Below are 524,643 nucleotides of genomic sequence, written 5' to 3' on the forward strand. Positions count from 1 at the left end.
TCAGTATGACCTCATTTTAATGTCATAGCATATTTACTATCTGTACACTAGCAGATAAAATATGTTACTACTAAGCACAAAACTACGTGATTTGTTATCATGAAAGCTGTAACAACAACACTAAGGTAACCCAGCCTCAACCTGATCTGCTCCTATCAAGTGTAAAAAAAACACTCTTAATTTTAACATTATAATACAAATGGGACACCCATCTTGATCATAAAACTGAATGAAATTTCCCAGTTACTATCAAGTCTTATTTTAACAATACATATTGCAGACTACATTTAGCACATGAAGAATTTCTTGTCTTACCAATACGACAAAAGTCCCTGGTGGCGGACATACCTCTTATAACTTGTTGTGGGCTCGATGAAATAGTTCGTTATTTTAGTACGTTTATTTCTCATAAAAAGATTGTAATTTCCCTTTAGCTATCTTTTGTCAAACGCATTATTTATAAAACATTGTTGGAAGAACAATATTTTACTTTAACAGAAATAAATATTTTTTTCTTAATTCGCTTTAATGTCACATGTTCTTACTCGTAGACTAGTAAACAGATAGAGGACAATCCATTCATTCAGACGTTTTTTCAGTATTATTTAGCGTTCTGATAAATTTACAGGCTTACAAAATACATAAATCGTCTTATACTTGAGTACAAGACAAACGCAAACAATTCTCCTATTAAATGTTTAGATTTTCAATAGCCAAATCCGAATAATTGTCAGCAGGTAGACATTTTGTACAGTTACTGTGTAAATAAAGTACTTGTACTGTTATATCTTTAAATGTACTTAATTTATGTGGACTTTTACTTGATATATATTGGTATAAATTTAGTCTTTAACTCCTAAAAAATACCAATCGCATCTTTTCTGCTGGGAAACGGAAGCGTTGCATGAAAAACCGGATGGCACTTTTTAAATGTAAAATAAAAAATGAACAATTTCTTTCCATCTGACTTCCCCGATCATAGGCTTTACCATCTTACATATTAGTCTTTGAAAATGTCTGTCAAATTAAAAGTATTTAAGTTATAAATCACAATAAAATATTTACAGGTACTTGCCGAGACACCAGAGAAACCTAATACCGGTTTTCGATTTCCGGCCGGAATGTATCTTGGGTATCCAGAGTCACCGGAAACCGTAAATACTGTCGGCCCCGTATCAGTCGGTGGCCTCTCTTATGCGTATGAATTGAGATACAAATTTAACTTCTGGCAGCCGAAGTTTTCCGAGAATCTTTCTTCAATATTTATAGCAGAATCATTTGGCAACGGAAAGAATACAGAAGTGTCTCATAGTGAATCCGTTTACATATTAAGTTGGATATATGAAGGTAAACTTTTTATAAGAAAATTGTAAGTGAATTGCTCGCCGACTGAATAATGGTAAAGACTAAGTCTTACACAATTCACGGGGTATTTTCAACTTTAACTTGATCTTATGAATATTTGTTTGTCTATATACCGTTGTATATATCTAAATATTTATTTTATTATAAAAACATTTATTAATTAGTATGTCCAATAATATATCGGTAAAATGAAGGCATTTTAAACAAAATTCTTACACATAAAATATCAACAACAAAGTGGAGTTTAGTAGTTCTTAACTCAAGAGCCCTGATTGGGCCACGGCCACGTTTCCTTATATGACGGTTAATCAAGGAAACAGATAAAAACTGGCTAAACCCCTTGAGTCTGTTATAATTATCAAGTCAAAGCTAATATGTTTATATCTAACAGAGAACGCTGGCTGCCCAGAGCCCGTCATTCCGAATGGATTTGCCAATACGTCATATAACGGAACGTCACCGGGATCGCACGCATAGTAACGTGTGGACGAGGGTATGATATAAAAGCCAAAGAGAAGCATACGCTTTATTGATTATGAACGTATAATATTAGTTTTCATAAATTTGATACTGGAGAACATTCCGAGCTGGCATACCAAAAGGATAATGATTAAAAATATGATGATTAACATTCTTCAAAAACGTCTACAAAATTATTATATCCCATGTTTTCTTTTATTCTTTTTAGCGTAGCTATATAAAGGAACTCCACTGAGGTCCGAACGCCTAAATATATAACATTTGAGTTTCATATATAGATAACCTGGGGTAAAAAGATAAGCAAAAGATGTATTACTCAGGAATAATTTTATATCGTACTTTAGGGCTGTTCTTGGTCCAATTTGAGAGCAAAATGTTGCAACGCTTTTCAATTTTAGGTCATTTTTCAAACACAGAACTAATCTGGAAAAGTGAAAAAATGGTCTGGAATATAACACATAAGTTGTTGGTCAAAACCTACATCAGATGAAATGTTTTTTGTCTGTTAAATAAAGACTTTGTAACCTCTGATCCCTCTTCAAAATTCCACTTTTTTAGTTCAGCCCTTTGTTTTCTCGTTAAGGGCACATTTTGAACTTGAGGACCACATGACTCTTTTGATTGAATTGAGGTTCGGTATAAACGCAACTGCAGATTTTTTTCTATCTGTATTCATTTCATTCCGTTGCGTATAAAATGTTGAATTCTGTAGAAATCATTGCACCATTTTTACTGAAATACCTTTAAACAAAATGCTTACAATGTTCTAGACACGGCTGAATATGTTCTTGCTTATGTTTGAGAAATAAAGAGAATAGTTATGATTATATTTAAGAAAAGGCAGTAGACTCAGATTGCAACCCTGCCGTGGATAGATGCCGGGATCAACACGCGACTTGTATTATGACGCCAGATAGACAAAGATATAGATGCACGTGTAACGATGGTTACAAGAATGAAAATGGGAGGTGCAAAGGTAGTTATTTCATTGTTTAATGGTAAACAACATTTGTGAAACTTGCCATACAACGATTAAATCCCGCTAAAGCCGGTACGGGGGCGTGAGAAATGTTCGCGTGATCATGATCTCTCATGGGCAGGTAGAGCCTAAGAATACTATTTAAATGTATTTTTGTTGCTTTGCTTGTGATGCATGATATCCGTATTCCCATTTTGTTATATCCGGTCGTCATGTGTATTTGTATTTTATGATTTTACCATCATTAGCAGTTTTGTGTTGTTTTGCTTTGTATCAGAAAGTATCAAAATTTTCTGAAAATTATCTGTAAAGAGTGCATACTTTAAAACATACAAGGATACCAGATACCAGATTTTACCATTACATGTTAAAATGTTGAATACTGTTTATTAAGCCAATGCTGCGGGCGTGGATGGTAGCTCGAAGTTTCAAGAACTGTCCACGAAACCGGCTCAATCAAACCGAGCCTGCAACAATTTCAATTTTGCCGTTTTGGACTTTCTTTGGGATTAAATTTCTCTCTACTATTTCAATGTAAATTATAAAAGGACATTTTTATTTGATATCCAACAATAGGTCATGCTTTTCAAATAGCTTTAAATATGGCCAGTTTTTTCTCTCGTCAATATTTGAGCCGCGTAACGACAAAACCAACATAATGGGTTTGCGACCAGCATGGGTCCAGACCAGCCTGCGCATAAGCGCAGTCTGATCAGGATCCATGCTGTTCGCTTATAAACCCTATAACAAGTAGAGAAACTGATAGCGAACAGCATGGATCCTGATCAGACTGCGCGGATGCGCAGGCTGGTCTGGATCCATGCTTGTCGCAAACCCATTATGTTGGTTTTGTCGTGACGCGGCTCATTTGTTTGTTTTCTCTGTTTAGCCAAAGGAATATATTTACCCAAAGCCGATTATGACAGTGACTGGACACTTATACGAAAGGGCGGATCTAAATGGTATCTCGAATTCGAACATGGACTGGGGGCAGTACCGGTGATAGTCGATGTCCAAGTTGAAGTAAATAATTACATTTTCCATGCTATAGGTAAGCAACTCGTGTCTGTTAAGTAATGACTTCGTATGTGTTATAATTGAATGTAAAGTAAATGGTAATGTTTGAATTCATAAACAACTGAAAATCATTATTTTGAAAACAAACTCAATTAAATGAAATCTTCCAAGTTAAGGTGTATAAAGCTATACGGAGTAGTTTGCGTGAATATTCGTTTAGCATTGTGTTATTCATGGAGCTTTAGTTACTTACACAAAAGCATATTAACCGTTGGTAACCAAAGCAGTTGTTGAATGCGTTAAATGATCGCTAATACGAGTAAACCTTCTTAAGTACCACACACATATTTCATTAGGGGACATCTTAATATTTGTTTTTATTCATGTTAGTGTGACAAATGACGCACTATGATCACAAGGAAACAAACATTGAGGTTTTCTTACATTAAATCGTATTTTTATATTTATATAATAATGTTATATATGTAAATCAAAACATTTTTTGCGATTTTGTGTGTGTGTGTGTGGGGGGGATACATGGACAAGGTGCTTAATTGTCAATTTCAAATATCTGAGTTTTTTTTCTACTCTTGCTTTGATGAACACATTCTATCGAAGCATAACCTGTCGTTCATTGACACTAAGAAAATACTCTTTCAATGACATGCTTTGAAAATAGAATTGTCGATGCATGCTTTTCATGATCATTGACTTTTGTAATGTCATTTATTTTTTCAAGGGTTTCCTCCCGGAATATCTTCGCAAAATCTCGACCGTGAAAGCACAGTTGTATATATCTATGATGAAAATTTTGTAAATGTTTCGACCCTAAAATCAGGAGGTTGGAGCGATATGGACGGTCTTGTTTCAATAAGTAAGTTTCTTAAAATTGTTTAAAACCGGTTTGTTTAACTACCTTTAGTTAGTTTGCTCCCTCCCTGTTTCGTCCAATCTGGCATTTTCCGCTTATTTCTAATTTCTTTTTTTTGTGGACGTGCCTTTTTAGTATTTATACGGTGATCTACCGGGTTCTTTTCCGGTGATACTTTTTGTGTGCTACGTTTTGGTCTCATTATATTTTTCAATTATAGAATGGTGAGACAAAGAAATTAAAAAGAATAGTAATTAATGCGAAATTGAAATGACATAATCGTTTGCAGATTTAGAGTGTTTAATTTATCATGCTGTTATTTGAAAAGAACAACCATTTAATTGTTTTAATTCACTTTAACGAAGGTAATAACAACTGGTATGGCTATACGACATACTGGAGTAAACACGGATATGTAAGAGTTCAGGCATGGAAATCTGAGTCACTTCCGAATTCAGACGTATCGGACAATACGACAGAACTGAGGGCTAATACTTCTAAAGGTAATTTCCTTAAAATACTAGCTTATTTACTTAAAACATTGTAAAAAAATCTAAAAATTGAGCTTGAATAATAAAGTTCCACTATTATACACATCTGCATATATTTATCAGTTGAACGGCCGAGTTTTAGCATAATTTACATAAAATAACCCGTTACTTAATTCAGTCATATTTCAATATTAGGCTGATATGAATTGATATGGGTTACAATAATCTTCTGTTTATTCCTCAATTATTTTCACTAATATTACTTCCATTAGCAAAATTAATGGTTGTTTATGCATTGGTAAAACAGTGGTGGAATTTCGTCGGATCGATGAATATTAGTTCTTGACGAATAATTATGATTTTGCAGTAATTGAAATTATGTGAAAGCATGCTTATCTCAAAATGGTGGTTCATTCTGTAGATCAATAAATGAGTTTATCTTTTGCACTGTCCCCTAAAGCATAAAATTATATTCAGTCTGTGGAAATAATAATATGTGTTAAGTTTGCGGTTTTTGTTTTTATTTAATATATTGAAAATGTGCATCTCAATTTCAGCGAGCGACTCGTTTTATGAACTAGATCATGGTCTAGGAGAATATCCCGGTATTGTTGTTGTTCGAGCTAAAATGGAGTATAATGGTACAACTTTCTACGCAGATGGAGTAGGTATGTTGTTTTAAATGAAACCTTGCCATTCGTCGGATGAAGACACGATAAATTCATAAAACTGTCTGCAATATTTTGTTATACCCACAATCTTTTACTTAATTTAAAGTGACATTTTGTCCATCCAAGGAAATATAGGGAGTGAACAGGGGAAAGTCAAATTAAGTTTACATTTTGCCATAACTCATTATAATACTATAATTTACTACACAAAGATAAATAACTCACATGGCCCTAGGTTTTTTCTGTAAATATCTATCAGAATTTACATGTAAAATTCAGTTCATAAAAAAAATTGGGTCAGTCTTTTTATATTTTAGGCAGATCAAAACATTTTACAATATTAACTGCTGGTCAATCACAATAATATTAAACAGTCTTTAGAAATATGTAGTATATTCAAATGAGCTCGACAATGAAAAAAAATGAGCATAATATCACTAATGTTTTTACAGTGTATTTTAAGCTCATAAGTAATAAACCTACATAATTTTGTTCCCTTTAAAGGATCAGCACTTAATGTATTCAGAAGCAACGAAAACGAGACAAACTCGTGCCTGGTTTATGGATACAGTGACTCCAAGATCCGGGTATGGGTCGACTCTTCTACAATTGGAGGTAATAAAATATGTTGTGATTTTAATTTTGGTGATCTGCCACTGACGCTTTAATATATGATACGTGCCTTTAGGCGTATCGTTTGCCTTAAGGTACAGCGTTCAGTTTATGTGTTCAAACCGGTTATTACAGCTAAATGCATAAAGAATTACTCAATACGTATACATATGAAACTTTGTTTTTGTTTGGTTTTACGGCGCACCAGCACTGTTTAGGTTTACTTATATGTCGCTAAGACATGAAAAATGATTTTGGCCAACCTCGAGTGTTACAATGTTAAAGCAATATCAGGGTTCAAATCCTGCTTAATTAATAAATTGTTAATATGTTTTTACAGGAGAGAATTTCATATAAGCTTTAAGCTTTCTACTCAATCCTGAATGCAATTTATATATTGTAATATTGTCTATAAATATTGATAAAGAAATAAATATTGTTAAATGCTAACCCTGCTTAAAATCAAGACAAAATTAAGTATTCGCGGGTAAAAAAAGGTGTATAACAATCCAAATAAAGCCTTGATTAATCATTAGACATTTCCTTCAGCAACGATCTTCTCTTAACTGTTCAATCTAATGACTATGATATTTTGATATTTACTTCATATTGAACGATATAACGATAAAGCAGAGAAGAAAAAACGGAGTCCCTAAAGAACAGCACAATTGAAAATGTTACAGACGGTTTAATTGAGCGTGTTCTTACACGGAACAGTGTACTTGTAATTGCAAGTTACTATTAATAAATCACAAAGTTTACATTTAATGTAAATAAATATTCAAAATTTAACTTTGAAAGATAAACAAAAGATACTGGTATTCCGAAACCTACTTTATTGCGAAAACTCGCGAGTTTTTAAATATTTTATTGATTTTTTTGGTATTTTCAGCAATATATGATGGTAGAAAGAACACAAAATTCGACATGATGGTATCGGTGGCTGTACTCGAGATATATGCATGGAGGTTATCTACGATTACGCCTTTCTTCACGTATATGTTCCCGCTAGACGAGGATCGATTTTCGATTGCTACTAAATTTTTAATGAAATATAATCTTGGTGACGGACTTACCTTGACTACGGTAAGAAATATATTTGTCACTTCTTAACTCTTGATAAGTATACACACATGATTACACCTGATTCCAATCAATTTTTCGGCAGTATGATTTCGGGAAACAAAAAATAACTTTTTGTGCATTTTAGATACATGTATATAAGCAATGCTGACCGTCTGTGATTGGTAGGGATTTTGTTTGTTTCTTGACAATAAATTTTATTCATTTATTTATTTATTTTTAAATAGATAAATAAATAAATAAATAGATTATAATGATGATGATAATAATAATAATAATAATAATAATAATAATAATAATAATAATAATAATTATAATAATAATAAATAGCAAAATAAGTTTGTTATTTTTGTATAATGAGTGTACATACATTTTTAATTTTATTTTTTTTATACCAACAGGCACAGATAATCGATGCATCAAGTCAGAACAAAGATTTCCGGTTCCCTTCGTCAGCGTTCCTGGCGGATAAATACGGTGCTACAAAGAACAAAACAAACGCGCCGGAATGCATGTTTGGAGGTTTTACTGCTGCTTATTCAAAAAGAGTTTGGATTTTTAGAAATAACGAAATAACACTCCTCCTGAATAAGCCTGTACAATACAGTAATCCATATGAATATCAAGGTAGATAAACGATGAATTTTATGTAATGAAAATTATTTAAGAAATAATTTATCCCGTACAGTGATTTTATCGCTTATCACTAAATAAAATCACTCCAAACTATTGTGATTTTATGCTAATGAAATCACTGTTTGGAGGTCGGGTGCGAGGAATTATTTATATATTATGAGCCTATTAGAGTTATATAATGAGTCGCATCCGAATGACAAACAGTGATTTTAATAAGCTTTTTGGATATATTATTTCGATTCTAACACGATACTAAAAAATCAATGCTGCATACCTGGTTTCAAGCTAAGTTGCGCTTGATTGCTGCATATTGTGTTACATGTTTGTTACAATGTTTGTTGTAGAATTCTAGAATTCTTCACGTGAAAGTTATTTTTTTATTTGCTATGGTGCTTGTTTAAAATGTCTTAATACAACTAAATACAAAGACAATGTCACTTCTTCATTTCTCTTCGCACAATTTTGGTGAAAAAAATCAATGTTCAGTAGTGTGTTTTTTTTGTTTTTTGTTGTTTTTTTTTGTTTTTTTGTTCTTAAAGTCCTTAACATTTAGCAAGGTCCGGAAAGGATTTTCACGGGTTTTGCTGTAAATATGCAACCCTGCTTTGGCCATTGATTGTAATCGTAGATTCTGTTCCACATGTCCACATCAAGCTATTGGTGATGAATTTCATTACTTATTTGAATGCTCGTACTTTAATGACAACAGACGTAAATCTCTTCTATCCAGTTTCTTATTCATCCAAATATTTCAATACTACTAACTTACTTAAATTATCTCTATTTTGTTAAAAACATTGTACTAAGATTTAGATAATACTTCTTATTATCCGTTTCTTTCCTGTTTGTTCCACTGTTAATGAGAATAAATTGATCTCCTTTTTTGTTTATTTAACCTTGTCTTAATTGTATTAGTTGTTTTTATGACCTTTTTTCTTTTCAATACTTTTTTTGTATAACCAATTGCATACTACATGCCTTGGTTTAATGAAAACTAAAAACTGCTAATTTCCATAATTTCACCGTGCATAATGCTTCGTTATGATCTTATCTAAATTAAAGCAAAAATTCTATGGACTTTATTTGACCAATCTGTTTTAAACAATATGAAGACGGCGACATTTAACAGATCAGAAATTTGAATGAAATTCAAGGCATTACTTTCTGAATTTGATTTATTTTAAGGGGCTTTGTTATGTATACCTGACACATATGGGGGAGGAACTTATACCGATGCAGCCCATAATGGCATTGGAATCCTTCACAGCTGGATAAATGGAGGTTAGTGAAAACAAACCTTTAAAATGATATTTTGAGATAGTATAAGATAGTATTCCGGGAGGTAAGGTATGGTAGGGAAGGTAAAAAAATGAAAATTTCAATAATTTGACCTTAAAAGTCAAGGTCATTTATGAATGAAGGTCAATGTCTGTCTAGTTTATTTAAAAAGATATCCTTGAAAATTATTATGTTCCAGTTTGAAGACAATCCGTTCAAAAATAACAAAGTTATAGCCAATAGTAGCAAGAACAAGCAAAATTGGACAATTGACCTTGAAGTTCAAGGTCATTTTTGGATAAGGTCAAGGTTGGTGTGGTCTATTACTAGTAATAGGTATTGTCCCAAGAGTTGTTGTGGCCAAGTATGAAGACAAGACACCAAGAACTTAAAAAAGTTATGATCCAGGTACAAGTTTGCGGATGGCAACGGTTACGGCAACGGCAACGCCGACAGGGCTATAACAATACCTCTACGTTAAAAAAATCGAGCTAAAACAATCATATGTGTATTACTTGTTATGTACACGAACATTTATATCTCGACTTTTTACATCTAGTCACAAAGACACACCGCTGCTACGGCAACGCGTTTTTGACTGAAGTTGTTTGTACAATATATCCTCTTTGTTTAAGATTGTGGCGAACCACCGGAACAAACGAATGGCTATTTAAATACTACAGTAAATGGAACAGAAATTGGCGCCTTTGCAACATTGGAGTGTTATGACGGGTACAGGGCCTCCTATAGCAGCCAACCAGTCTGTGATAATACTGCGCATTGGGAGGTTTTTGTCTGGTGCAAGCCAGTTGGTGTGTTGTTTGTTTTATCTGCTGTGAAATATGTTTTAAAGACCCTGTAACGCATTTTTTTATGATTTTATATCATAAATCTTATGCTCATATGATGGTTTATCAATATTGTAAGTTTCGAAAAGCATTATTTGTAAAGAATGATTATATACATATATAAAACTTCACTTAACTGTATGTTACGTCCTTAATTAAAACGTACAGGATCTTTAATACATTTTGCCGATTACTTCTCATTTGAAAAAAAAAACAAGATACAGGATCTTTAATACATTTTGCCGATTACTTCTCATTTGAAAAAAAATTACAAGATACAGGATCTTTAATGCATTTTGCCGATTACTTCTCATTTGAAAAAAATATACAACATATCAATCGCAACCAGACGTTAGCTCTAAATTCATTCCATAATATTCAAATTGCAATGGACCACTGTGACACCTTCTTTCTCCTCTCTGTTATTAATATAATTTGTTTTACATAGATATATCGTTAACTGTTGAGAAAGCTTTGAAAATATCTTTGGAAATATATTCGGAAATTTCTTTGTTGGTTTTTAAAGAAAATATTATTTTTCTATTTACGAATATATCGGTTTTCACTTTTAAATACATGTATAGGAACACTTCATAACAAATGAGGTTCACCTGGCAGTATCGAAATATCTGTGTCCAGTCCTGACTTCGAATCGTTATTAAAGGGACTCTACTGAGGATTTTTGACATCATTGGACTGGACATTATTTTATGAGATTAATTCCATTTGATGTAGGTCTTGACCAATAGCTTGTGTGCGAAATTTCAGACCATTGGCTCTCCGATTGTTTTTCAGAATAATTATTTTAATTGTGAAAATGGCCCAAAATTGAAATGCGTTGCAGTTTGTGCTAAGGATAGCAAGAAATACCATTTTCATTTTATTTCTTAGTATTTATTTTGATTATCCTTTGCATACCTTTCTATATTAAATGCCCCCAGCTGATGTAGGTAAGAAATTCGATTGTTTTGTTGTTGAGGTTTTCGATCTCAATGGAGTCCCTTTAATGTTCCCCCAAGACTATTTACATGTACATGTATATATATGAACTTTTATGTACCTTTTTATTATAAATACTTGAATTGCACTTTGGTGTAAATGTCTCATGGCTATAATTACTTGTATGCACTTTGAAAAAATGACCATCAATATTTGGTTATATTTTGGTTTCAATTGGTTTCTATACAGAATGTGGGGAGGTTGAAGCGCCAACAAATGGTACAATGAATGTAAGTGGTCTTACATTTGGAAATAACGTAACATTCCAATGTGAGGAAGGCTTTATGATAAAAGGTACTGATATGATTAAGTGTGTGTCAACCGGAAGTTGGTCTGCCAGCGTTCCAACTTGCATTGAAGGTAGGAAATTATCTTTTAAAATTAAAGGTTATTTCACTTTTGTTTTCACATTTTTTACAGTTCGTTAAAATATACTTAGTGTGCTTTATTTTCTTTATATGGGATATTGAATGAGTGAAGATTCAATACAGAATTTATTGAACGAGTTGAATAAAATTATATTATGCGAGCCTCTGGCGAGCAAGGTATTATTTAAATCAACGAGTTCAATAAATTCAGTAATGAACCTACACAAATATAATATTCTATTTATCACATAACCCCCAAAAAAGCTGTTTAAAGTGCAAAAGAATCAGAATTTTATTGACGCGCCTATAGAGTAACGCTAACATTTAGCTCGTCTGTACACAGTATTTGTATAACGTAAATGACGTCACAACAAATATAATATATGCACGGCCGTGCAATGCCATGTTTACGGAGTCAAAAAATCGGCACGGGTATGTGATAAATAGCCTTATGTGATAATCAGAGGGTAACAATCCATAATGTCCCATGGTACATCACGATCCTGCATACCGGGTACCGGGTGTTATTCATTCTGTTCTGTCGGTTACGTCAATTACACCCCTTTGTCTGATGTGATATTTATATAATTTCAATATGTAGCATTACTTATTTATCCAAGTCTATGTCTAAAATGACTGAAATAACAAAGTAATCATGTCACATATTGAAGACAAAGGACTATGAACTCAAAGGTCTGTGTAAAATGGACGCATATTAGATGTCTGTGCTTTTTAAAGTCCATCTAGATCGTCTTCGATCGGATATACAATAAATATATAAATATCTTTGCAGCATTTACATACTCTTCCTTTGACGTTTGGGAATTTTGTGCTTTAATATGCATATATAGTTGTTTCTAAAAACAAAATGTCATTGTATCAGGACACTTTTATTTCTTAATGTGGTGCTCTCATAACATTGACTTGAAGTTTTTCATACGGGTAAAAAAGATAATGTACACATATTCCTTTTGGACTTTCCACAAGCTTTAGTGAAAATCGGTAAAATATTTACTCTGAAGAAAAATCGTTCATATTGGAACGCTATTTAAAGTACTACAGTATTATTATAAATATTTTAGTGAATAAACTTGATAAAAACGCAATTTAAGTCAAGTCACTGCATTATTTGATCTATACGAAACGTATTAAGTTATAATAAATAAAATTATCTGGACTCGACATTATAAGGTGATGTTATTTAAAAATTCTCTGTAATCATATATCACACCTTTGTTCAAAACGTGTATCTGTTTATTTTCAGATAAATACGACTCTGGTGACAAAGACAAGGTTTCAAACAGTAACAAACCAAGTTGGAGCATAATAGGTCTTTTACTGACGATCAGTTTATCGTATATTACGTCATCGATACGATGTTATTTATGACGTCCTGAAATTACCCTAAAAAATGAAGTGCAATATTCCATAACAAAAAAAAAGTTTTACGAAAAAGAAACATTTGAGACATGGGCTTGAACACTGTATGAGAGGATACGTTTGATATATATGTTGCCGTAGTGATAGATTTTGGATAAAAGTGTGCTTAACAAATGAGGAGTAAACAAGATATCACACTCCTGTTACGTTTTTTCATCGTTCTCTGGGATAATTAATTCATCCGGTGATTAATTCCAATACTATTTAGTGTTGAATCTTGTATGTACGTGAACGTAATCAACAAAACTATATCTACAATATTTATCTTTGTTGTTGTCGTTGATTTTATGCAAATATTCTTTTTATAATAATTATAATGTTTGTAATATCTATTATTTAGCTTTTATCATATATACACATTTATCAGTTTTGTAATGTATAACCGTTTGTAAGAAGCGTAAATGTATATATTTATGATGAATGATTTAGTAATTAAAAACTACATACCGACTGATTGGTTAATTTGTTTCGCATACTACGCCTGCTCGATATAAATATATATTTTTGTCATAAGAAACGGAAAATCAGCGGCGTAATAAAAGAATGAATAAAGGAAAAGTATAAAATATTTTCCAAATTATCGATTATCTTGATTATCTTCTAAACATTACGTCCGCCACAGCAGCACATAATTATTTTTAAGTTGTTTGTGCTTTTTTATGTACAACTGTTCAAAGTTTTTTAATGTTTGTTGATATAATATATATATTATATATTTGGTTCAAAATATTTTATTAAAGCTCAATTTAGCGAAACAAGTTCTTGCAATTTATATTAATCACTTTCGAGTCCGCTTCCTGAAACCAACCAGTACTGGTGTCATATAAAGAAACATGGTATTGACCCGATTACGGCTCGAACCAATGATCCCTTGGTTGAGAGGCAGATACCTTAACAACTAGGCCGCTTCATATATACTTAAGGTATTCTATATGTTTCATAAGGATTGTACCGACTCTCATTCGTGTTAGAGTGCCAATAGCTTTTGTCAATTAATTATATATGTGAATATATGAGAATATGTTTGTAAGAGCATTTATTCCAACACAAAACCAAGTAGACAAAATTAGTTTTCATGGTTTATCAAAGGGTTGGCGAAATTTTGTCAATAGCTGGTGAAAAAGAAATATCGATACGAATTTAAGTATATGTTTCATATATGCTCCCACATCTGACATAATTTTATGAAACTTATAGAATATGCCTTACGCAAGTTAAATAATCTTATGTAAGTGTTAAAGTAAAGAAAACGTAAATCACTATTGCTTCAAAACAGATAAAGTTAAAACTTTATGTTCTAAATCAATGCAGATAAAATCACTATATGTCATTTTAACGTCAGCACCGTTGACGGAATGCTGATAGTCAACAAAGTAATTGTCTTTAGTTTACTTACGAAGCGAATGATAAAGTTTTAACCTTTTTTATTGATTATAACCTACAGTCAAATTTTCTGTTTCCAGCCATGACGAAAAGCTCCTGAAAAGTACGATTAACTTTCAGAAGCAAATGACATCAATATGTATTAGGAGGGAGGGTGTAGGTATTACTGAGTAAAGCTGGATCAGCTTAGAATTAAAAAAAAATTAAAAAAGTCGACGTTTTAATCCGTAAAAGACTAAGACATTACAAGTACGGTAGTTTATGCTCGCCGTCGATAGCTGACGTAGGACACGTGATGATAATTTACCTCCATGCAATTTCCAGGGAATATTAGCCAACGATGAAATAAAATGTCAAGCGAAAAGTAGGTCACTCACTGTACGGTGGTCAATAAGAACCAAAACGTGCTGTAACCTGAGACAATATGAAAAGAATGAGGTATCCAGGAAAAGGGCTCTTATGCCAGGTCACGGGCTGCCTTTCAAGCCGACTTTCCGCGCCGCCCTGCCTACTTTGTCTGGTCACTTCACTTGACTTTAGTCAGGACATCGGCAGCTGAGTCGTTGGTGTCGTTAGAAGCTCCAGCATCGAAGCAGGGTAGATTGCACTCCAGGACCTACCCTATATCTTACAAAAAAGAGCTCCGGATCTTAACCAGGCCACGTGTCCTTGGTGATAAATTAGCCACGCTCCAAATTTTCTGCCGATGCCGTGTGCCTTCCCTACGACGTGCGCGCACCGCTGTGCCTTCCCTACGACGTGCACGCACCGCTGTGCCTTCTCTACGACGTGCACGCACCGCTGTGCCTTCTTTACGACGTGCACGCACCACTGTGCCTTCCCTACGAAGTACACGCACCGCTGTGCCTTCTATACGACGTGCACGCACCGCTCTGCCTTCTCTACGACGTGCACGCACCGCTATGCCTTCACTACGACGTGCACGCACCGCTATACCTTCTGTACGACGTGCATGCACCGCTGTGCCATCTCTACCACGTGCACGCACCTCTGTGCCTTCACTACGACGTACACGCACCGCTGTGCCTTCTCTGCCACGTGCACGCACCTCTGTGCCTTCACTACGACGTACACGCACCGCTGTGCCTTCTCTGCGACGTACATGCACCGCTGTGCCTTCTCTACGACGTGCACGCACCTCTGTGCTTTCTCTACGACGTGCACGCACCGCTGTGCCTTCTCGACGACGTGCACGCACCTCTGTGCCTTCTCGACGACGTGCACGCACCGCTGTGCCTTCTCTACGACGTAAACGCACCGCTGTGCCTTCTCTACGACGAGCACGTACCGCTGTGCCTTCTCTACGACGTGCATGCAACGCTATGCCTTCTCTACGTCGTGCATGCACCGCTATGCCTTCTCTACGACGTACACGCACCGCTGTACCTTCTCTATGCCGTGCACGCCCCGCTATGCCTTCTCTACCACGTGCACGCACCTCTGTGCCTTCTCTACGACGTACACGCACCGCTGTGCCTTCTCCGCGACGTACACGCACGGCTGTGCCTTCTCTACGACGTACACGCACCTCTGTGCCTTCTCTACGACGTGCACGCACCGCTGTGCCTTCTCGACGACGTGCACGCACCGCTGTGCCTTCTCTACGACGTGCACGCACCGCTGTGCCTTCTCTTCGACGAGCACGCACCGCTGTGCCTTCTCTACGACGTGCATGCACCGCTATGCCTTCTCTACGTCGTGCATGCACCGCTATGCCTTCTCTTCGACGTGCACGCACCTCTGTGCCTTCTCTACGACGTGAGCGCACCGCTGTGCCTTCTCTACGACGTGCATGCACCGCTATGTCTTCTATACGACGTGCATACACCGGTATGCCTTCTCTACGAGGGGAAGAGATCAGAAAGACCATACCACGTCGTACAGCTTTTTTTATTGTTACTAAGGTAACTTATGATTTTTGAACCAACCAATTGGCACGTTATAAAAATCCGTCTTTATAGATGAAATAGATATTTGATTGAATGATTAAACTGTATATTGTTGCCATTATGTTTTGATTTTGTACCATAGGCAAAAAGCAACAACATTCCGTTATCTCAGTATATGTATTACGAAAGGTTATACACCTGTATTTGATGGACGATCTACTGATAAAAAAAAGAAACCCAAAAACAATACAAAATACTAGGAATCTTTACAAATGTCAAACAATTGTTTAGTAATATTTTAATAATGGATTTAGAGCATGTTTAATGTAAAACAACTAAGGCTCTAGCTTTAAATGCAGTAAATGTATCATAAAGGTAGGAATTTAAAATATAAACAAAGTATAGTATTTTGACTTTCATACCAAATATTATTTCATTTTGATAATACCAATTGCCAACAGAGCAAAATTAGAAAAGGATGATTCACCTAGGTGGCAAATATGTATTGTTTTGGAAACTGAAACAAGATATGAAAAATAAAACGGTTTTGAGAAATAAAAAATTGGGCCTTTAAACTGCCCTCACACATACCTCGCGACCTTAATGCGTCCTTACTGCACCCTTGCTACGACCCAGGACGCAGCACAGTCGCCATGGACGCAGCAGGGACGCAGCGAGGTCATAGCGAGGAACCCAAGGACGCACAAGGTCGCAGACCGTCGGCGACTATTTTGAACATGCACAAAACAGTCGCAGAAACTCTTCGTTCTTGCTGACTCCTGGTTAGGTCGCCGTGGGATCGCAGTGGAGTCGCCATAGTCGCAGCAGCATCGTAGGTAGGACGCAATAAGAACGCAATAGACGTTGTACACTCGTACTAAGGACGCCGTAAGGTCAGACTCAGAATGAAATTTACTGGTAAAAAGTATTGTTTTTATAGACGCAGCAAGAACGTAGTAGGGTCGTCGTACAGTCGCAGGACAGTCGCCGGACAAACGCAATAGTCGTCGTAGAGTCGCCGTAAGGACGCAGAGAACATAGCACAGTCGCAGCTGGGTCGCCGATGATCGCCGTGGGGTCGCCTTGGGGACGCAATACCGCCATGGACGTAGAAGGGTCGTATTGAGGACATAGAGAAAACGTACTGAACACAAGACTGCAGAGCCCCGGACCGTCTGCGAGAGAAATTTGAAAGAAAACCAACGATCTTCGAAAGAAAAATGCTATTTTACTAGTTTTCAGTTCGCAGTAAGGTCGTGGTTTATGTGTGAGGGCACCTTAATCGAAACAAATACTTTATAACATCCCGCGTCTTTGATTAACACAATTTATTCCGTATAGACTATGAAGGTATAAAATGCATCGGATATCAGTGAATTTACTTGTTATATTTAAATATCCCTTGTAAAATACTTTATAATTATGGTAAAATCAAAAACTAATTCAATAATGTCAGTTATATAACAGTCACGAATCTTTTCCATAAGGGGATGAACATGTTGTAAGAAACCTTCTAGCATTAATCAGTACTTATAATGATCAACTGATCATCTATAAAATAAACTTAATCGTATTTTTGTTCAATAGGATAACAGTTTTTCAAGGTCAGACTACTGTATTAATTTTCCCATAGAATCAAATGATAAGAAATGACCACTAGCTAGAACTACTTTAAAATCGAGTATTCATGCTCAAGATGCGATTTTTCCCTAGAAGAATGGCATGCCGGACACATTAAAATGATCTTATTTTATACGTCGACCGACCAAAGATTCCGCAATATGTCCACAATTAAAGATAATAACCCTCATATTCACTGAAATTTTCTACGCTTATTACAGAACTGACTCACTATGCAAATATTTAAATGAGATAGTATCCAACAGACTTATGAAACAGTCAATTATCTTAAGAAAACAACACAGTGTTATTTCTTAAATAATGTGTATACTTAAACATGACATTTTCATCCGATCACCTGCTGTCCCATTGAATCTTACGGTTTTCCCAAACCGCTGGCTATGTTAAGCCTCGGTCTCACTTACTCCCGGCAGAGCCCAGGACCATCCCGGAAAGTTACCGGGATGAGCCGGCACGATCCGGGATTAAATTATTGTTGCGGTCACACTTACCCCGGCAGCACTACGGTAGTTCCCTACTAACCACCCAGGATGCGCTCCGGATCATCCAGGCAGAGCCCAGGTGAAGCTACGGTTCATGCTGGTGCTTCCCCGGTCGTTCCCGGATGACGCCGGAGGAGCCCCGGTTTACCCAGGTAGAGCCCCGGTCGATCCAGGCAGAGCCCCGGCAGAGCCCAGGACGATCCAGGCAGAGCCCCGGTAAAACCCCGGTGGATTGAAAACGCCCGAAAATGATAACATTGATACATAATTTTTATTTAATATGATATCTATTGTTTCAGAATAGTAATTCATGATGATTTTCTGAAAAATCCTTATGCCATACTGGATAGAAAGGAAATGGGAAGGCTTTTAATACAAACAAGTGCAATCATCGCAAATTGTCGTTATTCTTTTGAAATGCTCCGGGCTTTGCCGAGGCTCTACCGTGATTAACTGTAGCTCTACCTTTATCCTCCGGGGTTCCGCCTGTAGTTACCGGGGCTCTGCCGGCATATACCGGGGCTCTACCGTAGCTCATATCATACCCAGGATCATCCCCGGTTTGTGCCGGCAGAGCTACGGTGCTTTCCCGGTATAACACCGGTCGTTCCCGGCAGAGCTAAGGATGGAGCCGGCAAATTTATACCTTCCCGGATCATCCCGGACCACCCCGGTGATATTAAATATTTTATTCCATCCGGGGTCGAATGCCGGATGTTCCCGGATCATCCCGGATCATCCAGGACGTTGCCAGCAGAGTTACGGATGTATCCCGGTTGTTCCCGGTCGTACCCCGGTCGTTCCTGGATCACCCCGGACGTCTACCGGGGCTCTGCCGGGATGTAAGTGAGACTGTAGCTTTACACCTAAATTCGTAGGCTTACTAGCTCTGTCTTTTAGTAAAACGCGATTGACTGATGTTATAGTTATATAAAAGAGTTTCATTTTTAAGAATTTTATCGAACGAATTGTAAATCATTAACCTGTACAAAATAGATTTTTACCTGTAAAATAAAAACTCAGTTAGCTACGCCCCTGCAAACGTTTTTGATTTTTTCCCAGTGGATAATGATAACTAACAAATTATCAAATTAACTTATATCTTTATCAGGAAAAATCCGAATGTTTACCATGTGCAAAATTATGCTTTTAATGCATGTCATTTTATTGATTCAATGTGTCAAGGTCATTTTCACGCTTGATATACCTGTAGAGTTATAATTTATGCATTTTTGTTGGATGGGCTCGTGAAAACAGTTTTAACGATGGATTTAAACATACATGTTGATGATGAGATTATTCTTTTGTGATACAACCTATCATTAACGGGATAATTACCGTATCAAAGTGTTGACGAAAAACGTTTAAAGGTAGGTTATAATAATAATAACAATAATAATAATACTGTGTGGAATATGCGCTGCGTATATAATTGTACTGTATGGGATATGCGCTGCGTGTTTTGCTTTTTCAACGAAACCTAGAGTACTGTTGTTACATGTATGAGTCAAGTTATTAGTATGAACGTACCTTAATTATTATACATGAAGATACTCTATTGTTTTGTTTTAATTTCAGATGTACATCACAATGGCCTGTTTGTCGTTTATTGCGTTACTGATTCAGTTTTTGATCGTTAAAGGTACGTCCAAAATCTAGTACATTATTTTCAATTTCTCATTGCAAACAAGTTAAGCTACATATTCTTCAGTTTCCAGTCTTAAAACGGTATATTTAATATTGTAAATATACAATAATATAAATAAATGTAAAATGTTAAAATATTATTAAATGGACTTGTGATGACTGACACTTAGTACACACCCAAGAGGTGGAGCTATTTAGGTAGTTGTTTTAGTATGTTATGTATATCATGTATTTTAGAGAGAGTTACAGTGTATGTATGAATGTAAAACAATAAAGCTGTATTATAAGCTAAGGTGTTGATTTTAATAATCCTCAAATAAACAGAATGTTACAGGACTTATTATATCAATGCTAAATGAAATTTATTTTTCACAAAAAGCATCCTTTATTAAAATTTTAAACTGCTAAAGCATGATCGGTTTTATTAACGGTGAAATTTGTTATTTATAAGTGTTTTTTTTTGTTTTGTTTTTTGTGTGCCTTTTTTTTGCCTGTTGATTATTTATCATAGTTAAGCGAGTTCTCTGAAAATTGGAAAACCAAGCTCTGAAAAAAAATGTATAAATTAGATTTTGATAAAAAGAGAAGTTTTTGATTTGTTTATCATTTTCTTAACCATTTATTGCTCACTGGAAATTTATATATTACTTAAAACTGCATGAAGTATTAATACATATTCAATTCTGAATATATTTCTCTAAAAAAATGATGCCTGATTAAAGGCCAATTATGCATCAGAAATGCTATCTTTTTCATTTTCTAATTTTTAAATTGGTTTACTTTTAGTGAATTAATATTTTGTATTGAAGTCAAAGTACTACTTGGGGGCGTCCGTGGCCGAGTGGTTAAGGTCGTTGACTTCAAACCACTTGCCCCTCACCGCTGTTGGTTCGAATCCCAACAGGGACTTTGGATTCTTTCATGTGAGGAAGCTATCCAGCTAGCTTACGGAACGTCGGTGGTTCTACTCAGGTGCCCGTTCGTGCCTGAAATAATGCACGGAAGGGCACCTGAGGTCTTCCTCCACCAGTAAAGCTGGAACGTCGCGATATGACCTATACCGTGTCGATGTGACGTAAAACCCAAAACAAACAAACAAACAAACAAAGTACTACTTTGTTTACATTTTGCTTCCTTTATGACACATTATTGCACGTTCGGCTCTACTTCCTTCATTAATTTTGTTTAACACGTAACAATATACTCTAAATCCATTATTTAAACATTATTTAATACTTGTTTGACATTTCTTAAGATTCAAATATGAGAAAAAATATGAATTTCTCAGGCATAATGCACCTTTGATAAAATTAAAAGAACTGTAGAATAATTATCAGTGTTAGATCTACATTTTATAAAAATGTATCATGTTGTTTACAGAATTTAAGTTTATAAAATCAGGGAATATTTTAGATGCTCTTATTTACTCGGTCACTTTGTAGTTGAACTAATTTGAAAATTTTTTCCATATATTGAATCTCGATATCTGACAAGTATTCGGATTCTTTTACAATCTATAGTTTTTCTATTGGTATAATTAACATGTATGAAAAACAAGATTTAAATAGTATCAAAATATCGTTAAAATACACATAGCCTTTAACCATTTCTAAATTAAGGTGGAAGTTTGCCATGGCCGGATTTCGAGAGCGGATGGTTACCAATTAAAAACGGTCTTGAACATGTTGCCCGGCTCAATATTGACCATGGTCTAGGCGAAATACCAGTTCTTGTAGACGTCTCTGTGAAAATAAAAGAACGTATATTCCCAGCGTCAGGTAAAATATAGTGTTTATTTATCCAGTTTATTTTTTGTTGTTTTTTTAGTTGTCGAAGGTCTGTGAATTTAATAAATGTTTATTTCACACCTGTGTTTTCAGCGTTTATACCAAATGAGTTTCCATTGGATTATTATTAAATCCAATCTTATCAATTTTGCCTCGTGACCAACAAATCCATCTTAAATTCGTATAGTAAACCATAAAGCCTCGTTTTCATTTTGAGAGTCCAAACATTCTGTATCAAATGCATAAAAAATGTCAAAATGTCAAAAAATGGAGGTGTGAAGTAAGAGCCCATTATACGTTGTTGAGAATAAAACTGATTTTATTGGGCTCGTACACAGCGCAAAATCTATATCAGACTCGGCTAGTGCCCCGCCAATGTAGGTTTGACAGCTGTGTACCCGTCCAGTTATTCAATATTGTACTCAACAATGTATTACATATCACAATATTATGTATTATTATACAATGTTCGTTTTTAAAGGTCAGGTCCACGCAGTATCGAATACTTCCGTGGATCATTGATGAGATAAACGTAACAGATAATTATCATTCATGGTCACAAAAAGCATTGGAAAAAATCTCAATTTTGTAACTTTTACTTTTAATATTTCCGCTATTTACACGTGACAGAACTTCTGATAATTATCAAAATTAATTTCAAAACAATTTTATACTTTTCTCATCTAAGGGATTTTTTTGGTTGAGTTTTAGAAGTGTTAGATTGAATCATGGTTGGAATGTACAAAGAATAAAATATGTCAACTTGTTAATAAACTGAACTTTATTGTACTAGAAATAATAGTTTTTCCCTTCTCTATGTGATTAAAAATGTCATGATGAAATTAGTTATTGGAACCTGTATTATATCTTATATATCTAGGTTTCCGACCTGACCACCCAAAGGAGCGTTCAGGACCAGTGGTATATATTTATGATGCCATGTATGTAAATGTGTCGACAACTCCTGTAGAAGATCCACTATATAGACTTATTCCGAAAAGTAAGTGATATATATCATATTCTATCATATACACCGTGTTTCATGATAAAATATGTGCTAAAAATAGATGCATGTGAATAAGTATTAAGTTTGTGAACAAAGGATGGCCATTATGAAAAATAGAGATAATTTAATATTGCCGTCTATTTGGCTTAAATATATTACAATTTGTAGCCAAGCTTGCATCAGTTACAATGAAATTGGCCTTCAATTGATACTGAAATTCTATGCATTCAGTAGGTTTCGAGGGGAACAGCAAATTGTGGTATCCAGTGCCAAAAATCTACTTTTTTACTTGTGATTTCTTTTAATTATTTGTTTTTAAACTGTAAGGAGTTAGATCTACTATTTTATGTATGTGGTAAATAGAATATTATATTGTGTAGCTTCATTGCTAGATTTATCGGATGTAAAAATATCAAACTCGCCATAGACTGGCATAATATGATTGTGTTTATTCAACTCGATCAAAAGATTCAAATTGACTGGTTATTGAACTTACGTTCATTTTTTCCAGTTAACAGACGATATGCGGGTGGTAAGGTTATCATATATGGAGATGCGCAAGTGCGCGTGCGAGCTTGGAAACAGTCGTCACTTCCGGTGGTAAACTTTCACCAATCAGGGATAAAAATGAAAGCGAACACTTCCAAAGGTAAAGCAATAAGTCGCCGATGACACAATAAATAAAACACAAGTCTAACAACTATCTTGGGCGGTTTTGAAGCAACTCCACGATAGTTAAAACTGCGCAATAACGGGAACACTCTGGTTGATCTTAAAGAACCTCCACTTAGGTCAAAATGTCTGAATACATAAAACTTAAAATTTGAAATTCTTGCATAGATCAAGCGGTGCACTTTAAATGGAAAAATCTAAAAATAGAAATAGTAAACAATTATACTTAGAATAATTTGAAAATCAATATTTTGTTTGCACGATTTGAAGCCCGGTTTGAGTAAAAGGATATTCAACGCTCCCTCCACCCCTACCCCCCCCCCCCCAAAAAAAAAAAAATGAAGAAAAAAAAAGGAAAATGGTCATTTGTTGGCTAATGTTTCTAAGAAACGGGGTTAGGAAATGAGTTGGTATTTTGCACAGAAGTTATAAAATAGCACAGAAGTGCCGATATAATATTTCCTGTTCCTTCATGTAAAAAATAACAAACAAACTCTGTGGAGTCCCTTTAAGAGTTTAAGATAATTTGTGAGACTGTAATTGTCCTTTTACTGTCAAGTTTCTCCTGCCCGCGATTAATTCAACCAGCATTTGTATAAAATCCGCATTATCATCTATATTACAAAAACATATTTTATTATTATAACAATCAGGACGTGATCAAAATAAGTTACAGGCATTTTCATCACGATCAAATTTCGATGAATGTTTCTTAAACCAAAGTTAGTGCATATTCTAAGTACAACCTTAAAACATTTTTCGCACCATCTTTTCTATTATAGTTTCAGATTCCTACGCCGAAGTGAGTCATAATCTTGGGGAAATGCCTTGTCTTGTTATAGTTCGTATCAAAATGCATCATGGGAACAACTTGATTATGGCTGACGGCGTTGGTAAGTCACGTATATATTTTTAGTTGTAAAGATGAGTGTATACAAACTCCTCACAGTGATTACCTCCCTTGGCAAAATTGAAATCACTGCTTTCACAGATGTCACATGATGATGGAAGTCACATGACGTAACGTCGAAATTCAAATGTAAATATCCGCCGTTACAAAGAAATTCTAACGTCATTTTTCTCTTTCTGTTTTATTTTTAACTTTTTGTACCTACGTTCGTTATATTTTATCAAAAAAATATCAAAAGTATACAAAATAATGAAAAATAGATTCAAAAGTTAAAAAATATAAAATATCAAAATATTGACAATGGCAGAGGCTTTGTACTGATAAGGGGAGATCACTGCGTAGGAGATTGGAGTGTATATAAAACTTTATAATACTGCACGTTTGTAACGCCACTTTTCATTGGAAAACCATGACGTTTATATAGCCTTTATAATACTGCACGTTTGAAACGTCGCTTTTCACTGGATTATCGTGACTTTAATATAGTTTTTATATACATGGCTGCTGTCGATTTATAAAGAAATCTCGCTGTATTCCTCTAAAAGTGATGCTTGCTGTATTATAAATTTGTTATAAATATTTCTGACAGGTTATATGGCCGCATATGAATGGTTGTTTCGGCTTGGTTTACATTTTATACAGGACCATATAACCTGTCAAAAATCTTTATAACTAATAATATACACGGCTGTTGTCAGTTTATCAAGAATTCACATTTCCCCTAAAAAGGAAGTTTGCTGTATCATAAATAAGCCATAAAGATTTCTGATATGTTATTTGGCTTATATAAACAGTTGTTTGCAATTGACCCTCGCCTAGCGGCTTGGGTTATGTTTGTCTGTTTGGGTTTGTTGACCCTCACCACCCGAAAGAAACCATATCGGCAAGCAATACATTCAAACAAATGTTTATATAGGGCCATATAACTTGTCAAAAATCTTTATAACTAATCTTACAAACGTCACAAATATCAAATGAAAAGCGAAGTTACAAACGTGCAGTATGCTGAATTCCCAGGTGCATATTATTACACAAAAAGGGAAAAAAAGACAAACGGTCCGGACTTATAATGAGATATTTTTTTCTTTGAAGGTGGTATTTACGTGCCCGATAGTACTAAATCGACAATTGATGTACTTGAGATCCATTTAAATAACGCAAATTATAAATAAATGTAAGTGTAATAAGTATCATAAAAGAAATAGGCTCCAATTTTGAAATTTCATATTCAAAAAATTATTTCATTTGCTTTTTTCATTGTTTTGTTTAAGAAAATGTAGCAATTCATCATTTTCAGGATCCAGCATGCAGGTATACGCGGATGTATCTGACAGAACAAACGCCTACCTTGTATATGGTTATAGTAACAACACGGTGAGAATGTGGGTAGACTCGTCAAACCTTGGTGGTATGTTACATTAAAATAAAATAGTCCGACGTGTTGAGATATGTTTCCATTATAAATGCTCAGTTAGTTATTTAGAAAGCGTGTTTGGTAGTTTAAGAACTTTATTAACTTTACAGTAATATATGATGTTCATTTACGAAAAACATCCATAGGAGTGAGTTTCACAAACTGATAAAATCCTTGATAAAATAGTTCAAGCAATAATGCCATTGATCTTGCTTAAGGAGTTGTCTTAATACAATCTTTAAACCAAGATTATTCTATGATTCTTCTTTTATCTTTTTATAAAAAAGTGTGCGGTCACTATATTCTTTGATATTTTTCATGATAAAGGTGTCTTCTTAGTATACACGGTCGCATGATCAATTTTTAAGGCACCAAGTTCTTGAAGTTTTATGTGCCATTTAAAGCTCATAGTAAATCATAAAAGGTTAAGCGTCAATTTCAGTACTCAATTACTTGTGAACTTAGAATGTTGTAATTTGATTTTATCCACTTTTTAAGAGGATTTGGGTGGGGTTCGTTTCAGTTTTAGTACTTAAATTGTTATTTATTGAATATGTTTCGTTATATGTACTGAATTCATTATTCGGATTGAAGGCATAAAAAGAAATATGTTACAAAAATACGTTGTATCAAGATAACATTTCATTTGTGTTGTTTTAGATCCGTAAGCTTTTAGCACGATACTTTGCTATATATATGTGGTTGTTTAAAGATCCTATATGTTCTGTGATTGATATTGTTACTGTGTGTATACCACATGTGCTAAAATTAATGTATGTATATACTTATGCAAATAAAACAATTTTCAAACATCGAAGAATCTGTAAAATGTGTAATGCAAATATTTGTGCACATTATATTTAATCAACAAATTACATGCATTCATTTCTTATTGGAAAATTTGACTAAGAATTTATAGAACGTAAATTTCTAATTACCTCCCTTTATCTACATGAAATGGTATATTCGGTAATATCTTTACAAATAATGCTTATTGGAATTTACAATGTTGACAAATCTTACTTCGAGCATCATACGTATGAAATAAAACCATAAAAATTGTGTAACAGGATCTTTAAAACCAAGACATGATGGTATTTTTAAAAGAATACTTTTTAGTATGGACCATATGTTGAATATATTTTTTCTAATTTTCTAATTCTATATGTATACATTTTATATAAACTGTTTTCTAGCAATATTTGATGGAAGAAAACACACATGGTTTGATATAGTGATGTCTGAAGGTGAGGCGGAGATTTTTGCCTGGAAATGTTCTACCAATACACCGTTTTACAACGCACGCGTGGTTATTAAAAATACTATGGACAAGTTGCCCGAATGGTGGAATTTAGACGTTGACTACGAATTAGAATATTCACTGATTCGTGTTTCTGTAAATATTTTTCTTTTGACTTTGTTAATGTATTTTATTCTTATCTATTTTTTTTATTCTTGGGGGTGATTAGGCGTTTAGCACATCGCATAAAGACCTTCATGCGGTGTTATTGTCACGTCTTTTTGCAATAGTGTCCATCATGCTTAGATGTCGATACACGACAATCAAAGGTGACGTCACGTAAATGTGATTTGACGTTAAGATCATGTGAAACGCCACAATGACAGTAAGGTAAATCGAAAACGTTCTGATAATACGATACAACGTAATCCTCTTATTGTTGTCCGTATAGTTTTGACTTGTCGCGCGTCCTTTCACGTTTTTCGTACGTCACTTCTGATTATCGCATTATCACTCTGCGTTGTCATGCGCCAACATTTTAGCACAACAGAGACAGCGCTGCAGTTGACACGATAAAGACTCCGTACTTTTGATTCATGGCATAAGAATAAATGGGAGATGCAACCATTCTTGTTTTTCTGAGCAATGCTGATCTGAATTCAAAAAATAATTCACGTAAATGGTTAATCTTTGTTTCCTTGTAAATGTAGATATCTTTGTAATGATAGTCTTTAAAACACGTTAAATTAACTTATTAAAATTATGTTTAACAATCAAAAATATTTACAGGTACTTGCCGAGACACCAGAGAAACCTAATTCCGGTTTTCGATTTCCGGCCGGAATGTATCTTGGGTATCCAGAACCACCGGAAACCGGAAATACTGTCGGCCCCGTATCCGTCGGTGGCCTCTCTTATGCGTATGAATTGAGATACAAATTCAATTTCTGGCAGCCGAAGTTTTCCGAGAATCTTTCTTCAATATTTATAGCAGAATCATTTGGCGATGGAAAGAATACAGAAGTATCTCATAGTGAATCGGTTTACATATTAAGTTGGATATATGAAGGTTAGTTTGATGAAGAAAACTATCAAATCACAAAGGCCTCCAATATTTCCATGCATATACTTTAAACTGTAAGGAAGAATAGAATCTTTTGTTCCGTCTGATTGACACGATTGAAAGCTTGGAAAAAATTAGCACAGTAAATGTATTCTAAATGTTTGTACCAGCTGTAAAGCAGTAAAGTTTGCTTGTCAGTAATTTTAAGGAATGAACCGGAATTCTTGAATATTCTTAAAATTGTGTTTATTTATACAGCTTGTATGACACACACACACACACGCACGCACACACGCACACAAACACATCTTTTTAAAGGGTATAAATCTGTATCTTATGAAATATTTTTATAAATTTTTTCAACAATAAAACTATAGGTTCCATTATTATATGGTTGATTCCCCCAAAAAGTTGTAGAATATCTCTGTTATTTAACACACATACTTAATGTATGTAAACAGAATAAAATGTTCGAACTAAAATATTATTTTGCTAAATAAATGTAAGTGGGTTTTGTCCGTTTAGCAATGACTTTGTGCATGTGCCAATCGCTTTCAGGCAATTTATTGCCATTTTCATTTCATACAAGCATTTTGAAGTATTCTCTTTTAAGAATACAAACAATGATATTTGCATCAGATATATAGCTTTACACACTTTAGGAAAGGCACCTTAAGCGAATGTTGCCAACTGTTATTTTGTCTTTATTAATCAGGTAGAAAAAATGATTTAATCTATCAATTATTATTTTTGTTTTGTTATTTGTTTGTCTTTCTTGATACTATTTTATGGGATCGGTAGGGTCATAATTAAAGTCACAGTTTAAGGGATGCCACTGAGGTTTAAAAGCCTTAAAACATAATATTTGAATTTCTAACATAAATGATCTGGGCCACTTTAAACAGAAATATATGCAAAGATAAGTTAAGAAATATACTTTGAGTGAAAAGCGTTTAAACGCTTTTCATTTTTGGTCCTTTTTAAGATTAGTGGTCTAACCCTACATCAAATTGTACATTTACCTGGAAAAAAATATTTGCAGTCCCATTATATCAAAAACCTTCAGTGGAGTCCATTTAAAGTGGTTTAGATTGCATCAATGAACACTGGCTGTATTCCAGCCATGCTGGTAATGAGTGAGTAACAAAAAAGGTTGGAGCACCACACTAAATACCGTATCCCGGTATATACCGGACAACGCGTTCGAATGATTAAATGTCACAATCTTGCCATCTCACTCAACCCTCTTCTTCATCTCTACATAACAATTTATTTACATGTACAATAATGATAGAAAAAAATGTAAGAATGGCCGAAATTGTTCTACTTTGTAATCATGATTTCTGCAAGCGTCTGTAGGTACTGCTCCAACACTGTAGCAAGCTAAAACAAGTCAGCTTGTCTTACGTCTCTGTCACGAATACCCCATACGTGCTTTACTAGTACATGTATCTACTGTTACAGTACAATAGTATTGTATTCAATTATATTGATTATAAAAGAATAATTTCTCAACTTCCTGTAACCAATTTTTATGCTTCCCGAAAAAATTTCGGGGGAGCATATAGTCGCCGCCTTGTCCGTCTGTCCGTTCGTCTGTCTGTCCGTCCGTCCGTCTGTCCGTCCGTCCGTCCCCTTTTCTTGTCCGGGACATAACTTTGAAACAACAAGAGGTATCAACATGAAACTTTGTAGGTAGATAGATCTCATTGAGTAGGTGTGCAGTGCACAAGAACCGTAACTCTGCCTTGCCTAATTTTTGAATTATCCCCCTTTGTTTATTTTACACTTTGAACTTTGTCCGGGACATAACTCTTAAACTATAAGTGGTATCAACATGAAATTTTGTAGGTAGAAAGATCTCATTTAGTATGTGTGCAGTGCACAAGAACCGTAACTCTGCCTTGCCTAATTTTTGAATTATTCCCCTTTGTTTATTTTGACACTTAGAACTTTGTCCAGGACATAACTGTAAAACTATAAGAGGTATCAACATGAAACTTTGTAGGTAGATAGATCTCATTGAGTAGGTGTGCAGTGCACATAAACCATAACTCTGCCTTGCCTTATTTTTTAATTATCCCCCTTTGTTTATTTTCACACTTTGAACTTTGTCCAGGACATAACTCTAAAACTATAAGAGGTATCAACATGAAACTTTGTAGGTAGAAAGATCTCATTAAGTAGGTTTGCAGTGCACAAGAACTGTAACACTGTCTTGCCTACTTTTGGAGCTATTGCCCTTTGTTCATTTTGACACTTTGAACTTTGTCCGGGACATTACTCTAAAATTATAAGATATATCTGAACATGAAACTTTGTAGATAGATAGGTCTCATTGGATGGAAGTGCAGTGCTTAAGAATCATTACTCTGCCTTGCCTTATTTTGAAGTAATTGTCCTTTGTTTATTTTTACTTTTGACTTTTGTCCGAGACATAACTTTAAAACTATTAGAGATATCAACATGAAACTTTGTAGGTAGCTAGATATAATTGGATAGAACTGCAATGCTTAAAGAACCTAAACAAAGCCTTGTCTAATTTTGGAGTAATTGCCCTTTGTTCATTTTTACACTTTGAATTTTACCAGGGACATAACTCTGATATCATTAGGAAACTTTATAGATAGATAGATCTCATTGAATAGAAGTGCAGTGCAAAAATAGCATAACTCTGCCTTGCCTAATTTTGGAGTTTTTGCCCTTTGTTTATTTTTTTTACACTTTCCTGTGTCCAGAACCTTCTCGGGGAGCATCACCCGGTTCAACCGGTTCTTGTATCAAAATGGTTAATTTCTAATTACATGCTCATTGACAGAGAACGCTGGCTGCCCAGAGCCCGTCATTCCGAATGGATTTGCCAACACGTCATTGAACGGAACGTCAACGGGATCGCACGCGATAGTACGTTGTGACGAGGGGTATGATATCAAGCAGAAGAAGAAGTATTACGGTTATGACTATGAACGGTATAATATCACGTGTCATAAGTTTGGATACTGGGAGAATATACCAAGCTGTATACCAAAGGGTACGACTAAATATTCTTTAACATGTAATGAAATCATTTTTTTTTTCGTTGGTTTCGCTTTTTTAAAATTGAAATTACCTTAAAGGCAGCATCAGAGGTATTTGTCGAAAAGGTTATAGACGTACACTAGTTTACATTTCAAATTCATATTACGTTTACACTTAGTACATGAACGAATACTTTGAATCATATACTTTTAATTGTGTGGCGATTGTTTTTATTTTCATACGTTGAACAAAAAAAATGAGTTTTAACCAGATAGGTAAGGGCCTAATGATTAAGGTGTCTGCGTAAGGGAAGCGGTGGCCTACTGGTAAATTGTCTGCCACTCACACCAGAGATCATGGGGTTCAAGCCCAACTCGGGTCACGACCATGTTTCTTCATATGACACCACTACTGGTTGCTTCCAGGAAGCGGACTGGAAGGTGATTAATATAAGTTGTAAGAACTTGCTTCGCAATTGAGCTTGAATAAATATCTTTAAGCCAACCAAAAATATTTTTCAACGTATTCTTGCAAAATACAGCTTAGCGAGTAGACGCTGCAAAAAATATTGTGTTTTTTTTGCTTATGGGAATGATTTATAATTATATTTCAGAAAAGGCAGTGGACTCAGATTGCAATCCTGCCGTGGATAGATGCCGGGATCAACACGCGACCTGTACTTTGACGCCGGATAGACAAAGATATAGGTGCACGTGTAACGATGGTTACAAGAATGAAAATGGGAGGTGCAAAGGTAGTTATTTATTCATTCTTTAAATATAGCTATGAAAATACTTTTTATCGGTTACTGGTTAAAATACCCCCAAAGCAGTAACCGTGATCCCTACTTTTTCTTAGTGTTGTTTCTATAGTGTATCTTTCTGCTTATTTGAGCTCATTAATTCAACTTTTTTAATCCTATGTTTATGAATACCGCGTAAGCCAGTGCTACGGAGGATTGGTTATAAATGCTGTTGTCTATCTAAATGTATAAATTGAATGGATACACATAAATTCTATTTTACATTCAACCTGGTACGAGAAAAATATGCGATTGTTTCCAACGCGGCCCCGAAGGATATTACCTTGAAACATATACCATCAAAACTAACAAGGGGAGGAGTGACCTATTGGTTAAGGGTCTGCCTCTCCATGCTGGGATAATGGGTTCGAGCCCTTTTTGGACCATGCCCTTGTTTTCATATGACATCGGAACTGGTTGGTTCAGGAAACGGATTCGAAATAGATAAATATAATTTGCAAGAACTTGTTTCGCTATCGGGTTTAGATAAGTAAAAGAAAGAGCACCGAAACACGATGCCATCTGATTTGTTCGAGATTGCCGAGTGTTTTGGTGTTCTTTCTCTTTGGTATCATAGTCAAACATGAAAGGACGTTCCCTGTTGTCACAATATGAAACCCCGGCAAAAATGAACGAATGAACGATCATCGGAATATGACATTTCTGTCGCTTTCCCTTTCTCTGCCGTCACAGTATGTAAACCCAAGCAAAAATGAGCCAATCAACAGGCATGCTCTGGAGTGCGGGTAACTAATACCCGCACTCCAGTTAACGCACTGTGCATGTATATGTATACGATTTAACCCTGACACATTTCCAACAGAAAGGTTTCCAAACTATGATACAAATATGTTTAAACAAACAATTAAAAAGGTCACTGAACTAGGAAAGAAAAACTTTCGGCATCATCAGTTTTGAAATATACAATTTGATACACATTTTCAGAGTGTAAATAGTCATTAGGTAAACTTTACATATAGCCGCCTCTTCAATAATTTTATAAGGATTTTTCTTCCTTTTCTTTTCTTTTTCTTCTTCCAAACATCTTCATTGCTCACCAGTCTTTTCTTCTTTCATTACAGCCAAAGGAATCTATTTACCAACAGCTGATTATGATAGTGACTGGACAATACTTCATAGGACTGGACCCAAGTGGCACCTCGAGTTCGAACATGGTCTGGGGACAGTACCAGTGATAGTTGATGTACAGGTTGAAGTTGATAATGTGATATTTCATGCTATTGGTAAGCAACAATATATAGTGGAAATATTTTGTTATAATAAAGTTATACTATAATCAAAACTGAAAATATGAACAAATTTCAACGTCCTGTCTAACGTATACAAAGTACACGTACAATAACATGTGGATTTTCCTAAAGTTTGAAATTATCCGTGTTCATTGTACTATCTAGGCTCAAAAAGCGGAAATTGCTGTCTTCATACACGTGCCAGCCATGCGTTCCCGGTGACGTCAGTTTATCAAAACGTCACTTTGCTTAACATATGACTTTTTAAACAACGTTATTTTTTCAGAACTCGTTTGAATTTTAATAATTTAATTAGAATATACACATTATATCACAAATTTATTCCGTGAACGGGTACACATGCATACATTTTACATTGGCAACTACAGATTCATATTGTAATTGGACTTAAATAGAATATACATTTTCTTAAATTGTTCATCTTATATTTATCATTTATCCCTAAGGTCACAGATTTCTCAGTCGGTGTTAACTACTTAATATAATAAATCGTTTTGCATCACAAAAACAGTTTACATATACTTTAATATTATACCTCATTTGCATACGTCCTTCTATAATTAATAGGACGTCATCAGGTCCATAAACCGCATGCAGACCGGGGGCGGTCCATAATTCTTATATGGACTGGATGACGTCATTCAAAATATTAAAGTTCGTTTTTTTTTTTTTGCCTGTTTTATCTGATTAACAAAAATGAATAACAAAAGAAGAGCATAATTTTTTTGCTGTATCGCTTGAAAATAATAATAATAATAATTTCGACTAGGGTTTGAGATATTTCACAATCTGAACAAATAAATTATTTGCGCTTCGGGCCATATACCTTCCTCAGTCTGACCAATCAGTCCGTAAACTTGCTACCTACCGGCTCCTTTGTTAAAAGCGGTCTAGTAAATCACTTACCGACCGGTTAACAGGTCTGCAAATAGATACCGACCTTTATTGTTTCTATTTTTCCTAAAAATAGAAAATATGTAAAGTCGGAAAAATCGTGATTACAGTCCAAATTTTACCGTAAAAGAACGCTGAATTTGGGGGGGGGAGGGGGGGGGTAAAACCCCTTTGAATAGGAAAAAAGGGGCACTATATTTTAAAGATTAATCGAAAAAAAATTAGCTAAAAAAGCTGTAAGGACCCCATAACTTATTTCGATTTTTTTGAAAAAACAACTGGGGTCTGTTTTGGCGTTAAGTTTTGTGTTTCGCCTATATTTAAAGAGATCAAAAGCACGTTAATCCCTTTTTTTTTCTTTTCTATTTCCTAAACATTTTCCGAACTTATACTTTTAAATACTATTTTGGGATTTTTACAACTTTTTAAGCACAATCCCCGATTATTTTTAAATTTTGTTAAGAAATATAACGATTTTATTTTTGGTGCAATCGAAACAAAGTCAAATTTTCATCTTTTTTTCCTAAAAAAATACTTTCGTAGGGAAAAATTAGTTCATCTTAAGTATAAGACCGTTTTTCTCATTTTTGCGCTTCCATTCTAGACCGCGTGCTTACATGCGGTCTTATAACGGATGATGCTAATTAAGAATACACGGAAAGAAAATTCATCAAAACATGGATGAAATTCTAAGAACATTTAAAATCAGCCATCATAAAAAACAACAACAACAAAACCCAACTTACATGGCGGTGTAACTACATGTATTACTAATATTTATTCATAGAACCCTGTCTTTTACTTTCCTTTGAAAAAATCGTATATTTTAATTATATAAGAAATAGCCTGATCATCTATTTACCATTAAATTTATTATATATAAAGATAAAGTGTTTAGAAAACATTTTTATCTTCCTCAGTGTTTGTTTATATTATTAATATGTTATGTATTCATATATTGACAATATCAAAATAATGATCTTACCATTCCCTACTCGACTCATTTTCTGTAACTCAACTCAACAAGTACATCACCTGACCTTATTACATAATGAAACCCCACGAAAATCACGAGAATATTCAAATAGCACCTGATTTGTGAACGAATGAATTACAAGAGCGTAGCGGATGGTATCTTTGCTTTGCTTTGGAATGCTTTCTTAAACATGATAAAGTACATAAGTAATATGTTTCTTGTGAGTAATATTAATAAATACTGATGTATGGATAGAAAAACAAAAGAGCATGTAGGTAAGATAGTTACCGCACTCGGAATAGGTCTGCATAGTATTTACAGACCCGGTGGCCTTTTAAAAACCTCGATCGCTACGCTCTCTCGGTCTTCAAATCGCCACCCGGGTCTGTAAATACTATGCAGACCTATTCCTCGTACGGTAACTATTACCTATTGCTCTCAAGGCCATATATCATTTGTTAATTGACACATTTTTTTATAAACCAAATTGCAAAGCAATGCCCTTAATATGGTTTTAACAATATGTGCTTTTATTGAAAATTTTAGACTTAATTTTTTTATCAAGGTCAGTCGCCTGCAAGAAATCAACGAGGTTATGACGATGAGAGTACAGTTGTATATATCTATGATGAAAATTTTGTCAATGTATCCGCCTTCAGACCTACTGGAGATTGGAGTGGGGACGGCCTTTTCTCAAGAGGTTAGATTGAAAATACTCTCCTATACTTGGCCTGTTCAATCCAATTTTTAGTCGCTATTGTTCCATCATAACCATTTTGTCCTCTTTCCTTATTTGTGTTTTGTTATTTTTCGACGGAAGTCGTCTTAAAACAGTTTGACTTCCTGTAAAATTAACATAAAAGAATGAATATAAAGGAGCTTTTATTAGTTATTTTCAAATTGCAAACTGCTATCTGGTAATCTCATTGGCTATTCTAAAAAGTTTTAAGGGTAGTTTAATTTAAAAGTAAAATGTAAAGCATAGTTCCCGTCATTATAAAATAGAACGTAAAGGATTGTTCTTATATAAAAAGTACATTTTTATTTCTAAGATTTGTTTTGTCTTCTCCTCTTATACCATTAATGCTGAGTTATGGCCCTTGAATAAAAAGCATTTTGTCCTGTAAATGATGTTAAACAGTAGCTGCAACATGCATTTTGCTATCATCAGGCGACACATGTGATCGCTCTTGTTCAAGATAAGTATTTGTTGTTTGTTTGTTTGATTGATTGGGGTGTAAGTCACAACGACACAGTATAGGTCATTTAGCGGCGTTCCAGCTTTACAGGTGGATGAAAACTTCAGGTGCCCTTCTGTGCATTATTTCATGCACGAACGGGCACCCGAGTAGAACCACCAGCTAGCTGGATAGCTTACTCACATGAAAGAATCCAAAGTACCTGTCGGGATTCGAACCTACAGCAGCGAGGGACAAGTGGTTTGAAGTCAACGACCTTAACCACTTGGCCAAAGACGCCCCCTCAAAATAAGTGAAACCACAAGAAAGTATCATGTCATTGTTACGGAAGCATTTTTAAATACAAATTTCATAGTTTTATTGATCTTTTTTTGTTATGAAGAAAGGCGTAAATATTGAACTAATTCACTTTATTTAACAAGGTAATTACAAGTGGTATGGCTATGCCAATAACTGGGGAAGCTTTGGATATGTCCGAGTTCTGGCATGGAAGGCGGAATCACTTCCGGAACCAGATATATTGGACAACACGAAAACACTAAGGGCTAACACTTCTAAAGGTGATTTCCATTCAGTCATATTTTTATATTACAGTACATGGAGTATGTCGTGTTGGCAAATACGTATCAATGAGTGATATCAAATTTGAGTGCATTTATGTAGAATAAGGGTTCGGGATGATAATCACGAGGGCCAATAGGCCTGATAGAATAGTTACGAATCATCTGAATTACAAACCGTGCATTTTTATACAATAGTGCACGAAACATTATATCTATATTCTTAAATGCTATAAAAAAAGAATTGATGAAATTATGTTGAACTATATATCAAACGTTTAAGTATTTTTATGACATCAATGTGTTTATTGACGACATATTTGACGTCATATTGTCGTTTTATGATGTGCATCTAACAATAACATACTTGATCGTCCTATCTGTTTGATAAGGAAAAGTTTAAAAGCGTGTTAGATTTAATATCATATTTGTAAACGGGTGGAATCTTCTGGCATTGATGAATTAAATTAAACAGTTTGTTTATAAGTATTCATTATACACCTCGTCCAAATTAGAAAAATCTTTATTTTTTAACAAAATATCATGCTTATATCACATCATAACATATCTTTGTGATATACAATATGTTGGTATGTCACGAATTCTGGTTACCTTGCAACTTGAACACGACTTTATAGATCTGGAAGATCTGTATAAAGACTCCTTTTGTTTTATTTCAGCCAGCGACTCATTTTATGAACTAGAGCATGGTCTAGGAGAATATCCCGGTATTGTTGTTGTTCGAGCTAAAATGGAGTATAATGGTACAACTTTCTACGCAGATGGAATAGGTATGTTGTTTTGAATAAAAAATAAAGAGAAAACAACATGTTGTTTTAGATAAAAATAAGAAAGCACAATATGTTGTTTTAAATAAAAAAAACAGAAAAGTATAATATGTTGTTTTAAAATTAAAAAAAAAAATTAAAAAGCACAACATCAAAGTGATTTTATCTAACCAATAGTCTTTATCGCTACAAGTGATTTATAGGTGCATGTAATATTTCAAAACGAATTAATAAAATAGTTCTTCACTTAAAGGTAAATCCAGAAACAGTTCACAAAAGATTGTATTACCCACAGATATTGCTATATATTAAGTGAAATCTTTTTTTTATGATTATAAATGTATTTTGAATTACTTTCTTTTATTAATTTAAAGGATCAGCACTTAATGTATTTTATAAACTGAATGAAAATGAGACAAATACCGGCCTGGTTTACGGTTACAGTGACTCAAAGATTCGCGCATGGGTTGACGCATCGACGAAGGGAGGTAAAAAGATATATTCATGTTTATATTTATATAATGATTATGTTTGTTTTCTTATGATTAAATGTTTTCTAAGCAGTGTGAAATGATTTATGGTATTCTTACTGCAATGCTCAGCCCGCCAAAACAATTCTAACATTGGCTAATATTGTTCCAAATTGTTTTTTTCTCAAAATCTTAGGCATTAGATTATTTACAATCACGCATCCTTTATCGCTATGCACAAAATTTCGGTTTTAAACAATTAAAGATTATTGAATACTTTAAATTGTGAAAAATTACTTTCCGGAAATTCCTTATTTGGAGCAGAATAAGGAATAAAAAACTGGTTCCATATTCCTTATTCGACTTGAATGTTTTTTCAAATAATTATTTTATGCAGATGCGTTATGCAATGGTTTTAATGATTGATCCTTGCAGTGTATATTATGCAAATACGTCAGAAATAATTGCAACTGCTGTCTTTCTTTGCGTATCGTTTTCTGTTCCTTATTCGAAATTGAATAACTAATAAGGAACTGGATCCTTATTCCTTGTTCGACTTGAATATTCTTTTCTTCAAAATTCAATGTATCTAGATACGGGTTCTGTATGCAATGATTTGGATTGAATTTTGCAGTTCTATTATAGATTGATGAAGAAAAAAACAATAGTGCACTTACTGTATCTTCTGTTCCTTTTTCAGTGTTACACTGTGGTTCTAGTTAGCTGATCATCCATAAATATTATTATATAAATGTTCTGCTTTTCTTTATTAAGATTTGAATAAGGAATCAGAAACTAGTTTCCTATTCCTTATTCGAAAAAGGAATAAGGAATAAGGAACTTAATTTATAAACATAATTTCTTGATCGGTTATAGTTAATTCAGCAATATTTGATCTGTTATGGTCATTTCAACGATATTGATCGGCTATGGTCAGCAATAGTTGATTGTTTTTTGCTATTTCAGCATGATAAAATTGTGGTCATTTTAGCAATTATATTTGACCAGTTAAGTTTTTAGCAATATTTTATTGGTTATATTTATTTTAGCAATATTTGAATGGGTATGCTTAGTTTAGCAATATTTGAATGGGTATGTTTATTTTACTGTAGCAATATTTGAATGGTTATGTTTATTTCAGCAACATTTGAATGGTTATGTTTATTTCAGCAACATTTGAATGGTTATATTTATTTTAGCAATATTTTAATGGGTATGCTTAGTTTAGCAATATTTGAATGGTTATGTTTATTTCAGCAACATTTGAATGGTTATGTTTATTTTAGCAATATTTGAATGGTTATGTTTATTTCAGCAATATTTTATTGTTTATGTTTATTTTAGCAATTTTTTTTTGTTTTGTTTATTTCAGCAATATTTGAATGGTTATGTTTATTTCAGCAATATTTAATTGGTTATGTTTATTTTAGTAATATTTTATTGGTTATGTTTATTTTAGCAATAGTTTATTGGTTATGTTTATTTCAGCAATATTTGATTGGTTATGTTTATTTCAGCAATATTTGATTGGTTATGTTTATTTTAGCAATATTTGATTGGTTATCTTTATTTCAGCAATATTTGATTGGTTATGTTTATTTTAGCAATATTTGATTGGTTATGTTTATTTCAGCAATATTTGATTGGTTATGTTTATTTCAGCAATATTTGATTGGTTATGTTTATTTCAGCAATATTTGAATGTTTATGTTTATTTAAGCAACATTTGAATGATTATGGTTATTTCAGCAATATTTGAATGATTATGGTTATTTCAGCAACATTTGAATGGTTATGTTTATTTCAGCAATATTTGATTGGTTATGTTTATTTCAGCAATATTTGAATGTTTATGTTTATTTCAGCAACATTTGAATGATTATGGTTATTTCAGCAATATTTGAATGATTATGGTTATTTCAGCAACATTTGAATGGTTATGTTTATTTCAGCAACATTTGAATGGTTATATTTATTTTAGCAATATTTTAATGGGTATGCTTAGTTTAGTAATATTTGAATGTTTATGTTTATTTCAGCGATATTTGAATGGTTATGTTTATTTCAGCAATATTTGAACGGTTATGTTTATTTTAGCAATATTTGATTGGCTATGTTTATTTTAGCAATATTTGATTGGTTATGTTTATTTTAGCAATATTTGATGGCAGAAAAGACACATATTTCGACATGATCGTGTCAGAAGCTATACTTGAAATTTATGCATGGAAAATATCAACAATCACTCCTTTCTTCACGTTTATGTTTCCACTGGATGAAGACAGAATACCGTATGCTACCGAGTTTTTAATGAACTTTCAACTTGGTGACGGACTTACCTTGGCTACGGTGAGAAAAAATGATTTTTACATAGACAAGTTGGATAAATAATAAGTGCATATTTCTTATTTTATACAAAGGACCACTATTTAGAGTTGAGGAAACAATAACCTACTTATCACTATGAAAGTTATATAAAGGGTTTGAAATTGAAATTTTTTCAAAGATTAAAAAAAGTAAAAAAGTAAAACCCCCTGTGTCTTTAAATTTACCGGGCCGGCTCCATTTTTGAATTAATTTAAGGGAAGGAAACCCCTTTTTTTGATCTAATTTTTTGAAAACAAACTTTTTAGAAGCGCTAGCGCTGCTTCACAAAGAATGATGCACTTTTTTTAGAACCCAAAATTTTTCCGTACTTGTTTTTAAAACAACACAAAATTTTTTGCGTTTTGTTTTTTTTGTTTTGGGGTTTTTTTTTTTTGTTTTTTCTTGAAAGGTTTTTTTTGATTTTAAAAGAAAAAAGAGAGGCTGCTTTTAAAACCCGTTCTAAAGTGATAAAAGCCCTTACCCAATTTCCCTAAAGTTGGGTCGTTTAAACCCAAAATTTTTCAATAATTTATTACTAAAACATTAAAAAGAAAAATTTTAATAAGTTTCCCTTAAAACCAAAACATTTAAAATTTGGGGTCTGTAATCAAAAATCCTTTTATTTTTCAATTATCCAAAAATAATAAATTGCTTTTGTAATCAAAGTCCTTTTAAAAAATTTTATTTTCCCTTTCATAATTTTAAAAAATTTTTAAAATTTTTCCATTACCAATTAAAATAATAGTTTTATCTTTAATTCCCAAAATTCTTAATAAATTCCCTTTCCCAATTTCATAATTACGGGGTTTAAAAGATATCTTTTTCTTTAAAATTTAAAGGCACGATTAGGGGCACATCAAATCCAAAAAAATTAACTTCCCTTTCCCATTTTGTCAGCGTTTCCTTTCGGGGAAAATATGGTTTAAGACCCTTTTCCCAAAAAAACTTGGGGCCCCAAAAGGGGTTTCGGGGGTTTTTTCCCCGGCCCCCTTAGAGAAAGGGGGGTTTTTTGTGATGAGGGATATTAAAACTGTACCTGTATAAACCCATAGACTACAAAATGCCAAATGAAGATTTTGGTAAATTTGCGATTGATTATCGGTGTGAAACAGAGTTGTTAGATTTTCCATATTTTACACATCAGTAATATGTTTCTTGTATATACATTCTTTTGTGCTTCAAATTGATTAAAACCAGCCCTTTAATTGCTAAAATGTACGTGTATGAAAAAAGTATCGATGAACTTAAGTGAGATTGTTATTGCTATTGCTTTAAAAGGAATTAGTCAACAATAAAAAAAATGTAATATCATAAACAATTATGTTGATAGTATTTGGTTTTTTTTTCAAAATTAATTGTTTTATATTTAGGGGCTTTGTTATGTATACCTGACACATATGGGGGAGGAACTTTTACCGATGCAGCCCATAATGGCATTGGAATCCTTCACAGCTGGATAAATGGAGGTCAGTAATCGACTACCCTGAAAATCCCCCCTGCTGGCTGTTGCAATACAAAATGTATCGGATTTTCCCGCTGTTGCAATACATAATGAATAGGATTTTCCCGCTGTTGCATTACAAATGAATTGAATTTTCCCACTGTTTGCAATTACAAAATAAATCGGATTTTCCCGCTTTTGCATTACAAAATGAATCGGATTTTTTCTGCTGTTGCATCACAAAATGAATCGGATTTTTCCGCTGATGCATCACAAAATGAATCGGATTTTACCTCTGTTGCATCACAAAATGAATCGGATTTTACCGCTTTTGCATCACAAAATGAATCAGATTTACCCGCTGTTGCATTACAAAATGAATCTGATTTTACCTCTGTTGCATCACAAAAGAATAGGATTTTACCGCTGTTGCATTACGAAATAAATCGGATTTTCCCGCTGTTGCATTGCAAAATGAATCGGATTTTCCCGCTGTTGCATTACAAAATAAATAGGATTTTACCGCTGTTGGATTACAAAATGAATAGGATTTTCCCGCTGTTGTATTACAAAATGAATCGGATTTCACCGCTTTTGCATTACAAAATGAATTGGATTTTACCTCTGTTGCATCACAAAATGAATCAGATTTTCCCCACAATTTCGCGTATCAATTAATGTTAATTCCCCTTTAAATTGCCAAGCTTAAATGGCTATGCATTTAATATATAGATGTTATTTCAAGCGTTCTTTCTTTGATATTTTTCCTTCTTCTACTATTAATTAATTAATTAATTAATTAATTAATTAATTTATTTATTTGTTTATTTATTTATTTAATTATTTATTTATTTATTTGTTTATTTATTTCAGCCGTAAATTTCGATCTGCTGTACATATAATGGTACTATATGGTATTTAGTGCATAAGCCCTAACAATATCAATTTTCGGCATATTCAAAAGTTAAGTAATTACAGCATGTATTAGCTCTTCTTTGGTAATTAATTTCTTTTTTGTTTCTTTTTAAGACTGTGGTGACCCTCCGGAATATTCAAATGGATATTTGAATACTACAGTAAATGGTACAGAATTTGGCGCCTTTGCCACATTGGAGTGTTATGACGGGTACTGGGCTTCCAATTACAAGTACAGTCAATCATTTTGTAATGAGGATGGGAAATGGCGAGCCTATGGCCAGTGCAAGCCAATTGGTGTGTTAAGTTCTTCTTCACATTTTACATTTCACCGCTTTACTTTGTCTTCATTTAAAATCATTATACGCTTTACTTTGTCTTTGATTTTTTACATTATACCGATTTACTTCCCGTCACTAATACATTACACCGCTTTACTTTGGCGTTAATTAAATACATTTCACCGTTTTACTTAAATACATTACACTGCTTTACTTCGCGTCACTAACAAATTACACCGCTTTATTACATGTTTTGCAGTAGATTACTGAATTATAACAGTTAATTATATTCTGATAATTTCACAGTAATGATTACCAAATATAATTTCACAGTAGCCGAACTATATTTGGCGTAAAAATAAATTATTTATCATTAATGAATGTTTTTTTCAGCGGAAATGTAGTCAATCATAATAAAAAATGTACGTGATAACTGTTGTTCGTAATATTTACGAACGTTGTGCTGAAAAACATCTAAAATCTAAAAATAATCATGGAATTATATTTTACTTCAACATTGTGACGTCATTATTTGATGACGTCATGAAGATAAGAGCATGGCGTTACGCGGCAAAAATCAGTAAATTGGTGTAAAAACCGTTAAAAAATCATGAAATAAACAGAAAATTTGTTTGTTTTACATGTAAGATCAAATAATATTTCACTCGTGAACCCCAGCTATTATATTTTCACTCGTGGCTACGCCACTCGTGGAAAATATTGCATCTGGTGTTCACTCAGTGAAATATTTTTCGATCTTACACTGAAACAAACAAATATCCTCTATTTACTTCGCGTCACTAATACATTGCACCTCTTTACTTTGTCTTTAATTGTATACATAAAACTGTTTTTTTCGCGTCACTTATACATTACACCTCTTTGTCTTTAATTTTATACATTATACCGCTTTCTTTGCGTCACTTATACGTTACATAGCTTAACTTCGTCTTTACTTTATACATAACACCGCTTTACTTCACGTGTAAAAGCAGCTGAGTATTTTCGTAACAATATATGATGTAAAAATAGTTTTGATGTGGTGTATCGACATGAGACTTTTTTTTTTTGAAAACTATTTTCATAGCGTCCGAAGGCTACCATTTTTTTCCAGATTTAAATTACAATTGGCCTACATTAAATACTTTTCTACTTTATGCCACATCTTGTATTATTTTGACACAATTTTGTATTATGTTGTAGTGTTCATTATTGTTTTAAATTAACAGAATGTGGGGAGGTTGAAGCACCAACAAATGGTACAATGAATGTAAGTGGTCTTACATTTGGAAATAACGTAACATTCCAATGTGAGGAAGGCTTTAAAATAAATGGTTCGGATATGATTAAATGTATGTCAACCGGAAATTGGTCCGCAAGCGTACCGACTTGCAGTGAAGGTAGGTAGATTTATTTGTCAGCTTTGCCGTTCTGTATACTATCAAACATAACACGTTACATTTTTTCACATTTAAACTAGGGAGAAGGCCTGAGATGAGATTACGGGCCCAGAAGGACACCTAAGTAGAAAACCAGCCTTCAAATGAAAACAATCTAAAGTCGCTGGTGGAATTCAAACTCACAGCGGTAGAGGCCAAGTAGTTTGAAGTCATTGACGTTTACCATTTGACAATGGGCGCCCAAATTCATTCATATTTGAATAGATAAGAACTAATATAAGCATAAGTGAGTGACGCCACTTTGTTCCAAACAAAGCTCAAAGTAAATAAAATGTATGACATAAATAAATTGTTAACAGTCTTATTGAAGGAAAATAATTGGACAATTTGATATATGACGTCATTTAAGTATACTTTGTTTTAATTTCAGACGACGACGACGATATTGATGATGACAAGGACAAAGTTTCAAGAAGTAACAGAGAAAGTGGGAGTCTCATACGATTATTAATGGCAATCATTATTGCAACCGTGTTGTTGTCGATTGTAACTTCCTGAAACAACACAATAATACGAATAAATGTAGTTAAAAGATTTTACATAATCTAATAATTATTCAGGAATTAATAGGGCAGTGATAAACTAATATTCCAATTATGTTTGATCTTGACAAAACGTTGAGACCATACCGAGCGCGAACGAAAAGTTATCATAGTACCGAGCGCGAACGAAAAGTTATCATAGTTGTATGGAACGCCTTTTCTGCCTTATTATACCTCGTTTTCGTATATTATGCGCATGTATTATGTTATTGTCACCTGTATTATAAATATAATTTGCATGTTTTTATTATATATGGTGCATTCTTTAATGTAGTATGTGCACACATTAGTATACATGCATATTAAATGTCTGTTATGGTGATGTGTGCCTACTTTATAATGTTATGTGCATTTATTATTATGTTATGTATATTCTTTATAATATCATCTTCAGTCTAAATTATACATGCATTATGTTTATTTTCTTTATGTTACGTGCCATCATTATCATATCATATACACTTTTTGATATTATGTACATTCTTGTTTTATATTGTGTAATTATTTTTTATACTTTGACTTGTACTCTAGATCATTTGCAATATCTGTTATATTTTATGCGCACATTCTTATTCTCGTACTATTATTATGAAAGTACTTTATATTTAGAGATTAAAGCTGCATTTTATATCATTCGTAAAAATAGAAATAGCTACATATGGATAATAAAATGGGTTTCATATCAAGTCATGTTTTTACTTTTGTGTCAAGACAACAAAAATGAGATTGATAACCGTAAATGTCTTCTGTTTCATTGCGGCAAAGTCGAATGTACAATGTAAATAATGTATGTTTGCCTGAGAAACTTCGACAAAATCAATAAACATGGCTTTAAGTAGCATTCAGAGTCTAACGGTATATTTCTGCATTATATAACGGATGTTTTCATACAAATTTAGATGATAACTATTTTGTGAACAATATATTGATAACATGCAGCTTTAATACTTGCTAGCCACTATGCGGTCATGGTACGAAGATGACCAAAATTGTCTGACGGTCGTCTAAAGATCATTATAGAGTCCCCCAATCTATCCTACAGCAAATCCATCACATTGAAGGCTTATTTCTATCACAGCATATCCGGTATATGACTGATGGCCATAATTTTAAAACAACAATACATTTAGAACAATATATAATACAATAACCCTGGGATTTTTTCTGCAGCTTTTTATTTGTGTTATCACTATAAAATATTCCAAATAAAATCTGGTTTGTATTTTTGTGCATTGTTTTTTTCTCTAAACTTCTAACAAGAAATTAAATCCTGCAAAGATATACAAAAACAGTTTTTAAAGCACTCAGAAATAACACTTCATGTACAAACTTGCAAAAGATACAGTTAACATATAAACAGTCACAATGGGAATGGCTTGAAATTGGCCACTTCAAAATCGATAAGAATTTTTTTCCAGACCGAGTTGACACCATTATTATGTCACCACAGAATGCCCGATCCATCTGCCGACTCGAGTTTTAGTGGATTGGTTTACAATGGGCACATTTCAAGCATTATTTCAAATATTGCAAAAAATACTACTGTATCATTTGGATATTCTTCCAAAAACATTTTTGAACAAAAAAAATGCTTATCTATATAGTTCTTTATGATTGAATATCGTACTATTACTATTCTTATTTGTTGTTCGCATAAAAATTATATTAGAAGCTAGAAAGTGAAAATTGGGTTTTCATTTTACATTTAGGCTTTCTAAGTACTATTTTTCCTCCTAATTATGCTTTTATAACTCCCTTTTAAGAGTGAGTAAGTTATAGAATGGTTTATTTTCCTAAATATGAGAAACTCAATTTTAGTTTTAACTGGGAGTAAGTAACAGTGAGCTTTTCAACTCCGTACTACAAGTTAATTTTTTTACATGAGCAGTCCCAACCCAAATCTTAATGAAAAAAAGATAACATTTGTTAAGAGAATTTCGACCATGCGACCACATACATGCATCGAGGACATAATGTAAGGAAGTGACCGTACCGTGCGACCACATACACGCATCACAGAATTCCTTTTTTCCCCCTTTCATTCAAGAAAGGGACAAAGAGTTGTCCGCCCTTATATAGGGCAGACTAAAATATGCCATTCCCTTATATTGCTATCGATAAGGCTAATCTTCACAATTATGTTTTCGTTTGATTTATACACAGCACTTTTTATGCAAACCAAGCGGGATATCAATGTTCGACCTTTTAAGTTGGCTATGGAAATTTTTAAAGAGCATACCTAATTTCTTTGAAAATTTTGAGTTTGCAGTTTTAACTTCATTTATTCAATGTATGTAATTGAATTAGTCCATTTTTGTAAAACGCGAACGGTTTCAAAAACGTTTTATATGCATTTAAAATGGGAGATAATTCTGCACCACCTTTTTACAAATATTTACCTGAGGGCATTCAAAGCAAAATACGTATTTAATTTCTATATTCGACCTATCTATCGTACCTGTAATAATAGGAAAGGTAATAAAATGGCCTGCAAGAAAACAAACTAGACTTTTTGCAGCCGACAATTCTAACACTGGAAAGAGTGAATATATGATTATTTGCGAGTCTAATCTGAATCTGCTAAATTCACAAAATGCGCGTTTCAAACTCCCCTTTTATTAGGACTCTATAAATCAAGGAAGATAAAAATTTCTAAAGTTATACAGCAATTGGTACAAAGTCGATTCTGTCTGCAAGGATGCGCAGTCTCGCCTTCGTTTGTCTCCATACGGAAAAATTCATTTCGGTTCCAGCAATATAGAGGTAAAGTGTTGTTAACAGTTGTCATATTTACATTATTGCTTTAGATTAAGGTGATTCAAAGTTTAAACAAATTTTATCTTACAGTTTTTCAATCTGCATTTAAGTTATATTTTCTCGAGATGGAAAAGTTGTCAGTTCGATAGGTGCAACGAAGAAATACTTTAATGACACTCAGTATACGTAATATTAAATAAAAATAAGTCCATCAAATTAATGCCACATTACACTTTTTTCACATTAGATCTACATGGAAATAAAAATAATAACCCTATGTCTATAAACTCAACAGTGAGTGATATAACAATATATAAGAATAGGATTTTTTAGATATTCTCTTTATGTCTCGAAGCGAGATAAATATGCTTTTCGAAGCACCTTTCGCATTAACATCATAAAAGTAATACAAATGAAAGTTGCTTCAAATGTGAATAAAAATACGATACGAATAAATATTAAAAGATAATAAAAGCATGTGAAAAGACTAAACTTGATTTTCTGTCAGAGCATTTTCCGTCAATGTCGACAACCTCGAAAATACAATTCTGCCTACGACAACAACATTTTAACTTCGACCGAGCTAGTTTGAAAGCCTAACATTTTAAAGAAAAGACACACTGAGTTGAAAATTTGCATCTATAGTGATGATTGCAAGAATTAATTTTTTGAAATCTGACTGTGGCAAAATAGTATCTGTGGTTAAATACCTGAACTACCGGTAAAACGCTTGTAGGTGGTAGAACAACTTTCAATCCGTATTATGTTCGGGTTTATTATTGATAAAAGCCGAGATGTTCCGATTGTATATAAATTACTTCTGTACTTCTCTTCACAATACATGTATTTTACTTTAAATATTCATTCAGATAATATAATTAAAGGTCTATTTCATATGACAAATTAAACAAAACCCTTGCGTTTTAAATTTAAATTGAAAAGGGTAATTCTTAATTTGTGACATTTAACGAAATATACGATGTTTCTGTCTCCCCAACCCCCGCCACCCATGTAGTTAGTTATTCCCTGCGGTCTGGAGACCGCAGGGTATTGGTTCGCGTTTAACTTTTGAGGCATGGAGGAGCACGTGACCTGTTTTTGGTACATGGAGGAGCACGTGATCTGTAAACCGTACATGATTGGTTAATTGACCTTTTCGAAAACCTAGCTAAATACCGTTTGCCGGTACGTTACGGATTTTACATCTAGGGAATTAGTCCGAATTACACCTAATTAAGAACAAAAAACTATGATATTTCTAATTTTCTATAATTATTTTACCGTTTAAGGTGGAAAAATTTGAATGATGTGTTTGAAAATGATCAATGTATCTTTAAAATCTATCTCAAAATTTACAAACAATAAATTGTTTATACTGCAAATCTACAAATTAAAATATTCGTAGTGGCATCTGCCATAATAAATAGAGATATTTTCTGCGTAAACTTGTGTGTTTACTTTATTCCTTGTTTGCTCGGAATTATTCATAAAATGGTAGGCCTATTTAATCATTTTCTTAAAAAGAAATAGTTGTTTTATGTTCGACCTTCTCCGGTCTTCAACGGTCACCGGTTTCCAAAGACCTTCTTCTGTATTGATCGATTATTGTCAACTATATTCCTGATACAAACGTTTATTTATCCCCCCCCCCCGAAACAATGTTGAAAATAGTTCAATGAAATATCTTTATATCATTTAAAATTTTCCCCGCAGGAAACCATTTTACTTGTTAACTATTTTGTTTGTTGATAATACTCAGGCGACAGATTCCGGTCCGTTCAGTTAATCATGATGATAAATCAGAACTGTATTTCGGCTTGAGGAAACACCGGGGGAATGTGTTTATTGATAAGATACTATTTCAAAATGATATATTTCAACCAATAGAAATGAAAAATATTTACAGTTTATATCAATGTTTACCACGTACAAGTATGTTGCATACTTCGTTATCAACTAAATTGCACGTTTACATTAAACAAATATAAGACGAATGTCAAGGTTCTTTAAACACTTGACTTATAATAAATGTGTAAAAATATACGAACTACCAAATGGATATACTAATCAAATTTGCAACAATACTCGACAGTGCAACGATTAATTTCATGGATCGTGATTACGGTATGGTAAAGATATTTCCCAGGTGTTAAAAGGTTAGTTGCACTGTATTGAATGTGTGAATCGAAATTTCATTTTACAACGGTCGCTGAAGTGTATTAATCACTGGAATCTATTGAATTTGTGTGATTTCAGATGTGTGACACAAGAGTGAATGTGTCGTTATTTGCGTTATCAATCCAGTTTTTGATTGTGATCGGTAAGTCTGTTATTTGATACATAATCTGTAAATAATCAACAACAAGTTGCGAAATACATAAAACATAAAGATTCTGTAACGCAATTTTTATGGTTATATATCATAAATCTGATCCTCAAAATGAAGAATTATCAATTATTGTAAGTTTAAAACAGCATTATTTGTAAAGATGTTAACGAATTCACATTTTCATGTAAATAAAGGGAGGTAATTAAAAATTTGTTTTCTATAAAAGTTAAATACAAATTTTCAATAAAAAAGAATGCATAATTATATTTTAACGATTACATATAATGTGAATAAATATTTGCAGTATGAATTTTGCACATTCTTCGATGTTTGAAAATTAGTTTAGAAGTATAATTATATACATACAAACTGTATATAAAATTTCACAAGCTTTAATTATATGTACATAAACATTTGCTGTACAGTACAGGATATACATATGAGCCGCGTCACGACAAAACCAACATAATGCGTTTGCGACCAGCATGGATCCAGACCAGCCTGCGCATCCGCGCAGTCCGATCAGGATCCATGCTGTTCGCTTACCAACCCTATTACAAGTAGAGACACTGATAGCGAACAGCATGGATCCTGATCAGACTGCGCGGATGCGCAGGCTGGTCTGGATCCATGCTGGTCGCAAACGCACTATGTTGGTTTTGTCGTGACGCGACTCACATATAATATTTTGTTTGTTACATCCTTAATAAGAACATTCAGGATCTTTAAAAGTGTACTTAACTTGAAAATATGTTTAGACTCGAGTTAGCTACAAGCCTATTGTTTGATGAACATCATATAAACGTGAATATTCTCACATCTTCAAACTGACCCCTGTTGAATGATATTAATTAATCCGAAAAACAATCAATTTAAATACATTTATATCATAATCTGAAAACTGCTATCATAATGTATATACGTTGTACAACTAAATTTTTCAAAGTGAATAAATCGTATTGTTCTCTTGTTTATAGAAACTGGTGTAAATGAAAGTATATGTCTGTCTGTCTGCTTCAAAGTCTTATTTTTAATCTTTAGTTATACAAATGAAGTTAGACAGTTGCATATCAATAACCGGGAATCGTTCATTAATTTTTAGAATAAATTTCTTACAATATACCGAGTAAATAGCAAAATAGAACGGATTCTTTTTTCACAGGTTAGGGAACCCGTGATATCAAACAAATTTCCCTGTTAGTATTATGCTATGTGTTCATGAAAGCAAAACTGTTTCCATATTGATTGATCGTTTTAAATGCATAATAATTTCTTAGTCTTATATAAGGCGGAAAATTACCATGGCCGGACTTCGAGAGCGGATGGTTACCAATTAAAAATGGCCTTGAACATGTTGCCAGGCTCAATATTGACCATGGTCTAGGCGAAATACCAGTTCTTGTAGACGTCTCTGTGAAAATAAAAGAACATATATTCCCGGCGTCAGGTAATATAATTTTATAACTAAATTTGTCGTTAAAAGTAATGTATTCCCCCAGATAATTGCAAAACAAAGTCTTTTTTTAATGTACGTATTTACTACTGGAATGATGGAAGTATTTGCATTTGAATAACCTGTCTCACTTATGACCGATATATTATTTAGTAACTAATTAAGTTCACTTCACAGCATAATACTTATAATACTAATATATTTTAAAATTTGTTTTTAACAGTAGCATGGATCTAGAGTCATGCGGCTTGAAAATAATGAAGATTTTTTGTCACGTATTAAGAATACATTATTTTCATTGCGTCCAATCAGTAAATAAGTTGTTTCTTAAGGCTTTTTGCATGTATTTTGCCCATCAAATATTTCATAAAGCAAGTTTCAAGGTCAAAAATCATATAAATACCTGTAGAATCTTCATTGAACTGTTACCTTTTCTAGGTTTCCGACCTGACCACCCAAAGGAGCGTTCTGGACCAGTGGTATATATTTATGATGCCATGTATGTAAATGTGTCGACAACTCCTGTAGAAGATCCACTATATAGACTTATTCCGAGAAGTAAGTGATATGAGCCGCGTCATGACAAAACCAACATAATGGGTTTTCGACCAGCATGGACCAAGACCAGCCTGCGCATCAGGATCCATGCTGTTCGGTGTCAGTTTCTCTACTTGTTCTAGGGTTTGTAAGCGAACAGCATGGATCCTGATCAGACTGCGCGGTTGCGCAGGCTGGTCTGGATCCATGCTGGTCGCAAACCCATTATGTTGGTTTTGTCGTGACGCGGCTCATATATTATATGCTATCAAGCTATAACAAAAGTTATAAACAGTAAAATCGTGTTATTTTGTAAAAATATTGTTTCATTATCTGCGTCAAAAGGATTGTAATACTGCTTGTCTCTGCTTTTTAACACACATGAAAATTGTATGTACGCAGAATATAATGAACCGAAACAAAATATTACGCGTTCCATAAGTATCGCAGCAATGTACTGTAGCAATAATTCCGTCTATGTGTCATTTGCTCTTAAGGGAATATACAAACATGTATGTTCTTGTTCAGTACTTAAACAATAATTCAATAATTTTCTTAACTACGTGCGGCAAATATATAGCATTATACGCTTACGGAAAGAGAGATTCAAGAATAACAAAAATCAATGACATTCGGTTTAATTTGATTTATTTTCAGTAAACAGGCACTATGAAGGCGACAAATTAATAATGATAATGGGAAATGCGCATGTGCGCGTACGAGCTTGGAAACAATCGTCATTTCCGGTGGTAGACTTCCACCAATCAGGAATACAGATGAAAGCTAATACTTCAAAAGGTTGAAGTTACAATATGGCAAAATACCCTTTTTACAAGACTTCACGAAAAAAGACGATCATTGCTTCACGAAAAAGGACGATCTTTGGCGGAAGCTATCCAGCTCGCTTACGGAACGTCGGCGGTTCTACCATGGTGCCTGAAATAATGTACAGAGGGGCACCAGACTTTAAGCTGGAAAGTCGCCATATGGCCTTTATAATGTTACTGTGGCGAATACCCCCTTTCCCTTCCATCCCACACACTCATGTAAAATAAAAATTAAGCAAAAATCGTGTATGCGTGTACACTTACACAATCGGACTAAAATAAATTTAGCATATTAAACTAAAACTATTTTACAGTTTGGTATCATTGTTTTCATTTGCACGTGAATGAACAATAAATCATGTGACTCAATGGAGTTTTTTTAACAGCCCTCAAAATTTATCGATCAAGAGTGGGGCAGTTTTTAATGCCATTTTATTTTATTTTTTTATGAATTATTTATTTTTTTATTTTATTTTTTACTAAACTTTTGTCACTTTCAATTATTGGAGATTGGCCATTATAAGAGTCATTCATCTGAAATATAGAGCTAATAGCCGTCCGGTTAGCTCAAAAGGTAGAGCGTTGGACTGAATCGGGCGACCCGGGTTCGATTCATCATGAAATCCTTTCTACGGTCATTCGCACTGTACCTCTGCTCTGGCATGTACAGAAGTTTCAGTTCCTTGCGAAAATGAAAGCAACTAGTACTGGTAAATTGCTTGACAGCCTGCCCAGGAACGATGCGGTGGTTGAACTGTACATTGGTGAATTCAATGTGGCTTACTGTCGTGATCCGGAGTGAGAACTACCAACACCATCACCTATTTATAGAGCTAATTCAGCTCATTTTCACATCGAATTCATATATGCATAATAAGTATAATGAGTTTATTATATTATTTTAGTAAGACTGTAATATGAATAGTTTCAGATTCTTACGCTGAAGTGAGTCATAATCTTGGTGAAATGCCATGTCTTGTTATAGTTCGTATCAAAATGCATCATGGGAACAACTTGATAATGGCTGACGGCGTTGGTAAGTCACGTGACTTGTCTATTTATAGTTTTAGATTCCTACGCCGAAGTAAGTCATAATCTTGATGAAATGCCATGTCTTATTATAGTTCGTATCAAAATGCATCATGGGAACAACTTGATTATGGCTGACGGCGTTGTTAACTCACGTGCGCACGAATACATTCTGACCGTACGACAAAAGTGTGATACATAATGAGAGCTATTTTTGCTACAGGGTAGGGGCGACATATAGGAATCACTTCTCCGTCGTTTGTCTGTCTGTCCGTCCATCACAGAATATTGTCGGACTACTGCTCAACAGCTATTTTAGCAATTTCATCTAAACTTTACAGGAATTTTCATTACCAAGTCTAGTTATGAACATATTTGATATTTTCTACTTCAGTGTTTTTTTATCACAGTTTACTTCTTAAGTTTTGCCTGGACTACTTTCATATACTTTTTATACAATGTTAGTCAAAATTTACAGGAATGATCATTACCCGAAGTGCTTTGTGCATGTTTAATGGGTTTAACAGTTGAACTATATTTTTGTCTGAGTTATGGCCCTTGATTTTAAGAAACATATTTGCCTGTTTATGAATTTTGTGTCTGTCTTTTACTATTCTAGTCCTTAACTAGCAACATGCTACAAAGTAACCGCGACATAATAAATTATAGGGAACATTTTTGTCACTAAGTTTGTTAAATGAATGTTATGTTAAATGAAGATTTTATTTGTTAGGATCAAGCATGCAGGTATACGCGGATGTATCTGACAGAACAAACGCCTACCTTGTATATGGTTATAGTAACAACACGGTGAGAATGTGGGTAGACTCGTCAAACCTTGGTGGTATGTTATATTAAAATAGTCCGACGTTTTCAGATATTTTTCACTATAAGCACTTAGTTAAGAATGTATATTGCATGTTCCATATAACAATAGGACGTATTCCGTTAATCTTAAAGACCCATTGTCCCACAGAAATAAATTTATTGCTATTTCTCAAATGCTTCTTATTTTGTTGTACGTTTAAAGATCCTGTGTATGTAACACAGTTTTTTTATGGTTATATATCATAAATATGGTGCTAAAATTAAGATTTATCAATATTCAAAGTTCCAAAAAGCATTTTTTATAAAGATATTACCGAATTCAATATTTCATGTAAATAAAGGGAGGTAATTATAAATATATTTTCTAAAAAGTTTAAGTCAAATTTTTCAATAAGAAATGAATGGATATACTTCAATAATTACATGTAATATGCACAAATATTTGCAGCACATATTTTACATATTCTTGGATGTTTGAAAAATTGTTTTATAAGCTTTATTAAATGCATATATGAAAGTTCATTAAAGTGTGGTATACAACCTCAATTACAACATACAGGATCTTTAAAGTTTCCAAAACGGTACTAAAAAGACAATTCATTTTCTTTTTCCATGTATCTCCTTGAAAATTACATTTTTAAAGCTACTTTGATAAAGATATAATTATAAAGTTTGGATGTTGTTTTTATCAATTTATTTCACATCATTTTTGCCCAGCAATATTCGATGGCCGGAAGCACACTTGGTTTGATATGGTCATATATGTCGGAGAGGCGGAGATTTTTGCCTGGAAATGTTCTACCATTACACCGTTTTACGACGCACGTGTTAGTACAGAAAAAACGAGGGGCGAGCTCCCCTCATGGTGGGACGTAGATGTTGACTATGACTTAGAACCATCACTCATTCGTGTGTCTGTAAATATTTACCATGAATATTTTTAAATGTTACGTTTGATTCAATTCTTTATACGGGGAAGTCCGGCTTGCCCGGCTATAGACTACACGTGTATATTTAAAAGAAAATCAAATAAAAAACAATTAAAACTATATAGAATTCTATACCTATCAATGAAATTTTTAGTGTCAGTTCTAGCTAGGCGCCGCCATTTACAATGTAACTCAATGATAAAAGGCGGTGTATTCCGATAAAGGAACAAATCTCAACTTTTCGTATTAATAATAATAGTCGAGTGTTCCGAGTGAAAACGGAAGCGGGTACATATAATACCGAATGACACCTTTAAAAAGGAAAAATGAAAGGATTTTTTTACCGAATTCCCCGTTTATAGGCTTTGCCTAATTTCATATTATTATCGGGTGATTTCAACTCTTCCGAGAATCGACCGTAAGATTATGGAGGCAATATATTTTTTCTGTTGATACATTTTATAGGGGGAATTCCGAAGTCAAAGGCCGGGACCTCGGGGCCGGGCCGGGCTTTGACTTGCCCTGCCCGGCTATGGACTACACGTGTTTATTTAAAAGGAAATCAAATTAAAAAAAATATAAAGATTATTTTGCCTTTCATGGAAATTTTCAGTGTCATTTCTAGTTGGGTGCCGCCATTTTCAGTGTAACTCAGTAAATAATAGGCGGAGTATTCCGATAACGGAACAATCGCAACATTTCGGTCTACTAATTATCGTCGAAGTGTTCCGAGTAAAAACGGAAGCGGTGTATAAAATACCGAATGACACCTTTACAACGAGGAAAACGAACGATATTTTTTAAGGACTTCCCCGCTCATAGGCTTTACCTATTTCATATATAAAAATATTTCATAAGATATAACTTTGTAACCTTTTAAAAATATTCAAATTATAAAGCAAAAGAAGAGAAAAAGTCCAGTCTATCAAAGTATCTCAAGAAGAAATTATCAACAATGATTTGAATAAACTATTTCAATAAATCAATTTTGCAGGTGCTTGCAGAGAAACCGGAAGGAGCAAATGTAGGTTTTCGATATCCGGCCGGAATGTATCTTGGGTATCCAGAACCAACTGCAACCGGAAATACTGCAAGCCCCATATCCGTCGGAGGCCTGTCTTACATGTTAACCTACGATTATAGATACAAATTGAATTTCTGGCAACCAAAGTTTTCCGAGAATTTTTCTTCGATATTTATCGCAGAATCATTTGGCAATGGAAAGAATACAGAAGTGTCTCATAGTGAATCCGTTTATATATTAGGTTGGGTATTTGAAGGTAGGTTTATTAAGCTTGAATACATAGATACTTTTATTTATTTGTTAACATTAAGTAGCGCCGCTGGCTTTGATGCATTATTTAAAAATAAAACATTATTTTTAACTCAATAAGCCAATCATAAATTTGTCACTGATACCAGGAACGAATCAACTATATTTCGGGAATATTCCTAATATTGTGTATATTTGTATATCATGCAATACATGTACTTGCGTTACTACATAAAAAGCTATTCTTTCTCGATACATTCTTGTAATGATTGCAGAATACAGGCAAGATAAAGTCTCGCTGTTAGATATATAAACTTAAGATTTTTTTTTTATTATTTATATCAAAAGAAAATATTGGTTGTTCAGCGCCTGTCATTCCAAATGGATTTGCCAACACGTCATATAACGGGACATCAACGGGATCGCACGCGATAGTACGATGTAACGAGGGTTACGTTATAAAACAGAAGAAGAAATTTTACAATTATGACTATGAGCGGTATAGTATAACTTGTCATAAGTTTGGATACTGGGAGAATATTCCAAGCTGTTTACCAAAAGGTATTTCTTCAGGCTATTTGAACATAATCAAATGTGTTGTTTTTTCTTTTGGCGTAACTTATTTGAAATCGATGTTGACCTACTTACAGCTTTAGAAATATGAAGAAAAAATGATGGAAGTGAAGATGATATACGAACGATTATTGCGAGATAGTATGTGTATGGTGGATGATTTGTTACACTCTTGCGCGCCGCATTATCGCTGGCGACAACACTGCAAAGTGCCAAACGGAACGTTATCGCTTTGTCATTTTGTCGTCCTGTCGCTAGAGAAACACGCTAAATGGCGCGTTGTCTCGCGGGAAAATGGAAGAACTTACTTAGGGGCGCTTTGATGCTGGCGACAACGTGACATGCGACACAGGATAAGAAGCCAACCCTTCGATAAAAGCCAAGCGGCAGAGCGACATGTCGACAATGCGCCGCAGTTTGGCGCGTGTCGCAGCGACAAGAGGAAAAGGCAATGGTGATATTTGTTGTGTTGTCGCATGCAACAACGCAATGCACAAAAGGGTAACAAATCAACCACAACATAAGAGAGTGCAGAATTAACATTTCTACCCTATAAAATCAAACCTGTGGACAAATTTTACCCATGGACGAGAATAAAAAAATGACCTTTATAGATAAGAGGTCTTAATTTAGAGGTGACTGTATTGCATTCTAACAATGAATGGAAATAAAAAAGTGGCCTTTATTTTCAGTGTTATCTTTATACAGAGGTGGTTTTTGGCACAAAGTTGACTGTATGTTTTTTTCAATTGAGAAACATGCAAAGTACTTTTAAGATATTTCTTCTTGCTTTTGTTTGTCCAGTAAACAAAGAAATAAATATATATTTGTAAACTTATGATTAGTAAGAACAAAGTGCCTATTATACAATTAAGAACTAAATGTCTGTAACGTTGTACAAGTATGCGCTTCAGATTCTACAACAAGATTGCTAATAATGTTAACGTTCTGATCAAGGCGTATTTTCATGACATTCTTCCCGGAAGTAAAAAAACTATACTGCACGCGGCTCATATTAAGAAAGCAAGAACTATGTTTAATTAATTATTATTTCAGAAAGGCATACGTAGAACTCAGACTTGCAACCGGCTGCCGTCGGATAGATTGGCCTGGGGATAACCACACGCGAACCTGTAATTTAGACAGCCGGCATAGACAACAGATATAGGTCACGTGTAACGATGGCTTACAAGAAATGACATGGTTGAAGGTGGCAAAGGTAGTTATGCAATTGTGAAGTGATAATTATCATTATCATTACCAAACAACCCCAACAACAACAATATAAACAGCGTCTTGTTCTTCTTTGTTAAGAGACTCGGGGGAAACAAGTCATCAAACGCGACTTTACAACAGAAATGACACGTTTGAGCCACGTCACGACAAAACCAACATAGTGCGTTTGCGACCAGCATGGATCCAGATCAGCCTGCACATCTGTGCAGTCTGATCAGCCTGCACATCTGTGCAGTCTGATCAGGATCCATGCTGTTCGCTGTCAGTTTCTCCACTTGTAATAGGCTTGGTAAGCAAACAGCATGGATCCTGACCAGACTGCGCGGATGCGCAGGCTGGTCTAGATCCCTGCTGGTCGCAAACGTACTATGTTGGTTTTGTCGTGACGTCGCTCATTTTTGATAAACTAGTAGAATGGCTTATGCACTGCCCATGGAGTACATACAACAAATCTTTAACAATTAGGCTTTCAATAAGACCAAAGTGAAAAAATGATGACCATGAAGGAAATTATAATGTATGTTAACAGTATTTTTGATGTATATGAAACAAATATTAGATAATAGATAAGCGTCAGAAAGAAAGAAAGAAAGAAAGAAAGAAAGAAAGAAAGAAAGAAAGAAAGAAAGAAAGAAAGAAAGAAAAGAAAGAAAGAAAGAAAGAAAGAAAGAAAAAGAAAGAATGAATGATAAGAAAGAAAGAAAGAAAGAATGAAAGAAAGAAAGAAAGAAAGAAAGAAAGAAAGAAAGAAAGAAAAAAAGAAAGAAAGAAAAAAAAGAAAGAAAGAAAGAAAGAAAGAAGAAAGAAAAGAAATAAAGAAAGAATAAAAGACAGAAAGAAAGACAGAAAGAAAGACAGACAGAAAAGAAAGAAAGAAACAAAAAAGAAAGAAACAAAAATAAAGAAAAAAAGAAATTATCCAGGGGTGTTAGCTCTTTCATATATCCAAAAATAGCAAATAGTAAAAACGTACAAATGGATTTAAAATTTCTAAATCTTTTCCTCTTCTTTTTCCTTAATTGTTTGTGTTGTCTTTGCAGCTATAGGAAAGTACTTACCTGCAGCTGACTATGACAGTGACTGGATATTTATGAATATGGGCAGATCCAGATGGCACCTGGAATTTGAACATGGTCTTGGGGCAGTACCGGTGATAGTCGATGTTCAGGTCGCAGTTAATAACTACATATTTCATGCTATAGGTAGAGTCGAAATATGTTTTCAATAGTGATCTTTCAAACTATACTTTAGTCATTTCTGTTACTCAGCTTAAGGTTAGAAACTAATGTGAGCTTCCTGAATCAATTTTTGTTATAATTGTTTAAATATACACACATGAACATAAGCTGTGGATACCTGCAATAAGAAACAAAACAGCTCATCGCAAAAACATCAATATTTGCAACAAATACATGAACATATGTTTAAAACAAAATAACAACAACAACAAAAAATTCCTAGCATAAAAAGCAAACCTGTTTAACAGACCATCCTCTGAATAAAGATCATACCATGATGTACAACCGTTCGTTGATTTAGTTGAACAGAGTAGCCCCAAAATAAAATTCAGGCCAGGTTTGGAATCTCGTTTGGGTGGCCTTTGTTAACAGGTTAGACTGTATATGGAAGAGAAAATACAGAAATCAAAGTATTAATCACATTTTATATTTTGATAAGTGTTTACTTTTTTTAAGAACTGTAGAGGAGCTAAATTCTGTCCTCAACTGTGTTAGGTTTATCATAACGTTATAAATATTTCGATTTTATTTTGTAGGTTTTCCTCCCGGACGGCTTGTACGAACTTTAGACGGGGAAAGTACAGTTGTTTATGTCCTATTGATGAATAGCTTTGTAAACGTACAAAACCTTAAAAAATTCCATGGATGGTTATTAGGCAACCATGACTCGTCTTTTTCCAATAAGTAAGGCTTGCTAAATAAAGTTGTAAATCTCTCTTCCGTTTTCACCCCTTTAGCTCCACTTTTCACAAGAATATGGTGGCATATACCTTTTGTGATGTATGGGAAACATTTATTAGTCGCCCTATCATTCCCTATGAGTTCTGTATTTCTTGTCGGTCCGCGTCCGTATTGGTTACTCATATAAATAACTTTCGTCGATGTTTGAAATCTTTTTTTCACTCCAAATGGTTTATTCTAATTTAGATTTGAACTCATTACATCCTTGAGATAAGAACTATTTCAGCTGGGGGAAGATAGGTTCATTCGTTTAAGCGAATAGAGCGAAGGGAATTTTGTCTTATTGCTTTTAGTGGCCTTAACTTTTCTATTTTATAAATATGTCCTCGGATTTCATGATTTGTAACAGATAATTTGAACAACTTTTCAAAGTCAAAAATAGTCTATTTTGTGGATAAGTTTAAAAACTTGTATCATATCTCCACGTTGGCGTCTATAATCAAGAGTTGGTAATTCAATCTTTGTTCATATGTGAGTCCTCTTAGTTCAGGAATGGTTCTTGTAGCTCTTTTTTGGGTATTTACCACTTATTGTTTTTTTTTGTTACAGAGTAATAAATGATATTTCTATAATAAGTGATTGGTCTAAAAAAAATCCTTTATACAATAACAAAAATTGCTTCTTATCCATGTGGATAGAATTTCTTTTTAGCAAACCTATATGAGAGTTAACTTTATTAAAAGTGAAACCGATGTGCTCATCAAATTTCAAATTAGATGTTACAACCTAGGTTTTTTTCCTTGTCAATGATTTCAATATCAACATCAATACCAGTGTTGTTCTTTCATTTTGATATTTGTATTCAACTAAATTGCTGTTTCTCAATCAGCTTTAAATTCTTACAATGTGTTAGAGTTTGAACTGAGTCATATCCAAGTGCGTCGACTATTCCATTTACATAGTGTAATATAATTCATTTTGAAGGCAGTGTGATCAGATATTTCTCATCAAGTATCGAAATATGGACTTAACAAAAGTGGTTGAAACTATCGATGAAACAACTTTTGAACAATTTTTTGGCTCTTGTAAATTCAAAATTTAGCTATGTATCTTCCTTGTGAATATAAATGATTTTTACTGCTGAAATTTATTGAAAATATTATAAAAATTCTTACTGCAAGTATGTGCTGTATTTAAAATAAAATAGACAGCTTACAAACCTTTGCATGGGAAATCTGCGTTCCTTATTTTGGGTCAAATAAAGCTGGTTTGCGCATAGTATTTCTTTAAACAATTTAATGTCAATATGACAATCTGCAAGGTCATTTCCATAGTTCCAACTAAGAATAAACATTGCCCGTAAATCTGAAAAGGATCAGCACGCATTAGAAATACATTGGCTTACAATAGTCATAAACGCTTTTGAGTGTATTAATCAAAATAAAATCATGAGATTATTTAGTTGTTCAATGATATGTGATGGTCCCCTACATAAGTCACGAGCACTAAACTTCGTTAACGTGCCTGTAAGGATTTCAAGATATAACCGGAATATAGACTTGTACAATGATCAGGTCGAAATCCCGAACAGGAATATCTTTACGAACCAACGTCTGTCAATAAACCCCTGAGAAGTCCCTATTACATTCGATAGAATATATTTGAAGAATAATAGATACTGAATATAAAGTTAAAATTGGTAAATAATGACATAAAAGATGTATTACTCCCTCAAGCATAGAATAATGCATTGTTTTTATAAAACCAATTGTTTTGTTTTTACAAGTAAGAGAATGGTAAATGAGCTGGCCAGCGTAGCAGCTGGGATAAATGTCGGATTATGTTAGAAGTTCGGACCAAGGAAAGCCGAACTTCACTTCCAAAACCAGATATATTACATAATACGACACAACTGAGGGCTAATACTTCTAAAGGTGAGAGCTTATAATATCAGTACTATTATCAAATGTGACTGTTTGATATTATAATTATAATTATTGCTATTATTATTATCATTATTATTATTATTATTAATATTATATTATTAATATTATTATTATTATTATATTATTATTATTATATTATTATTATTTATTATTATTATTATTATATTATAATTGTTATTATTATGCCTTTCTTCGATTCGATTAGTTTAGTCGCACTTTTTTTTATTGTGAGAATTAACGGGTCAATACCAGAGTATATGCACTTCTGTATTTTGTATTTGTTTTCTAAAAATAGGTTTTCAGAGTTTATTCATCATATTTTATTTCCCTTATAATGTATATTTTCTTTATAACCGTCAAAGAAAGCGACGATATGACTTTACATGACGTCTGGTTTGTTGTCTTTATTCTGAAGAAACGTCAATTTAACGCATAAATAAAAGTTAAAATAGTCCATTTTCCCTGGCGTCTTTATGCTTATTTAGGATTATTACGAATATAGCGTGCGTGTGCGTTCTTTTTTTTAAAAAATATAGCCCCCAATTATGCATGGTAATTGAAAAAAAAACAAGACAAAGTCACGGTTATCTTAAACTACACATCTACCCTATTAGACCTAATTGCATACAAAGTGTCCTGTTCATATCATTTATAGTCCCCGAGTTATGTAACGGACAAAGTTCAAAGTGTAAAAATGAACAAAGGGCAATAACTCCGTAATTAGGCAAGACCGAATTATGGTTCTTGTGCGCGGCACATCTATCTAATGAGATCTATCTGCCTACAACGTTTGTTGCTTAAAACTCTTTTAGTTTAAGAGTTATGTCCCGGACAAAGTTCAAAGTGTAAAAAAGAACAAAGGGCGAAAACTTTAAAATCAGGCAAGGCAGAGTTACGGTTCTTTTTGCACTGCACATCTATCTAATGAGATTTATCTATCCCACAAAATATCATGTTGGATACTCTTGTTGTTTCAGAAGTTTATGTCTCGGACAAGAAAAAGCGGACGGATGGACGGACGACACCAGCCGGACATGTTCCAACATTTTTGGCCGTTTAGAAACTTATTTTTGTTATTTTCTTTCAAGTCTGATTTTAAGAGGGCTCTAGCCTATTAACCCTTTGATCAATGTAAGTGAACCTTATTGTTCTCTTTTGTTCTCGTATATATAGCACCCAAAACCCAAAATGTGGAACAGACAGACGGACGGACAAAGCGCGACTTTATGCATCCTTCGGGAGCATAATAAAACCTAAAAAATGTCTGTTAGCGTCTCATTGACCCCTAACGCCACGATAATGCGTCGGTTTAAACTTCTCTCATATACCATTAACGCCACACGATAAACGAGTCGATATCGACTTTACAAACCTGTCCTGCATGCCACATATATGCGGCTAGATAAGACTTGCCTTACTTTCCCGGTCGCCACGTTGTAGCGTCGTAAATCATTGGTTGTTTTCAAGGTATTCCCCAAGAGTATTTAAATATTAGCCAATCAGAAATTGTGTTACATTTTGAATATAGAAAAACTGATGATCACGGAGAGAAGAAAAAAAAAAATTTGTAACTTGAATGGTTATAACATTAATTTGAGTTAAAAAATCATGGAAAACGACGAAAACGGCCGTCAGTATTTGAGCTTATATTTTAGACCGATACGAAGGATAATCCATTGGATTCTGATAATGAAATAAGTTTGAATTTGACATTAGAAAGTAGTTTAGAAAATGAAAGTAGGGATTTTGACTGAAGGGGATTATGTCCGTACACCAACTAAAAATTAAAAAATAATTAAATAGTCCTGTGAACTATTTGCCATGACTGTAATAAAATGGAGTTTATTAGTTTTAACTTGTATATAATTTATTTATTTAAAACAGAGAAAATTTTTAATTTATTATCATTATAAAGAATTAAAAAGATATTTGTTTTGAATTCTACCTAAAATGGAAAGAGCGTAAATTTGGGTGTAGGTGTGAAATATTTTGCAAGGATTACAATGATAATGGATTAAATTATAATTATTATATACCATGAATTAAACACTTTAAGTGGAAAAACATTTTATAAAAAATTCTAAAAAAAGTTTTGTTTATTAAAGGTTTACAATGAATTAAAACTAATTATTGTTGATATTTAATAATAATAAAAAAATAACTGTTAGTTGCTTCTTTCCTCTTTAATTGTGTGGGTTTATCTGACATCTCATACATTTAAAATTATATCATCATGTGGCTAATTCAAATGATCAGCATGTGTGCCAAAATTTATTGTTAATTGGATCATAAAATGTGTCAATCATAGCCATTCAAGTAAAGTACCCCCAATAAACAGTGTACCAATAAAATTAATCTCAGGGAGACAGTGTAGATAAAATCAATAACATACACAGGGGATGGCTTATCAGTTCTTATCAGGGGGCAATTGGATAATTACTATCAGGGGTCAATGAGTTAAAAAGCAGAAGTAATGATCCAAATGAAAGCTAGAGCTATGATGAATGATATAATATAACAGGTAACAGATAATGACGTTTTAAATGAAGCCGGTGTGATATGTACTGCAAAAATCAACAATGAACGAGGCGATTGATATTTCAGTGGTGTATATGATGTGATATGCTATCACCCCGGTCGTTATTGATTGTTTTCAGTACATGTCACATCATATTCACCGCCTAAAAATCCGTATGATTTTTTTTATTTCTATTTCAGCTAGCGACTCGTTTTATGAACTAGAGCATAGTCTAGGAGAATATCCCGGTATTGTTGTTGTTCGAGCTAAAATGGAGTATAGTGGTAAAACTTTCTACGCAGATGGAGTAGGTATGTTATTCTAAATGACAGCTGTCCCCTATCTTAAAACAATCGATCAAATCAATCAATAATATTAATGATAAAATATTAGATAATAATGAAATAATGAAATGATAAATGAATGAATGAATTGATTGATTGATTGATTGATTGATTGATTGATTGATTGATGGATGGATGGATGGACGGACGGACGGACGGACGGACGGATTGATTGATTGCTTGATTGATTGATTGATTGATTAATAAGGGGTTTAATCTTGAGTTTAAAATTTGTTGTGTTTTTTTTTCTATAAAATAAAGGATCAGCACTAAATATATTTAGCGCCAGTGAAAACAGGACGACAGCCTATTTGGTTTATGGATACAGCGACTCTAAGATCCGTGCGTGGGTTGACTCTTCTACGAACGGAGGTAATTAGATTTTAAAATTATCGATTTCTTTTGAATTATTATTTTATGATGTATTTCAACTTTAAATGTAATTAATTAGTTGATTAAATAATCTATAAAGAGGATTTCATTGGAGGACAATGACAAAAAAATCCAAAACCTTTAGAACTCGGAGCCTTTGAGAATATATGATAGGTTATGTTTATTTCAGTAATATTTGATTGGTTATGCTCACTTCAGCAATATTTAATTGGCTATGGTTTTTTTCAGCAATATTTGATTCCAGCAATATTTGATTGGTTCTGTTTATTTCAGTAATATTTTATTGGTTATGCTAAATTTAGCAATAATTGATTGTGTATATTCATTTTAGCAATATTTAAATGGTTATGTTTATTTCAGCAATATTTGATCGGTTATCTTTATTATAGCAATATTTGATTGGTTATCTTTATTTCAGCAATATTTGAATGGTTATGTTTATTCCAGCAATATTTGATTGGTTATGTTTATTTCAGCAATATTTGATTGTTTTTGTTTAATTCAGCAATATTTGAATGGTTTTGCTTATTTCAGTAATATTTGAATGGTTATGTTTATTTCAGCAATATTTGATTGGTTATGTTTATTTCAGCAATATTTGAATGGTTATGTTTATTTCAGCAATATTGGATTGTTTATGTTTATTTCAGCAATATTTGATTGGTTATGTTTATTTCAGCAATATGTTTATTGTTTATGTTTATTTCAGCAATATTTGATTGTTTTTGTTTAATTCAGCAATATTTGATTGTTTATGTTTATTTCAGCAATATTTGATTGGTTATGTTTATTTCAGCAATATTTGATTGTTTTTGTTTAATTCAGCAATATTTGATTGGTTATGCTCACTTCAGCAATATTTAATTGGCTATGGTTTTTTTCAGCAATATTTGATTCCAGCAATATTTGATTGGTTCTGTTTATTTCAGTAATATTTTATTGGTTATGCTAAATTTAGCAATAATTGATTGTGTATATTCATTTTAGCAATATTTAAATGGTTATGTTTATTTCAGCAATATTTGATCGGTTTATCGTTTATTATAGCAATATTTGATTGGTTTATCTTTATTTCAGCAATATTTGAATGGTTATGTTTTATTCCAGCAATATTTGATTGGTTATGTTTATTTCAGCAATATTTGATTGTTTTTGTTTAATTCAGCAATATTTTGAATGGTTTTGCTTATTTCAGTAATATTTGAATGGTTATGTTTATTTCAGCAATATTTGATTGGTTATGTTTATTTCAGCAATATTTGAATGGGTTTATGTTTATTTCGAAGCAATATTAGGATTGTTTATGTTTATTTCAGCAATATTTGATTGGTTATGTTTATTTCAGCAATATTTGAATTGTTTTTGTTTATTCAGCAATATTTGATTGGTTATGTTTATTTCAGCAATATTTGATTGGTTATGTTTATTTCAGCAATATTTGAATGGTTTTGTTTATTTCAGCAATATTTGAATGGTTATGTTTATTTCAGCAACATTTTATTGTTTTTGTTTAATTCAGCAATATTTGATTGGTTATGTTTATTTCAGCAATATTTGATTGGTTATCTTTATTTCAGCAATATTTGAATGGTTTTGTTTAATTCAGCAATATTTGAATGGTTATGTTTATTTCAGCAATATTTGAATGGTTATGTTTATTTCAGCAATATTTGATTGGTTATGTTTATTTCAGCAATATTTTATTGTTTTTGTTTTAATTCAGCAATATTTGATTGGTTATTTTTATTTCAGCAATATTTGATTAGTTATGTTTATTTCAGCAATATTTGAATGGTTTTGTTTATTTCAGCAATATTTGAATGGTTAAGTTTATTTCAGCCATTATTGATTGCTTATGTTTATTTCAGCAATATTTGATTGCTTATGTTTATTTCAGCAATATTTGATTGGTTATCGTTATTTCAGCAATATTTGAATGGTTTTGTTTATTTCAGCAATATTTGAATGGTTGTGTTTATTTCAGCAATATTTGATTGGTTATGTTTATTTCAGCAATATTTGATTGGTTATCTTTATTTCAGAAATATATTTGATTGGTTATGCTAATTCTAGCAATATTTGAATGGTTATGTTTATTTCAGCAATATTTGATGGCAGAAGAGACACATATTTCGACATGATCATCTCAGAGGCTGTACTTGAAATTTATGCATGGAAAATATCAACGATCACTCCTTTTTTTACGTATATGTTTTCGCTGGAGGAGGACCGAATATTGGATTATGTCGACTTTTTCGTAAACTATGATCTTGGAAATGGACTTACTGTGGCTACGGTGAGAAAAAAACAGTCGATTATGGCATATAACATGTACATGTAAATTATTTCTTTAATTGTGAATTTATTTACTTTTCTATGTTATTTTACTTTTCTTAAAATCTTAGTATATATTTCTCAAGTTTAATGTTTTTGAAATATTTTGGCCCACTTGGAGGCATACAGCTTTGAAACCATACTAAATTTTTACCAAAGCAAGATTATTTTTCAAAATTGTAAAAAGAATGTTTTTCTCACTGTTTTGTAAAATAATTGTACAGTATATAGTTTTTACATTTTACAATTCTTTTAAACAACAGGCACAGATTATGGATGTATCAAGTCATAACAAGGACTTCCGGTTTCCATCGACAGCGTTCCTCGCCGACAGATACGGCTACATTGAAAACAAAACAAATGTGCCGAAATGCATATTCGGTGGTTTCACGGTCGCTTATGCGACAAGAAGTTGGAGTTTGAAAACTGAGGAAAGACAATTGCTATTGTATAAACCTATAAACTTCAAACATTCATACGAAGATTTTGGTAACATAACATTTAAATATTTCAAATAAATGTTTTTGAGAATTTATTAATTTCAATGAATTTCTGTGCTTTACCTAAAGATGATATGACCATATTGATTTATATATATTTAGGTTTTTAAGGTTTCAGTAGTTGATACGAATAACAGTTACTTCTATAAATATCACTATAATAATAATTATTATTATAATAGATTAATTGCTTATAATGTTCCATTTATGTTACACACTGTTTCCTAGAAAATACTATGTTTTTTTGAAAGCTGCATTCCCTCTTTCTGATGATTTAAATTTTGCATGTTTTGTTGTTTCTTTTCTCATATATAACACTATGTATTCATACTGTTTTACATTGTAACATATCTTCTCTGTGTGTATTTAAATGTGTTTGTCTTATTTTATATTTAAAAATAGACAATATTGCATTTTAAAGTATCAAATTTGAGCATGGCTTTTCTTTAATTTTGTAGATGTAAACTCTTGTCAGTACATGTATCTGTGAAGGTTGTTTCATATATTTATTGTATTAAAACTTAACCTACGATGCATGGCTGTATAAATTTCTGAAAATAATGAATCATTTTGAATGATCAGTAGTGTCTATCTTAATTTTCGAATAATATATTGAGCAATGTCTGGAAAGTGGCTCTCTTAGGATTACTAAATTTACTTCAATGAATTTAAGCATTAAAGTAGCTAATCCATAAGTCGGATAGCTTTATTCTTTTGTATTGTTATTTTTAACTTTAAGTTTGTTATCTAATATAACTCGCGTGATATTCATAATCTCGGACAAACAGAAATAGTGGCTACCATGCTTTCAGTGAAAATGACATTTGAAACAACGTTAAAACTTTATATATACCATAAACATGAAAGAATCTAATCTGCTAGGGTATGAACATTCGGAAGATATGTTTGTCGTTTGTTTGCGACACAATTTTTAGTAGCGTATGCATGACTCCTACTAATTATCTTTTGTCCAATGCTTCTCCATAACTGACTATTTGATTGACTGGCTATTAAAAGGTATATTGGAAAATCCATATTAGACAAAGGGCGAATCGTAGAGGGTCCATAAAAAATCCATATGTAATACATAGTGAAATCTGATGGTTAGTCGGAATGGCCGATTTATAACCTTTAAAAACATTATGGAACATACTAATTGTAAATGAATATGTTATAATCTTTATTTGTTTTATATTTAGGAGCTTTGTTATGTATACCTGACACATTTGGGGGAGGAACTTATGCCGACGCAGCCCATAATGGCATTGGAATCCTCCATAGCTGGATAAATGGAGGTTAGTTAATACCAACTTTAAAAATGCTTTTTATTGCTAGAATCTGATTTTATATCATTTCATAGTATTATATTTTCTCTAAATTGCACGATTTGTATTGTTGAAATGTAAACATTCTAAAACATGAGCAATGCAAATTTCTTATTACAGTTTTAAGTGGCACGCGAATATGTCATATATGAATTTTATAGGAGCTCCACAATGGTACAAAGGCCTTCAATAGAAAATTTGAAATCCAGAGTTACATCGTTAAAATGGTATTTCTGGCAACAAGAGTTTTAGCAAGTGATTTGATTGTTTTGTTTTTTTTTTGTTGCACACAACGTTAATATTCTTTCTAGACCTTTATCAAGTGGCACCTGTACACATTTTGAACAAATATTTCAAGTTTCGTCATATCAGAAACCATATTAATGGAGTCCCTATAAAATGATAAAAGGCAACGCGTGCTACGCACATGAGTGTTAACCTACACAACTATCTTCGATCCTATTTCGGCCACAGTAATGACAATTTGATTATATATAATAATTATATACATTTGCTTCGGCAATGAATGAAAGGATGTTCCTTATTGCACATCTTCTCATTTCTTTCGATACCATTTAAGACTGCGGCGAACCTCCGGAACAAACGAATGGATATTTAAATACTACAGTAAATGGTACAGAAATTGGCGCCTTTGCAACATTGGAGTGTTATGACGGATACAGCGTCTCTAGCGGTAGTCAACCAGTCTGTATGGAAACAGTAAATTGGAAAGTCGATGTCCGTTGCAAGCTAGTTGGTGTGTTCCCCTGTCTACACTTTTATATGAGCCGCGCCAATAGTGCGTTTGCGACCAGCATGGATCCAGACCAGCCTGCGCACAGTCTTATCAGGATCCATGCTGTTCGCTGTCAGTTTCTCTACTTGTAATAGGATTGATAAGCGAACAGCATGGATCCTGATCAGACCGCGCGGATGCGCAGGCTGGTCTGGATCCATGCTGGTCGCAAACGCACTACCATGCGTATGTTGGTTTTGTCGTGACGCGGCTCATATATATATATTTTTAAACACTTTATTTTACCGTTTAAACTCTGATCTTCATCACACGATAATAATAAGATTGATTTGAAATAATAACAAGACTTAGTAAACCAACAATGTTAATGTCCGTAACATTTTAATGTATTTTATGTTCAAAAAAGTCCGTGAAGTAAAACGTCCTCAACAAATGGAAAAAACAAACACATCTGTCTTTAATCTAACAGATTTTAACGCGACTGTATTTCTGCAGGAAACAAATACAACTTTATGAAGTCGGTAATAGTTTGGTATTTAAATTTTATTCTTTACAGAATGTGGTGAGGTTGAAGCGCCAACAAATGGTACACTGAATGTTAGTGGTCTTACGTTTGGAAATAACGTAACATTCCAATGTGAGGAAGGCTATAAAATAAATGGTACAAATATGATCACGTGTTTGTCAACCGGAAGTTGGTCTGCGAGCGTTCCAACTTGTACTGTGGGTAGGAAAATTTTGATTATCGAATATTTTTAAGTGCAGTTTATATTATTATACACTGCGTAAATTGCTATATTGTTTGTCAACACCAATCCGTAAAATCAACATTTTGCCTTTGTCATGGTCTAGCGCTCACTTACATAACAAAATTACAAAATTGTGACTGATAAAATCTTTTGCAAATTCATAAATATTACAGACAGATAAACAAGAGACACCGTATTCATTGAACGCAGCAAAGTTTGTGTCCAACAGATGCTTAATAGATTTGAATGAATATTCGCTGGCGGTTACCTTTTATGTTATTTAAATCCACATGAGTTCTCTTCTATACGGCTGAACTTAGTTCAGTTATTATCTACTGCTTTGTCACGTATTTATTTTTTCTTTGTGTGTATGTGTGTGTTTGTGCGTGCGTGCGTGTGTCTGAATATATTTAGTATAGGTTTAATAGAAGTATATGTTTTTATATCAGTTTCTTATTAAAAGCTCACATGCACCCTCTAATATATAAATATCGCATGGTTTCAGTTGCCTGCGTACTACTTTTTTTTAAATTGTCAATAAGTTTTTGATTTTCAAACTTTGGGTACAAGATTATCGGTGTATATTCATTTATGTTACTACTCTTTAGGAAGGTGTATCTATATATTTTAAGATGACGACACCGATGGTGACAACGGCAGTGTTTCAAGCAGTAACGACGGAAGAGGATGTCTCATTATGTTATTGCTGGTCACCACTTTAACGTCGATTTTGTGATGACTGTGAAAAAAGAAGAGGAAAAAAGACGTATTAGAATTGATAGTTTAGAATGTGCCAAAGCAAATTATATAAATGAGACATTAGATGGTATGCAAGGAACGGAACTCTCTCTTGCTTTTAGGAACTATATAATATATTTTACTTTTATTTTAGGCGACAATCATTATATGTCTGTTTCAACTGTATTGACAAGCTAGTAGCCAGATCCCGTGACTTTTATTTTTATGACATACATGTGTTATTTGAGCCGCGCCATGACAAAACCAATATAATGCGTGTTCAACCAGCAAGGATCCAGACCAGCCTGTACATCCGCGCAGTGTGATCAAAATCCATGCTGTTCGCTTACAAACCCTATTACAAGTAAAAAACTGGTAACGTACAGCATGAATCCTGATCAGACTGCGCGGATGAACAGGCTGGTCTGGATCCATGCTGGTCGCAAACGCACTATGTTGGTTTTGTCATGGCGCGGCTCATTTAAATTTCAACTGCTTAACGTTTTATTGATAGTGCTTGCACATGAATAAAGTTGTATACAATATTTACTTTTAAAAAAAGCTGGATGTGTTTCAAAGTATTAAAAACGCCATTGCAAAATGTAATCGTACATGTATACAGCTCGTTGAGATCCTCTTTAGTTCATATACAAAATGTATATTTTTTTTCATATCTTTTGTCAATTGATTATGTGAATTAAAAATTAGTTCTCTTTGAATGCATATCCTTTCGCCGAAAAAAATGCATCGTATACATATACATGTATGTTGTGCGTGTGTGTGCGTTGGTGCGTGCGTTGGTGCGTGTGTGCGCGTGTGTGCACAAACAAAAATCTAGTACACTTAACATAAATGTCTCTATAGAGATAATGAGCTATCAAGTATTCCATACATTTGAAAGAGTCATGCATTATATATAGGCTGCTTCCCTATAACAGACAATTAAGCCATTGTGACGAAAACTGTGTTCATATTACACACAGACGAATAGAGATCACAATGTTAATATGGTTTTTATTTGTTTCGTCATTTGCTGCTTTACAGTTGATAATAAATACGCTGTAGAAACGCGCCTAGAGAGTTGCATTCCGGCTTGATTACAAACGCTTTACGTTTAATGTCTTAGCATTTAGTATTTAGCATGTATCATGTAATGGCTATTAGAAAAAATGACTTAATGTAAGTGACTGAAGGCAAAAGCTGTTTAGAGTGCTGAACAAAATGCATGCTTGTAGGATTATATGTTATTATCTGTTTCATTTGTTCACAAATTTGTTGATAGATGCTCAAGATGAAACAATTATCTATAATCATGGACTGGAGACAAAATCGTGCTTAACATCTATATCAGATGTGAGTTATACAGAATGTTTGAATCATTTCCGAAATAACAAAACTCACATAAATGTTATGGTCTATAGAAGACGATTTCGTCTGTGTGATACATATTTTGTTACGGGAACGATATCGTATAAACAGGAGCCTGGGTCAATGCTTGCATACCGTCCTGTTACTGGTATGTTTAGTTTATTATTTCTTTTAATTTCAAAGGGAGGTTGCAAATATATGTTGTTGTTTTTATTATATCACATGTTTAAATTAATTTATGTATACGTTCGGCGTTGTATAATAGTTTATTCGACTCGTGTATAGATTTTTATAAAAATTATATAGGTTTAAAATCGAGATGTGTGAAGTTGGCGGCCCAGCGGCCTGGCGGCGTGAAGCTGGCGGCCAAGCGACCTGGCGGCGTGAAATTCGCGGCCCAGCGGCTTGGCGGCGTGAAGTGGGCGGCCTTGCGGCCAAAAAATTTAACGTTGTAAAAATGTTATTTTAATAATAAAACGGCATTTAATGCAGTTTTAAAGATAATTATTGTTGTTTAAAGGAGATATCAAAACCGCCAACTTCACAAAAATGACAAAATAAAAATAAAATCTGAAAGTGATTTTTTCTTTTTATTTATCCTTTAAATAACAATAATTATCTTTAAAACTTCATTAAATGCCGTTTTATTGTTAAAATAACATTTCTACAATATTAAAATTTTTGCTGCCAGGCCGCTTGGTCGCCATCTTCACATAAATGACAAAATAAAAAAGTTCTCTGAAAATGATGTTTTCTTTTGAGATATCCTTTAAATAACATAATTATCTTTAAAACTTCATTAAATGCCGTTTTATTGTTAAAAAAACATGTCTACAACATTAAAATTTTTGGCCGCTAGGCTGCCAACTTCACGCCGTAAGGCCGCCAGGCCGCTAACTTCACGCCGCCAAGCCGCTGGGCCGCCAACTTCACGCCGCCAGGCCGCTGGGACACCAACTTTACAGGGCCGGCAACTTCACAAAAATGACAAAATAAAAAAGTTCTCTGAAAGTGATTTTTTCTCCTGATATATCCTTTAAATAACAGTAATTTTCTTTAAAACTTCATTTAAATGCCGTTTTATTGTTAAAATTACATTTCTTCAACATTAAAACTTTTGGCCGCCAGGCCGCTGGGCCGCCAACTTCACAAAAATGACAAAATAGGTTCTCTGAAAATGATTTTTTTGCTTGATATATCCTTTAAATAACAATAATTATCATTAAAACTTCATTAAATGCCGTTTTATTATTAAATAACATGTCTACAACATTAAAATTTTTGGCCGCCAGGACGCTTGGCGCCAACTTCACGCCGTCAGGCCGCCAGCCGCTAACTTCACGCCGCCAGACCGCTGGGCCGCCAACTTCACGCCGCCAGGCCGCCAACTTCAAGCCGTCAGGCCGCTGGGCCGCCAAGTTCTTCCGTATATTTATTTATCAATTACGGGAAGGGTAAAAACTTATCAAGAGAGAAAAAGGAAGACAAGAAATGAAACAATTATCAATGTAACAAAATAATATATGTGCCGTTTTTGTTATCCCAAACACAAACATTAATGATAAGAAATTCTAATTGAACTGTTACAGTTACATAGCTGAAATAGCATCAACTCATCCCTTTAATTCAATCTAGCTTTTGATGTTTTTATGTTTTACTTTGAGTACGTTTAGATGTTTACTAGTGACGAAAAAATTGAACAAATGCGTACAGGCAATGATGTTGATTTAATCTGATCCTATCAAATGTTTTCCCCAGTTTGTTCACTACATTAATATGGATGTGTAGCCATCTTACCACTTCTGAAGTGGTTTTTTTGTAGATGTTTGGACAATTGGTGCACCTTTGTTGCATGTCTTAACCGTTTATGTGCCTGTTTTGTTTCTGTAATTGTTATCTTCAGACAATTATTTGCTTATTTTTGCCTTCTATGCTCAACCTTTGAAGATGCAAACAAGGTGTTTACATTTTAACTATTAAACCCGCGGAAGTTTTGAACGCTTAAGGTTGCAAACAGTTGCATAAAAATACAGATGCTTGTAGCCACTTTAGGGATGATCATTCACAATTAGCTATCGAATCGATTAACAATAACAGCATATACAAACAATGAAAATCACATTGTACACTCATATAAACATTACACAGAAGTCCAATTAGAATATGGGAAGTTAAAAAAAGTGTGGGTTGATTATTTCTCTGTTTGCAATCGAAACATCTTGAATTATAGACTGAATTATATTACACTTTAATGCGAAATGTAATATTTATTCTTTACAAGTTGATACTGATATGGGTAAGGTCTTTTGGGCTAGTTATTCATTTTATATTTTCTTAATTCAGTTTGCATGTTTGATTTACAGAACAGAAGGATTGCCTTGCACTTTTTGAAAAAGGATTTAAGGAGGACGGTATATATACAATAAAACCTGTCTGTGGCCTAAGCATAAAGACATGGTGCGATATGAAAAATGGTGGATGGACAGTTATTCAACGCCGACTGGATGGGTCAGAAAATTTCTACAGAACATGGACAGATTATGTTTGTGGATTCGGTGACATATCTGGCGAGTACTGGCTTGGCCTTGAGAATATACATGGGCTAGCTACTGTCGACAGTTCCTTAAGAATTGAAATGGAAGCGTTTGAAGACAGGTCAACTACACTTGCTAATGCGTCACCTACCAATGCTTATGCACAATATAACACGTTCAGAGTCGACGACGAAGATTCAAATTTTAGATTGCATGTAAATGGTTTCTCCGGAAACTGTGGTGATAGTCTCAGTGTACATGATGGAAATATGTTCTCGACTAAAGACAGGGATAACGACTTATGGAATTACAACTGCGCTCAAATATACAGAGGAGCATGGTGGTACAAAGCTTGCCATGAAAGTAATTTGAATGGACTTTACTTACCTGGATATGACAATCAGTATGCTATTGGTATAAACTGGAAAACGTGTTGGGGTCACCATTCTTCTATTCGCAATGTTCATATGAAGGTGAAAAGAAATTAGATCGGTTCTGTGAGAAATAAAATGTAACCTGGAACCGACTACATTATATATGAGTATATTTAAAGCAGCACGCGTCCAGATTAATGTTAATTTTCATGAAAGTTTTTTAAATGTATTCAAAAGTAAAATACTGTGAGATGAACAAAAGAAGCAATTTACATCCTGCAATGCGCACTTACAATCCAAGAAAAATACCAAAATGTGGTCAATATATCTGCTAAAACAGCCCTTACTGCGTTAGTATCGCAAAAGGATTATGGTGATAAGATACTTCATAAGCAGGCTTAAACCGCATATAACATCTAACATATTACTTGGATCTTGAATGCTTTAACCTTTCTGAAAATTTTAGAACATTTTTTTTGCAGCTTTAATACAGTAATACATGTATTATCAAAAATGTGGCTAAATTGTGAACTTTAATTCATTCTCAATTTTTGTGTCGCGTTGAAAAGGCGACATATAGGGGTTACTTTTGTCGGCGGCGGCGGTGTCGTTGTCGGCGTCGTTGTCGGCGTCCTTTAAAGCTTGTCTGGAGCATAACTCAGTCACCATAAGTCGGATTGACTTCAAACTTGGTATTCATGCTTCTTTTCATAACTCAAAGTGCAGTACACAAGGACCGGAACACTGCACTTCTTAATTTTTGAGATATTGCCCTTTGTAAATTTTCATACTTTAATTTTGTCCAGGCCATTTCTCTTCAACTATAAAAAGCTATGGACTTGAAACTTCATAGGATTATAGATCTTATTAAGAAGAAGTGCAGTGCACAAGAACCGATACTCTGCACTTCCTTATTTTTGAGTTATTTCCCTTTGTTAACGTTCATACTTTATTTTTGTCCAAGCCATTTCTCATAAATAATAAAAGCTATAGACTTGAAACTTATCAGAGAATGATTGATCTTATTGATAAGAAGTCCAATGCACAGATACGCTGCTCTGCACCTATTTTTTTTAGTTATTGCCTTTTGTTAGTTTTCATATTTCATTTCTTTTCCTGGCCATTTCTACTAAACTATATTGTATACAAGGCGACACAACCGACTCGCGATGTTTTAGTTTACTTTAAAATTTAATATTTGTTGAAAGAAATTATGTAAGTTCAACCAGGATACGTACGAAAATTCTAAGTAAATTAATGCTTTTTAATGACCAGGGATAATATGTTTATTTTATATTTTGACCCCCTCAAATAAATATTAGCAACTTTGTTTACCCGGGAGTGTTTAATGCTGAAATGATCAATGTATCAATTTGTTGTATTTCTAAATTATTTAAGCGTTTAACGTTTGTAAACCGAGATTAAATTGTGTGAGTAAGATTTGTTTAAGAATAGTTTGTAATAGAATTTCATTAAACCGGTGGAACAATTTTTTGGCCCCCCGGCAATAAGTAAAGATGAAATAGAAACTTTGTTCATTAGGGTATTAAAAAATTAATCTTTTCTGGTTTAACCCTGTAAACAAAGAATAGTGCCCAATTTAAAGGAATTTATGTATATCAAACAATTGACTATAACCTTCATTTCAATAAAGAATCAAAGTAAAACTCAAGTGATTACACAGATTGTTAATCAGTTTTTATTGTTGTTCTCAAAGTGGTCTGATCAAAATAATGTTAATTATGTTGTGTCCTCGTTAGTGGTAAGACGTTGTTTGCTTAAGATATTAATTTTAATTGCGCATATGTCATGTCATCTTGCTAGAAACGATTAAGCAACGTTTTAGTTCAAGACGATGTGTTAACGAAAATCTTCTAGTAATTCATTCATGAGAATGTTTCAATATTACAACATATGTTAAAGTCGATGTTATGTTTTGTTTATACTAATTGTATTTTAGTTTGATTGTGTTGTGTTGAAAGTTCTAAGCTAATTGAAACACTCTCGATTTTTTCTTTGAAGCAACCAGTTCTAATAAGTTTCTTGCTTACCGAAACAACAGTTTGCCCCTAACCAGGTTTGAATCCAGGTGGCCAGCAATTCTCAGATTACTAGTCCGACGCGTTACCACTCGTCCATGCCGCCACTCTAAATATTTTGTTCAAAAAATTAGATGTTTTGTAAATGTGAACACATTTTATTTCATTTCTGTTTTAAAAAGATTCATAATATCACCAGAAGTATTTGCGCAATAATATGTGGTTTAAATGAATTGCACTTAGAGCATAATAAATTGACCAGATTATAAAATATGCTGGATTTTTTTTACTAATATAAATAGTTTTTTTTCGAAAGGCTTAAAAAGCAACATTAAATTATAGTTTGACAAAAGTAAATAAGGTGCATACCAAGGTCTGTGAATGGTCTAAAAAATTGGTCCTTATTTGTTTATATTTGTATCTATTACTTTGCAATATCACCCCCTCTTTCCGCCCTGTGCGCTATTTCCTTTGTTCAATTTCAGTTTGGTGACCGAGTTTGTCTCAACGTTATTTAGGGTTGCGTGCTGCGAAAGGCTCTCTTCCCTTATAAATATATTTCTTGTTCTGATGTCGACGGTAAATATCTCCTTCCTCCTATTGTGCCAAAATTGAACTCCCTCCCTGTACCCGGCATCCAGCCTCTTTCCCCTACACACGAGTCCTAGCGACACTTTTTAATGTATTTTGTATGATTTCAATTTCTGATGTAAAAATAACGCCCGTATTTGCGTCGTGTGGTAGCTCCTGTTAATATTTATCATTTCTTGTGAATATATTTTAATTTGGTAGTTTGTAATTAAGTTTCTTTCCATGAATGTCGACTAGATTGAGTTTAAAGTTAAAATTTTAAATAGATTTTAAAATCAGCTTTTCTAAAAAAAATTTTTGAGTTTTTGATTTTTTTTAAAAGTTTAATACCCTTTGTGATTTTTTTAAAACTCTTTTTTTTCTTTGGAAAATTTTTTGTTTTTCGTTAATTTGTTACTCAGTTTGTTGGGTTTGTGTGCTATCCTTTTCATTTTTCCCCCTCTTTTTTAAGCCCAAGGGGACGTGAAAAAAGGGAATAATTCTAAAAGCTTAGTGATTTTTTCGTTATGTTAAGAATAAAATTTTTTATAAAATTTTTTATTTTTTAAAAACAAAATTTGTTAGAAAATTTTAGAATTTTTTTTGCTATTATTGCCCCAATAAATTTTTTGGGAAATTTATAAATCAATCCCTTTTTATATTTTCTAGCAACCGATTGTTTAAAATTAAAAAATAGATTCAACAAACCATTCAATTGATCAGAATGTCTTAAAAATTTGATAAGTATAGATTTAATGTATGGAGAGGATGATCCTTATTGATTTTATCTGCTAAAATGATTACAATATATTATGAAAGGTCTGTTATTAGATATATATATACTTTTTTTCACAAAACATTTTTGGTAAAGTTAATACTGTATAAATGTCTGATCAAGTACATTGTTCATATAGAATGACAAAATGCACTGAAATCTTCATAAAAATAAAATGCAATCAATATAAAAATTAAAATTGCTCTTTTTAATATAAATGATTCATGATGCAAACGATTTGTTTGATTTAAAAAAGCAACATTTATCAGATATTTTATGAAACTTCTTACTTGTTGACCGTACAAAAACTGGAATCGAATGGCACGGATGAAGTTTCTATTATCACCTTATAAAGCGACACTATTAAACTGTTATGGCAGTCTTAGATCTTTGATAAGGTACTGGAAACCGACTTACTTATAATCAATGTGTTAATATGATTATTTAAAGCAAATGCATTTCACCTACAAGTGTGCAAAAAGAGGTATGCAAAAATGTTCATATCGCATTAAAGGTTTATGATACATTACAAACAGGTTTGCATTCAACGTTACTAAATCGTCGCCATTTTCTATTGTTATTGTTTGCAACTGATTCATGACTTGTAATGAAGAAGTGAATTGTAAAATATTACAATGATAATTCGTAAAAAATCGAGGAAGGGAAACTATAGTAGAATCTTCATGAAATATGTATGCAATTACTATTTAAACGAAATAGCCATTGTTTCAGAAAACAAATTCTTATTTATGCAAACAATTTGCCTTAAAATGATTTTTAATATTGCAGGGCTTTTTTTTCAAATATAAATTCCATTTTATTTACATCTCTGCCTTTTGACTTGTAATTATTCAGATGCAATTTTTTGGTTCAAAACCTGTTTTAAGCGAAATGGATCAAAGCACATTTAAGGATTTTTCTTTATTCATAATACATTTATTAATATATACAATTCTGGCGTCGAAATCGACTTTAAGCATCATTGCTGTGTCGGATAACCTTCGGGAAATTCTTCTTTTTTACACAACTGTAAGTTAATCAAAACGGTTGTAGGTTTTGTTCTGAATCAAATATGTTAGTATATCATTTACTGTAACAGTGAAAGCTTATAGTTACATTTTATTAGGGTCTAAGAATACAATTTATATATCATAGGGGAAACACTGTACAACAACAACAAATACTACATTTTTTAGCACATAAATTCAAAGTAAGACTACTTTTTCCAATTCCTTGAAGCGTGAAATGATTTATCCTTGTTTTTTGGAATAAGATATTAATCTTATAATAAATATTTATAAAGCTACATTGTTATAATAACAGATGTAAATGTTTCATAATCTGACTGATTCAAGTTTCCATCTTTCCCCCCTATTTTAATCTATTTACTTCTTGTTGTTAATTTGAAATGAACTTCGAAAAGCCTTGTGCTGGAAATTTTTGAAAACTTTCGTTTCTCAATGTACAAGCCTAATGACGGGAGTTTATTATTACACTTTCATACTTAACATTATTAAATGATTTGAGAAAACATAACATTGCTAGCTTGTTTCATTGGAGTACAGGTACAGGAATGATTAGAAATGCTATCGAATTGCTTTTGCTTAATATTTTGAAACCCTTGTGTTGTTTGGATTTAAGTCACAGCGATCCTGTTATGATCAGCTGGCCACTATTCTGCTTTACTTATGAAGAAAAAACCCTCAGTTAACACTCCGTGCCAACGTACCAGGTGATTTCCCCTAATCGGTTTAGCAATCTCTGCCACCACACATATTTTTTAACAATATTTTGTCATTTTATGTTTTTTTATTTTTTGAATGTATTTTTTTCATTATTTTGTATACTTTTGATAATCGCTTTAAATCAATACTTTGGTCAATAAAGTATATTGATTATTATTATTAATGTTTTTATACGTGCTCCAATTCAAATATGTGATCAATAAATTCTTTTGTTTTGAATTTGTTGTTGCGTTAATTTGATACTCCACGTGCGATATTCGTTTGTTACTCCTTTTAAAAAATTAATCTCTTCTTAAGTCAGAGACATACTAAATGGCATTATTCCAGAATGCATAGTGATTGTTTGATAGGTTAAGAATAATATATTGATAAAATGATTTATTGTTGAAATGAAAGTGTTAGTTATTTGGAATTCGCCTTTTTTACTATGAATTTTAGCTATATAATTCAATCCCATCATTATTTCATAGCAAACGATTGCGTAAATCAAATGGATACGACGAAACCATTCAATTGATCAGAATGTCCTGAACTTTTGATAAGGAAGGGATTACCAGTCTTATATCAGAGTATCATTTTGTTTGCTAAAATGGTTTGAAGATATTTTCCATCGTATGAAAGGTCTGTTATTTAATATATATATTATTTTCTCAAAACATTTTTTGTAAAGTTAATTCTGTATAAATGTCTGATCAGGTACATTGTTAATGGAGAATCACAAAATGCACTGAAATCTTCATGAAAATAAAATGCAATCAATATAAAAATTTAAATTGTTCTAATATAACATAAATGATTCATGATTCAAACGATTTGTTTGATTTAAAAACACAAAAAAACATGTTTCAGATACTCAATGAAACCTTTTATTTGTTGCCCGAGCAATATTTGAATCGAGTGGCACGGATGAAGTTTCTATTATCCCTTAATAAAGCGGCACAATTGAATTGTTCTACCAGTCTTAACTCTTTGATAAGATACAAGAAACCGACTAATATAAACAATGTGTTAATGTGAGTATTCAAACCAATTTCAATTTAACCCTCAGGTTCCCAAGTGTACAAAAAAGTTATGCAAACAGGTTTGCATTCAATGTTTCTTAATTGTTGCCAATTTCTATTGTTATTGTGTACAATTTATTCATGATTTGTTCTGAACATGCAATTGTTTAATATTACAATGATAGCTGATTAATTTCGAGGAAGGGAAAATACAAAACAACTCTCATGAAATATTTATTCAATCACTATTGAAACGTAATAGCCATTGTTTCAAAAAACAAAATGCTTATTGATGCCAACAATTTGCTTAACATTGATTTTGAAATATAGCAGGGCTTTAGTTCAAATGTATAATCCCATTTTATTTACATCTACCTTTTTCCATGTAATTATTTAGATGAATATTTTAATTCATACCCTGCTTTAAACGGAATGATCAAAACACATTAAAGGATGTTTCTTTATACTAAAAAAGTTCATTTATATATACAGTGATATAGCATTTTGGCTACCAAAACGGTTTTAAGCAGACTCTTTCTACAAACTTTGCCTTATTGGATAACCTTCAGGATTTTTTTCATTGGTAAACGTTACCAAACGAAAGTAGGTTGGTCTGAATCAAGAATGCCAGTTTTAATTGAAAATAATGGAAATATCATTAACAGTGATGGTTATAGTACACTAAATTAAGAATACAATATTATATCCTAGATAACCACTGTACATAAAATAAATGACAGCACACAAACTCAAAATTAGACTACATTTTCTAATTATTTGAAACGTGTATTGATCATTTATTCTGAAAAAGGACATCAATCTTTTTTATAATAAAGTTATAAGCTACACTATAATTATAGATATCAAGGTTTCAGAATTTGACTGATTCAAGTTTCCATCATAATTTTCTATTATAATCTATCACTTCTTGCTGTTAATTGAAATAACGTCTGAGAAGGATTGTGTTGTAAATTTTGAAATTTTTGTTCCTCAATGTACAAGCCGACTGATTGTAGTTTAATATTAAACATTCAAACTTCACATTTTAGAATTTTAATTAGGTTTGAAAATTATTATATTCTAGATTTTGCCATTGCAATACAGGAATAATTTGAAGTGCCATTGAAATGATTTTGCTTGAAGTTTTGAAACCCCTATTTTGTTTCGATTACAGTAACAGCCACCCTGTCATGACCTACGGGCGACTTGTCAACTTTACTTGTCCAGAAAACCCTCAGTTGCCAAACCGTGCCAACGAATGAAGTGACTTCCCCTAATCAGTATAGCTATCTCTGCCACCACACACATTTTTTAATAATATTTTGTTATTTTATATTTTTTAGTTTATGAATTTACTTATCATTGATTGTTTTGTATACTTTTGATAATATTTAGATAAACTATAATGGCAGTAGGTACGAAACGTTAAAAATAAAACAGAAAGAGTAAAATGACATTAGATGTTTTATGTTACGTGATCTGTGTCAGCATCATGTGACAGATTACAATCTGCCAAGGGATCAATGTGAAGAGTTTGAACTCGTGCATTTTCTCAGGAACGAACGGGAATCGGAATAGAAACACCAATCGAGGTTCCGAAAGCTAGCTACAGGAAAATTATTTTCAAGGTGCAAAACTAGTGACTGTGGTATATAAGAATATATCATATTTTACAATAAGTTAATAAAACGTACCCATACATGAGGAACTAATAAACTGTTCAGAAATTATTACCCATATTCACAACAAATTAGCATTTGGACTTTATGTTATACCGCTTTAAGTCAATGCTTTATTGTTGCTTATTCTAATTCGGTTAACGCTATAAAGTAATACAAACATACACAGGATATACTATTGTTTTCTGCTTAACAAAATTTGTGCAACGTCGGCATTCAAATAGTGCTTTGACTACACGTGCATCGTGTACAAGATAAGTATGATACACTTTGATACATTGACATTTATATGGTATCTTTAATACAATACAAGTGACCTCATATCTCAAATGTTCATAAGGGTATAATTAATCAAACACTTGTTCTTGCAGATTCAAAACCTATTGGACTATATCCGTGTGACACATGGTTCTTCTTTGCCCTGAAGACATTATATGCATCAACAATAGCGCTAACAGAGGAAGGTAATGGTAGATAAAATGCTGACCCATATGTCAGACCAGAATCTGTAGTATTGCTTGCAAACACGGTCTTTGCTGCTATAACTAAAAAACTGAAAACAGAGAAAACAAAGAAAAGAAAAACAGAATCCTTAATAAACGCCAAGAACAGCAAAATTGCAGCACCCCTCCCCAACATTAGAACTCAGTCATTTCAAAGTTGTAATTTTAATTCTGAAATATCAGAGGTAAATTAGGAACAGGAACATTTTCCACATACAGACACATCTTGTTCAATTAATACTCGCTACAAAGATAAGAAGAGTAAAGAAGGTAACTATACAATTGCTTAAGACCTTTTCACTCTTACTTCATCTTTGTTAAGGAAACAATAATTATATAAAGACAGAATAAAAGAATCCTTAAATACAAAAAAAAGTTTTAATAGATGAAATAAAGCAAACATATTCAGTAAATCGAAATAATCAAAAGACACTCTTAAGAAGCAAAATTCCTTTCTCTTGAAAATTGATTAATTTAGATTATTTGAATGAGAATGTGTATTTACCTCCTAACGATAAAGTTATTATGCTCATATTTGCAGAAGATTCTGTACTTCGATTTGTTGCGTATTTTACTACAAGCAACAGACTGATTCTAAACATCACAGTTCCACCTATCATAAGACCTCGCGTAGCATTCACAAAGTCTTTAACTGAAGAATAAAACTGAAACAGCTTAAAGAAAGAAAGAACTTTACTTGTCGTTTGCATTTAAGATCAATCTTTACAGCAAAATAATCCAACCATCACAGTTCCAACTATCAAAAGACCTCGCGTAGCATTCACAAAGTCTTTAACTGAAGAAGAAAACTGAAACAGCTTAAAGAAAGAAAATATTTCACTAGATATAGTTTTATTTCCTGTTATTCCATGCTTGTATAACTCATGTGTAAATAATTATATACAAGGCTCGTCTCCAACCATTTTTATTGAATCTTACAAGCCGCACGATTATGTATTGTGGCTGATTCGCGTCATGTCGTGTTCTCGCTTCTTTGCCTCCCTTATGCACAACACAAATGGACGACAAAGTTGACTTCGTCATCTCTCCGTGTTTTTACCTTTTTGGGTTTTCGAGGCGAAAAAACGAAAATACTACAGAAGAATGGCGTCAATACGATACGTAAATTATGTCGTCTCTTTGCATTTAATCTGTCGTATTTACGCTTTTTAGCAATGCTGCATCTTGATTTTTTCGCATTGATGTGTTTTCGCTTTTGCCCATTGTTGTCTATTTTCATTTTTGTATGTACGCCTTTTCGCTTGTTCGTATATTCGCGTTCCGGTGAAGAATGCGCAGATTGATTACACATATGCTAGCGGAAAATGGAGTCGAATTTAAATTCAAGGGGTAATTTTTAAATATCAGCTCTAGCAACCATGCTTCAAATATAATTATCAATATCCTCAAGTACATTCTAGCACATTTTATACTAAGCGGAAATGCAGCAATGCTAAAATGTAACAATTTGAAAGTGTACCAATGCGAAAAATCAAAAATGCGACAATGGACAAATGTAACAATGCGAAAAAGTAACAATTTGAAGGGACGACAAAGTTTTACTTTGTCATCCTTTTGTGTTTTCGCCTTTTTGTACTTTGAGGCGAAGAAGCGAAAGTACAACATGGCGTAAATCTGCCACCATAAATTATTTATTAAAAACAACTAACGTCTCAAATTGTCATTTTTTATTTCAGTGATTCGTATATAATCATACATATCTTGCTATTTTAATGTTGTCGTTATCCGTCTGTAAACAGTATGCACTCTATATCCCAAAGAGCTTGAGCACAGTCCTTCCAAAGGCCGGCATACGAGTATACTGGCACGTTGTCTACCGTGATTTCAGTAGTTAACCAGAAAGGAATTGCGATACGCGTACTGCTCAGTGCAAAGGCGCAAACAATCGCAGTAATACTGAAGATGATCTCTTTGACTGCATGCATTCTTAACGTGAAGAACTCTAAAACAAATAATAGTTTGTTGATAAAATAGTAAAGAACCATTATCTACGTATAAGGTTAAAGTGCCATTATACCAATATAAGTGTAAATGGTCAGTGATCAGGTATATATGACATGTATGAAATAACCTAAAATTTTACCACGGAACTTTCTTAAAATCAATATCGTTCAATTTCGTCCATTTTCGTTTAATCACCATAAAAAATTGCCAATCTTTTTAAATATATTTATTTACTAATCCAACACAACTTTATAGAATAAATTAAAGTAGCATATTGTCAATTAAATGATGAAAATTAACAAAGGCAAAAATGTGTATGAGTGTATTAATATGTGCATGTTTTTTACATCAATACAAGATGTATTTTCATTGAGTGGTATGAAAATAAATATGGCAGTAGCATGAGTGAATATGATAATGTTCATACTACAACCTGAAAATGAATCCTTATTTAAAAAAAATTGAATTTCTTTTTATAATGTACATTTTTCTCTTTTTTTCTGACATAACAATTTGAAACACCTAAAATATGTGTTTTGGCTGAATTTAGAAGGAAGTAAGCCGGCAAGACACCAGTGAAAATACACTGCAGTGAGAAATGAAATTTTACATATACAGACATATGAAAATATGCATTCTATTTCATCAATATTTCTCAATATCTCAGTCATAGTATATAAAAATACACATACATAATACGACAATGCATGTTTATTACCAGTTTTAAACAATGTATTTTTCCTATGTTTGGTATTAAACAATAACACTCATTAAAAAGTGTTTGATTTGATAGTCTAGATTGTTAGTTAAGATATATTCATAGAATCATATGGAAATGATGTTTTTATATCACATAGATTGTTTTCTTATGTTATCATGTAACACATTAATTCTTTTTTATGGTAACACCTGCTCAAAATGTACAATGACATGTATTTATTGCATGTATACGATATATTCACGATCGTATTTATGCGTTTATTAGTTCATTGCGTTTGTTATCATATACATGTGCAATAAACGTGAGATAATATACATGTATACTATATACACAGTGCTTGGTTTTGTGTAAACACTTATATACTAGATATATCCTTACTTATATTTCGTCTTCTTTTATCACGACCTACTTATTTACAATATAAAATGTTATAGATAATTACAGACAATATCGTTATGATGAAGATTATCTTTTTATGGACTCAATGAAAAGTGGTTCAGGTACCTAACATTAAACTGTTAACCAGTGATTATGGAATTTGGCATGTAAAACTATTATCAAGCCTTCAAACGGAAGTTCAGTGTTTTGACTAAGGTGCCTTATACTGTCGGTGTCCCTTTAAAGCAGCATGCCTCTAAGGCCAGGCTAATTTTCATAAACATTTTGAAAAAGAAAAAAAAAACATTTTTTAAAAAGTAAACTATTTTCAAGTGAACAAATACATTTATTAACACATTATAAACGGCACTTTAAATGATATATTGATTGTCAAAGCAAAAATACACAAGAGGAACACAGACGATTTACAATTGTACAAAATACTTTTTAAGAAAATCTACCAGTCCCAGGAAGCACAATGGTTTTGACATTGTCAATGAAATAAAAATATACAGCAAGTGGAGACCCGTAATAGAACGTAAATTAAATATGATGATCTAACACAAAATCTTGTAACATGTGTGTGATTTAACTTCGTATATTTAATTGGGACAGTACACCATCCTTTCAAGAACTTGCTAAATTATTTTGACTGATACTGATATGTTTTTATGAAAGTTAAATAAAGATGCTTATTAATCGCATATAACATATGAACTTTTACTACAATTTCTAATCTTTATACTTCTCCTAAAATCTTTTTCTTAGGTTTGATTTTATCGAAATGTTTTTGCTCATCTGGAGGCGTGCGTCTTTTATTTTTCCTGTTAAACGCATGAAGTACACTTTATTTTGTTTTCCTTTTCTATCTTTTTCGTATCTGCCAGGTTCAATGAGAAGTTTTTGCGCAAAATAAGAAATCAATGTGGTTATGTAACATGTTCAATTTTTTTTATAGTTAATATCAATTATTTACTTTCTTTTACTTTCTTGCAATGGCATTGCTACTTCTTTTTAAAAAAACTATATGCATAAATATATTTTCATATGACTGATTATTCTAAATGAAAAATCCTTAAATGAGTTCGTGCTAAATAAACAAAGAACATGAACTTAAAGTAATTTCTAGTACCGATTACCTCCAATTATTTTTTTTAAAGACAGAATTCATGATACTATTATCGCATTATAAAATAACAACATCTTTGTTGAAAAATCTAGTATGCAAAAATTGTTGATTTTGAGATGTAAACTACAGAAAAAGCTAAACTTGTTAACTACTCTGATTGAATATTAATTGATTCATTTAAACTATATTTCAAAACATTACTTATCTCCAGATACTTCTTATGCAACATTTCAACACTTTGGTTTTTATTAAACAGCCACTGCTGATCGTGGCGATGAGGGGTCGCAGCGACAATAGTTTGTATATGTAGAACATACTTCTACAATCCATGAACCCGACCAATCAAAACGAGCATGCACCATTTTCACTGCTTTTGCTTTTGGCTTCCCATTATATTGTTTCTTGGATTTTTCTAATTTGCTGTTTTCTTTCTTCTTTGTGTTGGAAAGTATGCAAAACTATATGAAATAATTACTTTTAAATAGTAATGTTCATGAATTTGAATATAGTAAAGTGTTTTTCGTATTTGTATCTGTTTGTGCAATTGTTTGAAAATGATTGATAATATGTAAATTTGAAACTCTGTATTCTGTTGATGAGGTCATATAATTTCAATGATTTCAGCTGAAAAATAAGAATTTATGTTCGATTGATTTACAAGACCAGAACCACATGGTGCTAAAACAATAAGTTGTACCCTGAGATGGTTTATATAAAAAATGCAAATATTTTTGTTTTATATTCATAATGGTTCAAACAATGACATGTTTTATTTTAACACAATACCAAACAGACTGACACATCCTCCTATGGGACAACTTCATCAATAATTAAATGGTCCCCGCGAAGCTAATACGCATTGCATAAAACTGTATTACATTACACATTGTTCATCACAATAGATTTTTAGTAACTCTGGAGTAGACAGACAGGAAATTTGCCGCAGCTGCAGTATTTATAACTGTTCTCATGAACAACTTTGATGCCAGCACTATTTAATGTTGAGAATTGAGTACCGCTAAAGCCGGTGCAAGGGGGCGTGAGGGATGTTGCATTTATTCATTATCCCTCATGTACAGACTCAAACAAACCGAGTCTGCAATTCTTATGTAATTTTGTTGTGATTAATGCTTCCGAGGAATCACTTTGTTTCCAGATTTTTATGTAAGAGGAAATCTTTAAAAAGCATCATCATCTGAGGGAGAGAGGATAAAGTGCATGCTGATACTCGAGTGCTTTACATTAATTGTGTACTCTATTCGTTTTAACAGACACATTTCCTAGCTTTGACCCAAGACTAAATCTGAAAAAATAATCTTAAATAATTAAAAGTACAAGCATGAACTTTAAAATATCGAGCGCAAAAACTCTAAATTCAATATTTAACATAACTTTGAGCCCCCTTAAAAAGTATTGTGATAATAGATGTAAATATTTATCAAGCTGTTTTGCCAACATACAAAAAGGTACAAAAGAAATAGTACATTAACATTCGACATAATTAGCAGCGACTTATTCGTACATAACAATAGCATTTCAGTTTGGCGTCTTGCATTTACAGATTTGCTGTTTTATCGTTTGGGTACAAGTTAAATTTCTATTACATAAAATAACACGATTATAAAATAAAACTGCAAACGAGCACTTTTTTAAAAAAAAGGAAGAATGTTTTTAACGCAAACCAGAACTAAAGCTAAATACATATCACATAGAATAATGTGTTATATTAAATATTAATTGTACTGTTTTCCAGTCATTTTTATAATTAAAAAGAAGAAAACAATGTCAAATATGAACACATTTATCAACAGGAGAGAGCAACGTTCGTTCACGAAACGTAGTCCCCATAATATCCGAAAAACTACAAGTAAATAAACAGCAAAAGTGCAGAAACAGACAATCAAGGTTAAGTAGAGACCGATCTAATTCAACATGATACAAAATATTCTAAATGAATGTTGTTGTTTTTTACAACGGATACGTAAGGTTGACACTGCTATGAACTTAATGTCGGCGAAAAAATATAAAAATAAACCAGTGATCAAAGTATCAATGCTACCGAAACATTTTTTCCATGACATTTCATTTTCTCTTAAACTAATTCTTTTTATGTTAAATGGTTAAAATAATCCATCATTTTGAGTTTATTCTAAATTCAATATTAAATGTTCATCAATTCATATTTAATTGTTTAATTAACCGATACAACGGGAAACGGACGGAACTTACAACTTCCGTCCGTTTAGGAACAGGTTCAATCTGCCTTTTGGGTGTTTATTTAATATCGGACTGACTTAGTCATAACCTTCATATTATACATTGGATAGGTAGATGGTGGACTTTATGCGTGGCAGACAGAGCCGTTAATATTATACCCCGGTCACATATTCACGGAATACGCCCACGGAAGAGCCACGGATTAATTCCGGCATCGTCCGTAGCTACCCGTACTGGTCAGTAGCTCTCCGTATTGTAACCGTAATCAATCGTAGTAGTCCTTGTATATCCGTAGCGATCCTTGACAATTTTTGAACATGCACAAAAATTTGCTACGGAAAAATCAACCGTAGCGTATCCCTACTAGTCCGTATTAATCCGCACTGATACGTACTGGTCCGTACGAAAACCGTACTAGTCCGTACTGATTCGTAGTCCACCAACTTGTCAAGGATTTCCACGGTTTAGTACGGAGAACTACGTATTTGTACGGTTACCTTACGTATAAGCTACGGTTTTAATACGGATTAATACGGCATTGTCACGGAAAGCCACGGTCGTAATACGTTGTACTACGGAGAGGCAAGGATTAGCACGGTCTTATACGGTTTATTGCGTTGCAACACGAAACGGTACGGAACGGTACGGTCCACCACTGTTTAGTACGGATGAATTAAGTATCATGTACTTTTTCAAGGGTATAAATACTACCTTCTTGTAAAAACAGACATATTTTCAGAAACATTTAATAAATGATAATTGCAATTTACTGGCTGAAACTTTATATTTAAATGCTCAGAATGCGGAGGCAGTGGGCTTTTACGAAGACCGCTTCATGTTTAGTATGAGGCTCTCATGGCCGAACTTGTTGAGGATCCAGCGTCCTTCAAGAAATTCACTTTAATCGGACCCGGTGTGTCTCGGGGGTCGGACGCGATTAGGCCGAGTCCTCTCCGCCATAATTACTGAACTCTGCAATTCGTTTTCTAGGTGTTCTTTTCTTTTGAGGCATTTTGAAAATTAGCAAGCAAGAGGTTGTGGACGGATGTATTAGGTCCGTATAGATCCGTGGCAATTCGTTCTTCTCCGTATCAATACGTTCTTCTCCGTATCAGACCGTACTTATTCGTACTTACCCGTGCTTATACCGTAGCAGACCGTAGTGTATCCGTAGTGCATCCGTCCTGATTCGTGTCGTTCCGTATCAAACCGTGTCGGTCCGTAACAATCCGTATCTCTCCTGGGGCTTTTGGTGGTAAATCCGTCACACTCCGTACTCATACCGTTGTGTGTCCGTACTGGAACCGTAGCGGACTACGAAATTTCAAATTTCCGTAGTAATCCGTGAACGGTTAGACCGTAGCTCTTCCGTGGCATTATCCGTGAATATGTGACCGGGGCATTACGCACTCAAATGAAAGGCAGTTGATGTAGGAACCCCTAAACAGATTATAATAATAATTATTAATATGAAACAATGGTGTCATGTCTGGAAGACTTATTGCAGTAAAATAATAAAGATATATAAAGAGGGAAGTAGTATAAAACGGCGGGTGGAAACTTCATCTACCAAAGATCTGCCCTTTTAAGTTATGCGCATGCGTGAAAGAGGAGAGAAAGATAACGTGAAAATTTGTTCACTTGATTCCTGAGGGTCACTAGAATTAAAACTCTATTGACTCAAAAATTCCGGAAAGACTTTGAGTGCCCAATAATCAGTCACAGACCAACGAAATGGAGTCTGGAGGTTCTTTAGATGTAAACATATCTTTCCTCATTGGCTAAAAATCTTTTTTAGAGACTGCGAGTGTCCAAAACTTTATTGAAAACCAACACAAATGCACATTGGAGGGTACCTTAATTTAAAAGAAAAAAGACATTTTTTTTCTTTTGGCACCATACTTCTTGAAAACCTGCGAGTGTCCCAAAATCATTCGCTGAACAAAAGATGAACTCTGGGGGTAATAAATGTCAAAACTGTCATTATCTTTTGCACCAAAAATTCTGAAAGTTTGAGAGAGTCCCAGAATCTGGAGCAGAACAACGAAATGAACTTTTGACGGTAAGTAGAACCCTAATTAGATTTTGAATCCATTCCTGGAGGTCTGCGAGGATGTCAAAAACGGCCGCAGACCAGTGCAATAGACCAATGATGGTATCTAGGCAACAAAAACATTTTCAGAGGCATAAGGAGTTACAGAGGATGCATAAAGAGTAAAAAAAGAATGCCTAAGGAGTAAAATAGGAGGCCTGAGGATTAAAAGAGGATGGAAGCATGATAGTTAACATAAAATTGGATAGGGGGATGTATGTACATATGCACAGAGGAAATTGATAAAAAGGGGATACAAACATACGAGGGGTGATCCAAAAATTCGTGGACAATGTAAGTATCTCCATAACGTGACGGCCTACCGAGGTGAACTCTTTGGAAATTATTAATCAATGCTTTTTTAATAAATTGACCAAATTTTAAAACACCAATTGCTTTTTTATCTATATATACAACATAAAAACATTAAGTATCAAAATCGCGGCACAACTTATTTTTCTCTGTGGTGTTAAGGTTTTTGTCTCATTTAAACACATGTAAAACCTGTGCAAACAACGAAAAATACGGGAAACGTTATTATAACGTTGTTTTGATGTGTATGACGTCATTCTGTCAGTATAAGAAGACATTTTGAAGCTGCGGTTATTTTACGCTCGTGCTTTAAAGAACAGGTGCTAAAAACAGCTTTATCAAAAATGGACGTCACGGATCCAGCAAATGTTCGGACAGTTATACAGTTCTGTGTAAATCTTGGAATCTTAAATGAAGACGTGTTAAAAAGTGTTTTTGAGATGCTGGGAAATATGTATGCTGGTAGAGTTATATGTTTTTATCTGTTACATTATGTCAAATATTTAATGATAAATGCCAAAGAAGAAAATTTAATGATTGTTTATAATCATGAACTTGAAACAAGATCGTGCTTTACATCTTTAACCGATGTGAGTTATACACAGTGTTTAGGTTATTTCCCAAATAACAATACTTACATTAATGGTGTAGTTTACGGAAGAATATTTCATCAGTGTGATAAGTATTCTCTGGCTGGAAAGTTTGCTTATAAACAGGAGCCTGGATCAATGCTTTCACATCGCCCTGTAGTTGGTAAGTTGAGCAAAGTGTAAACTGTCAAAATAAGAAAGGGTAACAAACATTTTTATAATCCTACTAAACATGCATGTTTAAATGTTCGCATTTAAATATATTAAAATTAAAAAACATGTCTGGAACAGTGGTGATCCCTCGGACGAAACATAATTAAGTGAAAATTAAATGTGGCTAAGAACAAGTTAAATAATAAAAATAATGATGATGATGATCATCATCATCATCTTTAATTTTAAGTCGACACTTACTAAATTTTCTAAAAGCGCATTGTTAACTGACATGTAAGAAGTTGACCATATTTCATATTAGATTTCATTTATTTTATACTATGAGTTTCTTTGATTTCTTGTACTCGAAACGTCAAAATTGCCCGCTGAATCCCTTTTTCTTAGAAAACGTCGCTGCGTTTCCTTGGGAGCTGTCTTGGGTACATGTGTCCGAAGCATATACAAACAAACGCGACATTATAAATTGAAATGTCTCGTTATCTGTGCAATGTTAAACAACACAACACTCATTTGTGTGGTATCCTAGCTCAATACCACTTGATATGCTATATACGTTCTTCTTGACACCTTGTTGACATCTGCTGGCGTATTACCACCATTTTAGCAAATTACAAGATTAAAATGTATTACCACAATTTTAGCAAATTACAAGATTAGAATACCTTTTATTTCATTTCTCAGCTAAAAATAAATTGTATATAAATTATTTGGCTTTACAACGACTTATTAACAAATGAAATTGAAAATGATTTTTTTGTGTGTATAAGATATTAACCTTAAAGACCTGGCCCCCCGTGTTCACTAAAAGAATATCAGGCTTAGGATCAAATGATTGTGATTTTATTGTTATTCTTTATGTAACTTAAATTAATCGGGTTTTTCTAAAAGGGAGTTTAATTTCTGGGGTATTTTTGTTTAAACATACAAAATGCCTCCCATAAACATTTAAAACAGTCTTTAAATATCTAGTGAACATTTTATTTGACAAAAAACCTTACTCATTTTTATTTTACACAAGTTATAATTTTTGTCAAAAATAACAAATGACCACACTGGTTTTTCTGTCAAATGAATAAATAAGAACCAAAACCTCAGAAACAACATATAAAAGTTAACCAGATTTACGGAAACGTTATTAACTTCAATTTAACATAATTATTTACATCATTACGATATATTAAAATGGAAAGCGAAACAAGAGAAAATGTATAAAAGATGGTTATTAACTTGTAGAATCAAACGTGCTACTTCTTTGATCTAACGCCCAGTAATGAAACGTTTCAAACATTGACTGTTGATCAACGTTAGTATAAATGAAAGGATTTAATCTTTGAAGCGAATTCTTCAATTGTGTCAATTATTCGCGCTGTTGTTTTGCATAAACGTTACCTAAGTGCTGCAGCAATTTATGATAACCATATAAATAATGTGTTATTGGTAAAGTACATTTAATATCACTTACAGTAAATCAGTTCAAAGTGTGGGTTATATAGCTTTGCCGAACTTCTTGTGACCTACTATTAATTTATGGTTCTATAAGTTTGAAAATGTACACAACTATGTACTACTTTTTATGGACCTCGTTCCGTCTTAATTCATTTAATGTACTAAAATATCATAAGGTTGCGTCACAGTCTTGATCTTAGTTGTAATTCTTATTTTTGCGCAGCGCATATTGATCAGTTGAATTGAAGGGGAGATCTAAGATTTAATTCTTGTGTTTGCGCAGCGCATATTGATCAGTTGAATTGAAGGGATGGTCTAAGATTTAATTCTTATTTGCACAGCGCATATTGATCAGTTTACATGAAGGTATGATCTAAGATTTAATTATTGTGTTTGCGCAGCGCATACTTAACTATACAGTTACAATGCAATTATATCTAAGATTTAATTATTTTGTTTGCCTAGCGCATATTATAAGGTTACGCAGCAGTGCTAATCTAAAATTTTAGTCTTTTGTTTGCGCAGCGCATATTAAAAAGTTCACTGCAATGCTGGCCTAAGCTGTAATTCATTTGTTTGTGCAGCGCATATTAAAAGGTTACACGGGGCAGTGTTGATCTAAAATGTATTTCTTTAGTTTGCGCTGCGCATGTAAAAAAGTTATATCGCAGTTCTGATTTAAGCTGTAATTTATTTGTTAGCCAGGGCATATTAAAAAGCTAGACAGCAGTGCCGATCTAAACTGTCATTCTTTTGTTAGCACAGCGTAATTTAAAAATATGCAATGATAAATCTCGTTGCGCAGCGTACGCGTAGTCGTCGAAAGTCTGATGTCATTTTTCTTAATTTACGTCCATTTCCCATGCGCTAATGAAATCATTTTTCATGCTTAAAAAAACAAGTTGCTTTGGGTAAACATGCTTTATATCACACAGTAAGATGATTAAACATCTCTATGTCAAGTGTGCTATGCTCGTGAAAATATTTTATGCCGTGGAACTGAAGTTTTCTTTCTATCTTAAATATATTTTAGGACAATCAATTTTTAAGAATAATGTTCCCGATCAGCATACCTTAATTGACGATGTCTAGAACGCACATGCATAAATTTCATTGAAAATTAATGCAAGGCATTTAGATAAAAGTCAAGTAGTCCGAAACGTTTGAGACGGTGATCCTCGATTTCAGGTTCATTTAGACAGAGTTAACTATTCAGAGGACGTTTAAAGAACAAATAACAAAATTACATTCAGGAATTTAATATGCTTTCCGCTTTAAATCCGAAAAGTGTAGTTAAACAGAACTTGAAATTGTCAATTATTATTATTATTATTATAATTATAACAAACAGTTAATTTCACGAAGGTAGCTCATTCAAATCAATACATCGGAGTATCAATGCTCTTTGAAAAAAAAAAAACACCTGCAAAGACAAATTGATATTTGTTAATGATTGTCACTTTACAATAACACAATTAATATTAAAATTCTAACCATATGCAAAGTTTTAAGAAATTCTATTGATCAGTTTTAATTTTGCCTATATACCTTTATAACAAATCCCGAAAATAATTTAAAATGGCCGCATATAATATGTTAGTCATTTATATAAAGGGATACAACATTTCAACAAAGTGTTTGAAGCAGTGTCTTGTATAAAACAGTTAAAGTTCAACAAATCATTTTTCCATTGCTTTTTTTAAATAGTCAACATTTCACGCAGCATCGTATGTACACATAAAACGTACTTTATGATTTAGTGATTTAAACAATCTTACGGGTATGTTTATTAGTTTAGAGTCTTTATTTTTGAATTTTTAATATCATCTTTAACATTTTTTTCTAGAGGTCTTGATAAAACCATAATATTTTGTTTTGTTGAATCTACAATGTATATATTGTGAGATAAAAGCGCGTAAAATATCTATAAAAAATTTATAAGCTGACAGAATCACCGTGTAGTTTAAGACATGAACATAAAACTTGAAGTTACAATAACATATATTGTGGATATTGTATGATTGAAACCAGTCAAATAATTTATTTGACATGTTCTGTAACGTTAATAAAGATCATTGTGGCCACTATTATGAAATCTGAACGCTCTAACCTGACTTACATGGTTCAGGTTAGAAAACCCTCATAATACTTTATAATGAGAAAAGCTTTGTTCCTGTGACTTCCTAATACATTCATTTTCAAATATATTCAGAACGAAGAAATAAAAAGTTTGCCCCTGTTTCCCTTTAATGCACAACTACTTGTACTCATAGTTGGATATTGCATAAATGTAAATCTTTGTTATACATTAATAAAAACAATATTTTACCATAATGTGTAATCAATAAATAGTTTTGTTTTACATTTGTTGTTTCTCCTATTTGTTATTACTAATGACTGATACAACCAATTGATTTGAATAAACAGTGATAGTTCGTTATACCCGAGACAGTTATAATACTCTGAAATTTACCTTAAATATTAATGCAATCAATATTCAAACGTTAGAGTCATTGTTATATCACATGTTAACAAATGCTTCATGATTCGAACAATTCGTTTTAAATATATTCGCAACAAAAAAAGGCTTAAATATTTATTTAAAACTCCATATGATTAAGCACTGCCATTTCTTTCTTGTTGAGAACACAACAATATTTGATTCAATACTCTGCTTTTCAAGGAAGGGATCGAAAGAGTCATATTGAAGTTTTATTGATAATCAAATTGATTTGAGGATGTTTCTTTATTCACAATATCAGTATTGATATAAAAACATATTGCATTACGAAATGACTGTGGACAGGTTCCCTCAACAAACAAATATTTAAACCCTCAACGTTTTCATTTTTGACTTGTCGGGCAACCTCTAAGAGTTTTTTCTTTACACTATCTTTGAAGACTTTATCACCCAATTGACCAAACTTTAAATGCATTGCTTCCAAATAAATGACTTTATTTTCAGCAGCCAATTCATAACTAGACTTTTATTCAATTTTTCACTTTTAAACCGTCATTTGAATAATTCATAAGTGTTCCCTTTTCAAAGTTCAGTTACATCGATATTACAAATCGTGTAACAAAGTAATGTTATGAGCTAAAGTAACAACGAGTTTAAATGAGATCGAATTTGTTTTAGCTGAATGATCGGAAACCTTCTTCTACATGTAGCAAGGTTGTTTTTGTTGGTGTTTTAAGATCGTAAGTAACACCGACACTGTAATGGTCAAACGGTGAAAAAACAGCATAATCCTGGTGGAGAAAGACGTCAATTACAGCTTTGTGCATTATTTTTCACATGAGCGGGAACATGATTATAACCACTTACGTGACGTTCCATTATTTAGCTGGATTGCTACCTTCATTGAAAACTTTCTTAAAGTACAAAACCAGTGAAAACTTTACACTAAAATAGAAGAAAAAAAAACACTTGAACACTAAATTATTTAAATAGACCAGTGCATGAGCACGGTGGACTATTGAAATAATTTAGGACTCAAAATCAAATGGCACAGTTAATTTACGCAAACATGCAAAGGACTTAAAATATTGATTTGTAGGACAGAAATGTTCTTTGGATATGATGAATAATGGAACAAGTCAATTTTCATACCTCATGGGCGATGCAGGGGTTGTTTTCCTACAGCCAGTTTTAACAATTTGATTGCACGATCAAGAAAACAGCAAAAAATTATGATTGCAGTCATTGAGCTGTGTGGACAAAATGTAAAGTTACTTACATACGATTAGTCTATTGTTTGTTAATAATTTTCTATGTAAATTTACAGAATTGTGTCAATTTAATGCGATTATAACATTTAATTCATATCATGCCTATTTAGTTAAGCATAAAATCAACATTGCAACAGAATATTAAGACAGTCGTCTTATCTTATCTTACGTGCTTTTTAATATGCATCAATGACAGGGATACTAGTATCATTTTATAACACGCTAAAATGCAAATATCAGATATACTAGGTCAAAACAGGGCGAAGGTTTTTGTTGTTGACTGTTAACGAAGGCTCTCAGAAGCTAGTATGTATAGTACATGAACACGACATATAAATATAAGCATTCCTTAAATGGAAGATGAACACTTTTCATAAACTATTATACGCGCATATTTGTTTTCCATGTAAAAGCAACTAGCTAATTCTATTTTGAATCATAACTTTTTCTGCTCTATTGAATTCAGTTTTGTTATAATACTCATGCAATTTTAACAAAGTAATTATATATTCGAATGGAAGGATTGTCAGACAAACACTCCGCTGGAACCATTAGCAATTCATCTATAAATTTTAATAACAAAGTATTCCAAGAAGAAGAAATGAAAGTATGTTGAACTTGATATAGTAGGAATTACTTCATAAACTTAAAATTCCACCCATTAATTGTTTAAGCATATGCATAATTTATTAAAGTACCATGGTGTGATTCTGTTTTGATCGACGAGGTAGGTCTCTCTGGAAAACACTACAATACACCTGTCAAATACAAAATTATGAATTAATTATCACAAGCAAATTTTAGAAAAATGCGCAAATAATAAATTGGCACAGTACAAGGCTGGTTGATAGGTAATCCAATATGGTTAACAAATTTAACAGAACAATTAGGTATATCTTTAAATAACCAAAAAATAGCCGAACTAAGACCATTTTTCAATAAAGATATGACTTGCAAGATGTGTTTTTGTTCGCCCTGCGACCCCACCAAGCGAAAAGTCTAGAATTAACAAGTTAAAATGGCGGAGGCGCGGCGCGAAAACACGCTTATTAGAGAGGAGCGGGGCGAAATTAAAGAAATTACACCTCGGGCCGCGGAGCGAAAACACGATAATTAGGGCCCCCGCTAAATGGCATGTTTTCGCTCCGCGACCCCACAATTTTAACTTGGTAATTATCGACTTTTCGCTTGACTGGGCGCGGGACGAAAACACGCTAATTAGCGAGGGCGCGCGGCGAAGTTATATTTATTTTACTTCGCCCCGCGGCCCCGCTAATTATCATGTTTTTGTCCCGCAGCCCCGCCATTTTATTTCTTAAATCTTGCTTGGGTTGTGTGACCTAGTTTTTAACTCAAGTGGACCCATTTAAAAAGTGACCTAGAAATGATAAAAGCAACCTTTCAGATCAATTTCAAGGATATTTGGATCAAAACAATAGCCTTTAGCGTGTGACCAAGATTTTACCATAATTTAGCTCTGTGACCTAGTCTTTGAGTCCAGGTGAACTATATTCGAAACTGACCTACAAATAATCGAAAAACCTGTCTCACCAATTTTCAGGTTATGTGAATAAAAATAGCAAATAGAGTGTTAATAATATTTGTCCTTATTTGGGTTGTGTGACCAAGTATTTTAATCCAAGTGACCCATATTCTAACCTGACCTAGAAATCATCATAACAACCTTTTTGACCAATATATTTTCGACTGGAACAGTAGATCCAGAGGTGTTAACAAAGTAACCCTTATTGTGTAGACAATGTTTTTTCTAAATTTGGGCAGTGTGACCTAGATATTAATCCAGGCGACTCATATTCAAACTTGACCTAGAAATCATTAAAACAATCTTTCTGACCAATGTCCAGGATATTTGAACCAAAGCATTAGCCTCTAGAGTGTTAACAAGGTTGTTCCATATTTGGGCTGTGTGACCTTGTTTTTCTTCCCAGGTAACCCATATTCGAACAAAACATAAATATTATCAAAATTCCCTTTATGACCACTTTTCAGGATGTTTGAATCAAAACAGTAACATCTAGTGTGTTAACAAGATTCATTTTAAATTTGAGATCCTGTGACCTAGCTTTTCATCCAAGATGACCCATGTTCAAACTCGTCCGAGCAATTACTTAGACAAGCATCCTTACCAAGGTTGATGACAATTGAGTCAAAATGTGACGCAAAAGTTTTAATACGATTTTCCATATTTTGGTTGTGTAACCTTGTTTTTTGACCCCAGGTGACCCAAATTTTTACTTGACATATAAATCATCAAAACAAACTTTCAGACCAATATTTAGCATATTTGGATCAAAACAGAAGTCTCTAGATTGTTAACAAGATTTTTCTATTTTTGGCTCCTTTGACCTAGTTTTTCATACAAAATGACCCATGTTCAAACTTAGCTGAGCAATCACGTAGACAAGCATCCCGACAAAATTTGACGATTTTGAGGCAAACATGTGACAACTTCAGTGTAAACAAACAAATGTATACGGACGACGGACATTCAGCGACCCTAAAGGTTAGTCTATAAAAGAAAACGAATACACTACCCTCAATTTCTTCCATAAGTACCATTTAAGATACTTTTACAATTACCAAAAACAAAAGAATTAATAAAAACACAACAAAAAAACAATAAAGTTTGATTGAATGATTGACTTTTAATCATGATTATAAAAGTAAGAAATGACATATTTATGAAGTCATCCAAATTCATATCGAAGGACACGCATGGTGTTCTCTTTTCTTTCTGAATTCACTTATTTCTTGCAATTATTTTATATCCATACCTTAGGTGGAAAGAATAATGATTTTCAATGCATCATACAATTAATAAACATATTATACACATATATGTTTCATTAAGTATCATCTTTCTGCATTTCAACATATTCTTTTAAGAATTTTAACCTACATAATAATATATGACATAAAGACTATTTGGGTTACTTGTATCGTCATTTTTTCATACACGGATTGGATTGGGTGAAGGTGAAGAATGGACAAATTCAAGTGAAACAGTGATGTTAAAGTTGTTATATATAAATGAGCTACAACAAATGTGTACCCTTGTTAGTATGTCGCAAGGGATATCCTTTCCAGCGTATAAATTCCATTGTATGGAATGGAAAAGCGCTGCAATTATTTGCATCGAGAGCAATAAAAGATGTCTTTGTGGCTCTGAAGAATATACAAATAATGTAGAATATGCAAGTTCTGATGAGAAAACATGTTTACTTTACGGACTGAGAAAAAACTACTGTTTTGACATCAAATGAACACGTACGCATTTTGTAAACTCTTTGTATGGCGTTTTATTGCTTAGGTACTATTCTGTAAATGCATATTAAACATAAACAGCAATGATATTGATTTGTCATGCCATGGAAAATAAGTAAAACATAGATCAATATAATGTTAAAATAAAGCATTTTTAATCCCCATATTCAAGTATTAATTAATAAAATGATTACTTTTAAGTATCAGATCAATTTCTTAGATACCACTTTGAAAACGACCAATAGTAAAAACAAACAACTGTGGTAAATAATCAAATCTATATTGTTTTAAACTTATGTTTCATAAAAGTAAAACCGCTTGATTTTCGAGAGTAAGTAAGTAAGTAAAAGTGGGCACATAGGAACTCTTCTTTTACTACCTGAGCACACAATAAGTAGCATGTGGTCACTCGGGAAACTATTACATGTGCATCTAAAGCCATAACTGTTACACGCGATTTGTTTTAAGAGCACACATTCCTAATATACTTACATATACGCAATATCTATCGCGTACCAACCTAAAAGATTTCACTTTGTCACCTAATGCGATCTCCTGGGCACATATTGATACTCGTACCTAGACCCGGGGCACATTACGCCTGTTACGCCAGTTTCCCAGTGAAACAGTTAGGTTTGGGCCATGAAAAATATTCGATGATCATGCATTGAAAGCGATTGACAAGTATCTTGAAAGTTATGCATGCTAATTTAATCCGTGGAATTTGTTGTTCAAATTCTGTTTTTAGAGGTCGATATGTCAACAGATGTCGTTTAAACAAAAATGCACAAACGCGTCAATAAATTACATACTTTGATTGCTATGAAACGTATATACTTTCTGCAATGAAGACGCTTTTGCATACAAAGTAGTACTTAATTATTTTCCTTTTCCGTAACTGTCCTTCGTATTCTCCAAACCTTGCACTTCGTGATGTTTTCCTCTTTCCTGGACTGAAAAAACATCAAAGTCATCACTTCAAGATTATAAATGGACTTTGGTTGGCTTCTTTTCAATTAATTAAAAGTATAACTAAAGAGGACTTTGTTGACGCATTTAAAATTGGATTAAATGTATGAAACTTTGTATTTCTGGTGGAGAAGATTTTTTGACGTGTTGAAATAGACAATTGTAAAAATATATGCTCGTTTGTTATATTAAGTGACCATATTGTACTAAATATTGACCCATCCTCGTTTATATATTTTCTTAATTAAAAATGTCTGACGATAAATATTTGAACCATAATTTACTTTTACAGACATCCGAAAAGTTATACCAGAAAATACATCGTCTACCAGGCGTATTTGACTGTTTTTCCCTATATGAGCTTGGCTATACTGAAGACGGTGTGTATGTTATTCAACCGAAGGAAGGTGTTGATATTAAGATGTGGTGTGGCATGTTAAATGGTGGATGGACAGTTATTCAACACCGTCAGGATGGATCTGAAACTTTTAAAGAAATTGGAATAAATGGGTTTGGGAACATAACCGGCAAGTACTGGCTTGGTCTTAGATATATTAATATTATTAACAATTGGTAGTGCACTTTATATGGAAATGTTTGATCATGATAATGTTTCACCCGCATCAGCTTTTGCCGAATATACCACATTAAAGGTAAATGACGAAACTGATAAATAGGTTGACAGTTGCAGGATTTAACGGAAACAGTTTCGATTGTTTAAATGCTCATAACGGTATGAGATTCACTACATTCGATTATGATAATGACTTGAGAGGTGGTGATAATTGTGCCGTTATGTTCCGTTATAAGCATAGCAATGCGGAAATAATCATATAATACTGATGTTGTATGTCGTATGGTATTACATCGTAGATCGTAAATCAAAACTTTTGTCCAGTTATGTACTTATCTGTAATAATCTATGCTTATTCGTTGATAACATAATGTAATAAAACGTATTAAATGTGGTAAAAGATGCATTATGAAGCTTTTCTTAATACTGATTAACATGGACAACAAAGCAGGAAGTAAAATTCTGATTCCATCCTGTTTTGTGTACAAAGTTTACATGTCCTATTATTTCTGTGTAAACAGAAGTATCTCCTAGTTTCATTTTTTATAGAATAAGAACCAAGACCGCTTTCTAAACTTGTCATTTAGTATTGAATTTAGATTTTACTTAAAGCAAGAGTTTGATTTGAAATTCCTAAAATAATAGAGTTTTGGTATGCTATCAATTTGCTTATGCCTATTTTGTAAACTCTTATCTCTAAGGCGTTGTTTGAAAATCAATCTAAAATAAGAAATAACGTTATCGTTATCTAACAAATATTAAAACCCTAACTTAATTATGAAAGTATGCGCTTGCTTTGCCAAGCAATTATCTAAATACATACTACATATAGGTGAATGTTGATTGTTAACAATTTTGTTCTAAAATCTTAAAGACCTTTATAAAACTCACAAAAGAGAAATTCACCATGTTCTTCATCGATTGTACAATTAGAAGTTTGTTTGTTTTTTTACACCAAAAACACACAAATTTAATTTGGACTTTATCAATATCTCTAAATTTGTGCATTCCCCATACATCTGGGCCATAAAATAGAATGGAACTATCGGGTTATCAAGAAGGTGCACTTTTGCTTTTGTAAAAAATGCCCGATAAATTATTATATGCTCTAAGACCTCGCTCTACAAGAATCTTGGTTGCTTCAGAAAAACTACGAGTATAAGAAAATTAACACCTAAATACGAAAAGTTTTACAAATTAACCGTCATTGTTTATTCTAAAATAATGTACAAATCTTTTGGTTTCAAAAACTCAAACTTTATTATGACAAATAACAAGTATTCTAATACATAATCAACTTGAGCTTGTAATCTTTCTGGACTTGTTGTGAAAAGCACGATACCGTCTGCAAAAATGTAACAAATATTTAGACAATAGCCAAAAGTCGCTATTTGACATTTTGTTAAGATATATAAATCATTTAATATCATTAAAAAATAAAAAAATAAAGAGGTCTTTTTTGTCCTTTACAACTTAACACCATCTTCTTTTGAAACTTAATTGTATAGCATTCAATGATATGTATAGAACTTCAAAATTCGATGCGTTTCATTTAAACGTGCCACAACTGGGTCTTAAATACAAGTTGACAATTATAAACTTGAAATGATGATTTAAGTCTTACACAACGATTGCCAAGTAACTAACTGTTACATTTCATGTAACCATACAGCTGAAGTGTTATCACAATGACATGACATTCCGGCCAAATAATTGGAAATTATAATGACTTGCAAGTTATCCGGGAAAGCCGGTGAGTTTGACTGAATGCTTATATGTGTTGAAATCGGCGTAAAAACCAGCCAAATCAAACAAACACATTTGATGCGTGCTTACATATTTTTTTATTATTTGTCTTTTACGAAATTAATGCAGTTAAGTCTAACAGACTTAAATGTAATATACATAATGTATCATAAACCCGTGTAACACAATCTGATGCAACGAAATTGATATTAAAGGTTTGCAATGTAAATCAAAATTACTGTTTTGAATTGTTCGTAAAAGATAAGCCAGACATGTTATGAAATTCATAAAGTGCCTTCTAAAAGTGTTACATTTTTAGTAACTTGCTCTCAGTTTTTTAGAACTCGGTTAATAACTGACATATTGTATTGTTTCTATTTTTAATAATGCGAGGAAAAAAAGCCTGATAAATGAGAAACAATCTATCTTATTATGAAAGCAGGTCTACAACGCATTTCTATAAGTATTATAAAACTAGCGTGTTATATTCAGACATGATAGATGACCTGGATTACAAAAATAAGAAGAGAGTGTTATGAAATAGAAACGGATGGATTTGTATGAATCATGAATAAATAAAAAAGGGAGCGAATAAGTTATTTTGACGTTCGTTCCTTAGAATTATTTAGAAGACAATACATTGTAAGGATTTATAATCTTGTTATCTACATGATCTAGGTGTTTCCCAATAGAAATACAAACTGGATTATAAAATGGTTTCTGAAATTCAAAAATGTATCCCATTTAATATATTTTTTAATCATCTTCATCCGATCCATCATTTTTTCCATTAATTTTGAGAATGCTAAGAATTTTCTAAGTAAGATAAAATATATCTTCAATAGCAAACACCTAATTAATGTTTAATTCCATCTCAACTTGGTTTATTTCTTATTTCCGTCTTCTTCTGATAGAAATCTATAAAAATTATATTGGAATATGTATATTTAAAACGTAAGGTTTGTCTCTCTACAGTATAGGCTTGAATATGACACGCAGGTACAAAAGCCTCTTTCTTAATTGCCTTTTTGTCATTCTTTTAATATCATTATCTACTTTGTCGCAAGAGACAGAATTCTTATGATGACAAAATATCATGCTGTTTTCCAATGATCTGGAAAGAAGTCCAATAAAAGCAAACGAAGAACATACTCACTATATAAGTAACGCTTACTATTAAGTGAGAGACCGTCTTCAGCGCTAGTGGATTTCAAGAGGACTTGCAGTTATACAGAAGGTGTATCTTATTAATGAAAAGGAGGATATCATGGAGATAATGAAATTATAGTAATTCTAATTAATAATTATGCGAATTTGGAGGTGATTTGTTCTGTAAATGTAAGTATTCATAAAGTTAAAAAGTAGAATGTAAAATGTGTTAATTATGATACTTTTCCATATTTGTTTTTCTTTAATATTAGTGAGGTATAATATTTTAAATGACATTAAGTTAGAAGTATGACAACATAAATACATTTTGAAAACAAAATTAAGTTAAGAATTTTTATTGTTGAAAAAAGTAAAAAGGAAATATTACAAGAGAACTTTGCTCTTCAGAACATGTATAATTACCAAAGACATCAGCATATTCTTGTAACTTTTCTTTTTAACATTACACTGAGTAATAAAAGTAAAAATGATAATAATAATAATAATAATTCCTTTTTATATACGAACTTAATTGTATTAATGTTTCAACAATAAATTTTGTCAGATTTTATTTTATAATAATCTTCAAGTTTCAAGTTTTATTTTCATGTACTCTGTTTGCATACATACAAATACAAAAGAAAATACATGCCAATTATAATACATGTAATTTTTCATCTTCAATACATTAATATTATAACTTTCTCTGTGTGCTATTGATAATATGAATCTTAAGAAAATCCTACCACCAACATAACGTTGTTTTTTCCTCAATATGAAAAACTCATTATCGATGATTTATATCAAACAGGTACATAACACGATCAGACAAAAAAACATCTCTCAATCTCCAGATTTTTTTTTTCAAATCTGTCTCATTTTACGAAATGGATGATGGATCGGTTTCAGGAATTCAGAAATGATCGCCATCAGATTAAATTTTTCTTTGATTTTAGCCGATATATGCTTTATTCATTCCAGGATAATAATATTTTATACAGTGTGAAAATAAAAATTGGAAACTAAAGTTTAAAGCAAAAAAGATGGACTTTATAACAACAAATGGGACTCTGATTAATGACAGTGATTACTCGGATTATATAACAGGTACTTACCTCTTCCTTTTTATAATAAGATATTTTTTCATAAACATTTACTATTTAAATTTGAAGATAAACGTATGTTGAATAATCAAATCAAAATATCTTGTTAATATATTTCTTGTTCTAATTATTTTTACCTATAATTACATTTATCTTTAATATGCTACTGTTTATATGCATGGTTAAACATGACATTATGCCGACCAAAGGATATATAATGAGTGTACAGGTGAATGTCAAAATAGTTAAAAGTTTGCCATAATTTATGTTTATTCAAACATTACAACTTGGGAATAAAGGAAAAGAGAAATCAGTTTAAAAAACGTAATAGTATTTATTTATAAAAACGTGTTGGCGAGAAAACGGCCATGGCTGGATAAAAGCATTTTAATTATTTAACCTATTGAAATGTCTATGTGTTTCGAGTTAAAACTACTTAATGTCTTTACTATAACTGTTTTTGCCCCGGCAACGGTTGCAAAAACGTGGTAGCACATGCTTCAACTCAAGGTACACAGGTAGATTTTTTAACGATAAACTAGTCTACCTCTTCTATGGTGAGCCACGATTGAAAGACCGTTCCCAGAATTTTTTCTGCCTTATATATGACATAATCCAGTGTAAGTTGTCTCCCCTGACAACTCTTTTTGAGGCCCTACTGGGGTGTTATAATAAAAATGTTAAGTTGTAAGATTTGAATAAAAGATTTAATCCTCTAGCGGATAAATCAAATATTATGTTTTAAAACCTACTTCGCATGAACGATACATAACTCACGTGGCCCAAGAAAATTTCTGTAATTAAATTTAACCATCGGCGTTACTTTTAAAAAAAAAGGTTGGGCAGTCTTTTCATGTGTTAGGCTGATTTATATTAAGTCTGAAACGTTTTTCATCCACTGCTGGTAAATTACCATTAAAACAGTCTATCTTTTTATTAATCACTTCTGCTTATCTTGACAATGAGCAAAATGAGCATAATGCCACTTTAAGACTTATTTTAAACACATGTATATAAGATATAGACAGTAACTTGTTTATTATATAAATATAGTACAGAATATAATTACTGACCTGGCTCGTTTTGAATGATGGTCTGTATTATATTTTATCACATACCAGTGCCGCTTTCGCGACTCCGTAAAAAAGGTATTGCACGGGCGTGACGTCGTTTGCGTTATACAAACATAATGTAAAGATTGGCTAAATGTTAACGTTACACTACGAGCGCGTAAATGAAATATTATTGTGGCGCCGTTATATGTCGTTACGACTCTAAATGTCGCACTTGCCTCTATATGTCGCAACCGCCTCTTAATATCGCAACATATTTTGCCGTTTAATGTCGCAACACTACCGTTAAATGTCGCAATATCTAAATTCATGTAAAACAACTCGTATTATGACAATATTAATGTAATGTAGGTGATCTAGGAACTAGCTATCTACCAGATATATGATGTACAAAGTAATTGGTTGAAATTGAAGTCACCTTAGTCGATATTATAAATTGACAACCACAATCTATGCCAAAGGGCCCCTTGGTGATAAAACACATTTATATACGTTTTTCATTTAGCAACCCAGATTTCGTGAATTCGAGCTACGGCATCAGATTGAGATGAATCTAACACACAAAAGTTTCTTATAGAAAGATTCAATTAAAGTTCAATCTTAGATCAGATTGTTTTTATCAATTTCTGCCCGCCTTTCACCTTCAAGCATATTGTCTGCGGTTCCATTGGTATTGCAGGGATTAAACTATATGTGTTATTATTATACCACTATCAGATTACCCATTTTTACAATTTGATTGAGGCACTCATCATAGGAAAATGTTATGTACCAAGTATTTTCTTTTAAGTCCTTTATGTTATAAATGCTGCCGTTGTTGCTACACGAAAAACATAATTATATATATGTGTTTTATCACCAAGGGCTCTTTGGCTTGAATTGTGGTCATCAGTTTATAATACTGACTAAGATGACTTCAATTTCAACCAATTACTTTGTACATCACATTTTATAGATTGCTAACTCCAAGATTTTATGTTCAACTTGACATAATTCGAGTTGTTTAACATGAATCAGATATTGCGACATTTTACGGTAAGGGATTATGGTACGACATTTAACGGCATCATCACGACATGTAACGGCAAAATATGTTGACACATTAAGCGCCGGTTGCAACATTAAGCGGTAATAGTGCGACACTTAGAGACAAGTGTGACATTCAGCGTCGTTGCGACATATAACACCGCGTCAATTATTCTTTTTTACATTAAACAGTCTACATTTTATAAATAGAATATTATATTCGTGCAGGTCCATTACTGAATGTTTTGATCTCATTAAATTATGAGATTCGCATTAATATTATTCAGTTTGCTCAATAAATTCAGTATTGAACTTACACTCGTTCAATATCCTCTATATGCTAAATAGTGTAACTAATTTTGCATAAATCTTCATTTTCAGATTATCCTATACCTGTGATTCCAAAATGGGGATTCTGGGCCAAGTTTCTCTCCACACCTGTCATTGTTCTTGTAGGGATAATTGGAAACGTGCTATCATTCCTTGTAATGAAAACTAAAACATTACGTCGTAAAACTTATTCGCATTACCTTTGTGCTCTTGCAGTGCTCGATACTTTCACTTTGATATTTCGACAAGTGGAAAGTGTGGATGAATATTTTGTATCCTATAGAAAGACAAAAGGAATATTTCAAAACTTTGATGATGGCAGCTGCAAATTGTACAACTTTCTAGCACATGTAATAACTTTAATGTGTTCTTGGTTAGTCGTGTTTATGGCTGTTGAACGTGTCGTCGCAGTGCGTTACCCATTTAAAAGGGTCTACTTCCGGAGGGAAACCGGTGCAGGAGTAGCGATATGCATTCTCTTTGTTGTTGTCTGTTTGACACAATCCTTTAGGCTTTTTATGATAGAGCATATAGTGTACGACGAGCAAAACAACATTCATGATTGTCTTGCATCTGATATGTACATAGAAATTTATACAAGTTTGGACGTATACTTTTTTCTATGGGCACTTGTATTTGTTTTACCTGTAGTTTTAATAACCGTGTGTAACATTACTGTTATATGTCATATTATTCGTGTTAGGAAAGACCTACGGATGAAGGATGACTATTTGACGTATAAAGTCGATAGAGCACGATGGCGAAGAAACAGGAGCACTGTAATGCTATTAATTGTTACATTTTTATACATTATAACATTATTACCATTGTTTACATTAAGTTTAATTGTTGACGTTACAATTAAAGTTGGGTCAATAGAAACCGCTAGGAACACATATGTTGCTCTTAGACCTTTTATTGATTTATCAGTGTCTATCTCTTTACTGAACTATGCTGTAAACTTTTTTGTTTATATTTTGTCTGGAAAACGGTTTCGTTACGAATTGCGGAAATTATTTATAAAGAAAAGATTTATCAAAAGACGTTTCACAGTAAAAAGTACAAGAGAGGAGATTTTAAAGTGACATTATGCCTATCCATTATAATGGTCATTGAAGAAGTAAATCATAATAACTTGTCATTGTGTCATAATTGTGGCCATATTTGCATTTTAATAAAATAATCAATAATCCACATGAAAACATCCAAACGAAAATGTCTATACAATTTTAAAAATTTTTAGAATGTATAGGAAATGTACAATTCTTATAAAGCTTTCGGCAGACATTTTAAAATTAAGATTATAATTAATTTACATATTTAGTAAAAAACACTTTTCTTTACCAATTGTTGGTCAAATATATTACTAATTTAATGAGCATATCTTCCAAAAGTATTTCAAATATTTGAGCCGCGTTTCGACAAAACCAACATAGTGGGTTTGCGACCAGCATGAATCCAGACCAGCCTGCGCATCCGCGCAGTCTGATCAGGATCCATGCTGTTCGCTATAAGTTTCTCTACTTGTTATAGGGTTTGTAAGCGACCAGCATGGATCCTGATGCGCAGGCTGGTCTGGATCCATGCTGGTCGCAAACGCACTATGTTGGTTTTGTCGTGACGCGGCTCATTTCTAGAAACAATGGAAATGTACCATTTAGATATTGTTATAATTTTTTGTATTGGGAAAACAATGTTGATACAGTACGAAGTGATTTATTATGAACATTCATATGTCGTGTAATTAAACTATTTTGTTCTGTAACATTTTATTATCTTCTATATAAATGTATGTAATTTCGGGTCAGGTATCTCTCACAACAAACATATAATTATAATTGTTTCTTGGTTTGTTGTTGCCTCTTATACTGAATACTATGATCAACGTATTTATTGTTTATTGTATTCAATGACGTAACTACTTTTTAAGATTTTCCCCATGTGGTACCTCAATTTTATTTTTGACAATATCAGGCTGTTTAGAGAAAAGCAAAGCTGATATTGATAAATAACTTAAATGTCAATAGTTATAAAAAGAAGAAAACTTACTTCTATTAATTCAAATAACCAATCACCAAATATCGTCTCTTATGTTTTGTTTGTTTCATTTTTACAGTCTGAAAAATACATTCCTTCATCATGCAATACTGCGTTTGATGACATTTGGACATATTTAAGTATCCTACGAGCAATAACTTCCGTATGCTTTATGAAAACATAAAAAGCAATAACAGCCATCAGCCCGAATAATAAGTAAACAACCCAGCGTTCGTAAGGCAGCCTTTCAAATTGCAACAATTCCAAGTTTTCCAATTTCCTAGCTGCTTTTTGAATGTTTGCACTGCTGTCAACACTTATTTGTCTGTTACAATCCTCAAACAAATCTTCTTTCTTTTAAAAAGGTGTATGACTAACAAATTCAAATGACACCCCTATGAATAACAAATCCAAATGACACCCCTATGAATCAAACACAATTATTTTCCTCCCGTGAAATACACAAACTTTAAAAATGGCGGTTGCTTACATTTCACAAAGCCAGATCTAATATAAATTCGCAGTAAGTAACAGAAATATGGATGGATGGTTGGGATTTTCTCCTACAAGAATTATTAAAACAAGCGATAATTTATATTTTTTTAATAAAATGAATAATATCACCGCCATTTAACGTTTATTGTCGAACTTATTCCTCAGCCCGAGACGTTTTGTATTGGATAAGAAATTCGACTAAATGAGGCTGTCAATGGGGAAAACAGATTTGAATATTAACATTAATATTTCAAGTTTATTGGCAAATCGACAATGAACATTGTCTTCGGCCATTTACTCACATACATTATATGGCAAAGACATTTAACAGCAATATAACTATAAACATGTTTACATTTTACACTGATATAATCAAACAAATGTACAGAAAAAATACAAGTTAATAATCAATCAATTTTATATTTAAGAGACAATGATTTAAGAATTCGTTAAGAAGCCGTGAGAAATTCTAAATAATTGTTTCGGCATTTCATTGACTCATCTATAAATTTTGCTATTTCAAAAAGTTTAAATTTATTTTTTGTTAACGTAAGCTGTTTGAATTTATGAACATTTGGCCATGGGATATTTCCCAAGTACATGTACTGTCTTCTTAAATCATCATATTTATTACAACATAGCAAAAAAATGATACTCAGATTCAATAAAATTTTGATTACATAATTTACATAATCTATTCTGTCTATCAATCCCATTAAATCTCCCTTGTTCAATTTCCAAATTATGTGAACTAAGTCTAAAGCGAGTAAGAGATTTTCTTGTAGTCTCATTGCTAATTGAAATTACGAATATTAAGGAAATTTAATTTTAACCAAAAAATAAAAAGAAAATGTGTTTGTTTGTTGTGTAAGATGTAATTTTATTTCATCGAGTGGGCTTTATAAACAGTATTCTCACGAGTTACTGCCGTAAACAGGTTAACCTTGAGCTAGATATTCCGGTCTGTACCGGCAACCAGTGTAAGATTCTTATATAGCATAATGTAATAATTTGTCTTAATTTGCATTTTCAAGAAAGCTAACACTATATCATTTATCAATTTTAATCAGCACGTTCGTGCAACGTTAAGTCTAAGTGTCTGGCTCACAGTAAACAGTATGTCACGTTTCGTACACGAAAAGTGTCTTAAATTGTAAGCTTGCGTGTCAATAATTATCAATGAGAGAAGTGTATGTTCTAATAAAATGACAACAATATTTAAAGGCACATTATGACCCGGACATGAGTTTTGTAATGTTTGAATGATGGGTTTATAGCATGTTATATACAGTTTTTTTCACTGGAAGTAAGAAGTGCTAAATATAAAACGTTTTGCCATAAAAGTAACAAAAATGTCAACAAATTTGTATTATTGACTTCCATACAAAGTACTAAATCAATATAACTTTACTAATTGCTAAAAATCAACAGAAGCAAAATATTTGTCAGGTAATTTGCCAATTTGTAACTGGGATATAATTTGACATGCCACCCAAAATGAAAAGATTTTGAGAAATAGATATTAAAGCACGTTTGAAGCATAATGGGCCTTTCGGTGAAAACCTTTCAGACACGTTAAGATCATTTTTTCTGACTTGGAATCATTTATAACTTTTACAAATACATGTATCTTAAAAGTGATCGAAAAATGTGTGTCAACTGACCCATTTCACTCTTAATCTATGGAGGTATCGGGCGTTGATGTTTAATCACGTGACAAAAACGAAGTATGATGTGGTAACGTAAAAAGGTGAAATAATTGAATATAAAGCAACCTTTTTTCAATGGTTTTGAAAAGGTGGCATTTTATTGCAATCGTGTTTGCCCTTTTATTTTCTATAAGGTTGGGACAAAAAATGAAATTAGGTTCATGGTTACAATTCTGTCGTACTTACTACAAGAACATCGGGTCAAAATCATTTGTTTGGATACAAAGAACTTTGATATCATTAAAACCCTATGTCAAACAAATTACGATAACTGACGAAACACTTGCATCATCCTGAACAACAATTTTAAATGACGCTAATGTAATAGACATTACACACGATTATTTGTGTTGTTACACGACTATTACTGTATTTTGTTTTAACAAATTATTGTGACAATCCTATCATTTTTATTTCTCAAAAAACTGTTAATATTTTATTACTGTTTATTGAGAATCCCTTATATCGTTTTGATCTTGTTCTGGAAAGTGATTGGATTATAAAAGTCTGTTTCATAAGAAACCTTTTTATGTAGATTATAATATTTTATGATTTGCATGAAGATGTGATAGTTAAAAGAGTTAAAATCAAAATTTGAATTCTGTTTAGTATGCGATAGAAAATACTCTTTAATTCATTTTTATATATAAAAACGATATAAGAAAAAAAAACTGAATTACTTACATGTATATAAACAGTTCTTTTGTAATGTTCAAGAATAATGGTCACTTCAAAACAACTATGTACGTTTGATTCAATTGGCCGTTAAAGAAGTCGAACGCGGTCCCGATAAACTTGAAAAACCGGAACATGTTTTAAAACAAGTATTAGTACATTACCGGCCATAGAGGTCATTATTTATTCTGACTAGTTGTTTTAATGGAACTGCTTTTTTTGGTGATTACAGAAAAGGTCATTATGAATAGGAGTGTTGTTCTGCTTACCATTTGGTGTATAAAAGTCTTATTACTTAATAACAATTATAAGAAGAGAAGAAAACGGTATAAGAAGGACGATCTTAGTAATTAAGAAGAAATCCATTAAAAGGCTACATCTTACTTAAGCTTTAGAGAAAAACATACAATAGATACGTTATCTGAAAATATAACAATCAGATGGTTAAATATACTAAGATTAATAACCTCTAAAGATGTATCTTAAAATAGTAATGCCTGCGGGATTTTCATGACTGAAAGTCGGATTTCTCTGTATATATACACAATATTTAATATAATGTCATCTACATCATTCAGGTTTATTTTGTTAAAGGCCCATTATGCCCCATAAACCCCTATTATTTTTGTTTGTTTCATAAACAGTGTTTATTTTTTTTTTGGTCGTATGTTACAGTTTCCAAAAAGTCAAATTTGCCTATTATCTTACCCCCCCCCCTTGTCTTCTTTGTCTTTTGGCAAATAATACAGTTATAGTGATTTTGTATGGAAGTTAAAATACTGCTTTGTTTACATGTTGTTACTTATATGACTAAGTGCTCAGGTCAAAAAGCATCTAACATGCTCTGAAACGATTATTTAATCGTTATAAATTTCACATTTTCCCTTTCTAAAGAATGAAGTATTTGTTCGTTTCATAAGCATAGCGTGCTTTTAAGAGAATTGCATAAAAATCTTATTGAACTTGTTTTAAAAATATCTGTTACAGTTTCAATGGTAAATTAAAAGTCTGTGTTTTTCATTATACGTGTATGGAGTTGTCGAACAAACACTCACCATTGATATGGCAGCGAAATATTATGTACAAAGGCCCTTTATTGCTGAACGATTGGCCTCCATGGTTGAGGCATCATAATTGCAGCCACCGTTTATCCCTTCGTAATTGTAAAATATGACTTAATGGGTTTGAATTACTAGGGTCTATGTATCTCTATTTCACATACTTTTAGGTGAGTTGGTTTTGACCCCTGATGTTGCTTTAAGTTTGTAACAACAAAGGTTAGCCAAAATCATCTTTCCTATTTCGGTGCCATTGACCTAAATTGAGTTGACACGCCTTAAAATTTAAAAGAAATTCTGGCATAAACACTGAAAACAAATCATTTATCTTTTATTTCACTATGCTATTGATAAGTTTTAAGCATTCGATTGATAATGATCGATCTAAAAAGATCACTAAATTGAATGATTATTCAAAGTATTTATTTACTAAATATTATTAGTTTCTGGTAAATTTGTTCCGCACATGGCAAATGTAACAGTCGACAATTTGCGTTTTTTATATGAAAACTCACGGATTTGCTCAAGTAAGACGACAAATACACATAAAAACCTACATGCAGATATTTATTATCATAACTACTAGTCTACTACTACTACTACTACTACTACTACTACTACTACTATCATTATTATGCCTGGGGATGATTGAGGGTAAATTCGGTCATTCCTTCTATAACACTATCAAACGCGGCCGTAAGTCATTTCTTATCATGATGCCAGTATTTCCCGCAACCCAAGGCAGGTCGCCGGCCTGCTGTCTTTATTTTTTCACCGAGATCCGAAGTGCTGTTCCACCTAGCTATATCATGTATATTGATTGTGTATGAGATATCGCCAAAGCAGACAATTTCCTGTATTACGTATATACGTTTTACTACATTATCAAAAATCGTGAAAAATGTCTCTCGTAATAGAAAATGACATTAAAAATTATTTCATATAGAATTATACTTTCGCTTTACCTTGAAAAGAATGTATCAGTTAGGTAAGTTCATGTCATATCAAACCTTCCCTCGTCTGTTATTAGTGAAATGTTTTATTTTCAATTTAAGAAAAACAAAACAAAAGCATATACAGTTTGTACTTCCAAACAAATGAGAATAATCAAAAATATTTCAAATTCATTACATTTTCATATCAAATAAGAGGCAAATCGTGATTAACAGGGGGCTTATTGAAATTACAACAGAAGCGAAACATAAAACAGGACCGAGTCGAGAAGAGGCGTATCGAAAAAGGGACGAATCCTTATTTTAAGTTGAAGAAATAATTTCGCACTGATAACAGATGAGGTAATGTTTGATATGATATGAAACTTACCTAACTGACACATTCCATTCAAGATAAAACAAAATTTTCAATTGAGTTTTATCTCCATTTAGGTATAATTTTGCATGAATTAATTTCTAATGTCCTTTTCTATTTCGGGAGACATTGTTCGATCGCGATTCGGAACGAACTTTTTCACCGTCTATCGGTGTCATGACATACATGCATCAGTAAAAACCTGAAGTTAACAGTCACTAATTTCGCCTGTTCTTGCCAAGGAAAACGTTTAACTCGACAACGTGAAACTGAGCCTGTAGGTTAACAATTCCAAGTCCTCATTTTAAAAGTTAAAATTAGCTCTTTGATTTCTACTTTTGGGTAGACAACGCGAAACTAGCTTGACAATTGTGGAATCAAGAACTTCTTGTTTAAGACTTTTCGTGTTAGATTTACAGTTAGAAAAATGGAAACTTACATCCTTGATCGAAAAGTCAATGGCGGAAGTAAGATTCCGTATCGTACTAATTGCCTATTTAATCTTTGAGTATAAATCACTGTTTATTGTATCTGTTTCAATCAACTGAAGATGTTAACATAACTAAGCTAAAAAAACCCCTAACCAATACTGGGCAAAACTGTTGAAAAGGGTAATCTGAATTTAGAACATTTTGATTATTAAGTCTTAGTCTGGTGGCAATAGTTTCTGTCTAGTGCCGTTTGATTGTAATCAGCCTTTTAGATATTAATTCATATAATTATGAACATGAAACTTGTCGAAGATAAATTACATAGATAATAAGCCATCCCCTCGATAGCTCGAATCTACCGGTCCTCTCTTTATGTTTTAGTGTAATATTCATTTCGCGATCTCCTATTTTTAGAAACGAACGTCATTGGCGCGTTATAGATAGCTCTCGGGGAAGGCTTAATAATTCTTAATATGATGCATTTTTCCAAGATAAAATCACTGAAACAACACAGAATTGTTTTATTTTCCCAACATAAAATAAATGCCGAAGGCCGCTTTAACCCTGAAAATGATAATTGATACTCTTCAGAACGGATTATTGACAAGTCCATTTAGCGTGGAAAGGGTTATATTTTAATTAATGAAAGCTGCATCGCCTTGCGAACATTCATCATCATTCATATCAAAATGAGATCAAATAACATTTTTATGTATCATGTTGTGGATTAAAAAGCGTATGAATGTTTTGTTATTCTTTTTGTACGTTTTACTCGTAATCGAAACTGTATATTAATCATAAGAATATGAAGATATTTCTCCTTAATTATCTTCATTGAACATATTGTTGATACTCGTATCATTTTTTCACAATATGTTGAACACCTAATTCGTTTGTCAATGAGATTAACCTTAAATAAATCCTCGCGAAACACCTTGGATATAAAAACATAAACGTTCATATATAGTTTTCTCTTTTGTTAGAAACGGTGATATATCAATGACAATGATTTATTGTTGCCGTGTAACTATTGGGTCTAAGTTTATTTGAAACCGTGTTTTAATGAATGATAAATTATGAAATGGATACATCGGAACATCTTTGCTACTTGTATCGTTTGTTACGGAGTGACTTTGGTATATTTAGTCTCTAGGATACAACATAACGTGGAATTACCCGTTCAGTTTTTCTTGATGCAAGATTGTATTGAAGCAGTTACTGAACATTCAAACTCTGAACATCTAAGACAAATCAAAGAAGAGGAAGCAGATACCAGCATTTTCGAATCCTACGAGGGGAAGCAGTTTGGTCCAGGTAAAATTTAAGACAAACTTCAGTATTCCGCATTAAAGAGCAATATCTTTGACATAACGGCGACGAAATAATGACGAATGTACCACAAGCTATCAGCCTCCTTGGCCGAGTGGTTAAAGTCTTTGACTTCAAACTACTTACCCCCACCGCTGTGGGTACGAATACCGACAGGGACTTTGGATTGTTCATGGCAGGAAGCTATCCAGCTAACTACGGAACTTCGGTGGTCCTACCCAGGTGCCTGCTCGTGCCTGAAATAATGCACGGAAGAGCACCTGAAGTCTTGTTCACCAAGTAGACCTGGAAAGTCGCTGTGCGACCTATATACTGCGACGAAAACCCTAACAAAAAAGCTATTGGCGTACATAATTTAATTCATAATTACCTTTAATTCAAAATCTTGCGAACTTAAAAGGAGATTATGCATGATAGGTCAATTTAAAGAGTTATTTTTGTGGAATTTGTTGTCATCATGCTGCTCTTATGGAAATTCTTGCACAGTTTTTAATTTGATTAAAACAACGAAAGTTGTTACATAGTTCTGCTATTTTTGCATAAACTTGTTTATATTTAAGACAGCAGTTAAAATGCTGTGGTATATACACAAACGATACACTGGCACTGCTTTTCTGCGAAAGTATTTATTATATACTCGTAAACTTATTTTTACTTGGTTTCAGGCGTATATTAATGGAAAGTGGCTCTAGAAAAAGCTTTATTTTATTTTGATCACATTACTAATTTCAAGATGCGGTAAAATATGTTTCAGGGATAAACGGATCAGCGGTTGTCATTAATGAAAATGATATTTCCTCGGAAGACATGTCGCAGTACCTGAACGACTTTCTTCACGACGATTTTAATGGATACCTGAGTGACATCATTTCTATACATAGAAAAGTGGAGGATTATAGACCAAAAATGTAATAATTGTTTTTAATATTTTATCGTTACATGTATTTATTTTGGTTAAATGATGTTATGTGACGTTTCGAATAAAACATTTCCGTGTGATTTTCAAAACATTATAATGATACAGTTACGCTTCTTTATTATTACTGTACAGATCTAATATCGCAAATATCTCGCTTTTTGAAACTGTGTGAGATACTATTTCTATTTCAGTTAAATAAATGCATAGGTATGGCGAAGAAGTACCATACAATGATAAGAAAAAGATCTCATGACATTGTTGATAAAGATGATATTATTTTAAACAACTTTTATTTAACGTCTGACTAATGTAATGGAAAAAAGTGTAGAAAGGTTCATTAGATAAAAACAAAATATGTTTCTTATCCTAAATAGGAGCTTACGTTAATCTTATTTTGAAGTTATTTTATTATATATTTTGACTCGCACTTTTGCACCTTAAATTTTATCACATTTGGTGATAAAAAATAATAATAAACAATAAATGCCCTCAATTTATCATTATAGTCCTTTTATCATTTAGGAAAATTAGACAGTAACCTTCTAATCTATGAACACCAATAATAAGTAAATCATAACGCCCTCCACCCTTAAATCATTAATAAATCGTTTGTTCTTTATTTGTTCAATCAAATTTTCTGTTATGAAGATGCAAGGACTTGATATATCCGGATGATTTACCGAAGATAGGCGTGGTGATACCATTCAAGGACGAACATTTGAGCGTTTTGTTACGCACGGTTTACAGCATTTTATACAACACACCAGATCATCTTGTCAACGAGATTGTCCTGGTGGACGATGGCTCTGAAAACAGTATGATTGAGTTTATAGTTCAAAAACTTTACATTTTGTCCTTACAAAAATAAATGTTTGTTGCTCGTATGATTACGTAAGATAAGGTGGTCTTAAGTAGGGCTTCGACTGTTATTAAATAATTATTGTTTACGTTAAGTGTATCTTCTTTTTTTGGTGCAGAATATCGCGGGTCCACCAATCACACTTTAAGTACTATGAAATTAGACATTCGCATTTTTGGCAGTCAGCAGGGAGAATGTGATTCTTTGACCATTTACCATCTTGTTGAATGACTATAGCTGTATTCATTCTTTACTTGAAATTATTCAAATGTGAGCAGCCAGTTTATTGTGTAAATCATTTGTAAAGTATTATATGTAACCCGAATTGGTTTATTTTTAGGTAAACAAGTTTTGTTCTTTCAGATGAACTTAAGAGCGTATTAGATATATATCTAGAAAATCTCTCTAAAGTAAGAGTGATAAGACTGAAGGAATCCATTGGCCTAATGATGGCTCGACAGGCGGGAATTGACAGCGTGGACGCCGAGTACTTTGTGTGCATGGACTGTCATATGGAAGTACTACCAGGTACAATATTTTTGATTGGTAAAATATCATCTCACAGTGGTTGAGCGATTTCGAAAAGTAACACATTTGTTTTTCTTGATACATAGATTCATAGCTTTTGTCTGTATTTAGTTTAGAAACCACACTAAAACAATAAACAGATTTACTCTCTTGCACCTAGTTACAATAATGTAAAAACAAGAGCACCGCTAGGCGGAGCATTATATGCCCGAAAGTTTTTTTTTTTTAGTAAGGATGAAGCATTTGTAAGACATGGGAATTCGCTGTTCATCCTATACAATTTTACAGCTGTAGGTTGATTAATAATTAAGTTATTAATAATGACCTTAACCTTTGACTTTGTGACCCCAAAATCTATAGGGGTCTCCTACCTTATATTGAAATCATCCTAAGAAGTTTGAATATTGTGGTCCAATTGGAACTTTAATTATGCTCTAGAAACTGTTTTCAGTATTAAGGTAAAAGTGACTTTGACCTTTGACCTTGTGACCCCAAAATCAATAGGGGTCTTCTACCCAATATGGACAATAATCCTATGAAGTTTGAATATTGTGGGCCAAATGGAACTTACGTTATGCTCCGGAATCTGTTTTCAGTTTTAAGGTCATAATGACCTTGACCTTTGACCTTTTGACCTCAAAATCAATAGGGGTCTTCTACCCACTATGGACAATCATCCTATGAAGTTTGAACATTGTGGGTCAATTGGAACTTAAGTTATGCTCCGGAAACTGTTTTCAGTATCAAGGTAATAGTGACCTTGACCTTTGACCTTTTGACCCCAAAATCAATAGAGGTCTTCTACCCAATATGGACAATCATCCTATGAAGTTTCAACATTGTGGGTCGAATAAAACTTTAGTTATGCTCCTGAAACTGTCATCAGTTTTAAGGTCATAGTGACCTTGACCTTTGACCTTTTGACCCCAAAATCAATAGGGGTCTTCTACCCAATATGGACAATCATCCTATAAGGTTTTAACATTGTGGGTCAAATGGAACTTAAGTTATGCTCCGGAAACCAAATTGCTAACGGACGGACGGACGTACGGACGGACAGACAGACGGACGCCAGGGGGTATGACATAATATTCCCTTTCTGATATAAGTATCAATCAATCAATCAATCAATAAAATCAATCAATCAATAATAATAATAATGATGATATTTATTTGATAATAATAATAATTATGATAATAAAATAATAATAATAATAACAATAATAATAATGGTGTCGATGATAATGATATGGCCGAAAACGACGATGATGATTATGACGACGACGACGAAACATTAAATTAATCTGAAATACAATATCAATCATGAATAGAAAATATGTAAGATTTCACTACCCCCATCATTACACGATTATCACCATCATCCAGTATTATAATAATGATGAACAGTAAACAATTGTAAAACAATCATGATGGTAATACAACAATAAAACAACGCTCTTTTCTTTTGTTGTTATTTTTTATGAATTTATCGATTTATCTATACCACACATATCATAATGATTTTATCATGTCTCCCAGGTGTATGTTCCAAAGTGTTAATTATTTACAGAACTAATGGATAATAAATCTTGTATCATAGTTTGGAGACCTTTCTGTTGAAAATGTGTCCGGGTTAAATCGTATTATTCTATACATATACATGCACAGTGCGTTAACTGGAGGCGCGGGTATTAGTTACCCGCACTCCAGAGCATGCCCATTGATTGGCTCATTTTTGCTGGGGTTTACATATTGTGACGACAGAGAAAGAGAAAGCGACAGAAATGTCATAATCAGATGTTCGTTCATTGGTTCATTTTTGCCGGGGTTTCATATTGTGACAACAGGGAACGTGCTTTTATGTTTGACTATGATACAAAAGAGAAAGAACACCAAAACACTCGGCAATCTGATTAATACTTGGGGGCTACGCCCCCTCGTACAAATCAGATAGCCTCGTGTTTCGGTGCTCTTTCTATTACTTATTATGATTATTCTAACGGAAGAATTTACATGTGATATTTTTTCATATCCGAATTTTATAATTGAGATGAAACAATAGAAAAAAAATATCATTCATTTTAGTCAATATTATTGTTATTATTATAATTGAATATTTCAATTTTGCTAATTGGATCTCATTTTGATTTAGACATGGAGATTTTACAACTATTTTCTGAGATCAGTATATAATCTCAGGGTATCTATTTGTCATTCAAAAGTTTGGATTGTTTTTGACCAAACAAATGCCTCAGATCTGAGTATGAGCATAGGAAAATTCTTATTAACCTTGTCCCTCCTCAAGACACTCGGCATGCATCTGTTTTATAAGAATTGTAATATAACTAGTTAAAACATATAGTAAACAAATGAGAAATGTTTTTTTTAATTATTATTTTATCAGGTTGGATAGAACCCCTATTGAGTCGACTTCTTGAAGAGCCGAAAGCTCTTTTATGTTCCAATGTTGGATCGATTGACCGTCGTACGTTCAAACTGCATCATCCTGAACTCTGGCAGATACGATACTTTTTTCCGTTTCTTCTTTTTAATTTGGATACTACCTCAGCGAAATATAAAACGTCGTTCATGGAATCTAGACTCAATGACACTGAACCTCTTCCGTGAGTCATTTATATTAATAGAATAAGATTATAAGGGCGCTTTTCTGTTGTTATTGTTGTTGTTGTTGTTGTTATTTTGTTGTTGTTAAACATGTAAAATTCCCTAATTCTATTATTAATACATTATTAAACACATGTTTGATATTTCTAAATAATTATAAATTATGTATTTCTTAAGTACAATGTACGTGTCTTTAAAGGTAAAGACCGCTGACATTCACAACACCTAGATGGTAAAATATTTGTTGTTAAATGGGCAAATAATAATTATGAAATACAGGGGAGTATAAAAGATTTTAGTATGAGTAATGTTTAATTTAAGCAGGTCTAGATAGTGAAGTCTTAAATTTGTAGATTTGGGATCATTCAAGGTATGATGATTGGGATGAGGAAGTCTTGGTTCATGCAGCTGGGCGGGTTCGATCCTGGGATGAAGGTCTGGGGCAGTGAGCAGATGGAACTCTCTATCAAGGTGATGTTATGTTGGCTTTATTGACTGTTCCGAAATAAAAGTGATTTCTTAAAGTTCAAGCTTTTACAGCCATAATATTCAAAGAGTGGTAAAAAAATGTTGTTGAGAAGTTAAGTTTACAAAACATGAGCCTAAACGTGAAGACATTTTGACAATTTTACCAGTCTTACTCTCCACATTTAGTTTGTAAAACATACTGCATAACAGAACGGACAAAAAGTCGACCTCTGACTCAAAATCAATTAAACATATATCATAGCTCACTGAATGGCCCGTTTGCGACTTAAGGCGTCTTTGTTGATAAAATGACGTCACAAAAGCACCGACCGTCATCCTGATCTAAGAACATATCGTTATAGGTTTGGACTTGTGGTGGGCGTGTCGAAATGATTCCCTGCTCGTATGTTGCTCACATGTTCCGGCGCAACATGTGGAGAATGAGAAATGAAGGCGTGGCTAATATTCTTCGTGTAGCAGAGGCGTGGCTTGATGATCATAAATACAAGATATATCAATTTTATCACACCAAAAGAAAACAGGTATATTAATTATGTGTGTTTTAAGAACAATTTACAATATGTAGACCATACATGAACATAAAACAAATATTGACTTCATATATGAAAAATATCCGAATAAGGGTGAATATGAAAACATCTCAAAATTTAATCAAATGAATGGGTTAAAATAGAGTTAATATCTATATTAGGATCAGATATGATTTCAGTTTAAAAAAAGAGTAAAGATATGATCAAAGTTAGGATCTGGATCAAATATGACAATCTCATGAATATAAATTAAAAGATTATGTTATGATGAAATTGGAGCTTAGCGGTAATGAAGGGCTGTTTTTTTGTCGTTTTTATTTTAATTTTCTTTAAAGTAGAATGAGTTAGTATCGAAAATCAGAAACAAGTATATGTAATATCATGTATCATAAAACATGCTTGAAATAATGTAAAGTTCTGGTCAAATTTTAAACAGATACATGGAAAAATGTGTCCATAACATCTGTACAAAAATATACTGTTAAACGTATAAAGTTTGGAATTTATTTTTGTAAATGATAACTTTACTTATTTCAAATAATAGTTGTGATAAAAGATTTGAACTTATTTAAACCATTGCCGAATTCGCTTCCTGTAAGTAACTAAAGATTGCGTTATGTATGAAACATGATGAAACAGTCAGTACCACAAGAGGGCTCGAACTCAAAACCTCAAGGTTGAACTGCTGACATCTTAACCACAAGGCCCGCAGCACTTAATAACTTTATGTGCCACAGTTCAATTTCTTAATTTATTCTGGGCAATTGAAAGACATGAACACTTTTTATTTTCTCAGTTATTTAAAGAAAATGTCAAACATTTTACAGAATGTGTTTTAATATTCTTTTACAGATAGATTTTGGTGACGTATCAAATAGAATTAGAATCAGAAAAGAAAACAAATGCAAACCGTTTGATTTCTATCTAGACAAGGTTCGAGAATTTGCGATGTTTGAATTTACCGAAATTCGTAATCAGGGAGCAGTAAGTCGTACAATATTTTCGTATCGCATCTTAACCTTGTTGATAGTAATTGTGATATATTGTTTGTATTTAGAAAAAGAAGCGAAAGAAGGAAAACACACCCTTTTTATTATTGTGTTAGGTGGATAAGGTTTGTTTGGTTTTACGGCGCACCAAAGTATATGCCATGCATATGGCGTCAAAACAGGAAAAAAAGACTTTGGCTAGCCTCGAGTGTAACAAATTTTAAAGCAACGCCAGAGGTCAAAATCACCTTACCTGCTGGAGCTAAGAAATGCATAGACTCTAGTTATTCGAACACATTTAGTCGCTTTAAACGACCACACATGGATAAACGATGGCATCAAGTCTTGTGTCTCAGTCATTTAAGGCATATCCTCAGCCATAAGGGGCCTGTGTAAGCCAAATGACTGAAAGCTTATGTAACATAGTTGATTTGCTCACACGCAGTAGGGTGTAATGACCACGTGATAAAGTGACTATACTTTTATATCTTTTCAGATTAAAAACGAGCAATCACAATTGTGTTTAAATCCTACAGCTAACAAAATCAGCCTGGAACAAAGCTGGTGCCATGGAGATGAGGTTCAGGTTGGATTTCTGTTTTTTTCTTTTCTTTTTGTTGTAAAGTGATATATACTATGAACGTGACGTCTTTTTAATTCCATCTTTCATATGTACTACTTTTTGTGACGCAAAGTCGCTTTCCTCTATCAGCCTTTGTGACTAGATATTCTTACTCACCATGCTAAAATATCTTATTAATAAATGAACTTGTTATTCTTTTAATGTGGACAAAAACTTTTATTAAATGACCCACAGCTCTTAGGCTAAAACCATTAATATTTCAAAATAAGTACTGACTGAAAAGCGAACAGTGCAGGCCATGATAATTATGCCGGCTGATCTTGGACAGAGTAGAATTTGTTCTCGATAGTGGTCTAGGGTTTAAACCAGGGTCATGTGTATTGGAGGTTTGTATCTGTGCACGTTGAAAGAAACTGCTGGTTTATTTAAGAAAGTAGAATAATAATGTGTGTTTTGCACACTTCTTTAATACTTTTATTGCGTTTAAATATCTAAAAGCCAGCAGTATATAGATTCGGTCGGGTCTATAGAAAGATTGTCTGCTAGTAAGTGTCCACTATTATATAAATTTAAGCAATCCGTGTAAAACTTCTATTGAAAACTACTCCAGAAAGAAAAATAAAAACGTTTTACAAAAGAATTGAATATGCATTATTTTCAACGCTCATTGATTAATTTGAAACAATTCAGTTTGAAATTATTTCTGAAACAAATAGCATTACACAACTAAAGTACTAGATGCATTTCAGTTTGCTGAGTTGACCGAATCAGGAAAACTACGGTTCCTGGAACGTTGCTTAATTCCACAGGAAGGTCAATCCATACAACTTAAATTCTGCACATCTGAGATACATAATCACACTGCGGCTAAATGGGAGTACACAGAGGTAGCTTATGATAGACATATAAGCCACGTCACGACAAAACTAACACAGTGGGTTTGCGACCAGCATGGATCCAGACCAGCGTGCACATCCGCCCAGTCTTGCACATCCACGCAGTCTGATCAGAATCCATGCCGTTCGCTATCAGTTTCCTTTCTTGTAATAGGGCTTGTAAGCGAACAGCATGGATCCTTATCAGACTGCCCGGATGCGCAGGCTGGTCTGGATCCATGCTGGTCGCAAACGCATTATGTGGTTTTGTCGTGACGCGGCTCATTTATAAATTGTACATGCATTTATAAATGATATAAAAATGTTAATTTCTTTGTTTTGTCAATTTGAAGTAAAAACGTCATGGTGGGTCGTTAATGGCTTACCACCTTGCTACATAAACCAGAAAAACAATCAGGAAAAATGATATTGAATGCGAATAGTGTTCTTCTGAGAGGGGTTTTCATCCGTAGGCATTCGGTACATTCGTCTTGCCAATAATGGTCAAATCATCATAAAATAATCTCCCAGGCCCTTGATCATGAAGAACAAAATAACTAACCAGCTCCCGTTTACACATATAGTAATTTTATCCATGATGATCAAGGGGAGACAAAAATGCCGAACGCCTTTGAAAGTGAAAATAACTTCTATGCTACGTAGCTTACACGTACGTATGATATTGTTTCAGACAATGCAGTTACGGCACGTGGTTAGTGGACTCTGTCTTACGGCAGCGGACGACAACAAATCTATTAATCTTATTACATGTTCACCAGGCGATCCAAAACAAGAGTGGATATGGTTTGTGCAGCAATAACAAAGTTCTAAGAAAGAAAAATCGGCAATTATTTAATGTCAACATTGCTCAAGCATTTATATCATAGGTCATAATGCGGTCCCTTTCGAGAGACATGTGTGTATTTCGTGTGACATGATAAATCCGGAAACGGGTAAAATAAAACCACTTTTACACTTTACTTGATATTTCAAGAGTTAAAATAACTATATCAGCATTCTTATTAATCGGAACATAATCGGCTATTATTGTCCTTATCCGACGACTGATGGAAAGGGCCGAAAAGTTGCGATTGCATTCTCACAATCATTATGATGAAATGTAAAAAATGTGGGGAAAAAAGGAAACCTATTTTCAGGCAATGTATTATATAGTCATGGTCACAAATTCAAACATAATTTCTTGTAGTTAGCCTCTTCGATTAGAAGCGTCATTTTGCCACGGCGTTTTATGCATGGTTATGTGTCACTTCCTTGTATTTCATTGATTCGATAGGAAGAAAAAGGCATACTATTACGACATGGTTAAGTAATTTATATAAAGGGCGACAGCTTGAATACAATGTACAGTACGTATTCATTTGAAGTGAGTCACATACAATAGTATAATAGTAACGTTCTTATAGCAAGCATGGTCTTTCAAATAGAATTTTGTTAAAAAGATCCCGAAGCGAGTAACTTATTCGTGAGACAAAATACTTTCATTGATTATTATTCATCAGTATTCCGGAATGTTTTATGCTGATTAATGGAAAAGTCAGGCAGACTGCATCGATAACCCTTTCACAATTAATATACATGTATCCTATCACCCCATAGCTCGTTTAAATTATGCCAATGTTAATATTTATTTTTGAAAACAGTTTAATAAATCAGATTTTGTTTTTTAAAAAAAAAATACTTTTAAGACGGTTTTAGCATTTTTGGAAGAAACAAACCAATTATTTTTTTGGAAGGAGGTTTACTTATTGTACATAAATAGCACATATAATAAAAGTCACAATTGAAAAATAAACACAGTATATATGTCTGTTTTGTGTTGTTCCTATTATATTATGCAAATTAATGTACACATTTTTATTATTTTATATGTACATAAATAGTACATATGATAAGAATCACAATGGAAAAATAAACACATTATGTTCGTTCTGTTCTGTTCCTATATTCTGCAATGTATTTAATTGGCTATCGAAATCTATCGTTGTAACATTATTCCCTACAACAATTCGCATGCAAAGTGTTCACAGGTCTAAATTTAAAATTTATGGTGGTACGCATAAATTTGACTTTGTTTATTGAGACAATACATAAGTGGGGATATGTACCCTCCTCTTAAAGATCCTGTATGTTGTAATTAAGGATATCATAACACTTAAGTGTAATTAATTTTTATATTTGTATGTAATTATCTTTCTAAAACAATTTCAAAACATCCAAAATATGTTAAAAATGTACTGCAAATGTTTGTTTGCATTATAAGTAATCATTAAAATGTATAGAAAAAAAAATGGTTTAGACTTTATCGAAAATAAATTTCTAATTACCTCCCTTTATTTACATGAAATGTAAATTCGGTAATATCTTTGCAAATTATGCTTTTTGGAACTTACAAATATTTGAATATTGATAAATCTTCATTTGAGCATCATATTTATGATATAAAACCATAAACAATGAGTTACAGGAAATTTAATAAACATGCTTCTTCAGTATTTTGAAAATTACGATTTCCATTTTGATGACTTATTAATATATTGCAATTAAATTTTGCAATCGATCTTGTCGCTGTTAACGAAAGTGATATTGAGGTGGTAAACTAGATTACATGTTATGTTTATATGTTACATGTTGATCAACCGCGGGTATCCGATGATGCAACAATTTGAAAGTAAACAATGTGGTATTTTGACTTCCATACAAAATACTTAATAATGTCTTACTACAATGAAAAAGAAGCACGTACCATTTCGATAATTCACGCAGCTATTTTCAGTGCCAACAGCTAGACTACTCAGAAATAATACATTTTGAGAAGTACAAATGATATAATTTATAGGGTTTTTGGGCTTTTAACTTTAATAACCCTTTTCTTTCTTCTGTTATAAACCACGTTGTATAGTCTGATTTTATTGACCTGTCAATTATGAATACATTATAGCACTCATTTAAATATTCGATCCCACTTCGGTTGTTTCCGTTTATTTTACGAGAATTAATATGGAGTAAATAAATAACGTTTGGAAAACTCCCACCAGCTTAATGAATGTTCTCGTAACATCCGCAATAGCGCAGTCGGTTAAGTGATTACCTAATGCATGAGAGGTCGAAGGTTCGATCCCTTCTTTCGACATTCTTTTTAGACTTATTTTTTCTTTATTTTTAAGAAATGTTTAATAAAATGGTCAAGCGCCTGCAAAATTGTCTACACGGATATGAAACACCTTAGAAACACTGAATTGTCACATTTTGTATTGTATTTTTTCGGTACTGAAATTACATTTATTGATTTTAATCCGAATAAATTTTCAGAATTAATTCTGTTATAACAAACAATTATAATATAACAATGTTATATACAAAAGTATAATATTTACAAAAAAGTGCAAAACATATTAAAAACGGAACAACCATAACTTCAAAAATGTTGAAAATAGTTATGAATAAGAAAAAAACCTGCACATACTCTGTCTCGATCTTACAAGATGTTGGACATTCAGATAAAATTTACCCGTAGTTCACCCTTTTGCGCTATAACGGTCAGTGTAACTTATTCATCGAAACTAGATAAGTTTAATCACATCTTACTGCGTACCTCTCGCGGAATTTACCGAATATTAATATATTCTGTGCATTGACCGTATAATCAGTATGGAATTGACAGGTTAATAAAATCAAACAATAAACACGCTAAATTTCAGTCGCGTGTTTGTAAATATATAAGATCAACAAACTTCTTAAATTATTGAACCGAAAAAAGTATTAATGTTTAAAATTATTTTTTGTCCAATAGGATTACAGTTACTGTTAATCAGTCTAGTAAATAGACTGTTTATAAAAAAATATAAAACACTAAGCTGGTTAAAATTTATTAGTACGATTTTACAAAATTAAACAAACCAATTTGATTTTGTAAATAATTATGTACTTATAAACTCTAACCTATAGTTAAATTTTCTACGAATACAGTCTCATTTGAGGCTTGCTTAAGTTCTCGTATTTTTTTTTCAGCTGAATAACTTAATTATTCATTTTACCTTGTTTATATACGCGTGCGCTGAAGGTCATTGCCGATAGGTTTTGTTCGATAGGTTTTGTTTACATCATCAAAGTTCAAGGTCAATAAACAGAAGGTGTGTATATTATTAGCCAATGAAAAGAAAGAATACTGACACACCTCCAGTTTACACGTCACGAGATCAGTTTTACACAGCGTCGGTTCGTGTTGAGTTAATTTGTGCATTTTTTCGCAATTTAAACCCGGATTTATTTACAGTTTGCAAGTAAACTTACACAGGACCAAGGTAAGTTATCTTAACTTTTTATTCTGTTTATTTTATATCTTAGTATGTCGCGGAAAGTCATTTAACAGCCGTTTAACTTTAATAAACAGCTAACAGTTTATCAAAAGGTTCAAAATGTGTAACGTGTCTATACAAAGTCGAATAAGTAAACTAGAATTGACTTTATATGTAATCTTGTATACTTTGATAACACAATTGAAGTAGATAAAATCTGTGTTTATTTATATAACGCTTATCGCAACAATCAGCAGATATTACATCATCTGGTATAAAATATAATTGCTATATATATACTTAAGGGATTTACAACATTGATTATGCATAATTAACATGAAGTTTAAATTAGATCTTAGCCCGGGATTCATGCGTTGATAATTTGTTTGCCTATTCATAACATACGCCGTTCGTGTTTTCATAATATGTCGATTTGCCGATCAGAAGCACATAAAAAAATCGACGGCCTGGAACCCAGGCTAATTAGATCTATATACTATTTTATTCACGTCAGGAACTTGAAATTTAATCAATGATTACAAAGCAGTCCAACTTTCTGTTAATGCGCTAATACATAATACCTATTAAATGAGACAAATCTGGCAAATCATAAAATTACATGATCAGTGCAATTGCCTTTGTTGTATATAACTATTATACTGTAGTATAACTTTATATATTTTATAATTTAACTTTACGTACATAATGCATGATAGACAGTTGCAACATTCTTATTAATCATAATTACTGTATGTTTAAGTATGAACATAATCCACATATTTATACGACTTTATGTCGAGGCAAAATATAAAAAATAATTAGTTATTTTAGTTGAAATTAACAGCGTGCAGTACATGTATACATGTGTATATATACTCTGTATGTTTAAGTGATAATGCGAGTTACACACAAAATTAATCTAGACTACTGTAGTGATAAAAATGACACAGATGTTTCGAAATATTTTTCCTTAAAAATGTGTTTTCAGATTTATTTAAAGTGGATTGATCTACCACGGGCAAATTTTCACAGTATTTTAAATGTTGATAGAAACGAAAGCAATGTAGATCTACCATAAGGGAATTCTTACAGAAAAAAAAAACGTTGATACAGTTCTTAGTGATTTAGTATGAACAAATGGAAATTTAAAAACATTAATAAAGTAATGACTGATTGAGTACGAACATTTATAAGATGAACACATTTATAATCTGCTGTATGATTTTATGCAAAATTGCATTATGTATCTCACACTAATCATCCATATTATACCATTTGAGCCACGTCACGACAAAACCAACATAATGGGTTTGCGACCAGCATGGATCCAGACCAGCCTGCGCATCCGTGCAGTCTGATCAGGATCCATGCTGTTCGCTTACAAACTCTATTACAGGTAGAGAAAGTTATAGCGAACAGCATGGATCCTGATCAGACTGCGCGGATACGCATTTTTTTGTCTTGATCCATGCTGGTCGCAAACCCATTATGTTGGTTTTGTCGTGACGCGGCTCATTTATATATTGTCGTTATGTCTGTTACTTAAAACTATAAACGTATTTTATTTTCTGTATTATAGACCTTCCATTATAGACCGACCGATTCACTTTAAAACCATGTTAAGATATTTAAATGCATATGGGGTGACCTTGAATGAACCTTTGCGTGTTATTTACAACCGTTTATCTGGTATCATTTTGTCCCAGTTTTCACATATTTCTGACCTCAATAACTGACTCCTTAAACTTTTTGGATAGCAAATAAGTAAAACAAAGGTTTGTGGAATCATATTTGAACAGTTTATTTGTGTTTTTTGTCACACTTGCATAACGACTTTACTTAACACGTTGTTATTTTATTTTATCAAGGTTCTAGAATGACATGATCTTAAATCATAGATGTTTATTTAGTCTTAAGTTTATTTGTGTAAAACAAGAACGTCAAACACGTACGCGCTTGTCTGAAAATTATTACAAATAAACACGAAAAAATAGGCAGACTATTTACAACGTATACATCCATCGGTTTAAACAGTGTCGAAATAGTTAGTATAAAGTAAAGGTATATAATAAATGTTTGAGTACATTTTGATGCATTAATTGTTAACTTTGTACAAATCTGAGTAAATTATCTGTTCTGTTCTATAAAGTTAGTTTGTAAGTATTCATGCACAAGTAAGTGTATCGGACCTAGTTTCGATCGTGTCCGGGATATATGTACGATTATATGGGTATTGGATTTTTTAAACCCGGATATCGTTCCTGATTTTATTATGAAAAATTGACTTTTGTGTATAATATGTATAGTACGATTAAGAAGTGTATTCAGTGTGGTTTACAAACTTAGTCCTTTTAACGTTAATTTAATAGGTCTATGTTATAAAACGTGTAGACCGTATAGTTGTTATTTTGTATCATATCGTATAATATTACAGAAAGATGTCTAGATTTCCAACCTATCTGACCGCTGACCAAGAGGATGAATTGAAGAATATTGCTAATGCCATCGTGGCTCCAGGGAAAGGTATCCTAGCAGCTGACGAGTCCACAGGTATGTTCATTCATGTAATTTTCTGTAAGAATTTCGCCAATTTGACAATGCGTCAAAGTGTATAGATCTGCAGAAATTAATTAAACCAGTGTATGTCGATTTAATATGCCAGTTATACGTTACTTAAGCCTTGACCTGTGTTTTTACCTACCAACTATTCTGGATCTAACTCAGACTGGATAAGGTCAGTCGGAACAAAGGTGGTGGTATTGGTAGTTTTCACCCCAGATCACGGCAGTAAGCCACATTGAATTTACCAGAGCACAGTTCAGCCATCGTATCGTTCCTGGGCATGTTGTCAAGCAGTTTACCTGTACTAGTTGCCTTCACTTTCGCTAGGAACTGATTACTTGCGAATGACTGTAGAAAAGGATTTCATGATCAATCACAGCGAAAGTGACCTGTGCCGTCCCTGGTTCGTACCCGGGTCGCCCGATTCACAGTCAAACGCTCTACCTGACGGCTCATAGTCGGAACAACGCGGCTCTTATTCGTTATAATCTTATCCGAAGTTTGACGGAAAGGAACGATAAGTTGCGATTGTGGATAAGGCTACAAATTATCGACTGTCCCATTAGTCATTTGACAGGTAAACCCACAGTTCAATGAACTTTATTTTTTATTCAATTGTAGGCACCATTGGTAAGAGGTTTGCCAGTATTAATTTAGAGAACACCGAGGAGAACCGACGCCGGTACCGTGAACTGCTGTTTACCTCGGACTCTGTGGTGGCCGAAAACATCAGCGGTGTCATTCTTTTCCACGAGACTCTTTACCAGAAAACAAAAGACGGTGTACCTTTTGTCAAAGTAAGTTCTTACTAAACAAACTATGTGATAAATCAAGCATAGAGACTAGAATCGTCACTTGTAAATATATTTGCAAAGATTGTCTGTGAAAGTATTTGAAGCTCTCGACTTTACATAAACCACTAGTCATTTAAAATCTCGCATTATAAAACGGGTCATAAATCAAAATATTTGAACTCCACAGCAAAAACCGCTTCATTTAAATACATTGAATAAGGAGTGTTAGATCTAATTTATTTTCTAAATTTAAGGATGTCTTTTATATTATGTTTGTAGGTCCTCCAAGATAAAAACATCATTCCGGGAATAAAAGTAGACAAAGGAGTTGTAATATTGGCAGGAACTGACGCAGAATCTACAACGCAAGGTACACTTTTAGTAGTCTATCATCTGGTGTTATATTTCGTCAAGGGAGGTAACTGAAGTCAAATTTGGAAAACAACGTTTCTCTTGCTGGAGTTCTTTTCCCTTGCACTGCTTAACGTCGTACATTGCACATGTATGTTAGCCAGTACACATGTATGAACGTATTGTAAATGTGCTCCCTAAGAAATAGTTTTCCAAACATGAATGTTAGTAAGCCGATCATTGAGGTTTGAAAATCGTCGTATGATGTCTTATGTATCACAAATCGGCATTAAAGGCGTCCTGGCGTGCTGCAAATGACGTCACAGGCTTCTTTAAATTTCACGGAAAAAGACATCAAAGTCTGCAGAAGACATCACGGACATAAATTGTCACCTACTATAGAAGGCTTCAGGGACTGAAGGTGTCATGGCGATTTTGTGACGTTAATATATATTATCATTACATTCTTCTTCCCGTTTGTTCTTTAGGTCTAGATGGTTTGGCGGAAAGATGCGCTCAGTACAAGAAAGATGGAGCGCAGTTTGCTAAATGGAGATGTGTTCTTAAAATAGGCGAACACACGCCGTCCTATCAAGCTATGATGGAAAATGCCAATGTTTTGGCAAGATATGCCAGCATCTGTCAAATGGTATAAAATGCTCTTAATCTTTAAATAACTTCAGATGATATTAATATTGATATATTTCACATGTATTTCACCATAACAGTAATGCACAGAGGGGCAAGTGATATATCATGTAATAGGGAAAGTTTCCATTGCAACTTATTTGAGTTTGTTTAGGTTTAAACTGAACGATGGATAGGCCTACATTTCTCCAATTTGTGATATTTCAGCTTAATTTTCCATATTTTATGTGATAATTTCCTTTAATTTGATACATTATTGTAACTTTAATTACACATTAACTTTGTTCATGGAAAAACATGATTTAAGAAACGTTTTGTTGATATCCATAGAAGTTGATAATGGACCGTTCTAAAAATGGAATCTGGACAAGTCAATTTAAGAAATTCAATAGGTTAAGACTTCAAATTATCCCCTAATATAAAATTGCTTTCTTTTGATAGAATGGACTCGTTCCCATTGTTGAACCGGAAGTTCTTTGTGACGGGGAACACGATTTATACACGGCACAGAAAGTTACAGAACAGGTGACGTAATAGTTATTAATAACTCTTATTTTTGTTCGGCAGAGTTGCTTCCCTATTCTGTAAATAGTTACGAGTTTTGTCTTACTAATTGTTTTTTCACATTCCAATATGATCTTTTTCTATCTAAAACTTTGGAATGTTCAAAAGTTACACAGAAACATACATAGGGAATGATTTTTGTGATTTCCGGTATGAAGATGCACCAGTTACTACATGCGTTTCAGTCTGATCAGCTTTTCATACCGAATCTACGTTATACTCTTTAAATGGCAGCATGGCCCATATGTTCAACACGTCTAGTAATGATTACTGACCGCGTGGGTTCGTATCCCGTCCAAGGCAATCTGTTGATTTCTTGAGCTACAAAACTTTACACTTATTGCTAAATTCTGATTGGTTTCAGGAACAGATGCAAAAATGTGTCTTGAAACTAATAGCTTCCTACGCAATCGTACTTAAATTAACCTTCTAATCTTAACACACAATTAATAAATCTTTTTTCTCTCAATCATTATAAACAGTACGTTACGACTCAAACTACCGTTTAAGTCAATTCGTGGCTCAGTGAGATACAGTTTATGAATTTGTTTTCTTTTTTTTTAGGTACTTGCATTCCAATACAAAGCTTTGAGTGACCATCACGTTTTCTTGGAAGGTACTTTACTTAAACCTAACATGGTGACAGCGGGTCAGAGTTGTAGCAAAAAATTTACTGCAGAGCAAAATGCGAAGGCTACCGTAGAAGCGTTGAGTAGAGCTGTTCCTCCAGCCATGCCAGGTAGTGTATCTGTTCTTTTATTTCAATTGCCTGATTTTTAATGGATATTTGAAATGTTCACTCTCTGTGATTCAACTATTCTTCTCTGAACATACTGATATTATTGAAAGGAAATTGAAGGTTATTTACCTAAAGGTGCCTGCCACTCAAACCTTGGATTGTGTTTTCAAGCTCTAATTGGAGTCTCATATGACACCTTGCCTCAAGGTTATAAACTTTTTTCCTATGCTCTAGATTTTTATTGGCTAGTGTTTATGCTGTGTCTGTTTCTGACCAATCAAATACCTGAGAACTGAGTTTGAGCTTGGTGAACTTTTTTATAAACTTTGGGCCGCCATGACTGATTAACTCCAGAAATCGGACTTGATAGTTAATTCAAAGGAACTACAAGCTTACTTCACAATCGGGCTTAGAATATGTTTTAACCCACAAACTGCTGTATTTATGTAATTAATTTGCACAGCAAAATCATTGGACTGTTCTTTTTCAAAATTAGGGATTCAATATATATATAACAAAACTAAGCTGCAAACGGGATAGATAAAACATACAGGCGAGTCACTTTCTGTTATTTTAGCGGGTTTATATTCTCTGAAATTGTTACATGATATTTCCTGAATAGTAAAATCAAAAATAGAGATTACAGATCTTAATAAGCATGCTAACCAGGTACCATATCGATTTTTTACATAAAGTAGTGGAATACCCGTTTTAGTGACAATAGTGTTTTTTCGAGAAAAACTGTCGTCAAAGCGAGGGTTATATTTCAAATAACCGTTTATATTCGGCCATATAACGTGTCAACACTCTTTATAACGAATTTATTATACTGCGAACTTTCAGTGTTTGAGGGAATATGAAATTACTTCATTATTCGACTGCATCCATGTATATAGACTATATAAAGGTCATGATTTATCTAATTAAAAACGACGTTATAAACTTTCAGTGTAATAAAACACATTTTGACTGGTCGGATCAGTTCAGTAAAAAAGAACGACAGGTTTATCATTTACTTGTCATGAGGTAACCTAGATTATCAAAATACTCTCACCCATGATTAAGATTACATTATGAACTAGAACAAATAAAAAAATATTCCATCTTATTTTATACAGGTGTTGTCTTCCTATCCGGTGGTCAGTCAGAAGAAGATGCCACGTTAAATCTGAATGCCATTAATGCCTGCCCTGGACCTAAACCATGGGCTCTTACCTTCTCATTTGGTAGAGCCTTACAGGCCAGTGTTCTTAAGGCTTGGAAAGGAGACGATGCTAATCGTGCGGATGCCCAGAAAATGCTTATTACAAGAGCAAAGGTCAGTATATTTGTATATTTGACTGTTAGTATAACAACATTTAAACTTTGCCATCTTCAAACTTTTTATTTAAGCTGATTGTATCACAGCGTAAGGAATATATGCGCAGCCTGACAGGGACTCAAACCCGGAACCCTCGGGATACTATCTCCCCTTAATAGTGAATAGATAATTAGTTTTTTAGGTTGTGGATTGTGTGTGGATTTCCTCACGATTTTATTCTAAAATTTCAAAACATTTTATTACTTCAATAGAAAAATAACATTAATGTGTAGGTAATTTAAAAAATATGAAACAATTCAGTTTTTGATTGTAATGGAGGATAACATTTATTTATAGGTAATTTATAAATATAAAACAATTCAGCTTTTTGTTGGTAATGGAGGATAACATTACGTTCTTAAAATTTTGCATTTCAGGCAAACGGTCTCGCAGCCTTGGGACAATACAAGGGCGGTATGACCACGGCAGCCGGCGGGGAATCACTTTTTGTTGCCAAGCATCAATATTAGAATATAGAAATTTTACATATATCTGGGATATATTCATGAATATAATATATGGGACCAAATGAAATCTACGCAGTAACTATACGTTACAGCGGATGACTTTTGCACATCGTAGTCAATGCTTTGTTCATCTTTGGTTTTAATCACATGTGCATGCAATCAGTTTTATGATGCATTTATGTTCAAAACGTTATTAATTTGATAGCAAAATATGTAACCAAACAACCTTAACCAGATCCTGGAGAGGTGTTTTAACAATTCTTATAAGTACTGGTATATATTGCACTCTTTTTTCATTTTTTTAATGATTCCTTATTAGTTTGTTACCATTTATTGTTAAGATTACTTGTATGCGATCCAATTCTTCAATGTTTTTTTAGCCAGTCACTTTAAAATGTCAGTGCCTTTTTAAGGTAGAGAAACGAAAAACGTGCCATGTAAGTAAATTGCACACAACTGCACTAAAGGCATAGCTGATAACTGCAGAAATATATTGTATGAATATATCTGTGACGGAAAACAAGAAATTTATCAACATTTCTTTCACTTTCAAAACAATAATAAAATTCATTAAATGACCAGTCCTCATTTAAACTTTGAATATTTTTACACTTTCTTTAGACGTTTGATATAAATAATTATTAATCGAACACGTAGCGTAAGAATGGGACGCCTAGTGTAACAGTGGAACGCCTAGTAAGTGGAACACCTAGTGTAACGCTTGAGAATGTAATGTAACAATTGAGCACCAAGTGTAATAGTTGAATACCTAATATGACATTTAAACGCAAAGTGTAACATTTGATCACTTAGTATAACAATAGAACAAAAAGTGTTAAACGGAAAACATAGTGTAACAACGGAACACATAGCCTAACAATGGAACACGTAGCGTAAAAACGGAAAATATAGCCATAGCGTAACAATGAAACTCATAGCGTGACAATGGAACATAGAGTAACAATGAACTTGTAAGTGTAACAATGGATAAATTGGCGACACAGTTTACAGCATAATTTTAATTTAGATGATCATCTTTAATTCCTGCATCATTCATCATCAAGATTATTATACTTTATTCTGTTATGGTCAAAGTGATCAGAAACATTTTTGTTATGTAATCTTTTTAAGGCGGAAAATACATATTTTTGCATTGAATACTATAATATGACAATGTCTTTCTTTGATACATAATAGATTATTTTATCATTGTCCATGCTTGTTGTGCTTTAGGTTATATTTAATCATGGTTACTACGTTTTTATTTGTCGTTTGGTTAAAACAATAAAATTAGATATAGCAATTTATGATAATTATACGGAATGCTTCTTATCATGTCATTTTAAAAATGCGAATAAAGAGATTCCTCTGATACACGAATTTGTTTTAAATGTCGCCTGCACCCTTACTAAGCTATAAATAACCTTGTGTTAAAAAGTCCCCACACCCTGATCCGCCTAAACCTTGAGCAGAAAACTCATTGCATCTTGGTTTAAAGTAGTTATAAGCAAGCGTCAGTTAAAAACTCCCCGCATCCTGATCATGATTTGCATGGGTATGATATTAAAATTAATCATCGGGCGTAATATTGCACACCTTCCAATCCCGTGTGCTCTCATATGTCATTTTGTTTATGTTATAATACGGCGTTTGTCCGTCCGCCTATCAACATCCAATGGTAAATGAGCTTCAGTTCGTTCATAACTGTAGTAGCCGCTTAATCAATGATAAACCAATAGACCCCATAGGTTTGTTCGTCCGGCTAAGGGGACATTATTCGTTAGGTACGGGAAACGGAAGACAACTGTAAATAATATAAATTCATGAAGTATTGTTGAGTAATTCTATGGCCTTATTGGGTACAGAAGAAGTAACAAATATCCTAAACCAAATTTCTGCCGATAGCCAACAATAAATACATCTGAACTTAATATAATAAATTCTAAATAAAAAAAGCCTCTTTCCCAACTTGCAAAATTTCTTTGCAAATAAAATCCACTTTTCGTAATATTTTGCAGAAAAAATAACTGACTCAAAATTGTTTTTGTTAAAAGACTTTGTATGCTTCTTTCTCCTTTCGAATATGTTTTCATTTGCCAATGCATATACATATTTGTATGTGTTGTAAGAACTGTAAAATGTTTTATGCAATAAAGTTATTGAATTGAATCGAAAGACCATTGCCCTGTATTAATTAAGTTTTTATTTGTTTTGGTCGTCAGACCAAACAAATAATGGTAGCGAAATTTCAGACCCTGATGTGCTTCTTTGCAAAAACCGAAAGTAGTCCAAACTCCTCGAAGAGGTTATTTACCTTTATATGTACACTATCGCCGACAAATTTAAAGGGAGATCACTGTGTAAAGATTGTCAAATGGCAGGCACATTTATTATTAAGCTTTCTCGGGGAAGAAAAAATAGTTCCCGATTGGTCGAAAATTTCTAATATTGTGTTATTCTTTATAGATATACGTGTACATGCTTATATTAAGCTCCATGATATTATACACATCAGTGTTAAACAACAGGTTTATCGTGAACATAATATATCGAAATAAACAAGGGTTACAAACCCTAATTTAGAATAAGGTGGTTTTCTTCAAACTGTTATTTAATAACTTCCCCGTGGTCCAGTGGTTTACACGCTTGCACTGGAAGCGATGGGTCTGGAGATCAAATCCCAGATATGGCATTTTTTTTAAATTGTTTAAGCCAAATAAATCAATTAGTCTTATAGCCAATTTACTTCAGTTATTACACTGGAAACAACATTGGTGGCACTATGCAAAAACAAATTGGTTCATAATCTAACAATCTTCACCTTTTTGTCATTCTGAGACCCAAACAAATTCAGCGCCTTCTGTACTTTGATTCTATTAGCTTTTGTATATAACAAGCTTCCAACTCATGCATTATCATTTATCACACGCTCATGTTCATATATAACAGCCACCGGAAAATCAGATATGTCATAGATTCATTTTGCATTCCAATCAATTTATTAGCCGAATTTTATTGGTAATTGAAAATAAGTACTGCATAAGCCAAACCCCGCTCAATTTTTTTGCTTAATGATTATGTTACGGTCAAAGAAATTTTAGCTAATCATCCAATCAAAACCATAATTTTTCATATGTTTATTCATTAAAGTTATTCTTTGCTAATTCTATTTGTAAAATATCTTTCTTGCAGAAAATTATTACATTCTTACTGAATCTGCACATCGCGTTAAATATTATTTTCCTACAACATTTTCAAAAGGTTATTCATGTGCACATTTTAAAACTAAAATGAAACAGATTGAAAATGTTTTGACAAATTTAACAGCAATCATTCGACATGACGAAAACATAAAATATACTTACCAATTACAGGTAAGGTGATACACACACTTTTGATATTTTTCAACATATTAAAAAAAATTATTTGTTCATAATGCCGAAAATATAATTTTTTATTTTACTAAATTCAATAATCGACATGACTAAATACAATATATTTACTTTGCAGACAGTATAAAATAAATAACAATTTCATGGCAAAATATCACTTTTCTCTATATATCTACCTAATCAGCATTATCACTATATATTTAAGTGGTCAGTATTTGCTCGCCTGAATGAAGGTTAGATTTGCTGACCATTTAGAAAAAGAAGAGTTTTACGGCTTTCATCAATTTGAATTAATAATAAATTGATCAGCATTTTATTTTTGTACTAAATTTAATCGTTGACATGACTAAATACAATATATTATTTTTGCAGACAACATAAAATGAGTAATCATTTCACGGCAAAATATGATTTTCATCTATATATCTTAATAGTCAGAATTTTCTCGTCTGCATGTAAAGAGCGTTTAATTTACCGAACATATAGAAAAAGAAGTTTTACGGCCTTAAATAAATTTGAATTAATATCTAGCTGATCAGCAGTTTTTCACAAATCTAAATGGTCGGCATGATTTTATACAATATATTTTCCTGAATGTAAAGAGCTTTAAATTAATTATTTAATTAATGAACTAAACAAAGAAACACTCTTTTTACAGTTACTTTTCTTCATAAATTGTATGTAAAATTTACAGCTAAATGATCCACATTTTATTTATTTTGTGTTTTTCACACCATGCTATGGAATCTCAATCTGATTTAAGGGTAATAAAACTTAATTGCTCGATCTGAACTTCTGTTAGGCAACATTTGTTAAGTAATTTATGACCAGTGATCATTATGTTTTCACAAGTTTTTGGGGTGTGAACATACATTTGGGGCCACTCAGATATATGTCATTGACTCATTTTGCATTCCAATCAATTTATCAGCCGAATGAGAATTCCTCTATTCATTGGCAATTGAAAATAAGAACTGCATAGCCAAACCCCGCCCAATTTTACAGCTAAATGATTATGGTACGGTCAAAGAAATTTAAAGTAATCATCCAATGAATGAATGAGTGAGTGAGTGAGTGAGTGAGTGAATGAATGAATGAATGAATGATTGATTGATTGATTGATTGATTGATTGATTGATTGATTGATTGATTGATTGAACGAACGAACGAACGAACGAACGAACGAACGAACGAACGAATGAATGAAGTCAACAATCTTTAAAGAGCTTATTTCCTTCATAAACTGTTTGTAAGATTTACGGCTAAATGACCCATGTTTTTTTTTTGTGTGTGATATATCCAAGGAGGGTCATTTATGATTTTTCACACCATGCAATTGAATCTCACTCTGATTAAAATGTAATAAAACCTTATTATGTTTTCACAAATTTTTAGGGGGCCAATCATATATGTCATTGATTCATTTTGCAATCCAATCAATTTATTAGCCGAATGATGATTCCTTTATTCATTGGTAATTGAAAATAAGTACTGCATAAGCCAAACTCCGCCCAATTTTATTGCTTAATGATTATGTTACGGTCAAAGAAATTTTAGGTAATCATCCAATGAAAACCATATGTTTTCATATGTTTATTCATTAAAGTTATTCTTTGCTAATTCTATTCGTAAAATATTTTTGTTGCAGAAAATTATTAAATTTCTTACTGAATCTGCACATCGAGTTAAATATTATTTTCCTACAATATTCTCAAAAAGGTAATTCATGTGCACATTTTAAAACTAAAATGAAATAGATTGAAATGTTTTGACAAATTTAAAAGCTAAAATTCGAAATGAAAAGAGTAAAATATACTTACCAATTACAGGTAAGGTGATACAAACAATAATTAAAAAAATATATTATTATTTGTTCATAATGCCGAAAAATCGTTGACATGACTTAATACAATATATTAACTTTGCAGACAACATAAAATGAATAATAATTTCACGGCAAAATATCATGTTTCTCTATATATTTAAATGGTCAGCATTTTCTCGCCTGCATGTAAAGAGCGTTAAATTTGCCGAACATATAGAATAAGAAGTTTTACGGCCTTATATAAATTTGAATTAATATCTAGCTGATCAGCAGGTTTTTACAAATTCAAATGGTCGGCATGATTTTATACAATATATTTTCCGGAATATCAAGAACATTAAATTTGCTTCCCATATTGAATAAGAAGAGTTTTATGGCTTAAATCAATTCGAATTTATCTTTACTATAATTGGTCAGCAGGTTTTACTAAATTCAATTGTCGGCAATATTTATACAATGTATTAATTTTGCAGACATTCAAAAATGAATAACAATTTCATGCCAAAATATCATTTTTCTCTATATATAACTGGTCAGCATTTTCACTTCATTATTTAATTATAATATATTTTGGACTGTTCTGTTTATTGTATTTTGTCCGCTGCCAAATGAATGCATCTGCGTTTATAATAGACAAATTAAGAATGACACGTGTGAAAATGGTTTAAATTGTTAAGACCTTGGGGCAAGTCAATCTCGATATTGTGTATTTTATAGGTGCGAACAGACAACAAGGAAGTTTTACGCGCAATTTTCATTTATTTTCCAGTCAGAGTTCCTTAAGGATAGTGAACACACACAAACAAAATAGTTTAAAAGAATTTGCAATTATTCCATTAAATAATTAATTTTCCGGCTCACCACAATTGATGAAAAAGATAAAATCCTCTTATTGTTTATTCTATTTTATTTCAGATTTGCACTAAATACGAAAAAAATCATTATAAATTGTTATACTATACATTACCATATATGTATACATTTCAACTATGATGCATAGTATTATATATATATATAAATATATTTGAAACAAATTATGACATTCTTTTTATGTAAGATCACCATATTATGACTACATTTTCTAAATTTTATCCAATATATTTCACATAGAAGACATTTCATTAACATACTGAAATAAAATATTTCATCAATAGAAATTGAGAAATATATCAATTAATATTTATAATATCAATATTTATTATTTGTAATAGTGTCATCTTGAAAATACGTCTTATCAAGCATCTCTCGACCTAGCCTAGAATAGCACTAACAGCTAGTTGACACCTAATTGACATCTTCAATGTTTTTCCTTCTTTATCTAACTGGTCATTAGTTATTCTTTATTTAAACTGGTTAGCAGTTTCTTATATAAATTATTATATATACCATCATCTAATTCGTCAGCAATTAGTATAACATCAAATCGGCCCCTGTGCAAAAATCGTTTCGGCCCATATTTTGTCTTTATTTAGTCCGGAAAGTACATAAAACTACCTTCAATATTAATATATATATATTAACTTCCAATTGGATTAATTTCCATTCCTTTTAAATTGGAATTAATTCCAATAGGATTTATTTCCAATAAAAAATATTGGAAAAAAATTCCAATTGGAATAATGTCCAGTTGGGGTTTATTCCAATCGGATTTTTTTCCAGTTAAATTTAATGGAAAAAAATCCGATCGGATTTTCCGAAAAATGCTTAAATAGACGTTATTTCATCAAGAAAATGCATACAAATACATATTAAGCATGTGTTTATGTATTTCGACAATTTCATAAAAATTAAAATCCTGTTGGAATAAATAAAAATGTTGGATAAAATTCCAATCGGAATTTAAATAATTCCGCCCGGACAGCATAATTACAAATTTTTTAAAATACACTTTTTGATAAGAAAAAAATTTAAAATAGCTTAAAATGAAGTCAATTATTAATAATTAACATTATATCTATTGGATGAAATGATTTTTTAGTGTTTAGGGCAAGTATAAATGGTAGTGAAGTTTGCCACTATCCCGGTGGTGCAAAGATTTTCCGGTGGCTGTTATATATATACAAGTATATTTGCTTTAATTACAGAAGAATTGTTTCATGCATCAATAAATGTTCTTACTCGTCTAAAAGCAAAACAGATCATAAAGAATTCAGTTCATAACACAGGTCGATATTTTTTCCAGTGCTATAGTTCTAGTGTCTGCAACCACGTGATATCAGGCGTTTGAAATTGGTCTGGGCCGTGTAAAGTGTATTTTTCTTTATAGAATCCCTAGACTGCCGAGGGCTTATGTACTCCATTAATAATGTCGTTCCCATTAATGGATACCGGAACCTGAAAATAAAAAAAAATAATTTCTGGAAACAAGGTAATCCCTCGGAAGCATAAATAACAATAAAATTACATGAAAATTGCATACTCGGTTTGATTCAGTTTGTACATGAGGCACAATGAATAAGTGCAACATCCCATTCCGCCTCCTAGCACCGGTACTCAATTCTCAGCACTTAATAATGCTGGTTTCAATGATTCGAAAGGACCAGGCCAAGAAAATTATAAGAATGCCGTTTACAACTTGAATGTAACAACTGCTAATAAATCCCATGCATGTTCGAATTGTTTTGAAGTTTTGTGCTGTAATTTTGTATGTTTCTGCAGATATCTGTTTCATTTTATGTTAATAACTGAAGTCTGTCTCAGACGGTGCAAGGCGGTGAACACGGAGCTTGCTACACTCTGTTGTCCTTGAACAAGCTCATTCAGACAAAGTCTTCAATTTTGCCGGGTTTAAATTTTGATCACTGTAAGCATGATAATTGATAGTAATCACTGGCGGATTTACAAAGCCACTTCTGAGTAAAACACCATTTAAAATATCTGTACATGTACATGTTTAATAATAATTTATAAAACATCCGTCTTACCAATTAAATGGCGGTTTAAAGCTGCACGCCTTAAAATATGAATAATATCTTTTTGCAAAAGTTGTGAACTAAATGTACAGGATCTATATATACATCTTTACGTAAAAATATCACTTTGAAATATGACTGAATTTTTCATTTTAGTCATATTTCTTTTCAATTACTTGATTTAATTATAAATACCCCAGTAATTAACTCAATATAATACGTGCATCTTTTTTATATTGTGAAATATAAATCTGCTGCTTACTTAAAGATCCTGTTCCAAGAAGCATTATTTATAAAGATAATACCAAAGTTAATATTTCATTTTAATAAAGGGAGGTAATAAGCAAATTATTTTCTATATAAATCTAACAGTGAATGCTTTTGGTGTTACAGAAAAATCACTTTTTTAATTGTTCATAAAATAGCTCAGATCTTGGTTCAATGTTTAATAGATTAAAAAGGGATTTTTGGTTTTAGTTTGTTTCTTTAGAGTTACCAAACGTGACCAAAAATCAAGTACATGAGTCTAGATACCACTAAATTAGCTACTTAATATATTTAATATGTAAGATTGTGTATTTAATATAAATCAAATCAGTATTTTATTTGACATTAAACTACATATATCAATAATTGTATAATATAGTTAAAGTGGAAGCCGTTTTTACAATAAATTATTCATAATACAATGCAAAATGTTTTCAGAGAGGTTATGAACAATTATAGAACCTGATGCAGATTTAGCAATCAACAAATTTTATAAGATTTTCTTTTTACAAATACAATCATTCAATATGTTTTCAGATTTAATGTTTTGGGTATGTCTTTAAACAGATCTAACAATATACCAGTTTTCCAGAGATCTTACTTTTAGTGAAAAATATAAGTATCTTGACAAATTCCTAAATTATTTTTCATTTTTAATGATATCAAAGTTTCAATGTTCAGAAGTGAACAAAAATTTAGTTGTATTTAACTAGCCTCGGATTTTCGTAACATAATAAAAATATGTACATGATTTTGCCATTGATTTATTATTATTCATTTTTCATACTACATCCTTTTGAAATTATGATTTCTATAATCTAACTTGAAAATTTTCCATTTCAAAACATTGTATGTATTTCAGGCTATGAAATGTAAAGTAAAAAAAAAACGTTCATGTCTTGAACTATTTTTGAAAAACGTAACACTTTTTACACAGCTTTTTATATATTTATATAGGATAATTAAATTGAAAAAAAAAATTTGCTTACCTTTCATTTTCACCATCATAGAATTTGTGACCATCTTTTCCAATAATCATGTAAGCTTTTCCTTCCTCTAAATCTGGGAAATGACAATATGATTTCCAGAAGAATGTCAAAGTGTCTCCTTTTTGTAGATCCTCTATTCCTGTAAGATAACGTAACAACACCTGACAAGACCCTGTGCCAAATTTTATGTAAAATTCTGCATAATATTGGAAAATTAAACGAGACTTACATGTACATGTAAGTTGAAGTTCGATTTAAATTCTCCAAGGCACAAGGTCACTTAGACGCCTCATCTGAGAGATGCTTGTAGTATCCAGTAGGTCAAACTTTTACTTGTTCAGTGAACATTCAAAATATTATCACCCCTTACATTAGTATATATACCAGGGTTGGTAAAACTAAGTTATCTCGGTTGGGCACATGAGCCCATTACAGTGACCTTGTGCCTAGGAGAATTTAAATCCAACTTCAACTTTCAGGTAAGTCTCGTTTAATTTCCCAATTCTTCTATCAGCACAAGGTCACGTGATGTAGCACCTGTGAGAGATTTAAAAGTGTTCAAATGCAAACGAGTAACGATTGTTTATCTTTTACTAAACTACATATACATTTATATATCTATCAATGAATAGTATTTAAATCTAAATCAACGCACTTTGCAAATGCTTTTGGCAAATTCATTACCTGTCTGAACAGATTTTTTAACAAATTTTGCAAAAGTGTTATTTGAAGACCAGCCAGCAGCTGACATAAAGTCTTTTATAGGCCCTCCAGCCCTATCAGATGCACTTACGTCAGCTGCACTAGTGCTATGTCCTTTAAATTTGCTAATATCTATTCCAGATGTTGCCAAAATAATTTTAATCTATTTAGATTATAGTGGTGACTGACGCTTGTTTGTGCGGATTTTGTATTCTAATGAATAATGCAGTACAGTTTCCTCTCAGTCCTACTGTACTGATACAATACAGAAATTATACACAAATCGGGATCATGAATAAAATTATCACATATCAATGGTTGGACATGAAAACCAGGTCTGCTCGGCTTTACACACTATTGTATGTAAAATGTCACTTTATCAAGTAACAATGTCATATGATTTATATCTAAGAAATGTAAAGATTGTTCCCGTTGGCCAGACAATAGTGCCATGAGCATAACATTTGTATGTTAACCATTTTAATCCCATCTCTTCACACACTTGTATTGATTTTATATATTTAAGAACTACTGAAACATCCCATACTTGAGTGTATCTTGGAAGAGCTGGTCTGTAATTGAAAGCACCTTTCATTAATCTCTTAACAACAGGGTGCTCGCCTACAGAAAATCGTTTGTCTTCAACGAATGATATCAAAAAAGAGGACAAGGCACTTCTGGCAGTGTTTAACGTACTATAACTTGAACCTTCATGAAAATGTTTATCACGAATTCTACTACATGATTGACACTTAGTTTACAGCTTCACAGCTAAGTGTACATTTAATCCATGACGTTCAAAACACGCCATATTTTAGCTCGACTTTTCTATGAAAAGGGGAGCTATCCTACTCGCCCCGGCGTCGGCGTCGGCGTTGGCGTCACACCTTGGTTAAGTTTTTCGTACCACCCCACTTTATTTCAGAAGTATTACAAGTATGGCTTTGAAACTTACCATACTTGTTCACCATCATAACCTCCATCTACAGACAAGAGTACATAACTCTGTCAAGTTTTTTGACAGAATTATGGCCCTTTTTTGACTTAGAAAGTGTATTGAGCTTGGTTAAGTTTTTTGTACCACCTCACTTTATTTCAAAACCATTGGAGGTATTGCTTTGAAACTGACCATACTTGTTTACCATCACGACCTTCATCAACAGACAAGAGGACATAACTCTGTCAAGGTTTTTGACAGAATTATGCCCCTTTTTGACTTAGAAAATACATTGAATATGGGTAAAATCCACTTATTGCCTTAACCCTTTGAGATATTGCTTTGAAACTTTTAATGCTATTTCACATCATTACCCCCATCTGTACGCAAGAGAAGGTAACTCTGTCAAGGATTTGTTTTAAAAATTAAGGCCTTTTATCGACTTAGAATCTTGGTTAAGTTTTTTAGTACCAGTCCACTTTTTGACTGAACTGTTTGAGATATTAATTTGAAAGTTGGAATACTTGTTTACAATCATGATTCCCAAACATGTCCAGGAGAAGGTAATTCTGTCAAAGATTTTATTTGAATTATGGCCCTTAACTGTCAATGTTTTGTATTATAGGCAAGCACTAAAAAACTTAAAAAATCTAAAAAAATTCATTCCTATCCACTTGTTCACTTTACCATAAATTATGTCATATAAACATTGCTGTAATATTCAATTCAGTAAAATAATTCTTCACTAAATATCTTAATGCTCATGGCCATTGTTCACTTTAAAAATACAGAGATTCTTGTATTGCCTTTTACTGCAAAAACTTTTTTTATTGGCAAGCAATAAAAAAGTCGAGCGCGCTGTCTTACGGACAGCTCTTGTTTTAAAATACACATAGCTTGCCCCGAATTCATATTATGGAAATTGCTGATTTTGAAAATCTTAATTGCTGATACATGTCCCTGACAGTTGACAAAACAATCAATTGCAGTTTAGGATAAAGAGGGTAAATTTGATCTGGGGCATATGGTAATGTCAACAGATCTTTCCTCCGTGGAAGGCATATCCGATATTGGCGTGACACACACATTTTCAGTACATTGGGGTACCAGGGTTGATTCGTCCAATATGACAGGATAAAAATCCCCTGAGCTTTGTCTATCAGAAGTTTTTGTAAACGTGTCGATGATACTGAAAGGCGGAAAAGCATAACACCTTAAATCTGACCAAAAGCTTAAATGCAGCAACAAATAAAGTCCTCTGATCAGGCTTCCACGAAATATATTATGGTAGTTTTGCATTTAATCTCGAAGCAAACAAATCAATTTCTGCTTGTTAAAAACATCTTACATTTTTTTTCCTGAAAATAGTGTCATGTAACATCCATTCAGTATTATCATGAAACACGCGACTCTTTATCCGCTAATGTGTTTTCTTTACCAGTGAGTTCCACATATTACATATCTGAGCAAATTGCCAAATTTCCCTAGCTATTAAATTACACTGATCTCAGCGCGTGCCCCAATATGATTTATCTAGGCTACCGTAGGACCTCTGTCTGACCGAATTAGAACACAGTTCACGAAAGGTCATCATTCCCAGACAGACAGCCTTTAGTTCAAGATAATTTATGTTACCAGATAATTCTGATGCACTCCACTGACCCTCATGTGCTAACATTATTACAAACAGCTCCCCAGCCAATAATGAAGAGTCTGTTGTCAGAGTTATTTAAGGGGGAGGCCTTTAAATAGGTGACCCGTTATTATTTCAGCACAGTTTAACCACCAATGTGAATCTTCAGCCACTGTAGGTGTTAAGCACATTTTCTGATGCCCTTCTAATAATTTCGTATAAACAAATCAAAACGGAATAGCGACACAGCAAAAGACAAGAGTTCCTATAAGTCCTGCGATTTTGCGTATAGTTATACCCCTTTGTTGCATAACAAGTGCTTCCTGTATTTTCGACTTTGTTTGTTTCAATTCAGTCAAATATATACGCATACTGATAGAGTTAAGTATAAACCCTAGAAATGTTAACATTTGCTTTGGTTCGAACACTGATTTTTTTTCATTGATACTAAAGCCTAACTGTGAAATAAGATCCCTTGTACACTGAACATTGTGTAAACAATCTCGATAACTGTTACCTTGCATATAGGAGTCATCAATGTTAATAATTGACAGTAAACCTTCTGCACGTAGCTGACCAAATATGGGTTTCATTAATTTAGTAAACAGTATTGGAGCACATGCTAACCCATTATTTGGTTGGCATGTATATTCAAATAATTGGCCTTCCCACATGAATCGTAAATAGTTTCGAAAATGTTTGTCAACGTTAGCAGTATAATAAGTGTCTTTTAAGTTAATAAAACCATGTAGCAACCGGGTGTCATCATTCTGGTGGCTGATTGCAAACATTCCATTTTAAAATGTACATATTCAACAGACTGATTTAATTGCTTTAAGTTTAAAATCATTCTATAAGAATCATCTTTTTTTGGGCGCAGAAATACAGGAGAAATATATTCCCCTTGTTTATGCATGGCTTTCAAAATCACAAAAATAAAGAGAAACTTTTGGATTTCAATGAATGTTGGCTTCTGATTCATTTAAAACTGTAGGCCGATAAGAGCTTTGAAAAGGTCTCTCGAGAAATTGAATGTTGCAACCTTGTACTTTTTCTAAAATTTGTCAATCTGATGAAACAGTTTTCCACTTTTCTAATGATGGCGCTTTTTGATGAATGGACGGTTCGGCCCATTGTTGTATGCTTGAGTTGCTGACTTGACTGCCCTTCCCTTGCTTTGAACGTTCGGAACTCAAGGGGACGGCCTGTTGCGTAAAAAAGGCCAACGTCGATGCACATTAAGTGGTTGATATATATGACTCGTACTGTGCCTGTTTTGCTTCATTTTCTGCCAAACTTTATTTGATTCTGAAATAGTTTTCAGTTGGTCTTCGATGTTGTGCCAAACAAATATTCAGTGACAGGATTATGCTGAGAACAAAGGGATACACAATTCTGATTCAATTTTTTCGCATTTAATCTCTTCTTCTGCAGTTCATGTCATAACTGGCTGAAGAGGTAAATGCCAGATTGTCCACAAATAGAGTTACAACTTCCTCTATATTCACCTGCTCTGCATTTTGTTGGTATTTTTTAAGAGATCAATAGCCCTTGACACGGGAACAGATTCTCTAAAAAAAATTGATTGTATTTTTCGGAGTTTTATGTCTTTTGATCTTGTTTATGTATTTTTTTTAGTTTTGTGTTTTTTGATCTTGTTTCTGCTGATTACACCCTCCATGTTTCAGGATTGACTTTTGGGGTGTTAAGAGATGTTGTATTCTCCGGTATCTGGTGTTTCTCAACTAACCCGGCTTGTTTGCTCTCGTCTAGGCTTGTTGCCCTTAGTGTTTGGTCAAAAGTCGACATTTCACCAGACACAGATAACCATTTCACATCTGATAGTGAAAGCGAGGCTGCACACTGTCCCAAAATGACTCGTTGTTTGCATCAGTCTTTTGACCTTGACTCGGGTCACTTTCTGACCGGTCACCAGAGTAACTTTCTGGGGAAATTCCACCATGCTCTTTATTTTCCGTCACATTCCCAGAAATCTGGCAGATTGTTTCATTGATGCAAATTCAGAAACCAAGTTTTTCAGCATTTCAGCCTATTGCCTTTGAAAAGTCATGATTGTTGACAATTCTATGTTTGTAGTGTCAAAATTATTCACTGTACATGCAGGGCTTAATGGCCTACCAGACTCTCTGGTATCATCGCCACTAGCTTTGGTAGTGGACTTGAAATATAAGACTTATCGCTTCCAGTCATAGTTGGGGAGGACTTACTGCGCCCCTCCTTTTTTTCCAAACAGAGTTTCAATCCCTTCCTGCGCCATACTGTCACTATCTCAGTCTTCAAATTTTAAAATTTTCCTTTCACAATTCCATCTTAATATCCCTTTTTTATAATTTGCAAAATTTTCACCACATTTTTGTAGTCTTAAATGTTTTAAAAACACAACGTCTTAAATCCAAGTAACAAATTCCATAAAATCACTTTTTCATATGTCACGTCTGTACTCTACTTGAACTAACTTGCAGTTGACCTACGGGATATCACACAGGGGCAACATCACGTGACCTGGTGCTGATACGAGAATTAGAATTGCAGCTCTACGGCCTTGAGTGTACGCAACGTTTGCGGATAGAAAATACACCGTTTTTCGTAATGACATGCACATGTTAATTCTTAAGTTGAACAAACTATTGTTATGTCCTTGCGTAACAGATAGAAGGATATATGGACTACTCATTGGGTGGTGAGGTCGTGTTACCTTGAGTAAAATGGATTATGAAACACCATATAGTCTCGCACGACAGCAAAGGGAAGAGCTCAAACTGAACGGGTTTATGTACTTTATATGATGAAAAAATCAGAATTAAAAAAAGAAACGTCTAACATTATAAACTTATATTTAACAGTGTTCATAGTTTGCCATCATGTACAAGGTATTGTATCTATTTCGTGTGGCAAGGTACATAATGTCCATTGAAGCAGCTTAATGTTTTATTAGTTTGCATGTCTTTTAATCAAATCGTAAAAATATAGCCTGCTGTGACAACATTTTAATGTGACAATTTTTCTCTTTTGTGTAAATGAGAAAAAGTTAAATCTTAAGGCTTGATCATTTCTCATCTTTAACCAACCTTATACATGTATTTATAATATAAATAATTTGTTTTCATGTTTTTGTCAAGACCAAAAAAACTTTATATGCAAAATGCATTTATCTTTGGGTTTCCTAGTTTCAGGAGAGAAAAGAGAAAAAAAATACGAGAGAAAAATTTTAACGTCAGTTAAAACGTACTGGAATATTTTAACTTCTGGCAAGATGTAACAAAATCACGTTAAGACCGATGGTCAATTTTCGCGCGAAAAAGTGTATAAGTAAAAGTTAAAACTAATGTTTATTTACAAACCCTGGTAAGCGTTATGTCTGTTGAAAATATTTTACGTACAAAGCTTTTGATTGTGTTTAAAATGAACATACGGTGAACTGCTTATAATCATGAGTAAAGCGGCCTCTTATAATATAAACCAGTTTTTTAACAACGATGTATGCTTTGTCCGTCGCAGACTGTTATGGTTACTAATGTTTAGATTTCGAAAGCATACATACATAGTATGTTACCCATGTTAACATTTGCCTTTACGTTTACGACATTTTCAAGTGAACTTTATGTGTTCAAGTAATTGTTAGCGGTCAGTAGAATACATGTACTTCAAGCGTAGCGAAACCTTTTCAACCGTATGCTGACCATAATTCAAGAAACAAATTGATTTGAGCATGTGCATGGTTCTGCTTTGTTTGTTTTGGGTTTTACGTCACATCGACAAAGTATAGGTCATATCGCAACGTTTCAGCTTTACTGGTGGAGGAAGACCTCAGATGCCCTTCCGTGCATTACCGTATTTCAGGCACGAACGGGCACCTGAGTAGAACCACCGACGTTCCGTAAGCTAGCTGGATTGCTTCCTCACATGAAAGAATCCAAAGTCCCTGTCGGGATTCGAACCCACAGCGGTGAGGGGCAAGTGGTTTGAAGTCAACGACCTTAACCACTCGGCCACGGACGCCCCGCATGTTTCTGCATGAAGAAACTTGATAAATGCTTTTGAATTTTGATATATTATAAGTCTTAGACACAATTGGTAAAACTTACATATATATTAAAACAAATATCTAAATGTGTTTCATTAAACAAAGAACAAACAAAAAACACAGTTCATTCACTTTTTGAAATAACTATTGATAACTTTTTTAAAATTCAAGTAGAAATTTATGAAATTCTTGATGGGAATATTTTGTTTAACTTCATAAGACGGGAATAAATAATTTATATAAATTCAGAAATATGTCTTATAGACGCATTTGAAAACAGTTTTTCAGTATATGTTCAAAAAAAAAATTGTTTAAAAATAGAAGATCAATGAACAGTCTTTACAAAATGATATGGGACATAATACATAATGGAGTTATGGCACATACAAAGAATAACACCAATTATTCCGTTTAAATTGCCAATATACAGTGACAGGTTTTAAAACAATTCAATGAATTTCACGTAGAATTTAGTTTTTTTTTTATATAATGAACGAATATTTGTGTGAAATCAAAGATAAGACTCCTTGGCCATGATACATTTACAAGTTTCATGCTTATGTACGAGTACATAGGATTTCAAAATGATAACATCATTTTTCAACATTTCTCAACGTAAGAACAAACAATGTACATACTTTCCTTATAGATATTTATCCGTTATTCAAGTTTCAAGCACTTACAAATATTTGCATGATCCAGTATTTTCGGATAGATAGCCAGACGTTCTCACCAATGAGGGTTCTTTTGAGATCTTTAAACCCACACAAGTGTAATAAACAATTTTTCACCACATATGTATATTTTATACAGAATGAACCTTTTAACATAATAATTAAACATACACTCGCTCATCGATGTTAAAGTAGGGAACTCAGACTGACCGTCAGTAAGACGGACGATGAGCAATCTTATTGTAAGAACCGAAAGAAAAAGAAACATGAAAATTAAGTATAAATACCTTGGTTCAAACTGGTCATCACTGTGCCTCTTGCAATTTTGTCTTGTGTTGCAACATCAAAGTCTACTTCGTTTATCCTTACAACTACAGCTGATAAAATTAATGAAAATACATGTATCTCAAGTTATTTGTTACAAACATGTAAATAAATGAATATTTATGCCGTCGGGTGATCATAAAAATATTGCTAGAGTCTAACTATTCTAAAAAATTATATGAGATTAAACATGACTGTATGAAATTAGATTATACTTTTGGGGAGTTTGGGCGTTCTTTAGGGATTCCGTTTCTCAATACCTTATCCTTTACAACTAGATGTGATGATTAACAGTGGTGAGTAAAATATAAATAGTAAAGTGTAGGTAAAATCTATCTGTACCAGGTTTGACCTTCCGAAATAAACCTGAAGACAACCATCGCCTGGCATGCTTATAATATTCCCACTTAACGTCAGTTTGGTGAGCAATTTTTATTTCTAATTATTATTCATTGTATTCTTTGAACAACTTCCTCCTTGATATGCTTGTTTGGGTGGACTCATGGTTTAGCATTAACATCACACATTTTCGAAATTTGGCCAATAGAAATGGTCATTCAATGTGCTAGTTTGACAATAGAACCATTAAAGTTAATTGACAGTGGTAAATTTCACTTAACTGGCGATAGTTAGCTCTTACATTTAGTGTTAACCCTTTCACTGCCATAGGGACGGCTTATGCCGTCCCTGTTATTTTCGGCGTATTTGCCATATGGACGGCTTTTGCCGTTTCTATAATAATCATAATAATAATAAATTAATAATAATAATAATAAAAATAATAATAAATATAAAGACAGTTATACCATTAACAATAATTATTATTATACTTGCATATTTGGAAACATATAATTATTATAATACTAATAACAAATAATAATAATAATTATATTAATTAATAATATAGTAATTTCTTAGAAAAACCTCTGGCAAATAGGTGATCAATAAAACACTAACCCTCTGGCAGCGAAAGGGCTAATTGATCCTTTACATACCATAGTTTGCCTTATCCGTATTACATGCGTATTTGTACAACTTTAGAGCAGGTTTCCGCCGTCTCTTGTCTAACAGTTCAATTTCTTTTTCCACTGGTTGAGCACATATATCTAAATAAAAACAATAAGCCTTATCTTATGTTCCTAATATTTCTACAAAAGTGGTGATTATTCCAGGTTTTTATTTTAAATTTATAAGTGTCAGTGCGTCTTTTAATCATGAGATATTCACGTTGACGTAAGAAGTCAAACGAAATGTATAGTGACCGCTTGAGCGGGCCCTTGAATGATAAAATTTAGTGGTGTATTAAAGCGAGGAAGATGTAACAAAACGCGCATTCTTAAAGTTTAAGTTTATTTTACTACTAAGGTGTTGTTGGGTTTTTTAACTTAAAAAAAACAGTATGAGTTTTTTATGTTCTAGTTAATTTGTGATATAATACATAGCACGCAGTACTTTTGACTCGGATTTGATAACAATAAAGTGACCCTCTACAAAGCCCAAAATAATGAAAACGTTCAATATGTGTGTGGTGACTGATCAGTCACTTCTAAACATTGAGGTTCTCAATGCTGTTGTTTTTGTTCTCTTTATTGGTGTAATTGACAATAAATTCAAACAGAGTTATGCAAAGTGAAAAGATGAGGAAAATGATATAATTAACGTGTACATTGTATAACGCTGATCGTAAGTAACGCATTTTCGTGTTACCGCGCTCTAATGTTTTGGAAATAGATAATAAAACAAACGAATTATAAACAAGAAATGTTAATCTACAAAACTTACTCTGTACGCATGCACATTCCTTCTTGTTTCTGTCACATTGATATGAGAAACTATTGCCTCTATCTGGACCTGTACCATAAAGCTTAGTACAATGCTTTTCTGAAGGGAAAACACTTTTGAATTTTACATGTTGAACTTTTGAATTTATATGGTAACCGATATAAGATATAATCACATAATAGCAAGGGGAAATAAAATTAAATGAGGTAAATGTCCAAGCCTATATATAAGATATTTCAATAAATATAATACTGAAATCTACAATATTTGTTTAGATAGATTGTGATGGAATATACCGAATTTCAACTTCCTTAGTCTAGTCAATCAATACTAAAATGCTTGAAAATAAAATCATTATGAAGAATTATCAGCCTGCTTCGATTTAGAAAAGCCAATATTCTTATGCACTTTATGCTCATTGCAGGGCATGTATCTGGAAATGATGCCTAACGACAGTATTTCCTTTCTTTTTACTCACGTCTATTTTCACATTTGAGTTTTGTTTCATACTAATGAATACCTGGATTATAGTAGTCGTATACATAAACTGAAGATGGCTGTCTGGAACTAATTTCTACATCAAAGTTATCCTTCAATCGGAATATGAATCTTGTCTCGCTAGAAGAAATCTGGTAAAAAAATTAAATAAGGAATATGAAGATGAATGACATTATTTTAACACACACAGGAAAATAATAGTTTAGCATGAATAGGAAAAAGAGAAAAAAGATTTTTTATACAAGTTGATATATAAATAAAACATTTTATACAAATGAAATAACAAAATATTCAAATATTTTGGAACTTAAGAAAAGGATTCTGTATTTCTTAAGTTTTGGTAAAGACAGTATTTAAAAGCTAAATTAATATTTTTAGTCAAACAAAAAGGCTTTTTAATAAGATGACTTTAGAACCTTTCTCCAAATTATACTAGAAATATAGGCTTGCACATTATAGATGGCTCAAAATTATTGTATCGCATAGTTTCAGTAAAGTGTCTGTAGATCCAGTTCTATGTAACCATATAGAACATTTTATATCATAAAGATTTTCTTTGAAATCAAACCTAGGTAATGTATATTTATGTAAGGTAATTAAGATAATAACTTTAGCAGGGTACAATCCAAAGTATATTTTTTAAGTTTGCTTGGAGATATGTAGAGAAATATCAAATAACAGATGAGGTAACGACAGAATATGCGAGAAAGCTCTGGTGAGCAAAACCAACAAAACAAATTCGCACAAACCTCGTGTAAGTAGAACAGAATAAAACCCTTGCCATCTGATGGCATTTCGTAATATGCTATGTTTGCTTTATCAGCAACGAGCTGCAATTAGAAAGGAGATATTAAACAAAAAAATCATTCCGTTCAAGAAAATGCCACAAGGATCACGTTCACATTGTAAATGTTCACATTGTAAATGACATTGAAAAGAAATTCAATCTGAACATAATAAATTTCAAAGTTGCATTTTTATGACCTTTATAACATGCTCTCGGAGATCCAAAACATCATCCACATTCTACATATGTACATGTATATGAATACATGTATTATCAATTCCAAAAAAATCATTACCGTTATAAATTTTAATTTACAAGCCATTCATTTAATTTTAAAGTTGAACATATCTGGCTTGATCTACAAAGACAATTGAAAATGCAACCCCAGTCATGACCGCTGGCATTAAGCATGTGCAGTACTTTATGTTCAATAAGTGTAAAATATTTACCTTATCTAAATCAGACTTGACCACTTCAACACCAGTCTCTAGTCCAAACTTCACAATAGACATGCCATATGTTTTATCACTCTTAGCACTTCAAAATATAATTAATATGACATCAATTCAATACACAAGTATAAAACGTATGCTACAAATGGCGCTTCGGAAAACCATACTAGGAACATAACTCAAATATAACAGTTAATTAAACTTTAATTAAAGTTATATTATTTACTTTGGTAAAACTTGTTTGAGGAGAAATAAATAAACTTTCAACAACCTTATGATTATTTGCCTGTGAAATGTTCATGATTTCCGCTGGAGCATTCGGCGTGCTCAAAAATTAGTAAATGTAACAAATCATAAATTGTTATTTAAATCGTTATTATTAATCATAATTGTTTATAACATGTGTAGTTGTCTGCTAGGTAATACTGCTTGCCAAATACATAAAGTTAATGTTCCAAAAAACTAGAACTCCGCGAGTCGGATGTGTCGCCTTGTGAACAATTTAATTTAGGAAAAATGGCCAGGACAAAAATGAAATATGGAAATTATCACAGGGCAATAACTCAAAAAATATGAAGTGTAGAGCTGCAGCTTCTGTGCACTGCACTTCTAATCAATAAGATGTATCATCCTATGAAGTTTCAAGTCTATAGCTTTTATAATTTATGAGAAATAACCCGGACAAAAATAAAGTATGAAACTTAATAAAGGGTAATAAGTCAAAAACAAGAAGTGACAATTCTTGTACACTGCACTTTTTCTCAACGAGATCTATCATCCTATGCAGTTTAAAGACCATAGCTTCAATACATAAGGAAAAAGGGCCCGGACAAAAATAAAGTATGAAAATTAACAAAGACCAATAACTCAAACAATAAGAAATGCAGAGTACCGGTTTTTGTGCACTGCACTTCTTTTTAATGTGATCTATCATCCTATGAAGTTTCATGTCCATCTCTTTTATACTTTAGGAGAAATGGCCTGGACAAAAATAAAGTATGAAAATTAACAAAAGGCAATAAATAAAAAGAAATAAGAAATGCAGAGTACCGGTTCTTGTGCACTGTACTTCTTCTAAATGAGCTCTATCGTCCTCTGAAGTTTCAAGTCCATAGCTTTTATACTTTAGGAGAAATGGCCCCGACAAAAATTGAGTATAAAATTAACAAAGGACAATAACTAAAAAAATAAGAAATGCAGGGTACCGGTTCTTGTGCACTGCACTTCTTCTTAATGAGATCTATCATCCTATGAAGTTTCAAGTCCATAGCTTTTATACATCAGGAAAAGTGGCCCGAACAAAAATATATGTAAATTAACAAAGGGCAATAACTAACAAATTAAGAAGTGCAGAGTACTGGTTCTTGTGCAGTGTACTTCGGGTCATTATAAGAAGCATGCATACCCAGTTTGAAGTCAATCTGACTGATAATGACTGCCTTATGCTCCGGGCAAGCTTAAGAGGACGCCGACACCGATGCCGACAACAACGCCGACACCGCCGACAAAAGTAACCCCTATATGTCGCCCTTTTCAAGGCGACACAAAAATAACAGTGTATGTATTAAAACACAGAAGGACACCGGTTTGCTTTTCAGCTTAGAAGAGTTGTCACTTGGCTTTAACATTGTCTGTCTTAAAACTTACATAGCATAACATTAATACCGTCATTTTGTAATAAATAATGTTCAGTCAAATTAAATTCCCGATAACTTAACATTTCATTACCTCATACTGGAAATGATCTTTATTTGTATATATGGACAAAATGTGATGCTTATTTTACCTCCAGCTTATTATCTGTTTTATGTACAGAAACAATTACCTCACACTGAAACGAATGCACTGTAGTTTAACAGTTGCTCGGAAGCGACGGTAAACATATCTTTTCTTCCTTCCAAAAGTACTTTTCTCCCTGGGATCTATATCTGGCTGGTCTCCAAAATAATCGCTATTAACGTCATCATAATAGGCGTAATCACCCGAATCACAATTGCCACATACGTCACAGTTTCTGAAAGCCAGTAATAAAAAATATTTTTTTTTATAAACTGGACATGTATATCGGGGTATTTTTTATATGTATTCAAAACTTAAAGATCTATTTGATTTTCTTACAGAAATTGAATCTGTGCAATAAAGAGATATTGAATTTTCTCAGATTGGAGTTATATTCATTACAGTTTCGGAAAATGATCTAGGTTGGTATACGAATTAAAAAGTTTTCGTAAACAGTGGGATATGGAACTTATTATTAACATTTGAATAGTAAATCACTTTGTGTTGCAATTTTTATCAATAATGATGATCAGTATTGAAAAAGATCTTGAAGGAAATTTATTTATACTCAATTGTAGTAAATGTGACAAAAAATATCTCTTGTTAATATTTATAATCCAAATCCAAATAATGATTCTTGTAGGTATTTGCAAGTGAATAACCTAAGTGCACGTAACAAAGTTTTTTCATTGATATCAAAGTATAATTTAAAATGATTTGAAAAAGACAAAAAACTTATTATAATAAATTGCTAAATTCCAAAAATCAAAGTTTTTCTAAATTCGAGAAAGAAAGAAATGGAAGGTCATTTCATAAGATCAAAAGTCAAAATGGATACTTGAAGAAAAGAAACCCACAATATATGAGTGCATCCTTGAAAACAGAAACTTCATGTACGAGGATTGGTCAAAAACATTTCTTGGCCCGATGTACTTACGGTAGTCAGAGAACCAAATTATTGCTCTTACTTTTCAATATAATCGCCCTCTACATCAATGCACTTTGCCCACCTGTGCTCCAACTTGTGTAACCCTTTAAAATAGAACTCTCTATTTTTGTTCTCAAGAAACTCATTGACCACCTCCATGATACCTTAATTCCTCCAAAATGTCTACCACGAAGCTTGGTTTTTAGTTTCTGAAACAGGTAGAGAAGTCAGAAGGGACCAAGTCTGAAGAATATGGGGGATGGGGAAGAATTTCGAAGCAGCAGTCAGTTGCAGCAGCCTTCGCAACTTGTTATGTGTGAGCTGGCACATTGTCGTGTAGGAGCATAACGCCTTGAGTCAGTTTGCCCCTTCTTTTATGCACGATTTATTGACATAGACGTCCCAAATCGTCTGCATAGTACGTATCGTTTATGATATCGTTAATGATACAACCTCGCCAATCATGATTATCCCCTGACTATTGAAAGAAAATTGAAGCCATCATCTTCCTTGCTGATGTAATCCTCTTGAATTTCTTCGGAGGGGATGAGTTAGGGTGCTTCCACTGCATGCCCTATTTTTTGGATTATGGATCGAAGTGATGGACCCATGTTTCATCCTGAGTTCCGATCCGGTAGATAAAATCAGGTTCATTCTTGTATTGAGAAAAGATATATCTGGAATTGTCAGGCCTGGTCCGTTTCTGGTCGTCAGTCAACTGTCTTGGGACCCATCAAGCTGCAAATTTTGACATGCCATAGAAATCAGTCAGAATTGCTCGAACTGAATCAAAGCTTATACCCACTTCCCTTGTAATGCTTCGCAGGTCTCGTCTTCTGTTGCACATAACCAGATCGTGCACAGCTGCGGCAACTTCATCGTTTGTGGCCTCTTTTAGACGCCAAGGCCGCCCATCATCTTTTTGCACAAAGCTATAGGGAGGGGACTCCTTCCCAAGTGTATCCATGAAGTCTTCATGGACTTCCTTGGGGACATCCTTTCTCACAGAGGTACGTAATGACGGTTCAATTTCAACTTTCTCCATTTGGTTTAAATGACACACCCTTCTACTGATCAAAGTGTTTTATGTTACTTAATGTGTGTAAAACCACGTGTAACTCGGTCAGTAATATTTAATCAGATATCGGTTTCGTATCGCGTGTAAATGTCAGTGTTGTGGCTAGAGGTATATTGGATCGAGAACTTTTTGATCATACCTCGTATGTCTCAAAATTTATGAATTCACATATATCAAAATATGGATTCAAGAAGAAATTTTGGTTGAAGTATAAAAAATATTAAAGATTTATGCAAAGCAATTGAAGTAGAAAACATATCCAAAGAAGATCTTATTGGGAGGGGGGAGGGTCTTACATACGAGGTATGATCAAAAAGTTCTCGATGTCAAGAAATCTGCTCCTGCACAACAATACGCCAGCTCACACATCCCAAGTTGCGATGGCTTCTACTACGGACTGCGGTTTTAAGATTCTTCCCCATCTCCCATATTCTTCTATTTGGAGGCAGTCAATGAGTTCTTTGAGGACCAAAATAGAGAGTTCTATTTTAAAGGGTTAAACAAGTTGAAGCACATGAGGGCGATTATATTGAAATATAAGACCATTTTTTGGGTTCTCTGACTACCGGAAGTACATCTGGCCAAGAACTTTGTGATCAATCCTCGTACCTAAAATGTCTGAAAATTATTAGCTATCAATTGGGGGTGAATTAACATATAATGAAATGTTAAATTCTTTGAAACGAATGTCAAAAAAGCCCCGGAAATGATGGTTTAACTGTTGAATTTTTTTTTTGGAAAGATATCGGGCTTTAACTTGTTACATTAGTTAATTATGCAGACTATATAGGAAAAATTTCTGATACTAAAAGACAAGGAGTTTAAACTTGTATTCCTAACGGAAACAGTGATAAATTGTGTTTGATAAATTTGAAAAAAGATTGAGACCTATCTCTTCTCTAAAAGTGTCATACAAACTTGCATTATCCTCGATAAACTGGGTGTTTTTCAGGCATGCTAATGACATTTAGAATACTTTATGATTTATTATTAAACTCTGAGAAGAATAACATTCCAGGGTTATTACTTTTGATTCATTTTGCAGCTGCATTTGATACTATTTCAAGGAATTTTAAGCACTAGGTCATCGAGTTAAATTTTGTCCATAAAAAGGTCTTAAATTACATTATTTTACACAAATACAGATTCCTGTGTTATCGTTAATGGACATATATCATGTCGGTTCTCACTTCAGAAGGGTTGTCATTAAGGTGATTCCGTACTTGTACATTATATGTGCTGAAATACTTTTAACACTTGTAGGACAAATCAAGTTATATCAAAAGAATCAAGATGAATGGAATTAAGTATAAAATTCCTCAAAATGCAGATAGCGTTAGTTTATTTTATTCTTAGATGGCACAGAAATTTCTCTTATACAACATTGCTGAGTTTCAGGACTTAATTTAAACATGGCAAAAACAAATGTGGTTTGGTTTGGCACAAATAAAAACAGAAGCAACATTTATGTCTTGAATATAACCTTCACTGGATTAATAATGTTTTGCATGCTGTAAAACTTTCTTCTGATGTAAAGAAAACAGTAGAATTTGACAGTGACTTTAAAATAAAAGAAAAAAAACACTATTTGCAAACTGGTCAAAACGATTATTTCTTAAATTGGTAAACTAGTCGTAAAAAATCATTGCGCCTAGCAAAACTGAACCCCCTCATATTAAGTATACCGAATACACCTTTGATCAAAATCAATCAAATACATAACACATTCTTTAATTTTCTATGGAATGATGGTAGAGATTAAGTCGAAAGACGTATGATAACTCAAGAATATAAATTTGGAGGATTAAATATGATAGACCATGCTTTAAATGCTTTAAATGCTACATGACCCAGAAGCCGTTTGAACTCAAATAACAAATACTGTCAATTGGTTGAAGGAACTTACCCTTTCATACAACAAACGTATAAATTTGGAACAGAAAATATTAGGACCAAAATAATTTACATTAAGACATTAATCATTTTTGGAAAAATGTAATTTATAGTTATAAAACGTTTTCCATGAATTCAAAGCTAAGTTCTACTAATCAGTACTATTTTGTGAACTTACGGTATAATTTAAATTGAAAACTCTAGTATTTGATTACATAGATGGATAAAATGTGGTATTCTTTATATAAGAGATCCTATTAACTATGGGGGTGGGGAGTTTTATACCCATGATGAATTTTCCTCAACATTTAATATAAGAACTAACTTTTTTAGAATATAGAGGTAAAGTAGCTTCAGCATAAGAATTTTAATAAAAGAAAATGTTATAGATTTACCAAAACAACATAAATATAATGTAGCTATTTCGAATCCTATAAGTATAATTAATATTGATTAAACAGGATGCAGTCCTATTTATATAGCAATGCAGGTTGAAAAGCAGTATCCGAAATGGCAAAATGACTTCAGGAATGTAAATTAAAAAGAACTCTTTATATAATATTGTTTACAAATATACAAATGACCCAAAATTAACACGATTTTAGATTAGACCAAACCATATAATTCTTGCATCAAAATATTTGCTTAAGAAAATCAATAATTATAATAAATGACAATAATTGTTCACTTGCCATAATGAAAAAAACAAGGATTCATTTTTAATGACTGTGATGTAACACGTCATATTTGGAAAACTACATGTTATATAATAACAGATGCAGCTATAAAATTAAAACTTTGAGTCAGTTGGATATATATTGTGGTAATACACATCTTAATAAAGTTATAAATAAAATAATAGTACATGCTAAATATTACATTAATAACTGTAGATTAAAACAATTAAGTCCTAAAAGAACCTTTAAACAATAAGTTTATGCTAGTAATAAAATGATAAAGACATGTCCAAAAAGTTATTCAATCATAATGAACTTGAACAATCATGTGAAAATTCATAAATTTAGTTACCCCTTGTAACTATAACGTCCTTAAGAAATTCATTCTCCATCTAAAATTTAATCATTTCATTTTAAATATCTGGAAAAAAGTGATAAGTGTGTAGGGTTGTTACCACATGTATACAACTTAATCAAAATCATTACTTTTAAATGGGAAAAAAAGAAATGGGTAACTTATGGTAACAAAAACATAAAAAATATATTAATCGGAGTTGGATAAATATATCGGAGTTGGATTGGAGAAACAAAAAATGTTAACTTTGTGTTCTGATTAAGTTCCTTTCCAGAGCAAGATAAATTGTACTTTATACAAATATATTACGAAACAGGTTCAACTAATTAAACAAAAAAAGAGAACAAAAAAAAACAACAACAACAAAAACAACAAAAAACAACGTACAGGTTTATGTTATTTAATACCTTTCTTTTGCCAAATTGATATCAATCGGTATATCTTCGACGTCTTGAACATCAATATCAGTGATGGTAAAGGGACACAATTCTTCTTCAGTGGCTGGCCTGTTATAACGGAGATCAATTGACATTACTGCACTTCCGCTACCCTTGACTACAACCGAAAGAGTGTTGTTTCCAGTTTCAACAGGTATCTGTATATGAAACATAAGATTCTAATAAACCTTTTATGCAACTATTAAATATGTTTAATTAACTTTATTTGTCTTATATTTAGTAAATATATACATTAATTTATTTAATTTTTATATTCAAAGTAAAAAAAAGGAACTTTAAACTATAGAATACGTTTTAGGACACTCGGGTCCCATTTTTGTTTCTTATCTCAAGGATATGTACACACATACTCCTTTTATGTAAAATCAAGTTTTATATTTAAAAAGTTACATAAAATAATCATAGGTTTCATGATAACTTTGAATTAATTCCTTGTCAAAAAGTGTCCGATCATGCATTTAGTCAAGACGCACAAGTTTTTCAGGGTAAGACTTCAACTTGTTCATAAAAATGTTACGTCTGTATACATACTGTCAAAGATAAGATATGGCTTTGACCTCCAGCAGATTTTATTTATCTTCCAAAAGTTATTAACATAATGTTAATATTCCAAGCTACAAATAAAAGGGATGCTGCATTCCTGCCAAAATAATTATTTATTTATCTATTTCGTACAACTGATCCCCAAATCAATAGGAGTCACCAGCTGAACTCTGGTAATGTTTTTCCTATATTCAATAAATTTATACTTATTTCTTCTCTAGAGATTGTTTGGACAATGGTTTTACAAAGAAAACGTCACTGTGATCATGGTATTTGACCAAAAATATGTGTTGAAGGGTCACATATTGGCGACGGCAATGTCCATTGCCAATTACACAAACCGTGCTCCGCGTTATTCTGTCGGAACATATTTTCAGTAAGTAAGTTAAGACGTAAGTATGGACGGACCAACCAACCAATCAATCAATCAATCAATCAGATTATTCACCCATTCTTTTAAATAGAAGCGGCATAATGTAACATACAATTTATAACTATCTTTTTTATTTATGAGGTCCTTTTAAATGAATTCAATAAATCTTCTTTTAACAACTGGTACAACGATATCTTTTGCATTTTCATTCCTTACCGGTTTTAGGTACATTGTACAGTCAATGGTGATATAAATAACATTGAATTACTATTGGTTTTGAATACAAAACAAAAGTATTCAGCTTATCTGAAAGGAATGCAGCTAATTGCTTGTCTGAAAGAAATACCCGTTTTGCAATAACTACCGTAACTTTATCAAAATTCAATGTACTGGTAACTGTTAATGCCATATTTTCTTTGACAGAAATAGACAGAGTGTCATTATCATGATTTACAATTTTTACATCTAAAAGTGTTATTGTTTCTTCAGAATAATAATATTTTAATTATTTTTAAGTACCATTAAAATTATTGAGTCTATCGATGAAATGTAACAAATCCTCGTCAGAATGATTCCAGATAAAACAAATTTCGCCTTAAAAGTGCAATCAGTAACATGTTGTTGCTTTTTCTTTGTTTTTGTCGGACTTATATTTCTTTAAGAAACAATTAACATCAAATATGTTAAAGTCATTTTAAAGTTTTCAAATATTGTATGTGGTAATTGAGATTATAACATTGATTATTATTTCAGGCTCAATAAGGCATTTGGGAAGGACCACCGACCTTCCTTAGTTCGACTAACACTTAATTCTCGACGAAATTGGAACTTATGGTGAAAAAGGGCAAGTGTTTTGAAATAAGTGACATAAAACACTCGGCCATGTACTATGACAATTATAAGTATATAACTTACATTTGGGACAATGAATTGAACAACGCCTTGTTTTTTGTCTATGTATACCTCTCTTCCAACCCAATTGTCTGCTAATAAGGTTATTCTGAGGTCAATTACAGGCGAAAAGGTAGCTATTTTGTATTTAGACAAGGCTTGCAAGCCTACCACTGTATCCTAGACAGTCGACAAAAACGTTCAATAATGTATGTGCAAATAATTTGTAAAAAAATGATTTAAAGTGAATTGGTCTATATTGGATGGTATGTAATGCAATAAGTAATTATATTGTGTAATTATGTATTTAGTTTTAAATAATTTCAATATAGCAACAAACACCGACAAAATTGTAAAGTGATGTTGGCAAGAGTAAGGTACATGATCCAATATCACATATAATAATAAAGCAGTTAATAAAATGGTCTATAATATTAATATTCCTAATATTAATGCTCATACTAACTCACTTAGAATTATTATTGTTAGAATATACAAATGATACATTTATCTTGTTTTGTATCAAATTATAACACACTTATTATAAATAAAATATGTCCATTGTAGACCTATCCACTTTAACTATATTAAAAGAATTGTACTCTAATAATAGTAATACTTATAAAATAACCATTTTTTCTTTGTCTTTTTCTTTTTTAATAATCATAATTGTAATCATTATCATGCCGACAATTATTATAATCATGATATTGGTATTAATAATATAATTTATGATAATGATCTAGGTAAAAACAATTATAATTATATTCTATTGACTGGTGCAAAATAGTCGTATCCTTTTCTAAAGAGCCTAATAGACCTTCAGTTTTTAACATTTTCTATGATTATGATAACTGAGTGATAATGATAAGTATCAGTTTACTTATTATTCAGTATGCTGGCTTAAGAAAATGTCAGCATCAAAGTTACCTGTGTTGCTCTGAATGAACCTGTGCCATCTCTTTGAGAGGTCAGCCAACTTACAACCGACGAACTTGTTTCCATATCCCCGGAATGCAACATTGCAAGAAGGGCGTATGAAGTTGTTTCTACAGAATGGGCGTTTGCCGGTTTACCTCCCGAGTTTCCCCAGAATGTACCTTCTACAAATACCATATTTGACATGGTCATTAAACGATAATTTATCAATGTTCCATGTATCATTATTAAGAGCTCAGATGTATTATGGGGACGACGGGTGCGATAAGATAATCTCAATTTTAAATTAAATGAATTATGCAACAAAAATGTTTTATTGGGTTTTACGTCACACCTACAGTACACAAGTAAATATGCACCACATGTTTGCTGTATGTTTGGTACCCCATATGTTTTTCAAATGTAAAACATATGTGTTTCATGTGTTTTGAAAAACATGTGTTTAAGAACATGTGTTTTTCATATGTAAGATTAACATATGTAAACAGGACCATATGAAAAACATGTGTCAACAAACATATGTTAAACTCATGATTATCATATTTTTTTTTCATATGAATAAGTTTTCATATGTTAAATATATGTGAACGTTCATGTGTTTTTCATATGATAAATCTATGTATAATATATTCTGCAAGCTTTACACTTTTTACAGTCTCTATAAGATTCTAAATGATTGTACATAAATTCTTAAAAGATTCTTGGTTCATGCATTTAAAGGAACTTATGGTAAGGGGGGAGAATAGTCTGCCATTCATTTTTATTCATGATTTTTTCCTTTTGTAAATGTTATTTTTTATTTAGTGAAATTTGAAGTGAAGTGAAGTGACCCGTACGGAGTGACCATCATATCATAATTATATGCTGAAATTAAGATTTATCAATTTTGTAAGTTCCAAAAACACATTATTTATAAAAAATAATATTACATTTTAAAAATAATAATACTGTATTTTACATTTCATGTTAATAAAGGGAGGTAATAAAAAGTTTATTTTCTATAAAGTCCTAGTCAAATTTGTCAATAAGAAATGAGTGCATATATTTTAATAATTACATATTATATGTACAAATATTTGCAGTACATATTTTACATTTTCTTCAATGTTTGAAAATTGCTATACAAGCATAACTATATACATATATATAGTTTCACTTACGCGTGCAGTTGAACACAATTATATGCGTCGTGGTGAAAATTAATAATGAGCTTGACTGATTGATAAGATTATGCACCTCGGACTGGTACCTGACACATACTTTCTGTATGCATGACCGACATGTATGAACTTTATTTCCGGTTTTAACAAGCGAATTGGTATCCATATGAAAAACATATGAAAAACATGGGTGTGCACCATATGTAAAACATATTGGGTATTTTTCTTTGAGAAACCATATGTTTCTACCATATGTAAAACATGTGCGTCACATACGTTTAACATGTGGTGCATATTTACCTGTGTACACAGTATAGGTCATATGGCGACGTTCGAGGAAGACCTCAGGTGCCCTTCTGCGCAGTATGTGTGGCACAAACGGACACCTCAGTAGAACTAACCATGGTCCGTAAGCTAGCTGGATAGCTTCATCAAATAACAAAATGCAAAGTCTATGTCGGAATTCGAGCCCTAGGCTGTGAGTAACAAGTGGTTTGAGGAAAACGACATTAACCTTTGCGGTTAGTAAGTATATTCTTGCACAACTAAAAATTGATTGGAAAAATACGAAACTCATTTTGTATGGCTTTACTTTAAAATTTCTGTGGATTTTCTGTATTATAGTGGTCGTGGTATTCACATCTTTAAAGAGATATAACTTTCAATTTCATTAATGTATACAAAAACATTAACTGTCCTAGAACACTGTCCTGTTGAACTCCACAAGTTACACAACAACATGTATTTACTAATATAGTCAACAACACATTGAGTTCTATCAGTGAGAAATGTTTTAATAAAAAAAGAAGAGTACTTCTGATGCAATATGATTGTAGCATACTAATAAATCTTTAATGTGTTACCAAATCTTACGCATTTCAAAAATCATATTACAAAAAAATCTAATTCTCCCCTCCATCCAACCACTACAGTTTTTGGGCTCTTGATTCAAAAATTTAAATCTATATTAAACAGATGACAATAAGTTATTCATATCATGTAATTAATAATGCTGCTCCTTACTTATATCATGTGATTTACAAGTTATTTGAAGTGAACGAAATGATTTAAATCTAAATCAAGCAGCTGTCAACGAGTAATTCATAAGATGTAAATTAGTAATTCTGCTCGTTACTTTTTTCATGCGGTTTACAATTGGTTTAAAGTAAACGACCAAAAGAATAATTGATTTTTTTACGAGTTAAGATTATCGAATTTTCTTATTTACCTCTACCAGCTTTTTGTATAAGGCTTAAACTTGGCTACATTATAATTCAATTTTCACAGATTCAGTTAACAAAAGTTTTAGTGGAGTGACAACAGATGCTCTCAGCTTTTTTAAAGCTCGTGTTTGAAGTTTTTCTGAACCACAGGCTTTGTTAACACTTTAATTCTCAAGTAGCTTAATTATGTATAAATAAATATGAATTGTAATATTCTGACTAAAGAAAGAAAAAAAGAAAATATAACGTACCACTATTAATTTTCTTTATGTCTTTTAAGTATTTCACAAATGTATTTGTCTTTGTACTGTCAGACAATAATAAAGCATAAGTGGTTATGGCCAAAAGAAAAGGATTGTTCTTTAATTTGCGTTCCGATAGACCCTCAAGGTATTGTACTGACCTGTCGACGATTGTACTTATAATCTAGAAAAAAGAAAACGTCATTTAAATGTCATTTCGATTACTCTATTTACTATTATATTTCATATCTTTTCCTTTTTTTAAATTGTATTCTAGGAGACAAATCAACGACATTTAGAAAAAACGCTCAATAAGACAAATTTAGAGCAAGTCGTAAAAGATGTTGCTTGAAATCCTAAAAGACAAAATATAAAATGTAGCAGGGTCGGTTTGAATAAGATTTGCATGGACGGAAATGGTATTTGTATGATACAGGTCAAGTCCCTAGGACCGCTGTAATCTGAAATCAACATTTCAACATGGAAATGTTGTAATGTTGAATTAAGAATCATGTGTTCATACGGCATTTTTTTATAAGCGAAGTATCGTCTCTAAGCAAAAGAAAGCGTGCGCCCTAAATGCACAAATACTGGCGGAATTGAATAAAACATAATTCTGAAAGGGCATCAAAGATTTTGAAGCCTGCATATAACAGATAAATTGTCTAAAAATAAATCGAAAAACAGGCAAAATATTATAGGGATTATTCATATAGGAAAATTCGAAACACCTTTCCAGAGAAAGAAGAGAGTAGGAAAAAATCACTTCATCATGGTTATGTCGTGCAGAACGATCTTCAAGGATCAAAAATGTATTTTGTTAATGTATCGGGTGCCTATTGCGGCCCCTATATGGCGCAATAACACTGATGTGAAAAAAGAATTCCTCAGCTAAATAAAGCCCAAAGGGGCATTATTGAAAATGTTGGATGCTCCGTTGAGTCTGGTCATATATATATACATGATCTTAGGGTAAATGAATCGATAATCGAACGCATGAACGTTACGCGCAGGGTTAGTCACGTGCCAGGTAAGCCAGGTTTACCTAGCTGAATTTTTTCATTGACCTAGTTTTTAAAGGAACTGAAAGATAGACCACTGGAAACAAAACTCTCAATAGTTAAGATTAGAAATAGAAACGGAATCCCTAAAAACGCAATAAAAAAAACAACAGACATGAAAATGTTGCATGCTCAGTTTGAATTTGCCTATTCATAAAAGGTAATTGAAAGTGCAAGTAACTGTGCACGCCCCCTAGCACCGGGTTAAGGAGAATTTAACATTTTATAAAGGAAATCGTGAAATATTGAATCATCCGCATATGTCTTAAAACGGCTGGTATCACGGAAACCTTAATGTGACAAAATTTGTGCAATTCCATGAAAAGCGGCGTACGGTCCCCAATTTCTAACAATATATATGTCTCAAATGAGAGAGCAATTAAATAAAATTGAATTTTGAAAGGCGAGTTGCAGTTTAAATAGGTAGTAAAGGCTGAAACGAATACAAGTATGTGGATTCTTTAATGTAATATATTATTTCCTATTGATGCTTTATGAAAAGAATGATAATTTATTACAAAAATATAACTTACACCAGAAGCAGTGTCACATTCATGCAACGTGATCAGTACAAAGGCTGTTAAGGACGATTCTCCATCGCCTATTTGTCCCTGTTTGAAAGAAATATCTATTTCATGTTAATGTAAAAGAAACTTTAATGGACGATGAAAGTCGAAATTTGACACATGAGTCCAGTTATAAATCGATATAATGTTCTTATATATTATAAAATATGCAAAGTTAAAGGTTTTAGGCAATTGTTTTTTATATTTGTGAGAATAAATAAAATAATATCGAGCAATTGATAAATACACCTTTAATATTTATATTGAGTTTGAAATAAGTTGTGATAAGTCTTATTACTTCGCTATAATTATAGACTAGGTAAAGAAAAATGTGAACGTTCGATCTTACCATCATTTCTCTTGGTTTTTCAGGCATATTATCAGTCACTGATCCATCAGCATTCACATGTTTATTCAGCCAATCAATACTAGGCTTTAAATCTTTCTCTATATCCACAGCATCATCTACAACCTTGTCAGCTTGACAAAACACTTTCGCAACAAATGCCGTGAGCCTTTGAAATAATTGAAGATCCTATCATTCTTTATTTAGGACTAGACACACGCTTGAAATCGGATTAGATGGCCACTTGAGATATTCTTCATAACGACATAACACATATGACATGTGTGATGACATAAGGGATTATTTAAGAAAAAGGGAGCAACGTATATCGCAAGAAGCCCCATACAGTATTTCGGCACTATGATGTACAAACATATATTAATATTGATATGAATACCCCAAATACCCCTTACTAAGCGCGCCTTAAAACAGTTCTAAACGATTGCATTCATTAATATTAATTTACAGCAGGAATAGCAAAAGAGATTTTATAATGCCAATAGTTGACTTATTGCACAAATACATGGGCATATAATTAAAGAAATATCGCCCATTCTTCGATAATAAAGACATTTTTCATTTTTAAGAATTTAGTTAAATAAGTATAATTCATATATAACAAAGAATACTGTTACCAAGTGCTAGGTTGTCTGATTCCTTTAAACACATATGACCCGTCAGCACGTCTGTATTGCGAAACCTGTCTTTTTACACCTATTAAAAATGTCCATCATAAATTCATATGTGAAATGACAAACTATTTAAGAAGTATGAATAAATGCTATTTACTTTGAGAAACTAACAATCCCATAATAATTGTTACCTTCTTTCTAGAAACCAATAACACTAATAATTTTTTTGTTAACTATAAAACTTATTAACGTTAAGGACATTCTTTTGCTGTGTTTACAGTCTGTTTAAAATTTAATCCCAATTTTATACAAATCAACAGAAAATGAAAACCATCTCTTATCCGTTGATATCCAATTCTTTCTATATCAGCTGTCATTTGTTTTGTTTCCTTCAAATATGTCAGGGCGTAAACATTTGTAGCTAGCCGTATAATTGTCTGTTCTCCGAAACCAATATGGTGTTGAAACAAAGAATCGACGCCTTTAATTATCGTATCGACAACATTTGACATCACACTGCCTGTAATTATTTATACAGATATCATATTACAAACACGTTTTCATCAATATTGGTATTTGTACAGTTATAATCGCGTGTTTAAAATATAAGTGTTGATGAATTTCGTTTGAGAACGTAAAGACTTGCTCCTTTATTCTGAAGTCCTAAATATTAAAGCAGGACAAAAACAAACGTATTTAGCGGAATCAACGTAAACATTAAAACAATAAATTTCGGTCTATATATTAAGTTTTCATGGTTTTATCCAAATCTTTACAAACATTTATTTAATCTGTATATAATGTTGCGTTCATAACGCTTTTATCAATAATCATAAATAAGTCAACTACAGCATATGACGTCAATTGACAAAAATGTTGCCGATCGTTTTCCTTCGTTGTTTTTATATATCAATTCGATATATAAATCGGTTATAGTTATAAAAGACAATCGCTGGCCATTACAAACTAGTAGACAGCTTTGTTTTCATTTTATTTTAAAGATAACTTCGGATTATGCTGTTATAGAAGTAAGAAATCTACAGATGAAATTTTATGCGTATTAAGACGAACATTTCTCGTCAACCTTTTAGTGCTTACTTTGGATATATGCCGTAGCCGCTCCTGTTTGTGAAATACTATTACTCGGAAGCGTTAGATCTATTTCATACAGTCGTAAGTCCTTACTTGCTTGATCTGAAATTATAAGACAAAATGACGATTTTTGCAGCTCTACACACAGATTCTACATAACCCCCTATACTGCATTTTTACTTACTATCAACATGAAAATCACTCGGTCATGGATGCATATTGTACTTAAAGGAGGTGTTAGTAGATAAATAATTATGTAACAAAACGTTTCTTATTTATTTTATTGTTTTTTTTTAATGAGATACCATTTAATCGATTGCTATAGGGCGTAGGAGATGATCTATTATAATCAACCATTAGCCATAATTAATCATGATTAATTGCCTAACTTTTATGAAACTATTGTTATTATCTTACTACTTCTACTAAAGGGTTTCAGAGTAAAATATTTTACGGTTTACTTGACCTACCAATGAGACATTTGTTATAAACCTGTATTGAAACCTATTTCTTTTCATTTTTCCATTCTGCATTGTTTTCCGCTTTAAGTAACCTACAGTCACTATGATTGACGTTGCCAATAAACAGGTCCTATTAAATTTGGTTTCTCCCAATGCTTTATTGTACAAATATACTATATTTACTTATTATCATAATCAAAGTTAAAATAGGAATACCGAAGATTCTTTTATTGAAGTTGTTTATAAGAGGCAATGAAATTTGCACAGAATCTCTGATGACAACCCCTGACGATACATTAGAAGTACCGCTGTACATACTTACAGTCATAAAGTACACGCCTATCGTTCTTACAATCGTCTTTCTGTCTCATTGGATTCAAACACACAACAATTGTCACTTTTTCTTCTATGCCCTCATTCTGGTGATACATAACAGAACAAACTTTATCAGATTTAACCCTTTAAATCCGACTATAAAGAAATGAATTTAAGTTATGTTTCTTAAGTTTAATTATTAAACACCACTTTATAATATCATTGTAAACATTGTGAAATGTTCATAACACTATAAACGATCAAATTAAATACAATGTGATGCCTTTTTGCCCTTTTATTAGATTCTTGATAATTAGAGCATGTCGATTACGTAGGCATTATTTTTAGCAATAATCACATCCATTAAAACAAGATCGTGATACTAGAAGAACACTTTAGATTGACCTTGTTAAAAAAGGCGCAGCTTTAAAATTATCATATTTCAAATTCATCTGAATTGCATAATTTGTACGTATTTATCCTATGTTTTGAACAGTACTCGCGATAAACCTAGTTCTAAAAATATCGATCATGACAATAAAAGTCATCAGATGTCGCGTTTTCTGTATGTACATGACCTATAGTGTTTCATTATTAATACAGATAGACCACTTACTACAACATAAAGTTTCTTTTCAACAACATCCACAGAGGGAATTCCTATATCCGTAGTAATGGCGGAAATTTTCACCGGATACAAGCCGTTCCTTAGAGGTATGATTGGAAAAGTTACTGTTTTTGCGCTATTTGGTTTAAGCTCAATTTTGATTGGAGTTGATGGTTTCCCTGGGTCGCCGTTAGAACACAAATGTGGAACTCCGTGCAGGTAAACATTTGCCTAAAGTAAGACAAAACTTTTATTAAAAAGTTGCTGGCTATTTTTAAAAAAAGATGTTAATGATATTTACCATAATATCGAAGGTTCCAAGGTAAAAGGTTATAACTGCCATTTTTGTCGAAAATTACTTTTCATGTGTTTTTTCTACAATGTACTTATTGCCCTTTATGTCTGACGAAAAAATTATGGAAATATTCAATCCTTATAAGGACAAAACATTAAAAAGTATTTTGAAATAACTTATTTTCTACACATTATGTAGGGGTAAAAGGTACTAAGTGTATCTATGACCTGTTGTTCCACATGCTGTTGAAGAATCTGTATTGGAAAAGAGTTTTAACTGATTTTATCACCTTTTTCCTTTGACAGAATACTGCATTCATACATTTCACGGGCACTATCTGACAGGGAAGAGATTGCTGATCAAGCTTGTGCAACAGTTTGCAACAGTAACAATTACTGCAACATCAAAAATCTTTTTAGAGGAACAAGGCTATTACTGCACTTATAACCTTTTACCACAATTTATTTTGAACTGTTATTGCTAAAAAGGCCGTAAGTGCAGTTTATACCTTTTAACCTCCCAACCTTGTTGTTTTGACAGGATCTAAGTACATTTTGTACCTTTTACTTCTGTAAAATGATATTATTTTGATCTTAAAACTTAAAAACAAACTATAATTACAATGCTTTATCAGCATCAAGCAAGGTAAATTTGACGATTGCAATTGCAACTATAAACAAGATTTTTGTATTTTATACCTTTAATATGTATTTACAACTTGAATGATTCCAGTGAAGTGGCTTTGTTCAACAAAAGAACTATATGATTGATTTAGAGTTGCAGTGAACTTCAGGTCTACAATCAGCCCGTTGCCTTGCTTTCTTTTAATATAAACCAATCCGGTGCCCTTAAATATTACACGGTTGTCATAAAATAAGGGCACTATCTGACAGGGAAGAGATTGCTGATCAAGCTTGTGAAACACAGAAAACTTCAGAACCCTCAGATAATAAAACAGAAACGAAATGGGTCTCCACTGAAGGTAACGCCTCACAAATTATGATAAGCAAGATCAACAAGGAAAGGCGGCGTTTAATGAACGCAAGCCCCCACACGACCCAGCAACAAGAACCAACGGCAAGGAGACCAGGCGGACCCCAAACAAAAACAGGACAGGGCAAAGACAGAGCATGGACAGGTTAAGCATTAAATGATAAATAATTTGTAACTGATTAGGAATTCAAAGAAAAATAATAATATGCCCACAAAGGGGAAGGGGACAGGAGACCGGGGGAAGGGTGGTGGGTAATCAAAGAAATAAAAATAGAGGCAATGGGGAAGATACTTACCGTAGAGGAGAAAACAACAAGGGACAAAAGCAAAAGTGTCACCAAAACAGTATGAAACAACATAGACATACATCTGAGGAACACAGTGGGGCGCCGCCTTGGAACGGTCATCAGCATAATAATGACTGCTGGGGAGTTTAAACCGGTTAATGGTGCACCAAACCTCGCTCTTAGCCCCACCATGTTCCTATAAACGAGACAGTGTAAATAAAATGAATCCCCGCCAAGTGAAATTCTAACAGTTGTCAGGGTTACAAAAGGTTAAATAAGTAAAACACTAAATTTATCATGTAGACATATATAAAAGTAAACCCAATGACCATAAGAAAAGTACTCAATGTCCTAAAGGAATACAGAGCAACAAGAAAATCACCTACAAGGGCCTGACGAAGCAAGGCAGAAGACGAACATTAAGACAATTCAGTCCCAAAGGGCTTTACGAACTATCCATCATAGTCTCCCACTTGGTCCGTCAGATGCAATCAAAAGAGGAAAGCGTAGTGTCCAACTGTAAAAGGGTTGAACACTAAACATGCAGTATGTCTTAAAATGGAAGGGTCATAACCTCTTTTAATAAAACGTTTAATGATTTTAGTAAAAATAGCAGAAAAATTACCATGACCCAAAATCTTACGAAGTTTGTAAATCACATCGCCATAAAAACCAGGCTGGCTAATCCCTTGCCGCAGAAGAGTTTTTAAATCACTATTGAATTTAGAAATTAAATCAAAGTTACGATTGTAAAATTTAGTAAAATATTTCCGTAATTTATGATAGCGGTAGCCATGTTTTAGAAGCTTGCTGGTAATAAAAATATTCCGCTCGTTGAAATCCTTAACGTTGCTACAAGCTCTAGCGAATCTAATTAACTGAGAAACATAAACCCCGTAAGATGTTGCATGGGGTACGTCTCCATCTAAATGTGGATAATTAACTATACAAAAGTCAAAGTCATCTCTTTTATCATAGATTTTCGTGTGAATAGAATTGTTGTTGATAGTAATATGAAGATCCAAAAATGATGTAATAAAATTTCAAGAGTTCGTTTTATTAAGTTGTAGTTCATAACGTTCGTTTTATTAAGTTGTAGTTTTACTAAGTTGTAGTTGACATAGCGTAAGGTTCTTCAAAGTAAGGACATGATTAATAAATTTGCAACAGTAACAATAACTTCAACATCAAAATTCTTTTTAGAGGAACAAGGCTATTACTGCACTTATAACCTTATACCACAATTTATTTGGAACTTTAATTGCTAAAAAGGCCGTATGTGCAGTTTATACCTTTTACCTCCCAACCTTGTTGTTTTGACAGGATCTAAGTACATTTTGTACCTTTTACTTCTGTAAAATGATATTATTTTGATCTTAAAACTTTAAAACAAACTATAATTACAATGCTTTATCAGCATCAAGAAAGGTAAATTTGACGATTGCAATTGCAATTTTAAACAAGATTTTTGAATTTTATACCTTTAATATCAACAAAAAAACTATATGATTGATTTAGAGTTGCAGTGAACTTCAGGCCTACAATCAGCCCGTTGCCTTGCTTTCTTTTAATATAAACCAATCCGGTGCCCTTTAATATTACACGGTTGTCATAAAATACGTCCTACAAATTCATTTCTGCACAAAAGTTTTTACTAAAACCACTTTATCAATACGGATATTGTTATACAATGATCATGAAATACCTGAAAATCAAAGATAATAATGACGTTTTGGCAATTTTATGCTAACGTTTACTACTACTTCATTGACATGTGAATTTTGTTTTCGATTCCAACTGATAAAAGACCATTATCAAACCGTATAAAGTTGTGTATGAATTCCTTACATTTTGCAATGTTCCGTGCAAGTAGAATATGCAAACACTTACAGATGTAAATAAGTTTATTTTATATATTTTCTTACTTATAAATATCCATTTTATATCTTAGTCAATCCGGTACCATAAATCCAAATCAGTTTAGGACCTAGGAAATATTTTAAATCAGCCCGAAACGATTTCACACCGTGTATAGGGTGACAAGGACAATGACCCTCGAATGCAAAGAAAAGATGGTTTTAAGTTATTATTATAGATAATTGACTTGACTGATTTTTTAGAGGCGCTAAAATGTGCATCGAATCTCTTTCAAGTATCCCTTACAACCGCACATGAACTACACGCATATCATTCTAACAATCTTCCATCTGATTTATTGGACCTAAACACACAACAATTGTCACATTTTCTTCTTCTTTAGCCACATTCAGTTAATAGAAATGAATGGTTGATATATAATGTTCTAATCTGTTTTTTTATTATTATCTATATATAGATCTGCCTGTAGAATTATGAGATGTTAATCATGGCTCGTGGAATCGAAAGAAAATGTAGAATCATATGTTCGGCATATGAAAATACTGTCTAATATCGTTGTAATATTTACATAATGTACTTTATATCAACAAGAAAATGAAAACAATTTGAGGATGTTTGTTACCAACACACATTATTCCAACAAAGTTATAATTATACGAACTTAAACAGTAAACAGTCAATATTTATCCACTAAAACCAAGCTGAAATATCTCATGAAAGCCATTATGATAGTAAATATTAATTATGAAGCCTAATTGTAAAATTATTAATTTCATTTGGCATATTCTATACGGATTTACCGTAATATATCATGTTCATAATTGTCATTAAAAACTCGTTTTAGTAAAATTCACATTTGTCATTGAATTCATCAAACATCGCAATATCATTTAAATGTTATTGAAAGTTTTCTTTTAAATATTTTTTTAAACCACTTACTTCAACGTAAAGTTTCTTTTCAATGACATCCCCTTCCGGGATACCGTCGAACACAATGGCGGACACTTTCACCGGATATAGACCGCTTTTCAAAGGTATCAACGGAAAAAATTACAATTTTCTCGCTTTTTTGCGGGAGCTCAATTTTGACTCTAGGTGGTGGATTCCCTGAGTCGCTGTTTGAACATAGATTGTACCCTCTTTGCAAATAAATACTGACCTAAATGGAGACACGACTTACAGGAAACATTTTCTTACTCATGACATTAATGAAAGGGATCTAAACGTGACATAAATGACCCTTACTTCGCGCTTTAAAAAATAAATTGAGATGTATTTAATCAATCATTTTTTATAGACATTGCACTTTAATGATAATGTTCAGTCAATACTCCTATTAGTATCGAAATGTAAAAGCAACAACAAAACACAAGTGACATCATAAATGATGCTTTGCTAAAACATGGGACAATGCAAAAAAGTAATTAAGGCAAGTGAGACAATGCTTTTAGAATACATTTTTTTTTGAACGATTTCTACAATCTCTGATTTTACTTTTGTATGTGTATACACTTTAATGTTACTTTACAAATCAAATACATGAGTTCTGAGCTTTTTATATTTATAACCTGGGATATTGAACACAAGTAGAAATATGAATCATCTCAATACTCCACGTGAAACGCTCCCTCTCCTTCTTTGTTCCGGATAAGACATCATTATTCGGATAAAAAAAAATATTGCCAAATGATAACCTGCTAAATTTTGGTTGAACGATATTAATCAGATACTCAGACAGCTAATTGTAACATGTCTTCAAAACAATTTACAATAAACTCCAACTCGTACACATTTTAAACTGCTGATTGCTGCATTGTTGTTAAATATAATGTCATACTAACCACTTTATTATCACCAACCGGCACGTCGTAATTAAATATCGTTGCTTTTACATTGAATTGTTCAAAACGAGTCGCTTTGAACGGAAGATCCAGTTGAACGAAAAAATCTCTGAAAGACTTTAATTCGACTTCGTCAGCAATACACATACCGTCGTTTTCCGTAATACCTGTAATATTATACAATGTCGACAGTTATGACATATACTAGTAAAGCAAATGGTTGACAAAAACAGAATTTTTTCATGAGAGATAATGAAAAAGTGGACATCTCTCACGCCTTAGCATCGGCTTAATAGTTACAAACAAAATTGCAAACTCATACAATAACAAACATTCTATTTTCGGGGAGCGGTGGCTTAGTGTTAAGTGTTTCTCAGCCTAAAAGATCATTGGTTCGAGCCCTACTCCGGTTACGACCATGTCTTTCCATATGACACCAGTACTTGTTGCTTCAAGGAAACGGATTCGAGAGTGATTAATATATGTTGCAAGAACTTGTGTCCAATCGAGCTTAAATAAACACATGTATGTTTAAATCAAACAATTTATTACCAGACAATAACGACTATATGATGATTGTCATTAAGTTAGTGAACAATATGTTTACATGTAACACAATTCTTATGACACAATATTTGACAATACCCTGGCATAAAAAACAGATTTTCATGAAATATTATGTAACTTATACCATAATTTGATTTGGCACATAGTAGGCATTTAAGATGATATTTAACAGTTACTCCTTTGGCCAGATAATTGATTACATAACATATTGGCTATTATAGCAATGATTCTTCTGGCAGGGCATCATGCGGCTATATGTTGACATACCATCAATATTGTGACTTTATATCGGTATCTTAACCAGAATTCCATAGTTTTGATGTTTGGTACGATCGAATTACTTTACATTTCGTTAAAATGTACAATCCTATACATTATTTAGTTTCATACGAACATGAAATATGCAAAACCGTTATTTAATTGGGCTTTATAATGTCCTTGTGGTGCAAGTCTTTACAATTTACCAAGCCTATAATTTTTAAAAGTCATACGTACCAATAGCCTGTATTCTCCATTCTGTAATAGAGTCGGGGACAATGAGCTCGATTCGCATCCGACCATATCTTAAAACACACACATTAAAATTGATAACTAAAACACTTAACGTAAACTGTAAATGCGATTAAACTAGTTTGAAATAACAAAACAAAAAACAACAACACAGCTTTAAACTTAATGGTCTTAACAATACCGATAAGCGAAGTACTGAAGTGAGAGACATTAACGATGTCAAGTGGACCATGACGGCCATAATCGCTAATTTCGATCCATTGTTAGAAGAGTTCTTAATTCTTTACTGCAGAAGTAGGTTATTGGGCTATTTTTTGGGACGGCCATAACTTGACAAAAGGGCCATAGTGTGTATAACTATCGTAGAGTACACAAAAAAGAAAGAACATGAATGCCTTAGGAAAGCCCAGCACGACAAAATAGAAAATGATGCAGGGTCGGTTTAATCGAGCCTGTTCAAGTGACCGTCCACTCCCAGCACCATTAAGCAGAATTCAACATTTAATCATGGTTGTTGTGAAATCATTAGATGTGTTCTTGCGGCGGTCGTCATAAAATAAGACAACAAAACAACGCTTGTAATAGTTAAGCTGTATGACATGTAGAAATAACACATCTGGAGACATAGATCTAGTAAATATAGCTTCTTTAGAGGACCGGTAACATGCCAACTGTATAAACACTAGGCAGAAGAGTTTTTGTAAAGCATATATATTTTCCTCATTTTCCAATTGATCATTCAGTTAGGAAGCGGACTTGACATGATACCGTCAGTTACATGCTTTCTTTACAACGGAGCGTTAAATAAGTAATAGGATAGATAGATAATTTCATTGACGTAAACAGTTTTGTCAGTCATTTGCATATACATGTATATCACTATTGCATTATGTGATTTAACAATGACCACAATTTACATTGTCAACATATTGTTTGTGGAGGATGAATAAGATGTTGACATATAAATCAATTTCATACACATAATAAAAGTAAATGCCTTCCATAGAATTGGCATAGTTAACAAAGCTAAGACTTCCTCAGTACAAAAGCATTGTAAATAAATTTGGAAATATTTTTTATTGTAGCTTGATTTTCATTCTTACAGAGCTCTGTAAATTTTATAATAGTTGGTCTTCTATAAAATAGGCTTTAATATAGGAAAGTAAATTTTTTGCAGCAAATTCGGGTTATTGTACTTTATTGATTAAATTTAAGCGGTAAGTGACTCACTTATCTAGACTGAAGACATCAAACATCCAGGATTCTCGGTAATATGATCTAGTGTAAATGTGCATACGATGATTATCTAATCTTGCAATATCCTCCCGGTATTCATTTTTCTCATCTAATTGTCCTGTAAAGAGAACCATTATTCTATTAACATTTCATTTGCACATATCACAATTTTATCATGTGTAACGAATTTTACACATTTTATGCACCCGTGTACTTTAAACGTTTATAATGGGCCAAATAATTTTTGAAAATATTTTGTAACGAATACAATCCTGCACAGTTGATTTTAATTCATTACAGTATTATAGATGTATTGGAGGACAACCTTTCTCTCGTTGAGGAAACACAATTTACATTTACAAAGAAGATGAAGCGATATATTTTCTATAGATAACAAAATATTGCGGGTTTAATTTTTCATTCTTCTGTTGAATGTGCATTCAACCTTTAAACATAATTATAGTAATCGTCATATTCACAAACATTCCATTCTAATCAACGTGTACCATTAATAGAATTTGTTCCTGTTGTTGTGACTTATTTCGACAGCATTTGAAGTCATTCAGACAGTTTTAGAACAAGCATCTTTAATGATTCTGAAATAACACTGTATTATTTCTTCAATTATGTGTCAATTCACAGCACTGTACGCATAATAGAATTGAACGATTTGCCACCAAGACAATCCTTACGGGAGATCATTTGTTTCATAAATTACACAGACGTACGACACTAGCACCTTTAGACTTTATGTATTTATTTGCACTAACGCAATGCTTGGAAAGTTATATGAAACATATTGTGTATAATGTTATAAATTCTTAATAAGTTAAGCAAGCTAGTTTATCAAGCAAACACTTACCGTAGGCATCACGACGTTTCCTTGTACTTCTTTCGCAGCCGGCTGTGGTCCGTACTATATCATTTTCATCCAATAAAGAGTTAGTTACCACTGTAAGTCCGGTTTTCTGATATGAAATTTCATTTGATTGCAATTGTTCATCATATAGTACATAGAGATAAAGCAAGCACATGCTAAAATTTTCATGACATCAAGGTAATTACATGATTTGGCGTCAAGATAATGACATAAATAAGCTCATTTAAGAATATGACTAGTTTTAAGTTTTGTAAAAAAAACCTATATAATTACACTTTAAATGTAAATGACGAGAAAATAACGAACATGTCCTATTAGTATGAAAGTGATTTGTTTAATATTTTCATTCACGCTATTCGCTCTTGCTAATATGTTTTAGAAAATTCACTTCTAACTGAGAATGTGTTCACCACAAACATAAATCATCATATTAGCTATTTCACATGCTCTTCGTTGTCGATAATTGCCATTGAAGATAGTACATATTAGATTATCATTTCAGTATGGTGTACACTAGGATGTATAGAGGAAAACATATATTCTGACCTTGAACACATCAGCTCCTGATCTCCCTCCACCTTCTCCGCAGCCAAGGTCATGTGACTGGAGAATCTCAAACATCTGACAATATATCAATATCATAAGTTATCTTATATATTTCATTACATGAAATAAAAAACGTAAAGATTTGATTATAGGCACTTACAAAACAAGCATGCAAAATAAAACTAAGATATCCATGTATATTTCTTCTAGTTGCATTATTGCACCATAATTCGATTGGCAAAAACGTTCAAAACACAAATGAAACTGACTGATAAGTTGATTCATATAATCTCATTTTAAAATTGAGTGCATAGAGGTTTGCTTTAAAATTATCTTACATGAACTGAGATATCTGACAGAATATAGTTTCTTTTGGACAGGTAATGTTATTGTTAACAGCTCAGGCTAATGGCGTCTCATGAAAATGTATACATATAAGCAGAAGTAGGCACTTCACTTCTTTAAATTTTTAACCGATTAGTTTACGAACGTAAGATGGTGCTTCTCAGGTGCCCGCTCGTGTCTCAAATAACGAAGGGCAATTAAAGTCCCCTACACCAGATAATCTTGACTTTTGCATTAACAGTGTTGATTTAATTTGATACCTAAGAACATCCACCGTCTGAAATTTTGAAAATGCAGAATATTTAATTTTCATTTCATTTAACATTTTTATCACTTGCCTTGTTTTTCCTTAAAACATTCTTATCGTTCTGTAATAGGAGTGCCTTATCTATTATATTTAGACCCACGTGCATAAAAGGGGTTCCGGTAACAGTCAACATATCTTTGGTTGCCGGCCTTACCTCCCTCTTCATCGTCTGTAACCTCAGCTAAAATGTTGAAATTTAAGTTAATGTTCAAAAATCTCATTGCACAAGATTAACTGTATATAATTTGTTTGGTATCACCAGAGATGGAATGAAAAGTTACTGGTGATGTAAGAATCAACCTAACAGTAACATTTAAAAAGAAACTTGAAACTGACTTGATAAAGATAACAGCGATCAATTCCTGCATGTATCTACTTACCTTAGTATTATCTGTTACATAATTAGTTATAAACAATACTTGTCAGCATATATAATCACACACCTGTCTGCATAATTAGATAGTCACACATGAGAGTATATTTATATGACCGCACATGTCAGCATAATGACATAAGAAGATACCTGTCAGCAAAATTAGAAAATCTTACACATATCAGCATAAATAATCATACAGATGTCAGCATAATTAAAAAGATAATCATACAAATGTCACGGTTCAGAACTGTTCACTTAATAGGGGAGAAGATGTGTAAGCGGCCGGATAGCTCAGTCGGTAGAGCCGTGGAATGGTATTCCGAAAGTCCATGGTTCGAGGCCCGGTCAGGCTACACATTTTTTCTCACCTTGTGGCACACACATATGTCAGCATCATTAGATAGATAATCATATATACACATGCAAGCATAATCACATAATCAGATACATGTCAGCATAATTAGATGATTATACACCTGTCAACATATTTAGATAATCGTACAAATGTCAGCATAGTTAGATAGTCATACACCTGTCTGAATAATTAGATAATCATACACCTGATGCCATACTTAGATATAATCATACACATGTTAGCATTATTAGATAATCATACACATGTCAGCATAATTAGATAATCAAACACCTCTCAATATAATTAGATAATCATACACTGTCAACATTATTAGATAATCATATACCTGTCAGCATAATTAGCATTGTTATAATAATCATACACATGTAAGTATAATCAAATAAGCATGCAACATAAGAATGATTAAATAATCAAACACGTAACAAGATAAATTTACATCTCTTGAGCGTAATCATTTCAGTATACACATGTTTATATAATTATTATTTAAAGTAATTGATATTTTCGGTTCATTACTTTTTTCATTATTTTATTCACTTTTCCATTAATTCTATATTTAATATACCGTGTCTTGATTTCAATTTACTTACACCTTTACCGCGGCATCTCTTTTCAACCTCAAACTTAAAAGAATCAGCCACAATCTTGTTTGTAGTTTTATCAACATAGAAGACAAGAAGTCTGGCATCAGGTGAGACTAATTCTTGTAGATCCTTCGTTATCTCTACACTAGCTTGTTTTCCTGCATCTTTATATTTTGTATAAACTATTTTACCACGTAGAATAACCTGTAAAAGCAACGTCAATTCAATTTATACACATCATCATCATCATCATCATCATCATTTAAAAATCTACAACCATCATCATCATCATCATCATCAAAAACATCAACACCATCATCACCATAAAAATGATCATACATGTGCAACTATTATTTTACACATCACCAACATCACTTCAAACTCCAACATTGCCACCAACATCTTTATTGAACAAATCATCATCATCATCATCAATTATATAAGTACAATCAGCATCTACATAACTACAACCACACCACCACCATCATCATCATCAACATAACCTGCACCAACACCACCATCATCATCATCATCAAAACAATCATCATTACCACTATCATTTATCATCATTATCGTAGTTATTAAAATAACTAGACTAAGTTAGACTTTCAGAAAATAATTAAGTGATCAAGTCCTGATTTTTCATGATTTGTAGACTACGGTGGAATTTTACATACCATAAAAAGCATTCCTGTGGAAGAATATCCGTAATAATTCCATTGTATGTTTGTAAAAGCCCGCATCAACATAATGTTCCTCTCCTGGGTAAATAAAATAGTATTTGTAAAGTCATTCAAAATCTATAATGAAATGTGTTTTACATATGGACCCACTTATATAGCTGGTGAGTATCAATAACGTATTTTTACAATTTTTAAATTAGCGATTTAGGCAGTAAGCGTCCCATGTACAAGAAACGTAAGCAGATTTATAGGAAATACATACAACTTATGGACTGTAAATTTAACACATTTTACGGCGCATCAACAGAATTCAGGTCATATAACGCCAAAACAGGAAAGATGATTTTTGGCTAACCTTGGTTTTTACGATCAAAACCAGCTCACCTGCTTGAGCTGAGAGATGCAAACACACAAGTAATTCGAACCCATTTAGTCGCCTTTTACGATCACGCGTCTGAAATTCATATGCCTCAACCCTTAAAAGGCAACGCCTAGCTACAAGGGGAATAAATATGGGAAGAAGTATACTACCCATAAATTTACAAAAACAGAAGCATAATTGTCTAGTTAACGCAGAAAAAACGTCGCTGTCTTTAGTCATTGTAAATAACAAAATTAGTAACTTCAGGTCAAAACTTGTCGGTGGAGGAAGACCCTAAATTGCCGATCCATTTTTTTTTTAAAAAGCGGACACCTGATTTTTAGAACCACCAATTGTCTGTAGGCTAGCAGGATAACTTCCCCATGTGAAAGAGAATTTAAAGTATCTGCGGAAATTCACAGCGGTGAGAGGTTATTGGTTTAAAGTCAACGACTTAAAGCTCTTCGACACGGACGCCCTTAGTTGTAATCTAATATTTTAGAATACTCACTGTCTTCACAGGCTCAACTTGGATTAGATTTTTTCCAGCGTATGCAGCCACCTCAAATACGTCGCTTTCATATTGATTGTCAGATGTGGCTACCTATTTTAATTACGAAATATACTTTTAAGATAATGGCACATCAATGTCCCTGGATAAATATACAAAATGCGTGTCCTTCAATTTTGTCTGTTGGGAGAGGCTGTTTTAAATAACAAGAAACAGAGGTTCTGTATAGTGCTGATTATTTTACGTTTTGGAAATAAAACAAAAATAGTAGGTAGCGAAATTATGTGAAAGTTTGCTGCTTTCAGTCAGCACTTGTTAAACGAAACTGCAAACGTATGGAGGCTATTCGTTGACAAAAATCCAACATTTAAAACTTGACAATGCATACTTCGGTTCTTTTAAACATATTTAGTAAAAATCTAATTGTCGATCCTTGAGTAACATTTGTTACTGCATCAGTTTACACTCTCAGGTTGACAACACTACACTTTCCTTTTACATTCTAACGCAATTAACATTTTTAAATGATTTTGCAACTACCATATATGGCATTATCACGGAAATAGACGAACATTAATAGGCGGAGCAAATATGCACGCAAGCACAATATAAAGAGAGGTAACTCTTGCTGGTACAAAATATTTCAATAATAAATGCCACATACATCAACTGCATTACAGTTGACTTTGAATATCCTCTGATTTTGTTAAAACGTATTCTAGCATGGAATATTCAAGTAATGCAAAGTTGCTTAAGATATAATATTTCAATGTTTATACTAATAAAGAGCATGATAATATGCAAAAACTAAAGTTTGTAATTAACATAAGGAAATGTTTCCCCATATATAAGGACACAAACAACAATTGGCGTTGAGTTAGCTTTTCATCGACAGCGCCAGTGTTCGTGTGCCATCATACGTTATAACGGATTAAATTGTTTAAGTATTCGCAAACATGTTTTTTACATTCAGCAAACATTACTAGAATGCAATACATGGAAGTCACTTTTGACAACACGAATGAAGAGAACTGAACAGTAAGACTGTGTCATGGACTATATTGGGTTGTAGAAAAGAATAAATGTTTGATCAAGTGTATAACCACGGAACTATTCAAAGTTTACTATCGATAATTCCGTTGAAAAACCAAAAACTTGAATTTGTCCCATTTTAATGTTGAAATAAATATTCAGTGTACTCAAGCATCTCTGTTCAACTCAATTTGGAGGTATTTTGAGTCATAGGATGTGATTTAACCTTTAATTATTAAATATATGTAAGCTGACGTAGGTTACGGTCTTCTTTTATTCATTGTACTTCTAAAATCTGTGTATACATGCTGTCAATAGCTGTTACCTAGACTTGCTCTCTATCTGATCAAAAGCAGATAACTATATTTATTCACATGAAATACTACACAGAATATTTATTTGGGGTTGTAAGTGATGGCTTTCTTAGAGATAAAATAAGCAAGGTATACATAAACTGATAATTAAGATGCATACCTTTAGACACATTTAAATATTATTATCAAAAACAGGTAAAAATTGGAAAATATATCTATGCAAAATGGTAAAAATAAAAAGTTATGCACGAAAGGGTACATACAACTTTTGTTTTAATTTTTCTATTGTTAAAAGTTTTTTCTTGTCAAGTCAAACTCTAGAATTCATGTTAATAATGTAATGTAAATGCTACTATTAGGAAAGACAACAGCCTGAATTTGGTCAATATTAGACTTATTAGTATTTAGTCGTATCAAAATCTCTATCAGGTGTTGACTTGAAAAGTTGAAAGTGGTTAAGTAAGAGCTTAACTTTCAATGTTACTCATTCCTATGCAAATTGGAACCCCCCAGTAAAAATTATTTGTCGTTGAAAATAATCAATAATATTTACTACCTTGAAAAATGTTTAACCTCAGACTATGGTGGCTGATTAACGCTATGTCGTATTTTCGCTACTTTGCCTCAGGTTGCGAAAATGCGAAAACACGAAGGGACGCCAAAGTTGAACTTTGTCGTCTCTTCCTGTTTTCGCATTTTCGAGGCAACATGTCGAAAATACGACAGGAGGGCAAAAATACGACAAATACAATCTGTCGTATATTCGCATTCCATCTGTCGTATTTTCGCATTTTGCGTTCAAAATACAAAAAAGCGAAAACACGAAACGACACCAAAATGTCAATTTGTCGTCTCTATGCATTTTCGCCTTTTCGCATAGTTACATTTTCGCATTGTCACATTTTCTAAACGCATGGAAACAATAATTGAATAGTATAAAAAATGGCATTAGCTGTAACGTTTAGATATTTTCAGTTTTATGTCTCCATGCGCATGTGCAACCGGAACGTGAGAATGCGACAATGTAACAATGTGAAATAGCGAAAATGCAGCAATGCGAAAATGTATCAATACAAAAAAGCGAAAATGTAACCATGCGAAAAAGAAAAAAAAAACGACAGATGGAATGCGTATATTCGACATATTTTATTCGACGTATTTTCGCACTTATTCCGTCGTATTTTCGCTTTGTTGCCTCGAAAATGCGGAAAAGCAAAATCACGAAGGGACGACAGTGTTTTACTTTGTTGTCTCTTCGCGTTTTTACTTTTTTCCCATGTTCGAGGCAACAAAGCGAAAATACGACATGACGTAAATCAGTCACAATAGACAGTAAGTAACCTGGTGAGTTCTTAAATGTGGTATCTACAACGTTTCAAAACTTAAACTTATAGGCTTCTAATTATTTTAAGTCCGATGATGTTGATTGAATAAAGGCATAGAATAGCAATCATGCAAGTGAATTATGTTTGGCGAACAATTCTAACACTACCGGAATTTTTTTCTATATAAACAAAGAAGGCCCGAAGCGTGCATTATTCTACAACAATGCACTCGCCGTTCTTTTTATCTTCCTGTATATTTTCACATTCAAGGCGCCATTTTGTTTGAAGATTCTGATAAATAAAAACAATTTTTTGTCTAATTTTGTTGTGAAAATTATCTAGAATGAAAGAAAATGGTCTAAGAAAATGAATCCGAACACCAATATCGTTAATTCAGTCGTTAACGCTGTACAAACGTTTAAAGTGTTGTTTACGTGACGTCACAATGTAGCGCCAAACATCACGTGAAAAACAATGAAATCACGTACGCAATTTTAATGTCGCAAACGAGTTGAGTTTTATATTTATTTCACTTTTAACGATTTGTATTTCGCTTGAAAAGTTATAGAGTGAAATAAAATAAAGAAACAAAGTTTTATCAACGTTTTCAAAATTCGTTATTCTGAAAATGTTTCTACACACGGTAGATTTAACGACAGTTTTGTTTCAACACACTGGAACAGCCTTTATTTAATCACCAAAAATAAAATCTAACTTGATAATAATAACTTTATTTTTTCTTGACGTGTTAGAATGGTAATAAATATTAATTTTTCGTTCAATATTGTATAATAATGCACGTTTTTCGATCAAATGCTTTGTAATTAATCACTCAGGCCTATCAGCCTTCGTGATTATATTACTACGCATTTGAACTCAAACCGTGCATTATTCTACAACAATGTACCCAGAATTGATATCTATTTTCTAAGTAAACACCTCAAAGTTGTGGTAAACGGAAACTACGCCTGTGCGTGTTCTTGTTTCCTTTTTGTCGTTGACGGTAAATACCGAAAATGAGCAGATAAATACGTTTATTCACGATGGTGTAGTCGGCGGAAAATGCGGAGCGTATTTTATCTCCTATTGAAAAACGTGTACAGCTGGATTATGCTGTTTCGAACCATGATGGTTTGACAATGTAAAGCTAAGAAAGTAACTTCTGTTTTGTCGGCGTATCCTCGAACAATGAGTATTCCGCATGTTATGGGGGATACTTGGTATTGCTACTCATAGAAATCCAGTTAATGTTCTGTCGTTTAACAAAATGTATTGTTTGAAGTGCATGTTTACAATGTTAAATCTGCAAACTGAATTCAACATTGGAGTTTACATACAAAGAAATGCAATTGTAGTTTGTCTGTAAACAAACTGTTCAACTCAAATCAACAAGGCTGGATTTTTTGCCAACGAATAGCCTCCATACAAACGTGACCTTAAAATAGCGGGTAAAATCTCCCAAAGCCTTGAGTGTACTTCTCCGATCTAAAACATTACTCGCTTGATTACCCGTGACACCTTGAATAAATGAGGAGAACATGCATTTTTATAACTCTCTCGAAACTTACAGTGAATGAAATTTTATTTATGCCCTGAGATGTCTGAAAGATACTCGTTGCCAGGCCGTCGTCGTTTGTTGTCACTTTTTGCTCTTTTTCAAATTGTCCATTTTCGCTCATTCTAACTATAAGGTCTTTGCCAGAAGTAGGTTTTCCGTTCACATATTGCACTTCAACCTTAAACAAACAAAAGTCAACTACCATATGAATAAAGCATTGCATTAACAGATAATGGAGTACAGCCACAGAACAGCCACATAAAGATATTTTATCCTAATTGACTGAATATCGTTCATGCTGTGCATTTAGAACAGTTCATTTCAAGTTTAAAGGAATTCAATATAAAATAAAAAAAACTATCAACAATTATAAAGAACCCTGTCAGATTGGATAGGGTCTAAACTAGTGGCACATATTTATATTTCTCGATTCCATCAGGTTAAAATTAAGGTTTTCAAGTTTTCCAAGTAATAGAAATAAAATCGAAACAGAAGGCAATCTGATTTGTACGATGGGGCGTAGCCCTTGAGTATTAATCAGATTGCCGAGTGTTTTGATGTTTTTTTTCTCTCTTTTGTATCATAGACAAACATAAAAACACGTTCCCTGTTGTCACAATATGAAACCCCAGAAAACACGAAACCTTTCAACGAGCACTTGAATATGAAATTTATTGTGTTGTCCCTTTCTCTACCGTCACAATAAGTAAACCCTAGCAGAACTGAGCCATTCAATGGACATGCTTATGAGTTCGGGTATCTTATACCTACACTTTAGTTAACGCACTGTGCATGTATATATATACGATTTTAATTTGACGCATTTTCAACAAAAAGGTTCCCAAACTATGATACAATAGAAAATGTACCAATGTAACGAACACGCTTTTCGTTATGATTGACTGGTAAGCTCTGCCGCCGTTGTCTCCCTTTCCGCCGCTGCTATTACAAGGACGGTCGGCGTTTCAATCATTTAGATATGTTATGAAAACCCCAAGTTAAAAACTCATTTACTCGTACAATATGTATAACTTGTAACATAAATCAGTACATGTACCTTCAAATAATATTCGTAATATGGCCAGAAGTTCAGTTTTGATTTGGTAAACTTGAACACGTATGGATTCCTTGTGAAGATGGTTCCGTCGTGACTTCGCGCCTCCTCCTTTCCCGTAGCACTTTCATAAACCATTGCAATCACTTCTAGGCGTTTGTTGAAGGGAAAAGGTTTGCCTCGTAGCAACGGGGAGTTCAGTATGTTATCAACTTTAATATTGAACTCTGTCACACTTCCTTCAAACTGGTAGTTGTTTTCAAGCTATTAAGGAAAGTACAAAGATAATTATTTCAATGCTCAACACGAGAAGCCATGTTTTCCGTCGATTGGAAAACTTATGATTTTTTTGAACGACAAGACAAGACTGAAAATAAACTTCTTTCAGTCATACAAAACTTTTTTGTGTTAAATGAGGACAAGATAACACTTAAATTTACATTTAATTTTCTACCAAAAAAAACGGAGAACCATGTCCTACAGGACAATTTATGGTAATTGATCGTTTTGTCATAAACTGATAGTTTTATCACGGAATGTTTTAAACTGCTAAGTTAAAGGTCTACATGCCTATGAAATGCTATTTCATTTTTATTTCTCAAACACTTTCTTTCTTTTTATATCTTGTTACAGTCTCCAAAAATAATACTCAATTTGCCACATCTTTTACTTTTTTCCTCAGTTAGCAATTAATATAAACATAGTTAATGAGTATTTTGTATGGAAGTCAAAGTACCACTTTGATTATACTTTGCTACCTTTACGACATATTACTGCACATTCAGGGCAACTTTCTTCAGTTGTTTAACATCTAACTTGCTCTAATCTATTATAAAAAGAACATTATTAAACACATGTTTGACATTTCTAAAGAATTAAACAAATATGGATTTGTGAGGCATAATGTGCCATTAAACATATTTTCAGCATTCATACGGTGATGGGTTTAGACGACTTCCTTTAAGTGGGTCTTATTAGTGGATCGGTATGATGTGCCTGTGTAATGAAATGTATAAAATGAGTACCGAGAACGGATCAACATACCGTTATTCTGTCGACATTTAGGATAAAGTCACTTTCTTTATTCTCCCCTTTCAATTTCAACGTAAGTCTTGCATTTCCGTGGACAGGTTTGCCGTAAACATATCTTAAAAGAAAAATGTTTACTTTTCTTAATTGCATGTCGTTCTGCGGTAGTTGATACTAATAACGAAACCAGCGAGTTTCGCGCATTTCTGAGGGAAGAAACATCGGCCTGTAAGCATGCTGGGTACTTTTATCATATAATATACAGCTCAATGTGATGATGATGATGATGTAAATAATCTTATATAGTATATATGTAATGGTGTGGTACTATTGTCTGCCAATGAATTTTTGCCTGGTATGAATTAACAAAACGAGGTTGAATAATAAATTTACCATTTGTGCAGACTAAAAACGTCATACTCATAATCGAGCTTTATCAGGAGTTTTCACTTTTCTTGCAAAAGCAAAGTTTGATATCTCTATGGCAAGTATATGTTCTTTGGTACAAATATATTATATCTATAACCTTCGATCATCGTTCTTATTTCGAAAAAAAAAACATATTTAAGTTAAACAATTTAACAATCTCAAAGAACAAACAAATGTCAAACTTTTATTTTTACAAACATGAAATAGAATATCGAATTCTTACTTGGCTTTAACAGTGACGGTTATCGACTTCGTTGTTGGTAGGAGGAGCTCAACGTCAACGTCAACAGTCACTCCAAACGTCGGAAGAACTGAAATCAATAAAAATCAGTATGAAAGACATAGCTATTATAGATCTTTTAGCCAATGAAAACGGAATGATTTAAGTACGTTACAACTGAAAAGAAAGACATCTCGTGATACCTTAGTGCAACAGTGGTGGTAACCGATCAAACCAAACTAGAATAGAAATATTGAAATTGGTTAAAATGTCAAATAAGTGAATGTATTGTTAGCTTCCGTTCAGCACAAAAAATAACTTTCTGAAAAAAAATTAACAAATGTTACATGATTTTATTTCCAAAAATATAAAATATAAAAACCGACTTAACGGCTGAATGTTAAGAGTGCATGTAACTTTCTACTTTGTTACAATAATCAAATTTTGTTATGAATTCAAGACGACAGTCATATTTCTACGTGTTCTTGTTTTGATTAATATTATAGTTACTCCTCTTCTAACATAACGCGCAATGTGGAACATAATTTAGCCTGGGATGCTTGTGATTTGACAACGGGACATAGAAATTCTGTCAATAATAGCAGTAAAGTCCGATTAATAAATGCATACCTTTATGAAATTGTGCCAATAATAGTTATAAAGTCCGATTAAAAATCCATATTTATATATAATACAAGTATGATTTTTTTAAAATAGGACTTTACTGCTATTATTGGCAGTATTTCAAGGTCCTGTGATTTAATAGAACGTCAGACAGATCTAATGGTTAATATATCATGTTATATTATCAAGGAGTTTATTGTTATTTGAATTGTCGCAATGCTAGCGATAGTAATCCTTTTTCTATATATTCATAAAACATATGATGTAGTAAAAGAAAATTAAGTGATTAAAATAACAGATAATTTACCATTTTCCCGAACTTCAAAGTGGGTGTGTGACTCGGTCTCGAACTGAAAAAAATAATACAACAAAAAACAAGATGTCTGTATCGAGCACATATGGTATGTACTGATACATTAGCCAAATAACAACCACTCTACCGAAATGACATGCACCGCTCCAAAATTATATCATATAGCATACCAACTTTTGGGACGAAATGTCAAACATAAGAACCAAATAAGAATTGCAATGCCTAAAATGACGATCACCAGGCCATAAAGACAATCAATATGCCAGAATGACAACTGATATGTCAAAATGAAAATCACCAGGCCAAAATGATAATCGCGGGGCAAAGATGGCGATCACTACATCAAAACGAAACTCACAAGGTCAACATGACAAATACTGGGACGAAATGAGTATCACAAGGCTTAAATGACAATCATTGAACCCAAATGACAATCACTTGCACGTGTACAAAGCAGGTCCTGATAATATAAAGTGTCAACGTAAACGTTGAAGTATTTGCCCAGTAGATCAAACAAGTATATAGAATTATATGTTTGATAATGATGTATCATGGCATTAAGTATACATTATATTTATCATCATTACCATTCATATTAGTTTTATACGTGTATATACTTTAATTGAAGAATTTGACTAACTTGTACGAATACTGAATATTTTCATTAGTAAGATATTATTCATATTAAACTTGGCCATACAAATTTCCTTAACAACTATACAATTTGGCGTGTAACTCTATTCCTACACGATCTAATTTTTGGGAAGCAATAAATATGAAAGTTTACCTGTCCATCATAAAATGCTCTTGCTGTCCAAATTCCCATCTCAGGGTAAGGCGGAAGGGTGAATTCATTTTGAAAGAATCCGGTAACACTATTATTTATCAACCTTCTTCCCATGGTTAAGATTGAAGGACTCTGAAACGGTTGTGGTTTATTTTCAGTAAGATAGAGTGTGATAATTGAATGATGCAATGTACCGAACTGTATTACTACTAAGAAAGTAAAAGGCTTAAAATTGATATGGATTTTAACAAAAAAATTTCAGAAATTCCGTCAAAAGATGCACGAAATATATATCTAACTTCAAATAACACATTATTTATCGCGTGACCCTCATGCCCAGAGTATTTGCCTTTCTTGGTTAAAACACGGTGGTGAAATTTTGATTTCTCTGTAGGATATTCTGGGACAACAATCGACAGCAATAAGAAAAGAAAAAGGGTGAAAAATGCAGACGGTCAACTTCTCTTAAATTTATCAGGGCAAGATAAGTGCATTACTCAGAATACCTTAAATGCACTGTTTCCCGTTATATGACGTAATGGCGGTCCATCCGCCCTTTCTGGCACTGAGAGTACGAACCCATAGCAACTGATTGAATATACTACAGTTACTTTATGAGAAAGTGAATAGTAACGGAACCTTAGGCCGATGTGCAGAAGAGTAAGTTGTAGAATATCCTCATTTGCATCAGGGTCTTTCAAATAGAATGGTCTGGAGTTGGACCAATTTTACGAAAAAAAGATGTCTCGGTTGGGTCTGTGATTAGGTAGTACATCACCATTCAAAAATCAAATTAAAAGATAATGTTTTGTTAAATCAATCAAAAACTTTCTTAATACTAACCCTGGCTACATTATATTACCAGTTTTTTTTTCAATAAAAAGTAACATTTTATAAAATTGCAATGAAATTAGGAATTTTTATTCCTGGTGTCAAGGTAAATATTTACTGCTCATATTTGAAAATAGGTCCGAGCTTCATGAGTTTTTTTTTTATTCAAGCATTGTTCAATGATAAAATACGGAGAAAAATGTTATTAAATCGTACCATGTAAAATATATAATATTTCATGATGTTATTTACAAAAATTCGATGTTTAATTTGGTGCATTTTCAAAATGACGCCGTTTATCGGCAAATATTCTGAAGATGCAATCTATATTTGCTTTGAAAACAGGATTTGAAATATTTATCCTTTTTTACAAGTTAAATTTTTTTTAAATTACATCATGTTGTTAAAATTTTCATTTTTGCTCTTGTATTTATTTGTCCCCCATTTCTTGAACACTTATATAATTTGCGTATAGCATGCTATACCGAGTTATACCGAGACATGTAGTGAAATGGGTTTACATAGCGCGTTTTCAGACCATTCTATTTGAAACACCCTGTTTGCATGCATAAAATATCAATCTAACGTATGCTCGACGGAAAGCAAGTTATGTCGTCACTTCCAGTTTCCTTAAACTCATATTAACACGGATAACCTTACTTTGCCATGTACAAAATAGAAGAAACGCGGTTTTCAAAATAATCATAAATTAGTCAATTGCACGTTTAGATGCGCTACCTAATACAGGAGAAATACTGAAATGAATTTCCCCCTTTTTCACAATCATTTCTACATGTAAATAAAGTCAAGTGTCATCACATGTTTATACTTACAATAATATCCATGCCTACTTGCCAACCATCATTAGCTTTCAATGACTCGTCAAGTGCTAGAGCTCTTATTTTAACTGAAAAAAGCAACATTGTCTTAAAGAAATTGTTTTTTTAAGATGTCCTTTTATGAACAACGTGAGTAAGAGAGTCTTTTTAGTGTAACGTGATGGGTAATTTCCGCCATAAATATTACTGAATACGTAGGAATACCCCTACCTACTTTGTTAACATACATTGTATATGTCACTTATACTCATGTGTTAATATTTCCCTCTAATTTGCGCATAAATAAAATGGTCACTTTTGATTGCTTAAATTTCATTGAGAAAATGCTTACAGATTTTAAATAAAGACTTTTTGGGTTAATCACAAAAAGAATAAAGTGATAACATGTTTTTTTTTTAAATGGCCGAATATTTCATATCTAGCATTACAATGTTGTTGTTGTTATCATTATAAAGTTGTAATTATTGATAACTAATAGTCATAAGCAAAACACATCTTAAAAAATATTAACTATATCTTTAAGGTAATCAAGGAAAAATATGTATACCATTTTGCTTGGGTGTATAGATAGGTTTGTCCGTCTGTACGATCAGGTAACCTGAATGATAGCTCAGAATTATTTCCCTTGATCGCTTCGTTCCTTTCCATTCCGAACACAATTTGACTACGCGTGGCTTTTTGTCAACCACACTGTCAAATATATCCGCTTCTTGGACTTTTATGGTCGTATAAATTGGAGTTTCTATAAAACGAAGATAAGGAAATGACAACAAATGTCTCAATTTTCAAAGTCGTGTTTAATCTCTTGAGTAACTTAGCCAAAAATGTGAATTAGCAATGACATAATTAAGGTATTGCTGGCTAGGTAAATATTAACATAGAGAATGACCCATAATAACACACTTGACAAAACTGTCTGGCACAATAGAAAACAAAATGGAACAATTAATCTCCATTCAAGAATTTTGAAAACTTCACAGCTTACATGAACAATTATTTACGAACACGGTAGTATTTTAAATCAGGAAAGCGTTTGTACTTTCAGAAGTAGCTAATACAGGTCTCAAATTAAAGTAAGGAAGACTGTTTATCGTATCAACTCATTAGAAAGGAAAATATAGTTAAAATCAAGGAAAATAAAAAAGAAAAGAAAAGCAAGATGAAGTAAAAGAAGAAAGATAGAAGGAAATTGAAGAGAGAAAAAAAAAGAATTTTAAGTATGTTTGTTTACAAAATTTATAATAAGTAACGTGTTCATTTAGATTTATAAAATGATTTTAACATTTATTAACGATTAATTATTACTCGCCTTGGTCTTTAACTACGACATTTTTCATGGAAAATTGTTTGCCCTCGTGCTCTATCCAAAGCTGCAATGTTTGTAAAGATAAGAGAATTTAACCGACATTAATCAAATTATAACCATGTATGTATGGAAACTCTAAACATAGAACGCTATTTATTACATGCTTTTCGGTGGTTTATACAAATATATCAGTGGAGTAAAAACTGATAATTTCACTGTTTTAAAAAGTGAAATTATAAATTTGATAATTTCACAATTTTGAATACTTGAGCCCGGTACGTTGTTTCAGTGAAATAAAAGCGTTTACAGTTAAACCAACTTAATGACGTGACGTCGTAAATGACGTCACGTTGTATCATTATTATTATTTGGCACCCCCTTCATTTAGTTCTAGTTTAAAATGTCTTTTTAAACGTTTCTTTGCATATAATAAAAAGCAAATTTATTTAGTTTAATGTAAGATCGAAATATATTTAATCTCGTGAACACCAAAAGTTCATATTTCACTCGTGGCAGCGCCAATCGTGAAATATACCTTTTGGTGCTCACTCGGTGAAATATATTCCGATCTGACACTGAACTAAACAAATATCCTCTATTTAGTATGAAAAGTTCACATCTCCATGCTGTTGAACATTGTAAATATATATAACTGTTATGTAAACTGTATCACTTAGCTGTTGATTATTTTAGAACATTTAATAATTATCTCAATTTTCTTTAATAGTTCACTAGTTGCTGATGAGTATTAGAACATTTAACTTTATCCCATTTCTATTTGTCTGATGTATATTTCAAATTATATTCCACTAATTAATATAATATTTCTCTGCTAAATATCTTGAATAATGTCATTACTATCGGGATATACCTCATTACAAAATATGAAAATTTAATACAATTATCTTCTTTCATTTGAAACATGTGATACTTCATATATATCGAATATAAAAACAAAGGATCAAGTAAGAGAGGCAAGAAAAAATAACTATAGACATTACCTTGACATATGCATATGTTTCTCCAAACACACTGACAACAACTGTCTCATCTTGTTCAAATCTTATCACGTTTGGAGCTATGACGAAGTAGTAACCTCTGAAAATATACAAAGAAAAGGGTTTGAGATGTGATCTTTGGATGCAAATTACTAACCACAACTTTGAACAAAACAACGCCATTAGAAACAACCACACTAACTAACTAACAAACAACGACTTGTCCGTTTAGATCATAAATTGCAAAGAATTTGCGCTTGGTTATAAATGATTAAGAAATGCACATAATTTAACATTGGTTTTTGTAACAAGTAGTTCTCCCCGTATAATCAGAAATATGTGACTAAAATATGAGAATGACTATGAATACAGTTGATGTTTAATTATTTTGTGTCACATATGATATCTAAAATTTATTCGTTATGCATTTTTCTATGTAAAGTAAATATGTTGACTTAAAACTATATTTGTCCAATGGAAAAAATGTATGTTCTAAAACATATAATAATGTAAAATATATTTTAAAAGGACAAAAATATATTTATCCACTAAAAATGTATTTAAAGAGTACTTGTGTTCTAAAACTACTTATGAGGTAGAAATTATTTAAATAGACAAAAATATATGCAATAAAATGAATATATATTTAAATGAAAATTATTGAGTTAAGTAATAGGTCTGGTTTAAAAAAAAAAATTCATAACTGGCAAAATTTGATATTGTGAGACTTGTAACAACAGTATTGATCTGTTGAATAACACCCAATATGACAGCTGCTGGGCTTTCGCGTTATTTCTTAAAAATGTGTTTCAATGCAGTGTTTGTTCTTTGAAATGTATTGCAACAGTATGTAGCTGTATAAGAGTTTCTTTTTCAATGTCGGCAATTCGCCACGCAAGTCCTGTGTAATTCTTACGTGATGGTAACAGGTGGGGACGATAATGACAGCATTAAGGAATATTTCTTTGACAGACAATAAAAAAATTAGGTGATGAAATACAATGCTGACACTCAATCTCTGGCACAGAATTTCACGACAGACCTACAAAAAGTAGTTCTCAAAACAGTTTAAAACTAGCGATGTAAAAGAAAGAAATATTGTTATTTTATTACAAGTATCCAACAAATTACAACGCATTCAAAGTTAAAAAGTAGCGTTGGCTTATAGAATTGACAATAAATGCTCAATCTTATATTACCAGGATGAATATCATTTTAATCAAAGAAAATGCTATTTTTAGCGATGTCGATTACCAAATACTTCATAGCGTAGTACACAAATAAATCTGACTGTCAAGTAGTGAAATATATACATGTCGGAAGATTTTCGCTAAATTATTTACATCAGTGTTAAACAACAGGTTTATTGTGAACAAAATACATCAAAACTAATAATTTTAAAGATTACAAACCCGAAATGGAAATACTAAATTCAGAATTGTTTGATTTTATTCAGGCTTCTTCGTGTAACTTCCCCGTGGTAAAGGGGTAACGCGCTCGTTTAGAGTGTGAGAGGTCAGGGGTACAAATCCCTGTCGACTATTGTTTTTAAGTGTCTTTTTTTAAGAAAATAGACACGATATGCAATGATAATGTGTGGCTTTAATAAAAAAAATTAACATAAGTTATTTTTTTAAGCAACTCTAGTCATGCAAAATTCCGTATGTATCAAACTCAAACTGTTATATTTAAAACTCTAAACGCAGTCGCTGCCCTGTAAAATGAATTGATTTATAGTATATAAAAATAAACCTATACAGGAAAATTCATACAGATGTACTGTACAGTACGATTTAGATTGCAAAGATCAGAGAATTCCACAGAGCGTTCAGTCCTTTGATTATATTTTCTCTCAGTACACAATTATTGAGCCGTACCATGACAAAACAAACATAATGGGTCCGCGCAGTCTGATCAGGATCCATACTGCTTCTCTACTTGTTATAGGGGTTGTAAGCAAACAGCATGGATCCTGATCAGACTGCGCGTATACGCAGGCGGGTCTGGATCCATGCAGGTCGCAGACCAATTATGTTGGTTTTGTCATGGAGCGGCTCAAATTTATTAATTTAAGTACATCTTTATTGAACAAATATATATGTACATTTATTTCAACAATGTTATTTGACATAGAATAATCTGTAACGCATTAGTTTGTGTAGCATTTCTTAATGATGATAACCTAAATGTTTTTATAGCAGTTTATTTCTATTATGATTATACCGTGTGGAGGTTTTACGTTTCCTTTTCAAACATTTTCTGAAGAATAATGTTTAATGACCTATATTTCGGTACAAACCACAATAACTGTCTTATATCAGTGAATTTGATAACCTCGTCGTTAACTACGAATAAAAGTTAATGATTTTAGTGCGATAAATTTGACACATTTGATTTATGATACACTCTGCTCATTATAAAATTTTTATTTTGCGTGTTTCTCATTCTGTGTTCCAAATATCCGTTTTGCATATCTTTTTAAAAAGTATTGTTTCATTTTTTTCAAACGAGCGGACAATATTTCATCTTACATTCAAAATAAGCGGCTATCCGATTTCTCAAAAGTCCCGACCCTACAGTAGCACACACACGCTATTAGACTGAATACATAGATAAATAAATAAACTTTTCCTGTTTGACGTTTAAATTCAACTTCATAAGTTACTTTGATATCTAACGTAAAATAGTGACATTGTTTATTGAATTATCCTACATTTACTTCTGTAATTATATATATAAATCATTGGGGTCTGTAAATGTTCATGTGTAAAACATAAATAGTAATTTATTAAATATTTAATAGATGTTTAATCATACATGCATACTTGTTTGAGACTACTCGAACGCGTGTTTCTATTTTTGATAGTTTAATTTTTGCTTTTAACTTTTTTTTTATTTTTGTTAATATCATGAGTAAAACAAATGACGTTTTAGAAGGTCATTAAGTGTTGACATTACCTTAGATTTCTTACCAGCCCATATTAAACAAATTGACAAACAAACGATTTGAAATCACAATATAATTAGACTTTCTTTAAATGCAATAGACAACTTTCAAATTAAAATGTTTGATAACTTCAATAAGTGTTAGTCAAATCGACCTATTTAAAAAAAAATCAGCTCAAATAATAAAAAAATGCAAATTGTACCCTTGCACTTCCGGAACAAATATCCAAAACAAAATAATTAAAATAAACATCCTTCCGTCTCAACAGCTTGGCTTCATATTACCATATTTCACATGTGTTTGTTACATACAGTGTAATAAGAGCATTTCTGTGAAAATTACTGTAATTTCTTCGAGGCAATTCATAACAAGTACTGCTTTCATGATGATCTCTCATATCTAAATTTGCATTGATGCTTATAATCTAAATCAACGTATTAACTTGTTTCAAAGAAAATGCAAAATGTAACAATGACCTTACACAATATTAAATTCGATAACACAAAAACAAGCAGTTTCCCCCCTTTTCAAAAAATAATGTAAAGAAACAACAACACAAGATATGCACAAAATTGATACAAAAATGCGTTTTATTTAAAAGCGAAAACATGTCAGCCTAGACGAAAAGTTTGTTTCTTAAGTCTGGATTACAATCGAATACAATGAATGGGCAACTTGAGATTATACATAGTTCTCGCACACCTAAATTATCAAAATAACAAATCGCAAACCACCAAAACGATAAAAAAAATCAATGACAGCAAAAACAATTTAAAGCAAAAAATGTCAATTGATTAGCGATAATATGCTATAATTATTTCTCTTTCCTTGCCTACACCTTTATCTTGACATTTTACTGATTTTTTTCCTTCGCAAGAAACAATTATATTTTTCCTGTGACCCTAGAACTATCAAAGTTCGGTTTCCCAAAATAAAAGATAAATGTAAGATAACGAACGCATGACTTTCAAAGCAACACTTATTCTCTTATCAGCCTCTTCTAAGAACACTAAATTTCTTTTCTTAGAACACTAAGTTTCTTATTAGCGTATTCCAAGAAATGCTCAAGCTATTATCAATGCTTGATGTCTGTTTCAGGTTAGCGTCCTATTTACTGTTTCTACTGTGAGTGATTTGATTGGTAGTCTTTAGCTGAAAAAACAAGTTTAAAATTCTGAGAAAAGAATCTGAGTCAGCAGCATATGATGTAAACTTGATTTTCACAAGAATATAAAAAGTGAGCAATTTTAAAAAATCGGTTGTATATCGGCTAATAGTTTTAGGTTAATGACATGTAGATTATGTTTAACGAATCACGTGATGCAACACGTGTGTTTAAAAAGATACACAGCCGTGGTAAACCTGGTTAAACTGCAGCTAGGTAGTATCTGCGTTATCTATCTACACAGAAATAGTATCAATTCTTTACTATTTATATATAGGTTAAAGAAAAACGGTATGCATTTTATGTTTTAGCCTCTTATATGTCTTAAATTTTGGTTTTTATATTAATTATTTAAAATTTTACAAAAAATATTTCAGTTTTAAAACAGCGGGAAGTAGATTGAAGCTCAGGAAAAAATCTCAATTCTGTTCCAGCATAACTATTACGCGGGAAATAATCTCGCTTGAATCAAGGGTGTATGTCATGCTAATTATATTTATAATGTATTATTTACCAGGGGTTATTAAAGAAAATCGTGGACATTCTTTGAAGCGTAAAACATGTAAAATATATTTAAGTTTTGATTTGAAATTCTTTGCAGAACGAATAACAAATAAACACAGAGCAATTTATGTTAGTATCTCCTTATATTACGACAATATTTGATAATAATTATATGAAGTATCTTTAAAAAGAATCTCGGCCGAAGTAATACTGGTAAATATGCATATGTTATTGCGAGATTTTCGATGCATATAGACATGTTAGCAATTTAATTGCATAACAATAAAATAATAATTTCTTGAAGGTGATTAAAAATATGGTAAGCATGAACATTAAAGCTACATGCCTCCAGATGAGTCAAAATATTTAAATAACATTAAACTTGAGAAAATGTACTAAAATGTAAGGAAAAGTAAAAACGTTTCAAGATTCAAGTAATATTTTACATATTATGTGCGATAAATGACTGATTTTTCAATATTTACAACTCTTTTTCTACTGCGTTACTAACGCAGTAAAGGTTATTCATGCATATTTTGACCACATTTTATAATTTACGTGGTTTGTAAGTGTCATTGTTAATGCGTAAATTGCTTCCTTTTAATTACTTCACAATATTATACATTCAAATACATTTTCAAAATTTTCATGAAAATTATCATGAATCTGGAAGCGTGCAGCTTTAAATGAAATAAAAGGATAATGAATAGTATAAAATAAACATTTTTTTAGTAACATTTTCTCTCTAATCTAAGGCAAACACCAATGATCAGATAGTATATGGGACGGTTATTGAACAAATTAAAATGAGGGTACAGTACCTGTTTAGTAATACTAGTCTATGGACGTTATTCGTGGTCTCGTTATTTTTGGCAAACTTATAACCCTGTAAGTTCATGTATAAATAAAGTTTAACTTTAGTTAGTAAGTTCGTGTGTAATATAAACTTAGTAAGGTCTCATGTAAAATAAACTTAGTAAGTTTATGTGTAAAATAAACTTAATAAGTCCAATGCGATGTTAAAGCTGTGTTAAATGTTTTGTGCGAGGAAAAAATGTTTATACATATTTAAAGATCTATCCTTTCTTTTTTTTTAGAAATACCCTTAACTTTAAGTTTATAATGGCAAGGATTTTCCTTTAAATTTTATTTTAGAATTGACAAAGAGATAACCATATTTCAATATTTTATAATTTTATATTGACCAATGAAAGTTTTCTTATATTCAGTTCTTACCTGTAAACATTAGATATAAGATGGCATTTTGCCAAAAAAAAGCGTCGTAAAAACATACCTATAGACCAACTCTCTTTTTCACTAATTATGTTAATCGGAAGGGCTCATGGACAGAACTTTTTACCAGTGTTGAAAGTTAAATTCTTGCATAAATGTACGCACGCAAGAAAGAAAAACATGAGTAAACATATATGCGCCGTTATCATTCGTGACTAAAACAAGTGACTGCAATGATAGTCTCGGTCATATAAGTCAAACACGATACATTTTACATTAATTGGTCGTACCATTATGATATAATAGATTGTGCAAGTTATTCAGATATTACATTTTGCATTTTTATTGCAATATAGAAGAATAACAGTGGGTATGAACACGTAAATCCTAGTAGCGTAGTGGTTACTGAGTTCAAATAGGAAAGAAAATGTGGTTGTTGTTTTTTGTTGTTGTTTTTTTTTTCTCTCGAGTTCAAATGTGCAATTTTTGCAATATTATGTTTGTGTGTTTGTGAATCTGTATGGTTTTTACTTTCTAAAAATGTTTTATATTCTTTTTTATAAACCTTATTTTATAATTGTGTACAATTTAAAGTTAAACTTATAACAGTTTTAACAAAATTGAATGAATTTGATATTAACAGTCATTGAATAGATTGAATAGTATTGTCAATCAAATTCTATTTAAAACCCTGAATTGAATTACTTACATTTTTTTAACAATTTCGACTCATTTGTATATTAATATATATTTACATTTCCTTATTTCCTCATTTATCACTCTAATCATGACTGTGTTGCCTCTTGCGTAACCTGTTAAAAGTAAATGTGCGCAAAACTAAATGTTCACAAATAGTATTGTGAGAAATAAATTCACGAGGAACTTAAAGCCAGTTCCTTGAAATATATTTACATAACTTTAAAAAAAAATGCCCTTTTCCAGGAATCGAACCAGGGTCTCTACCCTGACGAAACCAACACTCAACTACTACGCTTTTACGCTGAGATGATAAAAATGAGTTATTGTTTAGGTGGTTAAAAATTTAGGCCATAGATAATATGTTTTTTATAAGAATTAATATTGATGTAAATAGAAATGAAAGGAAAAGTGACTTCGAGCTGCAGACAGTGGAACGCGAAATAACATATAATTATGTTTTATACGAGCCTTTTCTACTGCATCATTTTAAAACGAAATTAATTAGCAAATATTATGCGTACAATATATCTAATGTTGTTTACATTCTTATCTTTTCAAAACACCGTAATCTTTAACTTGAAGTCAAGGCTGCCAGTCAAAATACCGTGCAAGACAAAAAAACGATTTTATCTTACATGAATTCTTTAAACAGTTTGTTTACTGAAATTTGATAGTGTTAGGATCACGGGAAAAAAGAATTGGTCAGCATATCTGTATAATGTCAAGAAAAAAATAAAATAAAAGTTAATAGAAATTTAAAGTACACATACTGACATGTTTTTGCTTGCTTCAGTGGACAAATTTTGAGGTGTAGGGTCACTTTTTTCTTACTTTCTTTTTCATTTTTCTTGTTTGCCTTTGTTGCAGTTGTTTGATTATTTTCATTGTTTGTAAAGAATTTTTCAGTCGCAGCCAAAAGTGTGCTGGTATTGTTGTTTTGTTTTAGATTTTTGTTTCGAATTAATTGCAGGCCATGACTTGTTTATTCCATGTGAAAATAAATACATCTACATGTAATATTTTGTGCTGAATCTAATATAAATTTTTGTGTGAGATGATTAATTCAACGATGTCTGTTTTCCGTAAACACATAGCTTGTTAAAGGTTTTATGCAGTAACTGCTTGGATAATAAACAATGAAAGCAAATTGATAGTTAAAGGGACTCCACTGAGGATCTGTTTTTTTTTTTTGTTGTTGTTTTTTTTTTTTTTTTTTTTGTTGTTGTTGTTGTCGTTGTTGTTGTATAAAAGGACTGGAAATATTTTTTTCGATATTTGTGTATAATTTAATATCGGTTGGAATTAATAACATTTGTGCAAAATTTCTTATCATTTAGAGCAGTGACACAACGCTTTCCAAGAACGACTATCTTTATTGTGCAAAATGATCAGATACTGATGTAAGCGGTGCAAAACATTTCACTTAGAGCGGGATGAAAATCGTACAGAAATCGTTCTTTTCGAAAATATTTCTTTATCATTTTTGTTGATTTTCATACTTTTAAGAGGATCTCTTGACCCATGCAAGGAATTCAAGTTTTCAAGTGTTTTTTTTTAAGGAGTTTGACCTCATGAAGGTCCTTTTGATCCTTGATGGTCAGATCTAAACTGATTCTCTCAAAGCCAGGCTTTGGTATACATAGGCTGTTTGATGTTTGACTGACATAAATTGAAATTTCCTCCTCTAAGTTAGGAAACATTTGATTCTCTGTAAAGACGATTATTAATCATGTTCATATATTTTTTTATTTCTTAAAATATACACATATTTTGAGATCCTGTATCACAAATTTTATAAAGTATATCATTAATATGATGCTCAAATGAAGATTTATCAATATTGTAGTTCCGAAAAGCATTTTCTGTTAAGATTTTACCTAATTTACATTTCATGTAAATAAAGGGAGGTAATAAGAAATTTATTTCCAATATTTTCAAGAAATTAATGCCTATATTTTAATGATTACTTTGGATGCGTACTAACATTTGTATTTAATTTACATTATTTAAATTATTAAACATATTCTGGGATGTTTAGAGAAATTGTTTTAGAAGAATAATTATATGCATAAAAATTTCACTTAAGTGTTGTTTCATCCTTCATTGAAACATACAGAATCTTTAAGACATTGTTTATCATAAATTTTTCATTTCACCTTTTCTTCAAAATAAATTACACACATTTTTAATAGTTTTTGAACAGGGTCAATCTATCCGAATTTCCGTTTTAGACATTCTTTAGGAATTGTATATTTCTCTGTTCTTTTCGCGTAATGCGTTGTGAAGCTAACTGTTTTCAATTGCGATCTTCAAAAATTTAATATTTGTATAAGGTCATTGTTACATTTGCATTTTCTTTGAAAAAGTGAAAATATAGATTTAAATTATAAGCATCAATACAGATTTAGATGTGTGAGAGATCATGATCATGAAAGCAGGAATTATTATGAGTTGCCTCGAAGAAATTACAGTGAAGGATTTTCTCAGAATGCTCCTATTACACTACATGTAGCTAACACTCTATTTGAGAAATATGATTATTTGAAGCCCAGCTGTTGAGACGAAAGGATGTTAATTTTAATTATTTTGTTTTGGATATTTGTTCCGGAAGTGCAAGGGTACAAATTTGATTTTTTTTTCTTAGATTTGAGCTGATTGTTTTAAATAGGTCGATTTGATCGTACACTTATTGAAGTTATCAAACCTTTTTTTATTTGAAGTTTGTTGCATTTCGAGAAAGTAAAATTATATTGTGATTTCGAATCATTTGTTTGTCAGTTGGTTTAATTGATGGATGCTAGAAAATTAAGATAATGTCAAACTTTTAATTGCCTTCTTAGTCGTCACGTCATTTATTTTACTAATGATAATAACAAAAATAACAACAAGATAAAAACAAAAACTAAATAATCAAAAAAAAAGAAGCAAGAGCTCGAGTAGTCATGAACACGTATGCATGTATAGTTAAACACCTATTCACCAATTACACATACTTTGTATTTAATGCTTTTTTAAAGCAGTTACATACACTTATGATTTATGTATTACATCTTAGTAAATAAAGAGTAATGCAATAAACAAAGTGAGTTTTGCTACGTTAGTTATCCAAGTAACATATGAAGTAAAATTCAAACATCAAACAGTAAATATTTATTTATTTATTTATTTATTTATTTAATCTAATAGCGTTTGTGTGTTGGTGTAGGGTCGGGACTGTTTCATTTAGAATGTAATATGAAATATTTGCCGCTGGATTAAAAAAATAAAACAATATTTTAATGAAAAAAAAAACAAACAAACGCAAAACGGGTTTTTTGAACAAAGAATAAGAATCACTCAAAATAAAAACTTTATAATGCGGAGAGTGAATCATAAATGTGTCAAATTTATCGCACTAAAATCATCAACTTTTATTCAAAGTTAACGACGAGGTTATCAAATTCACTGATTTAAGACATTTATTGTGGTTGGAACCGAAATATAGGTAATGGGCCATTTTTCCTTAGAAACATTTTTAAAAAGGAAACTCAAAACTTCAGCACGATTGAATCATAATAGAAATAAACTGATATAAAGATATTTAGGTTTTGAAAGGATAGAGATAAACTTGCTGAGGCATCATTAGAGGTATCAATTACTGCTTTGTGTATGTTACATTATGATTAAGCAATGCTACAAAATCTATGCCGTTACAGATTATTCTATGTCAGATAACTCTGTTGAAATAAATGTACATATAAATTTGTTAAATAAAGATGTACTTAAAAATAATAAATTTGAGACGAGCCATGAAAACAACAACATAATGGGTTTGCGACCTGCATGGATCCAGACTAGCCTGCGCCTAGTCTGATCAGGATCCATGCTATTTGCTTACAAACCTTATAATAAGCAGAAAAACTGATAGCAAACAGCATGGATCCTGATCAAACTGTGCGGACTCATTATGTTTTTGTCATGGTACGGCTCAATTATTGTATACTGAGAGAAAATATAAAAACGAAACATGATTAATATGGACAAGAAGTATTTAGCCATTAACAATTGATATGTTCTAAAATCATTGAGGAGGTACATATCAAAACGATAATTGTCCTCTGAAGAATTATTAATAATTTGTGATTCAAACATAAGTGTGTTCTAAACATATACATATCAGGTCTAATAAGCATGACGGAAAATCAAGTTTGTTGTAACAAATAGTTCTGATTGGCTCTCTTGGAAGGGATTCGTAATTAGGATAATTCAACTCCCTAATCGTTTTCTCTCAAATGTAAGCAATAACCACTATACTTTCTTCTCAACATACCTCTCGTGGCGTGCAGGTCGCAGAGGAGACACACAGCAGGTCAAGGTCAAGTCACCAGGTCAAGAGAAAGATCACTGGTTGAACTTTAGTGACTTTAGTAAATAGTGTTATTGTCTGTCAAAGAAATATTCCTTAATGCTGTCATTGTCTTCCCCACCGTTTACCACCACGTAAGAATAACACAGGACTTGCGTGGCAAATTGCCGACATTGAAAAAGAAACTCTAATACAGGTTCACACTGATGAAATACATTTCAAAGAACAAACACTGTATTGAAACACATTTTTAAGAAATAACGCGAAAACGTTTCTGTGCCGAAAGCAGCACTTTATTCAATAGAACAAAACTGTTGTGACAAGTCTCGCAATATCCCATTATGCAAGTTATAAAATATTTTTTAGACAAGATCTATTTTTTTTACTCAACAATTTCTATTTAAATATATAATATTTTTTATTGGATATATTTTTGTCCATTTAAATAATTTCTCTCTTATAAAATGTTTTAGAACACAATTATTCTTTAGGTAGATAGTTCATATATTTTGTTAGTGGATAAATATATATTTGGACATTTAAATATATTTTATTTTATTATATGTTTAATAAAATTATGATTTCTTACATTTTTTCATTGGACAAATATAGTTTTAAGTCAACATATTTATTTTACATAGAAAAGAAAAAAAGCATAAAAAATAAATTTTATTAATCGTATGTGCCACTAAATAATTAATTATCAACTGTATTCCTAGTTATTCCTATATTTTAGAGTCACATATTTCTGACAATACGGGGAGAACTACTTGTTAAACAAACCAATGTTAAATAATGTGCACTACCCGTCCGTACATTTTCCATGATTTTCCATGAAAACTTCCGGAATTTTCATGGAAATTGCCAACTCTGGGTAATTCGGACTAGTTTTCCGGAGTTGTTCAAAGAAATCTGAAAAAAGTCGCGAATTTTCATGTATTTTCTCCATGAATTTCCAGAGCTATTTTCATGAAACTTTTCCATAGTTTTCCATGAAAATGTTCCAGAGTTTTCAAAGCAATTCTGGAAATTGTTCTGCTAAAATGACATACTACTCCGGAAAAAATGTTCCAGAGTTACTCTGGAAAATGTTCCGGAGTTACTCTGGAAAATGTTCCGGAGTTACTCTGGAAAATGTTCCAGAGCCGCTCTGGAAAACATTCGCAGTTAAAAATAGGATCTGGAGTAAGATGCCAAATTTAGCCTTGAAATAATTCTGGAATTACTATGGAATTCACTCTGGAACATTTTGGGATTACTGAAATGATGGTTGCATACTAAAATCAAATGACCTTTTAATTTGCATTTGTGTTTTTATTAGCAAGTCCAAAAAGGCACTCTAGTTGTCAAGAATTCAAACACTTATAGTAATTTGCACATTTCACAATTATTTCTAAGTCAGAGTGTTTTATTCAAACAAATGTAATTTTACATCCATCTAGTACACATGTATATATCCTTCACTTCACGTGATGCAACATCTTCTTGACATGTGGTGTGACCTCTCCTATGGATACTGAAAATATAAATCAATTGTATATAAATACATGTACTTGTGTTATATGCACAGTGTCAATATAATTAGTAATGTTTAAACAAGATTGATACGAAACATGAAAGGATGAAAAAAATTTAGATGGAAAACATTCAAGTAAATGATTTTTGCAGAATATCAGCTCAGAGTTATTAAGTAAACACCATGCTTTGATGAAAATAATTTATTTTTGGACAAAATTAACATTATGATAAACTTGTGTTAATTATTTCCCTTCTTTTCCTATATCTATGTAATGATAACTTTATGTAATGGCAGTTTAAATTACTCAATGATCTTCACAAGTTCTTAATTACCACTGAAAGTTTAAGATGTGTTCATTTGAGTCAGTATAGAGATGTGTTCAGTGGAGTCAGTATAGCATTAACAATAATACAGGCATAAAACATGAAGAACAACATTTTGTTCAGTGTTTGGAAAATAGCATATGAAAACATGTTACTTCGACTTTTTTCAACAAAACAAACTAAATTATTACCAGGATAGTTCTGTAAACATTCTGTATTCAACAGTACATGTATTCATTTTCCCTCATCTGATATCCTTTCAGTTGAAACATCTCATGTGACTCCAAGACTTGAAAGTTTGCAACCTTATATGTTGAAAAAATAAACATATGTACATGAGTAACAAGAAATTACAATTAAGGCATATTATGAATTTTATTAAATGTGAATTTGGAAATTCATTGCTTGATATGGAATCTGTTTCAATCACCAATATTTTGAATGGAAAATTATAATCTCTGATTTAAAATTTCCCGCCATTATTTAAAAATGAAAAAGATTTTCTTAACTATTAATATTGAAAAGTTACATGTATGTAGAAATACAATCACTGAAACAGTGTATACTTGCAAAGAAAGTTTGAAAAAACTAAAATAATAAGTGTTAAAAAATAAAAATACATTTGTACTTACTGTTAGAAATGGTTATATACATGTAGTTCCCTCCATTTTAACTGAATCATGAAATTCACATGTTTAAAAGTAGAAAACTTTTGTAAATTTGTCCAGTTTAAACATATTTGATCTAATTTCCAATGCTCAAACATAATATTTCAAGTTATATCTTTTAAGCAGTTAGGCACTAATAAACATTATCTTTCAATGCTTCTGTTCAAATTACCCGCCTGTAAGGAGTGTTCTGACCTGTGATTTGTTCTGCAAGGGTATTAAGTTACTTAGGAGCTACAGTGTAATATAGTATGTTGTAAACCTGTTTTACCTCTTTCTATTCTCTTATATCAGATAGGTGAGTTTAACTTTGGTAGTTATGAAACCAGTGGGTTCCACTTGAGGGGTCATAAATATTTACATTGTGGCTGATGCTGATTTGAATGTTCCAGAAATTATTCACTATACATAAGTTACCTCTACACAGGATGAATTTATAAATTATATATACTTCAATAGGGATACATAATGAATTTATCATCAATAAATAAAGAAACATAAGTGCTTAACAATTACATTTGCTCTTAAATTTAACTTGTTTCTCTTTAATTGTGTATTTATTTCTTCTAACTTAGGGTAATATATAATAATGAACCACTCAGATCAGGCTTGATATGAGATACCTTGAAAATAATGAGAGTTAAATGAAAAAATACCTTAATGCATTTTCAATGCCAAAGTGTGGCAATGGGGTTGCATGTGTTTTTTGTGTTTTTATATCTTTGTGTTTTTTTTTTTGTTTTTTTTTTTTTGTTTTTTTTTTTTTTTTTTTTTGCACAAAAAAAAGAAACAGTTAAGCTCTTGAGGGGCTTATTACGGTTTCATTTTGTTTAAATATAAGTGTTTATTTTGCTAACTGCTACTTTTAATTACATTGGGTACACATGTAATAATAATGGCCAATCTCAATGCTAAGTAATTAGATTCATTTGTTCTTGCTGTTTTTATATATCTGGTCAACAATTTATAATTGTGTCAATGTCATATTTTAAATTGTTTTTATTTTTATTATGTCTTAAAACCAGAAAACTTATATTAAAAAGATTATTTATGCCTTCTTAGGGAAAAATATTAAAGTTTAATGTCTTAAGTGAAGTATACGTAAATGCAGAAATCAAATTAAAATTTCCTAAGCCCAAAACTTTCTAAAAAATGACTGTTTTCCAGAGTAAAACTCCTTGAAAATTGTGTAAGTGTTAACTTTCCAGAGTTTCCAGAAGTGTTTCATGGTTATTTCTTTGATGAAAAAGTCAAGTTCCAGAGTTCTCCATGAAATTTGTTCCAGAGTACTCTGTAAATACTGTGGAAAAAACCTTGTTTCCATGAAAATTCATGGAAATTCATGGAAAATCGGTTATTTTCCAGAGTTTTTCCAGCAAGACTGTAGAAAATCTACAGACGGGCTCTTTATCATTCCTTACCATGCGCAAATTATTTGCGATTTATGATCTAGACGGACAAGTCGTTAATAGTGTGGTTGTTTCTAATTACGTTGATTTGTTCAGAGTTGTGGTGATTATAATCACAGAATCATCTACATACTGAAATAACTTCTTGAAAGTTTTTTCTTTGTACATTTTCAGCGGTTACTACTTCGTCATAGCTCCAAACGTGATAAGATTTGAACAAGATGAGACAGTTGTTGTCAGTGTATTTGGAGAAACAGATGCATCTGTCAAGGTAACGTCTTATGATTTCTTTTTTGTCTCTCTTACTTGATCCTTTTTTTTTATGTTCGATAAATATTCAGTATCATACACATCAAAGGAAAAGAAATTAATTGTCTTTATTTTGATATTTTACACAATGGTTATGATATTCTTTAAGATATTAAACATAGAAACATAGAAATGTTATCTAAATCTTATTATGTTATCTTTAAATATTATTTGAAATATTCATAAGCAGTGTAATTTAAAATGATAACATGTTCTAAAATAAACAACAGCTAAGTTATACAGTTTACTTAACAGTAGTATATAGTGTAGGGTGCTCTACAGCTTTTAGATATGAGCTGCAAATACTAAACAGCGTTCGCTGTTAAGAGTTTACACACATATCCAGTTGATAATGTTGGTAAAATGTTCTTATCTTTATTAACATACAGCTTTGGATGGAGCACGAGGGCAAACAATTTTCAATAAGAAATGTCGTAGTTAAGGACCAAGGCAAGTTATGATTAATCTTTTATTAATGTATGTTCTTAAGATTTTTACGAATGTTGTGTGAACCTAAATGTTTGTAGCCGGTACTTTTAATCAATTTTGTAAATTAACATACTAGATAATCTATCTTTCTCTCATTGTGTTTCGTCTGTCTTTTTATCTTTTTTTCTAATGAGATGGTAGGATAAGCTGTGTTCATTGTATATAATTTAAGACCTGTATTGGCTACGTATTGATGTACGGTAAAGTTAATTGCCTTTCTCTGTTTTCTTTTCTTTCTAATCACTACTGGGTTCGTATCAAATTATACCTGTGAACTGTCAAGGTTTCAAGATTCCGAAATGAGGATAAATTGTTCCTTTCGGGTACTCTATTGTACCAGCTTGTGTTGTATGGTATCTGATTATGGGCACACAGGAGGGGTCATTTTCTATGTGACATTTATTGTTTCTGCGAGACTTGATCATACCATAGTTGTTTATTCGAATTCGAATGTTTGGCTAAGTAACTGACAAGAGTAAGCATGAATTTGAGAATCGAAATAATTGTTGTCATTTTCTCATCAAATTATAGAAACTCCAACTTACTTGACTGTGAAAGTCCAAGAAACTGATATATTTGACAGTGTGGTTGACAAAAAGCCGAGGAAAGTCAAATTATGTTCGGAATGGAAAGGAACGAAACAATCAAGGGAAATAATCCTCAGCTATCATTCAGGTTACCTGATCGTACAGACGGACAAACCGATATATACACCTCGACAAAGAGGTATATCTATTTTATCTTTATTATTCTAATAGAGGTGTTCAATTTGTTTTCTTATTACTATGGTTATCATTCATCTTTACAATGTTTACATCGATAGTGTTTTTGACATATCTAATGCTAGATATAAAATTTATTTAAATGTTCAACGCATTCTTTAAACTTGCCAAAACAAAAACAAAACACTTTATAATGAAAATCTATCAAAATTCAGAATGCTGATCATTTAAAAGTTAATAGCTAATATAACGAAAATTAAAAAGACTATATAGCCGTAAATTTTGCATACAGTTTGAAAAGGAAATTAAATTTAATGGTATTGGATGGATTTTTTTATTCATTTTCTTTATTTATTTCTTTTAATTAAAAAGAAAAGATGAAAGATATTAACGTTCGTATTTACTCGAATAACGAAATTTGTGTTATAGAAATCGGTTGCATTATTGGAAAATAATGTTCAGTTACACTATTTAAATATCAAAGACATTGTTAAATTTCTGTAAAAAATCGGTAACGGCAAACACTTTTGAAACACAACAAATCACACAACACGATATATATTTAAATGTATAAACAAAAATATTTACACATAATTTTAGGTGACATATAGGTCAACAAAGTAAGGTAGGGATATCCTACGTCGTCAGTGAAAAGTGTGGCAATCGCGTAATAGGAAAAAGATTTTTTAACACACTTTTCTTCTCATAAAAGAACATCTTAAAACCCCTTTTTACCGTGATTGTAATATTCAAATCAAATTCTATTGAAAAAACAAACAGCCTTATTAGAAAATGAAGTTTTTTCTTGCTTTTTTTCAGTTAAAATAAGAACTTTAGCACTTGATGAATCATTTAAAGCTGTCGATGGTTGGGAAGTAGGCATGGATATTATCGTAAGTAAACTTTTCTGTTTTTAATAATAAAATCTAAAACATACACTCAGCAAATATTTGTAAAGAACAGGGCATCGATAAATTAATGTTTTTTGAAAACGGTTTTCTATATGTAAATACAACGGTTGTCCAAGTTAAAGGAGTTTTAATTCATAGTTTCCATTTTTCAATTATCGTCACACCTACGATGTATATAAATTATATATAAACATGCACTTCTCTTCTGTTATTGAGAGGCTTAGTTTAAAGGCGAATAGTTTGCAGACAACAATGCAACGTTTTACGCGACATGCGCTATATCCCAGCAGGTTTGGTTCGTGAAGTATACCTTTCTTGCATTATTATACTTGAAGTACTTGATTGACCTCAATAAGTGTTGCAGTTGTAGCACCATGCTTTTGTTTAAGCTTTTAGTTATTATGCTTTTGTTTAAGCTTTTAGTTATTAACTGATTTTATGTGAGAATTTAAATCTCATTTGTTGTTTTTTATGTTATTATTTATATGGCAGGCTTTGGTTGTAGAATAAGATGTGCGACTTTAGTATGATAACCCTATGATAGCTTTCACACTGACAGGACTCTATTGGTAGCTCAGTTTTTACATTTGATAGTAATATTCCTAAAATTGGAATTTAACTGTTCAAAATTCAAAGGAGGGCAAGCATATTACACCAGTTTGAGCGAAACATGGACAAATGTTAATAAACAATGGATATAAACATTTTTTTTAAGTTTACAGTAGTATTCAATTGGTTGTTATCATACTTTTTCATTCGTGAAGATAACACACCGGAACTGGTATTTCATCCATTGCATTAAATAAATGATAATGAGATTTCCAACACTTAACTTTTCACCTATTTTGAAATCACTATCGAGAATTAGAATAATTTTGTCACTATAGCGCTATTAGGTTTATCTCTTCTCATCTTCGGTCCAATGAAAGAAAATTTATGTTTCCTTTCCTTTTAATTATTAATCGTTTAATGATACTATTTGTAACGAAAGCCATTTTTTATCATAACAATTGATAATGATAATGATGATGATGTATTGACGTATTCAGTATATCTAAGGATGAGATGGATTATTGTTTGTACCTCGACATGATTTGTTGATTTGTATATTTCTTGGTCAGTTTAAACTTTACTTGTAAAGAAATGTTATAAGTTTTAAAGAAAATGTAATACAATTAGGAACTCCTGTATATGCGTTGATTATAACCATGAAAAGTGTTGAAAATTGAAGATCATCTGCTAAAACTTGCTAACAATTTATAACTTATGTATATGTGTTTTAAGGAGAGTATGTGAACAATATGTAAGGGACATGTTTGTGTGTATGCTAGTATTTTATTGTAAAAATGGATCTTGATGCGAAAACGTGGTTAAAAGAACGCTAAGGAGAAATTGCAATATCAAAAATACATCTTAAACTATGAATTTCGGAAAATTCAAAGATTTTTTATCTTCTTTAATATCATGAATGGTGGTCACTGGGATAAGTAAAGGCACTGACATTGCCACCGCATGCTGGTGTTAACCCTTCCTAGTTTATGGTTCGAGATCTTAGCCCATTCCTCTATAAGAGCCTCCTGAAATAAGGCTGGTTTGTCACTGTTTCCTGTAGAATATCAAAAGCATATTTAATGGGATTTCGGTCAGATAATCTTGCTGTACAATCCATTTAGACAATTGTAGACTGTTCAATATGCGGTCCATGTGTGCACGGGCATAATCATAATACCAAGAGTACCTGAATATAGTCGTACATAGACATCCAACATGTTATTGACTAATCTATGTCTTAGACGTCAGTTTATGACCTTTTTAAATTGTGTGTAGATCCGTTTTCCAATGAGCGCTTATTCCCACCCATATCTTGACTGAACCATCGCCAACACGATCATTCTCTGCAACACAAAATAGTGTAAAGCGTTCATTATGCTAGTAAAATGGTGCATGCCGTCCACCACATAACGTTGTTGCGTTATAGAATCGGTGGTCCCATGCGATGGACATGGCTTCAGTGGGTAGAGTTCTTGCCCTCCGGTATGCAAATCCTATACATTCCAGTTGTAAGTTGTCGATTCGACATTTTTGAGACACGCTAATGATATTCGCAACCATCCTCCTTTTCATCTCATCCTAACTTCGATATCTTCAAGCTTGACTTTATTGCTTAGTAGATATAAGGTCGAACACTTAAATAAACAGCGCATGTTACTTGTGTTACCATTTCAGAGTCCTTCAAACTTAACGATGGGAAGAAAGTTGATGAAGCATAGTACTACAGGATTCTTTCAAAATGACTTCATCTTACCGCCTTACCCTGAGATAGGAGTTTGGACTGCAAGATCTTTTTATAATGGACGGGTAAAAAGTTCAATTTTAAATAGACAATGGTTTTATCTTTCCTGCATAATGAACGTTTTATCATAAATGTATGCATATATTCAATAACTTGTCAATAGGAAAGCTAGTTTGTAAACGTATAAAAGTAAAGTCTATACTAGTTAATATAAGCTTTATAAACTTCAATAACTTTTTATTTATTACAGTAACCTTTTTAAACGACAATCACAATTATCTGTGACTGTTATTCGGCCAAGTGAGTATGGTTTAATCTTTTGGGCCCGTTGAATGCCATACGTAACTCTGATAAAGATATTGTCCTATGTGTTTGTTTGTGTCATTTGAAGTCTAGTGATGCAAACATTTTACGATGGTTGTTAATCCTCTTTAAGGTATTATTCCATACCACGATTAACAGAGATCAATGTCATTTGTGTCTCACTATCAATTAGCATTTTCTAACACAATATACCATAAACTTTAATATATACTGTATTTGCCAGATATATACATCCTTTTTCAGTTTGAAACTGAGTCGCGTGCCCTCTTTGAAGTTCGCGAATATGGTAAATAGATGTTTTTTGTTATTGTTTATCTTTTTTTCACTACATGTAAAACAATTATATTTTTAAAACACGTACATGTATTTGATGCCAAAAATATGTAATACTTGAGGGATTGTAGCAATAAAACTATGTTTATGCAATAACGTATCTTCTTCTCCGTTTTTCTCCCTTTTATTGATTTTTTGAGGCGTCCGAGTCCAAGCGGTTAAATGACGTTGGCTTCAAATCGCATGCACTTCAACGCTTGTTCGATCAATAAATGATCAAAGCAGGTATTTGATATGGTATTGTATTTTACAATTATTGACCTGATTGCAGTTCGTAACAGTTGACGTTGATGTTGACACAAGACATATTACTGTCACTGTAAAAGTGAAGTAAGAAAACAAAATTGATTTTAATCTATTTTCTCCTTTTCGTGTTAATCTTTAATAATAACCTTTTTCATTATTTCTTTGACCTTATTGCAGATCCTCTAACGTTCGAAGTGACAGTTGACATTGACGTTGATTTTCTTCTTCCAGACACAAGATATATTACTGTCATTGTAAAAGCGAAGTAAGAAAACAAAATTAATTTTAAATCTTTATTCTCCTTTTCGTGTTAATCTTTAATAACAAGCTTTTTCATAATTTCTTTGAGACATGTTCGACTCAAACGCATGCTTGAGTCTGAGATAATTCATATATTATTGACACCTTATATCTTACTCCGGCAGAAAAAGTTGAAAGTGACACTGCATCTTGAAACCCAACCTAAATTAGATATTTGAAACATGCATTCATTTTTTAAAGATATGTATACGGCAAGCCGGTTGAAGGAAATGCAAGACTTATGTTGAAATTGAAAGACGATGATAAAGATAGTGACTACATCTTAGAAACTGCGAGAAAACAGGTAAGCTGATTTGCGTTCTATAGAGTCGATTTTTCAACATTTCATTTCATATACATAAAATTCTCATATAGTTAATAAATGACCATCGTTGAACTCGATCGCCATCATTATATTGCTCTTTGTGTGCGTAAATGAAAATACGGTCTTCTTTTAGCCTTAAGAAAGGCTAGGCATCTTAATTGGAACACGGATCCACAAGCCGATTAAACAATACATAAAAAATATTTCTTTCATTTACAAGAAATAGAATTAAGACGAAAGTATCCTATTTTTCGAAGCACAGATTAGATAATGAGATATAAAAGCTATTTAATGAATAATTCTTTATCATTTTTTAAACGCAAAAATGTGAAATTTTGTCTACATATTAGAGGTCCATTGGCAGGTGTGTTTTTCTTGTTCAAGAACCACTGACTGTCATTTTTTCCAAATTAAATAAAAATATTCACCTTAAGTTATCTCGAAAGATTAAACCCTGGTGCATCTGTTTTGTATTACCAGGAAACCCATGTATGTGTATTGAATTGTTATATGACAAAAGTTTAGTTGGTGTTCAACATAAAAAAGAAATATTACAAGTGTACGTTAATTCATTTTTCTTTTGAATTATTTCTGTGGTGCATTAAACGGTACTAAACTGCATTAGATATGTCAATTCTATTGTCGCTCGATTAAACCTATTGTCTGAGGATCGTCTTTTTAATTTTCCTCTCAAGGTTTCAAAGGGAGTTTGTTGTTTAAGATTTTTACGTACGAGGAAATATCCCATTTTTTTAAAGAAAATACTTAAACATACACAATACGTTTCATGAATAGTAACTTTCACGCGATCTTTCTTACCAATTATATTAGCTAGTCTAGAAACACAAGTTAGCTTTTGAGAGTCCATAGCGAATTTGACAAAACTTAAACCCTTTTGGAAACAATATGCACCTTTGCTAACCCACTCCTGATTTAGTCTTTTTTATTATTTCCGTGTTTCGAAGCTTTGCAAGTTTTACCGTTACCCTTAATATGTGCTCAGATTTTCATAGCTTAAAATAATCGCGTATCTCTGTAACAGTAAATTGTTATGAATTCCTAAAGTCATTCTCCTTTTTTATTTACAGTTTGAAAACAACAGGCACAAAGAAAGTGTGACAGAATTCAATATCAATGTTGATCAAATACTGAACTCTTCGTTACTAAGCAATAAATCTTTCCCCACCGGAAAACGCCTAGAAGTGATTGCAATGGTTTATGAAAGTGCAACAGGGAACGAGGAGACTCGAAGTAACGAAGAAACAATCTTCAGAATGAATCCATATATTTTCGAGTTCACTAAATCAAAACAGTTCTTCCGGCCAGAGTTGGAATATAACTTAAAGGTTTTTTTTAAATTAAAGCTACAAAGATATACTAAAAGGTTTAAATTGTGTTTGTACTTTTGCTGCATTTATAAAGTTCTGACTTTATGGTTCTGTTAAACAATTTGACATATTCAGACGCCATTCACCGATTATTAAACAATTTAGAAATTAAATCAGAAACGAAAAAAAATTTTTTTTATATACTTCGCTAATGTACAATGCCTACCATTTCATCTAATTATTTACGTTCTTCTTCACTGTCGTTTTAAACTTGTGCTATTCAAAATTCTCTATATGACTGTTATATAAGAAGTCAATATGATTTACCAACAATATAGATTGATCTTTAAAAAAAACGACTTTAAAATGAGTGTTTTTAAGTGATATTTACTTTATTAACATCAGTGTTTTTTTACTAAAGGTTCAAGCTCTATATGTAAATGGGAAACCTGCTTCTAACCAAGATTTTGTGTTAAGAATGAACGAAGATGGGACTTTTAAAGAAGAACGAAATGTTACAACAAACGACGAAGGGCTAGCAATATGTATATTTCAGACGTCTAGCGGAAAACAGACAATTTCATTCACGGTTAGTTTCAGTAGAGGTATTGATAGTCAATCAATCAAACTTTATTGAGTTATTAGGCCACCGGCCCATACACATATAAAGATTTATAATACAAAATATACATTTGTGGATGCTACAAATCAGACATGGTTAAGACATAATAGAAATATATAAAACAAAATGTCAACAATTATCATAGAAATAGAATTGGTACTAATTATCTAATCATAGACAAAAATAATCGTGTTCTTTAAGCGCTACATTTATCAAAGAAAAGTATAAATTACTAATTATCTAAACATAGACAAAAATTGATCAAGTTCTCTAAACGCTAGATATAGAAAATTTGCTAATTTCTTAATTGTATCAATATCTTGAGTTGACATCAGATTATAATATTTTATGTATGAAGGATATTCCAGAAATAATCACTGATGTAAGTATGTCTTATATTAGAGTAAAGTGGACAAATAAGTACAAAATGGTACTCATTTTCTTGTACACATTCACAAAATGGGCAATATCTATAATCACGTTCAATACAACTATATCTCCCAGTTTCTATCGATAAACAATGAGATGAAGATCGAAAATTTGCTAAAACACTTCTAAATTTTTTAATATCCAGACAATAAACATATTTTGCAGGTAAATAATCTTTTTTAAAATGAATATAATCCATCAATTTCACATTTAATGAACATTTTGACATCCAATTTTGAACAAATTGGTCTTTTAATCTATTGACATATATTGATAAAAATAAAATTGGCTGATCCACACATTGCATTTCCCAAATATATCCAAAACTGTTTTGATACAAGTTAGTTCTAAGTACAGTTACCCAATTTTTATGTCCAATATTATCAAAATATCTTAACATATTATAACACATTTTAACATATCTAGAAGGATGCATATTAATAATACGTATCCAATATTTCACAATGCGTTTATAAACCAGTATATACATAGGGTAACGACCCAAATCCCCTAAAACTGAATCATTGCAAGCTGTTCTCTTTACATAAAGAAAACGTTTACATGCATATTTATGAATATCTTCAGTGCATGATATGTTACCTGTTCCCCATATTTCGCAGCCATACAATAATACTGGACTAACTTTAACATCAAATATTTTGAAAAATGTTTGATAGGGTATACATCCTAAATTATTTAACGAGCTAACAATATGATTAAATACTTTCTTAGCTTTAATCGCCTTGTCCTCTGCCATTTTGTATAAACATAGGCGATTAGTAAAATACAAACCAACATATGAAAACCCATTAACTATATCAACATTTATGTTATCATAAACCCAAGATTCTCTAGCAGCTATTCTACCGCCTCGTTTGAAAATAATTATTTTCGTTTTTTTCAATATTTACATATATCTTAATTTCATTACAAAATTCATAAAGTTAATTCAATTGTTTTTGCAGACCAACTACTGTGTCTGATATCAAAGCTACATCGTCTGCAAAAAGAAGCATAAATATTTCAGTTATATCAGGGAATAATTGTATCCCTCTAACATTATTACGACTAAAAAATGTGTGAAGCTCATCTATAAATAGACAGAACAAAACAGGGCTTAAGGCACATCCTTGTCTTAGGCCTAGAGGGCATCTAAAAATATCAGTGAGACCATCTTGTGTTTTAACACAAGCCTTTACAGAACGATACACTGAAATAATTGATCGATAAAGATTACCCTAAATATTATTTTGACGAAGAATAGAAAACAAAATATCATGGTTAACAGAATCAAAAGCTTTCTGAAAGTCAATAAAAGCAACATATATAGGTTTCCTTTTCTGATTCAAGTACTTATTTATAATTGAGGATAAAATGAAAGCATTGTCAATTGTTGAGTATCCAGACCTAAATCCTGCCTGTTATTCTGTTAAAAGTTCAAATGCTTCAACATAAAATGTAACACGTTTAGTAATAATGAATAAATAAATTTTACTTATAATATCTATCAAGGCAATACCTCTGTAGTTGCTGGGACAGTGTATTGATCCCTTTTTGTATACAGGAATAATAATAGACCTAGACCATTTTTCTGGAAATTCTCCTGTTTTAAATAACCTATTAAAAGTTTCAACAAAAAAGGAAGCAATGCGTTTATTCCATATCTAAAATGTTCAGGAATTAATATTCCACCTGTTGCCTTATTAACATTTAAGTTTTGAACAGCATATAATATTTCATCAGTAGTTATTTCAGAATTAAATAAAGAATACTCAACATCACTGATATTATTTACAGACTGGTCATTTGAGTCATGAACCTGTGAACTTGCACTTGAAGCTGCAAACAAAGTACTAAAATGATCATACCACTCAATTAAAGAAATGTTTGGTACTGTTTTACTTTGGCCACTACAACGGCTGAGATTTCTCCAGAACATTTTAGCATCATTAACTGAGTGATCAAGTTGTTTTAAACATTTTGTATTATACAGAAAACGTTTTGTTTTACACATATTTTTATAAATAGATTTTAAGTCTAAATAGTTATTTAAATTACTATTTGTACGATTATTCTGAAAACTTCTAAGGGCTTTACGTGAATTTAATTTCGCCTTTAAACAGTCTCTATCAAACCATATTTTATTAGAAATATTTTTACGGAAGGTTAAGACGTTTTTAAAAGGTATGTTACTTTCTAGTACAGCATTCTCAAAAGTTTCAAGTATAATGTTGATATCCTGTGTATAATCAGCAATACTGTTCTCAAATTCTTCAAAAGTACCGTTTATAATATCTTTAGATAACATATCAAGAAATTTGGTATGATTATTTGAATTTATATAGGTCTTATCTTTAATCACTGAAGAGTTATTGCCCTTTTTTATATTGCACAATCTTTATTAATATTTGGACAAGAAAATGGGAACTTTCAGAAGTTTCAACCACTTGTGTGTTTATAATGCTATCAAAAAGAGTTCTTGAGAATATAAAATAATCGATAACACTATTTCCATTTCTATTAGCAAAAGTACATTTAGAAGACAATGAGGTATAAAAAAGTATTTTCTGTTCAATCAGTCAAACAATGTAAAAAGGGAGATTTTCTGCATTTTCGATAATTTCCATTTAGGAGTTATCAAAGGAATTAGGTTTTTATCTAATTTTGTCATTAAGGCCTAATTATATTGCATTAGTTCTTCCTAGATTCTTTGAAGAGAAAAAAGAGAAAAACAGAATCACTCAAGTCTTTAAAAAATCTTGTATTAATATTCAGTTGTGACTTTAATTGAATGCATTTTGTAAAAGCAATTTCGGAATACATTATCGTGTATCATACTAACAGGGTAAAATATTATAAACTAAACGGGGTAAAACGATTTGTCAGTTTACAGTTTTGCAGTTATAAATATGAAATAATTTATTTTAAACAGGTGTCATCTCTCGACATGATGTATGAAAGTGATATATTTGAGGTGACTGCATACTCTGGAAAGAATCAAATCCAAATTGAGCGGTTGGACACGGTAATATTTTCTTTAACATAAAACATAACTGTGTCAGAAGCATCAGAACATGTGTCTGAAACTGTAATACTTGTGCCTGATACATTAATACTTGTGATTCATTTCAGCAAAAATGTGTTACCTTACAACTTGTGTCTGTTCCATTACAACGTGTGTATGAATCATAACAGCGTGTGTGTGTGTCATAATACATCTTTCGTTTGTTACAATACAGCAGTACAACTTGTGTTTGATTTATAGCTTGTGTGTGCTATAATTAGCTTTTGTCTATTACAATACATATTGCGTCTGTAACAAGCAACTTTACAGATCAACTTGTGGATGCTTCTTTCAAGAACGATTGAGGCAAACATATTAACATAGTAGTATGATGGGGTAATAAGGATGTTGAAAAACTCTTGGAGGCCCCCAAATTGTAGCATGTTCGAATCCCAAATTACTCAGAAAATGATTATAGGCTAAACCTTTTTTTATGGAAGTGTTTTCATCATTACTCATAAAGAGAAAAAACTATTCTTCGCCGTATGATAAGAAATACAGAACAGGCTTTAGAGTTCTCAATTATTCTATTCATGCCATGACAAGGGAATTTTTTAAATGCTCCCTCCATGCTTTCCACGACCGAATCTATTGGTCTACCTCTTTATCTTCTTAATTGGTCAATACCAACAATTAAAACATTTACACATATTCGAGAAATATTGTGTAAATTCTGCCAGGGATCCATTTGGAGGCAACTGTTTTTTTTTTAGGAAACCTGACGATTCATACCATTTAGGGTAACAGACTGAACGCAAGTGTTGCATTGCTCTGAAAATAACGTGGTAACTTACGCCACTTTTCATAGAATTGCACGTAAGTGTCGCATAGAAGGTTTGTGACAATATAACTACCGTATGAACACATGTGCGTATGTATTTAAACATTTTTAAGCTTAGGGGTGTTTCCCCTTGACAGTACCGTATATGAACAGGCTCAATCAAACCGAGCCTGCAATTTTTTTTTTATTTTGTTGTTTTGGAATTTCTAAAAGGATTCATTTATTCTCTACTTTACATAATTATATTCTAAGTAACTTATTCCGCTACATTGTTTAACTGCTAGTTACCAACGACTATAAAGGAAAGTTGTGTTAACAATACTGCCTGTAAAATTGAGCAAGCTTTGTGGAGAAATAACTGCCGCGTAAACTCTAAGTATAAATACAAGTTTTGACGAATGTACAAGTATCACTTTGCTTTTTTCTACCCAGGAGAAGAACATGATACGAGCCTTTACAAACACTAAAAGGCATTCTTCAACTGGAATGCTTATTGTGGTATGTTGAATTTTACAAAACTTCTTTTAAGTACACATATTGTATAAGAATGTACGTCGTTTTGATGTAACAGGTTACTTAATTTCATTTGAAATTTACGATATTTTTATTGCGAGGTAAACGTCGCACCAACACTTTATAGGCCATATTGCGACATGTGCCTTTTTGTGAATTATTTCAAGCACAAACGGACAGGTGCCTGAGAAGAGCTACCGAAAGCAGGCTTGTTAAGTTGATATATATCAATGGTTATTCTGATAACGCTGATTTTACAATAATAATAAATGAGTATAATTCTGCTGTTGTTCGTGCCTTAATTAATGATTCAGGTATTGTTAATGGCGAACTTCATGATGTGCCTTGACAACTACGCAGATGCAGATGCTGCTGCTGCTGCTGCAGCTGCTGCTGATGATGATGATATTTTAAATGATGAAAAATGATAAAAATTATATGTCTTGATGTTGTTGTTTTTGATAATGATGTTGTTGTTGTTGATGATGATGATGATGACGATTGTGGTAATGACGACCACGACGATAATGATGATGATGGTGAATATTACGGATGTAATTGTTATTATCATCCTCCTCATCATCATTATTATTTTCTTTTAATTTTTTATCATTTTTATTATTGTTTTTAATAATAACTTTTTGATGATTATTTAGATGTTGGTTGATATTGATGTTGTTGATGATAGTGATGATGATGATGGTGATAATGTTTATTAACTGATGTTGATATTACAGGGTGTTTCACGTGGTAAAGTAGTTTATACAAAATATAAAGAAGAATCAAATGTGGCTAATCAAGAGATTAAGGAGGATCTACCAGAACTTGTCTCACCTGATGCAAGACTTCTTGTCTTCTATGTTGATCATACTACACATGAGCTTGTCGCTGACTCTATTAAGTTTGAGGTTGAAAAGAAATGCCGCGGTAAAGGTGTAAGTAAATTGAAATCAAGGCACAATATATAAAATTTTCAAACGAATTGGAAGTTCAAAAATGAATTAAAGACATTAGATATGAAAAGGAATAGCAAATCTGTCAACATATTAGATTAATTTATAATAATGTTAGTATATAATAATGTAAAACATGTGTTACAACTAAAAATGATTGAATTTCGGATTTGTTTTCATTCTTGATATGATGACAATTATTAGAATGTGTTTATCGGTTTATAATCACGGTTTATTCTAATATTTGAATAATTGTATTACTTTGCAGTTGTGTAACTCAAATTATTAAGTTTTTCTTTGTGAAAACTTTTAGCTAAAGTAATGACACTTTTGAAACTATAATGTTAAAATACATGCACCTTATTATAAGAATATGCTGCTATATACATGTTTATATTGCAAAAAATATGTAAGGTTATTATTGTCAATAATATGCAAAAGAAGAGATAATTAACAAAAATCTGACATGTTTCCATTCAGTCCTCGACATGCTGACATGTATATAATTATGCATGCTGACAAATGTATTACTTATTTTGTTCTCAGGTACGTATTGCAAAATGTATAGCTTGCTTTATTTTCTTTTAAAATATGTATGGCAAATGCATAGTTTGTTTTATTTTGATCCTTGCTATGTATGGCCAAAAACCTATCTTCTGTGTAATATCTATAATCTGATGTGTCTGTACAGTGCAAGATCATTAACTTAAATCTTAACTTTTGTAGCTAAATTTAGAAACGGACAGGAAGGTAGTTAAACCGGGAGCCAGATTCACGTTAATTGTTACCGGAACCCCTTTCATGCACATCGGTCTAAACATAATAGACAAGGCACTCCTTTTACAGAACGATAAGAATATTTTACAGAAGAGCAAGGTAGGTGATAAAAAATGTAACACGAATTTTTAGAGTGAATCGCAGTTTTCTAAATTTCGGACTGTGAATGTTCTTAGATTTCAATTGAATCAAAACTGTGAAGGCGACGATCCCGATTTTCGGGTTTAAGAAGACATGAGAAGCACCATATTCCTTATAGCTAATCGAATACCATAATAACGTGAAAAGTCTAAAAAGTATTGAAGTACCTTCTTTTGGTTCTGGTTACATGTGTACATTTTAATGAGACACCATTTATCTGAGTAGTTAACAATAACATTATCTGTCAAAAAAATGATACTGACAGAAATTTCACAGTTTATTAAAGAAGAGTTAAAAGCAACCATATGCATTCCATTTTCGAGTAAAATATATAAATCAACTGGTCAGTCAGTTTTAATTGTGTTTTGAACGTTCTTATCAATCAAATTATCGCGCTTAAGTTTACTTTGCAGGTTTGCTTTGTAATTGCCTATAATTAAAGGATTTTATTGCATGAAATGAAAAATCACTTTTTAAAAAAATCGGATAACTTATGATATTGGTATATTGTCAGATGTTTGAGACTCTCCAGTCACATGACCTTGGTTGTGGAGAAGGTGGAGGGAGATCAGGAGCTGATGTGTTCAAGGTCAGAACATATGTTTCCCTCGAAAATTATACTATGAATACAAATCTTATATGTACTATCTCCAGTCAACGAGGTAGAGCATTTGATATAGATAATATATGTTTGGAGTGAACACATTGAAAATCTATCTCTACGAGGTTCATTTTTTAAAAGTATATTTTTTATAGAGCGACGAGCACGAATAAGATACAAATATCAATACAATTACTTTTCAGGCTATTAGGGCATGCTCGTTTTTTCTCGTCTTATGAGCTTGGACATTTTAAACAGAAATATTTATTCAATTAAAAGATAGTTAAGAAATATACTTTGAAATAAATTGAAAATCGTGTTTTTATGCTTTTCTTAGCCCGATTTGAATGAGAGGCGTTTAAACACCTTTCATTTTGGGTATTTTATTTACAATTTAAATAATTATTCTGGAAAAACGAATGATCTGAAATCTGGAAAAATATTTTCAGTCCCATCATGTCTAAAAACCTCAGTGGAGTCCCTTTTACTAAAAGTAGTCATATTGCCAAATGAATTTTAACATGGTCTAAGAGGGACAATACCTGTTCAGGTTGAAGTTGATAACTACGTACTTCATGCTATAGGTAGAATCGAAATATGTTTTCAATATTGATCTTTCAAATCCTTCTGTAGATATTTATTTCTATTTACTCAGCTTAAGGTAAGAAACAATTGTGAGTTTACTGAATCGATTTTTGTTCTAATTATTTATAAAACATAGCTACAGAACATATATTTGACTAGACCAGCGCCTTGACAATTTTATCTATGTTATAACCTGGACGCCATAAAAATGTTAACCTGTGCTTGCTTTATATTTCAATATATTATGGACAAATCAATTGAAATTAATTTTCATGTCAGAAAACCGGACTGACAGTGTTAACTAACTCTTTATTGGATGAAAAGGATATAGTACGGACCACAGCCGGATGTAAGGGAAAAACAAGAAAACGTCGGGATGCCTACGGTAAGTGTTTGCTTGATTAAATAGTAACAAGTTTTGCTTAACTTACTTAGGAAATATTACTTAATAAACAATATGTTTCACATAACTCTTCAAGCATGTGTAAAAGTGCAAACAAATACATAAAGTCTAAGGATGCTAGTATCTTAAGTCTGTATCCTTGGCAATCAAATGATCTCCCGTTAAGATTGTCTTGGCGGAAAATTGTTTAAATCCATTTTGCATTCAGTTCTGTTTCAGATTTTGTATTGGCAGACGTTTACAATTAACTATAAAGTGCCATATCAAAATCACTTGATATAATACTTTTTTAAAGCTGTTTTATTTCTTTGGGGGGATTGTTTTTTGTTTGTTGCTTTTTTCGTTGTTGTGTTGTTGTTGTTGTTGTTTGTTTTGTTTTTTTCTTTGGGGGTATAGAAAAATGACCTTAAGTCACACCAACAACAGCAAAACTATGAAAGGTACACGTAGATTTGAATGAAATGATTGTGAATATATATAATACTAGTATGACGATTGCTATTATGTTAAAGGTGGAATAGACATTCAATTTAAGAATGAAAAATTAAACCCGCATAATTTTTGTTATCTATTGAATGTGCATCGCTATATCTTCTTTGTAAATGTAAATTTTGTTTCCTAAACAAAAATAATTCTTGTCAGATATGGGATTCTCCAAAAACAAATCAACAGGACAGGATTGTTTTCAATTCGTAACAAAAAAAACTATTCAAAAAAAACTTTGCCCATCATAAACTTATAAAGCAAACGGGATGCATAATATGTGTGAAATTAATTTGTTATGATGAAATTGTGATTATTTGCAAATGAAATGTGAAGGGAATAATGTTTTCGGTTATAGGACAATTAGACGAACACAGTGACTATTTGGAGGATATTGCAAAGTTGACTAATGCTGGTATCCAAAGTAGAATTAGATCAGCTTCCCGAGAATCCTGGATGTTTGATGTCTTAAGTTTAGATAAGTGAGTTACTTACCTCTTAAATTTAATCAATGAAATACAATAACCCGAATTTGCGGCATAATATTTACTTGCCTATTGTTTAGTTAATGATACTTTCTAAAGAAAGTATGTAACGTAACTGATGGTATCATTATCTATCGAGTCCACTTTCCGGATCTGTTCCTAACTGAATGATCAATAGAAAAATGAGCTAAAAATATGTTTTAAAAATCTTCTTTCCAGAGTTTAGATATTTGCAATATAACATCACCTACTGGTCCGCTATACGAGCTATATTTACTATGCCTCTAGGGGCGTTATTTACTTAATGAATAAGTTAATTGTGAATTTAAGAAATGGTCTGATGAAAAAAAAGGTCATTCTTCCCGACTCCGTGACAGAATGGCGGATACAAGCTATTGGTAAGTTTGTTTTTAAAATTTCAAAATGATACGGTACGTATATTTGAAAGACATTCACTAAAATATTAAGTAATAACATTGATGTTAACATATTGTTTGCTCCCTCTTTAGAAGAACCATTGCCATAACTATTAATTATCTTTCTAAAGAAATCAATAGTATGTCAATATAAATGGCCGATAAATTCGCGTTTATGGTAAATATTTTATATCCTACCGTGACCCGAATTCGGCGTTCTCCTAAATTCGGCGATGTTTTGTTTTTGGTCATCCACGCGAGATTTCAGAGGTGAAGGTCAATCATGTTTATGTCCCACGGTCTATTTTTACAACTCGAGTGATTTTCTGTTCTAAAGATGGAGATATGGATACGGCTGGCAAACATTAAAATTGTGTATGACATGGAGATAATTGTGTGTTTTACCTGATGCAATTTCAAGTCCATCTATACTTTCCTCTATTTGATTGATATTGTTGCCAAAAATATTTTGACAATCGCCGTCAGTTATCTTACTACTTTAACTACCGATCTAGGTCAACAACATACTTCGTCACAATCCCGCCAAAATTAAAAAATTACTGCAACCAATCAGAATCGGCGAATTTAGGTGACGTTTTCAGATCGTAGTAAGATTTTACATCAAACATATTTGTTTATATTTATTTGGCAACCACTGAACGATTACATTGTTAGAAATCAACTTAAAGTAATTTTTGAATAGTTGTAGTAAAATTATATCAAGTATAATTATAGATTACTGTAGTTTATTGAAAATGCCATTGACATTGTTCTTATATCGCCGAATTTAGGTTACACTGGGATACATTATATTGCATCAGCATGTATCAAGGTTATGTCAATAATCGTGTCATTAGAATTATGTTATATTTAAACGCGTTGTTCATAATGTTGAAGTATAGTCTATTTAAATTTATGTGTCTCGTTATTCATTGTTTAGTCTCGAATGATGTAGTTATTTAGTTTCTATGACATCTCGACCCCTTGACACCTTGACCTTTAGACACCTCGATCCTAAGACTATCATAAACCTTTAAATGATTGAACATTTCGATCCATAATCCAATAATGTACATTAAGACATTCAGATTTTATTGATGTACAGTATATAATCTAAAAGACATTGAGTTATAAGTGAAATCATATTAAAGCCGTCATTTATTGTTCATTATCATTCTTCAAGTCAAGTTTTTATATAAGAAACAGAAACACACGCATTAAATTTAAACAATTACAATATCATGTATTATATATGTTTACATGGTATCATAAATTACAATAACTACGATATATATTGTAAACGTATCTTTTTCTTTTAATTTAATTAATACATATACATGTATATCATGTGTATAATTCACAACATTCTAAACAGATATTGTCAATTTCTTCACGGAAATTTGTTATAGTTTCCTTTTCGAACATCTAACATCGGGACATCTGAGGCTTATTGGTTCTTATTTCAATGAAAATACATGTACGTGTGTTATTATATTTAAAATAAAAAAAAAAAATAAAGGATTATCAAAAACTGGATTTCTTTCATTATATTTTGTAAATACAATACACTATTATTAGTTGGTTTAAGGTAGCACATAAAGCAATATTTACAGCAATACGAGTATTTTGTGATGACGAAGGCATTCACCTTTCAAATACGGATTTTAAATTACTTTTAGCAATAACTGAGTTATGATAAAAATCAACTGTCTCAATAATGTAGTTATAATGAATAAAAACATGTTTTCAATGAGTCGGACATATATGTATTATTTATGTGAACTTTAGCATAACATAAATATTTTGGAAAAAGAAAAGTTACTGTAATAGAATGGTCCAAACGAAATGCATTTTAAGTAAAAATTCCTTTCCCAATCACACATCCCGTTGATATGAAATGGAGATACTGTTTATTTAGCACAACAACACCAAATAAGTTATTGGGCAGGATACTTTACACCGGTTTTTAATACCGACATTTTGCGCGTCATTGATGATTAAATCATAAATAATGTTAACTTATTAAATACTTTAATCATCAACGATGCGTGACTGATGTGTATTCGGCTTATGTATTCAAAAGATTTAGACAAAGAGATTAAGAGGGACAAATATTCACTTCGCATTGATATTATGTATGTGACATGATCTAGTGGTCCTCTACAAAGACTGTTTAAATTATGACCATAGGGTCACAAGGGGCCCTGCCAGGAGGCTCATCAGTTTATATAAAGTTATGTAGGAAAATATTTAAAAGTCTTCTTGCTGAAATCCACAAGGCCAAGATTCTTGGTATTTGATGTAACATTATCTTATGGTTCGCTACAAAGATTGTTTAAATTATGCCTCTAAGGTCAAAAGGGGGTCCCACATGGGCGTTACCCGATTTCTTTTTTAAAAGTCTTTGAAAATCTTCTTGTCGAAAACCACAAGGCCTACAACTTTGATATTTGTTATTTACTGGTTCTTCGCGTTACATCGTTTAAAGGAGAACCATTGGCTAACTGTAACTGATTACATAAACCATTTCTGAAGGCATGAATGTACTCACGTATACATGTTTATTTCTTACACGGGTATATATACCCGCAACAGAGTATAGAAATCAGTTCTTTTTCATCTGTTAATTCATTTTATATGCCACGATCCATAAACTCTAATATTTTCAATAATTCTATACGCATTAGGCTTTCCCCTATAAACGTACCATTCTAAAGAAATATTATATCGCTCATACAAATCACCCTCATAGATCTAGAGTGTATCTTTCTATAAATAAGTGTAATTCTAAGAGGTGCGGATGTTGTAACTTTTTATCGCACAGGCATACAATAGCCTCTATTGTCGATGGGAGAACATTTAACATTTTTTTTAATACAGTATGTTGGTCAGACAGGACTTTCTCTTAAAATTCGATTCCGTGAACATTTTTTTATGAAATTAGAAATGGCACAAAATTTACAACTTTTCTTTATCAACATTTTCGTAAAAATGGTGATTCTTTTAAAAATGTTTCAAATCAATCAGTGGAACAAATAATTTATGATTCTGATGCTTCTGCTAGTTTCTGCTAGTTTCAAAGTTAAAGTTAGACACTTAGCAGAATTAAAATGGATCAAGAACTTACAAACGCCTTTCCCACTTGGCCTAAATGACAATATTTTTCAAAAAGGTAACATCTCTAAAGATCCTAACATTGATATATTTTCTATTATCAATATTCGTAAACGTAAATCCCGATCTCACGAAGTACGTAGAAAAGGCAACATCAAACGTAAATCTAAAATTACCCTGTCTGTCACCGACTAAAATATTATCTACAAAATTTCTTGTAAACATGCGATGTTAACACGTCTTATTTCCCTTCCATTATCATCTTTGAAAATCATAGACGCGGAGACAGATAATATAGATATTCAAACAGATCCGTTATACTCAGCACGTCTTAATACCTCATATCGACAACACTTTTGACTGAGATATTCAGTCTTATACTCCAAAAACTTGAGGCTGCAATACTTCTAAATTATGTTATTCAGATTTTGGCCATATAATATAATCACTGGTAATTTTGATATAATCACAGACAAAAGAATTCGTAACTTTTTCTTGAAAGGACCTAAATGCAGAATTGATTGAGATTGATTTTGATGCTTGTCGTGGGCAGATTGCTGAATCTATAAAGGAGTATTTCTGTCAAATGTTGTCGCCGTGAAAATGCGGTTAGTATTGCTCTAGTTATATGGAAACGTAACATCTTTAAAATTATTGATTCACGTATTAATTTTTTATCGTGGAAATGGAGATCCTCTGCCACCTAAACCAATACTTACTTTATGATATCTGAAAAAGGTTATTCCAGCTTTTCATTCAAAATTTGTTTTGGTGCTTGCGGACAAGGCGGCTTATAATATTATAATTGTATGACGAATCCATTACATTAACGTTTTGCATAAGAAACTAAATAGTACTAATGCGTATTCTAAAACATCTGCCTCCGAGAAAAAACATTGTAAACAATCATATCACTAATATTTCCAATCTTCAAGTTCAAATAATGAAAAATAACTCAAACTTCCTATTATGTTTTGGATTGCTAAATTACATAAAAAACATTGCTCATTCTACATCTTGCACTACAAGTAAACTTTCTATTTTATTGACGTCTTGTTTGACTGCCATTAAAACACATGTAATTAGAAATTGTGATAAAGTCTATGAAAATACGGGCAAACATTTCTGTTGGTTTATTAAAAATTCTGGTGAAATCTTGGGTAAATTCAAAATAAACATCTATCAAGCTTCAACTGTCAGTATATACGAATTTTCTACACTTTATACAACTTTGCCACATAAATTAACAATGTTATAGTCGCATCTAATAATACTTCCAGATACCATGATGATATTTTTAATTTACTAGATAATTCTTATTTTGATCAAATGGTGTCTGACATTTATCCTCCTGAACAACAACTTAATAAAACGAACTCTTGAAATTTTAGTACATCTTTTTTTGCATCTTCATGTTACTATTAACAACAAATCTTTTCACACGAAAATCTATGATAAAAGAGTTGACTTTTACTTTCGTATTGTTAATTATCCACATTTAGATGGAGACGTACCGCCTCCGTGGTCGTGGGGTTAGAGTCGATGACTTCTAATCCAGTTACCTCTCTGGCATGGGTTCAATCCCCGGGATATGCTTTGGTAGTAAAGCACGATTGAAGGTAGTCTAGTATAGATGTAACTCTCCAGGAACGATGGTTAGGGAACTACCCACCTATATGACAGAAATACTGTTGGGGGAAAGGCATAAAATGAAACAAACAAACAAACAACAGATGGGGACGTACCCCATGCAATATCTTACGGGGTCTATGTTTCTCAGTTAATTAGATTCGCTAGAGCTTGTAGCAACGTAAAGGATTTCAAGGAGCGGAATATTTATTATACCAGCAAGTTTCTAAAACAGGGCTACCGCTATCATAAATTACAGAAATATTTTACAAAAGTTTACAATCGTAATTTTGATTTAATTTCAAAATTCAATAGTGATTTAAAAACTGCGACAAGGGATTTACCAGCTTGGTTTTCATGGCGATGTGATTAACAAACTTCGTAAGATTTTGGGTCATAGTAATTTTCTGCTGTTTTTACTAAAATCATTATACGTTTTATAAAAAGAGGTTATGACCCTACTTTTTTTTCAGAACATTACTGCATGATAAGTGTTTCAACCCCTTTTACAGCTATCCTCTGTTTGGATTTACATCTGACGGACCAAGTGGGACACTCTATGACGGACAGTTATTATTAAAGCCGTTTGGGACTGAATTGTCGTAATGTTCGTCTTCTGCATTGCTTCCCTTCAGGTCCATTTGTTGGTTGATTTTTTGTTGCTCTTTTTTTCCTTTAGGATATCGAGTACTTTTGGTTATGGTCATTTGGTTTACTTTTATATGTTTCTACATGATCATTTTGGTGTTTTTATTTACTTAACCTTTTGTAACCATAACAACTGTTAGAATTTCACTTGTCGGGATTCATTTTCTATTTATTACTTGCCTCGTTTCAAAATTATTTCCTATAATTCCAATCATTTATTTCTATTTCATTTTCTTAAAATTCTTATCAAGTAATCAAATTATTATACATTTTAAGTGATTAGCCCTACCCCTGTCTCTGTTTGTGCCCATGAACCCCTTGCCGTTTGTTTGGGGTCCCGCCTTGGATCTTTGCTGCTGGTTCTTGTTTGGCTTCGTAGTGGGGTTGCTTTCATTTTAATCGCTGCCTTTTCCTTGTGTTGATTCTTGTTCATCATTATTTTAACGGCAGGGCAGGTCAGTATTTCCTGAGACGGAAAATTATATGATCGAACTTGCTTTAGTTTTGTTTATTTAAAGGATTTTATTTTATCAAATAATTTGGACACAGTATTGGCAGTTTTTTTAAACGTTATATTGCTTTATACATTTGTATTTTCTCATTGTGTTTTTATCCTCCTGGTATTAAACTATCTCCGTTATTAAATAACGCTCGCTTAAAATGCAACAACATAATTGATTTTAGGGCTTCAAACCAGAGCCGAAGGGCTCATGGTGATGCTATTAGTATCAAAGGGGGGATACTCCCAGCGTCCGGTCGTCCAAATGCGTCAACAATCGTCTTCTTCCTCTGTAAACTGCCTGGCAGAAATTTTTACCTTAATAATTTGGTCTGTAGCATCCTTGCGACAGTCACACTTAAAATTTGCTTCAATGTCATTTCAATTTTGGCCCCCCTTTTAGGGGGTCAACAGAGGCTAATAAATAGAAAAATCTTTAAAAAACATTTCTACTACCCAGGAACCGAAAAGAAGGATGATCACCAAAACTTTATCTTTAGCATTCTGGATAGTTTCCTTTATCAAGTGTGCTCGTAGATTAATTTGAATTGGCCCCTTTTAGGGGTCTCTAGGCAAAAATAGAAAATCCCTTTAGGACCGTCTTTCTCTACAAACTAAATTGGGATTGGATGATCACCAAAACTTTGGTCGTAGCATTCTTAGGTAGTCCCTTTTATCAATTTACTCATATTTATTTGATTTGGGTCCCTTTTGGGGGGGGGCTTAAAAGCTAAAAATAGAAATTAAACCTTAACAGAACTAACGATTTGTTTGGTGGTTAGAAAATTATTAAAGCCTTTATGTTTTTCATGTTAATTAAATTTAGTTACCTTATAAACTAAATATTTTACTTTTTCAAAATGTTCTTCTTATTTGCCCAGGAAAACCCTTTCATAGGGAAAAAATCTAATCGTCATGATGACACCAACTCCTTTGAAAGCAAAGGGAAATAAAACAACAAAAATTGAATAAATTTAAATCAACCAAAATTTTTTAAATTGAACTAATTTTTATTTGACACTTAAACTTAAAGTTACTTTAAAAACCTAAAACAAAGGGTTGAACAAAATGTACTTTAAATATAAACGTTTGTAATTAAAACCAAAAATTGGGAAAATCCAAAAAAATAGTAATAAACGATTTTAAACCAGTTGAAAGTTGTTTAAACTCTTATAAATGAAAATATGAAAAATAACCTTATCTCTCATGTACAGACTCAATCAAACCGAGTATGCAATTCTTATGTAATTTTGTTGTGATTAATGCTTCCGAGGGATCACTTTGTTTCCAGAATTTTGGAGAAAGTCTTAATGTGTAAATATCTTTCAGCTCTAGAGATTGTATGCTCATTTTTTTATTGAATTTTGTTATAAATTGTATTTTTTTTTTAATTTTTGTTGAATTGGATTTTAAACTGGAGTAAGCACATTGCAATATATTTTGGGACAAACTGTTGAACCTGAGTTTCATGTGCATCATTGAATTTTGGCATTAGTTGAGCTGATTTTTATTATTTTGAAACCATTGCACATGCTTTTCTGTTTTTTGATGTACAGAGGACTTGAAATTTGGAATGATGTACAGAGACTTGAAATTTGGACCAGGAATGTAATTTCTGATGCAAATTGAATTAAGGTATCAACGGACTATTTGATTATATTATTTAAAATTGTTTGACATAGTTTGTCGTTTTTGATGTACCTGCTGGAAAATTTGGACAAGGGGTTTTAATTTCTGATCCTGAATTGAATTTTGATATGAACTGGCCTACTTTTGGTATATTGATATCGCTTTACCTATTTTTTTTGTCTTTTTATGTACAGACTTGAAATTTTGGACCAGGGTTAATTTTTGTGTAATTTTTGAATGTTGAATTCAACTTTGATACCAGCTGACATATTTTAGGTATTATTAACACCATTTGACCTACTTTTTTGTATTTTGTCATTCAGATTTTAAATTTGGACCAGGTTTTTAAATTCTGATGCCGAAATGAATTTTGATATCAACTGACCTACTTTTGATATGATTTGAGCTTCATTCGTGTGGGTTTTTTTACATACAGACTTGAAATTTGGACTAGGGGTGTAATTTCTGATGCTGAATTGAATTTTGATATCAACTGGCCTACTTTTCATATCTTTTACAATGTTTGACCTATTGTCTTTTTTTGAGATACAGTTATGTTACCATACAGAATGTATAAAAAAATGTGCCGTCCCTAACTGTAAACTTCAAACATCTACACCTTACATGTTTTGCATGTGACATTTTGTGTTTTCATTCAAAAGTTATAAAAAAATTGTCCGGTTAAAATTAATCATGCTCCAGTGGTCATTTATTCTGCATTCATTCTACAAAGTCTCAAAGGAACACACTTGCAACATACATTTTTTTAACAAAGCCTTTCCTTAATATTAAGGCAAAATATGAATAATGAAATGATGGGTTAGATGAGTGATCTAGGGCCATCTTAGTGGCCTTATTGTTTATTATGAAGAATAAAAGCTAAAACAATCAGTGTTGTAAAAGTATATTACTATAGGGGCAAGTTAAAATTGAGCTGGACTTTCCGAAAGATCTGGACTTGCCTTTTAGCAAGTTCTTTTGAAAAATAATTTTCAATACTGAAAAGCAGTTGTTTCTGCTGAGCGACTCAGGGCCATCATGGCCCTCTTGTTTATTGAAAGTAAGAGTAAGACATAACGTTATCTATTGGTGCACTATAATTATCGGTTTTAGGTAAAGTTACATAGGCAACATCTTGTCAAAATTCACAAGCGGTAGAACCTTGATATTTTGTATGTAACATGATCTAGTGGTCCTCTATAAAGATTGGGTTTTATAGAAATAAAAAAAAAGATTATTAAAAATTATTTCTCTTGACAAAACCCACAAGGCCTTGAGCTTTGATATTTGGTATGCAACATCATCTAGTGGTCCTCTACAAAGACTGTTCAGATTATGATCTTATTTTTGAAAGGGGCCCTGCCAAGGCTCCTTAGTGTCATATAAAGTTATACAGAAAAACCTTAAAATTCTTTTTGTCAAAATCTACAAGACGTGGAGCCTGGAAATTTAGTATGTAATACAAAGTATTGTTAAATTTATGCTCCTAGGATCAAAAGGGGCCCTGCCACGAGGCTCATCAGTTTTATAAAAATTATTTGTATACAGTTACATACTTTTCTCATATACTATTTGTAACCGTCATTCTGTTTATGGCGACGGACATTGTAAAATGTTTATGCCTTTTGAAATAAAATCTTGAAATCTTGAATCTTGAATCTTATAAAAAGTTATACATGTATAGGGGACATTTTCTGTCAAAAACCTACAAGGCCTACAGCTTTGATATTTGGTATGTAACATCATCTAGTGGACATCTACAAAGATTGTTTAAATAATGACCCTAGGGTCAAAAGATGCCCTGCAAGGGGACTCTTTCGTTTAATTTAAAGTTGTATAGGGAAATTTTGAAAAATCTTCTTGTCATAATTCACAGGCGGTAAAGCCGTGATATTTGGTATGTAACATTTACAAAGATTGATCAAATAATGCCCTAGGATGAAAAAGGGCCCGCACAGAGTGACAAGGTGAGCTTTTGTGACACCCATTTGCCTGTCGTCCGTTGCTTGTATGTAGTTTGCAATGACAAACAATGATGATAATTGAAAACCTTGTTTTGTGGCCATGTTTTTGTTAATCTTTAGGGTTCCATGTTCTTTTCCTTTTAACAGATTTATCTTTTAGATATCTTTGTCACTGTTTTCAACTAACAGTGTAATCTCAAGTCGTCGTATAAATTTTAAAAAAAATGTTCATTTACATATTACCGTTATTTTTCGCTTACAGTTTTACACATTGGCCACAAAATAGTGTGACATTCATTTTTTCGACCTTTTTGACGCTTCAAACCAGATATTTTTAAAAGAAATTTCTCGAAATATATATCCTTATATATATATATATATATATATATATATATATATAATATATTATATATATAAACATATAAATTATATACATTTATACTATATATCCGATTTATCCAACAAAACCTAGTGCCGAATTGAAACCCGATAAGATCTTGGGGAAACATTTGTAAAACTGAGATCACCATTTAGCCACTTCAATTGAAACTAAAATGTTTGTCTTTACAAACTCTAAAAACAGGCATACGCTTGTGCCTAAGTGACCAAGCAAGGGCCCTGGGACCCTTATGTTATACAAAATAAACACAAGTATATTTTAACTGCTACACTAAACATTAAATGAAATAATGTTTTATCTTGTTTTACATTTTGAATATTTTGTCAGATATTGTAATGAAAATAATGTGAAACATTGTTATTCGCTGTAAATTATTTCGCCTTCTAACGTACTGAAATTGATATAGCGGTCGAAGCGTCTTACCCACTAGGGGTTGAAAAGTTTAAGAGTCAATGGGTCTAGATGTCGAGAATTCAAGGGGACTTAGTGTCTTTTTTTCATTTTGTTTAAATTTACAATTTATAACCCGTCTAAGACTTTGCTCACAGGGATATCCCATTTCCAGAATTTACAACTCAAAACTGCAAATATAGAGTGTTTTGTCAGCCGTTGAGTGAGATAAATTGCTCCTTTCTACATCTCATTGATTTATATTTGTCTAAATTCGGGATCGGTTATTCAAATACTTTCGATTAGTCGATCAGTGCTGCTTACGCAAGAGATGTACATCACACTATCTCTAAGTCTACAATTGTCAACTTTTTTCTTTGTTTTCGTTGAATTTGAAAAAATCACCCCTTTTAAAATCTTTTTGCAGGTATTACGAAAGATGAAGGTATGTGTATTGCTGACCCACTCGATGTAAAGGCTTTCAGAGATTTTTTCATCCAGCTTGATCTTCCGTACAAAGCATCTCGTTTGGAACATTTTAATGTGAAAGCAACAATATTTAATTACGGTATGCCAGGTGATGACAATAAAGTGGTTAGTATGATTTTGTATTTAATGACGATGCAGCATGCAATAGCTACTTTAAAGTAGAATTTAATGTTACATCATGCAATTTATAGTTTGCTTCTTTGACACTAAAATCGTTAAGATAGGAAGACAATATATCCGCTGAGCAATTACAGCGTTAGCTCTACTAGCTTTTTGTTACAATATGATTGATATAAATATGCAATAGCGCAATTATACGTCATGAGTATTGTATGCTTTAACAGAAAATTATTTATTTCTAAACTAATGTAAATAGAGATCATACTTTTATAAAGTTTTTAATGTAAAATAAAGTTAGAAAAGTGCATTGAAAGAAATCTTTTACAGTTGTTTGACACTCCATGGAAGTTAATTTTATATATGTATTGGTATTAATTGTAAAAAGGTATTTTAAAAACTAGCCTTCTTATTTTTATTTAAAACCAAATGCAATTATTTTGTTTGTTTGTTTGTTTGATTTTCAAGCCTATTTCTATACGGTTTTTTTTCAAATAATGGCGGTCATTTTACCTCATCTTACCTCAAGACAGATTTTTTAGAGTTTCCCCATTTCTGAAAAAAGCCCTTGTAATGACAAAGTCTTGGTTCAGAAATATATCATAACTCATAAACCACACGGTAAATTTTATTTAAATTGTGACAGGTGACCTTGAAGACATATTACTGTCCTTTGTTGTCATTATAGTGCCCATTGCCAATGGTCTACCTTAACAATTAATGAAGTATACGATTTTTCAAAAATACATAACAAAAATTTTTAAAATTGTCAAACATTCTGCTGTAACACCTGATTAAAGCCAAATTATGGAATTCCCATTATTCTCTAAGACAGTCAGTAGTATCCGAATGAATAAACGAAATGATCACGTTTTGATAACATGGAATTACTTCATTACGTTTTCGTCACTTGCATTAAGTAGTTGAAACTGAATACTTAAAATGTTGTTTTTTTATATCTATCCAATTGTTTATATCACCAATGAAGTGATTTACAAAGGATGTTTATATAGCACATTTTTAAGCATATGTATTCATTCAAATAAACGGAATAGGTACGGATGTTTTGGTGGCTTATATTAAAATGTATCCTTTAAATAGGTATAGCTTGAAAGGCTTTCTGTTGCCATCAACCGTTAAAACAGAGCAAATTTCAATGTTTATTACGTAAAAGTTAGCTCAGCTAGAAGACCTTTCACTCATTACAGCCTGACGAGACCGAGAATATGTTGTGATACACTCATTGTGTTATATTGAATTCAATATATTTCTCACAGATAATTGGAAGTTGTTTTGTAAACAGAATTATTTTCCTCGGCATCTTCATCATTATTAGTTTGTTCATCTCTATTCTTTCAATATGTGTTAGAATCATTTAATTGCATGAACACTTTGCATAACATTAAACTGCTGCAATAAATTGACGATTTTAAATTTCTTTATAAAATTATGTTGTTCCAATGTTTCAAAGGTAAAATGATTTTGGCAATGACCGCTTGAAATAAATGCAAGTTAAACCAATTGAATTACATTGTCATTTAAATTAAAATGAAATTGATTTTATGGCAATAATTTCTCTAAATTTGAACTTATTTTCGCGCCAAGCTGTCTTTCGTATGCGTGAATAAGGCAGAGTGCCAGTCATTATTATTTGCAACGGATACGAAGAGTTGCAACTAGAACGTTACATTCCCGTTTATATTATAATCCGGCATTAGCTGTGTTTATATCCACTTTACATTTCACTTGTATACCGTTAAATTGGTGGTACAAAAACAGAGTGTGCCTTTGAAATACTAGGAAACTATTGCCTTCTTGGCATAAGGTGTAAAGCCATTTTGGAAGAAATATGTTCTGCATGATAAAATTCTTTTTGTTTCATCAATTATCTGTTATCTAAATAAATTTAAATGTCTGAAGATGCAGCCCATGCTCGCCTGTGTAAAACAGTAACATATGTCAGTATAGTTGCTTAAATGAAATGTTAGTTGATATCGATGCAAGATACCCAAAATGCCATGCATTGCAAAAAGGACCATCCATTTAACAAAGGTAATGAATGCCATTTCTATACAACGCAGGGTCTCGCAATTTAGGCTGTTGTTCCTTAATGCAAATTTGTTGTTAATGCGAAAGTTTACAAAATAAACGTTCTTCGACTATTAAACAAAATGTTTTCAATAATTTTGGAAATTTGTCATCACACAAGACGTACATGTACATAGTACATAGTGCAAGAATTTCGGAAGCAGAAAAAGTCATTGTGATCCCCATTTTCAATATTCACTTGACATTTCCCCTTGTGACTTTTTCCAGTGCTAAACAAATACCTTTCTGATCGACATACTGTTAAGTGCAAACATCTCTGTTCCACAATTTCCCAGTATCTTCATAAGAAACCTTAAACGGCTATAAATGAGATTTGGAGACTGGAACTTTGTAACCATGTCTAGGGCGAAAACTTTGAGGGAATAAAATAAAAGGAAATTAGTGAAACCTAGAAAAAATCAAAGTTTAAGTGCTTAGACACCAACACATTTGAACACGCAATTTTAGCCGGTTATATGTGTCCAATGTATCGCTCTTTTTATGTTATGATGTCAACATCAATATACAAACATTCATATCACATTTGTATGTATTTACTTTGGGAAACATGTAGGCATTTGCCATAGTTAAATATAGATGACTCATTGCTGATTGTTTCAATTCTTTATTTCTCAAATACACAAATACAATTGTCCACAATTGTGAAAACAAAATTATATTCCAAGACGAATATTATATGAAATATAATTAAGAAAAATATAAATATCATAGATCCATACGTAAAATGTAAACTACTTTGGATCGAAATGTGCACAAATGACTTTTGAAACGGAGTCGCTGATATTTTTAATTGTGTACCCCCTGGTTGGCGGACGCGAGGGCGGCTGGGCGGGCAAGCAGACGTGCGGCTGGGAGGGCGGCGTCCAATTTTTGTCCGGAGCATATCTGCTACACGCATTCGGGAATTTAAATGAAACTTAAACATAGAAATGTTTACCACAGGTTTTACGTCAAAGGTCAAAGACATAAAGGTCATTGAAAAACGCTTGTCAGGAGCCAAACTTCTACATACATAGAGGTATTTCAATATACTTTAGCACATATATCCACCATTGTGAGGGGGAGTGTTGTGTGTAAAATTAAGGTCCCTCTGCTGAAGATCAGGTCAAGTTCAGATAAAAATATTAAAATTTGTATTCGGACCATTTAGTCATTATTTATTAAGGGATGGAAACATAAATTTTCATTATCATGACTACGGGTGTGAAACATGACATTTAGATTAATATATGCAAGATCAAGGTCACTAAAGATGATAAAATATAGATACATTGTCCAGAGCATATTTCCTACACATATGGAGAAATTCTTTTTAAACTTCAGAGAAATGTTAACACTATAATATGATGTGTCACGCACATAAACCAAGAATCTACGTCAAAGGTCAAGTTCACACGGAGAGGTCATTAAAAAACGCTTGTCCGGAGCAAAACGTCTACATGCTTAGATGGATTTCAATATTACTTGGCACAAATGTTCAAAATTGTTTGATGGAGTTTTGCGTATAAAATGTTTATCACTGCAGTCAAGGTCAGATTTACAAATTGGGGTCATATTGCAGATAAAATATGAAGATATGTATTTGAACCATTTAGTAATCATTTATTGAGGTATTGAAACACTAATGGTTATAATCATGACTTCGGTTGTGAAACATATAATTGAGGTTAATATATACAAGGTTAAAGTCACAAAATGTGATAAAATACAGCGACTTTGTCCAGGGCATATTTTCTTCACATATATGGAGGGATTCTAATTGAACTTCAGGGAAATGTTTACCATTTTAACAAGCTGTGTCGCGCACACGAAATAAGTCTCTAGGTCAAGTGTCACACGTAGAGGTCATTGAAAAACATTTGTATGGAGCAAAACTACTACATGCTTATATGGATTTCAATATCACTTGGCACAAATGTTCAAAATTGTGTGGTGGAGTAGCGTACAAAATGAAGATCACTACGGTCAAGGTCGGTTTCACATATAGGGGTCAAATTCAGATAAAAATATTTAAATATGTATTTGAACCGTTAAGTCATCATTTATTGAGCGATTGAACCACTGATGCTTATAATCATGACTACGTGTGTGAAACGTTTAATTAAGATAAATATATGCAAGGTCAAGATCACTAAATGTGATAAAATATAGAAACATTGTCCAGAGCATATATCCTACACATATGGAGGGATTCTATTGAAATTTCATAGAAATGTTCACCATTATCAGTTTCATGTGCATGAACCATGTCTCTTAGTTTAAGGTCAATGTCACACATAGAGGTCATTGGAAAACGCTTGTCCTGATCAAACCCTAAAAGGACGGACTTCAATATAACTTGTCACAAATGTTCACCATTGCGAGGCGGAGTGTCGCGTGCAAAATTAGGTCCCTGCGGGCGTATTTTTCGAAAATGCTGCCCTTATTTTTATTGAATTTCAAAGTAAAATTGCTTGTTTTAAATCATTATTAAGAAAACTGACTTTTTCTAAGGACCATTATTTTTGGGTGAATTTTTAAAACGTTCCTGTGATTTATTTATTTAATTATTTATTTATTTATTTATTTATTTATTTATTTATGTATTTATTGATTTATTTATTTATTCATTTATTTATTAATTATACTTTGGTTATTTCTAGATATACATAAAGTCATTATATGGTAATTGCAAAGAGCATCATTTTAGAAATAGCAAATATTTAACAAAGCAAGTGTCTCAATTTAAGCAAATATTTACCTGCAAGGAGTTCCGAATTTGTGCTATATCAGCTACCAAGGGAATCTATCAGCTCCAGTCGAAAATGAGCTCCCACAAAATAACTTTTCCTTTTGTTCCTCTTAGGAACGGCCAGTTTCCGGTGACAATGTCTGTTTTTGGTTATTACGGAATTTGGAGAACATGAGGTGGATACAATTCAAAAGAGATGCTAATAATAATATGTGGTTTGAAAAATAAAACGTAAACACAATCGGAAATTTACGTAATACTATAGAAAATGCGATATTTGATGACTTCAACGATATTAAACGATATTTATCTAATATAAAGTGACATTACAGCATGGTTTCAAGGGATATGATATTTATTTCTAAGCTGTTTTAATGTTTTACTTGAACCGATGGGAGTAATCTTAACCTGTTAAGTCTGCCAATTATGCTTACAGGCCATGCTAAAAGCTGTTTGAAGTTCTTTTGTTTTTTAATTTTGCTTTTGAAATCTAATTAACATTGAATGATCCAAAATTCGAAGCTGCGAGATCAATTACACACTTCCACGGGTAAAGGTAAAAATATATCTGGTCTATTACTTGTATTAAACTGAGATAATTTAGATTCCGGTTTAAATCACGAGTTTCACATACTAATATGTGCATTAAAGAATAGAAAATTTGCGTTTAATTTATAAAAGTAGTGTATCATTTCAGGTCAATGTTTACCTGCAAGGAGTTCCATATTTGTGTTATAACAGCGATCCAGGAGAACCATCACCTCGAGTCAAAGTTGAACTTCCGCCGAATAGCGCAGAAACAGTAACCTTTCCCATGATACCTTTAAAGAACGGTCTGTTTCCGGTAAAAGTGGTCGCCGCTATTACGGAAGTAGGAATACCTGATGTTGACATCATTGAAAAGAAACTATTCGTTGTAGTAAGTGTTGTTGACAAACATTTAATAGAGTTAAAGAGATTATGCAATTTTAGAAAATTTAATGCGGGTAAGTCAAAGGCTTTGGCTTGTCCGTCTTTAGAATACACGTGTATATTTAAAGAATTTAAAATGAAAATACATTAAACTACTCATAGATACCCAGCGGTTAAGTTTGTCAGTGACATTTGTTGTTTATGATCGCTGCTATTTAAGTAAACTCAATGATAATCTGCGAGGTATTCCGGCAACGGAATAATAACAACTCTTCTGAAGCAATCGCTGGTGTGTTCCGATTGAGAATGGAAAGGTGCATTTACATACTAACTGACACAAATAACATAAAAATATTATACAAGAGCGATCAGTAATCACATGTGTCGCCTCATGATGGCCAATTTCATGTTGGGACAAAGTTTGTGACAGACGGACAGACAGACGGACAGTGCACAACTAGACTTGGTACTGATCATTCCTGTAAAGATTGGATAAAATTGCACCAGTAGTTTATGAGGAGTAGTCTGGACAAGCTTTAACGTATCTGGCAACACACAGAAAAAACACCTTTTTATCAAAGGGCCATAACTCGGCCAAAAATCATTTAACTGGAAAACCCGTGCAATATGCGCAAGGACTTGAGCTAAAGATCAATCCTATAAAGTTTCATTGAAATTGTTTAAGTGGTATAAGAGAAGTAGTCGGGACAAACTTTGAAAATAAAAATTAATTAAGGGCCATAACTCTGACAAAAATCATTGAACCAGAAAATGCTGATAATATGCACAACTAGACTTGGTACTGATCATTCCTGTAAAGTTTAGATGAAATTGCATCAGTAGTTTATGAGGAGTAGTCCGGGCAAGCTTTTGTGTATCTGGCAACACACAGAAAAAATCACCTTTTTATGAAAGGGCCATAACTCGGCCAAAAATCATTCAACTGGAAAACCCTTGCAATATGCGCAAGGACTTGAGCTACAGATCAATCCTGTAAAGTTTCATTGAAATTGCATTAGTGGTATAAGAGAAGTAGTCCGGACAAACTTTAAAATAAAAAATTATAAAAGGGCCATAACTCTGCCAAAAATCATTGAACCGGAAAATGCTGACAATATGCACAACTAGACTTGGTACTGATCATTCCTGTAAAGTTTGGATGAAATTGCACCAGTAGTTTATGGGGGGTAGTCCGGAGAAGTTTTGTGACGGACAGACGGACAGACAGACAGACAGACAGACGGACAGACGACGGAGAAGTGATCCCTATATGTCGCCACTACTCCGTAGAGGCGACACAAAAATGAATGTACATTTTTTTTGCTGACGTCCTTTTTATTGACTTTACCTAATTGCATATCAAATCATTATGTATTTGTTAATAATAAAGGTAAAAACAGGAACCAGTCATGCGATTTAAAATGGACTTTAAAAAAACAAGAAATATTTTTCAAAACTATGATTTCCATTAAAGTTTAACTGTCGCATTCGTTTATCATCCAAGTATGATAAGAATAATACGTCATAATTCTCCCAATTGAACTGTATTTTGTGGGCTTTCTTGTAAACAACTAGTCGACTTGAAGGTAAAAATATGTTTCTATTCTGAGAAATAAGTATAAGAAGTCCTCACAGAAATTTAAAAAAAAATCTTTACACCCCTTTTTTGTTTTGTATTTCAGAATGAGGGTATAGAAGATAAAATAACAATTGTTGTGTGTTTAGATCCGATGAAACAGAAAGAAGATTGTAGAAATGATGTTCGTGTAGTTGAAGACAGTAAGTTAATGGTAACTGTACTAATAAAATGTCAACAAATTTATCTTTCCTTTAACCCTCTCATTTCATGAATTAAGTCATTTTGTCAAACTCAGCGCACCGCTAATCCTGTAAGGGGAAATCACTGCGTGAGAGATTGTCATTTTGTTCTAAGCTTAATTCCCCTTTTTAGAAATTGGTAGCGTGGCGTCTTAACATATAATTTTACAATTTGATCACCGTAGGGAAGGTGTTACAGTATCGCGTTTTTCGGTTACAGTATAGAATTTTCAAGATGGAGGATTATTTATGGGAAGAGAGGTAGGTGATTTTTATTCAGGTCCATACTACTAGTAGTAGCGTAGTTTCTAAAAGATACTTTTGTGCCTTGCTTGTAAGGAACAGAATCCGGTATCTAGTCATATATTTCTTCAGACCCTGCACCGCAGATTTATCTCTATATTGTCTCATAAATGTGCAGATTTGACGGTTTAATAATTTGAATCGAGAAACCACCTCATTTTTCTCCCATTCCGACATTATTTAAGCATGCCTAGATAAAGTATATCTACAAAACGTTAGTCCTTTATGTTTAGAGACGTTTATAAAAGTAAATGACCAGTTGAACCTAATTTCCTGTTGGTAAAATGCATTTTAAAAAATAAACAATGTTACAGTATAGAGCGAGGTTAATTTTGAAGGGTTACAGCATAGACCTAGCGACTTTGATCCAATTTTGTTACAGTTTATACCCGATTTCTGTTACAGTTTAGATACTTGCCAAATTTCAAACAAAGTTCGTGTATCCATTATTTTATGAAATAACTCATACCTTTCTATCTAATGCATTCTTGAAAGGTTGTATTACTTTTTTTCTTCAGCAGAAAAGTAATAGTTTGCTATTTTTCTTACTTACAGTTTCAGACTGAGACTTTTTGCAGAATAAGTAATGTCCTAAGTAAGGACTGTTTTCACGACAACAACAGTAATTTTTATCGAATTGTAATGAGAGAAGAAAGATTATTGCTTGATTTCATTACACATTATAATAATGCCTATTAGTAATAAAATATAGAGAAAAAAGTAATCCTTAACAGAAGTCCAACACGGAAAACATGAAAATGTTGCAGGCTCAGTTTGACTAAACCTGTTCATGGACGGTAGTGGTAACTGCGAGCTACCGTTCACGCCTCCTAGCACCGGCTTCAGCAGAATTCACATTAAACATGAACTGGTACACTTCAGACTTTTTAACACCTGTGGATGTGTTCATATGGCGGTTATCATGGAACCTTCAATGTGACACGTTATTGTCATTCTATGAAAAGCGGCATATCCCCCTCAGGTTTAAACTCGTGTGTGCCCCAAACAAGAATACAATGAGTGAAAGTAAACAAAATGAAATTTTGAGAGGGGATCGGGGATTATGAAGCCTGCATACAATAGATAGGCTGTCAAAAGACACAATAAACAAGCAGGCAAGTGAGCAATACTGCAACCTGAAGTTTTATTTTAAGTTGGAATTTCCATCTACCATTATGTATTTTGTAAGTATTTAAAAGGGTTTATGAACATTTTCAATTTTGTTGTGTTGGAATTTCTTTAGCGATTCTGTTTAACTCTATTTTGTTACGTTTGGCTTTCTTGTATTTTAAGTTTCAACGACACCGAGGTCATGTGAAAACATTCCTGCTTTAGTGTAAAGAAATACCCCAGATACCCTATGTGAAACATTTTAGACACGAGCGCCTGACTAGAACCACCGACCTTCCGTAAATTAGCTTGATAGATTCCTCACAAAGTCATGATTGGATTTCAACTACAGCAGTAAATGGGGGATGATTTGAAGTCGACGGCCTTATGCCGACTCTGCCACTATTATGTACCTCCATCAGGCTCACTAGAGAAGATATTGTAATTGTCTGACCTTAATTTATACTCTATAATTATATTATTTTCTTTTTCAGAAACATGAAAACTGTTATACAGGATGTCTGAAATATAGAAAAACGACTTTTTATTTAACAATGACAAAATAATCGTAACTTCAACAAAGAAGCATTCGAAATGACGCCATGATCATGATTTGATTTGAATGCTTTTGGTTCGAGATGAGAAGGGTCTTTTAACATTGCCTTTTTTGAAAATATATGTTTTAGTTTTTCATATCCCCGATTGCAACCGAAACCATTTGAACAACTTAATTGGTAGAAAGTCATGTAAATTTCATCACATTTAGTCAAGTAGTTTACTAAGCGGATGAGATTGCACAAGCATGTGTTCGACAGACGGACGAATAGCCATAGGGCCAATAAGCTCCCAGAGATTTAAAAGTCTATGTAACATTCATACATTTTACCTAGTATAATTATATAGAAAATATCGAAGTCTAAACTGTAACCGAAATCTGGGTATAAACTGTAACAAAATCGGATACAAATCCCTAGGTCTATGCTGTAACCCTGCAAAATTACCTCGCTCTATACTGTAACATTGTTTATTTTTTCAAACGCATTTTACCAACAGGAAAATAGGTTCAACTGGTCATTTACTTTTATAAACGTTTCCTAACATAAAGGGCTAACGTTTTGCAGATTTGCTTTTTCTAGGCATGCATAAATAATGACAAAATTGGAGACAAATGCGTTGGTCTCTCGATTCAAATTTTAAAACTGTCAAATCTGCATATTTATGAGACAATATAGCGGTAAACCTGCGGTGCAGGGTCTGGAGAAATATATGACTAGATACCGGATTCTGTTCCTTACAAGCAAAGCACAAAAAACATCTTTTAGAAACTTAACTACTTGTAGTATGGACCGGAATTAAAATCACCTACCTCTCTTCCCAACAAATAATTCTCCATCTTGAAAATTCTATACTGTAGCCGAAAAACGCGATACTGTAACACGTTCCCTACGGTGTTGATGCCAGTGCATTTATTTTATTTTCAAACCTAGTGTCTAAGACAGATATTCACTTACAACATTAATTTGTTTTGTTTGCTTCCGGGAAATCTGTCAGAATCACCTCTATCTATTGTGTGACACATCTGAACGATTTTTCTTTCATAATAATTAGGAAACATATCATCAACTTATCTATAAGAATTACTCTTTTATAACGACCAGGAAACATACAAATTTAGTAAAGTGATATCAAACTGTTTTCCACTTAAACTGGGATTAATTAGTTGTATATTTCAAAAACTTGAATTATTTAATGGTGATTGAACAATTATTGATAATAACAAAATGCTTAGAATGAAACATAAAAAAAATACATAAACCATAATAAATTGCCCTCACTCTTTTTATTTATTGAATATTATCGATAAATTCCGATAGATATTTATAATTTATGTTTTTGATTACTCAGCTGACGTTTATTATAAATTAAAACTGATAAACAAATATGACAAAATGTTAAGTTATTTTAATATCATCTAAAATTTACTCAAGATCTTGGGAGGGCATAATGTTATATTAAGTAAATTAATAATACGTTTGTCTTTCATTATATTTATTTTCCGCTAAATTTTACGAATTTCTCTCTATGTATGCAAAACTATATCATCAAGCCACTTGTCTTTTTGATTACTTCAGTTCAAACAAGCAAGGACGTAAGACAGTACGAAGTAGATCTAACGCTTCCAAAATCTAGTATTTCACAGACAGGGGCAGCAACTGCTTATATCCAAAGTACGCACTTAACGTTAATTCATTTTATCATAAGTTAAGGTTCTGTAATGTAATGTGATGTCAGGTGAGGTGCGGTAAGGTAAGGGTAAGGTAAGATAAAGTCTTAGAAAGTAAAAAGAGAAGTCGAAAAATATTCAAATCTGCGGTAGAACTGAAAACCTCTAAGATTTGACTGCCTTGCAAATCAAGGCGATTGAAATGAAATAAGTATTTAATGAAAAACGTCTTCTTGAGTGGTGCATTTTCTACAAAGTCAGAGAAGGAAATTTTTAATTTTAACAAAATAAAATACACGAAATAATGGCGTTAAATAAACAATTGTTTGTGTCAATCAATGATTATAGTTCTCATTTCCTATTCCCATTTCGGTGTCGGCAATACACTAGTTTGATGACGTAGTTTTTAAAAAATATTTCGTCATGATATTTTTGCCAAATTATTAATTTGTAGATATAAGTGTTGAATTATAGACCTGTATTTAATGTAAGAAAGGTTAGTCCACTTATAGTAAATAATAGAATTTTTTTAACATTGTAGTGACTACTGTTTTGATCCAAATATCCTGGATATTAGTCTGAGAGTTTGTTTTGATGATTTCTTGGTCAAGTTCGAATATGGGTTACCTTGGGTCATTTTCACACTGCCCAAATATAGAAAATCCTTGTTAACACTTTAATGGTCACATTTTTTATTCAATTATTATCAAGCTTGGTCAGGATGCTTATCTAGTTAATTGCTTGTAGAAGTTCGAACATGGTTATCTCTGATGAAAAACTTGGTCACAAGATGTAAAAATAGAAAATCTTGTTCACACTCTAGTGGCTATTGTTGTTATCCAATTACCCTGGAAATTGGTCTGAAAGTGTGTTTTGATGATTTCTAGGTTAAGTTCGAATATTGGTTACCTGGGATCGAAATTTAGGTCACACTGCTCAAATATAGAAAAACCTTGTTAACACTCTAGAGGTCACATTTTTTACTCAATTGTCACCAAATTTGTTCAGGATGCTTTTCTAAGAAATTGCTCGGATGAGTTCTATTTGTCAGGTGAGTTATTTAGGGTCATCTTGGCCGCCTTATTTAATATCATAACACTTTGAGCGTACATGAATGTTATGTTAATTCCTCCGCGTGTGTGTTCATACCGGCCTGACTTAATACCGGATGTAAGGAAAGGCATAATCGTCACTACAGATGATGTTGACCAAAGAACTGGCAACACAAATGTTATACTTATTGTATCCGGTAGGATTTAAACGTTGATGTCTATTTTTTAATCAACAGGTAGTGTGATGACTAATATTGTCAATACGATCATAGAGGGCGTGGATTCTTTGTTTTCACAACCTGCCGGATGCGGTGAGCAGACGATGATAAGGCTGGCACCAACTGTATACGCCATGACCTACTTAAAACAAACAAAACAACTGACCGCTGACATAGAAACAAAGGGAAGTCAATGGATTAGAGATGGTATCTATTTACAGTATTAAGTGTGTACGATTGATGTTTTGATAAACATGATTTCAAATATGGTCTTATAATTTCAAGTATGGTCATATGAGAGCATAACATGTCATTTAAAATCTGATAGGTTTTCCGGAAGAAGCTTTTACTTCATCATTTCTTCCAAGTTCATGTTTTATTTTCTCATTATGTTTTTCCTTGATTTTGCAAGAAAAGCACACTATTGTAATGGTGAAATTGTTTTTACAGGTGTAAAACAGAGAGGTTTCCCAATTCAAGCAAGCCGACGGATCATATGCTACCTGGCGATACCGAACCCCTAGCACTTGGTGAGACTGTTGATTATAAAATATTGTAATTACTATAATTACTCACTTTCCTGAACTTCTGAATACCGATCCGAGTCCACATTTTTAAAGACAAAAAATTTATGTGTAAATTTAAAAAAATTTAAAACTCACATCATAACGTAAACAAAAAAAATGGCGGAATCATGTTACTAAGTAGTACGAATATGTCGCCTTACTATGTCAGAGGTTTATATTGCGAAGCATAATAGCCGAGTAGATCAGATTGTGAAAATTTCTTGTGACAGTTACTACATAGACAGTATTTATATATTTATTCATATACCCGTGTTTTATTTTTTCAACTCCGTAAAAATGGTATTGCATGGCGATGGCATATTTTGACATGACGTCATTTGTGTTATGCAAACCCAGTGTTAAGACGCGCTATATATAAGCGTTATGATTTTTAAAATAATTTTTCCACTTCAAACCGTCTTGTTTTGAGTTTGTCATAAAAATGATATTATATTTAAGTAAGTTCATTAATAGATTTATTGAACTCGTTGAATAAAGAATTATTCAACTCGTTCAATTAATTCAGTATTGAACTAACACTCATGCAACATCCTCTTTATACTATGTAATAGGCTCACAGCATTTGTTGCCAAGGTGTTCTGTCAAGCTAAGAAGGTTGTAAATGATGCTGTTGATCAAGAGGATGATATAAAACTTACAATTGATTGGCTGAATAATCATGCTGAAGCTGATGGTTCATTTGTTGATAAAATGCCAGTTATACACCGGGAAATGATAGTAAGATCAAACATTTACATTCTATAGATATTAGCTCAGGATAAAATTCTGTCCAGTTTGAAGACACTAAATTATTTTATTTTCAATCTGATAACGAGGCTATCTGATCAAGATTTGATTATTTATTTTAATAAAGTTTCATACTTTAATACAAACTGTACATAAATTAGAATAAATAACAACAGCAATGTGCACACAATTGGCGTGTTTATTATTCAACAGATTGTATATAAAGTTCTATATCAGAATATTGATATATTCTAAATATTGAAGCATGACCAAAAAAGGTAGTTGACTTTCTGACATGTATTACTTCTAATAAGAATAAGATGAAAATGAAAGCTATGTTAATTGTTTATTTAATGACAAGAAAGCATTTTTAATGAATTTGAGATGAAAACTAAATCTATGTTTTCACATGTAGTCCATAATTATTGAAATGAAAGCTATGTCTATTGTTTGTCAAATGGAAATGATAGCTATGTTTATATTTGCTGTGTCGAAAATGAAAGCTATATTAATTTTATAGTTTATAAAATAAAATGAAAGCAATGTTTATTGCTTATGAAATGAAAGCTCTGTTGATCGCTTCTGGGATTAAACTGAAAGCTATGTTTATAGTTCTTAAAATTGAAATGAAAGCTTTGTTCATTGTTTATTGAATTAAAATGAAAGCTTTGTTGAATGTATCTGAGATTAAAAACAAAACTATGTTTATAGTTCATAAAATGAAAATGCAAGCTATGTGTATTGTTATTGCGATGGTAATGAAAGCTTTGTTTATAGTTTATAAATGAAAATAAAAGCTATATTTATAGTTTATAAAATGAACATGAAAAAATATGTTTACAGTAACTGTTGATAAGATGAAAATGAAAGCTATATAATTATGTTTATTGTTTATGAGAAGGAAATAATAGCTAGTTCATAGTTATTTATCCTAAACAGGGACAAGTCGAGATCAAACAAAGAGATCCTACCTTAACAGCCTTTGTACTGATTACGTTACAAGAATGTGGTAATATATCTGCTGTAAGTGTTAAGTTTGTTTCTATAATTTTTATAGATGCTATTCATGTAGACTTGTTTTATTTAATTATTTAAAAGTAGTTTTCAATTAAATTACTCTAAGAAATAAACAAATAGATTAAAGAATGATTTATAAAGATATATTATGCTAAACTTTTATATTAAAATATTGATACAGTGTGGGACTAGCCAAAAAGTTCGGAATTTGAAAGTTTCCGGAATTCAGAAGTTCGGAATTATCTGAATAAGTAAAATTATGATACATCAACGGTTTTATAGTAAAACATGATGAAAATTATATGAAGCTGATTAAATAAATAAAATAGCAAAATTGTAGGACTTTTACTATTTTAAATTTCGTTATCACCTATAACTGAATTTGCTGATACAATAGCAAAATGTTAATTATCACAATTTATCCTTTAGTGTATTTCATATAAATGAAATACCTGCTATTTACCTGTATTTTTTTCATTTCATCACATTATTTTTCTTATTTGACAAACTTTAAACAAGTGTTTGATATGCTTGACAGGTTGTAATTCTAATAGGTGTCCAGATAAATTGGTACTGTTAATTGGAAGATACTGACAATTTGAAGGTTTTTCAATTACAAGTATAAAATTCCTTCACACCCTTTTTTAATTTCCGGATTTTTGAAGTAAATTTTAATTAATTTAACGCAAATTTCACGAGAAAATCGTTCGGAATTCAGAATTTAGAAGTTCCGTTATTCAGAGGTTTTGATTACATAGAAAACAAAAGGAGAAATTTTGGAACCCTTAAAAATGTTCGGATTTCAGAAGCTTCTGGATTTTCTTATACATGTAGTTACACTGTAATTGATACACAGTGTCTTTGCAAAAATTAAGTTAACATTGTTATGTAACTGTGTGGTTAGAATTCGAGAATAAATCAACTGTACGGAAACATAAAAGGGTTTCCAAAAAGTGAGATCATGATGTGTAAGTCGACCGATAATTAGACATTTTAACGCAAATCAATTTATTGTATTCACAAAGATTAAAAAAAAGGTTTATTTTTCCAAACCTTTTTTCTATATGCTTCAAGTTGTGTCTAGGCTATATCCTTTATAAATATCAAACCACTCAGTCGTATGGCGAAACTTCGCCTATCCAAAAACTTAAAGCATTTTGAGAAAAGTGATTAAGAATGACAAAAAAATGAACTTATTTGTGTTAAAACGTCTGATCAAATCGAACAATACTCAGTCGTCTTACACACCATGATCGCACTAAATGGAAGCCCTTTAGCGTTCCCGTACAACTGAAAACCAACCAAGAAGAAAAAAAATTTGGATGTTGTTTTCTTTTTTTAAAGCTTGTAAGTGCAACCGTCAACAGGGCAATTAAGATCCTTGAAGACCTCCCAGAAGACAAGTTAAAGAACAATACTTACCTTTTGGCAATAAGTACATATGCTTTAACCTTGTCCGACAGCAAAAAGACAGATACGTTTTTGAAGTACTTACATGACATTAAGAGAAATGATAGGGGTAGGTTATTCCAATCATCTTTTCTTATTTCTGTTGTGTGTTTTTATTTTATTGTGGCAATGAGCTAATTAATACTCGTTAATTTATTTCACTTTTTGTGGGTTAGTTTTCTTTTAATTTGGATTTCAGAGTTTGTCTTTCCTGTTTTAGGAATAAGCCTTTATCTTCATTATATCATTACTTGTAATTTGTATAGTAATTGGACTCGATGGTGTTATAGCTGTGTAAAAAAATGTTATTTTGTAGAGGGTACATTCTGGGGAAACTCGGGAGGTAAACCAGCAAACGCCCAATCTGTAGAAACAACAGCATACGCACTTCTTGCAATGTTGCAATCCCGGGACATAAAAACAAGCTCATCAATTGTTAGTTGGCTTACCTCTCAAAGAGAAAGCAAAGGATCATTCAGATCAACACAGGTAAAAGAAAAAAGAAGTTGCCCCTTCTGGGGTTTGAGTCCACGCCCATCAGTTTCAAAGCAGTTAACAGTAATTTTAGCCTATTTGAATACTCTTAAAAGCGGAGGTAATGCATTTGGAGTATACTAACTTAATTTCATCATTTTAATCTTATTATCATTATAATTATTAATTTTAATATCAGCCTTACTATTATCATTTTATTATCTAAATATTCAAATGCATATTAATGTCTTATCTTGAAAAAAACTTTTATTATTATTAGTAGTAGTCGTAGTAGAAGTGATATTATTATTATTATTATTTTTATTATTATTAACGGGAGCAAAATTTACCGAATTTATTTGAAAAATAGACAAGAAGGGAACAACAGGTGTGTAAAAACTTTCGACAAAAGTTATTTTAATCGACGCTCTATAAAATGTGGATAGAAAGGTGTAAATTGAAGTAACAAGTTGAGTGTTGGCAAACCAGGAAGTGTTGAGGAAAAAACTTTTACATAAGCCCATTTTCATTAGAAAGATATATGAAACATTGCATTGCATTGAGAAACTGTATGTAGTGTAAGTATATAACTTCTACAAGAATAAAGAAACATGTACTTACTTTAAAATTATGTAGACAGTAAACACTTGTAAAGAGATCATAAAGGGCGTTACCATTTTTATATATTATCTGTGAATACACAAACTTCATAAAAAATCAAGGTGAAAAACTGTTTCTAATATGAACCACTAGATACACTTGACCACAGGCACGATTTAAATGATGATCGCACATAAAGATATAGCAGAAATGGACCAAACGTTCAAAATTAAGCTCATCAAAAAGCGAGGAATTAAGGAGGTCAGTAGAACAAATGAACTAGACACTAGTATTAATACTCCACCTAACAAAAAGAAAAAGAAGAAAATATCTAAAAGAAATTGAAGAGGAAAATATAGATATATCTGGTTTACAAAAAGAGCTATTTACATCAATCAAAAATTATCAAATGTTATAACAAAGGATGATGATTCTGTAAGAGTTATGATTAGAGATATTGTACAGGAAATGAAAAATGAACTGTTGAAATATATTGGGAAAAAAATGGAAATATTAGAAGGCAAAATATTTGACAAAGAACAAAAAAATGACAAATTCAAATAAAATATAGTACAGCTGAACGAAACGATTAAAAACCAGAAAGAAGAAAATCAAAACCTTCGAAACTCAATCGAAATAAATGAAAGAAAAACAATTGAACTCGTCAACAATTAAGAACAATATAGCAGGTCTAACAAGATCATAATAAATGGCTTGAAAGAGAATGATAAAGAAAATGCCAATTAAACAAATGAGATAGTGTTAAATAAATTAAATGAAGTGATCCCAAAAATAAAATTGAACTAAAATCCAGTGATATCGACATTGCGTATAGGCTGTGACCAAAGAAAACAAATAAAATAGGCAAGTCATTGTAAAATTTACATCAAGGTTCACAAAAAACATAGTAATGAATAGCCTGAAAAGTTACAAAGGCTTCAGGTTGTTTATATTAGAGGACTTGACAAGTCTTAACCAAAATGCCTTCCTTTGTGTTAAAAAAATGACGGGTGACATCAAACCTGTATGGACCAGAAATGGTAAGATATTTTATGAAAATAAAACTGAGAGTATACATCATAGAAGTACAGTTAATACCAAGACTGGTTTGACATTCCTTGGTCGAAATAACAAGATAATATCGGAAAAATGAAAACATCTATACAAACCAGAGCAACAAATTTACAAATAATTAAAATTGTATTTAAGCGTTATATCTTATAAGGAAGTAAATTCATATTCAATTGTTCACAAATATATATCATGTGAAGTTCAGTGAATACCAGGATTGGCTTGACATTCCTTGGCCGAAATAAGAAGATAATATCGGAAAAATGAAAAACATCTATACAAATCAAGACGACAAATTTACAAATAATTAAAATTGTGTTTAAGCGTTTATAACTTATATGTGAACAGAAAGTAAATTCATTTTCAATTGTTCACATCATACATCATGTGAATATGTTCATGTACAGAGTTCAGTGAATACCAAGATTGGCTAGACATTCCTTGGCCGAAATAAGAAGATAATATCGGTGAAAATGAAAAACATCAAAATAAACTAAGACAGCACATTTACAAGTAATTAAAATTGTGTTTAAGTTTTAAAACTTATATGTGGACATAAAGTAAATTCATCTTCAATTGTTTACAAGTATACACCGTGCTAAAATGTGTGTAAGCCAGATGTTTAAAGGCAGAGTCTTAAACTTTTTTTCAGTAAAAATATAAAAACTTTCATAATCACAGATCTATGTTTACATTAAACATAAACAGTATTTGTGTAAAATCAATAAATTACACTCTTTTGTTTTGTTATTTAGAAAAATACTATAACATTTTGTTTTGGCATTGAATATAAACGCCTGTATACAATGTTTCAGCATGTTAATTTTGCAAGTTTTCTCACTTTTATTCTATTTATGAAATCTATGTATATTATGATAAGGGTAGCCAATTCTACCTTTGTCTTTTCTGCTGAAGAAATGAGGACAGACAGTGAATTTATTTTTAGATATTCAATAGTAAACAAAGGTTCTTGTTCATAAAAAAATAAGTAACTATAATAATTGTAATTTTTATTGGTATATTCTTAAACAGAGGACATAAAAATACCGGAAATTATTATGAAACAGGAACTTTTGTTTTCCTGTATTTTTTTTTCACAAAAATGTTTTTGCATATTAAACTTCTAGTTATTTTTATGCAGCCTGGAAAATGACGACATACATTGTACAGGGTTTACTTTTGTTGGTGTGTGTCGACATCGTTTGTCGATGACGACGGTTACTTAAGCTTGTCCTTTGTAAATTGTGGTATTATATTTTTTTTCTAGGCCAAACTAAAAAGCTATAAGTAAACTATAAAAACTATAGACTTTAAGCTTCAAAGGATGATAATTTTTTTGAGAGAAGAAGTGCTTTCTTTTTTTCTTTTCTTTTTAAAAAAAAATGCGCTATTGCTCTTTGTTAATTTATTGCCCTTTGTAAATCTTCATATTCTATTTTTATGCCACCGCAGCATCTGCGATGCGGTGGCAAAAAGCGATTCACCTGTGTGTGTTGTTTGTGTGTGCGTGTGTGCGTGCGTGCGTGCGTGCGTTGGTGCGTTGGTGCGTGCGTGCGTGTGTGTTGGTGTGTGTGTGTGTGTGTGTGTGTTCTATAGATTATATAGTGAACTTAAAAGATCTTCTTGTGAAAAACCACTTGTCCAATTTCAACCGAACTTGGTAGGATTGATCCTTGAGTGAAGAGCTTCCAAAGTTGTTCAAAGAATTTCATTGCCATGGCAACCAAAAGGAATTATAGGAATAAATTTTAAAAATCTTCTTGACTGTAAAGACACAAAAGGCCTAGAGCTTAGATATTTTGCATAAAGCATTGTCTTTCAGACCTCTACCAAGATTGTTCAAATTATAGCCATGGGGTCAAAATCGGCCCCGCCCCGGGGGCTATTGATTTTCACTATATGTACATATAGTAAAAACTTAAAATACCCTCTTGTAAAGACCCAAAAGGCCTAGAACTTAGATATTTTTATGCCCCCACAGAGTGGGAGCATATAGCGTTGCACTTGTCCGTCCGTCTGTCCGTCCGTACGTCTGTACGTCCGTCCGTCCGTCCGTCTGTCCGTACGTCCCGAAATCTTGTGAACGCAACTCCTCTTAAACCGGATGGCAGATTTTGCTTAAACTTCCAGGGATGAACAACCTTAATGTGTAGATGGTAGTAAAGGAAGGAATTTTTGCTGCGACCAAATTTAACAGAATTATGGCCCTTTGTTGATTTTTTCACTATATACCATGTAAAAATTTTGTGAACGCAACTCCTCTTAAACCGGATGGCAGATTTTGCTTAAACTTCCAGGGATGAACAACCCTAATGTGTAGATGGTAGTAAAGGAAGGAATTTTTGCTGTGACCAAATTTAACAGAATTATGGCCCTTTGTTGATTTTTTCACTATATACCATATAGAAATTTTTGTTAACGCAACTCCTCTTAAACCGGATGGCAGATTTTGCTTAAACTTCCAGGGATGAAACAACCCTAATGTGTAGATGATAGTAAAGGAAGGAATTTTTGCTGTGACTAAATTTAACAGAATTATGGCCCTTTGTTGATTTTTTCACTGTATACCATATAGAAATTTTGTGAACGCAACTCCTCTTAAACCGGATGGCAGATTTTGCTTAAACTTCCAGGGATGAACAACCTTAATGTGTAGATGGTTACAAGTAAAGGAAGGAATTTTTGCTGCGACCAAATTTAAGAGAATTATGGCCCTTTGTTGATTTTTTCACTATATACCATATATATGTTGTCAGTGGGGGCATCCGTGTCCTTTGGACACAGTTCTAGTTCATAAGGCATTGACTGATAGACCCTTACCAAGATTGTTCAAATTATAGCCCTGGGGTCAAAATCGGCCCTGCCCCGGGGTTCATTGATTTTCACTTTATGTACATATAGTTAAAACTTAAAATACCTTTTAAGGTAGCTCGCTACTATCCGACCGAAATATGATAACATCTCAGATCTTGATGATTTTTGGTATACAGACATGTAGATATGTAAGCTTTACTTCTGCAGCATTATTTTATATAAAAAAACAGCGTTACTATGACGTCAAAGCGCCCTCTATCGGTGGCGGCGAAATTGCGTCTTTTTTATCAATAAACCGGTCTGTTCTTCTCAATTTTCATCCGATTTCATTCATTTTAATTTTATAATGTTCAGTAAATGTATGTCTTTGTAATGATGTCTTTCTTCAACATTTACTGAATAGTCTGCGACTTAACGTCATTTTTCTCTACGTTCTGGCGTCTATATTTGATGCAAATATCGCGCGATTTCGCAATAAAGATTGTGTTATAAAAACAATTCAACATGGTGAATTTTTCTATAATTTTCCGAGCGTGTAGTGAGATATTGAAGAAAAATATTTATGCAATAAAAATATAGGGTCAACGCGTAAGATATTTTGCTGTTACTGTTTTAAAATATAATAAAGGGTGAGTGAAACGTAATGATTTTGGTGACGTTAATAGATGTTGGAGTTCAAAGAATAATACCAAATAACAATTTTCTTACGTCAAACATTACGATAGTAAGTATAAACAACACAGGGACATGATGAAATGTATATTTTTTAAATTGTTGATTATTTTCTCATTGAAAGCATGCGCTAGATGAGCACATTTACAATGTTTAATCCGACAATTCCTTGTTAAATACTTTCCTAATTTGCAGGACACAGTCTCACACATCTTTTAACTCTAATTTTATAATGTGATATTGTTAAAGTGTTATATTATTATATGAATTAACTAGTTTCAGCGCAAAAAATAAGATTCACATATTGCTGTATGAATGAAGTAAGAATATTAGTTTGCTTAGCTTATACCCGTAGAATATTTATTTTACGTTACATTCAGCTTTTAAACACTTTCATAAAATCACATAAAGGCAGACGAGCCTTAGTGTCAAAACACATCGTAAAAATACAATTAAAATAGATATGCATACAAATGTGCCGAAATAAGTGATAAATACAATTCAGAAAATTAATAATATTCAAATATGTTAAAGGGACTCCACTGAGGTTTTTTGACATGATGGAACTAAAAATATTTTTTTCCAGATAGGTGTACCATTTGATGTAGGTTAAGACCATTAATCTTTGTGCAAAATTTCAGAGCATTCGCGCACTTCGTTTTTCCAGAATAATTATTCAAAATGAAAAGCGTTTAAACGCTTTTCACCCAAATCGGGCTAACAAAAGCATAAAAATACGATTTTCAATTTATTTCAAAGTTCATTTCGTAACTATCTTCGCATATATTTCTGTTTAAAGTGCCCCAGGTCATTTATGTAAGAAATTCAAATGTTATGTGTTTGACTTTTCAACCTCAGTGAAGTCCCTTTAAGAATATTTAAAAACAAACTGTACAAGAAACAAAAACCTTTATTTTATTTTTATTTTTGCCTACCATTTTTAAGTCTGTGCAATACATAGATTATATAATTATAATCTAATTAAAATGTCATGATAATTAGAAAATGAGCACTTATGTGACAAACTATAAATTATTTTGGAAGAATAAAAAAATATATAAGCATATTCGCAACTGCAGACTCGAATGTGAAACACCCAATATAACCATTACTCAACTCAGATTCATTACCGCTTTTTCATTACAGTATAACATAGCGGACTCAAAGTATTATTGATTTCTAAAGAGTTCCACTACATTTTACCTCTGTAGAGCAACCACTCTAGGCAACAAAGGGCATTTCTGTGTAAAGGTTATACTGTATTTTTTAATAAAAATACAAAATATAATTATTAAATAACTTGTTCAACTTTTGTTACCACTGAATACGAATAATGTATTATGTTGACGTTATCTTGTTCATTTTTTAATACAATACAGTTTGATTTAAAAAAAAATTAAAAAAAACAAGAAAAAAATAAACAACCTCAAAACACACACCAAAAACACGTGTTTATGATGTTAGCAATAAAATGGACTTCTCCCTTATTAAGGGAGGTCATAATCAGGTTTTAAACTTTGAATATTCTTCTGTTGTCACGTTGTAATCTTACGTGGTCTTACGCTGAATTCGGAAGGCATGGATTCGAGACACGATTGCGTATTGTGCTAATAGATTATCCTTTAGAATTATTTACTGTGTATGAAATGTTTCAAGGTCCACCTCGGACTGTTGTCATTCATTTCCAAAGAGAAGTTGATACTGTGAGAAACACTAGTTTCGTTAAATTCCCTCTGCTATAATTGAAATACTGTTGAAAGCGGCGTTAAACCCAATATTAAAAAATAAGAAGATATAAAACATAAAATGCATAGTTCATTATTTTGATAGGCTCTACATAGCACTGCATTATGTGCAGACAAAAACACGAACTTCTCCCACAACCATAATCACACAAATTGAGAATCCTACGTAATCGCCTTCAGTACAAGTAATCTGTATTTAATATGCAACATTCTCCGCTTCTGAACATACAAAATAAATCAACGGATCTTTCGCCTGTAATCGAGAAATGATCGCGGCTTCAGGTCGCCTCAAAGACGCGCTAGTTAACGCATACCGCGAGTCAGCTAGTTTAAAATAAATAAGAATATCTGTAATTATGTGAAATACGTGAGAAATTAAAGCCATAGCACGAAAGCGTGATTCCTACTTTAAATCTGAGTCTCACGCTTAGCGCAGGGTATTTGGCTGCGATAGAAAATAGAATATCTGATGGCTGTTAATAAATAATTTTTTATACGTGTAGAAATTGTTGAATTAAATGTCTGCTAGATTTTATAATATAATTAAGACTACCAGTGAATCATGACTTACGTACAAATCGTTGCTACTTCCAGTTGATCATATATTTTTGAAACGTAAATTTGATTCGTGTCCTACCAGAGAAATAGATGTTATCTATGTCTCTGTTCCTACTAACTGATATAAAAATTATGCAATTCAAAATTGTTACATATTATAACATGGAAGTTTGTACCGGGATACACATAACATGATGACATTGCGACTGCACCAGCCTTTTCATTCTTTTTTTCTGACATTCTTTGCAAAATTTATGTTTTAATAATTTCCACTTAGGTGGCCTTTTAATTATATTTTTCAATATTCTGAATTGTGTTTCAGTCCTCGAGGTATTTATATCTATTCGTTGCAGTTTTTCAGAGATTGATACCAACTTTTGCAGACAGTTTTACCCTGATTTGTTATACATGTATATAATTGAAGATATTCATCGAAATGCAGGCATCTAAAAGGACTTTTAAAAAAACATTTTTACGGAACATGTCTAAATACTATTGTTGTTGATGGTTTTCACACATTTTTTATTCCTGTCAGTATGATATTTATCGAAAAAGTCGTGAAAATTTCCTTGAGAAGAATATTTGACGTCACCAAAATCATTACGTTTTACTCACCCTTTATTTTATATTCAAATATAATAGCAAAATATCTTACGCGTTGACCCTATAAAGATGCATAAAGATTTTCTTTTATGACTTCACTACATGTTAGAAAAATTATAGCAAAAGTCACCGTGTTGATTTTTTATTATTTCACAATCTTTATTGCGATATCGCGCGATATTTGCATCAAATATGGACGTCAGAACGTGAGGGAAAATAACGTAGAATCGCAGAGTATTAAGCAAATGTTCAAGAAAGACATCGTTACAAAGACATACATTTACTGAACATTATAAAATTAAAATGAATGAAATCGGATGAAAATTGAGAAGAACAGACCGGTTTATTGATAAAAAAAGACGCAATTTCGCCGCCACCGATAGAGGGCGCTTTGACGTCATAGTAACGCTGTTTTTTTATATAAAATAATGCTGCAGAAGTAAAGCTTACATATCTACATGTCTGTATACCAAAAATCATCAAGATCTGAGATATTGTCAAATTTCGGTCGGAAAGTAGCGAGTTACCTTAAAGACCCAAAAGGCCTAGAGCTTAGATATTTTGCATAAGGCATTGTCTGGTAGACCTCTACCCAGATTGTTCAAATTATAGCCCTGGGGTCAAAATCGGCCCGCCCCTGGGTCATTGGTTTTCCTTATATGTATATAGTAAAAACTTATAGTAAAAACTTTAAAACAATTTCTTCTAGCAATTGTCAAATGCTTGAGGTTAGATATTTTGCATGAAACATTGTGTAGTAAACCTCTAGCACTGATTGTTCAAATTATAGCCCTGCGGTCAAAATTGCCCCCGCCCCGGGGGTCATTGATTTTTGATATATATATATAGTACAAAAATAAAAATATTCGTATGGTACAAGGCTTAGAGCTTTAATATTTGTTAAATTATATCATCTATAGGTACCAAAGTTGTTCAAATTTTGCCTCTGGTGTCAAAATTAGCCCCACCACGGGGGCCATAGGTTTTCCTTAAATGTATATAGTAAAAACTTAAAAAATCATCTTCTCTATATTTACAAAGGCTAGTGTTAAGATATTTTGCATGAAACATTTTTAGTGAACCTCTAGCAAGATTGTACAAATTTTAGCCCTGGGGTCAAAATTGGCCCCACCCCAGGTGTTATTGATTTTCACTAAATACATGTAGTAAAAAATTAAAAAACCTTCTTGTCTGAAGGTTAAAGGCTTAGAGCTTTGATATTTGGTATATAATATCATCTATGGATCCTCTACTAAAGTTGTTTTAATTATGCCCCTAGTGTTAAAATTGCCCTGCCCCAGTCGCGATAGTTTTCCTAATATGTATAAAGTAAAAACTTGAAAAATCTTTTTTTCTGAATTGACAAAGGCTAGAGGTTAAATATATGGCATGCGACTTTGCGAAGTGAACCTCTACCAAGATTGTTCAAATTATAGCCCTGGGGTCAAAATTGGTTCCGCCCCAGGGGTCATTGATTTTCATTATGTACTTATAGTAAAAAAAAAAAAATATTTTTGTCTGAAGGTACAAGGCATAGAGCTTTGATGGTTGCTATATAATATCATCTATAGGTCCTCTACCAAAGTTGTTCAAAGTTTTCTCCTGGTGTAAAAATTGGCCCTGCCCGGGGGCAGTGATTATCATTATGTACACATAGTAAAAACAGAAAATAAAACAAATGTTTTCTGAATGGGAGAAAGCTACATCTTAGATATTTGTCTTGAAATGTTGTTTTGGGGACCTGTATCAAGATTGTTTTGAATTAAACCCTTGGGTCAAAATTTTGCCATGCCCAAGGGGACAGTGACCTTCTTTCTTTTCCTTTGATGTACAGTAATGAAATTTTGACCATGTGCACAATTTTAGTTGTTAAATTGAACTTTGATATCAGGTGATCTAGATTATGATGATGTGACCTACTTTCTTGTCCTTTAATGTACAACTATGAAATTTGAACAATGTACACATATTAAGATGTAAAGTGAACTTTGATATCAGCTGACCTAGATTTGGACAAAGTGTCTTACTGTGTTGTCCTTTGATGTAGTCATGAAATTTAGGCTGTGTGAAATATGACCTTCACCACCAAATTCGCTAGACAAGTGCATTAATATATTCCTACTCTGATCTTTTATTGGATTAACAATAGATTTAACCACTAATCTGATAATAAGAATTAGTCAGGTATCTTCAATTGTATAGAAACAAAAAAATCTGTTCCTACACGTCTACTATTTAGTGTTGTATTAATGCGGTGGCATAGCACTTTTCTCAATTGCAATCTTGTTTGTACAGGCAATTTCTCCTTAACTATAAAAGCAAATTGGTATTTTATGTTATGGAAAGGGTATTCAGTAAGAGCGGTGTTTATAAATAACCTATGTTTTAGAAGAAAATACCTAAGTAACAGATACACTATTCACAAGGCGACATATTTTCTAGTGTAATTAAAATATTAAAAAAGAATTTCAAGTGCAGATGTTATTAAACTTAAACATACTTTGAGTCCTTAGTGTAACCAAATCTGCTCTTTTCCTTCAAATTATTCTCAAGCCTTGTTCACCACTAGATATTGATACACATGTCTTTTTGTTGTTGTTGTTGGCTTGTTTGTGCTTTTATTAGCTCACCAGAGTCGAAGGCTCAGGGTGAGCAATTAGTATCAAAGCGGGATGCTCCGGCGTCCGTCGTCATGCATCAACAATCGTCTTCTTCTCTGAAACTACTAAGCCGATTTACTTCAAATTTGGTCTGTAGCATCCTTGTGACAGTCACACTTGAATTTTCTCATATCATTCCAATTGGCCTCTTTTCAGGGGTCAGCAGATCTAAGAATAGAAAAACCTTTAAACATCTACTTCTACAGAACTAATGGATGGATGATCACCAAACTTTGTCTGTAGCATTCCTTGGTAGTCTTTTATCAAGTTTGCTCATATTAATTTGATTGGCCCCTTTCAGGGGTCTCTAGGGCTAAAAATAGAAAAACATTTAAACATCTACTTCTACAGAACAAATGGAGGGATGATCACCAAACTTTGTCTGAAGCATTCTTAGGTAGTCTTTATCAAGTTTGCTCATATGAATTTGATTGGCCCCTTTTAGGGGCAGCTTAAGCTTAAAATGGAAAAACCTTTAAACGTCTGTTTCTCGAAACTAATTAATGGATGATCACCAAACATTGTCTGTAGCATTCTTAGGTAGTCATTTATCAAGTTTGCTAATATTATTTTGATTGGCTCCTTTTAGGGGTCTCTAGGGCTAAAAATAGAAAAACTTTTAAACATCTTCTCCTACAGAACTTATTAATGGATGATCACCAAACTTTGTCTGTAGCATTCTTGGGTAGTGTTTAATCAAGTTTGCTCGTATTAATTTGATTGGCCCCTTTAAGGGGCCGCTAAAGCTAAAAATAGAAATACCTTTAAATGTCTATTTCTAGAGAACTTATTAATGGATGATCACCAAACTTTGTCTGTAGCATTCTTAGGTAGCCTTGTATCAAGTTTGCTAATATCATTTTGATTAGCCCCTTTTAGGGGTCTCTAGGGCTAAAAATAGAAAAACCTTTAAACATCTTCTCCTACAGAACTAATTGATGGATGATCACCAAACTTTGTCAGTATCATTTTCGGGAAGTGTTTTATCAAGTTTGCTCATATTAATTTGTTACGTTTAAATACGTTTAAACATCTCCTACAGAACTAGTTAATGGATGATCACCAAACTTTGTCTGTAGCATTCTTGGGTACTCTTTTGTCAAGTTTGCATATATTAATTTGATTGGCCACTTTTAGGGGCCACTAAAGCTAAAAATAAAAAAAGCCTTCGGACATCATTTCCTACTGAAATAATTGATAGATGATCACCAAACTTAGTAGCATTCTTAGGTAAAACTTAGTAGCATTCTTATGTATTCTTTTATCAAGTTTGCTCATATAAATTTGATAAGCACCGTTTAAGGTAAAGCTTAAATGCCTCCTGTCATGGCATTTCTTCAAATTATTGTTTAAACATATTCAAATTTAATAGAATATATTGACATTCCAACACTGATAACCAGTTGTTTCTGGTGACCGACTCAGGGCCATCATGGCCCTCTTGTTTTAGTAATTTTTGTCTCTATCTTTTCTCTATCCATAAAACATAGCACTTGAAAACTACAGTATTAACGAAAATTTTTAATTTTTTTTCCAGTTCCAATTAGCATACTCAAACAAAAAAATATATAAACATGTTTAGTAAAAAATACTAATTGGAAAATTATTCAAGCAAAAATGTGTGCAACAGTAACAAAAAGGTTATTTTAATAACTAAAAATAAAATTACGTTTTTTTTTGTTTAATTGTAGAGACTCATTTATATTGAAATTTTCTTCTATTACCTCTCATGTCGTGTGTTTTATTATTAGATAATTGTTGTTTGTTTGATGTTTTTGTGTACCGTTTTATACTGAAAAAACGTTATAAGTTTGATAAATATATATTCATATGTGTGTATATGTGTATATGTTTAATATGACAATGCATGAACTGGGTTTCTAAAAATAGATAGATTGGAGAAAATATCAGATTGTTATTTGAAACAATCGAATACTTACAAATTTAAAATGAGCCAGGTTTACTAATTTTTAGCTGACTTCGAAAAAAGCTTATGAAAGCATTGCTCATGATTTAATGTTTCAATGTTTAGAGAATTTTAATGTTGGTGAATCTTTTATCAAAATTATTTTGCAATGAAATAAGTACTGTTTTGATTAATAATGGAAACTTCTCTTCAGATACGAAGGGGTGTAAGATAAGGATGCCCGCAATCATCTCTGCTCTTCATAAGATGTATTGCATTTCAAGCAAATTACATAAAAAGATATTGATATAGAAGGAATTATTGTTAAGAAAAAGAAATAAAACAGACTCTTTTTGCAGACGATGCAACATTTTTTTTAAATAATGGTATACTAAACGAATTTCGTTTGAAAAACTCGATGTCATTAAAAATTTTGGACACATATCAGGTTTAAAACTTAATATGAATAAATCTACTCTTTTAAGAGTGGGGTCTCTTAGAGACACTTATTTAATATTTTGCAAAGATAAACACTTTAAATTGACATCTGAATCTGCAAAAACTTAGGCATGACCATTTCAAACGACATTAAAAAAACATAGATCTTTATTTACAACCAAAATTAAAAGTTTCAAAATTGTCTAAAACAATGGGAACACAGAAAACTGACTTTATTAGGAAAAATGACAGTAAAAAAAGCTGGAAAGCAAGTTATATGGAATAATTCTAGATAAGAAATGGTAGTAACCTTTTTTAAAATGAAAGATTGGTATGACACAGGTATAAAATATATAGAACATCTTTTTGACTACAGAAAAAAACGACTTCTACGCTTTTGAGCGTTTTAAAGAATTATATAATTCTACCAAGTTCTACCAAATCATCACAAGCATAGATCCTAATATAAAACAAAATCTTAAAGATGAAAATGTATTGTTTACTCCCTTAAAGACCTTAGTTAATGAGATCAGAGATAGTAAAGCACCAATTAATTACTATATACTAAGCAAATGAGGGTTAAACCAAAAGCAAAAGTCAGATCAGAAAGTAAATGGGATTTTTTTTAGAAAATAATAAAATAAAATGGAAATCAGTATATAGCCAAATTTTTACAGTTACTATTGATACCCAGATAAGAACTTTTCAGTATCAATATTTAATGCGAATAATTCCAACAAATAAATAACTATTTGTGTGATTTTTGTAATATGCTGCCTTAAATTATTGAACATCTATTCTGGGAATGACACCATTTTCAAGTTATGTGGAATGGACTAGGAATGTTTTAGATATAAAGTTTTGGTATTTTGCAAAACATTTGGAAAAGTGATGTAATAAATTTGATTATTTTTCTAATGAAATTTTATATTTTTCAACAGAAATGTAGACCAAAGTCACCTTCTTTCAAACATGTCCTGTCATATCTAAAACTAAGAATTACTATTGAAAAAGAAATTGCAATTATTCCAAATAAGGTAGAATACCATCTTATGAAATGTTCCTTGATTTAATGACAAACTTTAAACATGCGTTTTACAATACATGGGTATGATATCTCTTTCTTACACCTTCCCTCATTTTTTTAACTTCAAATTTTCTACACTGTTTTCATTTAGGAAATACCATAAAAAACTAATACTTTTGTCCTCTTTTTATAACTTGGACTTTTTTCCTCTTTTCCTTTTATAAAAAAAATAAAAAAAGCTATGACATAAGTAAAAATTAAGCTAGAGATAACATTCACTTAAACAAATTATGATATGATTTGATATTATTATGTAACTTTGTCAAATGAATGTATATGACATTTATATACATGTATGTCATAAAGGTAAAATGAATAAAAAATCACAATAAAAGGAAGTGCAATGCACAAGAACCATAACTCTATCTAAAGTAATTATAGAATTATTGTCCTTTGTTATTGTTCCATTGCTTTTTTTTTGTCCGGAGCATAACATGAAAACCACTAGTTGGAATTCAATACAACTTCATACAATGGTCAAGCATATTGAGAGAAAGAAGTGCAGTGCACAAGAACCATAACTCCATTTGGACGAATCACAGAGTTATTGCCCAATGTTACTTTTCCTTTTCCGGAGCATGAAAACTTTTCGAATTCAAAACAACTTCATACAATGGTCAAGTACAATAAGAGGAAATGCAGTGCACAAGAACCATAACTATATCAAAGTAATTACAGAGTCATTGCCCTTTGTTTTTTCCCATTTTTTTTCTTGTCCGGAGCATAACTTGAAAACCACTAGTTGGACTTAATACAATTTCATACAATGGTCAAGCACATTGAGAGAAAAAAGTGCAGTGTACAAGAACCATAATTCCATTTCATTTTAACTAATTACAATGTTATTGGCCTTTGTTACTCTTTCCTTGTCCGAAGTTGAAAACTACTGGTTGGGATTCAAAACAAGTTCATACAATGGTCAAGCCCAATAAGAGGAAAGGCAGTAAATAAGAACCATAACTCCGTGTGAAGTAATTATAGAGTTATTACCCTTTGCTAGTTTTCCGTTGCATTTTCCTTGTCCGGAGCATAACTTGAAAACCACTAGTTGGAAATCAAAAAAAAACTTCATACAATGGCCAAGCATTTTGAGAGGAAGTGCAGTGTACAAGAACTATAATTCCATTTCATTTTAACTAATTACAGAGTAATTGCCCTTTGTTACTCTTTCCTTGTCCGAAGTTGAAATCTACTGGTTGGGATTCAAAACAAGTTCATACAATGGTCAAGCACAATAAGAGGAAGGGTAGTAAATAAGAACCATAACTCCGTGTGAAATAATTATAGAGTTATTACCCTTTGCTAGTTTTCCGTTGCATTTTCCTTGTCCGGAGCATAACTTGAAAACCACTAGTTGGAAATCAAAAAAAAAACTTCATACAATGACCAATCACTTTGAGAGAAAGAACGGTGCATAAAAACAACCACTCAATCTTAGCTAATCGCAGAGTTATTGCCGATAATTACGTTTTCTTGTCCAGTGCATTACTTGAAAATTAATGGTTGGAATTCAATGAAACTTCATACAATGGTCAAGCGTAGTTTAAAATCCTGTAAAACATTTTTTGTTATGGTTTTAAATCATGAATATGATGCTCAAATTAAGATTTATCAATGTTGTAGGTTCAAAAAAGTATTTTTATAAAGATATTACCGAATTTAACATTTCATGTAAATAAAGGCAGGCAATAAACATTTTATTTTCTATAAAGTTTAAGTTAAATTTTACAATAAGAAATGAATGCATATATTTTAATGATTACATATAATATGCACAAATATTTGCAGTACATATTTTACATATTCTTCGATGTTTGAAAATTGTTTTATTTGCATAATCATGTACATATAGATAATTTCACTTAGTGTGGTTTACCACTTTGATCACAACATACAGGACATTTAAATGAAGTGAAGTGCTCAAGAACCATACTACTTGGACTAATTACATAGTTATTTCCCTTTGTTAATTTTTCTTGTGCAGTGCATAACTTGGAAAACTAGTAGTTGGAATTCAATTCAACTTAATACAGTGGTCAAGCACAATGAGTTGACGCGCAGTGTATAATAATCATAACTCTATCCTCAGTATTTGCAAAGTTATGGCCCTTTTTCATTATGTTCCCCCGAAAAAATCGGGGAAGCATATAGTCGCCATCTTGTCCGTCCGTCCATCCATCTGTCCGTCCGTCCGACCAAACCAGTGCTACATTACAGGGTTTGGTCTATTGTTCTCATTACAATAGATGTCGTTCATGTCAAGCATTTCGTTTCTCTTGTGGGGTTATTTTTCTGCATTGTGGGGTTAAAAAGAACAAAAGAAATAACAAAAGAAAACTCAATAATGTAGCTCTGGTAAGAATGTCCGTCTGTCCGTCTGTCTGCTTTTCTTGTCCGGGACATAACTTTGTAACAACAAGAGGTATCAACATGAAACTTTGTAGGTAGATCGATCGTATTGAGTATGTGTGCACAAGAACTGTAACTCTGCCTTGCCTATTTTTTAATAATTCCCCTTTGTTTATTTTTACACTTTGAACTTTGTCCGGGACATAAATCTAAAACGCATAACTCTAATATTATAAGAGATATCAGCATGCAACTTTGTAGATAGATAGGTCTAATTTGATGGAAGTGCAGTGCTAAAGTCTCATAACTCTGTCTTGCGTTATTTTGAAGTTATTGCCCTTTGTTTATTTTTACTTTTTGACTTTTGTTCAGGACATAACTCCAAAACTATTAATGAGATATGAACATGAAACTGTGTAGGTAGATAGATATCATTGGATAGAACTGCAATGCTTAAAGAACCTAAACAAAGCCTTGTCTAATTTTTGAGTTATTGTCCTTTGTTCTTGTTTACACTTTGAATTTAACCCGAGACATAACTCTGAAACTATAAAAGATATCATCAGGAAACTTTATAGATAGATAGATTGCATTGAAAAGAAGTGCAGTGCAAAATAAAAACATAACTCCCCCTTGCCAAATTTTGTATTGTTTGCCTTTTGTTCATTTTTTTATACTGTCCTGTGTCCAAAACCTTCTCGGGGAGCATTATCCGGTTCAACCGGTTCTTGTTTACCTTGTCTGATGCATAACTCAAAAACTAATGTTTGGAATTCAACACAACTTCATATAATGGTCAAGCGCAATGAGAGGACATGCAGTGCTCAAGAACCGTAACTCTATCTGGACTTTTTACAGGGTACTTCAAACAAACTTCATCAATTGTCAACAACAGTGAAAGGAAATGCAATGTACAAGAACCACAACTATCTTCAATTGCCGATAACCATAATTCTATTAAAATTCTTTTACGAAGTATTCTGTACCTATTAACTTCCTCATTTCCGAAGCAGTCATATGTGGGTATTAATCACATTTGGTGATAGTTCTAGTTATTATTATTATTATTATTATTTAATTATTCAAATGAATATTAAAGTCTTATCTGGTAACACCTTTTTTCCGTAACAATATATTTACGTAGCAAAAAAATGCATATTTCCATATGTTTTGTCAATTGTCTAGGATACAGTGGTCGGCCTGCAAGCTTTGTCTCAGTACAGCATCGTTACCTATTCTCCAGAAATTGATCTAGAGGTTACCTTTTTCGCAGACCAAATGGTTTGGAGAAGAGAAGTAACTAAAGAAAATGCTATTGTTCAACAAATTATATCAAGGGTAAGACATATTTTGAAAATAGAAAGTGGCCTACTTGTTTATTGCATTAAATCCAATTCACTTGCCTCTAGTCGTTCAACAAATTATACAAACGGTAAGGCATAGTGAAATAAACACCAAAGGACTCCATTTATTTGTGGTTAATGGCTGATAGTTATTATCTCTTGTTGCTGTGGATAGAAATCGTGTCAATGTGTTTTGATTATTTTAGCACACTTGTTCCCTATATCTGAATAACGAGGATCTAGAGAAAATGCTTTAATGCAACAAATAAATAAAAAGGTAAGACATACTTGAAAAAGTATCATTTGAATCCATGTCTGTGTATGTCATTGGCACATTAAATTGCGTTTGTGGTCGAGAGGTTAAGGTAATTAACTTCAACCACTTGTCCCTCATCGCTGTTGGTTCGAATCCCGACAGGGACCTTGGATTCTGGTGTCGATGGTTCTTCTAAGGTAACAGTTTGTGTCTATGATAATACACGGAAAGTGACCTGAGGTTTCCCTTAACCAGTAATGCTGGAATATCGCAATATGACCTATACTGTGTCGTGTGATGTAAAATACAATCAAACAAACAAAACTTGGGTCTTGTTACTGTTAATAGAAATCTTGTAAATGTGTTTTGATTAATTAGGATAGGTAACTAGCTCCCGGAAAGCGCAAAGGAGGGGACGAATGTTACCGTGTTATGTGTATCTAAGCTAAAAATACAAATGATTGGACAAAAATAATAGATTGAAAACTTCTTAAATATATACTTATTTTACTTTTTCCTGATAAATCAACTTTCAATATAAATTTATAAATTAAGTGAAACAAGAGAAATGATGCTAACATTTCTTATGCTTAAATCTTACGGCAATGTAGATAAAAGAATTCCTTGCCTTCTTCTATAGTTACCTGTGGAAACCATGGACAATAAACTTACATTGATTGTTAGGGGAAGTGGAAGTGCAGTTATGTCAATAGATCTTCGTTATAACAGACCAGTCACTGCGGAAGAATCTTGTCCCTTTACCATCACTGATATTGATGTTCAAGACGTCGAAGATCTACCGATTGATACAAATTTGGCAATGGAAAGGTAAGTAATACAAACTTCCTTTTATTTCTAGTTGAACCGAATCCGAAATAAAAATGTGTATAAATGTATTTAAAGTGCATAAAGAACGTAATCTGTTTCAGTTTTCAAATGTGTCACATGCACAGTTTAGATTCGTTTTGCCTTAAATTAGTAGCATGCACTTATCATGGAGATATTATAAATTAGATAATTGAATAAACAGATTCTTTCTTATTTGCCGAAAAGAATCGTCTCTAAAAGTCCAATATATCACAATAAATGTAAAGTGTAAAAGATGTTTTGAGTATAAAAGTTCGAAACAATTGTATTTACAAAATATTTGTGGTTATTATTTCACATAATTTTATACTAATGAAAGAATAGCATACTATTTGTGAATAAGTCTGTATTCTATATTGCCTCAAGTACAACTTAAGAATATAATAACTCAATTGAAAGATGTCGATGTCGCTATATTGCTCAGCTTTAATTTCTGAAAATAAGTAAGAAATTATTATTTGACTATAAGACCGATAATCTAAGATAATTAAAAATACGGGCCAGTGGGAGGAGATACCTAAGTCCACTCGTTTGCGTTTTTGATTTTCATCTATATCTTATAACATATTCATCAAAGCAAAACATTTCAATGTTGAACATCTCGCATCGACTCCTTTAGATATAAAATATTTGTCGCTGGTTTACAGAAACTGTGATGTGTGTGGCCGCTGTGATGAGGGTAATAGCGACTATGACAACGATTATTTTAGAGATGCACCAATAAAGGCTCCTAAGATACAAAGTACATTTGGAAGAAAGAAAAGAGATACAGATAGTCGTCGTATTCGTAAGACAACTCAGGAAAAATGCATTCGTTTCAGCGTAAGGTAAGCCTTTTCTGTGTAACCTATTGCAAAGTAAGCATCACAAAACATATGTTAGTTTTTAAGAAATCAGTACATTAACTATGAAGCATGACGGGATTAAAAAGCGGTTATATTGCCTTGAACAATAGGGACATCACCAGATACCCAGTTTACAGAGGTCGCTGGTCAGATCATGGGCGAAACAAAAAACCTTTTTGTGTCTAAAAGTCATATGTCTCTCGCCGATGATTTTTCAGTTATTCTTAAAAAAACTAAGAGCTAATCAAAGCGCAATGAAAGAATCAAGTGTAAAGTACTTTTATTATTTGTATTTTTGTAGCTCTAAGAATGATCAAATATATGGTATGTCTATTGTGAAGTTTGGGCTAGAGACAGGTGTCGAAGTGATCAAGTCTGATATAGAAAAGGTATTAAATACTTTAACATTCAAAATATTTGTCGAAGACTAAATAATACGCTGGTTTATGGTGTCATTAGCTATAGTAAAATTCTATTATAATTCATGATCAACGTCAGTCAAACTGACTCAACGATTTTATAGTAACGATATAGTGAAACAGAATCTTAGTTTGGTTCGACAAAACATGTTATACTTGTTTTTTTCTGTTTAATTTATTCATTTATTTATTTATTCTTTTTGTGATCAATGTTGAACCTGATGTTTTTCAATGAGATTTATAAATCTTCACAACTACAGGTGTGAAGTGCTGTGTGGCAGCTGTAAAAATTTGCCCCGTATTTCACTTTAGGATTGTTATATTTGTCTGGTCCTTTGGGATCATTGATGCCGACACTATTAGATGTTGAGAATTGAGTACCGCTTACGGCGTCGCAAGGGGCGTGAGGGATGCTGCACTTATTGAATTATCCCTCATGTACAGATTCAATCAAACCGAGTCTGTAATTTCATATAATTTTGTTGTGATTAATGCTTCCGAGTAATCACTTTGTTTCCAGATTTTTCTGCTTTTTGTCACGTTTTCTTGTCGATTTTAGAATCTATTATAGGACAACTGTTAAAAGGTCCGTTATGCTTCATTATCATATTTTCCTTAACAAGATTTGTAAACTTTAAAATAATGAGTTGTTGTACAGTTTTGGAAGAATAGTACGGTAAAGGTATATTAGAAATAAATTGTTTTTATAATGTGTTTGATAATAAAAAGAAATAAAATCAATCCTCATTTCTTTCTTGCAGCTCGTTAAGGAGAACAAAATAAACATTGCACATTACGAAATGCCGTCTGACGGTATTGTGTTTTACTTACACGAGGTTTGTTCTAATTTCTCTAGCTTTTAGTGTTCAAAAAATGACAAAATGCTCACGTTGGGCTAGTTTGATCACTCACAATCCGTTTATCCATACAAGTTTACGAATTATACTAATTTTGTTACACTTTTAAAATCATATGTACATATTTCCATGTGCATTTCGTTATCAATCACATTTAACTTACAACGGAGTGTATTTCTGATAATATTACAACTTGTTTAAGAATTAATATTTTCATTCGTATTCAGAAAGTGTCGGCTACAGTGAAAATCATGTTTTGATAATATCACTTTGAAATTATTTAAATTGAATTTCTCTGTTGACTAAAAAGCCTGTAATTAATATATTATTAGGATTCATGCTATTTAAAATTAAATATTTATTATGCCCCTTAATTTGCAAAATCAGGTGACATGCAAATTCCACAATTAAGGCCAGACCGGTATCAGGACCTCAGCGAGATTCATTGTATTATTAAACGTGTTTATATTTATAAATTTGAATGAACTAATATTTTGTGTTAAAACATAAGACAACTTACTGTAGAATTTAAATGACGTATCGCTCGTTTGGGTGGAAAGGTTACCTTGACATTTAGCGTACATAAATAAAGGGAGATAATAAATTTCTTTTAAAAATATAAAGACTTAACGCAATATAATTTTTGTACTCACATTCATGTAATTATTAACAAGTTGAAATAAGTATTGTGAAAAATGAAGAAATAGTTCAACAATTTAACTTTATAATACAGCTTAATGTGCTTTAATACCAATTCTATTAGTCAAGGCTGATTTTTGGCCGGAAATGGCGATACTGGCCGAGTTATTTCTTCCAATTTCAGTCTCGTCTGATAAAATCGTTATCAAAAGATAGTCGAATTTTTTCAATTTATCATGCAACATATAAAAAAAACATTAAAAATTACAAAACATCGACTTTTTTAAATGGTGAATTTTGTAAAAAGGGACATTTTTCTTCAAACAACAAATTGCTCCGACCCTGAAATAAAAACAACTTGTAAATTGCGGCCGTTTTTTTATAACAAATGAATTAATAGAATAAGATTTGACCATAAAAGTTCGATCCAAAAATATACATCCCTACGCATCACATTTAAACGCTTCTTAGTTATTTAATAATAAGCTGGCGAAAAATAGTAAACTTTAACAAATTCTCCAAGAAAATAATTTAATCTTTTTGTACGGAAGCGTCCTGGTGCCAATTTAACACGTTCTATAAAAAGATAACTCATGCGAAGGAGATAGAAAAAAGCCTAATTATGAGTTTATAACTCCTACGTAGGACTTTATATGTCCTACGTAGGACTTTGTTACTCCTTCGTGGGACTTTACAAGTCCTACGTAGGAGATACAAAGCCTAATTAGGAGTTTAAAACTTCCTACGTCAACTTCTTCTACGTCTTTATAAGTCATACTTTGTAACTCCTATGTAGGACTTTATAAGTCCTATAAAGGAAATATAAAGCCTAATTAGGTGTTTATTACTCCTACGTAGGACTTTCAAACTTCTACATAGGACTTTTTTTCTTTATAAGTCCTACGTAGGACTTTGTTACTCCTACGTTAGCCTAATTAGGAGTTAATAACCCTACGTAGGACTTTTAAACGCCTTAGTATGACTTTATAATTTCTGGTTTCATCATAAGGGTATTTATTAAAGCGGCTTACAATTTGACACATGTAACTTATTTTCCTACATATAATGCTATCCTAGGTTATACACTAGCATACATTTATTACAACTTAGTGGCACTTTGTGCTTTCAGAACTTTGATTAAATCCTACGTAGGAGATATAAAGTCCTACGTAGGACTTATAAAGTCCAACGTAGGACTAAGAACGTCCTACGAAGGACTTATTAAGTTCTACGTAGAAGTTATGAACTCCTAATAAGGCTTTTTTATCTCCTACGTAGGAGTTATCATTCTTTTACAGAACATGTTAAATTGGCACCAGGACGCTTCCGTATGTTTGTAATGTTTTTTGATATCAATAGACAAATGAGGACGTTACTTCATTTAATTTGTACTTTGCTATTCGCTATCTAATTTGTTCGTTATTAAAACGAAATAAGAATTTATATTACGTTTGATCGAGACATGCAATGATATGAATATCGAAAAGTTAGCACTGACATCGAGGATCGAGGATCAAAATTCAGTTTAAAGTGAATATCGAGCTATCTTTGAACTTCGAGCTGGACCAAAGTTCGAAAATCTAAATAAACCAAAGCTGAATTTTGAGTAAGCTCGAAGATCGAAATTCAAAATTTTCAAAAGCCGAGTTTCGAGCTGCAGTTGAATTTCGAGCCAGCACGGCGATCGAAATTCACAATTTTCAAAACCCGAATTTCGAGGTGCAGTTGAATTTCGTGCCAGCTTGAAGATCGAAATTCAAATTTTCAAAACCGGAATTTCGTGCTGCAGTTGAATTTCGAGCCAGCTCGAAGATCGAAATTCAAAATTTTAATACACCAGAGTTTCGATCTGGAGTTGAATTTCGAGCCAGCTAGAAGATCGAAATTCAAAATTTCCAAAACCCGAATTTCGAGCTGGAGTTGAATTTCAAGCCAGCTCGAAGATTGAGATTCAAAATTTTCAAAACCCAAATTTCGAGCTGTAGTTGAATTAAGAGACAGCTTGAAGATCGAAATTCAAAATTTTAATAAACCCGAATTTCGAGCAGTAATTGAATTTCGAGACAGCTCGAGATCGAAATTCAAAATTTTCAAAACCCGAATATCGAGTTGGAGTTGAATTTCGAGCCAAGCCAGCTTTAATCTGGCAGTTCGTGTCTTTTGAGCCAGTCTTGACCCGTAAATTATCTTTTATTTTGTGTTCCATATCTGAGGTGAAGCGAGTTTTGACGGTAAATATGGTTCTATAACAGATACTTGCATACATTATCCGCTTGGCTTGAATAACTTATAATCAAACGTTTATTTCCTGTAATATAACATGACAACAATCTTTTTTTACCAAAAAAAAATTATAGTAAATATATAATGGACTTCTTTTTTCCCTGTGAACTAATAATCCACCCTCAGCTCGATAGGTAGAACTTTGGATTTCAAAATTTGGCGACCCTGGCTCCATTCCCGTTAGGAGCACTCTCGTTTTGATTCATATCGATATTTTCTTTCAAATTTCATTTCGCTTGTAAAGCAGTATTTTGTTGTTGTTTTTTATTTAAAAACGAACTACATGCACTGAGTAGTTTAATTTTGAACTAGAAGCTCATGTTAAGGGAAATCTGATATCCAAAGACAGTTTCAAAATAATACAGTGAACAGGGAATTAGAATTCTATACAACTAACAAACATATTTGCACCTGTAAATGAATAAAGTCTTGAACGATACGATAAGATATGGTACCCATGTGACACTTATTACGAGAGTTATACCGTTCCGATATTAACTTTGGTGCAAATTTCGTATAGCGCAACACCATTCTGCAACAAGCAGGAAGGGAAAAGCTTGATCTTTTGTTGTTAAAATTTGTCTCCAACTCACTTGCAATTTGATATATACTCATTATTTGTATAATATGTTGTAAACATGTATTTTATGCAATAAAACTTGTTTAAACTTAAGCACGAAATTGAAAAGTTCAACTGCCAATGACACGCGATATACGACCGCTTCCATCATTGTTGTACACGGTTAATCTTCCCTTTTTTCATAAATTATACATTTTTGTGATATTTTCACTCATCAACAAAATATGTGTGTTTCAAAAAGAAAAGAAAATACTAAAAAAAACTGGAAAAACTACAATGCACATTCCTATCGACATAGAAAAGTGAGATTATGATAAAATAATCTTTACGTTTTTTCTATACATTTGTAGATAAAATTATATTCATGAAATATTAAGAATGGAAACGATTTTGATGTCCCGTGCCGGTAAAGTCAAGTACGTGTAACCAGATCGGATGCAAATTATATATTCAGAAAATATCTTTAAAAACTTTTTTACAAGATCCCAAAACATAAGCTGATTAATGATAATAAAAATATATTTCTCGGGCTTTGCGCCGTATATACAGTGGAGAACGGAAACGTGCACAAATAATATGGCTTCCTACATTAAATATGATAAACAAGATCAACAAGGAAAGGCATCGTTCAATGAACGCAACCGTTAACAACGACTGTTAACAAAACTAGATTATTACGTTTTGTTACTTTATGTCAAAATTATCAACTTCACTGATATAGTATAAGTTTCATCACAATGATAACTATATATTCTTGGTCTATTTTTCTTCGGAAGCATTCGCAAGGAGTGGAACTATTTACAGTGTTGGAGCACCGCACTAAATATTATTTTCCGGTATATTCCGAGCTTCCAGCGGGTTTATACATGACTCGTTGGTTATTTCTATGTCCGAAATTATATATGAACACTTCCTTCTTGTTTGAATGCCTTTGCAAAATAGCTCGATGAAAACCAACTAATTTTGTCAACACTATTAATACCAGCATGGACAGACTGAAATTTAGCGCACTTACTATGAAGTCGCTTTAATTTGCTATTTGGGGGAAACCGAAAAAAATAGTATCTAAATAAATTCTACGTGGTCTTAGATTACATGTATGACTTGTATAAGTTAAATTGAATCACATTTAAATTAAGTTAAAGATATGATGAATAATTCTAACATGTAAGAGAAAAAGCCTTAGTAAGCTGGATGCCGCCAATTTGAAACTCTTAGACTGGTACTATGTTTGAGCTAAATTTAGATTTCAAGACTCTTCTAAAACCATTAAAAAACATGTCGTAAAGCGCAAACAAAATCCAGGCTGTTGCGCTTGTGGCAGTCTTCTGTCCTGAAGAAGAATTCCGGTAGAAATATGATGTAGAAAATCAGTAAATTGATATTATAATCATTTAGAAGAAATGAAGTAACGATGATGAACATAAGAAATTACATTTTAATATTTATTTTGATAAATCATCACGTTTTAATAAATAAAAAACTACTTTGATTAGAGATTTACAAAAAATAGCGAATGAGATATTCGGAAATACTCGGAATGCTTCCATGATAGACTGACGATCACTTATTCATTGGTACATTAAAATTTACTCATTATTTGACAGATCTTGTGTATATATTGAACATTTATGCTTGTTATTAAATCATTAAGGGCTTTCTGCGTCAAAGGTAGCTCACAATTGTACGAGTACTTATTTTCAAATATAGGAGAGTAATTAAAATAATTTGAAACATACAAGATTAACGTATAAGAAAAGATCTATTTCAGATACTTCAGGTAGAGATTTATGGAATATATGATTAGTGTCGAGCTTTATCGAGTCAAGATTCACTTTCGTAACGACCAGGACAAACCTCTGATCCCCAACAGCAACCATATATTCGAATAATCCGTTTTAGCCTAGTTTTATCATGTTAATATTATTTTAATATTACAATTTTTATTCTTTCCCGACAAAACAGTTTCAACGTGTAATTTAGGTTTGTCGCATCACCGCCTGTATTTAAAGTAGATATTACTAAACGTAAGAAAAGTGTTCAAGTAATTTCCTTAAATAGATTTTTTGTTCACAAAGACTCAAATTAATTTCCACCAAACAATCTTTTCACATTATAATATATACTTCAGCCAACAATTTACATAAAATACAATTAGGGTAGAACGCGACACTTTGCGAACTTTCGAGTAGCGTCATGTAAAATGTTGACATATTTCAGATTAGATCATGTTGATTTATTTAATATTTTCGTTTCAGCCAGTTTTGTACACGACTTCAAAGTTGACCGACAAAGACCGTTCGCCGCGTATCCTTGACAACTGTTACGGATACTACCACTTTATCTAAAATGATTCTGTATTCGACGGATTTTTTTTTTTAAAAATTATGCTTAAATTGTGTGTTACAATTCCGCTATAAATGACATTATGATCACTGCAGATATACCGAAGTGTACGGAATTCTACATAAATTATTATAAATAGGTACGTAATTTAAAATACGGAGGTGTGCAGAGCCGTATATCATGCAATACATACATGACTAATATACCGTTATTCGTACATTCGAAATATGGGGCAACTTTGTTGTACGAAGTCCTTACTTTACTTAAAAACGGATCTTTTTATTAAAAGACTGTAAATTGCTAAAACACGAAATTTCGTATTCTTGCAAATACTGATTTTGTATACAAAAAATAAAGAACCAAGATGTAATCCTGAATTACCATTTTCTTTAAAAGGAAAGAAATAGTCTGATCTGACATTTGTCAGAAACCATAAAAAAGTAAGGCTTTAAATAATAAAATAGTCTCCGGTTTTATTAACATATCAATTGCATACTGATTATAATTATGGTCAGTGAACAGAACATATAAACATCAAAAGATTCTAAAAAGTGTCCGTAGCATGTGCAGACAAAAAAAAACTACTCAAATTTCCCAAATTTTCCCCGGATGGAACTGCTTTGCAGTGAAAGATACCAACTAAACTTGATGTAAAAGACAATATTTAAAGAATATATGTCAAATGTTTACATGTATTTTTTAAGATTTTTGTTTATTCATTATCTACGATTTCAGAATGTTTTCTTTTTAAGGCAACAATGAGGCAAATAAATGTTAAAACAGAACGATATTTAAAAAGATGAACACTTCGGAAATTCATTTGCAGTGTAATATAACGTAACGTAAGGTAAACGTACTCGTCAGTGTCAATTGTTCAACAAAAATTGAAAGTTGAAAAACATGACCGTTTTGAAAAAAATTGCTGGCAATAAGTTGATTCTTAAAAAAAAGTTCAATCAAACTTAAATTCTTGTTTTTAAATTCTGAACTTCGATCTTTGAGCTGGCTCGAAATTTAACTCAAGCTCGAAATTTGTGTTTGGAAAACTTTAATTTCGATCTTCGAGCTGGTTCGAAATTCAACTCCAGCTCGAATTCGGGTCTTGAAAATTTTGAATTTCGATCTTCGAGCTATCTCGAAATTCAACTCCAGCTCGAAATTCGGGTTTTGAAAATTTTGAATTTCGATCTTCGAGCTGGCTCGCAATACAACTCCAGTTCAAAATTCGTGTTTTTGAAAAATCTGATTTCGATCTTCGAGGTGGCTCGAAATTCAACTCCGGTTCGACATTCGAGTTTAAAAAAAATGGATTTCGATCTTCGAGCTGGCTTGAAATTCAACTATAGCTCGAAATTCTGGTTTTGAAAATTTTGAATTTCGATCTTTCAGCTGGCTCCAAATTCCACTCCAGTTCGAAATTAGGGTTTTGAAAATTTTGATCAAGATCTTTGAGCTGGCTCGAAATTCAACTTTAGGTCGAAATTCTGGATTTTAATTTTTTTAATTTCGATCTTCGAGCTGGCTCGAAATTCAACTCCACCTCGAAATTCGAGTTTTGAAAATTTTGAATTTCGATCCTCGAGCTGCCTTGAAATTCAACTCCAGGTCGAAAATAAGGTTTTGAAAATTTTGAATTTCGATCTTCAAGCTGGCTCGAAATTCAAGTACAGCTCGGAATTTGGGTTTTTGAAAATTCTTTTTTCGATCGTCGAAGTGGCTCGAAATTCAACTCCTGTTCGACATTCGGCTTTTAAAAAATTGGATTTCGATCTTCGAGCTGGCTCAAAATTCAACTATAGCTCGAAATTTGGGTTTTGAAAATTTTGAATTTCGACCTTCGACCTGACTCAAAATTCAACTCCAGTTCGAAATTTGGGTTTTGTAATTTTAATAATGATCTTTAAGCTGGCTCGAAATTCAACTTCAGGTCGAAATTTCGGGTTTAATAAATTTTTAATTTCGATCTTCGAGCTGGCTCGAAATTCAACTCGACCTCGAAATTCGGGTTTTATGAATTTTAAATTTCGATCATCGAGCTGGCTCAAAATTCAACTCCATCTCGAATTCGGGTTTTGAAAAAATTTGAATTTCGATCTTCATGCTGGCTCGAAATTCAACTCCAGATCAAAACTCGGGTTATTGAAAATTTTGATTTTCGATCTTCGAGCTGGCTCGAATTTCAACTCCAAATCGAAATTCGGGTTTTTGAAAATTATGAATTTCGATCTTCGAGCTGGCTCAAATTCAACCCCAGTTCGAAATGCGGCTTTTTGAAAATTTTGATTTCGGTCTTCGAGCTGGCCCGAAATTCAATTCCAGCACGAAATTCGGGTTTTGAAAATTTTGAATTTCGATGTTCGAGCTGGCACGAAATACAACTCCAGTTCGAATTTCGGGTTTTTAAGAAATATAATTTTGATCTTCGAGCTTGCTCGAAATTCAAATCCAGCTCGAAATTCAGGTTTTCGAAAATTTTGATTTCGATCTTCGAGCTGGCTCGAAATTAAAATCCAGCTCGAAATTCAGGTTTTTTGAAAATTTTGAATTTATATTTAAATATAAATTGTAACGGCACTGCAATAGAAGCGTCCACATCTATCAAGTACCTCAGGGTAAATATTAATCACTACCTGTCCTTTGGTTTCATGGCAGTTCAGTTATTCAGAAAGCTAACTCCTGGTTAAAGTTCCTTTACCGTAAGAAATATTTCCAAAAAAACTGCTAGTCAATTCCTTAATTCAGTGTCACTTTGACAATACCTGCTGTGTCTGGAATAATGGTTTAACTCAGGTCTTGAAAAATAAATTACAGACATCACACAATAAAATGATGAGATTTGTTCTTAACCTTGAGTTCATATTGGACCATCCCATTTTAAAATCCCTTAATTGGTTACCAGTTTGTTAGAGAGTTGAACAAATTATGACATGTCATGTTTTAAGGTAAAAAACCAAATGTCCCCAGAGTACTTAAGTGATTGTTTTGTGTCTCAGGAATATATGCATTCTTATTGCATCAGACTGAGTAAAAAAAGAGGGTATTGTCTTCCTAAGGTTAAAGGTTCTGGATCAGACTCTTTTAGTTTTATTGGTGCTAAACTCTGGAACAGTCTTCCAACTTGTATGACTGAAATTAATAAATTTCATCGTTTTAAGGTAGCCATCAAACGACACTTTTTAAGTAGTATGTTAGTGTTTTCTTGAAATTTCTAGTAAGAAAATGTTTTGAAAATTATTTCATTTTATTAATCAGATTTTAAAAACTGTCTCTTTTTAATAGTGTAATCCATGGCATGTTGTTTCCTTACATATTCATAACTGTATGTTCATATTTAAGTTACTCTTAATTCACCATGGTCCCTGTTATAAACGCAATAATCGTTTAAACTGTGATAATTTTTAATGTAATCTTTTCTTTATTTATTTCTTAATGTGATACTGACCTTTTAATGAATTATGTTACTTTACATTTTAAATTGTGATAGTTTAAAATGATATCCTTTATAAATATGATTTTTCTTAAGTGATATTTTTTCTTTTATAAAATACCTCTGTTTGTCATGCCACCAAATGCTAAGGACAACAATGGAAATAAGAGCTTGCTCTTTTTTGTGTTATCTTTGGTTTTGGGCACATGTCATGGATTACAAAATATAGCAATTATTCATTTATTTATTTATTAATTTATTTATTTATTTATTTATTTATTTATTTATTTATTTATTTATTTGTAATTGTTGTAACCCAAAATTGTGCTTTTTTAAATCTTTAAAACATAAATAATTTTCCCAAAATCTTCAAATTGTCTGCCCGCCCGTCGTCCTTTCCCTCCGGGCCCGTGCCCATCCATCCACCCTCCACCCATCCTTTCCTCGATTTATCTATTTTTATTTTATCCACCCATCCCCCATCCATCCACCCACCATCATCTATTATTATTAGTTGCCCCCAGTCTTTGGGGTTTTTAAAAATTTTAAATTTCGATTTTCCCAGGCTGGCTGGAAATTCAACCCCAGCTCAAAATTTCCCGGTTTTAAAAATGTTAAATTTTCCCGTTTGAGCTGGCTCAAAAATTAAATAAGAAATAAATTCAGCTTTGGTTTAATTTAAATTTTGATTTCGAGATAGTTAAAGGTTAAAAAGTTTACCCAATTTTTTCCCAAAAACTGAATTTTTAAATCTTCGATGTAGCGCTTACTTCTTGATACAAATGATATGACCTAAAAGCGTAGAATTCGAAGGCTGGTATAAACCATTGAAAAAAAGTCCTTTGAAATTTGGCGGGATTTTTTGTATCAGTCTACTTATCTAATATAAAATTTACCCTGAAGGAGCCTGCACACTAGTATAGAGTTTTCGCATCAATAAAATATATCAGTTTTTAAAAAACATGGTTAATAGCGTGTCCCGTAGGCGCCCCTTTATAAGGCATCTTTTTTTTCCAATTTGTTATCTTGTGATTTTTAATACTCCGTTCTTGATTGGCTTATGACAGATGATGTAGTTGTAGAAGTGGTAAAATCTTTCTAATTCTATATGTTGCCGATTTGGAATCATTATTCTATATGGATTTTTGTATTCAACTGGTCAAGAAATACAAAAAACTCATCTAATCAACATTTCCTTTTATTATGTCAAAACATGAAATACGAGGGATGGTGCGGAATGTTCCGTTATTTGTTTTTATTTCTGACAAGTTTCATGTTTTCTTCATAAAAATTTATATATGCACAAAACCTCAATTTATGCAGCTCAAAGAAGGTGACGTTCTTTGACATTTATTTTACACGAAAGTGTTTGATACAGAAATTGATATTGACCAAAATTTGCCCACGCTTGGTGTTAAACCCGAAAAATGTCAAGCCAATATTTCATGTCATCTGAACATTGGAATATTTTGCAATCAAGTTTGCAGGTCTCTAGTTTCGACGTTTATTTATTTAAAAAAAAACGCAATCAATTAAAGCGTCAGGAAAGCGCCGCTTTCATAGACAGTCAAAATTATAGTATTCTTCAGAAAATTCAAAAATGGCAAAAAGAAAACGAGAAAAGTATATTTTAGTCAAACAATATGTCTTTAGAAGTATAGAAGTATGAACTCTTTTTAGATTGTTGGACTTTCTGTGCAGCGCATTAAATAAATTGTTAAAAGCTAATATGTTGAATCTTTTAAAAAATTTTTGGGGTTTTCTTGCCCAAGGGGTTTAAATTTTACATAAAAAGTGTTATTTTTATGAAAAAAAATATAATTTTAAAATTTATGGTTTAAATTCCGGATATTTCTAGATCACCCCGAAAATTTAAAACTTTTTTTTTTTGTTTTACATTGTACTAGATTTCAAAAAGGCAAGAAAAATTTGAAATTCCGATTAAAGGTTTAATTTTGAGGGAAAATAATTTTAAGAAACCCATCTTCAGTTTAATGTTACGCCCTACTAAACCCCGGGTTTTTGTTTTTTTGGGCCTTTTTGGATAGGGGGAATTTGAAACCCCTTTTAGTCCATTAATATGCTTGTTGCTCCAATACCCGGCTTCCCTGGAAATAAAGCTAACCAGTAATAACTAGTTTCTCCGCATAATCCAACTTGATGTCTGAATCAGTGTTAAGAGACTTCTAACTATAACCATTGTTTAATTAAGAATAATAAACATTAACATGATGACATATGTAAAATATATTGAATAAGCATCATTAATTTTCCAGAGTTAAGAGATAAAGGTATGACTGAAATGGGCGTGTCTCACTTTATCTCAATGTGTGCTTTAGAAGTTTTTGATAAATCTGAGGAGTTCAAACGACCTGCAAACCGAACATCGGTCAACCTTACCTGTTTTGGATATTTCCATAAAACAAATTTTTTGGCGTAGCTTTATCCTGAAGTCTGTCCCAAATTTTTATGGTTTATGATATTTTATGAAAGAGTTCCCATTTTGAGAGCTACTCTGTCAATCAAATCACTGTAAAGAGTTAATGATTTCCTATTTTTAAATAATTGTAATACTACCCGTTTGTGCTTTGCTGTTATGCGTGGTGTAGCTTTATCTTCTTCTTTAATTGTTTGTCTTAATTATTCAAACAAGCCATAAATCATATTATGGATAAGATAAATAGTATCAGCACCATTTTTTAACTTATTTTTTAGCTCAAGACTTCATGTACATATGAGAATGAGAATTTCGTCTAAAATTTTAGGGCTACAATTATATACAGTTGAGAAACAGATTTTGATATTCTAGTAAATATTAAGAAAATTTCATTTAAACATGTATTCAGCAATAAAATAAAAAGAAAAATTGTTTGTTTGTTGTGTAAGATATCATGCACATCTAAGGAACTTCAAAAACAGTGTTCTTACGAGTTGCTTCTAATATGCATCTGAACATGAAACTTACACAATTTGCATGAATCTTTTATACAGATAAGCATTGTACTCAGGTTTATGGTACTGGGCCAAATAAGGGCAAGAATGTCTCGTACCAATGCGGGCAAAACTCCAAGGAGTGCACATGCTCTCTAAGTAAGTCTTGTTGATATTTCAGGTTATTTTAGAAGAAATGGCCTAACGGGTAATTTATTTCAAGATGTCAAATCAAGGAAAATAAAAACAAGAAAATGTCAAAGAATGAGCCAGTATTTCAACAATTATAGTTTGTTTTTTAAATATGATATTTTATTTTTTTACCATTGAACAAGTTAATAACAAAGATTTGTCAGAGTCTAACATAGTTAAATAGTTATGTCTTTTGTAAGGTAAATAATGTAATATTTTTTCCTTCCATGGTTTATCTTTTAGAAATACTACGAGTGTAACATAAGATTATATTAAACAGATGGTCTTTGTAGGTATATGCATGCAACCGGTGGAAAAAGAACTTGAAAGGTTAGCCAGGAATCGAAAAAGACCTGTTACAAAATTGTATCAATACGCATGTAACACGAACAAAGCAGACTATGGTAGGTTATTTATCCATACGATTCTTACTGACGCGTATTAAATTGAAATTTGTGTGGGGGTGCGAGATTTAGATTAGCCCTTTGTCCGTCCGTCCATGCGTTATGCATGTGTTCTCTTGTTGTGACACAAATTGCTCTAACAGTGCTTGAGCTAAGGTCATCAAGCATAACAGGAATGTTGATCAGCATGAGTTGTGCGTCTGAGGTTTTATTCAGTTTCTTAAAGTAACTGCCATTGACTTACATACAATTTGCTATTTAAACTTGTGTTGAGCAAAGCCCAAAAATAATTTGACCTGGAGTAATGAAACACTACAGAATTGTTAGTCAATATGTTTAGTTATGCATTTGTGGTTTGTGTGTGGATTAATTCAGTTTCTTCAGAGCCATTTCCATTGACTTAGTAAAAATTCGCAATTTTAAACTTCGGTTGCCCGTAGCCAGAGTTTATTTGACTAAAAGCCATAAAACATTACAGAAATGTTGGTCAGTCTGCTAAGTTGATCATCTGGGTTTTGCTTGTGGATATATTCATATTTTCCAGAGTTAATGCCTTTGATTTGGTTAAGATTTTGCAATTGCGCCATGCAGCTTGTTTAGTTGTGCATCTAGAGTTTTGCTTGGTTTTATTTTTTATCAGCATAATTATGATATCCTAAAAATAAGATTGAAATTTGAAATTCATAATATTGGGGAAGTCAAGATGTCAACATTCGAAACATTGGATGTCATTTTTATGTCCCAACCACTTATGGTAAGGGGGAGTCCTGTAGAATATCAATTGTCTGTCATACTGTCCTGCTTTACGTCAGTAAACTTACAGTGGAGTAGGGGGCATCCATTCTACCCTAAATGAGTATTTCAATTTGATGTTTGTTAAAAATATTAATTAAACAGAAGTATTGCTTATCGGAGGGTCGACAATGTCGTTTACAACTCCTGCAACATTGTTATTCATCACGTTGTCCCTAAAACGATAACAAGGTACAAAGTCAACTTAATAGTTTTGATTTCAGCTGTACGCGTAAGAATAGAAGAGGTTACATTTGATGTTGTCAGTCAAGAGAAAATTGCAAGAGGCACTGTGATACATAGTTTTAGTCAAGGTAAGAATTATAGCCAAAATCATCATCATTATAATCACCACAAGAACAGTTATCATGCGACGCCACCATGATCATCATCTTTGTCAACATCATCTTTGTCAACATAATCATATTTTTAAACTATTAATGGCCATAATAGTTTTACGATTTTTTCCATTGTTGTTCTTAAAGGCTTATTATGAGACAGATATGTTATCATCTTATTGATATGCTCTCATTTTTTATCATTTTTGTTTATCAGGGATTTTTGACCTTTCTTTTTCCTCTTTTTTATTTCGATTTCTTTGATCTGTTAGCAATTGGTATAGATAAAATACTGATTAAGTATATTAATGAAAGTCATAGATACGAATTTCTTTACATTTTGCTACCTTTATGAAATCACGTTCAGCGCCACATCGGTTGTAAAACATCTTGTCTCGTACATGTTCTAAATCTATTATTAAAACAGTGTTAAACACATGTTTACTATTTCTATACAATAAAAATTATTGATTTCTGAGACATATTGTGCCTTTAACAAAATGTAAAAGGTTATACTTTTATATCAAAAAGTATGAAAGTGGAATAAACGTATTATATACATAGATTTTTCTCATAACTGTGCTGTTACTCCGTAAAAGTGAAAGTGCACGGCCTTGCATATATTGACGTGACGTCACTCAATTTTGACAAACATAGCGTTAATTTAATTTTATGCATGTTTTGTCAATGAAATATTGTTTACCAGAAAAATGGTTCTTTTGGTATATTATTAATATAATATTATGTTCGTATAGCTTCATTTCTAAATTATTTGATCTCGTTGAATACATTATACTATGCTTGTATATCTTAATTTTATTCAACTGTTCAATAATTTCAGTGTTGAACCAACACTCATTCAATATCCCCTGATCTGAAGTGCCTCTATACAGTAACACTCATTTGATTAGATACGTAATGTTTTGACCTGTGTCTTCCGATGTTTTTTTAAACATTGAAATTTCATTTACTTTTGTTGAATAAGAATCTAAAGATCACAAATCTGTATTGCTTCACTTGTTCCCTTCCAACACATAAGAAAAGTTGTTATTTAAACATCCATGAACTTAGAACTTAACACAAGAGAGAATATGTAGCTGATGTATTTATTTATGTGCAAATATCAAATCAATCGCAAAAATCTAAATGTCTGTATCAGAATGTCTTTAAACTTAATAAAATCCTCTTCATTTCATAGGAGTTGTTGTTCAACGGGCATTTATATTTACTTCATGACTTAGCCATGGTATTGCCTGTACTGATACACTCAAGCGCCTACCTTTCTTGTTTAGATGATGGCATGGATAGCGTTTTGATATCACCCGACTCGCATCATATTTACAAATGTTTCCAAGATTGCCTGTGACATTTTCATTTTTCTCTTGCCATTGCAAATATTGTGTATGTATAGCTGATGTGAAATAAGTGCAAATGAGACCCACGATTTATCTACCCATGTAGAACGATAGGCAAATGTCGACGATTTTTAATGTCAGTCTGCATTAAAAAAAGAAAAAGAAAACCAACATATTTACGGCATATTGACAAGCTTTTTATTTTGTTACGTCATTTTACAGGGATACAGAATCTTGAGCCAGGCGACGACATGCACTTTTTCTGGAAGTTCTGGTGTCAATTCCCAGCATTGCAAGAAGAAAAAACCTACATTATAATAGGCAAAGATGGCTATAAAGTTATAAATGATGAGGGACAAATGTAAGCAAAGAAATGTTTTTAAATACTTTATTTTAAATGATTATGGATAGTACCATACGGAAAAATGACACATTTAAGATATGGTTCAAAATGTAAGGTTAATCAAGTAAATGTTTCAATTTCTTTTGAATTAAACTGTATGTTCATTGTATGGCAAAAATTAATCCTCTTTCGATTGCTTTATTAACATTGTACATGCTGTAATAATCTTTTTAAAACACTTTGTAATTGGTTTAAGATTTTTCACAAGTTCAAACTTGATTTATTTTTCTGGTCCTTCGGGATCATTTATTCTACCACTATAAAGTGTTGAAAATTGAGTACCGCTCAAGCCGGTGCTAGGGGGCGTGAGGGATGTTGCACTAATTCATTAAACCGCCAAAGTGATACTAATCAAACTGAGGGTTGCCAATTTTTATTTTAATTTTGGGTTTTGGTTTTTTTCCCCTTTCCCAGGGGAAAACTTTTTTTCCCGATTTTTATCCCTTTTACAGGGAGCAGGTACCAAGTGGGTGTGTGGCAGCCCTAAAAAAATTTGCCCCGGGACTTTTACTTCAAATGTTTTTATTTTTTTTGTTTCCCTCGGTTTTTATTGATGGGCCCCCCTAAATTTAAATGTTGAAATTGAGTAACCCCTTAAAACCGGTGCTAGGGGGCGTGAGGGGGTGCTGCAAATTTTTTCATTTATCCTCATGACCGACTCATCAAACCGAGTCCGCAATTTTTATGTAACTTTGTTTTTGAAAAAAAAACCCGATTTTGTAAATTTACCCTTTAAATGATATTTACCGTGTTTCTAGAAAAAAATATCATGTTTTTCAGAAAAGTTCCCCCATGGTTTTATATCTTTAAAGAACAAAACTAGATAATAAATGGGTCCCAAAAGATGCAGTTATGCTTCCCAAATGATTCCCCGTTTTTCAAAACTGTTAAAAACAGACATCAGGATATTGGGTTTAAACCGGTAACTTTGAGGCGTTGGGAGACTTTTTTAATGTACGGTTTTTTTTCAAATAAAACTGAAAAAACCAAATTCCCCCAATTTTCTACTTTTTATACTCATTACAGCGGGTGTCAAGGATTGGTTATTGGTGTTTGGGGGGCTTGAAAATTGCATTACGTTATCTCTCTTTAAAACCAAGTTTAAATTTTTGTTTTTTAAAAGCTACGGGGAAATTTTTTTGAATTTTTTTTTTTGTAAAAAAGCATTAAATGATATAGAATTATAAAACTTCAGACTTAAAAAGTTATAATCACGGAATAAAATGATTTGCTGCAGACATGTTTTGAATTAGTCTGTTTATGGATGATACTGATACATTTAAAATGATCTTAATCCTTAGAAAGTAAAAGCATTTTAAAACATGTTAGGTGTACATACGGTTACAAAATCAAGTTAACAATATTCTTTATTTACAGTTTCCGGTATCCATTAATGGGAACAACATTAGTCATGGAGTATATGAGCCCACAGCAGGCCAGGAAATTGGGAAGGAAATATAGAATGCTCCAAAAGGTCCAGACCGATTTCGAACGCATAATGACATTTGGTTGTCAATACTAGAAAGAATTTGTTGATTTTTTTTCAAAATCAAGTGTTTAAATGTAGCAGTGTTTCGAGTAATGAGATAAAACAAGACATAAGTGGTTTTTAGGATGTTTGTTTTATTTTCCTACTGTGTAAATTGTAAAATTGCGCAATGTATTAGCGCATTTGAATAAGAAGACATTCTTTGCTTTGTTGTAGAAATAAAAGAGCTTGCCATTGTTTGCATAATAATAATTAACTATTAAATTTGAATTGTATTGGCTTAAAAATATGTTTGGTTAACAGCATTATGAAAATGACTGTACGTGATTCATTCTATATTTTTGCAGCATATCGAAGACATAATACAATTCAAGAGTAGTCATATTGAAAAAATGAGTGAAAAAACATTTAAAGTAGCAGAAGTGTTCAGTCCTGTATCACTTGTTTGGGTTCTTAAAACAGTACCTCAAAACATCTAAGATTATCGCTGTGTAAAAGTTGACAATATCCCTAAAGCAAAAGTTAAAAAGCAGAAATATTTCTCAGATGCACCATTTAGCGTTGAATACAAGGCGCCATTTGCACAACATAATACAGAATAAACAGAATGCCACCCTGTTCACTCCCTCAGCTAATTTGCATAAATCAAAAGGGTGTCAGACTATACCTTTTTGTCAACGTAATCAGATTGTAAAATCATTTCCAGTCATATGCTAAAATTTATTATGTAATCGGAGCATGCAAAGCAAAATTCAAGTTTCTAAGTTAAACAAATAATTAAAGTACCCATAAGGTAATATTTCCTGTAATTACCAAGTGATTTGAACATTTTTTACTGAAAATTATGAAATACCAAAAAATATTTTTTTAAAGAAAATATTATACTTAGTTAAAATATTTCATAAATGATAAAATGTAATTTATTGTGTCTGTTGTTTATTGAAAATTTACATGAATTTACACTAAAGTAAAATGAGTATCTATGGAATTGTGATAAGTGAAGTTGAAATGAATATCTATTGAGATCTATTTTTGTTCTTTAATATAACTAAATTCTGTTACTGGACTATATCATTCAATGGAAACATAGAAACATGATTTTGTGAAGAAATGTTACAAAGTTTGAAGACTATATAAAATATTGAGGAGTTTTTAAATTGTTATATCAAACGTATGTTGAAGTACAATATAAGTAATATTTGACTGAAAATCATAGGTATTGAGCATTGCTTTCATACCTTAATTACAGTTAGGTTAAAAATCATTAAGCAAACGATATTGTATGTTTAAAAAACTTTTTGAAAACAAGTTGTATGTCGCTATATATATTAATAATGTTTGTAATTGAGGTACAGAAGTAGTTCATTGAAACACCATAACCAGATCTGTAGTATCTTTAACAAGAAATGTGTCCATAGGACACGGGTCCCCCCCCCCCCACCGCGGCACTGTGCTGTCAATCTTATGACTCTAGGTCAAATATTTAAAAAAAAAACATACTAAAACTCTTTTACTAAGTAAAGGGCAAGAACCTTTACAAATACTGAATAAATCGACAAGCAACCCCAAGGTGCATAAGTAGACATGCTGACCAACATTCTTGTAAATTTTCAGGCCTATAAGTGGAATACTTTTTGAGTTAAGCATGAACAAGTTTAAAACTGCAAATTTATAGTACTGCAAGTCAAGAGCAATACCTCTAACAAAACTGAAAAATCCACATGTAAAGTCCCAGGTTCATAGCTTCACAGTGATGTGAATCATTTTTCCTGTAATTTAATGATGTTGATCATTATTCCTGTATAGTTTGTTGACTCTACCTCAAGCATTCAAGGAACAAATAACATAATGAAACGGCTTCTATTTAGTCAAGGGAAATAACTCTACAAATACTGGATAAATCCACGAGCGAAACCCCAGGTGCAAAACTAAATATCCTGAGAAACCTTCCCGTAAGGGTTAATGATTCTATGTCAAATCCTTTTGAGTTACATGCGACACAAGTTGAAAATTGCAAAAAAAAAATCTAAATCAAGGGCTATAACTCAAAAATACTAAAAATATCCAGATGAAAATACCCAGGTACACAACTACACATGCTGATCAACATTCCAGTAAAGTTTCATGACTCTATGTCAAATCCTTTTTGAGTTACATGCGACACAAGTTGAAAATTGCAAAATTTTACTTAGTCAAGGGCAATAACTCTAAAAATACTAAATTAATCCAGACAAAAATACCCAGGTGCACAACTACACATGCTGATCAACATTCCTGTAAAGTTTCATGACTCTATATCAAATCCTTTTTGAGTTACATGCGACACAAGTTGAAAATTGCAAAATTTTACAAAGTCAAGGGCAATAACTCTAAAAACACTAAAAATATCCAGACGAAAATACCCAGGTGCACAACTACACATGCTGATCAACATTCCTGTAAAGTTTAATGACTCTCGGTTAAATACTTTTTGAGTTACGTGCGACACGATAGAGAACGGACGGAAGGACAAACGGACAAGGGTAAATCTAAATGCCCGCCACTAAAGTGGGGGGAAAAAATTGTGTGAGCTTTGAGTGACGTTTCATATTTTTCTTCTTTTTTTTAAATAAAGCATTCGGTAATGCTGTCCTTATAATATTAAAATTCAAATGTTTATTCTTTTTTATATTACAGAAAGGAACTCATTATTGTGTTGTTTTTTCAAAGTTATAGGAGTTATATTTTCGCACATTTCTGTGTGTCTTGTTAAAGTTAAATTTTGTACAACATGCAGTTTGTCTGCAAGCTACAGGTATTCAAAATTGAATTTGGAATGAATAAATGTTATAATAAACGAAACCGAAACTAAATTTGAATTCCAAATATCTTATAGTGTACAATTTTAATGTGAAAATAGCGTAGCATGTGATGAAAGTTTTGCTTTTAAGTGCTGTTAATACCAATACAATTACGATGTTTCTGAAGTAATTTTGTTTCTTTTTATCTAATTGTGTTACATTTACAATATCAGTAGTATTTTTGTTCATTTGCAAGACTCAGTATTTCAAGGAAAAGGTCATTATAGACAATGAAGCCCGAGTTCAAATGACAGTCATTCTTATTCACACTTCACTGTGCTGTCTTGATTTCTAATATTGGCTTTTCAGACTTATAAACTGTTTTGATCCTTATCTGATTCCATGCTCTGTTGTGCCTAAATTAATGTGGATCCAGACTATTTGTTAAAGCACTCAATATTTTGTTACGTCTTAATAAAAATAAGTTCAGTATAAAACAGTAAAATAGTCATTATTTTACACTGCTGTAACTCCTTAATGTTCTTATATTTTAGGGTCAAATTGCTGTAACTTAAATACAGCATTCTGGTTCTTGTATTTTCTTCGATGAAATGTATGTTTTGGTGATTTTTCAATTTTTCGTTTTTGATTGAAAAAATAGCCTATCTACAGTAACTTCTTTGTAATTCACAGTGTAAAAGTTAAAAACATTCTGCACACGAAGATATATTTTATATTAAAATTAAGTGAGTAAGAGTGAAGTTATAGTCTGTCAAAACTTTAAAGTCGATTTTCTTACACCAATATGGCATTAAGGCAACGATTTGTGAAAATTTTATAAAACTATTGACCATTCTACTGTCACAACACACCTTTTTGATTTATTGCATGTATAGGTCAGTAAACTTTGATGTAAAAAAAACACACTTTCTAAACAGTTTTCGTATTATTTTTGTGAATTTGAAATCTGTCCTAAACGTTTATGTCACTCATGTAACATAATCATAATCAGTAAAAGTAATAATTGATCCCTATCTATAATTATGAAAAAAGAGCTCTAATATTAGAAGCAGTCTCAAAGAAGTAGACATGACGTGCCACATGGGATTGTCTTGTTAGCATAATTTGGAAAACGAATTTTACTGTTGGCAATTACTTGCATTAATTTTATTCCCGTCACTCCTGCAACGGGAAGAATGTTTAAATTGTCTGTAATATGCATTTAACACATGGTAGTTTTCAGATTACATTTAATCGTAGGATAAAATAAAATAGAATTCAATAAAAGTTCTGACAAATAAGGAAGTACCATGCATACTCATTTTTTGTCACTGTTGTAAGAGAAGTGTCTTTTATGTTACATTACTGTCACCCTTGTAACAGCACACAAAAACGTAGTTCTATGTATTCTTTTACCAAGGAATTAATAGACGCTAATGAAGTAAGAGTTATTAACTTTCAGAAAATATTTACATCTTAAGAAAAAAATAAAATGACCTTAAATGCACTAATTTGTAATAATAGAAACTATAATATTTTAAATATTTACGTTTTAGAAATTCAGATATATTATTCATCTAAAATTTATATATGGAACCATTGTAATATGAGTTAATTATTCTACAAAACCTGTTGAATTATTATAATGAGCAGACACGGTATACCCTCTTTCTAGCTGTGTTACAGGTGTGACATGAGAGAAGTAGTCAGGTCATATTCAATGCTCTTCTGACAATATAATGACAAATAAAGCTTGCAAAAATAATTGTCAATCATTGGGAAATATCCCTTATCACACCATAAGAATAATCCATCATAGAATATCTAAAAATTGTAAATATTCAAACGAAAATATAGATTGATTCATATACCTATTTATTCCCCATGTTGCCTCATTAGAATTGCAGCCACCTTTTAACCATGCGTTATCGTAAGAGGCGATTAAATGGGTTCGAATAACGCTGGAGTCTATGCATCTCTAAGTTCCAGCAAGCCAGGTGGTTTGGACTCCTTGTTTTTGCTTAAAGTTTGTAACACTCGAGGTTAGCCAAAATTATTTTTCCTGTTTCGGCGCTTTATGTCGTAAACTGTGTTAGAGCGCCGTAAAACCTAACAAAACAAACGAACAAACTTGGGTGTTAAATAATTTATTAAAAGTATATAATTTTAATGTGGTATCTTATCTCCAATGAAATGTTTTCAATCACTGTAAGACGATTATTAGTTTAGCTCACATTTATGTGTGCAGTTTTGTAAACTGTATATACAACGGGACACAAAGGTATAAAACGTTATACATATAGAAAATGAAAGCATTCTTTATAATAAGGGCGTGGATGCTTTTTAAACCGTCTTACAATAAAATTACAACTCAAATACATCAAATGCATGATCATGTGTTGTATGAAAATGTGTTTTAAAAAATAGTTTGCATATCTTTTCATGGCAGAGGTGTGTGTATTAGTGTGGCAGGCTGTCCAGCGTCCCTACAATTTCAAAAAAAAAACATTGTTTTCAGTTTGGCTAAAATTCCTAAAAAATTGAAAAATTCAAAATGTTTAATCCAACATCCTTTCAATAGTATTTACTCGGTTTTATAGTGACTGGAAATTTAAAAATACAGTGTTTCTTCACTCTGCACTAATATAACTAGTTTTATACAAATAAATGTGCATCACATAAAGTTGAATGCCAAATATAATAAATTTTCTATTTAAAGACTCCCTCAATGTCAAACCTCTACACTACATTCACTTACTTACTTATCAAATTAAAACAAGGCAGACAATGCGATCTTCTTGTTAATTCATTGTAGGTTTTTCAAGTTTTCTTCCACTTATATGAAAGACTAAATAACAAGAATAACCATATCATGCGTACAGCTTTATGCAGACTCGAGCTGCAAATGCTTTGTCAAGCTCCTTTGAATGTAAGTGCATAAAGACATGTGCAGAAACGGTCAATGATATATGGTAAAGGCATTACATTCATACATTTCACCTATGATATACCAGGGAACTATTTATAAATGAAGAGGAAGCTATGACGGTATACAGTTAAAATCTTTATAAGGGGTGTATTACCCTGCAGGTTTATACTTTTTTTCGAGTTTTAAAGACCATGACACGAGAAAAATATGTTATATCAATTTGTTATGGTAATCAAAAGACGTACCAAAGGGGAAAAACATACAAAAATGTAAAAAGGCAATAAATATTAAAAATTATATCACAGTAATATGTTCAGTTTCTGTGAAAGGAAATTATTTTTATTCAACAGATGATAAAAAGATCCCATTATCTCAGGATGAATATGTATAAATAACGTTTCAAATAATCTCTACTATTATTAAATTAAAGTGTGACCGAGTGTTTAACGCGTCGGGCTAGTAATCTAAGGATAGCTGACAGCGTGGGTTCGAACCTTATCAGGGGCAAGCCGTAGTTTGCTTGAGCAAGAAACTTTACATTAATTGCTTAGTACTGGTTGGTTCCAGGAACGGATTCGAGAGTGTGTTAATAAACTTATTGCTTCCAACACAATCACACTAAAATAAATTTGTATAATCTATGTAAGTTTGTTGAAAAAGTTCCATGTTCTCAGGATACAGTCATTGGTGAGGGACGGACATACTTGGTGATATACATGTCGCAGATCTTTAAACATCAATGGTTGTAACCAAAATATTTACATTTTTTCCCTGAAAAATTCTTGAACTTCGAGGAAATAACTTTTTAAAAAAAGATGCTAGACTTATGAAAAATGTCATAAATTATGTTAGTGATGACAAGGGACAATCTTTTTAAGTCTTAAGTAGATACCATTTATAGAAACAAGGAAAACAGTGAAATAGCATTTTTTAAATATAAACCATTACAGTAACCAAGAAGTTTTTTCCTAGTCATATCAGCCCAAGCGGTAGACTTTTAAATCTTATCACATACACATATGATGAAAGTGTTCATAATTAACATATATTTGGAATTTGAAGGATATCCATGAAGAAATAAGAAAAGTTTAGAATAAATATTGAAAATTTAAGGGGTATCATTCTGCAAATTTGGCTCTTGATTATAAACCTTGTCCTATTTTAATGATTTGGGTGTTTGAAGTTTGAAGTAAATCCTTTAGAAATGAAGAAATTTGAGTAAAACATAATCATTTTTAGAAAGGTAAGTTCAAGTGGACATAATTCTGGAAATAGTCAAGCTAGAGTGATAAGAGTAATCTTAAGTAACATATACCTTAAAGCGACATTATGCCCATCCAAGGGTATATAGTGAGTGAACAGGTGAAGATCAAAATAAGTTTTCATTTTGCCATAATTCCTTTTAATTTAATAATTAAGTTCGCATAAACAATAAATAACGCACAGATCCAAACGAAATGTCTGTAAATATCCATTAGAATTTACCAATAACGCTTAGTTTATAAAAGGAGTGGGCGGTCTTTTTTAAATAATAGGCAGAGTTATATTTTTATCCTAAACATTTTCCAATATCAACTGTTGGTCAAACACCATTTTGACAGTCAATCTTTTGAAATATAAAATCAATTCAGCTCAACTTGACTATAAAAATATGAGCATAATGTCACTTTAAGGAACACAGAAGAACATGAGAGTTCAAGGAATATATTATTGATAATATAGGCTAATGAACCTTGTCGCATATAATGTGGGTGATGGTAAGACACAAATATTTGAAGTTTGAAGAAGATACATTAAGAATAAAGAAGTTATAAAAAACAACAACATAGTTTCGTTCATATGCATAATTCTGATAATTTTGTTGCTTGAGTTGTGACATTGTCAAATATGGTGTAGTTGATAATCAGAAACATATATTTTAAAATTTGAACTAAATATCTTAAGAAATTAAACAGTTATAGTTAAGAAGATTTTACGGTATAAAACCTTTAATCAAAAGTATTGATTGGTCACATACAGCTCTCAATATACTCCCTATAGTCGAACTAAAATAATGTGCATAATCTCCATACTGACGTCTATCTATTTTACTGTCAGTAATTTTGAGTTATCACAAACGTTGTCACAAATCTACTGTAATTGCCATACTTTAAGTCTTTTTATTTCCATAACAATCTTTTTGAAAATAGGACGAACTGACGGACGGACTAATGGACGTCCGGAAAAACACTTGGTGGAGCCCTAAAGTGTCCCTCGGTTACACCGGTAGGGACAAATAAAACAAGCGTCAAAAGAAATGTAATAATCATCCAATTAAATGTTTCATATGAACCTTTTTTCTATAATTGCATAAAGTTCAAATTTTAATGCAATGTGTTTGCAAATAACGTCGTAAATACAGTTCGACAGTAAATAATTAGCAATTGGCTTAAAATATATTTGATTTTTAGATCCAAACAGGGGCATGCCTCCAGATGAATGAATTATTTCAAGAAAACTAAGCTTGAGAAAATTGTACCAAGATTTTAAGAAAAGTAAAAAGATGCAAGATTCAAGTAATGATTTAAATGTGATGTGCGAATGATAACTGAGTCTGATATATGTTTCATCATAATTTCGGTGTGTGACTAACGCAGAAATTGCTTTTTTGTATATATCGACATCTGCTTGGTAATTTACGTGGGTTGTATGTGCCTTTTGCAATGTTTTTATTATGTTCTTTAACTTCCCACTTCCCAACTATTTACTTTTTTTATACATTTTTTAAACTTTCATCTGAATCTTGAGGCAAACTACTTTAAATGAAATAAAATCAAGCTATTTTTTACACTATGTTGCACTCGTTCTAAGTAAAAATAACAACAAACCAGAAACTAAAAGAAAATATTCATTTGATATAGATTAAAATGCTGATATAAATATTTTGCAGTTTTACATAGTCACTATATAAATCAATTGTACATCTAATGCTGCTATTAAATCTTCTTTTTAACAACATAACTTCAATTTCAAATTAATTGAAAGCCAAGGTCACCATTAAAACTTTATCGCGAGAAAGAAATGCGGTTGTAATCTTGAATTGTATAAACAATTTAGAAAACTTTTGAAATTTGATAGAGTTAGGAACACAGAAAATATGGAATTGGTTCTCGTGAGCAAATCAAAAATGGCAAGAGAAAATAAAAAGGCATGGAAATAAAAGTCAATGCTTATACATATTATTTCTACATATATGTTTTACCTACTTTCGTTGTTATTTTTTTATTTTTTTTATTTATTTTTATTTTTGTTAATTATTTTTGTTTGATATAATTCTTTTTTTTAATCAAATTTTCCGTGTCAGCTGTAAGCATTTTGCTGTTGTTGTTATTTTGTTGTTATTGTTTTTATTTGAAGTTTTTTCAGAACAAAACTTAATGTTAATGACGAGTAGTTAATTCTTTATGAAAGAAGATATTGTTTGTTTAAGATTTAATAATAATTTACTTTTATCATAGAATAAAGATTATGAAATAAATATGTTTAAAGTACAAAGGTCAATTGCATTTTACTATATGAATTGATTTTTAGAAACAAACTGAGTCTTCAAGTAGCATCAATATTTTGGGGAACAAAATGCGAATGAAAGTCAAATCAAGATCCAAGATCTGATTCAAACGTATTGTGATGCCGGTTGGTTTTGTTTTACACCGGTTGCATTCGTATATATACATTTCACTGAAGTTTCCTTCTTTCAATTGTAATCAATTTTATTTTCAGAAAACTTGAACATTTATCATATTTATACATGTATTATTTCTAAATATGCTAACAATTTAACGAATTGAATTTAATATGTTTTTATTTCCCTGTGTCTTGGTAGTTGTTTTTCAAAAGCTGCGAATTGTGCGTAATAAAACAAAATGTCCGCTATCATTTCGATCTATATTTTTTAAAAATTTTAAAAATATAATACACCTCAAAAGGTCATTGTTACTTGTACACCTTCTTTGTTGGAACCAGTCAAAACGTAGTGTATGTATAGTTATATCTGAAAACTTATCATAAAAGCAGTATTTTTATGAATGGCCTTAAATAAATTGCGGTGAAGGCATTCCCAGAGATGCACCTGTTTGGCTGCATTTAACAAATTTGCAGAAATAGATTATTTGCAACCAGGCTCCCGAGCCGAAACAATGTTTATTCTGTTTATTTCTTTTTGGATTTTTGTTTCGGAGGTGCAAGGGTACACATTTTCATTTTTTGTTATATATACAGCTTAATTTTTTAAATAGGTCAATTAAATCTAAATACTAATTGAAGGTATTTAAACATATTTATTTGAATGTTGTCGATTGCATTTGAAAACAAGTAATATAATATAATGTTCTTAAATTGTGTGGTGTTTTTGTTTTGTTTGTTTGTTTGTTCAATAATTGAAAGAGAAATTAAAAAAAAACTCAGATGATGTCACTTTTAAATAGCTTGTTTACAAAGTAATTTTATTTTATCATAATAATAACAAAATAATAAAAGAGAATTATGTAATCATCAATAAAACCAACAGTTTGCGTAGTCACAGACTATTATGCATGTAAAGTATTAGTTATAAATATTTTTGACAGGTAATATGACCCTATTTAAACAGTTGTTTGTATATATAACCCGAGATATTATCCCGAGGGTTATATTGCAAACGACCGTTAATATATGGCCATACTTTGTTTATTACGACGATAGTGAACTATTTGTAGATGACTTAGTCTTTGACCGGTTTATTTTGATGTGGGCAAAACAGTTCTGACACTGTAAGGCAAAACAGTTCTGACACTGTAAGGCAAAACAGTTCTGACACTGTAAGGCAAAACAGTTCTGACACTGTAAGGCAAAACAGTTCTGACACTGTAACAAATGTAGCAATTTTGTCATCAGTTCGGTTAGGCCACAGACACTTTGGACATCGAGCTCAAAATGCCTTAAAATCCAAATAAATGTTATATCATATATCAATAAATCATATCATTCTGTATACATTATTAACGTTCGATTATTGTTTTCAGATTTAACAAATCATTCTCATATTGAACGCTAAAATTGAGCCTGGCAATGACCTTAAACTATCGCCACTCCTTCTAGCACCGTCTTAAACAAAATGCTATATTCTAACAAGAAATGGTGAATATCAAAATACAGGTAATCATGATGCACGTTAGTGCAACTCCATTCAAATGATCGTATTGTATTCTTTTGCACTTTACTGTTAAGCAATAGGTGTAATTAAGTAAAATGGAATGTTGAAAGAGGAACAGAGTTCATGAAGACTATATATTATAGGCGAGCTCTCAAAGAACAAATTTAAAAAGCAGACAACATATCATATGTGTGATCATACATTATTCAAGTAGGAATACTGTAAACACTTACTAGAAAAAGGGAAAAACGATAGAAAAAATATCGCAAAGTAAACAACGGTGTCATGCTAAACGATCTTGAGGATTAAAAAAAACACACAACACAATGATCTCTAATTAACACGCAAAACGGCACAATGGAAAATGTTGCAGGCTCGGTTTGTAGTTCCATTTTGTTTAATTTCGTCAATTATTATTTTGTTTAGGGCACATGCTTTATATTTCCTGAAAACCATACGCCGCTTGTCAAAGTGTCAGATTGAAAACTCTAAAAACTTATCTGCAGATGTTTTTCTTATTCACAATTTCACCATTTTCATGTTTTAAGTGGGTTTTTTTTGACGTCAGACATTCCAGTTTTCAGATTCAAACATCATACATTATTGATTGATTCATTAATTGACTGACTGACTGACTGATTGATGGTTTTTTTTTTTTTTTTTTTTTTTTTTTTGTTTGTTTTTTGTTTTTTTTTTTTTTTTTTTTTTTTTTTTTGTTGTTTTTTTTTTTTCAAAAAAAAGCAAAACAGATCTTTGTAAACAAAGAAACAGAAACAAGCAAAATTAAAACTGTTTTTATAGGGAGAATGTATCATGGCATATATTGATTACATGTTTTGCAATAGATACATCTAATGTCTCGCGCTTAAAAAAGCAATTTTTCCTCGACGCTAGCGATGAAATTATCAAATAAATAATATAAGACAGTTGTTTTGGTTTGTTAGGTAATAAATATCATGAGAAAATTTTCAATAAAACGTCTTGTAAAGGAAAACGCAGAACTCTATGATTTTGCACCATTAAGTAGACTCATAATAGATATAAAATGATGAAAGGAAATTTGATTTGTCACCGTCATTGTTTTGATGGATATATATATAAGACTCACTGAGGCATCATTATTAGTGAAATCAAATTTTGCATTGTGTATGTTGAAATGTGATTAAAAATGCTTCAACAATTATGGCGTGACAAATGTTACACTATTCTATGTCAAGTTTTTGTTTAAATAAATAAATATTTAAAATTATGATAAAAAATGTGCTAAAACTAATTGACTGTGTACTAGGAAAAAATATTAAAATAAGATATATTTAGCCATTAAAAATTAATATGTACTTTAAAACGTGTTCTATTAAATATTCATGTAATATAAATTATTCATACTGGCAAAAAATGTTTGTCTACTAAAGATTTTAATGTGTCTTAAAAATAACTGTGTTCTAAAACTATATATACAGTAGAATCCCTACTAAAGACCGCCTCGGATTTAAGACCACCCCGCTTTTAAGACCAGTTTCTAAAAAAACGGAATTTTCTGTTCTTTATGTCAATGGTTACATGATCCAGAATTAAGACCAACTCACTTATCTACATTTAAGACCACCAAATTCAGTCCCAATTCCTTATTTTGTTCTTTATTTGACCTCACTATTGAGACCACTGATATTAAAATCAACACCTTCCTAGATCTTAAATGTGTTGTTATGTTGTTATTATCTGCTTGGTTGTTCTTAGGCATGACACTTGATTACACAAGGTTTCAAAAGCTGTTATTTATGGGATATTTAATGAAAAAAGGTGAGAATGTTAATTTCATAGTGGTTTAATGTTGCTTTGTGCACATTTGTTTTGTGAAGAAATAAAGTCTGATATATGTGAATTATGTACCTCATACAATAATTATTATTGAAATCAGAACAAAGAAAATTTGATATTAAATTTCTTCAGAAATATGTTTTCTTCCCATCAGATGTAACATTATAAAATATATACTTTTATATTGTATTTGCAGGTTAAGACACATATATTTTGTTCATACAAAATGACTAAAATAGGCCCTGGTCATATCGTGTGCAAGCAATGATAAGAATATCCACAATTAAGACCACTCCGCAATTAAGACCACTTTGGTCCAGTCCCGATGGTGGTCTTAATTGAGGGTTTTCACTTTATTAGGGAAAATTAGTATACAGGAAATCGAGTTTGTTGTAGCAAAGGTTCTGATTGGCTCTATTGAGAAAGATTTGTAAGCTGGTTCCGAGGTTATAAAGACGTCTTCTGAGCTCAGAACTCAGTTCTCAAGTATCTGATTGGTCACAAAACAGTCACAGAATGTTTACTGACCAGTGAAATTTCTGAGATTGGAAAAACAAAATATTACCTCGAAGCCAGGATAATTCCACTCTCAAATATTTTTCTCTTATGTGTAGATAATTACTACTTTAACTATAAGTTTTTCAAAAAATTCCTCATGGGTCGTGCATGTCACAGAAAAGTAACACAATCATCACGTTACGGTCAAGTCAATCTAATTGCCGACATTGACATATAGCGTCACAATGTTGAAATACGATTCAAGTAACCAAAAACTCGGTTGGAACACATACATTTAAAAATGTAGGCAATCGGCAACTGAAATATATGGTATGTAAAAAACCAATCAAAACTGTTGTTACATGTCTGACAATATCCCAGTCTGCAAGTTGTACTAAAACAGATATAAGTATAATTACCCAACAATTATTGATTCAAGTATATATTTTTTGTTTATTGGTGAGTATATTTTTGTCCATTTGGATAACTTTTCATCATAAAATGTTAAAAAACACAATAAATTATTTAGGTATATAATTTGTTTTTTATTGGACCAACATATTTTAAGTAAACACATTTATTTGACATAGGATGATGCAACGAGTACCACGCCATTAAAATGAAACTTTATTTATCGTTATTCACACCAAATTATTTAACCTCAATTGTAGTCCTAGTCTTTCTCCTATTTTTAGAGCAACTTAAAGAGTCACATATTTCTGAAAAGACGGGAAAAATTATTGTTAAACACCAATGGTAAATTTTGGGATCTTCTCAGTCATTCCGAACTAAGCGCAGCATCTTTTTGTTTCATGATTAAGATAACTGAACCAAACCAGGCAAGTCGTTTTTTGTGTGATTGACTCTCAATGCATTACTTTGTTCGGAGTTGTGGTTCTTTAAATCACATAATCATCTGCATACGAATATCACTTCTCAAAACGTTTTCTTTGTATATTTTTCAGCCGTTACTACTTCGTAATAGCCCCAAACGTGATAAGATTTGAACATGATGAAACAGTTGTTGTCAGTGTATTTGGAGAAACAGATGCAGCTGTCAAAGTAATGTCATATTTTTTCTTTCTTGATATTCAGATATTTAGCAAAGAAATATTATTACAATTAGTGGAATATTATTTGAAATAGTGAATTATTATACATAAGTGATAAAAAGAAAAAATGCTCTAAAATAATCAACAGGTAAGTGATACAGTTAACCTGACAATGCTATATAGTGTAGGATGCTCGGCAGCTTTGAGATATGAACTGCAGGTACTAAACAGCGTTTCCTATTAAGCGTTTACACACATATCGAGTTGCCGTTTGATAATTATTGTTGGTTAAATATTCTTATCTTTATAAACATTACAGCTTTGGATGGAGCATGAGGGCAAACAATTTTCCATGAAAAATGTCGTAGTTAAAGACCAAGGCGAGTAATAATTTATCCTTAATACATTTTTTCATAAAGATGTTTAAGGGGAATTAAAATCATTTTATGAAATTAAATGTACTCCTTTTATTATCTTTGTAAGTAAACATACTTGAAGTTCTTTCTTTCTCTCGTATTCTTTTTCTAGCTTCTTCCATTCCTTTGTTTTGTTTCTCTTTTACTTTTAGATTTTTTAAATATTTCCTCCTTTTCTAATGAGTTGGTATGGTACACTGTCTTCTTCACTTTAATTTGATACTTGTCTTGGCTACGTCAAGAATGTTGATGTTAAACACATTTTCCTAATATCTTTTCTTTCGGAATACTACCAGGTTCGTATGAAATATTTCCTTTGAGGTGTGGTGTGAAGTTTTCAAGTTTCTTAAATAGAGGTTAATTATTCCGTTCTTGTTCTCTATTGTGCAAGATTGTGCTTTTGGGTAAAATGTGTAATTTTGGCCACTTTCTACGTTAAAATCGACATTAACCGAGTTGGCGAGATTTAATCGTATCACTGGCTTAATAACTATGTGGGTTAAACCTTAATTAGAGAAATGAAACAATTAATGTCATTTTCTTAAAATGAAGAAACTCCAACGTATACGACTGTAAAGGTCCGGCAAGCGGATATATTTGACGAGGTATTTAACACTGATGGTTACAAAAAGCCACGCAAAGTCAAATTATGTTCGGAATGGAAAGGAACGCAGCGGTCAAGGGAAATTATTCTGAGCTACCATTCAGGTTACCTGATCGTACAAACGGACAAACCGATCTATACACCTTTACAAAAAGGTAAACATATTTCACCTTGATTACTCTAAAAGATATAGTCAATATATTGTAAGATATGTTTTCCTTATGACTATTACTTATCATTGTTTGCAATTATTACAACATAATAATGTTTACAACAACATTGTAATGCTAGATACGAAATATTTGGCCATTTTTAAATACAAATTTGCGCATTATTTCTTTTTGTGATAAACCCAAAATGTCTTTAATTAAAATTTGTAAGCATTTTCTCAGTAACAATTTAGCAATAGAAAGTGACCTTCTTATTTATGCGCAAATTAGAGGGAAATATTTACACATGAGTATAAGGTCAAGAACGTAGTTAAGGGTATTCCTACGTATCCATTTACATTTATGGCGGAAATTACCAATCTTGTTACAAAGAAGACTGTCTTACACACGTTGTTCATAAAAATCATCTTCAAACACTTTTTCTATTGTGATAATTTCCATATGCGTATCAAAATGTATTTTAAAATGCAAAAACGTACCAGATACTTTCAAGAAAATGCATTTTTGTTTTCAGTTAAAGTAAGAACTTTAGCACTTGACGAGTCATTGAAAGCTAATGATGTTTGGCAAGTAGGCATGGATGTTATTGTAAGTATAAACATGTGGGACACTTAAATTTATTTCTATGTAGAAGTGATTGTGAACAGGATGGGATTCGTTTACGTCTTTTTTCTGTATAAGGTAGTACATCTTAACATGCAAATAGCCAAAGCATGATTAATTTAAACATTTTGTACATGGCAAAGTATGGTTATCTGTGTTTATGTGAGTTTGATAAGAAACCGGAAGTGACGACATAATTTCATTTCCGTCGAGCTTGCGTAAGATAAATATTTTATGCTTGCAAATGAGAATATACGACAATGTACCCTTCTGCGCATCGGTCGAATGCTCCGCTTCTGTTTTCTTTCTTACGGAAGCTGCTAAGGGTTGTATTCTCAATACCAGAAAGGGCGGATAGATCACAGTTACGTAATATTACGAGACACATTGCATTAATGGTTTATCTTGCCATGATTTATTTAAAGTAGTTGACCGTTAGATAAATATACAAGTGTGCACAAAATGATGGTCTCAGAACAGCTTTATATACAGTCCCAAACTGCACTACACTTAACATTCGCACGAATAGAGATTTTCTCGATTATCATGTCTCACAAATCAACGATGATATTTTTATTGTCTTCTTCACTGTTTGGGACCAGAGAACTATATATCTATTTCCAAAAGTCAAATGGATCTGCAAGCCAATGTAGATCAGTAAGATTCAATGCATTTAGACAGATAATGTTTGTATAAAAGGAGATCATTCAATTCAATATAATTGTACTTTTCCCTTGGTGGGAACAGATAAAGGTACAAGTGCGCATGTTAATTATTATAGAAATGAATGAATACATACACACATATCACTTAATCAAAATGCCAGTCCAATTCAGGCGCAGCGCCTAGCAGAACAGTAATGGAAGATAATTATTACAGAAATGAGAGAATAAATACACACTTACCACAAATTTGGCTCAGCGCCGAGATGAACAGTCTTGATAGCATAGTCATTGCTAATCAAACATTACAAAAATGATGGTTTCAGAACAGCTTTAAATACAGTCACAAACTGTAATACACATTGAAACTGGCTTAAAATTCACATGTATAGATATTTTTCTCTGTTATCATGTCTCTCAAATCTTCTTTTCTGTTTGGGACCAGAGAACTATATAGTTTGATTATCCCCTTCGTTGGATAAGATTTAAATACAAGTGCATTTTCAATTATTATAGCAATGAGAGAATAATACACACATACCATCAAATGCCAGTACAATTTTCAGATTGATAGATTGAACTAATACCATTTTAAGCCACGGTAGGGTATAAAAAAAGTTTATGTGAGGTTTAACATTAACACCAGCAACGATGATAATTGATATCATATGTAAAATTTCATTTTTGTGTATCAACTTTTTAACTTATTTTCATTTGCTTCACTATTCATTATCCTTCATGGACAAATTCATTTTAACCTAGACTGCATTTTCACACTTTTTCTATGGTTATTGGTTTCTATTGTTGTCCCAGAATATTTTACAGAGATACCAAAATGTCACTACCGTGTTTTAACCACGAGAGCCTTGCATGTTTTGTTGTTGTTGTTGTTCTTTTTTTTGTTTTTTTTTTTTTTTGTTTTTTTTTTGGGGGGGGGGGGGGTTGCACGAGGGTCATGCGCTAAAAATATATGTCTCAGCGTATTTGAAGTTAGATATATATTGTGTCTCAGCGTATTTGAAGTTAGATATATATTTCATGCATCGTTTGACAGAATTTCTTATTACAAATTAGTGTTTAAATGCAATATTAAATTTGATATTGTATAGTACGTTTTTGTTAAAATCCATTTAAATTTTAAACTTTTCACTTTTCTAGTAGTAACTAAGTTCGGTAATTGGAGTGAGAGTATTCTCCAATTATCGTAATTTACTTTACTGAACATAAGCCACAACCGTTTTAGAGTCCTTCAAACTTAACCATGGGAAGAAAGTTGATAAAGAATAGCGGTACGGGATTCTTTCAAAATGACTTCACCCTTCCGCCTTACCCTGAGATGGGAATTTGGACTGCAAGAGCATTTTATGATGGACAGGTAAACATTCTTTAGGTACATTCATTACTTCGCAAAAATTAGATCGTGTCGAAAAGGATTTACTCGCAAAATTGTATAAATGTTAAGACAATTTGTATGACATAGTTTAATATGAATTATATCTTACAAGTGAAAATATCGGGTATTCGTACAGGTAAGTCAAATTCTTCACTTTAAATAAATATACGTATAAAAGGTAAATAATATTAATGGTAATGATAATAAATATAATGTATACTTAATGCCATGATACATCATTATCAATTTAACATACGTATACATGTTTAATTTATTGGGCACATAATTCAACGTTGACACTTCATATTGCATAGACCTACTTTCACCACGTGCAAGTGATTGTCTTTCAATCATTGGGCACATAATTCAACGTTGACACTTCATTTTGCATAAACATACTTTCATCACGTGCAAATGATTGTCATTCAAGCCCAGTGATACTCATTTCGGAACAGTCTTTGTCAGGGTGACCTTGTGATTGACGTAATAATTGCCATATTTGCCTTGTGATTGTCATTTTGGCCGGGTGATTTTCATTTCGACATAGCAGTTATCATTCCGGCTTATTGATTGTCATTATGGCTTCATGATTGTCATTATGGCCTAGTGATCGTCATTTAGGCATTGCAATTCTTATTTGGTTCTCATGTTTGACATTTCGGCCAAAAATTTGGTAGGCTATATTGTGTAATTTTGTAGCGGTGCATGTCATTTCGGTAGAGGTGGTTGTTATTTTGCGATTGTATTAATGCATATCATATTTGCTCGTTCGATAAAGACATATTGGGTTTTTGTTGTTGTATTTGTTTCAGTTTGAGACCGAGTCACACGTCCTTTTTGAAGTTCGCGAATATGGTAAATTATCTGTTACTTAATGATTTAAATTTTACATTACTCCCTTTTTTTACATCATATGTATTATGAATATATGGAAAAAGAATTTACTACCGCTAGCATTGTGCCAATTCTGATTATGAAAAAGCCTTTGATAATATTACACGACATATAAACCGTAAGATGTGACGTTCTATAAAAATCACATGATCTTGAAATTCTGTCAATAATAGCAGTCCGATTTAAAAGAAAATAAATATTTTCATTTTATATATAGGTATGGATTTTTTTCAATCGGACTTTACTAGTATTATGAATAGAATTTCATAAAGGTATGGATTTTTTAATCAGACTTTACTGCTATGATTGACAGAATTTCAGGGTCCCGTGAATAACCACGGGCGAAATCCCAGGCTGATTTTTTTTCCATATTGTGAATTATATTAGAAGAGGTTAATTACAAGAACAAGTAGAAATGTAACTGACGTCTTGAATATATATAAAAAAAATAGAAAGACTATTTTGATTATTGTGAGTGACTGAAAAGTTGCATGCACTCTGAACTACAATCGTTAAGTCGGGTTTTAATGAGAATATTTTGGGGGAAAAACACGTTTGTTAAATATTTTCAGAAAAAAACAATTGTGCGGAACGGCATCTTACAAAACATTCACTTTTTGACATTTTCAACTGATTTCAATATTTCTTTTATAGATTTGTTTGATCAGTTACCGCCACTGTGTTAAAAATTGGGCTCCATTTATTTGGTTGCGTAAACAGTTTCTGTATAATAATTTTCATGATTGCATTTTCATTAACTGTACTAAGGTATTAAGAGTTGTTTTTCTTTTCATTGGTTACGTACTTATATCATTGCGTTTTCATTGGCTAAAATATCGATAGCTATATCTTGCAAATTTGTATTGATATCAGCTCTTCCGACGTTCGGAGTGACCGTTGATGTTGACGTTGAGTTCCTCCTACCAACAACGAGGTCGATAACCGTCACTGTTAAAGCCAAGTATGAATACCATATACTATTTCATTTTTGTAAAACAATAAGAGTTTGACTTTGGTTGTTTTTTTTTAGTTTGTTATTATATATATATTATATATTAGTACCAAACAACAGAGAATTGTCATAGAGACATCGAACTTTGCTTTTACAAGAAAAATTAAAACTCCTGAAAAATATCTCGAGGATGACTTTTTTAGTCTGCACAAATTGTTTATTTATTATTCAACCTCGTTTTGTTAATTCATTCTAGGCAAAAGTTCATGGACCGACAATATTACCAAACCATTACATATATATTATTTAAGAATGTTAACATCATCATCACGTGTGAACTGTAGATTATCTGAGCACATATTTTTCTTTTAAGATATGTTTACGGCAAGCCTGTCCAGGGAAATGCAAGACTTATATTGAAATTGAAAGGGGAGAATAAAGATAGTGACTTTATCCTAAATGTCGACAAAAAAACGGTATGTTGATTCGTTCTCGGTATTCATTTTATACATTTCATTACACAGGCATATCATACCGATCCATTTATAAGACACACTTAAAGAAGATCATCTGAACCTATCACCGTATAAATGCTGAAAATGTGTTAATGGCACAATATGCCTCACGAATCCATATTTGTTTAATTCTTTAGAAATGTTAAACATGCGTTTATTAATGTTATTTTAAATAGATAAGAGCAAGTTAGATATTTAACAACTAAAGGAAGTTTCCTGAATGTGCAATAATATGTCGTAAAGGTAGCAAAATATAAAGAAAGTAGTATTTTTACCTCCATACAAACTACTCATTTACTATGTTTATATCAATTGCTAACAGAGCAAAACAAGTGAAAGATTGATCATCTATACTAAAGAGTATACTTCTGGAGACTATAACAAGATCTAAAAAAAATGTTTGAGAAATAAAAATGACAGCATTTCTGAGGCATGTATGTCTTTTACGTAGGAGTTTTAAACATCTCATGTTAATAATATAAGTTTATAACTACACAATCAATTACCATAATTTGTCCTGTAGGACGTGGTTCTCCGAATTTCTTCGGCAGAAAATAAAATGTTAATTCAAGTGTGATACTGTACGTTGGCACAAAGATGACATGTGTGTGGTTTTATTTATCTCGTGCACACGAGATACTATGTCGTGGGAACGAGTTACTTAGTTGTGGCCAAGAGTAACTAAATCGTGACCACGTGGCTATAATATAAGAATGGCAGTACTTCACCTGCCTGTGAAATAGCCATTTGTACAAGACATTGATTGCTCAATGATTTTACATTTAACGTCATCGTGACCCTGATTCCCAATGACCTAAAATTATTAGGTGTCATCTACTGATCAGATATAATGATCTTTCTAGGTTATATAAACCATGGCTTGTTCCTTCTAAATTATTCATCAGACACGGAATTTACATGACGTGTCATGATTACCTTGACCCTTGATCTCAAACATCCTTAAAGGCTACCTTCTTGACCTCAAACATCCTTATAGGCTACCTACTGTCCATGGACATTGTCCTTACCAAATCAAATAAACCAGGACTTATTCCCTTCTCAAGTTATTGTATAAACAAGGTTAACAGGCCAGTTTACCAACAAACGAACCAATTATATTACAGATTTGAATGGTTCGCACAAATGACTTAAACGTATTCAAAATTAATGTCTAATTTATGAGCCTTTTACGGTGTCCTTCTAATGTAATCTTTAAGACATGTATCAAGTTAAAAATGAATATCTTCAGTTTTTTTCAGAGATAAATGTTGCATGTTAAACTTTCAACAGACATTTTTTTTTAAGTTTAAACAATTCACATAGTATCTCGTGCGCACGAGATAAATAGAAACACACACATGTCACCTTTGTGCCACCGTTAATTGTCCTCATTTAAAAAAAGTTTTGTATGATAGAATGAAGTTTATTTTTAGTCTTATCTTGCCGTTCATAAAAATTTCAAGTTTTCCAATCGATGGGAAAAATGGCTTCTCGAGTTAAGTATTGAATTAATTTTCTGTCTATTTTCCTTTATAGCTTGAAATCGACTGGTTTGGAAGTGTGACAGAGTTTAATATTAAAGTTGATGACATACTGAACTCCCCGTTGCTTGGAGGCAACCCTTTTCCCTCCAACAAACGCCTAAAAGTGATTGCAATGGTTTATGAAAGTTCTTCGGGAAAGGAGGAAGCGCGAAGTCACGCAGGAACCATCTTCACAATGAATCCATACGTGTTCAAGTTTACCAAATCAAAACTGAATTTCGGGCCAGGTTACGAATATCATTTGCAGGTGCCTGTACTGATTTATGTTACAAATTATTTATATTGTGAATGAGTTTTTAATTTGGGCTATTCATCACATATCTAAATGATGGACACGCCGACCGTCCTTGTTAAAGTAGCGGCGAAAATGGAGACAACGGCGGGGGAGCGAATCAGTCAATCATAACCAAAAGCGTGTTCGCTACATTATTGGTACATATTCAATTGTTACGCCCCCTCGTACAAATCAGATAGCCTCGTGTTTCGATGCTCTTTCTATTACTTGGAAAACTAAAAATATCTTAAAGTATGATAAGCAAGATCAACAAGGAAAGGCGGTGTTCAATGAACTACACGACTCAGCAACAAGAGCCAGTGGCAAGGAGCCCAGGACGATCCCAAACACTTTATCCTGATTGTATTGGGAAATAGAAATCTGTGCCACCAAATAAGACTCAAACCACATCCGTGTAGTCTTAGCAGGTTTTTAATTGTTGAAAGCTAAAATCCTGTTAACTTCAAATGAACTGTTCCAAATACTCAACATTAACGATATTCAGTCAATTTAGGATAAATATCATTATGTGGCTTTTATGTGGCTGTCCTCAATTTTCTTTTAATGCAATAGATAATGTTTTAATTCATATGGTAGTTGATTTTTGTTTTTTTTTTAAGGTTGAAGTACAATATGTGAACGGAAAACCTGCTACTAACAAAGAACTTATAGTCAGAATGAGCGAAAATGGACAATTGAAAAAAGAGCAAAACGTGATAACAAACGACGACGGCCGGGCAACGAGTCTCTTTCAGACGGCTCAGGGCAGAAATAAAATTTCATTCACTGTAAGAGAGAATTATAAAAATGCATGTTCTCCTCATTAAGTCAAACCAAATAAAAAAGATATCACGGTTAATCAAGTCAACAATGTTTTAGATCGGAGAAGTACGCTCAAGGCTTCTGGAGATTTTTACCGCTAGTTGAAGTACACGACAAATTGTTATAATACTGTGCGTTTGCAGTTTCAATTTTAATTTTTAGTTTAACAAGAGCTGACTGAAAGAGGCAACATTTCACATAATTTCGCTCCTTAATACTTTTCTTTTATTTCCAAAATGATCAACACAATACAGAACCTCTGTTTCTTTTTATTTAAAACAGCCTCTCCCCACAAGAATGAAGAAGGACATGCATTTTGTAAGAAAACTTTATTTTTATATTTATCCAGCAGAAATTGCTTTGCAGTGTTTCCTAAAAAGTAAATTTTGTAATTAAAACAGGTATCAACATCTGACAATCAATACGAAAGTGACGTATTTGAGGTGGCTGCATACCCTGGAAAAAATCAAATCAAAGTTGAACCTGTGAAGACAGTGAGTACTATTAAATGTTAAATTACAACCTAGGGCGTCCTGTCCAAGGTGTTAAAGTTGTTGACTTTAAACCGATTATCTCTGACAGCTCCAGCGCTGACCACTGTGAATTTTCGCTAGAGATTTTGAATCCTCTTTCAAATGGGGAAGCTATCCAGCTAGTTTAGATAACATTGGTTTTTCTAATTAGGTGCCCGCATTTCCCTGATAAAATGTACAGACTGGCACCGCTGGGTCTTCCTCCACCAGCAAAACTAAAATGTCAGCATGAGACTAAATCCGACTAACTTTGACCTGAAGTTACTTATCGTGTTGTTTACAATATCTAAAGACATCAGCGACGTTTACTTTGCTTTGACTAGATAATCATGTTTCTGTAATTGTAAAAATAATGATACTGAAAATGATAACCATTTCTTTCACAATAATTTGTTATTCGATGTTTAAATGTAAGTTACTTTTTCCCGATCAAATAATAGATAAATGGGAAGTATACTTCAGATACTTGTGCTGTGACTTCGTGCGTGTGGTCAAATAGTTTTTCCCCTTGTGACTAGGGGGTTACCTTTAATAGGTGAAGGCATCAGAATTGCAGCCGCATGATCGTAAGTTGCGACTCAAAGGGTTCGAATTACTTGTGTGTTTGCATCTCTTAGCTCAAGCAGGTTATGACCCCTGGTGTTGCTTGTAACAACCGAGGTTAGCCAAAATCATCTTTCCTGTTTTGACCTGAATTCTGATAATGCGCCGTAAAATGTGTTAAATTTACAATGCATGCGTTGTATGTATTTCCTATAACATTTCTTGGACATGGAACGCCAACTATGCCTAAATCGCTATTAAAATTCAATTGAAAAATACCTACTCACCAGCTATATAAGTGGGTGCATCAGTAAAACACCTTTTTGTTAAGATTTTGAAAATACGATTTTATTTGCCCAGGAGAGGAACGTGGTGTTGTTGCGGGCTTTTACAAACATACATGGGAATTCTTTCACAGGAATGCTTTTTATGGTATGTAAAATTCCACTGTAATCTACATATCATGAAAAATAATGACGCAGATTTTGATACCTAGATCGAAACATTATTTTCTGAAAGTCCAATATTGTCTAGCTACTAAAATAATTACGATAATGATGATAAATTATAGTGGTAATGATGATTTTTTTTTATGATGATGGTGAGAATGATGGTGCAGTTTGTGGTTATGATTTTGATATTGATGGTGGTGGGATAATGCTTTAGGTTTTGATGATTATGATAATGATGATTGTATTTAAATAAAAGATGAAGATGATGATTATGATGATGATGATGATTATTTGTTCAATAATGATGATGGTGGTAGTGGTGGATTTAGAAGTGGTGTTTGTAGTGTGTAACATGATAGTTACACATGCAGTGATAGTGATGTGTAAAATGATAGTTCCAAATGTATGATCATGATGTTTTTATGATGGTGATGATGATGATGATGATGCTTATGAACTGATGTTGCTTTTACAGATTATTTCACGTGGTAAAGTAGTGCATACAAAATATAAAGAAGCAGGAAAACAAGCTAGTGTAGAAATAACGAGGGATCTACAAGAACTAGTTTCACCAGATGCCAGACTACTTGTCTTCTATGTTGATAAATCTACAAACGAGCTTGTGGCTGATTCTATTAAGTTTGAGGTTGAAATGAAATGCCGCGGTAAAGGTGTAAGTAAATTGAAATCAAGGTGCAGTATATAAAGTATAGAATTAATGAAAAGTATATAAAATAGTGAAAAGGTAATGTATCGAAAATATCAATAATGATCATAATAATTATAACATGTGTATAATAAAAAAAATATGCTCTCAGATGTAAATTTATATTATTATGTGTATGATCATTTAATTATTCTTATGTTGCATTTTTTATACTCACATGCGTATGATTATTTTAACAACGCTGACAGGTGTATTATTATGTGATTATGCTGACAGGTGAATGATTACTTAATAATGTTGATGTGTATGATTATCTAATCATGCTGCGTGTGTATGATTATCTGATTATGATGAAAAGTGTATGAATATCTTATTATGCCTAACGGTGTATGATGTTCTAATTATGCTGACATGTGTTTGATTATCTTATTATGCTGACATGTGTATGACTATAAATTATGCTGACAAGTGTATGGTTATCGAAATATGTCGACAGGTGTATGATTAGCTAATTATGCTGAGAGGTGTATGATTATCTAGTCATGCTGGTATGTTTTCGATTATCTAATAATGCTGACAGACGTATGATTATCAAATTATGCTGACAGATATATGAGTATCTGTCTAATTATTCGGACATGTGTATGATCATCTAATTATGCTGACAGGTTTATGATTATCTAAATATGCTGACATGTGTATGATTATGTGATTATGCTGGCATGTGTATATATAATTATCTATCTAATTATGCTGACATGTGTATGATTATTAATGCTGACATGTAAATGATTATCTAATAACGCTGACATGTGTATGATTATCTAATTATACTAACATATGTATGATTGCTAATGTTGGCGTGTGTATAATAATCTAATAACGATGATATGTGTATGATTATCTAATTATGCTGACAGTTGTCTGCTTATGTTATTATGCTGAAATGTGCGATCATAAAAATATACTGACGTGTGCAATTATGTAATTACGAGTATGAAAACAGTTTTGTGATTATAAATGCTGACAAGTACTGTTAATAATTAATTATGTGACAGATGATAAAAAGGTAAATATAAACATGCAGGAATTGCTCGCTTTTATCTTTATCAAGACAATTTCAAGCTTCTTTTAAAATGTTACTGTTATGTTAATTCTAACACCAGTAACGTTTCATTCCACTTCTGATGATAGTCCGAGAAATCCGTGCATAAAATAGGATGAATTGTGCACCTCCTGTGATAAACATGAAACTTGGCACAGTTGTTGGTTGATACAATCCTTATAATTTAATCCTGGGATCCGGGTTGTGCGAATCCAATATGGCCGCCAAAATCCAAGATGGCCGCCATATATTAACATTTTCAGATTAACCTTCTGTCGTCATTACAGAGCAGTTTGAAATAGCATCGATTTATAATTATTGAATTAAATTTTTATTTATATTCAAGCCTCAGATTAAGGTTTTGCAAATCCAACATTGCCTTCGAAATCCAAGATGGCTAACATACTAAACTTTTAAGACCATTTAGTTTTTCAGCTGTAATCATTTTTCAGATTAGTATGAAATAGCACAAATACATATTATTACATGCCTTTAAACATATCAGCATAATGATAATTTATTTAAAATATCAACACGGCTGCCAAAGTTTAATATGGCCACAAAACCTTATATAAATATATAACTATTTAAAAACATCCGTTTCATTTTTTCATTTTTGAACATGCTTATAGCCAAACTGTCTTAAATTGATTAGGAAAAAGCAAACAAAAAACCACCACATTTTTGCTTGGTTTAAAAAAAACAATAACAGAAACAAAAGAACTCTTTTAACAAAAAGTTGGGGTTAAACATATCATAAATGTATAACCTGCACTTGAATAAGAATATATTTGCTAGTTTACTATGTAATTTCAAGGGCAAATAACTTGCAATCAAACTAAAGAGTACCTTTTAACAATGGTATAAATATGTAGCTATTTCATCGATTAGGTATGTAGCTGACCCCCTAATGGGTCATTGTTCAGAACTTAGAGGAATGGTTGAGAACCTTTTGCATATTCATACCAACGACATTCCAATTTTTCCTAAAAAGAAAACACTCATTAATAATTCCAGAAAATTCAAGGCTATGAAATTTGAATTTTTTATAAGAATAACAAAAAAAACTAGATTATGTTCTGAATAAAAAGAGACCATTTCTTAGAAAATTGTTTTTGATACTAGGCGAGTAAATTGCAGAAACTGTTAGAAATATTGATACAGGTAGATATCAATATCTCAACATTTACATTAGGTCGTTTTCATACTAAATTAAGTAAGGTACTGTTTTTAAGTGTTATAAACTGATAATTAAAAATGTAAAATTAAGTCATTATCCATACTTAACACCCATTGATCTAGTACAGAATGATTGTCCAGCTAAGGTCAATTAAGTTTTATTATTATTGTGATTCTTAAAGGTGTTTACAGAAACTATCAAAATGAAAATCAAGAGAAAGATGAACAAAAAAACTCATTTATAAAGCTAATTAATGTAGCATGATTCACAAGTTCTTTTGTACTGTACGTTTATGACAGTTGTGGAAATGAGTAAACAACAACAGTATTTAGATTTATAATTTGAAAAAGTTTTTTTTTATGTCTTTAAAAATCAAAAATAATTTAGCCAGCTTCTCTACAGCAATAGAATATCAAAGTAAGAAATTAACAAGAATGTTGAGATGATTGCACCTAGAACATGGTCCCGAAATTCGCAGTAGTCAGAAAATTATTATTTCAATCTTACAGATGGAATCTCATATCAAACATATACTATCCAATATAAAGAGCTGTATAGTCTAAATTTAATCTCGTAATCAGCCAAGACTTACTAATGTTAATATAACAAAAACGTTTGATTACAAAAGCAGTCCATGATATTCTTTTTGTTCAATATTTTTCTGTTCTTTTGTTCTAATTTATTTACAATACCTTGCCAAAATGATGACATAATTAGAGCCTGATTCCGTTATCTATGACACAAAATATGCTGCTTAAATTACTGATGAAAAAGAACTTGCAGCTGCAGTAAGACGATCAAAAAAATTTAAAATTTATTTTAAAAAATATTGAGAGACATGATTTTGAAGAACCCCTTACCTCCTCTATAGTTCATCCTGAACATTTGGTTCGGATAAGCTAAGGAATTATGTGCACCTAAATATGCAATACAATGGACGATTATTACACACCTTTTGTGCTTTAACAGCCCTTATCCTACGGGCTCAGGATCTTAATTCTGCTGATGTTGATGCACAAAAACGTGTAATAGAGTCACTCTTGTATAAAAGTTATAATACGATCGATATCTACGATATGTTGCTTTCCATTTAAAGAACCCGGTTTCATATTGATTTTAACGCGCATATGTGTTATGTTTTGATAATATGGTAACTGTATGACCGTCATTTCAATCAACGGTTATGCATGGTGTCAGACTCACGCACATAAACAAGACCTTTCGGTAGGACATCATAGAGTGCTTGACTATTTTCAGTGCTTAATAGCATAACAAGAACCTAGATAATGAAAAATTCTCTATATCTAAAAGGGCAATAATTCTGTAAAAGTCCGTGATAGAGTTATTGGCCTTTACTCGTTGACTTTCAATAATGCTCACAAAAAAGTGTTTGAGGTCTTAATCTATTCCATTATGTATTATTTACCCAACCAACTGCATGTAAAACCTTAGCCAAAGCTGGTGCCTTTTGTGTACAATATCACTCCCTATTCTTCAAAATTTCGAGCTAAATAACGTGCTCCCATGGTTTTATCCATAAATGCAAGTCTTTCTCCTGTGTGTGTATTTTTAATGCAGGAATGCCAGCTTTCAGTGTGTAATATGTATGAAAAGTTTTGATCATATGAATTATATTTATCATAAAAATGTGTCCAAAAATCATCATTTCATGGCGGCCATCTTTGATTGTGAAGCCATATTGAATTTTCTTCCGAAGCTACTGAAGCATTTTTCCAAGAAAGTACTATTATTGACGTACAATGTCAATAAAATCATTTCATGCCATTAAGAACTCCATTTTGTCATGTCCCATGTACATTGTACGTTCTGGTAGCTGTCTTGGATTTTTTATTTTTTTACAAATTATCGACTGTTAATCTTGTGAATGTTATTTTTAAACATAAGCGTAAATTTCTTTTTTTTAGCTGAAGTTAGAGACAGTGAAGAGGGAGGAACAGCCGGGAACCAAAGACATGTTGACTGTTACTGGAACCCCTTTTATGCACGTTGGTCTAAATATAATAGATAAGGCACTCCTATTACAGAACGATAAGAATTTTTTAAGGAAGAACAAGGCAAGTGATTAAAAATGTATTTTAAATGAAAATTAAATGTCTGCAGTTTCAAATTTTCGACGATGAATGTTCTTGGGTATCACATTTAATCAACACTGTCAATGCAACGGTCAAGATTACTATAGTTTCTAGTGTAAGGGGACTTTAATTGCCCTTCGTTATTTGAGACATGAGCTGGGACCTGAGAAGAACCATCTTAAACTAATCATGTAAAGTAATTGGTCAAAAAATTAAGGAAGTGAAGTGCCTTCTTCTGCTAATATGTATACATTTTCATGAGACGCCATTAGCCTGAGCTGTTAACAATAACAATACCTGTCAAAAAGAAACTATTTTCTGTCAGATATTTCAGTTAATTTGAGATCATTTTAACGCAACTCTCTATGCACTCAATTTTCGAATCAGATTAAGTTAATTAAGTGATCAGTCAGTTTTAATTGTGTTTGAACCTTCTTGCCAATCGAATTATGGCGCAATAATGCAACAAGAAGAAATATACATAGATATCTTAGTTTTATTTTGCATGTTTGTTTTGAAAGTGCCTATAATCAAACAATTACGTTTTTTCTTCCATGTAATGAAATATATTTATTCTTGAAAATGTTCGATAACTTATGATATCTTATATTGTTAGATGTTTGAGACACTCCAGTCACATGATCTGGGTTGCGGAGAAGGTGGAGGGAGATCAGGAGCTGATGTGTTCAAGGTCAGAATTTATGTTTTCCTCTATACATTCTAGTGTAAACCATCTTATATGTACTATCTCCAATGGTAATTATAGAAAACGTAGAGCATGTGATACAGCTAATGTAATGATAAAAGTTTGTGATGAACACACATTCTCACTTAGAAGTGAATTTTCTATAAATTATTATCAACAGCAAATAGAGTGAATGAAAATATTAAACAAATCACTTTCATACTATAAGAACAAGTTTGTTATTTTCTCGTCTTTTACATTTTAAAGTGAAATTATATAGTTTTTGTACAAAACTAGTCAATTTACCAAATGTGCCTATTCATGTCAATATCTTGACGCCAATTTATGCAATTACCTTGATGTCATAAAAATGTTACCATGTGCTTTCTTTATCTTTATGTACTATATGATGGACAATTTCAATCAAATCAAATTTTATGTCAGAAAACTGGACTGACCGTGTTGACTAATTCTTATTTGGATGAAAATCATATAATACGGACCACAGCCGGATGTAAGGGAAATACAAGGAAACGTCGTGATGCCTACGGTAAGTCTTTGCTTGATAAAATACTGACAAGTTGCTTAACTTACAAAGCAATTTAACATTATGTACAATATGTTTCACATAACTTTCCAAGCATTGTAGTAGTGCAAACAAATAAATAAAGTGTAAGGATGCTAGTGTCTGTGTTACTGATGATCCAAATGATATCCCGTTAGGATTGTGTTGGTGGCAAATCGTTCAATACCATATTGCGTACAGTTCTGTTTCAGATTTTGAATTGGCACATAATTACAGAAACAATACAATGTTATTTCAGAATAATAAATAATGCTTGTTTTAAAACTGTCTTACGATAAATGAATGACATCAAATGCTGTTACAATAAGTCACAACAACAGGAATAAATTCTTTGAATGAAACACGTTAATTTGAAGGGAATGTTTTTAATATATATAACACATGTATGACGATTACTTTAATTATGTAAAAAGGTGGAATGCACACTCAACAGAAGAATAAAAAATTAAAACCGCAAAATTTTGTTACCTATGGAAAGTGCATTGCTTAATCTTCTTTGTAAATGTAAATTTTGTAAATGTAAATTTTATTTCCTCAACGAAAATGAAATCTTGTCAGAAAGGTTTTCCTCCAATAGATCTATAATACTCTAATGAATTAAACTCAGCTGTGCAGGATTGTACTTTTTTAAAAATATCTTTGGTCCTTTATAAACGTTTAAAGTAAACATGTGCATAAAATGTATGGAATTCGTTACACATAATAAGATTGTGATTATTTGCAAATGAAATGTTAATAGAATAAAGTTCTTCGTTACAGGGCAATTAGATGAAAAAAGTGAGTATTGGGAGGATATTGCAAGTTTGAATGATGCTGGTATCCGAAGTTACACACAACCAGATTACCGAGAATTTTGGATGTTTGATGTCCTCAGTCTAGATAAGTGAGTCACTTACCACTTAAATTTAATCAATGAAACCAATAACCTGAATTTGCAGCATAATATTTACTTGCCTATATCAAAGCCTATTTTTAAAGAAGACCAGATATTATAAAGTTTATAGAGCTCTTTAACAGTGAAAATCAAGCTACAATAAGAAACATTCCAAATTCATTTAAAATGCTTTTATTAGCTCATCACAACCGAATGTTCAGGTTGAGCTATTAGTATCAAAGAGGGATGGTCCCTCATGCGTCAACAATTGTCTTATTCTCTGAAACTGCTGGGCAGATTTACTTTAATTTCCAAGATATGGAGGGTGGGTAACATCGCCGGACTTAAGATTGAAATATTCTCTGTTGGAAAAACTAGCATGTAATTGTTAAGTTAACACTATTTATAGGTGTTTATTTATATATTTTTCTATCCCAAATCCATATATATTTAAACAACAAATTTTGATTATTATTTACACCTTAAAACAAAGAACTTATACGAAATATCTTTTTGCGTAAACGTCTTTTATACGAAACAATACTAGGCACCTGGCGAACCCAAGCTCTAAACAACTTATGATCAAAAAAGACAATAACACCACAAAATGAAGAAAACAAAACAAGAATACTTTTTTTACAACCAGAAAACAACTAAGATACTGTATTAACCACAAACATTTAACCAACAATATTAAAATATGATAAACAAGATCAACAAGGAAAGGCGGCGTTCAATGAACGCAACCCTCATATGACCCAGCAACAAGAACCAATGGCAAGGAGCCCAGGCGGACCCCAAACATAAAAAGGACAGGGCAAAGACAGGTTAATCATTAAATGATAAATAATTTGTAACTGATTAGGAATTCAAAGAAAATAATAATAGACCCACAAAGGGGAAGGGACAGGAGACCGGGGGAAGGGGTGGGGGGTTTATCTAAGAAATAAAAACTAGAGGCAATGGGGAAGATACTTACCGTAGACGAGAAAACAACAAGGGACACAAGCAAAAGTGTCACAAAAACAGTATGAAACAACATAGACATACATCTGAGGAACACAGTGGGGCGCCGCCTTGGAACGGTCAGCAGCATAATAATGACTGCTGGGGAGTTTAAACCGGTTAATGGTGCACCAAACCTCGCTCCTAGCCCCACCATGTTCCTATAAACGAGACAGTGTAAATAAAATGAATCCCCGCCAAGTGATATTGTAACAGTTGTCATGGTTACAAAAGGTAAAATAAGTAAAACACATAAATGATCATGTAGAAACATATGAAAGTAAACCCAATGACCATAACAAAAGTACTCAATGTCCTAAAGGAAGACAGAGCAACAAGAAAATCACCTACAAGGGCCCGACGAAGCAAGGCAGAAGACGAACATTAAGACAATTCAGTCCCAAAGGGCTTTACGAACTATCCATCATAGAGTCTCCCACTTGGTCCGTCAGATGCAATCAAAAGAGGAAAGCGTAGTGTCCAACTGTAAAAGGGTTGAACACTAAACATGCAGTATGTCTTAAAATAGTAGGGTCATAACCTCTTTTAATAAAACGTTTAATGATTTTAGTAAAAACAGCAGAACAATTACCATGACCCAAAATCTTACGAAGTTTGTAAATCACATCGCCATGAAAACCAGGCTGGCTAATCCCTTGTCGCAGAAGAGTTTTTAAATCACTATTGAATTTAGAAATTAAATCAAAGTTACGATTGTAAAATTTAGTAAAATATTTCCGTAATTTATGATAGCGGTAGCCCTGTTTTAGAAGCTTGCTGGTAATAAAACTATTCCGCTCGTTGAAATCCTTTACGTTGCTACAAGCTCTAGCGAATCTAATTAACTGAGAAACATAAATCCCGTAAGATGTTGCATGGGGTACGTCTCCATCTAAATGTGGATAATTAACTATACAAAAGTCAAAGTCATCTCTTTTATCATAGATTTTTGTGTGAATAGAATTGTTGTTGATAGTAATATGAAGATCCAAAAATGATGTACTAAAATTTCAAGAGTTCGTTTTATTAAGTTGTAGTTCATGCGGATAAATGTCAGACACCATTTGATCAAAATAAGGATTATCTAAAAATTAAAAATATCATCAAGGTATCTGGAAGTATTATTAAATGCGACTATAACATCTTGTTATTTCTCTTCAGAGAGACTCAACATAAAGTCTATTTCATAGCAGTACAAAAACAAATCGCCGACCAGGGGTGCACAATAATACCCATAGGAATTCCTCTGATCTGTTTAAATAGGGTATTACCAAACCTGACATAAATGTTGTCTAAAAGAAAAGAGAGTGCTCTACAAACTTCGTCACAGGTCCACATAGTATAATGTTTAACAATACCGTTAGTAAAAAATGCTTTGTTAGAATTACATGCTAGAAAGGTAACTCTTTCCCGTGCAAAAGTTTTCTGAATTAGGGAAATTAGTTTATCATTGATTAATTTATGTGGCAAAGTTGTATAAAGTGTAGAAAAATCGTATGTAATAACAGTTGAAGCTTGAAAATTATTAATTTTGAATTTATCCAAGATTTCACCAGAATTTTTAATTGACCGAAAGAGATGTTTGCCTGTGTTTTCATAGACTTCATCACAATATCTAATTACATGTGTTTTAATGGCAGTCAAACAAGACGTCAATAAAAAAGAAAGTTTACTTGTAGTGCAAGATGTAGAATTAGCAATAAATCTGGCTTTGTAAGGTATTTTTATGTAATTAAGGAATCCAATACATAATAAGAAGTTTGAGTTCTTTTTCATTAATTTGGACTTTAAGATTGGAAATATTAGTAATATGATTGTTTACAATGTCTTTTTCGGAGGCAGAGGTTTTAGAATACGCATTAGTGCTATTTAGTTCCTTATGCAAAACGTTAATGTAATGGATTCGTCAAACAATTATAATATTATTAGCCGCCTTGTCCGCTGGCACCAAAACAAATTTGAATGAAAAGCTAAAATATCTTTTTTCAGATGTTTTAAAGTAAGTCTTGGTTTAGGTGGCAAAAGATATTCACTTCCACGATAAAAATTAATACGTGAATCAATAATTTTAAAGATGTTACGTTCCATGTAACTAGAGCATTACTATCCGCATTTTCACGGCGACACCATTAGACCGAAAAATCCTCTATAGATTCAGCAATCTGACCACGACAAGCATTAAAATCAGTCTCAGAAGAAATTCTGTATACTTGACAAAATTTAATCAGCACCAGAAACAGCTTAAACTAAAACCCCCAATATTTACAAATATCTTCAAAAACAAAGTAACAACTAAATATAATCTTGACAAGACAAAATCACTCCAAATATTCAACAAATATCAACCAAGTAAATCTTACCAAACAGATATAACTCAACAACCAAATAAAATGCAACAACCAAAACAACTTATTTCAACCAATGAACCCTGATCAATTCAGATCACCACAATTTTATTCAACTAACTTCAAGAAATCAGTTAAACTCCCTTTAAAACAACTAGTTCTCTTCTCAACAAAAAATAAACGCTGCACTCTATAAGTGTGTCTTTTTCCTAACTGATCTAAAATCTCTCCGAAATCTCGCAAAAATTGCTAGCCTAACGAGATTTCCATATGATTTTATTTGGCTGTCGTTTTTTTCGTTAGATCTGTCAATGGTGCAGTAATTGAAGCAATGAATTTTCTGTAGCATCCAGCTTAACCAAGAAACCAAGAAATGATCCCAGTTGCTAAGAGCTAAGTTCTTTGACTCAGAACACATACCGTCTCTATTTTTACTCAACCTGTCATCTTCCATTTGTATTTGACCTTTGCCAACAATATGACCATTTAATGGTATACTTTCAAATCCAATCAAATTTTAAGAAGGTTTTATTATGATCTTCGCTTCTCGAATTGTTTCGTACAACTGTCTCAACATCTTCATATGTCTCTCCCATGTAACGTATGTCCAAGAACATCGTCTACATAGTTATCGGTATCATTTATCCCGGAAAAGTACATTCTATTAAGTGTTGCACCAGAATAAACTATTCCTAATGGCATTTTGCTGAATTGGTAACTACCTTCTGTTGTAGAAAATGACGTAAGATGTCTTGATTTTGCTTCAATTGGTATTTACCAAAACTATTTGAAAAAATCAATTTTTGTGAAGAACTTATCTTCTTTGAGACAATTTGTCAATTTTAATGTGTGTATTTCAAGAAATGGTCAGATGCAAATCGAGCTCACTGTCCCCTCTATGACAGAATGGAGTATACAGTCTATTGGTAAGTTTGTATTGACTTTTTAAAATTATTGGTTTGGCATATTGTAAAGACTTGCACCACAAGGGCATTAGAAAGCCGAATAAAATTACGGTTTTGCATGTATCATGTTGATATAAAATTAAATAATGTATAGGATTCTACAATTTAAAGAAAAGCGAGCGCGAAACAAAGTAAAGTAATTCGATTGTCCCAAATATCAAAAATATGGTTCTGGTTAAGATACTGGTATAAAGTCAAAATATTGATGGTATGTCAACATGTAGCCACATGATGCCCGGCCAGAATCATAGCAATGCCAGATATGTTATGTTATCTATTATCTGGCCTAAGGAATAACTGTTAAATATCATCTTTAATGCCTACTGTGTGCCAGACCAATTTACGTTATAAATTGCATTATATTTCATGAAAATCAGTTTTCAAGGTATTGTCAAATATTTTGTCGTAAGCATTTTTTTTTTTTGTAAACATTTTGTTCACTAATTTAATGACAAATCAAACATATAATCGTTCTTGCCCGATAATAAATTGTTTGATTTAAACATATTAATTTAAGCTCGATTGCGAATCAAGTTCTTGCAACTTATATTAATTACTTTCGAGTCCGTTTCCTGGAAGCAACCAGTACTGGTGTCATATGAAGAAACATGGTCGTAACCGGAGTTGGGCTCGAACTCATGATCTCTGGATTGAGAGACAGATACCTTAACCACTAGGCCACCGCTCCCCTGAAATAGATTGTTTATTACTGTATGAGTTGGTAATTTTGTAAGTAACTAGTTTCAGTTTCGCAGGGCTAGGAATTGTCCACTTTTTATAATGTACTTTTATTCATTATTCTCAATGAATCTCCTCTTTTTCCTCCCTTTATACTCTGCAGCCGTACGAAATTTATCCCAGTGTTGGTATATTTTTCTAGTTCCGCCAAGATCATGAATTCCAATGCATTTAGTGTTGAGAATTGAATGCCTATTTGGCCGGTGTTAAGGCGAGATGTCGCCAATTTAAATATTTCTCTCGAAAAAAGTCTGTATTTGTCAACTATTTTCTTTATTGTCATAACTGTCGATGGATCATCCCTTTCAAGACAATGTATAATATTACAGGTATTACTGAAAACGATGGTATATGTATTGCTGACGAAGTCGATTTAAAGGCTTTCAGAGATTTTTTCGTTAAACTTGATCTTCCGCTCAAAGCGACTCGTTTTGAACAATTCAATGTAAAAGCAACGATATTTAATTACGGTATGCCAGGTGATGATAATAAAATGGTAAGTATGACATTATATTTAACACAATGCAGCAATTAGCAGTTTAAAATGTGTACGAGTTTGAGTTTATTGTAAATCGTTTTGAGAATATGTCACAGTGAGCTGTCTGATTAACTGATTTAAATCGTTCAACCGAAATTTAGCAGGTTATCATTTGGCAACGTTTATTTGTTATGGAATAATGAAATCTTATCAGGATCAAAGAAGGAGAGGAGGCATTTCACGTGGATATTAGTGATGTTTCATATTTCTACTTATGTTCAATGTCTAAGGTTATAAATATATTATACTTAGAACTCATTATTTGATTGGTAAAGTAACAATAAAGTGTATACACAGACCAACGAAAAGTCAGAGATTGTTGAAATAGTTTAGAAATAATGTAACCTCCAATCATTGTCTCATCTGCTTATAATATTTTAGTGAATTGTTCCACGTTTTAGCAAAGCATCATTAATGATGCAACATACGTTTTCTTCATTTAGATATACTGAACATTATCATTAAGAGTAATGTTGATATTGAAGCAAACAAAATGTTTGATTAAATACATCTCATTCTATTTCTAAGCGCGGGTGAGGGTCACATTGGTCACATTAAGATCACTTTGATGTCAGGAGTGTTTAATGTAAATCGAGTCTCCATTTAGGTCAGTATTTACTTGCAAGAAGTGGACAATCTATGTTCAAACAGCGACCTAGAGAAAGTCAAAATTGAGCTCCCGCCAAATAGCGAGAAAATTGTAACCTTTCCAGTGATACCTTTGAAAAGCGAATTTCATCAGGTGAAGGTGTCCGCCATTGTTTTGAACGGTACCCCAGAAGTGGATGTCATTGAAAAGAAACTATACGTTGTAGTACGTGGTTTAAAATATTATTTTGAATACATATTTTACTAACATTTTACTGATATTGCGATGTTTGATGAATTTGATTACCAATGTGAATACTACTGAAACGATTTTTTAATGACAATTGTGAACATGAAAATAAAGTTAAATTCATATGGAATATGCCAAATGAAATTAATATTTTTACAACAAGTCTTCATCATTAATATTTATTATGGCTTTCATGAGATATTTTAGCTTGGTTTTAGTGGATAAATATTTACTTTTTAACTGTTTATTTTATTTAGTTCTATACATCATGGCTTTGTTGGACTTTGGTGTGTTGGTAACAAACATCATCTAATTGCTTTCAGTTTATTGTTGATATAATATATATTATATAAGATTAACATGATATATGACAGACTTTTCATTTGCCGAACAAATGATTCTACATTTTCTTTCGATTCCATGAGCCATGATTTACTTGACATATCATAACTCTTGAGGCAGATCTATATATAGATAATAAAAAATAAGATTGGAACATTATATAACCATACATTTCTATTGAAAAGGTACAAATAGAAAGCACATGTAAGCTGACTTGAGGTCTGAGTGCTAACAGCGTAACTGATCTGATAAAGTCTGTTATCTATTAACAGAATGTGGGTATAGAAGAAGAAAATGTGACAATTGTTGTGTGTTTAGTTCCAATCAATCAGACAGAAGATTGTAAGAATGATGTGCGTGTAATTCATGTGTGTGAGTATATAGAGCAGTATTACTTAAGCGGTTGTAATGGATAAACAAAAGAGATTATATGCACATTTTAGCGCATCTTAAAAATTCCATCAAGTAAATAATTATTGATAATTACTTAAAACTATCTTTTCTTTGCATTCGAGGGTCATTGCCTTTGTTAGAATCTCATGCGAGCCTAGCCTATTCACGGTTTGATTTCGTTTCGGGCTGATTTAGAATATATCCTAGTTCCTGAACTGATTGACTTAGATAAAATGGATTTTTCAAGGTAAGAAATTATATAAAATAAACTTATTTACATCTGTTAGACTTTGCATATTCTACTTGCACGGAACATTGCAATATCTAAGGATTTCAAACTTTATAAGGTTTGTTAAAAGTCTTTTATCAGTTGGAATCGAAAAATAAATTTCACAAGTCATTTAAGTATTAGTAAGGGTGAGCATAAAATTGCTAAAAAGTCTTTTTTTCAGGTATTTCATGATAATTTTATAGCAAAAATCACTCCGTGATAATAAAGTGGTTTTAGTAAAACGTTTTGTCCAAAAATGCATTTGTATGACGTATTTTATGACAACCGTGAAATATTTAAGGGCACCGGATTGGTTCATATAAAGAGAAAACAAGTCAACGGGATATTTGTAGGTTTAAAGCTCACTGCAACTCTAAATCAATCACATATAGTTCTTATGTTGACAAAGACACTTCACTAGAATCTTTAAGGTTGTATAAACATATTAAAGGTATTAAATTCAAAAATCTAGTTTATGGTTGCAATGCAATCGTCAAATGCAAGGCTACATACATAATTTTATGCAACTATATTATAGTATAAGATTTATACTCTTTTCAAAGTGTTGTTTTATACAGAGGAATTAAGCTACATCTATATAGTACATGACGGTACATAAGTAACGACCGTTTAAGGGTGGCAGTAATGTGCTTCTTTATAAAGTATTAAGGCTTCCTTTAATATATCACAATTTACTATCAATGTATGAAGCATTGTCGAGAAAATGAACAATAAAGTTTTCAACTTTGAGTTATGTTGACCTTTAAACGAATTTGAAAAAAGAAAAAAAAATATTCGGCTCTTCTATATGTCATTAATAGTTGCCATTAATGTCGTGACATTTAATTATCTGATTATGACACTTGCCAATATTTGTTTAAATGGGTTAAGGGTGTGCCGAATACATGCTCAAAACACACAACATTCTAGAATCGTTATTGTGTTGACATGTATACTGTATACATACGTTTTGGTTGATTATTTCTGAAAGGGATTGCAGTATAAATATTGGAAATATGTTCCATATCTAACATTTCAATCTAATAACGGATTAATGGAAGATTCTATGTATTATAAACAGGGAAATCCTTTTACCTGGATATATGAATATTATAAGATGACGACGTCATCAGCCTCTCTTGCCCTTAAATTTTACAAGGTTGTCATAAAATAATGTACTACAAATTCATTACTGGACAAAATATCCGTGCAAGAAGAATATTCAAAGACAAATAAATGTAAATTGAGTTTATATTTTATATTTTCTTACCTCATCAAGCTGAAAATCCGTTTTATTTTAATCAATCTGGTGCCATAAATTCAAATCAGTTCAGGAACGTGGAAATGTTCCATATCAGCTCGACACGATTATTCACCGTGCTTTTTCAATTATTTCACATTATTTTTTTATAAATGTATACTACTCTTTTGCTATGCACCATATGTTTGTTTGGAACATTTTGGGGGGATAATTTTATTATTACCGTGGGAAAGGTTTAAAATGTTGATTTATTGAGTGTTGTTTTCAATTTAGATGAAAGACGAATTTAATTCTATAAATGAGTTTTACACTTATTTTCTGCTAGAAAAGAGGATGACCCAATCTTTCAAGATTTCAGAACATGCAACGTGTTTTCCAAATCTGTTTAATTCGTTTTTTCGTGTACAATTTAAAACTTAATACCGTGATTGCGACCCGTGACTGTAAATGACAGCTTGTCGGCGCCTTCTCATTAAAGTGTTCTGCTTACCTTTAAACACTTTCCCTGTACGGATGACGATTTATATCTGTCAGATTCTTCGGATTTATCTTGCCGTTCTAAATTACCTTCTTACAAGATGGCGGCTAGAAATCATCCTCGTCCTGCCCGGACTAAATCTCATACTATCCGGAAACAGTCCTTTCCAGATTACGGTAACACTACCATATCTCACTACCCTCCCTACGACTTTAAAGATGAAGCCCTCTCACTGAGAGTGCGGAACCCAAGATAACAAGTCTACTCCTGGGTTTCAAACTCAAAGTGTTATATTCTCTCCGCTATTACGGACTGTAATAATAGAGTCAGCTGTCCTAGAACTTTTGCCAGGCATTCTTAGGGGTTTCTCTTTCGAAACAAAATCTATACAAATTTTCTTGCTGCAACCTGCCATTTTTTCCCCTGGGTTGATCTCTTTAGCCCAAAGATAAAACGACGACCCCTATTAGGATTCTCCAGTGTTGCTTGATCCACCGTTTACGTCAATCATCAGGTTGAACTTTGAATCCCAAAGATAAAACGACTACTCCCTGTTAAGTTTCTGATCTTTCTAATGGGTATTGCTGCCCATTCTTAGACCGACATTGCTTCAAGCATATGGATGGTTATGAGATGCAACTGACGTGCTGAAATTCTAACCTGAAGCTCATTCCACGTGTGTTCTATTGGATTGAAGTCAGGTGAGCGAGCTGGCCAGGCCATGCGCTCAATAGACTCCCTATCTTGGTAGTCCTGGACCACACTAGCCCTATTAGAGCAAGTATTATCATCCATTAGAATTAACTGACCGCCGAATTCTCCAGCATACAACATAACCTGGTTGTCTTTGATGTCGTCTATGCATCACTGACCTGTCAATGTGCCTCTCTTTAAAACACCCAGGTCATTCGTCCATCCCAGTTGATGCCTCCCCATACCATAACTGACACACCTCCGTAACGGCCATGCTCAGCAATATTTTCAGCCATAAACAGTTAACCTCGTCTTCTCTATACTCTAGCATGCCTATATATGAAGTCTAGGCAGAACCTGGACTTATCAAGGAACAGAAAGTATCTCAAGTGTTGCTTGGTCCACCGTTTACGTTCATTGTCCATTCCAAACGGGCCCAGCGATGTCGTCGCGTCAAAGGAATACTCATGCAAGGTTTTCTCGACCACAAATTACCTTCATTCAGCCTTCTACATACCGTCTGCTTGGAAACACGAAACCCGGCAGCATTAGCAATGTCATTTTGATGAGAAATTGCTGTCGAAAACCTTGCACGGTGTACCTGAACTACGAAAAACGATCATGAGCTGGTGTTGTGACTATCTGGTGATCTCCAGCATGCCTCCTGGCAGGTGAACCATGTAGCCGCTATCACTCACAGCCTCTGGTGATGACGACGTGGTGTACAACAAGGGCCGCATCAATCTGCGGAAGTAGGCCCTCTGCTGCACCATCTTAACAGCCCTATGTAACTCTTCCTCTCTCAAATGCCGCCTAATGTAAGCATTCGCCATATCAAAGAGACCGATGTAAGAAATGTAAGCCACTGAATGTCAATAAGACGATGTGAGCGTACATCCCATCAAAACATTTAACTATATTTGGGTGCGTGCTGTCCATGCTATCTAGACGAGTTGTAACGATTTAGTCAACACAGATTCATGTTAGGGGACTATCACAAATCATTGCTAAATCGGAATTATCAAAAATTGGAAATAAATCTGTTTTATACTTGTGCTATTATGAAAAATAACTTATGGTGCTTAGCAAGAGTTGTGTAGTGTAATGCAAGAAGTCATCCGCACCAAAGAAGAACCGAGCTTAATAGGACATGCTAAATGGCAACACAATTGTTGTCTTTGAAAAAAAAAAACATCGAAAAGAATCAAGAAAGAGTATCACTTTTGTTTCATTGAAATTATATCACAATCGTCTGGTTGATATGTAAAATAGAAAATAGATAAATACAGAATCCCTAAAGAAAGCCCAACACGGCAAAATTGAAAATGTTGCAGGCTCGGTTTGATTGAGCCTGTTCATGGACGGTACTGGAAAGTGCAAGTTACCGTCCACGCCTCGAAGCCTCGAAACCGTCTGTGGATATTTACCAAGAGTATATGATAACAATAGTTAAAAGATTTGATTTCAGTGAAGCTGTGTGATGATTAGAAATTGTCACATAATTCCTTCGCACCATAAGAGTGGCTTAAATAGTTTCTTATCACCAACAGAAATGAAATTAAACAAAGAATTAGGAAACGCCTTGCTTTTGAAGTGGCGTATTTTGCTTTGCATTTGTCAGGCGACCGGCCCGTTGGTCCGTAGACCAAATGGTTTCTATTCTAAACTGAAGAATGATTAGGCTAGGTTCTTCAAATTTGGTATGATGATTGAACATGATCAGTAGATGACCCCTGTTGATTTGGGGTGAAGGGGCAAAGGTCTATGCCACATTGACCTTGAAGGTAAAACCTGTCTCCGATCAATAACTAAAGAACGCTTATGCCCTTGTACCTTCAAATTTGGTATGGTGATTGAACTTGACAAGTAGATGAACATATTGATTTTGGGGTCAATGGATCAAAGGTCACACTGACCTTGTATGTAGAAACGGTTTCCGATCAAAACTTAAAGACAGCTTAGGCCTAGGAACTTCAAACTTTGTATGATGATTTTTCATGACCAGTAGATGACATCTTATGATTATGGGGTCGCGGGGTCAAAGGTCAATGTCATATTGATCTTTAAGGTACAAACGGTACAAACGGTTTCTGATTAAAAACTAAAGAACGAACAGGCCTAGGAACTTCAAGCTTGGTATGATATTTGTTCATAAACCAGAGATGCCAACCTCTTAAGTCACATTGACCTTTTAGGTAAAAACAGTTTCCGATCAATAAATTGACAAGCCAAGGGATGTTGTCCTTCAATCTTTGAAGGTCCTTTGATCTTTGCAAGAAATAACCTATATTGATTTTAGGGTCAATGGGTCTAAGGTCAAGTCATATTGACTTTGTTGGTTTCCAATCAATAACTTGACAAGCCATGGACCTTAAGCCCTAATTTTTTTCAGATTCGTTGGCCATGGTTACTAGATGACCTATTTTTGTTATGGGTAAAGGGTCAATGACACATTGACCTTGGATGTCAAAATGGTTTCTTATCAATAACTAGACATCACATTGATCCTTGACCTTCAAACTTCACAGATGCATTGCTTTTGGTCAAAAGATAATATCAATAAATTTTAAGGGTCAAGGGGTTATAGGTAAAACGCTTTGTGGTCAATATCTCAACAACTCATGGGCCCTTAACCTTTAAACTTCACAGGTGTATTGGTCTTGATAGTAGATAACTAACCCCTATTGATTTAAGGGTCAAATGTCAAAGTCCCATTGACCATGTATGTCAAGATGGTTCTCGACCAATAACTAAACAACTCAAGTTGCCTTGGTTGATACTTTTTATGAACTAAAAATGCTTTTGGTTTACAAATTTCAAGGTCTTATGAAATATATCAAATAAGCTGTCGTTACATGATTCATAAACTTTATGCATATTTTATTTGGTAAGATTTGTAATAACATTTTTATGAAATTGCTGCATACAACCTTTACGGTCACAAAAATCTAGTGACTAGTCATGACCAGTAGATACCCCTTATGGTTTTTTGGTCACTGAGTCAAAAGTCTGTAAGAATGACCTGAACACATGACAAATTACCTGCCGGTAGGGAGCATAAATGTTTTACAAGCATATTTTGTTATATTTTATCTTTATGCATCTAGACAACAAACATAAAAGTTTTAAAAGTGCAATGTTTTTATTTGTAAAATTTAACACTGTAATGCCTTGATGAATAAATAATAACACTTAAAAGTGCATGGATAAACATTACTCAAATGCAATTACTTGCTATATGATGAAAACTTGCCATTTCACTTTGGATGAAATCGAAATATTGAAGGAAATTCTAACGATCGTATATGAAACGATTTATACGGGGATATAAAATGTACATACGAGTATATCTACACTATTCCTTTCATTTTATTTGTAATACCTTCAGCCCAGGTAAGCAGCTACAAACGACAATACGTAATAGATTTGACGCTTCCTAGAAATACAATTTCACAAACAGGGGCAGCTACTGCGTATATCCAAGGTAAGCACGTATAGGTTAATTCGTTTTTCCATAGTAAAGGTATGTCATAATGTCAAATAAAGAATAAGTACAGAATCTTATTAAGGTTGAAATATTGTAGATGTGTTATTATAACATATTCCTTAGCAATCAGTCATGCTTATAATTGAAAGACATTCAGACGCGCACCAGACGATTACTTCGATGTTTTCTTCTGATCAGTAATTGAACTTGATGAGCCTAAAAAGAGATATATGGTAACGACTTTGGTTAGAATCAAAACCATAAATTACCAGTTTGTTTTGTGTACTCTTGAAATGGTAGCTTCAAATCAAAACTATGAAAATGAAATTGTGTTTGATATACTTGAAAGGATAATAAGGTTAATTGTTTGTTCAAAACTAATTTAAGATCAAATTTTCATCACCTTAGAAAGTTCCTCAAAGAGAAAGCCGCCAAAAGTGCGGAATATCAACAACGACCGTTTGAAGAAGACACTGCCGAACCTGGTTAATACTGCGACTTATTAGAAAATTCCAAATCGGTGGAGGATAAGGACGTAAACCGTTCCCTCCTTTTAGACCGCATGTTCGAAGTCCAAATAAAATTCCAAAGTAACAAAAACGAATTAAAATGTCACACAGAAGTTATGATATTATTCAAATCATAATGATTACCTTCTTTATCAGAGTATGTATAGAATTTTAAGAGACTAGGCTGTTTCCTTATTTCATTTAACACTGAATTAATATATTCTTTTTATTTATATATGTATAAGTGACTGAAAAAACATCCGGCATTTCTTCAACTGCAGCTGCAAACTGCCTTCCTCAACAAAGATTATTAGATACAGCATTACAAGCCATAGATGTTAAGCTTTTTTATTACAAATTGCTATTATCTTCCTCTAAAATTAACCGTAACTTTTATAACGTCTTGAACATATTGTTAAACAATTTCCTTCATCTTTCATTCTTAGTGGCTGATGGGTGACCTTTAAGGTTAAAGTGGTTAGAATTACTAGGTCATGATGATGATGCTCCATTTTGTATAGCTTGCAATAAATATGTTACATATTCCCTTTTTGAATGCCATGATAGGTCCCATCATAAACATTTGTCGATTACTTCAAAGAAATAAACTTGTACTCTAGCTATCTCATTACCTTGTACTATTTTAAGGCTTAATAATGATATTTTATTAATAACGGTTTTAACGCGGTATGACAAGGTTTGTTTTAATGCGTCGTTATACCCATCAAACAAACAAAGAAACAAAGCTTTGTTTCCTTTTTCTTTTACCAATTTATTTTGCCAATGTGATGTAAAAATACAACAACAACAAACATTTTTTCTTTTGAAATAGAATTGTGTTGTAACAGTTTCTTTCTATGTCTGTTTATTTGATGTCAGGAATAAAAGCGTGTTTGTAACGTTACAGCATATTAAGATGCTAAAATGATACATCCATGAACATGTTACCTACATACCAGTATTAAATATAATGATCTCGCTAAATATGCATGTTTCGGACCTATATTAAGAAGCGTATAGCAGGTCATGCCCTATACGGGAAGAAGGAAAGTCATTGCCACTCGAGATAAAAAAAAACACGTGATTCACGTAATTATGATCATAAGCAAGTGTTACCTTTCTTTAATAGTAGAACTAATATTTGTAAACTTTTAAGGTTAATAATGTGCTGTCTGCTTAAAACAATTTTCAGGTATCGGGAAGCCCAAAACGACTATCAAAGGCGTTGATTCTTTGTTTCGAGAGTCTATCGGATTCGGTGAGCAGACAATGAAACGGCTTGCTACAAATGTATACGCCCTAACTTATTTGAAGAAAACACAACAAGAGACAGATGAAATAGAAGCAAAGGGATTTCAATGGATTAGAGAAGGTCTATATTTTCTGTTTATGTTTAGAAAAAAAACTATTTTAGATAGAACTTGATGACAGCAAAACATGCCCTAAACGTTCTTAGCCTCATGTTTTAAAAGAATAATGTCATATATTTTTTTTGATTGTATTATTATTTATCGTTTCTTCACAGCCGTGATATATTTTATAATTTACTTATTTGAATTGGATAAAAACAAGGCACACATCTGTAATATCGCATGTGTTTTACAGGTGTAAGGAAACAGATTTCCGAATTCAGACAAATCGACGGATCATACGCAATCATGCGTAGCCGACCGCCTAGCACTTGGTAAGTGTGTCGACTGTTAAATCTCCTCAGAAACTAATCATTTGGTACTGTTTGTGGAAAGAGAGGCGATATTTCTTTTATGCCATGCTCATGTCTTTGTACAATGAATCAATACTATCCCTGTTATTAATTTTTGTAATTGTGTGTCACTGTTTATGTGTAAGAACGAAAGATGGATAAAATTGCGCTTAGTTATAGTGGGTGTATTAGAGATTTTCACGTTTGCTTCCATTATTGCGCCCAACTGTCAGATTTTGAATGGTTATACTTATCCTATGATTAGTTTGGTGCATTTTTATTATTGTATTTATGTTTTGCTCAGTGTATGTGTAATTAATAATGTGTACATTAATTACATTGTGCCTTAGTACTGTCCAAGGCATCAGACGTTATGTGTTGTTCCATATTCTTAAATAACCTCTACTGTTATCATATACGTCAACTGTGCTATGACTTAAGAGCTAAACATACACATTGTTATGTTACAGACGATCGTTTAAGAAAACAAATGTTAAGGAAAATGTATCAAAATGAAAATGATTCAATATCATTTGTACTTAATTTGATCCATAACGTTTCAAACGTTTGTCAGGTCTTACTTAGGGCAATAACTAACTTTTTTATAGGCTCACGACATTTGTTGCAAAGGTATTTTGTCAAGCTAACAAGGCTATAGATGATGCTGTTGTCAAAGAGAAATATATCAAACGTACCTTTAATTGGCTTAAATATAACATGAATGCTGATGGATTGTTTACTGACAATATGCCAGTATTAGACCGAGAAATGATGGTAAGATCGAATTTGAAGATGTTACCTTTTGTGTTAATGATCATAAAAGAAATGTTTAGAAATCTCAAAGAGTGTACATCGTCTCATATTCAATATGAATAAAAGAGAACACATTTAATTGTCATTGTTATTTAACTGAAATCCGAAAAATAAACAACTGATAATCAAAGACCTTTGATTTAATTTAAGAGCATTGATGAATTGATTTAAAACCAGATTCATTTGTCAGATTTCTAAATTTGTAAAGCCATTTCGTTAATGTTTTATGTAAAGATGAAAGAAATGTTTCTTTAAAATAGGGACAAATCAACGTAAGAGATCTATCCTTAACAGCCTACGTACTGATTGCTTTACGGGAATGTGGCAGTAAATATGATGTAAGTCTTGGTTTAATCATTTTTACACTTTGAGTATTTTAATAATGGTAAATAAATTTTGATGACAAATAAAGCACATGTTTTTGTCAGCCTTTAGTGCCTATTTAAAGTAAGACTCATCATAATAACTATCAAAGAAGTATTTTAGTTGTCTTACTATACCTTGCAACACTACCGTAACATCAATTAAACATTCAACCACATCAACCGTGAATGCCCACACGTGACTTACCCTACGCTCAACGTACCTAAAAAGACGTTTTACATTATGACATTACTTACTTGCGGTTCCCATATTTGCTTCCAATTACTAGAGGCTATTTTCGTTCTGCGTTTGATAAACGAAGCACTCACTTGCTTATCCTTAGATCATTTTACTCTGTATATTGCTAATTGGCATGTGTGTTTTTATGCATGTAACTTATTTTCTATTTATAAACTTACTGAAAACTTACAGTTTACGTCACTTAACTATACAACTTACTTACCTTCAAATTTAACTTACGAATGAATAGTATACGCAGTTGTTATTACTATCTCAATACTGAACTTTGTTAAAGCATTATACCTCAATGTTTTATCTCTTAGAATACAAATTGATCAATGGAAAAAACAGTCAAGATTGGAAATGATATTTTATGCCTTTTTGTGTGTCCGTTTTCTAGACAGTTAGCGCAAGCTTTGACAGGTCAGTGCATTACATTGAGAGTTTACCGGAAAGCAATTTGAAGAACAACCCATATCTTTTGGCAATAACTACATATGCTTTAGCATTGTCCGGCAGCACAAAAACATACACGTTTGTGAAATACTTAAAAGAAATAAAGAGAATTGATAGGGGTATGTTACTCTTTCTTTTATTACAATTTATGATCATCAGTTACAACTCAGACCATGTGACAAATAAATATTACTTATACTCTATTATTCATTTAAATTTCTGTTGCCAAATTTCCATGTTAGACAATTGAGTGCTGACTGATGCATGGATCACTGATAAAATAAAGTTTCATGACTGTGTAAAACATGGTATCTTGCAGAGGGTACATTCTGGGGAAACTCGGGAGGTAAAACAGCAAACGCCAATTCTGTAGAAACAACTGCATACGCTCTACTTGCTTTGTTACAATACGGGGACATTAAAACAAGTTCATCAATTGTAAGTTGGCTTACCTCTCAACGAAATGCTACAGGATCATTCAGAACAACACAGGTAACCTTGAAACTGATATTTAATAAAGATTGGTCATAAGTCAAAAAGCAATTACTATTTATCGTGAGTTATCAATATCCGAGTACGGTTGTAACTTGAAGCTCATTTGAGTCAGGTATATGTACTTATAGCACTTATCCATCGATAATCGTTATTGCTTTTCTTTTATCCATTTTCATCATATTCATTATCATAATCGTTAAAGTTGTTATTACATCATTGGCATGATGAGACCGATCATCATCATGATCATCATCATCATTATCATCATTATTATAATTGTTATTATTACTATTATTATTATTATTATTATTATTATTAATTATTTTCATTATTAGTATTATTATCAAACGATTGTAAGCATTGTACATACGGAATCATCTGGTCAAATCAGTATTTCTTTTACAAAAAGCTTAGAGTACAAAACAAATAAATTATTGACTGTTTTTTCACTTGTCTAGGATACAGTGGTTGGCTTGCAAGCATTGTCTCAGTATGAAATCGATACCAAATCTCATGATTTTAGCCTCAATGTTACATTGGTAGCAGACAACTGGGTTGGTAAAGAAAGACAAATTATTACAGAAAATGGTACTGTTCAGCACATTGTAGAAAATGTAAGATATATTCTGATAATTTTTATCAGGGCTTTCTGACTGCGTGGTTAAGGTCAATAAATTAAACAACTCTCCTCTTAGTGTTTTCAAATTATGTTATTTTAATAAGCATTAAGCTAGCTTAGAAAAGGTTGGTGGTCCTATCCAGATGCCTGCTTGAGCCTGAAAAATTGCACGATGTGTCATTATCCACAGGAACAATCTTAATATAACCTTAATAAACGTACGCCCTTAAATCATATTCCATAAACCACTGAAAAAGGAATAAGCCGTGGTTTGTTGCACTATCAAAGGGCAATAGGTAACACCTATATACAAGTATGATGTGGTCACTAAGTCAAATGTCATAGCCACTGTGACAGTAAAAAAACATGTGATGAGTATAAATTTGTGAAACTTGAGAGGAACATTTCCCATGGCAAGTAGGTGCCTTCTTATTATGTTTAAATAAGTTTCATTCAGAGTTATAAGAGAGGAGAAAAGGTCATGTATTATGAAAGCATTTCTTGCGTGATAAAAGCTTAAGTGATAACATGTGATTGAACTCCAGTAGACATGCATTTGATCCTATGCGTCTCTGAGAACCTCTGACCGACAAGATAGTTTCCGTTTTGCCAAAATTTGCTTAATGTTTAGCATACCTTTCTTTGACCGATGTCCAATAAATACAATACAGCGTTTGTAATTGTGTGGAGGCCATAAAAAGTCGCCCCGTACAAGCAATCAGAGATGTTATGTTTCCGATATTAAGATAAAGTTAAACATGATATGGTTTTTGTTGTGTGTGTGGTACTTTTTTTTCTTACTGGTTTATTTCCACTTTGGTGGCTTCTAAATTTCTTTCTCGAATACTGTATAATCACCATTAAGATATGTGGTATGCTTTTCAAATTGTTTTTTTTTTATTGTGTGTCATTTTGAAATAGTCTACATGTAGGGGTTACCTTTGTCGGCGGCGTCGGTGTCGGCATCGTTATTGGTGTCGGCATTGACAGCGGCGTCCTCTAAAGCTTGTTTTGGGCATAACTCAGTCCCTATAAGTCGGATTGGCTCAAAACTTGTTGTGCACGCTTCTGCGCCTCTTGTTTTTTTGAGTTTGCCTATTATTTTCATATTTTATTTTTGTCGAGCGATTTCTCCTTAACTATTAAAGCTATGGATTTGAATCTTCATAGGATGATAGATCACATTAGGAAAGAGTGCAGTGCTTAAAAACCGTTACTTTTTACTTCATGGTTTTAGAGATTTTGTCCTTTGTTACTTATATCACTTTATTTTGTCGGGGCCAATTCTCTTACATTTTTAAAGCTATTGACTTGAATTTTTATCGGATGATCGTAAAGAAAAATTGCAGTGTACACTTTTTTACACTTCATGGTTTTTTAGTTATTATCCTTTGTTAATGATCCTACTTAATAGGTTTGTCCAGCGCATAACTTGGTCACTATAAGTTTGATTGACTCCATATTTGGAATGTTAGCTTTTTCATTGACATTAAGTGCAGAGTTTAAGATTCCATCACAGAGTCCTCCATTTGATCTGTCAGTCTTAAACGTTTCCATAGTACTTGTATTTTTATTAATTTTATTTTGATATTACAGTTTTATAAATCCTTATGTTACATTATTACAGTTAGATCAAATGCAACAAATTTTTAACGAACATGTATATTTTAGAGCAATCATCTATATTTAAGAAGAAAATGTTTAAGTGACAGCTATTCTGTTAACAAGGCATTCGACTCGCGGAGTTCTACTTACAGATTGTGAAATACAACTTTCATAACCTCTGATCCCCTTTCAAAATTCATTTTATTTAGTTTTGCCCATTGTTCTCTCGTGACGGACACATATATGCTTTTACTTTGGATCATACCCCGCTTTTCAAGGAACGTTAGTAAGTGTCTCATTTAGGTTACCATGATAACCGCCGTATGAACACATCTGTGGATGTTTCTGAATTTAAAAATCACCATTATCCTGTTTAAATGTTGAATCCGGTGCTAGGAAGGGTTGACAATAGCTTTCACTTTACAATACTGTCCATGAACAGACTCAATCAAACCGAGCCTTCAACATTTTATATTTTGCCGTTTTAAACTTTATTAAGATATTCTTTTTCTCCCTATTTCTATTGCCACATAAGCGTTGTTTGTGTCGTGTGCAGGCCGTAAAGTCACCCTATAATCAAAGAATATATATCTATCTTGCCCATTAAGATCGTTCAACACAACATTATTGTGATACTTTTAGTTTTGGGAGGTTCAAACATTACTTACCTGAATATTTTTTATTACCCTTAGGAGACGTGTTTTGCTTTTTAAATTGATCTTTTGCAGGCTCCAACACTTCTTATCTCCTTTCAAGACTTCTCTTATTACCAAAATGTCCTCTTTTCCTTTTCTGACTTGCAGATACACATCTAAGCCTCTTTCTTTAAGTTTTTCTCTGAGTCTTACGGAATAAGCAATTTTGGCAAGTCTTCCCCTTTCTCTCTTCTTTACAACAGGTAAGTATGTAATGATGCTTTTCCTTTCCTGCCTCAGCACTGAAAGTAAATATATGAGAGGACCAGGTCCCTATCACCTAAGGACAAAAATCTCAAAATGATTGGGTTTGGGCCGTTTCCTTCATTTCGGACATAGTGAAGGTATGTTTCTTTCATATCTTCATTTTGGTTATCAGGGTTATATTTTCTATCTTGATTTTCTAACATAAGCACATTTTTTGTCCATTTCACTAATTTTTTATTAGACATGCTTTTCATCTTTGACACTTTTCATTTTTTTCTAGTACTTGTTTTGATATTTTAGGCATGTTTCCAAATACAATTACTTTTCTTTTCATTTCTTTTCTTTTCAAATTTTTCATCTAGAGTATTCATTTTATCACAAATCTTTTTGTCTAACTCATTAAATATTTCTTTTATTTCATAAAGATCTGATAATTGTGCTTATTTGTGCTTTTTGTTGTGGCTTTATTTTGTTTGGCTTATTTCATGATCAAATGTTGCTGTGGTAGATTCTCCCATTGTTGCCATTTTGTTCAAAGACATTTTTAATGATTCAATTTCGTTTTCAATACGATATGTATATATGTTTTTTGAGAACAGCACCTAGTGGGTGGTGTGCGTTTGTGTTGTGGCTTTGTGCACTATTGTGGCTTGTACAAAGGAACACATATTTTCACATAAAGCAACTTACTTAATTCATTTCTAATTATATATGCATTGTTTTAAAACACATTTTCGCTGCACAAAACTGTCCTCTTGTTGACATGGGTGTACTTGAGTTTTTCTTTGCTCTTTTTCTTTCAATCTCGTAATATATCTAAAAACATTTAAGCGGGATTCAAATTTGCCCGGCTTTGACAGTTATGCCTGGGACAACAGATGCCTTTAAGGGATTATAATCCTGAGGAGACCCATTTGTAAAAAGGTTTAACTCACTCTGCGTAGCTAACCCTATTGCCATAATTGTATTAGTCCAAAAAGTTCTAATCACAAAGAAATAATAATTCACTACTGCATGTTTTTAATGAGGTGACACGATAGATAAAGTCTATTTTGGTACGAAAAGGTAATAAAACTTTCAACAGATAACAATCCTTAACTATATAAACTATTTTTATTATATTTCACGTAAGATCCACAAGTGGTCAGTTCTAAAATAGCGTTGTTCTGCCAGTGATTGGTCACGTGACTACTTCCGTTCGCTTATGAGATTCTAAATGGTAGACAGGGGTGGCAGAATATAAAAAAGGGAGCGAGCCAATCTGACTATAGTCCAGATCTACTTTTTATGTATTGTGAAGCGTTATATTGGAGCTGATTTAATCAGACTGGGTAGCTATGTCTTTGAAGATCGGTGGTCTTATTCTTGCTTATGGCTTGCATGTGCAATGTAAAGTCAATGAAGGGTTACTTAAAATCTTGAAAGTCATTATATGCCCTAAGCAGTGTTTGTGTGTGTTTTAATAACACAAAGTTTGAAATTCATAACAATATGAGAAAGCATATGAAAATAAAATTCAAATGTTTGGCGTTTGTGTTAAATAATTCTTTTTATTTCAAAGACTTTTAATTTAGATGCATTCATTAAGAAAACAATATGAAAAAAATGTTGTCGTTTAGTTTGATTAAACCTAAATGGCAATGTCAATAAAAACATTATTTCTTTTCATCCATAGTTCCTTGTCGAGACCAAAGTTAATAAACTTTCAGTAATAGTTGAGGGTAGCGGACGTGCGATTATTTCAATTGATCTTCGTTATAACAGGCCAGCCACCACTGAAGAAGACACGTGTCCATTTAACATAACTGATATTGATATTCAAGACGTCGAAGATGTACCAATTGATGCAAATTGGACACAGGAAAGGTATATAAAACAAACTTCCTTTTATTTGTATATGAACCGATTCCGAAAAATAAATGTATATATTTAAAATATATTTAAAGTACACAGAGAACTTATCAAGGCTATCAATTAACAATAATATATTTTAATGAAAAGGTGTGACACATTAACTTTAATCGTAGAAAGTTATTTTCGGCATACTCAGATAAGATTATTTTTTCTTAAATTTAGTACTATGCACATATCATGAAGATATTTCAAATTAAATATTAATATTAAAAATAAATAGATTTAATCTAATTTGCCGAAAAGAGTCGTCTTTGATGAAATTCCAAAAGAAGTTTAAATAAATATATAGTTTTAAAGGTGTTTTAGTATAAACCTTTAAAACAGATTTTTGAATATAAGAATTATAGCATACTGCTTGTGAATAAGTCTGTATTCCATTTCCCTCTAGTACAAACGTAAGAATATAATGAATCAATCCGAACGTTTTCGATATCGCTCTCATTTCTGAAAAAAGGAGTAAGATATATCATTATTTGACTCTTCCGATATTCAAAGATAGATCAATGAAAAGGCCACCTTTACTCCTTTTTACCAGTGAAATTGAGCATGGGTCTTTGTGATTTACATGAATACCATCGGGACATATCCAACAAAACAAAAGCATATCAATATTGCACAATCTAGCATTGACCCGGTCAGATATTAATTATTTATCGCTGGTCTACAGAAACTGTGATGTGTGTGGCCGTTGTGATCAGGGTGATAGCAACAATACAGATATCTACGACAGCGATTATTTTGGAGATGCACCAGTAAGGGATCCTAAGACAGGAAGTATTTTTGGAAAAAAGAAAAGAGCCGCAGGTAGTCGTCGTATCCGTGAGACAACTCAGGAAAGATGCATTCGTTTCAGTATAAGGTAAGCATTTTTCTGTATTACTTGATTCCAAAGTAAGCATCACAAAACATATGTTAGTTTTTAAGAAATCAACACGCTAACTTTAAAGTATGACGGGATTTAACAGGTGTATTTTCTTGCACAGATTCCCAGTTTACAGATGTCGCTGGTTAGATCACGGACGAGACGAAATAAATGTGCGTGTTTAATAGTCATTTGTCTGTCGCAGCTGATTCGGAAATCTTGAGACATAAGTAATTGGCCACTTGCTAGTAATGATTACTTGTTAGTTATTCAGAAAAGGCGATTCGTCTGTGCTCAAAAGACGATAAGTAGACACAAGGTTAATGTCCAGCAGTTGGCATTTAAATTCGCAATTAAAAAGGATGAATACTTTTATTTGTAAAATGGCAGTTTTCATTTTATAGTATTTAATTTTATTTTCAGTTAAAAGTCACTACATAGTTTTTAAGTTATACAGAAAAGCGCAATTTGTGAAGAAAACTGTCCGGTGCCAATCCTTACATAATGGATTCGCACATATTTGAAAAGAAAGTCTTTTAAGTTATATTTAAGAGTGTGAAAATAATTTTATTCTTGCAGTTGTCCGTATATTTTACTAACTACGCAAAGTTCGATTCCATTTATACATCAGCTGACAGAAATGACATTTTATTTTGATACCAGTACCACTGTGAAATCATAAGAATAAAACGTACTCATAGACCGGTATTTGAGTAATAAACTTGAAAGTGTGTTGAAATTTTTCAGTTATTCTTTCAAACACTAAGAGCTAAATGTACAATGAATGGAACAAGTGTAAAGTATGTTTTATCATTTGTTTTAATGTAGCTCTAAGAATAATAAAAAATATGGTATGTCTATTGTGAAGTTTGGGCTAGAGACAGGTGTCGAAGTGATAAAGTCTGATATAGAAAAGGTATTAAAAACTTTATCATTCCAAATATTTGTCGAAGACTAAATAATACGCTGGTTCATGGTGTCATTAGTTAAAGTAAAATTCTATTATAATTCATGATCAAAGTCAGTCAAACTGAGTCAAAGATTTCTAAAGTACTTATATAGTGCAACAGTATCTTAGTTTGGTTCGACAAAACATGCTATTTTTGTTTTTGTTTGTTTTGTTATTTATTTATATTTATTTATTTATTTATTTATTTATTTCATTCTGTTTGTGATAAATGAGGAACCTGATGTTTATCAATGACATTTATATAAACAAACACTGCCTTTTGTCACGTTTTCATGTCGATGTTAGAATCTATTGTACGTTTATAGGACAACATTTTACTGTTTAAAGGTCCGTTTCTTCCCAAATAAGATTTGTAAAATGAGTTGTTTTGCTGTTCTGAAAGAATACCTCGTAAAACATATATAAGAAAGGTATGACTTTCATATGTTTAAAATAAAAAAAAATCATCATTTCTTTCTTGCAGCTCGTTAAAGAGAACAACATAATCATTGCAAATTACGAAATGCTGTCTGATGGTAAAGGTTTTATTGTGTTTTACTTACACGAGGTTTGTTTTCATTTCTCTAGCTTTTATTGTTCAAAAAAGCACACAATGCTCACCTTGGGCTAGTTTGATCATTCACAATCCGCTTATCCATTTAAAAGTTTACGAATTATACTTATTTTGTTACCCTTTTAAAATCATATGTACAGATATCCATGTGCATCTCGTTATCAAGCACATTTAACTTACAACGAAATGTATTTCTAACGATATAACAACTTGTTTAATAATTACTATTTGTATTCGTATTCAGAAAGTGTCCGGCTACATAAAAAATTATCTTTTGATAATATCACATTGAAATTATCAAAACTGAATTTTACTGTTGACTAAAAAGCCTGTAATTAATTAATTAAGATTCATCCTATTTTACAAAATATACATTTATTATTTCCTAAATTGCAAAATTGGTAACATTCAAGTTCAACAATTAAGTTCAGCCCGGAATCAGGACCTCAGCGAGATTCATACAAATGTGTTTATATTTTATGATTTGATTGTACTAATATTTAGTTTTAAAAACGTATAAAATCAAGACAACTTGTTCTACTAATTTTGAATTTAAGCGACGTATCTCTCGTTCAGGTTGAAACATCAACTTGACATTAAGCGTGCATAAATATAAATATTAATGAAAATGATACTAATTAGTTTCAAATAAGAACTGTATTCAACGTAGCAAAGTTGTAATATAACCCAATATATTTACATGTACTTTAAAAAGGATGAAGGTTGATAATAAATTTCTTTTAAAAATATTACGCCTTGATGCAAAATTATTTTATGTACTCACGTCCGTGTAATTATAAACTAGTTTAAATGGGTATTGTGAAAAGACAATTAACTGAATATTGACAAAAAAGAAAGAAAGTTAAACAATTAAACTTTATAATACAGCTTTTTGTGTTTTATAAGGCAATGCTGATTTTGGCCGGCATGGGCGATACTTGTCGAGCCATTTCTTCCCATATCAGTCTCGCCTGATATAATCGATATCAAAATATAGTCGCATTTTTTTCCAATTTATTGTGAAACATATAAAAACATTGAAAATAACAAAACATCGACTTTTGAATGGCGTTTTTTGTAAAAAGGGACATTTTTGTTCAAATTCTTCCCACCCTAAAACAGAAACAACTTGTAAATGGGGACCGATTTTTATAGCAAATGAACTAATAGAATAAGATTTTGACTATTAAACGACGATCCAAAAATACACCTACGCGTCACATATAAACTATTTTCTGGCGAAACAGATTTAGCTTTAACAAATTCTCCAATAACAAAATCTAACCTGTTAATAATGTTTGTAATATGAAGTAGACCATTATACCGTTACTTCATTAAATTGGTACTTTACTATTCGCTGTCTAATTTGTTTGTTATTTAAACAAAATAAGAGCTAATTTCGTCTTGATCGAGACATGCAATCACATGAGCTTAAAGCGTAAAATTCGAAGGCTGGACTATAATCTATTGAAAAATAGTCCTTTGAAATTTGGTGGGACTATTTTTTTATATCATACTACTAACCCCGCAGGGGCATGCATACTATTGTCAAGTTTTTACATGAAGATATTATATCAGTTGATTGGCTTATGACAGGTGGTGTAGTGGTAGAAAAGGTAAAATCTTGCTATTTTTTTATGTTGCTGCTCAGGAATCATTATTCCATATGGATTTAAGTATTCAACCGGTAGTAATACTCACTTCAACGAATGAATTTTTCCTTTTATCATGACAAAACATTTAAGGGATTATCCAGAATGATCCGTTAATTGTTTATATATCTGACAAACTTCATGTTTTCTTCATTAAATTTATAAATGCACAAAATTGATGTTTCATCTATTTAATTGCAAAATGTAATTTGATGGCACCCGGTACCGTCTAAGGTCGCCTTAAAATACATCGGAAACGCTTTAGCGGCGCAGCTAAAAAAAAGGCGACGTTCTTTGACATTTCTTTTACACAAAGGTGCTTGATATTGACCAAAATTTATCCACGCTTGGTGCTTTAAACCCGATAATGTCATGCCAAAATTTCACGTCATTTGAACATTGGAATTTTTTATTGTGCAATCAAGTTTGCAGGTCTCTAATTGCGACGCTTATTTGTTTAAAAAAACATCGCCATTAATTAAAGTGTCAGGAAAGCGGCACTTTCATAAAACATTAGTCGACAGTCAAAGTAGTATTCTTCAAATCTTCAAAAATGGCAAAAAGAAATCCAAGACAAGTATCTTTTAGTCAAACAATGGGTCTTTTATAAGTAAAGATGTTTTCAGATTGTTGGACTTATCTGTGCATGCGCATTACTATGATTGCTTAGAGCATAATATGTTGAATCATTATAATTCTTGTTTCCTTGTCAAGAGGTTATATTTCACAATAATATAGTGTTACTTGTATGAACATAAAATATATATCATTAAATTTATGGATTAATTCCGGATATTTCTAGAACACCCCCGTACATCTTAAACTTTCCTTTTCTATTTTCATTGTACTAGATTTCTTCAAGCAAGACATATTTTGTATTCCGATTAAAGGATAACTTTGATGGAGAAATAAGTTCAAGACAATCATCTTCAGTTTATGTTTACGACTACTACAACCCAGGTTTGTTTGTTTGGTTGTTTGATATAGGGCAGTTTTAACACATTTTAATCATATAATAGCTGATGCTCCAATTACCCGATTTTCTTGGATAAAACTAACCAGTAATAACTAGTTTCTCCGCAATATCCAACTTGATGTCTGAGTCAGTGGTAAGAGACTTTTAACTATAACCATTGTTTAAATAAGAATAATAAACATGAACATTAACATGATGACATATGTAAAATAAATTGAATAAGCATCATTTCCAGAATAAACTGATAAAGCCATGCCTGAAATGGGCGTGTCTCACTAAATCTCAATGTGTGCTTAAGAAGTTTTGATAAATGCGCAGGGGATACAAACATACTGAACAACCGAACCATTGCCTCCATTGTGGAGTCCTGTCCCATTTTCTATGGTCTCATGATATTTATGAAAGCAGTCACTTGAGGGCGTAGCTCTGTAGAGTTTATTATGATTTCCTATTTTAAATAAATTGTAATACTAACTGTCCGTGCTTTGCCCTTATGCGCATTCTTGTTTTTGTCCTGATGAGCAATTTTCCGGTAACATTGTGTTGTTTTGTTGTGTTTTGATATACATTCATTAGATGCCATCCCTGTTGATATTTGATTATCCCTGTGAAACAATGAGTAGTCAATAAATATCGTCTCTTATTTTAAATTAATTTTAAGACAAAAACATACACTTCCTTCTACATGCAAACTGCTCTTGATAACATTTAAGCATATTTATTATGAAAGTCATAAGCCCGAAGGAAAAGTAAACAACCCAGCAATCGAACTACAGCCTTTCAGTTTCAAAAAAGTTTATGTTTTTTAAATCCCTAGTCGCTCCTTGAATGTTTAAATATCTGTCAACAGTGATGTATTGACTAAATCAATCCTCAAATATTTTTTCTTTCTAATAAACAGATGTAAGAAAAACAAATCCAAATGAAATCCCTATGAATCAAGCACATTTTATTTCTTCCTCCCGTGAAATACACAACTTTTAAAAATTGCGGCCGCTTACATTTCAAAGGATAGACTAATATAACCTTCCGCGAGAAATAACGGAAATAAGCTTGGCGTGGTTTAACTGTTTTTGTTCTAGAATTGCTTGTCCTCATTATTAAAAGCAGCGATTATCCATAATAAGATAAATACATGTAGTATCATCACCATTCAACGTTGATTTCTGAACTTTTTTAGCTAAAGACTTTTCGTATTTAGGAGAGATTCGTCTGAAATTGAGGACTACCAGTTGAATATTCAAGTTAATATTGGGGAAATTTCAATTATAAAGAATAACTGATGGTTTGTTGTGTAAGATATTATTTTATTTCAACTCGTTAAGTTAAAAATAGAATTCTCACGAGTGATTTTATTAAAGCTCACACGATGAAATAAAATTTCATCTTGCACAAAAACAAACAAATATCCTCTATTTATTAACATTCGAGTTCAATTTGGGAAATGACTGTCATTTCATTAAACATTTTTATCTACAAATTGAAGAGCTGGCAAACTGTTTTACATTACTCTCTTCACTAGTAATATATTTCCAACAAAATTGTTCAAAAAATCATAATGATATTTTGAAGTTACTCGCTTACAGGCCGAAACGATCACGTTTTGAGCAGGCTCTTTACTGTCTTCTATTTGCTTATGTTTCTTTACATGGAATTTATACAATGGCAATAATATTTTCTACAGATAAGCATTGTACTCAGTTTTATGGCACTGGCCCAAATAAAGATAGGAGTGTCTCGTACCAATGCGGGAAAGATATGAAGGAGTGTACATGCTTAAACAGTGAGTTTTGTTAATATTTTATGTTATTTTACCTTTTCTTTTTTTAGAAGATATGGCATAATGGGTATTTTTTCAAATTATAAAACCAAATAGAAATATAAAAAAAGAAATGTCACAATATTATCCAGCTTTTTAACTATTGTATTTTACAAATTCATGTTGGTTACACGTTACCTTATGATCGACCTGAGGTCATTTTAGCCTCTCACAAGTCCTCATTTTTTTTGCGATTAAGAAGGCAGTACCACCCCACCCCTTCAAACTCCTAAGAAGATGGGGACACCCCCTCTGGCAGCCCCCTGATGTTTCCTTTTGATACGGGCGGCGCCGAAAAAGTGATCACATCTTTAACAATTTTTCACAAACAACAAGAATTTTGGGGCCTAAATAAGGCTTTTTCACCTTTTGAGGCTTTAAAAACGGGGTGACAAGGCGTTAAAAGGTGTGTATACGTGGTAATGGATTAAATTTTGTTTTTGTAGGTATGTGTCTTCAACCGATGGAAACTCAAATTGAAATGGTAATCAAGAGAGAGAAAGACCTTTTATGAAATTGTACCAACACGCATGTAACGAGGATAAAGCAAACTATGGTAAGTTATAGAGTTATAGGATTCGATTTAACGCTAAATTAAAAATGCTGTGCCCCTCCTTCACTATAGGGAGTGAGGGGCGTTAATATTTGCCCTTGTCCGTCCTAGCGCGTGTGTGTGCTTGCGTTCCCTCTTGTCACGTGTACCTCTTAAAGTTCTTGAGCTAGGTTATATTTTCGATCCTTGAAGATCGTTCAGCACGACATTATTGTTGTGCTTGTGGTATTTTTAGTTTCAACTTTTTGGCACTTTCTAGTTGGGTGGTTCCAATATTCCTACTTGAATAATGTTGAATCACCCGTAGGATATGTTGCCTGCTTTTTAAATTTGTCTTTTGACGTCCTATCTGTGATACGCAGGCTTCATAACCTCAGATCCCCTTTCAAAATTCCATTTTATTTAGTTCCGCCCATTGTTTTCACGTTTAGGGCACACGCATTTTTTTACTTGTGGACCATATGCTGCTTTTCATGGAATGGCACTACCGTGTCACATTGAAGGTTCCATGATAACCGCCATATGAACACATCTGCGGATGTTTCAAAATTCTAAATTTTACCAGTTCATGTTAGATGTTGAATTCTGCTTAAGCAGGTGCTAGGGGGCGTGGACGGTAACTTGCACTTTCCAGTACCGTCCATGAACAGGCTCAATCAAACCGAGCCTGCAACATTTTCAATTTTGCCGTGTTGGGCTTTCTTTAAGGATTCTGTATTTATCTATTTTATCAAAATTTACAGGAATGTTGAGTAGCATTAGAAGTTGTTCAACGGGGATTTGCTTGTGGATAAATCTGGCAGTGTAGTGTTGGGGCATCCGTGTCCTAGGGACACATTCCTAGCTTTTATAAAATGACATCTGAACATAGAATGCTTCTTTAATGTCATGCTTGTAAAGGAAAATGCGTATTATACAAAGTAGTTTACCTTAAATGAGTTGTTTGTTTAAAATTTCAATTAAACGGAAGTATTGCTTATCGGATAGACATGAATGCCGTAAACATTTCCTGCAAAATTGTATTCATCTTTGCTTCCTTAAAACAGATAACAACTTACATAGTCAACTTTAATAAATAAATTTCATTTCAGCTGTACGCGTAAGAGTAGACGAGGTTACATATGATGTCGACAGCCAAGATAAAATTGCAAGAGGCACTGTGATAAAGGTAATCAATCAAGGTAAGAATAGCCAAAATAATCATCAATATCATCACTACAAAAAACAGTTATCATGCGACGCCACCATGATCATCATCTTTGTCGACCTCATCATTGTTAGTTCATATTTTTAAACTGTTAATGACCATAATAGTTTTACGAATGTTTCCATTGTTGTTCTTAAAGGCTTATTATGACTCAGATATGTTATCACATTATTGATATGCTGACATTTTTTATCATTTTTATTTCTATTTTTTTTTTGTTTTGGCCCTTTAATTTTATTATTTTTTTACTTTGCTGTCTTTGATTTGTTAGCAATCGGTATAATTATAATAGTGATTTAGTATTTTAATAGAAGTCTACTAATTCGTTTAGATTTTGCTACTTTTATGACACATTAAATCACGTTCAGCGCCACTTCGGTTGTTAAACATCTTGTCTCGTACATGTTCTTAATCTATTTTTAAAACTGTTAAACACGTGTTTACTATTTCTATACAATAAAACATTATCGATTTCTGAGGCATAATGTGCCTAAAAGGTTCTACTTTTATATTAAAAATTATGAAAGTGAAATCAGCGTATTATGTACATAGTTTTTTTCTCAGAACTGTGCTGATTTTGCGACTCCGTAAAAATGAAAGTGCACGGCCTTGCATATATTGACGTGACGTCACTTAAGTTTAACAGGCATAGCGTTAATTTAATTAAATGCACGTTTTATCAATGAAATATATTTTTACCAGAAAAATGGTTCTTTTTGTTACATTATAAATATAATATTATGTTCGTTTAGTTTCATTTCTAAATTATTTGATCTCGTTGAATAAATTAATATTATGCTCGCTTTTTTTAATTTTTGTTCAACTCGTTCAATAAATTCAGTGTTGAACCCACACACTCGTGAGTGCCTCTATACAGTTACACTCATTTGATTAGATACATAATGTTTTGACTTGTGTCCTTCGATGTTTATTAAAAGATTGAAATTTCATTACAAATCATCTGTATTGCTTCCCTTCTTCCTTTCTAACATATATCAGACAAGTTTTTTTTAGATATTCCATGAACTTCGCACTGGACACACGAGAGACTATATGCAACTTTTCTATTTATTTATGTGCAAATATAAAGTGAAACTTAAAAATCTAAATGTCTGTATCAGATTTTCTTAAACTTATAAAATCTTCTTCATTCCATTTGTGTATTTTTTCAACAGGCATTTCTATTTACTTCATTGCGACTGTTTTAATCATGGTATTGCCAGTTTCACTTAACCTTAAATGTTAAACTCCAGCGCTTACCTTTCTCGCTTAGATGTTGGTATGGAATTGCACGACTCGCATCATATTTACGAATGTTTCCAAAAGCTTGGTTTGCCTGTGACGTATTTACTGATCCCTTGCCATTGCAAATATTGCGTATGTATAGCTGATGTGAAATAATTGCAAATGAGACATACAATTTATCTGCACATTTAGAACGTAAGGATAATGTCGACGATTTTGAATGTTCCGTCTGCATTAATAAAAAATAATATATACACGGCATATTAACAACCTTTTTATTTTGTAACGTCATTTTATAGGGATAGAGGATCTTGTACCAGGCGACAACATGCAATTTTTCTGGAAGTACTCATGTCAATTCCCAGCATTGGAAGAAGAAAAAACTTACATAATAATAGGCAAAGAAGGCAATGAAGTTATCGATGATGGAGGACAAATGTGAGCAAATGAAGTGTTTTAAAGTACTTTATTTTAAATGATAATGGATAGTACCATACGCAAAAAATGGCACATTAAAGATATGGTTAAAATGTAAGGTGAATAAAATAAATGTTCCAATTTTTTTAATTAAACTGTATGTTCATTGAATGCAAAAATAAAACGTTTACTTTATTTACATTGTACCTGTTGAAATAATCTTTTTTAAACACTATGTTACTGTTTAAATATTTTTCACAAGTTAAAACTTGAAAAACTTAAGTTTTAAATGGTATTTTACATTGTTCTATAACAAAAGAAAATCATCAAACTTCGTTGTGAAAATTGCTGCAAATGGTGTCATATCTCAACGAACAGACTAAATATAAACCGAGCTTTTCGCTATGTTACCATTTATTCCGAGTGATCTCCCGTTTTTACACTGTTTTAATCACGACATCAAGGATATCGGTTAATCCGGTGCTAGGGGGCGTGGTAAAATTTCTACTTTACGTTATCTCGCATAAACAGACTGAATAATACAAAATTTGCCCCATTTCCATACTTTTTATACTCATGGCAGTAGGTATCAAGGATATTGGTCAATCCAGTGCTAGAGGGCGTTGGAAACTTTGTGCATTACGTATTGTCTCTTAAATGATTAAAGATAAGTTTGAAATGTTCAACTATTTGCTTTGTTAACATTGCATCGAGGGAATATCCCGTTTTCTGTATTGAACGACTTTCCTGTATCACCAGCATGAAATGATGTAACATTATCAAACTTGAGACTTTAAAAAATTATAAATCACGGTATAAAATCTTTTGTTGCAGGCATGATTTTAATAAGTCTGTTAATGGAAATTTAAAGTTATCTTAATAAAATAAAAGCTTTTAAAACATGCGATATGTTAGGTGTACATGCCGTTAAACAGTCAAAGTTGTTAACAATATTCTTTATTTTCAGTTTCCGGTATCCATTAATGGGAACAGCATTAGTGATGGAGTATATAAGCCCACAGCAGTTTGGGAAATTTAGTAGGATATATAAAACACTTTACACGGTCCTGTCCGATTTCGAAATCCTGATGTCAGCCAGAGGTGGTTGTTAATACTACAAAGAATTTGTCGACTTTTTATTAAAGATTAAGTGTTAAAATGTATCAGTGTTTCGAGTATTGAGATAAAACAAGACAATTAAGTGTTTTTCGTGGGTGATTGTTTTTGTTTGTTTTTTGTCACTGACTTCGCAATGTTTTATTGCATTTTAACAAGAAGACATTCTTTGCTTTGTTGTAGAAATACACGGTCTAGGTAAAAGAGCTTGCCAATTTTAATTATTAATAATTAACATTTTGATTCGAGTTGCATTGGCTTAAAAATATGTTTGGTTAACAGCATAAATAAAATGATCGTATATAGGTCATTCTATATTTTCAATTTCTGCAAACTGATAATAAATTAATGGCCACATTTTCCTTGACACTTAGTGACATTTAGTGGCTTAGTCTTGTCCACATTATCCTAAACCTCTGAATTCCGGAAAACTCTGAAATCTGAACTTTTTGACAAGACCCATGGGTGTTCGGTTTTCAGAAGTTACACTGTATAAAGAAAATTCTTAAAATAGTAAAACATGAGGGTCAATAGAGGATTGTCTTGTTAGCATAATTTGGAAAACGCATTCTGCTGTTGGCAAGTACTTGCATAATTTTTATTCCCGTCACTCCTGTAACGGGTATTGTATGAATAGCACATGGATTTTAATAGTAAAAATATCCTCAAGACTAAAATACTATTACCGAGAGTAACAGAATTTTACGAGGGATGATTGTTTTACTGGTACTCACAAACCCATGTGTTATTCATTGTATTACCCCTAAAAAAATACTGTGATGATCTGAAATTGTCAACTAAATCCAACTGTAACGAAATTAAACCAAGAGTAACAATAACTAAACTGTCATGACCTTGCAAGTTTTAAGTGTTCTGTACTGTAGGCATACTTGAGAACATTTTCCCTTTATATTTCAGCAAGTGATGATATCTACTAGTCATAAACATACTATAAGCTGTGTTTTATTTGGAAAAAAAACCACTAACCCATGTATACGCGGACAGTCCGGGCGGGACAGGTCTGTAGCGCTCTTAAGGTCCTGTCACACTAGACTGCGCTTTCACTGCGTTTGCACGGCGTTGTTAAATTTGTCATCGCAAGAACAGTTTGATAATTTTGATGACATGGAGACTTCATGGCGTCCTCACGGCAATCATGGCGTTGCTTCGGAGCTTCCACGGCGTTGTAATGCGTTCTTACGGCGTTTTCATTGGCGATTGTCTGTGTTTGAATTGCGCTCCTACTGGATTCTTTGCGCTTCCTCTGCGCTCTCACAGCGCTCACACGGCGCTATTGTGACGCTCATACTGCGCTGAAATCGTGCTTTACATACAAGCGATTACTCATTCTGAAAAGTTGTGTACCTGTTGCATCTGCATGAAATCAGGCAATATTCCAGCTTTCTTCCGTTCATCATCAAGGGTTAAAATGATATTCACGTTCTATAAATACAGTGACAACCCTCAATGAAGACCACAATAGGGACTGTTGTAAAGTGGTCTTGATTGTGCCTGGTCTTAATTGAGGATATAATTAATTATCAAGGCATATCTATTTCATCACCACTCTATTTGAATTAACCTAATATATTCATATATTACTATAAACCGATGTTATAATATTTATTAATCCCGATTAAAACTTTAATCTGACAATATTCAATGTATAAATAATATTTTTTAATATGTCTTATTTCATGTACATAATTTACCTATTAATTAAGAAAATAATTCGTCACACAAAATGTGCAGAAAGTAACATTTAACCAATCTGACGTTTATTGTCTTACCTTTATACAATATTCTAATCATAAGAGTTTTAACACATTCTTTCAAATGCCATGCATTAAAAAGCTTGTTATCTGAATAGGTATTTACTAGAATATCAGTTGTCCCAACAGTGGGGTTGGATAAATAAAACAATGAATTGGGACTAAAGCTGGTGGTCTTAAATGATGACAAGTGGGGATGTCTTAATTGCGGATGATGTAACCATTGACATTTAAACAGAAAATTCCGTTCTTTTAAAACGTGTCTACATAGAGGGCTTGTCTTAATTCTGAGTTGGTCTTAAGTAGTGATTCTACTGTACCGTATTCTGCTATTTCAGATGAACGCATTAGAATCGTTTTGAGTTCGCAATGGTCGCCGTGACAGTGCCGTAGAGCGTTTTAGAAAAAGAAGCTCCGTAAAAGCGCCGAACACACGCAGTATAAACGCGATAGAGACGCCGCACAATCTCCATACAAACGGCGTGGCTAAGTACGGCGTTTATTCGTCGTTCCTTCTGCGCTTTCACGGCGCTCCTTTTGCGTTGTACGAGATGTTACTTGATTGCTACGGCGTCCTAACTGCGATCCCACAGCGCTCTTTTCAGAACGCCGAGTGACGGCGTTTGTTTTGAGCATGTTCAAAATGCGCGCCGTTGGCCGGCGTTCTATGCGATGCCACTGCGATGCTATGGCGATAGTGCAGCGATGTTTGCGATCATACTGCGCTCACCTCGTCGTTCTGAATGTTCTTTGGAGAACGTGAGAACGCCGCCCTAGTGTGACAGGGGTTTAGATAAGATGTACGACGCGTATCAATTCAAATGAAAACAAATTAAAAGTAAATGAAAATAAAAAAAATAAAAAAAAAAAAAAAATATATATATATATATATATATATATATATATATATATATATATATATATATATATATTCTATACCTAATGAGCTGTGAACAAATCCTTAGTCAACTTGGCGCCGCCATTTTGAATTCCTTTTGATCGAAATATAGATATCAGAACGCTTTTAATGAGCGTCTACATAATTCAGACTATTGCTAGCAGAAGCATGCTAAATAACACTTCCGGTGAAAAAATGATGTACAAAATCAGACATTTAACATGTATTTCTTTGATAAGAACTTTAGTAACGATTATAATATATAAAAGTTACTTTGACATATCATTTTTGATAAATAAGCGCATTAAAAATCACGTTAAAACAAGAATAGTGAAAAGAGATTAACAAATATTGCGGACGGGATTTTCCAAGCGCCGACGCATGCGCAGTGGTCCCCCTTAACGTTCGCAGATTTTCGGAATATTCCGATCGCTTCGATGATAGGTTGAACACAACCAATTTATTTGTTTTGTTAACGGTACAAAATACCGGTTTATATGTACACTAAACAAAATCATAATTCATAAGAGCTTTCCGCGCCATAGGTAGCACCTTATTTCATATTACGATTTAATCTGTGAAATCTGATCCTTCTGTATCCAGAATATTCTTCACATGGTTTTCCACAAAGTGCATTTACAAAATAACGATGACATCATATGTCTGTCCATGAAATCCATAATATTCAACTGATTAAAAGTGTTAAATGTTTTTTGAATGTTAAAATCATCTGCATGCTCCAGTTTGACACATTATTATTCACATTGCATTTACTTCCGTTGAAAACGGATGTTTACTTTGTAATATTCAACAAAAAGATATTTTATACGCGAAAAGCACTCAAACAACTAAATTGTATGAGTGTCATAGTTACTCTGATGGTGCACTATCGAGGTGAACTTCGAAAATAAAAATGAATCGAGAAAAAAATGGCAGCCATTTTAATTTATTTTCATTTAGAAAATAGACCACGTGACCAGATTTTATACTGTTAAAAAGTACTGTTACCTATGTAACAGTATAATTTTCTTAGTCACGTGGTACACTGGCATTAACAGTAAGAATAACAGAGGCCTTTATTTTGTGCATTTAACACTTGATAGCTTTCAGATGACATTTAATCTAATATGATAAAATTAAATAGAATTCAATAAAAGTACGGAAAAAAGGAAGCACCATGCATGCATTTTTTTTGTCACTGTTGTAACAGAAGTTTATATAATGTTTATTATTTCACTCATGTAACAGCACATATAAACGTACATGTATTATTTTACCAAGGAGTTATCAGACGGTGATGAGGTAACACTTTTTAACTTTTAGAAGATATTTACATCTGAAGAAAAAAATGAAATGACCTTAAATGCACTATTTTTGTAATTATAAAAGCTATGATATTCAAAATATTTACGTTTTAGAAATTCAGATATAATCTAAAATTTGTATATGGTACCATTGTAATATGAGTTAATTATTCTACCAAACCTGTTGCATGATAAATGATGATAATGAGCAGACATAGTATCCTCTTTCTTAGTTTCTTAGCTGTTAAATATAAAAGTGTTACAGAAGTGACATGAGAGAAGTAGCAAGGTCATAGTCAATGCTCTTTTGACAAAATAAAGGCATATTAAGCTTGTAAAAAATCAACATTTGGAAATACCCCTAATCACACCCCAAAAAAAATCATCCCTCAGTAAAAGATATTTAAACTGAAAATGTTGCGAAAATATAGAATGACTCATATACCTGTTTATTCCTCGCGTTATCGTTGAAGGCGACTTAATGATTATAATGAGAATAATTGAAGTCTATGCATTTCTTACTTCCAGCAGACGAGCTGGTTTTGGCCCCTAGTATAGTATTGCTTAAAGTTTGTAACACTTGAGGTTAGCCAATTTTTTTGTCCTGTTTGGGCGCTACATTACCTTAACAGTGATGATGCATCGTAAAGCAAAATAATACAAACAAACAACTACTTGAATATTAAATAGTTTGTTATGAATGTAACTAAACGCAAATAAATTTATTATGGTATCTTACCTTCGAAGGAATTTTCTCAATTACTGTAAGTTGATTATTGATTAAGCTCACATTTCAAACAATGAGCACAGATTTTTAAACTGAAATTATAACTGGACACTGAAGATAAAAAGCGTCATAAAAATTAAAAGCATTTGAAATAAGGGTGTGGGTGCTTTTAAACTGTCTGACAACAAAATTACAACTCGAAATACATAAATTGCATGATCATGTGCTAAAGAAAATTATTATATTTGTATTAAACTGTGTAACTTTTAGTTGTACGCATTCTATTTTCACCGAAGATTTGAAAATAGTTTGAATACCATGGCAGAAGTGGGTTTTTTCTCTCATGTATTCCAGTAGTTATTGTGAATGTTGTTCGAAGATGACATTTTCGAGTTTAGGATATATATATATATATATATATATATATATATATATATATATATATATATATATATATATATATATATATATCAAGCAAAACAGGAAATCGTATCGAAAGTGCCTATACTTTAAACACTTTTTATTCTATTATGTCTTGTATACAAAAGCAAAAAGTATATTTAAAAATTCTAGGACTTTTTTAAAGTCACGCTTGTACAATCTACATATTTTATATGGGATAAATAACATTCTTTATAAGTTCTATAGAAACTGATGAATGCCCTCTGTAGAACAGTTATGTGCGAATGTCTGACTGTAGCATAAAATCCAATTGTTGCAATTGTTACAAGTATTTTGTTTTTTAAAGAAATTCCTTTAGCCTAAACTGTGAAATTTGAATTTCTGTCATAAATAAACTGGGAAAATTTAAACAAACAATAAATGGCAAATGATAATTAAGAAATATACTTGTAAATAAATCCATACTCGAATTATTGTGCTTTTCCTAGCCCGATTTGAGTGAAAAGCGTTGTAACGCTTTTCAATTTTGGGGGTTTTTTTATTTAGAAGTTTAATAATTTTGAGAAACGGCTAAATTTTGTAAACAAATTATTGGTTTAGACTAGACCTACATCAAATTGAACAGAACTCTAAAAAATAAGTCCAGTCCTGTCATGTCAAAACACCTCAGTGGATGCTTTTAAACGTAACAAACTAAGTACATATTTCATAGAAAAATGTATGCCTGTCTTTGACTATGATAACATGGAATAAAGATCAATAAAGAAAGGTGTACTTCGACATGTATATAGTTGTAAGATTTGTTTATACCCTTCTATAGTTATTCTAACCTGTGTAATCGTTGATATTCTTTTTTCACATGTATTTTCAGGCACTTGGATGATTTAATTGTTACTTTCATTTATGTTATGACTGTTTGTCTTATAGATATCATACTGTTTGGTTTAAAGTGACAGTATGTTATTTTTTTCGTTGTCAGGTTGAGCTGAAATTGGATATATTTTTAAAATGATTGGCTGTTATCATGGTCATAGATCATTTTTTATAACGAAAAATGGTAATGTTAAAAGGGGCGTCCGTGGCCGAGTGGTTAAGGTCGTTGACTTCAAACCACTTGTCCCTCACCGATGTGGGTTCGAATCCCGACATGTGACGAAGCTATTCAGCTTGCTTACTAAACGTCGGTGGTTCTTCTCAGGTGCCCGTTCGTGTCTGAAATAATGCACAGAAGGACACCTGAGGTCTTCCTCCACCAGTAAAGCTTGAGCGTCGCCAAATGACCTATACTGTGTCAGTGTGACGTAAAACCAAATCAAACAAATAAACAAATAAATTTAGGTTAAGATATAGCATCTGCCTATAATATGAAAAAAAAACTGCCCAACTCTTTCTATAAACAGAACGTTTAAGAAACATTTGAATGATATTTATAGCGTTTTATGTGAGTCACGTGGGTCATGGATAATACACATGGCCTGATACAATAAGGTATTTGCCTGAACCTAAAGTTGTTTGATTTTGACAAATACACCCACTATTTACTCTTGGATGGGCATTATGCATTATTTTCTCCACACTAATCTTTATATGAAAATTGCCAATATTGCATTTTTTTATTTTGAATTTTATTCTTTTTCGGACTAGGTCCGTCTGAAATCAATATGACTTCCTTTAAAATTAACAAGGAAGAACTGAATATATGAAGAATTTTCATTGGTCTTTATAAATTACAAACTGAAATTGGTGACCCTCGTTGTAAATAATTCCCTGCGGTCTGGAGACCGCAGGGTATTGGTACGCTTTTAACTTTCGAGGCATGGAGGAGCACGTGACCTGTTTTCGGTACATGGAGGAGCATGTGATCTGTAAACCGTATATGATTGGTTAATTGACCTTTTCGAAAACCCAGCTAAATACCGTTTGCCGGTACGTTACGGATTTACCTGTGGGGAATTAGCCCGAATTACACCTAATTGAGAACAAAATCTATTACGTGATATTTCTAATTTTTCATAATTACGTATGTTACCGTTTAAAGTGGATAAACTTGAATGATGTCTTTGAAAATTATCAATGCTTCGTCAATATCTATCTCAAATTTTACAAACAATAAATTGTTTATACTGAAAATCTACAAAACTAAATTATTTGTAGTGGCATAAGTCATAAAAAATAGAGATCTTTTATGCGTAAACTTGTGTGTTTACTTTATTTATTTTTTGCTCGGAATTATTCATAAAATGGCAGGCCTATTTAATCATTTTCTTAAAAAGAAATAATTGTTTTATGTTCGACCATCTCCGGTCTTCAACGGTCACATACAGTTTCCAAAGACCTTCTTCTATATTGTTCGATTATTGTCAACTATGTTCCTGTTACAAACCTTTATTTATTCCCCCCACCCCCAAATAATGTTGAAAATAGTTAAATGAAATATCTTTATATCATTAAAATGTTCACCGCAGGAAACCATTTTACTTGTTACAGAATTTAAAATGCCAATCAAAAAAGTAAAAGGGTCACCTTAATCAATACTGTAGTATAGAATTGTCCTACTTTGAAACCAGTTTTACTTCGACCGAGCATCTTTTTTAAGATACTTTTTGCTCAATATTATTATTACTATCATGCCTATCTGCCATTTTTTCTCCTTATTCTTATATTCTATGATCATAAAAAGCAAAAAAGCTTCGTTTAATGAAGACTATTCCTATACGACACCGGTAATGCTCCCTAGCAGTAAAGAGCAGCTGATATGTGAAATCGTAACAATTTCTTTTACGAAACGTCGATGGTTCTACTCAGGCGCCCGTTCGTGCCTGAAATAATGCACGAAGATGCATCTAAGGTATTCTTCTACCAGTAAAAGTAGAAAAGCACCATATAACCTACAACTCTGTCCGTCAAATAAAAACCCGACCATAAAAGGGTATTGATATCTGTTCGGCATAGGACGCAAATATTTATTTTTTTAAATCATCATTTAAAGCGATGTTATTTACATTGAAATCATATATATCCATATAGCTCTTTGCTTTGAAATTTTAAAACGTCAAGTGTAAAGTGTTAAGAGTAAAGTCAATCTGTAGCTATTTAAACACCACTACCCAAACAAAAAATTATTGTAAAATTTAAAATCATATATACTTGTTATGCAATGGGCAATATTACATTTAGGACACAATTTAGAAGTGTAACTATGGATATAAAAGCATCATGCCTCCTGGTTTATGCCAATTTTCGTTATTTTTGAAAATGTTTTAAAAAATGAAATTTGTCTAATGAACAAACAAAAAGTAATTTACACATTGCAAAACGGCAGTTGTTCAAAATCTAGTACGTAAAAAAACGAAAATATTTTAGAATAATTATGAAAACAAAAAAACTGCGTAAGTAATGTCGTAGAAATACGGTGATGAATACTGCAATTTCCATCATTTATTACATATAAGATGTAAATTACTTCTTGCATTTTGAATATTTTGAATTTTCTAAAAATGTTGGTACATTATTCTTATGGTTGATTTTCTTGAAATATTTGGCTTATATAAAGGCCTGCAGCTTTAATATCTTAATATAAATATTTAATAAACTATACAGAAAAAACTAATTTGGATGTTACAGCACAAGCAAGACAATTTCAAATATATTGAGATCAAACTAACATTATGTTATATAAATTAGAGGAATGATGTGCTCTCAGAGATAAATAATCAGTTGCCACAAATAAAGAGTTAGGCTTTTGTTTATATAACATTTATTAATAATCTGTACATTACACAAATATTTGCATAAAATAAAATTTTCAGATTGATATGGAAGCTTGAAAGGCTTTTTTTTTAACTCTAACCGTTAAAAGAGTTAGGCTTTAATCAATTAAAGGACAATAAATCAATGAACCCACGACAACGATCATTTTGCATAAAAGAAAAGATTATTTTGGAGAAAATTATTTTTTGTGATAACAAGAGCCACCGCCGGGCGGGGGCAACGCTCGACTTTTTACTTTTTCTAAATGCAAACATAGAAAGGTTTGAACATATATTGATGTTTCCTTTTTATAAATTTAGTTGGTCTGTCTTGTCACATTAGTTTTGTTTATATATTTTGTATATATATGAATAGAAACATTAAGCATATTTCTAAAAATAGCAACAGTACGCAATTTCTAAAAATAGCAACAATGACGCAATTTCTAAAAATAGCAACAATGACGCAATTTCTAAAAATAGAAAAAATGACGCAATTTCTAAAAATAGAAACAATGACGCAATTTCTAAAAATATAAAAAAATGACGCAATTTCTAAAAATACAAAAAAATGACGCAATTTCTAAAATTATTAAAAAATGACACAATTTCTGAAAATAGCAACAATGACACAATTTCTAAAAATAGAAAAAATGACGCAATTTCTAAAAATAGAAAAACATGACGCAATTTCTAAAAATAGAACAAAAATGACGCAATTTCTAAAAATAGAAAAAAATGACGCAATTTCTAAAAATAGAAAAAAATGACGCAATTTCTAAAAATAGCAACAATGACGCATTTTCTAAAAATAGAAAAAATGACGCAAATTCTAAAAATAGCAACAATGACGCAATTTCTAAAAATATAAAACATGACGCAATTTCTAAAAATTGAAAAAAAATGAAGCAATTTCTAAAAATAGAAAAAATGACGCAATTTCTAAAAAAAAAGCAACAATGACACAATTTCTAAAAATTGAAAAAATGACGCAATTTCTAAAAATAGAAAAACATGACGCAATTTCTAAAAATAGAAAAAATGACGCAATTTCTAAAAATAGAAACAATGACGCAATTTCTAAAAATAGAAAAAATGACGCAATTTCTAAAAATAGAAAAACATGACGCGATTTCTAAAAATAGAAAAAATGACGCAATTTCTAAAAATAGAAAAACATGACGCAATTTCTAAAAAATAGAAAAAATGACGCAATTTCTAAAAATAGAAAAACATGACGCAATTTCTAAAAATAGAAAAAAAAAAATGAAGCAATTTCTAAAAATAGAAAAACATGACGCAATTTCTAAAAATAGAAAAAATGACGCAATTTCTAAAAAATAGAAAAAATGACGCAATTTCTAAAAATAGAACAAAAATGACGCAATTTCTAAAAATAGAACAAAAATGACGCAATTTCTAAAAATAGCAACAATGACGTAATTTCTAAAAATAGAAAAAAATGACGCAAATTCTAAAAATAGCAACAATGACGCAAATTCTAAAAATAGAAAAAATGACGCAATTATATACATGTATATATATGTATATATATACATGCATATATATATATATATTTATATATATATATACCTGCATATATGTATAAATATACACACACACATTTATATATATATATATATATATATATATATATATATATATATATATATATATATATATATATATATAATACATATACTATACATACACACACACCAATAAATGCACAATCTGAGAGAAATTCAGTAATATAACCTTCAAGTCAAGGTCATTAAAGAGCCCAAGCAAATTTGGGTTTGATAAACAACAAGGTCTGGTCCTTAAGAATGTTCTGTTATAATATGAAGTTTATCCCTTTCAAAAAATAGCAAAGTTACAGTCAGTTACTGCCAAAACAATGAAAATTTCAATAATTTGACCTTCAAAGGCAATGTCATTAATGAGTGAAGGTCAAGGTCTTTCGGTATATTTTTAACAGTTATCTTTGAAGATTATTATGTTCAAGTTTGAAGACAATCCATTCAAAAATAACAAAGTTACAGTCAATAATAGCCAAAAAAATGAAATTTCAATAATTTGACCTTCAAAGTCAAGGTCATTGATGAGTGAATGTCAAGGTCTGACTGGTTATTTTTAAGGGATATCCTTGAAGATTATTATGTTCAAGTTTGAAGACAATCCATTTAAAAATAACAAAGTAACAGCCAATAACAGCATGAACAAGCAAAAATTGGACTTTTAACCTTGAAGGTCAAGGTCATTTATGGATGAAGGTCAAGGTTAGTGTGGTCTACTGAAAGGTCTTGTCCCAAGGGTTGTTGTGGCCAAGTATGAAGACAATACACCAAGAAATAAAAAAGTTATGATCCAGGTACAAGTTTTCGGACGGCAACGGCAACGGCAACGGCAACGGAGACGGCAACGGCAACGGCAACGGCAACGCCGACCTGACTATAACAATACCTCTACTTTTTTTTTCAAAAAAAAAAAAGTCGAGCTAAAAACAAACGTTATTTCGGTTGTAAAGGAAAGAAAGCGGATGATACCTCTAATTTCTTTTATTAATAATTAATCAACATTTTTATAGGAGGATTATTCAATTGCAACAAATCAACCTCATTTTTGCAGAACAAGATGCAAATATAGAAAAACCACTGCCATCTGATCAATGATAGAACAATAATTACATTCTTAAATAACGTTACGAGCTGGATTGAAATTAGATTAATTATGAATTAACAGTAGCGACTCCTACAGTATCAATACTATCTTTTGATTATATTATGACACACTGCCAAACTTAGAATGAAAAAAAAACGTCTTTCGCTTAGTTTTGTGTTACAGGAAAAAAAACATATGGCAAGCTACAAACACCGTAGCCATTAGAACAAGAATTTTTTCAATTGTTGTGGGATTCCGAATAAGTAGAATGAAAAGAAGAAATGATATGTAATGTGTATAACTTATTGAAAGACTGATATGTTTTCAAATACTTATGTCAATTTATTGGCAGTATTTTTCTCGTTTAGGTCAATGTAATCAATGCCTTATCAAACATTGACATGCTCTATAAAATATCATTTGAATTTGATTTTCAAAAAGAAACAACAGTAAAACTAAATGCTAATTTTTAGATAAAATATTTCCCAGTGATTGGTGTAAGGCATAATATGCAAATTATACAGCTGATTGTTTGATAAGAAGCCAAACCTGCAGCTACATGATTGTGAAGAAGTTACCTAAAATATACAGCTGAATGATTTTAAAACGAATAACATAAAGTTTACAAATTAATGATTTTTTAAAGGAATACTATGCAAAATATACAGATGTTTGATTGATAAAAATAAGGCACATATAATTTAGAAAAAAAGTCGTTGCTGGCATTGATTGCCAACTACAAGGGGCAGGACGTGAAGTGGTTGCACACTTGGTTCAAGCGAGCGAATTGGTTGCAAACTTGACAAAATGGCGAAAACGGCGTGATTTTTTGAAACGGGTGAACGAATTTTTGCCAGGCAAGTGGGTTTCTTTGTTATTTTGAAGTTCATTAGTATGTCTATTCCATAATGCAATATATATGCCACACTCGGTTAAAGGTTTCAGCATCCTAGATTCTGTTTTGACGAAGTTATTGAAGATATAAACTGATCATGTAGATATTTTGAAATTTGACATGTGACTGTTCTGGCCGGTTTTTTTTCTAATTTATTCGAATTTGAGTTTTGAACTGCATTTAACAATAACAAAATATGTTTCTGTCAATGCTGTACAAACGGTTTAGTTCGCCAGTCCGAAGATAACGTTAAATACACAAAAATATCTTGTTCAAGCACATTTTGGTTGCAGACTTATACTTATACCCATATTTATAGACGTAGAATTTGCATTTAGATGGGCTAGTTGTGTAGATTAAGGATGATCGCCTTATGTGTATCGGTAACTTAGATGAAGTTAAATTTCTTGTTGTTATGTTTATTTCTTTTTTTAAATTTGACACAAAATACAAAATATCTTACAAAACTGATGTTTAAGCTTCTTGTATGTCTTAGTTCGTTGCTTTTTACAGTTTTTCAATAGAATTTCGGTTTGTACCAGTGTCTCTTTATTCTGTGTATATAAATATCTGGTGAATTAAATGTCTTTAAAATCATTATCGATAAAGAAAAACACAATAAAGACGAAACGATCATGTGCGTACAACAACAAAGTCCTCTACCAGTAAGAACCCAATCAACATTATGAAGGGCAGTGATTTTTCAATTATGTCCTATTGGAAGACAAACATGATCGAACTTAAATCTTTTGAGTTCTTAGTTTGTCTGTATCATACCAATTATTTACGTTTCACTGTCTAATAAGGTAATTATGTTAATAAATACAACATATTATCAAAAACTCCATTTTTTCAGGATGAGTATGCATAACTAATGTTTCAACTTTCTCTATTTCAAATAAATTTGTTGGAAAAGTTTCAATATTTTTAAAAGGGTAGGACAGACAGACGGAATGACAGAGAGCGAGCAGATCTTAAACAACCCTGGATGTAACCAAAATATAACATTTTTTAAGCAAATTCTAAAGCTAAAGTGGGGATAACTCTTGAAATAAATGGAATAAAGATGCTTGACTTAAGAACATTGTCATGCATGATATAAGTGATGACAATGATCCATTCAAGTATACCATTTAAAGTAAAAAAAATGAAAAAGGTGAAAAAAAATTCAAATCTTTTACAGTAACATGGACGATAATTTGAAAAAAATATAACAATTTTCTCATAAATTCCAAGTTTAAAATAAAAATATTCATCGAAACTTATAAATCTAATCACATATGATGAAGGTGTTAATAATAAATATATATCTTAAATTTGAATTAAATCAATAAAGTAATAGAAAAATCATAGAATAAATACGGAACATTTAAGGCGGAGAATTCTGGAAATATGGATGCTAGATTTATCAACTTTGTCATAATCTTATGTGAGAGTTTAAAGTTAATATTTTAAGAAATAAAGAAGTCTAAGTAAAAAATAATGGTTTCTCTTAGAAAAAACAACAACAATAAGTTCAATGTGTAATTTTGATGCAAGAGTTGTGACCTTGTCAAATTTATTGTGGTTGATGATAAGATACATTTATTTGTAGTTTGAATTAAATACCTTAATAAATAAAGAAGTTATAGTGAATTTGATTTTATTGCCCAAAACCTTTAATCAGAAATCTTGGCTGATCGCCACCTCTGAGTGAGTAGGGCAGCTCTAAATATACTTCCTATAGTCAAGCTTTAAATGAACTGCATGATCTTTATTACTGCCATCTATCTATATTTCAAGATTCATACAAATACTTTGAGTACTTTTTCAGTTATCACATCAGTTATCACAAACATTGTGATACTGTATTCGCCTTATTTTAAGTCTTTTGTTGCCATATTAAGTAAATATTTCAACAAAACAAACAAAACAAAACAAATGAATGTGCATAATCTCCAGACTGTCATCTACCGATATTTCAAGTTTCATTAAATATTTTTAGTACTCCCTGCGTTATCAAGGGCACAGTTTTTTTTTCGTCATATCTTTAGTCTATTTCGCGCCAAAGCCACATAGGAAGAAAGAAGAAAAAGACATAAAGAAAAATGTGCATAATCTCAAAACTGCAGTCTACCCACATTTTATATTTTATAAAAGTATTTTAGTACGTTTTGCGTTATAACGGGATCCAGTTTTTGTGGACGGACGGACTGACAGACGGACGGAGGGAAATCCTAACGTCCCCCTCCGATAAAACAATTAGTACAGTAACGTACCTTCTGAGAAATAAATAAAACACGTTATCGTTTTTGTTCATCAAAATGTATATTTCATATGATTTTTTCCAGGATCATACCTCAAGAAGAGTAAAATATTTCAAGAAAATCAAGCCTGTAAAAATTGTACCAAGATCTTAAGAAATCTTAAACTATTCAAGATTCAATTAATGATTTAAATGTGATGCGCGATTGATGACTGAGTCTGAAATATGTTTCATCATAATTTCATTGCATGACTAACGCAGTAATTGCCTTTTTATTTATGTTGACCTCTGTTTGGTAATTGACGTGTGTTGTTTGTGCCGTTTGCAATTTGTTTATTACGTTCTTCCTTCACTTTTCAATATGCTACTTTTTTATACATTTTCAAAATTTTCATCTGAATCTTGAGGCATACTGATTAAACTGAAATGAAAAAAGCTGACTTCTTACACTATGTTGCACACGTACTAATGCAAAAATAATAACAAAACAGAAGCTTAAGAAAAACTAACCCAAATTATTCAGTTGATATACATATAAAAGGTGTTATAAATGTTTTGCAGTTTAAATCTACACTGTATAAATCAATTTTACATCTAATGCTGCTTTTATAAAAACTTAACAACATATCTTCAATTTCAAATTAGATTTAAGGCCAAGTTCACCATGAAAACTATATTGCGAGAAAAAAATGCAATTCTTATCTTGAGTTGTATAAACAATTTCAGAAAACTTTTGAAATTTGATAGCGTTAGGAACACAAGAAATTGGTAATTGGTTCTCATGAGCAAAACAAAATGTTAAGAAAAATGAAAAGGCGTGGAAATAAAAATCACTGCTTATACATATTATTTCTACAGATATGTTTTTACTTACTTTAGTTTCTTTTCTTTTTTTTTCTTTCTTTTTTGTGTTTATTATAGTTGTTTGTGTTGTTGATATATTTATATTTTTGTAAAGTATTTTGTCGCACATGCGCATACTTGGTAAGGAAAATTGCATCTCACTAAAAAGAAATGTCGATGGAATTCATAAACAATTCCGAGTTAGTTTAAGGTAAAAGTAGAATATTATATGACAATAGCTGAAAAAAAAACAACATAAAACATTTCTTTATAGCTTTGTTGCCTAGATTGCCATAAGAAGGCACGAAAAGATGATTTTAAGATTCCCCCCTTACTATTAGGACCCTGGCTTTAAGATTATTACTGTAAAAAGGAAGAAATATATCTATAAGCAAATAAAGAGTTAAACTAAATTTTTAATAGTTCACATAAAAACTAAATAATTTTATAGTATATGAAATCGAGGTTATTTATCATTCTGAAAAAGTCAGTCAGAACACGTGAATATGCTTTTTAGTTTCCAGTTACCTGATTTTATCCTTTATCCGATTTGACGGTGATACCAATAATTCATATAAATATAAATATATTCTTTTTTTGTTCTTTTTTTCTTTAATCTTCAGAAGTAAAGTTGGGTAGTGAAATAACACATATTTTATCCGGTTCCTCGTAACACGTGCAAATGAACGTCACACTATTTGTCCCGTCACACAATTAGTAAACATTGATGAGACTGGTATACATTAAAGTTACTTAAATTACGAGTTCCATAATTTTACGGGATTTACTAGGTCATGGTACTGATAGGTCCCGATTGAATGATATTGTAAGCGAACTAAAAATCAAGCCGTTGCCGCCTTGCCAAAGGAAGTGTACTAATTGTGTAAGATTATGTAATATAGAGGAAATAAAATTTTACCTTTAACACTCTGCTGTCTCAATTTAAATATTGGTGCAAAAATCGTCTAATGATACCTTAAACAGACGACTTTTACATGCACTTTTGATAAATGAATTATTACCCCCGCCTATTTTGTATACCTTTTATAAATATCAACTCACTTTTAAGTACTTACCGCTTTAATTCATCCCAAAATAACCGGGTGACATTAATTGAAAGCACGACTATTAAAGCCTTTAACTATGATAAAATGTAGTCGTCCGTTATTGCACGATTGTCCTACGCAGAATACGCATGTGCGAAATGCAACACCCTTTTCTATGGAAAATTTATATTGTAAAAAGGTTATACCGATGTTTCCTTCATTCTATTTATATCAATTTTTATTTTCAGTAAAAGTGAACATTTATCATGTTTATATAAATATACACACGTTTAAAGCATTGTTTTTTATATGTTTTTCAAATGTTTCTCAGTAGTTGATTTTCAAAAGTTTCGAATTGTGTGTTGTTAAACAAAATGTCTATATTTTTAGAATTTAATAATATAAAATTTCTCTAAAGGTCATTGTTACTTGTACACTTTCTGAACGTAGTACATGTATAAATATGTCTGAGATATTATCAAATAAGCAGTAATTGTTATGAATGGCCTTAAAGAAATAACGGTGAAGGTCTTCCCAGACATACACTTGTTTCACTGCATGTAATGAATTTGAAAAAAGAAGATTATTTACATCCAGACTCTCGATGGGAAACGATGTTTATTTTATTCATTTCATTTTGGATTTTTGTTTCGGAGGTGCAAGGGTACACATTTTCATTTTTCTTATATTTGAGCTTAATTTCTTAAATAGGTCGATTGAATCTAAATACTTTTTGAAGTTATTCTTAAAGTTGTATATTGCATTTAAAAACAAGCAAATATAATATTCTGTTCTCGAATTGTTTGGTTTTCTTGTATATTTAATTGATGCGTGTAAGAAAAGTAACTTTTGAAATGTCATTTTTAAATGGCCTGTCTAAAAGTTCATTTATTTTTATCATAATAATAACAAAAATTAAAAGACAGAATTAAATTTAAAAAATACAATAGTTCGAGTAGTCACAAACCAATATACATGTAAAGTATAACATCTGTTCATAAATCACTTGATTTATGAGCCTTTATAGCTAAAAACATTTTCAGACACTTATGACTTACCTAAATGATACAATTACAGCATAGCAAATAAAGAGCAATGCAATGAACGCAGTGGCCTATATCACGTTACACATTTCAATTAACTTATGAAATTGTATTGAAACGTCAAAACAATAAATATTTATTTATTTATTTACTGATTTATTTATTTATTTATGTAACTCGCAAAATTTAAACTTTGATAATAAGGAGAGTGTATCATGGTATATATTGATTTAACGTTTTGCAATAAATATAACAAGAAAAGCATTGATGCAAAGCATCAAAGGGCGTCCAAGCAAGAAATGCAGAAAGTGAAGATGAACTAGTAGACATATGATGACAAGAAATTCTTATAAACTTTTCAATGGTTAATTGTTTTTTACCAGAATGAACAGACGATAGACATTGTTCATTATGAACTTTGATTGGCATGCTAGAGATTAGAATATTACTTGTTATTTCTTTATGATCGTGATTATTAATAACAACGGATATACATGTATACAATCATTTATAATCCATATGTGTAACTCATGATCAACATGACACTTGTGGAATTGTCCCTTATTATGTTATCGCTATTAGCGAAGACCCCCTCTTAAGGTATCTGTTCACACTTAGTAAAAGTATGATACTGGTTATATTACCATGTTGATCATGTTGAGCATAATTGTTTATTATACAATAATTGTAATATCTATTTTAATATAAAAATACAGATTTTATGAATATTGTTTCCCTCTCTTTTTGTGTTTTATGTGTAATTTTAATACTGAGTTTTTTATGTTTACTACTCTTTTTTATTAAAATTGTTAAATAAATTTTAAGAATTCAATTGTCATATTGACCGACAATTATTTATAAGTCAAAACTTAACTTGAAAAAGTCAGTAAATTATGGTTAATGTTTCAAGATATAATATTGTTTATTCTTAAACCATGTACAGGCACATTGGTATTTTTCTTTATCGTTTTTTAAATTATCAATCGATTGAATAATTCATAAAATCTAATTTGTAACTTTGAATAATTCCTCGGCATCTTTACTAAACACGAGTAACAAATTAAAGAAAATGTTTCAAAGTTGATAGTGTCATATTAATACCATAAAAATGTACCTTTTTCTCAATTATTGTACATTATTTATTGTTTTTATTACATATAGATAAAATAAACATGCTATTATTGTTGTTGTTGGTTTTTTTTTTCGAATTGTATGTTTATGTATAATCAATATATTTTTAGATCATCAACTCATTATTGTATTTTACCATACCATAATAACCCACTGTGTAAATAAAAAAAAACCGAAGAGACGGAAAAGGTTATTTCATTTGAAAATGTTTGCATTGCGAAATTCTCCAGTTCGCTATTCATTGTACATATCGCAACTTTATAATAATCAAGCACCCTCATACCGATCGGAATGATCGGCTTTTATTATGACCGAATAAAAGGCTCGAGAAGTTGCTGTCGCCCTTTCACAAAATCTCAATTATCAATGTTTCTTCCAGGTTAGTGACAAAATTATAAAATCAATTCATATAAGATAGTAGTTGGTACCGAGATGAAGATCATGATCCGTTTTTCTTTAAAACGTTTTGAAAAGGAAAACGCAAACCACATATTTTTGCACGATTAAAATCATAACAAAATAAATTGATGGAGCAAAATTAGGGTGTGACCAACCATGTTTTGAAGGATATATATAAGACTCACTGTGGTTGGCATTAGTAGTTGTAACAATCACTGCAATGTTTTTATATTGAATAATGATTTAAACATTCTACTAAAACTATGGCATTACCAATTTCGGGACAAATTTTTGATTTCTTGCTTTGTGTTGCATAACATTTTTATTTACATTTTCTTCAAATGGAAGGACAATGTTTTCTTATTTCCGTTTACAAATAATGGACTGTACCACTGTCTGATTTCATGATAGTTTACCGAGACTTAATATCGTGATCGTGATCGTGGAACCAAGCTAAAGTCAAATCATGCATAAACACGTTTTCTTCATCTAAAGGGGAACTGTAGTGTATCGGACAAGATGCATCAGTATAAGAGCTGTTGCATTACATATGAATTTTTCAAACTATCTATTTGTTTATCTTTAGAAACAAGAAAACAAGTTCATTTTGAAGAAATTTAACCATAATTACCTTTTAAACTTTTGTTTTTATTTTCTTTTGATATGATTTGGGACATAGTTCTGGCTTCCAAAACTTTAATAGCCGCAATTTATGTAGTAAGCGTGGTCACATGTGCATTTTGGTTGGATTTGGTTATTAATGTGTATGATGCCTTATCAACTATGTTTTTGAGTTAGATTTTAAGGCTTTACTTGACCCTTAAGTTTGCTTATTTAAAGTTTATATATCATTTAATCTTGATATAATTAATCTATGTCCAATGCATTGTGATAAAACATTACGAGCGTGTCAGCACTGCTTATATGTAAATAAGACACGTAGTGTCAGACTCTTTGTAAATTATTAGTATGCACTCCCTTTAAGGCATTGACTTAAGAGAAGCGTACCCGTCGAGTCACAGTTTAAAACGATAACTACTGTGGATTTAATGACATTATTGTGTCGTAACGCTTACGCTTAAATTTTAATTTTCACAACTGCGCAGATCTAAATAGACATTCGTTAAGGTAGTATTTTATTCGGCTCTTCGCAAGATATGCATTGCCCAGCTTTCCATTTTTTCGCAGCCATTTCACGTGTGCGTAAAACCTCGCTTCTATCTTAAACTAGATGATAGAGTGCAATATTCTTACTGAAATAAGTTTTGCAAACGTTCCACCAGACTAGAGCATGTGAATCATGTCATGTGTGGGCCGTCTGTGTAGAGAACGACTCGTGTTAATGGCGAACTGTCAAAAATTGAAATGATAGCTCTAGTACAGCGATATACTGTTGGAAGACAATTTTTTTAAAATGTATTGGAACGCACACATTCAAAAATGAAGAACGCAATAACATTTTGTGTCGGGAGCAGCAACTGTCATATAGGGTTTGTTTAAATCTATCAAAACTGTAAATACAAGTATGGCAATATCCCATTATGCAAGTTATAGTCCATATGAAATATTGCTATTAGACCAGAGCTATTTCTTTTACTCAACCATTTTTTAAGTGCATATTCTTTTTTTATTGGATAAGTTTAAATTAGCTTTAACTCATAAATATCTTGTTAAAGTACATTATTAAAGGACATATTCTTTCACTGGATTCCTATATTTTTTTTAAACCTCATTATTTTTTCTAAGTTCACAATTATCTTTTATGAACATATTTTTCTTTTATTTTATCGGACAAAAATACATGTAGTTTTAGGCCAACAAATTTATTTGACATAAAATAATGCAACGTTTGTTACGCCATAAAAAGATCAACTGTATTCTTCGAATGTGAAAATAATTAAATATCAATTGTAGTCCTTCTTTTATTCTAAGAACAAATAGCAGCCATATATTTCTGACAAGACGGGAACATATAATTGTTAAACACCAATTTAGGGGTCCTCTCAGCCGAACAATGCGCAACTTCTTTGCGATGCATGATCTAGATGATCGAAACAAACAAGACAAGTTGTTAAAAGTGTGGTTGTCTCTAGCTCGAAGTTTTGGTTCTTAAAATCACATAATCATGTGCATACTAATATCACTTCTCGAAACCTTTTTTTTTTCTTTGTACTTTTTCAGCGGTTATTACTTCGTAATAGCTCCAAACGTGATTAGATTTGAACAAGATGAGACAGTTGTTGTCAGTGTGTTTGGAGAAACAGATGCAGCTGTCAAAGTAATGTCATATTTTTCTTTCTTGATTTTCAGATATTCAGCAGAGAAATATTTTTACAATAAGTGGAGTATTATTTGAAATAGTGAACTATTAAACAAAAGTAATATAAACATAAAATGCTCTAAAATAATCAACAGGTAAGTGATACTGTTAACCTTACAGTGCTATGCTATATAGTGTAGGATGCTCAGCAGCTTTGAGATATGAACTGCAGATACTAAACAGCGTTCTATGTTTAGCATTGCCATACAAACCGAGTTATAGTTTGATCTATGTCGGTTAAATTTTGTTATCTTTATTTACATTACAGCTTTGGATAGAGCACGAGGGGAAACAATTTTCTATGAAAAAAGTCGTAGTTAAAGACCAAGGCGAGTTATTTCTTATCGTTTATTAATTTAATTCTGAAGATTTAAACGAGCTTGAATCATCATTGTATTAATTTAGATGATTGCACCCGGTACTTTGTATTAATTTTGTCAGTAATAGATACTGGGAAATCTTCTCTTTTTTTGCTTTCTTCTAATGAGATGTTAGGATAAACTGCGTTGATAACGTTAATTTGAAACCTGTATTGCTACGTCTGGAAGTACAGTGAAGTTGTATGTCTTTAAATTTTCCTTTTTTTTTCTAATCACTACTGGGTTCGTATAAAATTGAGCTGTCACGGTTTCAAGATTCCGAAATAAAGGTTTATTGTTCCTTTCGAGTTCTCTTTTGTACCAGATTGTGTTGTATGGTATCTGATTATGGGTTCAAAGGAGGGATCATTTTCTATGTGACATTTACTGTTTCTGCGAGACTTGATCATACCATAGTTGTTTATACGAATTCGAATGTTTGGCTAAGTAACTGAAAAGAGTAAGCATGAATTTGAGAATCGAAATAATTGTTGTCATTTTCTCATCCAAATTATAGAAACTCCAACTTACTCGACTGTGAAAGTCCAAGAAGCCGATATCTTTGACAGTATGTTTGACAAAAAGCCGAGAAAAGTCAAATTATGTTCGGAATGGAAAGGAACGAAACAATCAAGGGAAATAATTCTCAGCTATCATTTAGGTTACCTGATCGTACAGACGGACAAACCGATATATACACCTCGACAAAAAGGTATACATATTTTACCTTTATTATTCTAAAAGAGATGTTCAATTTGTATTCCTTATGACTATTGGTTATCATTGTTCATAATCATTACATCTTTACAATGTTAAGTGTTTTTGTAGCATTTACGAATGTAAATCTAATGCCAGATATTTATTTAAATGTTCAAAGCATTCTTTAAACTTATTTTCATCTTGTTTCTATTTTGCAATATGCCATGAAAAAAAAACTTTATTAAAAAATCTATCAAAATACAGAGGGCCGATCATTTGAAAGTTAATAGCTGATATAATGAAAATTAAAAAAATAATTAGCCATAAATTGTGCATACACTTTGAAAAGAAAATTAGATTTAATGGGATGAGATGTTTTTTTTTCTTTATTTATTTCTTTTAATAAAAAGAAAAGATGAACGATATTAACGTCCGTTTTTATTCGAATAACAAAATTTGTGTTATAAAAAAAAGGTTGTATTATTTGAAAATTATTTTCAGTTACAGATTTTAAATATCAAAGACATTGTTGAATTTCTGTAATAAAAAATCATCGGTTACGACAAACAATTTGAAAGCACAGCAAATTAAAAAACACGATATACATTTAAATGTATAAGCAAAATATATTTACAGATGACTTTAGGTGACATATAGGTCAACAAAGTTAGGTAGGGAAATTCCTACGTCGTCAGTGAAACGTGCGGCGATTGCGTAATGGGAAATATATTTTTTAAAGCACGTTTCTTTTCATAAAGGACATCTCAAATCTCCTTTTTTATCGTGATTATTGTAACATTCATATCAAAATCTTTTGACATAAGAAAAACATGCATATTCTTGGCCTGATTCATTTTTAATTGCTTTTTACAGTTAGAATAAGAACTTTAGCCCTTGACGAGTCATTGAAAGCTGTCGATGGTTGGTTAGTGGGCATGGATATCATCGTAAGTATATCCATGCGATTGAATTTTACTTTATTTAAAAATGATAATGTGTAAAACATACACTCATTGTATTAAACAATGCATTGATAAATGCGTGCTTGTTTTGAGAACGGTTGTTTTTATGAAAACGCTGAGGTTGTCCAAGTCATAAAGGAGCTTTAATTAATAGTATACATATTTTTCAATTATCGCCACACATACGATATATATAGATATATATATACATGATTTTATCTTTTCTTGCTTCATAGTAAGACTTAATCTAAAGGGCGATTTGTATCAGACAATAATGCAATGCTATACCGCCTATATGCAGGTTTGGTTCATGAAGTACACTTGTTGTGCCTTCTTATACTAGTAAGTACTGGACTGACCACCATAGGTGATCCAGTTGTAGCGCCATGTACATTTTTAAGCTTAGAGTTATTGACTAATCTTGTGTGGGAATTCAGACCTCATCTGTTGTTATTCAGTACTAATAAGAACACGAAGCCTGCAATTGTTGAACTAAATTGAATACTATCATAGATATTAAAGGAATCAGTCTATATGATTAAGGTATGATTACTTAATCAACAAATGTCGTCATAAATGTAAAAGGCTTTTCTTCGTCAATTAGCACTAGGATGACCTGAAAATATGGAAAGATAAAGTATTTGCTATATGTGGTAAAAACTGTTCTAGGAGTTTGACTTTCAGCTTGAAGTTCGAACCATTTTAGGCTATAACGGGAATGTTTATTTTATTGAAATTCAATGATTTCAAAACCAATGGAGGGAAACAAAAACACAGTTAATTTTAGGGTTTTTTTATAAATTAGAAACTAAGATGTATATCAATAATGATGACACAACATTTGAAACTCTTGCGTCCTCATAATTATGCGGGATTTTAATTGTATATATGAGAGCTTATCTTAGCTTTAGTAACAGTTATAGCGTTGTAATTATTGTGACATACCGTAATACCAAAACATCGCAATTTACTGACACAAACATTTATTGATTACAAGGGTCAAGTTTTAGGGATTTAGCTCAGGTAATCTTACTGTCCATTCCATTCGGACAATTGAAGATTGTTTAATATATTTGTTGGTGATGCGGTCCCTGTCTGTACGGGCATTATAATCCATTAGTAAGAATGAAATTATCGCCTACAGCACCTGCATTTGCTCGTACATAGACATCCAATATGTTATTGATGTAACTGTAAGTCGTCGGTGTACCTACTTTTCAATGACTTTAGATCCGTATTTCTCTTAGCTCTAAGTCCGCCCATATCTTGACTGAACCTTCGCCAAGACGATCAGCAAACTGGTGTTAAGCGCTCGTTATGCTAGTAGAATGGTGCAATTCACCATATAACGTTGATGCGTTATAAAATCGGTGGCCCCGAGCGATTGACATGGCTTCAGTGGGTAGAGTTCTTGACCTCCGGCATACAAATCACATACATTCCAGCTGTAAGGAGTCGATTGGACATTCTTTAGACAACGCTCTGAGGCACGCTAAGGATATTCTCAACTAGCAGCTGTAAATACCCAGCTTCAAGCTTTTCATTTCAGCCTCATTTAGATAACTTTGTATCCGTCAGTTTGACTGTATTTCTTACTAGATATAAGGTTTTTAATAGATATCAGGTTTTACACTAAAATAAACAGCGCATGTAACTTTTGTTACCGTTTCAGAGTCCTTCAAACATAACAATGGGAAGAAAGTTGATAAAGCATAGTCCTACGGGATTCTTTCAAAATGACTTCATCTTACCGCCTTACCCTGAGATGGGAGTTTGGACTGCAAGATCCTTTTATAATGGACGGGTAAAAGTTCAATTTTAAATAGGCAATGATTTTATCTTTCCTGCATGATGATCGTATTATCTAAAATGTATGCATATATTCAATAACTTGTCAGTAGGAAAGCTAGTTTATAAACGTTTAAAGTTAAAAGTCTATACTAGTTGATGTAAGCTTTATATACTTTAATAACTTTTTATTTATTATAGTAACCTTTTTAAACGACAATCAAAATTATCTGTGAGTGTTATTCGGCCGAGTGAGTATGGTTTAATGATTTGGGCGCAGTGGCTATCTTTTAGGCCCGTTGAATACCATACGTAACTCTGATAAAGATATTGCCCTACGGGTGTGTTTGTGTCATTTAAACTCGAAGGGTGCCGTTTTTGGTGCGCTGGGTGTCATATTTGCCATGTTGATGTCATTACATTACATTTGTAAGAACTGTACAAAAATGGTATTAAGATGATTAGATTTAGAATGAGCATCCCCGGACCCTCCCCTAATTTGTTTCGGTCCAAGAACAGATCTACGCCACTGATACAACACAATACCACGATTGATAGAGATCAATATCATTTATGTCTCACTTTCAAACAGCATTTTCTACGTTATACTACAATGTATATAGCATACAAATTATTATACACAATATTTGCTAGATATATACATCTTTTTCAGTTTGAAACCGAGTCGCGTGCCCTCTTTGAAGTTCGTGAATATGGTAAACAGATGTTTTTTATTATTGTTTATCAATTACTTTCCATTGCATGTTATAGACATTTTTATTGTTAAAACACGTACTTTATGTCGGAATTGTGATACTTGAGGGTTTATAGCAATGCCTGCTGTTTAATGTTTTTGGCTTCAAATCGCATGCACCTCTCCGCCGTTTTTCAATCAAAGCATGATCAACGCAGATATTTGATATAATAACGTATTTTACACTCGCTTGACCTGATTGCAGTTCCCATAACGTTCGAAGTGACAGTTGGCGTAGACGTTGATTTCCTTCTTCCAGACACAAGAGATATTACTGTCACTGTGGAAGCGAAGTAAGGAAACGAAATAATTTTAATCTATATTCTCTTCTTCTTGTTAATCTTTAATAATAAGCTTTTTCATACTTTGTGATATGTTATATATATAATTTCACCTGTGCAAATAAGCACAAATATTAAAATTATAAGGACATAATGAATACATAAAAATGTAATTTACGCATCTCCCTATGGCTGTTTTGGAGTCCGAATGCCGCCACCTGGCTAACAAAAGAACTCAATTGTTCAACTAAAAACCCCTGCTGGAGTCTGAGATAATTCTTACATCATTGGAACCTTATATCTGACTCCAGCAGAAAAGGTTGTAAGTAACACTACAACTTGAATCCCAACCTAAATGATATATTCGAAACATTCATTTACTTTTTAAAGATATGTATACGGCAAGCCTGTTGAAGGAAATGCAAGACTTATGTTGACATTGAAAGGCGATGATAAAATATGTGACTACATCTTAGATACTGCGAGAAAACAGGTAAGCTGATGTGTGTTCTATTGAGTCGTTTTTTCAACATTTCATTACATATAGATAAAATTTTCAAATAGTTAAGAAATGAACATCGTTGAACTCGATCGCCATCATTAAGTTGCTCTTTGTATGCGTAAAAAACAATATGGTCTTCTTTTAGCCTTAAGAAAGGCTAGGCATTTGAACACGGATCCAAGACCCAAAATTAAACAATACATAAAAATATTTCTTTTATTTACAAGAAATAGAATAAAACCAAAAACATCCTATTGCATTTTTTATTTTAATTTCATGTCGCTTAATTTATTCTAATGTCTGAGGTTCATCTTTTCATTTTTCTTTTCAAGGTTCCAAATGAATTTAATTGTTTTAGATTTTTATACACAAGGAATCATTTCACACTCTTTATATAAAAGTACTTTCACATATAAAATACGTATCCTGAAAAGTAATTTGATCTTTAGTGTTTTGAAAACAATATCAACTATTGCTAACACACTGTTGATTTAGTACTTTTTATTAATTCGTGTTTCGAAGCTTTACGAGTTTTTCCGTTACCCTAAATGTGTGCCTATGTTTTTACACCAGTTGTAAGCTCATCCAGTATCTTTGTTACAGTTATGAATTCCTAGTTATTCTCTTTTTAATTTACAGCTTGAAAACAACGGGCACAAAGGAAGTGTGACAGAATTCAATATCAATGTTGCTCAAATACTGAACTCTTCGTTACTAAGCAATAAATCTTTCCCCAGCGGAAAACGCTTAGAAGTGATTACAATTGTTTATGAAAGTGCAACAGGGAACGAGGAGGCACGAAGTCACGAAGACACCATCTTCACAATGAATCCGTATATTTACGAGTTTACTAAATCAAAACAGTTCTTCCGACCAGAGTTGGAATATTACTTAAAGGTTTTCCTTAATTAAAGCTTCAAAGATACACTTATATGTTAAAGTTGTACTTTTTTCTGCAATTATGAAGTTCTGATTTTAAGGAACTGTCAAACTATTTTACATATTTAGACGCCATTCACTTATTAATAAACGATTTAAGAAAAATTAAATCAGAAACAAAAAATATTTATAGCTTTATACTTGTACTAGTACAATGCCTACCATTTCATCTAATAATTTACAGTCTGATACAAAGTCGTTTTAAATTTGTGCTATTTAAAGTTTTCTATATAGTGTTAATATCTAAGACGGCAGGGCTTATCAGTCAACATAACAAAACTTATCGACACAATAGATTGATAACTTTTTTACAACTCTTATATGTGGTGTTTTCTTATGTTACATATACTGTATTAACATCTGTTTTGTTGCTATAGGTTCAAGTTCTATATGTAAATGGAAAAGCTGCTTCTAACAAAGACTTTTTGATAAGAATGAACGAAGATGGGACTTTTAAAGAAGAACGAAATGTTACAACAAACGACAAAGGGCTAGCAATAGGTATCTTTCAGACGTCTAGCGAAATACAGAAAATTTCATTCACGGTAAGTTTCAGTTGAGGTATAAAATGTATTTTCTTTCCATTCAAACAGTGTAAAGAAAATGAGATTATCTGCATTTTCGATAATTTTTATAAAGCATTATCAAAGGAGTAGGTTTTTGTCCAATTTTGTCGTTCCCGCCGTATAATATTGCACTAGTTCTTCTTAGATTCTTTGAAGAGAAAAAAAAAGAGGAAAACGTAATCACTTAAGTCTTTAAAAGAGCTAGTATTAATATTCAATGGTGACTTTAAATAAATGCATATTGTTAAAACAATTTCGGAATACATTATCGTATATCATACTAACGGGATAAAATGATGTTTCAGTTTACAGTTTTGCAGTTATACATATTAAATTATTTTAAACAGGTGTCATCTCTGGACATGCTGTATGAAAGTGATATATATGAGGTAACTGCATACTCTGGAAAGAATCAAATACAAATTGAGCGTGTGGACACGGTAATATTTTTTTAACATTAAAACTTAAGTGTGTCTGAAGCATCAAAACTTGTGTCTGAAACAGTGATACTTGTGCCTGATACATCAATACTTGTTATTGATACATCAATACTTGTGTCTGATACATGTACATTAATACTTGTGCCTGATACATTTCAGCTTAAATTGGTCAATACCAACAATAATAACATTTACACTTATTCCTGAAATATTTTGTAAATTCTTACCAACGACTATAAAGGAAAATTGTGTTTACAATACTGCCTGTAAAAGTAAAGCTTTGCCGCAAAAGCTTTAAATCTAAATACAGGTTTTGAAGAGTTCTGAATGTACAAATTACACTTTACTTTTATTACCAAGGAGAAGAATATGATACGAGCCTTTACAAACACACAAGGGAATACTTCAACTGGAATGCTTATTGTGGTATGTTGAATTTTAAAAAACTTCTTTGAAGTACATATATTGTATTAGAATGTACGTCGTTTTGGTGTAACAGGTTACTTAATTTCATATGAAATTTGCTATACTTTTAATGCGAGATAAACGTCGCACCAACACTTTATAGGTCATATGATGACTTCCTTTTTTTACTGGTGGAGGCCCCATGTGCTTTTTTTGTTAATTATTTCAAGCACAAACGGACAGGTGCCTGGGAAGAACTACCGAAAGCAAGATTGTTAAGTTGTTACATATCACTGGTTATTCTGATAACGCTTAATTTACAATGATAATAAATGAATATAATGCTGCTTCTGTTAGTGCAATGAGCAATGATAAAGGTATTGTTCATTTGAAAATGACGAACTTTATGATGTGCCTTGATAACTACGCAGATGCTGCTGCTGATGGTGATACAATTAAATGATAAAAACTATATGTCTTGATGATGTTGTTGTTTATGCTGATGATGATGACGATGGTGGTAATGACGACGACGATAATGATCATTTTGGTGTTGTTGTTGATGATGATTAATATTACGGATATCATTGTTTTTATCATCCTCCTCATCATCATCATTATAACTATTTATGAATATTTCTATTTAATTTTTATTATTTGTATTATTGTTATCAGTTATTACTTTTTTGATGATTGTTTTAATGTTTGTTGATATTGTTGTTGATAATGATGATGATGATTATGAGGATGATAACGATGATGATGATAATGATGAAGATGATGATGTTTATTAACTGATGTTGATATTACAGGGTGTTGCACGTGGTAAAGTAGTTTATACAAAATATAAAGAAGAATCAAATGTGGCTAATGAAGAGATTACGGAGGATCTACAAGAACTAGTTTCACCTGATACAAGACTTCTTGTCTTCTTTGTTGATTATACTACACACGAACTTGCGGCTGACTCTACTAAGTTTGAGGTTGAAAAGACATGCCGCGGTAAACGTGTAAGTAAATTGAAATCAAGGCACAATACATAGAATTTTCAAATATATTGGACATTCAAAAATGAATTTAAGTTATTAGTTATGAAAAGGAATAACAAATTTGTAAATATATTAGGTAAATTTATAAAAATATTGGTATATAATAATGTAATACATGTGTTACAACTTTGAAAACATGATTTTGGATAAGTTTTCATTCTTGTATGCTGACAATTATTAGAATTTGTTTATCGGTTTATAAAAATGGTATATTCTGATATTTGTATAATTGTATTACTTTGCAGTTATGAAGTTTTCCTTTGGGAAAACTATTAGCTAAAATAGTGACACTTTTGCAACTACACAAAATGTATCATGTTTAAATGCATTATCTTATTATGAGAATATGCTGCTATATATATTCTGCTAAAATATATGAAAGGTTATTATTGTCAATAAAATGCAAAATAGGAGATAATTGACAAAAATCTGACATTTTTTCATTCAGTCCCCGACATGCTGACATATAATTTTATATGCTGACAAATGTATTGTTTATTTTGTACGTAGGTACGTATTGCAAAATGTGTAATTTGTTTTATTTTCTTTCAAAATAAGTATGGCAAAATGCATAGTTTGTTTTAGTTTCATCCTTGATATTTATTGCAAAAAATCTACCTTCTGTGTAATATTGATAATCTGATTTGTCTGTATGATGTAAGATCATTTACACATATATTCACTTTTGTAGCTTAATTTAGTGACGGACAGGAAGGTAGTCAAGCCGGGAACTAGAGTCACGTTAATTGTTACCGGAACCCCTTTCATGCACATCGGTCTAAATATAATAGACAGGGCACTCCTTTTACAGGACGATAAGAATGTTTTACGGAAGAACAAGGTTAGTAATAAAACATGTGATATGAAGTTAAAGTGTACCGCAGTTTTCTAATTTTCGGACGATGAATGTTCTTAAGTTTCAAAGCTAACTGAATCAACACTATCAAGGCGACGATCACGATTTTCGGGTTTAAGAAGACCTGAGAAGCACCATAATCATTTCATTAGCTAATTGAATACCATAATAACGTGAAAGTCTAAAAAAGTATTTAAGTACCTACTTTTGGTTCTGGTTACATATGTACATTTTAATGAGACGCCATTAATCTGAGTTATTAACAATAACATTATTTGTCCAAAAGAAACGATACTGTCAGATATTAAACAATTCATTTAAAAAGACTTAAAAGCAACCATATGCATTCCATTTTCGAATAAGATAAATAAAATTATGAAGTTTTACTTTCCTTTGCAGGTTTGCTTTGTAAGTGCCTATAATCAAAAGATTTTTATTGCATGAAATGAAAAATCGCTTTTTGAAAATGTCGGATAACTTATGATATTGATATATTTTGTCAGATGTTTGAGACTCTCCAGTCACATGACCTTGGTTGTGGAGAAGGTGGAGGGAGATCAGGAGCTGATGTGTTCAAGGTCAGAACATATGTTTCCCTCGTAAATCATACTATAAATGCAAATCTGATATGTACCATCCCCAATCAAAGTGGTAGAGCATGTGATATAGATATTATATGTTTGAAGTGAACACATTGAAAATCTTTCTACGAGGTTCATTTTAAGTATTTTTTCAAGAGCGAAGAGCACAAATAAAATATCAATTAAATTACTTTTCAGACTATCAGGACATGCTCGTTGTTTTCTCGTCTTTTTCATTTTAGAAGTCAAATTTAATAGTATTTTTACATTACCTAAAACTAGTCATATTGCCAAATGAATTTTAACATGGTCTAGGAGGGACAGTACCTTTGATAGTCGATGTTCCGGTTGAAGTTGATAGCTACGTATTTTATGCTGTAGGTAAAATCGATATATGTTTTCAATATTGATCTTTCAAATCAGTCTGTAGATATTTATTTATATTTACTCAGCTTAAGGTAGGAAACAATTGTGAGCTTTCTGAATCGATTTTTGTTCTAATTATTTATAAAATTCAGCTGCAGAACATATATTTGACTACACCAGCGCCTTGTCCACTTTATCTATGTTATAACCTGGACGCCATAAAAAATTTTAACCTGTGCTTGCTTTTTCTTTCAATATATATTGGAGAATTTAATTGAAATGAAATTTCATGTCAGAAAACCGGACTGACAGTGTTAACTAACTCTTTATTGGATGAAAATGATATAATACGGACCACAGCCGGATGTAAGGGAAATACAAGAAAACGTCGTGATGCCTACGGTAAGTGTTTGCTTGATGAAATACTAACAAGTTGCTTAACCTACGAAGCAAATATTACATAATAAACAATATGTTTCACATATTTCTCCAAGCATGTTTAACAGTGCAAATATAAGCGTAATGTCTAAGGATGCTAGTATCGTAAGTCTGTATCCTTGGCGAATTAAATGATCTTCTGTTAAGATTGTCTTGGCGGAAAACCAATTTACATACAGTTCTGTTTCAGATTTTGTATTGGCAGACGTTTACAATTTACACTAAAGTGCCATATCAGAATCACTAATAATAATACTTGTTTGAGAGCTGTTTATTTTTTTTTTTTTTTTTTTTTGGGGGGGGGGTTCTTTTTTTATTGTTGTTGTTGTTTGTTTAGTTTTGTTTTCTTTGAGGGTATAGAAAAATGACCTTAAGTCACACCAACAACAACAAAATTATGAAAGGTACACGTAGATTTGATTTGTAAATGTTGTGTAAACATTCAATATAGGAACGAAAAATTAATCCCGCAGAATTTTGTTATCCATGGAAAATGCATCGCTATATCTTCTTTGTAAATGTAAATTTTGTTTTCTCAACGAAAATAATTCTTGTCAGATAGGGGATCCTCAAAAAAAAATTCAACAGGACAGGATTGTTTTCAATTAGTTACAAAAGAACTCCTCAAACAATTACTTGACCCCTTATAAACGTTAAAAGTAAATGGGGCATAATATGTGTAAAATTTGTTATGATAAAATTGTGATTATTTACTCATGAAATGTCAAGGGAATAATGTTTCTGGTTACAGGACAATTAGACGAAAACAGTGACTATTGGGAGGATATGGCAAAGTTGGCTAATGCTGGTATCCAAAGTTACACAAGATCAGATTACCGAGAATCCTGGATGTTTGATGTCTTCAGTCTAGATAAGTGAGTTACTTGCCCCTTATATTTAATCAATAAGGTACAATAACCCGAATTTGCGACATAACATTTACTTGCCTATTATTTATTTAACGTTACGTAGTAATGAATGCACGTAACTGATGATATCATTATCTATAAAGTCCGCTTACCGGATTTATTCCTTTATTGCTAACTGAATGATCAATAGGAAAATGAGCTAAAATATGCTTTACAAAAATCTTCTGCCCAGACTTTAGATAGTTTCCATGTAACATCACCTACTGGTCCTCTTTACAAGATATATTTACTATGTCTCTAGGGACGTTATTTACTTTTATAAGAACTATATCTAAAATAACATGACATACAGCTTCAATATTTGGAATGTTATATTCCATAGAAGACATCTACTACAAAAGTTGCCACATTTCCACTAAGGAAGCATCAGTTGATCATCAAAATTGCCAAATCCACTTCCCGGGTAGATTGGTCATTTCATTTGTACATGCTTATATCGGACCTTGTTTAAATCATCAGATCTGCTCTGATAGGCTATAGAATATGCTTGACATGAAGCATCGCTTTGTAGACTTCTACTGCTTAATTTCAGTTAAACATAAAGTTATACTACTCATGTGTAGTCAAACACAACTTCGTCTCGAGCACACTTTTGTTACATATACTTCTGATTGACACATTTCTAAACATTCTTAATCTTGTCTCTAAAGTCACGATACCCAAAGTTTACAGACTGGACCACAAACCAATGTATAGTCCTTTGTAACAGTTTTATAAATCATGCCCAGACTTAATGCCGCTCTGTGAGTCACTAAATTTACAGCGACTTAATTATTTCTTGTTGCCTCGAACTTTGATATTCACATGTAGACTTGTTATCTTATTCAAATTACGATAAAATACGTTCTTGGGACAGTCTTTTTGTACAGATAGTTATAACTGAAAAAAAAAACATTTAAATATTCTTGTTTGAAATTACATGTCTTAGAACTTATATGTGCGTACAAGCTCTTCTAAAGTTTTATGCATGTTGGCTCTTTGTTAAGAAATGGCCGCCACAAAATCACCTAATAACATTTGATCGAGGTGAGTTATTTAAGGCTGTCATGTCCCTCTTGTCATTGTTAATTTCTCTCACTACAGTATTTCATTTATCGGTATTGTTAGGTATTGTTAAGACCTTTAAGTTTAAACTTTTTTTAAACTACTTTAATCTTACATTAATTGTTAAGTTGCCAATTTTTTATGTGTGTGTTTTAAGAAATGGTCAGATGCAAATCGAGCTCAATGTCCCCGACACTATGACGGAATGGAGTATACAGGCAATTGGTAAGTTTGTATCGATATTTAAAAGTGATAGGCTTGATATATTGTAATGACTTGCTCCAAACGGACATTATATAGTCTAATTTAATCACGGTTTTGAAGTTTTAAATCATGGTTCTGTACGTTTCGTGTTCGTGTAAAATTAAATAATGTATAGGAGTATGTACAGTTTAACGAAAAGCGACCGCCACACATCAAAAATATGGAATTCTGGTTCAGTTACCTGTATAAAACAGAGAAAATAAAAATCCCTAAAGAAAGCCCAACACGGCAAAATTAAAAATGTTGCAGGCTCGGTTTGATTGAGCCTGTTCATGGACGGTACTGTCAAGTGCAAACTACCGAATTTTGAATTTTGAAACATCCGAATATGTGTTCAAAATGGCGGTTATCATGGAACCTTCAATGTGACACGCAAGTGCCATTCCATGAAAAGCGGCATATGGTCCCCAAGTAAAAAAATGCGTGTGCCCTAAACGAGAAAACAATGGGCGGAACTAAATAAAATGAAATTTTGAAAAGGGGGTCAGATCCTGCGTATCACAAATAAGACATCAAAAGACAAATTTAAAAAGCAGGCCACATATCCTAAGGGTGATTAAACAGTATTCAATTGAGGAATACTGGAACCACCCAATAAGAAAATAGCCAAATATAAAAAACTAAATTACCACAAGCACAACAATAATGTCGTGCTGAACGACCTTTGAGGACCGGAAATATAACATCTCTGATTGAATGTGCTATACATCATCTTAATTGCCTACTGTGTGCCAGATCAATTTACGTTATAAGTTACATAATATTTCATGGAAATCAGTTCAGTTCTATATGTCAATTTTCTGTCAAATATTGTGTTATAAGAATTATGATATACGTAAACATACTATCTTAATGACCAGTCAGTATTTAGTCGTTATTCTCTAGTAATTCATTGTTTATTATCGTAGGAGTTGATAATTTTATTTGTAACAAGTCTCAGTTTAGCAAAGCAAGCAATTGTCAACTTTTTACATTTCCCATCACTCTCAAGGGACCTCTCCTTTCTTCTCCATTATATTCACAAATGCAGGTGTCAAATGTTTTGTACAGCTGTAAAAAAATTAAGAAAAAAATGATCCCTCGGAAGTATTAATCATAACAACAAAACATATGAAAATTGCAGTTTCGGTTCGATTGAGCCTGTACATTGGGGATAATTAAATAGGTGAAACACCCCGCACGCTCATAGCAACGGTTTGAGTGGTACTCAATTCTGTTTAACACGTTAAGTGCTGGAATCAGTGATTCCGAAAGAACAAAAATATATAACAACAATGAAGTAAAGTACAAGACAACTTTTTACATCTGTCACACGGCACTTGTTGTTGAGAAGTAAAACAAATATGCACGCACGCCCCAAGCACCGACATTTTACTTCATCCCAGTGTTGTTATATTCGTCTGGTCCTTCGAGGTCATTGATTCTAATATATTTAGTGTTTATGATTGAATACCTATTAAGGCGGTGAGAGGGTCTTGAGAGATGTTACCCATTTCATTACCTCTCACGAAACAAAGTGTATAATTGTCAACTATATGCTTTGTTGTCATAACTGTCGATGAATCATCTCTTTCCAGACTTTGCATAATATTGCAGGTATTACGGAAAACGACGGAATGTGTATTGCTGACGAAATCGATTTAATGGCTTTCAGAGATTTTTTCATTCAACTTGATCTTCCGTTTAAAGCGACTCGTTTTGAACATTTCAATGTAAAAGCAACGATATTTAATTACGGTGTGCCAAATGATGACAATAAAACGGTTAGTATGACATTGTAACGACATTTAAGCAATTTACAGTTGCCTTCATATTAAAATGTGTACGAGTTTTAGTTAATTGTGAATTGTTTTGAGATCATGGTACAGTGAGCTGTCTGAGTAACCGAAATTTAGAAAGTTATCATTCGTCAATGTTTATGTTTTGTTAAAACAATGATATCTTATCTGAATCTAAAAGAGAGTAGAGGCCTTTCACATGCAAAATAGGGATGGTTCATATTTCTACTTGTGTTCGTCAAGATAACACTTCAGAACTCAAGAATTTGATTAGTAAAGAAAAAGGTTAAGTATGTACACCGACCAACGAAAAGTCAGTGATTGTAGAAACTGGAAATATTTTAGAAAAGAAATTGAAACCTCAAAATATTGTCTCCCTTGCCTATAATATTTTAGTGAATTATTCCACGTTTTGGCAAAGCATCATTTGTGATGCAACTTGTGTTTTCTTTTGTTTTATTTCGATATAATACTTACAGGAGTATTGACTGAACATTATCATTTAAGTGTAATGTTAATACCGATCAACAAAATGATTGATTGAATACATCTCATTTTATTTTTAAGCTTGTGGTGGGGTAAAAGTCACATTACGATCACAGTAATAAATGTCATGAGTAAACAAATGTTTCATGTAAGCAATGTTTCTATTTAGGTCAGTATTTACTTGCAAGGAGTGGACAATCTATGTTCTAACAGCGACCCAGGGAAACCATCACCTAGAGTTAAAATTGAGCTCCCTCCAAATAGCGAGAAAATAGTAACTTTTCCAGTGATACCTCTTAAAAGCGGTCTTTATCCTGTGAAAATGACCGCCATTGTTTCGAACGGTGATATCCCGGAAGTGGATGTCGTTGAAAAGAAACTATACGTAGTAGTAAGTGGCTTAAAAGAAATCTAAAACATAAATTGTTTAATGACATTCAACTGATATTGGAATATTTGATTTAATTTAATAAGCAATATGAATATTGCTAAAATGAGGCTTTTCGTGATAATAATTTTAAAAATGAAAAATTAAGGTTAATCTGGTTATAGGTAAATATTTTTACACCTAGGCTTAAACATCAATATTAACTATGTTTTTTTTTAAATATTTCAGCTCGGTTTAAGTTTTAAACGTTTTAACTTACATAGTTCTTCTGATTATGACTTAATGTTGAAATATTGTTAGTTGGTAACAAACATCATCAAAATGCTTTCATTTAATTGTTGATACAATGTTCATTATACAACGATTACAATGATATTAGACCGCATTTTTATATGCCAATCATATATTTTTCTTTCCGATTCCACGAGCGATGGTTTCCTTGACATATCGTTATTTTAGAGGTAGATGCAAGAAAAGCAACTGATTTGAACATTATATAATTTGAGTTTTCAAGTGTTAATTGATAAATTAAGGTACAAAAAGAAAGCAAATGTAAGCTGAAATGAGATCTAAGTGCTTTACTACGTAATTTGTCTGATAAAGTATGTTATCTATTAAACAGAATGAGGGTATAGAAGAACAAATAACAATTGTTGTGTGTTTAGACCCAATTAATCAGACAGACGATTGTAAGAATGGTAAACGTGTAGTTCGTGAATGTAAGTATGTACAGTGTTACAAAGTCCATAAAATAAAAACGATTGTTTTAAGAATGTGCAATGTTTTTATAAGTAAACTTAAACAATGTGATGTCTTTATATTAACTAGTTACTAAATACAATATAAAGTGCCTGTTTTAACTTAATTTACATACAACAACGTGCTACATGATTAGAGCTGATCATTTCATTTTGAAGAAATCGAAATATTGAAGGAAATTCGTACCGTCTGGTGTTGATAGTATATGAAAAGATTACGGCATAGGGGGTTATGAAACAAATGCATGTAGTGCTAAGACATTCAGTCCTTTGTTTTTTCTAATAATTTCAGTTCAGGTAAGCAGCTACGAACGACAGTACGTAATAGATTTGACGCTTCCCAGAAATACAATTTCACAAACAGGGGCAGCTACTGCGTATATCCAAGGTAATAACTTAATGGCCAATTATTTTCTGTAGCCATGGTCTATATAACGAATAAGTTCAGAATCTAAATTGTAGATGTATTATCATAACAAATATCTGAGCAATCACTTATGAATATAATCGGGAGGCGTTTTGAGCCGCAATAAACGATTTCTTTCATATTGAGTTAGAAAGTTTCCGCCACAAGTGTGGATTATCAACACCGGCCGTTTGAAGAAGGCACTGCCGAACCCGGTTAACACTGTGTATTGGAAAATTCCGACTCGATGGAAGATGAGGGCGTGATCCGTTCACACAGCATTGTAGACGTCCAATTAAAACCAATTATAGATGAATATAAACATGTCACACAGAAATCGTGATATCATTCAAATAATAATGATTACTTTCTCTTTTATCAGAGTATCTGTAGTGTTTTAAGACACTAAATTGTCACCTAATGTTCATTTAACACTAAAGGATTTTATTCTTTATATTTTATATGTATAAGTAACTGAAAAGAACATCAGGTATTTCTTTAACTGCAGCTAAAACCTGCCTTTCACAACAAGGATATTAGATACAGCATAACAAGCCGAAGCTGTTAAGGTTATTTTAAACCTTACTATTACAATTAATAATAATCTTCCTTTAAAGTTAGCAGTAACAGTCTACAACTACCAGTGCATCCATCAAAATACTACCTACCTGCCAGTTTTGAGTTGATCTTGCTAGATATGTATGTTTCGTGTCTGCTTTGTAATCAAAGACGTTCGAATTAAGGAGCGTTTAGTTGGTCTAGAAGGAAACTCACGTCCACTCGAGATAAAAAGGCCACGTGATTCACGTGATTATGATCATAAACAAGTGTTTACTTTCTTTCATTATAGAACCAATATTTCTAAAGCTTAATAATGTGTTGTCTGCTTTATACAATCTTCAGGTATCGTTATGACCAATGTTGTCAATACGACTATCAGAGGCGTTGATTCTTTGTTTCGAAAGCCTATCGGCTTCGGTGAGCAGACAATGATACGGCTTGCTACAAATGTATACGCCCTAGCTTATTTGAAGGAAACGGAACAAGAGACGGTTGAAATAGAAGCAAAAGGATATCAATGGATTAGAGAAGGTTTCTATTTTCTGTTGATGTTTAGAAAATGATATTTAAGATAGAGCTTAATGACAGCAAACATGCCTTGAACTTTCTTGTAAATTTCTTTATATAATGTAGATAATAATGGCAATCAGATTGTTATATTCTCGAACAAATATCATTTCCACACACTCGTTTCATTGTTGGTCAGTTACATTTTTGAATTTAACAAAAACAAGGCACACAGTTGTAATATTGCATGTGTTTTACAGGTATAAGAAAACAGATTTCAAAATTTAGACAACACGACGGATCATACGCAATCATGCGTAGCCGACCGCCCAGCACTTGGTAAGTGTGTGGTCTGTAAAGACACTAATCATTTGGTACTGTGTAAAGATAGACTTATTCATGGAAGAAGGGGCAATATTTCTTTTATGCTATGTCCATGTCTTTGACCAATGAATCAATTATTGATTATAAATTCTATGCTAGTCCTGCTATTAATTGTTATTATTAAGTGTCAGTGTTTACGTGTTAAGAACTATGGTTTAATGGGCGCTTAGTTTGGGTGAATGAAATTGGGAAATTCATTGTGACCCCTGACTATCTGATTTTGAATTGTTGTGCTTATAAAGTGGTAAGGTTGATGCCATTTTTCTTTGCTTGCTAAGTCGTGTGTTTTATTTATGTATTAATGATTTTCTCAGTGTATGTGCGATTATTCATCTGATTGTGCTTTAATACTGTCCAAGGCTCCAAACGTTATATGTTGCTCCCTATTCTTAAATTATCTCTACTGTTCTCATACATATGTGATATGGCGTCAGAACTTAACATTCCTTGAAAGGGTAGTAAAAAATATTTCAAATGGTTATGTTACAAGCGAAATTATTTACAGAAAAGTGTTAAAGAATACAGATTAAAATAAAAATGAGTCAGTATCAGTTGTACTTTATTTTATCCATTGAGTTTCAAACGTTTGTCAAGTCTAAAGACAAGAACAATATGATTACTAACTTTTTTACAGGCTCACGGCATTTGTTGCAAAGGTGTTTTGTCAAGCTAACACGGTTGTAGATTATGCTGTTGTCAAAGAGAAATATATTAAACACATCATTAACTGGCTTAATTACAATATGCATGCTGATGGATCGTTTACTGATAATATGCCAGTATTACACCGAGAAATGATGGTAAGATCGAGCGTTAAGATGTTACATTTTTGTGTCTAAGATAATCAAAGAAGTGTTTTGAACTCTCAAATTTCGTGCATCGTTGCAATACAATATAACTTTAACAGAAAGCATTTAATGTACAATACTTTTAAACTGATATCCAAAAAATAAACAAAACAATAAACCAAAACCTTTGTTTTTAGTTGAGTGCATTGACAAATTGATTCAAAACCAAATGCATTTCTTAGATTTCTAAATTTGAAAAACTCTTTCGTTCATCTACTAGATAAAAAAAAAGAAACATTTCTTTTTTATCAGGGACAAATCAACGAAAGAGATCCTTCCTTTACAGCCTACATTCTGATTGCTTTACAGGAATGTGGTGGTAAATATGGTGTAAGTCTTCGTTTAGTTTTTTTTTACCCTTTGAGTATTTTAATTATGGCATTTAAATAAAACACATATTCATGTCAGCCTTTAGTGCCTATTTAAAGTGCGAGTCATCTTTACAACTATCAAAGAAGTATTTTTATTTGTCTATCTTACTATACCTTGCAACATTTTATCAATTAAAACTTCCAGCATGTAAAAACGCACTTGCCCACACGTGACTATCTCTCCGTGCAACTTACTTTAAAAGGACGTTCTTACATCATGGCATCACTAAGTTGCCCATATTTGCTTGCTTGCTTTAACTAGAGGTTATTATATGACTGTGTTCGATAAACGATGCACTCACTTGCTGATCCTTAGATCGTTTTACTCTATATATTGCTTATCAGCATGCGATTCCATCTGCATGTGACTTACTGTATATTTATTATTATAGAGTTATATAACTTAAAACAGTTTATGTAACTTAACTATACATGCGACTTACCTTCCAATTTGACTCACGAATGTGTGGTATACACATTCAAGCAACATAGTTTTTATGACTCATTCTACACTTAACTTTGTTTAAGTATTTTACATGAATATTACTGATTTATCTCTTAGAATACAAATTGATCAATGAACAAACAGTAAAGATTGGAAATGACATTTTATACCTTTTTGTCCTTTTTCTAGATAGTTAGCGCAAGCTTTGACAGATCAGTACATTACATAGAGCGTTTACCGGAAAGGAAATTGAAGAACAACCCATATCTTTTGGCAATAACCACATATGCTTTAGCATTGTCTGACAGCACAAAAACATACACGTTTGTGAAATACTTAAAAGACATAAAGAAAATTGATAGGGGTACGTTACTCTTTTTTTCTTACAATTCATGACCAACAGTGACAGTTCAGTTCATGTAATAAATGAATATAACTTACCAATTTATTTCACTTTTTGTTACTTAAATTTCTTTGTTATAGACATTGGAGTGCTGACTGATGCATAAATTATAATTGCTTAAATAAAGTTTCAAGATTATCTTAATCATTGTATTTTGTAGAGGGTACATTCTGGGGAAACCCGGGAGGGAAACCGGCAAACGCTAATTCTGTAGAAACAACTGCATACGCTCTTCTTGCTTTGTTGCAATACGGGGACATTAAAACAAGTTCGTCTATTGTAAGTTGGCTGACCTCCCAAAGAGATGCCACAGGATCATTTAAAACAACACAGGTAACATTGAGACTGATTGAAAGTGACAATTGAAGATTGATTCAATGAAGATTTATGTATCACGAGTTATCAATATCCGAGTGCACGATGTACATTTTAGCACTTATCCATCGGTAATTATTACTGAGATTTTTTTTTATCTATATTCATTATAATTATTATAATTATTATTATTATTATTATTATTATTATTATTATTGTCATTAAATTATTATTATAATCATCATTCATTTTATTAAATTGCATGTGTTTTCAATTGTCTAGGATACAGTGGTTGGCTTGCAAGCATTGTCTCAGTACAAAATCGCTACCAAATCTCGAGAGATTAACCTCAATGTTACAATAGTAGCAGACAACTTGGTTGGTAAACAAAGACAAATAACTACAGAAAATGGTATTGTTCAACACATTATAGAAGATGTAAGATGTATTCTGATAATTTTGATAAGGTATTCCTCGACTGTGTGGTTAAGGTCACTGACTTACATAACTTGCTTCTAATGGCTGTGATTTCGAATTATGTTAACCATTAAGTGTAAGCTATCTAGCTAGCTAAGTGAAGGCCAGTTGACCTACCAAGATACTTGCACGAGCCTGAAAATAAATGCACGATGTAATGACGTCATTATCCACATGACAAGGTTGACAATCTTCATATGACCTTAACATACGTAATTGGTGTTTATTGATCTTAAAAGAAAACAAATATATGTTTGAGAAATGTGTATAGGCATGAATAAGTGGTAGAAAGTAGTTTGAGAAATTGCGTATTACTGTAAAAGGGGGGTCAGTTGGTCCGTTCATACTTACAACTTACGCATGCGTTTCTGTGCGTGCACTCTAAAATCAGTTTCGAATAACGACTGAAGAAGAAATTAGCCGTGATTTGTATAACTTTCTAAGGGCATAATCTATGTGAAGTAGGTAACCCCTATATAGATGTATGTTGAGGTAATTAGGTCAAATTTCATGGTCACTGTGACATTTTATGTAAAATCCTTGTCCGAACAGTTTCTAAAGAAGTGATTAATTTGTGAAACTTGGGAGGACATTTTCCATGGCAAGTAGGTGACTCCGGATGATTTTCAGTTAAGTTTTATTGAGGGTCATGTATTATGACAGGAATGCAGCATTTCTTGTGTGATAATTAAAAGTCAAAACGTTATGATGGGAGATTCCTTATGATCATGCGAGCTTCATGGATTTCTTGTCCCGTAAAATGTCCAAAGGTGGGTTTCAGGGTATGCTGGTATGATGAGCCTAATTGGAATGAAAAACAAACACCCCAGCCACAGACACATTACTAACATTTTTATGAACCAGTTTTATTCATTCCTTAAAAACGTCATAGTGATTTCCTATAAAACATATGTATGATTGGACGCCTTCTTAAGCCAAGTCATATAGTGATTAAGTCAAAGTCGCGCTTACACTTTACATTTATGTCATATCAATAAAATTTTTCTCAAGGCTATTTTTTGTAAATATTTATTTATATTACCATTATTATTTATATTACTTTTAAAGTAAGACTTGATTTTATGTGTGTACATATGCCAATGTGTAAAGGTAGCAGAAGTATATTAAAAAACATGTTGTACTTGAATATTTTTACATTCAAGATAAATGAATGTACATGTATGTATGACAAAAAGATAGAAAAAAATATTAAGTATTGTTAACATTATATCTAATGATTGCTTACCTTCAACTGAGTATGTTTTGTTTTGTCTGTAGTTACCCGTTAAGACTGGAAACAACACAATCTCGGTTATAGTTGAAGGTAGAGAAAGTGCGGTTATGTCAATTGATCTCCGTTATAACAGGCCCGCCTCAACAGAAGAACATTACTGCCCCTTTACGATCACTGATATTGATGTTCAAGATGCCAAAGATGCACCAATTAATAACACTTTGGCCAGATCAAGGTATTTTATTACTCCACAAGCTGTGTCTTTTTTCAATGTAACTCACAAATATAATTACTCAATCCTATAGATTTTAATATGCTTTTATTTTACAGTGTTGATTTATGCAAGATTATCGAATAGTTCTTTTTTGCTTTGAATACATTTTAATTTTTTTCACCGCCTCCGTGGTCGAGGAGTTAGAGTCGATGACTTCTAATCCAGTTACCTCTCTGGCGTTGGTTCGATCCACGGGAGATGCTTTGGTAGTTTAGCGCGGAGGAAGGTTGTCTAATACTGGTGTAACTCTCCAGGAACTATGGTTAGGAAACTACCCGCCTATATGATTGAAATACTGTTAGGAAAAAGGCGTAAAATTAAACAAACAAACATTTTTTTTATTTCTTATAGATTGTTAAGATATGAATTATTTAATTACCGGTTAACAGAAATTGTGACGTATGTGGTCAGTGTGAAGAGGATGATAAAGGCAATAATACCTACGCCGACAGCGATTATTTTGGAGATCCGCAAGAAATAGAACCCAGGGAGAAAAGTTACATTGGGAGAAAGAAAGGAGATTCAAGCCATCGCACCAACCTTACTGTTAAAATAAAGTGCATTCGTTTCAGTATTAGGTAAGCACCTTCTGTATGTAAAACGAAAAGTAAGCTGGCGCCAGGGTATCACAAAACTGTGTCTGTATATAAAAATTGAGTGCTTTACAAGCACTCCGCAGTAGTCGGGAGTTATTTCTCTACCTCTTGTTTCAAGAATAATTTTACTTTTAAAATGAAGATATGAATTTTTTTATGAGTGTGTTCTATAACACAAACAATGTTAATATTTCTGTTTCTAGGGGAGAAATCTATGTAAGAAATTTAATTGTTTTTAAGCTTTCGTACCTCAGTGGCTTCCCTAAAGTTTTCTATCTGAAATAACAATGCCCACAGCTTTTATATTGGCAGATGGTATTTCTGTGCAGACATGGAAATGATTTCAAAACATATAGAGCTAGGGTGAAAACTTAATGTGATCTAATATTAAATATTTCGGCGAATGAAACAAATAATGACATTTTATCAATGCCATGTTTAATTGAAGACTGCTCATAACCATTTTTGCAGTAATCATGTACATTTATAAATCATGTTTCTGTTGAAATTCTGTTAATCATTCTTCTAATACAGTTATGCTTAGATGATTGATGTCTCAGTGAAAATGACAAAATATTTTACATTTGAGTTTTTTTACTTATTCAAAGAAATGATATTTATTAGATTAGTTTTTAAAATTGTATTTTTGTTTACCTTACATGCGTTTCTGTATTATAAATTGTATTTTTAAAGTTCTAAAAATAATGACACATATGGCATGTCCATTGTGAAGTTTGGGCTAGAGACAGGTGTTGGAGTGATCAAGTCTGATTTAGATAAGGTAAATATTTTATCTTTTTACGTAAAACATGCTAAACATAAAATACTTTCCATTCTTGTACCAGTGATTATGTCTAAATGTGCATTTTTCATTGTCTTTCGAATTGAAAGTGAATCATTTTTTCGTGACTGAATTGCATATTTTTAATTGTCTCGTAATAAATGGTAATGTGATGTCGTTTTATTGGTTGCAAACGGTATCCTGATACAAACCTTTACAATCACTTCACAAAATGTGAATCTCAAGTCAAATATTATTATGACCACAATTATGAATTGCTAGGAAAGTGGCATTATTCTTTATGAGCCAGGGATGATAAATATATTCATAGTAAAGGAGAATGATGTTTTGGGTCTCCTTATTTCTTTTGCAGCTTGTTGCTGATAAAGCAAACATCAAATATTACGAAATGCCATCTGATGGCAGGGGTTTTATCATGTTTTACTTAAACGAGGTTTGTGATAATTTGTCTTGTTTTAGCTCACCATACCGTTCATGCATAGCTTATCTCCGTCTGTCGTTGAACAGTTGCTTCATCTTTAAGCAAACTTCGAAAAATTACTTTTGGATGCTACCGGCCAAAGTCATTAAACGAAATATTTATCATATTAATAACATTGGTTGAAAAGAAAAACATAATTTTATATCTGTTTTATAGTGTTACCTAGAACTCTATGAGCAGAAACTTTGCCCAAAATAACAATTATATTGAGCTGTCAATGAGCATGGTCCCTAATATAGGTTATATCTGTATGTAGAGAATTAAACCAATTTGAAAGTCATCAAATTAAATAGCCTTTTAGTTGACTTAAATATTTTAGCTGATTTCTCAAACCCTTTTAGATGAGGAGAATCTTTAACTTTTCAAAGCACATGATATTTGTTATATCATTTGTATAAAATGTTTTATTTAGACATTTATTTTAAAAAAAAAACATGTTCTCCTCTTTTTCAAATTCATTTCAATTTATGTTTTCTTCTTTGTGTAATAATAATGAAATTTATGATTTTTTCTTTGTTTACCAGATTTCTTCAAGCAAGACAAGCTTCATATTCAGATTGAAGGATAGCTTTGATGGAGAAATAAATTCAAGACAACCATCTTCAATTTATGTTTACGACTACTACAACCCAGGTATTTATTAGATTGTTAAATAGATAATAAATATTTGAAATGAGTCATTAAATGGACAAGCCCTGCAATGAGGATAAGTGAAATAAAAAGGAATTGTAAACTTAAACAGCCAAAAATACTTAAAGTTGGTTCCTTAAGATTTTAATATAAAACCACCCACTATTTATAGTTGTTATTTTTTCTAAATTTGAAGCGGGGCTGATTCATTCTTTATATATGATATTAAAACAGTTAAATGTTGATACCTTAGTTACGACCAATATATGATTGGAGTAAGTTAATTGATATTCTTCAATTTCTTTACCATTAACTAGACATATGTTTAAGATTTCCAGATTATACTTTATTATGCCCTCATTTCGAAGAAAAGGGGGTATATTGCTTTGCACTTGTCGGTCCGTCGGTCCGTTGGTCCGTCGGTCCGTCGGTCCGTAGACCAAATGGTTTCCGAGTGATAACTAAAGAACCCTTAGGCCTAAGAACTTCAAACTTGGTATGGTGATTGGTCATGACCAGTAGATGACCCCTATTGATTTTGGGGTCAAGGGGTCAAAGGTCAAGGTCACATTGACCTTGTAAGCAAAAACGGTTTCCGATCAATAACTAAAGAACCCTTAGGCCTAGGAACTTCAAACTTGGTATGGTGATTGGTCATGACCAGTAGATGACCCCTATTGATTTTTGGGTCAAGGGGTCAAAGGTCAAGGTCACATTGACCTTGTAAGCAAAAACGGTTTCCGATCAATAACTAAAGAACCTTAAGGCCTAGGAACTTCAAACTTGGTATGGTGATTGGTCATGACCAGTAGATGACCCCTATTGATTTTGAAGTCAAGGGGTCAAAGGTCAAGGTCACATTGACCTTGTAAGCAAAAATGGTTTCCGATCAATAACTAAAGAACCTTAAGGCCTAGGAACTTCAAACTTGGTATGGTGATTGGTCGTGATCAGAAGATGATCCCTATTGATTTTGGGGTCAAGGGGTCAAAGGTCAAGGTCACATTGACCTTGTAAGCAAAAACGGTTTCCGATCAATAACTAAATAACTTTAAGGCCTAGGACTTTCAAACTTGGTATGGTGATTGGTCATGATCAGTAGATGACCCCTATTGATTTTGGGGTCAAGGGGTCAAAGGTCAAGGTCACATTGACCTTGTAAGCAATAACGGTTTCCGATCAATAATTAAAGAACTTTAAGGCCTAGGAACTTCAAACTTGGTATGGTGATTGGTCATGATCAGTAGATGACCCCTATTGATTTTGGGGTCAAGGGGTCAAAGGTCAAGGTCACATTGACCTCTTGGGTAAAAATGGTTTCTGATCAATAACAAAAGAACCCTTAGGCCTAGGAACTTCAAACTTGGTATGGTGATTAGTCATGACCAGCAGATGACCCCTGTTGATTTTGGGGTTAAGGGGTCAAAGATCAAGGTCACATTGACCTTGTAGGTAAAAACCATTTCCGATCAATAACGAAAGAACCCTTAGGCCTAGGAACTTCAAACTTGGTATGGTGATTGGTCATGACCAGCAGATGACCCCTATTGATTTTGGGGTTAAGGGGTCAAAGGTCAAGGTCACATTGACCTTGTAGGTAAAAACGGTTTCCGATCAATAATGAAAGAACCCTTAGGCCTAGGGACTTCAAACTTGATATGGTGATTGGTTATGATCAGTAGATGACCCCTATTGATTTTGGGGTCAAGGGGTCAAAGGTCAAGGTCACATTGACCTCTTAGGTAAAAACGGTTTCCGATCAATAACTAAAGAACCCTTAGGCCTAGGAACTTCAAACTTGGTATGGTGATTGGTCATGACCAGCAGATGACCCCTATTGATATTGGGGTTAAGGGGTCAAAGGGCAAGGTCACACTTTTTGACCTTGTAGGTAAAAATGCTTTCAAATCAATAACTTAAGAACGCTTCGGTCTAGGAACTTCAAACTTTGTATGATGATTGGTCGTGACCAGCAGATGACCCCTATTGAGTTTTGGGTCAAGGGGTCAAAGGTTAAGGTCATGACCAGTAGATACTTGATAACCCTTATTAATTGTTTGATCACTGGGTCAGAAGTCATGCATAATAACCTTATCACATGACTAATTGGCTGCTGATAGGGGGCATACATGTTTTACAAACATATCTTGTTTTAGGTAGTCTTACTGTAATGCTTTCCCGTCAAAAAATGTAACATCAGCCAATATCGTAGCAAATCGGTTATTTCCGGAACGTTATTTTTTCAAAATCTTGGACATTGAATTATTTACAATCACTCGCCCTTTATCTCATTGTACTAAATTCCGGCTATAGCTGGTAAAAAATTATTGAATACCGAAGATTGTGAAATAAAAACGTTCCAGAAATGACTGATATATTACAATTTTAGCAGATGTTAGAAATGTTTTGGCGTGAAAGCATTACAGTTAAACTTCCTTAAAATTTATTAAGATTTTCATGTATAGGTTTGAGTTTTTACGTAATGGCATGTTGTGGCCCCTTTCTGTTCTGTGATAATATCAGTTATCGGTCGACTTTTAGGTAATGGTAAAACGAAAGTTATTCATAACCTTCAAATTTCTATTTACAGAAAGACATTGTACTCAGTTTTATGGTACTGGTCCAAATGGAGCCAAAAGCGTCTCTTATAAATGCGAGAGTAACAAGAAGGAATGTGTGTGCGCCCGAAGTAAGTTATGTTGATAAACATTTTCCTGTTGATATTTGATTAATTTCTTTCTTATTTTTAGGATGTCACAAAGATATTTTAAATATAAAAAAGCAAAAATCTTGCGTTGAAATTCATTCAATTGTTTTAAAATATGTTTCTGTATTTCATTTAGAATGTCAAGTATAAAATTGTCGAAATTAAACTTATACAATTAAATTGTCAATAATAAAAGCAATCAGTATTGCAAAAATGTAAGACAGGTTACAGTAATACGAACATATAAGTTTTGGTCCACAACCCCGTCGTAATGTACTTTACATAAATAACAAAATAGTATAGAGCACTGTGGACCTCATGGCATTAAACGTGGCAGATCAGCCAGCCCGCAAACATTTTAAAGACTTTAGCAAAAGGATGAGGTCCGTCCAATGTTTTAGACTGACTGGAATAGTTTGTTAAATATAAAATCAAAAGTATTGAAATCTTTTAGTTGTCAGCTAGTACACTGCGCGTTTGGTAAAATCTTATTCGGAGTAATATTCTAAAAATCTTTAGTGGGCCGGTAAAAAATATAATGCCCACCCAGACGGTCACTGACATAGGAATAAACAAAGAAAACATTTCTGCAAAGGATAATATTGAAAAATTATTTCTTATAGAAAAGAAATGTCGAAAAGCATATCAGCTGGATAATGTTACAATAATTAATGATAATTATTATCAAGTTTAAAGTAATGTTATAAACATAAAGTTAGCGTTGATGTTTTTTCTTAGGTATGTGTGTTCAACCAGTGGAAAACGAAATTCAACAGTTAATCAGAATGAAGAAGAAACCTGTTCCAAAACTGTTCAATAGCGCCTGTAATACGGATAAGGCAAAATATGGTATGTAATTGATCAATTAGCACTAAATGTGGGAAGCAAGTTAAGTTGCAAAATTGTTAAAATTTACCAAGGAAGGGGAAATCTCGGCGTCCTTTGTAAAAACTTGTACATCAAATTAGTATTATATGGCCAATTTGCCACCACCTGTATGATAATGCTAAAGGGTGAACGGGTAATTTATAAAGGATTTTGTTCAAATGACACACTAATAATAATAATTTTGCTCACGAACTGGTGTTAAGTGGGAATATGGTTATCAACTCTGATAAGTTTTCTTACCGTTTATGTCGACAATTCGTATGTTCGATTTTATTTATTAATAATCTTTATCTTAAATATTTTATCCACCACTGCTAATTATCACATGTTGTTAAAAAGAATATAAATAATACAGTAGTCAGAAACAGAGTTTCTAAAGATCAACAAAAACGCCCAAAAGTCTTGTCGAATATCACAAATACGTATACAAATGTTTTCAGAGTACTCAGGGGATAGCCATGATTTTATGATTATTCAACGGCGTAAGTTCTAATTCATAGAGCCTGTTTGAAATTTAAATTTTGTTACAATAAACTGAACAAATTTCATTTTGAATTCTAATCAGCTGTACGCGTGAGAATAGACGAGGTTATGTATGATGAGACAGCACTCGAGAAAATTGCAAGAGGCACGGTGATGACTACACTCAGGCAAGGTATTCTAATTTGATTATCATTCTCGTTTGCATTTAAGCCCTGCTAACGGCCTAACAGATGGTGATTGATTGCTGTTCGTCCGCCTGTCCGTCTTTACATCTTAGCACCCTCAGTTGACATTGATGAGAGAATGTATTAATATAGCAGAGGGAAGTTTCCTTAATCTACTACTTTATGAAAACCCCAACATTTTTGTTTTAAAATGTATAAGAATTTGAAGTGTGGTATAACTTGTGTACAGTTTTAATGTAGCAATATTCCAAAAGTATTCAACCATGAACATGCTTAAAACATTTTATTTTTCTTGAAATATATTCAGGATACGGTGGAAAATGTTAAGCGCGCTTTTCTTGTGTTACACCATAAGTGCGTCAATGAAAACAAGAGACAATGCTGAGCGGGGGCCACGCTCGGCTTTTCTTTTTCTTAAATTAAGCACATAGAGGAAACATGTAATTGTAGTAGAGAATTGTTGTTCTAAAAGCATCATTTTTTTGGATAAAATAAAATTTAAATATTTGATCTTAACGGTCAATGTCATTTACAGATCAAGGTCATACTTAAATAAGTCAATATAGCTAGTGTTATCATATGCGCTGTTTTGTTTCAGTATTAATCTATTAATCAAATCGGATCATTATAATCAATAATTTTAATTAGTTACCAAATTTATGACAATTTAAGCTAAATTGAATGTTATGACCTTGACGGTCAAGGATTTCTTTAAAATATCTCATGTCAGTTTGTCATAAGTATTATATTGTCAACGAATGAATCATATCCTTAGATAGATACCAAAGTTATGACAATTTAAGCAAAATACAATAATTTAACTTTGACTGCCAGTCATTTATTTTCAAGGCGAGTTTCTTTCTTTACAGATTTGCAATTATGTCAAAAAATCATTTTGACAATTTAAGTTAAAGTTATTATTTTAACTATGAAGGTCGATGCAATTTAAAGCTCAATGTCATAACCAAAATGTGGGTTTTGTCATGTGTGTTGTTTCGCATGAGTATAAATCAAATCTGTAAATAAAAAACAAAGTTATGACAATTTAAGAAAATTTCAATAATTTGATATTAAAGGTTAAGGTCAATTTAAGGCCTAAGTCATAAAAGAGTGATTTAATATGTCTGCTTTGTCATATGTTTTTTTTTGTCCAAGAATAAATCAGTTGTGACTTCGCAGATCTATAGAAAAATAGTTTGTTTATGGAACGTATGTGTAAATTTTAGCCATTTTCTGTTGATTTTGTAAGAATCGACCTGAAATCTTGTTTGTATACATGAATAGAATGGACGTCGAAAATGTCATGGGTTGAAAATATATGTATTGGCATTTTGTGAAAAGTTTAATCATTTATTTGGGGGATTTTAATGAAACAAAATGCGTGATCTGGCCATTTCTTGCAGCAGTGTTCATGTTTGTTCCGCGTAATGTTTTTGTTCTGTTGGAGGCCTTATATCTTAGTATAGTATATAGCCCATATAGAACACAAGTAGAGGTTTTGATGCTAAAGCATCAAGTCGCCGGATAGAAAAATGATTGTATTATCATAAATATAATGAAATATCAGTTTAATTAATGGTTTAAGTAAAACTATAAAGAAAAAAGGAACAATATGTTGAGTACCTGTCTATTCACAATAAACATCACATTTGAAGCAATCTTGCTTAGCAATACTGTCAAGGAACTGTTATAATTATTAAATAAGCAAGTATTGTTTGGAAATATTGACCTGAGAGTCATTAATTTTCGGGAGGTGTTTCGTTAGTTTACGTAACTTATGATTAATGCTAAAAATGTTATTGATAGTATAGATCTCGATATTAAATCAATAAATATTGCTCGATTGCCTAGAGGTAAGTATGACGAAGTTGTGACCTAGTAGGCCAAGTTCGAATCTTTGAAAATCATTTTTGTAGTTTTCATAAAAATAATTTTTATTATTTCCTTTTATATGAAACATAAGTTGATAAATCGAGATGACTCTGAAAATATATATGTTTTAATTATTGCATAAAACAATGCAATTCTGCCGTAAAAGTTGTATCTGCATGAAAGAAATTATTCTTATGCGCTATCGAAAAAATATATAATTTAGTTGAAATCAATATTCCTGTCGTTACATACGATATAGTTAACGTTTTATTGCCTTTGATACAATATCAACAAAAAGATAGTTTATTAGTTTTTTTCTATATATCTAATACTATTCCGGACCCCTACCGTCATACCGTTTTGGTAACCTGCGCGACGGAAATCGACGGAATATAACGAAGACGCAGATTACCACTATTTATTTCAATAATTGTACCTCGTTAGCATAAATCTATTTTGTGATGTTCAACCTAAACTAAACTATTGAACGTTGACAGAAAGTTCATAAAGGTTTTAAAAATATATTCTTTATGAGTATACAGACCTTTCTAATGATACAAAATATGAAACTGATCAATGAAAAATAACTTTGTAATTATTTATACAAAATTACTATGATTTGCATCATCAGCCGCCATACCTACAAGCTACCTGTATGTTACTATTAATAGATTTTATAACAATAACATACAACGTGTAGTCACGTGATTTTTACAGAACAGGGAGAATCTGTTTATAATTAGATAAAATAATGAAATATAAATGGTCTCATAAGATATAAACAACCAAATGAATTAAAAGTGTCATTTCAAATATCACTCATGATTTATTTATCATAAAATAGAAACGCTTGACACTTAAAAAAAGTAAAAGTATCTCTAAATTCAATGACTGGTCCATAGGGATACATTATTAATTCATTTTATGAAAATTGTAATGTTGCTTTTAAAGATGTCAATATTTGTATATTTCATTTCATTGAGCAACGTTATTTTATGTTTGAATTTTTAGGATTATGAAAATAAATTGTGGTCCTTAATTGTTCAATAATTGTTTTGTTTTTATATTAAAAATTTTTAAGGCCTTCACCTACCATAGATATTATATTAAACTGTTACAAATAAAGTCGCCGGTTTCTACCGGCGACTAATAAAAAGGTTTGTTTCAAGCATCTGTGTTTAAAGTCAATAAAGATCAAGATCATATCTGTAACCTATAAAGTAAAAAAGACCCATTTGTTATATGTTCCGTTATCTTTCTTCATTTTGCCTATAAGTAACAAGACTTCGCCACTCATCAAGTAATCCTAGAACTACTGTTTGACAGATGGTAGTCACGAAGTACTAAAACTACTTTAAAAACTATATTTGCATGTAATTACAAAACATCAATTTCGTGACCATCCGAAAACGTTGAGCACGCTTTTGACCATAAAAGTTTAGTTCTAATCATATTAGACGCGTGACGACAAAACCAACATTGTGCGTTTGCGACCAGCATGGATCCAGACCAGCCTGCGCATCCGCGCTTTCTGATCAGGATCCGTGCTGTTCGCTATCAGTTTTGCTACTTGTAAAAGCGTTGGTAAGCGAATAGCATGGATCCTGACATGCTGTGCGGATGCGCAGGCTGGTCTAGATTCATGCTGGTCGCAAACGCATTATGCTGGTTTTGTCGTGAAGCGGCTCATATGTAGAAGTACACATGAAATGTGTCACATGATTAGCTAGGTTTTTAATTTGTTACGCCATCTTCCAGGGATTGAGAGTCTTCACGATGGAGACGTTATGTCATTTTTCTGGAATTCCACTTGCCAATTCCCAGAATTGGAACAAGGCAAAACTTACATCATTATTGGAAAAGACGGCTTCAAAATCAGAGATGGTGAAAATGAAGTGTAAGCAAACTCTTATTCTTGTTGTTCGATATTAAAGTTATGTTACGTAGTTCAACAACAGGACACAGAAAAAATGAAAGCAGAATAAATGATAATAAATCATTAGCAGAATGATGCAGAAATTATTACTATGTTGTAAACATCTGAATATCTAAAATTTCTATCCGACATAAATAAATGAAGCAGTTGAGTGACTGATTTGTTTTAGAGCGGAAACAGCTTTAAAGGTTAACGCATTGGACAATATATTAGCTGAATTTATCTTATGGAATTTTAAGACTTCCGGACTCATCTACAGAACGAACTAAATGCCTTAAATGAATTGACAATCATTAAATAGCTGAAGCTTAAAGATAAATTTAGTCCATCTGAGGGTATATAGTAATGGGCGGGTAAAAAGTCAAAATATTCTTTTTGCCATGATTCTTGTCAAATTATTAGCTTACTTTGCATAAATAAATAAATAAATAAAGTGACCAAATACAATTCCTGTTAATATCCACTTGAACAAATCATTAACGTTCAAGTTATAAAAAGAGTGAAATAGTCTTTTAATATTTTAGACAGATTAATCATAAACATTTTCCAATAGCAACTGTTGGTCAATCAGCATTTAAACAGTCAATCTTTTTATAAATATCTGGTAAATTCAGATCAACTTGACAATGAGAAACTAGCATAATATCACTTAAAACACACTTTTGTGCATGATATGTTAGCAGTGATAAAATAATTGGAAAAAGTAACCAACATTCTTTATTTTCAGATATCGGTCTCCATTACTGGGAACAACATTAGTCATAGAGTATATCAGACCACAGTATAGGAAATACAGAATGAAATATAGAATACTATATGCGGGCCAAAAACAATTCGGAGGCGTGATGTCGGGCAGCGGTGGATGTAAAAACTAGAATTATCACATTAGAAAGAATCCACCGAGAATTGATCTAGGGCAGATAAAGAACATTCATTGATACATGAAACATTTCTGATATTATTATAGTAGTACCATTGTATAAAAACTTGACAGGACAAGACAAATTTCATCAATTTTACGTTAAATATTTTAAATGTGTTGTCCCCATTGGTAGCCTCAATTTCAAACGACTGTCTTATCATAACATGAAATCAATAATGAACATTATAGATGGCAATGATAATATTTACTTAAAGATTTACTTTAATGACTAAAACAAACATGCTAGAGTGTGTAACTTAAAGATAGCGAGACGATATTTGAAGTTACTGTTATCTATTTGTTTACGACTGTATTTTTAATAATTAATTACTTTTAGATTTTTTTTTCAAACGGGCCTAAAATGTCTGCAATTATAGATTATTTGTTAGCGAAAAAAAAATGTTTTTATTATCACATGAGTAAATGTAGTCTACATGGGGTCTACCTCTATAACTATGCTACTATCTAGATTACTTCCTTCCAATTACCATTTGTAATTTCGAAATAAAACATCAATTAGTAAAAGATATTTGTGTGAATTTAAAACCGCACATCCAAGTATTTTCTTCCGTGTCACAATAGGGACTACGATGAGATACCAGGCCGACCACAATTGCTATCTAAAACAACCAACAACTCGGAACAGAAAAATATATACAAATTTATTTACAATAAATGAATATTTATAAATGAAATTGATTATATATGAAAAGTCACTACGCAAACAAACACTATCAACGCATCTCAGTCTATTTCTCCCGTAAAGTCTCTGTCATTATGTATCAATAAAGTGGTGGCGTTGTTGAACAAAATTCGTCACAATGGCGGGCGTCTTGTATAAAATCTTATCAAGCGTAACTGTACTTCCTACAGTGTTGGCACAGTTGATAGGATCCTGAACAAGGGCATGCGTCACCTTTTAGCCATGGACATACGTGTGGAGGGCCCGTGTCATCTTCGGGTCAACCATAAAAATACTCTAAATAATAATTTCACCCGAAAACTCTAAATTAAACAAAAGATGATGCAATCTCACATCAATGAATATAGAGTAAAAATGAGGTTCGGCGTGAAAATATAATGCAAGATTTTACAAACGTACTTTCACTTTGTGACATTCCGTACTTACTCCAACTTATAAATAACAATTCAATATGATTGTGCATCAGTTGTTACACTCACTTTATTGTTCGTTTGTTGTACTACTATTACTCATTTCACTTTTTTTATAAGTGCAATCATGTTATGTTAGTAACTAGTATTCTGAACGTGTTGTTACTGTACATTATACTATATTTTTACTTTTAACAGGAAAGAAATTTAAGTCGTTGACTTCCTTTTCAATCTTGTATTTTGTCATGATGTTGTACATAATTGTATATATTTGAACTATAAAATAAATAATGTTTAAACCAAAGACATTATTTATGAATGTCTCCTTATAATATTGTCTTCCTTTGCGTTAAATATCTGCAACTTTAGAAATTGTCAGTCACGATTTAAAATTTCTCATATCGGCAAATCGCTCGACCATGGTGATATTAACGGGCCATATCTATAATCACCAAAACGAAACAGTGTAGCCGTCTTAAATACCCGTAATGTGTGAAATAACATGAACTAACAAGTCGTTTTTTATATAATCTGATTTATGCAATTTTTATTACGGTATGGTTCCAAGAGCGCGCTTGCCGTATGATGACATTGTATACAGGAACATTTGTGTGTGTACACGGGCCAGGCGTAATACAGTGTCACTGTTTTAGATAAGGTGCTATAATTCATAAGGATCTTTCCGGTAAAGACAGAAATATCTAGCTCAAGGGTAATTGTTTACGGTGGTCACGAGGCTCTACCGAATTTCCGCTAAACAGTTACCAGAGAGCTAGATATTCCTGTCTGTGATGACAATCGGTGTTTTAAATTTATAGTCTTACATATTAAAAATAGATGATATCTCGGAAAGAAAATACAATAACATATATTTTTATATAACACTTTTTATAGTAGCGTATGAAATTACAACTTAATTCATAACGGCAAAATGACTTTATCATAAGAACGCAATTAATTTATAAAAGGAGCGTGGAAATGATATGCGACTTGTTTTTCTTGAGGGGTGAAAGACAGGTTTTTCTAGCACAAGTGTAACAGTAGGAAGTTCTGTCTAATATGTAAGAATATTTCTTTTCTCATTAGCGACTGAAACTATTATATTTGCAAGTAATTTGCTGACACTAACATTACCATTACAACTACATTACCATTACTTGCCATTTTAACATTTTTTAAATCTTATCTTGAAGAACGTTGTAAACACAAACTGTTCAAAATTTACTCCTAGACTTATCTAATGTTTCTTCTTATATGTAATAATTTATTGGGAAAAATATAAGCTTATCACATTTAACCAAAAAAAAAGAAAATAAGTGCAATGGCAACCGGCAAGACAAAATAACACATTCTATCTACATTTCGATTATATTTTTTCCAGAAAGAAGTTCAAGGCCTTATCTAATATATATCTTTTGCCAAATGATATAACAGTTAAAATTTGAAGAGGTACTATCTTAGCAGAAATTTATAAGAAAAAATTCGTTACGGTTAAGAAATCAATAAAATACTGAAACAATAACTTTATAAACGAACACGCATTCCATAAAAGTTCTTGAAAACAAACAAAAAGGAACAGAATACCATTAACTATCTTTTGTAGACACTACTTATATTATGGGCCTAATCAGTACTATAGCTTACTAATTATTTATTATCACACGTATAAAAAACATGCATACGAGTAATTTGTTGCTAATATTTATTTATAGCATGATATAGCAGAATATATACAATTTATTATCGATACAGATTTATGGTTTGCGAAAAAACAACAGTTGAGGCATTAAAGGGATCCACTTTGATTTATTGAAATGACTGGGCTGGAAATATGTTTTCGAGATTAATGTTTCATTTTATGAAGATCCAGACCAGTAATTTGTGTGCAAAATTTCAGATCATTCACTCTCTCCAATTTGCCAGAATAATTATTTCAATTGTGAAAAATGACCAACAAATCAAATAGCGTTGCAACGCTTTTCACCAAAATCGAATAAATAGCACACAAATAAGATTTTACGATTTTCAATTTGTTTCTGAGTAAATTTATAAATATCTGTTTCATGTTTTATGGTTTTAAGTGCCTTAGTTGATCTGTGTAAGAAATTACAATGTTCAGATTTTAGGTTCTGCAACGTCAGAGGAGTACCTTTAATGTATTAAAGCATAATATGCAAAATAAACATTTGGTACATAAATAAAAATGTACAATTTACAAAACAAATTTTGTAAATGATTGAACAAAAGAAATATCACTTGCAAAATAAATAACAAATTGTGCAATACAAAACATTAAAGCTCATTCATTTATGATTAAATGGTTTAAAATCGTTGTATGATTTATCACGGTATTTCCTGTTTAATTGATTTACATTATTTTGTTTAAATCACTCACATCGTCAGTGTAAAAACAATATCAATAAGTATGACTATTAAAATCAAATAAAAGTGAACGATCGATACAAAAAAAAATGATTTTAAACAGAAAATAGTAGGCTTTACAAGAACATTATGCCAAGTAAATCATGATGAAAGAAACAAGAAACGTCCACAGAATATTGAAAATATCAAGGCCTAGAATACTATACATGATGAATTATGAATTATATAACACATATCTACGACTTGTAATAATAATTGTTACTTCCTTTTCATCATCGGAATTCGTTATTACAATACAACATTCATAAATTTATAAGTTTACAATGACTTATAAACTGTATCAATATTTACACAATGATAAATACCTAAGTTCATATTTGCTTCATTTTAATAGGAAGCTTTAAATCTTTAAGTTATATCTGTTCCCTTTATCGAAAAATATGTACATCATCAATAGCTGTATATTGTATATTACATACCATTTTTTAAATACACAGAAGACCAGAACATCGTGGAACAATATTTGCAGTCAGTGAACTCAATGATAACAATCATTTTTGATTTCCGTGACGTATATTGTTACAGCTGTTGTTGTTTTCCACTTATATTTTTCTTCTTGGAGGGTCATTAGATGAAAATATAGCCAGTCCCTTTTAATCATTATTATTCGGCATAGTGATTCCTGAATACACTAAGATATTTCAGATTCGTTAAAAGGTTTATTTTCTGAGCATATACGTTGTAAACTCTGAAAACCGGAATCGTCTAAAATCGGACCAGTTTAAATGTCGCGCAAGAGTCCACTTATACTAAATTTTCATTGTAATACTATGTATATTGTTAGTTATTTCTCACTGTATGTAAGAAGTAAATAGATTAACGATATTTTGTAATTCTCAAACTTCAACTCTTCGATGTATGGATATAACAATAGTATCATTACAATACTTCATTGTCATTGCAAACGAGCCTTTAACTCTGAAATACAAAAATATATTTGAGCAATAAATTAATAGACATAAAAATTATGTACAGATGCATTATATCAAATGATGGTGGTCGGAGATTCGGAATACCCAGAGCAGCCGGAATCCGGACAAATAAAGATGTTTAAATCAGAGACTTATATTAAAGAATATAACTCCATGATAAAATGCAATGGAATATTGTTATATTTTTGTATTGGTTTTACCTTATATCTTTGCCTAAATGGTCTGTTGTCAGAAATATGGCAACATCAATTCTTTGAAAGGTTAATGACACATTCATTATATGCTAGTTATAATTGCCATATACACGGCATAAGATATTATGTCGTGCCATCTTACAGTGTTTTTATCATTGTTTCCTATTATGCGGAAGATATTAATTTCAACTCAATAGTTAAACACTCACATAAATAGCATTCGCTTCTTAATGTAAATAAATACTGACTGCATGTAACCATTCGATATTGTGATCCTAGGTTTGCGATGAAAACATTCCAACTACTTATATATATCCCTTTCTTTAAAGAAATTAAATAATGGAAACTAATGGGAAGTGATATTTATGGGTTTCTTAACACTTACCGTCAGAACCGCTACAAACAACTAACGTTATTTCCTCACTTTTCTTGATCAATTCCACTGCCTTTTCGTGAGATGCTTTAGTTACATCTACGTTGTTGATCTGAAATAATTACCAAATAATTTTGAATAAACAATTGTTTTTATTTAAAAAGTCAATTTTGTTTGAATAATATTTCGTTTGTTATTTGAATATCCAGCAAGTTTGATGCTTTGTGGATGTAAGCAAATCATTTGTTAAAGCGTATATTTAAATGTTGAAAGTTATTCATTTATAAAGTAACGCTCGCTGAAATTAATCTTTCTATCTATTATTCTTTAATTCTGAATTGTTCTTACTTCTCATGAGAAAGAAAACGATTATATTGGTTGAAACTCACTAAGATTCTAACAAAGATGTCCAAAGCATTCAGAATGTATGAGATAAAACAAAATAACTAGTAGCAGACGACATCATATTTGTGATTACTGAACAAACGAACCTAAATTTACTTTAAAACATGTAAAAAAAACAAGAGCAACGCTAGGCGGATCATTATATGCCCGAAAGTGTTTGAAGCATTTGTAAGACATGGGAATTAGCTGTTAATCCTATAAAATTTAACAGCTGTAGGATGATTAATACATAAGTTATTGAGCGGAAACTGTTTTCAGTTTTAAGGTAATAGTGACCTTGACCTTTGACGTTATGACCCTAAAAAAATACGGGTCTCCTACCCAATATGGGCAATCATTCTGAAAAGTTTGAATATTGTGGGCAAAATGGAACTTAAGTAATGCTCCAGAAACTGTTTTCAGTTTTAAGGTAACAATGACCTGGACCTTTGACCTTGTAACTCCAAAATCAATAGCAGTCTTCAACCCAATCAGCAAACTCATCCTATGAAGTTTGAATATTGTGGGTCAAATTGAACTTAAGTTATGCTCCAGAAACTGTTTTCAGTTTTTAGGTAATAGTGACCTCGACCTTATACCTTGTGCCGCAAAAATCAATAGGGGTCTTCTACCCAATATGGACAATCATCCTATGAAGTTTGAATATTGTGGGCCAAATGGAACTTTATTTATGCTCCGGAAACTGTTTTCAGTATAAAGGTAATAGTGACCTTGACCTTTGACCTTGTGACCCTAAAATCTATAGCAGTTTTCTACCCAATATGGACAATCATCCTATGCAGTTTGAATGTTGTGGGTCAAATGGAACTTAAGTTATGCTCCGGAAACTGTTTTCAGTTTTAAGGTAATAGTGACCTTGACCTTTGACCTTTTGACCCCAAAATCAATAGGAGTCTTTTACCCAATTTGGACAATCATCCTATGAAGTTTGAATATTGTGGGCCACATGAAACTTAAGTTATGCTCTGGAAACCAAATTGCTAACGGTCGGGCGGACAGACAGACAGACGCCAGGGTGTATATTAACATAATATGCCCTTTCGGGCATATAAAAAGAAGGAAAAAAGAAAAAGGTCAAATGTTTCTCATCATACATTGTATCTGAACAATTAACTATTGTTGCTGCTGTTTTTTTTTTTTTTTTTTTTTTTTTTTTTTTTTTTTTTTTTGTTGCTGTTATTCTATTATAGACCATTTCACTTTAATACTTTTCTGTTTACTTACCAAAATTATCTCGTCTGCTACTTTTAAGTCAGATTTCGCCGCGTGTGAACCTGGGAGAATTCTGGATACGAATATCGGAAAACCATCATGCCCCCCAGCTAAATTGAAACCAAGTAACCCTGCTTCTTTTTGTAAGGTTACCGTTCTGAAACTTAACAATGTACGAATATATCATACAAAACAATGTTTGCTTATATGTAGAATAAAACTAAAGACGTTTCGTGTGTTTATTGAGAATACAGTGTCGTATATAAGAGTTTCACCAATATTCAAAATTATTTATTCAAAACATTTTATCGTTAGATATAAAATGATGCATGGTAATATACACAATGGTCGTTTCTAAACAAATTTATTGAAAATTATGTTATTTTAATATATGGCGAAAACTGTACCATTACATTCAATTGACACACTCTTAATAAAATCCATGTCTCGTTATGTGTGTTAAATATATTTTTCCTGATGATGAAAAAAAATGAATACTTAATTAGGTACATACCTTGGATTTATAACAATCTGTGGAAGCAGATAAAATTAAAGTTTTAATTTAAGTGCTAGCATGAATAAAACAGTTTCTGGTAGTGTTTTTGAATTACCTCTACAAAATCAAATTAAGTCTATGGTCATGATAGTTTAACCACTTGTTTTATCAGTCAGGTCGCCAACCTAGCTATAGCCAACCAAGCTAATCTCTCGGTATATTATTAAAAAAGAAGTTAAGTAAGTAGACGCACTAATTACAATTGAATACAATATTGTAACACTTACATTTTGCTTGCCTTGTTTCACATCTGAAATTTTTTAAGAAATCTTTAGGTTATAAACTTCCAATAAATATTTGTAAAAATCAATCGATATACGAAGTAAATTTTATTTTAGCTTTGTCAATTTTGACAAATTTACCACTGCTTTAAAAGCTTTGTTTGTATGCTCTTTTATATGTCAAGGAAAACAGAATTAAATAGAAAACCTAATACATGTAGATAATTTTTTAATCTTGTCTTACCTTTCTCGCAATTTTGAATAAAATCGATTCCCTTGCAAGTTTCAATGGCATTTTCAATATTCTCCATATTTCTGTTTTTCAAGAACGTATATTCCCTTGCAACATTCTTTGTGCCAATATCTGTAAGCTTCTTTTTTATCTCATCTAATCGTTTTCCTAAACGTTTTGCCGTGATAAAGTACTTAATTGGTTCATTTTTCTCTGTTTCAGTTGTCATTTGCATAGAAGACAGTTCTTCCATGATATTAGACGCCTCAATTTCGAGATTTCCTAATAGACTTAAAGTCTCTGTTTTAAAACCAGTGGCTTGTTCACAAGCATCAACAGTTAGTTTGTCCATCTTCTCTAATATCCTTTCCTTAAATTGGTGTACATCACAAGTGAATTTTTTGTGAACCGTGTGTGTACTATTTATGTTTGTTTGTATTTTACTTTGTAGTTCTTTAACTTTCTCAGTAGAAGTGTCAATTTCTTTAACCACTTTTCCTATATATTCAGTTTCATCTAAGCCTATTGATATATCCGTTATGTATGTTATATCACATGGTTTATGCTCAAAAATTATACAGTCCCGACATCCAGTGACTTCGTGGGTTGGACAATAAAATTTTACTATCTCTTGCACATGCTTATGACATTTGTCTAGCAAACCATCAGACTGTTTCGTCGTTGTTGTCTGGACATCACTGCATCCGACTGGAAGAAATACGTGATTTCTACAAAGTTTTCCCTTTCGATGGTGTTTAAAACATGTACTGCACATATTTTCCTCGCATTCTTTACAATAACCGTCAGAACTTATTTCACTCCCATACAAAGAACACGGCTCACACACAATTTTCAACAGTAATTCAGACTGTTCGCCTGCATATTTTTTTCGTCCAGGTACAGCCATTTTAATATGTAAACACGTCTCTCGCTATGACTACAAAATGTAAACCGCTTTGTAATCCAACATATTTAAAGTTTATCTAGACTAAATAGAGCGTTACAGTTTGACTACTTAAAAGCGTATAAACTACATTACGGAATCTTAACTTAGCAAAATCGTTTTAATTCAACATAGTAGGTTAAATGATCAAGGAGATGTCACTCTTAGTTTAAAATTAAGTAATACAAACGAATTTTAAGAATGTAATTGTTTTGAACAAATTTGTTAAATTTTATATAAATCTAAAATTTCATATAAATCTAGATTAAACCTACATGTGACAGTTCAATGGTAGATATGCCAAGTATTATTGGAAATGATTAGAGCGATTTTTCACTCGAAAAAATATAAGTATACTTTCTTTTTGCCATGTGAGGATAACATTACTGGTGCAAGTAATGTCCCATTAATGATGGACTTCTACTAATCTAACATGCGAGGAGTAGATCACCATTTCCGGCTTTAATATTAGACCGTAGCCGCGGGACAACAAATTCGCCTAGTGAGGCAGTGTTAAACAACCGCACTGATTGATTTACTGTTTGAATTGTATAAACCTTTGTATACTTATACGGCTGGACAACATCAAATTTGGAAACAATATAATACTGCCAAAGTATAAAATCCTTCTTCCTTTCATAGTAGGATAACTTTTTCATGTTCACAAAGACATATTATAGAGTTTCTTGTACACGGTAATATCAGAGTATATTAGACAGTTTTTCAAAATTTATGTAAAAAAGCATACATTTACCTCAAAAAGAGATAATTGTATTTTTTATAGACGAATAAAATAAAATTATAAAATTATTGAAGATTTAATTAACCAAATCAAAATTAAAATACATAGAATGAGTACTATCTAACGCACTAATGAAAGACAGTTAAAAATGTATAAGGACGACATTTTACTGTATAAGGTTACTTTTTATTCATTGTCTGCTATTTACATTCGGTTTTTTCCATTGATACATTTAGACCATCTTTCCAAGTATTTTTATATTTTATAAAAAAAGCAATCTTATTGGCTCAAATTGATTGTAATAAAAGAATACTTTTCTGGGTTATTTTCACTATAGTTATCCGATCATTGTCTGTAGATGATTAAATAGCTGAAGATTATCATTTTAAGACTGCTTCTCATTTCCCCTCGGAGGGTGCTCGTCGTTGAGAAAGCACACGGCAGGTCAAGCTCAAGTCGTCTTAATTACCAGAGACGATTGATTGACCTGTCGTGACTAACTCGGGAGGGTGGCATTAACGAGAGCCATTTTATGTACCGCTTGTTTGCTGTCGTCACGGAACATGATGTTTTCTAAGTATATATTCTCTTTTCCTCCAACGAACGAAGAACAGCTAGGTTAATGGAGATCGTAAGAAAAAGACGTCCACAGTGAGACTTCTAGTGTGGACGGGCATGGACGCTGAGATCTCGGACATATAGAATTTCCGGCGCCGAGCTAAAATAAAACTAAACACACACAATTATGTTGTTCGGTGTTTCGTCGTCTACGTCAGTACAACGAGGCTCCAAGCCTTGACTACTAAATCAAGAACAAACACATCAAGTGTTAATTCAACTCCACTGCTTATTGGCAACTTTTAATTAATATTATAGCAGTGCATATTTGAAAAAAAAAAATTTCCTTTAAATTATTTAATAAACGTTTCTCGAAGGAACTTACTATTGACTGACACATTTTAGAATTGATAAAAAAGATTATAGTAAATTTAAACTATATTGACTTATCATTATTACTTAATCGTGACAAAAATCAACAGAACAGAGTCACGAATACGGTCATGTTGATCATCTTGTGTCCGAGGAATCCATAAAACTATTCGTTAAAATTACTATTTAATTGGTTATGTAATGTCTCGAGGAAGAATTGTTTTTTTTTTAAAATTGAAATGCTAAGAGGATTTAAAACATTTTAATAAGTGAACACGTATCGTGTATATATGTGACTTGCCTCATTATGTTATCTGATACAGTGTACATTACATTACAGTGTACATGTTCTCAAGATAAACTTATCAGATATCAAGTGTACAATTTAAGAAGTTTGACTATCAGATAAATATTATAGATACTCTAATGAATCATAAAGTGGACACCGCGAATTAATACTTAGGTAAGATTTTTTTTTGTGTATTCTTAACCTTATTTTTACTTACGTATGTATCTTTCTTGCATTATTTTTCTTTAAAAAGTGACCAAAAAATAACGATTTTTTTTAATCCGTAGCCTTTATTTACTTAAATTAATGGTACATTGAGTCTTCGAAGGGTTAAGAGGATAAATCTTAATGATTTAGCGGCAGAATACTATATATATATGCTGTAGAATATGTTGTACACTCTTTCCTGCCGAAACCCAATAAGTGTTTACTAGTAGTATTCAAAAAGTATATGAGACTATAGATCATTTGTCAGTTGCTATAGTAACATTTTCGACAATAACAAAAATACTTTATTTCTGCAGCAAAATGTCGAGATATCCGATCTATCTAACATCTGAACAAGAGGAGGAGTTGAGAAAGGTTGCCAATGCCATCGTGGCTCCTGGCAAAGGAATTTTAGCTGCCGATGAACCGCCTGGTATGTTACTAAATATGAGCCATGTCACGACAAAACCAACATAATGGTTATGCGGCCAGCATAGATCCAGACCAGCCTGCGCATCCGCGCAGTCTGATCAGGATCCATGCTGTTCGCTATCAGTTTCTTTACTTGTTATAGGGTCTCTAAGCGAACAGCATGGATCCATGCTGGTCGCAAACCCATTATGTTGGTTTTGTCGTGACGCGGCTCATATATTATATGCAATGCTTAAGCACCTTTATTTGAAGTATGCAGATAGATAATGTGTCATTTGCCCATAATGCGTCACTTAATCATGATGCTTCTTCATTGTAAAAAAAATACTATGGAAAACGAAATAATTTCAATTCCTTTGGAATGTTAGCAGTCTGTGAATAAGGTAATGTAAATACATCTGCATTGCATTTTAAGTGACTTATTCAAGAGGTAAATAGCAATTATTGCCATCAATGATGTAAAACACAAACAACTTAAATCTTTAAAAGGAACAATGGCGCAGCGGTTTGCCTGTATCGGTGTTGAAAGTACAGAAGAGAACCGACGACGTTACAGAGAGATGTTGTTTACGACGGACGCCGCAATCTCTGAAAACATCAGCGGCGTCATATTTCACCATGAAACATTGTATCAGAAAACTAAGGACGGGGTACCTTTTGTAAAGGTATTGTATCGTCAATGTTACTAGTATCTTTAGTGTAAGGCACTTAACGACATGATCTCTGATTCGCGCTGTTATTGAAACAATGGGAAAAGCTTCTGTTTAAAGATAGGGAATCAAATGAAATATCCGTCACTGCAGGTGATGCCAAAGTGGGTGATGATCTAATTAATGTGATACGCATCTGACTACCGCCCACGTTAAAGAAGGAATTAAGATTATCTTTAATTGTTACTTTCCCGCCAATTCAGTGTCAAGAACACTTGTAAATTGCAATAAAACTTCTTGTAAATTTACTATTTCGTGATATACTCATTACATACTCCTTGAGACTATCTATACTCATATAATCATTGTGACATTCCATGTTTACAAAATTCTACGACAACTGGCAAAGAGCATATGAGCCGCGTCACGACAAAACCAACATAGTGGGTTTGCGACCAGCATGGATCCAGACCAGCCTGCGCATCCGCGCAGTCTGATCAGGATCCATGCTGTTCGCTATCAGTTTCTTTACTTGTAATAGGGTCTGTAAGCGAACAGCATGGATCCTGATCAGACTGCGCGGATGCGCAGGCTGGTCTGGATCCATGCTGGTCGCAAGCGCATTACTTTGGTTTTGTCATGACGTGGCTCATATTTAGTCATGTTTAGTTAGATTAAGTATGCACATGTAAAAGATTTAGCCATTTAAAAAGTATGTTACGTCTCTTTAAAACTATAAAATGATTTGTTTGTTTTCTTAAGTTATTGGCAGACAAAAACATCATCCCAGGTATAAAAGTGGACAAGGGTTTTGCAGATCTAGCTGGTACTGATGGTGAAACTACGACTCAAGGTACTGTAACATTAAGTTTAATCATTTTCTCAAACAGATCACAAAGAAACCTAATATTGGTTTTATAAGCGCATAAGATGATCCTTTGGTTATTATAATTATCATCCGATGTATAATAGATAGTATATAGTAATACCATTTCCCATTTTCTACCGAAGCTTATCAGAAGGACAAAACCCAGTATGTTGTATATTAACATTTTAAAGAGGTTAATTTTTCATTCAAAGTAAAATAACTTTTTTAGTTTTATTCCATATATGGAAATAACCCTTTTTTAAGTATTGGAAGATTATATATCGCAATTTTACTAATTTCTACTTAAGAAGCAGTTGAAAACTGGAAGTGATGTGATTTAAAAAGATTTAAAATCAATCGGAATATCTCGGAACTTATCCGAAATTTGACGGAAAGGGCCGAGAAGATCCGATTGATTTGAAATAACACCAGGCAAAATACAAATATTGGCTAATTAATACAAAGGAGAAAAAAACATGATCTTTAAATAATCTTATTTTAAATAATCAAAAGTTTACTGAATATCTCCTTTTCAATTCATCACTATGTCCATGTAATCAAGTAGGTAAAATAAATCTATTACATGTAGGTCTGGATGGTCTAGCTGAAAGATGTGCTCAGTATAAGAAGGACGGAGCACAATTTGCCAAATGGAGATGTGCTCTAAAAATAGGTCCTCACACGCCATCACACCTGGCCATGATGGAAAATGCCAACGTTCTTGCAAGATATGCGAGTATCTGCCAACAGGTATGCTAGCCTGTTTTGCCGAAATTTCTGTATGCGGTTTTAACTCCTACAGTCTTTACTTGCAAAGGGAGACAACCGATGTTAGTCTGTGCGTAGACGCGTTACTCGATAGAACCACGACTGCATTAACCTTAAGCTAGAAAACAGGCCCGTAGTATACGAGTTTACTTACAAAAAAAGTAACAAGAAAGGATTAAACAGATTTTTAATAGAGGCAGACATTTGTTTTTAATTAGTTTTATTTAAATGTCAAAGCTAAACATCCATATATTGTATTTCTGGTACATGATAGTCTATTCAAAATTTATGACATGTGGCATACTGTATAAGGCAAGATATAGTACTTAGTGGGCTTAAGGTCGCCCAACTCGGCAATAATGAAAATGTCCAGCAGACGAAGATTGATCACGTGTCCTTTCAGAAGGCTCACGATTGGCTAGAAATGTTCTGTTCTGTGTAAATTATTAAGATGATTATAAAGTAGCATTTTCAGTGATCACATAAAGAAGAGTTAACAAATAAGATAAAAATAAACATTTTGGAGTAACTATTATTAATTCATTCTTTCATTCATTCATTTATTTATTTATTTATTTATTTATTTATTTTACAATACTAACTAAATACTGCAAGTCAATCAATTGTCACAGGTTTTAATTGCGAATATCTGAAATTATTTATAGAATGGTTTGGTACCCATTGTTGAGCCGGAAGTATTATATAATGGGGACCATGATCTTCAAACTGCGCAGAAAGTAACGGAACAGGTAACAAGGATGCAAGTCATTTATTAAATAGTTTTGCATACCCCCTACCCCCTACCAAAATGCATGGTTTTATATATTTTATTGCCTGTTTGTACCTCTAGCTTATATTTTGTTGTTTTATGGTCCAATTCTTCTTGTGTTCATGTTATACATGGCATATAAGGATGATACCACAATAACACGTTGCTTAACATTAATTCGAGATATTTGTACCGACCTGTGTATCATTAAAATTTTCTTTTTTCATTGATGATTTCTAAAACTATGATGTTTCTGCATTTATCAAGTTTGTAAATTCAATTCAATTCCCATGCAAAAAAAGAGATAACTTAATATGGTGTCTTCTTCAGTTATCAGGTTTATAAATTTAATATGGTGTCTTCTTCAGTTATCAGGTTTATAAATCTAATTCCATTTCCAATCAAAAAGTGATAACCTTATGGTGTCTTTTGCAGTTATCAGGTTTATAAATTCAATTCAATTTTCATTCAAAAATAGATAACCTAATGGTGTCTTTTGCAGTTATCAGGTTTATAAATTCATTTCAATTTCCATTCAAAAATAGATAACCTAATGGTGTCTTTTGCAGTTATCATGTGTATTATTTCAATTAAATTTCCAATCAAAAAGAGATAACCTAATGGTGTCTTTTGAAGTTATCAGGTTTATAAATTCAATTCCATTTCCATTCAAAAAGAGATAACAAAACGAACGCTATTATAAATCATGCTTCTGTTAATAATTAGAAGCGGTTTGTCTATCATTAGCTAGTGTCAATCATCCAGTAAGGTTTGTCATTGTGTGAAAACGTCTATAATTTGTATACTGTATATAATTAAAGAAAACACACACACCTGTATTGACAACATAAAATACATGTAGAAGCAAGTATCGGGATTGAAAAATATGAAAGAGAAACTTATAGTAATGAAAAATTAATTAGGAGGTAACTATTGTATGAGTTACCACTTACAATTTGTAGTGTGACGTTTATACATTATAGCAATGACCGACACATAGTGTCATATTTTTTAGGTTTTGGCATACCAGTATAAAGCGTTGAGTGACCATCATGTTTTCTTGGAAGGAACCTTACTTAAACCGAACATGGTCACCTCTGGACAGAGCTGTTCTGACAAATCAACACCAGAACAAAACGCAAGGGCAACTGTCCAAGCATTTAGCAGAACTATACCGGCCGCAATGCCAGGTAAATCCAAGATTTATTTAATTGTAGTCATGCCAATCGGATCTCCTCGGCTATTAGCAATAGACCTTTGACATAATAAGGCGACATATTGGAACAAATTTCAGTAACATGGTAAAACGGCAACCTTCACGTGCCATCTTTGATCCAAACCTGATAGAAATATATATCTTCTATAAAGTGGAAGAAAGAATAACAGTGATATTTTAACCTACTTTGAACTTTCACCAGGGCGAATTGAGTTGGTGTATTGTGTTATCTTATTCGGGATACTCTCGTATATGTAGAGCCGATATTTTACGATTGGTATATCATATGTGTGACGAAACATTGTCAGATCATTTGTTGCAACTTTTATCTCAATGTACGCATATATGCATTAATTCAAGTAAACAGACAAGCCACACAAACACGAACATTCTGTAATTATTTATTGCATATGCTTTCATCGTCTTGTTGTTGTTGTTTTTGTTTTTTTGGTCCCCAAAACATGAGGCTCGGGGTTACGACCCTCTCCTACAAATCAGATAGCCTCGTGTTTCGATGCTCTTTCTATTGTATCTAAGTTATAGTGCAAGAGTGTTATATTATATATATATATATATATATATATATATATATATATATATATATATATATATATATATATATATATATATATATATATATATATATATATATATATATATATAAATATTTATAAACACAATACGATTTCATAATTTCAGGTGTTGTTTTCCTCTCTGGTGGACAGTCCGAAGAAGAATCGACATTGAACCTCAATGCAATTAACCAATGTCCTGGCAAGAAATCGTGGGCGTTATCGTTCTCCTTTGGACGAGCTCTACAGGCTACCGTTATCAGGGCATGGAAAGGGGACGATGCCAATATTGAGCAAGCACAAAAAATGTTTCTTGCGAGGGCAAAGGTATGGCTGACAATGATGTTTGTACTTATTTACTTTAGTTCAGCTCAAAGCACTCGAGTTGTAGGATTATTTTATATCACTTCCTGTTCCCTGTTGGGTTGTTGCCAGATCAATTGGGCATATGGTCCCATTATCCTATTAATAAACACTGGGTTGAACAACAAACCTCAACAGGAGCTTTCAGCAACACAGCCGAGTTTGCTCAACTATTCTCAGTATTTGGCAGTAAGAAAAGGGCTATTACTTTGTAAGAAGAAATACACTCGAGTTGTGCATTTTGTCCGAATAGTTAAGCTTTTTAAGTTAAAGTCAGGGTTTGATGTGTGTAAATGTGCACCAGGGTATTTGTCAAAAACTTTATATTTGAATGACAGTCTAAATATATGCAATATTATATACATGCTTTATATATAAATATGCTTTGGATTCTAAATGCAGTCATTCAATGCTTAAGAAAATCTCATTTTACAAAATTCATTCGGAGGCTGGTAAATATAAGCAGCACACAGTATAACATTTGATTAGTCTTCAACTTGTGGTCTTCTTGACAGTTACATTCACATTTTTTTTTCTTCAGGCAAATGGTTTGGCATCTTTAGGAAAGTACAAACCTGTGACCTTGTCGAGTACCGAGAAAGAATCGCTCTTTGTAGCCAAAAACGAGTACTGAACAATAAGAATAGATGAAGAGGTGCTTTCTAACTTAAATTGGAACCAACATAACAACCAAAGAATCTTCTCATGCCTGGCTTTTTCAGCAGAAGCAAATTTGGCCTTTTTAACAGAAACAAATTTGGAAGAAGTAACATCTATCAATGTGTTTTAGGACATTTTAATAAGACATTTTGTTCTTACATCTATAATCAATATGAAATTGTTTACAAATATAAAGCAATGAGAAGAATTTCAGAGTTTTTCTCTCATTTAATCCCTGTCAATATATACATAATTAATGCACAGTTTATTATATTATGTCTAATACAACATCTAATATTCCACTTACACACAGATCTCAGATTAATAATTTTAAAATAAATAAAACATATTAGTTTCTAACATTCTCTACTGTATAAAAATGTGGCGTGAATTTTTTATTCTTCACAAACAAAAATGATAATTTACAATGGCTTATTTACAATGACATGTGGGTTTTCTATTCTCATCTCTAGTGAGAAATATTTATCAAAAGCTTAAAGCTTTAAAATGGCAGTACGAGTCCCCATAGACCCAGTTTTTTGTATGTTGCCCTTAACATGGAACTTGATGCCAATAACAAATATTGCAACAGATATAACAAGAGCCCGGTTTGAGCCGGGTGATGCTCCCCGAATAGGTTTTGGACACAGGAAAGTACACCTCTTGTAGTTTCAGAGTTATGTCCGTGGAAAAAGTTCAAAGTGCAATAATTCTAAAATTAGGCAAGGCAGAGTTACAGTTCTTTGCACTGCACTTCTAATCAATGTGATCTATCAACCTACAAAGTTTCTTGATGATATCTCTTATGATTTCCGAGTTATGTCCTGGACAATTCAAAAAGTAAAAATAAACAAAGGGCAATAACTCCAGAATTAGGCAAGGTAGAGTTATGATTCTTGTGCACTGCACATCTACCCATTGAGATTTATCTACCTACAAAGTTTCATGTTGATATCTCTTATAGTTTTACAGCTATGTCCTGGATAAGATTTTTCTAAAAGGGGAGATTATTCAAAAAATAAGGCTTAACAGAGTTATGGTTCTTTTGCACTGCACCTCTACTCAATGAGATCTATCTACCTACAATGTTTAATGTTGATATCTCTTATAGTTTTAGAGTTATGCCCCGGACAAGATTTTTCTATAAGGGGAGATAATTCAAAAACCAGGCAAAATAGAGTTATGGTTCTTTGACACTGCACTCCCCCTTGATGCCCTCTACCACTGTATGAAGTTTCAACAAATTATCTCCAAGGGTTTTTCAAGTTATGTTCCGGACAAAGTTCAAGTTCAAAGTATTAAAATAAACAAAGGGCAATAACTCCAAAATTAGGACAAAAAGAGTTATTGTTCTTATGCACTGCACATCTACGCATTGAGATCTATTCACCTACAAAGTTTCATGTTGATATCTCTTATAGTTTTAGAGTTATGCCCCGGACAAGATTTTCTATAAGGGGAGATAATTCAAAAACCAGGCAAAATAGAGTTATGGTTCTTTGACACTGCACCCCCCCCCCCTCAATGCCCTCTACCACTGTATGAAGTTTCAAACAAATTATCTCCAAGGGTTTTCAAGTTATGTTCCGGACAAAGTTCAAAGTATTAAAATTAACAAAGGGCAATAACTCCAAAATTAGGATGAAAAGAGTTATTGTTCTTATGCACTGCACATCTACCCATTGAGATCTATTCACCTACAAAGTTTCATGTTGATATCTCTTATAGTTTTAGAGTTATGCCCCGGACAAGATTTTTCTATAAGGGGAGATAATTCAAAAACCGGGCAAAATAGAGTTATGGTTCTTTGACACTGCACTCCCCCTCGATGCCCTCTACCATTGTATGAAGTTTCAACAAATTATCTCCAAGGGTTTTCAAGTTATGCTCCGGACAAGACAACGGACGGACAGACGGACAGACGGACAAGGCGCCGACTATATGCTCCCCCGAAATTTTTCGGGGAGCATAAAAACAATTTAAAAATATATGTCTGGAGTCTCATACGATATCCCCTGTTTATCACACATATTCAACTTTATTCAACATATGAATCTTGCCTTCTTTCTTACTGATATATTCATCTTGTTCCAGTAAAACAGTAAGTCTCTGGGCATTAAAAAAATCACAAAATTGTCACCAATTAACTTTGATCTTCTGCTGTCTTTCAATTTTGTCTCAAATGCAATCAATTAAAATCGTAATAACTAATGTGATATTGTAAACGATGTTCACTGATCTGCCTCTGCCATATAGGCATCAAGTTCAGAATCTAAATGGGACTTTGTTTTCGACATGTATTCTTCTAATTGGTTGTCTAATTGTTCTTTTGAGAAGCCTTGCTTATTTGCTCCTCCCCTCATTCCACCTCGGCCACGACCCCGCATTCCACCCCGACCACGTCCTCCTCTCTGGCCACGCCCAAATCCTCGGTCACCACCTCCACCTCCTCTGTTACCACGTCCTCCTCTGCCTCCTCGACTGAAAAATAAACAAGATCAACAATTGTAAATAACAAAGGAAGAATGTATATGCATTTGTAAACCATTTCTATTGCAACATTCTAATAAGTAAATAAATTCTAAATGTTGATCAAATGTTACATATCTAATGGCATTCAAAATGCCTTTGACAGCAAATCAGTAGGTTTTAATATCCTTTGATTAATTACTAGTATCTCTTTCTGAGCATCCAGTTTTTTTTACTACAATTAAACATGTATTATAATAATCATTACATCAATAAGATGATGACTCACTTAAAGGATAATCAACCAAACTCAAGGAAAATCACTTACAAAAGATGAAGTTAAAAGCAAATCCTTTAAACAGTTATACTATATAAGTGTCTAAAAACTTTAATGCTAGTTGTCTAATGAAATATAAAATAACTGATTATGTTATAAGCTAATGCTGCCTAGCATAAAATGTGAAAGATAACTAAAGAAATTTTAACTTCTTTCTTCTTATAACGTTGAAAAAATCTGTAATCCTTATGAATAAACATGCTGTTTTACATTTTATAAGTTTTATATTGCACCAACGCAAAAGATGTCCGGTTTTACTGGTGGAGGAAGAACCTCCAAGCATTATTTCATTATAACCCTAGTAGAACTACTGACATTCAGTTAGCTAACTGGATAGCATCCTAACATGAGAATCCAAAATCTTTGGCAGGATTCGAATCTACAGCAGTTAAGGATAAGTGATTCAAAGTCAACGACCTTTCCCATTCAGCCATGGACGCCCACATTATGTGACATAGCATCCTTAAAGACAGTAAATCAAACAGGAATAATATTTCTTCAATATATCACCTTTCTCATGTAGTGCTTTAGTATTTTCAATGAAATGAAACTATGACATAAACTATATTATGATGTTGGCTAAAGTCTTTAAAATGACAGAATATCAAGTTTACTTCTTACAATGTATAGCTAACACACATTATAATGTCCTCCTGACTTCCCACAGCACCAGGACAATTTTACAACTCTTTGCCCTCTGAATGTAAGCAGGGATATCAGTAACTTGTCTTTGCCATTTTGTGCAGTCAGACAATACTCTGAACTGATTGTTACTCAATTTTAACACTACGACAAATCATGATTCAAAACTCTTCTTCCTTCTCACTGGAACTCCCAATTTTATTCAAACTCTTCCTTTTTACCACATCTCCCAATTTTATCAGAACTCTCCCCTTTTTCCCCTACTCCCCATTTTATCTTAACTATTCTTCCTTTTTACCCCAACTCCCAATTTTGTCCAAACTTTACCTTTCCCCAGCTCCTCATTTTATTCAATTTTACCCTTCCCTTTTACCCAAAATTCCCATTTTATCTAAACTCTTCCTTAACTTTTACCCCAATTCCACAAATTCTAGACTTTCCTTTCCCTTTTACCCCAATTTCCATTTTATCTAAACTCTCCCTTCCCTTCTAACCCAACTCCCCATATTATCTAAACTCTCCTTTCCCTTTTACCCCAAATTTCCATTTTATCTAAACTCTCCTTTCCCTTTTACCCCAACTCCACATATTATCTAAACTCAATTTTCCCTTTTACCCCAATTTCCCATTTTATCTAAACAGGCCCTCCCCACAACTCCCCATAGAATTTTAACTCTCCCTTCCCTTTTACCCTTACTCACTATTTTATCTTAATTCTCCCTTCCCTTCATCCAAAATCCCCCTTCCCTTTAACCTCAACTTCCCATTTTACCCAAACTCTCAATTTACCAAGTCTTCCTTTATTTTTATACAATCTCTGCAGTCTAACACTCAAGTAACTTGTTGTTAATCAAAACTCTTCCACCCTGTTATTCAAACTCCTCATTTTATCCCCTTTGACTGTGTACATTGCACTGACAACATTATGGTTATCAATATGGATAGTAATTTACTGGCAACAGCGAAAACACAGGTTTAATGCTTGACATATAGAATTACTTCTAAAATTATACAACTTTTATCCTATAAAGATAGTACAATAAAGCTTTTATTTTGAGAGGACATAAATCAAAAATTTTAATAAAGCAAATAAGAAGCTTAACATTCTCAATATTGCAAGTGAAATTTTGCAAAACACACACTCAGACACTCAAGAAATTTGTTAAAACTATTGACTGTATCAAAATCTGAAGATGCTATAGAAGCAAAGCTTGCAGTGACAAAATTATTTTTTCCATTTTGAACTAGAGTGAACTCTTTGTGAACTAGAGACTCTGATGTTAACCTATTACCACCGAACAGGGGCCAGACCTTACCAGTGTAGTCTGATCCTGCTCTCCTTATAGTTTTTTTTGTTTTTTTTTCATATTCTGTTATTGAAATTCATTAAAAATAAATTATTAAAAATTAAAAAAAAATTTCAAATTCAAAGCAGTAAATACTACAAATGAAGCATGGATTTTGGGTAAATAAGACTTTATTTTTCCTGGATATAAATCATTTCTTACATCTGTTTTTTTTTGTCTTTATTTTGGTTTTACGTCCCACCGACACAGTATAGGTCATTTGGCGATGTTCCAGCTTTACTGGTGGAGGAAGACCTCGGGTGCCCCTCCGTGCATTATTTCAGGCACGAACGGGCACTCGAGTAGAACCACCGACGTTCCGTAGGCTAGCTGGATAGCTTCCTCACATGAAAACATCCAGGCCCTGTCGGGATTCGAACCTACAGCAGTGAGGGGATGCCCCTGTTTGGTTTTGATTCATATCAACACTGTATAGGTCACATAGCGACCTTTCAATTTAATGGAAGAATAATACCTAAAGTTCACAACTCTGAAACGCTCTTGAATAAGGAGCTACCCAAGTACAGTCACCGGCCTCTAAGCCAGTCAGATGGCTTCCAAACACTCAGAAATTTTAGCTATCAGTCAGACGGTAGTGAAAAGCAAGTGAAGTGATTTGAAGTATGGTACTTTATCAAAAGGAGGACCCATTCCTATATGGCAAAGCAGGATATTACCAAAAGATATTTTATTTTAAGTGAGACACCAGTATGTGCACTACTATACATGTATATAGCTTGTGAATATGTTGATATGATAGGTCAAACAAAGGTCAAATATTGAAATTTGTATAGATATCAGTGAATAAAAACAGGAGGTGAATATTGGATGTAGCTGGCAAAATACACAAAACTAAAGCTACACAAGAAAACTTACAAAAATGTAGCTCCCCTTGATCTGTATCAAATATAAAGTAAAAATTCTATCTAATCCTAATTTATAATGTCAACACATAATGATAAATTTAAACAGGAGCTGTCTGAAGACACGGCATGCTCAACTTATTGAATATTTGATGCCGTAAATAAAAGCCAGGACTAAAATTTAAATTATGATGCAATTTTTTTCTGTATTTTAAGAAAGCACTCCACAATGTTCATCATTTCTGTAGCAATGAGCAAGCATGTGACCATGTCAATGACAGTAAAAACAGAAATTTGTATGCTCTACTGGAAAAGACAACACTTTGAAGTCTGAGGTCAATCCCTCCAGTAACAAAGATGAAGAGGGAAAAGTATGTATATAACATTTCTTAAGCAAAATTCTAAGTTAAAATATCATACTGCACAAAAACTTCAATCAAAATCTGTACAATCATATCATCACCTTAGTGCAGTGACAGATTAAGTCCTTCTAAATTTAATAAGAGTTAACCAGTTATTGAACTAAGGTGATGATATGGCAACTTTTCAGCTTTATATAGAGAAGAACATCTTGTATGTCCCACATGAATTTTTTCAGGCACAAGCAGATACCAAAGAAGAAATACAGAGCGTCTACACTACACATGAAAGAATTTTAACTCTCGTGGAATTCAAACCTATAGCTGAAAGATACTATCTAGTGTAACTTTGACATGGCAAAATGGTTTAACTTTTATTAAGAAACACAAATTTTAATCACAAATGATAGCTGACCCAATCTGCAAGACCCCTCCCCCTACCCCAAAAACGGGAAGAAATCAATATACAGTATCAACACATCAAGCATATAAGATATTGGTCAATAAATGTAGGTGGTAGGAAAGTGTGAAAGAGGGCATGATAAATGGTCAGTAGGGGCAAATTAGTACAATAATGAGCAAATGAGAAAAAGGCTACTGTTAATGACTGCTGTCAACATATAGTTGACAAGAGAGTTTCATATAAGCTTTAAGCTTTCTACTCAATCCTGGAATAGGATGCAATTTATGTATTAATATTTTGTTTGAAAATATGGAAGGAATGAAAATATGGAAGACTATATAAGTATTGTTTAAACCAACAGACAACTGCTGTTAGAGTATCAATCCTCCCATAACTTTTGCTTGTTTGTTTGATTGGGTTTTACGCCACACCAACACAGTATAGATCATATGGCGAAGTTCCAGCTTTAATGTTGGAGGAAGACCTCAGGTGCCCTTCCGTGCATTATTTCAGGCACCAGAGTAGAACTATCGACGTTTCGTAAGCTAGCTTGATAGCTTCCTCACATGAAAGAATCCAAAGTCCCTGTTGGGATTTGAACCCACAGCAGTTAGGGGCAAGTGGTTTGAAGTCAGTATCTTTAGCTTAACTGAAGCTCTGAACTTTGTAAGCAAAAAACAACATATGCAGAAAAAGGAAATTATATTCAACTGGACAGATTCTATCATAAATGAACAGCAAATCCTTTATACAATTTTAGCAGTGTAGGACTTATTCTTAATTCTGAAAAAAAAATGAGTAATAGTGTCCCGAAAGTGTACTTCATGAAAATAAAAAGGTATATCATGCAGGAAAAACTCAAAAAAAAGAAGCAAGCTTTAAACAAGCACACAACTACATGCCCTTACAATTGTCCGTCTCCAGGACGACCAAAACCCCCACGACCTCGTGGACGACGATCGTCATCTTGCCATCTTTAAACAAATTAAAATACAGAAATTACTCACAGATTTTTTACGTTCTTAAGTAAAATAGTTTCAAACGTTGCTTTTTTTTTAAAATGCTGCCAATGACAGCTTTACGTCAAAATCTGAATATTTAAAATGCAAATAGAGCTACACCAGGAATGAAGACCTAGGAGCTTTCAGAGTTCATAGTAAGGGCAATGTTTCATGAAATGACTTATATATAGAATAATTTCACATCAACACTTACTGAGATACCTTATTGCCCACTCAAAAAATATGCTTACTCAATTTCAAAATGATAAGATAATATTCTGTATCACAATAAATATGCAAATTCAAAAATATAATGCTAAACAAGTTATTAGTTAACATTGCTCAGAGGGTCACATTGTTACAAGCCAAGGTGACAACAACATTTTACTGAAATGTTTTGAAATCTCACCTGGGTGAAAATCCCCCTCTGCCTCTGTTATTGAAACCACCACGCCCCCTCATGCCTCCACGCATTTCACCTGTAGAAACAGATAACAAGTACATTTAGCACCATAAACACTATTTAACATTTCCCATTTGAAGATGAAATTTTCGTAATTTTTTGTTTTGTTTTTTTTTGTTTGATTTTTTGGTTGGGTTTTACATTGCATCAAGACAGTATAGGTCATATTGCGACCGGAGTATAACCGCTGACTTTAAGTAAGCTAGCTGGATAACATCGTCGGATACCCATGGTTGATTAACATGTAACATAACAAGTAATCAACTGTGGGTAAAATGAATCAAATTGCGTCGATATACAGCAACAGGTGCGCAAAAATCGACCAATGAGACCGTGTCAAGCAAAATTGATATTCTTTGACAGCAAAGGTAAACAACTATCAGAAACAAAATATATATAATATATATTTTTTCTAGAATTTGCATTTCACCAAACGTCGTATAGAACAAGCTTTTTTGATTGGTTTTAATCGCCTCATGACATGCTGAGGAAACCAATGAAAAAGCTGTCTTTGACACACCTCTTATCGACTGAATATCTGCAAAAAGTCACATGGCTGATAAATGTTAACGGTTCGGCTGTGGGTATCCGACAATGGCTGGATAGCTTCCTCACATGAAAGAAGTCAAAGACCTTAACCCCGTAGTCATAATTGGTGAATATTTTTATTATTATTTAAAAGCTTGATCGAGGTGAAAGCTGTAAGCTAATTCAAAATATTCTCAAATTTCTTCAATGAAATAAGGGAGTTCACCCTTGTGTGGCTAAAATCTGTCTGTTGATTTTCTAACTTGTAAACTAGAGGGCTGTTCACAGTTCACTCTTTCTGCTGCTCAGATGAGTGAGCGACTTTTTAAATTGAATTCAGTAGCTATCTTGTGATGACAGAAGCAGCCCAAACAGTAACAATGTTTAAAAGCTATTGGTCTAATTATACACAAATACCGAAAGAAAACATTTACCTCTACCTGAACCATTCATTTGTTGGCCACGCCCACCTCTAAAACCACCACGCCTCCCACCTCTTGATCTACCTCTCATAGAATTGTTACCAAGAGACAGCCGTGCTTTAACATTGGTTGGACCTAGTCTTTGTTTTAGGGACTTCTGTTGTTGAAAGACCTGTCACAATTCAAGTGAAAATATTAGAAAACAATAGCAATATGTATTGTTTTTGAAAATTCAAACTATAATTTTTGCACCAGATATATAGCTTTATGCACTTTCAATATTGAGAAAAAAATGTACTAACAATTTCAAGAAAGTTAAAGTTAATCCCTTCATAGGTTAAAAAGATGAAATATCACGAAACAAACATAATTGTTATGCCAGGGCAACATAAACATGGGAGTAGAATATTGAATAACCCCACCATAAATTGAACAGTGAGAAGAAGAAAAAAAACAATCAGGACATGTATAATTAACTTTTAAAAGCAGTTCAAAATACTTCACATGTTGTGTGAAGTATTCTTAACTGCTTTTAAAAGTTAATACTGTTGACAAAATTAAAATTCTATACTTTTACATTACTGTTAGTATTACAACTTTTTTTTTCCATATTTACTTTTTCAGTCATACCTGTTGTGAAATTTAAAAAGATTTTGATTTGATCAGCAGAGGTAAGATGGCAAGGTACATTTTTTTACTCAAATTCTCACTGCAACCTGTGAAGCTTTCCTTCTTCTTCAGATATAAATACAATTGTTATATTGAAACTGTTATAAAGGAAGTCTATACCTGTTGTTTCTTCTGACGTTGAGGCATGCCTAGAGCAGCCTGTACAGCCGGTCTGTTTGCCATTTGTTGTGCAAGTCTTCGGTTCTGCTGCGTGCTCTGCTGGTTTGCTTGCATAGTTGCTCGAACCTCCTGTGCCGTAGGTGGTGGTGGTCTCATCTTCTGTATCTGTGTGAATCTTTGACGGAAATGGAGGTAGATTATCTCAAATTTTATCTCATAATTATCAAGCTTATATCAATTAAGCAAATACTTACTGAATATTGCATGTTCAAACTTTCCCACTCTTTTTTTCTTTTCTTAAGTTCATGCAATTTTTAAATCATGCCATATATTTTTCTCATGACTTTTCGAGCATATTGCCAATGTCAGAGAATACTGGAGCAATGTTTTTAAAAGCAATATATATGCTTATATTTATATTAACTTTTCATGCTAATATTTATCATACTTATCTTAGAAAGTAGCATAACATACAAGTAAAGAAATCTGATTATTTAATACCAAAATTGCCCATGTTCACCTATTAATTATATCCAATATAACTTATAAATAACAGGTGGGCCATATCTGTTTAACACTAATTGACCACTACTTTTTGACTAGCCTCTTCTGCATACTGCCTCCGGCAATAACCACATACTGCATTCTGTAAAATCAGCTAATCTTGTAGGTTGTTTTGGGCAAAAATTTTCATTAAATTACGATCACGAAGTTTTTTTATATCTTTTCGGTATGGCATTAAGATTAGAATAGAGATTTTGATAGAGAATCATGCCTGTGACTCTTACCACCTCCCTCCACCTATAATAGGTCAAAGGTCAGCTGGTCACAAGAGGTCATGATTACTGGCAGTTGTCATAGAGACAGGAAGAAAGAAAATGATAACCCATGACTCTTACCACCAGCCTTTCACTTCTGGATGAAGTCGAAAGGTTGGCTGGTCACAAATTACCACCAGAGAAATAAATTAGTGAGAAATAGGATTCTAAGTGCAGAGCTTTAGTAACAAGTAAACATAAATTATTAAATAATCTGCTTTCAGTTGCTTGGCAGTGTAAACCCTTGTGACTGGTATATTTCCTTTCAGCTCTCCCAGCACAAACATCTCCATGTAGTTTATGAATTTGAATTTCAAAAATCCCAATTTTTTCTTAAAAAGTTAAATACTTATAAAATTTGCTTCATGCTGAAAAAGATGGCTCTTGGGAAATCTTAAATTTATGAATATATAAATCTTGTAAACTTTCATCCATTCATGTAGAAGTAATTAAATATTAAGTATCAAGCATATTAACAGATAAAAGGAAAGAAGAAAGTTAAAAAGAAAGACAAAGGTTCATAAGTCTTCAAACCACAAGTTTTCAGAAACTTTTGCTCCAGTAAAATGGATGTTATTATTTACATTCTCAAGACTGCAATATAGCAATCTATAACTGGCATGAAATAAAGTAAGACTTAATCAAGTCTTGATGATTTTGAACAAAACAATGCACAACAGAAGCATTCATTTGCTTTTCCCTTCACATCTTTCTCAAAACTTCAAAAAGAAGCTTCTCTCTCAGGGAGGCTCTGGTTTAGCCATGGGACCAGTGGCTCCATATAACACATTCATCAATCTAATCTTCCAAGATCTACTCTCGGCAAAGCATATCCCTTCTCCTTTTGCATGATGTGCCTCAGCAAGGCTTGAACTTCCATCCAAAACTTCCGTTTTCGACCCCATTTTCACAAAATTCTGTTCTTATTTCTGATATTTTTAACTTTTTACATGCTTAAATACTATATAAAAGATTTTAGATATTTTTTCTATGGATCTGTCCAGTCTTAAAATAGAAACTACTTTATACTTCTCATAAAACACTTTCCATTTCTTAAAAGCTTTTTGAATGTTTATGCAACACTATTTTCACATATTCTGTAAATACACTCAAGTCCGGACTGACAAAAACATGAAAGCAGGAACAAATTCATTACTGCTGCAGGTCCTCACCTATCACTCAGGGTCACCTTTGTTGTGCTTTTTAGCACTATCTTTGCTGGAACAGCCGTCATCTACAATGAAAAATAAAAGAATCATTATAATACAGTATACACATGCAATTTCTAAACTTAATACTCAGATAAAAGATTTTAAGAACTAGACAAATTTACCCTTTCTCTCAGTAATTTAGGGCATTTTACCTGGGGGCAATATAATGCCCTATTCCCAAGTAAAAAATAGCCTATTTTATATCCCAGTTTCAAAATGAGTCACGAGTTTCAACACTATTGTGAAAGTTCTCTTTCAGCTTCCCTGATTAACGTTGGTGTGTTTGCGTGTTAACTTTGTACTATATAGTGCACTGTTTACTTTCTTTTGGTCAGATGACATTAAATTTGGTCTAGTTTCAGTTCACCAGACCTACAGGTCTTTGAAACAGGCTGTGAACAATTCCTCACCTATCTTCTATTAATTAATGCCAAACCCCTCACAGGGACGTAGACGAGATCGACTTTCAATTTAGTCACTTCAGAGAAAGCAAGAGATACAAGAGAATCCGGGAACCAGTCCCTAGTTCTTATTGAATAGACCCCTTGGTTCTTTTACATGCCCAGTGAATAGCACTGATACATGCAAGGATTACCTGGATTTCTTACCAGTATGCCGTTGACCCGTATTTTCGGGGGTTTAATGTTTTAAATTAAAGCCACCGTTTTTAAATTAATAGTAAATGGAAGACAAAAAACATCAACAGTGAGTAAAAACTATGACAAACAAAAAAGGAACCGTTTAAAATACGAAAATTTAACTATTTCAGTAAGAAATACTAATCTTTCTACTTTCACTATCGGTAGTCTGTGTCGCTCGGAAGCTGTCTCATATTTTCGGGGATTTTGATTGGATGGCCTCGTTTCGGTAATTACCTTGCGCGCGCACAAATTCTATACTGCACTCAATATATTTCGGGACATTGGTTTAAGTTAGGTATAAGTTCCGGTGATGAATTTTAAGGCGAAGATACGTTTTTTGTTCTTTTTTGTTGCTATGTAGTTGAAAATAACGTAAAGAAATAAGAAAAGAAAAAATTATAACTGTAATGACATTGACAGATTTATATTTATGTGTTTAATATGTTTAGTACAAATTCTTATGGTAGTAATTTATAGAAATAAGTGTCGGCGAAAACTTGATGCTTTTTTGGAGAGTCCAATCAATCGCACGAGCTGTCATCCACAACTGGACATGACGCCACGAAAATATGAGAACCCCCGAAAATATGAGAACAAGGCATACACCTCTAGTTAGGTGGGAAACACAGCCAGTGGTCTAATCAACTGAGCTATCGCGCTACTCTTCATAACTATATCTGTATAGATATCAACAGCTTTAAGAACAGATCTACAAATACTGTTGGTTCTAGCATATTACAATCTCAACCGGGAAAAAACTAAACAGATGCATTTATAATGAATTTATTATAAAAAAGGTAAATTCGGAAAGCTGTCAATTAAAAATCATTTTTTGAACATAACACAAAAATAAAGTTGTATTAACCAAAACAGTTAAATACATCAACATTGAATGAACAAATTACAAAAATATAGGGCGTGCATTTACTTTTATATAAACGATGATTACGGATAATTATTGTATATTCTTTGTTTTCTTGTCTGATCAAGTTTGTTGTCACCGGAAATGCCAATCTTGCCTATAGTAAATTCCAAAGTACGTACCATTTCCAGAGTATGGTGAAAACTGCCAAAAATCACTCTTTCGTTAGAATATAGCTCAATCTGACTAAACTATATCTTCCATGTAGATCTGATGACGACCGTATATTTTTCGCCTCCTTTATAATTCGGATTTACCGAGTAAGATTTTTTAGCCATGCAATCAAACCGGTTATTACTGATAGGCATTAGAAGAAGTATTAAAATACCGTTATCCGTGGAAGTTAAACAAATTGTTGAATTTTGTTAGAAAAGAATGTTTGAAGTTTTTTAAAAAAAAATAAACTTGAAATAATAGTCATTTTTAATGGGCAAGACTGTTTTGCAAGTTAACCTGCCGACTATATGGACAGCATCATGTTTGTTCTCGAAATCGTGAAAATTATCTACTCAGTATTGGTTTCCGAAAGGTTAAAATAAGAAACTGCATCGCTTTCAAAATAATGAAAGCGAACTAATGACTGGTTGTTTGAAAGAGCATGAGAAATTGACTGCCTATGGATAAATGTTAGATCCTAATGTGTAGCCTAATTCAGGAGCTGATTTTAATTAGGTTGGAATATACCTTAGATATTTCGCATCCAAATTAAATTAAAAGTTTAGTTTACCAAAATTCCTTCTAGGGCAACATTAAATTTATAAATATGGTACAAGATGTACATGTAGCGAAGTCGGAAGCAGATTTTTCTTTCAAGATATTTATTGATTGTTCTCAGAAACAAAATCGTAGGAATAAAAGTTCTGAATGTCAATTCACCATTCATTCATAACATGACTCAGGGCTTATAATTGAAAGGACATTAACATACATGTTGCCGGCTTGCGAGAGATTGATTGTGGACTTTCTTTGGGGATTCTATTTCTCTCTATTGTAACAGATAAAATTATTGTGAATTGTGTGAAATGTGCACTAAAATCTCTTTAACAATGTCTAATCCTAGTAAGCTAGTTCAGTAGTCAACGCTCTATTAGTTTCAAAACACGTTATTTGCTTTGACTTTGAAATGGACTGCATAAAAATGTTAATGTAATTTTAAACTTTTTAACCTGACAGCACCTTCAGTCAAAGCTCGGAAGTATCAAGAAAAATAGAAGTAATTAAATGGATATAAAAAACTGATGAAAGAGAATTGACCCTACCTGACGAGATACCCCTTTTAACATAGAGGATATTTTTTTTTTTTGAATATGTAATATCGAAATATATTTCACAAAGTGAACAATAGATTAAACATTTTTATTAGTAGCACAGCTGGTGTTCTTGCATGCAAAACAACAAATTTTCTATTTAGTTCATGCCTGTTAGTAGTTTAAGTTGTTTCTACAATTTTAGCAGTGTAACGAATGTGCCCTCGTTCAAGACGTCATCAAATTATGACGTCACATTGTTCTTCTTGAAAATTAAATATGTAAGATGTTACGAATTTTTTAAACATAAAAGTGCAAGTTTTTGTGCTTCTTGTAATCCACCATTTTACTTATGTCACTGTCTATTTCTGACATTATTTTCATTTACTTAAAATGCATTCTTTTCATCTGCATTCAAATACGGTCCGGCTACTGCAAAAATTATGTTCACCGTGGAATAATCAAAATATGATTTCACTTATATATATATTATGTGTTAATATATGCACAAGTCTGAAGAAAGGTTTATCACATTTTGATTTTATTGTGTTGGATGCTGATAAACATAACGATCATGCACTTTCAAAGAGTAAGATTGGCTTTTATATTTTTTTTATTTAATTACTTCAAAAGATAAACTTTAACTTTTACCAACCATAATCAATTTCTAAGTCCGACGTTTGGAATTTTGTTGATTTATATTATGTTATTGGCTATGCCAATAATAATCATTATATTGTATTTGAGTATTGTGTCCCTTAAAAAGATACTTAAATATTAAATTTGATATCAACCAAATACATTTCCAAGTATCTTGTTCTGAGTTCTTCTAGATAGATGACCTACACAGTGGACTAATTTATTTTTTACGGAAAATTATTAAACTTTTAAAAGCTGTAAGCCTACAGATGAGCCAAAATATTTCAAGAAATGCAATCTTTAGAAAAATGTATTAAGATCGTAAGAGAAGTAAAAAGATTCAAGACTTGATTAATTTCTTACATGTTATGTTCACAAATTTGTGTATATTTTGACCTCTTTTTTGTTCATTGGACGTGGATTGTAAATGCCGTTTGCATTACTTTCTATGTTTACTTCACAATATTTTATTTTTAAATACATTTTCAAAATTTTCCTGAAAATTAACATGAATCTGGAAGAAATCATGCTGTTTTAAGTGTATTTTGGTAGTTAATGGTGTATTTGAACATACCGTGCTTTTCTAACGGCATATAACATAAACACGGTGCTTTTTATATTTTTTACCCATTTAATTAGTCCCATCGATTTCAACAAAACATGAAACTGAAACTAGATTGAAAATGGCCGAAGGCGGAAGATGTGTCCCAAAACTCAAGGTAAACTTCTTATAAAAACTTCTTGTATAATTTTCTGTTATCACGATATTAAGTTCTCTCTTTCGGTATGTCAGATTATAAGATAAAATATCACATTAACCACTGTTGCCGGTTCTTATTGAAACTTTTTTTTCTCAACATTTTGTCATCATTGACATTTTCTATTAGATCTATACAGTACAGATGTGAATTTGTTCTTTCATATTTTATGTATTTTGTTTTATAAATCAAATTTTCATATAATTTAAGTACTATAAAATTTCATAATCTTGAACAGTAGATTGCATTTTTATTTCATCATAATTGTGGAATGTATTTTTTCAGACTCATTCAATCCTCCATGATTACACGGTTGAATGGAGCCAGAAACTTGGTACAGGCATAAGTGGACCAGTCCGGTTTGTGTCTTGTTATATAAACTTTCCTTTCTAAATTTGTTTAATTCTAATATGAAAAAGGCAAACCTCAATGCGAGCTCAATTTTCTTTTACCGTAAGATAGTTTAAAATAATCGTTCATTTTTATTTTACATTTTCTGTTTTAAAATTGTCATACTGTATTTTATACACTGCTTCTGTTTATTCTGGTTCCCCCTTTCTATTATGCTTCCTATATACCGTAATAATTCTATTTAGCGCCCATCCTCTAATAGACGCCCACCCCCCATAATTTAGACAAAAAATGGCCATTTTTCAGTCCAAAGTTGAAAAATTAACTGCCCCTCAGGGCTGCAGATAACATGCGTATTTACGTTATTACCCAATTAAAATGTCTTAAAACCCAATAGAAATAATAACTAAGGGTAAGAAAAAGTAAATGAATTCTTATTTATACAAACTACATTTGAACTGGTGCGTAATGACGAAAAGTATTACTTTACGCGTACATCAGGCAGATCATACTGTTTCAGACTGTTTTAACCTTTAAATTATATAAGGCAACTTGGAAATCTCCTAGGCCAATAAACCATAAAGCAAAGTAGTAAGTAGCTTTTTTATTACCGTACAAAACCTACAAATGTCTACAATGAAGGTCAAAAATTTTGGGTAAAATGCATGAACTTGTACTTTATAACCCAGATTGGTTAGAGGGGGTAGGGTAAAAAATACAGAAATAACTCAAAGAAAATAGAAAAAACCCAATACATCACAAAATAAGGGGTAATTACCCAATATACACAAAATGTTATCTGTAGCCCTGGCCCCTTTTAAACGCCCATCCCTCGATTTGAGTACAATTGAGCTTACCTTTACAATTCAAGTTTCCTTATTTCCGTTTTCACGTAGGAACGAACTTTCCTTTTTTGTCTTTTTTTCCGTAAAGTTTATATGTACACGGTATTTAAATGCCACCACCTTTTACAAAAGTTCCTTTTTATGATGAATGCGGTTCTCCAAGTATTTCGGCACTGATTTCTACAATAAGTCCATCTTTGAATAATTTTGTAAGAGGCTGACATAATCCTCCGGTATACATGGTATATGTCCAACAAGAGATCCATTATTTTTTACGATAATTGCGCTATCACTATGTTCATTTTCTGGTTCCAAATTACACTGAAGTATAGTTCCGACTGGGCATGTATATTTGTAAACGTGATATCCCTTAATAACAGATTTTATAGACACAAGCATAGGTGTTGCCATAATTCAATGTGTTTTGTGTATAAGATATATATACATGTATAAAAAATAACCATTCCGAGATGCCAAAACTCACGCGCCTATTTCATTACGTCAGCAAGGTCAACGTGCGTGGTTCAATGTATTGGGGCCCAACATGGGAGATTAGTTCTGATTAAAATTATTTTGAACAATAGACGATTGTCTTTTTATATCAAAATCCCGCATCAATCCCTTTAAGAACATATATGCTTGTGTCAGTAAAATCGGCCAGAACTATTCTTACTTTTTTTTAACAATTATATTGGCGGGTAAAAAATGCATAATGATCGGACTCGAAATATTCCATTGACTTTTTGAATTGTATAGAACATCCCAGATTACAGAGTTAATTGGTAACCTTACATAAATATTTCGTTGGGAAAAATCATAATATTTTTGCAGTAAAAATGCGTGAGGCTCATTTTTTATTCCCGTGCTCGGATACCGGACTCTACATGCACGGTATTAAAGTGCGGAAAAGAACAGACTTTAGCCGGTACGTTACGATACCAATCTCCACACAGTGATCTCCCCTTAATTCTTCTGCCAAGGGAGGTAATCACTGTGAGGAGTTTGTTACGATACCGAAATCGACTTTAGCGTTGTCTGCAATTATAAATCAACATCCGCTCTATCTTCGGATTCGATTTCTTCTTATAGTTATGAGGGGCGAGTGGATTTATAAAGCCTTGCTTAGAAAATTAGTTTGTCTTATGAAGATGCGTCTCCAATTAACGCCCATCCCCAACTTTCGAAACGTCTATGATTCTAATAAAAGCCCGGGCGCTAAATAGAATTATTACGGTAAGTGAGCAGGACACCAGTCTATGCTTCTGTTTTCAATCAGAGTACATCAGCTTTTATCGTTATTTTGTAATTAGAAAAGTTGCGATGTGTCCAATTCGGTTCTTGGGACGAAAGTTTTCAAAACCATCACTTAGCAGGTACTCGCGTAACCATAAAGCTCGCTTTGCGAGCAGGCCCTTCGGGCCAGCTCGTCAAGCTCGCTAATAATTGACTATAAGTTCTGCTATGAACAAGTATATTTTGAACTGTCTATGGTACAGTAAACAATTTTAATATCAAAGTCCTTAAGTAATAAGTTATGCGCAGATATACCACAGGAACTTGAAATTCTATAAAATAACTAATATTGAGTCAATTGTTAATATTGGCTATTTGGTAGAATTTTAAGTTCCTTTGGATATACATAGTAAAATAATTTAGCAATCTATGAGTTATGCAACAAAACTGACGGTTGCCTCTGTGCATCTGACAGTAACCTATCATTCAAAGTATAAAGTTAATAAAAACTTATTTTCAGTAGGGTTGGTAATGTGTGATTTTTGCTTATATGGTAATTATGCAGTACATTCCTCAGAATTTCCAATTGTTGGTACAGGCTGGGGAACAACCTTACAGACAACTGATTTTAAAACACCTGTTTTCAGTATAGTTAACATTTACAATGCATTTAATTGTTGGCCCTCCTCTAGATGCCTAAGTTAACATTAACAATGCATTTAATTGTTAGCCCTCCTCTAGATGCCTACATGCTGATAATAAATATTATTTAAAATGATGTTATGTACTCATTTTACAGTACACTGACACTATTAACTAAATGACCAAAAAAAATTGTTAAAATCAGTATAAAACCCAGAAAAAACAAATGAACAAGGTAATCTTGTTTTCATGGTTGCAAAACAAGTTCTTGCAACTTATTATTAAACATTTTCGAGTCTGCATTACTGTAGTCAGATGAAGAAACATGGTCATGACCCAATAAGGGCTCAAACCTATGATCCCTGGGTTGAGAGGCAGCACCTTAACCACTAGACAATCGCTCCCCTACAAGACTTGAGAAGTTTAAGTATACTAGTTGCCTAAACCATGGGGTAAAGCAGTGAAATCAGTAATCATGAATGTGGCATGAAATTGAGACTCTAAACTTAATATAAAAATGACATGTCACTATGGTAGAGACTCTTAGATTTGTTGGAATTTTGCCAGTCTTTGTACAGTGAGAAAAAAAGTTTTAATTTCATTTCAGACCATGTAAGAAGTTGAAGACTGGCAAAAGTTTTGCTCTGAAATGTTTACCAGATAATCCCAAGTCCCAGACGGAAGTGAATATACACTTCATGTGTAGTGGACATCCTAACGTTGTCAAAGTTCATGATGTTTATGCCAACGATCTACAGTTTCCAGGGGATAAACAAGCAAAGTATGTAATCAAATAGCCTTAGTTGGTTCTTTTTTCCCCTCAGCCTGCTTCAGCTGCATGATCATAAAAGGCGACTAGATGGGTTCAAATAACTGGAGTCTATGCATTTCTTACCTCAAGCAGGTGATGTGGTCTTGACCCCTTGTGTTGCTTTAAGTTTGTAACAGCCGAGGTTAGCTAAATTCATCTTTCCTGTTTGCGGCCCCATATGACTTAAATTGTGTTGGTTTGCCATAAAAATTAACAAACAATAGATAGTAGAATCAAAACTGTATTTTAACTGTATTATATCTCAACTTTGTAGACCTTTCTTGTTGATGGTGTTAGAAATGATGGAAGGAGGTGAATTATTTGACAGAATTAGTAAACAGAGACGTTTTACAGAGAGAAAAGCTGCACGGTATTTTAAGAAAGTAAGTTGACATATTGAAAATATAGATTTTTTAGCTCGACTTTTCTATGAAAAGGGGAGCTATCCTACTCGCCCCGGCGTCGGCGTCGGCGTTGGCGTCACACCTTGGTTAAGTTTTTCGTACCACCCCACTTTATTTCAGAAGTATTACAAGTATGGCTTTGAAACTTACCATACTTGTTCACCATCATAACCTCCATCTACAGACAAGAGTACATAACTCTGTCAAGGTTTTGACAGAATTATGGCCCTTTTTTTGACTTAGAAAAGTGTATTGAGCTTGGTTAAGTTTTTTTGTACCACCTCACTTTATTTCAAAACCATTGGAGGTATTGCTTTGAAACTGACCATACTTGTTTACCATTCACGACCTTCATCAACAGACAAGAGGACATAACTCTGTCAAGGTTTTTGACAGAATTATGCCCCTTTTTGACTTAGAAAATACATTGAATATGGGTAAAATCCACTTATTGCCTTAACCCTTTGAGATATTGCTTTGAAACTTTTAATGCTATTTCACATCATTACCCCCATCTGTACGCAAGAGAAGGTAACTCTGTCAAGGATTTGTTTTTAAAAATTAAGGCCTTTTATCGACTTAGAATCTTGGTTAAGTTTTTAGTACCAGTCCACTTTTTTGACTGAACTGTTTGAGATATTAATTTGAAAGTTGGAATACTTGTTTACAATCATGATTCCCAAACATGTCCAGGAGAAGGTATTCTGTCAAAGATTTTATTTGAATTATGGCCCTTAACTGTCAATGTTTTGTATTATAGGCAAGCACTAAAAAACTTAAAAAATCTAAAAAAAATTCATTCCTATCCACTTGTTCACTTTACCATAAATTATGTCATATAAACATTGCTGTAATATTCAAGGGTATCAAACAACTAGTTTTTTTTTTTTTCTTACCAGCCCTCTTTTGACTTAAACATTTCAAACTTTGCTGCAGTGTTCAAGGGTATCACACAATTCAGTAAAATAATTCTTCACTAAATATCTTAATGCTCATGGCCATTGTTCACTTTAAAAATACAGAGATTCTTGTATTGCCTTTTACTGCAAAAACTTTTTTTATTGGCAAGCAATAAAAAAGTCGAGCGCGCTGTCTTACGGACAGCTCTTGTTTATGTTTCCATGCAAATTCTGCTAGTAGCCAATGAAAAAATTTATTTTATATACAAATAAACATTTTAAAAAAAGCAATATATGATAAACATGTTAAAATATAAAAATGCTGTACTATAAAAATGATGATTGTTTGTCCTGAATCATCAAGACTGTAATAATTTGTACTTGAATATCCGCTAAACTAGATTCTATCCAATCATTTATTCTATTTAGATTGCTGAAGCAGTGAGGCATTGCCATAGTCTAAATATAGCACACAGGACTTTGAAGCCTGAAAATATATTACTGGCAGATAACACAGAGGTAATACTGAATCTGTTAAAAAAAATTGACTTAACAGCTCTACATGAAGCATAATAAACTCTTCACATGTTTTATATATATGATAACCTTTGTCCTAATTGAGTAAACTTCATTTGGTTTTTACTTTTGTGGGTTCAAAATCCTTCAGGGTCATTAGGAGTTTTTCATGTGAGGAATCTACCCAGCTAGCTTAAAAGAAGATTGATGCTTCTACTCCATGTACTCAGGTGCTTGCTAAGCTGCCTTGAATTATGCACAAAGGGGCACCTAATGTCCTCCTTCTCCCAGTGAAGCCAGTTTGACCTTTTAAATTTGTTTGTGTTTACTTAAAACCAAACAAACACCTGAAAAAAGTTTAAAAATTGGGTTCAGTCGGCATTGTTATTTGGATTTGAATATCAAAATTGTAGAATAGAGTAGCCATTAGTGTAGGGTCTGGTCAACAAGACTGCAATGTTGGTGAGACTGACCTTGCTCTGTGGTGTTGGCTTAGGTCTGGTATTTTCATCTCAGAACTTGAACCGCTAATATAACATCTTTCAGTTCTGATAGATTTAACACTTAGGCCATCCTTAAAAAAATGTTTGTTTGCAGTAACGCGACTGACTCACAAAATTTGCCCCTACTCAAATTTTTTTTTCATGGTCTGGATAAAAAAAAAATTTTTTTGAATCAAAAAATTATGTCTTGTGCTTTGTTTTCGTTCTTTAAAAGGTTAATAGAAGAAATAAAATGTAGGTCTTATTAAATTAGAATTCAGTTATCAATTTATCAATTGTTACCAGATTATCAAAGCATATATTGTCCAGCATTTTGAAATTCCATGTTTATTTGGGAGTACAGTTCAATAAATAAAAAAAAAAATCGACCTACCTACCCACCTTGAAAATTCTGGGTCGGGTTACTGCAAACAGGCATTTTTTTAAGGATGGCCTTACTGTACAAACTTTTTTTTTTTAAACCAGAGATTATCATAGATAAAGATATAATCGACCTAAGACCTGAAAGCTAGGCTTATTTACATTTTACAGGAAGCTGAATTAAAACTGTCAGATTTTGGGTTTGCAAAAGTAGATGATGGCAGTCTACAGACACCATACTTTACTCCATATTATGTGGCACCTCAGGTAAGTTATGTGTAATGTTTAAACATACAGTGTATATTTACGAAATATTTTTATGCATCTTAATTCATTGTACACTAGGCTCCTGTTGGATCAATATATAATTACAAGCTTGTAGGCCTTTAGTTATTTTTTTATCATAATGGAAAGTTGAATATATTTTTATTTTGTCTTACTTTTGGTTTTAGTCAAACTAGACTTAAGTAAGGGATCAAAGCTTAGACAATATGATCTGAGACATAAGTTATTGATTTATCATAATGAAAGGTTGAATATATTTATATTTTTGACAAGGTTTTAAAAGCACACCAGCATCAGTCTAGACTTAAACAAGGGATATAAGTTTAGACAAGTTTATCTAAACTTTAAGTTATTTATTTATCATAAAAGACAAGTTGAATTTTTTTGTCTAGGTTTTAGAAGCACATCGGCATCAATCTAGACTTTAGTAAGGGATCAAAGTTTAGACAAGTTTATCTGAGATTTAAGTAATATATTTATCATAAAAAAAGTTGAATATATTTATATTTTTGTCTAGGTTTTAAAAGCACACCAGCATCAATCTAGACTTAAATGAGTGATAAAAGTTTAGACAAGTTTATCTTAACTTTAAGTTATTTGTTTATCATAAATGACAAGTTGAATTTTTTTTGTCTAGGTTTTAGAAGCACATCGGCATCAATCTAGACTTAAGTAAGGGATAAAAGTTCAGACATGTTTATCTAAAATATAAGTCATTTATTTATCATGAAGAAAAGTTGAATAAATTTATATTTTTGTCAAGGTTTTAGAAGCCCACTGACATTAATCTAGACTTTAACAACGAATAAAAGTTCAGACAAGTTTATCTAAGCTTTAAGTTATTTATTTATCATAATGGCAAGCTGAATTTTGTTTCGTTTAGGTTTTAGAAGCACACAGGCATCAATCTCGACTTAAACGAGGAATCATACCTACCTCCAAACCATATACCTATGACAAGGTAACCTAACAACCTCCATATTATGATTAATGTTTGTTGAAAACTTCAGTGTTTTTCCCCTTTATAGCATAGGCTATTTATTGGCCTCTTCCCTGCTGGTAAAGTCTTTAACATCATGCAGTTTTTCCCTTAAAGTTAAGTCTTATTATAAATTTTTTTTCTTCCCCATTTACAAAAAAACAGTGTTATTTTCAAAAAAAAATCATGGGAAGGGTTCTTACTCTGTTAAAAAGTCCTGAGTGTTTTTTATTTACTTGATCACGTTTTACTTAAACAAAACAAATTCTACATGATTTATGTGAAAGTGTCAAAACGTTTAATTTAGAACATAATATATTGGGACAAACAAGTGGAGATTAGCCCAGCAGTGTCATTTTGTTAAGTCAGCAGCATAATTATGCTGCCACTTTGTATTTTGGATCGTTGTAAATGGGTATTTTGTTAGTCAGGTGTAATTAATAGAGATATAAACCAACTAGTGCAAGATTTTTAACAGACAAACCTTTGGTATAATTGGTCTTATTTTGGAAATTCATCAATGTGATTTCTATAATAGCAACATTAATATAATTATGATCTACACACCAGATGTATTGATCGATTGTCTATCTTGTCCTTTATTCCTTGTCCCATAATATTACATCTTACATTTAACAGTGTTTATATTAATTTACAGTTCTATATGAAAGTTTGTCAAAAGAACATATTTTTTAAGTACTTTATATTATTTATATAGAAAAAAGACACCAATAAAAAAAAAACATGCACATAATTTTTTTAACATCAAGTTTTAAAATCATATACTAATAATAAATATTTATTCCCTCTAGTCATGTGATATGTGGAGTTTAGGAGTTATATTATACATTATGCTTTGTGGATACCCTCCATTCTACTCGGAGACCCCCAGCAGACAGATCACCATGGAGATGAGACGGAAGATTCTGTCCGGAGAATTTGATTTTCCTGAAGATGAATGGTGTCATGTTTCAGATAACGCAAAACAACTTGTCAAAAGGTGAGCACATATCTTCTTGAAGTTAATTTATATCTTAAAAATTTAATTTATTTTATAAGTAATTTATTTCTTAAAATTTTGTTCATTTGATTTATTTAATTGATGATTCCTGTAAATCGGATTTAAAATTAGCATGGTGTGATTTTAGTGCAGATATTGGTAAATGTACATGTACATATTTTTAAAATTTCTAAAATTTTGCGATTGAGCATATAGATCTAGCCATTTTTAGTTTGTCAGTTTCAGAGAAATAGAAAAATTCCAGCTGTTATAAATGTTGCTTCGTCATTGTTGACATCGGTGTAGTGATGCAAAAACTTTAATGTAGCCTATTTTTCAAAGATTTCAAAAGTTATCATTATGAAATTAGAAATACTTGCTTGTCATGTCAGGTGCAGTTGTTAGACAAGAGGCATAATTCTGAAAGCAATTTTTTTAGTTATGTCCCTTTTTGACCTAGAATTTTTAACAGATGAATGTTTACACCCCATGCAGGGCTCTTTTCATACCATGTTACTTTTTTGCTGCTCCAAATAGTACATTCATTTATTTAACTAATGTCATAAATATTTGGCATATAAGCACTTTCTACGGAACTCAGTTTCGTAGGATTTTATGACGATTGTGTAAATGCTAGTGAGGCTAAAAATAGATGTTCCCACTTTGCTCAGTTGGATTTCATGATGATTGTGTAAATGCCATTAAGGCTAAAAATAGAATTTCACACTTCACTTCCTCTTGATATGTTATTACTTTACAAATTAACATACATGTATGTTACTAAATAACTGTTATTTGATTTATTCTCATATAATAGTTGTTTTGCATTATATTTATATTTCTTATAAAATATTTTAAGGTGAACACACAATCTTAAAAATCCTTTAAAAATGATGTCTATACTATAACATTATTAAAAAGCAAAATTCTAAAACAGACCTTGCAACTTTAGTTTCATTTCTGACACATAACTTGATAACCTTCGACATATGTATATTTCAGTTTACTACATGTAGATCCGACCCACCGACTGAATATAGATGATGTAATGATGTTGACCTGGCTTGAAGATGCTCCAGATAACGAACTTCATTCCCCAGCTATAATAGCAGATAAAGTATGATGTTTAACTGCTAAAGTAATAGCTTTTTTTTTCAAGTCAAAAGGTCAAATGTCAAGGTTTACACAGCGCTGTAATAACAAAATATAAATCTGGCTATTAAAATAAAATGCATTAATTTAGTATGCTTATAAAGTATAATTTAACTGTTTAAGTAATAGCTACTTTTTAGGTCAAAAGGTCAAATGTCAAGGTTACATAGCGCTGTAATAACAAAACATAAATCTGGCTATTAAATTAAAATGCATTAACTTGGTAAGTAGATGCACCTGGATGATTTCTACCTGTGATGCTAATTTATTAGTTAAAAAGGTCAAGGGTCAAGGTCACTTTGACCTGTAATAGGTTAAAAGTTAAATTTAATCTTCTCAGACACTATCAAATCTTTTCACACTTGTTCATTATCAAAATGTGAAGTGTGGTAATTCTGAATTATAGCCAGCAAAGTTATGTCCCTTTTTTACTTAGATTTCCATATTCACATTTTCTTGTTGTTGTTTTTTTTCCAGCAAAGTCTCGAGGATATTAACCTTGCTCATTCACAGCAATTGACAATATTACGCACAGAACAATGTCAACTTACACTTAAACCTCTTGATGAATCACATAATCCTATACTCAGGAAAAGGAAATACAGGTCAGTATTCTATTGATTTGAATTGCAAAAATTTCCTCAATCATAATGACTTTACTTGTTCTTTGCTTTACAAATTGTGATACATGTTATTATTATTTAAGAACAAATAACACAATTATTGAGCATTATTAATATATAAATAATTTGACAATTGATCAAACATCTACTAAATACTTGACATTTATCAATAATGCACAAACTGACTTGACTTGTAATCAAAATGACATAAAATGAGTTGGTACTCAAAAAAGTGACTTTACTGTTACTCATTGATACACATATTGTCATGAATGTTGATTGCTCAGTAAAAGTTAATTGAGCCGTGTCACGACAAATCCACCATAGTGCGTTTGCGACCAGCATGGAACCAGACCAGCCTGCGCATCCGCACAATCTGATCAGGATCCATGATGTTCGCTATCAGTTTCTCTACTTGTAATAGGGTTGGTAAGCAAACATCATGGATCCTGATCAGACTTCGCAGATGCGCAGGCTTTTCTGGATCCATGCTGGTCGCAAACGCACTATGTTGGTTTTGTCATGATGCAGCTCAATATATTATTATGTTTAAGGGAATGCAGCAATGATGAAAGTGAGAGCATAGTTAGAAAGGTAACGACATGTGAGATGACTATACAGTCTTTACGAAATATAATAGCATATTGTATACTACCTCCAAAAGGTACAGTACAAATATTTACAAAGCTTATTTAGGGTTCGTGGCCAAGTGGTGGAGGTTGTTGAGTTCAAACAACTTGCTCCTCACACCTGTGGGTTTTTTTTTATGTGAGGAAGCTATCCAGCTAGCTAACGGTATATCGGTGGTTCTACTCAGGTTCATGCCTCAAATAATGCATGGGAGGTTTTCCTACACCAATAAAGCTTGAAAGTTGCCTTATAACCTATACTGTGTTGGTGTGATGTAGAACCATATGATATAACAAAACAAAACAAAACATAAACTATTTGATATATGTGTATACAAAAATAAATATTAGCAACATTTTAGTATAGAAAATACACATACGGTAGTACAGGAAAAGCATGGTATTTTGAAATCTCAAAAAAGTAGATTCTTATTTAAATGTTTATTCCTAACCCTGCTTGATTTGTTATTTTGTATCCTGGGTTTGATCCCTGTATTCTTTGATATCAAAATTTTAAAGCTACATGACTCCTGATTAGCCAAAAAAATTATATAAATAATAAAAAAATAAAACCAGGATTTTGAAAAATGTACTAAAACTTCAGCAAAAGTAAAATGATTCTAATTTTCATATTGTGTGTGATTAATGACTAGTTTTTCAGTAGCTATAACAATATTTCTACTGCATTACTAACACAGTAGGGGCTATATTTGCATATTTTTACATCTTTTTGGTAATTTATGTGGGTTGCAAGTGCCATTGATAATGTGTAAATTGCTTCCTTTTTGGTTACTTCACAATATTATACCTTCAAATACATTTTGAAAAATTGTCATGAAAATTAGCATGAATCTTGAGGCGTGCTGCTTTAAGTTAAGTTTTGGTGCAAATGTAGACTGAAAGGTCCACACACTGACCTTTTACGCGCATATCATTAGCAAATGATTTAACAGCAAAGCAGTGTTCTTTTGTTAACAAACACCTTGTCGTAATCTGATAATTGAAATTGGGCAGGTTAGGGTCATGTAGGCATATATATTCATTTGACCTGGCTTTTTACTGATTGAATATGGTTTAATGTTGGATTTAAATCACTACAGTGTTGGAGCAGTACCTCTAGACGCATGCAGAAATCATGGTCACAAAGTAGAAAAATATTGTTTTTTCTGTAGATTCTTTTTTTATTCATAATCGTACATTCATGAATATGAAGAGTTGAATTAGACATCTTAAAGTGCATTTCAGTGACTGAAAATACAAGATATCAGCATTAAACCTCTCGAGCACCTTGGCCGGTATATACCTAAATACAGTATTTAGTATGGTGTGCCAACACTTTTTTTATTCTCGCTTTAATGTTTATATTAAGGTCAAAATACGCTGATAACATACTTTATATTAAATGTACTTTATAATTGCAATAATGTTTTATGTTTTTACAGTTGACGACGATGAGAGTGTTTTAAATGATCTAGTCACAAAAGCGGAAACATTTCAACATAATACTCACAACAGATTGGATACAATACTTCAGCAATGGGAATGGGATGGTAAGACTAGTCTAATGGCATAGTTACAATAATTTTGTTCTATAGTTTTACCAATGGGTACAGCGTCTCTGTCGGTTTCACAATTGGCAAAACATACACAAATTTAGAGTTGAGGTGTCAGAATTGCAGCAACCATTTGTCCCTGCTTGATTGTAAGAGGCAAATTATGGGTTCAACATTCTGGAGTCATTGCATCTCTTAGCTCCAGCAGGTGGTGTGGTTTACTTGTATTTGTCAATATTTCATTTTTTTCATTTTCCTTTGCTAAGTGGAAAATAGGTGTCAAAATGCCTAAACATAAAATAAATAAATTCTTTCCGGTACATCATATTGTTAGGTAAACGCATGTCAGGGACTCCCCCACATATTTAACAAATCCCCCACATTTTTCAGTTGAGTGGGGGACAATCCCCCATAATTTTGAAATTCTAGATGCAACACTATAAAATAACCTGGTCAAGATTGAGATTTTTTTATTTTTCTTTTACAGATATCATTCTAGCATGCTAATGTTATACTTATCTATTATAGGTGCAAAATTTGTGAAGAAGATTGACAAAGCTAAATTAGCACAGTTGTTAAGTGAACTTGTTCAAGACTTAAACCGAGGACCGCTAGTTAAGCAGACCAGTATAGAAGTACAAAATGGTGCTACTGAACTCTGTAAAACATAGCAAGCATACTAATGTTATGTGTTTATGTATTTTTGATTGAATTTAACTGCTTATTCTATGTTCTATATTAATTAAGTTTTGGGGCATCCGAGTTATGTTCTCCTCTCCGCTGTGACTTTGAACACATCAGTGACTTAAAATTGTTTCATGTGAGGTAGCTATCAAGCTAGCTTACTGAATGTGGGGGGTTCTAATGAGGTGGCCTGTTCATGCCTGAAATAATTCAGGGAAGGGCACCTGAGGTCTTCCTCCACAAATAAAGCTGGAAATTCTTAAGATGACCTCTACTGCGTTGGTGCAACAGTAAACCCAGCAAAAAGAATAATTGAATTGGCAAGGTTGTTACAATTTTTGTTATGATACAGCGAATTTGTAATGTTAATTTTCATTTGACAGTTTTGACAAAGTCAGGCATGTTATTATTATTATTGTTTATAGAAAAAAAATCAGCTGACTTTTCTGGAAAATATATTCGCTTTTTTTGGATAACAAATGAAATTACAAACACTTTTTAGCTAATGGTTTACTAGTGCTGACTATATAAACAAAACTTTGTAAATAAACATACACAAGTACATGAATAATGGAAACTCAGTGGTGGTACTTTTAGCTTATCTGTTTCAAAGATAAGGTTGACCTATTAATATCGCTGCATCATTTATGTTGTCATCATGGTTGCCTCCATTCAAAAACAATAACGTACATGTAGACCATTTTTCAAAAAATTTAAAGTTCATTATGAAACTTGGAATACGTGCTTTCTTGTCATGGTGCAGTTGTTAGACAAGGGGTTTAATTCTGAATACTATTTTTGTGCCCCCACGTTAGTGGCGGGCATTTAGATTTACCCTTGTCCGTCTGTCCGTCCTTCCGTCCGTCCGTCCGTCTGTTCACTTTTGTGTCGCACGTAACTCAAAAAGTATTTGACCTACAGTCATGAAACTTTACAGGAATGTTGATCAGCATGTGTAGTTGTGCACCTGGGTATTTTCGTCTGGATATTTTTAGTATTTTCAGAGTTATTGCCCTTGACTTAGTAAAATTTTGCAATTTTCAACTTGTGTCGCACGTAACTCAAAAAGTATTTGACCTACAGTCATGAAACTTTACAGGAATGTTGATCAGCATGTGTAGTTGTGCACCTGGGTATTTTCGTCTGGATATTTTTAGTATTTTCAGAGTTATTGCCCTTGACTTAGTAAAATTTTGCAATTTTCAACTTGTGTCGCACATAACTCAAAAAGTATTTGACCTAGAGTCATGAAACTTTACAGGAATGTTGATCAGCATTGTAGTTGTGCACCTGGGTATTTTCGTCTGGATATTTTTAGTATTTTCAGAGTTATTGCCCTTGACTTAGTAAAATTTGTAATTTTCAACTTGTGTCGCACATAACTCAAAAAGTATTTGACCTAGAGTCATGAAACTTTACAGGAATGTTGATCAGCATGTGTAGTTGTGCACCTGGGTATTTTCGTCTGGATATTTTTAGTATTTTCAGAGTTATTGCCCTTGACTGAGTAAAATTTGGCAATTTTCAACATGTGTCGCACGTAACTCAAAAAGTATTTGACCTAGAGTCATGTTACTTTACAGGAATATTGATCAGCATGTGCAGTTGTGCACCAGGTATTTTCGTCTGGATTTATTTAGTATTTTTAGAGTTATTGCCCTTCACTTAGAAAATTTTTGCAATTTTCAACTTGTGTTGCAAGTTTCTCAAAAAGGATTTGACATAGTCATTAAACCTTATGGGCAGGTTGCTCAGCATATTTTAGATTTGCACCTGGGGTTTCGCTTGTGGATTTATCCAGTATTTGTAGAGTTATTTCCCTTGACTTAGTAAAAAGATTGACAGAACAGTGGCGCGGTGGGGGCACCCGTGTCCTATGGACACATTTCTAGTTTTGGAGTAATTCCCCTATTTATCTTAAAAAATGTATCAAAAAGCATTGACACCGCATGCAGTGCTTCTTTTTTCATTCCATGTTACAGTTTTGCTTAGAATTTTTGTCAAATTTGCTTATTGCTTATTGGTAGTTGTTGCTTTTAACAAACATGTGGTTTTCGTTTTTACACTTTTACAGGCTATTTGATAGACCTGGTACATGTACATATACAATATGATTCTGTGATATATTCTAATCAGTATGAGTGTAGAATGTAAAAATGAGATGAATATTTAGTCAGCTAATAGTTTGTCAGATGTGCAGGCCTGGCCGCTGGCATGGCTCTATACTGGTGGCAAAGGTGATCACTTTCAAATCCAACAGGATGAGAGTGAATATTGGTCAGCAAACAATGTTTTTTGTATTGCTTTACAATTTATCTGTCCCTTTATATGTGATTTATCTATGTAAGTTTAATATTTATTTCAACATTGAGTCAATGTTAATACTAAAGTTGTATATTGTTCAATTAGATATAACTAGTGAGCCTTCTACACCAATATTCATTATATGAGCCGCGCCATGACAAAACCAACATAATGCGTTTGCGACCAGCATGGATCCAGTTGTTAGACAAGGGGTTTACTTCTGAAAACTATTTTTTTTTAAATTATCAAAAAGCGCAGTCTGACCAGGATCCATGCTGTTCGCTTACAAACTCTATTACAAATAGAGAAACTGATAGCGAACAGCATAGATCCTGATCAGACTGTGCGGATGCGCAAGCTGGTCTGGATCCATTCTGGTCGCAAACCCATTATGTTGGTTTTGTCATGATGCGGCTCATTTGTCTTGTATGGATGCTCAACCCAAACATTTTTTTATGATAATCAAGACAATGTATGGAAGCTATCTATTTTTATACGTGAATAAACGATAAAGGAGTCAACATTTTATGTTTTTATTGCCCTACTGGACAGTTTCATGTTTTCAACAATCATCAGGTACAAATGATGTTGGTTAAGTTAGGAAGAATGCAGTCCAGTAATGCAATACACACATAAATTGTTGATGTTTTTATTGATTTTTATACTGGCACTGGTCTGCCATAGAGCACTCTATGGTTCTTGCTTCCACTTGTTTTTGTTACTATTTTTATACATTATATAAATACTTTGTATATTAGTTTGGGGCATAAATCTATTTTTAATAGGTTGATATTTATTTCATAATGGAATGATTATGTATTTTCCTATTCATCCATGTAATGTGTTCTATTGAACAAATATAACCATTAAACTCAATATTGTAGGACATAATTAATGGCAGTTTAAATAAGCTGAAAGAGAAAAAAATAATATGTTTTTTTTTAAAGTAATGCATTTTGTATAAATTATTGAAATACTGTCTAGACTTAACTAGATTTGAATTATGGTTGAAAAAATAACAACAACAAAAGCTTAAAGCAATTAAAGAAATATAATAATGAGTTTAAATCAATAAAAAATAATCACATTTAAACATAAGTTTATCAGCTGGCAAACTTCTATTACCAATCACATTTCTTCATTTCATAGTTGTTAGTTACCATATCCAGAAAAACACAAGGGTACACAATGCATACTTCTGAACTGACCTTGTATGAATGTAAAGTTTGACAAGTTAAAAAAAAGTGGAGCTAACCAACTAAGATGTTTGTCAGTTTAAAGCTGCACGCCTCCAGAAGAGCCAAAATATTTCAAGAAATTCAATCTTTAGAAAAATGTATTAAGATCTTAAGAAAAGTAAAAAGATTCAATATTTAACTATTATCACATAAACCGCGACGCAGGAGTGTAATAAAGCCATTTAATAAAAACGATATTACACTAGACAATATTACACTAGAGTAATAACACTTTGACGTAACGTCATTTGCGCTATAAACATAGCGTTAAAGCGCGCTAATGTTAGCGTTACACTATAGGCGCGTCAAATAGAAATGACTCTTGTTAACAGTTTACCGTTCTTATTTTATATATGTGATAAATAGAATATTATATTCGTGTAGATTCAATACTAAATTTATTGAACTCGTTGAATAAAACAATATTATGCTCGCCAGAGGCTCGCATAATATGATTTTATTCAACTCGTTCAATAAATTTAGTATTAAACCTACACTCATTCAATATCCTCTACATTAATTACATGTTATGTACGATTAATGACTGATTTTGCAGTATCAATCACTATAATTCTACTGTGTTACTAATGCAGTAAGAGGTATTTATGTATATTTTGACCTCTTTTTGGTAATTTACGCGGATCGTATGTGTAAATTACTTTATTTGTTTACTTCGCAACATTTTACTTTTAAATTTTACTTAAATACACTTTCATGAAAGTTAGCATGCTGCTTTAACACGTTGGTTAAAAAAATTTTTTATATTAATTTCATGTTCAACTTCATTAATAAAAAATCACAGAAGATTTGACACTTCCCTCATAACTTCTGTTCACTGTCCAAGGCACATAACTCATGGACTGAATTATTGCTCTTTGATCACTAAGAAATTTCCCTTGGGAAATTGCATGCAAGATCAATGTTCAACTTTTGAAGATATTTGCTTGAAAGATCACACATGACTTTTGGATTATTTCATAAAATATATTTTCAAGAACTGCAACTCTGGCATTGATTTAACTGAAATACACCAGCTTCAGAAAATGCCATATTTAAATTTTGGCATGCAAGATTAATATCTGTAAACATTTAAGATATTTACGATATTTTCTTCACATAAATAATGATAATTTATTATGTTTTTGTGATCATGATTGAAGAGAGACATGTAAGGCCCGTAACTCTTGCATGGTTTCTGACTAAATAAAAGTCCTTTGTGATTTTGTAAAATTGTGTTGTGGATTTTTGAATGAAGTTTTCCCCTATGTGAACTTAATTCATTACCCAGGCTTTTTGGGGTTTTTTTTATAGTCCACTTAGTATACTAGAATGCATTGTCTCACTGAAAGCTTTTGTTTCTTAAATGGTATAAAGCTCTATCTTCATCAATAGAAAAATTTTACAGGTACAATAATGTTATGGTCAGTTCACAAAAGAATTGTAACTTAGAAATTCTCTGTTTTTAATACCCTTGAATATTGTACGTAAACAGAATATATTATTACGGAACAAAATATTATTCAGCTATTTTGAGAAATGAGTTTGTGGATGAGGTATTTGATTTGAAGGCATTTTTTTCATGCCAGTATTTTGGAATTATGCTTTTTAAAATTCAAACAATAATTTTTTTCGGCAGGTGTATAGCTTTATAAATATAAACTTTAAAGTTTGAACAAGTTTTTGAGATATTCTTATCTTTCTCATAAAGGGGAATAAAATTCATTGATTTGAACAAACAGATTGTGGAATGAATTATGAACGTTTGTATGTTATGTTGAAATTGAGATGGTACACCATACTTAAGTGAAATTATATATATGTATATAATTATGCTTATAAAACAATTTTCAACATAGAAGAATTTGTAAAATATGTACTGCAAATATGTGTACATATTACATGTATATGTAATTATTAAAATATATGCATTCATGTCTTATTGAAAAAAATGACTTAGACTTTATAGAAAATAAAATTTTAATTACCTCCCTTTATTAACATGAAATGTTAAATTCGGTAATATCTTTATAAATAATGCTTTTTGGAACTTACAAAATTAATAAATCTTAATTTGAGCATCATATTTATGATATAAAACCATAAAACAAATTGTGTCACAGGATCTTTTAGAATGTTAGAATGTTCGTAATTATGTTTACAAGTACATGTGTACATGTTGTAGTTCATTTTCATGAGTCTATTGTGTAACAGATAGAATCAATTTTATTTCTACATGTTTACTTATTACTTTTATACATTTAGATATGAAATAAAGATATCTTGTGATAAAACACTGTGTTTGTGTTGTTGATTTATTTTTGTCGCTAATTTTTCTAGTCTGGAAATCTTCTTTAAACATAATTACCGATATTTAAGCTTGCCAGGGGACAGCGTGCTGAAATTGAGCTATTGTGATCACCCTGCTGGTAAAACGTTTTACTTAAACACCTAATCTTAAATAAATAGTCATGAAACTATACAGGAATTCAATTGGATGGTCCTCTATAAAAAATACTCAAATGCCTCCAGTCTGCTGAACATGATGGGGCAACCAAGCCTAAAAATAGAAAAAATCTTAACATCTGAAGCCGTGTTAAACCACATGGCAGTTTTTGATGAAACTTGAATGTGTGTATTCTGTGTTTAATGAGCGTCCATCCGCACATTAAATAAAAAAGCAGCGTTCGCCCGGACATGTCACCAGTCATGCCCTTAATGGGTTGATGTTGAAGCACAAAGTGGTGATAATTAAACGGTGTACGATAATGGCCAGCGCGTTTGCTGTGAGAACGAAAAGCGCAAAGCATGACAGTTCGAAGAAAGTGTGACAGTACGTACTGTCAGCATCATACTGTCGCGCATCAACATCGTACTGTCCTGCCACAATCGCACTGTCATATTGTCGCCATCGTAGTTGTAACTGCGGACCAGCGGTCGATGTCCTGTCTAAATAGTGAAAAATAGAATCCCCAAAGAAAGCCCAACACCGCAAAATTGTAAAATGTTACAGGCTCGGTTTGATTGAGCCTGTTCATGGACGGCACTGGAAAGTGCAAGTTACCGTCCACGCCCCCTAACACCGGCTTAAGCAGAATTCAACATTTTAACACAAAAATCGTGAAATTTTGAATTAAGAAACATCCGCAGATGTGATTATACGGCGGTTATCATGGAACCTTCAATGTGACACAGAATTGTCATTCCATGAAAAGGGAGTGGCCCAACAATGTAAACAGGGACGACGAGGAAAGTGTGCTAGAGTGCTTGAGCCCCTAACACAGATACATGTAGACGGCATGAAAGGCAGGCCTTTCGCTTGGCACCAACGACCCATTTTTGGGCTTCCTCCTCCTACATACACACATGCATAGTATGAACCCTCAGATGTCACACTATAGTTAAAGTAGACTGTTCTACTGTAATGTTTTATTGATACATGTAATGTTTGCAGGCTAAAAGCTTGTTAGCTTTTTCAGCGAATCTGAAAAATACATTATTTCTTTTAAACAAAAGGCCCCAATCTTCTGTAATTAGCTCTTTGTACATTTTTTGAAGCTAGGAATAAGTTTTCGCTGGTCAATAACATATATATAGTACACGTTTATTTCATCTGCCGCTTAGCATACTAATGGTTAAACTGAAAATTGTAGTTGCTATCTTTTTGTATATTGCTACATAATAGCCCATTCATTTATATTGATGTATGGCTATTTTTTGTATTTTGCTATATTGCTTATTTTATAAATTGCTATATCTATATTTCTGTTTATCACATACCGCTTTGCTGACTCCGGTACGACTGTGCAAATGTTTTGATGTGAAATCAAATAAGTTGTACTAATAAAACTAAATGTTTCTATTTTGGCATAAGAGTTTAGGACACCATATTAACATATTTGGTTGTTTGTTGACTGTGTATTTGTCAATGTTATTTTCACAGTATTATTATTATTAAAGGGACTTCATTGACTTTTTTTGACAAGACGAGACTAAAAATAAATTTACGAGATTATTGTTTATTTTTGTGTTGGTCTAAACTGGTACCCTGTATGTAAAATTTTAGATCATTCGCTCACTCCTTTTTTCCAAAAATAATTATTTTTATTGTGAAAAAATATCCAAAATAATGCCCAAAATTCGAAAAGGTTTGCAACACTCCACTTAATCTTGCTAAGAAATGCACACGTAAAAAAAACCCGATTTTCAAAGTTCATTTGTATTTCTAACTGTATATTGCTTAATTGTTTGTTGTTGTTTTTATTGTTGTTACTGTTTTCCTTTTGTATTTTTGTTGTTTTGTTTTCTTTATATATTATATATACCCTATATTTCCGTTTTTAAGTGCAATTGCTCAACGTTCTGCTACTAATTCAGATAATCAGACGCTTCGAAATTTACGGAATAGATTTATCTAAGTAGTAACTGTTGTTAAAGATATAGTATGCTCATCCTTGAGTCACAGAAATTCAATTTATTTTGAAATGTACAAAATTCTTACGGAATATGTCTGGCATTCTTATTTTCTCTATTGTTAATAAAGGGACGAATAAACTATGTATGGGAGGCTGCGTTTCCTGTTACAGGTCAAATAAAGTTGGTCTTTTCGTAAAAAAACTACCCTAAAAAAACTACCCGTTTTTATAATGACGCTATTTATTTATACTGTGTCTGTTGCGCCGTTATATGGCCCAACGACGATTAATGTCGCACGATTTTCGCTGAGCGTTAAATTCACAAGAAGTATATTTATGAAAAAATTAAATTAGCTAGTGGTATTGAATTATAATTCACAATGAGAAAATAGTAACTTTGGGATATAATGGAATGTCGCGTCCCCTCTGCTTTTTTAAGGTAGGCACATTTTTAGTTGTAATTTGGTTAATTTCTCCTAATTATGAGTAAAAATTCTTACTAAGTTGTAACGGGCAGTATCACAGTTGTATCTAACTAGAAGTGGAAACGTCCTAATAAGGCTTTTTAAACTCCCAAACAGAATTAACAAAGTACTTTTTTAACCCATTATTACGAATTTAACCGTTTTTGAACACAGACTGTTCCGTACCAAAACACTTTAAATTTTGAAAATTTTGCCATTTAATTAAAGATTTTCGACCATGCGACCACATACATGCATCGACGACATGTTGCAAGGAAAGTGACCGTGCGACCATATACACGCATCACAGAATTTCTCTTCTCATACGAAAAAGGGACAAACAGAGATGTCCGCCCTTTGATTAAAGGGCAGACTTTGAAAATATTCCTTCTCCTTATTGCTATTGAAAAGGAGGCCAATTTTCACAGACATTTCTTGAACTGGTTTATCTACAACAAAAGTAATGCAAAACAAGCAGGTGATCAGTTTTCTTCCTTTAAGTTTGCTATGAAATTTTTAAAAAGAACGTATGTAATTTCTTAGAAAATTTTGAGTTTGCAGGATTTTCTAATTTTCATTCTTTGTATATAATATTTTTTTAAATATTTTTGCAGGACACGAATGTTTCAAAAACGTTTTATATGCATTGAATATGGGAGACATAGTTCACACTTTGTTTGCAAATAAAACCTGAGGGCATTTTTCTCAACATACTATTCAATTTGATACTTGTACTAGAAAAGGTTAATGTGATGGGCTGCAAGAAAAAATTAGATAAAACTTGAGCAGCCGATAATTCTGACACTGATAAGACTTAACCGGCTGAATTTGTAAATGGCCTTTTTCAAGCTTCCATTTTTAAGAACTGTCTATTAAACTGGGAATATCAAGACAGTAATTTTATAAAGTCAGTAAGCCATAAAAAGTCAGTCCGCCATAAGTACGACAACAACAACAACAACAACAAATACTTTTATTTTTGAGTCACGTTACATAGAACAGTATGACTAAATACAATGGTATAAATGTGGGTTCTTATTTTTTTAATTGAAAGTATCAAAATCAAGCGTTTAATTGTTAAACAACATGGGGACAGCTATTCTCTCACCACTAGAATACATAACTTATTGTTGCATATATCAACACAGGTCATTATATAATACTTTTTCCTTAATCATATGTAAATAAGGTACATGATATAACCTATTCTTTTAAATAAGTAGAAAATTCTTTGTAAAAAAACACACGAAAAAACAGACAAAAAACACACACAAAAAACAAAAAAAACAAAAACAATGGTGACCGGTATTTAGTATAACAGTCAGAAAGAGAAAAACAAAAATAAACAAGAGCTGTCCGTAAGACAGCGCGCTCGACTTTTTTATTGCTTGCCAATAAAAAAAGTTTTTGCAGTAAAAGGCAATACAAGAATCTCTGTATTTTTAAAGTGAACAATGGCCATGAGCATTAAGATATTTAGTGAAGAATTATTTTACTGAATTGTGTGATACCCTTGAACACTGCAGCAAAGTTTGATAAAAGGCCTTAATTTTTAAAACAAATCCTTGACAGAGTTACCTTCTCTTGCGTACAGATGGGGGTAATGATGTGAAATAGCATTAAAAGTTTCAAAGCAATATCTCAAAGGGTTAAGGCAATAAGTGGATTTTACCCATATTCAATGTATTTTCTAAGTCAAAAAGGGGCATAATTCTGTCAAAAACCTTGACAGAGTTATGTCCTCTTGTCTGTTGATGAAGGTCGTGATGGTAAACAAGTATGGTCAGTTTCAAAGCAATACCTCCAATGGTTTTGAAATAAAGTGAGGTGGTACAAAAAAACTTAACCAAGCTCAATACACTTTCTAAGTCAAAAAAAGGGCCATAATTCTGTCAAAAACCTTGACAGAGTTATGTACTCTTGTCTGTAGATGGAGGTTATGATGGTGAACAAGTATGGTAAGTTTCAAAGCCATACTTGTAATACTTCTGAAATAAAGTGGGGTGGTACGAAAAACTTAACCAAGGTGTGACGCCAACGCCGACGCCGACGCCGACGCCGACGCCGGGGCGAGTAGGATAGCTCCCCTTTTCATAGAAAAGTCGAGCTAAAAAAAAGCGTTAAAATAAACATAGATAGCGCTCGAACAATTACTGTCTGCCTACGGCCGTCTGCACGAGTTTCCCGTGTCATAGTAAAATATTATGAATGAGTATTGAAATCTCGCGAGATCTGGAAAACTACAAATGTAGTATATTGCACGATTTCAATTGTTTGAAATGTGGGACAAGGTCATTAGAAATTCGCTAAATATGTATCGGTCAGTACAGGCAGTGGAATGTGTGTTATTAATGGTTAATGTTAAAAATACGATGCAATTCTAGAGGATAACAATACTGTGGTAAGTAAAATGTTCCTAACATGTTTATACTTTAAAGTGCCTTATAATATCACGAACAAATAACGATAATTTTTTAAGGGTTTGCAAGCGACCACTTGTGAATAATTCCCTAAATTTTAATATATTTGGTTGTCTGTAGAAGTAACTTGATAAATAACGTTTTCTATTCAAAATAAAAAATGGACATGTAAATAAATAGTGAAACTCGTCGCCTATTTCATTCAAACTGCATAAATTACACTTCCTATCTTCATAAGGGAGAAATGAGTTACGCCACCTTCCCGTTTCAACGGGAAGCCTGTGATTACCAGTTCTAAAATGGAAAAGTGAACAACGCAAATTGTCAGGCAGTATGTTAAAATATGGTTCAAATATTATATCATTTTTAAATATTCTATAGTTTGTACCCTTAGATGAATTAGCTAGTTGTCCATTTCATTTTTGAATGAATTGGTCGATTAATACGGTGCCGGTTCATTTCTTCGCCCATAGTATGTCAAGTTCAAGCTTGTCTTCATATGAATACAATGAATAAATGTAGAATTTTCAGAGCTCAATCTAAATCAGGTTATCTCGTTGTCCATTATAAAATAAGTAAAAATAATCAAGATCTAGAAAAGTGATTATTTTATAATCAACAGATATACACTTACACTTGTGTACAAACAAGAATGCGTAGAGAAAGGTACTCTCAGCTTTAAATAAGTATTTACGACATATAAATGAATGAGAAATTGCAAACCCAAGTTTGACAAACGCAAACACAGACAATCCGTTTTCTACATATATATTCTCTAGAAGTTAAAGATTATCGTTCTCAGTTACCTCACATAAATCATACACGAACACATAGAAATTTTTATTACCCTTCCAGATTTTTTCCGCCTTTTTGATTGGTTATTGATCACCCGAAAGAATTGATATAACCGAGCCAGACGGGTAATATACACACTAAATTTCCCCGTTGGGTACCCCACGTTGTAAACAACATGCGATGAGGTGATGCGCGTACGGTTTGATTTTACGCGGTGTAAATTCCGATTTACAAGCACTTTTAAACTGTCAAATGATAAATGTTTACCAAAGTAAAGTAATGATACATATCCTCATCAGTATTGAAAACAAATATGACCTTGTGAAAGCTTGATATTAATTACAAACAAGAGCCCGGTTTGAGCCGGGTGATGCTCCCCGAATAGGTTTTGGACACAGGAAAGTACACCTCTTGTAGTTTCAGAGTTATGTCCCTGGAAAAAGTTCAAAGTGCAATAATTCCAAAATTCGGCAAGGCAGAGTTACTGTTCTTTGCACTGCACTTCTAATCAATTTGATCTATCAACCTACAAAGTTTCTTGATGATATCTCTTATGATTTCCCAGTTATTACCCGGACAACTTCAAAAAGTAAAAATAAACAAAGGGCAATAACTCCAGAATTAGGCTAGGCAGAGTTATGATTCTTGTGCACTGCACATCTACCCATTGAGATATATCTACCTACAAAGTTTCACGTTGATATCTCTTATAGTTTTACAGCTATGTCCTGGACAAGATTTTTCTAAAAGGGGAGACAATTCAAAAATGAGGCTTAACAGAGTTATGGTTCTTTTGCACTGCACTTCTACTCAATGAGATCTATCTACCTACAATGTTTCATCTTGATATCTCTTATAGTTTTAGAGATATGTTCCGGACAAAGTTCAAAGTGTTAAAATTAACAAAGAGCAATAACTCCAAAATTAGGACAAAAGAGATATTGTTCTTATGCACTGCACATCTACCCATTGAGATCTATTCACCTACAATGTTTCATCTTGATATCTCTTATAGTTTTAGAGTTATGTTCCAGACAAAGTTCAAAGTGTTAAAATTAACAAAGGGCAATAACTCCAAAATTAGGACAAAAAGAGTTATTGTTCTTATGCACTGCACATCTACCCATTGAGATCTATTCACCTACAAAGGTTCATGTTGATATCTCTTATAGTTTCAGAGTCCCGGACAAGATTTTTTGATAAGGGGAGATAATTCAAAAACTGGGAAAAATAGAGTTATGGTTCTTTAACACTGCACTCCCCCTCAATGCCCTCTACCACTGTATGAAGTTCCAACAAATTATTTCCAAGGGTTTTCAGGTTATGCTCCGGACAAGACAACGGACGGACAGACGGACGGACGGACAGACGGACAACGCGCCGACTATATGCTCCCCCGAAATTTTTCGGGGAACATAAAAAGTGCGTTCATTAGACTACTCCTTTTCTCTTGTTTACATTCGCAAGGTACGGGAAAAATACGTCATGAATTTATGTGACGTCGGGTACCCTAAAGGGAATCTTATTTCGACGTTTCATTTGAAACAACAATGATTTTTTTAAAAATCGTCTTAACTTGGCAGGGGAAGGGTAATAAAATTATTATTTTGGTTTATGAGTGATATATGTGGATATATTACCTGCCAAGATAAAATATCACCCTCGCCTAACGGCTCGGGTGATATAAAACCTTAGCAGGTAATATATCCACATATATCACTCCAAAACCAAAATAACATATAATATTTGTCTTTAACGAGAAAGCATACAGTATACACTTGTTTCACAGTTTTCACACTGCGTTTATTCACGGTGAAAATATACATTTGTGTAGAACTATAAAATATACAATTGCTTTACAATTTTCAAAAACAATCATTCACCATGAAAGAGTGCGTTTAATGTAGAACCATACAATATACTTTTCACACAACAATAATTAACTATGAACATATATATTTGTCTATGCGTTTAATTACTGTATAACCATAAATATATAATTGCTTTACCGTTTTCACACAACAATCATTAACTATGAACTTATATATTTGTCTATGCGTTTACTGTATAACCATAAATATATAATTGCTTTACGATTTTCACACAACAATCATTAACTATAAAAGTATGTATTTGTCTATGCGTTTATTGTATAACCATAAATATATAATTGCTTTACGATTTTCACACAACAATAATTAACTATGAAAGTATATATTTGTCCATGCGTTTATTGTATAACCATAAATATACATGTATAATTGTTTTACGATTTTCACACAACAATCATTAACTATACAAGAATGTATTTGTCGATGCGTTTATTGTATATGGATCGTGGTATAGAACACAAATTAGAATATCAAAACATTCATCATTTGCGCTCCATAACCTATTTATAGTTTTTAATCAAATTGAATTACCTTTGAAAGAAAAATTTCGTCTGTTCGACAGTTTAGTAGGTTCTATATTAAATTATAATGCATCAGTCTGGGGGTATCATGATGGCAACCACATTGAACAAATACATTGTAAATTCCCTCGAAAATTGTTATGTGTAAAACGATCGACAAATCTATACGGCTTGTATGATGAACTTGGGCGATATCCCATGAAAACAGCACGGCAATTGATAATTATCAAATATTGGATACAAGTTTTAAAATCAAACAACCCATTAATTATAAATATATATGAAATGCTGAAAAACGACGCAAACAATGCTAACCCATACAACGGTCTAAATTGGGCACATCATATTAAAGTTTTGCTTGAAAAAATAGGATTAGGAAATTTGTGGCTTTCTCAGAATCCCAATGATATCAGTTATGTAATTATTAAGCAGCGAATATTAGATATCTTTAAGCAATCGTGGTATACTACAATTAACAATTCTAATAGGTTATCGCACTATTGTTTATTCAAACACGAATTTGAAACAGAGAAGTACCTGCAGTTAAACATGGACACTAAATATAAAACTACAATTACAAAGTTTAGATTATACAAATAATTTAGCCATTGAAACGAGACGATATAACAATACTGACCGACAACAAAGATACTGTACTCAATGTAATATGAATATGATTGAAGATCCTTATCATTTTTTACTTCTTTGACCTAAATACAGACAGTTACGAATCAAAACTTTCACCCCGTATTTTTGCAGATGGCCATCTATTCAAAAGTTCACTACTTTAATGTCAACAGATTCTACAAGATGAATTTACAAATTAGGTCGATTTTTATATTTGGCTTTCAGAGAAAGACAATGATACCATTAAGAAACTAGACTATCTATAAATAACTAAAAAATGTTTGTTAAATCTAAATTGTTAAACTTTTGTTCTTCTTGTAAAGTTTGTATGCACCACTATACATGTTTATATTTGTATGGCTATAAATATTGTTTGTATTTAATGCCAATAAAATATTCTGTTCTGTTCTATAACCATAAATATATATTTGTTTAACAGGCAAATCTTCAAAATATTTAATTTGCATTTACTCTTTAAATTGCTACGTTGCATTGAAAACAAATGTCACACTGATTTGATGAAATACCATAGATGCAAACACAAACAGCTGAAAAGAATTAAAAATAAATAAAACGTTATTTTGTCATTTTCGTGTTGATTATCTGCTGACAAAGGGTTAAATAGTGTCACTTTATAATAATATTTATATATTTAATTTCAAGTTGTCACATATATCTTTTATTCATCCATTGAATGAAGAGCAGAACAAGCATACATATAAATAGCACACATAATTATATACAAAATTACGACAATTCAACAAACTAGTCAAATATTAATAATATTGTACTAATTTTTAAGACTACACAAATGTATTTTGATAACACGTAAACATATTTAACAAATACAAATATTTAGTGTCAGTAAAGAGGTCAACGACTACGGACTGAAGTAAGATTTCATTAAGTAGTAGAATATTTATTTACTTACATTTGTGCTAGCTATACCAAGATAACATTTTATATACTCTTCAATAATACACATGTAATAATAGTCAAAATATTGAAGATAAGTGAGAACATAAGAGACACTACTTTTTTATGGTTAATGCAAAGTTTTATTTGATATAACAGTCTATATCGAAATTATTTACATTTAAGTTTATATTAACATACATCGTTAATTTTAAGGCATGATAATACAGACGCAAAAATAAATCAGACTACATGTGTGCACTCATAGCACATTGTTAACTCTAACATTATAAGAACAAAAATTGCATAACTACAAACTAAGTTTGAGACTTAAGGCAAACAGAGGACAAAGCTAAAAGTACAATTTGCAATTATAAAATACCTAAAATATAATATATCATGGGCTGTCACAATCATAATTTCACTATAGAACCTAAGTTAATGTTTGGGGTACCATGGCATAGACGTAGCCCAAACACTGTGTTGAAACGATTTAACATGGCACTCCGTAAATTTTCATTTGCATTACAGAAGATAATAAAATGTACAATAATATCATCTGACACACATGAACATTTTGAACACGTCTGTAAAAAAATTCGGGGGAAATTTAAAATTTTTCCGTGATAGCAAATCTTTTTTTTACAGAGCTTTTTCATTTTTTAAATTTCCTCTAGAAATTTTTGAAAATACTAACGTGATTTTGGTTTTTAAAAAATTTTGGGCACAATAACGCAAATTAATCCTTTTTCTAAAAGGGTCGTAGAAAATTTTGTTTTAAACATCGGGGTTTTAATTACTTTGTTGTAAAATGTTCGTTTTTAAAACACATATTTGGGAAGGGAAAAATGCCCCTTTCATTTAGACGGATTGGAGAAACATGAGACGGGTTTTTCCCTTTTTTGAAAGATTTCTGAATTTTAATCGGGAAATAAATTTTCCAAAGAAAAACAACATAAAAATTTCAAAAATCTAATGTCTGTTGTTAAACACTTCTTTGTTTAATTTTGGGTTAGAAAGCATCAAAAACCTGAAAAAAAAATAAAACTTCCAAATATTCAATTATTTTTTTTTAAAGCAGTTACTTTTAAAGTATTAAAAGGGAAAGTCTGTATGGGAAACGGGCATTTTAATTTTATACAAAAAAATTTTGTGATCTTCCTAATTTTTATCAGGGTAAATGTCTAAAAATCCCTCCCGGCCAAAGCTAAACCCCGTACAAACTCTTGGGAATGATATTGAATTAAAAATTTTTTGGGAAAAAAACCGGATTTAATAAATCGGAAATAAACCCCATATTAGCAAAATATTCAAAAAAGTCATTTTGTTTTTTTAAATTTGCATTTTGAAAACCAAAGGTTTTTCGTAGATTGACAATACCGTATCACTGTCTTACAAACTAGAATCATTAATCAGACTTCTAAACTCACACCATCAAGATGCAAAAATAGAATAGACAATTATAAAAATGTTCTTTTGTGTATGGTCATGTTTTTTTTTCTTCTGAATTTATGAGCTCTTCTTTTGATTACTTCTCTTATTTTCTTCTTATCATCATTGATGACGTTCTCAATGCATGTAAATCAAATCCATAATGTTCGTGTTCACAAATACCTTTTACAGCACCAGGAAATTCACATACCGTGCCTGGCGTCGCATAGTATCCATTTAGATTGACATTAGAACAGTGGCCATACCACCAGGCTCCATGTTTCTTCACAGCGCAGTTATCTGTATCCGAGTCGAGATCACGGTCGTAAGTGGTGAATGGCTGTTGTCTCTCTAAGATAAAACTGGATGTACCTTAATGAAAAGACATTATGTATTAGTTCTGACATTGTCGTGGTCATATTGAGTCAATGCTGACGGACCCATTCAAACAATAAGTTAATATCCCCACAATCACACGCCATTCATCACAGAAGGTACACACTCATAATACAAGTAAAACGAATATATAACTATCATGGCAAAGTAGACAAGTACAATATACTGTAACTGCAGTCAACTAGCCTTCTTTTTATTGGCTTTTGAGCTGTTGTGATTTCATTTAGCTAAGTAGATAAAAAGTAAATGAACAAAATATAATATTTAAAAAAACATTTTATATCAAAATAAAAATCAAAATATCTAACTTCTCACTCCACTTCTTGTGCATGACTCAATGTTTAGTGTATAACGTGTTCCTTCTGTTAACTTAAAGCCTGAACATGTTTCATGTCCTGTTGTTCTATCGCTTCTTGACATGTCAAGACGAATCTCTGTAGAACCTTGTTCAGCTATTTCTTGTATAAACTTTAAACCTGCAAATAATATATCAAATGTTAATATAAATAATCAGAAATTTCACAAGATCTTTTGTAGAATCCTTCAACACTTCATACTACAAAATTACAAACTGTTGCAATCACAATAACTTTGCGTTCTATTTATAGACATTTAAACCTGCTCGGTCGGTTGTCTTATGCATTAAACTTCCACAATATATGTTTATGTATTAATATACTTCAACAACTCAAGTTTATCAGCACACTTCAAGAACTTAATATGTTTATCAACAACATATTTTTATCAATAAACTTTAACAACTTTTGTTTTTCAACTTTTTTTCATGCCCCTTCACGGGTAACCCCATTTATACGCTTCGTCACATAACCATTTGTAGATCGAAGCCCATTCCACAGTGGTTTTACATATAATTTTTATCATGCATATGAACGGGGTATACCAGATGTGAAAATGATATAGTGAGAAGAAAAGAAAACAATAATTACAAAAAAAGACAAACGAAAAGGAAATAAAAACAAAAAAAAACAACAAAAGACAAAAAAGAAAGAGACACATACGTTCAAACTCGCACTGTATTAAAAAAATAGTTTTAAAAGCATCAACATTATATAAATCTTATGCATGCTGTTTTTGTTTGAATTATTTCTTAAACACATAAACTCAAAATAATACTTTTTCAGTTTAGAAATAGGATTTTCTCAGGTAAAATGTTCCTTTTTAAAACAAAGACATAAATTTTCTAAAAATACACCAAACTTTATCAAACTTTGGTAACCTATTATTTATGATTGCTGCATCTTTATCAGTCCTGAGCTTTTGTGTTATATAGTTTTTGGCTCCAATCAATGATAAAGAAAGGTCAAGCATTTTACACTGATGAAATTATTGTTTAAAGTATACTAAAGATAAGATTTTTTTCGTATCATCTTTTGCATTATAGCCAAACATCATCTCTTTTATACCTAAAGATATAAAGGTCCGTCATTTATCATAAGAAATTCATACATATATTTTTGACAATAGGACACAGCCAAAATAGGTGCTCAATGCTTACAATATCAACACTACAAAAAGAACAGAAAGGACTTTCTTTGTATAAAAGATGATTGGTTCCAATAATTCTGTGTAAAATTCTTCTTTGGAACCATTGCAACTTTTTTCACATTTTGTAATTCTAAAGGCATTTCAAATATAATTTTCCTTTGAGTTTCACATAAAGTTAAGTTAGGTTTTTTTTCCATTTTTCGATGTTTGTGGGTTTTGATTTGATTTTATTGAATCTTATTTATTTATTTACAGAAAGGTTTTGCGCCATTTATGTCAGATATAATATATCTTTTAGCGATATGTCTGGGCCAATGCTGTTCTGTGGGATGTTAGAGATTATATTATAATTACTTAAAAATTGCTTTACTGATAGAATCATATCGTTGAAAATTACAATATTAGATTGAACATTGTATCTATTAATAAATTCATTATAGGTTAAGAATCTTCTATCAGATGCTATTAGGTGTTCCATATCATAACCATCAGCATCGAACCACGATTTTAAATATGTATACGTTTTTTGAATTAATTAATATGTTATTATTATAAAATAAAAAATGTTTCCGAAAGAATTGATTTTCTATTGGAATCACTCCTATATATTACACTGTAAAGACGTCCTTCCAAAAAAGAATGATAGTTTCTTTTGTAAGTTTATCAAAGAAAAAGTTGCCACAGTGACATCTTTTTGCATATCTATTTTGTCGTAAACAATACCTTTCGAGCTCCTTTCGAGCTAGCATTTGAGATTCTTTTAAACCATATTATTTTAATGCGATAATAAAGGCAGAAATATTTATCATCCAGCATAGTTTTTTTACCATAACGGAAGATTTAAACTATGTAATCATAAAATATTTTATTTAATACATTGATTACATCTTCAGAAGTGTTTGATAGTGAAATAAATTAATGATTTAAAGATGAGATCAAAAGAGCTTATATAACAGCAATTTTACCTATTGGTGTGAGAATTCTTCTTTTCCAATTTTGAATTACCTTTCGATATTTTCTAATTTTTCGCTACTGTTAAATTTATGACTTTATTTAAGTCAACATGAACATTTATGCCTAACATTCATTTCAAATTGATGTTGATTCCATCTTGTTATCTATACTTTTTTTATGAGAATATTTCATTTTCCCTATCCACACAACCTTAGTTTTATCAAATTAAACATTAAGTCCCGATAATTGTCCAAACTCTTACAAGATTTTCGAAGATTTATTTTTAAAGACGCACTTGATCCATCTAAAATCATTGTAATGTCATCTGCAAATTGTGATAATTTATGTTCTACATTGTCAATTTTTATTCCTTTTAATCTTGTCATATCTTATCTTTAAAGCTAGAACTTCAGCACATAATATAAAGAAATAACATGAAAGAGGATCTCCTTGTCGGCAGCCTTTACCTATTTTAGGCTATTTTTAAAATTTGATTAACAGCAGAGGTTGCATCTTTATATCAGATATCAAACCAGTTTTATAGATGGACCAAAGTTAAAAAAAAAGACAGAGTATTCTGTACTAAAGAGCAAAAGAGTGAATCAAAAGCTTTTTCAAAATCTATTGAAAGGAAAAGTCAAGGGATGTCATTTTCTTTAGTGTACTGCATAATATCATAAATAAAGAGATATTTTCTCCAATGTATCTTAAAAACATGTTTGATCTTTATTTATTAGTTTACTAGAGTAGGTTTTAACCGATTTGCTATGCAACCTGCAGCAATTTTGTATACCGTATTTAGAAGTGTTATACGTCTCCATTTTTTACGAATTGTTAAGGTTTTTTTTTTCTTTTGGAATACATGCTATTACATCTTGTGTTTGGGTTACTGACAATTTATTTGAAGTATAAGCATTATTGATAGCTCTTACAACAAAAGGACCTAAATCATTTTTAAATATCTTATAAAAATCTGCACCCCAGGCTTTTTGTTATTTGCCATATTTTGTACTTTATTAGCTTCTTCTAAACTTATATAGCCTTCTTATATATTGGATTCCAATATTCACTTAAAACCGGTCCACTAATTGTAAAAATTAATTATTTGCATCATATGACATTTTGCTGAAAAGATTTCTATAAAAAAATTACTTTCTTTTAAAATTAACTTTTGATCATTTAGAATATTACCGTCTTCTTTTTTAATCTTATATATAGTCTTAGTTATGTGACTATGTTTTACTTAACCGTAAAAAACAAAATGTTGGAGGTTTTCCTCATTCTAACGTCCATTTTGCTCTTGACCTTATAAGATAACCTTGAAGCTGAATATTAAGATCCTTTTATTTTGCAATTTTTTTAAAATCGGTTACGTTTATCGTCTTACAAGTTTGATTCAATAGCATGTGTTTCATTTATTATACTTTTTTCATCATTTGTTTCTTTAGATAACTGTTGTAAGATATAGCTGTCCCTCTCGGTACCATTAAAAGTGATTCTAAAAACAACTTGTCATTTATCATAAGCTGAAGTTCATCATTTGGTATTTCCGATATATTAAGGTTACATATGGACCAAAAAGATTTCTCTGATCAATATTTTGTAATCAGATTTCTAGCTCTATTATTAAGTACAAATTTATAGTTGTATTTTTTCAGAATCAGAAACTAAGTTAAAATTGCCAGACAAGATATAAGAATCGTTTCATATTCTGTCAATGATAACCAAACAGTTCGCTGATCTGTATTTGGACCGTAAAGATTTATGAGGATAAATCTTTTCCCTCAATAGTTATGTCTAAAACAATAAATTTTCCTTTATTATCAATGTGTTTGCTGTGATTTTTATATTCAATAGTTTTTTTTTTTAAATTGCAACTGGAACTGGATGTCCCTTGACTAAGGAAACATTTACTATTCAGTTCACAGTATATATTTTATACATATTTAACGTTAAGTGAGTATTTTTGTAAATACTGCATTTTTTCTGCTTCAAACATTTAAAACCGTCAAGACCTCTACAATTCAAATATAGGATATTTGGGCTACTTGCATTCACCTAAATGTATTTTTGCAAACGAAAATACATGTTTCAAGAAGGGTTATGTGAACACACCACACAACAAATCAATAAATCATTTCTACATACATAAAAAAATACAGGCAAACACACACATATAAACAAAATCAAATATAGATAGGACAATTTTTACACTCTAAAAACAATAAATAAATCACTGATACATTGGGTATATTTTTTCGTTTTGTTTAAAAAGCAAAAAAATGCTACAGTAAAAACAACAGATAGCTCGACTATTATTCTTGTTATTTTTGTGTATAAATAAGCCCTTGAAATATTCAGTCTTTTAAAACAAGAATAATTAAGTTGAAATAAATATAACATATATTTAAAAATGATTTGAAAAATCGAGCTTAACTTAAGCATAGAAGCGTCTTTTTCGACTACAGTTCAATGTATATATTCTTCAGCAACTATTATAAGCAATGGCATTGCGGTCAACAAGAAAATATTCCTAAGTGTATTCGAGTTATTAAACTATTAGTTAACTGTAAGCAAAATATTTTGTTCCATGGTAAAGAAACCTATCTTCATGTTACGCTTGCAACAAATGTCATGTGTGTTATTAATTGCGACGGTTTTGTACCTTAGGTGACTACGCAATATCTGTACTATATTTGTTCTAAAATGCCAATGCTACGAAGGAATGAAATATTTTTACATACCTAGCCACAACTCTCCATCAACATTCCCAAAGCCATTCTCATATTCTGTAAAATTGCGATAAAAAGTCCACTGGATCCGTCCATTCCGCCCTATGAAAAATTCTAGAAGAAATAGCAAACATGTTGAGCGCTTACACATTATGTATATGATTATTACTCAAAAAATATACTAAAGTGTGTGCCTGTTAAACGTCAGTTTTATAATGCTAAGGGTAAATGATCACTTCAAAGGGAAAGATGGACTAAAGTCCTTAATCTTTAATTTGCTGTTTGGAATAGACCTTTTGTACTTCTTAACATGATCTTATCTGACCTATTACAATTGTCTCATTGACTTAAACGTTAAATACGTGGTTGTGCTTTTCTGTAGACAGCGAAATAATTTCAGAGTGAAATTATAAAATATAATTTACCAAGCAGCCAGACTATATTTGAGTACGGATGCAAAGAATGCATTATATATTAGTGTGGAAATATCGGAACAGATACACTCTGTGATAATTGTTGTTATACGAGAATTTAAACAAACAAATATACTCTGTTAAATTTTACAGCGAAAGTATGTCTGGAAATTAGAATAAAATAAAATTTGATATTGACGTCTATTTGGCACCATTTAACTGGTTATTCGTACTTAACAAAAGCGCATCATGAAATTAAATAAATGTTAAAAAAAGGAAATGTTTTTCCAAATATTTTCAACAATTTATATCATGTGAGAATGTAAACCAGGAAAGAACAATTTAATTTTCTAATAAAGAATCTACAAACCGTCCAACTTCCGCCATCTGTATCCATGTCACAATTCACAGTCAGAATCTTACCAGATATCCATAGTTCTATCTCATATTGTCCACTTTTTTCGCCTCAGGAAATTATTCTAGGACTTCTTTACAATCACTTGGTACTGCGCAAAGAACAGAAACTGTAATAAAGTTTAAAGCAATTATAGTGCCAATGTACCTACCAGTATCAACTACCAAAAAAAATAGTAACAATAGATTCATCAATATACAAACATGTACGGGACATCAATCCAATATATCCCTGATCTGTCTGTTTATATTTGGATAAAAATGCCATCGATGTGCATTAGCATATATGTAGATGTTTTTAAAGAGACCATCTCGCCCTTTAAGGGCAACTTAATTTTTTACCATCATTGCTAATTTTAATGAAATATTAAAGTAAGAAAAGAACAATCGTTATTTAGAAATACGTTACATTTACACGTTGCAAGCTGCCATTTTCCTGAAGCCTCACATTTCACCTCTTGTTGACTGGGAACATAATATCCTTTGTCACATTTCACTAGAGCTACGTCGAGGAACTTGTTTTCGCCAGGCGCACTTATTTGTACTTTACCATTTTCAATTTTCTGATCCGAAGCACAAGCTGAAAATAAAATAATAATAATAATAATAATAATAATAATGATTATGATGATGATGATGATGAGGTGTAATGTAATTAAAAGTTAATACTTCACAAAGGTCCATCTCTGAATGATAATTTTCGCAAATAAAGCGATTCACGTTTTTTTTTTTTTTCAAATCAAGTGTCAAGTGTGAATTGTGTTTTATTTTTTCTATTATTTTGTTTTTGCTTCTTTTGTTTATCTTATTGTTTTATATTTAAAACCGTTTTAGTAGGCAGTTTTAAACAAAAACCCGCTTTTTAATATAAAAATATTTTTAATAATGATAAGGGAAATATTTTTAAAAGGAAAATGAATTTTATAAAAAATTTTTTGGCGAAAATTTTTTTTAAAAATTTTTCAAAAACTTTTTTTATAAAAATAAAAAATAAAAATGAAAAAAAAACGTTTCTAAAAAATTTGTTTTTTTAAGTGAAGCACCATTTTGGTAACATTTTGGTTTCCCTTTTTCCCAGGGCCCTTAGCCACAATTAAAAATTTTTTAAAAATAAAAAAAAATAAAAGAATTCCCTGAAAAATAAAAGGAAAAATTAATAATAATTGTTTGGTGAATTTATTTAAAAGAAAAAAAATCCATATTTTCAAAAGGGCACTTTTTGAAGGCTTGATTTTTATTTTTTTGGGCAATGAAAATTCCCTTTTAAATTGTTTAAAATAATTTTAAATTGCCAAAAAATTGAAAGACATGAAAACAGTATTCACGTTACAAACAAAAATAAAAAATTCTATGTTACGATAAACTTCTCAAATAGAATTCAAATGTAAGACTTACTATTTCCCTCTAGGTATATTTTTTAATCATTTCCGTTTCCAAAAGTTGTACATATAACTACGATGAAGAAATTGAGATACTTACGCTAGGCCATTCGCTGATATCAGAGAAAATAGAGCCTCTTTTTTGTTTCAAACTCCGATGGATCAACGGACGACTGGTCAACATCGTTTAATTTACACACGTGCTCGTTTCTGTCAAAGTCGAACGATTTACAGACGGACATTGACATACAGGTTCGCGCACAATCGTGATGGTTTTTATCATTAACTTCTAACACGGAATGACCGATCAAGGCTTTATTAAGATTGTCCTTGCTTATTTCAAATGAACTGCATTTGTTTGAGTAAACTGTTCCGAATAAGACAACGTTAATTATTAAAATTCCAGCAGTCAAAGCCATTGTATTAAAAGTAAAATATTTTTGTTTATTATCCGCAGCTATATAAAATGAAATAAAACAACGACCGTATTTAAAACACAGAAAAGTCGCGTCTCTATGGTATGTTAAATGTGTGTAATGTAAACGAGTAGGTCTTCTTAAAAGCATGCCCTTGTTATTGATCTTTGGTGAATCGTCCAATTAGAAAAACAGTCACGTGTTTTGTCTGTCTCTAATTCTGCAAATGCATAACAACTAAGTATTTTGTTTGGTTTACATACTCGGAACTTTCGCAAACTAATCTATCTTGATGCATTGATATATGGATGTGAATAAAAACTAAAAACCGGTGTAACGAAGTTTGTGTGACGCCAAAATTTATGACATTCGGTCATTAAATTTAAAACAATTCGGACTTTCCGTTGTAATAACATTCACAAATAGTTTGATCTCCTCAAAGAATGTCCCATGGTAAGCCGTTAGGTACAGTTTAACGGATGTCAATAAAGATTTGGGTTTTAAAAATGAAAAGGGGCGAACATTTCAAAATTGCTTCAATAGAATGCATCCCAATAGGTAATTAGATTTCTGAGCTTCCATTATACTACAACAAAACAACAACAACAACAATTCCAACGACAAGTATCAAAACAAAACGATATTTATAGGGGGAAAATTTTGATAAAATTGCAACCCGCCAATTTAAATTAAACATACATCAATAGTATAATTTAAGGAAGGTAAATACGAATTTTTCGACGACCTTTTTTTGACATTGAAATCAGCGGGTTAATTATGGAAACTTTACCAAACTAAAACTGAAAACCTTTGGTCAATTTTAAAACAAAAACTTTAAAAGGCCCCAAACTAACACAAATTAAATGTTGAGAATTGATTTCCCGGCTCAACCCGGGCTGGGGGCGTGAGGGGTGTTCACATATTTTATCCTTCATGAAACGACTAAATCAAACCGAGTCTGCTTTTCAAGAAATTTTGTTGTGTTTAATGTTTCCAAGGGTATTTTTTTAGATTTTTATTTTTCCCGATCATGCCAAAAAGCCCGTGTTAAATTATAACAAAAAGCTGGGTCAAAGGGGTAAACAAAATTTTTAGTTTTGTTTGGGTAATTTTTCCGATTATATACCTAAAATAAGATTTCAAAGGCGTCAAACTTAGGTTGCCAATCATGCTCAGAAAGTCAAACAATTTAGGTTGCTGGGCATGTTATAGAAATATATTCTTGCCGATACTCGTACCTAGAGATCGGAGTCAAAGCGGTCAAAGGTACGTTGATGGGCATGTTGAGAAAGTCTTGTCGATCAATATTCAAAAATTCACGATTTCAAATTCATGATTTCAAATTTACGAGTTCACGATTTAAACTTCATGAATTCACAATTACAACTTTACGAATTCAACTTCAAAAATTTACGAATTCAACTTCGTGAATTCACGATTTCAACTATACGAATTCATAAGGTTAAAATCGTTAATTTGTGAAGTTGAAGTCGTAAATTCACGAAGTTGAATTCGTGAAGTTGAAATCATGAATTCATGAAGATGAAGTTCGAATCCCGCCAGGGAGGTTTGGTTTTTTTTTCATGCGAGGGAGCTATTTAGCAAGCTTATTGAAAGTTGAAAGTGGTTACGTATATCACTTCTAGTATACATTTGTTGTTGTTCTGTTTTTTGAATGTGTAAAATAGGTTTTGATTTTGTTTCCACGTACATTTTTGTCATAATATTTTTCTAGATGAAGATTCTCTATGGCCGAGTGATTTAATTCGCCGACTTCAAATCACGTGTTTTGTATCTTTGTAGGTTCGAATCCCACCAGAGAGGTTTGATTATTTTATGCGAGGGAGCTATTTAGCAAGCTTATTGAAAATTGAAGGCTTAACTCAGCCAGCCCACAAGTGCCTGAAATAATGCACAAAGAGGTACCTGAGATTACAGGAATGACGCTATCTGACAGTGTCGGCTTTGAACTCCACAAAAAAACAAGAAGAAAAAACCCAACAATTTTTTTCTTGATGATGATAAAGTATATCATTTAGCTTCCTACGCACAAAATGGTTTCAATCTTTACTTAAAAACATTTCAGTTAAAATAAATGTATATATACATTGTAAAGTATACTATTAATTTTCAATTTGTATAACGTTTCCAGTGGATTCTGTCAGCCATCCGACGTAATTGGCATGAATAATGTGTACCATGGTATGCTACGATAGCCAATTAATAATCTTCTGGTACGAAAATAAAATTTAAATTTGAATTATTTATGTTGACATTCTAAGTCATCAAAAATATTCTATTTCAAATGAAATGAATATGTGTATTAATATTTACACTGTTTTAAATTGATGACGTCAAACATGTAAATAATGTGAATATACTTTTGATAAATTTAATTGCCTTGAGCTGGTACCATATTGAATATCAAATTATTAATAACAACATTTTCAACAATTTTCAATTAGCTAAAGAGATGGAAGTAGCGTCTAAATGGCAAGTACGTGCCGCACCTAGCCCGTAAAATAACGAGACAAGGTGCAGTATAATTTTCCATTTATCTGATGCTCATTTTAATTGATATTAATTTTTCAGACAATACAACTCTATTACTGACTGCAAAGACACCTTCCAGTTTGTTCCCAATATAGGATGCTCTTTTGTTCATACGTTAAGAGCAATGCCTATTGCTATCGTGATGAATACGATACATTGCAGTATATATAATACGATACAATTATAGAATATTATTCTTAATCACGCCCATGTGCCGTCTCTGATTTGTACGACGTCACCGTCCAATATACATCCGATACTAGGAATTGCTGATACATAAACATTATGAAGAATACAATTTAATGCAATACATACAGTACATACAATAAAACACAATACAATACAATGTGATGCTATGCAATGCAATGCAAAGAAAATGCGTATCTAAAATCTCTTGATAAAATGAAATTATTAAAAATTATTTAAAAAAAAACGGTGAAAATTTCTCCATTTTATGGAATGCCGGTAGGGACATGCCACTTTGCTTATTTGCCAACTACTTAATTGCTTATTTGGTAATTGCTGATTTGCTTATTTGCCGATTTGCCAATTTGCTTATTTACGAATCGCTTATTTGCTTATATAAATAAATTTTTTATGCTATTGTCAGGCGACACGTCCGACTTGCGAAGTTCTTGTTTGATATAAAATAACAAGTCTTTGTAGACTTTATTTCAAGCTCATGAACCTACATCATGCTATTATGTTTATAAAGTTTTGTTGATTATAACTTGTGACAATTATGATCAATCCATCATTACCTAGAATATAGGTAGAAAGACAGATGGATACATTTTAATCAATTTCGAAAAAAATAAATTTAGTTTCAGAAAGTAGTTGTTTTTTTAATTATCTTGAGTTTCAGTTTTAGCTCCACTATTCCGAGAATAGGGATGCTATTCTACCCACCAATGCATTGGTTTTCTTGGTAACTTGTTTTTCTGTCATATCTCTGTTACTTTTGCTGATTCATGCATCTTACTGCAACTTTGCATAAACTTTGCGTTACAAGCATGCATACAAAGTACATGAAGAAGCTGTGCCCGTTATATACGGGCACCAATGTATTGTACTGAGAAGCCTTTGTTTTTCTGTCATATCTCTCTTACTATTGCTTATATCTAACTGTAACTTCACATAAGCATTACATAGGCAGCATGCATACACAATATTCAAAGAGGCTTTGTCCATTATACCCTAGGTCATGATCATGGTCATGGTCACCTGATAGCATGTAAAATGTACAACACGAAGAAATGGAAAAGTGTGACCATATTTCAAAAACATTGAACCAAAGCAAAATGTTGATGCACACACAGACATAAGTGATCTAAAATCTTACAGAGCTAAAACCGAAGCCTATTGCTTAAGTACAAAGACAAACACCCGTGTTAAGCATGCACCAAATGTATCATTCGTGATACTATGTGTTCGTACCACTAAAATGAGGCCCTCTGTGACAAATGAGAATAACTGAGAATAACGACATTTTATATGCCATAAAATGAGAAATAGTTTTGTTTTCAAGTTCTTTTATTTTCAATCTTTACCCAATAATTTTCATTTATATAAATTATGACTCATCAAGTGTTTATTATGCTTAAGCTGCACAAACAGATATATAGCTGCAGCACATTATAAGACATTCTCAAGCACAGATGCTGGCAGGTCAGATCCTACCCCTAACGTGATACGCGTCTGTAAACACTATATCAAAACTATTTTAATATTTATTTAAATACGAATTGGACATTTGTTACAACGATAAAACCATTAAGTACTTTATTGAGACTTGGTGGTATATGTTATTTTTTCATACCGGTATATGTAAAAATTGCTTGAAAACCAGTTTTAACGATGTCAAATTCGTGTTTAAATATTAAAATATCTTAAATAGAGTGTTTACACAGCCACGTTTCACGTTGGGGTACGGGATGTGACTCCCAAGTGTCTGTGTTCTCAAGGACATGTCAGCCATCAGTTGTAGACATATATCTGCGTAGGCATCACTGCAACTAAATTCATTGACCAACAGTATTCTTGGAAAAACACTGAATTTACAAGAATACTGTTGGTAAAAGTTAACAGATCTGGCTTAACTGGTTGTCTGTAGTCAGATTTTCCATATACTTCCGGCACAGTGTAAACTTTTTCTATTGCAAAAAAGCAAATTAGCAATAGGCAAATAAGCAAATACGTAAACCAGCGGTTAACAAATAAGCAAATTAGCAATTAAGCAATTGGCAAATAAGCAAATTTGTCGTTAAGCCTATCAGTCATTGGCAAATAAGCAAATCGGCAATTGGCAAATAAGCAATTCAGCAATTGGCAAATAAGCAAATTGGCATGTCCCTACCGGCATTCCATACCATTTGGTTCTTGTCCGAAAATATATCTTTCACATTTCAAATACCTACATTATAGTTTAAGGATCCTGTATGTTGTAATTTAGGTTGTAACCACATTTAAGTGAAAATTTATACATGTATATAATTATGTTTCTAAAACAATTTTCCAAAATCGGAGAATAAGTAAAATGTGTACTGCAAATATTTGTCGACATTATATATGTAATCATTAAAACATATGCATTCATTTCTTATTGAAAAAAAATGACTTTATAGAAAACAATTTTTTAATAACCTCCCTTTATTAACATGGAAAGTAAACTCGGTAATATCTTTACAAATAATGCTTTTTGGAGCTTACAATAGTGATAAATTTTCATTTGAGCATTATATTTATGATATAAAACCATAAACAAAATTGAATGATCAAAGTTCTTTTTCACCAAGCAACCCTTCAAATGCTGTACACTATTTGTACGCACGTCGTTATTGTCGCCGGCGACATATATACTTAACAAGATTGCGTAGACCCCTGTCCTAAGACAATCAAAATGGAGGATTTACCACATAGTTACAAAATGGACGACAAAAAGACTCAAAAGAGGCGACAATAGGGCACGCCATCCGCCATGATATTTGTCGGGTTACCTTTTTATAGAATTGAAATACTGTCTTCATGTACAAAGTTCAAAACCAGTGAATAGGCTACTATGGTGGGTATACAGTGGTCAGGGTGGTTCTTTCAAAGGAATAAACACATGCTCTATTGTTCAGATGGGGGGGGGGGGATCAAAAACCTGGCTGAACGGCGACTTCTAGCTTTTTTGAAAATTCTAAAACATGGATATGCAAACCCAAAATTGTCCTTAAACATGCAATAAGTGCAAACTTTAGAAACTTAGATACGATTAAGACGCTTTAAAATATAAACGTTCAGAATGAATCAGATGATCAGACTCTTCGGGACGCTCTATGCATATCGTTCAATATTACGTCTGGACAAGTGATTAAAAATAAATTAATTTCACAATGTTCTGTAAGAACTGTTTTAACGGGACAGTATAATGTATTACAGTCGTACCCTTTAATCGCACCAGTTTGGAATGTTGTGGTTCAGATAATTTGTTTAAAAGCACAGAAAAAACACATTTGTTACTTGCTCTAACTTCAGGAAATTAAGAAGTTTAGGGATAACTAAAAAAGCACTCGTATAACTAATATGAAAAAGGCAAAGCATCAAAGCGAGCTCGATTTTCTTTTACCGTGAAATAGTATAAAATAATCGTTATTTTACATTCTCCGTTTTAAAATTGTCATTCGGTACTTTATACACTGCTTCCGTTTATTCTGGTTCCCTCTTCGAGCTCGCTATGAGTATTTGATAAAAATCACACGGAGCGCAAATGTTAACACCTTAAACGGTATTTTGTAACTACAACGAAAGTGTAATTATTACACATAATATGTAGTACCTATATGTACTTTGAAAATGGTGGCATCCCTTAATATGACAAGGTGAAAAAGAACAGTTCGTGGATTATTGTCAATGAAAACTGGAACTATTTAACATTGAAAGCATTCACGCCATGATGTGAACTCTAAAGACAATTTTCTGTGCTTTGTTTATTTGTTGTTTTTGTTTCCATTTTTTGTTTGTTTGTTTTTAATGGGTGTTGCTTAAATTTTGTAGAAGTTAAAAACTATGTAAACTGAAATAATTAAATTTGATCACATATTCTGCCGGGTAGTAGTAGATCCCTTGGCGTTTCGCATATCTTCTTTAATACGGTTTTAGCTGTTAGGACATTTCAAGTTCGTTTTCCGCCAGAAAACGCGACTAGGGGAATTAATCTGAATAGGGATTTGCCCTCTGAAGGATTTGCATGTTGTATTTTTTTTTTTGAAGAAACACAGTTGATGTTATAGTCTAAGTAATCATTAAGTACTTGTTCAACTTGTGCGCAAGTAAATAATAAATTATTTGAATAAAAAAATCAACAACAAAAACAGAAATTGGAAACTGAGTAAATATAAAATGATTAATGACCGTGTTTTTATTTGCAGGTTTGAATGGTTCACATAAATCAGTGTAAAATATAAATGACATAATTATGTTAAGTTCAAGTGGAAATAATCATTCCGATAATAATAATGCTTTTATATCACGTATGCATATTTTATTTTATACATACATGCACGCTCAGAAATGAAAGCTTTGAATTTTGTTTTGAATGGGTTTTTTCTTGCAGCGACACAGTAGGTCGTATGACAACATTCCAACTTTACTGGCGGTGCCCTTTCATCTGACGTTCCGTATGCTAGCTGGATAGCATTCTCACATTATAGAATCCAAAGTCCCTGCCGGGATTCGAACCCACAGCAGTGAGCGCGAGTGGTTTGAACATTCGGCCACGAACGCCTAAAAGAAATGAAAACCAGCGCAGCGTAACTTGAATATTGACTCTGGTAAAATCGTATAATGTCAATGTTATTCTACGCAAACTAAATATTTTACAACAACATTGGCCTGACACTCTTGCATTTGACGCTGTAAATAGTCGCTAAATTCTGTAAATGTTACGATCTACTTGTAAATCGATATGAATATAAATATCCAAGAAATTAAAAGTCCCTCTTACCGCATTAGGTAAAGGGGTTTCACTTGAACAGTGTAGACGTAAACCGGTAGGTTGGAATCCTTGTTCAGCGATTAATTATTTCGTTTCTATTTCAATTTTAAAACTGCCATTCTCTTAAAACTCTTTCAAACCTTTTTGTTGTGTGTACTACCCATGTAGTGTTTTTAAAGATCCTGTAACACATTGTTTATGGTTTTATATCATGAATATGATGCTCAAATTAAGATTCATCAATTTTGTAAGTTGCAAACATAATTATTTATAAAGATATTACCGAATTTAACATTTCATGTAAATAAATGGAGGTAATAAAAAAGTATTTTCTATAAAGTCTAAGTCATTTTTTTTCAATATGAAATGAATGCATATATTTTAATGACAGTACATATTTTACATATTCTTCGATGTTTGAAAATTCTTTTATAATCATAATTATATACATATATAATTATAATTCACTATAGTGTGGTTAAAAACCTCAAATACAACATACAAAATTATTAATAAGTGCCTTTATTGCGCGTATGCGCTAAAGTATATACGATTGTATAAGTTGAAAGATACTGTAATAAAAAAAGAAGAAATATAACTGTATATAAAAAACACTACTAAAAGGTATCCTTAAACCAGGCGTAGTTAAACGATTTCAAATTCATTCTGACAAGTAAATTAAGAATTAAATACATAACATGGTGTTGTAAGGAATCAACCAGACATATTCAGGTCGGTATCCCGACATCTATACCAGTATACATCACCTCACTGACGAGTGAAGTTAGCAAATATATCGATATATTTGATAGATACTGGTCAGCGTTTATTCAAATGACTTAAGGAAAGTCAGTTCAATATTGATTGGCAATGAATGAGTTACATTGTTCTTTGGTTTGTTTGTTTGTTTTCTTCTGACCCGAGCGGATTCAATGTGGCAAATAAAAGCCGAGGAGTTCCGATACCGATAGAATGAATGAAAAGGACATCATTTTAAATTGTTTGTGCCCTGATAAAATATTCCAGACTGTTTTCACAAAATATAAAACAGTTGCCTCATAAAACAGTTATATATCATAGAACCTATACTTCATTTTTGCAATTAGTGTTATGTCCTAACATTTATAATTGATAAGCTAAAATGTAATCTTTCAATCATCATATCATTTCGAAACTCATATATTTGTAATTAACTTGTGTTTTGAATGGTATACAGTACTTTGAAAAACGAATCGTTTTGAAATATGCATCAGTTTTTAATTGCATGTATTTAAATCAACTCCACCGGGGCTGTACTTAAATTAATAAGTGAAACCCATAAGTGGTATTTGAAAGAAAAAGAGAGTGTTTTGATAAATATCTCTTGGGTTGGGCTTAATGTTCATTTACACTCATTTCCGATAATAGCCATCAATTTTAAAACAACAAGTCATTAATTATATATAATTGCTTTTATCATGCAAAAGATTCCTGTATACAGTAAGAACCGTGCAGAGCAAACACACTTTAAGCAGGAAGATTAGTTAAACGTTTCTGAGAAGTGTTGCGCTAAAGAGGTTAAATTTATCATTGAATCTTAGTTTGGGCAGATTTTATTCTGATAAAAGTTCATAGCTCGCTCTACAGAAGGCCACCTTGAAGAGGTTACACTGTATACATGGTATATGTAAAATATACAGTACAGACTAGATGTCCAATTTTCAAAGAATGCTTTTATAAAAACGTGTGTATGTTTCATTAAAATCATGTTTCGGAACAAAGGAGATAAAAACACATATTCAGAGATTGATAAATTTCTTACTCGATTCTATCGAGTCTGTTTTAAGCGCCTTTAACGTTCCCTAGCACCTACTTATGCAGTATTTAATCCCCAACTCCCAAAGTATTGGAATCAATGATTAAACAAATAATGTTATTTCATTTGATAATGAGAAGCACATGTCCGCTAAATTAAAACACATTTTTAATTGCAGCCACTGAAATAATTGTTGTACAGAAATGATTTATAACCATTTATTTGTACGTAAAGCATATCACTTTTTTTTTAGAAAAGTCAAGGCGGTGATATATATAAGTTGTCAGCTGTAACACTGTTATGACTTTAAATAAACAAGTCATATACGAAACAATTATCAGTTTGATAAAAAAATCATTAGTAATTTCCTAATAAAATTCAAACTTTGAATTGTTTTCAGCTTTCATATAGGTGAAACCCCATAAAGTGCATCGATTGTAGTTTTTTTTAATTGTTATACCGTGGTAGAAACAATTACACTTTTAGTTAATATGAGCCTCTTAAGTTACACTTGTGCCGTTTTAATTTTTACATAAATACCATTTAAATTACTTATGTACCGTTAATGTTACATCTTCACCTTTTAATTCATTTGTACCTTTTAATAACATATGTCCCGTTTAAGATACAATCGTGTTGTTTAAGTTACATATGGGCCGTTTATATATAATATTATATACATTCTATACCGTTTTAGCCACATATCTACCGTTTTAGTCACATATAATATTATATATTTTAATTACATATATACCTTTTTTAACATATGTACCGTTTAAGCTGCATATATACCGTTTGAGATTAGTAATACATAGTAACATATGTGCGGTTTTAATTACATATTTACTTTTATAACTAAATCTTCCTTACGTATTGATTAATATGACCCTATAATTTCATACATGCCATTGCGTCATACGTCCTGTACGGAACAATAAGAATTGTTTTATATTCTTTCCAAAACTCATCTCTTATAAATAAATGAATTTGAATGTTACCAGGTCCTCAGCGACCTTTAAAGATTTGCCATTACTTTTAAAAAATAAGACTTAATTGGAAAATACTAAATTGATATATATGGAAATATAATAACGCTAACAACGCAAGGAATCGGTTTTCGTCATTTTAAGTTCGCTATTAAATTTTAAAAGCTCTTATATAATTTCTTGGAAAATCTTGAGTTTAAATTTTTATTACTTTTCATTTTATGTATGATATGCAATTTTATTTCTACAAAACATAAACGTTTCAAAAACGTTTTATATGCATCAATGTGAGGGATATATTTCACACTTTGTTTTGCAAAAAAGGTCCTTGGGGCATTTTTGCCAAATTACGCATTTAATTTCTTATTTGACTTTGTATACTTGACTTTTCCTACTTGTAATAGTAAAGGTAATATGATGGAATGCAAGTAAAATAAGATTAACCTTGAACAACAGACAGGTCTGCCACTGGCAAGACTGTACTGATTTGCAAACGTAATCTTTAACCTGCTGAAGTTATGAAATTGACATTTTAAGCTTCCTTCAATTTTTAAGATAGAAATATATATATAAAAAAAAGTTAGCCAGTCAACAGTTCAGAGCCTGTTCAGACTGCGCTAATGTTCAGTCTGGTTTGCTGTATACTTCCCGATGAGCAAAACAATTTCAAAACTGCAACCGTAAGAAAAAAATGTACTAAGAGTTCATTATTCTTACAATTTATTTTTTGACTTGTTATAGCACTGTTTATATAAAAGTAGAACATCTTGTTTTTAAGTATATTTGAAATATATGTATGTACAGTCTTTCCTGACATGACAACCTGTTGAATCTGAAATTTTCATAAAACATATCGCGTCAATTTTTTGAAGTAATGCCGAATAGATTATTCAGTAGAAAGAAATATACGCAATACCAACATTTTTCAATCTTTTATTACTGAATCGATGACAAATGTACCTAAAAAACTAAACAATTTCGACCTGGAACCCTTCTCCTAAATAATTATAAGCCCCTTCACTCAATCTTATAACTGAAAACCTAGAGATTGGCGATACGTTAGAACCCTGCCAAATATTGATATAAAATCAAAACATGAATCCAAGATACGCGTATTTTAGACCGCAGTATTTTAAATTCTCTGTGAGGTCGAACTCTTGATAGACAATGAAAAGGAAAACGGCATTCAATATCCGTGACACCGGTTTAACCAGTGTTCAAATTCAATGAACCAAAAAACTATATAAAGATAACAACAAAAACAAAGACACTGAGTATTTGGCAACTTTATAGAACTGTAGCACATTAATTGCATCCAAAAGTGTTGACAAATATGTTTCGAAAATAAAGAATTGTTTTACGTATTATGTTACGTTTATCATAATTCTTAACTTCCTTACACTATATGAATGCATACGAAATGCTAGTGCTATACGTGTAATATTTACATGGGATAATATCTTGTATTAATATCCCTTCGTTAATAAAAAAAATACAATGTTTCATAATAATCTGTATTGTATCTACATGGCATAAATCAAAAGATTTATGAACATTTTAAAACATAATTATCAGAAAACCTTAAGACATTGATATAGTTTTATAACCTGGCTGATGGGAATCCTGTGTTCGAGCACTACTTGTCTTATGATCAGGTTTCCTCGTATGACGTCAATACTGGTTAGTTGCAGGAGTTGCGATAGTTGTCAAATGAGCTCTTATTTTTAAAACACAACCATTTGAGTTAATTTACCGTAATCAACATATATGTATATCCATAGGTCATTCAGAATAAATAGAAAAAAAAACACTTATTGTACATCAATATATACAAAGTCTCCTTGGTTGGCGAATTGCTCTCCCAACTTTTTGTCATGTTGTTTACCAAAGCTTTAGATGTCTACCTTTCTTGATCTTTAAATAAACAGTCCCTCTAAGCCTGGATTTTTTCATACAATTTGGCATTTGTTCTACCTTATTTGACATAAGTAAACTGCTGCAGAGTCTTGCCAGGTGCAAACTTAAATACAACATCTACACAAATTGTCAAATGTGTTTTTACTAAATTAAAATATGAATCAGCGACAGCTTAACATTATGAAATGCAACTTCAATACAATGATCATGTAAATGTAACACAGTGCAAAAAAATAATAACATCATCTGAAACCATTCAAGCTTAGATAATGCATGAATTCGATGACAAATATTATGTTAATTGCAACATGTAAGTTGATTTTTCTATCTTATTTAGACACATGTAAATATGACAATACATATAAAGTATCAGAATTATGAATTTGCTTTGGTATTCTAATAAAAAATATCACACAAAGAATGTGAAGCATGACCCAAAATGCCAAAACCTTTGAGAAAAGCTCAACAGGCTGAGATACAAGAGGACTTCCATATTCCTTCCATATTATTGAAAAATTCCTGATTTAATATAGTTCGTCTTATATTCCTACAGGTTTGTTAAATGGTCACTTAGCTTCATTCAATTTCTAAGTTTGCTTCAAAATGTCACAGTGTAAGAGTGTAAGAAAAATGTTAAACATGACCGGTACTAAACTGGAAAACTTCAGTTTTAGACCTTGGAAAATGATCCAATTTTATTTAAAATAAACAATACACGCATATGCTATGTTTTCGCAAAATCTTTAATTTTGTACATATCTCTTTTCAAGATGATTCTTGAGATTTTTGTATCCGGATGTTTTCATCAGGACATTCAAATGATCGAATCGCCAGCTTCTCTTGCTAATTTCCATTGCCAACTGCTTAGTTTTAAGCTTTGAAATTTTCAACAACAAAAAGTCATATCCTTTATTCGAAATCACTTCATAAAAACCCATATCAAAGAGGATGTCCTCATATTGTGTTAATAAATAATGTTCTCGTTGTCTTTTCAAAGTAAAAATCAGAAAATTCCGTATTGAGAACATCAAAAATGTAAATCTTTTTGATACTTGCAATTTATCTATGCTATTGTTTAGACAATTTCCAAGATCTACTGTAAGCTTTGAAATCTGATATGAAAGTTTGTTTCTTGTATTTAAAACATACACATGTGAATAACTTTGTGATTTAAATGCAACATACATAAAGCATGTTGATATATCCTTAATCATTGTACCCATAGCTTGAAACAGTTTAGATATATATAAACACGTTTCTACACTTTTTATATCAGTAAAAAAAACTAATCGAAGTAACTTGATTAACGATCTTGTTGATGTGCATTCCTCTCTATAGTACCCATGTGAAAAGGTTTTGTAAATACATTCGTAGTCCTTGAGAATTTGGGAAATATGCATTTTATTTTGACGGGGTCCTGGTTTGAATATGCAGTAAGTGGCGCTTTTATGTATGTGTTTATATCCCAAGCTGCTCAGAATTATTGCCAGGATATATTTCTCAGCATAGATATTTGGTTGTAATATTTCAAGTCTTTCATCAATGATCTCGTCATGTTCTTCAGGAGAGAATAACTTCCATAAATACATTGGTGTTATCCGGTCTGTAGTCATGCAGTTGAGAATGTCTCGGCCATAGATTTCAACTAAGGTTTTAAAAGTGTTTTTCATTACACTGACAGATAAAAGATGCACAACTGATAACATTTTAGAATTATTTTTACAGAAATCAGTTATTTGTAAGATATCTTTATATCTCCTGATAGCTTTAGATAACAGCATATCGGTTTTATCATCGTTATCATCATCTTCATCGTTGTTTTTGCCAAAATACCAAATGAAAATCTCCTCCCTGCATACTTCGTATGGCTTTTGGTCACGCAATATCGTTATTAGAATAGCATCTACGATCATCTCATTACTTATATTCCACATGCCATTTAGCTGCCAAAGTGCATTTTCTAGGTCTCCTTTCATAAGAGTATAATGAAACGTAAGGCGACCATTTTCGTCAGCACAGTCATAAACATTGGTAGAAGAGTTGTAATATCTTTCCTCTATATGAAGTTGCATTAGCACATTGTTTATCAGTGAACATCTACCATTTAAAGCAATATAATGCAATGGAGACCTTTTAAATGGTAGTCCGCACTTATTGAATACAGTTGGTCTATACTGAGCAATATTCACAAGAGTAGCTTCAGTTGGCTGTATGTTTTCATCCATGCTTTTAATAATATGTGCTCCAAGAATTTCGTCTGTAATTTGTGTATGAAATGTCAAAATAAAACTTAACAAATGTCGACTTTTGATCAGAATCAAATACAAAAATGGTTCTATGACTGTTTGAAATTCTTCCCATTTAAGTTTGTGTATTGTTAACTTAAAAGACATTTCCCATGCTGGTTTTAACCAGATGCACCCGGGTTCCTTAGAAAGGCAGCTTTTAAATTGCTGGAATGTCCAATGAAATGTCCAACTTAGAAAAATAACAAAATGAGCCTATCTTCCCATATTGCACATTCCCAGTCGCCTTGACTTCAGCAAGTGCATATTGAATTGGTGTCTCTGCACTAACATCTATTTGATTCAAAAGTTTTCTAAACTCTAACGGATAGTTGATTGTTATATATTCGATGATAGAAAAATGGCCATTTACCAGTGCATAGTGTAAAATATTTCTTCCGAACACATCAGTCGATTGAATATTGATATTACATACTTCAACAAAATATTTAAAACATTCAAATGAACTAGTTTGGAAGTTCATCACGTTTTCATAATCTAAAATACGAGTAGGCTTCAGAGAATTTTGATCGAATAAACACGTATGATGCAAGAACCCTCTTTCGTTTATATCCTTTATATCTGGAATTACGATTGAAAATTTATCTGTCAATCGAGATAAACTTTCAACTGATGGTGTAATCGCAGATATATGATATGCAGTAGAACCATTTTTACATTTGATATTGCTAATATTAAGCCTTAAGTCATTTATTGCAAAGTCAATAAAAATAAATATTTGCAATATCTTGCAGCAATGTTGGAAGGGATAGGTTCCTTCTTCATCAGCTTGAGTTCCAATCAAGCATTAATGTTCTTTTGAAAATAGCAATACTTTAATAAAATTTTTCCCGTTATATATTTTACAGAAAAAATGAAAGCAAAATGTTAGAACCCATTTTAAAAACAAAAATGTTGTTTTCAATATCTGAACAAGCCGTCCTTTCGTTAAACTGTAATTAGTCTAAGTCATAAAACCCTAATTTTGGGGGTCAACCTACGAAACTAAATTGCAAAAGTTTAAAAAAAAGTGTTTTTCTGAAAACACTTGTATGTAAACTTTTATCCATAAAAAAGTCCGAGACTTTTGCTGCTGCCAATTTGGGCTGGAGAAAATAATGCCCTGAATTAACATGGTACCACGGATTTTAATGAAAAATAATCAAAACAGGTGTCAGTTAAATATCAAATATTTATGTAAATTTTAAAATTGTATTGAGTATATCATTACAATATCAAATAACAAATAACAAAATCATAGTGTCAATCAATAATAATACAATTATCATATGATTACTAACTTTTTACTTAAACTGCAAAATAATATTACCCCACCCACTAATGCATTTTACAAAAGTATAACAAATGTATTCCAGAAATAATTCCTGATACCATTTTTAAAGTAAATAAGATTTTGACAGTCATTTCATCAAACAAAACACATTAAATCCTTTTATGGTTCAAAGGAACGTTTATTACACTCAACTGTCAGTAGGACAGCAACGCTCGACTATTCTTAGTGCTTGATAGTAAAAAAACCTTGATTAAAAGGTAAAATTTTCTAAGTATAGAAAAAGGCAAAATTTTTCTTTAAATCCATATTACAGATATAGGCCTTGGAGAGAGTCCTATTATGCTCTCAAAGAAGAGTATAAATTTCAACATGTCTCAAAGCTTTATGTCAATGAATTTTGAAAATATTTGAGGTATTACAAAAACTTTAACGTAAATTCTAAGTCTAAAAAGGGGCATAGTTCTGTCAAAATGCATGATAGAGTTACCGCCTCCTGTCTACATGTTGGGGTCATGATGGTGAAAAAGTGTGCAAAGTTTCAAAGCCATATGTCAATGGACTTTGAAAATATTTGAGGTATTACAAAAACTTTAACGTGAACTCTAAGTCGAAAAAGGGGCATAATTCTGTCAAAATGCTTGATAGAGTTACCTCCTCATGTCCTCAGGTTGGGGTTATGATGGTGAACAAGTGTACAAAGTTTCCAAGCCATATGTCAATGGACTTTGAAAATATTTAAACTATTACAATAACTTTAACACAAGTGGTTACGCCGACGCCGACGCTCGGGTGACTACAATAGCTCTACTAATTCGAGCTAAAAATGTAATTATAAGGTATGAGCCTCTGATGATGTGCGACTGCTGCCGTGCTGGCGCTATCATAGCAACGTCTAACATTTATTTACTCATGGTTACAGGTATTGTTGCAGACTAGATTTTATTTGGTTAATTGGTTTTATGGTGCACAAACACAAATTTGGCCATGTGCGCCGAAATAGGAAAGATGAGTTGGCTAACCTCGGGTGTTAAAACTTAAAGCAACACCAGAAAACCTCACCTGCTTGATCATAGAGATGTGCATAGACTCCAGCAATTCGAACTTAAAATAGTTGTCCCTTACAATCACGAAGAGATCAACAGTGGCTGCATTGCAGGATTGTGTAATAAGTGATTGATAAAATATTTAATTGAATCGAGAATTATATTTTGTTTGTGGTTACTGTCTCACCAACACTATAAAAGTAACATGGCGCCTTTTAAGATAACCATGGAAATGATGACCACAGGGACCTCGCCGTGCATTATTTCAGGCACAATCGGACGCCTGAGTAGAACAATAGTCGCCTCACATGAAAGAATATGGCCCTTATATGGCTCAAAGTTAAAACATACATTGGTGAGAGGTTTATTATCTCCCCGCCCAACAACAAGATAGTGAATCAGTTAATGAAACGTTTCAAGTTTATAATTAAAGATGTTTTACCCTTTATTAGTGGTTATTTGCATATATAGCCTGAGCTGTTTGTTATTAATCTAAAATGCAGAAAAAAAAGAAAAAACATTTGTTTATTAATTGTGTTTATATATAGATTATATAAATGAGCGATTACATTATCCTTGCTATACTAACAAAATTGCCAAGTTTAATCTTAAAATATATTTGCTCAACAATCTCAAATAAACTTACACTAATAGTATAACAAGTATATTCACCGTCTATAAAAATGGGGGTAACTTTTTCCCCACGCCTTTACAAAATATAAAAAATACAAATAATTAAAGATTACAATTTTACAAAAATACAAATAAAGATATAATGTATGTTTGATTTCATTTAAACAGTACCAGTTTTAAATGTACACATGTCAATATTCATTTCTATTTGGTTGAGTAACAATGGCATACACAGTGTATACTAACTTATTTACCCAAGCAAGTCAAATTGAATTCACCAGAGCACAGCTCAGCCTCGGCGCCATTCCTGTGCAGGATATGTAAACCAGATGACCAGTACTAAATGCCTTTACTTTCCTCCCTACATGCCAGAGTAGTGGTATAATGCAAATGACTGTAGAAAGACCAAACACACCAAAAGTGACCTTCACCTTGCTTGAATCGGCCGGTTTACAGTCCAACGCCAATCTGACTGATGTTTTCTATCTTATTGTGTTTACATTTAGATCTTATTGCCAGTAACTCATTTTCAACTTTTTGCCGATTTGAATTTTCTGATCAGGTTATTTTAGCAAACTTACAGAGAATTATTTACGTCACTCATAAATTGATTTTGCCTTAGAAAAATAATTAAGTATAGATTTAGAATATGATTTCTGCGAAACATTAGATTCTATCAATTTTGGTATCGAGGCGTGAAATCCAGGCCATTTATCTAAATGACACTGAAAAGTGTCAAAGGGCATCGTCATTTTTGTTCAAATGTAATGTCTCGAAATCGTGTCAATCGCATAACTGCTAACACGTGTCTGGTTTCCAACGATTAAAAATAGAAATCCTCCATTTTCGTCAACGCAACAGCGGCCACTAATTGGCTGATTAAAATGTCAGATAAGCGTGACGTTGTTTCGGTCATCGTCAGATGTACACATAAAACATTAGAAGATCTAAACTTTAGAAGCCATACTGTTAGCTCAGTAGGTAGAACGTTAGACTGTGACCTACACAGATCTGGGTTGGTTTCCAGGACTGTGAATGTCACCTTCGTTGTGATTGATCATGAGTACTGAACGTCTGTTCTGGTACAGAAGTTGCAGTTCATTGAGTAAATGAAAGCAATAGTACTGGTAAAATACTTGAAGTTTCCCCAGGAATGGATGCGTTGGCTAACTGTGCTCTGGTAAATTCAATGTTGCTTACTGTTTGTGATCCGTAGTACCAACGCATCAACATAAACTTTAAAGTCAAAATGGTTGCAATAAACCAGACACAAATGACCATCATTAATGCTTGTAACTACATTAAAACCAAAGTATTCTTCATATGTTTGGCCCTTGTCGCAACATGAAGATGACTTTTTGGTATTTTGGACACTAAGTCACTAAATGTAAGTAAATGAAAAGACCTTTCAAAAAGCATCTCTCTGTTCCCTTTCTTTTCTGGTTAACCAGGACTTCTGAATGTATTCTATCTGATATGCCCTCATGATGCCTTTTCAAGTTTTCCTGTCCGTCCTTATATTAACGTTACAACACTGATGGCAATTGTATATTGGGAATTATGAAGGTAAGTCAAAAACACAAGGCAGACGAATTTTTAACATTATCTGCCTACTGATCACTACAGTATATTTTTTTTCATGATAGTGCTTTTAAATACAAGATAGTATCAAAGGAATCTTTTTCTATTCAATATAAAAAAAAATACTTTAAAAGCCAAAACTTCCCCCCCCAAAACAAAAATAACCATCCAGACTTGAAATTTGGGAAAAAAGTTATAGATCTTTCTTTTTTCCCAAGCAGATAAATATTAATTCCCCTTTGCTAAAAAATAATAAATGTTTTGTCCCTGATTGCATCTATCTGTTAAAATATAATCTGTAAGTAAAGGCAACAAATCAAACTGATTTTTCACTACACTTAGCAATGTTGCCGTGTATCCGAATGAATCTGTGCAATCAAGTAATCCTGGATTTTTTTTTTATTAAAAGTTTTGCTACTTTCGTTGAACCTGACCTAATTGCTGCGTGAATTGGTGTTTCCTTTGCTACTATCCACCATTTATCAAGAGGGTATATAATATGACCACGACTAGCAATTGAAAGCCAGTCTCCAATAAAATCATTTTTTATTTTAACGTTTTTAGGATTTTTACTTCCATCTCTTTAAATGCATCTCTAGACTGTTCATTAGATATACAACTGAGGTTTACATTTCGTTTAGTCAAAGACAGGATTACATTTTCATTTCCAGATCGAGCAGCATAGTAAATACAGTCGGATAGCATATCATTGTCCAAATTGGAAAATGTCTGTAAAAAACATTTTAAGTTCCCCCATTCCACAAGCAATATCACTTGGACGCTGTCCAAGGGATGTGTTTCCAATAGATCATATCTTTGTTGTATTCTAAAAAAGTTTACTGACTAATAATTCTCATATCCATGTTTAGCAGCTATATGTATAAGGCCGTATCCATAGTAACGAGATTGTTTTATATCCTTTATTTTGTTTAATATATCATAGGCATATACAGTATAATTACTTTCCGTAACAAAGCTAACGTTGGCTCCATTGTGTAGAAGAAGCAAACGCTGATCAATATTTCCTTTTAAAGCTGCCTATAAGGGGAAGGGGATTGTCTCTCTTGCAGTGTGTTTACGTCAAGACTATGATTTTATCAATAAAAAACAAGGGCATCTATACCTGCTGTCTTCCTTATTACATTATGTAAAGCTTCGTTTTACATGGGTTTGATTAAGGTTGTCCATATCCAGTGCAAGAAACTTTTGATTTAACTTATCATTAAAGCTTCACTCACGTGTATTGATAAATCTGCTATGTCGACTTCTGGCGTTTGTTAGATATTTCATTAAATAAAAAGTACGAAATATATGCAATGTCCAGCTTTTAAAGAAATTGAGTACTTTTTATTTCTAGAATTTATCAACTACTCGTATAATGATTCGTGAAATATTGTCACAAAATTATCATTCCGGAGAAAGAATGACAACTTTTTCATGTGGTATGGAATTGTACTAAGTCAGTAAATGTTATTTGATACCAAGATATGAAAAATTTCTTCTTCACTTAAAAGGTTGAAGGATGCCAAAGCAATTTCAAATATTTCCTTTGATGTTAAAAACGAACCAGTATCGTCATATTGCCGATCAAAGTTTAATTCATAAAGTTCTTCCAATGACTCAGGTAAGGACGTATTGTTACCATTTTCTAAACGGAATCTAATTGCATGAATTAGAAATAAGAAATTTCCATCACAAGTTTAACGAGTTTCTCTATTTCACTGCCATTGTTTTCCAAGCCATGTGACGAGAACTTGACTTGTATATACTCTTTGGTATCCCTAATGTTCCTCGAGTCATTTGATTCTGAATAAACGTGTTCAAATTTTTTTAATAAGTATACTTCGGTAATGTTTCTAGACGTAACAAAAACTTTGAACCATTTTGGTAGTTCCCTTACACGTGCCAATAATAACTCCAAAATTAGGTTTTTGCCGGAGGATTTTTCAAAACATTCGTCAAGTGCCTCTATAATTAATATCCAGGGAAAGTTACTATCAAAGGACAGCTGCCTAAATGGGAAAATAATACTTTGGTCAAAACAGGCAATAGGGTCATTCCCACAAAACTCCTGACTGTATATTATGTTATCACCAGACATTGTGGAAATTTTATTTCCGTATTCCTCATATCGTGTTGCTAAAAAACCAATTAACCGTCGAATAAATCTAGCAGGACTTTGTGTACTTTTTACGTCAACCTTACAAATATGAAATGCTACAACATGTGATTTAATCTCATAACTCTTCTCGCTTTCTTTTGCACAAAGTATGTGTGAGACAAACGATGATTTTCCATAACCCATATCTGCTATCATTGCCACTCCCTTGAATGTAGAGTTTGGTGATGTAAGCTTCGATTCCATTATCTCAAATAGCCATTCCCTACCAATGATTGGTTCGTTATCATAGATATATCCAAGTAGAGGCAAGTCTTGCTTGGATGGATACGTGTATTCTTCTGATAAACAATCTGAAATAATTATCATTGAATATATAGGGAATATTGCATCAATGTACATCAATTATGATTATTTGTATCCCTCGAGTTGATTGCTAATAGTTGTATTATCAGGAGCTAGCGAGGCGAGTGTAGTAACAGCTTTTTCCAAATTTAGGAAAGGGATTCAAGCTGTAATAGCACACATAATTTTTCATTTCATAAATCCCTTCTGTATTCAGTATAGTATCTATAAAACTGAAGACCCCTTTTAGACGTTTTGCATATATTAACGTCAGTACATAAGTAAGAACGTAACAACTCAAGCAACACAAAGTGTACACTACAGAAAATCTGGATACATATATATTACAATGCAATTTTTTCATTTGAAAAAGAAGCGTTCTGTTATACTTTTGCAAAAAGAAATTTTAAGGGATTAATATGAATACATTTATATAACAGCACTATGCATTATATGTCATAATAAACAATTGAATTTTGAATACTTTTAAGGAAACATAATTTTCATATCATCATGATAAAAGTATAAATTTAATGTCGTAAATATACCTTTGTAGCTCAAACTGTGGTTAATTTTATATCCATTATAGTTAAAACATATTGACAGAACAATTGCAATTATTGCTATGAAGATTGACATGAAGAAGTTTAGCACTAATTCTTTATTTCCAAATTTTCTTGTTTCATCATTATCATATTTATCACACGTTCGTGATACTCTCGCAAATTTCTTTCCATTTCATTTTTGTTTTTCTTCTATACCCCTGACACTTGCTTGAATTTGGTATTGTTCATCTTTTATTTCAACAATAGTATCAATGACGTGGACATGACTCTCATTTCCTATTTCGACTGCACTATGCAGATCGTTTTGAGATTCCATTACTCACTCTATCAGCTATATTCTGCAAGTGTATATTGTTGTCGGAATGTTTATTTAATTAAATTGACAACATATCAACTTTTTCGATTCTGTCAAGCTCAGACAAACAGACTTCAGCAACGATGTGCAACATAACATCTGCATCTTCAAAAAGGTTTTTAAGTGCATCAAAAACTTTCGCTTTCTCAAAATCTGTAACTCTTAATGTTGGATTATGCGCGACTGTTTAAGGTATGCTGACAAATCTTGAATATAATTTTGCAATTGTCCCAAATATGACACGATGTTGAAATGTCATGAAAGTCTTGATTTGCCCATAATTGTGGGAAGAAATATGTTGCTATACCTTCAAATGAAGTTGGCCAGTCCCACGAAATCATCTTGTCCCAGTAAATATTTTTCAGGTTACTGGCTTTGCACAGGTGTTTTCCGTTCTTAATGCACTTTTAAAGAGAGAGGAGCGAAAGCGCCTAAATTTTGCTTATGTTTATAAAAGCTTTTTCCTATTAATAGATGTTATCCCGGAACTTCGGGAAAATAATGGGTTTTTTTCCAAGCTTTTGTCCCGGGGTACAAAATAAACTTTTACCGTTATAAATTCACAGTTTTTTTACCGATAATCTTTTCGCAAATTTTTTCCAAAGTTTTTCCAACCCCGGGTTAAACTGGGGAAACCCCCCAAAAAATTTTTTATTCCGGAAATAAGTTTTTTTTATGAAAAAGTTTTTAAATATTTTTAAAAACAAAAAAGGTTATGTAAAGGTATACATTTTAAAAAGGACAAATGTAAAGAAAAAAGATTATTTGGTTTGGGAATGTCCCTTTCTCAAAAAAAATAAAGGGATTAATTTTAAAAAGAAGGTCGTTTGTTTTGTTAAATTGACTGCTTTTTGCAATCAGGAAAAGTTTTTTTTTGTAATCAGCACTTTAAAAAAACAGTAGGCCAAAATTTTTTTGTTTTTCTGTCCCCCGAGTATTGGGAAAAAAAGAGATAAAAAAACACATTAAACTAAAAAAAGGGTTTCAGAAAATGACGAAATTTTTCTATTAATTTGCTCTAAACAAAAGTTTAAAAAATACCCTTTCTTATATTAAAAGTATAACATGTTTAAATTAAACAAAAATATATATATACCTAAAAATTTAATTATAAAACCCCTTAAAGTGTGTAAACATTTTTTTATACATAAAGTCAAAAATTAAAACAAAACTGACAACAAAAATACAGGCGAATGACTAAAAACTTACAAAAGCATTTTGGGGAAACCCCACAATGGGGGAAAATTTTTTAAATTTTGCTTTTGGGGTCTCTATTTTTAAAAAAAAAATAGCGAAAATTATAGCCCCAAAACTCTCGAAAGAATTCCATATCGAAATCCCGCGTACAAGGATACAATCCATTTTTGGCAGATGAGGCAGAACAGCTTTTATCTAAAAAATTTTGGGTTTGGGGGTATAAAAATATCCTACCAACTCCTTTAAATGGGTGAAAACATTCCGTTTTCAAAAAATTCTAGAAAAAGAAAACCAAAAAAATAGACATATGCTTTCCTTACAGTCTGTGCCATTATTTCAGTGATTTGTGGTGTCTATTTTTGTTTGATTCCTTTGTTTTTGTTGTTTTCTTTTTTGGGGGATGGGAATACTTTGTTGGTCGTATTATAATAACTTTTTTCTTGCCAAACATACAAATTTACTCATACTCATGAAACACGAAACAGTAATATTTCTGAGTTGCTTTCAAATTTTTAAGCGATAAATATTAATTAATTCTATTCAAGTGAACCAGGAGCTAATAACAATTTACCTACCCGTCGCCAATAACTGATAAGGACAGCTATATGATACTTATGTAGTAACTATAATTTTACATTGCATCCAGAATAATGTATATTTATGTTTTTCCGCTATCAAAGGGAGTGGCCTGCTAGTATTAAAGTGACTGCCATTTACTGTTATCAAAATCCACATCTACACATCAAAATTAATATTAACTTAAGGGTTTACCACAGCCGTGTGACATTTCAACCACTCATAAATTTGAACCATACGTTCGTTTTGTACTTTGTTCATTAAATTTTATGTACTGATCAGGGGAAGTAACCGCTACGAGATTTATAGTGTATAAGCAACAGTTACTTCCTCTGATCAGTAAAGCAGATAAAATTTTTACTGCTATGTGACTTTATACATGTATTTAGGGTTAAATAGAAATCTTGACACAAGTCCTAAATTCAAGCGAGCAAATTTTATTGCTTAAAGCATACTTTTAGTCTACATTGCGGCAATGTAAAACGATTGATTTAGAGCGCGGGAACGTATTTATTTATTACGGATATATACAAACTATATGGAACATATAGTCGTTCTAACACACAATTAAAGCCACTGCTAATGAATTTCAAAAGGTTATTATATTATTATTATATAATCTATGTAATTAAATGATACTTTATATATCATGGGACAAAATAAATTTTAGTTTGAAAAGATGCTTTCTCTGTGGAAGTTTCCATGGGCATTTTGGAATCCGATCACATAGATCCATGATGTAATAGAAATCGTTGTCTTAAACTTTTGTAAAACAATTGCCTCTCCAGCATACAAATTATTTTGCCTTTCTCGGCGAAGTATTTTGCATTGGCCTAAGCTTGTCGTGCTATGCTTGTGAAATTATTTTTATGACGCCGGAGAGAGATTCTGTTTCTTCTAAACATTCCTGTACTACAAACTGACGTTGAACTAAAATTTAACTAACTGTTAAAATGACACTAATTAAAAACAACAACATTAAATGCAGTTTGATCTAATGAGCTTAGAACTGGCTTGTTGTAGGAAACGAACTCGACAGTTGTTCAAATCAGGTTTATTTTGTTTAAAACACCACCAACTGAGTTAATTTATCGTAATTTACATATATCCATATTTTCTTTCAAAATGTATAGAATAAACACATATTGTACATCATTACAAAGTCTCCTTGGTTGGACTAGAAGCGCACGACTTGCTCTCCAACTTATGAAATGTTGTCTACATTCATCCATTTTGGTATTTGTTTTACCTTATCTAAGTTAACTGCTTCAGACTCTTGCCAAGTGCAAACATAAATACAAAATCTGCACAAATGTTTTACATTACTTAATTAAAATATGAATCAGCGATAGCTTAACATTATAAAATAAAAACTTCAAAACAATAATCATGTAAATGTTATACAAGTGCACAAACAATATATAATAACAGCATCTGAAACCATTCAAGTTTGGATAATGCACAAATTTCATGACAAAAATTATGTTAATTGCAACATGCAAGTTGATAGATTTTTCATTTTAGACATGTAACATTATACATATACGACATGTGAATATGGCAATTCATATAAAGCATTTGCTGTGGTATTCAAATATAAATATCACTCGAAAACTGTGAAGCATAAATCAAAATACCACGACCATTAAGAAAAGCTCCACTGGCTGGGATACACGCTTATTTCTTGAAAGGTTCTAGTCTAGTAAAAATAAAATATGACCCAGAACTAATTGCAAAAGTTTTGAATCTTTGTTCATTGAATAGGTCTGGTATATGTTTATGTCAGAAAAAAAGTTGCACATATAACTCTGTGCACAACTTTTTTTACAAGCATTCAAAGTTCACGAATTTTAACTTTATATTTTATGACCCGAACTGTACACCATACACGCAGTTTTTTCCTATGACGTAACAATTTTACGTAGGCACGCGCGTCATTGAAAACTTGTCATATGATTTCGTGAAACTTCCGTCGAAAAATAAATATCATTTTTCATCAACAATAGCGTTTGGATGGCAAAGGTAAGTTTGTTTTGTGTATTTTACATTTACTTTTATCATTTATGCCTTTTTACTTTCACAATAAGTGCCATAGTTAAATATAACTACGATTTTATGTTAAATATTTTTGGAAATAAACAGCAAACCAATATCACCAGTAAATGTTAGTAGATTTTGATTTTATTCTATTCCTAAAATAAACGATATATATATATTTATAAGAAAACGATGTTAATAAGACATATTTGATATGAAAACTTTGTATTTTCGACATTATATTGTTAGATCTACTTTGAAATGAACAAATTTCACGATTTTTTAATTTACGGAAGACAAAACGGGACATAACTTACGTCGTGAATATGCATTTTTTTATTAAAACAATGTATTTTATTGTACTGGTCGGGGACCATCAAACGAACAGTTTTTGAACAATTTTACGTACAAATTTCATAATTTCTAACCTAGAGACCTTACAATTTGACACAGTTCATCTAGGTTCTTCTCCTAACTAACAAACCTGTTTGTTTATTTCTGATTGTATTGACACTTATATCTGAGGCTCTACAAGGAGGGTATCAAAATTACCTAAATTGTCTACACTTCAGTACCATGTGTCCGGACAGATATGTACATCACGTGATTTAATTAAGATAAAAGCTTGGCGTGTTTTGATTTTAGATTTTTAACATGATATACAATGTTTCAGCAACAAATGCTGAAGTTTTGTATATTCTATTGTTTACTCTACAAATGATTATAGCTGGTATATGAGGTCAGACAATGCTTTCTTGACCCCCAAATTTCAACGTCAACATTCTAGAAATAGACAATAAAAATATTACCATTTACGTAGGTTGAAATAAATTTATTTACTTAATTTTAGAAGAAACATGCATTTATTGTTGATGAAAAAGTGACTGACAACCACTGAACAAAGAAAATACTAAATAAAGCATTTTGGGGCCGTCCGGGTTTGGTGGTTGTCTGGTTTTGGTGGTCCCAAACCAGTATATAAAACAATATTCAGATTTACATGTACATATATATAAATTTATATTTAGATATATATTTAAGAAATAACATCGTCCTGAGAGGTGTATATCGGCTATTTAACACCGGTTTGGAGTTTTGATGCGTAGGAATTGACCACGAAGGCCGTAGGCCTGAGTGGTTAATTTTGTCGCATCAAAACGACAAAACCGGTGTTAAATATCCGATATACACCTCTCAGGACGATGTTATTTCGATTCTAACACGATAAAATAAGGAAAATCACTAATGTTTTTTTTTTCAAGCGGAAATAACTTCCGGTGCCGATTTTCGTATAACGCTGTTCGATTTTCGCATCCTACTGTTGCGAAGATATATAAATTATTAAACAAAAGAAATAATAAGAAAAAAAAAAACGTTATTTTATCCAGTTTTTAAACATTAAAAACTTACGTCGTATTGTGTTTACATCAGTGCCCCATTTATCATTCCTGTATGTATGAAATAACGTCAGCTTGTTTATGAATGAGTTGTTTTACTTAGGATGACGTCATTACGCTGCTTACGGATTGGCGCCGTTTTGTCAAAAATATTTATTAACTAATATGGATCTAATATATTGCGTTAGTGTATGTGAGATATTATTTCGGTATTGTATGGAAAGAAAACATTATACGAACTGAAAATATAAATAAAAATGCTTTTTATTGTTGCTTTAAAATGCTTTATAAACTATACAATCGAGGGTGAAAACATAATAGCGCATATACAAGTAGTCCCTTACCGGTGTTTATTGACAGTTTAACACCAGTTTTTTTCCTT

General features: G+C 32.2%; 16 protein-coding genes across 29 annotated transcripts; 12 read left to right on the forward strand and 4 right to left on the reverse strand.

Annotated features, from left to right (window-relative positions):
* The first annotated feature begins 1,043 nt into the window (after nt 1-1,043).
* LOC132727750 (uncharacterized) lies at nt 1,044-1,842 on the forward strand. Its single transcript, XM_060713327.1, has 2 exons — nt 1,044-1,347; nt 1,757-1,842. The coding sequence occupies exons 1-2, from the start codon at nt 1,122-1,124 to the stop codon at nt 1,840-1,842; spliced, it is 312 nt and encodes a 103-aa protein (XP_060569310.1). The 5' UTR covers nt 1,044-1,121.
* A 797-nt stretch (nt 1,843-2,639) lies between these two features.
* LOC132727746 (uncharacterized) lies at nt 2,640-13,474 on the forward strand. The gene is made up of 12 exons (XM_060713323.1): nt 2,640-2,821; nt 3,714-3,875; nt 4,581-4,715; nt 5,078-5,215; nt 5,761-5,871; nt 6,379-6,489; nt 7,379-7,572; nt 7,971-8,196; nt 9,391-9,486; nt 10,119-10,295; nt 11,520-11,690; nt 12,963-13,474. The coding sequence occupies exons 1-12, from the start codon at nt 2,749-2,751 to the stop codon at nt 13,085-13,087; spliced, it is 1,719 nt and encodes a 572-aa protein (XP_060569306.1). The 5' UTR covers nt 2,640-2,748; the 3' UTR covers nt 13,088-13,474.
* Nucleotides 13,475-15,149: 1,675 nt separating this feature from the next.
* LOC132727735 (ribosome-binding protein 1-like) lies at nt 15,150-16,412 on the reverse strand. Its single transcript, XM_060713303.1, has one exon. It carries the CDS (start codon nt 16,410-16,412, stop codon nt 15,150-15,152), a length of 1,263 nt encoding a protein of 420 aa, XP_060569286.1.
* Nucleotides 16,413-21,795: 5,383 nt separating this feature from the next.
* LOC132727745 (uncharacterized) lies at nt 21,796-108,639 on the forward strand. 4 transcript variants are annotated; one of them, XM_060713320.1, is made up of 20 exons: nt 21,796-21,979; nt 22,869-22,988; nt 23,506-23,643; nt 24,449-24,559; nt 25,874-25,984; nt 27,187-27,386; nt 28,020-28,299; nt 31,112-31,324; nt 31,925-32,065; nt 33,196-33,357; nt 35,820-35,954; nt 36,876-37,013; nt 37,694-37,804; nt 66,037-66,147; nt 68,271-68,464; nt 68,766-68,991; nt 70,202-70,297; nt 70,908-71,084; nt 71,641-71,811; nt 76,303-78,080. In XM_060713320.1, exons 2-20 carry the CDS (start codon nt 22,928-22,930, stop codon nt 76,959-76,961), a joined length of 3,435 nt encoding a protein of 1,144 aa, XP_060569303.1. In that variant the 5' UTR covers nt 21,796-21,979; nt 22,869-22,927; the 3' UTR covers nt 76,962-78,080. The 4 variants fall into 4 exon arrangements, with proteins under 4 accessions (XP_060569303.1, XP_060569302.1, XP_060569305.1 ...); XM_060713319.1 differs by lacking the exon at nt 37,694-37,804 and adding an exon at nt 65,632-65,742 and having other exon boundaries at nt 76,303-78,079; XM_060713322.1 differs by lacking the exons at nt 37,694-37,804; nt 76,303-78,080 and adding exons at nt 65,632-65,742; nt 108,620-108,639 and having other exon boundaries at nt 21,799-21,979.
* On the forward strand, nt 49,890-58,835 carry LOC132727747 (uncharacterized). 2 transcript variants are annotated; one of them, XM_060713324.1, is made up of 10 exons: nt 49,890-50,190; nt 50,291-50,354; nt 51,652-51,810; nt 52,255-52,374; nt 53,011-53,151; nt 54,106-54,216; nt 54,943-55,053; nt 55,755-55,954; nt 56,961-57,246; nt 57,588-58,832. In XM_060713324.1, the coding sequence occupies exons 2-10, from the start codon at nt 50,291-50,293 to the stop codon at nt 57,893-57,895; spliced, it is 1,500 nt and encodes a 499-aa protein (XP_060569307.1). In that variant the 5' UTR covers nt 49,890-50,190; the 3' UTR covers nt 57,896-58,832. The 2 variants fall into 2 exon arrangements, with proteins under 2 accessions (XP_060569307.1, XP_060569308.1); XM_060713325.1 differs by lacking the exon at nt 49,890-50,190 and having other exon boundaries at nt 51,641-51,810; nt 57,588-58,835.
* On the forward strand, nt 108,620-112,267 carry LOC132727748 (FMRFamide peptide receptor frpr-18-like). Its single transcript, XM_060713326.1, has 2 exons — nt 108,620-108,745; nt 111,222-112,267. The coding sequence occupies exons 1-2, from the start codon at nt 108,682-108,684 to the stop codon at nt 112,253-112,255; spliced, it is 1,098 nt and encodes a 365-aa protein (XP_060569309.1). The 5' UTR covers nt 108,620-108,681; the 3' UTR covers nt 112,256-112,267.
* A 7,809-nt stretch (nt 112,268-120,076) lies between these two features.
* Nucleotides 120,077-129,429, forward strand: LOC132727736 (polypeptide N-acetylgalactosaminyltransferase 5-like). Its single transcript, XM_060713304.1, has 11 exons — nt 120,077-120,197; nt 120,967-121,120; nt 121,780-121,946; nt 122,354-122,518; nt 124,923-125,142; nt 125,497-125,614; nt 125,974-126,153; nt 127,015-127,146; nt 127,648-127,737; nt 128,451-128,621; nt 129,301-129,429. The coding sequence occupies exons 1-11, from the start codon at nt 120,077-120,079 to the stop codon at nt 129,427-129,429; spliced, it is 1,647 nt and encodes a 548-aa protein (XP_060569287.1).
* Nucleotides 129,430-132,773: 3,344 nt separating this feature from the next.
* Nucleotides 132,774-141,782, forward strand: LOC132727738 (fructose-bisphosphate aldolase-like). Of its 2 annotated transcripts, none has more exons than XM_060713306.1 (9): nt 132,774-132,931; nt 135,360-135,475; nt 136,109-136,284; nt 136,561-136,651; nt 137,121-137,281; nt 137,722-137,805; nt 138,409-138,583; nt 139,702-139,901; nt 140,321-141,782. In XM_060713306.1, exons 2-9 carry the CDS (start codon nt 135,364-135,366, stop codon nt 140,411-140,413), a joined length of 1,092 nt encoding a protein of 363 aa, XP_060569289.1. In that variant the 5' UTR covers nt 132,774-132,931; nt 135,360-135,363; the 3' UTR covers nt 140,414-141,782. The 2 variants fall into 2 exon arrangements, with proteins under 2 accessions (XP_060569289.1, XP_060569290.1); XM_060713307.1 differs by lacking the exon at nt 132,774-132,931 and adding an exon at nt 134,963-134,986.
* A 5,717-nt stretch (nt 141,783-147,499) lies between these two features.
* Nucleotides 147,500-207,781, reverse strand: LOC132727739 (complement C5-like). The gene is made up of 40 exons (XM_060713308.1): nt 207,633-207,781; nt 204,487-204,583; nt 203,489-203,549; nt 202,727-202,921; nt 202,174-202,247; nt 200,510-200,641; nt 199,717-199,759; nt 198,789-198,876; nt 198,152-198,254; nt 197,111-197,371; nt 196,064-196,231; nt 191,825-191,917; nt 190,947-191,030; nt 190,276-190,473; nt 188,965-189,114; nt 188,282-188,356; nt 187,718-187,823; nt 186,850-186,973; nt 185,605-185,672; nt 184,543-184,709; nt 179,258-179,479; nt 178,649-178,745; nt 177,872-177,967; nt 177,105-177,293; nt 176,777-176,855; nt 176,145-176,310; nt 175,763-175,840; nt 174,178-174,352; nt 171,535-171,707; nt 170,629-170,784; nt 168,747-168,934; nt 163,455-163,643; nt 161,627-161,714; nt 161,140-161,220; nt 160,413-160,521; nt 159,893-159,991; nt 159,106-159,216; nt 158,074-158,163; nt 149,796-149,934; nt 147,500-147,961 (listed from the first exon to the last, which is right to left on the reverse strand). Exons 1-40 carry the CDS (start codon nt 207,680-207,682, stop codon nt 147,820-147,822), a joined length of 5,004 nt encoding a protein of 1,667 aa, XP_060569291.1. The 5' UTR covers nt 207,683-207,781; the 3' UTR covers nt 147,500-147,819.
* Nucleotides 207,782-213,492: 5,711 nt separating this feature from the next.
* On the forward strand, nt 213,493-303,129 carry LOC132727737 (complement C4-A-like). Its single transcript, XM_060713305.1, is given in 41 exon segments — nt 213,493-213,649; nt 219,470-219,566; nt 219,994-220,054; nt 220,625-220,819; nt 221,635-221,708; nt 223,953-224,084; nt 224,587-224,629; nt 225,100-225,187; nt 225,424-225,526; nt 226,636-226,893; nt 227,297-227,464; nt 230,859-230,951; nt 232,204-232,269; nt 233,022-233,219; nt 233,964-234,113; nt 234,670-234,744; nt 235,621-235,726; nt 236,586-236,709; nt 237,043-237,110; nt 247,829-247,995; nt 253,545-253,766; nt 255,442-255,538; nt 259,123-259,218; nt 260,503-260,711; nt 260,935-261,014; nt 261,623-261,788; nt 262,737-262,820; nt 264,159-264,333; nt 264,580-264,752; nt 282,426-282,578; nt 283,480-283,667; nt 284,354-284,533; nt 284,853-284,940; nt 285,732-285,806; nt 291,588-291,627; nt 297,379-297,504; nt 298,094-298,192; nt 298,519-298,629; nt 299,646-299,735; nt 301,337-301,475; nt 302,895-303,129. Coding segments are annotated over 41 exon segments (5,052 nt in total). The 5' UTR covers nt 213,493-213,599; the 3' UTR covers nt 303,040-303,129.
* A 9,691-nt stretch (nt 303,130-312,820) lies between these two features.
* On the forward strand, nt 312,821-371,781 carry LOC132727751 (complement C3-like). Its single transcript, XM_060713328.1, is given in 41 exon segments — nt 312,821-312,940; nt 317,167-317,263; nt 317,573-317,633; nt 318,222-318,428; nt 318,958-319,031; nt 320,952-321,083; nt 321,914-321,956; nt 322,869-322,956; nt 323,321-323,423; nt 324,999-325,253; nt 325,901-326,068; nt 326,504-326,596; nt 327,539-327,610; nt 328,106-328,303; nt 332,508-332,657; nt 333,292-333,366; nt 333,805-333,910; nt 334,706-334,829; nt 339,032-339,096; nt 340,203-340,369; nt 341,019-341,225; nt 341,864-341,963; nt 348,076-348,171; nt 349,876-350,055; nt 350,289-350,367; nt 350,994-351,159; nt 351,459-351,536; nt 352,202-352,376; nt 352,577-352,749; nt 353,211-353,366; nt 357,554-357,744; nt 358,460-358,651; nt 359,483-359,570; nt 360,088-360,171; nt 362,681-362,789; nt 364,490-364,588; nt 365,071-365,124; nt 365,127-365,180; nt 366,269-366,358; nt 367,929-368,067; nt 369,014-371,781. Coding segments are annotated over 41 exon segments (4,983 nt in total). The 5' UTR covers nt 312,821-312,890; the 3' UTR covers nt 369,159-371,781.
* A 14,467-nt stretch (nt 371,782-386,248) lies between these two features.
* On the forward strand, nt 386,249-425,596 carry LOC132727752 (venom factor-like). The gene is made up of 40 exons (XM_060713329.1): nt 386,249-386,371; nt 390,462-390,558; nt 390,869-390,929; nt 391,477-391,671; nt 392,532-392,605; nt 394,293-394,424; nt 395,082-395,124; nt 395,368-395,455; nt 395,834-395,936; nt 396,585-396,842; nt 397,262-397,429; nt 397,798-397,890; nt 398,251-398,316; nt 399,108-399,305; nt 400,036-400,185; nt 400,704-400,778; nt 401,444-401,549; nt 402,337-402,460; nt 403,716-403,783; nt 405,419-405,585; nt 406,256-406,477; nt 407,097-407,193; nt 407,525-407,620; nt 408,542-408,730; nt 408,967-409,045; nt 409,725-409,890; nt 410,191-410,268; nt 410,944-411,118; nt 411,318-411,490; nt 411,755-411,910; nt 413,228-413,418; nt 413,847-414,035; nt 414,747-414,834; nt 415,208-415,288; nt 415,861-415,969; nt 418,557-418,655; nt 419,412-419,522; nt 420,127-420,216; nt 423,860-423,998; nt 424,765-425,596. Exons 1-40 carry the CDS (start codon nt 386,271-386,273, stop codon nt 424,910-424,912), a joined length of 5,043 nt encoding a protein of 1,680 aa, XP_060569312.1. The 5' UTR covers nt 386,249-386,270; the 3' UTR covers nt 424,913-425,596.
* Nucleotides 425,597-431,579: 5,983 nt separating this feature from the next.
* LOC132727754 (E3 ubiquitin-protein ligase TRIM33-like) lies at nt 431,580-433,631 on the reverse strand. Of its 2 annotated transcripts, XM_060713331.1 has the most exons (4): nt 432,652-433,631; nt 432,414-432,436; nt 432,145-432,161; nt 431,580-431,793 (listed from the first exon to the last, which is right to left on the reverse strand). In XM_060713331.1, the coding sequence occupies exons 1-4, from the start codon at nt 433,544-433,546 to the stop codon at nt 431,595-431,597; spliced, it is 1,134 nt and encodes a 377-aa protein (XP_060569314.1). In that variant the 5' UTR covers nt 433,547-433,631; the 3' UTR covers nt 431,580-431,594. The 2 variants fall into 2 exon arrangements, with proteins under 2 accessions (XP_060569314.1, XP_060569315.1); XM_060713332.1 differs by lacking the exon at nt 432,145-432,161 and having other exon boundaries at nt 431,627-431,793; nt 432,652-433,628.
* A 1,961-nt stretch (nt 433,632-435,592) lies between these two features.
* LOC132727740 (fructose-bisphosphate aldolase-like) lies at nt 435,593-442,256 on the forward strand. Its single transcript, XM_060713309.1, has 9 exons — nt 435,593-435,717; nt 436,068-436,183; nt 436,672-436,847; nt 437,595-437,685; nt 438,290-438,450; nt 439,134-439,217; nt 440,253-440,427; nt 441,153-441,352; nt 441,930-442,256. The coding sequence occupies exons 2-9, from the start codon at nt 436,072-436,074 to the stop codon at nt 442,020-442,022; spliced, it is 1,092 nt and encodes a 363-aa protein (XP_060569292.1). The 5' UTR covers nt 435,593-435,717; nt 436,068-436,071; the 3' UTR covers nt 442,023-442,256.
* A 1,996-nt stretch (nt 442,257-444,252) lies between these two features.
* Nucleotides 444,253-455,399, reverse strand: LOC132727742 (chromatin target of PRMT1 protein-like). Of its 7 annotated transcripts, none has more exons than XM_060713311.1 (8): nt 455,269-455,399; nt 453,661-453,722; nt 451,671-451,845; nt 450,900-451,053; nt 449,878-449,947; nt 449,376-449,441; nt 447,719-447,739; nt 444,253-444,529 (listed from the first exon to the last, which is right to left on the reverse strand). In XM_060713311.1, the coding sequence occupies exons 2-8, from the start codon at nt 453,720-453,722 to the stop codon at nt 444,280-444,282; spliced, it is 798 nt and encodes a 265-aa protein (XP_060569294.1). In that variant the 5' UTR covers nt 455,269-455,399; the 3' UTR covers nt 444,253-444,279. The 7 variants fall into 7 exon arrangements, with proteins under 7 accessions (XP_060569294.1, XP_060569293.1, XP_060569297.1 ...); XM_060713310.1 differs by having other exon boundaries at nt 450,894-451,053; nt 455,269-455,398; XM_060713314.1 differs by lacking the exon at nt 449,376-449,441.
* Nucleotides 455,400-457,783: 2,384 nt separating this feature from the next.
* Nucleotides 457,784-477,206, forward strand: LOC132727743 (MAP kinase-activated protein kinase 5-like). 2 transcript variants are annotated; one of them, XM_060713318.1, is made up of 14 exons: nt 457,784-457,867; nt 458,192-458,265; nt 461,585-461,758; nt 462,063-462,171; nt 463,521-463,610; nt 464,642-464,737; nt 465,393-465,409; nt 465,656-465,716; nt 466,547-466,734; nt 467,737-467,851; nt 468,364-468,491; nt 469,064-469,173; nt 470,581-470,688; nt 471,220-477,206. In XM_060713318.1, exons 1-14 carry the CDS (start codon nt 457,832-457,834, stop codon nt 471,360-471,362), a joined length of 1,449 nt encoding a protein of 482 aa, XP_060569301.1. In that variant the 5' UTR covers nt 457,784-457,831; the 3' UTR covers nt 471,363-477,206. The 2 variants fall into 2 exon arrangements, with proteins under 2 accessions (XP_060569301.1, XP_060569300.1); XM_060713317.1 differs by lacking the exon at nt 465,393-465,409 and having other exon boundaries at nt 465,639-465,716.
* The last annotated feature ends 47,437 nt before the right edge of the window (nt 477,207-524,643 follow it).

This window comes from Ruditapes philippinarum, unplaced genomic scaffold, assembly GCF_026571515.1.
Source record: "Ruditapes philippinarum isolate M1 unplaced genomic scaffold, ASM2657151v2 ctg2483_1_1_1_1, whole genome shotgun sequence".
NCBI lineage: Eukaryota > Metazoa > Mollusca > Bivalvia > Venerida > Veneridae > Ruditapes > Ruditapes philippinarum.

Bases quoted from the DNA above. Each gene is read 5' to 3' on its own strand.
- LOC132727750 (XM_060713327.1), top strand. From the start codon at position 1,122: ATGTATCTTGGGTATCCAGAGTCACCGGAAACCGTAAATACTGTCGGC. The intron at 1,348-1,756 runs GTAAACTTTTTA...TATATCTAACAG, and splicing joins ATTAAGTTGGATATATGAAG to AGAACGCTGGCTGCCCAGAG.
- LOC132727746 (XM_060713323.1), top strand. From the start codon at position 2,749: ATGACGCCAGATAGACAAAGATATAGATGCACGTGTAACGATGGTTAC. The intron at 6,490-7,378 runs GTAATAAAATAT...TGGTATTTTCAG, and splicing joins CGACTCTTCTACAATTGGAG to CAATATATGATGGTAGAAAG. The intron at 8,197-9,390 runs GTAGATAAACGA...ATTTATTTTAAG, and splicing joins TAATCCATATGAATATCAAG to GGGCTTTGTTATGTATACCT.
- LOC132727735 (XM_060713303.1), bottom strand. From the start codon at position 16,412: ATGGTCTTTCTGATCTCTTCCCCTCGTAGAGAAGGCATACCGGTGTAT.
- LOC132727745 (XM_060713320.1), top strand. From the start codon at position 22,928: ATGTATGTAAATGTGTCGACAACTCCTGTAGAAGATCCACTATATAGA. The intron at 66,148-68,270 runs GTAATTAGATTT...TGTTTATTTCAG, and splicing joins TGACTCTTCTACGAACGGAG to CAATATTTGATGGCAGAAGA. The intron at 70,298-70,907 runs GTTAGTTAATAC...ATACCATTTAAG, and splicing joins CCATAGCTGGATAAATGGAG to ACTGCGGCGAACCTCCGGAA.
- LOC132727747 (XM_060713324.1), top strand. From the start codon at position 50,291: ATGTGTGACACAAGAGTGAATGTGTCGTTATTTGCGTTATCAATCCAG. The intron at 50,355-51,651 runs GTAAGTCTGTTA...GTCTTATATAAG, and splicing joins CCAGTTTTTGATTGTGATCG to GCGGAAAATTACCATGGCCG. The intron at 51,811-52,254 runs GTAATATAATTT...TACCTTTTCTAG, and splicing joins ACATATATTCCCGGCGTCAG to GTTTCCGACCTGACCACCCA.
- LOC132727748 (XM_060713326.1), top strand. From the start codon at position 108,682: ATGGACTTTATAACAACAAATGGGACTCTGATTAATGACAGTGATTAC. The intron at 108,746-111,221 runs GTACTTACCTCT...CTTCATTTTCAG, and splicing joins TTACTCGGATTATATAACAG to ATTATCCTATACCTGTGATT.
- LOC132727736 (XM_060713304.1), top strand. From the start codon at position 120,077: ATGCAAGATTGTATTGAAGCAGTTACTGAACATTCAAACTCTGAACAT. The intron at 120,198-120,966 runs GTAAAATTTAAG...AATATGTTTCAG, and splicing joins GGGGAAGCAGTTTGGTCCAG to GGATAAACGGATCAGCGGTT. The intron at 121,121-121,779 runs GTAATAATTGTT...TCTGTTATGAAG, and splicing joins GAGGATTATAGACCAAAAAT to ATGCAAGGACTTGATATATC.
- LOC132727738 (XM_060713306.1), top strand. From the start codon at position 135,364: ATGTCTAGATTTCCAACCTATCTGACCGCTGACCAAGAGGATGAATTG. The intron at 135,476-136,108 runs GTATGTTCATTC...ATTCAATTGTAG, and splicing joins AGCAGCTGACGAGTCCACAG to GCACCATTGGTAAGAGGTTT. The intron at 137,282-137,721 runs GTATAAAATGCT...TTCTTTTGATAG, and splicing joins ATGCCAGCATCTGTCAAATG to AATGGACTCGTTCCCATTGT.
- LOC132727739 (XM_060713308.1), bottom strand. From the start codon at position 207,682: ATGTTTATTTTAATTATTTTGTTTTGGATATTTGTTCCGGAAGTGCAA. The intron at 202,248-202,726 runs GTATACATATTT...TGCTTTTTTCAG, and splicing joins CTATACACCCAAGCAAAATG to TTAAAATAAGAGCTCTAGCA. The intron at 184,710-185,604 runs GTACGTATGACT...ATAATATTACAG, and splicing joins ATGGAGAATACAGGCTATTG to GTATTACGGAAAACGACGGT.
- LOC132727752 (XM_060713329.1), top strand. From the start codon at position 386,271: ATGAATTTGAAAAAAGAAGATTATTTACATCCAGACTCTCGATGGGAA. The intron at 396,843-397,261 runs GTTTTCCTTAAT...TTGTTGCTATAG, and splicing joins AGTTGGAATATTACTTAAAG to GTTCAAGTTCTATATGTAAA. The intron at 399,306-400,035 runs GTAAGTAAATTG...TCACTTTTGTAG, and splicing joins AGACATGCCGCGGTAAACGT to CTTAATTTAGTGACGGACAG.
- LOC132727754 (XM_060713331.1), bottom strand. From the start codon at position 433,546: ATGGCTGTACCTGGACGAAAAAAATATGCAGGCGAACAGTCTGAATTA. The intron at 432,437-432,651 runs GTAAGACAAGAT...AAAAAATTTCAG, and splicing joins TATTCAAAATTGCGAGAAAG to ATGTGAAACAAGGCAAGCAA.
- LOC132727740 (XM_060713309.1), top strand. From the start codon at position 436,072: ATGTCGAGATATCCGATCTATCTAACATCTGAACAAGAGGAGGAGTTG. The intron at 439,218-440,252 runs GTAACAAGGATG...CATATTTTTTAG, and splicing joins CGCAGAAAGTAACGGAACAG to GTTTTGGCATACCAGTATAA. The intron at 440,428-441,152 runs GTAAATCCAAGA...TCATAATTTCAG, and splicing joins TATACCGGCCGCAATGCCAG to GTGTTGTTTTCCTCTCTGGT.
- LOC132727742 (XM_060713310.1), bottom strand. From the start codon at position 453,722: ATGACGGCTGTTCCAGCAAAGATAGTGCTAAAAAGCACAACAAAGGTG. The intron at 451,846-453,660 runs GTGAGGACCTGC...TTTCCGTCAAAG, and splicing joins AAGGTGACCCTGAGTGATAG to ATTCACACAGATACAGAAGA. The intron at 449,948-450,893 runs GTAAATGTTTTC...CTGTTTCTACAG, and splicing joins AATGAATGGTTCAGGTAGAG to GTGAAATGCGTGGAGGCATG.
- LOC132727743 (XM_060713318.1), top strand. From the start codon at position 457,832: ATGGCCGAAGGCGGAAGATGTGTCCCAAAACTCAAG. The intron at 461,759-462,062 runs GTATGTAATCAA...TCAACTTTGTAG, and splicing joins CCAGGGGATAAACAAGCAAA to ACCTTTCTTGTTGATGGTGT. The intron at 468,492-469,063 runs GTCAGTATTCTA...ATTATGTTTAAG, and splicing joins CTCAGGAAAAGGAAATACAG to GGAATGCAGCAATGATGAAA.